Source organism: Ursus arctos, unplaced genomic scaffold (assembly GCF_023065955.2).
Source record: "Ursus arctos isolate Adak ecotype North America unplaced genomic scaffold, UrsArc2.0 scaffold_4, whole genome shotgun sequence".
NCBI classification, from domain to species: Eukaryota; Metazoa; Chordata; class Mammalia; order Carnivora; family Ursidae; genus Ursus; species Ursus arctos.
Window position 1 is genome coordinate 84,565,341 of NW_026623056.1, and position 576,716 is coordinate 85,142,056.

The 576,716-nt window shown below is 46.2% G+C and overlaps 2 protein-coding genes and 1 pseudogene across 4 annotated transcripts; 1 reads left to right on the plus strand and 2 right to left on the minus strand.

The window, feature by feature from the left end:
* Positions 1-42,898: 42,898 nt before the first annotated feature.
* CLIC6 (chloride intracellular channel 6) lies at positions 42,899-87,559 on the plus strand. The gene is made up of 6 exons (XM_026508688.4): positions 42,899-44,361; positions 78,869-78,978; positions 79,545-79,670; positions 80,310-80,416; positions 80,971-81,152; positions 87,035-87,559. The coding sequence occupies exons 1-6, from the start codon at positions 43,288-43,290 to the stop codon at positions 87,194-87,196; spliced, it is 1,761 nt and encodes a 586-aa protein (XP_026364473.3). The 5' UTR covers positions 42,899-43,287; the 3' UTR covers positions 87,197-87,559.
* A 69,402-nt stretch (positions 87,560-156,961) lies between these two features.
* On the minus strand, positions 156,962-400,588 carry RUNX1 (RUNX family transcription factor 1). Of its 3 annotated transcripts, XM_057306540.1 has the most exons (9): positions 400,468-400,588; positions 400,147-400,263; positions 253,562-253,600; positions 247,290-247,543; positions 240,942-241,098; positions 221,568-221,672; positions 198,389-198,580; positions 167,066-167,227; positions 156,962-161,429 (listed from the first exon to the last, which is right to left on the minus strand). In XM_057306540.1, exons 2-9 carry the CDS (start codon positions 400,202-400,204, stop codon positions 160,954-160,956), a joined length of 1,443 nt encoding a protein of 480 aa, XP_057162523.1. In that variant the 5' UTR covers positions 400,205-400,263; positions 400,468-400,588; the 3' UTR covers positions 156,962-160,953. The 3 variants fall into 3 exon arrangements, with proteins under 3 accessions (XP_057162523.1, XP_026364188.1, XP_057162524.1); XM_026508403.3 differs by lacking the exon at positions 253,562-253,600; XM_057306541.1 differs by lacking the exon at positions 198,389-198,580.
* LOC113262273 (heterogeneous nuclear ribonucleoprotein A3-like) lies at positions 329,033-333,225 on the minus strand (annotated as a pseudogene).
* Positions 400,589-576,716: the final 176,128 nt, after the last annotated feature.

Sequence of the window (576,716 nt, forward strand, 5' to 3'; positions counted from 1 at the left end):
GTTGTTGCTCAGGGTGAAATCCACTAAACTTGGGGGCTATCTTTTAAGAGCTGCTCTACCATGAAACAGGTACAAAATTCCTAACGTGTCCTTTGGGAACTGTTAGCTGTTCCTCCTTTTCCAACTGTGGCGATGGAATCCAAAACCTACCCCTGCTCCCTGATTGGGCATCTAGTAGACAGCCTTCCCTTCTCCTTGGCTCGCAGGAGCAGATTCCATCCAGACGTTCAGATACCAGGAAGGGAAAGGAACCTACATGGATAAAGAGCTGCTCTCAGAGATTCTTTTTTTGTTTTTTGTTTTTTGGGGTTTTTTTTGTGTGTGTGTGAAATGAGGGAAGGGACACAAATTTTAATTAATATATCCTACCATTTCCCATTCATTTTCCTCCCCTAACTCCTTCCTTCGCAGCAGCCATTGTAATTACTGAATATAAGAGACGAGGCGCTCAGAAAGCCACGTTTGGTTATTTTTGTTCTTAGCATCTGTCTCTTCCATTTAATGCAGCCCGGTTATGCAAACACGCCGATGCCTGGATAAGCCAGCCTATTCATTTGCCAGGTGGGAAAGTGTCATTGGATAACACTTTGGATTGCTTTCTGTTTTGTTCCGGGAATTGAAGGGGGCTGTGTGCAGTAGGCGCTCGATGAATGCTTATTAAATGAACCAAAGGCATTTCTGCACACTCGAGAGATTATAGACATTTAAACATTTTATTTAGGATAAAAGGCAAATAGCTGACTTTCCGAGTGTTTGCTCTTACAAGGGAGGAACTGTTCCGAAGTCTGCTCTAGTCAGCTCCTCAAATGTGCCATTTGAAAATTCCTATTCTGTTACCTTCTGTAAAACGAATACAAATATATGCTGTGTTTTTGTTGTTGTCGTTTTGGCTTTCTTTTTTCTTTTTTTAGGGAAAGGAACTTTTCCGCCTGATCAAGCCTAATCAGGTTTCATTCTTAAAATCCACTTTCAGGGGCGCCTGGATGGCTCAGTGGGTTAGGTGTCTGCCTTTGGCTCAGGTCATGATCCCAGTGTCCTGGGATCAAGCCCTGCATCAGGCTCCCTGCTCAGCGGGGAGTCTGCTTCTCCCTTCCCCTGCTCTTGTGTTCTCTCTCTCTCTCTCCTTCTCAAATAAATAATAAAATAGCAATCTTTTAGAAAATTAAATTAAATCCCACTTTTAAAATCCCTGTTATTTTCTATGGTCTTCTGATACTTCTTAAATCAGAAAGCTTGAGTTATAAACTGAGTTTTGAGAGAAATATTGGAATTTGGTTCCTTTGCCTTTCCAAGTTTAGAAAGTTCACTGGCTTTTCTATCACCCTAAGTTCTCTTTCAAGGTAGCTGACACCTGTGTCGTTTTTATGTGAGTTGGGATTCTTCTGGTTGCAAGGAAACAAAACCTCTGGAGCCTGTTTAAACAGGAGAGAATTTAAATTAAATTCAGGGTGCCTTGTGGTGACCAAGAGCAGCCATGCAGCCAGGCCGCAGGAAAGTCCTAGAAAGTGGACCTTATCCAGAAGCCAGGTTGTCACTTGGGCCATCTTGAGGCCATCGGAGGTCGAGGATGGGTGTATAAGCAAAGAAGTTATCTACTTCTGGAAGTTCACAGCCACGCATTTTCAGGGTGCTCTCGTTCAAAATATTTTCCTTTGTATCGAGCTAAAATCAGGAATCCTGTCATAGTATCACGCGATCTCCCATGGGGCTTCACAAGTCAGGGACATGTGGCCTAGGTTTCAGTCCTGTCCGTTGCATCTCCATAGCCTTGGGGGAGTCACTCGCCGTCTCTGACACTCCAAATCCTCTTGCACAGAAAGGTGACGTAAGTAGCTTCCTGTCAGAAGCATCGAGGGGCTAGAAGCACTGGCCGACCTCTGCCTGGCCCAGAGGAGAGGCTCAGAATAGAAGATTATACTAATACTCCCGGTCCTGGGTCTCCCTCTTGGAGACATTCTTCTGTGTTAAAGTCCTTCAACTATGGCACCAGGGTGGCTCAGTCCTTAAGCGTCTGCCTTCGGCTCAGGGCGTGATCCCAGGGTCCTGGAATCAAGCCCCGCATTGGGCTCCCTGCCCCGCTGGGAGCCTGCTTCTTCTCCCACTCCCCCTGCTTGTGTTCCCTCTCTCGTTGGCTCTCTCTCTCTCTCTCTCTGTCAAATAAATAAATAAAATCTTAAAAAAAAAAAAGTCCTTTAACAGTGAGAATACAGGTAAATTGGTCTTGCCCTCTGGCCAGGTCTAGGGAATGAATACCAGGGCAGGGTCTGGACTGGTGGGTAAGGTCACTGAAAAGACATGGCTGCCAACTGACCTGAGAGCTGGACGGGGGCATTTGGAGGCTCCTCACCCCCTCCCCTGTCCTTCGAATGTGGATTCCACTGGCCTTCCGGCTCCCAGAGTCTGGGAGGTACGACCTGGAGACAGTGATGCGGTGTTGAGAACACCTGTGAGGTTTACGTGGCCGGACCTGATTAGGGCCTCTTTATCCACTTTTAAGATTTGGTGTTAGAGGGCGGGTGCGGAGATCCATTCATCTTGCTGCCGCCCCCGACGAGCCTCGTGTGCAAGTTCTCTTGCTTATTACACCTGCCACCCATAAGCCCTGAGTGGCCCGCCTCTTTCTTTGGTCTCTCCCGGCCCTCTGCGAATGCGCACCAGTTTCGGATTACCCCTGGGAAGTTCCCAAGAGGATTGCGAACCAAAAGAGTCTAGGGACCAGTGAGCTCTTGCGCTAATGATAATGAGCTCTTCTCTTCAGATTGCAAGACGGGTGAGACGTTAAGGACCTGTCCCACCTCATGCCCAGTCTGTTGACAGCCTGTCCTCGGAAGGCACTTGTGTGTGCTGTGCTAGTCTGTCCTGAGGTCAGGATGACAATGACAATGAAGTCGTTGTCATCATTCCCACAGGAGATAGTTCCTTTTAGGGAGTGGGGTAGGACGTCACTGGGACCTCTCCCAGAGCCCCTCCTCAGGGATGGTTTTTAACCGATGTGATGAGTTCCTTCTTTGATTTTACCCTATAGTGTAGGAACCACATCTCATTTGCCTGGGATACCCAGCAGTGCCTGGTGTGTTAAATAATGATGACCTCATGCTCACGAAGGCACAAGGAGCAGGGCCTGTAAGAGAACATACTCACAGGTTCCGGGTTTTGGCATGTGGAAATCTTCGAGGGGACCATGATTGCATCTACCATACTTAAAGAAAGAGAGGGGTCAAGGCTGAGTCTGAGGCTTTGGTCCGCATAGCCGCAGGGAAGGAGCCACCTCTCACCTAGATAAAGACTCCGAGAGGAGCAGGTTGGGGAGGGGCCATTAGCAGGAGCTCACTTTGGGGCAGCAGAGGCTCGAGAGACCACGTAGGGCTGCACGTGGAGCTGTCCAGGAGGCGGTCGGGTAGAGAATCTGGAGTTTAGGGGAGAAGGCTGGAGGCATGCTGTGGGAGATGCAGCTCTGGATAGAATATAAAGGCGTGAGGCATTCGAGATCCCCTTCAGAGTGAGGAGAGGGGTATGAACTCAGACATTAGTCAGCAGTGGTGCTTGGGGAGGTGGGTGAGAGGCCAGGGAAGCACCGGGCAGGTGCAGTGTCCTGGAAACCAGAGACAGAGGGCTTCACGGAGGACAGACGGTCTTCCATGCCTGATGCCGCCCCAAGGTTGGCTTTGAGGAGGATGGGGACCTGAGATTGGGATTTCACACTTTGGAAGTCATTACTGGTCTTGGCAAGAGAAATTTTGGAGAAATGGAGGGCGAGAAGTGCCCAACTGGGGAAGGAAGAATTAAATTCAAGGAGTCTAAGCAACTCTTTCAAGAGGCTGTGCTATGGTGGACAGAGGCATGGGAAGAAATCAGAGTAAGGGAAGGGCTTTGTTTGTGTTTACAGATGGGAGGAAAAATACGGGGTTGTGTGCTCATGGAGATGACTCAGTAGATAAAGACAGCTTGATGACTGGGCGGGGCAGGGGGATTTTTGGAGCCATCTCTAGGTGAGGAGAGGGAGGGAGGGAGGGAGGGAGGGAGGGCACCTGGTATGGGAGTGGAGAGGCGGGTCCAGAGAGAAGAAGGGAATCCATTTATTGCCCCAGAGAGCAGGTAGCAAGCTCAGCACAGGTGCCGGTGGGGATGGTAAAAGTTACCTGTGGTTCCCCCAGGTCTTCTCAGCGAACTAGGAAGTGATACCTTCTCCTGATGGTGAGGGTGAGGAATGTGGCATTGAGAGTTTAAGGCAAGAGAAGATGTGAAGTTGTCTTCCAGGAATGTGGGAGTGTGAATACACTAGGGAAAGGCAGGAGGATCACAAATATAGTAGGAGTATAATATATGCATGCATTATGTAAATATATGCACATTATTATAATATATACATATGCATTAATAAATGTAAGCAAGTATATATATAGTATGTATAATATAACATACTACAAAGTAATTACAATCAATAGTATCTAATATATACTATATGTAATATGGTATATTAATATATGTTCATCCATCATCTATGAATATAGACATATATGCAGATCATGTATGTAATAACATTAATAAACTATGTTATATATAATTAAAAACATTTATTTCTAAATTATGTTTCCTTCACTCTATTCATAATATATGTGATGCTTATTATAAAATATACATAGAAATAGATATGTTAAAAGTGTAAGAGGACGCCCGGGTGGCTCAGTTGGTTAACTGTCTGGCTTCGGCTCAGGTCATGATTTCAGGGTCCTGGGATTGAGCCCCACGTCCTTGGGCTCCTTGCTCGGCAGGGGGTCTTCTCCCTCTACCTCTGCCCCTCCCCCACTTGTGCTCACTCTCTCAAATAAATAAATAAAATCTTTGAAAAAAAGTATAAGAAAAGGAAATAAATACAAATTTAAATGTTTATTTTATTTTTTAAAGGATTCTCTTCGTCCAACATGGGGCTTGAACTCACAACCCCGAGATCAATAGTCGAACGCTCTGACTGACTGAGACAGCCAGGCGCCCCTGAATGTTTACTATGTTTTTACCCTCATCTTTTCTAGCTTGGAAGATCAAAAAGGTAAAGTCTTTATCAACCATCAAAAATACCCTGTTTTCTCAAAAATCTTCTGTAACTCTCAGTTACTTATGAACGATATCTTATTGAGAGTGATGTGATTAAATGTGCTTCGTCCTTTTGGGAAATCATAACGAGCCACATGGCAGGTATTAGGTACACTGCTTTCTAAATCAGGGTATTCATTTTTCAATCCCATCGGCCAAACATGCCAGGGGTTGTTATTATTTATTATTATTATTACGTGATGCTGTTAGTAAATTTCCATGCTCCTTGATGTCAGTGAGTTGTTCTTGCAAATTAATTGGAAGTTATTCATTTTTATAGGTTTCAGAAATGGGTTTTAAAATGCACAGAATCCCTTGGAAGCTTTTTAGCAGGTTAGGAAATGGTGTTTCCAAGTTTTCAAGTGTGAGATACGAGAGCTCTGATAGATGTCACACGTCATTTGTTGGCAGTAATGGCACTAATGATAGAAACCTTTCCAAACTACTGTTTTCAGAATGTTCTCCCGGTAATACATGTTTCTGGCAGAAAGTGGTTATTTTCTCATTTGCTGTTAAATGTCGCTTTGACCCTGAAGAGCCAGGTTAGTTTTATTTATTTATCTTCAACTACTGAATTCGTTGGCTGGCGGTTGGTCCCTTTCTCTCTGCCCCCCCGCCCTTGCTTGCTTCCATAGAAATCTCTTCATACTACTGTCTAGCAGACATCTTTGTAAGGCACTTGTCCATTTTCATGAGGATGAGTTTGGTTAAAAACTAGATAATGTAATCTGCAAATTCTCTTAGTGGGAATTTGGGACCTGCAGTAACAGCAAAATTTGGAAAGCAGAGAAGGTGTGAAGAGCTGTGTCAGCCCACGCCACCTGGAGCTCCAGCTGTCCCTTCAGGGTGCCGTGAGCTTCCTCATGACACCTGCCAATCTGGCTCTTGCAGTGAGAATGGGTACCAGGGTTAACCCACATGGCAAAGCAGCAGAGCATACCTTTCTCCCTCCCTTCCTTCCTCCCTCCCTTCCTCCCTCCCTTCCTTCCTTCCTTCTTTCTTTCGTTTTCTTTTCTTTCTTTCTTTCTTTCTTTCTTTCTTTCTTTCTTTCTAATTCTTTCTTTCTTTCTTTCTTTCTTTCTTTCTAATTCTTTCTTTCTTTCTTTCTTTCTTTCTTTCTTTCTTTCTTTCTTTTCTTTTCTTTTCTTTCTTTTCTTTTCTTTCTCTTTTCTTTTAAAGTTAGAAACCAATACAAACAAAAGTCCTAGTATTTTTCATTCATCCTGGCAAGTGACCTTGACCTAGTAGGGCAAATAAACAGAATGCACAAAACTCCATCAGGGACAGCTTCTTCCACCCGGACTGTCTCACTCTGACCTGGGACTGTGATTTCTGGCTGTGGGGCATCCGGGGCTTTAGCGAGCTCTGCCCCTTCCATCTTCCCAGCTCATTACTGGCATCTGAAATACAAACTAATTTCCAAAGAACACTTCAGATCAAAAGGCCAAAATGAAAGTCATCATCTTTCCCATCAAACCTGCTCATCCCACTCTGTTCTGTTTTAATTTGCAATCTGTCCAGTCACCTGGAAGAAAGCAGGAGGTCTGTAAACTGCTCTCTCTACCTTACGTCCCCCCTCCCCCATTCCCCACTCCAGGTGACTCCTGTCCATGCTTCCTGTGGAATAATATTGGCTGAGGTTACCCCATTGTCTTCATCGCTCTCTCTCTCTCCAGTCTCTTAGTTCAGGACCACAGCTGGGTCACCGAAGCCGGGTAGCAGAGCCAAGGACTTGGGAACCTACTCCATTCATGGTTGAGTTAAACACCAGGAACTTCCAAGGATCAGGCATCCAAATAGGGGTCATCAAATTTCCTCCGTCTTTTCTGCCACCCCCTCGGATAAGATCTGGGGTCCCTACCCAGTCCCCTATATGTTGCTCTCTCTATCACCTTTATCAAATATAATGATCGTACTGCATTCTAACACTTCATTGTCTTTCTTCTGCGTTGTACCGTGAGCCGCCTGAGAACAGGGAGAGTGGGAGTTCTCCTTGTATGCTGCATAATGCCAGGCACAGAGGTATTCAATATTCAGTAATTATAGCACCTGCCTGTAAGGATCTGTGGCTCCCAGTGCCAAACACCGGATAACTGACTGCTGTGGGAATGAATGGATGATTGACAATATCCCTCCGACAATCGGAATAGCACATTTCATCAGACCGCTTCTCAGAGTTTCCATCGAGGCAAACTGGGGACATGAACCTAGGCTCACAAAAGCCATTCTGTGAGGACGCAGCCCCCGCAGCCCCCGCAGCCCCCAGACAGTTCTGGCTCAATTCGGGAGCACGTTTTTTATTTAGCCTGCAGAATAAGCTGTTCTACTGTCACAGTTGGACTGTATGTATTTCAGACGGTCCATTCACCTCTCCTCCCCCCTAACGGGGTAATTGACAGGGGGTCTGTGTGTTCTTCATTCTAATCAGTTTCCTCAAACTTGCACTCATTTTCCACTGCTCGAATGGCTTTTTGTGGAGGCAGCATTTTTGGTTTTAATTGAAGTATAATGAACATACAGTGCTGTACGAGTTTCGGGTATCCAACATAACGATTCAACAGTTCTATACATGACTCGGCGCTCATCATGGAGCAAGAGTATTTTTAAAACCACTTTGCTGGGGCGCCTGGGTGGCTCCGTTGGTTAAGTGTGTGACTCTTGGCTTTGGCTCAGAGGGGAGTCTGCTGGAGATTTTCCCGCACCCCACACCTCTCTCCCCTTCTGTTCCTCCCTACACACACACTCGCTCTCTCTAAAATAAATAAATAACATCTTAATAAAATAAAACCACTTTATTGAGGTATAACTGGCGTACTCTACACTAAACAAATTTAAACTGTACAACTGGTAAGTTTGACCCACACAAAACCATCACCAACCACGATTAAGACAGTGAACATAGCCATCCCTGCTGGGTTTCCTCAAGCTTCCTTTCCACGGCACCCCTACATCGCCCCTGGTCTGCCCTGCCCCTGTACACGAGTTGAGTTAGTCTGTATTTAATCTTTAAGAGCTTCCTTGCTCTGTCTTCTCTTTCCGTACCTTCCCTGCTCTTAAATTATTGCTTTACCACCTGCTGTCTCTCTGGAGTTTTGGTTCAATTAAAAACCCTCGTTGGTCTGCCGAGTTGCCTCTGTGGCCTCCAAAGCAATTTTACTTTGACGGTTTTTCTTGCTTATTCTCTACGTCTGGTGAGCCTGACTCCCCGAAGAGAGAAGGACCGGGCTGCTCTCTGTTCTTTCAGCTGCAAGTCTCCTTGGACACGCTCAACTCCCTCCAAGGCTGCATTCGTTGTGTGGGATTCTTACTTTTACTAAGTTGGGTCCAGGTGGGGCAGGCTGAGTGCCCCTGCAGGCACGTCGAGGGGGCCTCCTGTCTCTCACCCCCAACTACTCTTCAGGGCCCATCTGGGTGTTTCTGAGTCACTTGCGAGACCAAGGCCATCTCTCTACAATGTGGAATCACCGTCGTCATCTTATTTTATTTTAAAAAGTTTTCCTTCTACTAAACCGACTTCACCTGAGTATTTGAATTGAGTTTTAGTCGGAAGAGAATCACAGGCTGTTTTTACTGGGAATGTAGTGTACTTACTGGGAACTAAGTGTACTTAGTGTTTTAAAGGCAGATCCATTTCTTCATCAATCCAGTGAGCAGGGGTGGGAGGGCATGTGTGTTGGGGGAGGGGGTTCCTTTTACACAGTGGAAGCTCTCTTCCCTGGACCCCTGTGACGCTTCATGTCTATTTCAGGAAGGACCAAGATTATCCCTAGAAAACAGCAAAAGCTGCTTTGTTGTCGACGGTGTTGAGATGAAAATGTTCCGACCATTCCTCACCAGCAGCAAACCCTCTTGATCAAAATCACCTAATAAAACAGTCTTACCGTACACTCTGCCAATTGTGCTCAGTAAGATTACATGAGTTGAAAACTTATGTCCACATGGAAACCTGAACACGTGTGTTTATTGCAGTGTTACTCATAATTACCGAAAAACTAGAAGCCAACAAGATGCCCTTGAGCAGGTGAACGGATAAACATTCAGATAATGAAATATTATTGAGGGCTAAAAACAAATGAGCTTCCCCCACAAGAAGATAGGGAGGAATCTAAACCACATATTGCTAAGAGAAGCAAGCCATTCTGTAAAGGCTGCATGCTCTATGGTTCCAGCTCCATGACATTCTGGAAAAGGCAAAACTATGGAGACAGTGAATGGATCTGTGGTGGCCAGGGCTTGGGTGGGGGCATTAGGGAGGGAGGCATAGGTGGTACCGGGGACTTTTAGGACAGTGAAAATACTCTGCATAACATTATAATGATAGATATGTACCATTAGACATTTGTCCAGACCTATAAAATATACAACACCAAGAATGAAACCTAAGGTAACCTATATAGACTTTAGTTAATAATAATGTATCAGTATTGCCTCCTCAGTAACAGAGACGTACCTCACCAAGGCAAGATGTCAGCAACAGAGGAACCTGTGGGCTGTGTGTGGAGCGACGTGGTAGATGAGAAGTCCCTGTACTTTGCTCAATTTTTCCTGTAATCCCCAAACTGCTCTAGAACAGAAGCTATTAATTTTTTAAAATAGTCTAATAATATGGCCACAAAACACCTGATGGAAAGCAAGAAAGTTAAGTCAACTTGCCAGAACAAATTAGTTGCAGATTGTACCTCTCCAGGGTAACACTGGTGAAGACGTGTCAAAATAATGCAGAGAGTGAAGTCATGGCTCCTTTGGGGCCACTCCTAGTAAATTGCCGGTTAGGGAGAGCAAGCCGTGGCAATACTACCACCTAGTGGTCAAAGGCAGACTTGCAAAAGCCTGGCTTGGCACGTTGTATTTTCTGTGATGTTACCCCTATGGCCACATCCCTTTACAAAAGCCAGGAGAAAGAAGGAATGGGGGGAGGAGGGAGGCAACGGAGAGGGATAAGAAGAGCTTGGCTGTCCAAGTGGCCATGTCCCTAACATTTTCCATCGGACAGACTGACCAAGGTAGAAGGGTTAGATGAGGAGAGCCTAGAAGGCTGCTACGCAGGTAAGACACGGAAGGATCTTGAAGGATCTGTTTGCTTAAAAATATCTCTGCCACGTAATACCGCCCCTACACACTGCTTGATGTTGATTCCCGCCGTGTACAACCGGCCAAAGGGACCCCCTCATTCAGTGAGTCTCTACTGGGGAATTCTTCTGGACCGGTCACTCTCATAGGCACTTGGGGGGAATGTTATGTCCAGAAGTCTGCCCACGTCTTCTGGAAATATGAGCAGCTTTCTAGCCCCCTTTCCTGGGTGCAAAGAGATGGACCCCTTGGCTAGGAAAGGGGAGCAAGAATGCACACCCTGGAGGGTGACTCTGGAGCTGGAGGAGGGGGATCTTAGGGTTCCCAGCCGAGAGGGTATGGTTAGAGGACACCAACTGCCAGGTGTGTGGGAGAGACCCACGGAGCAGGAGGCAGGGGGGCAGTGAGAATGAGAGTGAGCCCCTTTATGGCTCTGCTCCAGGTCTGCGGGGACAAGCGATGAGGCAGGCTTTGGCGAAACATTTAGCTGGTTAACGGGTGACATTTAGCTGGTTAACGGGTGACCGACTGTGGGCTGCTTTGCCCCGACAGAGGGACATCCTGTTACGAAGGGGCTCCAAGCAGAGTCTCAGCCCCGAGCTCTTCCCCAGATGGGCCTGTGTATCAGTTTCTGAGGGCTGCTCCTCACCGGGAGACCAAAACAACGGAAATGTGGAAACGTGCTTTCTCAGCGTCCTGGAGGCCAGAAATCAAGGCGTCAGCAGGCCCGTGCTGGCTCCAAAGCGCCAGGCAACGGTCCTTCCTCTCCTCTTCCAGTTTTTGGTAGCTCCTGCTCCTTCTTGGCCTGTGGCTGCATAGCTCTGGGCTCTGCCTCCATGGTCCCATGGCCTCCCCTCTGGCCTCTCTGACTCTAAATCCCCCTCTCCTTAAGGACCCCCATCACTGGATTCCAGGCCCCCCCCCCCAATGCAAGGTGACCTCATATTAACTTGATCGCATCTGCAGAGACCATGTTTCCAAATGAGGTCACATTCACAGGTGCTGAGAGTTAAGACCCCCACATACCTTTTTGGGGTCAGTTTCAGCCCACAACATCCTGCCTGAGTTGCTTTGGAGGTTCACCCAAGCACTGTGTTCTTTCCCCGGCTGCCAGAGCTGCTTTTGGTCATGTCAGGAAAACACAGCGGTTCCGTGATGGTATTTCTGGCCCTTTGGTGTGTCTGAGACTTTGGGCTCCTCTGAGTCAAGGGGAATCTCCGCGCGGGTGTCTCTGCTCCAGTGAGGAGCCCGCTGCTGGAGTCGGCTTTTCTGCAGCCTGTAACCAGCTAGGCTGACACGTCGCTGAGAACCAGAATGATTCCTACAGAACGGAAAACCCGCAAGTTGTGCCATTCTGCTCCCAAATGCCGACTGCCTTACTTCAGGGGGAAAGGGACCGCGGTCCCCCCACCCCTGCGAAGCAGTCAGCTGGTAACAAATTTGAACACGTTCCCCCCACTGGAATGTAAGCAGGTACTTGACCGGGGTCAGATCGCTTCTGGAGCCTCCCACGCCAGCAAGTTTTCATCCTGCATGATCTGGAAGCAGACAGAACATTTCTAGCTAAACCCATCCCATGTCCATCAGCCTACCCCACTCTGCCGCTTTGTTCTCTCCGTGAGGCTGATCACTATCCTAGGCAGTCAATTTTTTATTTATAATATTATCAAGATTTTTGATTATTTTGTTATACCTATGCTCCTGCATTAGTTTGCTTATGGCTACTGTAAAAAAGAAAGAAAGAAAGAAAGAAAGAAAGAAAGAAAGAAAGAAAGAAAGAAAGAAAGAAAGATCACCACAAACGTAGTGGCTTAAACCAATACAGATTTATTGTCCCATAGATCTAGGGGTCAATGCCAGGGCGGGTGTCACCGGTCTCACTGAGATCAAGGTGTCTGCAGGGCAAGGCTGCGTTCCTTTCTGTCAGCAGCACGAGCGTTCTTGCCTTCCTGGCTTCTAGAAGCTGCCTGCAGTTTTGACTGGTGGTCTCTTTCCATCTTCAAAGCCCCCCAAGATCACACCACCACCCTTTGCTTCCATCATGCCGTCTCCTTCTCTTCCCCTGGCCACTCTGCTGCCTCCCCTTTCCCATCTTTTCGGAACACGTGGGGTGACACTGACCTACCCGCATAGTCCAATGTCATCTCTTCATTCTGAAGTCAGCTGATTCGAGACTTTCCCTTCAGTGGCAACATTCTTTCCCCTTCGTCATATAACATATTCACAGACTCCAGGAATCAGGCTGTGACCCTCTTTGGGGGGGGGGGGGCATCATTCTGCTCACCGCGGCCCCCTGCCCCCACAGGCAGGTTTCGTGAAAGCAGAATTTTTGTCTATATTCTTGTAAAAACACAAATACAATGACATCATCTTCTTGCTTGTCCTCCTTTACTATCTTCCATGGTCTTCCTATAGGATCAGGCCCGTGTTCCCCGCGTCATGGGCCCTGAGGATAAAGATGTGAGTGCAACGGAAGTGATCCCGGGAAACACTGAGGGAAGTAGAGAAGGGAGGCGGGGAAGGAGCCCATGCTGGATGCCTGGGGCGGGGGGTGGGGGGCAGGTGACGGTGGCCAGCTTGGCAGCTCCTTGTGTGGAACAGTGGAGCACAGCTCTCAGTTGCCCACCCAAAGAGTGTGGAAGCTGGGCTGTGAGTCTTCTAACCGCCAGCGAGGACAGTTGCTGGAGGTGTTGACTCCCCGGCACTTGTGGCTGAGAAGTCTTCGGGGAGTGTCTCAGGGGCTTGTGGAAGGACATGGATGGTTTATGAGCACGGGGGGGGGGATTGGGCGGGGTGCCTGCTGCAGCCGTACATGCCTCAGCATGCCCAGCAGGGCTGAAGACGCCTGCTTCTTGTGTGAGACGGGGCTGTTTTACAGTAAGACGGCGAGAGCTCTGCATGAATCTCAAGTTTCCTGAAGGTGCTTGGATGGCCAGCTTGTGCCAGTTTGCCCAGGATTTTCCAGGTTTTTGCACTGAACTTCCCTGCCCACCTCCACCCCACTCTGCACGCCCAGTCCAGGTGAAACCCAGATAGGTGGGACACCCTCTCTGCTTACTGACTCTTGGACAAGGTCATGCTGAATGAGCTAGGTAGTGATTCATTAAGTGCTGTTATATGCAATTCTCCTGGAGGTGCCGGTGGCTAGCTTGTCTACACTGCTTATGGGTGTAGAGATCCGTGGGGTACATCCGCTTCACCCAGCTCCACAGCCCTCTTGAAAGAGGCATAGTGCACGCACATCTTGGCAGTTCAGAACTTGAAGACCAGGGCGTCCTGTGCAACTCAGAAAGGGCAGTGGGGGATCTGCGCCTGGAAGTTTTGGGACCTCTCCGTGGTTTTTGCCATATCTTTTCCTATTGCGCCGTATCTTCACCTTTCTCAAAGCCGCGTGTAAGCTCGTGGTGTGCCCGAGAGTACTTTCCATGGCTGGAGCCTGCATGAAGGACGCGGTGCTCTGGGCTGACCACTCGCCTCTCCCCTTGAACTTCTCAAATGTCTTAGAAATAGGGCGTTTCTAGCCTTAGTGAATACACCAGGGTCTTTCTTCCCTCTGGAACTTTCCATGTATTGTTCCCTGAGATTCCCAAATGCCTTTGTTGACCCCCAAGGCTTATCAAGGCACCCCTCCTCTGCGCTCCCAAGGTCCTTGGCACTTGCCCCCTGGCACCCACCACACTGCACCATACTCACTTGTTCTCTTGCCCAAACCCCTGCTCAGGCGTCTGTAACAAAATACCATAGACTAAGCTGCTTTAAACAGCAGAAATGTACCTTCTCAAGGCTCTGGAGGCTGAAAGTCTGAGCTCAAGGTGTCAGCATAGGTTAGGTTCCCAGTGAGGGCTCTTTCCCTGGCTTGTAGATGGCCGCCTTCTTGCTGTGTCCCCGCATGGGGTGGCCTTTCCTCTGTGTGTCTGCACAGAGAGGGAGAGAGAAAGAGAGAGAGAAACAGGGAGATCTAACTCTTTTTTTTTTTTATAGAAGATCACCAATCGTATCAGGTTAGGACTCTACTCTTATGATTGCTTTTGCTCTAAATATCTCCTAGAAGCCCTGTCAGCAAACACAGTCACCTTAAGGGGAGAGGCTTCAACATATGAATTTGGGTGGGGGTGGGGGCATAATTCAGTCCGGAGCATAGACCGCAAGCTCAAATATTCCCTGAGTAAACACACGCATGAACGGAACGATAAGGGTATCAGAGGTGCTGGCTGTATTCCCCCCAACACCTCTGTGAGGGAGCGTGCCACTTACGATCGCTCTCATTCATTCATTCCAACCTCCTTCTACTGGGTTTTCCTTTTCTGCAGAGGCTGGAGAAGCAGAAATTACATTCCCCAGGCTGCCTTGCCAACAGGGCTCCACACAAGATTCGGGAGCTGCAGACTGGATGTGGCCGGGAGAGAGTAGAATTTGCAGGGTTAAGTCACAGAGAGGCAACAGTTGGGGGCATCTTAATTTTTTTTAATTTTATTTTTTTCTCTCAGGCCGATGTAGCAGGTTTGAGGAGCCGCTGCAGGTGTTCTGTCGCCGGAAGCAAAGGCAGAACTTGTGTCCCTGGAGCCCGAGACTCCAGGGCTGTGTGAGCTTCCCAGGGAGCGAGTTAGAAGCAGCAGCTCCCCCGGCGGGTTCGTTCTGGGGATTTTAGCCTGTGAGTCATTTCTCGAAGCCTCCTCTGCAGCCTGCTTTTTCGGCCCTTCTGAAGATTTTATAAGCTCATTAATGTTATTAAATGCATTTCTACTTAAAATAGCTAAACTGTCTTCTAGAACCGCAGGTGGACCCGCCTGAAACAGATGGCGACTCTCACACCCACGGCACAGGTGAGACCCGAGGAGATGGGCAGCTGCCCAAGGTCGTAGAGGTCCTAAGTGCCTCCACTGGTGCATGACCCAGTGAAGATGAGGCTGGATGGATGGTGTAGGGAGCATGTTTGCAAGGTGGTGTGGCTCCCGTGGACACAGCGGACAGAGGGCAGGAGTAGGACAACTCAGTGAAGGGACAGCAAGAGTACGGGATGAGAAGATTCATCAAGGAATAAAGGGACTCAAGAAGTACAGGTGCCCCTTGGCAAGCCGGCCTCGTAGGAATGGAATGGGAGGCATGGCGGCCTCATAGGCACAAGGGCTTGGGTTACAGTGAGAAGCCTGGTGCCGTTGGCTCCGGGCTTCAGATCGAATGTTAAGGCAAAGTTGTTTTCCTGCTTCTGAAGGCCCCGGAAGCTGGTGGAAAGGGATGTGGTGACTCTGCTGAAATCTGCTGACTGGCCCCCCCTGTCCCACACACAGCTTAGAAATTTCCAGAGTCCTGCCGTTGTGCTGGAGAGCACCAACCCCACCCCAGATTTTGTAAGAGTTCACAGTGCTTAACACACAGGTTCAAGGACATGGAGAATGGATTCTGAAGCAGAACATTCAAATCCGCCGGCATTGACCAGGAGCTGGTCTCGTAGGTCGCAACACCTGAGAACAGGTGGATTTGATTGTTTCCCTGACACTGAAGCTCGGGAGTTTTGTCACCTTCCGATGGCCCCAAGCCGGATGCCTCACTTGCATTTGCAACAGGACTCAAATGGCCCTGAGTGTAAGATAGTGCATCGATAATTGGGGAAAGTAACCTCCTACAACACTGTATTTTGTTACGTGGCCGTTTGCCACAGTGGTTGAGGCCACTATGAGATTTCCAAGACTATGGTAATCACAGCGTTGATATTGATAAAACTGATGTGGTGATACAAGTTTGAAAAAACAAACTAATAGCTTTTGACAAAGCAAAATTTCTTTCCATCAGGAAATTGGTGTCTCATGCAGGATTTATTGCAATGGCTCCAAAGACCACAAACTTCTGATTTCCTGGGGTCATGTGCTAAACATTCTGATTCCTGGGTGCAATCTACACTTGCTGAATTGGAATTTCTGGGAATGGTGCATTTATAAAAGTCACTGATTTATAGAAGTCTCAGATGATTAAAATCTGGGAGTCACTGGTCTTAGGCATTCCTGTCGTCAGAATAATCTGACCACCAGATCTTTTAATTCCTGTCCCAAGATGTTTTCCAAGGTATCTGAGGAGTGAAAGAAGGAGCCTGGCAGCCTCTGAGCAGAGAAGCTTTGAGCTGTTGTCCTGCATGCTTGGCTCAGTGTTGGAGGAGAAGGGGGACTGGCTCAACTGGCTCTTTCCTCCAGATCGTCTGATGGCTCAGCTGCCTCGGGTAGGGGCCATCCCAGGTCTCACACCACACACCCATCCAAAGCTCATCCATCTTATGCCAAGATCTAAGAGTAAGTATATATGCATGTATTTATCACCCACCTTATTCCAATGCGACTTAAGACATTTGGTTGACCAGAGTAGATCGTGCAAACTTCACTAAAAAATCTAAACTCTGGTCCTCTTTTCTTTATCTCCCAACACCTTGATTTTGGACTTCAGGTCTTCAGAATTCTGAGAGAATAAGTTTCTATATTTTTAAATTGCAGTATGACATACATAACCAAATATTTATCATTTTAACCATTTGTAAGTGTACAATCCAGTGGCATTAAATACTTTCATGATATTGTATAACCGTCACCACTGTCTTCACCTAAAACATTATCAGCCCCCAAATAAATTCTGTATTCATTACACAACAGATCTCTCTCTGTCCCTGTCCCCAGGCCCTGATAACCTCTAGTTTGCCTTGTCTCTGTGATTGGACTGTTCCAGGTACTGCCTCTAAGTGGAATCATGCAGTGTTTGTCCTTTCCTGTCTGGCTTGTTTCACTGAGCACAACGTTTTCAAGACCCATGCACATCGTATCATGTGTCAGAACATCATCCCTCATTATGGCTGAACAAGGCTCCATTGTAGGTATAGACCCCATTTGGGTTTTCTTTTCATCTGTTGATGGGCACCGGGGTTGTTTTACCTTTTGACTATTGTGAACAACGTGGCAGTGAACACTGGTGTACAAATATGTGTTCGAGTCCCTGGTTTCGACTCTTTAGGGTTTTACACCGAGAAGTGGAATTGCTGGGTCATGTGATAACTCTGTGTTTAATTTCTTGAGGTTTTCCACAGGACTGTGCCATTTTGCATTCTCTTTTCTTACTTTTTAATCAATAAAAAGGATTTGGTTGGCTTGTGTAACAGAAAAGTTTGAGGTGGAGCCCACATGGGAGCTCACTTGATCCTCTGTACTTGGTCTCGTTCCATCGTTCCACCTGCCCCCCTCCACCTGCACGTATTCCTCAGACTCTACGTGGTGGCAACATGTCTGCAGCAGCCCCCCCAACCAGCCATGTTCAAGGTCGTCTCATGGACTCTGAGTTCACTGGAGACACTTCAGGGTTCTGACTTACCAGGGGGTGACTGGCTTCTGGAAGGCGAAGATAGCAGCCTTTCCCATTTGGTAAATGTCCCCCTACTTCGGGGCAAAATCAGCCCTCCTCTCCCAGCACTAGGTTCGTGAGTGGAGATCAGTGTTCTTCTGGTGTGCAGGGACTGTATCCCTCAGGGCTCTTCAGGGAAGCAGAACCAGTAGGATGTAGAGAAAAGGGGATTTGTTATGGTAAATTAGCTCCCAGGATTATGGAGGCTGAGGAGTCCTGCTGCTGTCTGAGGGCTGGAGGCTCAGGGAAGCTGGTGGTGAAATGCAGTCTGCGTGGAGCCCAGGGAGGGAGAAGTTTGATGTCTCCACTGACACAATCGGCTGGATCGCCCCTTCCTCTGCCTTTTGTTCTATTCAGGCTCTCAGTGGATTAGGTGAGCCTCCTTGGGGAGGGGATTCTATTTTACTGAGTCCCCTGATTCAAATGCTAATCTCTTCTAGAAATCTCCTCCCAGACACTCCCAGAAAAAACTTGGGCACCCCATGATGAATCAACCTGACCTGAAATGAACTGTCACAGGGACTCAAGTTCTCCATCACTTCTGCTCCTTCTTTCTTCCTTGACCTTCCCATCCAGTTCCTTGCTCTGCCCGCCCAACTCCCCCCAGCAGATAGTTTTCCTTCTGTCTGATTCACTCCCACTGAGAGCACTCCTTATTTCAGTCTGTGTAAGGCGGTTACCGCAGGCAGCCGGATGCAGGGGTGATAACGCACTCTTGGAGGTCTACTTGGTAACCTCACCACAGAACGGAGGAGACGGGCTATCTGTAGGACCTCGAAAGGAACAGGATCACTTCCCTCTTGTGACCAAGGTAACCTTGGGGCTTCGAAGGCAGTCTTGGGAGACCCACTGAATGTAAGAGAAAGGTATGGTTGGTCAGGAATATTGAAACAATGTGACCAGCAAGGAGTCTAGAGGAAAAAAAAAAGTCAGGGGGGAGGGGAGAAGGTCAGAAAGATGCAAGTACAAGCGTCCTGGTACACACGGCTGTGAAGCCAATGCTGTGTCAGCCGACGTTTCTCACGACCCCTGATAAACGCGTCTCCGTCCTGAGTCCATGTTCAACAAGCAACCTACTGATAACTGATTGGCGTCCCAAATAGTTGCATGGCAGAAAAGCAGTGCCTTGGATGGTAGCCCGGAGTGCCCCATGACGCTGTCACAGAAGTCCATTGCTGGATCGCTGTTAGAGATGACAGGCACTCTGGGGGGCCAGAGGGCAGATACAGGACTCACAGGACAGCACAGTCTGCCCACTATGGGCAGAGCTCTTGATGGGAACCCAGAGTCATCAGCTACCTGTCTGCTCAGCCAGTATCATCTGCATGGTGATGCCATTCAGGGAAGGCTTCCTTCCCTTGACACACAGACTTGAGTCCCACTTGCCCTGCGTTTCCTCCCAGTGTCCAAGGGTCTCAAAACCTTGGCCTGAATCCGGACTGAATCCGAAGACTCACAAAACTGAGCTTCCTATGAAAACCACAGAGTCAAAAATGTGGCTCAGCTCTAAGTCCTTGGAGTCCAGGGTGGTCACTAGAGACACAGCATAGGGTGGGACACTGGCCTTGGATCTTGCCCTGTTCTCACTCCCTCACCGCCCAGCCATGGCTGCCCCCTTGTTGTGCCATGGGGGTGTGGGGTCCTTGGCAGACCAGAGGGGGTTCTCAAACCTACTGCCTCCCAGGTTGATCCCCAGCTGGGGGAGAGGGAGAGCGCGGAGGGCAAGACCTGCCTGGTGCTGGGTGCTGGCACCCAGTGGGACATGAGTGTGGTTGTGGCCTATGGGAACACACATGGTGCAATGACATCCCAACCCAAGTTCAGAAAACAGGAAGGCAGACAGAGCACAGGACTGTCACACCCATTCTGGGCTGGGACTTGCAGTGCTGGGGGGCTAAAGGAGTTTCAGGAAAACACCAGTAACAGAAGAAGTCCTAGAATAGTCAGTGGGTTGGACAACAGAAGGCTGAGGCCTTTGGGAATTGTTCTGCGGGCTGACAGGAGCTGTATACCATCCCTGAGGGGATGGGGCTGAGTGCGATTCATCTGTCTGTGAACCACAGCGTTTCGCTTTGCCTATTTTAAGAAGGATGAGCTACCACTTTCTCCCCACCTTATCCCCCAGCTGCTTCTTAAATTCTTTTTGTTGTGAGATACATATTAGATCTAAGAGAGTATAAAATATATCCTTATGAGTTTATGAGTTATAAAATAAATATTGATGTATTCACTACCCAAATTAAGAAACAGATCTTTCCAGTCATGTAGAAGCTCCAGTGTGCCTTCCCTGCTCACACCCACTTCCCCATCCCAGAGTTAATCACTGTTTGCATGGCATAGAGAAGGGGTAGGGGGCCAGACAAGATGGTAGAAGGTGGGGGCAAATATAGATAAAGAACTTCCCAGGGCAAATAAATAAATAAATAAATAAAGCGTTCCTTTTGGGCTTTTTTTCAGTGCAGTATGGCTTCCTGGACCAAACCTGTAGTCCATGGAGACACTCACTTGTTTGGGATGAAGGGTGTTAGAGGGGTGCTGCATGCCTGCCCCATGTGCATCAGTGGAGAAGAGCCACTGATGGTGAGATATGAATGAGTTCAAGACTTGATGGGGAATAGGACTATGAAGCAGAGGTCCCTGTATCAGGACACAGTTGGCTGTAAATAACAGAAAACCCAACTCCGACTGGCTCAAACAAGTGGCTTATTTACTGACTCACCTAACTGTAAGTCTTGGGGCAGATCAGACTTCCGCTCCATGTCCCATGGTTCTCTTCTTTCTGCCCTTTAATGAGATGGGTGCTGTGTTCTAGGTCTCACCTCAGGGCAGGACAAAATCCTAAGGAAGAGAAGAGCATTTCCTTCTATGGTTTTCTCTAAAAAGAAAAGTTTTTTCCCCAGAACTACCCCCTCCCCACCCCAACCTCCTTTCACAGCTATCACCCAACAGGGCCATTGCTGAACTAATCTCTGGTGGGAAGATACCACCTGTTGATTGACTCAGGTGTGAGTTCTGGAATCCAGCCTGACTCGGGGTGGGGGAATGGGACTAAACCAGTTTAGATGGATGGGACTCAGACTGGGGGTGGGGGCCACAATAACCATAGGAACGACTCTTACTCCTGGAAATTTACTGAAACACCAGTGAGCACACTGCACTTCTTTCCAGATGCAAGGTAAGGGGTTCAGATCGATTTTAGGCTGCAAATGTTGTAACCAAAGAATTGCACATATATTCATTTTTTTCATCCTCCTAGTCCCTTGCCATTTAGGGTCTCATGAAATGCCCCAGGTGAACAAGCCTGGGTAATAAGACACTATCAGTCTCTTTATAACCTTTCCTCTGAAGAGCTCTCCTGGGTAGTTGAGTAGTACTCAAAGAAAGCGTCATGTCGCCACAAAAGAAACAACTAGATGATTGCTCTAGGGGCCAGAGCCTGGAAATGATGGTTACAGTAGACTACCACTGACCTCACGACGATGGCGTTGTGAGGCCAGCAGGGGGAGCACTCGCGCCCTACCACTTGCTTGTCACTGACTCCAGCAGGAAGAGAGGTGTCTTACTACTTTACTACCCCAGAGGGAGGAAGGAAGGTTTTCTTCTCCCTCGGCAACAGCCCAGCCAATGAGAGACAGTCACAACTCAGCCAATGAGAAGCCGCTATACTTCAAACCCTCAGTTTGCTCCTATGGACTTTTTGCTGATAACAGCCCCTCTCCTCGGTCCGTTTTCGTTATTAAAAGAGTGGTCTTCTCCTTGTTCTGTAGACTTGCCAATGGTTTTGCCATAGGTTTCCTGTCCTGAATTGTGATTCTTTGGTATTCTGGGATAACCCCCCAGGCTTTATTTTCTGGTAAAATGAGGGACAGTTTTAAGTGTAACATTATTAATATGGGTGTGTGTTACTATTTTCTGTATCTTGCTTTTTTTGGTCAATGCTATTTCCTGGAAATCACTCCAGAGTAGTATAGGGAACTATTCCTCATTCATGTCTACATTCCACTGTATACCTAGGCCTGAGTTAATTCAACCCGTTTCTAGTTTGTCCAGCCATTCCCTGTTGATGGACATTTGGGCTGTTTCCTGCCCTTTGCTATTAGAAACAGCGCTTCTGTGAGGCCTCGTGTGTACAGCTCCGTCGCATTTCACCAGTTTATCTTTAGGAGAGATTTCTAGAAGTGGGATTGCTGGGTCAGAGGGTAAATGCATAGATAAATTTGCTAGATGTCAGATCCTCCTCTATAGTATTATACCACTCACATCCCAAGCTTTTACGTCTACATCCTCTAGGTTGTTAAACCAGAGCTTATGCCTAACTTATTTACAGTGTCCCATTGAGTCAGAAAACAGAAACAAACCATTTTCTCTCACTGTGTGTTTACTTTCACTCAGAAAACTTCAATTTGGACACTTCTGGTCACCAAACTTGTGAGCGTTTTCCTCACACCGAGCAGTTCTGCAACACCAGCTTGGGTGCCTTCCAGTGTAACCCAATCCTGACACTGTCTACCTGGAGACAGCGTCAGATCCCACAGGTCAAGGGCTCAGTCCCATGAGATGGCTCCTCACTCAGATGCCAATTTCAAGTCTAGGTGGTCACCCGTGCTTCTGACCCACGGGCTATAAATCAGAGGTTCCTATAGCCTCCTCTTTACGTTTGATTAATTTGCTAGAGTGGCTCACAGAAAAGAAAACAGCTTCCTTATTCATACCGTTTATCATAAAGGGATATGATAAATGGTACAGGTGAACATCCAGGCAGAAGCGACACACAGGGCAAGGTATGTTGGAAGGGGGCTGAGTTTCCATGCCCTTTTCAGGTGCGTTACATGGTTGCCAACCCAGAAGCTCTCTGAACCCCATACTGTTGGGATTTTTATGGAGGCTTCCTCATGTAGGTATGGTCAGTCATTAATTCCATTTTCAGCCCTTCTCCTTTCTCAAGAGAGTGAGGGGCGGGCTGGAAATTCCAAGCTTCTAATCATGACTCCTTCCTTCTGGTGACCAGCCCCCATCCAGGAGCCCAGGCAGGAGCCCTCCCAGAGTCACCTCATTAGAACAAAAGACACTCTGATCACCCAGGAAATTACAAGTGTTTCAGGACCCTGTGTCAGGAACTGGGGTCAAAGACCAAATCTTAGAACAAAGGATGTTCCTAGTGCCCTCATCACTCAGGGAGTTACAAGGGTTTCAGGAGCTCCGTGCAGGGAACCGTGGGCAGAGGCCAACATACATTTTTCTATAATCTCACCCCTACTCAAGAGAAAAACATGTTGACAGACTAAAATTTTGGTTCCCTTCACAAGCTTTATTCAATGTGTCCATAAAACAATCTTCATTCGTGCATGAAAACAAGCCAATTTGGCTACTTCATTATTAGGCTCTTACGAAGGTGCCCTTATGCCGTATTTCCAGTGCTAATGGCTGGCTGCTTCGACATCAGTAAAACTACTGCACTTTGAAATTATTTCAATGAAAAAAAATTCATGCGGTCCCCAGGGGAAGACTTCTGGTGCTCACGTGTCCCTTGATGACATTACATGTCACTCAAGTCCTATAGAGAAGGAGATCTCCCTCCTGAACACGATGTTGAATTTCCTTCTGCACCGAGTCCTCTCTTTGCTCATTCCCATGGATCCAGCCAGGACTCTGGACCCTCTTTGCCTCATATCACCTCCCAAGTGAGCCGGCTGCGGGCCAGCCCCTGGAAGTACGGGGAGGGTTTTGATTCCATTTATCTGGGCCCAGTGGAGTCCTGCCAGCCTGCCTGATACAGCGAGGTGCGTCATAAATTCCATGGGCTGACCCCAAGACCGGGGAGTTTGGGCCCCATGATCAAGGTAGCAAATTCCTGGAAGTTGGTCACCTGCCAAAAAGCCCTTTACAGGTGGACATGTCCTGAAAGGAGGGCTTACACACCTTGGATATATGATCGTCTCTCCTAATGAGCCAGGCGGCCTTCAAAAAGACTTCTGAAGGGAGAGTGGCCACAGTGGAAGAAAACAGGATTCTGACCTCTCAGAGCCTGTGGATACCAGGGAAGGATCAGGTGGTGGGTCCATTGAAAAGCTTCCCTGTAGAATAAATGCATTGCACAGGTGAGTTCTGGAACAAAACAAGGTTCACTGAAACCAGATCACGGCTGGCCTCAGGAAAGATTAAAGGGGGAGACTGAGCCTTTTTAAAGAACTAGGGTGCACATCAGCTGTGTAAATTTCACAGGAAGGGGCTACCAGCCAGTATGGGGTTGTGATAAAGATGCCATTGATTTATTAAGAAGAAAGGTCATCAGAAAAATCCAGAGTTTACAAGTAAAGTTCAGGAGGGACAAAGATTTGGAAATCTGAATTGCTAACCTCTTTAAAAAACTATTATTTTTGTATTGGCAAAATAATTTTTCAATTTTAATATTTAAAACATTTTAATATAATAAATGAAATGTGCAGGACCCAAAAGTCAAAGCTGTACTAGAAAGGCATTCGCAGGGCTGACCCACTCCCACCCTCACCCACTCCCCTCGTAACTGTGTATTGTTATTATCTCTGTGTGGAGTCGTCCAGCCGCCCTGGCGAGCAGAGCAGTAGCTGCCGCCTCTTTGGGAATGTGGGAAAGGGGAGAGAAGGGCCTGATGAACACAGCATTCCTCTCTGGCTCTGGCCAGGAGGCGGCATCTTTAATCCAGGCCCCTTTCAACCTAAGAGGGCAGAAGGGTCACCCTCCTTGCAGTGAAGGGCGGAGCCTCTCTCCTGGCAGAGGGGAGTGCGGCCCCAGGATTGTGCTAGAAATGGGACCCGGCGGAGTGTGAGAATCCAGATTATCTGCACAATTATTTCAAGTCTCCATTTGCCGGAAGCTGAGAAAGTTCCTTAAGAAAAGGAGTTGAATTTGGGGAGGGTAGAAACCTTTGGTCTAAAAACACTTTTTTAAGGCATTGGGATAAGTCAATTCCTGCCCGAATCACCCCAATCTAGAGCCCATGCTAATGGGCTACCGTCAGTGCCAACAGCTTTTGACTGAGCACCCCATTAGCAAAAGCAATTTTTGAAGGTATACTTCCAATATCCCAATATATGTAAATATATTAATTAATAAATGTTAACCACACATTTATATATATAAATATTTTATTCAGGGGCACCTGGCTGGCTCAGTGGGTGGAGCGTGTGACTTTTAATCTTGGGGTTGTAAGTTTGAGCCCCACGTTGGGTGTAGAGATTACTTAAAAATAAATCTTTAAAACAATATATATAAATATTTTATTCAGAGATTTCATGTATTAGTAAGAGAAGGTTATACTATATAACATATGCAAAAATATGTATTAAAGAGTGTTGATAATAAAAAATGTCTCACTATGTGCTTGTATTTACTTCCTTCACCCTTGGGGCATGGACACCTTACTCCCTTGGGGAGCACTGTCCCCCTCTCCCCAGATCCCAGAGGTGAGTTCTAGATTGGCTGAAAGTTCACCTTCCTAGACACTCCTTCATCTCACGTTCCAGACTATAGGGAGGAGGGGAGTGGAAAGGAGACGGGTGTTCACTGAGTGTCTGTGATAGACCAGCACGCCATCAACTCATTTTGTCCTGGTTGCATTTATCAGGCGAGGCACCTGAGGCTCCCAGGTGGGGGGCCTGCCATGCAGCCCCCACAGGAGGGAGCAGGAGGGAACCCCCATGGCTGGCTTGTTCCAGAAGTCAGGAAGCTGAAGACTGGACTTGGGGTCCAGCATGGGGGCAGGCTCATGTATATGGTGCTGTTTATTTTTCTGCTTGCAATATTTTTAGAGAATTGTATTACCTTGTTTTACTTCTCGAATTTAGCCTCTTGGGAGGATACTGTTCCTCCTTTGTCCCATGAGAAGCTTGTTCTGAACTGTTCACAGGTTGCTTCATTTGAGTCATCTGTTTGGCCGTGCGGGCTTTCTCAGCGTGGGCGCTACTGACATCTTGGGCTGGATCGTTCTTTGTGCGGGGGGCCAGTGTTGTGTCTTGAAGCACTCAGCCCCCATCTCTATCCAGGATACTCCCCCAAGCTCTGACAATCAGAAATCCCTCCAGATTTTGCCAAATGTTCCCTGCGGGAGGACACAATAGCCTCCTTTGGGAACTAGAGTTGGAAAATCACAGCCCTACAGCTGGGTGAGCCCTTTTCAAATATCGTCGATTCCGTCACCCTTTGATGTTGAGCCCAGAACCACTGTCAGGGCCCCAGACTTCCAGCTTGGAGCTCTCCATGTGCCAGGAAGCCGTTACATTAGATCTGCAGAGAGTGGACCCTATCCTGGACCATGGCCACATCCTTCCAACCCGTTCCTGCAAGCGCTCTCTCTACGTGCCCTCAGTTCATGTTGCCCCCAGCAGACAACCCTTCAGGGCGCCGCAGTGCTCTTTGGATAAAGCCCAGACTTCCCATGGGGCTCGCAGGGCCCTTCAGTGCCCGCTCTTTGCCTACCTCTGCGGGGCTCTCTGCCCTTCACCGGACGGGTGCCCCACCTCCACCCATCCATGCTCAGCTCCAGCCTCACTGAGACCATTTTTTTTCCTGCTGTACTTCTTGCCCTGAGTTTTTTCATGCTCACTCCTCTGCCCGGAATGCTATCTCCTACCTTTTTTTTTTTTTTTTTTTTTGACCAGCGAAATTTCTATTCCTCTTTCAGGTGTACCCTAGACCTGACCAAGCTTCACTCCACACCTACCCAGCCCCAGGTCAGGGTTGGGCACCCCTCTCTGCATGGTTCTAACAGAACATTTATTTCCTCTGTGTTGTCATGGCTTGGCTAATTGTCTGAGGCCTTCCAGGAGTGTGGATGCGTTTGGGCATGGGCCACCCCTATGTCCCCAGCTCTAGCAAAGTGGCTGGTACAGCGTAGGTCTCAGGGCATATCACAGGGCTAAAGACACACCCACACTGCCCAGTGCCTGGCGCTAGGCACACGCTTCCCGAATACTAGGAAGGGTTAAGTTCACAGGGTTAAGTTCACAGACTCTGGAGCCAGGCTGTCTGGGTCTGTGGCTGGGCTCTGCTGCCTTGCAATGGGGTGCCCTTGGGCAAATCACCTGCCCTCTCTGTTCCAGTCTCTTCATCTTCAGTGTGAAATGGTAATAACAGCATTCCCCTGGAAGGTTATTGTAAGAATCGCACGAGTTAATGTATGTTCCGTACCTAAGACAGTGCTTGGCGCTCAGCCAGTGCTACATGGGTTGGCTGTTCCTGCTTCCTAGTGCCTGATAGAACTTACCCCCACTAAGAGGATAAGAGTTGAGGTGTGAGGGGGATGGTAGGTGGTTGGGATCAAGAGGGAAAGGGAGACAGGGTGGGCTGGGAGGCCTCATGGTATAGGAAAAAACCAAAAGCCTAGGACTTCCCAAGAATAACACTGGGATCTTGGAGAAGAGTGCAGGAGAGCGTGGGAAGATTCTAGAAACTCATTCATTTTCTCAGAATTTGTGGTAGGTTAATTCTGATCTGGGAAAGGAGAATGGAACTCTCTTTCTTCCTTCCCTGCTTCTTTGGCTCTCTTTCCCCAGGACTCACACGAAGAAACTTCTTTGGATATTTACTCTCCATTTATCACATCATTTCCATGGAAAAATACATTTCATGTTCCTCCCTTCCAGCCAGTCAACACATCCTCTAGAAAAGGGGGGACTGGCGGTTCCATAAAACCACGATGGTTTCTTCCTATTCTCAAGCATTTGGATAAAATGGAAAAATTTAAACCTGCCTCAGAGGCATTTCTAACTCTCTAACCTATGCCCACTGGCTAGAAAATGAAAACACGAATCTTCCATCCACCTTTTTCAGTTTGCATTCACGGGTCTGGAGTCATAGAGAAGTAACCTGGTGTGGTGTCAAGACTGAATTTTAAAATGTAGACAGAAAATGACTTTGAACTTCAGAACAAGGTCATCATGACTTGAGAAGCCAAGAACGGGAATGTTTTCTTGAATCCTGAGCCTACGTTCATGAGCTCATACGGAACTTTACTGATTATTTAAGCTCCCGAGGTTTGAATGCAATGGAAATCACCAGGTTATTTGTCAGCTGCTGAGTTAATTTGGTTGTTTAAACAATTAAATCAGGCAGGCGGTAGGCAGACACACGCAAGCACGTGCCTGACATTGGCCCTAGGTGCCCTTGGGTGAGGCAAGCCGAAGTATGGCCAGATGTAGGAGTTTGTAGGTCGCCTGTGTTGCCTGAGAGACCTGGTTCGGACTCCTGGTTCTGCCACTTACCAAGGGTATTTGACACCTCAATCTCAACCTGCTCAGCTTTAAAATGGGGATAGTCATTTCAGGAACCTCATGGAGGTCTACAAGGTTGAAACGAGATGGTCCACTCTCATGGTGTGTCAGGCATTAGTGTGACCGCCTGTATTTTGGAGCTCGGGAGCAGAGAGAAGGCTCCTATCAGGAGAAAGAGCTGAGCCACCAAAGCCTGTTGCTGGACATTTTAGGGACGGATGTGAGAAAGCTAAGGGGGAGAATTCAGGGCGAAGAGGAGAGGGAGCGTGTCAGTCCTGCTACAAACAGCAGGTGTACCCAGCGACATCTTCTGGGGCCAGCAATGACCTAATGCCTTTAAGGAGCGAGAGGTCAATTTTTTTTTTTTTTTTTGTCCTGTATGGCTCTGATGTCACCAACCCCCTAACCCAGTGCCCATCATTAGCCCTGATTCTTAAGTAAACATCTCCCATGCCCTGAAGCTGTGGGCCCTTGTTTGCTGGGTTCGTCTAGTGGTTTACACCTGTAGCCCAAGCACAACCACCTTCACTTTTAAAAGTGTACACGTTTGGGCTCTAAATTATATAGCCAACTACCTTCTGTGCGACGGTGTGTTTGGAGAATGACGGAAAAGAGGCGAAGATGAGGAGAAGGAGATCCAGCAGGTGGAGATGGGCGAGGGGCAGGGCAGACATGGGAGCTGGGGGTCAGAGGGGGCAGGGGAGCCTGCCATAGAAGGAGGAACGGGAGAGATGCGGGGCTGCCCTCCGTGCTCGGGATGGGGCTGCCAGCACTTGCATCTTTAGGGAGAGCTGGGAGATAGGGGATATTCAGGCAACTAGCGTATGGGTCGTATTTGTAGTATTTTTAAGGTAAATCTACATACATTGAAATACAAAAATTCCATCATCTCCAGAAATCCCCTTGTCCCTGTGCCAGCAACACCCCCACTCCCTGCCCCCAACCAACCATTGGTTTGTTTTCTGCCTGTATGGTTTGGGCTTGGAAATAGCGCCAGATAAATGGACTGATGTGTTCCGGAGCTTTCTGAGTCTAGCGTCCTCCATTTTTCATAATGCATTTGAGCCTCATCTATGCGGTTGCGCGTATCGATAGCCCAACCTTTTTGAGGCGTATTCCTCTGTATGGGTACAACGCAGTTTGTCTCTCCATGTCTCGGTGTGAGGACATTTAGATTGTTTTCATTAACGGTGTTATTTTGACAGATCAACATACCTGTGTAATGTACCCCTCTTAAGATACACGTATAGGTTTCATTTAAAGTACCACCCCGACGGGTGCCTGCGTGGCTCAGTCGGTGAAGCAGCTGTGTTCAGCTCGGGTCATGATCTCAGGGTCCTGGGATTGAGACCTGCAGCTGGCTCCCTGCTCATCCGGGGGCCTCCTTCTCCCTCTCCCTCTGTCTGCTGCTCCCCGTACCTGTGCTCTCTCTGTCAAACAAATGAAATCTTAAAAAAATAGATAAATATAATACCACCAAGAAACAAATTCTAGCTTAAGGGTTCTTTTTTTTTTAAAGATTTTATTTTATTTATTTATTCGACAGAGATAGAGACAGCCAGCGAGAGAGGGAACACAAGCAGGGGGAGTGGGAGAGGAAGAAGCAGGCTCATAGCAGAGGAGCCTGATGTGGGGCTTGATCCCATAACGCCGGGATCACGCCCTGAGCCGAAGGCAGACGCTTAACCGCTGTGCCACCCAGGCGCCCCTAGCTTAAGGGTTCTTGACCTTTTCTGAGCTATGGATTCCTTTGATAGCTTGGTGAGCCCTCTCTGAACACTCTCAATGCCTAAGATAAAATGCATAGAATCTCAAGGGAAGCCAATTATACTGAAATGCAATTAGCAGACAATAAGAAGAAATGTGTGATTAAGAAGAAATGAAGGAACAAGGTATGTATTTCTTTATGAACCCATTACATAAACTCCAAAGGCAGGTCTGATAACTATTGAAATTTCCAAGTAGCGATAAATGGAAATGACCTTTTTTAAGTTAAATCACTTGTGAAACAAGATAAAAAAATGCCTCTGATTTTGGTTGGGGATAAAGCCCCAGCTACAATTATTGCAATAGTTTGTTCCTTACATTCATTACTGAGAAATTGCCAAATTTGAGTTTCGTGAATATAAAAATACGATTTTTTCCCCAGGAACCTCCCGGATTTTATCCACGTGCCTTTTGGGGACTTGCGATTATGGTGCCTTGTCATAATTAGAACATCCAGCTAGCTCGTCTTGCTGCTGCAACCCTAAAAGGGGGATGGCAGACCAACTTTTTTTTGGCTGACTTCCACATTCCATATTCCCAGAGACAGAGCCCGGGTCTTTCTCTCCACTGACTCCCAGCTGTTGACTAGTGCATAAGCTCCTATTCCAGGCAGGTGCCTGGTCTCGAGCTGCGTTCTGTGACTTCAGAAACTGCTCAGTTTACAGCAGTGTAACCATTACGCCTTCAAATCCCATGAAAGAAAACTGGAAAAAAAGCCCGCAAAGTCCTCGGGGAGGTGAAACAGCTCTTTATCTCGACTTAGGAGACCTGCCACCTGAATTTATAGCAGTGTACACATGCTTAAAGCAAAAGCAAAAAAAAAAAAAAAAAAAAAAAAAAAGCAAGAATCAGTTAGCCAGGGGTAGAAAAATGCAACCTGTAACCCGTATTTTGTGAGCTCTGAGTTTCTATTGAAACGTGAGCCAGTATGATTCTGGGAAAATTCAACTTCCTGGTGTAAAGACAGGCTTACAAAACAGCTTTCAAGTTTTGTGTATATCAAATGCCCCTGCACTCAGCCAACAGGATTTGTTCAGATGCAACGCACATAGGTGCACCAGACACATGGAGACCAATGATGCCTTAGAAACCACTGAGATTTACAAGCGAGAATAATTATATCCCCAAAATACGAAATCTTCTCCAAATAGGGTTGCTTTGAAATCTAGCTGTTTACCCTTTTTCTCACTCCTCCAAACAATCTAGAATTTCCTCCCCCTCTGACCACCCTATGTCTACATTGCTTTCACACCCACCAAGTTCCTTCTTCATTCCTCCACTATGAACATCCATATCGTCAACAGATACCTTCCTTTTATTCTTTCATCAAAGGTCCCAGGTGGGATAACTTCAGGGAACTGTCAGAGACTTTCTCCTGAAAAATAGTTTCTCACTTGCTCTTGGATGCTTTAACATGTTCATGGGTGTGAAGCTTTTATTCCCCAAATAGAGGTAGGGACTTAGAGTGTAAATGGTCTTTGGAGTGGTAGTTGACCCAAGTTCACATGAAGATATAGATGTGACCCTCAAGGCGGTCTTCCTAAACCTGGAAGAACGTGAGACATTCCTGTACAACGAATGGAACAGACAGCAGGGCTTCCAGTCTGACCAGTTAGATAAATTGTTTCTGGAGACAGGGCCAGGGGGCCTTTCATTGTGACACACGCCCCCTGCACCCCTGTCGTCGTGATGCATGGCTGGGGTTGGACGCCACTGCCTTTGAGCCCTGACGGTCTGATGCCGACACCTTACCTTTGCTGTGTCCGCAGTTTCTGGGTTTTGTCCGCACAGACTTCTTGTTTGGTCCCAAATAACCTTGTAAGGGCAGGGCAGGGACCACTCCCTCATAGTAAAGTTGGGCAAGTTGTCCAAAGACACCCAGAAACCAAGTGCAAGTAAAAGAGGAAGAAGGTCTAGCTGGTCTTCCCTTGGCTTATTTTGAAATTTTGTTTAAAGACAATCCTATATGTTAATAAATGCTGTGAGTGTCATCTGAGAAATCAGGGGCTTAAATACGAAATGGGCTTTTAAGAAAAGCTGACTTCCATTTGCAGATGGAGTCCGGAGCCCTCCAGAAGGAATCTTACAGCTGGAGGGTAAAGATGTATTCCTTTTTCTTTCTCTTTCTCTTTCTTCCTTCCTTCCTTCCTTCCTTCCTTCCTTCCTTCCTTCCTTCCTTCCTTCCTTCCTTCCTTCCTTCCTTCCTACCTCCCTCCCTCCCTCCCCCCCTCCCCCCCTCCCTCCCTCCCTCCCTCTCTCTCTCTCTCTCTCTCTCCCTTTCTTTCTTTCTTTCTTTCTTTCTTTCTTTCTTTCTTTCTTTCTTTTGTTTTCTTGGCAAGAAAGTTGCCATCCCAGTCTCAGTAGAGAAAGGGCCTGTCAAGTATTTTGGACCCTCTTGATTTTTGGGTTATAAATATTGACATGTATAAATAGGGTTGCATATGTACACAAAGAAAAAAAATTTACGAAGTATTTGAATCCTCAAATAATGAGGATCGGCTATATTTTGTACAGATTGACTCATAACACCCCTAGTAGGAGGAGCCATGCCATGGAAGAGGAGACCAAGGCACATAGGGGTTAAGTAGCTTGCCCCAAGTCAGACAGCTAGTAAGAAGAAAGCCAGGACCGTACACCAGCAGCCAGGGCTCCCCAGAGCCCCACCCGCTGCCTTTGGACATGTTAAGAGTGCCAAGCACCACGGAGACCTCCACTCCGCCAAGAACACCTTTGGCACTGGGATCTTTCCAGAATGTTTTATGGTTTTTAGGGCTACTGTACAGGGTCTGAGGAAGGCACTTGTGCTTCTCATCACTACTTCTGGTGGAGCAACTGTTTACAAGCTAAAGAACAGGAAGGACCTCAGATTCCCGGGCACTAATTGGCCCTGTTTTCAAGAAGAAATAAACAAGAGAAAAGAGAAACAAGATTTAGCAGCAGTGTTGGGAATGCTGGCAGGAATAAGGGTGGGATTTGGGCAGCAGCCTTCATGGCGAGCCGGCAAGGCGGAGGCTGTGGGCTGAAGCCAGCCACCTGCACGGAGAGGGAGGCAGGTTCCACAAACGGAGTTCCGCATTAAGGCAGAGCACAACCTCATGGCTATGCAGAATCCGCAAAGCTGAATTCATAGAGATGGAAAATACATTGGTGCTTCCCAGGGGCTGGGGGTGAGGAAGTGGGGAGACACTGATCAAAGGGTACAAAGTGATGAGATCAGTAAGTTCTGCAGAGCTAAGGTACAGCAGGGCGATTACACTTAACAAGACTGAAATAGACTTGAAAATAGACTTGAAGTATACTTGAAACTTGCTAAGAGATTAGATCTTCAAGGTTGCTTGCCACACCAAAAATGGTAATTATGTGGCGGTGGAGGTATTAGTTCCCTTGTTGAGGTGATCCTTTCACCATATACGTGTGTATCAAGTCATCACGCCATACACCTTAAATCTTACATAACGTGATGTGTCAATTACATCTCAGTAAAGCTGGGGGAAAAGCGGAGCACAACATCTTATTTCATGACTGCCCCAGATGATTATTGTGATTGTTTTTTTTTTTTAATACAAGGGCCTGAAAGTGATCAAGCCATCCTCAGGGGAAATATTTCAGGAAAAAAGTCATATTAAAGAGTCAAATTCACAGCTCATAATTTAATCCAGTTCAATGCCAACGCATTTCACTCTGCGGCATTCCCTATTTCCACTCCAGGACAGTGACCACCTCCCAGGGTTGTTGAGATTATTAAATGATTTAAAATAATATATCGTGTATAAAGAATGCTCTGCATAGTGGCAGAGTGTGTAACAATCTATTTAGAAGAGGAAACTAGACAGAACAACTTTTGAGGTCTTTGATCTTTCTCTCAGTAACCATACCTGCAGTAGAATTACGGAAGAATTTTAAACCTAATTTAGACTGTCACGGAGGAAGTATAAAGGGCAGAAATTACCATGCCATGTATACGTCTAGTTAACTTTCCAATGGGTACTATAATGCTTTATTTGTAAGATGGAAAATTATAAAATATAATAAGTAGTTATATATAATTTATTTATATTAAATCACTGTACCTGAAATATTTACATGTGGCGTTTTGTCCCAATAATACAGGGTCATTTCATAAATAAATATAATAAAATAGAACCAAACATCCATATTGTTTTTCCCCAACAAGAACAACCACCAGTCTGCTTTTGAGATTTTGGTTCATTATTCCATACTAAGTGCCAGGCATATAGGACTCTTCCTTCCTTTCCTCCCTTCCTTCTTTTCTTCCTCCCTCCCCCCCTTCCTCCCTCCTTCCTCCCCCCACCCCCCTTCCTTGGGTTCCTCCTTTCTTTCTTTCAATCAATAAGTCATTTTCTTGGTTCATTTGAAATAAGGAAGTTAACCTCATCACTAAAACTTTAAACTGTAAGCATTCTTTGCTTTTAGTTTAAGCATTTTGTTTTCATGAAGATGACCGTTTCAACCTTCCTATTTTGCTGTTTTTGATCTGTTCTGGATCAAGACACAAGAAAATAGGTTAGATTGAATTTAGGGTAGAGTCATGGGCTTGGAATGAGAGCTCAGTTGCTCATCCCTGGGGAAAACACTCACACTTTAAGAGGCAAACTCAATTATATTGTTTTTGGCTCTGGGAGACCTTTTCTGCTCACTTCCTGATTCTGAGGTTTGTTCTGCTCTGATTAGTGATTTCCAAATAAGTGAGATGTTGGGATTGGAGTGCTGAAGGAACTCCACAATCATCTGATTCAAGGTCCTCATTCAGGGTGATGTCCTGAATGTGAAAGGGACTTCCCAAGGTCACTGAATTCACTCCTCTCCTGATCACACCCATGCACGTCCAGGGAGAGTGTGCCCACGGAGCTGAGGCTCAGGTAAACCCTCCTTCGCAGACTTTCTCTCTTTCTGGTCCAATCAGATTAAACTCAACCAAATTAAAAAGGAAAGCTCAAATCTTAGTAAGATTTTGGGGGTGTAAAAGTCATAAACTAAATGATTTCATTCTAAATGTGCTCGAAAAATGAACAAAAATACATTTCAAACATTGGCACATCGAAATGTGTTTCAAAATATGAGCAGCAAAAATATTTTTACAAAGCATGGCCTTGGCATATTTGAGTTTATAGGCTGTGGTTAAAGATCTTCAAAATAAACAAACGTAATCAAAGTTATTGTTGAAGCATAGCATGAAACACCAGCAAAGAGCCAGCATGAACATCACAGGTTTACAGTGTAGTAAGGTTTTTCCACATTGGGGTGGGACCCTTGTTCCATTTGTGTTTATTTCTCCAACACTAGCTGAGTCTGTGCTGCAGAAAGGTCCTCAGAAAAAATCTGTGGTGTGGTGGATGATGGATGGATGCATGGATGGATGGATGGGAGGATAGAAGGATGATGGATGGATGGATGGATGGATGGATGGATGGATGGAAGGATGATGGATGGATGGATGGATGGATGGATGGAAGGATGATGGATGGATGGATTGGGTGATGGATGGAAGGATGATGGATGGATGAAAGGATGATGGATGGATGGATTGGATGATGGAAGGAAGGATGATGGATGGATGGATGGATGGATGGAAGGATGGACAGATGATGGATGGATGGAAGGATGATGGATGGATGAAAGAATGATGGATGGATGGATTGGATGATGGAAGGAAGGATGATGGATGGATGGATGGAAGGATGGACGGATGATGGATGGATGGTTGGATGGATGGATGGATGGATGGATGAAAGGATGATGGATGGATAGATTGGATGATGGATGGTTGGATGGATAGATGGATGGAAGGATGATGGATGGATGGATTGAATGATGGATGGATGAGTAGGTCTTCTCAATGCTATGAATAGAATGGAAATGTTTTTTCTAAAGGGCAATTTTATGACTATATTATACAGAGATGATAACTTAATTTTGTGATGTGGTGCTTACTTTTTCATGAACCGGTAGTTAGGTAAAATGATAAAAACAAAAGATCTTAAAGTCTCACAATGGCCAGCTTGTGCTTCGCCGGGCCACTCAGAGCTTACCTGGCTCCGGCAGATGAGAGGTATTTTCCGGATATGTGGGAACAAGGCATGCTCTAGTATCATCTTCTCTCTTTACTGCCATCTTTTTTCATTCTGACAGATAACTTTTTTCCCCCAGTGTTTCCTATAAGGAATGGAAATTTAGGAAGCTGAATGTTCTAAGCCCTTATGTGTCAGTGGATGCCCAGGGCCGTGAAAGCTAGCTTTTTGACAAGTATCAAGGGACTAATATCGTAGATAAATGTCCTGTGCTGTAGAAGGGCTCCATTCCAATATCTGGACAGTGCAAAACAATCAGACCGGCCATTGGACCACCACCCGAAGGCACATGAATATCACTTGGTGATGGTGCAGAAACATCCAAGTTTGCAAAATGCTTTACATATTATCACTTTCAACGCTCAGGGGAACGAAGGGTGGTAGGGTTATCACCAAGAAGTGGCTTACACGATACAACACAGCCAGTGAGCAGCAGAATTAGGAGTTGAGCCTAGCCTTCTAGCTGCAAATCTCATAATCTCTCTATCCTTTCAAAGAGCTTCTCATCAGGATTCATTAGTAATCTGTAAGGAGACGGTTTGAAGAGTGAACAACCCCCCGACACAACACAGCACCCCTTCATCTACTGCCCCAAGCTCCTGGTAGAGTCAATATACGAGATTAAGGCATTTTCTATCAAAAACCCTATAATTAGGGGGCCTGAGGGAGGCTGGTCTGCCTCTCACCCAACATTTGGCGTTACGGGCTGGTTAATTCTTGGGGGTGGGGGCTGTCCTGTGCCTGGAAGGAAGTTTAGCGGCATCCTGGTCTCTTCTCCCTAGAAGCCAGTAGAGCCTCCAACCACAACGACCCAAAAGTGTGTCCAGACCTTACCTGATGTCCCACGAGGGGCATAATGGCCCCTGTATGAAGCCCAGTGTTCACACACACCTCTGTCCATTGCTGCAGATTTCAGGGCTCTGGAGGATGGGAGGGAGGAGAGAGAAAACTTGGGAGTTTAGAATTAAAAGAAAAGTGAGTTTCTACAACATGTAGAGAGCAAATACAGAAGTCACGACACTTTGAGAAAAATGCCAAAATGCTTAGAAAAAAAGCTTTATGGAAAAAAGTGGAAGGTTTAAAACTGGCTGTTAGTCTTGAGTTTTAGTATTGTTCTTATCTGCAGCAGGATGGGGTCAGAAGGGAAGGTGCTATGAAAATAAGAGGCTGGAACCACTGTCTCCGGGGTCCCAGGAGCCATCTTGGCACGGGGGTCCACACCCCTCCACTCCTTCCCTTCTCCCTGGACTGACCATGAGGCCTGCCACACGACTTCGTCTTTTCCTTTCCAGCCTGTAGGCTGCCTTTCCAGAAGGGCTTTCAGCAAGTGGTTTGTAATACAATTTTGGAGGATTCTCTCCTCCTCCCCTCTTCCCCTCCTCCCTTCTCCTCCTCCTTCCCCTTTTTCTCTCCCTCTTCTTTGTCAAAAATCTCTTCTCTCATCCAACAGGTATTTGTTCCAAATCTCGTTTGTTTTGAGAACAGTGCAGGATCACGTGAAAAGAAAACAGAAAAAATCCTCCCTAGCTTGGTGAGTTCATGGTAGGGTGACCATACGATTCATTGTCCAAACTAAGCCACGTTTGTGAGTGACAGGGAGTGCTTTTATGATTATGCTCCTGAGTCAACAGGATAACCCAGGACTGTCATGGGCTAAGTGGGATGAAGTGTCCTGGCTTTTGCAACACTTTAGTACACTGTTCTGTCAAGATGTGTCCTCTGGGACGATATTAACAATGAGGTCACAACGTCAACACCAGGTGCTATGCTGAGTATGATACGTGTATTGTCTGACTTACAGTGGCCCTGGTCCTATACAATGTCTTTTGTTCTAGGTGAAAAACTTAGTCAAGACCCCACAGTTAGGGGCGCCTGGGTGGCTCAGTCGTTAAGCGTCTGCCTTCGGCTCGGGGCGTGATCCTGGAATTCTGGGATCGAGCCCCACATCAGTCTTCTCCACTGGGAGCCTGCTTCTTCCTCTCCCACTCCCCCTGCCTGTGTTCCCTCTTTCGCTGGCTGTCTCTCTCTTTGTCAAATAAATAAATAAAATCTTAAAAAAAAAGTTAAAAAACAAGATCCCAAGGTTAACACTAGGTAAAGTGTGACTTAAATCAGGCAACAATGTGATCGGAGAACCCACCCATTTCACGGTGGCATTATTCGTGTTGATTTGTGTAATGTCCTTACTGACTTCCAAGATGGTATATCTCTGCTCCAATCCCTGCCTGCTGGTTTAGGCTGATTCTTCAGCAATAGCTGCCATCTCCTCCTCTTCCCCTTCCTCCTTCTTCTTCTTTAAGATTTTATTTTTTAAAGTAATCTCTACACCCAATATGGGCTTGAACTCACAGCCCCAAGATCAAGAGTCACACGCTCTTCCGACTGACTCAACGAGGCGCCCTGGTTATAACCTTCTTTTAACTGAAATATACCATTACAATTAACTGGGTAAAGCCAGGGAAAGTAAGGCAGGTTTGGGGCCATTGTAAGGTGAGGAGGAACAGTTGTTTGAAGAGAAATCAGTGCAAGGGGGACTTTGGCTCGGTCGTAGTGCATCCTGGGATCTGAATGTTATACATACATCGAAATCCCAAGGGCCCTCCTGAAAGGAACAGATACTTGCTAGAGAAAGAGGCGATCCCTGTGGGAGTGAGTCCATACCTTCTGGAAAAACAGCAAAACGACAAATCTTTACGTTGTTTAGTTATGAGCCCTGAGTTATTCTGCTTCGTGATTCCTTGTAATATACAGGAGGCAAGCCCTGGAATTACTAAGAGCTACTTAATTACCTGCACATTTGCCTCTTGCCTCCCAGCCTTGAATCCGTCACCTCTGTCTAACCCTCCTTGGTATTTAAATAGGTAATCTGGTGCTGGCCGCGAGTTAACGACGTGCTAACCTCTAAGCACCTTCACCTCGACCTTCACGATTCTGTTTCTTTGGTATTTCCTTTTGTGTTTCTGTGTATGCACTGACTTGGCCTTTGCTAATAATTAAAAGTATTCGCTGAAGTATTCACCAAAGTCAGTAGATAAGAATTTCTGTGAACAGTGTGTCTGTGACTTTAGCTTGTCCCCCAAAGTATCAAACCAACAGAGGTAAGTACGTTTGAAACCTGCTTCGAGGTATACGTATGTATTTGAAAGCATGCGTGTATCCATTTGCTCAGTATGTCTGAAGCTTCTACTGCCATACACCCAGCCCTGTTCTAGGCAGTGACAACAAAACCCCTGGTTCCATGCACCAGCATCCTAGTGGGGTGGGATCAGGAAGACAGGTAATAAAGAAGCAAAAGACATTATCCGTCACGCGGAGATAACTGCTATCGGAAAAATAAGGCCGAAACGTCTGACAGAGGGTAGGAATTGAGCTTTGAAATAGGTGCTTATGTTCCCTGCCGCATTACTCACAAGAGTCAGGATATGGAAACAATGTATATATCCTTGGATGGATGGAAGGATAAAGAAATTGCGGTATATACATGCAATGGAATATTATTCAATCTTTAAAAAGAAGGGACACCTGCCATTTGTGACAATAGGGAGAAACCTACAGGACATTCTGTTAAGTGAAATAAGCCAGATGCAGAAAGACAAATACTGCATGATCTCACTTATATGTGGCATCTAAATAGTCAAACTCGCATAAACAGAGAGTAGAAAGGTGGTTACTAAAGCCTGGGGGGGGATGGGAGGGGAAAATAGGGAGATGATGGTCAAGGGCACAGAGTTTCGGTGACGCGCGATGAATACGTTCTGGAGATCTAAGGAACCACAATGTCACCGTAGTTAACAATGTCATATTGTTTATTGCTAAGAGGGTAGATCTTAAGTGTTATCACCACAAAACTAAGAAAAGAAAATGAAAGAGGGTGCTTAGAGAAAACAACTTATGAAAATCTCAACAAGGTACGGGGCGAGCTACAAGGATGTAGGGAGCAGCCAGGCAGACGGATGTCCAGCAAATTCCGGCAACAGCAGAAAGGCTGATGTGTAAGAAGCCAATGAGGTCAGAAAGGGATTGGGGTGCCTGACTTTATAGGACACATACTTGATGTGTAAGGGCTTGACATTTTCTTGGCGTGAGACAGGAAGGCTTGGAAAGGTTCCAAGCAAAGGGGTGCCCGGCTGGCTCGGCTGGTGGATCATGTGACTCTTGATCTCAAGGTTGTGAGTTTGAGCCCCACGTTGGGTGTAGAGATTACTTAAAAGCAAAATCTTTAAAAAAAGAAATAAAAAATAAAGAAAGAAAGGATTCCAGCATAAAAGTGGCCTGGTGGACTTGTGATTTCAACGGGGGTCATCTGGCTGTAGGGCGGAGAACAGACTGCAGAAAAGCAAGGGGATGGGGCGCCTGGGTGGCACAGCGGTTAAGCGTCTGCCTTCGGCTCAGGGCGTGATCCCGGTGTTCTGGGATCTAACCCCACATCAGGCTCCTCCGCTATGAGCCTGCTTCTTCCTCTCCCACTCCCCCTGCTTGTGTTCCCTCTCTCGCTGGCTGTCTCTATCCTGTCGAATAAATAAATAAAATCTTTAAAAAAAATAATTAAAAAAAAAAAAAAAAGAAAGAAAAGCAAGGGGAAACCAGGAGGACCAGTTGGGAGGGAATGGTGGCTTGGTCCAGAGGGGAGCAGTGGGGGTAGAGAGAAGAGGTTGGATTCTGGATATGTTTTAGAAAGCTGAGATAATAGATTTATTGGCAGGTTGGATGAGGGGTGTGAGCGAAAGGAGTTAAGGTTTTCAGAATGTGCCTGTGTGAGTGTAAGAGTGTAAGTCTATATAAAGCTGGACATTATCCAAACGTATTTGGCTTAATTGCCTGCTTATTTACTTTTGCTCCATCCCAAAGCCCTGCAGGGGAAGGGAACTTCTCAATTTTGTTCCTTGCTGTATGTCCAGAGTCTAGAACAGTCTCTCTCTCTCAAAAATGAAGAAAGTGCTTATTATGAGAACGGGATTACAGAAAAATTGTAAAAAGCTCTGTTATTCTCTGTCTTCTCAATTTTTAGCTTGGAGCTTGTATTCATTTAAAAATAATATATTTGTTTAATTATAGAAAATAAAAGAAATTTTCAAAATTATGTGATGTAAACATTTAACGATTGTTTATTAACAATGGTTAAAACGTGAGTGTCTACATTCTCCAGATGGCCTGGCATTATTTTGAAAGCCAATGTCAATGTGAGTAAATGAATCCAAACAGTATATAAAAATAAATCCTAATCCTATAGAACGAAACAGCCTTGTTGGATAGGCAGGATCAGTCGCTGGGACAGGAGAGACTTTTTTAGTGTTGTTTTTCGAAAAGGACACTACCGGGGGCTAGCTGTCCGCCAGCCAGTCAACTGCACTGAGTTTGCACTCACAAGTTAATCATCTCTTGGCTTGATTCAAAGGGAGGTTTTTTTTAGTGATGCCAACCTTCCTATAACCAGGATTTCTATAAACTTTGCCTGAATTAAGGCTCATGGAATATAGTTACTCCCATACGTATGTGCCTTTAATTTGGTTCTTTGTGAGAACAGAGCACTGGAGACCGTTGGTTTGTTATTAAGAAGAAATGTATAGGTGTAACTAATCTCGGATGTTTCCAAGGAGAGCAAATACAACTAGAGCCCTGTAGTGGGTCACAGGACCATCTTGCATGTGTACATTCCGAAATCCAAAAAACTCTGGAAACTGCGAGCTTTTGGGGGGACCTCGTCTGGAAGCAAAGCCAGACTGACCAGAACGCATTTGGTGGTGAACTTGAACTGGGGTCCCTGAAGCTATGTGTGGTTTTTACATATTCCCTCTAATGTGAATGTTCGATGGTGCCACTGTGGAAATAATCACGTGTCTGGTCACAGGGCGACCGTACCGTGTTACATAATCTACCCTGGCAACACCCAGTCATCTTTCTATTGCTAAGAATTTTGTTTTCTGAAACACATCTGGCCTCACGGGCTTTGCATCAACCTGGACTGTGTTTGCTGTCTGGGGCTGAGGGTGCTGGCTTTGTCCTTCCTTGAGAAACAAGGCTGAGGTCTGTCTTGCCTTGCAAATGCTGCAGGATTTTCCCGGTGACCAGAGATTGTGGAGAGCAGGGTCTGTGTCTGACATTTCTGTCTAGCTCCCATGGGTGAGTGCTGTGCTTTGTGGTGATGAAGCTTCTGGCCCTTCCTTTCCTGATAGGGCACAACCTTGGAGAAAGGTAGCATGAATCTAGGTGACATTGGGCTCCTCTCTGGTCACCTGTCAATGATGGACAATGAGTATTAGAAGGAGACATCCTGGTGATTGGCTAACTGGCTGACCCCAAGCCATATCAAGTGTCAAAGCCATTAGGAGCCTGGCGACTCAAATCAGTCTTGGGTTGGGCTCCCTGCTCTACCACGTGTAGACTGGGCCAGTCTGGGCAGCGGGCTCCTCTCTCTAACCCGCACAATTTCACCTACCTCATAATAAACTTACTACATAATTTTCGTTGTAACTTCCTTTTTTTTTTTTTCTGGGGGAAAAGGCGTCCAGTCTGGGCCTCCAGGAGGTCCCTAACCCAGCGAATTCCACAGCTTCCCTTCTTCAAATTTTGTATTTTCACCTCCCTACCCCCACCTCCCTAAGCCCTTAACACACAACTCAGGCTAAAGCACTGGCCATGGGTTTAGAAAATCTAGGAGAATCTGAAAGATAGACTCTTGGAGTCTTCAGGGAACAGGAAGATGAAGGCTCTAGCCTTTCCCCAGTATAAGGCCCCCACACTTGTCATACCTCGAGGAGGGGGCCCCTCATGCACAGCAGAGCCCATCTCTGGTCAGAGCAGCTCAGTTGACCGCCCTTGCTTCTATATGGGGGCCTCAGGAACTTCGCAGGAAGGGCCTGCAGAAATTGGAAGGTGGTCTCCCCTTCTCCTCTTTTCCAGGATTTACCCCCCTTGCTCTTGGACATTGAGGCAGGACAGGGACATCTGCATTGCGTACCAGCTGAGAAGCTTAACGTGTGGGTTCCTGGGGGAAAGTGGAGATTAGGTATTTGGGTGTCCAGTGTGGGGTGTTGGAGGGGGAGTAACTTAAATGGCTCTGGAACTTGATGCTGTTTCAGAAAACACCCCAGCTGCCAGTAGAACCAGGATCTTTTCACTGAAATGTACAAGGGCTGTGAGAAAGGCTGTCATTGGCCAGGCTCCCAGGCCACCGGAACAGGGGGAGAGGATGGGGTGCAAACCCCGCCCAATCCCTAGGGGGATGGAGTTGGTACTGATGATTTCTGGTCAGCCCCAGGACCGCAGGCCAGGCATTTCAAAGGGTGCGGGAGCTAAAAGGCCTTCCCCAGCCGCGCTCTGCTCCTCCGTGGCCCGCGACTGCAGGAAACCCGGGTCAGAATTAGAGTGTGGGTGGGAAGCAGACGTGGAACCGGGGAGACGCAGTTACGGTGGAGGAAGATACCAGAGAGCTTAAACCGGGAGAAGGGGCGCAGTGTCTTGGGGTAGAGCCCGTTTTGCCCCGCAGGTCCAGAGCTCCGCCCAGTCGGGCGCCTTCCTGAGCCCAGGAGCCGGGCGTCCTCTTGGAGGGGGCGCAGGGGCCCCCTGGTACCGAGCTCCTCGCCCAGGGCCACTTGCTCCATCAGCAGTGTCAAGGAAGGGTGTCCGGTGGAGGACAGGGATCTGCGGCCATGGCCGAGGCCGCGGAGCTGGAGGGCGCCCCCCCAGGTCCCCAGGGGCCGCCTGAGTCCCCGCCGCCTCTGGCGGAGAAACCTGGCGAGCTGGGGGCCGCGGGCCGGGAGGCGGAGCGGGAGGAGGCCAGCCAGGGCGCCGCGGAGGCGCCGAGGGGCGAGGGGGCGGGCGCAGCCGCGACGGCCGCGGTGAACCCGGCAGAAGGCGCGGATCCGGACGGAGGGCGCGCGGGCGAGCCGGAGCCGGGCGCGGACAGTGGCCCGGGGGCCGCGACGCAGGGCGCGAGGGCAGCGCAGGGCGAGGCGGAGGCCGAGGAGGGCGCCCCGGGTTGCGCCGAGGTCCCCCAGGGAGACGAGGCGAGGGGCGCCGAGCAGGTGGAGGAGGTGAGCCCCGACCGCGGCGCGCAGGTCGAGGCCTCGAGGGAGGTTCGGGGGGAGCCCGGGGAGGCCGAGGCCCCCGGGGCGAAGGAGAAAGCGGAGCAAGGGCCGATGGAACCGGGAGGCGGCCCGCCGGGGGCCCAGGGAGCCAGCATGGAAGCCGCGGGGCCGGCGGGAGAGGCGCACGGGGCCGAGGGTGAACCCCGGGACGGAGCGGACCTCAGCCCCCAGCCCCAGCCCGAGGCCACGGAGGCCGCAGCGGCGGAGATTGGGGGGTGCGGCCCTGGGGAGCTGGCAGGGGAGCCCGACGAGGCTGGGGCCCTGAGAACAGAGAAGTCGGAGGAAGTGGCCCCCGGGGACGCGAGGGCGGAAGCTGTCGAGGACGGGGGCCAGGGTGGGCCCCAGGAGGAGCTGAAGGAGGCAGAGGAGGAGAGGCGAGAGCGCGGTCCGGAGGGGCCAGGCGAGCAGGCGGCAGCGGGGGGCGAGGAGGAACCCCCAGACAGCAGCGCGCCCGCAGAGGCTGCCGCGCCTTCCGGGGCCGTGGAGCCCGATGCCAAGCTCGGCAACCACCTGGCGGAGGAGGGCAGCGTGGAGGGCGGGGACGAGACGGCGCGGGTGAACTGCCGCGGGGAGGACGGAGAGGCGTCGGAGGACGGAGCCCCGCGGCAGGAGCACGACATCACCCTCTTCGTGAAGGTAAATTGAGCTTTCCCCCAACTCTTAGCGCGTTTTGAGCCTTGGTCTTCCAGGTGTCCTGATTGTCGCTTCTGTTCACCGGACGGAGGCGGGACGGCCTGGGTGTCACGGAGAGTTTCAGGAACGTTTTGGGGAGACGGGATGGTTTGGAAACAAAGAGGTTGGGTAGGGGAAGTCGGGGAAGTGGGGGTGCGGGTCCAGCATCCTACTGTCCTTTGTTCTGAAAATCGTAACCGGCCCTTCTAGTCTGGAGATTATTGAAGAATCAATTAAAAATAGTGACGCGCCCTATTGATGTTCAAAGCAATTCATGCCAAAGGAAACTCTAATACTTGAAGTGAAAAAAAAAAATGCAAACAGGTTGTAATGTGAGAAATATCCCCAGGACTCAAATTTCGGAGGCCCAGAGCTGACCAGTGTTTTCAGTGGGTAGAATCGATGAGGTATATTTGGAAGGAAAGTGGAAATTTATTTAAATATTATAATATTTGTTGAACATTTTAACATGGATTTTGGAAGAACAAGATACTGGGTGACTTGAACATCATCTGGCTTTATGTCGTATTTCAACCTTGCTTTAAATGGGAAGAAAGCAATGAATTTGTTAAGGAATCTGTAGGACTCGACTGAGGAAGTTTTGAGTTTAAAGAGGCCTTTTTACAAGGCATCAAAAATAAAGGGCAAGGTCCCGCTGTAACTCACACAAAAGGGGATCTTTGTGAAAAAAAAAAAAAAAAAAAAAAAGACGTTCCTGAGGACCTTCAGCCAGACCAGGAAAGCAGCAGATAATAAGGTCAAGAATGTGCATTGTGTGTTGAATCATAATCCTTTCAAAATACTTTCAGGCTTATAGAAGCCAGTTAGGACCTAAAGCTCCTTGACGGGAATGTAAGCAAAGTCTAATAAGCAAAAAGAGAAATGTTTCCAAAGCGATTAACATCAGAATTTGAAGAATTGTTTGGGGGGCAAAGGGGTTAGTTAAGAGAGGGCATCGGTTCTTCACCAGTGGGAAGGTGCTGTTCTGAGCATGTTTAAAGACCCTGGAGCAATTTAAGGTTAAGTGTTGGGATATAATCTAAGGGCACAGCCCCAGGGACGCCCCTGGTTGCTGGAGGTCTGCGGGGAAGGGACAGGGTAGTGGGAGGGGGGGAGGAGGGAGAGAGCTGAACACAGTGCTGCTGTGTGTACCCCAAATCTGCTCTGGATTTAAGAAATTCCCCATTGCTCCGTCTCATGGCCACCTGCTTCCAGCACATCTTTGCAGTTTCTTGTTACAGTTTTGAAAGACAGTAACATCTTCCTACCTCGTCTTCTTGCTTCCATTTCCCAGCTCTCCAGTCTAGGCCCTGGTGACAGCCAGTGAGCTAGGAAATGAGATCCGATCACTTTGTTTCTGAAAGCAAAGTTCTCCAGTTGTTTATTGTAGACTTTCAGATGAGTCCATACTCCTTAGCCAGGCCACAGGCTGCTCACGATGGCATTCCTGCCTCTGCGGTGTTGCCTGGGTGTCCCCCCACTTCGTCATCCATGGTACCGCCATGCCAGCCATATTGAATTAGTTACCATTCCTTGGGAGAACCACATTCTTGCCGGCCTGGAAATTGTGCAGGTGCTGCGCCCTCTGCCCGAATCAAGCTTCTTCCCCCCTCACCCCACTCCCTGCCTCCTGCCTGGTTATTTGCTGTGTGTTGAGATTCACCACGGGCATCATATCCTCTGGGGAGCCTTGGCCAACCCCCGTCTGGGTCGGGTGTCCCTCTGTGGAAGGTCCACTCACACATTGCGTGTTGTACTTGTTCCCTTGACGGTGTGAAATTCATCATCTAGCCTCCACGTGGAGCACAGGCTCGGAACATGATGAACGTTTGAATGGGCGGCTGCCAGCACGAGGTGGTGTATACCGTGGTGATCAATAGCAGGGACGTTAGAGCCAGTGGGATCAAATCCTGGCTCTGCTACTTTCTTGCAGTGTGACCTCGGGGAGGCTACATAACCCTTCTGTGCTGTTGTTGCTTATGGATAAAATGATGATAATCGTAGTACCCAATGAGGTTGTTGTGGGGATTCAAGAATTAGATTACATAAAGCACTTAGAATAGTACCTGGCTTGAAATAAGCATAATGTAAATGCACATTCATGTCGTTCTATCTGCTCAACTCCCACAAACGTCCATTGATTTTGCACAGAAGCAATCCCCTGCCCTTTCCATCCTTGCCTCTTTTTTTTTTTTTTTATTTTATTTATTTGTCAGAGAGAAAGAAAGCACAAGCAGGGGGAGCAGCAGGCAGAGGGGAAGTAGGCTTACTGAGCAGGGAGCCCAATGCGGGACTCGATCCCAGGACCCTGGAATCATTTTTTTCCCGCAGATCCTGCCCAGGAGTAGTTTGTGTGGGCAGAGGCAAGGGGCTTGTCCTGGACGGCTTATCCAGAATGTTTTATTCTGACGTGATCAGCTTGGAGCTCAGTTGCCCGCTCCCACCCCACTTTTTTTTTTTTTTTCTTTAAGAAAACAGATCTCCAAACAGGGAGATTGGTTTTTAAGCAACTACTGCTTGATATAACGTCTGAGGAGCACTTAAGATGTGCCTCGTAGCAGTGTTAGGGCGTCTCACTTTCTTTTTATCCTACGAATCATTCCCCTTAAAAACAAAGAAGACCCCAGTGTAGGAATCAGGCAAACACTCTTTAGGTGCTTCTATCTTTTGAGTTTCTAATACTTGATTTAAAATCCTTAAATTCGTCTACAGTAGTATTTCTTTGCCAGATTTAGCTTTCTTGACGTTCCTTCTTTGGGCTCCACTTTATTTGGACTTCATTCCAGACTAGACATCTGACCTCCTGGGTTTTGGAAACGTCAGATTTTTCCGTGCCATCACTGGAGTGCAGAAGTCACAGGTTTGTTCTTCAGGGAGAAGTACCCCACACCTTCCAAACATTCCCCTCGCCTTCATCTGACAGCCTCGTAAACACAGTTGTAATGAATTAGCCCATATTTTTACTTGTCGATTTTTAACTTTTATGTTTCTCCCCATTTTTTAAAATAAATATATCAGTTGCAAATATACCACAAAGTGATGACATATGACCCGGTAACAGGTGCAAATCAAATCTGCCTCTACTTCTAGCCACTTGGTCATTTATATTCCCCATCTTTGTGGAAACTGGCATCATACTAATTTGCCATTTTGCTTTATTCTGTAAGTACGCAAGAAATGTCTTCTTGTAAAAGAGTCAAGGACATAGAGAACAGGCCGAGCAAAGCTTCCCTGAATTACTGTATGGCAAATTAATTGCTCATCATGCTGATTCTTACTTTTTTTTTTTTTTTACAAAGAAGTCTTAATTATTTGTCATCAAATTATAGGGTAACCCTGCAGTATATTTAGTAAGAAAGATCCTTTTCTTCTTTACTCATAACAAAGGGTAACAACATAATAACATACCAACGTAACAATAACGCAAGACAAACAAAATACTGACAACAAAGGCTAAGGTAGGGGCTTCACCAGCTGTGGGGATTTAGTCCCTAAGGAAGTCTTGCTTACAGATTTGGTGCTTCTAATCCCGTAGTACCTGGTGATGGTGTATACTTTAATGTAAGGTCTAGGGGCAGGACAGTCTAAGATACGGATTTCCTGGCAAATTTCACATGACCTAAAAAACCTCAATGTGACCAATGAATAATCCTGGGCCAGAGTCCAAGTGTTTCTTAAACTAGGTTTTGGACACCATATATTTAACTATTAATACGCAGCTACTGTGGAACTCAAAAACTTGCATTTGCCGTCACATTCGGGTCTCGAGACAGGTGGAATTGGTGACGGAACAAAGCCCAACTCAAGAAAGACTTGACCTCTGATTAGGCATTGTCACTGAGAACCGCCCCCCAACATGAATGAGTACATAAATGGAGCCAGCCAAGCAGCGCGACACCACGTGGCCACCAGGATGTCCTGTGTGTCCAGGAGCAACAGCTGAGTAGACCTGGTAGACCAGTTGGCTGCAGCAATCCACATACCTTTCTCCAGGAGACAGCACGTTGAGACTGTTCTGTGGGGGCTTGGTGTCTGAGGAGCTTGAAAAGGTGGTGGTAGTTTCATAACTATGTGTGGACTATGACCATGTGCTCTGAAGGGAAATGAGCAAAGATGCACTTCCGTGACTTTACCTCTCCCCCCAAAATAACATTTTTTGTTATTTGCTTTCTGAGTATCTTATACCATCTGCTTACAAACACTTTTTTAATTTAAATTCTATTAGCCGACATCATTATTTTCAGATGTCATGTTCAATGATTCATCAGTTGCATATAACACCCAGTGCTCATCACATCACGTGCTCTCCTTAATGCCCATCGCCCAATTACCCCATCCCTCCACCCACCTCCCCTCCAGCAACCCTCAGTTTGTTTCCTAGAGTTAAGAGTCTCTCATGGTTTGTCTCCCTCTCTGATGACTTCCCATTCAGTTTTCCCTCTCTTCCTCTATGATCCTCTGTGCTGTTTCTTATATTTCACATATGAGTGAAACCATATGATAATTGTCTTTCTCTGATTGACTGATTTCGCTCAGCATAATACTCTCCAGTTCCATTCACGTTGATGAAAATGGTAAGTGCTCATTATTTCTGATGGCTGAGCTTACAAACACATTTATGAAATCAGTACAGTTAGTTGGGGTGGAAACTGAGGTCGACCACCATGTTCTGCTAACCTTTGACATACACACGTACACACATGCACACTGGGGGTCGTGGTCCCTCTCCCCACACTGAGTGAGATCCACGTCGTAATTGCTTCTCCACATCGTGTCCTCCTACCTGGCGTGGCAGTGGGCTTGTTCTAAGCTCTCAGTCAGTGCTTTTTGGTAATGATAGGTCAATAGCCAGATGGATGCATAAACAGTCCGAGGTGACTCAGCTAGTGAGAAGCTGGACACAAACCTGTTTCCCACCATCCCAGTCCAGCATCCCATCTCAAAGGGCCAGAGCCACTCTCCTCCATGAAGACATCTTGGCAGCAGGGCTGCAAGACGCTGGAATTCCCCCAGGGCTCTGGGAATTGGTGGGTCTGCTTGGCTGGGTGCACACATGCCACAGCTCCTGGCCCTCCCTGGGCTGACGGGCTGTGTGCTCTGGACTCATGGAAGTAAGTGAGGGATCTTGCTTCACCCCCAGTATGAGCTTCTCCTCCTCCTCGCAGTGGGTCTCCTTTATAGGCTTGGTTTCTCAAGGTCATCTGTTCTCCAGGAGGCCTCTCAGATATCCTACCTCCCCGAGTCTCTGGAGATCTGTAAGATACCTTCAGAAACACCACACTGGATCCTTTGAGCAGGTAAATTTACCCATTAGTCTCATACACATAGAAGAATGAACCCTAGACTTTGAAGGAATGTATAAAGTGCAAAGCTCTGAGCCGTGGTTTAGTGTCAGGTGGGTCCCAGGGCTGTAGATGAATCTGTCAACTTAGCTCATGTGGATTTATCACCTCTTATGTGTTAGGCACTATGCTGGAGTTTGGGGACCCAGTGTCAAGCAAGACAGACAGGGTCCCTGCCCTCATAGAGTTTACCATCTAGCACGGAGGACAGAAATTGAGCACTGAAAGTGTGTGGTAGCGGGGAACCACATAGATTTGCCTACTGTTGGCCTCCCAACCCCCAGCGCAGGGTTGGACGCAGGGTAGGCGCCAAGTTAATGCTGGCAGGACGGGGAGGAGGGCGCGAAGATGAGTAGGAGGCTGTAGGAGTATATAGCCGAAGGACCCGTGGATACAGGGGTAGTCATTAACTTGTTATCAATTTGATTATATTTGGGGAGACACAGAGAGTGGGACCCTCTGATAGTCCCTAGTACATGTTCTTCCAGATTTTTGAAACTAGGCTGTCTTTGCTCTAGGCAGTCTCTGAGCTCCTGTGAGATTCAGCAAAGAAACGTTTCTCTGAGAGTCCGGGAGTTGGATGTTTAAATCTCCTAAACTCCTTTTCCATCATTAATTTCTTCTGCTTTTTATCCCTGACAGAATGCTGATTCATAAACTGGGCTTTGTATTTGGCCATAGTTGGGGGTGGGGGAAGATTCTTTCTCCACAATATAGACAACTTTTAAAGACATCAGCGTGTCTTCTGGCAACCCATTCTCCTACCCATAGGGAGACGGTATCCAATTCCATTTTCATCTGGAGTCTGCAAAGCCTAAAATATTTATTGTCGGGCCCTTTAAGACAAGGTTTGCTGACCCATAGCTTCGACCTCCTTTGATTCATGACCTGGGACTAGATACATCGCCTCTGGCACAAAATCGGAGTTCTGTTTAGCAAGGAAGAAAGGGAATGACTGTCGAGTAAAGAATCAGCAGTGTCGATCATAGTGAAAAATCTTTAAGACACTAAGCGTCTTATGCATATTGTTGGAAATGTTATTTTTCTATGAAATCCCTAATCTTGATTTAGGTGAGATTGAAATAAAGCAGATCATAAATGTAAAAAGATACAATGCAATGTAATGAAATGAAAAGGAAATCTTTTTTTTCCTTTTTTAAAAATTTATTTATTTATTTTTTAAAAGTTCCATGATTTATTACTTGTGTATAACACCCAGTGCACCATGCAATATGTGCCCTCCTTACTACCCATCACCAGCCTATCCCAGTCCCCCACCCCCTCCCCTCTGAAGCCCTCAGTTTGTTTCCCGGAGTCCATAGTCTCTCATGGTTCCTTCCTCCTTCTGTTTACCCCCCTTTCTTCTTCCCTTTCTTCTCCTACCAATCTTCCTACTTCTTATGTTCCATAAATGAGTGAAACCATATGATAATTGTCTTTCTCTGCTTGACTTATTTCACTTAGTATTATCTCCTCCAGTACCATCCATGTTGCAGGAAATGTTGAGAAATTGTTCTTTTTGATGGCTGAGTAATATTCCATTGTATATATGGACCACATCTTCTTAATCCAGTCATCTGTTGAAGGGCATCTCGACTCCTTCCACGCTTTAGCTATTGTGGACAATGCTGCTATGAACATTGGGGTGCATATGGCCCTTCTCTTCACTACGTCTGTATCTTTGGGGTAAATACCCAGGAAATACCCAGGAAGTCTTTTTCTTTCCCCGAGGTCCAGCCTCTCAGTTTTTCTTCTTGGAAATAGCCACTGAATATCTTTCCAGAGATATTCTGTGCATATGCAAGCTTACATGGAAATATTCTCAGTGTATTAGTTGTCTAACACTGTGTAATAAATTACTCTAAGATTTAGCACTCTAAACAACAAACATTTATTATTCACAGCTTCTCTGTGTCGGGAATTTGGGATCAACTTGGTTGGGTAGTTCTGGCTCATGAGGTTGCAGTCAAGATATTGGCAGGGCTGTGGTCTCATCTGAAGGATTGGTTGGGGTAGCGGTGGGGGGGGTGGATTCACTTCCAACATGATTGACTCACACGTCTGTTGGCAAGAGGTTCAGTTCCTCACCACTTGGGGCTCTCTCCATGGACTTCTTTGGTGTGCACACAACATGACATCTGGCTTTCCCCAGAGCACGGATCCAAGAGAGAAGAAACCCCACACTGTCACTTCTCTCTTATTTTATTCACTAAGTCCAATTCTCAAGGAGATTGAAATTAAACTCCACCTTTTAAAGGGAAAGTTGAAGATTTGTGGACATATTTTTAAGAAAATATTGCACCCACCTTTTTTCTTTTTTCATAAAAAGTAGTACACTGGAAATACATTTGAATTACATCTTGCTTTCTTTACTTAATAGTGTATCTTAGAAATCATTCCCTGTTGGTACCTGTAGCTTTATCAAATTCTTGTTAAAAATTTCATAGTTTTCTAGTGATTGGTATACTCTATAGTCAGTCTCCCACAGGAGGATGTTTAGGTGGTTTCCTCTTTTTTTTTTTTTTTAAAGATTTTATTTATTTATTCGACAGAGATAGAGACAGTCAGCGAGAGAGGGAACACAAGCAGGGGGAGTGGGAGAGGAAGAAGCAGGCTCATAGTGGAAGAGCCTGATGCGGGGCTCGATCCCATAACGCCGGGATCACGCCCTGAGCCGAAGGCAGACGCTTAACCGCTGTGCACCCAGGCACCCCTAGGTGGTTTCCTCTTTTGGATGCTAAACCATGCTGTAGTGAATGTCTCTCCACAGTGAAATCACATATGGAAGCACAATTCTTAGAAATGACATTGCTATGGAAAAGGATATGCCTGTTTAAGATTTTGATAACCTTTACCAAATTTCCTCTTCGGCGGTTCCACCACATAATGTCCCTCGGACACTATATGGGGGCCATATTGATTTCCCCAACCTTCCCCACTCAGAGTTTTCTTAAGCTTTTTGAAGCTGAGAGGTGAAAAATGATGCCCATTGTCATTTAATTCACATCTCTTTAAGTGTGTGCGAGACTGAGTATGCTTTTATACATCTGAAACTGTTGATATCTTTTTTCCGTGAGCAGCTTGCTTATGTCCTTTGCCCATTTTTCAAATCTACATTCAGCCTTATTCTTCCTGATTTTTATATTAAGGAAATTAGACCATTGTCTGTCACGTGGGTTTCATATATTTTTATGGGACTGTTTTGACTATTTCTACTGTAGTAATTTATCCTCTTAGTCTTAGTCACTTCTTGGAATTGATACACAGAAAAACAAAGCATAGGTTGTGACCAAGCTCTTAGAATCTCCAACTTCATTTACTAGAATCTTTTTTTTTTTTTGCATTTGCTTATTTATTTACTTTTATTATTATGTTCAGTTAGCCAACATATAATCCCTCATTAGTTTTTGATGTAGTGTTCAACAATTCATTAGTTACTAGACTCTTTAAATTCTCTGCTTTACTTTATATTCTATAACTTCTTTTTTTTTTTAGTGATTTTTTATTATATTATGGTAGTCACCATACAGTACATCCCCGGTTTCCGATGTAAAGTTCGATGCTTCATTAGTTGCGTATAACACCCAGTGCACCATGCAATACGTGCCCTCCTTACTACCCATCACCAGTCTATCCCATTCCCCCACCCCCTCCCCTCTGAGGCCCTTAGTATATTCTATAACTTCTTGAGTCCTGAGGGATTAGGTATTTCAAGTCCTGCCTTTCTCTTTTTCTTTTTAATTAGAAGTTTGCATTTTATCAAGTGCGTGCCCTTGGAGAATTGCATTCTTTCTCATGTGGTAAGAAGTCCCACTCAAAACAAGGTTTAAAATATATAGATAGCAGGATCTTTTCATGCCACACTGCTCCATCTGAACAGGTAAGATATGTCACTTTGATCTTGGCATGCCATCTATCGGGATGAATTTGAGCCCCACAAATAAAAACCAGGGTGAAAAGTAATCACCTGTGCTAGAGTGATATCGAAATACTGTTTCTGAGTTGTCTCCTAGTCAGATGTTCTGTTTGTGTCTCCATCTGTTGAAAGAACCAGCCAAAATTTATGGAGAATGATGATGGCAAATCCTATTCGTAGAGATCCAGTGAATTGTGGAAGACTACTCAGAGCTTATGTTAATTAGTGGGAGGGGGAAACTGAAATACTCAAATATCAAAGATCACTCGGAGAGATACTTTGGTAGCTTCTCAGGGGACAGCCGTATGGACAATGGTTGATATATACTTACTCAGCCCACAAGGGTAAGTCTAATTTGATATGTGTGTGTAAGAAATCGTCAGATTAGAAATATCTTCTAATTCCAGATTTTTACTAAGTTTATGGACTCTACACCCAAGTCACTGTGTCTTCTCCTTTTGGGCTTGGCGGTGTTTTGGACCCAAGTGGCTGTTTAAAGCAAATATTTATTGAGTGCCTGCTAAGTATCAGACATTGTGCTTGGGGCTGGGGTACAACAGCCACAAACAGTGATGAACAGAGCCCTCGCTTTTCTAGAGCTTTCAGCCAACAGAGTGATCTTTTCTAGAGCTTTCAGCCTACAGAGTGATCCAGAAGGAAATGGCTAGAGTGCAGTGTGAGGAAGGGGACCACAGGGGTGTGTGTGCTGGAACAGGTGGGAGGTGCAGGATGGCAGGTTGCACAGTGAGCTTTAAAGGGGGGCGGGGATTTGGCCTCTAGATCTCTGACAGCCCAAGCTCTGCCCTCTGCGCTGTCCCTTCCCTTTGGAAGACTGTGCTGTGCACCATGAATGGGAAAGTGCATGAGCAATGTACAAGCATGCCTACTGCATCAGGTAAAAAGAATTGGGTGGTCAGTTGTTAATAATGTATTTTGTAGAATGTAAATTTTATAATCTCATAAATTCTTTCCATCTAAGTTAGCAATGCCTTACACATCATCACATTACATTCACAGACCTTGGCTTGTGTCTGAGCACCGTAATTGAACAGCTGTTAAAGTTCTGAGCATGTTGCAAATCGTCTATGGCTTTCTGTTTCTATGGCGGAGACTGTAGTAAAGAATACAGCAGAAGAACAAAAAACGGGGGAGAGAGACAGAGGTCACTGAGTGGTGCCCAGCTGGTGGTGGGCCCATCTCAGGGGTCCAAGGCAGCCTCACGCACTTGTCTAGGGTCTCGGCAGCATGGCTGGAAGGCTGGGCTCAGCCGCCATTGTCAGATGGAGCACCGACGTGTAGCCCCTCCAGCAGGTGGCCGCAAGAGGGTCAGCGAACAAGGCAGGCGCCGCAGAAGCCTTTTCTAGTGAAAACCACACAGCCTCACTCGCTCCCACCGTATTCTGCTGGTGACCAGGCAGTCACGGGGGTCTGGCCTGATTCAGAGGGAAGACAGACACTCAGACCCCATTTCTCAATGGGAGGAGAACTTGCAGCCCCCTTTAACCCAGCCCGCGATGATGGGATTTCAGGGTGTGCCGAAATGCTCAAATCCTGTGTTTATAGATCCAGTTCTTTACTACCTTGACCTGGTTTAAGGAAATTTCAGCAGCGCCTCAGGGCAGTGGAGTTAGGTTTTTTTATACCCAGTGATGGGCAGAGCGCCGTCCCTGCTGCATTTCCCACAGCAAATGTCGATACCGCATAATTACCGTAATTACAACACACGGGCAAGGAGGGCCTTGGGCTGAGATCCGGGCCACTCCATGTACCCTTTCTGGAGTCATTTCTCTGCCATCTTACGAAGCAGCCATTTATTCTTACAAAGGAGAAGGGACATCGTGCCAATTAAGTACAGACTCGCTGAGTGTGGGGATCCTGAGCGGTCCCAGAGTCACAGAGGCTTGGGTCCCCTTTCACAGAGCTGTGCGATTCTGCCTTCTGGCCAGCAGCCTCTTCCCTGGAGGGGCAGCCAGCCACTGCGGGAGGAGGAAACCCAGACCCTCTCTGCCCAAGGCTTTATCTTTGTGTTTTTCTAACCTTCCTGGGGGCTTAGGACGCTGCAGTCCAGTAGGAAGAGCCCCCTTATGCACCCCCAGCAGCACCCCCTGGGTACCCTAGGCCCACCCCTGGCCAGAGTGGGTGGGGGAAGAGGAATCAGGCGGGGGGTTCTCTTCCCCGAGTGGGGGCACACGACGGGTTCTGGTGGGGCGCCTCGGACCACAGCCGCAGGCGGGTCTGACACACTGCGCGCATCACCGACATCACGTGCCCCAAAGGCCACACAGAATAAAAGCGTTACTGGTTTGGAGATCCGGGGACACGGGGCTTTCTTCCTAAATGAGGGAAATTAACACTTTCTTGGTGACTTTGGGGCCAGGGAGGCAGTGAGTTCGAAGACTCTTGGACCTATTGGACCGACTTAATCTCCACCCCAACTTTGTTCCCTTGTTTGAGCTCCAGGCTGGGATGCCTTTGACTCTTCCCATAAACGGGCAGACTGGACGAAGTTTGGGGTTGCAACTCAATGGCTTCTTTGTGTCATTTGACTCTACAGAGAATTCGATGCTTAAGAAAATTCAGAGGTATTAAGACACCAGATACGAGGGGCACATTTTCTTTTTGTTACCTGCCCCTTTAAGCAATATCGTATGACTGCGTCGTGAACAGCAGCAATAGAGTACGATTGTTGTGTCTCTCTAGTTGCTGCGGGAAATGCAGCAGGGACGGCGCTCTGCCCATCACTGGGTGTAAAAAACCTAACTCCGCTGCCCTGAGGCACTGCTGAAATTTCCTTAAACCAGGTCAAGGTAGTAAAGAACTGGATGTATAAACACAGGATTTGAGCATTTCGGCACACCCTGAAATCCCATCATCGCGGGCTGGGTTAAAGGGGGCTGCAAGTTCTTTGACCTCCTCCCATTGAGAAATGGGGTCTGAGTGTCTGTCTTCCCTCTGAATCTGGCCAGACCCCCATGACTGCCTGGTCACCAGCAGAATACGGTGGGAGCGAGTGAGGCTGTGTGGTTTTCACTAGAAAAGGCTTCTGCGGCGCCTGCCTTGTTCGCTGACCCTCTTGTGGCCACCTGCTGGAGGGGCTACACGTCGGTGCTCCATCTGACAATGGCGGCTGAGCCCAGCCTTCCAGCCATGCTGCCGAGACCCTAGACAAGTGCGTGAGGCTGCCTTGGACCCCTGAGATGAGCCCACCCACCAGCTGGACACCATTGAATGACCTTTGTCAATGCCACGTGGAACAGAAGGGTCACCTAGTGGGAGGCCTTGTCCTCATTCCTGACGGATGAAATCACGAGACACAGCAAAGCAGCACTCCCTGCTGCATTTGGGGTAATTTGTTCCTTGGCTGTGGGTAACTGGGAGGTATGGCTTATGTCTCTTCTAAGCTGGTGAAATCTGGGTGGGTCAAAAGCCAGGGCCGTGGTGAGAGGGACAGAGGGGCTTAAGGCAAGTCCAAGTCCAGGAGTGGTCAGTACAAACGAAAGGAAGGCTCCCCTTGGCCGGTTCGTCTGTTTGCTGCGTGCATTTTTTCCCTCTGCGGTCACTATAGGGACTGGAATATTCTCAGCCATTCAAGAACGCAAACCACCAGGGTATATAAAAACAGGCTGCATTATTAAGCAGGCTTTCCGGAACAAGATGTTCCTTTGTTGTAATAATTCCTTGTGAGAATTTTACAAGGAAATAAGCTTTTCATGTCGGTGTAAAAGCTTCAGTTGGTATCAGGCCATATTATTAAATAAGGATTAAAAATAGCCCTGGTGTTTTTAAAGCATAATTCATATATGAGGATAAGTAGTAAGGTCTATTTTGTTCGTCCGAGTACTTCTTATGACGGTTCCACCTACTGTGACAATGAATGCTAACACAACTAAGCCTTTGGCCAGAATTTAAAGCTAAGAGCAGTTTGATTCAGTGACTAAGCTACATGGGTCGGGGGTGGCCAACCCCCTAATCCATCTAATAATACATTGATTGTCACGACGGTTGAAAAGAATAAATACTATACATACTTGGGAACGTTTTCAGGATGAATAGGCTTTTTGAAAGGTTCAGATCTATGTTTCAAAGTTTTAAGATCTAGAATATATTTCTTAGGCTCTAAGTAGAACAGTGACTTCAGTTGTTCTTAAGTTCTAAGTCTATGGAAGAGCGAGAAGCACGTTTCAAAATAGAGCATAACTTTTTTTTTTTTTGGTGACCTGGAGCGAGGGACTTCATAAACACAATATATTAATCAAGTGCAGACAATGGGCCCATCCCTCCACCCCACTGGGGATGGACAGCCTAAACCATTGGTTGGACGGGCAAAGTCAATTTTGAAAGCGTTATCGGTAGTACAGGCTTGTATTTATTTAAGAAAAGAAAATACTCACATTTTCTTTTCTAAATGAGGCCTTGCTGCACTTACGATACATTTTTCCTTGATAGGCTTACAAGAAGCGGGACGGGTAATCTTTGTGTCATGGCATATGCTAGAATAAAAATAAACTACCAGAAAGATCAGAAAATGAGGGGCATAAATGGCCTTTCTCTTCGGTGGTCAGAGGTGTGGGGAAACAGAGGATCTCTCCGTTCGACTCCTCTTCTGCGAGGAGCCTTCCTTCTGTCCCAGGGCTTGTGGATTGTCGCCGTCTTCGCTGATCGACTTGCTGCTCCGCTAGGTGGCAGAAAAGGGAAGGTGTGAGACGAGACAATGGGCAGGAGGGGCGGTTTCCCGTCCGGTTAGCGTTCCTTCAGCCTTGGGAACAGTTAAAGACCAGAAGCCTTGCAGATGGTCTCTACTGCACAGTAGTCTTGGCAATGGTACAGCTGGAATCATTGCGGTCGTTGGCTTCTTGCCTGCAAGCAGCTGATGCAGCCCTTTCTATTGACCTTGGCAGTCACCTTGGCACTGTAATCGGGGGTGATAACAGGAGTCCAGCAGGGCACGGTCCGGCTTTCTGCTCCGCTCCCCGCGGGCCCTCCTCCCTCCTATCTGCAGGTGGCCTGCTCCCCCACCCCACGCTGCCTGGCTCCATCCTGCACCAAGAGGTGGGGGAAGGACCAGTGCGGCTTCTCCTTCGCTGGCACGGGCCGTACAGGAAGACGGGAGATGGTGATGCCGAGCTGAGAGAAGCCTAATGTGCAGGCAGCAAAACCATCAGTCCTCCGCAAAGGGCTCGACTTTTGACTAAGTCACAGTAAGACTGGTTTCCCACAGTTTAAGGGAAGCTTGAGAGTAGAAATTCCAGCAACGGAGCCCAGGTATCAGATTCTGAGGGCTGCAGGGTCAGAATTGCCCCCGATGAAGCTGCTTTCCCGGTTCCTTTGCACCTTACAGTAATGGGGAAATGAGGCCAGAGCTTAGTGCATTAGGGACTCGCACTCTCTCTGTCACTTTCTGTTGGTTTTCCCCACCTGTTGTCTCTGTCGCCCGCTGAAGGGGTTTATATAGCTTTTAGAACACTTTATTTTTCATAGGATGCTCCTTCCCCAATTTTGTGTTTTTTGGGCATTTCTGTAAAAGTTGTTTCATTAGTTCTTGGCAAAGAAAATAATCTTCTGTTGTGTCATTGTTTCCACGGGAAAATCAGTCAATATATCAATTCAACTCACATCGTCTTTCCCAGGAATGAAGTTTCCTTTTAAAGAATGTCCTTCCCCCTAAAAGGTATCAGTGAGTCATATTTCAGTAATGAATTTGTTTTTTTAAATGTGGAGTCCAGATTTTCAGAACTACAAACCTGTGGGCATACCTGATTCTGACGAATTAGGTTGATTAGCCATTCAAGGTTTGGAGAGTATTATTAAGTTGTGACTTCCTGCACTGATAGCATCTGAATAAACATGGAAAGAGTTAAAAATCCCCTGAAATTATTCAACTTACGCCTCGAGAACGATGTGTGAAGTGAGTGTAGAGCTCTGGATTCCTCCCACACTATCCATCGTAGGTGGAATTCCAGAATGTTCTCCACACAATGGGTATCCAAAACTAGGTCAGGAGTAGAATCGAGCAAGCAGCATTCCAGAAGTTGACCCTACCCTGGTTGGGTCTCTCTTCTTGCCCCATTGTCGCTGTCCCCTAGACCTTGAGAATATGTCGGCAAGTTAAAGCATTCAGTAATGCTTCTGTTCGCGCTGTGGTGGGGTGCTAACCATCAGTGTGTTTGGGGGATCACTGATCTATGGATCGACGCCTGTGTTCACTCATTGGCTCAGCAAGCATTAAGCATCCCAAATTCCAAAAAAGAAAATCTTCCTCTATTCTTTTCCTGCAACTTTTCCTTTCGGAAGGGGGTTTTGTGTTTTCTGGTTGAGGGCACGCAGTGTTTGGTGTCATTTTTACCCTTGAGCCTTATTTTGTCGAGTAGATCTTTCCCTTACTGAACAAACTCATGGGCAAGCCAGCGTGACACCACTCCCCTCGCAGCTCCCTCTTCTCCTGCCAATAGGCGGAGGGTTGCTGTGTCCAGGGCCCTGGGCACTTGGTGTGGACTGGGACAGAAATGGAGTCCAGGGAACCAGAGCGGGTCTGGTTCAGATGGTGCTCAAGGGGGAGCTGGACAAGCTGAGCCGTGTAGGCCGCTTCCGGTCCCATACCCAAGACCCAGCAAATCCTTCCCCACCTTTAATCCCTCGAAGGCTCTTTTGTTTGTATCTGTGTAGATGCCTTTATTTCAGCAACAAGTGAGAGCCCACCCAGGGGCCCGAAAATAGAGCAGCGGTTTTTATTCCCATAGAACTTGTCTTTCTAATAACGTGGGGCGCTTTTATGTATGTATGTATTTATTTATTTTAATTTTTGTTTTTTAATTTAAATTCAATTAATTAACATATACTGTATTATTAGTTTCAGAGGTAGAGTTCAATGATTCATCAATTATATGTAATACCCAGTGCTCATTATATCACTCATGTGCCCTCCTTACTGCCCGTCACCCAGTTACCCCATTTGCCCACCCACCTCCCCTCTAGCAACCCTCAGTTTGTTTCCTAGAGTTAGGAGTCTCTCATGGTTTGTCTTCCTCTGTGATTTCACCTTATTTTATTTTTCCCTCCCTTCCGCTATGCTCCTCTCTTTTGTTTCTTAAATTCCACACGTGAGTGAGATCGTATGGTAATTGTATTTCTTGGATTGACTTACTTCACTTAGCATAATACCCTCTAGCTCCAGCCATGTCATTGCAAATGGCAGGATTGCATTCTTTTTGATGGCTGAGTAATATTCCATTATATATGGCTGCAGCAGCTTGCATTCCCACCAACAGTGTAGGAGGGCTCCTCTTTCTCCACATCCTCGCCAACATCCATTGTGTCCTGACTGGTTAATTTAGCCATTCTGACCCGTGTGAGGTGGTAGCTCATTGTGGTTTTGATTTGTATTCCCTGATGCCCAGTGATGTGGAGCGTTTTTCCATGTGTCTGTTGGTCATTTGTACGTCTTCTTTGGAGAAACGTCTGTTCATGTCTTCTGCCCATTTCTTGACTGGATTATTTGTTCTTTGGGCATCGAGTTTGGTAAGGTCTTTATAGATCTTGGCTACTAGCCCTTTCTCTGACAGGACATTTGCAAGTATCTTCTCACATTACGCAGGTCATCTTTTGGTTTTGTCGACTGTTTCCTTTGCTGAGCAAAAGTGCTTTATCTTGTGAAGTCCCAATAGTTCATTTTTGCCTTTGCTTCCCTGGCCTTTGGAGACATGTCTAGCAGGAAGTTGCTGTGGCCGAGGTCACAGAGTTTGCAGCCTATGTTCTCCTCTAGGATTTTGTTGGATACTTGCCTCACATGTAGGTCTGTCATCCATTTCGAGTCTATTTTTGTGTATGGTGTAAGAAAACGGTCCAGCTTCATTCTTCTGCATGTGGTTGTCCAGTTTTCCTTGGGCCACTTTTATAAAGTTGCCGTCAGTACAGGGCAGGGGTGGGACAGCTCCCTGGTGGTTCACAGGGAGACCAAAGGGCTCACTCTGTTGTCCCTCCCTTGCCGGAGGGAAAACTTGCCTGTACTCCCATCTCTAAAGCCCTTGTCCTCCTTGTTTCTTCCATGTGGGAGAGGGGAGAGCCGAGAGAAGGGACTCCATTTCTGGATTTTTCACCTCCACTTTGGTTTCCCGCCCCTCTAGTGGTCGCGGTCAGACCCACTCTTGGGAAGAAGTCAGTACTCCACGCACAACCCAAAAGAGGTGTGTTGTGGGGAAGGCAGTGATCTGCAGAGAAGGCTGAGTTAATCGGTATTAGCAGGGATTTCGGTGAAGAGGAATGGTTTTCCTTTGGGGATGGGGAAGTGGGTACAAAATAAAACCAGAGAGCGCTTCCAAGGTCTTTATGTTTCAAAACACACGGCTTGCATTACACCATCCATTCTGAATATTATTTTTTACGATCATTTTCTGCCAGTCCTCATTTCTGGCTCATTTTCTTCTATGGAAGGTGCTCTTGCAAGCTTCTCATTTGGTGCATTGAGGGGTCTGAAGTTCTTCCTTTTTCTGAGAACTGTCTGGGTCGGGGAGATTGATGTTGGTGTCCCCCAGAGTTGCTTGGCACCACTCCGGGGGCGCTAAACCCCCAGCGTAGCCTGGAGGATGAACGTGTCCGTAGCTCTGTGCTATGTGGCTGTCCGCGGCCTTCCCTGGAGCTTGTGGCTACTGGAGATTTTTCTTTTGGGTTCACTTCCCTGGGTTTGGCAAAAGCTTTCAGACCGGTGCATTTGTTGGCTGTGATGTTTCCCTGGTGCTTTTTGATTTTTGACTCACCTTTGTGCAGCATAAAATGATGCTCCTCGGTCTCCCCTCACCCTCCGAGCAGACGCATGTCTCCCCTTTGAGCAGTCACCCTGATTCTGGCTCTGCGGTCATGGGGCGAGACAGGCTTCTTCTTCCTTCTTCCTACAGAAGACTGTCCCCTTCTTTCCTATAAATGGGTCACGGGAGCTTGTTTGGGGTTCCAGCGGGGGCATCTGGACCCTTGTTTCTCCCAAACTCCCAGACCTGGAGGTTGGAGCAGGGCGAGGGCCTTCTCTGCTCCTGCCCAGGCTTACGGTGGATGAGGGCGGAACGTGCCTGGATATCCAGGTGCCCAGGAGCAACCTCTGGTTGACGGCCGGCATCCCCCGTCTCACAGCCAGATCCCCTTCCCTTTCTGTATTCTTCCTGAAAGGGAGAGCGCTTGTCTTTTCCCGCGTTGTTAATTAGCTACGGCATCCTAGAGCGCAATATTTTCAAGTTCGTCTATGCAAATAGGAGTATTTTTGTGGCCTCTCTTTCTGAATTCCAGCTTCCCAAGCCTTACTTTGGCCCTCAACATAAAACCAAAATACAGCAATTGTTTTTAAAGATTGTATTTATTTATTTGAGAGAGAGAGATTGAGAGAGCATGAGCTGCGGGAGAGGGGAGAAGGAGAAGCAGACTCCCTGCTGAGAGCCCGACTCGGGGCTCGATCCCAGGGCCCTGAGATCATGACCTGAGCCGAAGGCAGACACTTAACCGACTGAGCCGCCCAGGCGCCCCGAAATACAGCAATTCTGCAGGAACTGGACTTGCCTAGTTTGGATTTGGGACAATAAATGAACGTCTTTAGAAAACCCCAGCCTCCCCTCTTGCGTCGGCATGTCTGTCTCCATGGGGCAGATGAAGTGACTCATCACCCCGACATTGGATTTCTGCGGCCACAGTATGATTTGCAACAAATTAGGGACATCGGTTTCCTGGCTGCTCATCATCACGGCCCCTTTTAGAAACAGGAGCCTTGGAAGGGTTTGCTCCTCGACTGGTTTGTGGGCAACTCTGTGAGGCTGGTCTCTGGCTCACTGTCTTTTTTGAGCTGAAGAGTCAGGGTCAGGGAATCCTGAAATAGTATAGGCCCCTCCTTCTCTTTTCCCAGGGGTGAGGGTGGGGAGGGAGTTACAATATTTGCCAAAAAAAGCATGTGGCACAGAAAAGACTTCCTTATAATAAAGCCAGGGTGTCAGCGTCAGCCTTGGCCGGCCCGTTTGCTGTTGCTCCGTGTCTGGAGAGCAGCTGATCCCCTTGGCCTCAGGCCACCTGCCTTCCCTGTTGTGTGGGTCAGGCCAGGGCATAGACTATAGTCCTAGGGACTAATAAAGCCTCCAGATAATTCTGTAATGTCTGAAGCCCCCAAACCTCGCCTTTTAAATTGTGAACATCTGCAGATCAGTACTGCGTGTCTCTGCTCACTGACAAAGAACTTCAACGTGCAGCACATTTATTATCGGTGACCTAGGAACCCTTGAACTTGTAGGGAGCTCCTCCGAGCCTGCAAGGAAATGCAAAATAAAGTCTAATTGTTACACTTGGGGTCGTTACCTTCCCCAGCATAGTTCCACTAGCCTTTTGTCATTTTACTAGACTCTGCGCATTTTGTTTTTGTTTGTTTTTTTATTTAAAGATTTTATTTATTTATTTGACAGAGATAGAGACAGCCAGCGAGAGAGGGAACACAAGCAGGAAGAGCGGGAGAGGAAGAAGCAGGCTCATAGCGGAGGAGCCTGATGTGGGGCTCGATCCCAGAACGCCGGGATCACGCCCTGAGCCGAAGGCAGACGCTTAACCGCTGTGCCACCCAGGCGCCCCTGTTTTTTTATTCTGACTCTGATTTTCTCGCTTTTGAAGCTTAAGGCCAACCCTTCCTAATTTATACCTGATAGGATTTTGTGTCCTCCTGGTTGATTCTTCTGTTTCCCTTCACCGATGCAGAATGATAGGCTGCTTTGAGGGCAAAGCTTGTGAAGCCCGAGATTTCAGTTAGTAATGCAGGCTTACCTTCCCATCTCAGTGGGAAAACAGGGCAAGTGGGAAAATTAGCAAGTTGATGTGGGTCAGGTTTCTTGTTAACCAGGAAGATACAGGACAAAGTTTCCTAAATTTGCATTTAAATAAAAAAAAATACCATCGTGTTATACCACTGATCTGGCCTGGGGTCCCTACTGCCGTATGCCATCACCTTGCTCCTCTACAGGAAGTTGTGTCCTGTCCTAGGAGCTGTTCCTTTGTTTGCTATTCTTGTTGAAGTGCAAAAGCCATTCAGGGATAATCCATTATTCCTTTAGGCAAGACAACTGCAGGAGACGCTGATTACCTAACGCCGAGAGAGGGCTCCGTTCTATTTGTCCTACTGGGTACCCTCCGTTGCTGTTTTTCAGTATACCAGATTTTTTTTTTTTTTAAGATTTTATTTATTTATTTGACAGAGATAGAGACAGCCAGTGAGAGAGGGAACACAAGCAGGGGAGTGGGAGAGGAAGAAGCAGGCTCATAGCGGAGGAGCCTGATGTGGGGCTCGATCCCATAACGCCAGGATCACGCCCTGAGCCGAAGGCAGACGCCCAACGACTGAGCCACCCAGGCGCCCCGGTATACCAGATTTTTAAAAAAAAATATTTAAGTATAATTGACATCCAATGTTATATTCGTTTCAGGTGCACAACACCGTGATTGGACAAGTCTACACATTATGCAGTGCTCGTCACGCTGAGTGTAGTCACCACGTGTCCCCATACCTTATGACAATATTATTGACTGTCGTCCCTACGCTGGACTTTTCATCTCGGTGGCTTATTTATTTCATAACTGGAAGTTTGTGCCTCTTAGTCCCCTTCACCTATTTCACCCACTAGTTCTCTGTATTTAATAGTTTTGTTTGTTCATGTGTTTTGTTTTTTAAATTTTACCCATAAATGAAATCACGTGGTATTTGCCTTTCTCTCTCTGACTTATTTCACTTAGCATCATACCCTCGAGTTCCATCCACGTTGTCGCAAATGACAAAGATTTCACTCTTTTATGGCCGAGTAATATCCCATGAGAGTATATCAAATGATTTGATTTGAATTTGTTTTTAGTTTAATTTCATGTTTTATTTTATTTCAGCTTATTTCATTTATGTATTTATTTTGAGTATCGTACTACAGCTGCAGTAATTAATACAGCTTCTCAAAAGTGCCGCGAACCTTTTGGAAGGAGATCTGACAAGCATAACTTTGCAACACGACGTTGAATAAGACGAGACAAGAGTGTTGATCTGGTTTTGACACTTGAGCAAACGCCAGTAGGAAGGCGCAGAAAGGGCCATCCAAGGGGCCATTTTCATGTTGTGGTCGAGGAAATGGACAGGGTCGATTTGTGGGAAGGTTGGCGGTTGCTGGGGCCCGCGTCCTCCTGGGGAAGAGAAGAGTAACGGCGACCAGTTATCTTCACAGACTGTGGCTTTCTTTCTAGAAGATTCTCTGAGATGTAGGCTTTCTTGGAAGGCTGGTATGGGCATCTTCAGCCCAGTGGACTCTTCCAGATCTTACCAATCATACTGCCCAGGTGATCTTTGCCTTCCACCTGAAAAGGTAACCACAAAGCTTCTGCTTTCTGCCAAATATTAAAAGGAAAGCATCCTAAAATCCACATTCATTCAAAACTGTCTTTCAAGAATTCCCTCGGTAACCCTTAAGATATTTCTCATCAATTAGCTAGTTCAGTCTGAACAAAAAGGACTCTAGAATTCCTAGTCCCCTTCCCTGTCCTGATCAATAGGACTTTCATCTGTTGCTCATTGAAACCAACCTGAGTGTCTTTGAGGCACTAGACTTTCCTCTTTGTAAATAGATAGTTCTAGGCCCTTGGCTTCCTTACAACTTACAAACATTATGCAGAAAAATAAAGAGAAAGCAAGTACCTCTTTTGTTTTTCAGGGAGCTACAGGTTTTTAACGACTTTTGCAAAAGGGCTGCGGAATTCTGAGTGAATTGAGAAAGCTGAATTTGGACACTTCTAGGGATAATTAGATTTTTTTTTTCATGTTCTGTTCTGCCCAACAAGGGGTGACCCTGCTCTCCCACCCACTGTGCTTCCTCCCTCCTCTTTCCATTGTTCTTCAGTGAGAATGGAGAAATAATTTACAAGTCGTAAATTACTATTTTCCAAACATGAGCAAAGTACGCACAATTCAGCTGCTGATCTCAAATCAGGATGCCTTTTTAAATTCGTACTCTTCAGGTTCCAGTTGCGTTTGGGACCTGGCTGTTGCAGGGCCTAGGACAGAGAGACAATGCCCTCTTCGGTGGTTTTAATGTGGGGTCTAAGAGGGAGCCCAAGGGTAGGGAGACCAGTGCACTGTAGTTTATCCAGGACTTTACTGGTTTTCAAACCGAAAATCTAGGTAGCAGGAATCCCCTGAGTCCCTGGCAAATCGGGAAGGTAAAGCCCCCTATAGGGGCTAAAAAACGAACTTGTGACTTTCCCCCAGAACCTAGTTAGGGATGGACGTGATAAAAGTGAAGATGGGAAGTCTGAATGCGCATCTCAGGACCACTAGGGGGCGCCATCAGCTTCTTGAAGTTGTTCCACAGCCTGACTCTCCAAGGGCCTTTTGAAAAGGCAGGTTCTGAAAACGACAGTAAGGAACCAAGAGTGTAAGGGGCAAAATATCCCTGGGGGGGACCCGTCATCCTCTAAATGTGGTGATCTGTGACTGTGACCAGATTTTTGGCTGGATGAATCCTCAAATTGGGTCTTACCAGATAAAAAATTGGGCAAAAACTATAGCCAGGTGAGTCCCAGTGGAAAGTTACCTTTTGGCTTGTCCGTCACAGGCCGTGACCCCAAAGGTGACACGGAGGAACAAGCAAGACCCCCCTGCATCTGGTCAGAGCACTGTTGTCTCAGAAGTCCATACAGAGGAGGTGTGGTCCTGGCTTGGCGGTTAGTGGGTTCAGCACGGGCCTTCTTCAGATGGTAGCCTTACTTACCCTCCCTGGTGCCTGTGGCCCTCACGCAAATCCCGGGCAGATGAAAGGGGTGGCTCCATGCGGGAAGTTCCCAGGAATAGGCCGAGGGCCACTTCTCCATGGATTTTTCCTTCTCCATGGCTGATCAGCTGTCTTGAGAAGAGGCGTAGCATTCTCCGAGGGAGCCACTAACGGTATTCGTTCCTATTGGTGTTGTGAACAATTACCCCAAACTTGGTGGTCTAAAACAACTCAAATTTATTGTCGTGTCGTTTTATTGGTCAGGAGTTTGACCTGAGTCTCCCTGGGCCAAAACTAAGGCACGAGCAGGCCTCTCTCTCTTTCTGGAGACGCTGGGGAGAATCCATGTTGTCTCCCTGTGGTTGGAGACCACGTGCATCCTTGGCTCGTGGCCCCTTTCCTCCATCTTCAAAGCCAGCGATGTCCATCTCTCTGATGGACGTCCATCAGTTCCTTCGTTACATCTTTGCTGACCAGTCAATACCATATCTCGCAAGGACCCATGTGATCAGATTGGGCCCACCTGGTAACCCAGGAGCCCTTGTCCACCTCGAACCCACAGCCTTGATCACACAGGCAGAGCTCGTTCTGCCACGGAAGGTAACACAACACGTGGGTGTCCCCGAGGAGCCATTGTTTGTCTCTGCGCACCAGTAAGTCATCTTCGACCTTGTGCTTCACTCACCCTCTGTCATTGTCGCCCCAGGCCACGGCCAGAGCGACTTGTGGTCAAGAGTAGACCTACTTGGAAAGTTGGTTGGTGGGTACGTTCCTGTCTGCTTCTGAGGTGGCCCTCCTGTCTTTAGCCAACGCCTTCCCAGTGTCACAAGTGAGAAGAGCAAGTCCGAACGGCTTTGTGCCGCAGCAGGAAATGGTCTTGCTTTGTGCTTGGGGCTTTCTGCGGGCTTCTAGTGAAGGCTGTTTATGGCCAAGAGCAGGCATTTGGTTATCAGCCGTAAGAAAATTCCAGATCCAAACTTTTTCGGCCACATGGCATGGGACATGCTAGATGGTCTGTGATGGAGCGGATTCCGGCCGAATCGACAGGCTCTTTCAAGGAGCACTTTGGCCTTGCCTGCACTGCTGGAAGATGAGGTGGGACTGTCTGCTAGGACGCATGGCTTTGCAGGACTCCCTGGTTTCTGCCTGGGATGAGGTAGGGGGTTAATTGGGCAGAAGGACTGTTTGTGTTCCAGCTGTGGGGATGGGGCGGTGCAGTGTCAAACTCATTGTCACCTCGAGTTCTAGCAAAAATTTCTTAGACAGGGAACAGAATGTGTGGCACATGCCCAGAGACACCCCCCTAGCCTACTTGGCCACCAAAGATGTTCCCAGGGCTGTCAGATGTCTTCTCCCCACTGCCCCCGTTCCTGCCCCAGCGCAGACGGCATGCACTTTTGGTAGCCTTCACCCGGCTCCATTTTGTATCCCAACCACTGTTTGTCCTTTGCACCTGTTTCTACTATGCATTTTCTTATTATTATGGATTCCCCAAGCCACCTCCAGCCCTTGCCGAAAAGAGATGGGGGTAAAACCAAGAGCTAGACCTTTACTCTGAGGAAGGACCTTGCTGGAGTTCCATTTAAACCTAGATCGGTGTCCACAGCGGGACGATGAGGGTGGATTCTGGCCGGGGCCAGTGTTCAAATCCTGCTGGGTGACTTTGGGCAAGTTACTCTACCTCTCTGTGTCTTAGTTTTCTCACCTGTAAACGGAGCTAGTAATAGTACCTACGTCTAATAGGGTTGCTGTCAGGGTTGAGTTGATGATGTAAGCGAAGTGTTTAGAACAGCGAGTGGTGGAGTGTAAATGCTAGTCTTGGTTATCATCGTTATCACTGTTTTACAACACAGCTCTTCTGTTTGCAACTACACTGGTAAAGGAACCGGGATCTGTGATCCTCTTAAGGACTCAGGTGGATTGTTTCGAGAAGGTGCATCTAATTATGTGTCTTCTTGTGGGATTGACAGGTGGGAGATAAATTCTAGGGTAACACGTCCTAATCAGTACAGATCAACTCGAAATTCCCAATTCCCGTGACGCAGACACTCCGGGCCGTCAGACTGTCCCCAGCGGCTTCTGACGCAGGGGATACCGGGAAGGTTTTCCTACCTGACTGGGATGGAGGTTCTTGCTGTTCCTTTTAACCCCAGGGGTCATAGGGAGCATCCGAGAGAAATTGTGGCCTTTGTTGAGAGGGATCTAAGGATTTACAGACGAGGAGATCCTGGTTTCCAGCCCATTTCTGTGTACCGTTCGTTCTAGGGGGTCCGTCACACCCCAGAGCTGGGTGATTCTGGGGTAGCTTTGCTGCCCGAACCCCACCACTGATTTTTAACCGCTTCTCTTTCCCAAAGGCTCCCCTAACAGCTGGGAGGGGAGAAGCTGTTCTTTTATTAGCTGGCTCTGCATAAACTGGGGAGTTTGCCAGGCGAGTAATTCCCGCCTCCTTCCTGGAGCCCCGCAGACCTCACCCTCTGTTTATCTGTTCGCTCTCCCAGCCGGCTGGTAGTTCTGAGCAGTCAAGGTATCAGCTACCGAATCTGATCGGCCGATTACACTAGTCTACGCTGATGCTCTGGTTAGGGCGGGGCAAAGCCCAGCTTCTAGGTAATCTGGGAGGACATTTTTACTGTTTTTCCTCCCCTAAAAAAAATAAAGCTCTCATCTGGGCAGACAGTATGGTGACCAGCTGTTCCCGTTTGCCTAGGGCCTGGGGGAGGGGGATGCAGAATTTCTAGTTGTAAAATCAGGACAGTCCTGGGCAGACCAGGATGAGTTTGTTACTGAGAGATGGTCATTTTGGGTGGGTGGGGAAAGGACCCCCGGGACAGGCAGGCTGGGGAGACGCTGGAGGACAGATGAGGCCGGCTGCACGGCTGGGCGTGCTGGATGTTCTCCTCAGGGAGAAGGTGTGGTTTCACTGGCTTTAAAGGAACTGGAGGTGATGAGGAATTGCTAGAACGTTGCAGAACAGTGGCCATTTGCTCCATCACGTGAGTTTTTGTAAAGTGACTTCCGCGGGCCTGGCTCAGTGCTGTCAGGGGAGTCAGGCAGGAGATGAACGGGTTACAGACACTACAACGGAGCTGTCAACCCCCTGTCCTGCTCAGAAGGCTGACACGGTCTGCCAGAAAAGAATGCGACCAACAGGAAACAATTAGTAAACAATTGGTGCTAAGCCAGGCAGAGCCGTCTGCATTGCGAGCAGAATTGAGCAAAGGGCGAAAACAATGCCCAGTGGACAGTCACAGAAAGGGATGGGGGGGCTCACTTACCAGTCTGGAGGCCCTGGTTAGATGGTAGGGAGGGGGACAAAGGGTCTTGTGGGAGGGTGGCCTGGGATAATTAAGAACACAGCAGTTGGCTGGAGAGAGAACAGCATTTGAGGAGAGTAACTGGGTTAACTGGCCTATGTTAGACAGTGGAAAGTGTCAACCTTGAAACCAAAACAGCCAGCTATTCCACCAGGAAAATGGGTATATTGGGGAATGGGAGAGGGATTGAAATTTGGGACATGCAAGCTATGGCAAAACAGTAGGTTAAATCCAGAGCACAAAGGAGAGGAACATTACTTTAGAGAGAAAAAGGAGGGACTTGGGAGAGTGGCTGCTTTGAATGGAAGTCTGTTGGAGAAAAGTGAGAGTTTGAGGGGGTTGATGGGTTCTCATTGGCCGGGCCGTTGCCGGGTGAAGAGAACATCTTCCTTCCTCCTGCTGGGGTAGTAAGGCTGGCTTCTTCCTATTGGAAGATACAGGGGATGCTTCTTTCTGTTGGGCCTGCAATGAAGTTGGTTGGGCAGGAGAACTTGAAGTGAGGTTTCCCTCATTCAGTTTCACAAAAGGAGAAGAAAGAAAGAGGGTGCAACAGAGGATTGAATGTTTCCGGGTGTCAGGCATTGTTCTCTGTAAGCTCTAATGAATTCTCACCCAACGTGGTGGGGTAGGTACGGTTATCCTGACGTTGTAAATGAGGACACTGGGGTGCTGGAGGTGAGGTGCCTTGCCTGGGTCACACGGCAGGGAGAGCAGTGTCATTCGAATTTGCATTTGAACAACATTCCCGCTGAATGATCTAAGATCTAAGGAAAATGTCATCTTCTCTGGGTGGTCCAGGATATAGAAAAGATCAGAGGGGCTAGGAACCCTACGCTGGGAAACCCAGCAGGAGGCTGCTGTAGGAATTTGGGTGGGAGGCTCTGAGACCTCTGCTGTGCTGGGGGCAGACTGATGTTCAGGTAAAGGGGAGGAAAGACTCTGGTTTCCTGGAGGACCTGGAAAGACACTGGGACCATGAACTGGATCCTGTCGGGAGAATAGGAGAAATCTTCATTCACCCAATCCTGGCTGTGTCTTTGGGCAAGTTACTTAGCCTCCCCGAGCCTCAGTTTTCTCCATCTGTGAAATGGAGAACGCATCCTACAAGAGTTCCAGAGGATTAAATCCCATAACGTTAGGCTGTCAATGGTCGAGACCCGTATTTAAAATCAGAGCGGGTATTCAATGACTCTTTGCTCTTCCCAGTTTTGAAAAATCACCGGTTTTGGAGGCATTTCTTTCAAAAACATTCTCATTTGATAAGAAAAGGATCGGCTAATCTCTTTCTCTCCTCCTTGGTTATAATAACCTTTCTTCATGTGGATCCGCAGTTCGGGTGTGTAGACCTTCAAATCCTGATGGGGACTCTCCCGTAACGTGGAATTCACTCAGTGACAGTGGACGCAAGACAGCCCGCCACCGGTCAGGGTCCCTTAGCGCCAACGGCAAAAGTCGGAGAGGAGATCCCCTTCAACTTTAACAAGCAGAGGCCAAGAAAGCAGTCCCCTGGGGCTTGTCAGCCCTGCCGTCGGTCGAGGTGCGCACAGCTACCCAGATGTTCCTTCCTCTGGACCTTTCCCAGACATGAAAGCCAGCCCAGGCCCTGCCCTTTTTGCCTCCTGGCTGAAGACGTGTTTGCTTTTGCAGTTAAGAAAACGACCTCAGTTGTTAATTTTCACTTGGAATAAGTATAGGAGGTGTTACTTTTTTTGGGTAGGGGGGATCTGTGGCTTTTTAAGGACTACACAGTTTGGCATGAAAATCACACTAATCGAGCCTTGTTAAAAAGTTCCCTCAATTCCATAATTGTCCGTTCTGGCGCGCTCCCGTTTGGGGGAGTAATGATGTTGTTGCTGCTGACGATAATGACCATAATAACCTTTTATTGGGTGCCGAGATCCTGCAAGGCGTAGGTCTCCTTATCCCTGCTTTTAAAATGGAGAAACTGACGCTAGGGGAAGCAGGTGAATTGCCCAAGGTCACACACTAGTCCGTACTGGAGCCAGAGTTCACACCGGCTCTCCCTGGCTCCAAGGCCTGCGCTCATTCCCCTTGACCATGCTGCCATAAAACAGAAAGTTCAGGTGTACCTGGGTGGTTCAATCGTTAAGCGTCTGCCTTTGCCCCTGGGCGTGATCCCAGCGTCCTGGGATCGAGCCCCACATTGGGCTCCCTGCTCCGCTGGGAGCCTGCTGCTTCCTCTCCCACTCCCCCTGCTTGTGTTCCCTCTCTCCCTGGCTGTGTCTCTCTCTGTCAAATAAATAAATAAAATTAAAAAACAAAAACAGAAAGTTCAATTTATCAGGCAAATGGAAAGAATTATATATTTAAAAAAATTTACAGAATTATTCAAAAGCAGGAAGTCTCAGATCTACTTAAATATCGCATTTTCGGTCAAACCATTAGATCAAGAGGCTTGGGGGAAGATTTTATAGCCTGTAACTCAGGCCGTACCCCCACCCCGTCTCCCTCTCCCCCTCCCTCCCTCCCTCCCCCTTCTATTCTCTTCCCTCCTGTTAGCTCTTACTCTCCACGGGTGATATCTTAGTAGGGAGAATTTGGAGCTTCTGAAAGGGAAAGGTTCATGGAAGTTGGCCCAGAAATGAAAGCGGGGAGGGGCTGGGAGGTACTTTCTGAAGCCAACCAGGCTCCAGGTGTATGGAAGCCACTGGACTCAGGCCTCCAGTCATTTTCCTTTGTGCCAGAAACTCTGCCAGGGCCGGTGGGAGTGGTCCCGACGAATGAAGATGCGTCCCTGCCTCCAGACACCCACATTTTAAGAGCGATCCTAGTTCTCCCACCTGCTTCTCAGTGGGAGCCGGAAGAGACCCAGAGGAGTGCCCCCACCTTTCTACTGCTCCCCACAAAGCCTTCTCCTCGGGATGGAACAGTCTCCCCAGCCCTGACCTGCTCCAAGTGGCAGGTGCAGAGACAGGGTACGCTGAGCCTGCGTGTGCGGAGGGAAGGGAGCCCGGGCCTCTGTGGAGACGTCCAGTCAGTGTAGACACACTGAACCCGGCAGGGGCTGAGTGCGTGGCCTGAAGGCTAAGGGCTCTGTGCTCAGCCTTCCCGTGCATGTCAGATGGCCACTTCCCAAGTGTGTGAGGCCATCGTGCTTCCAGCAAAGGACATGGGAGGAATTCGGGGAAGTTCGTAGGTGGGACTTGAGGGCGGGAGTCATTGCCTGTCTGGGTGGCTCTGACTCTTTCTCTGTGGCGGTGCCATGTCCAGCCTTCATGGGGTCAGCTGCCAACAGAGGAGAGTCCTGGCCCCTCCCGTCGACCACACTGGTCTTCTCGAAGGAGAACGGGCTCTGCTGGCTGCGCGCGGCCTCCCGCGTCACACTCTGCCTCCCGCCTCCCCTGGTCGCTACTGTTTGTGTTTAGCCTAAGTGCCTTCAGCACGCTGGAAACGGGACAGCCCGTCATTACTCACGGATTTTCTCCCAGGCCCTGTGACGGAGCCAAATGAGCTGTTCGCCCCCACGTCCCTCCTGGTTTCCTGCAGGGACGGAATCCTTCCCTGCACGCGGCATGCTGTCCTGCCCCCTTGGGTGAAAGCCAGCTATCAGAAAAGGGACAATAAGAATGTTACTGACTTATTGCCTCTTCCTTTATCTTCCCTCTGCCCGCCCCAGTTGTCTTTCATTTTACATTTGGGTAGAGGAGGGAAAAAGTGCTTGCTTTACAGAATCTGTTTAACCTTTAGGCCCGCATAGAATTTTCTAGAAAGAAGGTAGAGCCAAATAGTTCGGGAATCAAGGTGGTGGGTGTGTGGACTGCTCTGGTGGGAAGGAGAGGGAGGGGTGCCGAGGAGCTGCCAACAATACCTTGATGGGGGCTGTTACCCCAGTGTCAGGTCTGGACCGGGATGCCGGGAGTCCATTGGGTCCCTCAAAGGCAGTGACATGTTAGTGGAAGCTGGGGGTGTGGATGGTGCCCCTTCCCTGTAACAGCACAGCACTGGAGAGGTCATTTGCCTGAAGCAAAAAGCAGTAAAAGGAAATTTGGGGAAAAAAATGTATTTTCCCCACAAATTCTGAATGGCGTGAGTGTGCAGAGGGTAAGTGGGAGAGGCTCTAGCTGGAAGAGGCCTGACGTGAGAAGGGACGTCAACCTCTGCAGAGACATGGGGTCCCTTCCGCCTCGGGCCTGGGGGGCTCTGTGCGGGGGAGGTGGGCGCAGGCCAGGACCCACACAGTTACAGCGTTCTCCAGGCCGCAGCTGCTCTCCGTGGCGCAAGGAATGGCTCGGAACCTGTCAGAGGCATTCATGTTTTCCTTTTGAGACTTACCATCACAGGCCCTCGGAACAGTTACATTTGAAAGGCAGACACGCAATTCTGGGTTATCCAAGCGTCTGGGTCTTCGCTGGAAACAAGACACTCTGATCTCTCAAACGACTTCATCTGATTTTATCAGAAATGTGTACATACAAAAATTTCCCCCCGTGGGCTGAGAAACTCTGCTGGGAAATTTTAGCCCAGAGTGTAATTAGCCCGGGAGAATTATCAGCAACGGAAAATAAAACTTTGTACCAGAAAACGTCTCAATTATGGCGACGGTGTCAGTTAGTTCACTCCTACCGTGTGCGTATTTATCCCATCATCTCGTCTGGGTCATGCACATGACCGAGGCCATCCCCTCCCAGGGTTGCTCAATACCGGGCTGTGCGCACGGCCTAGCTCCGCCCTGCTTTTCGCTGGCACGTCCTAGCCCTGAAGCACAGTAATCAAGTCGGGCAGCAAGGCATCCTCAACGCTCCCCCCCCATGTTCCCCGACCCCCTCATTTACACCAGACTGAGAAGGGAGAGTGTTTTCAGAGCCATTTAAGATGAGGCAACACCGCGTATGGAAATCCTGCTAATTGGCAGCCGGGGCAGCTGGCAAGTTCTGGAAAACGAACTCCTTCTCTAAAACGCCGGACAGCCTCCAGCCCGCTAGCCCTGCTGGCTGCAACAGTCCTGTTTGGGGGCCACGCGGAGGGGGTGGTGGTGCAGAGGGCAGTTGTGACTTTCCTCGCTGTCTTTGAAGCTCTGGGTGCCGTGGCCTGCAGGCCGCTGCCCCAAACTCTGGCCACCTGTCTGTCCCCGGTCCCTGTTCCAGAAAGGAGCCTGTTGCCAGCTGTCCGTGTCTGCAGAGCAGGGTTGCAAAGGCAGCTTTGACTTTGAAAGAACGGGTTGCTGCTAACCCCTTCATTCTTCCCAGAGAAGTAGCTTTTCCAGGGTTCTGGAGGGGGCCCGAAGGACAATTGGGGAGCGGGCGGGGGGGACAGGCTCCTTCCCAGACCCGGAGGTCTTTGTCAAGGTGAGCTTCTGTGCACACCCCAGAGAGGGCAGACACACACAGCCTCAGCGGGGATTTGGCCGCGTTTGGAATGAGTTAGGACAGGATTCCCAAGGCTGCAGAGACAAGAGAGAAAGAGAGGAAACACTTGCCCCACTCCGCAGAACTTATCATAGACTCGACTGTGCTTAGTGTAACCATGATAAAAATAAGAGGTTTAGAAGCTGCGAGCAAGTCAGGACTGGCCGAAATATGTGGCTTTCTGTCCCTGTGCTTTTGGAGCCCCGCCCCCCTCTTCTTGGCCTCTTCTGCCCCAACCTGCAGCGGTTTAAGAAAGCACCGTGACTTCAGGGGTTCCTTGCAGCCCGGAGTTTTATGAAAGTCAGCTCTGCCTTTCTTGCTCGGGAACGGAGTGAGGAGGAGCCCGGGCAGCCCTCAGAAGGGCCGGGAAGGGGTGGGCCCTGAGGCAGGGAATGGCCTCAGGTGGCCAAGTGGGGTGCTGTTTCAGGGCCCATCTGCAGGGGAGCTGTGATGGCTGCTCCGTGGGGTGGGTCCTGCCTGCCCACCTCCCCAAGCCTCCAGCCACCCAAAGCTTCAGACCCCAAGCTGGGAGAATCCTCAGTCCCTTCCCCCTCCTGGGTCAATAGGCCAGCACCTGCGGGGGGTGAGGGGCAGGGCTGGGGGGGTGGGGTGGATGGTGTGCAGCGAGGGCCTGGAGCTTCCAGGACTCTGAATCCAGTCCTCCAAGTCTGTCGGGGCCTCTCTATATGCGGGAAGCCCTCCTTCATGGGTCTCGCGTGACGTCACCTCGGAGGAACTTGTTAAAAATTCATATTCCTGGGCCCCAGGAAAGAATTACTGAATCCAACTCTCTGCGATGTTCTAATTCATAGTTTTACTTTTTTTTTATTTAAAAAGTAAGTCATGTAGGAAAGTAACTCTAATGTAAGATTCTGTCACCTGAATACACCTGTGTAGCCACCGTGGAGATCAAGACCTAGAACATTTCTGCCACCGAGAAGCCTCCCTCCCACCCTTCCCAGATAATGCCTGACTTTCCAGGGACAACTGTTCTTCGGCTCCCATCACCCAGAGAAGCTTCCCTGTGTCTGAACCCGAGTCTGGTTTCTCTCGCTCAACAACTGTGTAGAGGGGATTCATTGTGGCTTATAGGAGCGGCTCAGTTTCTCCCATTGTGGTGGCGCGTCCTATTGTATGAATTGACACCACTGACCTCCTCGTTCTACTCTTGATGGTACCTGGGCTGTTTCCAGGTCTTGACCGTTACACCAGAGCTATGAGTTCTCTGAGGCCGTCAGTGTCTCTCGTGCCCCTCAGGACTCCATCCTGTCGGGCGTGGGATTGCTGGGCTGTAGGGAATTAACTTCGGTAGGCGACTACCAGACGCTTCCCAGAGTAGCTGTGCCGTTTGCACTCTGACCAGCAGCGAACGGCAGGTCGGTCGCTCTGCCTTCTTGCCCGCGCTTGGTATCGTCAGACCTTTTCGTTATAGCCGTTCTGGGAGGTGTGTTGTGGGATCTCTGTGTGGCTTTCATTTGCAGGCCCTGCTGCCTAAAGATGTTAGGAACATTTTCATGTGCTTTTTGGCCATTCAGATGTGTCATTTGTAAAAAAAAAAAAAAAAAAAAGGCTGATCAAATCTCTTTAAAAACTGGCGGTCTCTTACCCTCTTAATTTCTAGGGACATCTTATTATTAACAATCCCTCCAGGTGACTTAAGGACACTACCTCTCTGAAGGCCCAGTTTTCTTGGCATCTCTGTTCGCTTTTGTTTAGTTCCCAAGCCAGCAGCTCGCCTCTTGCCCCGTGTCCTGTGAGGCGGGTTACAGACACGGTGCTTTCCTCTGCAGCTTCTTTAACTACGTGCAGTGGGATTAACTGTGGCTCTTTCTGTCACTGAGGTCTGGTTGGCAGTGGTGCTTGCAGTCCGGAGATGTGAGGAGCATGTCCAAGCCACCTTCTTGCCTTTCCAGCAGCATCTTATGAGCGCCACCAGCTCGTCAGAGATGTGTGGCTTGGGGGAAAGATGGCAGGAGAAAGAACCGTCTGGGAACTTCCTTTGTTGGCCTTGATTCTGCTGCTCCATTTCCCAGGGGGTGTGTAGCCCTCTCCTCTCGTCCCCATCAGCCGCCTTTCCCTCCTTCCAGGAGCCCATGAGAAGGACGTGTGTGTAGTACGTGTGTGGATGTCTGGGGCAGGTGTGTGTGGGTGTGACCTGCTTTGGGTCACCAGGAAGAGTCGCCCCCCTTCAACACCGACTGTGTAATAATCCACCTTCTGGGTACAAATGCTCCCCATCTCTCTGCCACCCCAAGAATCAGATGAGGGGGACATCCAAGTTGTATAGCGTCCGGGCATCTAGAACGCGTGTAACGCGACCCTCTCGTTCTGCAGACGGGCACCGCAGAGACGGTGAGGGCTGGTGTCCCGGTGGGAGAGTCTGCGGGTGCGTTTCTAAGCCTGCTCCTCCTGGAAAGAGGTGTGTTGCTTCTGGAGAGGATGGCAGCACAGAGGGAGGGAAAGAGCAGGTCTTTCTTGGGCGCCTTTGGTGACAAAGGGAGTTCCCACTTGCCGCTGGCTCCCGGTGCGAGGAGCCGCGCGGAGGCCCAGCGTGGCAGGAAGCGGTGAGCGGTGGAAGGAAGAAGGCTGCTCGGTGCAGCCCGACCCTGTGCTCCCCCGCCCTCACCCCGGCGGGGCTCGGCGGCTCAGTGCAGTGGCCCCGGAAGGGTATTTACAGCGTCATGACCATTAACACAAATGTGTAACGGCTTTGCGCCTGCGCGTTGTGGAATCTGGCACTTCGAGACCGGCTCTGATAAAGATTCCTTTTTCCACTCAGGCTGGTTATGATGGGGAGAGTATTGGGAATTGCCCGTTTTCCCAGCGCCTCTTTATGATTCTCTGGCTGAAGGGTGTTATATTTAACGTGACAACAGTGGACCTGAAGAGGTAAGATGGGCTTTCTGCGTGATTGAAATGACTGGCACACCCATGCACACTCACACCCAACTCACACCCACACTCACACCCCCCAACACTCACACAACACACCCACACACCACGCACTCACACATTCAAAACTCAGGCACACACGCTCACACTCACACACTCCTAGGACCCACGGGCGCTATCACGGCACCCCCGGCCTCGGTCAGGGCTCCAAACTGAAGCCCGAGTCTGGGCTCATCAGTCATGACAGGATCGGATCAGAGGTGATCGGGGACGAGCTGGGGGCACCATAAGGAACTTGCTCCCCCAGTTCCTGGTCGGCAGAGAACCTCTCAAAGCCTACAGAGCAGCTGTCCAGCGATGACGCTGGGGACGGTTGGCTTTCTCACCTCTGCATCCAGAGAAGAGCCAACTTTCATCGTCAGGGGACAGTTTCTAAACCCACAGTCACTTCTGACATTCTCAAGGGTAGCTCCTTGTAAACAGGGGAGGACCTGGCTAAGCTGTGGAAATGAGTCTACACCTTGGCCGCTGCTGTTCTCTCCCTCCCACCCCACCCCACCCAGGAAACCCGCGGACCTACAAAATCTGGCTCCTGGAACAAACCCTCCCTTTATGACTTTTGATGGCGAAGTCAAGACGGATGTGAATAAGATCGAGGAGTTCTTAGAGGAGAAATTAGCTCCCCCGAGGTAGGCCTCAGAAAAGCAGCACTCACAACCCGATTGTCACTTTTCCCCCTTCACAGACAATTTGAAAGCTCCCAGCTTCGTGTATTTGGTTTTCTGTGGCCACAGTACTTAACTTCCTTAGCTGTACTGCGGTGTGCCACAGAAAACACAGAGCGAGATCAGAAGCCTTGAGTGACGGGAGGCCTGGGTCCTTCTGCTTCGCACCTGCAAGATGGCAATTAGGGTTTGATGGCAGGAAGTGGGGAGGAGGTGGGTCGATGTCACATGGGTCGGCCATTTCTTAGGTCCAATGCTGCAAGGAAAGGCGTGCATGTTAGCATGCGATGTCCCAGAGTGCTGGACCCGGAAGAGAACCTTCTAGAACCTTCTAGATCACCGTCTTCAACTTACTCGGAAGGGAGCTATGACCAGCAGGGTCTGAGGTGTGCCAGAACGAGAACAGAAAGTGCTTTGTCCCTAGACTGTTGCTTCCAAAGCTTGGAGACAAAAAGAGTAGGGAAACATTCTAGGAGGAAGTGTTCTCGTTCACAGCCACTCAGGGAAAGACCTGTCTCCCCCCCCCACCCCCCACCCCCCGCCTTGTATGAGCCCTGCTCAAACACTGCTTATCTGTGATGCTTCAATTCTGAATTTTCCAAGGTACCCAAAGCTGGGGACCCAGCACCCCGAATCTAACTCTGCAGGAAATGATGTGTTTGCCAAATTCTCTGCATTTATTAAAAACACCAAGAAGGATACGAACGAGAGTGAGTATCTGACGTCCTCCTGCCCAGGATTCTTCACGTGGACGGCCCCTTGTCAGCCCTCCGGTGTGGCTTCTAAGATCCTGGGAGTTCTGACTAATGTCCCTGGGGGTAGGGACCTGTATCTAGAAATAAGGAAAAAGTGCCTCTAGTGTTGGATCCACCCGCACGTGGGTTTCAGGAGATCGAGTGTTTCTGGAGGTTGGGAGCCCAGAAAAGAACATTTTGAGGGGAAAAGAATTCCACAGGAATTCCCTGCCGCACCGTGGGAATCCGTTTCCATGATGCTCCCGCTAGTGCTGGCTTCATTACGGGCTTCCCCTAAAGAGTTTGAATAAGTGGGTGAGTTCAAGAAGGAGCAGTGTTGTGTAGACAGGAGAATTATTTTCCAGTCCTTTATTCAGATCTGAGAAATCTACATCCTTCATCCAATTCCGCGGTGCTGCCCGGCCGCCTGTCAGGAGGGAGAGGCGATTGACTCCTTCCTTGGTATCTAGAGAAAGTTGACACTAACTCGCATGGCTTATCTTAGTCATTTTTTTGCCTTTGTGTTCCAGTTTATGAAAAGAACCTGTTGAAGGCCCTGAAGAAGCTGGATAATTACTTAAATAGCCCTCTGCCTGATGAAATCGATGCCTATAGCACCGAGGACATCACTGTTTCTGGAAGGAAGTTCCTGGATGGGGACGAGCTCACGTTAGCCGACTGTAACCTCTTACCCAAGCTCCACATTATAAAGGTATGATGTTCCTCTTACTGCAGGTGCTGAATACACGAATGGGGCTTTGTTTTATTTTGGCCAGACTCTTGAATTAAAAAATTAGTTTCTGTTCAAGGCCATTCAAATCCCAAGTCTCAGATCCATGGATATTCCCAGGTATTCTTCTGGAGGTCTCAAGAAACATCTGGGAGCTTGGCTCCCCTCTCTCCGTCCCCACTGCTCCTTGTTCCAAGTCTTACCCTCACAGCCTAAAGAAAAGTTATGTGAAGGCCCCTTGAGGGCAACATTGACTATACCCGGCATTCAATGCTTGAGGCTTGGAGATGATGCGCCGAACCTGGGAGTACTGCAGTGTGAACTCAGTCAGTTGTGGGTGATTGGCAGGGGAAATGGCTCTGCATAGACATGGCAGACGTGTGTCTTCTCAGCCCTTAATATCGACCCCCTACAGCTAGGGAGGAGCTCCTCGGCTGGGCCTCTGCCAGATTTGGCACCCTGTCTTCCCAGCTAGTTGAACAGGAAGTCGGCATCATGGGTCATATATTTTAGGGTTTAGAGGCTCCCTAGACCAGGGGTTCTCCAGCATTAGTAGGCATAAGCATTATTTGGGAGAGCTTTTTAGAATTGTAAATCCCCCGATCCAGCTTCTGGTCTGCTAAATCAGAACTTCTGGGGCTGACCCCGGGGGATTCCAAAGTAGATGGCCCTATACTCGGCCTCTGGAGTTATGGTTGTCTCTCAATAGTGCCCCAGCCTTTGTGCCACTTACAGGTGATAACTGTTATTATTAGCTGCAGTGTTCTTGGTCTTCAGTAACCTTGGAGGCCCCAGAAAGAAGCCCAAGCCTTGTTCTGGGGCACCTTGATGATTAAAATCCCACCAAGTCCAAACCGAGGTCCTTGGTGGAAGGACAGGGGAGATGGGCAAGAAGACAAGGGAAGTCCAAATCAAGGGCCCGGTGATCTAATAAAGCATGTCATTGGCATTTAGAAATTTACAAATTAAGCTCCCCTAATCTGTTGCTGATGCTCCTGCAGGCTTCCAGCTACCCCTGGTTGCCCCCTGTCATTGCCTTGCTTTTCACTCCTGCATTTCTTCTTCCTTCCTGATTCCTTTCCTAACCCTTGCCCCATTTCTCTTCTTCTCTCCCCGGTGTACTCGAAGAATACCGACTTGAAACCCAAGCCTTGCAGATGCGTCTGAGCCCTCAAGCAAATGTTGTTTTCAATAGCTTTGCCAGTTCCCCAACATCTAAAATGTAATGGAAGCATCTTAACTCATCAAAACCTCCTACATTTGGGAGCCATTTTCCAAGAAGACATTTACGTAGTTGTGTGTGGTTTAGTCCCTTGGGTGGATGTGTTGTCATCATCGCCATGCCAAGTGTAGCATCACAGAGGTACATGGAGGTTGGGGAAGAGCAGGTGAAATGCCCCAGCCATACACCATCGATTTCTACTTGTTTAGCTCCTATAAGGAAAGAGTTTTTTAAAATTTCAGTAGATGGGGTAAACTTCAGAGCAAAATAAAGCAGTCCCTGGCTCCAATGTAAGACCTGAGAGCAAATTCTTCAAAGCCACTGAGCATTCAAAATACCAAACAGCTTCATGATCCTTTAGGGTGGAGAACCTTCGGAAGGGAACTGAGATTCAGTCTAAAGGAATTTATGATAAAAGATGAGAGAGTAAAGGAATTTATAATCTATTCTCCTTCCTGAAACCCAGCAAAAACAATATGAAAAAATAGAGTAAAGCTTCATCTTTCATAAAACCAGAAAAGGACAGTGTATCAATTCAAAGACTAAGAAACTTTGTCCAGGGTCAGGGGTCACAGAGCCAATGGATGCTTCCCTGTATCTTTAGCAAAGTTCAGATTTCTCTAAAAGTAGATAGTACAGTCCTGAAACGGCCAACCCAAACTTCTTGGAGGACTAGGGCCGTGAGAGGAGAAGCAGGGAACCACCTCACACGGATCACTTTCGAGCTGGGGTCTCTGGAGACGGAGAGTTGAAGGAGGAACCAAACAGAGGCGCCATATTTGTATTCTGCCTCCTGTCCACCAAATACGAAGGAACAGGGAGGCGAGTTGGAGAGAAGGGATGTGGCATTCTGCTTTGTGGTTGCTGAGTTGAACCAGTCAAGAGAGAGACTGTAAATTGCTTGAGCTTCATCCTAAGCCCTGGTGACCTCCAGCCTAATCTGTGGGCTTCAGAGTGGAGGATGCTCTAACCCTAACCTTGACTCTGACCCTGACCCTAATCCTGCTGTGTCTGTGGGGCAGAGTGCAGAGCAGTGTTTGATGAGAGTGCATGAGGATAAACGTCCAAATTGGTCTCCCAGCTGCCGGGCCTCACTCCGTTTGCCCTCCACACTACTTTTAAGAAGTGGTGAGTCCAACAGATCTGTCTCATTAAAAGATGATTAATAACCAGCAAGAATCTAAGTGGGACCTCTGTGTGGATAGAGGTGATCAAGAAGGAGAGGGAAAAAAAGGGAAAGAGAAGGATCTGAAGAGGAAAAGGCAAATGAGAAACACATATCTGATGAGGAATTGCTCCAGTAAATGAAAATACGTTCTAGTCCAATTCTTCTCTACGGCCTCCAAGACATGAACGAGAACAAGGATCTTTTGAGAAAAAGCTCAGATACAGGAACAAGATATCAAAAAAATATATAATATTACAAGGAAGATGAAAATCAGGTTGGCAGAACTCAAGGCAAAAACTTAAAAATTTCAGAAATAAAAGTTACATTACAAATAACGAGGCCTAGGAAAAGACACTGCCGAAATTCATCAGGGACCTAGCGGACAGGCCTGAGAGCATCATCCAAAATTAAATGGAGAAGAAGCAAGGGATAAAAGTGATTAGAGATTTCCTCGAGGTACATAATTAGGAACCAGAGAGCAGGAGAGGAAAAAGAAAAGAGAGGAAGGAGGGAAAATTATTTTGAACTCAAGGATGATCTGAACTTTCAGTTTAAACAACATGCCATGATTGGAAAAGTCAGATTGGAAATAGTCCAGAATATTCAACACACTACGACATACCTGATAAATTACTGAACATTGAGGATCAAAAGAACACTTCGGGTGTTCAGACAATACGAGTAATAACAACAACAACAACAACAACAACAATAATATAATAAAGACTAAAGCCACCCACAGAGGGAAGAAATTCAGACTGGCCTCATATGTACCACGACCACAATAAACCCAGAAAACAGGGGCGCCGGGGTGGCTCAGTTGGTTAAGTGCCCAACTCTTGAATTTGGCTCAGGCCATGGTCTCCTCGGTCATGGGATCGAGCCCTGCATCGGGCTGTGTGCGCAGCAGGGAGTCTGCTGGAGATTCTCTCTCTCCCTGTCCCTCCTCCCCACTGCACGCTCTCTTTTGCTCTCTCTCTAAGATAAATAAACAAATCTTAAAAACAAACAAACCAGAAAACAGTGGGTTAATAATTGCAGAGAATCAAAGGCAAGATTGTGTGATGCGAGCATTGTTGTTACCTGGACTTCTGGTCTTACTAAAATAAGTGCTCCTGAGACATTTTTTTAAAAAATAAAAACTTTTCTGTGATGAAATAATAAAACAATCATCAAAATAAGAGTCCAGGAACAGAGGAGGTGTGTAATATAAAAAGTTGGTGATAAATATAAATATAAAACCTATTTAAATCTAAAGACAGGGGTGCCTGGGTGGCACAGCGGTTAAGCGTCTGCCTTCAGCTCAGGGTGTGATCCCGGCGTTCTGGGATCGAGCCCCACATCAGGCTCCTCCGCTATGAACCTGCTTCTTCCTCTCCCACTCCCCCTGCTTGTGTCCCCTCTCTCGCTGGCTGTCTCTATCTCTGTCAAATAAATAAATAAAATCTTAAAAAAAAATAAATCTAAAGACAGAACTAAAGATTAAATAATGTTGAGACTTACAGTTACAGAACAGAATCAGAACGTGGTAAACTCCGATGTTTTTACACCCAGTGGAAGGGGGATAAGGGAGAAGAAATGGAAAAAAAAAGTGTAGTTGTATTAATTTCCTCATTTGTTATAATCAGGAGTTAATAGATATCATCCAAACTTGACAAATCAAGAAATAGAGAATCTCTATTATATAAGGTTATATCAGAAACCATGGGAAATTAGCTTCTAAGTTAGCAGAAAGAAGAGTACACACACACACACACACACACACATTAATATACACAGAAAGAGAAAACAGAGTAAGTATTAAATTCAGAATGTGTTACCATAAAAACAAGATTACATCTATAGGAGACATGCACTTAATAAATTTGCTCAGAAATGTTAAAGTTTAGAAAAAAATTCAAAATTAAAAAAAAATTTTAAATTAAAAAAAATGTTGGTAGCTCAGTTGTTAAGCGTCTGCCTTCGGCTCAGGGTGTGAGGTCCTGGGATCGAGCCCCGCATGGGCTCCCTGCTCCACTGGAAGCCTGCTTCTCCCTCTCCCACTCCCCCTGCTTGTGTTCCCTCTCTCGCTGGCTGTCTTTCTCTCTGTCAAATAAACAAATAAAATCTTTAAAAATATGTTAAAATAGAAAATTTGTTTTGCAAACGAAAGGAAAGCAGAATTCTTAACGTTAATAGCAGTAAGGTTGAATTCAGGTGAAAGATGTTCGATAATTTAGGAGGGTTTCTGACAGTTACATTGTCTCGTTTTGCTGCATCAATGGCTTCTGGTCTGCAAACCTGAGTAATAGTTCCCAAAGATCTTCTAATTTGTGTTGTCCCGTGTTCACTTCATCCAGACATCCCAGAAATGATGCAATAGGAGGCAACAAAGCAGAACTTACCTTTGTAGCCCTGGGTCCTTGTTAGGGGATGAATGGCGTCCCCCCCAAATTCATATGTTGATGTCCAAATCTCCAGTACATCAGAACATGACCTTATTTGGAAATAGGATCTTTGCAGATGTAATTAGTTAAAATGGACTAGGGTGGGCCCCCAATCCAATAGGACTGGCGTCCTTATAAGAAAAAGAAATTTGGACACAGGGACACACGTAGGGAGAATGCCATGTGAGGAGAGCTCTTATGCTGTCCAAAGTCAAGAAACTCCCAGAAACTGGGGAGAGAACAGATCTTTCCCTAGAGCTCCCAGAGGGCATGTGCCCTGCTGACACCTTGATCTTGGAATTCTGGCCTCCAGGACTGTGAGAGAATAAATTTCTGTTGTTTAAGCCACCCAGGCTATAGTACTTTGTTACAGCAGCCCCAGGAACCCGATAGAGTCCCCAACAAAATATACCCTCCTTTCTGACAAATTCCCTTTTGGCCAAAGGAAACATCTCACACTGTTGTGTTTCCCATGATGGTCACTCTCAATTGCCCTGTCCTCACATCCACCATTTCCACGAGGATAAGGATTTGTGTTCCTTTGTTGACAACGAGATGGTCTCTTCAGTGATAGAATGATGGAAACCTGTAGGAATAATATACACAGATTCCTGGGATTTCAGGAGGCTCAGCAAGTAGGAAAAAGAGCACTTCACCGTGAATCTGGCACAACCTAAACTGAAGATCCTCATGAATCTTTAGGCACCAAATAACACAGCAGCAGAACACACAAAGCCCAAACTGCTGGCAACACAAGGAGAAGTCCCCCAGAGTAGAGACCAGATTCATGCCAGTGGGTCCCAAGGACTACCTGGGATAAACTGGTGGGCAGGATTGTGTGGAGCCACTGTTTCGAGCCCCATACTTTCAGGAACTTTCCTGTCTCAAAGTTGAAGTGCAATTTGGGGTAGCCTGACTGGCTGTAGGAAGACTACAGCAGGACTTGAGAAAGAGAATGTATCACACACCTCAAAAGAGTGGATTGTCTGATCTAATTGTCTACATTACTGGACTTTTCCTTTGCTGATTATTTCTTCGTGATTTTCAGATCGTGGCCAAGAGATACAGAGATTTCGAATTCCCTTCTGAAATGACTGGCATCTGGAGATACTTGAACAATGCTTATGCTAGGGATGAGTTCACGAATACATGTCCAGCTGACCAGGAGATCGAACACGCATATTCGGATGTTGCGAAAAGAATGAAGTGAAGCCAGAGTGTTTTCTGTCTTCTTTCTTGGCTGTATGAGCTAGGCTCTGCTGAGAGTGTGTTCTTTGTGAGTGTGTCCTTTGTATTCCTTCCAGTAACCATAATGTCCATATTTTAATAATACTGTATCATCGTGAGCCCACTCAACACCGAATGGTCCACGGCCTCATGATTTGTCAACTCACTTGTGTATCTGAATAATACCAGTATCTATTGTGACACACACGTTGTCCAGTTGACTTCTTAATTTACTTCTTTGGCATCCACAGACCCTGTAAACCATATTAGGGCTTGTGTTTTGCAGTGTAAGTTTCAAAGCAAATTAGATTTGGGTTCGATTCCTCCTTCAATTTTTAAAAAAATTCATCCGTCTCTGATAATTTTCCTAGTCTTCATATACAGCTTATTTTTCTCCTCTAAAAGAGTAGTTTGTTTTTTACAGAACGAAAATACTGTTTTTGTTGTCATGAGATGATTACATGTCTATTTTAATATTTTAAAACAATGGCAGAGATGGGGCGCCTGGGTGGCTCAGTTGTTAAGCGTCTGCCTTTGGCTCATGGTGTGATCCTGGAATCCTGGGATCCAGCCCCACATCAGGCTCCCTGCTCTGCTGGGAGCCTGCTTCTTCCTCTCCCACTCCCCCTTCTTGTGTTCCCTCTCTCACTGGCTGTCTCTTTCTCTGTCAAATAAATAAATAAAATCTTTAAAAAAATTAAAATAAAACAATGGCAGAGAGTATAAGGAAGGAAAAAAAAAACCCACCTAAAATTTCACTCCACCTAGATAATTGCTGATAACTTACTGGCGAACATCTTCCCCTTCCTTAGTCTCTCACAGACGTTCACACTGCACACAGCTCCAGTCCTATGAAATTGGTGAGGGGACCTGTGGGTGATGCCTTGACCATCATGCTTAGAGGAGCTAAAACAGACAAAATATTCGGCACTGCGGAGCTAGAGGATACTTGCAATCAGGGTTCACAGGTGCAGAATTGGAGTCCATTGACCCGCAGGGACCCGCAGGGACCGCAGGGGCTGGGAGCCATGGGAGGTGCCCTCTCTGCCTTGTTACCGCCTTGGCGATGCCAGCTGTCTCTGTCCCGGGGCGGGCAACGGAGGAGAGCGCACATGGTCTTTTGTCCCAGCTTCCTTTTGGATGCCTTCTCTCACTCCTCCCCTCTCGTGAGACCATGCCTTCCTTCCTGAGGACGCTCAACATCAGGGACACATCGGAGGAGCCTCCCGCCCTGCGGTGAAATGTGAACCAAGCCCACTTCGCTGCCTTCTAAGGGTCGCCCTCTGTCAGACCCAGCGCTGAGCTTCTCCAGCGGCGATGGGCTGTGGGGCTAGCCTGGTTCTTGATGCTTCTCTGCCCTTTACCATGTCATTTCGAGGCCAGGCAGGGAAAATCCAGGGAGACTGAATTTGTGGTGACTACTCTTCGGCAGTTCTGGGAACCAGTCAAGTTGGGGAGGAAATGGAAACTCTAGGCTCGAGAGTTTTCTGGTTTGTCTGTGGCTTCCCTGCCACCCTGCCCTGCAGCCAGCCTCTCGTGTATCGTTGGTCTGGGCTGGGCTGCCGGGCTCCCACTGAAGGCTCGGGAGACCATGTAGAAGGCTGTGGAGGTCACATCACGACCCCTCCGGGTTTGAGCATTCTCGAGCATTCTCGGGCTGCGTTCCTTTGATGTTTACATACATCTTATAGAAACCCTCTTGTCCGTTTGGTTGTAGCCTGTGGTTGATGGTAAATCCTCATTTAAAAAAATATGCATTTGCTCTATGGGTGATTTATTTGGAAAAGAGTAAGATATGGGGGCACCTGGGTGACTCAATCTGTTGAGCATCGGACTCGATTTCTGCTCAGGTTCTGATCTCAAGGTCGTCAGATGGAGCCCTGCATCGGGCTCTGTGCTCAGCTCAGAGTCTGCTTGAGATTCTCTCTTCTTCTCCCTCTGGCCTTCATGCTTGTGCTCTCTCTCTCTCTCTAAAATAAATAAGTAGATCTTCTTTTAAAAAGGAATACAATGCATTAACAGCAACTCTTCTGGGATTTAGTGAGAAAGGTCCAGTAAGAGAAACAAAGTCCGTAATATGGTGGCTACTTTGTATTCCCTCTTACTGGAGGCTACGGTTTCATGCAGGGGCTGCCCACCCAGCAGGGGGCTTTCTTTGTTAACTCTTTACATTTTTGGAGGCTGTGTCTAGTATTCCCCATCACGCATGTTTCACTTCTGTTTTGGAGTCAGATTTTCAAGTCTAGTGCAATGGTATATCTACACGCGGTCAACGAATAGACGACCCCTTGTTACTAGCGCAAATTGTGTATTTGTAGATGTTGACATGATCTACATAAACTCTGTGCGCCTTAAAAATTAAACACATAAAAATGTTTACATGAAACCAAGATCCTTAATTTTTTTCCCTACGTTGGCTTCCTCACTTAGATATAAAGGAATAAAATGAACAGAAATAGCTTCCTTTAAAACAATGAGAGCAACGTCGAAGCAGAGATGATTGGTAATTGAATTAGAAATAATCTGTATTAGAATTGTGAGCCACGAAGACATTTTAACGGAGACTTAAAGAGGTCAGAAAGGACCTCTCCTTGTGTGACCTGTCCTTGTCCAGGTGGCTACAGTAGAGGTCCTTAGACGGTTCCAGTTTTCAGTGCCGTTGTAGGAAAGTGGGTGGTCCCTGGCCAGCCCCACCCTGGGGTCCAACCTCCACACATCCTGTTCACGGGTCCCTAAAAGGCTATTCCTTTGGGGAAAGTAAGACATATTCCAGGGCTGTTTGCTGGCTTGAAGTCTTTATTACCGTGTGGGTCTTGAAGCAAAAGGTGTTTGTTCTTCAAAAACATACTGTATGTTTCATTCAAAACATTCTTGCAAATACGGACACTCAGTGAATGAATCCCAGCCTTGAGGCTGACTGAGAAGCTTTCTCCGGGTGGAGAGGATTCCATTCTCACTTCCGGTTGCCCAGGAGGCCCTACAATTAGAAAACAACAACAACAACAAAATCAGCTTTTCTTCTGAACACAAAATTTCCACGTGTAAGCTGGGAAGGATACAGGAGTGTCACAAAGTTATACTTTCTGGATGCTGCCCTGGGATTGGGGGTGAAATGAGGCAATTCAGTCCAAGAAAGGAATTCTAGAGACCAGGGGTCTCAAGAGGTGATTTCTTTTTTTTTTTTTTTAAGATTTTATTTATTTATTTGACAGAGATAGAGACAGCCAGTGAGAGAGGGAACACAAGCAGGGGGAGTGGGAGAGGAAGAAGCAGGCTCATAGCGGAGGAGCCTGATGTGGGGCTCGATCCCATAACGCTGGGATCACGCCCTGAGCTGAAGGCAGACGCTTAACCGCTGTGCCACCCAGGTGCCCCTCAAGAGGTGATTTCTGATCTACACGTCCATCCCCTGGCATTGAATGTATGCCCAAGCCCTCCTCCAGACAGTCAGACACACACACACACACACACACACACACACACACACACACACACTCATGGACGTACATACCCTCACACAGTCCCACCCACACAAACATACTCACATATAACGCTGTCACAAGCGTACTTTCACACACACGCACACACACATATAATGCCATACGCTCACGCAGAGGCACACACTCACATACACACACGTGTGCACACATCCTCCGACACACACACATTGTGAGTGAGGTCAGCCTTGCTCCCTTGCATGTGTCCTCCAGTCAGTGACCGTAACATGTCTCAGCACCTACGCCTCAGTCCCCACCTCCAGTGCTTCCTAATTAGGCTTTGAAAGAATTTTAAAAGAATGTCTTGTCTTTTAAATAAGAAAAATCCAACATTTATTTTATAGTTAAGAGAACCAAGGGTTGCATCATCCCAAGAATATGTAATTCACAGAACCCTGGATGCATTCATTGGATACATTGGGATACATTTGTTTGCATTCCAAAATAATTTCTCTGTCCACACAGAGCTTTAATTCTGAATTTTTCGATATGTCAGTTTCCCTTCAGAGCACGACCACTTGATAAGATCTGACGCACTCGTGTGGCCCCTGCCCCCAGAGGGACTGTCCTTCACTGTGACTCTCGGTGGTGTTCGCAGGTCAGGGGGACCCAGCTGCTGCCTGCCTGTGTGCTCGGGGACCCAGTGGGGCGGCTGCTGGCCATTGCAGCCTGTGCTCTGACAATGTCATTCTCCCCATTACGGAGGGTTTGTGCCGAGTCTCTGATGACCCTTGCCCTGGAGAAGGCTGTTGAGTTAGGGAGCGAGCCCAGAGCTGCCGTTTTGGGGTCCCAGTCACGGTCCAGGGGAAATTGTGTTCAAAAGCAGAGAGCTGCAGATTTGGGGGTGAAAGGCATCTATTTAGGAAGTCAAGCCTGGGATTGGGCCACCAATGGCCCAGTGATTGGGGATGGGGGTCTTATTCAACCTGCTGTTCATTCCTCCCCTTTCAGGCACTGCTGTCCACACTGTCCTGTGTCATTGCCTCTCCGGTGGCTCCTAAGCGTTTCAACGGTCCTAACAACCCTCTGGAAGAGAGGCCAGTTTCTTGATGACACTCTACTCCCATCTCTTCCCCCCCCTCCCTTCTGTAAGGGGTTCCCAGCTGTCCTCCTGGGTGAGTGGACAAAGACAGTGGCCACCAGTGACTGGCCCGGGGTCACCCACGAGTCCGCTGACCTGCTGGGCTCTGTCCCCTGCAAAGCTGCCTTTCCAGGCCCTAATGCTTATGAACCTGACTGAGGCCCCTTTCTGAAGCCCCAACCTTCTGCTAGTACATACGTCACCGACACCGCACAGAATCCTGGGAAGCTATTAAATGGTGCAGGTCCCCTCAGGGTCCAGGATAATCAAACCAGGAAGAGGGTAATGGCCATTGCTCAGAACACTCCTTGGCTTTGTAAAAGGGGGTTCAAATAGCATTAGGGTTTTTGTTTGCTTGCTTGCTTTTCCCTGATCTGGCATTAAGTGCTAACAAGTTTAACCTATTACTAGCCTCTTCCCTGTGAGGACCCTTGCAGCAGCGGTGATGTTTTAGAAAACCCAAAACCAAACAACAGCAGACGCTGGGTCCTAAGTCTGCTCTTGATGCCTCTGACATGTCTGAATAATTGTTTAATCTCTCTGAGACTTGCTCTTCTCGTCTGGAAAATGGGAACATCTCACGGTCAGGTAGAAATCGGTGTACTCGGGGGCTCTCTGTGGCTGGCTGCACACACGTGATTCTTTCCCTGCATTTGCTCCTCTGATATGGGTCATGTCAAAATGGACAGGTTTGCATGACACTGAACTTTTCAGCGCAAGTGGAAGGCAGTTATGCCCTGACCTCCTGTTTCCCTGCCATGAAGGGAACTAACTAGAAGCAGGCTTGACTGGGAGCTTCCTGTCCTTGAGAGCACTTCCCGCGGCAGGACAAAAAGCCACAGGAGAGAGTGGGAGCCCCACCATGGGCATCAGAAAATATAGCCTGGCTTGCGTGGGGCTGCTCCGCTGTCCCCTCTGGTGGGTCACCATGGGCGGGGCCAGCCATCTGTCCCGCATCCTGTGAACAGACAGGCTCCACAATGAACTGATGGCTCCATCGGGACCCCTCCCATCTGACTTGGAGACACAGTCTTCAGTGGCGTGACATGTCCTTGAGTCTCGGAGACGTGGATAAGCAGATACATCGAGGTGAGTGGTGTTCGAGCCAGAGCCCGAGACCCACCCGGGCCCAGCTGTCCTTCTCCGCACTTCTCCCTTCCTTCTGTTCCCAGAGGTGGGGGGCGTCACCCCACCTTCTGCGGGAACTGACCTTCCGGCAGGTAGTAGTTGGCCTGACACCCCTCTCCGCTCCCCCTCTGGGCCTGACGCTGATTCGCTGAAGAGCTTCATACAAACCCAGGCCAGACGTCAAGGTGTCGTTCAAGGTCAGCCCACTGGTCAGAGGGTGGCTTCTGGGCCAGAGACACAAAGCATAAAATGCTCCCACTGGTCTCAGCCCAGCTTCCAGAAGGTCCCCACCCAAGTGGGGCTGTGTTTTCTGATGTCCATGCTGGGCTCCCACTCTCTCCTGTGGCTTTCTGTCCCACCATGGGAAGTGCTCTCATGGACAGGAAGCTCCTGGTCAAGCCTGCCTCTCGCACAACTCAGCCACTTCCTGTTTGTGAACCCAGACGGGGGTGTGGCGGGCACTGCCTCGTGGACTTCAGGAGCTAAGAGCCCTTGGTCCACACCTTGGCCTCTTCCTCTTGGAGCCCATGAGCCCAGCGCTCACTCCTGGAGCCCAACACACTGACGGCTGGGAGAGGCAGGAGGGGCTCCTGGAAGGGGCGAGTTCTGGATCCTGAGAAACCTGGAGCATCTGAGATTTCTGCTTCCTCTTCCCACCAGTTCCCCGAGCTGCCCTGTGCTCTGCTCGCAGCCGTGGGCCTGGAGGAAGGTGGTGGCGGCCGGTGGGGAGACATTGTCTCTCCTCCATCTTGTGGCTCTGTCCCCGCAAACCTCCTTTTGGCCCCTTGCCTGCCCGGGAGGGTGGAAAGGGCTGCTCACCGTGGGGTCAGAGGAAAGCAGAAGAGGGTCCTGCTCCTGTGAGGTCACTGCTGGGTGTCTGCAGGGCTGGGCCGGAGTCTGGCAACCTACTAAATTGTTCCCCAATCAGTGGTCAAGCAATGGATAAATCCATCCATTGATTTCACCGTAGAGCTAGATGAAAAAGCAGCCGGGCGATCTGGACATGGGGTCCCGCAGACTAGTCCCCAGGCCTCAGACTGCCGTCCAATCCCGGGCTCAGCTGCTGTGCTGCCTGAGAAGACTGTTCGGTGACTGTATTATTACCACGTGGTACTCACCTTTGACCCTCGCCTGCGACCCTGACCGAAGCCCACCTCTTTGCTGGCTCTTTTTTTTTTTTTTTTTTGGCATCCTGGAGTGCTGACTTTTCGAACATTAGTAAAAGAAGGACAGCCTTTCATCAAACCAGAAGGCAGTTTCCTCATAACCCCACAGAAAGTGGACCAGGAAGATTCTATCCACATCTTTCTGCTCAGAAAAAAAATAAAAAAGCCAAAATAGAGATAGACCTTGGATTTCCCTGGAAGAGGCCTCAGAGAAAGGGAGGTGGAGAGGAGAAGGAGGCGGAAGGGGAGGAGCAGGAGGAAGAGGAAGAAGGGGAGGGAGGAGGAGGAGAGAGAGGGGGACAGAGGAGGGGTGGGGGACTCCCCGCAGGGGTGGAGGTGACTGTGGCTTACACTACAGATATGCAGGACTTTCTGGTGCCCGAGGGGCCTCTCCGGAAGCCCATGGAGCAGACACAAAAGTCGAGTTTAGCCGCAGCTACAAATTGCCTGGAGTGGAGGTTGGCGGATGGTGGGTGGTGGGTGGCGGGGGTCAGGGGCGCTGTGTAGCCTGGGAGTTCTGAGCAGTGGCTGCCGCCAGGCCCTCTCCAGTTACATCAGGTACCAGAGTTTTTGAAACATACACATATGCAGACTTCTTAAACATGTGCCCACACTTTCCCCACAGTGTGGACTGGACTAAAAGAAGTAAAAGAAAAACATAGGTTATTTTAACAAGGGTCTTTGCCTCTTGGTTCTTAAGTCTGTACAAGGCTGAGGCCTGGTCACATCAGGTCATGGGGTTTCCCTTGTGATCTGGGGTTCTCCCCACTTTGGAGCCAAGACGAAGGAGAAAATGGGTTAGGGAGGCATCAGGATTCTAAAAGAGACTGAGCTGCAGGGCTGGTCTTGCCTCCATCTGAATCTTTCCATTTCTATTTTATTTTATGCGTGTGTGCGTGTACGTATGTATGCATTTCGGACAGCTCACAAATGACTCACTGGTCCTGAAAGTGAATCTTGTTTGAAAGAAAATCTTAAGGTCATCTGGCAGTGGTTCAGGTGTTGGGAGGACGCTGGTGCATGCTTCGGTGGTTTTTGCTAGCTCATGCAGGGGAAAGAATTGGTTGTATTGACTGTGATACTGGAATACACAAAGATTAAAAAGAAATTTTAAAAAAGAGTTCTTGCTTTTAAAAAATGTGTAGTTACAATAAGAAAATAGAAGCATGGCCAGAAAGACACCCAAGAATCTGTGTAATGGAAACCAAGTGGGTAAGTGGGCTAGGGGATACACTTAAAGATTTTTACAGTGTTGCTGAGGGGATGCTTCCACAAATGAAGTGATGGAAATGATAAAACACATTCATAGATCACTTCACAGTTTACAAAGTCTACCAAGTGTATGTGGTCCCATAGGCCATGGGTGTCTGCTGAGACGGCGGTGGCTCCCATCTTGCCTTGTGGTCCTGGGGGAGACTTACTTGCTTCTCTCTTGTGGGTGGAGGGTGTGGACCACCCCAGAAACCTTGTTCTGTCAACTTCGGGGCCTTGTACCACCTAGAGGGGGCGGGACATTCCAGTCAGAGAAGTGGCAGCTTCCAGGTTTGGAGATAGCAATAAATGGAGGGGAGGGGCATAGTTTGCCTGTTCCATGTCTTCACCCAAAAACTAAGCAGTTGGGTTAGGTTGGGGGGCTTTCAATCTTGATTGCATATCAGCATCATCTGGGCAACTTTAAAAATTATCAACGCACAAGCCACACCTCAGACCAACTGAACTGGAATCTTTGGGGTTAGGCTTGGACTTTGGTATTTTAAAAATATTCCCAGGCAATGGGACACCTGGGTGGCTCAGTCAAGTTGAGTGTCTGACTCTTGATTTTGGCTCAGGTCATGATCTCAGGATCGTGAGATCGAGCCCTGCATGGGATTCCATGCTGAGCTTGGAGCCTGCTCTGGATTCTCTCTCTCCCTCTGCCCCTTCCCCACTCTCTCTCTCTCTCTCAAAACCAACCAAACAACCAACCAACCAACCAACCAAGCAACCAACCATCAAACAAAACAACTTCCCAGGCAAATCTCTTGTGCAGCCAGGATTAACAGCCAGTGGCAAGATGCTCCTCGAGCTATTTCCAGCATAAACTCTCATTTCTGGGTCTGGGTGATGAGTCCTGGTGGGGGGAGTGAAGGAGACGAGTGACGGAGAAGGCTGCCCCTTACAATCTAGCTCTACTCTTAGGGCAGCTGGTGGAGCCAACCATGGGCACACCTGTGACACCAGCATACCGGGTTGAAGAGTGTCCCCCCAAATTCGTGCCCACTCAGTCTCAGAGGATGAGGGTACTTGGAAACACAGTCTTTGCAGATGTAATCAGTTACATTAAGATGAGGTCTTACTGGATTAGGGTGGACCCCAAATGCATTCTGTCCATGGCCTTTCTAGGAACAGAAGACACGGAGACGTACACACCCAGAGGGAAGGGGCTGCATGAGGACGAAGGCAGAGACAGGAGCAGTGCAGCCACAGGCCAGAGGATGCCCAGGCTGGTCCGCAGCCAGCAGAGGCTGGGAGGGGGAGCGAGGAAGGGTCCTCCGCAAAGCCTTCAGAGGGAGCGTGGTTCTGCCGACACGTGGACTTCACACTTCCCACCTCCCGAAGAGTAAGAGAATACATTTCTGTGGTTTGAAGCCCCCCTCCTCTGTGGGTCCTGTGTTACTGCAGCTCCCGGAAACTTCGCCGGGTGAGGTTAAGCAGGGGTGAGGCAAGACGGCCTCAGCAGAGCTGGCTTCATGCTTCCAGCAGAGCACCGGCAGCTAGTTAGGTGCAGATTGAGCCAGGATCGATTTGAGGGAGCTGGTGGTCTAGCCAATAGGCAATGCTTGGGTCATTCTGTGCTAGAGGACAGGGGACCAGACGGGCTGGAGTTGAGAGCCCAGCGTGTTGGGCTTGCCCCTGCTGCTTCTGGCCGGGGTCTCGGGAAAGACAGCTAACCTTCCTGGCCTCGGTTTCCACATCTGTCCAAGGTGGGGATGGAATGATAGGTAATTCTGGGTCGTTTCCCACTGCAGTTAAGCACCAGTAACAGTTCGGGAGACCCCCCCACCCCCACCCGGTGCACTGATGAGCATTGCACCCCCCCCCAGCCCTCGCCCAGGGGCTGGTTCTAAGTTCAGACCCTTTGAGCTGCCTGCTTTGGGGATTTTTGTCAGATGTTTTGCTTTCTGGTAGAGCCACTGGCCCCATCTAGAAAGATCCTGCAGTCTGAGACCAAACCAGCAATATTTAATCATCTGATCAGGTAAGATGAAAGAAGGCTTCATCACCCACAACGGGTCTAATGAGCTACCTCTTCTCAGAACACAGCCTATGCCATCAACCAGACTTTCTATAACCCAAACTGCCAGGGGCAGAGGTCTCGGGAGCCTTTCTGAGTCCCCCTCCCCCATCCATGCTGTGCAGACAGCAAGGCTTGACTTTGGACATTCGCCTTGACAGGGAAAAGTGAGCACAGAAAACACGGGGATGGAGAAACAATGGAGAAAATGTGGTCCCATTTCCTCTCTGTGATTCTAGGGTAATGTGCTCATTTTCTCTGCTGCCAGAAAATTACCCCAAACTCAGTAGCTTAACGCAGCACCCAGTTACCATGTCACAGGGTCTGGGGGTCAGGAGACCAGGTGTGCTATGGGGGGGGTCCTTTGCTCAGGGTCTCACAGGCAGAAATCAAGGTGTCAGACAGGGCTGTGATTCTTATCTGAGGCTGGGGTCCACTTCTAAACTCACTGGTTGTTGGCAGAATTCAGTTCTTTGCTATTGTAAGACCAAGACCATCCACCTTCAGAGACCACCCATCATGGCCCACTACATGGCCCTCTCTTTAATGTGCCTGTTTGCTTTTGCAAGGCCAACAGAAGAATGTCACTGCTGCTTGAGATCCCTCTGACTTCTTCCAACCCTGACCTCTAGTCCCTCTCTAAAGGGGCTCATCTGATTAGGTCAGGCCCACCTAGAATACTCTTCTTTTGGATTCAAGGTAACTGATGAAGTCAGGCCCACCCAGGATAATGTCCTTAAGTAAAGTCAACTGATCAAGGCCTCTAATGAGGTATGCAAAACCCCTTCATCTTTGCTGTATAACGTAGCCTAATCAGGGGAGTGACATTCCACTGTATTCACAGGTCCTGCCCTCCTTGAGGGTGGGAGAATTATGCAGGGCACACGGGGTCTGGGGATCTTGGGGACTATCTCAGGATTCTCCTGTCACTGAAGAGGTGGAGAACCTATGATGGCCATTCCAAAGGACGTCTACCTCATTGTACAAAACCCACGGGTTTAGGTCAGCTGACCTGATGCTGGCAAACAGCTTAGGTAGCCCCAGGCCACACCATAGTGTTAAATATTTGCTGCATATGTTCTTGGCAGGCTTCCCTGAGACGCTTTTTATTCCTAATCCCTAAACTCAAACAGCCATGGAGGGAGAAGGTATGGCATTTCTGTGAAGTCCACTGACTTGATTTCCAGGTTCCTCTGACAAAGCAGGGGTTTGTTGACCTTCAAGTCCTGGCACCAAATGTACCTATTTACTCAGGCTTTTGCCAAAGGGTGGGGAGAGAGGGTGAAGGAAGGAATCTTTGCAGTTGGTCAATACTGTGCTTTGTTATGATTTTGCTCCATGTTGCACAGGTGGCCAAGTGGCCCACATACCAGGCAGACAAATTTCTCCTCCATGGCCTTCCTAGCATGCAGCTTCAAAGCCAGTTGTAAAGATAAAAAAGAAAGGAAAGGAAAGGAAAGAAAGAAGGAAAGAAAGAAAGAAAGAAAGAAAGAAAGAAAGAAAGAAAGAAAGAAAGAAAGAGAAAAAGAAAAAGAAACACGGGCAGACCCGGGTTTCTCCTGTGTTAGGAAAAGCTATCTTTAGAAAGAACCAAATAGGGGTTCCTGGGTGGCTCAGTCGGTTAAGGGTCTGACCCTTGATCTCAGCTCAGGTCTTAATCTCAGGGTCATGAGTTCAAGCCCCACGGTGGGTTCCATGCTCAGCGTCTAGCCTACTTAAAAAAAATAAAAGAAAGAAACAAATAATCTAAGAGCAGTTGCATGCAGTTTGGAAAAACAAAACAGAAAACACCCAATTCTCTCTCTCTCTCTTTTTTTTTTTCACCCAATTCTCTTCTATTCTCTTTTTGAGTTTTATCCTGTGCTGTTTGTCAATGTCTGATGGTTACACGTCACAGTGCGGGTATATTGTCTGTTCTCAGGGATGCTCCTGGCTTCTCTGTCCAAACCAGGTAGTCTTTCAAGGGACAAGACTTTTGGGAGAACGGATTTGCTTTCTCTTGCTTGTGTTGCAGGGTCCTTGGGAGTGCTAGGCCTGTGGACTCGAGTGGGAAGGGGAGCTCTCTGCCGAAACAGGAACGCCGAGTGGGGGAGAGGAGGCAAGAATGGCGCTCCGAGCTTGTGTGCACGGGAGAAGCGGGCAGGCCTCCTGGCTCAGTGGAAGGTCACCAGAGCAAACGTCAAGTGGCTGGAACGCTGGTCCCCAGGCCCTGGGGTGCTTATTGCCAAGAGACGAATTTGGCCTGTGTAATCTGCAACGTGGTTTTTAGCAGGAAAATGCTCTCATTCTGTTCAACACGCAGTCCTTCATGTAGCCTGGTAGCTCTGACCTGACTTCCCAGCTTTGACAAGAGACCACCTCCGAATAAATCACGGAGATCTCAGCCCTTTGGGGCTGGTTGGTTGGTTTTCCCTCAGAGATCTCCTCGTGTCTCTTAAACGATGTAAGGTTGCTGTATTTTAAAAATTAAATTAAAATTTAAAAAGTATATTTTGCTCTTTTTAGTCCCATGTTTTTCTGTTCTAAGAGCAAACATTTTTCTTCTTCTTCTTCTTCTTTTTTTTTTTTGGAACGACAGATAGTAGCATTGCATGCTGATTTTGCCCTCGGCTGCTGCCTTCTTCACTCATGTTAAATGAGATAAAAGCAGTTTCCCTGGTAAGAAATGAATATATGGTTTCAACCGCAATGCCTCTTCACAGATGAGACGATCTCTATCTTTATTAAGAAGCACATTTTCTGAGGGCCCTGGGCTTCCCTGAGGATGTGATCTTCAGGGAGAAGCATGCTCCCTCCTTGTCCTCAGGACCGGACCCCGTGAATACCATCCATGCACCCAGAAGGGATTTGATTTTGCTCTGTAAAACTTTCTGTAGAGTGACAATCTCCAGAAATGCAAGTGGCTGCAGGAGACAGGACATCTCCTTCCCAGGAGATCTTGACAAAGGAAACTCCTCTTCTCTGGGAGACATCTTTGGGTGGCCCCGCCTGGCGGCTGGGAAGCAGGCTAGATCATCTATCAGAGTACCCCAGATTTCAGCAATGTTCCTTTTTTTTTTTAAATTTTTTTATTATGTTCAGTTAGCCAACATATAGCACATCATTAGTTTTCGGTGTAGTGTTCAACGATTCATTAGTTGCGTGTAACGCCCAGTGCTCATCCCATCACGTGCCCTCCTTAATGCCCATCACCCAGTTACCCCCACCCCCACCCCTCTCCCTTCTGTAACCCTCAGTTTATTTCCCGGACTCCAGAGTCTCTCCTGGTTTGTCTTCTTTTCTGATTTCTTCCCCTTCAGTTTTCCCTCCCTTCTCCTGTGCTCTTCTGTGCCATTCCTTATGTTCCATATATGAGTGAAACCATCTGATACCTGTCTTTCTGTGCTTGACTTCTTTTGCTTAGCATAATCCCCTCCAGTTCCCTCCATGTCGATGCACATGGTGGGTAATCATCCTTTCTGACGGCTGAGTACTATTCAACAATGTTACTTTTCCATGAGAAAGCTTCGGCTCGGTATTTCTGAGAAGTCCAAAGATGCATTTCCATTTTGAAAGAGGAGACATTTTTGAAATGCAGTGACACGCGCAGGTGACATTTGCGTGCTGCCTTGCGGCCACGACCCCTGTAACAACACCCCTGTGGGGACCTTCAGCCCTGGAAGAACTGCCCCCGAGGCCCTGTGATGTTTGCGTGTGATGTTTGCAGCGAAGCAGTGATTTGCCCCCCTCCCCACCCCCCCAGGAAATTCTGTCCTTCCCGGCCGGAGTCAAAAGAGGCCTTCCCCAGTTTGCTCCAAGGAGGTCGGCCAGCCCCGGCCGTCTGGCACCCTGGGCAACAGCTAATAAAGGAAGTTTGCATCCAGAACCAGAGCCTGATTAATGGTTAATGCCCGAGGCTCCTTTCTGTGGAATATTCCAAGTAATAGCAGGAGAAAGGCAATTCCCAGCTCCCTGGCACGCCTCCCCCCAGCGCGCATGCCGAGGCCTCCCGGGCTACCGTTTGGCCAGACTCCTGTGCGTGCGGCCAGGTCACTCGAATGCAGACCTCCGCGGCCCATCTCCGTCCGAGGCATAGAGAAGGAAGTGCAAGTGAACGGAATCAAGGAACAGGGCGAGGGCTTAGAAAGGGTGGGAGCAGCAAGATTACTCAACACTTGAGTTTTTAATCAAGGGATCTTAGTAAAGAACAGTATATCCTTTGTTGGTCAGAAAATAAAAATGCAAAACAGAAGCCAGTGGAGATTTAATAAACAGAGCCATCAATAGGGTGCTTTCAGGAGGATTTTGTCACAACCGTGAACCCTGCGGAGACGCGCTTCGGAGCCGGCTCTGGGTTGGTCTCCCTTGGCATCGTCTTAGGTTGGCCCAGGAGCCAATGCTAGAAACTTTGGGGGTAATTTGGACAATTAATTATTGCAGGCAGTAGGCCCCAGTATTCATGTTTTCAATGAACTTTTAAGAAGATAGAAAATATTTTTCAGGGACAAAGCGCTCCCCCTTTAAAAATGCTTTCAGAAATGACTCCATGTCCGTGGATGAGGAGCATAAATGTGACCGGGGTGGGGGTGGGGGTGGGGGTGGGGCACGGAGATGACCGAGCGGTTCTAGATGTTTCCGTGAGACCAATCGCACACCGTTCCGTGTCAGCCTATCCTCGGTCTGTAGTTTCTTCCTACGCCAGCCCCTCTTCCTTGTTTACCTAGGACTTCAGGTACCTGAGGAAATTGTTGTATGGCCTTGGGCGAGTCTTCTGACTTCCCCGAGTCTCACATTGCTCATCTGCGAAGGGCTTTTTTTTTTTTTTTAACTCCCAGCTCTTGGAAAAGTTATGAGAAAGTATAGGACAGTGCCTGAAAATATGAAAAGCTAGGTAACATCTAAGATTCTTGTCCTTTCTTCCTGGCTATTGGGCTGGGCCTCGGAAGGTAGAGCAGCCTGGTAGCCAGGTAGCTGGGCCAGACGTCAAGTCACTTGTTGGTCAGGAGACCTTGAACAAGTGCCTTTCCCCACCAAGGCCAATGAAAGTCACACCTGCCTTTTTGAGGCTACAAGAGGAAATGGCAGTGAAAGCAGTCTGAACTTGTCTTAAAAAAAAAAAATGGTGGTAAGGGGAGCTGTACCACTCCAAAATACGTTTCTTGTTAACTACCTACCTCGGTCCCAAGTTCCCTTTGTCCCTGGAACCTCGTCAAGAAGACTCTGTGACATGCGATCCTGGGAGGAGCTCCCCTCCGGGCCCAGGTCGCTTCAGAAGCCACAACCGAGCACAGGGCACCCACATTCAGTCTGATTCACTTCCTCTGGTCGAGAAAGCGCGCAAAGCACCTTGCAAGGCGTAACCCTTGCTTCAGGTTCCTGCTTCTAGCTGATCCCATTTTGTCATCTAGATTCTGAGCTACCGTTAGGCATGACCACACATCTTTAGAGAAACCCGGTCGTCACAGAGCAGCCGGGATTCCACGAGAGAACTCATAGGAAGGCACTTTGAAAACGGCCAGGTGCAACACAGACGCTCATTATATCGATCGTTATTTGGTTAGCCACTTTCTAAGTTACTTTAATTGCGACACTTTTTAAAGTACCAGAGGAGACGTGAGCAGTGCCTAAGAGAGAACGTTGACAACAGATGAACAATGCTACTTTAACTAGCTCATTAATTTGTTTATTCGTTTATTTATTTATTTACTTTGAGAGAGAGAGAGAGAGAGCATGTGCAGGGTAGGGGGTAGGCAGGGGAAGAGCAGAAAGAGAGGGAGGGAGAATCGCAGGCAGGCTCCACGCCTAGCGTGGAGCTCAGCATGGAGCCTGATGTGCGGCTTGACCTGATGACTCCGAGATCACGACCTGAGCCAAAACCAAGATTCAGACACCGCAACTGACTGAGCCACCCAGGCGCCCCTAACCTGCTCACTTATAGTTGAGAACTAACCCACACTTACGTCCCAGACGTGGTTATTTGAAAATAGGAGCTGCTCCACAGCGTGTTAGGAGCTCCAGTCCTGAAGGGTGCTGCCTTCACTTATGAGGCAAAAGTGGCAGGTTCCTCGATGGCCAATGTCTAGGGGATGGCTGAGGCTTGGTCCCAGCCACTGGCATGGCTAGAGGACAGACAGTAGCTGAAACCCTGGATGTTCTGATTCAACACAAAAGTGAAGAATGGATCTTGCATGAAATGCATTGAGTGTCCATGACAATCATGTAAGTGTCTTAATTTTCACATTATCAACTCCTGAAGATAGCCATGGGAACATGACTTTTCATCAATATCTCTGTAGGTCAATATTCTGTATTTGCCCTTCTCTTTGAGGATATGAAACTAATCTTGGTCATTCTCTACCCTTGAAGATCCCCCAAGGACTGATACCCCTGTACATACATTCGTCAGTGAAGATCTGATTGAGAGAGACCCCCTACTTGGACATGCCGAAGACCAAAGTAGACACCACCATCTTGAAGGCGGGGAAGAATCACTTGGCTGTGACATCTGGTCATTCTCTCTAGAGACCTTGGCCACTGAGCCAATATTGAGCTCTGTGGAAGGTGCCTCTCCTCCTTCCTAAGGAAAGCCATCATCCTTTGGGGCCCAAAGCGCATGAGGGCAACCAAACTCAGGTCAGGCTCTAATTCCACGGGAGAATCTGGTTGGGTTTTCTTCAGGACTGGCTCTTGCCCCATCAGGCTCCAAGTCCTTGTGTTGGCTGGCCTCAGTTTCCTCCTTGGTCAGCCTTTCAGTGAAACCCAGTGTCACTTAGGACTGAACTCTTGTGAGTCCAAGATCTGAAATGTGGTCATTGTTTTGACTATTATCTTTGTTGCCTCAATTTCATGAAGATCATAGCATCGTAAACGACCCAGGAGGGGTATTTTAGACCTATTGTACTCAGATAATTTTAGAGCTAAAAGTAGCATTAGCAATCACACAAGGAAAATTTCATTTCCTTGTTGAATTGACTTGCCCCAGAATTTACATTGCTTGCCCCAGGCTTTGCCCACCTATGGTAGGGCTGCACTAGTGTCCAAACCTCTGTCATAGCTGAGGGCCACGCATCCAAGGCAGTATTTCTCTAAGTGTGATCCTCTCAGATCAGTAGCATCTGCATTATTCGGGAATTTGTTAGAAAAGCCCCTGCTTGAGCCCCCCCTGGGCCTCCTGAGCCGAAGCTCTGCCATCAGAATGTTGACGAGTCCTCTAGGGAATTCTGATGCTCGCTGGAGTTTGAGAAGCACTTTCCGTGGCGTGCCAATGCAAACCTTTTTTTGGGGGGGGGTGTCAATTCAATATTTTTCATCATGGGTAGAAGAGTTGAGTGCTGAACAGTGCTTTTTATCATACTTTCTTTTATTCATCCGTACATTCATTTCTTTTTCCAATTTAAATTCAATTAGCCAAGGTATAGTACACATTGGTTTTTGATACAGTGTTCAATGATTCATTAGTTGTGTATAACACCCCGTGCTCATCACATAACATGAACTCCGTAATGCCCATCACCCAGTTGCCCCCTCCCTACCCACCTCCCCTTCCACAACCCTCAGTTTGTTTCCCGGAGTCATCAGTCTCATATGGTCTTTCTCCCTCTCTGATTTCTTCCCATTTGGTTTCCCCCCACCCACCCCTATTGTCCTCTGCATTATTCCTTATGGTTCACATATGAGTGGAATCATATGATAATTGTATTTCTCTTATTGACTTATTTCACTTAGCATAATACCCTCCAGTTCCATCTACCTTACGCCAGTCAGAATGGCTAAAGTTAACAAGGCAGGAAACAACAAATGTTAGTGAGAATGTGGAGAAAGGGGATCCCTCTTACACTGTTGGTGGGAAAGCAAGCTGGTGCAGCCACTCTGGAAAAGAGTGTGGGGGTTCCTCAGGACGTTAAAAATAGAGCTACCCTATGACCCAGCAATCACACTACTGGATGTTTACCCCAAAGATACAGACGTAGTGAAAAGAAGGAGCACATGCACCCCAAAGTTCATAGCAACAGTGTCCACGACAGCCGAACTGTGGAAGGAGCCGAGATGCCCTTCAACAGATGACTGGGTAAAGAAGATGTGGTCCATACATACATTAATTTTCGAGTGTCCATTCCCACATCAGGAACCACATAGATCAGGACATAGTGGGCGTACATCCTTCCTTCAGGGAGATGATGGGCAGTCATGGCAGAGACAAGGGGAACTTTTCTTTTGAAATGTAAGGCAGATTATGATTGAATCCCTGAATACTACAGACATCAAGGCAGTCCTATGAGTTTGGGAACTCCTTGAGCTGCAGGGGTAAGGTTGGAAATGTCAATGGGGAGAGAGAATTCGCAGTCATATGGTGGAAACGGGCCTAATGAGTTCTGGAAATAGTAACAGTAATCTGAGAATGGTCAGGTTAGAGGAAAGAGCTTGTGCTGAAAGTTGTATGATTGCATTTCTCTATTCAGTTGAGGACCCCAAAAGTGCTGGTCTCAACGACTGAGGCGGCTGGGTGGTTGGCCTTCGGTGCATTGCTCAGCGATTGATTCTGAAACCTTCTATCTGGTAGGGAGGTATTTCCAGGCTTCTCTACGGTACAAGCCTCAAGCAATTTGGCATGACTCGGGGGTTGGGAAACAACCCTGCTCCCAGGACAGCCTGACATGTCACTTGAGCGGTCTCCTTCATCTGAGCTGTTCTTTTTAAGAAAGAGCTTTGGGCTGCTTCTGAACTTGGAAGAGAGTCCAGCAAACAGCAAGTGGACACAGAAGGTCGAGTCACGAGTGCGTGCCTCATCAAGACCGGTCTCGCCTTCCAAACGTGGAGCAGACGACAGAGCTGGACTGGGTTCTTCACTCATCTGTGTTTTCAAAGTGCAGCAGTAGATTCTCTGTGGTCCACTGCCATTCCCTGGATCAGTCTACATACCTGTCTGGCGGCACATCTGCATGGAAATTAAATTGGTATTCATAATGAGGGGCTACGAAGTTCCCAAAGGCTTTCTGGATCATTCCAGAAAAATGTCTAGTTGAGTATCCAGCTTCAGGGCATTTTATTGTGTTTTGAAAACATATATATATCTATTCATATATACATACATATATATATATACACACACACATATAAATAATATATATAATAAATCTAGTTATCAGATTTTTTCATTGATCAGAAAACTTTATTACCAACCATGCTCGATAATAGAGAATTTATTGCAGTTACGACTACTCTTATTTTTGAAGATAACCCTAGCCAACATCGATTTAGTATCGGCTCAGTCATCGTGCGGCTGTTTTAAATTCATTATTTTGTGCCACACTCACACTTACACTAGGGAGTAAGCATTATTACCGTCTCCAGCTTACGAGTGAGCAAACTGAGTCACAGAGAAGATGGGGTATCTTCAAGGTTCTGCGGTTCACGGATTCACATGCACATACACACCCCACACTCATAATCCCGGTGGGAGATGGCATCACATCTTAGAGACAGATCGGGGTTCAAGCGAATGTGTGGTAGATGAGTTCTGACAGGCTGAGCAGCTTGGAGAAGCCACTTTTCACTCTTAGAGTTCTGGTTACCTGTTTGCTGACATGGAATCCCTTCCTCACAGCTTTGTTGTGAAGGGAAAAAAATGAGATAATATGTTGAAAAGTTCTGCTCGATAAACGATCCCCCTTCCACATCCTTTTTTTCTGCCATCAGATCCAAAAGTTAGGTTTCTCTGGAAGGTCACGATGTAGATCCAGCCTCAGGATCTCCTGACCCCACTCTCTTACCCTAACTCAAATGGTCCGAGTCTGTCTCTAACCCAGCATCATCATCATCTGGCCAGGGGAGCTTTGTCAGTAGTCGATTATTTGTGGGTTTCACGTGGACCTTTTGGGAGAGCCAGGAATGCTAACACAGACTTGGACCCGCTCGGCACTCTGACAGATGGATGCCAGCATCCCTAAAAATAAAGATGTCTTGTCTTTGGGTCTCTGTGTTCGGTTGCCTGGGCACTCTTCCACCCTGGGGAAGTTATCTTTTCCTCTGCTTCCTCTGGCTGGCCCTGTCGCTGGTGGTTTAGGCACCCAAGGGCACATAGGGTTTCACATCCATACTTTCTCCAGCATGCAGTGTTTCAGGTACCCTCTGACTGAACCCCGTGACCTCCCACCCCCCTCACTGCTATCCTCACTTGCTAAATTTTAGCCCTTTTTTTTTTTTTTTTTAAAGTAGGCTCCACACCCAGCATGGAGGCCAACATGGGGCTTGAACTCACAACCCTGAGGTCCAGATGCTTAACTGACTGAGCCACCCAGGCGCCCCACTGAATTTTAGCTCTGGATAGATTTGTGAAATAGGGCTTCCCATGAGCCTGTGTCTCTCAAGGTTCATGAAAAAGTTTTACGCCAGCAGCAGAAACAAACGTTTGCACTCCTGTTTTCTAGAATGAGTGGGATGTTTGGAAATATATATAGAGATATCTAAAGGGGCCTCCTTTCTTGCATCCCAGCCCCCATCAGTCCACGTCCCCTCTCCTCTCTTCTACGTCTTTGTCCATTCGTATGTATTCTGGAAGAATCCATGTAGCCCAGTATAAGCCAACATCTTACCACCTGCCGCTTTCATCCCACAAAAGGTAACATCCCATACACACTATTCTGCGCCTTGTTTTTTAGTCGCTTACAAAAATGTCCCCGGACTCTGTGCCTGGCAGCACACAGAGAGCTTCTTATTGCCTGCCCTGCTGCACAGAAGCTTGGAGGGTCCCTGCTTTTAACAAAGTCTTTCTTGATGGACATCTGGGTTTGTTTCTAGTTGTTTGCCATTGCCAACGAAGCTGCAATGAATCATCTTGTACACATGTCATCTCAAAAATGTCCCCGCAGCACAAATTCTCGGAAGCCTAGTGGCTGGGCCAGAGGACATGTGGATTGCAATTTTGTTAACTCTTGCTTAATGGGCCTCCGTAGGTGGTGTGCGGTTTCACGCTCTCTCTGGCAACACACCTCCCCACCTCCACCATAATTTTTCCAGCCCCGGCGTAGTTTTCATTTGAGTATCTATTCGTATGTTTAAGAAATAGAATTTCTTCTTCTTTTTTTTTTTTTAAGATGTTATTTGTATATTTGAGAGAGAGAGAGCACAAGCAGGGGGAGCCGCAGAGGGAGAGGGAGAAGCAGGCTCCCCACCAAGCAGGGAGCCCGATGCAGGGCTCGATCCCACGAATCTGGGATCATGACCTGAGCCGAAGGCAGACACTTAACCCATGAGCCACCCAGGTGCCCCAAGAAATAGGATTTAAAGAACAATTATTCTCTTTTTGTCTCATTAAAGAAAAGGAATGTGGCCTGTTTGTCATCTCCAGTGAATCCACGGAAGCCTACACCCCCCTCCCCTGGGGGAGGTCTCTGCTTCCCTGGCGCATAGGTCATCTGAGACCCTCCTTGTTACAAAGTGATCTGTTATTTTCAGAATAGATTTCTTCCATTTCCAACCTGAGCATGCTTCCCGCATTCCCAGGCAGAGGCCGTGAAGTCCAGCCCATCGACACTCCCTCACTATGGGCTCCACTCCCTGCCAGTCAGCTGCTCCCAGAGCGCCGAGCCAGGGCTCCAGTCCTTTGTTGGAAAGCATGGACAGAACTCTAATTATGGAGATATAAGCCACGTGGGGCGCAGGGCAGGGCTCGGGGTGAAGGGGCCCCTTCTTGGCTCTTCCCCATCTCAGTAGATTGTGTGTCTATGGAGGGGGGTGGTGGCTGGTCACCTCCAAGTTTAATCCTTGGGGCCCACATGACAGCAAATAGCAGGAAAAATGGCACTCGTACCCTTTGGCTGTTTCTATAAAAAAAGTTTTTAAAGGTATCTGGAAAAAGTGACCTTCAGTTTGCTTCAGTCTTTGAAGAATCTTATCTCTCTCCTTAATGAGGAGTCACAGAATCCATGGAAAAATCATGCTTTTAGTTTGCTGTCGTGGCCTCTGTGTGGCTCTCACTCTGTCCGCTTGGTGAGGACGCAGCGGCCAGCTCTGCTCCCTGCTCCGTGTCCCATCTCCTTCTCAAGGCACAGAGTCCTTTCTCTGCCTTCCCAGGCACTGGCAGCCAGAGCTGGGAGCGCGTACGTTGGTCAGCTGCCATGGCGGGCATCTGATCATCGTGGAGGGACAGCTGAATGGGCAGTTAACTTCCATCCATCATTTCAAAGTCAGGGAAATAAATTCAGCCCTCAGGCAGGCCAAAGGCCAAGCAGAAGGTGAGTCCTCCGGGGGCCGTGTTCTCTGCAAACAGTGCGGGTGAGAGCCTGCATTCCTTCCCACCACAGGCCACATTTCCCACTGTGCCTCAATGGCCCTTACGTCAGGGTCCAATCAGAAGTGGGATGGAGGTTTCACACCAGATGGCTGTGAGGCCGGGATGCCTCGGTTCCCTGCGTCTTCGGCTAAGTGTGTCACCTACATCCCCTCATCTGGAAAGCTTTTCTTGCCCTTTCTCTGCTTCTTCTGCCTTAAATATACTCCGCTGACCTCACTCTGCCATCCTCCCAAAGTGAACTCCAGTCTCCGGTTCTCGGCACAGGGCTCTGGTGACCAGGGAGGACTTGGGAGACAATTATAGGGGGTCAAGCCTTGGCTTGGTCCTTTACAGTCTGGGATTACTTTAACCTTTCCAAAATTCAATTTCTTCATCTGTAAAATGGGCAATAGTGATATCTAACAGTAAAGGGTAAGGACTGAAGGAGACATTTAGAAAGTGACTGGCCCCACGGAAAGCACTTGTGGCCGCTGTAAGGTGGTCCACTCGTGGTTGGTGATGCCCCCATTTGCTGCTCCTTTCAACCTACCGTGAATTTGTGTAGAACCACACTTGCCCTGGGCTGCTCCCAGGCAGTGACTGGGCGGGACCGGGGTATTACGACAGGTGCATTCCTGGAGGGATGTGCGGTTCTTCTGTCGGATAGCTTTGGCTCAAGGACTCTCCATGGGCTTGACTGGAACTTTCTTAGAGCTGTGCTACAGAGAGACTTTGGCTACCCGCTCCCCACTCCCTCCTTCACGCCATCAGACCTATCTCTAATCTGATGGCTTTCCTACTCCTGGCTCTTTCCCTTTTTCCAGCACAGTCATATCGATATCCATCTTGCTCTCCGCTTCTTTGAGACCCAAACTAGGATGACGCCCAGCACATTTTAGTTCTGTCCCCTCTTTGCCAAATATATAACTTTAAGGCCATGTTTACCCATTTCATATCCAGAAATCATTTAAAGGGACAATGATATACGTTAATTATTTGTTTTTAGATTATTTTCTCTCAACCAGGTGGAAATTCCTGTAAGTACCTCTGAGATTGTGACTCCTGGGGCTTCTTGGAGCATCAGAATTTGGGGAGCTGCTTCTCGTGCAGACAGACAGAAGTCTCAGGGTCTTCTCTTGTTGACCAGGGACTAGGTATTTTAAAATGTGTCTTTTTCCTACATGAAGGTAATAGAGGAGACCTCTACGAGAGCTGTGCTCCCTCCCCAAAGCCAGTCTCTCTCCACCCAAGGGCTAGAGTGGGTGGGAGGATCACCTCAGGCCTGGAAACCTCTGTGTGTGTGCATGAAATCACTTCCGGTCTCTTTCTGGTCTCAGCAGGCAGTACTCCTTTCCTCTGACTTTGCTTTATCTGATTTTTCCAGGAATCTTAGCTCCTTGATGCTGATGGTGGTTAGAAACCCTCGAACCCTTACAAATCACCCCTTTTACTTCACAGATTAGCCCGATGGTCCTGGGAAACTCAGAATAATGACACCATAAAAACATGGGGTGACAGAGTATGGAGGGGTTTTAGAGATTATTAAACTGACCCACCTCATTTTCTAGGTGAGGAAGACGGCCTAGGGTATAGTAGGAATTGTATTTCTTTTGTATTTCCCTTGGCTTCCAACCACCCATCCATTCACTCACACATTCACCTACCAATCCATCCATTCATTCACCCACCCATCCATCCATCTGTCCATCCATCCATCTATCCATCCATCTGTCTATCCATCCATCCATCCATCCATCCATCCATCCATCCATCCATCTGTCCATCCATCCGTCTATCCATCCATCTGTCTGTCCGTCCGTCCATCGTTCCATCCATCTATCCATCTATCCATCCATCCATCTGTCCATCCACATACCAGGGCCAGGCTCTGAGAATACAAAGAATACAATGTGATATCTCTCCACTGAGGCTCTCCCAGTCCAGCACTGCCTAGATTCCATTCCTTAAAAAGGCGCAATTCAACCTTGTCCCTGAAATAGCCTAACTGTGTCATCCATCTCTCAGCCTCTTGCAGTGGAAGCCTTTCATATTCCATCAGCAACACTTTGCTTGCGGGTATGCAGGTCACAAAGAGCAAGATCCGCAACACACGCCTGTCCACTGCTTCCCAGAGGAAGGTACTCGTACGTTCAGAGTCTAGGCAGTGGGGAGCAGGTGCCTCCAGGCTAGGCTTGCTCTCCCAGCAGAGAGAACCCTCTTTTAAAGCTCTGCCTCTCTCCACTCTCCTCCCTTGTCTTACCCCCACCCCATTGCCCTGGTAACTCACCTTTCTCCATCTTGCTCCCACATGCAGGTTGGCTTTGGGGCCATCCACAGATGGGTTCCATTTATGGTCCTCCTTGTCCCATTGCCCTTCACATCAGAGACCCTTTCTCTCTTGGAGCAAACTCATCACCTGTTATCCCTGTTTGTATAGAAGAGGCTCTGACGTGTGGTGTGGGGGCTCAGGGATGGAGGGAGGATGGCAGGTACTTGAGTCATTACCAAGTTGTACTGTTTGCCTTCTAGAGGGCCAGGGGTCAAGAATGTCCACTTAAAAGAAGAAACTTTTAAATAGGTCACTCATGCCAGTATCCGGCCCAAAAGAAAGGCAAGAGAATAAATAGTGAAGCATCTGGAAGAAACCAGAAGCTCCCCAGCCATGTTGGTGGAGGGAGGCCAGAGCATCTTGTCAAGGACTCCGCTCTGCCACTCCCATCAGCTGAGTGAGTCACAGAGCCGTCCCATCACCATGCTCATGTTCCCAGTGTCATCTGAAAGCAGAGGCATGTTGTGAGTAACTGGTCACCAGGCTATCAGCAGAACAATCTTAGGCCACAAAAGCTCCTGAATGTCAGGACCTTTGCCAGCAAAATAAGGATTAATAAAAATACCTTCGCCACCCTGGCATTGGGGGCTCTCTTGTGCAGGAAGACCTGTAGCAGGCTACGCACGTGACCATGAGGGTTGCCCTACGTGGCGTGTTGGAACGCTGCCGCAGACACCACGGCCTCAAGAATCAGAGTAGTGTCAACACCCCCAGCTTGCGGTGCTTTTCAGGATGAGCTGCTGTCAGAACAGTGGCTCTGAACCCGTCTTCAGGCTTCAACCCCCCTGAGAAGCTCTCCTAAACACATACACACACACACACACACACACACTCGAACACACATGGAACCCTGAAAGTGTTGCCAAGGACCCAGGTAAGAACGTCTAGTCTTAGTGGGAAAGGCACAGCCTTAGAAACTTCCCAGGGTAGCTGCGATGGGATTTGGTCCCTAAGTCAAGCTGGTGCCTCAGGGTCCTGGTTGTCCCAAACTGTGGGGCCCCAATTTTCAAGATATGGGGGCTACCTCTGATTTCAAGTCTGTAGAGGTCCCAGTCTGTGGTTGAAAGGTGAAAAAAAAAAAAAAAGGCTTGGGACCATGAGCTGGTGGCAGGACCATGTTTTGACTGCTTTTGTTTGAAGCAGAGAAGAGAGACCCGGCGAGGCCTCGCTCGTCTGTTGACTCTGGCCCAGCACGGGCGGTGGGTGGAGGATTAACAGAGAAAACATGACGACGTGGCTTGAGTTTATCATGTTTTTTTTTTTTTTCCATCTCTTTCTTTTTTCCTCATGCGTGCATACAGCTTTCCCAATCCTCAGCTGTGAGACATCAAGTTCTTTTCTTTTTTCTTTTTTTTTAAATTTTATCTTTTAAAATTTAAATTCAATTAAATTAATTAACATAGAATGTATTATTGGTTTCAGAGGCAGAGGTCAGGATTGGTCAGTCTTCTATAACACCCAATGCTCATCACATCACGTGCCCTCCTTACAGTTAGCCCATCCCCCCACCCCCATGAATGAGAACGGTTATCTGTGCTGTTGCTGCTGATAAAAGCAAGGGTTCCTTGGGCCCACCCTGCAGCTTTGCCCTAGTCCTGCTTCGTGACCTCAGGACACTGCTTCGTCTTTCAGGTGGGAGCAAACCCGCTGATGATCCGATGATATTCATCACGTGCTGTGAAGACAGCTCCTCCAGTGCCTGAGCACCCGGGTTTCCTCTATGGCTGTAAAGCATGGTGACCAAGATAGGCAGGTACCATTTTGTACCCCTGCACCTGCAACCCCTCTGAGCGAAGAGATGCTGTGCGCTCTGGTGCATTTGCAGCGGACGTGTGCCAAGCAAGGTCTTGGGTCTCTCCAGTGTCCTTGTGCCAGTGGTCTCCTTCCAGTAGTGGTCGTGCCCTGGCGCGCCACAGACCTCGGGGAGATTCTGGACTTCGCGCTTACTTGGAGTCTGGGTTGGGAGCCAGGCAGAGCAGCAGGCTGGAGCCCCGAGCCCTACCTGCAGGAGCCAGAGACATCTAGAGGCTCCCTGCTCCCACCATCCATTTTCCCTCTCAATCTTTTCCTGAACCTTCCAAAACCATGGTTACAGCTGACATTCATCTTGTGATCTTGGCAAATCACTTATCTCCAGGAGTCTCAGTTTTCAAATTTGAGAAGTGGAGTCATAATCACATGGACCTCGCAGGGTAAGTATGACAATGACACGAGGCCATTTTTGTGAAGGTGATTCACTAACAGCTTCTCGCACATTATTTTGACAAAGATGGGCTATTGTTAGGGCAACTTGAGAGGGACAGGAACAAAGAGGGTGATTTCCAGGGCTTCACTCTTGGAACGGAGGGTGCCCAGTGCCTCCCTACGGGTCCACATAGAAGACAGTCCCAGCCCTGAAAGAGCCCTTGGCACCGACACAGAGTAGGCGCGTCGTGGACCCTTCTGCATGCCCGGCGTCACTTTAAGCCAGTCCCATGCCTGCTCTCATCTGGTCCCCTTCACACCCGCGAAAAGTGGTACTGTGTGACTCCTTGGCTTACTGAGGAAGAAACTGGAAAAGATCTTCTCCCAGTGGCACAACGAGGAGGTGGCATGGTCAGAATTTGAACCCAGGCTGCGTGGTCCTTGCCCAGCTCTGAACCATGGCTCCCCTGGATCTACTGGATGCAGGACAGAGCTCTGGGAAAAGCCCACAGAGCCTGCGCTGCTGGCTTGTTCCCCAGAGAGAACAGCTGGTGCCGCGTTCGTCCCCGCGGTCGCCCTGCCACCCACTGCATCCCTGAGGCTTACATAAGGAACACATGAGGGCTCTGGCACGCTGAGCACAGGCACCATGCACACCCCACCCTTGGGATTTCCCTGAGGGCCCCATGTCCAAGTGTGAGGCCTGGGAGGCCTTGGGCGTCTCTCCAGCTCCGGGTGTCTGTGACAAATCAGTCACCAGCTCTCTTAGTTTGCTGGGATTGCAGTAACACTACTACAAACAAGTGAAATGTATTGTCTCACAGTTCTGACGGCCAGAGGTCCTAAATCAAGGTGTCAGCAGGGTTGTTTCCCTCTGAGGAGGGATCTGTCCCGGGAGAATCTGTCCCAGGCCTCTGTCCTAACTTCTGCCGACAGCCAGTAATCCTTGGCGTTTCTTAGCTGGTGGCAGTGACACTCCAGTCTCTGCCCCTGTCTTCACGTGGGCTCCCCGTGTCTCTGTCTCATCATGTGAATGTCTCACATGACGTTCTTTTTATAAAGACGTCTGTCATATTGGATTAGGGGCCCTCCCTGCTCCAGCATTGCCTCATCTTCATGATTACATCGGCAGCAAACTTACTTCCAAACAGGGTCACACTGGAGGTACTGGGGGTTAGGATGGCAACATATCTTTTTTGGGGGGACACAATGCAACCCATAACATCAGCTTTGCATACCACTGGTTGAATGGGTAGTAGCTTCCGTCTTGTCTAAATTTCCTTGGACCGGGTCCGTTTGCAGAGTAGTTACAAGATTCCTCTTGCCTCAAAGACCCAGAAGGTGTCTGTTCTGGGGCGGCGCTGGGTGGGGGAATGGAGAGATGTGGCCCATGTCCCCTGGGCATTTCTACCTGCCAAGTGAGGCTTCCTCAGGGTTGTCTCTGGACTTCTCAGAACTTATCGGAACCACTTTTGGGGGTGGGTTGGGCCTTGTTGAAGACATGGATTCTGGGGGTGAGAACCAGGAATCTGTTTTTCTTGGCGGGTGTTATGGGTTGAATCGTGTCCCTCAAAAAGATACATTGAAGTCCTAACCCCCGGGACTTCTGAATGTGGCCGATTTGCAGAGGAAGTTCGTGAAGCAGAGGTCCTGCTGGAATAGAGTGGGGCCCCTAATACAATAGGACTGGTGTTCTCATAAGAAGAGAAGAGACACCCACAGGCACGATGGCTGTGTGGTGACACAGAGACACCCAGGGAGAAGGCCACGTGACGACAGGCAGAGACTGCGAGGGGTAGCTGCCAGACGAGGGAGGCCCAGCCAGGCACTCCCAGAAGCTAGCAAGAGGCCACGAAGGATTCTCCACAGTCTCAGAAGGGACCCCCAGGGTCTTGTACCCTTCCGGCGTGGGTGGCGTGGGACGCTGTGAGGCCTCTTCCTCCTGGGTTCCAGGCCCCAGCACTCTCCAGAAGAGGGAAGAGCCAAGGAGAAACGGACAGCAGAGAGTGGGAGACACGAACTGTGTGTCAGGCATTTTATACATTCTCCCATTTGTTCCTCGTCCGACGCTTCTGAGGCCGAGATTCGGAACCTTGCCCCCACTTCGCGGATGGGAAGTGAGGGAATTTGTCAGAAGGTTCATGGCTGGTACGCAGCCAGGCGGGGCTTCCCACTGGGGGAATGGTCTGTGGGACCGTTGCTCAGTTCTCACTGGGTCTGACCTGGAAACTTCTGTGAGGTGGTTCAGCAAACACCATGAGCACTGGCTCCTGGGGGGGGGGTCCCTGAGAGGCAGAAGCTGCCCTCGCCTTTGCCAGCTTCGTACTGTGGTGCCGACTTGGGGGGCTCTGCCTGCTGTGCCCTTCTAATGCCTGACAAGTGACATATTCCCCAAATGTCAGCCTCTCCCTGCAAACCCGGAGCCAACCCGAAGAGCTGCCCCAACTCAGGGCCACAGACATGGCGCCCCGACTGTCCATCAGCGATCAGTGCCAGGTGGCATGTCCAGGGCTCCGGGGGGAGCCGGAAGGTCCCAAGGTGCCCTAGTCCTCAAGGACGTCTATGACTTCTGCATATTCTTTCCAGACATGCTCCAAACTTGGGCCTCATTGTCCTGCATGGGGCAGGGTCTGTGAGTCACACGGAGGGGCTCCTCATAGTGACCTGGGGCCTAGCAAGACTAGCCTCGGGATATGTGTCAGGTCTTACACACGTGCACACACGCACACACGCGCACAGAGCTGACCAGCCTTGAAGTCATCTTTATGACTGGTTCTCTGGACGGCCTTGGCATCCTCCCCGCGCCCCATTTATGGGCCTTAGTTGTTGTGCAGAACTTCCCACTGACCTCCATGGTGTTGACCACTTTGAATTTCTCTTGTCTGGTAGCCAAATCTGATTTTTCTCCAGGCCTTATCTCCAGGAAAACTGTAAAAATGAGCTCAGGTCAGCTGGCCCAGGCCGGGGCTCTTCCCAAAAGCATTGCTCTGAAGGCTTTCAAGATCATTTTGCTCCCTCTTTTGGGGCACAGTAAAGTCAGGGCCCTGCCCCAGCCTGGAGTAGCTTCCCTTCTATTTACCAAGAGCACGCAAGCTCCGGACAGACTAACCTTTTACACAGATTTCCTCATTTAGTTCTTGCAACCGTCCAATTAGATAAGCACTCTGACACTTCCCGTTTTACAGATTAAAAAAAAAAACCCAAAAGGAGGCACAGAAGTGTTATGTAACTTATTCAAGGTCACCGAGCTGATGGTTTTCAGAACTTGGACTCTAACCCAGGTGTATTGAGCGCGTGTAATCAAAATTCCACACAGCAGCCTGAATGTCTGCGAAGAGTGCATATAGGTAGGTCCGTACATGACAGGTGATGTTGGATAGAAAGATAGATGATAGATGATAGATAGGTAGATGATAGATACATGCTCTGTAGACATCAAAGGCTGGGAACTCCCACAGAGATATTATTTGCTATTATATTTTTTTCTAGATCAGTCTTTCAAAAATCACAGCCAACACAGGCAATCTGCCTCATGATGGCCATCTTCTAGAAGAGGAAATAAATGCCCAGAGAAGGTTCTATGGCGGAGGGGCTTCCACATGCCCATGCTGTGTGCTGACCTGCCGCTGGGAGCCCCCTGTGGTGTGGGGCTTCATGGGGCCCACGTTGGGGGAGCTGGCATGGGCATTAGGGGTCCAAGGCTCTTCCTCAGGATGTCACCTCATGTCTTCAGGACACTGGACTTCGGACACGAGGCCTCATTCCCAGGACCACGTCGGCTACAACCAAACGGGATCGAGGGGGATGTGGGAACTTGGAGCCCCCTCTGGCACCAACTCCCCACCTGACCCCCTGGGCTCTGCAGCTGGGGAGGGTGAGGGGCTGGAGCAGGGACCCCGGCCCCGGAGGCCGGTCTAGAGCTAGACTCGTGGGTTCGGGCCTGCCTCCCGTCCACCGTAAGGGCTGAGGCTGGTCAGCCAAGCTCTTCTGTGTCCCCACCTACAACATGAGGCCCTTAATAGTGATTATGTCACAGAATGGTTATGTGGTAAATGAGTTTCTGTGTGAAAGATGCCTCAGCAGTGTCTGGATGCAGTTGTAGACGACGCCCCCGGGGCGGTGGAGGCCGCTCTTTGGCCCCCAGATGACAGTGTCTGCCATGGCAGTTCTGTGCTGCTGTCAGGTCCTGGGTTTGTCTTGGCTTGACTTGTTTCCATTTTCAATTGAAAATTAAATTTGGATAGACTTCAGCCTGACTAGGTCTGCTCCCTGGGCCCCGGCCAGCCAGCTCTGAGTAACTGCAGACAGGGTGGGGTCACTGGGATTTGGTTATTGGATTTTTTCCCCCCCTGCGGTTTTGGGCAGCCTCTCCGTGACAGGCAGCTGCGTCGTCTTAAGGCTGGACTTTCCGGGAGAGCGTTCGGGTCACTCCAGGCGTCAGTTGGAAAGGGCTGCTCTTGGACGAGGTCACCGGCCCGTACTGGGAGCTGCCTCCTTCTGACCTGTAGCTCCTGAGCCCATCAAAGTCTGGGTGACACCCAGCTCCAAGGGCTGTTGCTCCATTGCGAGGCTACTGGAATTTCTGTGTCCGTGGCAGGCCTGGGGTGCTCCTTTGGGATCATCTCTGTGCTTTCCCTGGCCATGGCCCCTTCTCTGCCCTTCTGATACCCCCCAACCTGAGCTCTGGGTTGGGGGAGGCAGAGGTGGGGCACCCCAGCCTGACATGTCCCTGTCCAGCCACGTGTCCTGCTGACCCCAACCACGACGTCTCCTTCCCGGCTGGGATTCAGTTAGCTCTCCTGGTGTGCCCATCCTCAGCCGCTGCTCTGCTCTCCTCAAGCGTGCTGACTGTGACCTGTCTGTCCATGCCCCCCAGGAACCACTGCAGGCCAGTTCCCAGGACACCAGCCCAGCCCAGATCGAAAATTCTGTGACTCTAAAGCTTGAGTGGAGAGAGTTTAGCTTGGGGCACACACTGCATGCTTGTGTGTGTGTGTGTGTGTGTGTGTGTGTGTGTGTGTTGGGGGGGGCTTTTTATTTATTTATGTAAAAATTTTTATCTGGGGCAAGAAGTCACTAGATACGCCAACCCAGAGCACTAAATCATGAGAACATGGGGGCCGGACAGCCGGTGAGGTGTGCAGAGACGGAAGGGTCCTTCTGGGAGAGTCCAGTCTACGGGTCTTCTGGTGGACCGAGGCCCCGCAGCCTCCCAGGGTGACTGGGTTATGATCCGTGGGGGGCAGTCCCGAAGCCCCGGCACTCTGCATCTCGTCGGGGATGCAGGAACAACACCATCTTCTGAGCGGGGGATGCAGGAACAACACCATCTTCTGAGCGCTCTACAAGGCTTTGTAGCATGCTGGGCCACTGGTGTCAGATACAAACAGCGTCAATAACTCTATGAAAAGTTGCCAGACAATTTATCCCGTTGGCACCAAGCCTAGAATTATAATCAGATCTTGACTTCTTCAAAGCTTTCTTGCTTTGGACTTTCCAAATCGAAAATAAATATTGAGGGCAATTACCTTCCTTTAGTCCTCTGATGTGCGAAGGGGAGAGTTTTCGTCCATTAATTCAAGAAACCTCTCCTTTCATTCGGAAGGTATTAGCCCATGGAATATCAACACAGTCCGTCTAGGTTTTGACTAAAAGGAGGGAAGATTTATTATGCCCCGGGTTAATATTTTCCTCTCTTTGAGAAGTCTTGGGCACGCCAGGCACTCCTTTTCAGACAAAACCGGCTGTTTTCTTCCCGTTACTGGATGCATTGTTAGTGCGCCCCCTTTGCTTGCTATGCTCAGAACTTCCGCAAGGGGGCAGCAAACCACAACGCGGGCCGCGATTCTGGGGCCGCCCCTGGGGTGGTGGAGCCGCTTGGGAACTTGCCTCCAGAGGGGGAATGATGAGTGGATTACTGCTTGCCTTCTCAGAAGTTTCTCTGGCCTTGACACGAAAGCATTTCTCCAGCAGTGAAAGCCAGAGCTTCCCCAGTCTCAGTTTTAGAGAGCTGCAAACATGACCAGACCTATTAATTACTTAATTGAGGTTCTGGGCTTTGAAGATGAAAAGTGTGTGTGAGTGGTGAGTGCTGTTGTTTCCAGACTGGGAAGGCTCTTTCCTGGGGCTCTTCTGAGCGTCTCTCGAAGTCATCAGGCCCACTCTGGTGACCTTGTCTGGTGACAAGGACCACCCAGGTCAACCCTGTAGGTCAAGGAAGTGTCTCCGAGGTGAACCCACTTGCTAATACTTCCTCGATCTCAAGCCCCACCAGGCTGCCCACAGGGTCTCTGTGAAGGGGCTGGTCACACTCAGCATGCGTCCTTCTTACCCCGATCTAGTCACAGCCCCCTGCCCCCCCCCCCCAGTGCCTGAGAATCCGCAGGGGGTGCTGGTCCATTAAGGATTCTGTTTGGCTGAGATAGACTGACATGGGTGCCCTGGTGGCTTCATGGCCCTTCTCCCGGGCAGAGGGTACCGATCTCATCACCGAGTAGCACCTCCAAGGGCCAGGCCAGCTCCAGGGTGAGGAGCGCCTGCAGCCTCATCCACCGGGATGGCGGAACAGGAGGGAAGAGGAGGGGGTCTCCTGCACCGATGGAACAAAGTCACAGAAGGTTCTGGAATGTGGCATTAATGCTCTAGTTAACGAAGAACTTTCACACTGACATTATCTCACAGAAGCCTCGGCTGAGGAGGTGGGGGAGTGAGCAGGAGGAGTCCAGAGCAAGAGGAGGAAGAGGGGCTGCGGGGTTGGCAGTGGACCCAGAGAGCAGGGTTTCCCTAAAAGCTGCTGTGTCCCTCCCTCCTGTCCTCCCCTCTCTCCTTCCCATTACACGGCAGTACTGAAGTGGTTAGCAGGCAAAATCCTAAAGGCAAGTTTCCTACAACAGTGACCTAAGATATTAGCCTTCGTGTTAATAGAATATTAAAATTAATCCCTATAAAGTGAGGTGTTGGACACACTCTGCTGCTCTTGGTGAAGTAATTCTTGTAGACGGATAACTCATTTTCCCGTGCATCTGAAGCGAACGACAAGATAAATCATTTAAGAAAATAAAAAGTCTAGACCCCACATAAAAGGCTGGGAGGGAACACCAGAAGCCCCCAAACCCAGTGCGACTTTTCCTTTCCTGTGCTGGGCACGTGTTTCCTTCCTTCCCCTCACTGGGAGCCCAGCGCCTGACGTGGCTGGGGAAGCAGTCCTGTTTAGTGGTTTGAGAGCCTGTACAACTCTATGAGCTGGATTTTCATGACCTCGAGTGCAAGTCCTTGACTCACACCGCCCTGAAGTCCAAAAAGCACGGACCACCGCGGTCAGGCTGTGGCCTGCCTTCGCATCCTGGAGCGAGGACGTGCAGGTGAAGGGAGGGGAGGAAGGAGGAAAGGGGCCTCCGTTCGTCCAAACAGCTGTGTGGTCGGTGGGGTCCTTCTGGTTACAAACCACAGACACAGGTTCCAGCTTATTGGTTGAATCGAAATGTAATTGAAGCTGGGAAGGTACTGGAAAGAGATGGCAGTTTTACTGGCTCAGGGGGGCATGCATGCTAAGTTGGCCGCTCTGTGGGGAGATGTCGCTGTCACAGTACAGCTACTCCCACGGTCTGGGTCTTTCAGGGCCAACCTCAAATCCCCAGGAGCCCAGATCTGATTAGGTCCATGGGATGTGGCCAGGGGATCAGAGCCCAAGCGTGTGTGTGTGTGTGTGTGTGTGTGTGTGTGTGTGTGTAATGTTAGAGAACCAACAGCTTCTCCAGGTTGTCTAGTTGGCCATGTCGTGTCATATATTTGCATGCATCATCTGTGGAACCCTACCACGGCCCTGCCAGGGGGCCACCGTTTGGTTCACATGAATGCTAAATCCAGCAGGAAGAACACCGCTCTTGGGGATTTCTTCAGCCAAGTACATATTTCTTACCAGAACAGCATACTTTCTTTAAGGGTTACCAGGTTTTCTGTTCATAGAAAGTTTAAAAATAGAGGAAACGTACAAAGAACAAAATTCACATTGTCTGTAATCCCACCATTCAGAGAGAACAAAGATCACATTTGGGTCATATCCATCAAACAGATAGACAGACAGGCAGACAGGCAGATAGACACTATACATAAAGTCTATCTCTACTTTTAATAAAAATATGATTATAATGAGCACGTTGCTTTGTGATCTTTCTCTTCATTTGCTGAATTTCCTATTCCATTAAATAGTCCATCATTTTTTTAAAAGATTTTATTTATTTATTTGACAGAGACAGCCAGCCAGTGAAAGAGGGAACACAAGCAGGGGGAGTGGGAGAGGAAGAAGCAGGCTCCCAGCGGAGGAGCCTGATGTGGGGCTCGATCCCAGAAGGCCGGGATCACACCCTGAGCTGAAGGCAGACGCCCAACGACTACACCACCCAGGTGCCCCTCCATCATTTTTAATGGGCTCTTAACATCGTCTGTCTGACACATGTGAGAAAATATATTTACTTGGTCCTCCGCTATTGGGCAGTGAGGTGCTTCAAATTGCTTTTTGCTGTCATAGACAATGAAGTGATCAACATCCTTGAATAAGTATTTTTGTACATCTGGGGGCGCCTGGGTGGCACAGTGGTTAAGCGTCTGCCTTCGGCTCAGGGCGTGATCCTAGCGTTATGGGATCAAGCCCCGCATCAGGGTCTTCCGCTATGAGCCTGCTTCTTCCTCTCCCACTCCCCCTGCTTGTGTTCCCTCTCTCGCTGGCTGTCTCTATCTCTGTCGAATGAATAAATGAATAAAATCTTAAAAAAAAGTATTTTTGTACATCTGTGTGGTTATTTCCTTAAGATAAATTTCTGCAAGTGAAAATATTGGGTTAAAGGTGGGCCCTGTTCAGGTTTTGGGGTAAGCAGGATCAAATACTCTTCTGAAATGTTGTCCCAAGCGTCCTCCCCACCGTGCTAAATGAGATGCCAACACTGATAATTATTCATTTACAGGATGTTTTCCTATTTTACAGTGACATCTCATTGGTGTCTCAACATTTTTTTAGTTTTTTAAAATACTTTCGAATTGAGGTGTAACCTATAAACACACAGATCCTGAGAGCACAACTCAATGAATTTGTATGTATAGAGATGCCCATGTGGCCACCACCCTGATCGAGATCTGGAACATTTCCACCACTCCAGAGGCTGTGTGTGCCTAGATAAGGTCACGCTCATGGGTGCGGGGGGCGGGGTTAGGACTTGGACATTAATTTGGCGGGGGGGCCACCGCTCATCCCAGGATACTCATTGTCACCGGATTTACTTCCCAGGAATAGCTTACCTGCTGAAGGTCAGCCCGCCCATTTGACCTTCCCTCAAAGTACAAAGGTTATCTTTGTGCTCTTAGACATCAGCAAGTGGGAAGCAGGAAGCACTCCACCTTCTTTTCCCCTGTGACATATCTTGGTCTACAGCTGGTGCGGATTCTTGCACGTGTTGTTGGTACATAAGCTTAATGAACTGTAATCATCTACTCCTGCCAGCGGCGTCTTACAAAGAGAGAGCATCTATTTGAGCACATGAGTGTCTTTAATTTTGGGACAGTATTTAGCAAGATGACACGATGATAACAAGAAATAGGTGTACGGATGTGAGTTTTAAGCTATTTAACATAAGAACCAGATCTCTAGGTGGTTGTCAATAAGTTACCATGTGTTTGAAAAAATGTCATCTGTGTTTTCTTTCTGCCTCCCTTGAATGAATAAAGAAGCTAGAACAGGTGACAGATGTGGCATTGTTTATCCAGTCTTAGTCTGGGTTTGCATTTGTTCTTTAATGCAGATTACAAATGGCTTCTAAAGGGCTCAGTTCTCTGCCATATGTGGTAGACATACCGTGGGTATCATACGTGCCTGTGCACGGTGATAGAAAGTCACAACGTTAATTATTATTTTTTTAAAGATTTTTATCTATTAGAGATTGAGCACAAGTGGGTGGAGGGGCAAAGGGAGAAGGAGAAGCTGACATCCCACTGAGCAGAAAGCCTGATGCGGGACTCGATCCCAGGACCCAGATCACGACCTGAGCTGAAGGCAGACGTTTCACCGACTGAGCTACCGCGGCACCCACAACATTAATGATTGAAGTATAGATTTAAAATTTAAGCATTTTTGAACTGAAAGTTCAAACATCTGGAAAAAGGAATTAAGATGAAACACAGAACAATGGGAGTTTGGGAAAAATAAGGTCTTTTGGCAAAACACACACACACACACACACACACACACATGCGCCCATCCTGGGAACCAGAGCAGCCTGCGGGTGACTCCTGACCCTGGCAGGTGGGGACCTGCCCAGCCTGGGTGTTGCCCCTGAATCCATGGCAGTTAGAGAGCCCTTGTCTCCCATTCTCCAGACCCCGTGCCTCAGCTTCTCTTCCCCTCAGGGGCTGGCGGCCCCTCATCCCATTCCTCCTGGTTCCACCCCGATCTGAGGCTTCCACACTGGCCCCTCAACTATTCTAACTGCCCCTCCCTGCCGAGTCCTCTCCCCTGAAACCAATCCCCCAAATCCCTCCTAGATTCACCTGAAAACCACATGTCGACAGTCATTACTCAAAAGCCCACAGTAGAGAAATGCATTTTGGCCTACGGCCCACTGTGTGTGTACGCATGTGCGTGTATGTACGTGCTTGTATGCGTACACACATATCCCCCCCAAAACACCCCCACAAGGCAAGATGCACGACATGATGTTTACTTTTCCTGTATGGGGCCCTCTCTGACATTTGCTAGTCCCTTCCACTGCACCCTATTTTATTCCATTCCATTCCATCTGATTTGATCCCACGTCATTAAGATTGATGCTATGTGCCCCTTAATGGCCTATAGCCACACGGATTCAGAGGGGACGTTTGAAATCTTTAGCCTTGTTCCCAAGGTCCTGGCCAAGCTGCCACCCCCAGGCTCCCTGTCCCTGCCAGTTGCCCCCACTGTCCCTTCAGCCTTTTATTCAGGACTCCGCGTAGGAACTCCTGGTTTTATTTCCCCAGCGTGCCCCACTGTCAGCCGTTCCTGAGGTTCGATGCTCATTGCTGCCTGTCCTGCTTCGTGCCTCTCTCTACCTCTCCCTGCTTGTCCGGTGGGCCCCGTTCAATCCCTGCCTCCTTTCTGAAGCGTCCCGACCAGGAGCCCCCTCTCTCGTTTCCTACCCACCCATCTGGCGTCTAGATCAAGAGGGCGAGCTCTGCTTTCAAAATGCTTAATTTATGAACAACCCACCGCGTCTGGGTTGGTTTCCCAGTTCCAACCATCAGGGAGATGCTTGGCCAGGAGCAGGACACCTAGCTCTTCAGCAAGTTCCTGGGGCCCTGAATACCCAGCCCCTCCTCTGCCCAAGCCCCTGCCCGCGGGCTGCCCGTGGTGGTGGTGAGGAAACAGGAATGTTCTGGTAGCCAGTTGGAACGGGAAGCCATTTTCCTGCTGAGGTTTCAACACTCGATAGGCAGGTGCACCTGAAAAGGTGCTTGGAGGGCCGTGCTTACATGATTTCTGGTTACCTTGTCTTTTATGAGCTAGCCAAACAGCCTACCCTCTTCTCAGAGCATCGTTTTTACAGAAAGTGCATTACATCGTGTACAGGTTCTAAACCACCAGCCTGCCGACAACTTTGGAGCTCTGCCTGTCCTGTGGTTGAGCACTTCCTGTACCGCCTGGTCCCGCCGCCTTTCCGTGTGGGCACGTCTTACCTTCCTAACTTGGTGCCAAGCCTTGGAGCACGAGCACCGTGTCCCCAGCCTCCCTCCACTTACTGCAGAGCTCACATGGTGCCCTGTGCTGGGTGAGCTCTCTTCGTGACCACCCGTTGGGGATACCCCTACCTGCACCCCACTCCGCCTGCTCCGGGCACCCAGCCACCTCGGCTGTGTCCTCATCTCAGGTTGACCCAGAGGGAGCGGGTCCTCCTGTCTGTCGTTTGGAAGACTTTACGGGATACTTGACAGGCCAGAGAGAACAAAGAGAGAGCTGATGAAGGGAGTGGGAACTGACAGGGAGGAGAAGGAAGCCGATGGAGGAGGCCCAAGGGACAGAAATGAAGAAAGGAACACAGACAGGGGGTGGGGAAACAGAGGAATAAACAGGAGGAAAGTGAAAGTGGAGAAAGAAAGTGAGGACAGGAAAATCAGGAGAGAAAAGGGAAGGTAAAACAAAAAGAAGAGAGAAAGAAAAAAGAAAAAGTTCCATTCATCTGACCAGGAACCGTTTTCCAGTGGAAAAGAGCAGAGAAAGCGACTTAGGGGAGGACACGGAGAGGAAATGTAGAGTCGGAACGCCCATCCTGGACAGAAAGGGACCGAGGGGGATAGCATTGCAATTTTGCAACATGAAAGGATTAGGGAGATGCTTGCCCAACGTTGTGGGTGCATTTAACACCTCTGACCTGCTTGTTTAGAAATGGTTAAGATGGTGAATTTTATGGTATGTGTATTTCACCTTAATAACAACAACAAAACAGCAAAGACCCCATTTGATCGACCTCCCACTCAATGAACAAAGAGGCCTAGAACGTTGCATCTGGTATATGTATTCAATTTTATTCCATACATTTCTACAGTATAAAATACATTCAAGCTTCATACTAGACATCCACCAGAAATACTGATTTCAAATAAATAAGAGACATGCTCCAGAGGCAGGGATTGACTACATCTTTTCTTTTGTTTTTAAAGATTTTATTTATTTATTTTAGAGAGAGCACGGGCGTGCATGAGTGGGGAGGAGCAGAGGCAGAGGGAGAGGGAGGAGGGGAAAGAATCTTAAGCAGACCGCGCAGAGTGCAAGCCCCACACAGGGCTCGATCCCAGAACCCAGAGATCACGACCCTGAGCTCAGGACCTGAGCCAAAACCAAGAGTCGACGCTCAGCTCACTGAGCCACCCAGGTGCCTCGAGGACTGACTGTATCTTGGTAAGAGTTTAGGTTACATGGGTGCACGCACACACGCTACAGATTTGCAAACATGCATTTAAGGACTGTATACTTCCTTGCATGTAAATTTTACAGCAAAACAAATATTTAACTCTAAACCAAAGTAGACCAAGGAGAAGGCTCAGGTAGGTGTTTCTGTGGTTCAAGGAGCTTCTCTGACCTAATAGAGTAAACATCTGTTTACTGATCCAAGCTGAGCTGGTGAGGAATGAGTGGGTCAGATGTCAGGTGGGCTGTCCCTACTCTTAATTTATTTGGATGACACATAGGTCCCCATTTGGTGATAAGTTCTTTTATTTCCCTCTTCAGCTTAGACAGGTTTTAAAGCACCATTTATGCCCTTAGAATAGTTTGTCATCAATTCACTAGGGCATTAGGTGGGCATAATGGGCCCTTAAAGATGTCCAGGTCCTAGTCTTTGGACCCTGTGACTATGTTATGTTATGCATTAAGGGGGGATTAAGGTTGTAGATGGACCCACAGTTGCCAATCAGCTGACTTTAAGATGAAGAGATTACCCTGGATTACACAGTGATCCTGGTACGATCACAGGGGTCCTCAAGTGGGAAAGCAGAAGAGTCAGAACCAGGGAGAGGTCATCGTGAGGAAGACTCAGTCTGCCTGTCCTAGATTTGAAGAGGGAGAAGGGGCCATGAGCCTTGGGATGCGTGTGGCCTCTGGAGGCTGGAAAAGGCAAGAAAATTCCTTATCTCGTAGAGCTTCTGGAAAGGAATAGCCCTGCTGATACCTGAATTTTACCTTAGTTAGGCCCATGTCAGGCTTCAACCAGAAGTGCTTTGTAATTGGTTAGAGTCTTTCTTATAGTCTAAATCAAGTTGTTCAGTAGTGCTCTCTTAAACTCAAGAGACACGAAATTCTTTCATGAGGCTCCAAATTCTGGGCTTACCAATTGTTTATAAATATGTTTATCATTAGATGGTATGAAATATAGAATCTATAGGCACCACCTTTCTCTATCACATAGACATTTAAAATCTGGGGACAGCGTGTCTAAATGTATTTAATAAAATAAAATAAAATGTATTTATTTATTTTTTATTTTTTATGTAAATTCAATTGGCCAACATAGAGCACATCATTAGTTGCAGATGTAGAGTTCAATAATTCATTGTTATATATAACACCCAGGGCTCATCATGTCACGTGCCTTCCTTAATGCCCATCGCCCAATTACCCCATCCCCCTACCCACCTCCCATCCAGCAACCCTCAGTTTGTTTCCTATAATTAAGAGACTTTCATGGTTTGTCTCCCTCTCTGATGACTTCCCATTCAGTTTTCTCTCCCTCCCCTATGATCCTCTGTGCTGTTTCTTATATTCCACATATGAATAAAACCATATGATATTCTTTCTCTGATTGACTGATTTCACTCAGCATAATACCCTCCAGTTCCATCCATGTCGATGCAAATGGTGGGTACTTCTCCTTTCTGATGGCTGAGTACTATTCCACTGTATATATATATATGCATACCACATCTTCTTTATCTATTCAACTGTCAATGGATATCTCAGCTCTTTCCATAGTTTGGATATCGTGGACATGGCTGCTATGAACATTGGGGTGCAGGTGCCCCTTTGGATCACTACTTTTGTATCTTTGGGGTAAATACCTAATAGAGCAATTGCTGGGCCGCAGCGTAGCTCTATTTTTAACATCTTGAGGAACCTGCATACTGTTCTCCAGAGTGGCTCCCCAGTTTGCACTGCCACCAACAGTATAAGAGGGTTCCCCTTTCTCTGCATCCTCACCAACATCTGTTGTGTCCTGACTTGTTAATTGTAGCCATTCTGACTGGTGTGAGGTGGTATCTCATTGTGGTTTTGATTCGTATTTCCTTGATGCCACGTGATGTGGAGCATTTTTTCATGTGTCTGTTGGCCATTTGTATGTTTTCTTGGGAGAAATGTCTGTTCATGTCTTTTGCCTATTTCTTGACTGGATTGTTTGTTTTTTGGGTGTTAAGATTAATAAGTTCTTTATAGATCTTGGATACTAGCAATTTATCTGATATGTCATTTGCAAATATGTTCTCCCCTTTCGTAGGTTGGCTTTTAGTTTTCTTGACTGTTTCCTTTGCTGTGCAGAAGCTTTTTATTTTGATGAGGTCCCATAGTTCATTTTTGCTTTTGTTTCACTTGCCTTTGGAGACATGTCTAGCAAGAAGTTGCTGCAACTGAGATCAAAGAGGTTGCTGGGCCAAGGTCACAGAGGTTGCTGCCTGTGTTCTCCTCTAGGATTTTGATGGATTCCTGTCTCACATTTAGGTCTTTCGTCCATTTTGAGATTATCTTTGTGTATGGTGTAAGAAAAGTTTCATTCTTCTACATGTGGCTGTCCAATTTCCCCAGTACCATTTATTAAAGAGACTGTCCTTTTTCCATTGGATAGTCTTTCCTGCTTTGTCGAAGTTTAGTTGACCATACAGTTGAGAGTCCATTTCTAGGTTCTCAATTCTGTTCCGTTGATCCACGTGTCCGTTTTTGTGCCAGTACCATACTGTCTTGATGATTACAGCTTTGTAATAGAGTGTGAAGTCTGACGTTGTGATGCCACCAGCTTTGGTTTTCTTTTTCAACATTCTTCTGGCTATCTGGGGTCTTTTCTGGTTCCATACAAATTTTAGGATTATTTGTTCCAGCTCTGTGAAAAATGTCATGGTATTTTGATAGGGATTGCATTGAATGTGTAGATTGCTCTGGGTAGCATAGACATTTTAACAATATTTGTTCTTCCAATCTATGAGCATGGAACATTTTTCCATTTCTTTGTGTCTTCCTCAATTTCTTTCATGAGTGTTCTGTAGTTTTTAGACTACAGATCCTTTGCCTCTTTGGTTAGGTTTATTCCTAGGTATCTTATGGTTTTTGGTGAAATTGTAAATGGATTGATTCCTTAATTTCTCTTTGTTCTGTCTCATTGTTAGTGTATAGAAATGCAACTGATTTCTGGGCATAGATTTGATATCCTGCCATGTTGCTGAATTCCTGTATGAGTTCTAGCAATTTTGGGGTGGAGTCTTTTGGGTTTTCCATGTAAAATATCATGTCATCTATGAAGAGTGAGAGTTTGACTTCTTCTTTGCCAATTTGAATGCCTTTTATTTGTTTTTGTTGTCTGATTGCTGAGGCTAGGACTTCTAGTACTACGTTGAACAACAGTGGTGAGAGTGGGCATCCCTGTCGTATTCCTGACCTTAGGGAAAAGCTCTCAGTTTTCCTCCATTGAGAATGATATTCACTGTGGGCTTTTTGTTGATGACTTTTATGATGTTGAGATATGTTTCCTCTATCCCAACACCGTGGAGAGTTTTAATCAAGAAAGGATGATGTATTTTGTCAACTGCTTTTTCTGCATCAATTGAGAGGATCATATAGTTCTTGTCCTTTCTTTTATTAATGTGATGTATCATGTTGATTGATTTGCGAATGTTGAACCACCCTTGCAGCCCAGGAATAAATCCCACTTGGTCATGGTGAATAATCCTTTTAATGTACTGTTGGATCCTATTGGCTGGTATCTTAATGAGAATTTTGGCATCCATGTTCATCAGGGATATTGGTCTATAATTCTCTTTTTGGTGGGGTCTTTGTTCAGTTTTGGGATCAAGGTAATGCTGGCCTCATAGAATAAGTTTGAAAGTTTTCCTTCCATTTCTATTTTTTGAAGCAGCTTCAGAATAATAGGTATTAGTTCTTCTTTAAATGTTTGGTAGATTCTCCTGGGAAGCCATCCTTCCCTGGACTCTTGTTTGTTGGGAGATCTGGTTATGGATCTGTTCAGGTTTTCTATTTCTTCCCATTTCAGATTTGGTAATTCATAGGTCTCTAGGAATGCATCCATTTCTTCCAGACTGCCTAATTTGTTGGCATGTAGTTACTCATAATATGTTCTTAAAATTATTTGTATTTCCTTGGTGTTGGTCCTGATCTCTCCTCTTTCATTCATGATTTTATTAATTTGGGTTCTTTCTCTTTCTTTTTGATAAGTCTAGCTAGGGGTTTATAGATCTTATTAGTTCTTTCAAAGAACCAGCTTCTAGTTTTGTTGATCTGTTCTACTGTTCTTTTGGTTTCTTTTCTTTTCTTTTTTAAAGATTTTATTTATTTATTTGACAGAGAGAGACAGCCAGCCAGCGAGAGAGGGAACACAAGCAGGGGGAGTGGGAGAGGAAGAAGCAGGCTCCTAGCAGAGAAGCCTGATGTGGGGCTTGATCCCGGATCGCCGGGATCATGCCCTGAGCCGAAGGCAGATGATGAACGACTGTGCCACCCAGGTGCCCCAGGTTTCTATTTCATTGATTTCTGCTCTAATCTGCATTATTTCTCATCTCCTGCTTGGTTTAGGCTCTATTTGCTGTTCTTTCTCCAGCTTCTTTAGGTGTAAGATTGGTTTGTGTATTTGAAACTTTTCTAGTCTCTTGAGAAAGACTTGTAATGTTATGTACTTCCCTCTTAGGACCCCTTTTGCTACATCCCAAAGGTTTTGAACAGTTGTGTTTTCATTTTCATTTGTTTCCATGAATTTTTAAAATTCTTCTTTATTTCCTGGTTGACCCATTCATTCTTTTGTAGGATGCTCTTTAACCTCCAAGTATTTGAGTTCCTTCCAAATTTCCTCTTGTGATCAAGCTCAAGTTTCAAAGCATTATTGTCTGAAAATATTCAGGGAATAATCCCAGTCCTTTGGTACTGGTTGAGACCTGATTTGTGACCCAGTATGTGATCTATTCTGGAGAATGTCCCATGTGCACTCAAGAAGAATGTGTGCTCTGTTGCTTTAGGATGGAATGCTCTTTCATATATCTGTGAAGTCCATCTGGTCCAGTGTTTCTTTCAAAGCCCTGTTTCCTTGTTGATCTTCTGCTTAGATGATCTCTCCATTGCTGTGAGTGGGGGGTTAAAGTCCCCTACTATTATTGTATTATTATCAATGTGTTTCTGTAATTTTTTAAAAAAGATTTTATTTATTTATTTGACAGAGAGAGAGACAGCCAGCGAGAGAAGGAACACAAGCAGGGGGAGAGGGAGAGGAAGAAGCAGGCTCCCAGCAGAGCAGGGAGCCCGATGCAGGGCTCGATCCCAGGACCCCGAGATCATGCCCCGAGCCGAAGGCAGACAGACGCCCAACAACTGAGCCACCCAGGCGCCCCTAATTTTGTTTTTTTAATTGGTTTATAAATTGGTTACTTCCAAGTTAGGAGCAGAAATATTTATAATTGTTAGATCTTCTTGTTGAATAGACCCTTTAAGTATGATATAGTATCCCTCTTCATCCATTGCTACAGTCTTTGGTTTAAAATCTAATTTGTCTGATATAATGATTGCTACCCCAGCTTTCTTTTGATGTCCATTGGCATGATAAGTGGTTCTTCACCCCTCATTTTCAGTCCAGAGGTGTCTTTGGGTCTAAAATGAGTCTCTTGTAGATAGCATATTGATGAGTCTTGCTTTTTTATCCAATCTGATACCCTGTGTCTTTTGATTGGAGCATTTAGCCCATTTGCATTCAGAGTAACTATTGAAAGATATGAATTTAGTTCTATTGTATTACCTGTAAAAATCACGGTTTCTATGTATTGTCTCTGTTCCTTTCTGGTCTATGTTATTTTGGGCTCTCTCTTCACTGATAGGATCCCTTTTAATATTTCTTGCAGGGATGGTTTAGTGATCACAAATTCTTTTAGTTTCTGGTTGTCCTGGAAACTCTTTATCTCTCCTTCCATGCTGAATGAAGCCTTGCTGGATAAAGTATTCTTGGCTGGATGTTTTTCACATTTAGTACCCTGAATATATCATGCCAGCCCTTTCTCGCCTGCCAGGTCTCTGTGGATAGGTCTCCTGCCAGTCTAGTGTTCCTACCCTTGTGGGTTAAGGACTTCTTGTCTCAAGCTGCTTTCAGGATTTTCTCTTTAACTCTGGAATTTGCAAGCTTCACTATAACATGTTGGAGTGTTGATCTGTTTTATTGATTTTGGGGGGGGGGTTCTCTGTGCCTCCTGGACTTAAATGCCTATTTATTTTGCGAAATTAGGGAAGTTCTCAGCTATTATTTGCTCAAATATACCTCCTGCCTCTCTGTCTTTCTTCTTCCTCTGGAACTCCAATAATTCTAATATTATTTTGCTTTATAGTTATCACTGATCTCTCAAATCCTCCCCTCATGGTCCAGTAATTGTTTATCTCCCTTTTGCTCAGTTTCTTTATTCTCCATAACTTTATCTTCTATATCTCTTATTCTCTCTTCTGCCTCATTTATCCTAGCAGTAGGAGCCTCATTGTTGATTGCATCTCAGCAATACCCTTTTTGATTTCAACCTGAATAGATCTTAGTTCTTTTATTTCTCCAGAAAGGGATTCTCTAGTGTCTTCTATGCTTTTTTCAAGCCCAGATAGTATCTTTAAAATCATTTTTCTGAATTCTAGCTTTGACATTTTACCAATATCCATATTTATTATGTCCCTGGCAGTGATTACTGCCTCTTGTTCTTTTTTTCTGGAAATTTTTCCTTCTGGTCATTTTGTCCAGAGAAGAAAGAAGAATGAGAGAACAAAATAAATAAATAAATAAATAAATAAATAAATAAATAATAAAAAATAAAAATATCACTCACAACCCCAGCAAAATATACACTATGCAAATCAGGAGAGATCAGAAACCAAAAAAGAAAAAGAAAAAAGGAAAAAGAGAGAATATAAGAAACAGGTAGACAGAACAGGGTTATTCCCTTGGTCCTGGGTGTATTTTGGTCTGTTTCTTAGAACACACTTGATCCTAAAATCGTAACGAAAGAAAAACTTAGATATATACAAAAATAAAGTTGAATACCTTGAAAGGAAGCCAGAAATGAAGAATATAAAATATAAATGTAAAAATGAAAATTAAAAAGAAAGACTTAAAAAAAGACTTGATAAAATGAGAAGGTAGTTGAAAAGGAAAAAAATTAAAAAAAAAAAAAGAATTTTAAACTGAAAGACTAAAGAATCGTGAGAAAAAAAATCTCAAGTTCTATGTACTTTTTTCCCCTACTACTGGAGTTTTGCAGTTGTGTGCTCTGTAGACTTGGTGTTTGCCTGCTGCTCCAGCTTGTCTTCTGGGGGAGGGGCATGCTGTGCGGACTGTCAGGTGTCTTTGCCTGGGCAGAGCTGCACCACCCCTTGCCCGGGGCGGGCTCCGAGTAAGCAGCTTCCGGTTGCTCTATGTGGCTTTTGTTCCCTGAAGACTTTTCATCTGCTTTAGATGATGAAAAAAAAAATGGTGGTGTCCCAATCTCCAGTCCCAGAGCTAAGGGATCAGGGCCCCCACTCTTCAGTGCGTCCTCAAGAAAAAGCAGTGGATCCCTTCTGTGTGTGCCAACCCCGCCAACTCCAGCGGTGCGCACTGGCACTCATCCTCCCAGGGGAGCAGGGGTGGGGGGAGCTCACCACAGCCCCAGGGCTCACTGGCCCCTGCTCCTGGAGGGCTTGCCCAATCGTGGGTGTCCCCCACACCGCTCCTCCCCGGGGGAAGGAGCAGGATCTCGCCCCGGTTTTGCTGCTTGCGGGGCCCCTGCTCGGACAGTGGTCACGTGACCGCTCCGTGGTTTCTGGTTTAGGGCAGCACCTGGCTGAGAGGCCGCTCCAGGGCTCGGTGATTACAGCCGCTTCCCTGCTTCAGTGCTTGGGAACTCTGCCATGTCCAGGCGCCCCTGTTCTTTCTGCGACCCCGGGGATCCTGAGAGCACACTGTCCCACCTAGGATTCCACCCTGCTTCTCCACCTGAGCGCCTTTCAGGGAGGGAATGCCCTCCCTGGAGCAGATTTTCTAAAAGTTCTAAAAGATTTTGCGCTCTGTTTCTGTATCACTTCCCAATCGCCGGCTTGTGGAGGCTCCCTCCCCCTGCAGTTTGGCTTCCCTCATATTGTCTTAGATTCACTTCTCCGCACCTCCTCCCTTACAGAAAGTGGTCGCTTCTCTATTTGTAGAATTGGAACAATTCTTTTCTTAGATCTCAGGTTGAATTCACAGGTGTTCAGAATTAGATAGTTATCTAGCTGAATTCTAGGTGAAACGAGGGTGCCCTACTCTTCTGCCATCATCCGTCCTCATGCCGAAATAAAATGGATTTTGAAATCACCAAGGGATTTGTGTATGTGTGTGTGTATGTGTGTGTATGTAGGTTTATGTGTGTCTGCATGTATAAATGTGTGTATGTATATCCAATGTAAGTATGTGTACATACATATACATGTACAATAATAATATATAGGAATATTTGTGAATCTATACAATATACAGAACTAGATATAGTATGTGGTATATATGTATACATATCTAAATATGTCTATATATACATATACATGTATGCATATACATACATTTATATAAAATGTACATATATACTATACACAAGTGTATAGTATATTGTATATATGTATGCGTCTATGCATATGGATAATATATGTATATATTATATTTATATGAATATGCATGTGTGTGTGTGTGTACACACACACACACAGAGTCTCCCATCTTCTGATTCAGTAAATTCTGGGGTGGGACCCAGGAATCTGTTTTATTTTTAAGTTACACATTAATTCTTATTACCAGCAGTTTGGGGGGACAACCCCCCTCGCTTTTTTTTTTTTAAGATTTTATTTATTTGAGCGAGAGAGAGAGTGGGAGCGAGGGCGGGGGCGGTCAGAGGGAGAAGCAGACTCCCCTCTAAGCAGGGATCCTGATGCAGGACTGGATCCTTGGACCCTGGGATCATGACCTGAGTCAAAGGCAGATGCCCAACCGACTGAACCCCCCAGATCCCCTCCCACCTTGCTTTTTATTCATGAAGTTATAGAAGCCCCCAGAGCTGGTGACTTGGCTAAGGTCACACAGCTGGTTAGAGGCAAAGCTGAAAACAGAACCCTGATCCCCTGATCTGGCTCTGTGCAGATGACAAGAAAGCATGCTGTCCCTGGACTCGTAACCAAGCTCTAAAGATGCCATGTCTTGGGTTTATTTGGCTCACCAGACTAGTTTCCTGCCCTCAGAGGGTCCCTGACCTTTGCACAGGGGGCCTGAGATCCCTGGCTTGTGCCTCCCAGCCCTTCCCTGTTTGCCCTCCTTAGGCCTAACCCTCTAAATCCTGATCTGAGCCTCCAGAAGGCAGGGGGAGTCATGCTGGGGGAGGCTGTCCTCCTCCCTGTCCTCTTCCCTGTGTGCGAGCTTGCCGAAGAGACTCTACGTCTGAATCAGACTCTAGCATTCCACGCCATCGGAATGGGAGGGCAGTGGAAGGTTTTGAGCAGAGGAATAAAGACCAAATATAATCTTTACCAAGGTCGGCCTGGTGCCAAGTGGAGGACAGACTTTCTGGGAACAAGAGTCATGGCAAGAGATCTGTAGGGAAGTTTTTTCAGTACCTTGAAGATATTTTGGCAAACGGCAGGGATCTTCTAACTACAGCTCGTGGACCAAATCTGGCTGGACACCTATTTTTGTGTGGCCTATAGAAGTAAGACTGGTGAGCATTCTTAACTGATTCAGTGACAGAGGACACTAGCTCTGACCCTCAATTAAGGGAAATAGTACCCCCACAAGAGAATTCCATTCTCATGACTTGATCTGTATCTAAAAATTGTACTCGAGTTAATATTGTTGTATTTTCAATTTCATCCATAAAAATGTGTGGAGGTATGTTTTCTCTTTGGTTATATAAGTACCTGCATAATATCCTTGATTTTGCCCCTTTGCCCACAATACCTAAAATATTTATTATCTGGCTCTTTACAGAAAAAGTTTGGTGACCCCAGGGCTAGTTATTGGCACTGAGGTGGATAAAATGGGTAGGTTCTGATTCATTTTGGTGGGAGAGTCAATAGGACTTTGATGTTTAATGCTGGTAGAATGGAGACCATGAAACTGGTGGGTGGTGAGACATCTGATCCCTAAGACCCCTCCTAAGAGTGTGAGGGGCCAATGGGCAACCACCTCTGGGGTCATGAGGCCTCCATCACGTTCACAAAGCAGCCCCATCCACAGAGGAGTCTAGGCTGGATCTTTCGGGCTCCTGCCATACCCTGGCTGAGCCTGCAGGTGTCTGTGGGCAGACAGCACTGTTGACCAGGACAGGCAGTGCCTGGTGTGGATTCTGGATGCTCCGTGGTCCAGCCAGCAAACAACCATGTGTGTGTTGATAAATTATTATCATTGTCAAGTTTCCAGCCACCTCCCCACCTTCCAATGACCAACAGGTTGGCTCATGGTTGGCACCAAGAATGAGCGGCTTAAAAATTTAATCAGGTTCAGGTAACAGGTAAGGACTGGTTCTCCAGTGAAGGGAAAAACACAGCAAATATTTTGGATTAAACTATGTGCTCTGTATCTTGCTGGAGCTTGCAGGCCCTTTGGAGGCTCTCAGACGGCTCTTAATTAATTGCTGGAGCCAAGTAGGGCAATCTTGGGAACGCGGCTGCTTTTGCTAATCTGATCCAGCCATGCTCAGGGGAGGGGGCAGCCCTGGCCTTGGATTTGGGGGATGAGTGGGGCGGGCTGGGGTGTGGGAGGAGCTCAACCCAGATGGTTGCGACAAAGCTTGGAACAGCCAACCTGTTGGTCAAGGAAACAAACAGGCCTTCCCTTCTAGGCTTAGATTCCTGGCTTGGAAAGGAGGGACCTGAAATCAAATCCTAGCTCTGACACCAAGCGTCCCTGAGAACGTGGGCCATGAACACCTTTGAACTTCAGTGTATCATATGTGCAATGAATATAGGATTACAACCCTGCAGGATTGCTGTGAGAATCGAATAAGATGAGGATAATGGCATGTAACACAAGGCCCGAGTCCAGCCCTGCAAAGCCACTGATCAGCTGCGCACGCCACCAGCTAGAAGCAGTGCTGACCCTGTGGTGGGGAGAGGGGAAGAGATCTAGTGTGGGCCCATTTCTTTGAGAGCAGGACAAGATGTAGGTCCCAGGGGCACCAAGGTGCTGGGGGTGGAGGGCTGCCAGTGCTGGGGACCATGTCCCTAAGTCCTCAGCAGCAATGGAGGCAGCTCCCGCAGAGCTTGGCAGAACTGGGGCTTGGAGGAGGCATTCTTGTCTACTTAGTCTGGGCCTCCAGCAGGTGCAAGGGGACCTTTCTTTGGCCCTGGTCCCTGTTGGGCCCCCTTTTGCTTTCACTGCCTTCGGTGTGGCCCATGCTCTGGCCACGGAGGTTGAGGATTCCTTCCACAGGCTCCCGCAGAGCGTCACAGTTAGAACACAGCTCCTGAAGCATCAGGGCGGGCTGGACCTCAGGAAGGGCTCCCGTCCAGCGGCATCTGCCGCACCTTCCTGATCCGTGCTGATGCTTCAATAATCCACACTGCTCGGGCTTCCCTCCTGTGCCCTGGTTATACCTTTGCTCTTGCTCTTCTCTTTGCCTGGGACACCTTCCCTCCTCGCCCTTCTGCAGAAAGTCCTCCCCGAGCACACAGGTTAGAGATAGCCCTCTTCCAGGCATCAGCTCTCCCTGGAGACCCACCTCTGGCATGGTCCCTGCCACGTTTCTGTTGCCCTTGTCCTTGTCTCCACTGCGTCTTCCAACCGGTCTGCAAAGAGCTCGAGGGTAGGAGCTGGATCTCATACAGCTTTGAGTCTCCAGGATGGGAGTCAGCTCCCAATGAATATTTGCTGAACTGAGCTGATTCCTTTCCTTACGATGTAAGAATTGGAGCTATGAGAGGGATGGTGACCTGCCTAAAGTCATATGCCGATCAACAGACTCAACCCCTCTTTCTTGCAGGGTCAGACATTACATCCATTCTCATCACAGTCTTCCTGGATTGAAGAACGTCATACTCATGACTCAACAGCATCAGAAGCAGTCGATCAGAAAACGCTCCTTGAACATCTCATTGTGGTAGAAACAGGGAAAGCAGGTAGAAATTCTTTACACGTCTCAAAGTCAGGTGTGCAGAAATGCAACTTCACTTTTTTTTTGTTTTTCAATAGATCACACAATCATTACATAAAAACAAAATAGTGTTAAAAAGCTATACCATAAGCTGTCTTGTTTCCCTTTTATTTCTTGAGAATTCTTTTCAAATAGAACAAAATGAGAGCATAAAGTCTTATTCTTCCCCTTTCACATTAAATGGAATATGTAATCCTTTCCTTTGCATATCATTATGTGGAGAGTTTTATCATTATTTTTTAGTAATAGAATATTCCATTATTGATTTAACCTATCTCCTATTGATGGACACTTGGGTGCTTTCAATCTTTTTTTTTTAAGTTTTTGTTTAAATTCCAGTTAATTTACAGTGTAATATTCGTTTCAGGTGTACAATATAGTGATTCAACTACGGTGAATAACTGTGTGCATAGGTCAATTTGCACAAAGGAATGTATGTCAATAGGAAAAATTCCCAAAAGTGGAGTCACTGGAATGCAGGGCAAATGCTTTGTAAATTTTACGATTATTTCCAAACTCCTCTCTGCAGGGTTGTGCCAATTTAGACTTGCACCAGCCCTGGAGACAGTGCCTTCTGGCCACAGACCCAACAACAGAGCGTCAATTCAGTCCTTGTTGGGAGTTCACTTTCTACCTAGTGATAGTGTCATGCACTGAATTGTATCCCCCCAAATTAAAATGTTGAGGTTCTAAGCCCCACTGTGACTGCATTTGGAGATAAGACTTTCAGGAGGTAATTAAGGTTGAGTGAGGTCTCAAGTTCGGGGCTCTGACCCGGTAGGACTGGTAGTCTTTTAAGAAGAAGAAGAGAGAGATCATGCTCTCTCTTTCCACATGTGCACCAAGAAGAGGTCGTGTGAGGACAAAGTGGCCATCCGCAAATCAGGCAGACAGCCCTCACCAGAAACTGAACCCTGATGGACCTTGATTGGACTTCCAGCCTCAGGAAGTATAAGAAATAAATACTTCTTGTTGAAGACACCCAGTGTATGGTGTTTTGTTATGGCAGCCTGAACAGACTAATATGGGTAGAAAAAAATTATGTTTATTTCAGTGTAACTTACTCATTTTGGTGTTTTTTTTGGGGGGGGGAGTTGCGTTGGGAACAAGCCTGGTGAGTTCAAGAGTTGTTGCCTCCCCTTTTCTTCCAGGTCAGCATCTGTACACAATCATGACAGCACGTCTATGGCTTCCGCTGTGGTCTCATCATGGTTGTCTCCAGGCAACCAGTGCATGGCTACGTCTTTCCCCTCCTCCTCTTTTTCCTCTTCTGTGGATCTTGGGAGCACAGAATTGGATTAATCATAACCCTTGTTCTATGCCATACTCTTACCATCACCCACTTTTATTGCATTAGTTATTTCTAATAATGATTAAAATAATTCTGAGATGCTTGTGTCCCATTAAAGTGTCCAGTCATCAGAGTGTGACCCTGTTTCTTTCTTGTTCTGACTGTGAGGCCCTGGGCACACCCCTCTCAGGGAGCAAGGAAATTTCTGAGGCTCTCTGAGTCTCTCTGATGCTATCTCAGGTCCTCCCTTCTAGTCCTGCTGCCTTTTCTACCCAACTGCTTCTGAGGTGAAGGCTGGGAGAACACTGCGGGGTCAGCAGTGCTGGTAAATGTCTAACAACTGTCTCTGGGGCTGGGGAGGTGGAGGGGTGCAGAAAGGCCCCCATTCGTAGCTTTGCTTTTTTTCTAAAGTGTGAAAACTTACTCCATGGCCAGTTTCAAGCTGCTAACCTCAACCAGTTCATAAAATTCCTGAAAATTTAACAAATGGCTGCTAGCATGAGTGGGTTTCAAGCTCACCCCTGGGATCGGGCAGTAGGGGCCTTCTTTAGACACCCACAACTTTTTCCTCTTCGGTTTCTATCCCCTTCTTTGGGCAGCCCTTCTCCAGTCTAGGGAAAGGGTCATCTAGTTGTCATTTGTGTTCTTTTTAACCCATTGTGGTTGACATGGGCTTGCCAATTACCTTACAGAATGTGACTCTGATCTCTGTACTCTATAGGGATAGGGGAAGAGAGTTGTGGCAAGAACAAGGCAGCATGGGGGAGAGTTCCTCTACTACGGAAGGGGTTTTGATCTGTTTCGTCTCCGTCGCCTTCCTGGTTGGCATATTGTTGATGTGCAATAAAGATTTGTGGAATTAACAGATATCTAAAAATCTCGTCTTGCTACTCAAAGAAGTAGAAGACATGGTCTTTGTTCTTATGGGACTTACAGTTGGTATAAACAAAGCGATAAATGGCCAGTGCCAAATGGCGGTCCAATGAGTTTCGGTGGTTGTCTGGAGGATGGAGAGATTGCTGTGGGTCGAGATGCTCAGAGAGTGCTTCATGGAGAGGGTGGGATTTATACCGAGGCTTGAAGGATGCTGTATCTGAAATAAGCCCATTAACAACTAATTGAAAGCTCATAATTCAACTTTGACAACCTGTCTGTGGTGTCTCATAGAAAGCCAGCAGAATTCTTCCTTCTTGGACAAAAGACATATGCATCATGTCACTAGGAAGCAGGTTTGTTCAATGCACTCTTGAAACTTTAGCTCCCCCAAGCCATCTATGGCCCAAATTTGAGAACAGTCATGTTGAATCAATCGCTGAATAGTGAAATAGGACGTGCAAACGCATAAGGAAGCTCCCTATTCTCTGAGAGCTACCAGGCTGATTAGGAAGATCCTGGCACACTCGATTGATTGATACATGAGCAATGTTAGGGAAATGCAATTTCCCTTGTTGTCCATCTCAGCATGGATAGGAAACTTAGGGACAGGAGGTATGAAGGGAGATCATCACGTAGAGCCTCCCAGGATGTCCCAAATCGATATCCTAACTCCACACGGCTCGAACTCAACCCACTACCTTTCTTTGCATAGATGTCCAGTCTTTCATGTTTCTTACCTCCAGGCCCAATGGCAACATCTACCTGGCTGTGCAAATTAGAAAATTGGCAGTACCCCTAGTTTGCTCTGTGTTGCATAGTAAGCATTCAGTCCATATATTCTTTCACCCACTTATTCATTCATTAATTCACTCAATAAACAATACCATGATCTGTAGGGAAACAGTATAGTATATGGACCAAGAGCATGGGGTCTGGAGAGGATTGCTTGGGTTGGAAACTTGGCTCTGCCACTTATTAGCTGTGTGACCATGAGCAAGTTGCTTAACTTCTCTAAGACTCAGGTGCTTTATCTCTAATATGAAAATAATAATATACCTGTCATATGGTTATTGTAAAGATTAAATGAGGTAATCCAGGTAGAGACTTCACAAGGGCTAAGCACAGAGTTAGCACTCAATACATTTACTATTTATCATTATGATTGCTACTAGCTCCATCACTGTGTTTGGTCTCATAATTAGTAGGATGGATGAATATGACCCTGTCCTTGCACCTTTAGCAGAAAAATTTTGTTGCCTCTTTTTTGGAGACTGCATATCTCCCTTACCAAGGGGGTGTGTGTGGTTCCCTTTAATTAAATCATCCATTGGAGGAAGTGTCTACCGAGTGGACTTGAGTTGTTGGGTTTTTTTTTTTTTGTCTTTTTTTTGTAGAATTATTTTGGTTTATTTTTAAGAAAGAAATTTAACTTTAGGTTGATAAATAATTGGCATTAGGATTATGTATCAGCATCAGCATTAGTTATTAGCATTTAGCATTAACAATTAGGATTCAGAGAAAATAGCACAGGGACATACATGGTAAGCTATAAGCCACCTATTATTTTTGGAAATTGGAATTTTTTTCATTAGTGGTTAGTAATTAAGAAAAACTGATTGACTGTATTTTATGTAATTTTAGGTGATGATAAAGGAAAAACATCTATGACAAACTTTTTGAAAGTTAAGGATGATATTTCATGTGTTTTAACATTAAATGTGTCAAGGCAAGGTATTTTACCAATAGGTTTTTGAGGTAGATTGACCAAACTAATCTATGTTTCTCTAAATATTCTAAAAATATGAACGTTTGAGTCAATTTCAGAGAAAACAAAAAGCTATTAAGAATAATTACAACAACATTGTGAAGAGTTTACTTTGTGCCAAGTGCTTCATATCTATTGACTTGTTGAGCTTCACAATAAACCTAAGAAGTGAGGAACTATAATCCTCTTTTCCACTGATGGCAAAGTTGTGAATAATGTTCCCATGGTCACACATGCTGTTAGTGGCAGGAATGTTTGGACCAGGCAAGGAAGACTTGAGTCTTAAAGGGAAAATGCGATCTAATTCCCTCTTATCTTTCCCTTGTAGACCCATGTCTGGAGGGCATCTGTCTGAGTCTGTCCATACGGCGAATGAACCCTTGATTCCTGCCTTAACTATGTCTGTGTCTGTGGGCTGTCCCCATCCTTGGCTAGGTTGACTTCAGCTGCTTTCGTGTCTCATCTGGTGCCCCCAGTCTCATTCCCAACAGTAGGATGCCGAACGATGGTCCCAGACACACTCTAGAAACATTCACCTCTTGCTGAAGGGAAAGAGGATGTAGGCATGCACAAAGGGACGGAAGAGGTAATCATTAAGCTCAGTAGTAGCCAGATAACAGGAAAGTATTCAAGCCCAGGCTCTACGGCAGAGGACAATGCCACATAAACCATCTGGAGAGGACACGAAGCAGCAATTATTACATCATACAATCTGGACTTACTAACTGTGATATTTGAGATGTCTGGGCCACATGGACGTGTGTAGCAGTAGAACCCAGGTGACATGGGGGCTAATCCAACTCATGTTGACACCTGTGGGAAGAGACTGCGGCATCTGATCAGAGTCTCCAAGAACAGGTGGCTCTGTGGGAAATTGGGTGTAAGGTCTGAGAAGACAAATAGGGAATGAAGTCCAAGGAATCTGAGATTAAGTAACAGCCTCAGGTCCCCAGCCTCAGGTCCATTTTTCTTCTTGAATGAAGCAAGGGTCAGATTCATGGCTACTGAGCAGCCTCCCTGTTCTAACTCCTTGGCTTCCTCACCTGCTTTCCCTTAACAAGGAGCCAAGCCTCTGTAATTCCAGGGGATTCTTGAAATTTATCTTGCACTTGGAAAAAAAACAATGTAGTGATTCCTAATAACATTAGCAATGTAAATCATTGGCCTAGGGGTTTGTTTCTGGGAGTAGGCTGAACTAAGAGGACCTTGAAAAGGTGGAGAAAATACTGACCAATTTGGAAGACTTGATGGGGTGAGAGAGGTAGTGGGAGAGGACAAGGGCACAGAGAAAGAGGCTGGGGCATTTAAAGAGAAACCTTGCTTCGTTTGCTCACAAATTAATTTGATTTCCTTTTTTTCTCCCTCCCGTCCTCCCTTTCTCCCTTCCTTCTATACAGATTTTTTGAGGCTTAATATATTTGTTCTTTGCACTGGGCATATAAAAATAAATGATACACAGACTCTGTCCTCTCTGAGTTCCCAAGAGAAGACCATGGGTAAGCTAGTAAAGTGTCACAATGAAGTGTGAACATATGCTATAGAAAGATAAAATATAAAATGTAATGGGAGGAAAGGGGAAGGAGAGATTACTTCTGTCTGGGGTTAGCCCTCTACTTGCACAGCCTGATCTTAAGGGATTTCGATAAAGGCTGGATGTTTCACTCTTGCCTTCGGCTGGGTTGCAAGCAGAAATAGTCTCTCTCCCCAGAGGAAAAGAAAGGCTGGTAGTGGTAGTGGCATTGGATTTACCCAAATTTGTGGAGCCTAGGCGGATTTTGGACCCAGGTTTTAAGTCGAGCTTGTGCCTAAGGAATGACCTTAAACAAAGTTCATTTGTAAGCACCTCTGCAGGACTGAATAAATCCAGGTGTCTCCCTATGCTTTTCTCACAATTATTTGAAGGGTTTTTGGGTTGATCTCCACAGGGCAGACAACTCACTTCCTTTATGAAACTTGTGCCTGGGAGGGAGGGGTAGAATCAACATAACTGGGAACCAGTTGCTTTCAGGCACCATGCCAGGCAATTTTCCCATGTCATTTAATTAACTCTTCACACAATGTTATTGAAAGGCATGCTATTTGTCTCACTTTGTAGACGAGGAAAGCAATGCTGAGAGCAATGAAGTGTCATGCCTGAATTTATACAGTTAATTTGTGACAAAGTCTGGATTTTTTTCCTCCCAGATTTGATCTTACTTCAAAATCCATCTCCATCCACCATTCTGCACAGGGTGATCTGGCTTTGTAAAGCAATGGGGAAAATGGAGTCTAAATAGCCGTGTTCACGGATTTCACTACTGTGGTTTAAATGAGTTTTGTTAAATTGGACTCCAAGGGGATGATATGGTCAATGGCTCAATCATCCTAGAATGTTCTATTGCTATTAGGTGACTTGGCATTGTGATAATAGCTATAGCATCTTGGATGAGTCACTGAACTTGTCAATATTTCAGTTGCTTCATTTGTGTTATAGGGTTAATAACAATATCCACCCACACACCCTACACTGCCTCTGATGGCTGGAGTGAAGAGCAAGAAAGATAGGGTATAAATGCACTTTTTGAAATTGTAAACTGCTATGCAATTTTTATTTGGTATAATTTAGTTTATTGGGTCTTGGTGTTTAAACTTCAGTTTTTAGTTCTGATATTCAAATCCATTTATATACATACAAAGCACAAATGGCAACTAGTGATTAGCTTGATTAATTACTACAAAATGAACATACTTCTATGTAACCCATAACAGAGATAGAACACTATCAATACCCGAGAAGCCTCTCTTATGCTTACTCCCAATCACTATCCCCTTCTTCCTTCCCAGAGGAAGTAATCACTATCCTGACCTCCATAACCTTACATCACTTTTGCCTATTTTGAAGTTTATATAGATGTAATCATATGTATTCTTTGTTTAGCCTCTTAACTAAATCTTATGTTTGGGAGAAAGCGCTTGTTGCTGAATCAGTAATTTAACTAATTTTCATTACTGCATAGTATCTTATTGCATAAATAGACCACACTTTATACCATCCTCATAGATTAATTGATTATTGAATAGTAAACCAGTTTGAGTTCTTGGAACAAACCCAACTTGATGTGATGTCTTATCTTTTTTCATATTGCTAAGTTCAGTTTGATAAAATTTCGCTCAATCGTTTTGCGTCTATGGTGTTATGGATGAGATCGGGCTGTACTTTTCCTTTTTTTTTTTTTTAATGTTCTTTTCAGGCCTTGGTATCAAGGTTAAGGTTATGCTGGCTTCAGAAAATGAGGTAGGAAATGTCTTTTCTTTTATCATCTGAAGAAATTTGTTTACAATTGGTGTTATTATTTTAAGAAATTAATTTAAATGTAAATGTAAGTAAATTTAAATAGATTTAAATTGGGGGAATTAATAACACCATGTGTAAACAAACTTTTTACTAATGAGAGATATAGACTTGAGAGTTTTGTTTATGGGAAGGTTTTAAATCATAGATCCAATTACTTAAATAGAAATGAGATCTCTTTAGAGTTTCCATTTCTTCTTGTGTCAGTTTTGGAAGTATTTTTTAAGGAATTTTTCCATTCATTTAAGTTTTCACATTAATTGGCATTTTGTTCTTAATATCTTTTATCTATTTCATATCTGTAGTGTATTTTCTTGGTGGATTAACCCTTTTATGACAAAATGTCATTATCATTATGATATGTTCCTATTTATCTAGTAATGCTCCTTGCCTTCAAGACTACTTTGTTTGATATTAACATACTGGGAGTAAGACTACTTTGTTTGATATTAATATGGCTATGTGCACTTTCTTTTGGCTAGTGTTTGCATGAGGGTATACCTATTTCTATTCTTTTATTTTAAAATTTTCTGTATACTCATTTAAGGTGTGCCTCATATAAGCAGCGTATTTTTTATCCAGTCTGATAGTCTCTGCCATTTAATTGGAATATTTGGTTTTTATACTGAATGGTTTCTGACATATGTAGTTTAAATCTACCTTTTGTCTTTTGTTCTCTCTTTGTCTCACCTTCTACAATTCCTTTAATTTCATTCTTCACGGCATTAAAATGTGTCCACAGATTCTTTGATATTTCATTTTTCCAGAGGTACAGCTTTACCTTCCTGTGAATGTGGCTTAGACTTACTGGCTCATTTCTATCAAATAGAATAGGCAGAAGTGACAGTGAATTATTTAAAATACTAGGTCACAAAAAGGATGTTATTGGGATTCTCAAACATCCACTCACATGTAGTGAAGAACTGAGACTTCTTGCCAATAGTCTTATAAATGAGTCATCTTAAAAGTAGGTTCTTTACTCCCAGTCAAGCCTTTCTACGACTGCAGCTCTGGCTGACATCTTGATGGAAACCCAGTGAGAGGCTCTGAGCACCACCCAGCCAAATTGCTTCCAAATTCCAGACCCACAGAAGCTGTGGAATATTATTTTGTTTTAGCTGCTAAGTTTTCTTTAAGCTGCTACATTTCATACTTTATTTGGAGTAATTATTTCTTATTAATCTTTTACTCTGTTAGACATTTATTGCTTATAAATTCTTTTATTCTGGTTTGTTTTGTGTGGGTCTCAGTTTATCGATAGTGATGCTATTGGCTAGAAATGCCTGGGGGCACTCACCTTGGCCTGTGGCGAGTTCTTCCCAGACATCCTTTTTTTTTTTTTGGAACCAGTGTTGTTGATAGACTGGCCTTTGTAGTGCTTATTATGATTGTAAGATGACCTCAGTAATAGCCATTTATAAACTCTGAGAAAATAGACAAGATTTATTACTTACAGGTCTTGGAGGGCACATGGCACGCCTGGGGCCACAAAGTGAGGACATGGGAAGAAAGAGGGCAGGTGAGGGAAGCAGCCCTGGGGTTGTTTTTTATTGGGGTCAAGGATGGGGGGCTAGGGTTTTGCAGGTTTACTCTTTATTGGTGATTCAAACATAAAAGTGAGAATTGAAGTACAGGAAGGGGAAAACAAGTGAGCAAATGGTCAGTTATCTGAGTCTACTAGACATCTCCAAAACAGAGAGAAACTTCAGGGTGGAAAGGGCTGGCTCTTTATCCAGTCCTGTGACTGGCAATTTGTTTATTCATGGTAGCCATCTTTGCAGTGGATGTCTTGGTAATCAAAAACTTAAGTTGGGCACTTGTGTTACAATAAAAAAACCCCAGAATAAAACCCAGCAGTCAAGTGCTTACACTCGATGTTGCCAAGAAAATACAAGGTAAACATGTAGGGATAATGACTATTAAGCAATGTGACCTGGTCCCCAGGCTGTCCATGACTTTGGAGACATGTTTTTTTTTGTTTTTTGTTTTTTGTTTTGAGCCATTCTTTACACTTCAAGTTCAGACAGCACCTAGAGAAGTGGTATCCTGTGAGTTCTTACTTTTTTCCTACTTTGTGATATTCTCTTTTGTCAATGTGACCATTTGATTTCGAATCACAGTTATGGCATCTTCAGATTGACACACATGGAAACTCAGACCTGCACCCTTTAAAACTCAGCTCCATTAAAGGGAGGCACTGACCTTTTTAACACATTGGAAATAGAAGTGAATCCTCCATTGAAGGCATTTCTTTACACAAACTGCAGGACTCATTGTTAAGACAAGACGGGAAGAGCCTAATAGGCTATTCTGAAAGAACTACCCGTTAAATGGCAAAGTACAGTATGTTTCAAAGTGACAAGCCCAAAAGCTGAAAATGACTCTTTGATCTTTAAAAGGCTCATAAACAGGGGCAGTGTACGTGCAGACCTATATTTATGTATTCAAATATTGGGAGAAAATCCAAGCAGAATCTCAGGACTGCCGGAGTTTGTGGTTTAGACAAAAAGGCCAGGGAGAAGGGCAATTACATCAAACCTTTTACAGCATAAGCAAGTTTTCTTCCATCCTTGCTAACCAATGAGCTGGGATCTTGCTAAGGGCTTGTTTTTTAAGTGGGTTTTGAACCAATCATTACACAGACATGAGGTATTTGTAAAGAAAGAAAAAGACAATTGAAACCAAAAGAAAGACTGTTTTGTTTCTGAATTAAATTTGTGGTTATTGCCACCTTCTTTTACTTTTACTATCTCCTACCTCTCAGTGCAAACCACGTGCACATATCCCCTTCCTTAGTATTGAAATCATTACCCACATGTGGAGAGTTAATCTACAGACAACATAGCTATTTCCTCTGTTTCACAGAGCACCTAGAGAGGGTTCATAAATAACTTCAGGGACATCAGCAGGGCTTTGAGGATGGTTTGTTGTTAAGAGACATTCAAAGGGGGGGCGCCTGGGTGGCACAGCGGTTGAGCGTCTGCCTTCGGCTCAGGGCGTGATCCCGGCATTGTAGGATCGAGCCCCACATCGGGCTCCTCCGCTGTGAGCCTGCTTCTTCCTCTCCCACTCCCCCTACTTGTGTTCCCTCTCTCGCTGGCTGTCTCTATCTCTGTCAAGTAAATAAATAAAATCTTTAAAAAAAAAAAAAGAGACATTCACAGGAAGTCAAATACGTAAGCCAGTGGCCCCCATGGATACTCTCAGTTCTATTAGCATGTTAGCATTTTTTCTTCTTCTGACCACATGGTCTGGATATATAAGAATCACAGGCACTGGAATGTGGGATCTGAGCTGTGGTTCCAACAACTGCCACTTACTCTTTTACTTGGTTCCCATGATGACCACAGGTATATTTTTGTCATATGACAGGTTGGTTCATGGGACCAGAGCCACCGATCCAAAATTGAGTTTGACCTCATTAGCAGTCTACTTGAACCAAGTTGTACGTACAATTTTAATTAATATGCCTATATGTACTCCCTAAGCTAACTACAATATAGCAATATCCCAGAATCTCTAATCGTTTCTCCCTCACCCACCAAATGTAACCAAGTATCCTGAATTTTGTGTTAAGCATTCCCTTAATTTTCTCAAAACACCTGTGTATGCATCCCTTAAAATATTTTGCTTGCTTTTGAACTTCATATAAATAGAATTACACCCTGTAAATTCTTCTGATTTTTCTCCCCATAGTTTATTTTGCTACATGCAATTGTAGTCCATTCACTTTCATCTTGATACACTATTCCATTGTAAGACTATAATACTACTTATTTATCCATCTTCTACCGTGGACATTTGGGTTGTTTCTAGTTTTTGCTATGACAATGCTGTGCTGCTGTAAGCATTTGAAATCATCTCTTGGTGTGTATGAAGAATCTATTGAATATTTTTTTGGTGGTGGACATGCTGAGACTAAGGGTAAGCATGTGTTCAGTTTTTTGAGGGTAATGTCAAATTATTTTCCAGAGTGGTTATGCCAGTTTATACTCCCACCTGCAAAGTAGGAGAGTTGTAGTTATTGCTCATTCTCTCCAACATTTTGTATTGTTTTTATTTTTTGTCGAACATATTTATTATGTATAATAGTTAGATGAAATGGACATTTTTATTTGTACCTCACAGGTGTGGAAGTTGAGGCTTGGGAATTTCAAGTCATTCAATTAGGTTTAAGGAGCATAGATTCTGGAAGTGTCTTATATATAAGGAGGAGATCATATGACTCAAAACCAATTTATAGAAAGCCAACTTAATGGCCAGTCATCTAATGGCCGGTTTTCTTCAAATCCACTTTTTTGAAGGTTTTGCCTTTTTTGGGAAGCTCTTCATGTGAGACTAAATACAAGCAATATAACTAAATAAAATTAAATAAAAAATAGTAACCAATATTTGTTAAAACCTGAGAAAAGGATCTTTAGAAAAAGTGGCTAAAAAGTCCCCCATTTATTTACAAAGGAAAAAGGACACCCAGATTTTAAAAAACCCACATTATCCACAAAACACTGTAAATTTGATGACTGCCTATCAAAGGCTTTTAAAAAAAAGTCAGAAATGCCCTCAGACATATTCAGCAGTTAGCAAAACAAGATGGCAGACGAGGATGGGACATGGAAGGAAAGCAAAAACTCTGTAGTTGGATTAAATTTTAAGGTAATTTGACTATCAGCCAAATGGATCACAGGCAAAGTGGTTTTTGACAAACTGACCTAGGCGTTTTGGGGTTGTTACAAATGTTAGGGCAGAGTTAGGGATGAGCTAGCAGTGGACACATGGGGCCATTCATCCTAGTAGATTCTAGGACAGCCACACTACCTTCTCTCACTTCCTTATAACTTTGCAGTCCCTGAACACCCAGATGGGCCCCTAAGAAACTGGAAGGAATCAGAGTTTGGGAGAAGAGAAAGCACCTCTTCCTCCAGTCAGTGCTTCTGCCCAAGGTGACCATTTATGTGTGCATGCCACTTAAGATTAAGTTTGTCTTCAGCGACAGAAAACTCCACATATAGGTGGCTTAAGTGAGTGGTAAATGTTTAGTTTTCTTTCATGTAGATGTCCCCAGACATAGGCAGTTCAGGTGGGATGGAGACTCCATGAAGACACTGGACCAGGCTCTTAATGCCATCCACCCCTTGGGTTTTAGTTCTCTTCCTGGGGGAATGATGAAGAAGAAGGGGCAACAGATGCATACCCACTTTCCGTTAAGTAGTTTCTCTGGAAGCTGCCTCCATTTAGATAACATTGGCCAAAAATTTGTCACATGGGATGTCAAGCTGTAAGGGAGGCTGGGAGGTATGGTCTTTCTTCCAGGCAGTCATGTGCCCAAGGGCATCTTTACTAAGGAAAACAGATATTGGGGTAGGCAACTGGCAGGTTTTGTCTCTCTAAAATTCATTAATGAAAGGAAGGTACACGTATTTCAGCTGTATGAATCCTGCTGGTTTTGCAGGTTTTAACATGCAGGCCATTCTGTCTGACAACCAAAATCAAGGCACACACAGCCTTAGTGAAATCCTCCCTCCATCCTTAGATGCCAGCTGATCAGCGAAGGGAGAAGGTGAAGCCGACAGTTAGGCCTTGCTCTGGGTTTGCCTGCCCATGGGCAATCAGGCCACGTGGAGGGGAAATTCCTCCTGAGGAATGATAGAACATGGTAGGGGGAGAGTTCAAGCCCCCACCTCCACTGCTGACCCCACCCTCTGGTTTTGCAAAGAGTCAGATCTAGTTCACAGAATATTGTTGAGAAACGGAATACTACTTTCTTATTAAACCATGTGTGTGGCCCTCAAGTAGAATGCTCAAGTCTACGGCCATATCACCCTGACTGCGCCCGATCTCATCAAGTAGAACGCTCAAGAAGCAAGGGAGGCCAATCTTTTTTGGCTACCACACTTCTGTTTCTACCTGGGTGGATTCTCCATTGTTGGAAGAAATCTTGAAGAGCCTGTAGTACGTCCTCCTCTTCCCCCGACCCACCCCGAGACAGGGGTCTCTAGACAAACTCACCCCTCCCCAGATTTCTGTTTCTGGGACTGCCCACTTCATTCTTGTTTCTCAGAACTAAACCCTGGAAGGTATCCTCAATTCCTTTCTCTCCCACACGTCATGTTTAATCCATCAGCATAGCCTGGTGGCTCTACTTTGAAAATAGATTCAGAATCCAACCACTCCTTACCTCCTCTTTTGCAATAACTTCCTGCCTGGAGCCCCCAGCTGAGTAGGTGAATGGGTGCTGAAATCCAGCCCTGCTCTCCTCATTGAACTGTGTGCTTTGCTCCAAGGCTGCATCTGTTTGGTAGAATAAACCTCGCCAACATCTTGATCTTGGACTTCCGGCCTCCAGGATAGTCAGACAATAAACTTCTGTTGTTGCAAGCCATCCAGGTGTGGTCTTTTGTTACAGCAATCCTAGGAAATGAATACACCATCTGATACACAATATGTTATTGTTGATTTGTTTGGGGTCTGCCTCCTCCAGTTGGGGGGAAAGACTCTGTTGTTCACTAATATAGAATAAATTTTCAATGAAAGGCAGCCATTTTGTCAGAAAGACACTGCAGCTTTGTATTGTCCGCAGAAACTCTCCCATAATCTCTAAAGTGAGGGAAGAAAGTGGCCCCGTACCACTATTTGTAAGAACAAATAATCATACTTTTTATGCATGTAAGACTTTTCATCTTCAAAACACTTTCAAAACATTAATTAATCCTTACAATAGCATGAAATTGAAATGAGGGAGAATTTGAGGTATGCAAAACTTAATTACCAATATTAAAATTTGGCACACAACGAACACTCCTCCTTCGGGGGCAGTAAACACTTTCCGTGTCATCTTCTCTCCTTTGAAAACGTGAGCAGGGAACTTAATTCTAGAATAAGTCAGGAAGGAGGCAGGTATCCCTGAGAAACTCTAAGGGGTACAGAAGGGTATTTATGCATCAGAGAGAGAGGGGCATTTGTTCACTTCGAAGTTCCCTTAGGGTTCTGGGATCTAGGACGCTGAGACACCACTTAAAGTTGGGGGGGAATAAAAAAAAAAAAAAGATGGCGGTGACTTTTTGGCATCCTGAGCCACATTTGGATACTTTTGGGTCAGGACTTTATTAACATCACCTGGCAGTAAACCGTGAAGGAAAACTTGGCTTTGAAAAGAGACAGTGGACCCAAATGACTGGGCAACATAGAGCTGCTTCTAGAACTCTGAACCTTTGGATTGTCTAGGCTGGAGGGGGCAGAGACTGGGTGCTCCTGCACTTAGCAGGAGGGGAGCAGAGAGAATGCTTTCTGCCTGGAGCTCGCTGGCTGCTGCTGGGGCTATCCTAGTGCTCTCAGCAAGGACTACTGCCTCCTGAAGGAAGAGAGAATAAGTCTTCATTTCTTAATCATGGCCTGTGTGTAGTGACTTCCTTCCAAAGAGCCCAGTGTGGAAAGGGGGTCTGGGATTGAAGGATAACTTTACAGAGGAGAACCTGACAAACACTTCCATTGGCTGATCAAAGTCAATGCCAAGAGTCATAAATCATGTTGATAGTACACACCTTTGATAAGACATGATAAAAAATAGCATGTTACCTCTGTGGTCTTCTTCCTCAAAACCCACAACCCCAGTCGCATCATGAGGAAAAAACGGCAGACAAATCCCCATAGAGGGACATCCTACAATACGCCCGACTAGTACTCTTTAAAAATCCTCATAAACAAGGGAAGTCTCAGAAAATGTCACAGCCAAGAGGAGCCTAAGAAAACATGACAACTAAATGTAATCTGGTGTCTTGAAACAGGGAAAGGATATTAGGCGAAAACTAAGGAAATCTGAATAAGCCGTGGACTTCAGCGAACAATGAGGTATCCATATTGGCTCATTGCTGCAAATGCACCTTACCAATGCTGGAGATGTTAGTCATAGGGGAAATTGGCTGCTGGTGGAGGGGCTGTCAGAGGGTGTGGGGGAGATGGAAACTCTCGGTGATATCTGCTCAGCTTCTCTGTGAAGCTAGAACGGTCTTTTAAAAACACAGTTTTTTAATTAAAAATAAATAAATAGATGAACGGCCGAATCGAGAAGGCGTGGAAGACTGGGCTGAGGCTTCCCCTCAGACCTCACGGGGTCTGCCTGACACACTCAGTCATGCAGGAAAGAGGCTTTTCACTTGGAACTCTCCATGATCTTGAGCACTGAGCAAGGGCGAACAATTTCTTTGGAAGCCCTTCGGGCTCCCCCTTTTGTGGAAACTCTCATGCACTCATTTCTCCCTTCTGCTTTTCAGACTAGCATTGTTTGAAGGGAAAGGCCACCCATGAAGGTTTACTCAAGTCTTTTGTCATCAGTGAATGTCAATGTTGCTCAGAGCTTCAGTCCAGAAAAATGGTGAAGGGCAAGGAGTCATGCACCAGACTGTTGAGGCTCAAATCCTGGCTCTTCCGCCCGCAGCCATGGGACGTGGGCGGATTGCTTCACCTCCCTGGACTTCATATCTTTCTCTGCAAAACGGGGGTAAAAAAGGAATACCCCCCTCGTATAGGGTCTCTGTAAGAATTGAATAAGCAAGTGTATGTGAAGTGCTTAAACCAGAGCCCTGCTTCTAGTAAGCACTTAAATGTGCATTGTTATTTTTAATTCACTCCTCCTCTGGAATGCTTTAAGCACTCCTGAAGTTACAAAATCTCTCTGGCACTAAGGTCTGGTTTAGAAACCTGCTACAGACAGTGGTCATCAAGCATTTACCTGGCAAGTTGCTGTTTTCTGCTTCCTAGCACATGGCCTTGACCCTGAAAATCCAATTCGATAAAACCTTTTGAAAGAGCATCTGGAGGTATCTGTCAAAATGCAAAATCGTTTTGAACTAGCAGTTCCTTGTAAATGTACAAAAATTCAAGCATGAGGTCATAAGATATATGCAGAGAACTGTTGTGTAGCAAGACGCGGCGGGGGGCGGGGGCACCTTCGCTGTCTCTCAGTAAAGGAAGGAGTAAACGAAGGAGTCCACCCATGCAGTTTTCTGCAGTGTAGTCATTAAGAAGAACGAAGTAGATCTAAGTGTGCTGAAGGACACGCGTTGTATATTAAGTGAAAAAGCTGAGCAATGATACGTATTGTCTGATGCCTTTCTGCACGGACGCGATAAAATAGGTGGTGTATATCATGGGTATAGAGAAAAGTCTGGAAGGGCAAACACGATCCAGTTAGCAGCAACAGCAAGGCATAGATTGGGAGAAGTGGAAAGCATTTTAACTTTTTATTTGATGTTGTTTATGTCGTTAATAATGAGGAGTATTGTTCTGTGTATTTCCATTTATTGAGCATGTATTACGTGCCAACACCATATACAGTGTTTCGCGTGCATTCAGTATTTAGATCTCCTCGCTGATAGCATTAGTGTCTCTCTTTTATAAGTGAGAAGAGCGAGGCCACTGGCTTAATTTGTCGCCCAGACTGAGACAGAGCTGGAACTCAAACCCGGGCAGTCTGGCCCCTGAAGACACACTCAGTGCCTCCACGAGGCTCCCTTTCTGGACGCATATAACCTGATCCTCCCACTCATTTCCTGCCTCTGCCCATTAACCATGACTTCCCGTGTCAGTCATTTCTTTTGATCCCACTTTCGTGGGTTCCTGACATTCTTTGCGGCCACCCAGCAGACCAGGGGAGACCATAAGGCAGTGACAAAAACTGGGAAGAAGGGTTAGCTGGTGGCTCTTGGCTGGGAGGTAACTTGGCTCACATAGTCTTGAGACCGAAATACGAATAATGCTTGGCACAGTGGGGGTGGTGAGGGAAGAACTTTAAAAAACTCCCCATCGCGGCTCAAGGCTAAGTCCCATGATTTAAAGAAATAGAGGCTGGGGATGGTGACTGGCCTCCTACTGAACACCTACCCTTTCCGCTTTGTGTTTGCAAATCCCATGTTGTTCTTTTGAATTATTATTGTCATTATTATGTTTTATACAGACATGAAAGCATGCTTCATTGCTCCTTCACACCCACAGAGGCAGCACCAGGACCCTGGGCTTTATCTGGGCCGTCCTGGCCTCAGAAGCCAAGGGGTGCAGGATGCACGGGGAGGAGAAGGCGCAGACCTCAGCCTGAAGCCTGGCGAGCCCGTGAAGAGCTCGCTAGGTGTTCTCTTGTGTGTTGCAGTGGCTTCATTTGGCTTCCCAGCCCCTCCAGCTCAGAAAAAGAGACCAACAGTGTGATATGGTGTATGTACTTGCCAAACTGTTTATTTGCCATTCGCTAGTGATACTACTGGATTTACAGGAGAAACTGTGATACAAAGAAAGTAAGGCTCCAGTGGGTCCTGGGCAGGAGCAGTCCAGCTGCCCTGCGCAGGCTGGGCACGGGGAACGCTCCCGGTGGAGGGGGGCAGCCACTTTGACTCTGAGCAGTAGACCACACACCATGGAGTGCCTGCTCTCCTGCACTGTCTGGAAACACCTTGGAGAGGGGCTTGGTGGGGGAGGGTGTTCTCTCATACCGTATCCGGTTTAAACTTCGAGACTGACAGTTCCTTTTCGGGGAAGTATTCAATATGTCAGTACCAGGGACAAAGAAAGCATACACAAATTTCCAGGATGCTTTGTGAACAGATCCAGTAACTGCTACACAAATAGACACTAGGTGGGGCTTGTCCAAGTAGGACCGCAATTCCCATGGTTACTTTTTCAATAGATGTGTTTTACTGTCATTTCAATTTGGAAGTTTATTTTTTTCCATTGATTTTTATACATCCACAATAGCACAAATAACCAACAGTTCTTTTTTTTTGCACATTCATTTTCCCTAGAACAAAAAGTGAACTTAAAAAAAAATTGGAACCATGCTATTAGCTCTTTACAAAAGTGAATAAAAAGTAGCTCATTTTTAAGTCTAAAATAAACAAAGTAGAAAGAAGCATTTTTCGTCTACAGTATTTAGCAAACATAAGAAAAAGTCCTTAGAAACACACACAAAAAATTGAAAAAAAAAAGTTATTACAGGTATTAACAATATTTTATAATGAAGCTTAAAATCTATTTACATACATAAATACAATTAACTTTGTTGATGCAACTCTTCTGGAAGGAAAAAAAAAAAGGCCAAATGATCAGCTTCATCAATACTGATCTGGCCAAAGGGAGGGGAAAAACTCCAAACAAACAGACAAACAAAAACCCCAAACGATTGTATACTGTAGGTAAACAAACAGGCATTTTGTTCAGATGTAAAAAATGTGTTCTGAGATTATTGTTAACTGATTTTTCATGTATAAAAGACCCCAAACATGTTGTACCCCCAGAAAAAAAACCCACCAAAAACAAAATCACCAGGACGGAATGTCCTAAGGAAGAAGGTCTTTCAGACAGAAACCTGCAATCCTAAATTGCAGGACATTTGAGTGAAACCATTCATTTCCTTTCCAATCAGAGCATTTCTGTTTATCTGCACAGAAATGCGAGGCAGCAGAAACCCGTCTACTAACTCGCTGATTGTAATTTGTCCAGGAAGGCTTCTGTGGCTGCACTTGGACAGCAAGCAGATCCAAAATGGTTGGCAATGTCTCTGTTCTGCTGGAAGAAACCCGCGAGGAGCAGGAGAAAGGCTGACTCACCATGTTCCTTTATGTAAAGGGAGGAGACCTGCAGCTCCTCGTGTTCTGGACATTTGGTGTGAAGTTGGGGGTGTGTGTGCGAAAGAATGGAGGAGGGAGAAGAGGTTTGGCGGAGGGAGGGGAAGAGAAACGGAGGTTTTAGGGGGCCAGAGAAAGAAAGAAATATAGGTCATGTAAGAAATATAAGTCATATAAGGAATATAGTGAGAAAACCAAAAAGAATGAAAATATATGTCCATGTTGACATTATAAATAAAGGCATGAACAAGCAGTAGAAATGGCTTAATCTTTCTTCTCTTGGACCAATGCTCCCAGATACATCCAGTTATTATATTATTGGCTTAAGGGTCTCCTTGATTAAAGGACCACCTTAATTTACCTGAAGGCAATGAATGCAATTTCTCTGGGGCGAAAAAGCATTAAGTGTGATGTGAGGCCTATCTCCAAAACAATCAAAGTTTGATTTAATTTTTTTCTGGAACGATTAAGTACTACATATGCTGGTTAAGGGTCTGTGAGACTCTTAACTGGGCAAACCCGTGGGTGTGCCTTTGATTGATTCAATGTGAGGATTCACTGATCCCCCTTCTAGGGCATTAGGCTGGTTTTGAGTTGGAATATCTTCAGGTACCAAAAATGAACTGAAAAATATAAATTTTTTTTCCTTCATTTCCCCCCAACATTTTGTCAGGTCAGATACGGCAACATGTGCTGAAAAGAACACTTAGGTTCGATTTGGGGTGAAGGGGCCAAAGGTCTTTTCCAAAAATAAAAATTTTCAATTTAGTGACATTTAAGGGGAATTTTGCTGCAAAAATATAATACAGAATAAAACATCAAATTGAATCGCGGAGAGAAAATCCCATCGAAAATGAAAATGAATATATTCTGAGTTTCTCCAAGATCTGTTTTAGCTCTTTTCTAGATAAGAATGACCTGACTGACAACACAAACTGCTTTACTCTTTAATTCTTACCAAAGTGCTACTGCATCTGTGTAAAACAAATAATCAATATATATATATATATATATAAGAAAACTCAAAAACAAGTTGTTTTAAATAAGACCAGCTGTTTTGCTGCCTGCAGCCAAAGATCTTTCTAATTTGAATCCTTAAATTTATAAAATAAAAATCAAACACTGTTCTGAAGTCCTGCTTTCAAATACTCTTCAGAGTTGACCTGAAATCATTTCAACTAATTTAAGAGGTACATTAAATAACAACCAGATCATTTTGAGCACACGTATGTCAAAATCAGCAGTTAGTATTTATGAGTTGTACAACTGCATTCTGACCAAATTCTCCAATAAAAATAGTGCCATAAAATTTACAGAGACATTGGATACTTTTGAATCGTAGCCATGGGCAGCAGTGACATGAATCTTTCCTGTCATGCTGATGCACGGATAAAAGTGCACACACCCCGTTAGGTAGGGTCTCAGCCTGGGGAAAGCAATGCAAAGACGGATGCTGAATCAGCAGCATGGGATGGAGTCCGGCACAGGTAGGGGCAATGTTTTCCCATGTGACTCCATCGAGACACACAGAGGAAAACTGTCCTGTCCAGGTCTCCTCTGAGCTCACCCTATGAAAATTCAGCTGGACACCTTCAGGCATCAAAAGCACCGGGTCTAGTTTCTTCCACTCCCAGCCTTGGGGGACAGCCACAAGTTTTGATCTGCATCAATGAACAGGTACTGTATCAAATAGGAGTATTTTCTTGGAGCTAAAAAATCTGAATTCTGGATTCAGATGATCTCCTTACTACCCCAGAAGGGAGCAGTTAAGGAACCCATAAATCCATTCATTCAGTTCCCATGTGGATACTGCTCTTCTACATAGCTTACTTCGGATTCAATGGTTACAAAGCATGTCTGAAATTATCAAGAGCCCGTGGAGGGAGCAAACCCCTAGGCAGAAAATAAATCCTCTCCAGAGGTGAATCTTTGGCATCTATCTGAACCTCCTGGAACCAGATTTGACCTTCTCTGTTTGAAGGGAGGGAGTCCGATATGAGACCCTTTGTTGAGCTTGGCAGAAAATTCCATACTTCAGATCCTTCAAGTGACCCTCAGTATCTAAAAAAGCGTATTAAACACATTGCTGCATTAGCTACCAACTCGTCTGATTAACATGAAAGGGAGTTTAATGTAAACAATATTTAGATAACCAAGTCATCACATTGCCCATCCTTTTTTTCCAGCCTTCTTCAATGTGATACATTTAACTTTGGCTACTATCAAAAACAAAAATGTAGTACTTGATATTTTTCTTCTTAATATAAGTACATTTAAATAATAAAAAAAGTATCAACACATAAGTAAGTGTCTAAACATCAAGATACATAAATATCTAGGGATTCCTTGTGGGAATACAGTAGTTGAAAATGACCCAAAGCTGTAGCTGTTTCTCAAAAGAACAACTACACGAAAGTCCAAAAGAAAAGTTAAATAAAACGTACAGAAAAAGGAATCATATTTCTTTCAATTGTTAAAGCAAGAAGCAAGCTCAAATTTATATATATATATATATATATATATACACATACACACACACCACCCCAAATGCAAATACGCATTTTGCAATTTATAAGGTGCTGGAAAAGAAAATCAAAAAATATGAATTAGATACCAAACAAGAGGAGTTGCATTCCCCGCCCCCACCCCAACCAAAATTCCACTCTTCGGAATAAACAACTTGGTTAAAAAGTGAAGTCAAGGGTATAAAATCTTTCTTTTATTCACAGCATCGCTAAATCAGAAGCATTCACAGTTTCCCTCTGGGAATCTTCCTGTTTGCCTTACGACGCGTCCGCGCGCTGGCGAAGCGGACACCCTCAGGTTGGATCAGGTTCGGAAAAGGTGAGCGGGGCCCACAGCCACGGCGCTCCGGACGCTCCGCACGGCCTCGGGGGGCGCAGGCGGCTCCGGGGGCCGGGTGGGCGCGGAGCGAGATCCCAGAACCCAGTTCGCAGGGGCGCCCCCCCCACCCCCAAGGCGCCGGCCGCAGACCCCGCCCCCGCGGGCTCTCCAGGGCGAAGGCTGGGCCTGGGCCGGGGCGCTCCTCCCGCCTGGCCGCCACAGGGCCCTCAGTAGGGCCGCCACACGGCCTCCTCGAGGCGCGCGGCGGGCGCCATGTTGGTGGGCGAGTTGCTGTGGCTGCCCTCAGCCTCCACCACGTCGCTCTGGTTCGGGAGGCTGGGGTTGAGCAGCGCCGAGCCCGTGGAGGCATTGGTGCAGGGCGGCAGGATACGCGGCGGCGAGCGCTCGCCGCCCACCATGGAGAACTGGTAGGAGCCGGCCGAAGCGCCGTAGTACAGGTGGTAGGAGGGCGAGCTGGCCTGGAAGGGGCCGCCCTGTGCCTGCGACGAGCCGGGGTAGGGCGGCGGCAGGTACGTGTGGTAGCGCGTGGCCGAGCTCATGGCCGACATGCCGATGCCGATGCCCGACGTGACGGGCGTCGGGGAGTAGGTGAAGGCGCCGGGGTAGTGCATGCGAGGGTCTGAGATGGAGGGCAGCGCGGGGAACTGGCGCGGGTCACCGAAGGCCGTCAGATCGGGGGCCGCTGCGGGGGGTCGGGCGAGAAAAGAGTGTGAGGCGGGAGCTGGGGAGGCCACGCCCCTCCCGCCCGCCGCCCGCCCACGGCCCGCCCACAGGAGGATTACCCAGAATGCTGCTGCCCCGGGAGCGCAGGGGCCCGCCTACCCAGCATGCTAGTGGGCAGGGAGGTGGTGTGACGGTGCACGCTGACAGAGGGTGGTAATTCGCGGCGTCACGGAATGTAAGGTGGGGTGGGCTACAATGTCATTACAATATAATAGAATGTAATACAATGTAACATAACACATACTATATATGGATATAATACGTATAATACCGATGCAATTACAGGGTTGGCAAACCCACCTTCTAGCCGCCACCAATTTTTGTACGGCCCCCAAGCTGAGAATGAGTTACTTTTCTAAACAGTTGAAAAAAGTGAAGAGAAGGATAATGTTCCCTGATGTGAAAATTATGTGAAATTCACATATCATTGGGCATACATAAAGTTTCACTGGAATGAGCCTCACTCATTCTGTTCGCTATTTATCATAGTGCTGTTGAGCCACCCCTGCAGAGCGGAGTCGTCATGACACAGACCGTAGGACCCGGGAAGCCTAAAATATTTAGTATCTGGCCCTTTATGGAAAAAAGTTTGCCAGCCCTCTATAATTAATATATTGATATACATGTAATTTGTGTATTAAGATAAATGTAGTCTGTGATATTAATATAATTATAATATGTAACTTACAAAATTATGTAATACTAATGTAATGTATGCATCCGTAGATTAATAGAATATATTATATGATATATATACATTATATACATTATATAATATATAATACATTATACATAATATTTAGGTTGAATCATAGGAAACTGCCGTTTCTGTAGGTCTCAAACAGTTCAAAATTGGCAATTTCTTATGATTTGACCTAATGCATGGTGTAGTAGTGACTGTGAGTGGATGTCAGTGAGTATCAATACCATTCTTCCTCCCCCACATGTGCCTTGAGACTACTTCCACATTTTTAGAAGGACACGGCCTCAGTTTCACCTGGTAGTCTCTCATATGTGCTTCACTGATTTGTTAACACAAATGACCGCAGGGCCTTGATTTATCCACGCCATTTTTGCACGTGTTGCAGTTTTACCAGGAATGGCAAAGCTTTGTCTGTAAAACTCATTTTGTTAGGAGTACGCATTTCTGGTTCAGAAACTGGCTTCGGCCTTCATTGTGTCCTTCTGCCTTTTTTCTTCACCATAGGCTGCCCTTGGGAACTACTAGGGGCTTTGGGTGCCAGGAAGCGTTCCCTGTGTCCTGTAGCTCAGTTTCTCAGCAGTGTATTGACATTTTGGGCCAGATAGTTATTTGTCGGGGCGGTGGGGGCTGTCCCATGCATTGTAGGATGTTTGGCCGCATCCTTGGCCTCTGCCCACCAGGTGCCCGTAGTGCCCCCCCACCCCCCACTGTGACAACTAACAATGTCTCCAGACACTGACAAATGTTCTGGGGGTACCGTGGGGGGAGGGCAAGCAACCCCCCCAACTGAGAACCACCATGTAGATGTAGGATGGTGTCCTGGGGGCAACTGTTCCTCAGAATTATTCATCAAATGACTGGGCCCGGACCGTAGTAGTCTTCACATCAGCAAACCCAAAAGATAGCAGAGGCAAGAATTAAATGTTTTAAAATCTGGAAGTTCTCAAATCAACATACAAAATAACTCCAAGCTCAGGATGGCATGTGGTCTGTGTCCTTTTGTGTTCAGGCCCATAGAGAAACTTGACAGAGCCAAGAGTTTGCTCTGAAAGGAAAGCTACCAGGGTAGATTAATCTGGTTTTGGAAGGCATCCGGGGTTGATCAACTTCCTCATATTTCAAGCCTATTATTCCAGCAGGGAGAGCTAGTGTTCTCATTCTCTTTCTGCCTGTCTCTCTCTCTCTCTGTCTCCCTCCCACACTCTCTCCCTCTCTCTCTCCCCCTTCTCCCCCTCCCTCCTCCTCCTTCCCTCTCTCCGAACTCCTTTATAAATTTGGGGTGAATGTGATGAGGAGGTATATACTCCTCATCAGAGAGGTAATTAAAGTTTATAGAAACAACCAAAGTCTGCAGCCAATCTCTCTGCTAATGAGGAAACCAGGAGTCTGACTTTCAAACAAACACTCCTGTTAATCTTTTCAAAGCCAGTCAGACATGTGGGCAGGGAAAGCGCTGTAAACGGACAGTGGGTCTGGGGCTGCCCTTCCACGGCCACTCTCTAGCTCGTCCTGAAGCCAGGCCGCACCTCATTCCACACGGTTTGTCCCTGCCCGCTTACTGGGGCCGTCTGTGAGCAAGCTCTGTGTCACTTGTTTTTGCTCACCCAGAGAGCTGTGACAGGAAGCTTGACTCCATTTTTCCAGTTAGATTTCTATAGTCTCAGGAGAAGCCGAGGTAGGAGGAAGAGCATTAGGCAAATACAATCAATTTGTTGGCATCTGATGCAAGACTTTGGACACAAATTAATGACTCTGCCCATTACTCCTCTTGCTTCATTTGCCCTAAGACAAAAAGGTGAATCCACTGGAAAATGAATGAAAGGTCACCCTGTTTCATGGCGATGTCTGGACATGCTCTGCCAGTCTGTTCCAACGACTACACGGTAATGTGGTGATGGTACCAAGTTACCGTAATCCCAAGTGAGTCCGCGGCTGGTCACGGACATAAGTAATGGAATGATGTTATGGTCTCAGCTGTCAGGGGAAAATAGTTCTTTCACTTGCGGGCAGAATATCTGAAAGAACTTCAGTACTGCCCCTGATTCTCCTTCTGTCTACACGGCACCAGTGCCACTGAACAAAAGACCACCCGTTTGGTCAAATTAGCTTTTCCCGCCCATTTTGATAATAAAAGAGCTTCGGCCCTCTAGATATGTTCCAATTCAAATGATCTATTCAAATATTTGTTTCCATTTTTATGTCCCGTCTGACATTTCCTACCAAGCCCCACTGTCATGCACCATTCACCCCACCTGTCTGTTGCCCATTGGTCCTTTGGGTTGGCCTGGTGCCCCCTTATTCCATAGCGGGAGGGCGTGGGGACCCCTGATAGTCACAGGGAGCTTTTAAAGGGTAGGAAATCTGGGGATTAGGAGGTTCAGGTATTTTAGTTGGAAATGTTTCCCCACCTATTGGGCTAAATATTTGCCATGACAGCTCAAGTGTTCGTTCTACAGCTCAACATGGATGAAAGCTGTCCCACTCCGGCCCCTCCCACTGCCCCCAAAGGATTAAACAGCCTGAGCAGATAATGGCTGCCTTAAAAGGATCTTTTGCATGACTCAGATTAATGCATGCTGTCTGTCGCCCAGGTTGGCAGCTAAACATTAATTTTTTTTAAAGAAAAAAAAATAAAGGAAAACCTCCAGATGACATCTCTTTTCAGACAAGGTGTGGAGACTGTCTGCAAAGGAGAGAGAGAGAGAGAAAAAGAGTGCAAGTCCCCCTTGCAGAAGGAAGTCCAGGTGGGGCTGGGGGCGGGGAGAGGGGCCGTACACAGAGCTCTGGGGTGGGATTAAAAGGAAAAGCAGGCGCAGAGCCGTGTCAGGTTCTCAAAGCTGGCAGCCAGGCAGCCACTTTTCTTTTATGTGTCACAACCCCCTCCTGCCCCCAGGCCAGGCCTGCACTCCAGGCTTGATTTCTCAGAGGGACATCTGCAGAGTGGAAGAGCAGTCTCCCACGCCTTTCTCTGCCACTGGGGAAAGCTCATCTGGAATTCTCTCCTGCCCTCCCTCCAAGACAGGGGAGAACCATTCTTGGGTGCTGGAATGGGACGTGGTTTCTGTGTACTTCACACCCTCATGCCATAAAACACCCTTCCCCACTCCTTGGGTAACTGAGGTCCTGGTTATTCAGAAGCGTAACAGCAACATGGGACTTGGGAGCGCACGGTACCGATTCCTTTTAAAAAAACAAAAAGTCGGGGTGCCTGGGTGGCACAATGGTTAAGCGTCTGCCTTCGGCTCAGGGCGTGATCCTGGCGTTATGGGATCGAGCCCCACATCAGGCTCCTCCGCTATGAGCCTGCTTCTTCCTCTTCCAACTCCCCCTGCTTGTGTTCCCTCTCTCGCTGGCTGTCTCTATCTCTGTCGAATAAATAAATAAAATCTTAAAAAAAAAAAAGTCGCCCCCACATCTGAACACTGGTCAGTTGGGGCGGCTGCCCCCACCCGAGGGCTCTTGAAACTATAAGGTGCGGATCTTGGGTGCTGACCAAGTCAAAAGTCTTACGTAATAAATTCCAAGGGACCCACAGCAGGCACATTACCAAGGAAAACAGTAATTGTTTTAGATGTAGAGAGCAGAGCAGTGCCACCGAGAAGAATCAATAAAAGTTGACAAGTGCCTTTGGAATCAAACTGGTCCTGAGGGAACAGAACTTCTGAACAACAGGCTGAACAGACGTCATCGTTCTTATGCTACTTCCTCAACTCCTTAGCCCCGCAGGTGCCCTGACAATGTTGGCATTAATGCAAAAAGTGGGCAACTCAGTTGGCTTTCCCACTTTACCACAGTGCCTAAGAATACTTGAAGTGGTTCTCAACTGGGGGGCAGCTGGGGGGCCCTCTGGATATCCGGCAGTATCTGGAGACATTTTTGGCTGTCTTGATGCGGGGGAGGGGGCCTGTCACTGCATCTAGAGGCCAGAGATGCTGCTAATTATCCCACAGTGCACAGGACAGCCCCCCGCAACAAAGAATTCTCTGGCCCCAGATGCCGATGGTGCTGCTGTTAAAAAGCTCCGAGAAGAAGCTAAAGCATTTGGTGAACTCTCCAGTAATCACAACTGTCTGGAAAATGCCACATTATGCGACATTTAAAATGGCAGACGTGACGCCTTTGCCCCTTCGCCTGCCCCCTAATCTACTATAATCTGAGCTCAAGAGCTGAAAAGCAAAAACAACCACCCCCCTCCCCACACATATGAAGTGTGTTCGCCGGCTTCATAATGCTGAAGTTCTCTGAAGTATTTTCACAGTTTGGTCCAGCTCCAATTTCAAAGCTCCAAACAGGGAGTTTCTTCTTTTGCTTTCAACAAAGGAATTTTTCTCTAACTCCGATTTCCCTGCCCACGAGCAAAGGTGAGTGCCAAGCCCAAAGGTCTCATAGGTTAAATGACTAATATTTAATGAGCTCGTATTAACAACAATTATGCTAACCACGACACCCGAGCTTTCCATTCTGTTCCTCTAATCTGGGATGAACAGCTCTTAGTTCAAAATGTCTCATTTGGGGTGTAGCTGCTTCCCCTTCCACAGGTACCCCAGTGTCGCTGACATGACCTGTGAAAGCTCGCCACCATCAGATGGACAGTCCCACCTGAGTTCTAGATGCTAATTCCTTTGGCCTTGTAGATTATTAATCCTCCAACTGCTACCTCCCACCAAGTGTGAGGAACCCCAAAATGCCCAAATCATCCCCTTCTGCCTTCATAGTCATAATCTCTGTCTCTATGCATCAGGGAAAATCCGTGAATGGGCCTGGGACTTAGACAACCTTGTCTTTAAACCAAATTTTACCCCCCAGAATGACTGCCAACCCCTTCATGCAGCTCCAGTCTCTCGAACCTTCCACTCTAGCTCAACTTCCAAGGGTGGGTTCAAGCAGCTTACTTGTGAGTCGACTAGAAAGCTCTGCAGAGAGGGTGCTCATGCCACTGGCCCGTCCAGGTGAGATGGGTGTTGCCGGGTGTACGGAAGGGGAGGCTATCGATCCCAGGTACTGGTAGGACTGATCATAGGACCACGGTGGGGATGGCTGGATCTGCCTTGTGTCTGCAGAGAATCAGAGAGCTCAGTCAGACGTAGAGTGGGGTGGGATTTAAGAAAAAAAAAATCTTTAAATAAAGAGCTAGTCACTTTTGTTTAAATATGTTATTCATGCCTGTGGCCTGTTGACCAGTGTTTAGTAAGTCCAAGTATTTGCTTTTGATTGATGATTTCCACCCTCTCTACCCCCCGCCCAAGATACTGAAATACAGTTTATGTGTGATTCTTGAAGATTTTCCTCTGGTAACTGTTCCTTCCAGAGGTTGGACTGAATCATGCTCATAATGATGGGGGAAGGTGAATATACTTTCCAGGTAGAAGTGTTAAGGCTCACCTGTTGAACTACGGCATGTGTCAACTGCCCAGACAATTTTGGCTTTACCAAGAGTTACAATTCTCCTCCTCAGAAACATTTTATAAGCTCAGGGGATCACCTATCCGTCTGTACTCAGTAAGCAAAAAAGAACATAGAGTTGTTGTTTTTTTTCTTTCTTTGTACCTTTGGCAAAAATATCCCAAGGGCTTTTAAGTGTCCTCTATTTAGGTGAATTCTCTCCCAAGGAATTTAGAAAAGAAGGTCTGGCTGGGAAGCTGGTGATGAGGCCAGAGGACTAGTTCACAAGCCCAGCAGTCGAGAGCTGGCTCTACCAACCCAGACCGACGGGTGTCCGGCACCTTTTCAAGACCTCAAGTTTGCAACATTTAAAGGGCAGAATGTTGAGCAAGTATTTTATAGATGGCCATTAAATGAGGACTGGGATAGAGAAGAGACAAAACTCTGACTTCAGAAGATTTAGGTAAAAAGGATTTTGTAAATTTGACTCCAGCATTCATAGGAGTCTTAGTTTTCAAAAGCATCACAGTGCAGATGAAAAGAAGAAGAAAAAATGAACAAACCCTCTAATCTCAGGCAACCCGTGTAAGAAAAGTTAAATGGGACATGCTCCCCCCCCTACAAGATCGCCTTCCATTTCTTTAAGGTTAAACACTGATTTTTCTCTTTGTGTCCCACCTTCTCCCGGGGATCTTCATAGCCAGGGCTGCGTGAACCTGGGAGTAAATCTAGAGAGAGCAACATTCCTCAGGAAAATACTGGGCGCAGGCTGTGTATGTGCCAGGATGTAAAGGAGTGAGTTCTTCCTACTCATAGTGAAGTATTCAGTTCTAGTTCCTCCAGGGGCTTTTCATTTCCAGCAGTTCAAGTTTGCTGTTTCTGTTTATCTGTTCGCGGCCGGCAGAGCAGATAACAGAATCAGGGGTTTGGAGAGCCACCTGGATCCCTGGGTCTTCTCCTGCCTGCCCCTCTCCCTGTCCCTCATGTAGATCGATTTCTTTTTCTTTTCTTTTCTTTTCTTTTCTTTTCTTTTCTTTTCTTTTCTTTTCTTTTCTTTAAAAATAATTCGATTTTTAAGTTTGGAAAATCTGGGCAAATATTTTAACTTAGAATCTCTGAAATCTAATATTAAAGAAGGGTCCTCATTCCATTCTGAATTTTGGAGAATTCCTTGAGGGCAAGGAATAAAAGAGCCGGTCCATTCTAAACTCAGTGGAAATGAATGGTCCAGTACAGTCAAGGATCCTGCGCAGCCTTACAGGTGACAGTGTTTCCAATAATTGAAAGCAAAGAGCAAAACAGCAGCTTGTTCAATATTCCCATATTACAAGTGTTTTGCTCCAAGTGAAAAGTAAATCACAGACTCAGATATTTTAGTCTCAGATACGTCCTAGATATACACATTTGCTGGGTGAATATATAGTATTCAAATATTTTAATCATTTAAGAAGCAAACAAAAGAGGTTTTATAATTGTCATAAAGCCCTCCAGGGTGTGAATTGCGGTTCAGTAATTCATGCCTTGCTGTGTAGACAGCCCAGCACCCCTAACCCCATGTCTAAAACCACAGTAAGCATAAAGTATTATGCCATGATTCATGCTCTGTCATGTTTTACTGTAGTGAAAAAGTTGTGCTAGGCTTTTCTAAACTCATAATTAAACCATGCAAACGTTGCATAATGTTTCACAGCCTTTTAAAAATATGCTTTGGTAAAATGATCTTTATGATTAAAGTCCAACTTCTGTGACTGTTTTTTTCTGAACCCAGGGTTTTAGATTCGACATTCTTGCTTCACACCACAACTTAGCTTTCCAGCGTCAGAGGAAGGACAGCACTAAAAACCCAAAGGACCCCTGGGTGATCAGTTTTCATTCATGTGACCGTAGTAAGCTGTCTCTGGAGTCATTGCCAGTGGTGGGCCAGAAGGTGGTGATGGCGAGCTTCCCATGTCAGGTTTTTTGGGTGTTTTCTAATTCTACATGTATTATTAAACAAAACAAAACAAAAAAACCATGAAAAACCAAAAGCACAAAATAGAACAAAAAAAACTAGCGCCAATGATATGTGTATGCCGGGTTTACTGTTCCGTTAACCGTTCCTGCTCCGATGGGGCCCACATGAACACATGGAGGCAGCGTGGAAATGGCAGTGCTGTGGGCCACCGCAAGCGCGGGACTGAGAGGCAGGAGATGTGGCCTCCATGCTTGTCTTTGAGCCTGGACCACGTGTTTACACGTCCTCATTCTCGATTCTGAAAGGTCATGATCTCAAAGCCCCTTGCAACAGTCACAGTGCAGGGTTCTAATTCAGATACATCCTACACAGTGTTCCTCTGCTTAACTTGTATGCTAATCGGATTTAAGAAAAAATCCGGTGGAAGGTGGGGTGAAGAATGGTGCTTGTAACACTCTATATACCTATTCTGGGAAGAGGAAGAAGGCAGGGAGAAGATGGGAGTTATCCAGAGAAGAAGCCATCGGCTGAGGAAGAGAACCACTGTCGGTCATTCTCCGGAAAGTAGGGCTACTTATTCTTGAAGGGATTGCCTCTGATAAGTCAGTCCATCGAAAAGAACAAAAGTTGACTGAAATTTTAGTATGTGCTAGGCATGTGCTAACTTAGCTAGGAGTAGCCTGATGAATAAGACCAGTGTAGTTCCGGCCCCCCTGGAGCTTCTAGTCCGGTATCAGTGAAGACCCTGGGAGCGGATGATGCTTGGAAAGGTTTCTTCCTATGGCACTGACCATCATGCTGACAGCCGTTGCATTTATTCATTCCCATTGATTAGTTCATTCATTCATTCGTAGGCCAATGAAGTTATGCACAGCCTCATTCATTTGTGTTGCCAATGAGCATTTGCTTTACTAGGGTCACTGTTTGGGGGCCTCAGTAGTGAATGGATTATAGTCCTTGCCTTTAGGGAATTACAGCTAGTGGGGGACCTGTATTCAGGTGGACTGATGGATTATCTGCCTAATATGGAGTTGCAAACAGCTGTTCCCATGTTAGAGATAACCCCCTAGCAGACTAGGGAAAGCACCTAATTTAAATCACGGATAGATTTAAGGCACTGAATTCTGCCTTTACCCTGGGCAAGTCACTTATTTTCTCTGATACATAGTTTTCCTACTTCAAATGGTAGTAGTGAAGAATAAGTGAGATAGGCCATATGGGAAGCAAGTAGCACAGTTTGGGGCCATATTAAATGCTCAGTAAGTCTGACTACTTTTTATGATTATATTATTAAAAAGGAAAATAAACCCATGCCAAGGGATTTATCTGATTTTTAGGGGTTAGGCCACACACACCTGCTCCAGGGTAAGGCTCAGGTAATATCACGCTGTTCACTGATAAAGGGCTTGCTGGCCGGTCTTCAGCACCGGAGAGGAACTGGGCTCTGGAGATTAAGTGGTAAAGGGCAAGAAATCTGGAGATCTGAGGTAAGGATAGAGGAGGCAAGGACCCAATCTCAACCAGTTCACATGCCCATTAACCAAACGACTGGATTAGAAAATTTAAATTTGAGCCTTTCTGCCTCCTGTTGTGTTTTTTTTTTTTTTTTCAGGGTACCTAATGTTTTGATGCAGCCACTTTACTGAGGTCATTTTGTGATGGGTTATTTTCAGCTGTCTGATCACCAAAAAATGGGTAAAACAGAGCTCCCTCTCCCTTCCATTTGAAATGAGGTCAGAGAAGGGGGAAGTTGGGGAAAAGGTAGGGCGGAGGCTAGCGGTGAACTCAGAGGGATCCATGACATACACCACTCAACAAGAAAGTAGAGTGCTTTCACCTTTTGATGCAGCAATATCAAAAAATCTCCAGAGTGAAAAATGACCCTACCCAATAACTGAAGGCAAGATGTTCTGCTGCTTCCACCTGTAACTCTGAAATGTAAAGAGCTTGGGGGTCACCACTCCCCTCTCTACAAGAAAAGAGCTGAACAGACTGATAATCCATGACTCTTCTTGGATATGTTAGAGAATTGAGACTGTAGGGCAAACTGCCACCCTGAAATCTTGAGAGGCTGGTGACTATAGAAAATCACACTGAGGTCTGCGTACCAGGAACAGAAGCTGCTGGAGCTGTAAACTGGTTGAACGCTTAACTGGTAATTTTGATAAATTGTTGGAGACTGAGTATAGACTCCTGGGAGCATAAGAAACTTCTAGGGGGCTGCAGTCTTGTGTGTGTGTGTGTGTGTGTGGTGATTGGGGTGGGGCCACTTTCTTGAGATTGGCATCAGGAACTCCTCCAGGCTTTCATGGGATTCAGTTTAATAACAGTGGGTTACGGCTGAAAGAGACTATTTAGGAAAGAGTTTTTAGGGAAGTCCAAAGACAACAAGGGAGACAAAAACAAGGACATTAGAGGAATTTGAAGCCTCTGGCACCTACAGCTACAGTAAACATGAAGTACAGCCCAATTCCTAGCTGGATGAGCATAACATCTCACACCGAAGGCCTATGTACGTGACTTCCCATCACCTGATAACATCATGTCCAGCTTTCTTAAAAAAAAACAAAAAAAACCAACAAACTTATTTATTTTAGAGAGAGAGAGAGACAGAGAGAGGGAGTGTACGAGCAGGGAGAAGGGTAGAGGGAGAGGGAGGGAAAGAATCCTCAAGCAGGCTCAATGCTCAGCAGAGCCTGGTGTGGGGCTTGATCCCAGGACCCTGAGATCATCACCTGAGCCAAAATGAAGAGCTGGATGCTTAACCAACTGAGCCACTCAGGTGCCCCTCATGTCTAGCTTTCAAATCAGAAATAACAAGGCATGCCAAAAGGTAAGAAAAGCAGTGTGAAGAGATGCAACAAACAGCAGAACCAGACTTAGATATGACATAGATTTTGGAGTTACCACACAGGGAATTTAATTGTGATTAAAGTATTAAGGGCTCTAACGGAAAAAGAAGACAGCATGAAGGAACAGATGGGTGATGTAAGGAGGGAGATGGAAACTCTCAGATACAAGAGGAAATTCTAGAAATGAAAAACACTGTAACAGAGATGAGAAATGCCTTTGGTGGGCTTATCAATAGATGGGATATGGCTGAGGAAAGAATCAATGAACTTTAAAATATGTTAATAGAAACTTCCCAAACTAAAAGGTAAAGAGAAAAAGAAAGAAAAAAACAAAGCAAACAAACAGAAAAACCCCAAACAGAACATCCATGAACTCTGGGACAATTTCAAAAGGTGTAACATATGCATAGTGGAAATATCAGAAGGAAAAAGAAAAGAAAACAGAGTAGAAGAAATATCTGAAGTATTAATGGCCAATAATTTTTCAAAATTAGTGATGGACACCAAACCACAGATCCAAGAAGCTCAGAGAACACCAAGGAAGATAAATACCAAATAATCTACAGAAACACCTTACCTAGAGGGCAATAAGGATAAGAATTACTTCCAACTTCTCCTCAAAAACCATACAAGCAAAAAGTGTAGTAAACATTTCAAGTGTTTAAAGAAAAAAAAAGCCACCAGCCTAGAATTCTATATTCTACAAAATTATACCTCAACAATGAAGGAGAAATCAAAATATCATCTGACAAACAAAATCTGTTATAATTTACCCAGCAGAGCTGTCATGCAAGAAATGTTAAAAGGAATTCTTCAAGGAAAGGGAAAATGTAAGTCAGAAAATTGAATTGACACAAAGAAAGGAAGTTTCAGAGAAAGAATAAATGAAAGTAAAATAAAGTCTTATTTTTCCTATTCTTAGTTGATCCAAAAGATAACTGTTTAAAATGGTAATAGAGGGAAGAATGTATTGGGGGATCCCAGCATATGGGTAAATGAGATGAATAGCAGGAATGACAGAATGGGAAGGAAGGAGTGGTGTAGTGTTATTTAATGGTGACTTAGATTCACTATAAGTGTATTTTGCAAACTCTGGGGCAAACACTGAAAACATTTTTTAAAAAGGTATAATTGATAGGCTAAGAGAGGAGATAAAACAGAATCATATAAAATGCTCCATTAAAACCAGAGAAGGCAGAAAAAGAGGAGAAAAAAGAAAAAGTAAGCAAATAGAAAACAGTTACAAACATGATAGATATGAATTCAACCATATCAATAATCACTTTAAGTATGAATTCTAAATGCACCAATTAAAAGACAGGGATTGTCAGAGTGAATTAATAACAAGGCCCAACTATATATTGTCTATAAGGAACCTACTTGAAATATAAAGACTCAGGGTAAAAGTAAAGAGATGTGGTAAGACCATGCTAACACTAACCAAAAGAGTAGCTATATTAATTTAATACAAAACGGACTTCAGAAGAAGGAAGAATTTCAGGGATAAAGACAGGAATTACTTGATGATGAAAGAGTCAGTTCTCTAAGATGTAACAATACTTAACATGTATGCACCTAACAACAGTGCCAAAAAACATGAGGCAAAAACTGATTTAGAACTGCAAGAAGAAATAGAAAAATACATTTAGTTGAAGGCTTCAACACCCTTCTTCCAGTAATTGATGCATCGAATGGGCAGAAAATTAGGGCATTTTGACCTGAACAGTACTCTCAACAAACTTGATGTCATTAACATTTATAGAAGATTCCATTTAACAACAGCAGAATACACTTTCTTCTCAAGCTCACAGGGAACATTCTCTCAGACAGACCACATTCAGGGCCATAAAACACACCTTAACAAATTTAAAAGATCAGAAATCATACAAAGTATATTCGCAGGCCGTATAAATTTAAAACTAAAAACAAAAAACTAAAAACAAACCAAAAAAACCCCACCAGCAACAGAAAGTTAGCTAGAACAAATATTTGGAGCTTCAACAACACACCTCCAAGTAACCCACGGGTCCAATAAGAAGTCTCAAGAGAAACTAAAAAACATTGTGAACTAAATGAAAATCCAATTACCACAATTTGTGGAACGTAGGGAAAGCAGTGCTTACAGGGATATTTATAGCATCGAATGCATATATTAGAAAAGAAGAATGATCCAGAATCAATAATCTAAGCTTCCAGCATAGGAAAGTAGAGGAAAAACAGCAAAATTAACCAAAAGCAAGCAGAAGAAAAGACATAATAAAAATGAGAGTAGAAATCAATGAAATAGAAAGTGACGAAGAAAATCAACAAAACCAAAAGCCGCTCTCTGAAAAGTTTAAAGCATCCTGCTTTGGCCCCAGGCTGCCACCAGGCCACACAAGACAGCATGGCCAGAGACCCCTCTTGGTTCTACTCGGCCACCTACCTCTCTGGGGTCTTGAACGCCCACCCTCAAAACCTGGATTCCCAACAGCACCACCATCTTCTCTCTGCCCCGGGGCCAGGAGGAGGTGGGCGGCTCTGTGGCGTGGCTATTCGAGTTAGAAGGCCCTTTCTTTGGCTCTTCAGCTGATATCTTTAAAACATGTGACCTTTTGGTAACCTTTCAGAGCCGTTTAAAAACAGAGACCAGACAGTTATGTATGTCATGGGGCCCCGGCGTCTATTTTTAAGAGCCAAACCTGCCTGGTGAACATAGAAACCCGCAGGGGCGTCCTGGTGTTTTTCCCTAGAGGATTTTTTTCCCTCTTTCTGTTTGGAAGACGGCCGGGTAGCTCCCAGGGTGCCCTTCAGATTCACCTCAGTCCTGGGTAGCTGGTGTAATGCCCTCTTGGATGCCTCCAAACGCACAACAGGATATGACTCAGGGCTCAGAGATGTGAGTCAGTTTCCAGGGTGATGTGTCAGGGCGGGCCCCGGTGGTGGCTTGCATCTCCCCGTCTGGGACCCTTGGGAGGGAAGATCTGGGCTCCCTGGCAAATTCAAGACTGCCGCCTGGGGCTCTCCTCCCTTCAGAACCCCAGGCTGCTGTGGCCGCAAGCGCTGGGTCATCCTCTTCTCTGAAAGAGGCATTTCCCTGGAAGTCCCACTGTCCTCCAGAGCCCTTTCCTCCGGCCACCGTGGCAGGGAGTCACAACGCAGCAGGGCACGGCAAGGAGGGCTGGCAGTCACCTAGAGGTGTGCCCAGGTAGCCGACACGGGATTCGCACACCGTTGCTATCAGCGAACCCCCATGATAATGTGAGTCAGCTCCTACCAGCTTTGGATCCTGGAAAAAGCGAGGTTGTGAAACAGCTCTGGTATTTGCCAACCGTTGTCTCTGCCGGCTACAGACATCTTGGTTAGTCATGTACAGCTAAGATGTGTTCATTGTTCCAGCAATTACTCGGAAGGGAAGCATCCAGCACCAAGCCCGGGCAGAGACCTGCCCGGGGATGCTGCGTTTTAAAGGCCTTCAGGGTTTTGAGGGGTCCCGTCCAGGTCGCAGGGCCTGGGAGGTGGCGGGCTGCCTGCAGGAGGGAAGGGGGGAGCTGTGTGGCCACGTGTCCCCCATGCACAGCCTCTGGGACCCATATTCGGAGGCTGGCCCCGGGGAGGCCCCCTGGCTCTGCGCTCAGGGCCGTCGGGTCGGGGCGCTGGGAATCTAGAAAGCCAGTTCCTTTAGCCAGAGCCGCCCCCAGCCCTCGTGGCTCACCACAGCCCTTTTCCTTTCAAACCTGTTTCCTCATCTCCAAAAATGGGGGCAACCAGCCTCACCTGCCTCACAGGTGTGAGAGTTAATTAATGTTTGCGGAGCCGCTTTGAGAGCACAGATGAAAGGCGCTCTATAAATGCAAAGTGCCGGTCCTCATTAGAGTTACCAGACACTTCCCAGGGGAAACAGTTCAGCTTTTGCCATGAGGCCTCTCCCCGCAGCCCCATCAGTCTGAGGCACGTCTGGAAAAAGGCTCTGGACTCAGGCACAGTTGTCTCTGACGAAGGGCCGGGGGATAAGTCACTGGCTTCTAGAAAAGATGGGTGTGTGGACAAACGCCTCCTGTTCTCCGCCGGCACCGTGTCCCTGGGGCAGAGGGAGAGGAGCCTTCGGTTCCCATGGGGTGGAGGAACCACGGTTTTGAGGGACCAGAAGGCACCTTCTGGTCTTCCCTTGTCCTCCCTTGCAGACAGATTACTGCCGTGGACTTTGTTAAACAAACAGCCATCGCAGACGCCCTTCCCGTAAAGATTTTCCGCACTCTCACGTTCTGCGCCTCTGCCCTCCAACGTGCTTTCCAGGCCCACACTGATTCTGCAGGTGGTTGGATGAATTCCTGGAAGGCCAGCCCACTGGCCATGTTCTAATGATTCCACGACTGCCCTGTTAATCTCCTTCCCTTCTTCCATTCTCCTCCCACGAAAATCTCAAAACACGGACGGTAAAGATGGCTTTCCGTTCCCCTCCCCTCATTCTCTAGCCGCTTTGCCCTCTTTGCAGCTCCTGGAAAGGGACAAGCCAGAAATACTGTGTCAACGGCGGGGAAATCTCCGGCAGCCTCTCGCTTGGGATCATGCCTTTGACCTAGAATGAGGACCCTGACTCGCAGGAAGCAAATGACAGACACCTCGAAGGGGGAAGCTACAAGCGGGAGAGGCACAGCATCACCCGAGACTGCCCACAGCTAAAGAAACGGAATCTTCTGAAGGAACATTCCATGGGGACAGCACGTGCTATAAAGAGGGTCATGCAGGTTGGAGCATCGTTGGCCCGTGGCGCAGAGTGGGAGACTGTCAGAGCCAAACCACCATCCAGACTGTCGATGGAAGGCCCTGTGCTGATGTGGGGGAGCCCACAGGGCTTCCCAGAGAGACACCGGCGACCTCTCTACTAAGCAGATTCAGGAAGAGCCATCCCTTAGGCAGTTCCTGTTAAAGAACGTGGCCAAGCTTTGCTAGGGTCCTTGTAATGCCTTAGGGTGGCAGCAGGCAAGAAAAAAAGGCGTGATGCTAGCTTTGGGGCCTCAGGGGCCGCAGGACGACTGACCTCAACCCCGTGAGCTGTCAGGATTGGAGGAGATGCTCTGGAGCCCAGCTCGGAAAGAGATCTGGCACGCGACAGCTATGCGTCCCATCATTTTGCGGCCTGGCCCTGGCTCCCCCTGAGGCCACTGCACCCAGCTCTGCAGCCCCCAGCCCTCTGTGTCAGTGTGCCTCCCTCCGGCCAAGACCTGGCCGCAGACAGCTCTCTCGTGGGAGACACAGAGGTGGCGCGGGGCGGAGACAGAGGGAGGCCATGCTCCCCACCAGCCCCGTCATGGCCATGGCTTTCCCAGCTGCAACCCTGGATTCTACTTCAGCACTTCTGTAGGTTTATGGAAAGTTAACTGTTTGACAGATTTTAGAGTGGCTGAAGCCCTTCCAGCAGCCTCTGTGACCTCCGCTCCCATGTGTCCTCGGCCTGAATGCATCCTTTCTGGATTTTTCGGTCACACCCTCTGGTTTTAAGCAGCAAACTCTGAAGCATGGCATTCTAATAAAATCTGGAGTCCTACGAAGGGGGAAGCAAGAACGCAACACACTACGACATCGAGAGCGCTGGCAGGGTGTCCGCAAGGATGCTTAGCTAGCCTTCGGTTTGTGTTGCCCCGAACATTTCCAGGACTTGGGAACCATGGCCTGGGGCTGTCCCTCAGAGAATCACTAGGGCCCGAGCAAGAGCATAGCAAGGCTTTCCTTTGGGAGTTGGAGAGATTAGGGCTGAGCCCCTGACTCGCCCTTCACTCGCGGAGTGTTGGGGGCAAGTGACCTCGTTCCTTGGAGACTCCGTTTCCCCCCGACCTGTGAGGTGCTAACATGCCCCCGAGCCCTTCCCCAGGGAAAAGGTGGTCTCTCGATGAGCACGTGTGAGGTTCCAGCAGGCTGCACGCAGCAGGTGACCAAGAGGAGACGGAAACCCTTCGTCCTGCTGAGCACCAGCCTCGTTCAGGGGGAGCACCGCAGCCTCTCTGCCGCATCATGCCCTGCTGGCCAGAGCACCGAAATCCAGAAATCCAAATGCTGAGCTTTGCCAACTGAGGACGCATCGTTGTTCTGGACCTTCCGAGGGGGGTCTCATGTTGGGTGGCGGCCGCTCTTTCTCGAAGAGCTTCCATTCCGCGCTCCCCGCTCAAAGGGGAGTAGGGTGAGTTTCCCAAGCTGAAGCGCCTGGCTGCCTTCCACGAACCACTGGCTCGGTGTCTGCTTCAGCCTGCTCCCGTCTTGCTCACGCTCACTGCTGGCCGTGCTGTCCTGCCGTGACTTTCTTCCCCTACCTGCACCCGCTCCTTGTTTTCCTTTCCCACACATCAGGCCCTGCTCCGGGAATTCCCAGCGGCAGGAGCCAGGAGGCCAGCGCCCGGGGCGACCGCCCCCCTCTTCACCTCCGTGAGCCTCTGAGCGTCAGAGCCTCCTGCCTTTGGCCCTGGGCACGAAGACTCACGGTGTACCTGCAGGGAGCGGCAAGCACGCTGGGAATCCGCCGTCCCTTCCCCTCCAAGGCTCTGAGCTTCCATACAGCGACCGGCAAGTCTCTGAACAGACCTAACAATGAACTTCTCCCTCTCGAAGGGCACTGCCATTCCAGTTGGCTGAGGACCCTTTCGTTCTCCCACGGGAATGATGGCAGGCCAAGGACACGTATTCTCTTCAGGTAAGAGGGTCCTCACGCGCCTGCACTGGAGACAGGAGACCTGTGTGAGTCACGGATTTCCTGTCTTCCGTCGGGGGCCTCGGAGACGCAGCAGGATAGGCCACCGCGAGCTCAGCATCCTCTTTCATTCCTAAGACTCAGCACGCTCCCGACCCACCAGCTCCGGCTTCTTTTCCAGGGTTTGGAGGAGTCGTGTTCATTATACTTCTTAAGCTCAAGGCTTCTGCATTCGTCAAAAGTCCCCAAGAAATGGTTCTCTTACGCTTGTCTTTATGTTTCCACAACCGCAAAAGCTCTAGGACACCTGCCATCAGAGCAAGACCGTCAAGAAGAGCCCAGACGGCCTCCTCGCGTGGCGGCAGGTGTCCATGCTAGTTTTGGGTTCTTTAGAATAACTGGGTTTCTTTGGCTTGTGAGCTCGGGGGCAGGGGGAGGGAGTCGCTATCCACTTCTCCTGGGTGGGGGGGCGACCCCGTCTTTTGTCTGATGTCTCCGCGGCTGCCTTCTCCCCCACCTTCGCGCGAGCTCTGCGCAAGAGGCACTCGTTCCCTTAAGTCTGCAGCCGTCTGCACCCCCAAAGGACTGACCTTGATGTGAACTAATTGGGACTGCCGTAGATTAGTAACACAGGTTGCCGAGATGTACTTCTGCAGCGTAAAGGAGAGCTTTGAAGATAAGAGCCGCGCACGCTTTCACAAGCTCATCCCTGGTGCTCTGAACAAAGGACATACACTAATAAAGTCAGATTCATCTAGGGGCAATCTACACTCGCAGAGGAATATCACCCCAAACCGATTCAGAAAGGCAAATGGAAATCTGCCGGAATTCTTTTAAACTCCAACACAGATCTCGATTTAAAAAATGACACACACACACACACACACACACACACACACACACACACAAACTCTTGGTAATAAGCAGACCTCTGATGATCTAAAGATCCACGGCTTCATTTATTGACTTAGAGAAAGTAAATGACATTTCAAATACAACCTTCATACTTTAATAGATGAGGTCACCCTGAGAAAGATGATACTGAGCCCAGCGGTGGGAAACCTCCCTCCAGAGGACTGCTTTGATTTACAAGGTCAAGGAAGCCTTTCTCGGAGAAGCAATAGGTTTTCAGTGACTTGGACTAACATGGAAGAATTAAAAAAAAAAATTACAAGTAGTGTTTGAGATAGCAGACTAGGAAACTCTTGCTCGACACAAGGGATGAGATGACCTACGGAGAAGAGAGGTGAGGCGTCAAAACTGATTTACTACCAAGTAGAGACGCCCGAGCGACTCCCCTTTGTTGCCAGCATGGAGTGCCTGCGTGGACGAGATCCTGTGACGTTCCCAGACTGTTCTGCACAGGGGCTGTTCTCCTCCAGGGGACATTGGGCAATGTCTGGAGATATTTTCGGCTGTCACGACTAGGGTGAGGGCTGCTCCTGGCATCTAGTGGGTGGAGGCCAGGGGTGCTGTTGGATACCCCACAACACACAGAATGGCCCCCCCCTCCCATGGCAGAGAATGATCTGGCCCCAAATGTCAGTGATGCCTGAGGAAGACCCGGCCCAGGCTAGGCACGCACCCCAGGCACTTGAAACTCAGGGGTGTCGAGGAGACAAGGGGTGTGCTGGGAACCTTCTGGAGCCCTTGTGGGAACCAGGGTCGCTGGGGGCCGTGGTCTGCCCGTGTGGCTTCAGCTGTCATGCCGTGCCCGGGGAGAACTCTGTCCCCATGCCAGGATTCAGGATGACTCTTTCTCACAGCCTCCCGGCCTGGCACCCAGACTTGAGGCCGGCACGCCACGTCCTGGGTGAGACGCAGGTGTAAACGACCAACAAGATCACTCCCGAGCTGACCGTCAGCTTTGCCACCTGGGAAGGGACAGGCTAGTGCTTGCCTTTCCCGAGCTTCCCGGGCATGAGTCACATGTAACTAGATAATGGTGTAAATCACTGTCAACATTTCTAAGGTTTCATTCCAACGTCTCATGGAATGATAGTGCAGAAAGCGACCTCGGAGACTTCCCGAGCCAGCCCCACCTTGGAGAGGGCCGAAGCCTGGGCAGGTGACGGGACCCTCTCTCCTCCCCACAGCGGGCTGGCGATGGAGCAAGGACAGACCTTCTGGCTCTTAGTAGAGGGCTCTTCCTTACTGTGTGAGGACTGAAGCCTCTACCCAGCCCCCAGCCTAATTTCCATATACTGACACAACAACAAAAAAAACTGGTCTGAATTTCAAAAAAAAAAAGAAAAGAAAAGAAAAGAAAAGTAAAAGAAAGAAAAAAAGAAGTAATTGCCAAGCACGGCGCCCAGTGGACACAGGGGAAGGGATCCTTTTTCCTGTGTACAGGCCTGAAATTCTGAGCTCTGTGGGGCTGACAGGAAGTCCTTTCCACCCTGAAACTGAGCCCCAACACCCCCAAATCTCAACTGAAAGTTGGTGTCTGTTGCTGTAAATTCACAAATGCCCCAAGTCAAAGTCAGGGAGGGCAGGGAGGGCAGGCAACATTTCCCTCCGAGCTCCCCCCCCCCCATGTGTTGGGGTGGCCATGGGGAGGAGGCAGGCTTCCAGAAACAAGGAGGGGGCAGCAAGGATCCCATCGTCGCCCTGGGTCCGCCTTTCCTTCTAATGGCCTTCAACCACCAAGTGGCTGCAATGTGCTGATTTTCAACCCTGTTTCTGGAAAGTGCCATACCCTTTTCTGCTCACATCACTTAAAATAATGAGTTAGCCGCGTGTGTATTAGTCTGTCTTTCAAGGGGATTAAATTCACGGGCTCGTTCGGCTCCAGTCTCGCAGGCTTTGGCCTGGCTGTCTGAACTTCCAGATCAGCCGATGAGCACATGCCGGACAGCAATGAAACGCAATTACCTAGGCAAACTTTTGAAGGATTTGAGCCCTGGGGCACCGGCTGTTTACGAAAGACTAAAAGCACCGTTTGTACTGAGCAGGCCCAGTTGCCTCCGTCTTTTTGAGTTCTGGATCCCGCCTGCCACTGGACTCCAGGCAGGATTTCTAGGGGCCAGATAACATCAGGCTTCTGTCCACACCTCTGTACCTCAGGGTCTTTGCTGTTTTTCAGCAAGAAAATGCAAGTACCAACAAAAACCTATTCTAACATCTCCTTTTGTGTTCACTGACTCTCTCGCTCTCATTGGTTTATTATTATTATTATTTTCGTATTGTGTGCCACCCGAAAAAAGGCAGCGAGAAATCATCCTATAGCTGTTTGGCTCTGTAACGTCTTTGGAAACGAACACCCTTTCCAATAAACAGGAACTTCCCGTCTTTGAAAAAAAAACAGCAAACCAGTCTCAACAACACGTCCAAAGTACTTTCCCCTTGCCTGGAACAAAAGAGGCTTCTGAGGAACTGAGGGACGAGGAGGCAAAGAAAGCGAAAGGGAGGGTTGACAAAGAGGGTGACAAATGGCCTCCCGCCACCCCCCACATGGCGCACATTCTGTTACTTTTTCAGACGGGGGGGGGGGGTGGGCCGGCACGGGCGGGTTGGAATGGTCCCTCGTCCACCAGCTGAGGACCATAAAGCGACACCACAACTTGGGATGGGAAGGGGGTAACTTGGCCTTTATCGTCTGTCTTAGGCACAGAGAGAAGCCATCGCGGTGGTGGCGGTGAAATGTTTCAGGGCTGGGGGGCTTGAGGACCCAAGGCCGGGCAACGGGTCCACTGGAGAAAGAGGCTTGGTTTCACAGGTGGGCAGGGCCCACCAAGGTCAAGAGCGGATGGATGGAAGGATGGATTTGAGAAGTGCCGGAACCAGGAAGACTGCTTTTAGGGAAGGAGGGGACACCGGGACACACCTGAACGCAGGGGAAGGGGGGCAAAGCGCAGGTGTCCGGGAGGCAGCAGCGAGGTGGGGGGATGGGGTTCTTACTTTGGGGTCCAAATCGCTAATTAAATGTGTAAAACCAGGTTCAGGGATTTGGAAGACAGCCTCAGGTGAGCTGTCCGAGGAGCAAGGCAGCTGGCAAGGAAAGACAGTGACACAAGAGAGTCTGGCCTGGGGGGCGGGGGGGGGGGCAGTAAAAGAAAAGGGTAGCTCACGAGCTTTAGAAAACAGAAGGCTGTAGAAGGTAATGGGGTCAGAAGGTCAAGAAGCACAGACACTTCCCATCTTCCTTGTCGCAGAAGTGAAGGGAAAGGGGCGGGTATGTTGTCACCTGGGTGGGACCACCGAGGCTCCCTCCCCCAGGCTGCCAGCTGGGCTCTGGGAGGAGGAAGAAGAGTCAGTCACAGAACTAAGAAGCAAGGCTCTGCCCTAGAATTGGTGCTATGGGAGGAAGGAAATCATTCGGGGCAGAAAATTTTGGAATTGAGATGAAAACGTGTCAATCACCAGTTTTGACCTGCTGTCCTGAGAGCAGAGAAAATCTTCCTCAGTGACTCCCACTCACCCCTTACCCTGGAGATCGGGGCTAGGGTCGTGGGGGTCTGGAGAAGTAGGAGAGACAGTTCCTGCCTGCCTGAGCCTTCAAGGCGGGCCTGTCACTCTCAGAACCATGACTGCAGATGGGGAGGAGAGGGTGCAGGTGCTCAGGGCTTGGGGATGCTTGGAAAGCATTTTATCAGTCGGTTTCGAGATTTGGATGATCTCAAAGCACAGAGGGAAATCTTGGGTCCTCGTTCCCAGGAGTCCATGACAATCAGGGCATCAGCAACGTGCACCCCATCAGGTAATGATGGGGGCAAGGCATGGGGAGATGGTGGAGTCCCAGGCCACAACGATGGGCTCGGGAGGAAAGAAGATGGACCAGCTCGATCATCGGAGGGGAAAAAGATGTCCTCAAGGAGAGGGGCAGGGAGGTGCCCTGAAGAGTCGCAGGATCGGTGGGGGGGGTGAGAGTGGGGGGTGCTTAGAGGTCAGAAGAGGAGGCAGGTAAGGCAGCAGCTCACAGAGAGCTCAGGGCTCCAGCCTCCCGCCACCCCCACCCCTTGTCCGCTTCACGGTTGGTCATTTCGGAGCCTGGCTGGCTCAGGGGAGGGATGGAAACCTCACAGCCAGAGAGAGCCGGAGGCAGGGCTAGAGAAGGAGCGAAGAAGCCCGTGGTTAAAGTGATCTCAGTAGGAGCAGAGTTTTGGTTTCTGTATCCGGTCCTCCTTGGCCACCAGATGGCTTGAGGGGGCCACATCTGCTTCCTCAGCCACCATCCTCCCCAGGCCACGAATTCAGACAGAGAGGCCGCAAAGAGGAGGCTTTGCAGTGCTGCCTCCCGCCTCCCAGAAGGCCACGGTCTTAGCAGTGATGCCACCTCCCACGGCCCGGGGTCTTCGCATGTGTTGTCACTCAAGGTCACACGGAAGGGGTTCGAACCCAGGCGGGAGGGAGCCAGAGGCCCCCAGGTTTTCTATCACTCGCTGCTTCCCACGCCTCACTCTGCTGCCTCAGAAAAGGTGTCCTGGGGGAAGCCGGCTGATGTGCGCAGACAGAAACCGGGGCAGCGGGGTTCACGGTGATCTGCTCTGAAGTCCCAGGCCTCAGATAAAAGAAGCAGCCTGCACATTTTCCCCTGCCGTGTCTCTGAGGCTGAGGCTATGAGTCAGCAGTGGGGCTTAGCACTTAAGCCCTGGTTTTCGGTGCTGAAAGGATGGGGGGACTGCCTGTTTGTCGTTGGAGGATAAGCAGAAGGGAGTGACTGCTGGCCCCTCCGTGCGTCCCCGCTCAGGTAAGAGTCTTGCTTCCCGAGAAGGAGGCGGAGAGACTCGTTGAGCTACTCAAGCCGCCAAGACGTGACAGTTCCACGAGGGAGGAGTCCCTAGGTGCTAGCGAGGGGCCAACTGTGGGGTCTGGCAGAAAAGGGTGGCTGGATAACTCTGGGAAACTTTTCCTTGATTCTTATCCCAAGGGCTTCGACATCGCGTGGTCCCATGCAACGCAAGTCACTTTGGGGTGGCCTTGACTGAGTACTGGTCACACAGAGCCGTCAGCCTCGAGGATGGCTGACCTGGGTCCAGATGAGGTCCTGCCCCGTGGCTGCCTCGGGTCAGGGTCTCTGGAGGGCTGGCTTTGCAAAGGGTCTGCAGACTTAAGTGCTGGTGGCCCACAGGGTTGTAACAAGGGACAGGAGGGACAGAGTGGGGACAGAGCGGGGACAGAGCAGTTTGCTGGTTCATCAGCCAATAACACAGAGCTGGGGAAATATTCCCCTCTGCTTACTGCCCCAGTCCCTCAAATGTCAGCCATGGAAGGGAAAACAAGAAGAGAAAACCTTTCCTGCACAGACCCCATTCGTGTGGAAAAAAGCTCGGATTTTGGCCCTGGTATGGGGGCTACCCCCCACACACCCCCTTGCTTCTCTGCTGTGTGGCTCAACCCCCCTGGTGACTGTGAATTTATTCTCCTTCAGGCCCCGAGCTTCTTGTTTTGCAGTGGGAAATTCTCCTTCATAAGAGGGCTACTGTTGGTATTGTTTGTTTGTTTTTAATTTCCAAAAATAAGGAAAAGTTTATAAAATGGGGGGGCAGTGAAAGTGGGGGGGGAAGGAGAGGGCAAGGGAGGCAGCTGACCCCAGCATTTCCCAGTCTCGCCTTGGCTTCTCCCTGGCCCCCAGGTCCCCCCCCGCCGCTCTGTTCTGAACGTGAAAAATAAGCAGCCCAAGCCGCCTTGACTGGAGATGTGTCTAACAAGGCCCTCATTGTCTCAGACAGGTGTGAGATTGGACTTGATCTGAGGCCAACACCTCCAGTACCGGAGCCAGCTCCGTGAGCTGAAAACATGCACCAGCCCTCCAGTAATACCACTGCAGCCAGCCAGAGTCTCAACAATTTAAGGCTTAACACACACAACATAAATCAGTGGAGGATGGACCAGCCGACCAGCAGCTTCTTGGGCGGATGCCTGCAGACTGTCTGCAGATCAGACCCTGCCTGTTTGGGTTATTTGAGACCTTTTTTTTTTTTTTTTTTTTTTTTTTGGTAATATAAAGATGAGAAACTGGGTGGAGCAGTGTGCAGGGTGTTTGCCCTATCTTGTTCCAACAGCCCCTCTTTCACATAAGTGCTGTTTTGCAGGGACTGCTAGGGAAGGCTCACTGCGCCGTATCCAAATACTAGGAATGTGTTCAATCTGGGGAGGATGGGCAGGAGAGCTAAGCGTGTGCGTATCGGAGCCAGCTGTGTGACCTGCGGCAAGTCTCTGGGCTCCCAGTGCCTCCTCTGTCTAATGAGGAGGTCTGGCCCTCTCATTCAGGTCCAGCTTTCTAGGATTCAATCGTCTCCATGGTCAGAAGTTCAAAGTCGCTGTAAAAACTGCCCAAATCAGGGGAAATCATGACCGTTGGGGGAGAGTTTGCAATACCAGGTGGTGCTGTGTTTCTGAGTGGATCTGTTTCTCTGAGTCAGAAAAGGCCATTTCACAGCATCTCCTTCATTGCCTCCTCCTTGGGTCTGTTCTTTAGAAACTCGTGGTCCTCAGACCAGCGAGGCGCCACGAGAGTCATGCGAGGCCTGGAGCTCAAGCCCCTGGGGCCGTGGTCAAGACAGGTCAAAACCGTGCACTGTGGGAGGCGAAGATGGGAGGACAAGTCCACGTCACACGGCCTCAAGTTCTCACTTCTCTTGATTAACCCCTAGGTAAGTTCTACGTAGGAGAGGTGAGTACCGAGTCACCGGGTCTTAGCAACAGAAGCGAGCCCAGAAGCGACCCTCGATACAGCGCCTCTGACCCAGGGGCATTCGGTTTCTGCCCTTGAAGATCCCGGGGTTGCTTTGGCCTTGCTCTCCGTGACCCTGACTCTGAAATCACGGCAACGGTTATCACAGGGACGCCTCTGACTCTAGTTTCCTCGTCCGCACGACCATGCACTACTCAGGGAGCAAGTGCAGAAGTTGGCGGTGGGGTCCTGAACAGGGACGCAGGACTGTCACTCGGCCCCAGCCCCCCCGCCCCCCCGCGGCTTCGCTCTGTTCCCACAGCTGTGGCTGCCCGGCCCTGCCCCGCCACACTCGCACACCTGTCTGCGGGCCTCCTTTTGGCCCGCCAGCCCAGGCCGCCAGCAGGCTTTCAAGGCCCGGGCCTGTGGGCGGAATCGGCCCAGGGAGGTATTTACTTAAAATCACACAGGAAGGTGAAACTCGGTTCAAAGAAATCCCTTTGTAGATGGTTCATTAAAAATGCCAAAGAGGCTGACCATTCACATTCTCTGAATGTGTCCAATTCATGCAAGTAGGGGATGGGTCGGGGTTCATCTCTGGCTGCTGCCCGCGTGGGCCCTGTGGTCAGGGAGTGCCCTGTCAGCCTCTCTGCAGCTGTTTGCTGGCCCCCAGGGAGCAGGGCTGAGGAGGACAGAGGGTGGCCTTGAGATGGGTATTCTCTCCTTGCCTTTTTGAAAACCCCCTACTCCGAAAGCATGGAATTCAGCATTTTGAAAATGGAGGCACACAGAAGCACACGATACAGAATCCACCCATGGGGGCCTGAATCTCTTTGAGGAGACAGCATACTTCTAGAAAAAGGCCGTGGAAGGCTGAGCACAGTGCCATGTCCTAATGCACGTTCCATACTGACAGCAGAGACTATATTCTGTGGCCACCTCTGACGCAGGGGCGGGACGGACCAATGGCGCGAGCACTGGACCAGGAGTCCCAAGACTGGGAGTTCAGGTCTGCCTCCAACTGGGCCAGTGCCTGTACTTCCCCGGGGCCTCGGGGGTCTCATGAGGAAAACACAGGGCTTTGAGCAATCATGTGTAAGGTCCCTTTCAACTCTCACAGTTTACCATTCCCATTTGATCTTGCCGAGCAGTGCTCACGGGTTCTCCTGTTGGAGTTCCCCCAAGGAAGCGGAACCCGACTGAGGACACTACTAAAACCACTGCAGGGCGACTGTCCTCCTGCGGAACGAGGTGTGGCTCAGCTGACAGGACACACAGACGGACTGCAACACCCTGGTGAGACTTCACTGCCACCCACGCGGGTACAATACTAGCAGTAAGAGTAAAACGAATAACATCGAGCATGTATTTAGTGTCTGAAGTGTACCAGGCTCTATGCTAAGTACTTGATGAAAATACATCTCCATCCTCGCAGCAAGGACCTGAGGGAAGAGGACAAAAGCCATGCAATGCTCACCGCGTGCCAGGCGTCCAGCGCATACACGTATGAGCTCACGTAGGCTTACTGCTTTCCAGTGAGTCAGATGCTATTCTTACCATGCCCATTTTACAGATGGGGAGCAGTGGCGCGAAGGATTTCAGTGATTTTCCCAAGGTCATCTAACTACCTGAGTGGCCAACCTGGGATCTGAATTCCTAAGTCCGTACCCATTACCCACCATAGAGATTTAGTGTTAATTGATAGATCCCAGATTCTGCTTTTCTCAGAAATGCATTCTGGGGGCTTCCATGTTTTCCCTGAGTCCCCTCTGATGATAAGGTGGGAGGAACAGGTGTACCCTGACTGATGGAATGGATGGACAGAACTGGCGTTCTGTCTTGACATGTCCCGGCTGCTGTGTCTCCCTCTGAGGGAGCCATGACTGACCAGGGAGGAAGTTTGAAAAAGAAGAGAAATCCCTTACAGATCCTCTAATGTATCCCCCCCCCACTAACCCCCTCCCCCAAGGCGTGAAAGAATCAAATGAGGAATTCGGGAAGAGATTCTGGAATAAGAGTAACAAGATTTCCTCTCCCTTCCACCTGAATTGGCCATCTGTAATTTTGCACAAATTCAATTTTAAAGTCATGCTTTGTAATTTGTGGAAAATCATATTAAATTAAACAGATCCACGTCTGGGCAATGACTTCTCTCATTTAGTAACATATGGTGCCTCAGAAAGCCTGATCCCACAGCAAAAATATCACCAAAAAAAGCGGGGTGGGGGGTGGCCTTTTAATCACAGGCAACGGAGTAGAGGTGTTCTCGGACATCCCTGCTGTCTTCCCTGAGAATGTGAGGCGTGGCCGTTAATCTCCAGGAGCTGCAGCGTCCAGAATTACAGAACCTGAGCGTTTGAGACCATGTCATAATTGCTTCTATGAGTCGGGGGTACCTGCATTGGCGGTAAAGGAAACAGTGGACCTGGTCACGTGGCGGCTCCGCGTCCGCGCAGGCGCAGCAGGCAGGACCCTCAGGACCACGCCGTGCATCTCGTGGGGGTGGCAGGCAGTGGGGACGGAAGAAACCAACAATATCCGTCCTCTCTGTAACTGTGAGCTCGCACTATTTTATACTTGTCTTTGGTGAACGTGGGAACCAGGCATCGTCTTTGTCATGATTCACTGCGGTGACTTGTCCAGTCACAGCCCCAGTAGAGACACCACCACAAGCAAAACCGAGGCGGGGGAGGGGGGGAATAACCGCTCGTGTCAAACACTTGTGCTTTTGCCCCTCAGACAGCAGCCCTCTTAGACCAGCGGCAGAAGCGCGGCTGCACTCAGGCAATGACAGTTCTACATAGCAGGCAATTTACAACCCTGTACGATGAAGATTAACAGACCCCGAGAGAAGCGATCTTAAATAAACCACTTAACGGGCAGAAATGCCAAGTCGAGCCCTTGAGCTTGTGCTGACTTTTACAGATATTTTAATAACTTTATCATGTAATTTGCCATCTGATCTTGCAGAGACATGCGCTAATGGAGTGCGAGTGGCCACCCAGCACAGCAACCCCATGAGACTTCATAAAACCATCATGTTCGCTTCCCTCGTATGACCTGCGACTCCAAAAAGCGCAGTCAGGAGCCAGATTATTTCCTCCTCCCTTTTCACCTTGAGATGTCCTTTAACCCCCCATACTCCTGTAAGGAAGTGTGCATACGTAGCTCTCCCAAAGATGGAAGGAAGACCTGGCACAGCGTAACCACGCTGGGTCTTGGATCTGGCCTTGGGATGACTCAGATTGAACACATAAAGCTTGTAAGTGAAGAGACATCCTCTGCGGGAATCAGCAAGTTATAGATCTGGGAGACTTAACTGTCCTGGATGGGTGAGCTGCTCACACCCGGGGTGGTGCCGACTCACAGCCCTTCCCTAGGGATGCTCTGCCTTTGCCACATCACTGGCGACCACACCACTGGCGACCACACCACTGGCGACCACGCCCAAAACCCAGAGCTGAAGGATCGCAATGCCTCCTCCCCTGTCCCCCCAGCAGGACTGAGCTCACCACCGCAGTGGCCCAAACCTCGTTAACCACACTGATCACACTGATTCACGGATGGGGAGCCTCGGTGACGTTGGGTGGAAGAACCAAGATGGCGTACAGCCGCCAGCACTATGTCCCTTTGCGGTGTGCATTTTAAAGCTTAGGTTTCGTGGCCACCCAGTAACCGTTGGGGGACACGGGATGCCCTGGACAGTCCTCTGCCACCTCCTCCCCTCTCTTGTTCACACTCCCTCCAGTTGGAAAAACAGGGGCTTCCGTCTGACGGAGAGTCACCTTTACGGAAGGAGTAGTGAGCTCTTGCTGTAGATTGCAGTTGGGAGATGTTTTTCAAAATCTTGAAACAGTATTGGGAATGTTCTAGACCCTAAATATGACCCTAAGACGTGGTGGGTAACGATGGTGCCCAGCACTGTGGCACTTGAGCCTGTGTCTGGAGGAAATGACTGTCTTTCCAGCCCAACGTGTGTTCCTCATGACTCATTCAGGGACTTGGTGCCTTGAGACGGTTTGGTCTCGAAACTGATTTCTTTTAAACATAAATGTTAATATTCCATGCCACGTAGGACGGCGGAACCGGCTAAATACTCAGTCTGAAGACTGTCCATAGCTCGATAATTAAAAATCGGCTGGATAAGAAGTACTACCTTCCTTTTTCTTTCCTGTCAATCCTCAGGTGTGCACAAAGAAACAGAAAATAAACACGATTGGCCAATGTTTGTTTTTAGGGTGAGTTCTGTACTATTTTTTAAAATTATTTTGTTTTATTTACTGTGGTTGGTAACTGAATCTCTGGTATCAAAACATAAAATGTTCTGCCAGAAAGAGATTATGTTAGAAAGGTCTATGGAAAGAAACTGGGTTTGTCAGTGAAGATTTTATTTACAGGCGTTTTGCAATCCGTACCTTTAATCTCCATAACAATTGGGCTGTTTTACTGCTTTGGAGGCCATTGTTCAGTACTAAGAAAGCTGCTGTGGGGCTAAGGCTTTGAACATAAAATGCAAGATATAAGACAAATATGCACAGAGGTGGCCTTCTGAGAAGCTCCGTGCCCCTGTACACTTTCCCCCAAAGGTCTGGCAGTGATGCCCTGAGGGCCAGGGAGAAATAAGGGAAGGCAGAAGTCCATATAGTTCCTCAGCATTATTTAAATCATACATGTGGACTTCTACAGAGCCCTTAAATAACTGAATGACGGGGGCCTGCATTTCCCTTCCCCGATGGTGAGGAAAAATAACGCAAATGAGTAAAACCAACTCGGTTTGGGGGAACCTCCCCTTGCAAGAAAGCCCAGGAGCTTTCTAACCGGGGCCTTGCGTTCCTACCAGCACGTATGGTCTGTTCCTCCTTTGGTATCAACTTTTGGTAAACTTTGACACGACTTCGTGGCCGTAGTCAAAGTTTCTTTTTTAAATATCCAAATTCGAAAGGCTATCTTCGGGTGATTTGTAAATTTGGGATTATGAGGTATGCAAAGTGAATCACCAGCCTTTCAAAACGGGTGTCTGGTCAACAATGCCTTGCCGTAAAGCCATTTTTAAAAAGGCAGCTTGTCCAAATGCGACAGTGATATGCCTAGCTCCGGGGAGGTCTTGAGTCCATCCCAACTGGCTGGCTGTGGTCTTCCTGTCATTTTCTGTGCCTCTGCTTACTACCTTGCACAATGTCATGAGCTGTTGGGGGCGAGGGGGGAAGGCACCCGGGCCTCCTGTCTGCTGGTCTGCTTTGCTCCCATGACACAGGGCAGAGCCCCCTTTCCCTATCGAGCACTGCTGGCCCTCTGGCCCTATCTGCCATAGATGCTCTAAAAAACGTTAAGAAATATCCGATCTCACTTAAGAAAAAAAAATCATACATTTTCCTGTCTGGGAAATAAAAGGACCATGATAGCGAGTTCTGGCAATGGTGAAGGGTGGGTAGCGAGAAGAGGTGACCGAGGCATTTAGCATGAGACACCGAGCCCATATGGACCTGCCCTTAATATCTGTTCTGGGGTGGGGGACAGAGGAGAGTTATTTCTAGACTCCTCCACTGCCTCCTCTCCTTTCCACCCTGGTATAATTGCTAAAATGGTGGCCCCCCAAAAAGGTGTGTCCGTGTTCTGACCCGTGGAACTGTGAACGTGATCTTATTTGGAGAAACGATCTGCAGACGCGATTGAGTGAGATGAAATGAGATTCTTCTGGTTTATCTGGGGGGGGGGGGCTAAATCCAACGGCAAGTGTCCTTAGAAGAGACAGAAGAGGGGATGACATGGGCACAAAGGCCAGGCGGAGATGGAAGCAGAGATGGGAATGACGCAGCCACGAGCCAGGGAATGTCTGGCGGCGCCCAAGGATGGAAGAGACAAGGAAAGATACTTCCCTAGGGTCTTCAGAGGGACCATGGCCCTGCCGGCACCTTGATTTTGGCCTCTGGCCTTCAGAGCGTGCATCATAAATTTCCGTGGTTTTAAGCTATCGAGTTTCAGCAGCCACTGGAAATGAATACACTTGGTTTGGTGATGCTGAGCTTACCAGCTAACTGACAGTTTTAAGTGCTATCCACGGGCCGGCGCTATGGCTCGCCGCTTTGTGGTTCACGGTGGTCCTAGGACCTCCAAGTGTAACTGTTACTCCCCTTTTGCAGATGGAGAAACCGAGGCTTTAAGAGGTTAAGGAACTATTGCAATACATGGTGTGGGCCGGCTTTGGGCCACGGTGGCCTGCCTGTGGAGCCCTCACTCTCAGCCACTCTGCGCTATCTTTCTTGGACGTTCGGTTTTCAGCTTCGCTTTCCTGCTGATTAACTGATGCTGTCACGCAAGTGCTCCAATTACAGTCTTATTAAAAACCTACTCTTCCACACAAAACCCTTTGTCGGCGTGTGTGAGCCCTTCTTTCTTGCAATTAGGAATGATGCCCACAAGGCACTACCAACATGCTGGGGAAAACACGGTCCGGTCACCTTGAACGACATCCATGAAAACGTGCGGCGTGAACACGCAGTCCTGCTAACACGTGGTTGCTGATGACTGCAGTGCTGACAGCCCGCCGGGTGGTGGCTCCTTTGAAGGGCCGGGTTATTAAGTACTTCGCTGTGTGGGGCTTGCAAATACAGTGTAGTACTTGCACAGAGCTGTTCAAGGGAGTTCTGTGCTGGTAGCGAGGCCTCTCCGTAAAGAGTGCAGGGAGCAAACGTCAGGTGGCGTCCGCTCCAAGGACCATTAAGTAACGCACAGGAGCGAGCGGAAAGAGGGGTGACAGACACAGTGCGGCCACATCAGACTCAAGCCACAAAGGCACCAGGACGCGAAGGCTCTAGGGCTTTTTTTTTTTTAAGGAGAAAACAAAGGCTTCGCTTTCTTCCCACCCTACTTTCTCCTTTTCTGAATGTCTGCGACGCCATTCATTAGTATGAGCTTTTCACACTTTCCTTAAACCTACAGTTTACATGGCATCAGCCCAGAACCCAGAAAACGTGAACTGAGTTCTCAATTCCTGCCCTGGGAGTGCTTCTAGCTCTGTTAAGTCAAACCCCTCCGCCTGCTTGGGAGAAGAGGGGACAGGACATGGAGGTGGCACCCCTCAGCTGGCTCCCACCCCACGCGTCAGCTCTTCATGGCACATCCATGCCACCATCTTCCTTTTCCCTCCCTTCCTTTCCTCTTGCATTTATTTAGTGTTATTTATTCATGGGGACACCTGATCCAGGCTTGATTTCAATCGTATAAGATTCTGTTGTCAATTTTGAAAGGCTCTCAAATTCTACCACACCTAGATGAGAGTTATTTTTAAATCATTCACTTTTCGTGTTCACAGCATGCCTTCTAAGTTGATTCCTAGCACCGTGACTATTTTGCTTTGTCGTGTGACCATTAAAAGAGCACTGATAGATTTATATGCGCAAATTTCTGGAGTCGGACAGTAGCCTCTACTTCCTACTTTGATTTTGAACTTCTAGAAGAAGAAGGAAGGGGAGAGAGACAGAGACAGAGACAAAGAGACAGAGAAGAAGGCGAAGAAAAGAGAAGTGCTAGGCAGTTTGATATTTCACCCACAAGACTGGAAAGGGGATTTCTCTGTCCTCCTACACGGAAGTGGAAAGACTTTTTCCCTTTTGTCGAAGCAGCGAGTAAACACGGACATAACTAACCCTGAAAAACAGCAGAGGGACGAAGTCAATTCATATCTCAAAATATCATATCATGTCACAGACAACAGTACCAGAGAACATAGTCTTTCCAAAGTAACTGTAACCTTTGGCTAAAATCACAAAAATTGTTTGGAATACTAAAAATCAGGAGGTGAATCTGAGATATCGGGGTCTGTATACTCCCTGACCATACTTTCAACTCTCAAAGCGAGGCTCTTCAAGGATGATCAGAGGTTGCCTGGATTTGGACGTTAAGGAGGCGCTAGTCCCAGTGGACCCCAAGAGAGACTCTTCTATGCAGGAAGGCCAGGCTGTGGCCCCAGGAAAGCAGACGGACGGTAGCTGGGAAGCTGTCCTCCTCCCCGTTGTCCTTCATTCCCTTGCACTAGAGATGCATTATTCTAAGTTCTCTTTTGTTCCCAACTTGAAAAACAAATGTACATGTCCCCTCCCCACACGCCCATCAGAAAAGACAGCTTATCGAGGTGCCCACCACAGAGACTGGCCCTAAGGTTCTCATTATTAACAATATCTAAGGATAACAGACTGCATTCAATACAGGCCCGTCAAGGGAATGCCCAGCCCAGCACTTCTCCCATCTCCCCTTTGACGATCGGGGTTCTTCTTGACGCTGGTCAGCCCTGGGTCTAATCAATCCTTGATCCCAGAGAACCTGCCAACCCGTCAGCCCTGGCTCTGTAGCCAGAAAGGTCTGGGTTTGAGTCCAAGTCTGTCACTTACACTTTTAGAGACGCTGGACAATTGTTAACCTCTGAAGTTCAGCTGGTCTGTCTCTAAACCACACCCCAGGATTGTGGGGAGAGCGGAATAATGGATACAGAAGGCTGACCTGTGCCAAAAGCTATCATAACCGGTCCAGTTAAAGAATTAAATGTCACATCTTGACGATTATGGCAACGCACACAGGAACAACAAAACTGGCCTCTTTGTCCAGTTTTCTGCACCAGCAGATACAAGTCTGTCTCCATCTCTCCAGAAAGGAGGGGGTTATGCAACCTTACATGTGGTTCATCATTTTTGGTAAATCAGCAGTCAAATTCTTAAAAGTACTTGCTGGGGTTGCCTGGAGCCACCTCTAAGGGAGTGTGTGCGACCGATCCAACACCCGCGACTTCATCTCACTAGAATCTGTGCTGTCCCATCCTTCAAAAGGACACGTGTCCGTGTTCCTTCCCATGACCGAACGAGAATTCTAAAATCCGCCTGCAGAAGTTCCTGACGATGTCTTCACTAATCGTGCAGCCATGACAAAATGGCTTTCTATTCACTTTTAAGAGCTGGTGAAGGAGGAAGTTGAAATTAACCTCAGCCCTTTTAATAGTTAAAACCTCAACAAATAAACAGCGGTTTGGTGGCATGGCAACCTGCCCCCCTCTTCCCTTACCCTGCTTCAGATCATTTGAGATGCCTATTTTGAGTGATTCTCAAGCACATCTGATTCTAGATACAAAGACGCATTATTCTAGATCCGTGATTTCCTAGTGACAGAGTTAAAGGGGCGGGCGTAACTCCCCGGGTGAAGCCCCAGCGCCTCGGTCAACCCCCGATCCCTCCAAGCCCCAGCCTCGGACGGTTCCCGAGGCTGAAAACAAGCAGACATCTGTACCGCACTGCTGTAGAACGGCTGTGACTACCTTTGGGATATTTTTCGTACAACGATGGCTGCCATTTCAAAGAGAGCCATAAACACATGCTGGATTTTTATATAAAGCATCTTCTTAAATATAATATGGAGTCTCTAAAGCTAAGCCAAGAAAATCACCATTTTCCTACTTGTCAAGAACAAAATGAAGGTTCTGGCTGAAAGAGACTTTACCATTATCCCTGTTAACTTTCTAATTTCAGGGAAAAAACATCCCAAGGGTCTACTCAAAACATGACTAGGGTAAAAAAGCATTTTCTTACAGGAAAAAAAAAAAAGAGAGAGAGAAAGGAAAAGGAAAAGTAGTTTTACATGAATATATCCCAGATAGTTATTTTTAAGAAGTTCCTACGATTTTCCAAGTTAAGGACGGAATAGGCAAATCATATTTTGGAAAGAAAGGGCATCAGCATATAGTTAACACATTCTTCAGAGCAGCAACCAAGCCTCTGGGGCACTCTAAAAGCAAGTTATTATTACTTACATGTTGCAGAAGTAAGAAGTTTTGAAAAGGAACAAGGAAGGGGTGAGGCTCTGTGTTAAACCTGATCCTCAGCTAAGCATCAATATTCCAAAGAGCTAAAGAATGCCCGTCCGGCCGCGGTACCGTCTCCACCCGAGGGCTGCCGATGGCAGAGGACAAGATTTCACTTACCACCCTCCCCCCTCTTCTTTTTGGGAAAAGGAGCCTATCTGACAAGGAAGCCCATCAGATCTGATTCACTCCTCACCAAAACTGTCCGAAACAAAGCCGACTTAACGGTGACCATTCATCTTGCCGCCCTGTGGCTGAATCTTCCATTGCTTTTAAAAAAATGCTTCATAGTTTTGGTTCCAGTATCAGTAGAAAAAGGCAAGTTCCTTTATCAGCCCAGTGGGCTAAGTCGTCAATTACACGATGAGAGAACAAGAAAATAGAAGTCTTCCCTTTGATGCTACAAATGGAGGCCCGAAGATGGCATAAATTAATTTCAATGGCCCTGAACACAAGATCAAGGAATCTCTTCGAGAATTTGTTCTGTTTGGAAGGAAAGTTTCATTTCACCCCTCACCCATCTCTCTCACTTAACTCGATCCCATTTACCGCACACACTTGCATTTTGGCATTAAAAAAAAAATCAATACGCGTATTTTGAACAAATATTCATGATAAGCACCACAAAACTGATGATTTCAAGGAGGCTTTCTCCCAAATACACCAAAGACGAGTCCGTGGAGGAGAGAGAGCCCTCCGACATGAAGCTTTAGGCTTCTGTTTGGAGATAAAGGGGCCACCCTAAGGGCGGGCCACTTAGCAGCTGTGTGCGTGGCATCCGACGGGAAGCCTTCTCTGGGAACTTTCCACTCAAACAGCAGAACCTCCCCCAGACACATACCTAGGAGAGCTCGTGGCGTGAGCCATCACACTCTGTGCAAGAGAGCGTGCGCGCCTTTCCAGAGCCCCTCATGTGCTAACCCCCAAAGCAAGCGACTGGTCCGGAAACCTTAAAAAACTCCTGATGAGCACACATCCCGAGGTAGGACTCGCACGGAGAAAACGCCTGGGGAAGCTAATTTCTGCGGTCCCAGAGGGCAAGTAGCATGTCCCTGGCTGGCCACCTGCCCTCTCCCCCAGATGTGTTGCTTATCTCTCCCTTTGAGTTAGACAAGCCTGCTACTTGGAGAAAGAATCCTACTGTGACCGTATCGTACACAGCTGTGTCCTGCGTCGCACGCAGAGAAAATGACTACATTTCGGAAATTCGAAATGGTATCACAGAGCAAATAATCATTGACGTCAGCGGCTTCTACAGTGCAAATGAACTCTGTGTATTATCTAATTTGGCACCGTGTGTTTTGTGCAATTATTGTATTTTACAGTGTTTTTGCAATTGCTTGCTAACCCCAGGTATGTGTATGGGGGGGGAGTTCATCTGCACTCTTTACTGATTGTCAGTTTACTTATTATAAATAATACCTTTGATGTGCTGGCATCCAGACGTTCCTAGTACTTCTTTATGTTTTTAAAAGAACATATATGAGATACAAACGCCACAAATAATCTGAAGACAACGAGAACTTCAAATGTCCTGACTTTCACCTTGCTTGGGTTGTCTCCGTGTGTGTGTGTGTGTGTGTGTGTGTGTGCGCGTGTTGAAGCCTACTGGGTAGGTAGGAAAACAACACAGCCAAAGCTAACTCTTAAAAAATTCAAGATATTATCTACATGTAGATATATCTCTCTCCACAGGCCAGGCACTAGTGCCTCTCGGTCTAGGGGTCTCGTTACAACGCAGACCCGACTCAGGAGGTCTGGGGCAGGCCAGAGACAGGGCTGTCTAACACACTCCCGGGCTGCTGGTCAGAGGACCACCCTTTGAGCAAGGAGAAGCCAGGACTAGTCTGGGGGGCGGGGTTCGGCCCGAGGGCGAGGCGGGAAGCGGGCTCCCTCCAGGTACTTACCCTGCATCTGACTCTGAGGCTGAGGGTTAAAGGCAGTGGAGTGGTTCAAGGAGGCCCGAGGGTTGGGTGTGGGGGCTGGGTGGTGTGGGCTGACCCTCATGGCTGTTCGCCGCAGCTGCTCCAGTTCACTGAGCCGCTCGGAAAAGGACAAGCTCCCGGGCTTGGTCTGATCATCTAGTTTCTGACGATGTCCTATTGTGGGGAGGGGGGTGGGGGTGGGGAGGGGAGAGGGAGGCAAGGAAGGAGGGAGGGAAAAGATCAGAAAATGTATTGTGGATTTCCTAAAATTCGGGGTTTTTTAGTCTTTCCCCTCCCTCTCCCCTCACCCCCAATGTGGATTTACTGGAGATTGGCACACACTGGGCTGGCTGCCCATGGAAATTCGGGGCCATGGTCCCCACGGCAGATGGGGGCCCCCTTTCATCACAGGCCACTGGGTGCTCCCCTGGTCTGCGCCCCATCTCACCAACCCTGTGTGCCCATCTCCACCGGGCACAAGGCAGTGGGCATACAGGGATGGGTGCCAGTGTAAGGTGGGGGGGGGAGAGAAGATGCATTAATGGTTGGCACTTGGCCACGCGCTGCGGGTGAGCTATGGCAGCCAGGAAAGGTGCCCTCCCTGTGGCATCGGAACCGCCGCTCCTTACTGCAAACCCGACCACTGGCAGGTTTTAGAGGCAGCAAAGTGGGCCCTGGAGCTTAGCGCACGCCCCTTCCAACAGGAAATGAGGTGTGGCTGCAAACCCACAGTCCTTGGGGAGGTCAGATTTCCTACTAAATGCAGGGCATGGGCAGCCCCTCGGCCCCTCTCCTCTCCCTCTCCTCGAAAGCTTTTCATGAGCATTCTTCAGCATTCTTCTTCCCTGAAGCCGGCTTCCCTAGGTGTGCCCTCTAAGAAGGGTTGACAGGAAGGTGGAGCCTACGGGAGCCCAGAGGTTGTGCCGGTAGACTGAATGAGCTTCCCCCAAGGGCTCAGGAATCGGGGGAAGGTGGGCCCCTCAGCTGTCCGTATTGACAGTCAGCATCCTTGCCTTGTTCCCCATCAAAATCATTGTCACGGGGATGCAGTGAGCAGAGACCATTCACACGGGACAGGCCAGGAGGGCTGGGCCTCCCATTTCCTTCCTTAATCCCCCCAACGACAGGGCTTTAAACTGGACACTCAGGCCTATCAGCAGAACTGAGGGTCAGGACGTACTGACACAGCGCCGTGGGGCCAGGCGGGTCACTCTCCCTTCAAAGAGGATGTGCCTCTGCTCCTTCCTCACCCCTGTGGTTCGAATAAAGAGTCAGTGGCCGATTTCACCGTCCCCCCCACCCCGGGCCATCATCAGGCGGCCTCCAAACAACATGGAGGAGCAGCCTGCTTGCTACCGTAATCAAGGGCTCTTTCACATGCCCCGACCCAGACCTCACGTAGAAAGAGGATCCCTGCATTCTTCTACTCCCCCCAGCCCGGGGTGGGAGTAGGGAGTGGGAGAGGTATATTTTAGCCCAGCTCCCAATCGCTACAATTACAAAATTAAATTTTATAACTTGTATTAGGGTTCCAAATGTCCGTGGCTTGCCGTTTCTTCCTGCTGCCAGGCCCCTTGGCACAGTTGACACGGTCTCAAATTCCAGACCAAAAAAAGGCCCCACTATACTGCAGTGATTTTATCATGAACAAGACCTGTTTGGCTCCAAAATGAGGAAAACGACTTAAGCATAATATTTGTGTAGTTCAAATGCAATGCTCCCTCTTTTCATGTGTCACCAAGGCAAATCTGGACTCTGATTCAGCCCTGCAGCCCACAACACTCGACCTGAACACAAACAGCCTGAGTCACACAGGGCCAGCACACATGTGAGAGGCCTCTTACTGGCTGAGTATTTTAAGCACCGGCCTTGTGGGCAAAAGGCCATAGGGCCAGGTCCCGGAACCACTCCTGTCATCTCTTTCCCTCAGAAGTATGAAAATGTCTTTTTCTAGAACATTCTATTTCAGTTGGCCACGGTGTAACTGTCTCTGGAGGGCTCTTTCCTTGACTCCTCCCCCTCTCTTATCTTTGTGACAGATTCTTAGCTTTCTGGTGATCAGACTGAAAAATCTGGTATTCCTGCCGCAAAAACAATTCCAACTCAAAAGCCATTCAAAGCATAGTAATTCAGCCTTTTAAATGCCTAGCACGACCTAATGGCTGGTATTAGGAGTCGAGCAGAGAGGAAGGCAGGAAAAATGATTCTGGACAGTTCTACCGCCTCTGAAAGAATGCCGGTTGGCGAAGTCATGGTGCAGAGGCTTCCAGCAGGCTTTGTACCCATTTCAAAACCACATTCCTTGGGCACCCAGTGGCATTTTTGAAGAACACCGTGTCAAGGACAGTGGGTGATCCAGGAGAATGATGTGTACGAGATCATTCTAAATACAAGCATTTGGCATTTTGGAGGCTATGGTTGGCCTTTGAAGAAAGGCTGTCAATTGTGTCTGTCTCAGCCACCAAACTTGGGGACCACGTACCACCAAGAAACAGAGAGAGAATAAGTCCTTTTAGGTAACCCACTACTGTGACCAGGCACAATGTGAGATTCCTTTTTTTTTTATTAGTCCCTTCTCATTGCCCTATGTTTAAAAAAATGTTTTAACATGTGAGCAATTTCTGTACCAGCTGACACCTGCCAAAATCGTAGTCATTTACAGAGATTAGCTGATGACTGTCTGCTTTAGCAGGAATGTTCAGGCATAAGTTTCAGAGAAAACAGTTCTTCACTCTGAGCTATTTCCTAAGCCCCGAGAGTCGAGAGTCGGGAGGCTGAGTTTAATGCTGGAGGAGTGGGGGGAGCGTTCACTCCACACCCTCCCCACATGTGGTCCTGGCAGTAGTAAGAGTGTTATTGCCTCTGCGGGGAATCCTGAGCCCCTTCCTCACCGTGGTGCTGGAGGGCTGTAACACCAACGCACGGGGGAAATAAAAAACATTATCATATTAAAGGTGTGGTTCAGATGCATTTCTAAGCTGGATCAAAAGAACGCCTCATTCTTCTTTTCTGAAGCCATCAGATTTCATGGGCCAAAGAGCAATATTTTGTATGAAATACAGAAGCTTCCGATATAAACTTTCAAGCGGGGGGAAAATGAATGCTTTATGTCTCCGGTTTCCTGTATCTGTGTGCAATTAAAATGTCAATTTGCCCCCTGAATTTTAAATACAGGAGTATGGGAAATGACCACTATCAAACTCACTTTCCTTCTTTCTTGCTGAGTCCTGAGCTTCGGAGAGCAGCAAGGAATTCAACTCTGGATCAGATCTCGTAGAATTACCACACCGTCCTAAACACTCGCATGTTGGCCGCCTGGGTTTTTGAGCACGCGGGAAGTCCCCTGAACATGTTGACACAGTGGTCCTTCAAATCGTGGCTACCTCCAGATTTCATACAAGGACATCTTAATGAATCTTGACCAGAGTTGAAAAGGATACTAAATTATGTTTCTCTATGACCAGTCCCACATTTTGAAAAAAAAGCCTTTGATTAGGATTTTATTATATATGTGGAGTCATAAAAAGTCGAAAGGAAAAAAAAAAGAAAAAGAAATTAATCCCATCTGCTAAATTTTACTTCTTCATTCCAAAGACATATGTCCTGTAGTTTTCTGGGCTGGATGCCCACAAGGCATCCTTAAATATTATGATATCTGTGATGGATCATGAGACCAGCTTTCAATTTTCTGCTATAAAAACTAGACTGAGCAGGTATGCATATCTCATCCATAACGGAACTATCTTTTTCAAGAAATCACTGCTGAACCGTGAAATACGCTATATGCTCTTCTAGCAGAGAAAACAAGTAAGGCTAAACTGTCACCTTTTCCTGGAAAATTCTGGCCAGAGAGAATAATTTTACGGCAGTCTGTTAGTCCATGCTTCTGGTATGGGCTTACTACTTTTCTTGATAGATTCTCAGCAGAAAAAGTAGGAAGGTGTAGACTCAAAGCATGGTCACGATGAGCAGTTGAGGAAAATGTACGCAAAATGATAATACCAAAAAGATACCTCTCTCTCTGCGTGTATCCACCCACGTCTGCATCCATCTACATATTACATTGTGATTCTTCTAAAAGCACACATGTATTTCGATAGATGCCTGCCAATCAATCTGATATTAACAACACGGATCTGCATAAAAAACATGGATTACCCCCCCCCTTAATTTGCCACTGCTTTATGACTTTGGAAAAGAAATTGATGCGTGTAGAGAACAGCTCACTTTTCCTGGTGTAACAGTCTAAACCCTGGGTTCCAGGGTCACTGAAGTCCCGAGAACAGGAAAGTAATCATACTAAATGGGAATGTGATCCTTCTCTAAAGCACCTTGTAGATAATGACATAAATTTTCTTAACCGCAAACCTATCAGTCTGCTAATTTAATGTCGGGCAGTATTGTCCCATCGTGTATATAGAAAATAGAATAGAAATAGAAATATTTAGAAATATATATAGAAAATATAACATGTGATCTATATGTTACTACATTATATATTAGAATACATATTATATCTACACGTTTCTATACTGCCCAACTCTATATAAACTTTGGTAGCCTCACTTTTCCCTCCAACTTCTTCACATATTTTTGAACTAGGGGATCCGTACAAAGTTAGAGTACTTCCCAACTGGAGAAGAGCTGGAGAAATCAGTCTTGTTTTTTAATCTGCGTGTGAGAAGTGAGGTTCAGAGAGGTTATGTCATTTATCTAATCTCACACAGCCAATTAGAGAAAGAGGGCAGGTCTGAAAACACACCCACTCCCTCAAACCCCCGCCCCTGCAATCTTGCTCAATGCATCTATAAATACCAATTTCTGTGCACATCAGGTGTGCACCCCCAGTGAGTAGAGAGGAGAGGTGGACAGCGTTAGGTGGTTATAGATCACGGGGCCAGCAGAGCTGCGTAAGGATTTGCCCTTTACTATCCCACGTCTGTTCCCAGCTTGTGCTTAGAGCCAGAGCCGTCTTGTGACCCATTAGAAGGGAGCTACGTCTCACACACCTGAATGAGAATCCAAATCACAGGTCTGGCTTGGTATGTCTGGAGTGGGGCCCGAGAATTTAGATTTCTACTAAGGCCCAAGTGATGCCGATGCTGCTGGTCCCGGACTATCCTAGGGATCTGAGCGACTCCTCCCTACGGCGCATGCGCCTTCAGCTTGCTTCTAATTTGCCCTGGGCTGGAAACGAACGCATCAAATGGACAAGAGCTGTGTTTAGGCTAAGTGTCCATGAGCACCGAGCGCTGGCCTTGTTTTGGTGACAACCACTTGGTGGTCTTTTTCTTAATCGTTTATCTCTTCAATGTAGGCAGAGCAGCTGAAAATGCCAGAAGTCTGCGGAACAGCTAGGTAGGTGTTGCCCATTTCTCCCTCGCCATCACGGAGCTGGGTCAGTGACTCACTGCGGCTGTACCCGGGCTGATCTGTAAGGTGAACCCAGAATTTTCAAGTGGAAAGTAACTCCTGTCCAGGCATCTAAGGAAGGACTGGGAGGAGGCTTAGGAAAGGTTTATGAGGAACCCATTCCATTCCAGTGGAGACTTCTGGGTGCCCACAAGGATGGGGATGTGTGAACCCAGGTGTTCCCATCCTTCTCTCCCCTAGAGAAACAACATGGCACCTGCGGAACGTGACTGCCAGTCTGCATGTTAAGAACCTCCATTATAAATCTGTTTTTCCACCCAACTTTCCTGCGGACAAGAGCAAGTCTCTTCATCACCCAGCCTCCTTATCTGAAAGCCTGGAATTAAAGGACTAAGACGGATTACTCCGAGGGGCTCTAAAAGCATTCACAGCAATTATATCTGCAGCAATTAGCTACTCAACTGATTCTCGTTGGACGCCTCCAAGCGCAGGCTTTCTTGAACGACTTCGTATGACGTTAGGACTTTCAAAGGGTTCTGTCTGTCTTTTTTCCAGCCAGACACCTGGCCCGTGGGAGTCAGTCCCAAGCTCAACTGTCAAATGGGTCTTTGGAGCTCGATCTCAAAGCTAGGGTTCTACCCAGCCTGCCCTACCCCCCCTGCGAGCTGCTGGGCCACAGCTCTGCACAACACACACTGACAATTCACTCTCCCTCCGCCTCCTGCTATGTTGTCAGCGGCCTTTTGGACAGTTACGAGCGACCCAGGACAGCAGTCTTCCTGGATCCTCTCCCCTCTCCCCTCAAGTCTTCACTGAGCCTTTCAGGCTACTCTCCTTACTGGGGGATCACATTCTGGGTTTTGGGCCCTTCCCCGTTATCATCCAAAGGCTGCGCCCAGAGCCAGCGGGCCATTAGACGCACCTCAAAACCTCCTAGCAAGTTTCAGGGCTTTGTAGCTGCGGAGAAAGCCCGCTTGCTGGACCTTCTCCAGAGTCTCACTTCTCTGCTTTTCTGATTGGATAGAAAATAATGACCCTAGGGGCGCCTGGGGGCCTCAGTCGGCTGAGCATCCGACTCTTGGTTTCGGCTCAGGTCATGATCTCAGGGTCGTGAGACTGAGCCCCGCATCGGGCTCTGCGCTCAGTGTGGAGTCTGCTTGAGATTCTCTCTCTCCCTCTGCACCCCCTTCGTTTGCACACATGTGCACGCTCTCTCTCAAATAAGTAAATAAGTAAAAATCTTAAAAAAGAAAAGAAAAGAATGATACCCTTTGGTCCCCTGCCCATTCCCTCTCATCAGCAGCAAGAGGAATTAAAATTAAGTCTGAGGTTAATGCTCATCACCTACCTGTACAACTGTCCACACCCCTCACCCACATGCCTTGGGCAGGTGCCCTCCTGTCTCCTACACACGGATAATCACACGGAGCCAGTATAGAGAAGTTCCATCAGGATGCTGCGTCTTCCTAGGTAATGTGTTTCAACACAGGGATCCCACAGACATGATACTTTACCCCGGGAGAGTCACCAACTGGGACAGCGATGCCTTTGGTTGGGAAGAGCATTGATTCTCTTGCACGTTGCAAGAGGTAAGCGAGAGACCACAAGTCTGGCTGTGCAGGGGGCTTCCCTATCCTGGGTCTTCCCAACCATGGTCCTACAGTGGCCGCTCACACGGCATAAAGCATGTGTTTTAGAGGCCAGGCTGGCATTTTGCCAAGCCTGCTTTCTAAGGTCAAAACCCCCTACTTTGAAACTAGAAGGCAGACAGTCTGGATTCTCCCCTCTGCTCCAGCCTCTGTGGCCACCCTGCTGTTACTCCTACATGTCTGCCTCAGGGCCTTTGTACCTGCTCTTTCTTCTGCCCAGAATATCCTTCTCCCAGATATCTGTGGACCACATCCCCTCTATCCTTCAAGTCTTTACTTCAATCTCATCTTCTCCCTGAGGAATTCCTGAACACCCTAGTTTAAATTGCAAACTCTCCTGACCCAGCCAATGCCTAGCCCTTTCTCTTCGGTTGTCTCTATGGTACTTATTAATGTGACTGTGGTCTGTCCATGCCCACTGGACTGTAAGCTCCATGATGGGGTGGGGTTTTGCCTCTTTTCTTCACGGCTGTATCCCTAGCACCGACGGGAGCATCCGGCCCACGGCAGGCTCATGAAACATTGAACAGATGCTAGACCCTCCATGATGGGGGGCCTTCCACCTGCCCTCCATCAGAACGTAGGAAAGTAGAATGTGTCTGGGGTGAAGGAAGCCTGAACTAAAGTTTTCAGCTGCCCTGCAACGGAGGATTCAGAAAAACGACTTGTGGAGGAATTGTGCCATAATTGAGCTTATCAAGTTTCAGGGAGCACTGTCTTATTAGAAGTCAAACAGTCTGCAAAGCTTGTACTCTCTAGTGTTTTCTTCATCATGCTAAAAAAGAGAAGGGAATGGATAAAAGGCCTCACACCCTCGTGGAAGCAAAGAGCGGATGCAAATCCCCTGGGGGTTTTTTGTAGTGAGTATTTTCACACACACGCAGACGACACCCTTACCCCCCCCCCCCACGCATACACTGTCCCGAGGGCCAAGACCTAAGTGCTAGAGACAAGTAGAAAAGGAAAGGTATACAAAGCAACAGCCCAAGGGAGAGGGAGAGGCAAAGGCAGTCAGGGCCCACGTCAGAGGAGCGACTCACACAGCCTTCAGGGGGAAGGAAGGTCCACGCGGGGCCGGCCCCCCTCCCTCCCAAACCAGGCCCCCAAGATTCACGGGGACAGAAAAACAAGACTGGGCCGCTGCTGTTCAAGCCTCAGAGTGACAGGCAGCGGCGTTTTTAGCTTGCCTGCCTGAGCTTTCGGAGACCTGGACCTCCCTGAAAGCGGAGTTCAAAATCGGCAGTCGCTGGTCGCCACGGGTTACCTCCTGTTTCTGTCTGGTGACTCAGGAGGTAATTGTAGCTTAGGGCGGAGAACCCGCCTGGTTTCTTTTGCTCTCGACCAGAGGCAGCCCTCTGTGGGGGCGCTGGAGGCAACCCCATAGAGGGAGGGGTGCAGATGGCCCGGCAAGTTCAAGATCCTTTCTTCTCTATCAGCCTGTAATTCCAAGTATTACCCACTCCCCTCGATGAAGGCACTGTCTTCAGAAAACACCATTGGAGGGTGATTAAAAAGTAACCCGAGAGCAGGAACGGCTTGTAATGGGATTCTTTTAACCCAAGAGCTCCTTCCCGCATCGCATCGCATCGAGCTCTGAATGGAAGGTGCCTTCAGGGGGTATGGTTTGGTGGCAGGGTAGGGGCAGTCCTGAGAGGTGAGTAGGGCCTGAAACATTGCCTGGAGCTTCGGAACTGGCTTTGCAGTCCTGGTTTTCAGCACAGCCAGCCCCAGGGCAAGGCCTGGGGACAGAACGTGATCCCAGATGGCCACGGATTCCATCTCCTCTTCGAGTTGCCTGGGCATTCCTGCTCTCCACACAGGCCATCCCCCTCCCCCCACAGGTCTCCTCCCCTCTGCCCTGGCACACGCCCTGAGTGACCCGCAGAGCCACGGGGAGGGTAGATGGAGGGCCCCTGCCAGGGTGGGTGGTGGCCCAGGAAATGCTAGGTGAATGAATGAAGGAAGGAAGGAGTGAATCAACTCCCCTTCCGTAGGCTAGAGTTATTCTGGGATGTGCACCCAGCAGTGTGTAAGATGCTCTCCACTCCTCTGCTTCTGAAGAGGGGTAAGGAAATTCCTTCCCATTCCTAAAAGCCCTGCCTGCTGGGCCCCCGGGGGTTTTCCGGGGGGGGGGGGCAGAGGGGAGCATCTGATTTCCATCTCTCTCTCTCTCTCCCTCTCTCTCTCTTTCTCTTTCGTGTGTCATAAATGCCAACTGACTTTGGGGCTGTCCTCAAAGAGGCAGGAGACTGAGGGACTGTCAAAGTCCTTTAGAAAGTGGCCGAGCAGGCCCTGCAGGGTACGGAGGACCAGGGCACAAGGTCTCCTGAGTGCTTGCTGGTCAGAAAAGCAACAGTAAGAAGTCCTTGTTTTTAATGGCCTATCAGTCCCACCTCACACCATCCAGAGAAAAAGCTTTCAGGTTGTTTGGGAGATGAGGACCTCACAGAGGCCAATTATTGTCCACCGTTGCCAATACACAGCCGAGAAGACGCGTCCGTCTGGAGGGGAGGAAGCCCTCCTCCGCCCGTTACCTGAACGGGCAAGCGGTTTTTTGCCTGGGCTTCCCAAAGAGCTGCGATGTGGTGATGACAGCACAAGTCCCACTGCCTGCCAGGCGGTGTTGGGCGGGAACGTTCTATTTATTCCAAGACGCAACTGCCCCCTCTTCACCCTGGTGACCACATCTGAGCCAGTTACGGAATGCAGGACGGGATGGCTGTCAATACTTCCCTAGCAAAGACGGGCAACCTTCTCCCGGCAAATCCTTTCCTGATCGGAAAGGAACACACTTGCCCCTTTCTCTGTCTTTACCTTGGGGCCCTGCCTACGGAGCCCTGGCTTGGTGGGACCGGCTGCCCAGCTCTACTATGCTCCGCAGGCCATAGGAGACCCTCCTTCTCCACTCAGGTTTTGAACGTTCTCTCCTTTGAACTCCGTGAACAGTCCCTCCTCTGTCTGGACACTCCGGTGCGTGCAGGCAGAATCTGGGCTCTGTGAGGAGGGGCTCGGGGCTCAGACACTGCTACGGATGATGCCGAGTCCTCCCGCAGCCTGCGGGGTGTCCCCCTCCCCCCCAACTCCTGCCCTGGCTCTTCCCCACCCCCAGCTTTTTTTTTTTTTTAACCACTTCTGCTTCCTTGATTTTTTTGCAGCTGTACCAGAGAGATATAGTAAAGCTACTGTATAGGGTTTTGAAAGCAGGGCCTCTGAGAGCTTTCCAAACTCCATACAAGCCGGTTATTCTCTGCCTTGTTTTCTTTGGCTTTAGGTTAGTAACACAGAATGAGTCAAACAGTATTAACTTTCAATAGGGAAGTGGTGTGGTCAACCAAAGCTGTTTGCGGCTAGATTGTGCAGATAGGTAGGGCAGGTAATGAAGAACAGCCCATAACTCTGCGAGGAGGCGAACAAGGGAGGCAGGCCTCGCTCAGAAACGTCGAACAATGAAGTCAACAGGACTCAGACCCTCTCTTTTAGTTGGTGGAGGAATGAACACTAAGGTCTCGGACCGGCCAGCTTCAGGAAGCTGGCCATGTTGGGTCTTTGTGGGTTTGCACAATTGAGCACTTTGTGGGTAGAAGGATGTGTCTTTTTTTTTTTTTCCCTCTCTCTCTCTCTCTCTTTTTTTCTTAAATGATGCCAAAGCCACGGGAAATCTAGTTAGGATGATTCCCCTGCTTGTGGCATGTCACTCCGGAGTGGACCTTTATTCATTTCTTGCTCCTGCTTGGGGAGTGATAGATGTACCCCCTCTCGCCTGCCAGCCCTCCCCCATCTTCTAGTCCTCTGCCCCCCCAGGTTGGGGGGCTGGCTGCGGGTCTGCAGGTCTGCAGGGCCCTGGGGCTCTCCTCTCCAGGTTGGAAGACCATGCGTCGGAAGGGCCACTGCTCCTACGGACATCGATAGAGTCGTCCTTTGAGAAGCCGAAGAAAGATCTTAAAATCATCATCGGATCCTCTCTCATTCTGCAGATGGGGAAACGGAGGCTCTGAGAGGGGACGGGAAGCAGCATCGGTCTCCCAGGCCAGCCGTCTTTCCACCGGGCCGCTGCCGCTCCCTTGCCCAGGGCTCAGGATTCCTTTTAGAGTTCGACAGAGCAGTTCCTGAGATGAGCCCAGCCCTGGAGACTCAAATTTCAGCAGTTTCCAGTCCTTTCTGCCTGCACTCGGCTGCCTATTTATTTTGCGACTGGATGAATCACCCAAGGAATAGAACGAGTTTCTCCCCACCTGCTCCTGGCAGCCAGTCAGCAAACGAACAGGACAGAAAGCCGGCCTCTCTGGAGCCTTGAAAGATTCTCACCTCTGAGCTGCTGCAGATTTGACTGGTCCTGGGAAACTGGCATGGAAGCTCAAGGGTGTAACGTTTCACCTCCCTGAAATCTAATCCAGAAATCTCAGGCAAGCAACATATGTAAAGAGCCACGGGCTAAAAAAAAAAAAAGGAGTAAGGACGCCGCCAGCTGCAGTAGGACCTCACATGCTCCAGCAAAAGGGCATTCCAGAGCTGCAGAGGAAAAACTTCGTTTGGCTTTGGAAAAGAACTATCTCTTAAAAGAAAAGCCAGCTCTCTTCAACTGTCTGAGTTGCTTCTTTTTGTTTTCAATCTTCTCCGAGGGTACGGAGAGTAGGTAAAGAAACTATCAAGATATTCTGACGGCAAAGGTAAAGTTCCTAGCATTATGGATTCATAGTAGAGGCTGATTTGAGTGTCTCTGTTTTTTCTCTACAATTTTCTTCCCCTCAATTTCAAAAGACTTCATGAGATGAAATCTACCTCCAAAAAAACGAATGGTTATTTTACTTAAGACCCCTAAGTTTTTGTGTAATATACACAAACAACAATTTTTCATTTATATTTTTCTATTATTTTACTGCATAGCTATTAGATTTCTATTATCTAATCGATGACACTGTTTACAGGGCACCTTGATATAGATTTTCTCAATTCATCCAAAACAACCCTATGCGGTAAGACAGCCCCTACGATTATTCCCATCTTATAAATGAGACTCAGCGGAAGCTTCTAGATGTGAAGAGACTTGGCAGGCACACAGCAGCAGGAGTGCTAACTAATGTTCAGTTAAGAAACAACTACAGTTGGATAAAATCTCTGTTTGGAGAAGGACCACTTCTCTGCAAGGCAATCCGGTTAACAGGATTTTGCTTCAGTGAGGAGTAAGTTGTTGAAATTGGTTCAGTACTTGGAATTAATAATAGATAGGGTAGACAGAAAACAGAAAAAAGCTCTTATTGTATTGTATTCTGGGGACTCGATCTGTCAGGATTTTTTTTTTTTTAATAACTTGGTAATGGCAGATATTTGGCCCCCACTTGGGCAGAATTCCAGTAGTTCCCTTGGTAAGGGCTAAGGGATGAGGGAAAGGGACCTGTGTGTCCAGGGCATGTGCTAATATTTAAGAAGCTCCTCTGTGCCAAGGTGTGCTGTCATCAATGTGCACAAGACCTTGGCCCGCCCCTGCCCACCCCACCAAGGGTATCACCTTCCTGGTTTTACCCAGGAGGAGACTGAGGAGACTGAGCTTTGGGAGGCTAACCTCTCAGATGAGAGGTGAGGGTGAATGAGGCAGCCAGCTCTCTAGTGGCCAACCACCGCTCCAGTCCACCTCTTAGGCTAGCTCATTTTATCTCCACACCCCCCAGCAAGGCAGGTGTCACGAAGCCCATTCTACAGATGGGGAAACCGATGTGCAGCTAGTAAGTGGCAGGGATCACACTTGAAGCCAGGCTGGTCCAGCTCCAAATGCCTCTCTCCCTTCCTCCCGCTCAGAGCTCTCTGCTTCATTTCTGAAACCCAGGGCTCTGCCCTGTTGGCAAAGCTGAAGACGAACCGAAAGAGGTGACCCTGTGCACGTCTCTTCAGCTCTTTATAATGAACGAATTGGAAATATCACAAAACCACTTCAAAGCCAAGTAAAAATAAGGGGATACCAGGAACAACTCCAAAAGGGGCCATGAAGGCATACAGTCCTTAAGAATTTACTGATTTCAAAATATGTACTTTTTATCTCGGATGACCAGAAGACTTACTTCTAGGCCGTGGCGAACAAAAACAAAACCAAAACCAACCAAACACATAGCATTATCCAATGTTTGACATCTCGGCATATGAAAGAATCCTGAAAGACTTCCATAACAGCCCGAGTTTTAGTCAATACTGGCTTTAATGGAACCTGAGTATATGTAAATCATGGAAGTATCAAACTGATGGATTGCCATTAACTTACTTAACAGGGGTCTAGGGAGTTGGCAGATTAATTCGATTATGTTTCTTTAAGGAAAAAAAAGGTAAACGGCAAACAAATTTGCTTTGGGTACTTAATTTTTTTTTAACCTTGATTTTCATCTATAAATGTATATCCACCATATTTGGCTATCGGCTGTAGTGAACTTTACCAGTAACACCGCATAACTTACTTGCACATAGAACTTGAGACCAATACACCATGTGCGCACGGCCCGTCATGTTATGAAAGAGGCATTTCCCATTCAACTAAATGTCAGTGTCTTCTGAGTTGTCTGATAATACAGCTGTAATGCCCAGTAATAGATCCTACTTAATTTATTCCTTCTTTATTGCCAACTTTCCATAGCAAAAACCTTCAAAACAAATTGTTATGAAGGACAAGAACATGGAAAGAACAGAAGACAAAAATTTCGAGTTAGCTCAAATGATCTTAAACACAGATCCAGTGCAAGGGGGTAGCTTTTCCTTGACTTATTTAAGCTGAACTTGTGGGGTTTTTTGCTGTTGTTTGGGGGTGGTCAGGTTCTAGGAGACCCACTGGATGGAATTCTTTGTTGATCGAAGGCTACATGGCTTACAGAAAAAGCCCCAAGCCTCCGGGAAAACTCGCGCAGAGTTTTGTTTTGTTTTTTGTTTCTTTTCAAAATGAGAAATGGAAAATGGCTAAAGTGTGGAAAAAATTCTCAAGCCACCCCAAAGTCGAGAAGCTGACCGTGATAATGCTGCGTGGGGCTGCCAACGACAGTCCTTCCGCAGGTGTGCCTTCCCACCCCAACCTTGGCAGCGGCATTCCCGGTGCCGGGGCCCACCTTTCCTGCGGCACCCCCGGGGACCAAGGCCCCGGCCTAGGTCCCCCCACAATGCAACTGGATGACACGCGCGGACCTCGGCTGAGCGGGGTTCCCCAAGCACCCCAGGTGGGGGGGGGGCGGCTCCCTGAGGCCGCAGGGCACCTGGCTTGCAAACCCAGGCCCCGCACATGCGCAGAAGGGTCTCCACCTCTACTGGGAGAGCACCTGTGTCCTTGAAATGTGCCACTGAATGGCTTTGGAGGAAATGAAGAAAAGCCCTACCAAACAGATTCCAAAATATCCAAAAAAACCCAGAACAAGTCTAGAAAGACACATTGATTTAGGGAACTTAGCGGGTTACTGAGTGTGTTTCCTATGTCTGCAAAGCTTGCCTGTGGCTAGCGGGTCCAGACACCCCGGGAGGAGAGCTGATCTCCTCTGGGGCAAGAATTCAGACTCCAAGAGACTCTGGCATACTTCATGTCAGTTTTCTAGAACAATGTGGAACAGTCTCTCCTCCAGCCTGTCCTGCATATACTGAAAAGAGCCCGCACGTTAGATCTCAGTACTGACTGTCGCTGTTAGTCAGGATTTTTCCCCTGGAATTTTTTACGAAGTTCAACATTTGGGAGTAAGGCCATTTTACCAAAGAGGGACTTAGGAACAGTGCCCAGAGTGTTTCAAGGGTCCATAAAAATGCAAGAAAAGAAATTTACTGGGTCTAAATTCAAAAGGAAAACTGAAAAAAAAAAATCAAAATTTATAAATGTTTAATTAAACGTCTTAAAAAATGCAGCATGATGGCAACTTCATGAATTTTTAAACTTAGGGTTCACATTTTGTTGTTGTTGTTGTTGTTTAGAGTTTTCTCATAGCCAAAGGGTTCCGAGACTAATGCAAATAATTGCTCCATCTTCCGAACACTTACTGTGTGTTCTAATTGTTCTACAGTCTTCTCCAGCCTCCCAGCCCTGTGAGGTCAGTACGGCCACTGTCCCTGGAGGCCCAGCCAGGCCAGCCACCCCCCACCAGGTATGGTCACCCACACAGTTAGCAAGTGCCAGAGTGGGGAATCTCAACGCTGATTGTAATCACATCATTCACGGCAGGGAAATCGGGGCCGAAGGTAATGAAACGAGTTACTCATAGCCAGATCATTTAAAAAATAAATGATAAAAGCCCTTTCAAAAATTTACAGCCCCCCCCCCAAAGATAACTAACATATTATGCGTGTGGGTACAAGTGGCTACGTCTGAGGTCACATAGGACAAAGTCCCCTTCTCCCAGGGAAGGGGGCCCCAGGGGACTTAGCCTCTAAGGGGCCTTGTTTGTGGGGAATCTATGGCTCTGACAATATTTTGTTACCTCTTCCGAGCGGGAACTAATTTGGAGATTATCTCATCCCATCGCCTGGTTGGACCGAAGAGGAAAGTGAGGACCAGGATGAAAGTACTTAAGATAATTGCCCAAGGTCACACCCACTGACCTGGTGGCGCCAATGTGAACCCAGGTCTCCGCTCAGGATCCAGAGAATTTTCTACATGTTTTAAGATTAAGAAATGGAAGCTTAAATAGAGATAGATTTTTTTTTTCTTTTAGCCCTTCATATACTAAATCCTAACTAGGACTGTGATATATTGGCTTAGTTCCGGACAGCACTGGGGTGACTTAAAATAGCGTTTCGCGGTGGGGGTGCCTGGGTGACTCAGTCAGTTAAGCGTCTGCCTTGGGGTTAGGTCATGAACCCCGGGGGAGAGGGGCCTGCTTTCCCTGGCCCTCTGCCCCTCCTCCCTGCTTGTGTTCTCTCTCTCCCTCTCTCTCAAATAAATAAATAAAATCTTAAAAAACAAATAAACAAAATAGCGCTTCGGTTTGCAATGGCCCTGATGGAAAGAGAAATCCAAGGGAATGGTCCAAGTTTCATTGCATGCTGCTTCTCTCCCCTCTCCCCCTCTATTAGACTGACAGGGTATCTAGATCCTTTCCTGGTGTTCTCACTGGTACCTACCTGGAAGGAATTTTCCCCTTTCCTTTCTACAGCAATACAAATACCAAATAAAAACCTTAGTGACTTCGGTATAGATAGGGCTTGTTACAAAGAGGTCGCAGGCCTCCCCAGGTCTTGGTGAGCTGACGGAGGGGGGTTATCACTGCTTCTGGGGGGAGAAGCATACTTCCCCCGGGATCCTCTTATATTCCCATTCATCCAAGGGAACCTTTCAGACCTTGGCCTGAATTAAGTTCGCCGAAAACTCAAGGGTCAGGGACATCTTTATGTATACAAAATTCTTAGTCTAGCTTGATACTACTAAAAATAATAAACAGAATGAGATTCTAAAACTCACTGGACACATTTAGGCAGATTATTATTAATCCTTGAAAAATTGCTTTTGCCAAGTCTTGGGGTAGTTGGGGAGCTTAGCACCGTGGAAGTCACCCAGAATGTCCATCTTAGCTCCAAAATGCCTTTCAGACTGGGGAGGAGGAATATAATAAGTAAGTAGAACATTTCCTCCTCTTGGAGCCTCTGTCTGTCTCCTACTTTATATCTGGTGGGAGGGAAGAAAGCATTATTTCCTTTTTCTTTTGTGAATCAGGATTTCATCTACAAAGAACTAAGGTCCAAATCTGATATTTGAAGAATCCAAGGGATTAAGTAGATCACTGTTCATTACCTGGAAGAAATGCTTAAGCAGTTCTGAGCAAACAAAGTGACCGTAGATGGATAATTACAATCCTGAGCTCACAGATCTATGAAACTGACTGGTATTGCACTAACCAATGAGGAGCAAGGGACACAAGTTTCCGTCCTGCGGGAGGGCTGGACCCTCTGGTCCCCACCTGGACCCTCCAGGAAGCTCTTTGCCAAAGGGGGAATCGGGACTCAGAATGTCACCTGGTGATCATTTTGTCACACGATTCATCCTTCCCGCATGCCAACACCGGAGGTCCTTGCTTCAGGTCCCTATTGATGCCAGGCCCCCAAGCAGACCCTGGGGACAGACATTGGTAGAGTGTTGGGTCCTGTCCCCTGCCCCAGGGTGTCTGCCAATGTAACCCCATCCACAAGAGAGCCCTGGCTCCCTGTCTGTTCAATGATTGCCAAGGCTCCGAGGCTCTGCTTTCTCGAAGACTGTATTTGAACCAGCATTGTATTGATAAACCTTCCTAATAAAAAATTTCTGAAACAGAAATTTCAATACACTGAAGCCCAAGGAGCAGATGGGGCAGTTCTTAAAACCAGACTCTGGCGCCTGTGGGTCGCTGTGTCTGGACTGCTTCGTTCCAGTTCTGGCTTCCTGATGGTGTAACCTTGGGCAAGGGACCTCACTTCTCTTTGCTTCGACTTCCTTACCTTTTCTTGCAAAGATGATATCAACTAATATGGGAAACTCTTTGAACAGTGCTGGGCGAACAACGGTCCTAAGTGCTAGCTATTATTATTATTATTAGGTGTTATTATTATTATTTTTAAAGATTTTATTTATTTATTTGACAGAGAGAAAGAGAGAGGACACAAGCTGGGGGAGAGGCAGGCAGAGGGAGAGGGAGAAGCAGGCTCCCCACTGAGCAAGGAGTCCGCCTTGGCGCTCGATCCCAGGACCCCTGAATCATGACCTGAGCCGAAGGCAGCTGCTAAACTGACTGAGCCACCCGGGAGCGCTAAGTGTTTTTATTACTAAGAGAAAGTAATATTTTAAAAACCCTGTACCTTACTCAGTCACAAGAGCAATCTGTAAACACTTCCGCTCATTCTGCACTTTTTTAAAGAAACTTGATTTCAAATATTTTTAGGCCCATCATTGCCATAGTTTATAGGTACCTTTCACGCATTCCTCTTTTTCCCTCCAAACATGCCCTCCATGTTTAAGGACCTCGTTTCTTTTGTCTCTCTGTTAGAGATTTGCTGCTTCTTTTTTTTTTTTTTTTTAAGATTTTATTTATTTATTCAACAGAGATAGAGACAGCCAGCGAGAGAGGGAACACAAGCAGGGGGAATGGGAGAGGAAGAAGCAGGCTCATAGCGGAGGAGCCTGATGTGGGGCTTGATCCCATAACGCCGGGATCACGCCCTGAGCGGAAGGCAGATGCTTAAACGCTGTGCCACCCAGGCGCCCCAAGATTTGCTGCTTCTATTCCAAGTCATAGAAGGAAATATATTTGTGTGATGTGATCTGAACAAAGTCCTTAGCAAAGCGATTGAGTGATAAGGCCCTCCAGTGGACCTCTTTTAACTGACTCCCTATTAAAAAAAGGTTAGTTGGCACGAAGGCTAGTGCCCCAGAAAAAAAAGCATTTTCTGACGTTTTTAAGGAACAGCTCCACCCAGCTATCTGTGATTGTGAATTCCAAGCCAGAGCAACACAGCTTCTGTGAAGGACTTCTTGAACCTTAGGTCCGGAGTTGTCCCAGAAATGGCCAATATTTGTTGTATTAATCTTATCAAGTTTTAATTAGGTTACTCAGTGTTCCAGATGCAACTGATCGATACCTGGCCAGACAGGTGATGGCTGGTGACATCCGAATGACTACTCAGTTTGTACCCCTGAGATCCCCACCCCCTGCCATTGGGTCACTCGGGGTCCCAATCGCTCACTGCCCTCAATCTCTCCTTAGCAAAATATCTTCCTCCACGTCACTGAGGTACAATATATTCTCTGCAGAGAATATGCTTTGGTATCTTAATACCATCATATCACAGACGCACGGGCTAGAGATGGAGTTTTTCACTAGATCCCCCCCAAAGATAAAAAATACAGAAAAACAGCTCTGAGATACCCTTGTCCTGAAAATCCCATCAGTCTCTCTCTCATGCTTAATGAGAAGTCTATCTTTCAATATGTTCAACAAGCCACAAAGTGTTCTATCTATGAACTGAAAACAGAGTCCCCCCTGCTGCTTGCGAGGACGGATCCCAGCCTGGAATATTTTCTGATGGTGCCCCTTCTCCATAACAAATTCAATTTTTCATCAATTAGCAATCTCTCTATTAGTCTAAGATGAAAATAAAATCCCGTGGAACGTGGGAAAAACAAGTTGTGACTTTCTAGCGGCAGGTCAGTTACTCTAAAGGAGCAAGAAACCATCTGGGGTGCAAACTGTTTTCCGTTCTCTCTGGAATGCCCTTTTGCTGCACCCTCACCCCCGAAAACCAGGAAGCTGAGGTGGGGAGCATCAAGCGGTCCCACTGGCCTGGCCGACAGTCGGCGGTGGCGTGTTCTCTAGTTCTTGTCCTTGTCACCTCAGCGTCAGGGTGAGTGAGATAAGCTTCCCTTCTGGGTTTTTGCATGGGTGCTTCAAGCCGAAGGCTCCATGCGTGCAACGAGGCGCCACGATTTGCCCTTTCTAGACCATCTCACGAACTGAGAAGCCCCGTAAGCCAACACCTCATTTCGAACGCCAGGCTATGAAGCCACGTCAGAGAGCTTGGAATAGGTCATGGACAGATGGCACAGGTGCATGGAGAGGTGCATGGATAGACAGACAGACGGATAGACAGACGGGAGTGCAGGATTATGTACCAGGAGCTCCTCATTCTCTTTCTGCCTTCATCACCAACTATTTCTTTTCAACCAAGGCACATAATTTCATTTCCCTGGGCTTCTTCCCTTTTTTCAATCTGAGGCCATCAGGCCTGGAGGCTCTCTCTTCAGCTCCCCCAGTCTTTGATTTCATGAAACAATAAAACTTTTCAAAACGATTTGACTTGTGAATGCCAGAGCCACTTTGCCGGAATCGGCCAGAATTCATTGCCCCATAAGGATCAAAGGGACTTGGGAGGTATTATTAATCCACAGATGTGACACTGTCTGGGCCTCCTGATTGACGTGCGATGACCTCTCTTCACATGACATTAGAAAGTGGCTGTGAATTATTCCCAATAGCCAAGACCAGAGGCAACCTAAGTGTCCATCAATAAATGAATGGATGAAAAATACACACACACCCCCCAATGGAATATTATTCAGCCTTACAAGGAAGGAAATTCTGCCCTTTGCAACAACATGAATGAACATCGAGGGCGTTATGCTACATGAAATAAGTCAGACAGAGAAAGACAAGGACAGTATGATTTCACATGTAAAATCTAACCAAAAAAAACCTCATAGACACAGAGAGCAGCAGATTGGTGGATGCCAGGGGCAGGCGACGGGGGCCGAGTGGGAACGCAGGGAAGTGGGTGAAGGTGGTCAAAGGGTTCACGCTTCTACTTATAAGATGAACAAGTCCTGGGGAGAAGACGTGTAGCGTGATGACTATACTTGATGGTACTGTATTGTATACTTGACAGTTGCTAGGTGGACAGATATTAAAAGTTCTCATCACACACATGCACACACACACTGTAACTATTTGAGGTGACGGATGGGTGAACTTATTGTGGCAATCATCGTGCAATATACACATATAACAAATCATCGTGTTGTAAGCCTGAAACTTACACAGTGTTGTATGTCAATTATATCTCAATAAAACTGAAAAACACTCTGTTCACTTTCTCTTTACAAGAAAGAAAAGGAAAAAAAGAAAGGGGCCGTGAGCAGAGCTTCATCAAAAAGTAGTTCCCACCTTGAATCTAGATTTTCACATAATGAGGAGGACAGCATACGAAAATTAGAACCGAGGGCCCACCCTTGCTTCCTGGGGTGAACAGAAAAGTCAGCATTACTCAAGCCACGCCGGAGTCTGTCTGCATTCAATTTTTTTTCTAGAAGTCCTTTGTGCCATGTGGGACTGTCTGCCTGGGACTCTAACACCTCTCTCTACCATGTTTACTACCTTCCATTTAATTTTTCCTAAGACCCCACATTCCATTGGACAGGAAAGACTCGATAAAAATGGTGCCTCCTTGGAGCAAATCCCTTCTGTCTGTTCAAAGAGTCCTTCTCAATAATGACTTTTTTCTGAAGTTATAAAACAGCAGGAGAGCAAACTGTCTATACAGGCAGGCCATTACAATACTGTATTTCCCCCCTCTGACTGCCAATTCTTAAAAGTCAGAGCACCCACCATTTGTCTTCTGAAGCTCAGCTGCCTGGGTGGGTCTTTGAATGTTACAGGAAATACTGGCGGTGGGGCAAGACCTACTCCCCCCCTTTTCTCTGTGCACGGGAGAGGAACAGGTAGAGAAATACCAGGGGGTCATTGGTTTAAGCTTCTTCTTCCAGACAGGTCGGCATTTGAATGGCATCTATTTCTTAAAGAGAGAGATTCTATAGCCACCTGAGTGGGCCTTTGTCAAAGTTTCGTGATCCTCAAAGTCAATTTCCTTACACCTCACAACTGCCCCTGCCCCCAGCCCTGTGCCTTGCTAGAACCGAAGCCTGCTTCCTCTTTGGTCCTCTGCGGAGAGCCAAGGCGCCTGTGCTGTGTTTCCGTTACGTTATTAACAGAACAGGGTCACTATGAGTCTTCCGTTTGCCGCTCCTACTTGGGAAACCTACGAAGGTGCGTTTGGTTGTCACTGTGTGGTCCCGTGCCCGTGACCTCCTTTTCAAACATAAATTGGAATCAGGGGCTGATACCAACTCCCAGAGTTTCCCAAGTCTGGGCATGACCAGATTGTCTCCATGCGTTCAAGAGCAAAAGCTGAGACGGGGGAAATGAGGTCAGCAATAAAGGGAGTCACGGACTAGGCAAATGGCAGTATAAGGAGATGGTGAATGGAATGCCATGTCCTGGGGGGCTGTCCTCGGTGGGGATGATGGTTCCTTGGGGGGGTTCTTCCCTCTCTGGGGCATTGGGAAAGCTGAGGCAGCTCATGGGATGGTTCTAGCAGGCTATCAAGACACCCTGAGGCTGTGTCCAGGACTGCAGGAAACACTGCCACCACTGGGGTGAGCAGCAGGTGACCCGTCGAGCCATGCCTGGGGGCGACCCCACCGTCCCAGCAGCATCACCACCGTGAGAAGCGCCTCTGGAGGACCGCCCCGCTGAGCGTCAGCCTCAGACGCAGCCAGGGAGCCTTTACTGGGGGTGGAGAACATCTGCTGAGATCATTCTCTGTGCCAGGCACAGAGCACTGTCTCCTGTCTCAGAAAGAAGCTCTCACTGTTGTCTCCATTTTGCAGATGAGGAGACTGAGGTCCAGGGAGCCCCCGTAACTTGCTGAAGGCTTACATGCCTGAACTAGAACTCCACTTGTGGTGCCCCCGAGCCCAAATTCCTACCCACTCCGTGTTATGACCTGACCTCCCTGCATCTCAACCTCCAGGGGTAGTGGGAAGCCCTGTCTCTGAGTCTGTCTCCCACCAGAAAAGAGAGCCCTCATTTTCCACCAGGGACCTGATAGGGTTTGAAGGCACGCGGAGGCTGGGCAGAATCCAGCCTCCGTCCTGGGGAAGGGTGTGGCTCTGGAAAAGAGTGTTACTCTTGTGTTTACTCAAAGATAGTCATTAAGTCACCGTGAAGACATCTTTCTGCAGACTAAACAACCCCACTGCTTTTTAAAAAAGCTTTCCTCACAGGGACTCTTTTTTTGGTACCGTCTTTCTATATTTACTGGTTTTCCCCCAGGAATTCTTCTGCCCTCTCATTCTCTATTTTAATCAGTCCTGTAATAAGACTCTGATCTGTGCCACAGGAAGAAAAAAGTCATTTTCAGAGTTTTCATCTCTGGCCTTAACAAACGAATAAAAGGCCAGCATGGATAGTAATCAGCCCCTTGTGGTCCGCTCTGAAGCTCAGGCATGTTTTTGGCCCCCCCGGTGGCTGGCCAAGCTTCCACTGACTGTTTGTTTCTAAACCTGTGGAACTTCACCGTTTATTTGAGGGACCAGGCCTCCGTCTCCCGCGGCCCCCAAATGCTTCAAACACGCACCTGACTCAGCCCGATCTGCTTTTCTGCCCCCGAAGAGAAGGCTTTAAAAGGAGCCCAGGGCTCAGAGACAGACTCTGAGGGGTGAGTGTCAACAATAAAATTCTTTCTTCCCGCAGGGGCCTCACAGTCCTGCCTGGCGGAGGTGTTAGCCACATTTAGGCAGTGCCGGTCCAACCCAAGGATTCTGAGATACCGTCCCGGGGGCCTCGGTGTGCCAGCCCGGACAGCGTGCCAGCCCCCATGGGGGGCCCACTTACTTCGAGGTTCTCGGGGTCCATCCACGGTGATTTTGATGGCTCTGTGGTAAGTGGCAACTTGCGGTGGATTTGTAAAGACGGTGATGGTCAGAGTGAAGCTTTTCCCTGTTGGAACACGAAAGAGAACACCAAAAAATGAGGGGAAGGTCTGACCATATATGCTGGGTAGCTGACCATTAATTTATGCTTTCCAGCCCTCAGACTGGAAAGGTGGTATTTCTTCAGCATAAGTGAGCGGTTTTTCCAACACTCCCCTAGCTTTGGCTTCGCTTGAATTCTGGAATGCACCCCTTCAGTGTTTGTCTAGATGTTAACACTTCACATGGTTATACGGCTTTCGCTAAATCATCAATAAACAACACAGGATCAAGACAGATTCGGTTTTGTTTTCTTTCAAGTCGAGACTCCAGGGAACATGGGCTCGGATTGGCAGCTCTCCACGCCCCCCGTGATAACTGTCCCCAAGGAGTAAAAGAAACCGTATCCGTCTTTCCCTTCTAACACTGCTTGTCCCTCCAAGGGTTAGGAAAGACAGAATTCCTGAGTTTGTGAATAGGCGAAGTTAAACTTATTCTCCCTGTATTTCAAAAACACTAATAATTGCTGGTTAATTGACTTTAAATATTACTTTTAAATGCTAGATGTTATTAGAGGCGCTCATGGGATTGGCCAGACAGACTTTATAGTCAATAAACTGACTTAACGATATGTAACTGACAGACTGAGATTCAATAAGGACTATAAACATAAAAACACACGTGGATGTCCAGCTAAACACTTGGCATACACGCGTGGGACGTGAGTGTGTTTTCATTACGGATGTCTACCGCGATGCTTTTGGTAACTCTGAAAAACTGTTTAAAAATCTGTTTATAAGTTAGAACACAATGACTAACATGTAAGTAATTCATATAAATACACCAACAATTAATAGTAATAATGTAAGTATTAATATGCACCTATATTAATAATTTAAAACATTTCTTCTTGGCCACGCGGTGCAGAGAATGAACTCCGAGTTTGAACTCTGGCTAGCTGTCCTTTGGCAAGGCCCTAGACCCCTCCGTGCCTCAGTGCCCTTACCTGGAAGATGGGTACACATAGCATGTTGGGCCTTATAGCATTTGGGGGGAAGTTAAATGAGGTCATACGGGTAAAACCATTAGAACAGTATCTGGGGCATGAAGGTATGCGTGCGAGTGTGTGTGTGTGTGTGTGTGTGTGTGCGCTGTGCTCACTTCTATTATTTTTCCTCTCTGTTTCTCAGAGTTCCCCAGCAGGATTCTTTTTTTTTTTTTTTTTTTTTTTTAAGATTTTTTATTTATTTATTCGACAGAGATAGAGACAGCCAGCAAGAGAGGGAACACAAGCAGGGGGAGTGGGAGAGGAAGAAGCAGGCTCATGGCGGAAGAGCCTGATGTGGGGCTCGATCCCACAACGCCGGGATCACGCCCTGAGCCAAAGGCAGACGCTTAACCGCTGTGCCACCCAGGCGCCCCCCCAGCAGGATTCTAAGGTTTGACGAAGCAGGATGCTGGGACCGCCCACAACAGGGCCGTGGGTTTCTATTGAACAGTTTCTCCTCTTAGTCATGTAAAATGAAACAAAACCAAAAAGAAATGAAAGGAAAACAAAACGGCCCCTTCATTCCCCTATCTCCTCCCAAACCGTTTAAACATCAACTTGTCTTCCTTCCTCAAGTTAGAAAGAGCAGAATACTTTCCACTGTCATGCATGTTTTAATACAAAAGAAAGCCACAAAAAAAGGTCAGTAAAAATACAGTCGACCCTCGGACAGCACAGGGGTTACGGGCCGCCGACCCCTGCCCTGTTGAAATCAGTGTATAGCCTTGACCCCCTCAAAACTACCATTGGCCTACTGCTGACCAGAAGACTCACCCGCAATGTAAACAGTCAATTAACAGATATTTTGTATTTCTTACATATTATATATACTGTGTTCTTACAATACAGTAAGCTAGAGAAAAGAAAACATTAAGAAGGGGCGCCTGGGTAGCACAGTCGTTAAAGCGTCTGCCTTTGACTCAGGGCGTGATCCCGGTGTCGTCCGGGATCGAGTCCCACATCAGGCTCCTCCGCTGGGAGCCTGCTTCTTCCTCTCCCACTCCCCTGCTGTGTTCCCTCTCTCTCTGGCTGTCTCTCTGTCACATAAATAAATAAAAATCTTAAAAAAAAAAAAGAAAACATTAAGAAAATCCTAAGGAAAATACATTTACAGTCCTGTACCGTATTTATCAGAAAAAATCCGCACGTCAGTGAGCCTGCGTGGTTCAACCCATGTTGTTCAAGGGTCAACTGTGTCATCTTTGGCCGCTGCAAGCCAGCGATTACTAATCATGAAATATCCCCAGCGAACAATCCCCAAGGATCTGCATTGTCTCTAGGGAGGCCTATGATAAGAATAATGACAAACCAAGATTGGACGCTGAAACCAGCTTCGTCCGACCTGGCTTTACAACCAAAGTCAAGGCCGACCTATCTGCCAGGTGAGGCGAGGCTGCTTTCTGGGGAGGGGTGCCCATGAGGCCAGAGCATTGGAGAAGCCCAGGAGGCCCAACCCCCAGACTGATGTTCCCATCAGCTGCTCTTATCTCCTGGAACCCGGAGAAGATTCCTTTCGGGCGTTAGGGATTTAAAATCTTGAGGACATCGTTCACTTGTGGCTTCAGGACGACACCCCAGATCATCTCTCCCCCGGCATCTTGCTGAAGTAGGGGAGCCGGCAAGAGGGGCTGCAGGTCAGGTCCATCGAGGTGGGTGCAGTGACATGGAGGCGGGTGGCTCTTCCCGCAAGACAGATCGGAGTTCTTTTAACTATTATTCGACTTTTCCAGATCGCAGTCTCCTGGTCCGCAAAACAGGGGTTCCGGGTTCATGGGATATGCGCAAGGTCACTTGCGACTCTGACCATATCTTCCACGTTCACAGCCCTCCCGGCGCCCACGTTCATGGGCACCCGTGTGCTTCCTCAGTTGCCTGTGGCTTCAGCCTTTCAAATTCCACAAAAACACCGGACCAGTGACCTAGGACTGCTGTAACAAACCGGCACTGACCCAGAGGCTGAAGACAGTAGAAACACACTCTCTCCCAGCTCTGGAGGCCACCTGTCCAAAATCAAGGTGTCATCAGGGCCACGCTTCCTCTGAAGGCTAACGCTTCCTGGCCTTGCCCGGGTGCTGGTGGTTGCTGGCAATCCTCGGCTTTCTTGTGGTTTGCAGCCACATCATGTAGCTTCTGCCTCTGTTGTCACGTGGCCTTGCCCCTGTGTGTCTTCGGTCTCCAAATCCACTGTCCCTTATAAGGACACCAGTCATTGGAGTTAGGGCCCACCCTAACCCAGGAGGCCCTCGCCTGATTGATTACATCTGCAAAGCCCCTCTGTCGAAATAAGGTCACACGTTCTGAGGTTCCTAGTGAATATGAATTTGACCTAGTTTGAGTTCAGACGCCAAATGTCTTTTAAGAGTTCCGGTCTTGGCACTGTGACTCAGAACTGCTCCACGGCACCTGTGCACATTACCTCCCGAAATGGGTCCCACTCCTATGGCAGCCCTGCTGTAACCATTCTATACTTGGTTTCCTAAACGACAGCTAAGAATGATCGTCTTTATCATACTGGCATTTTTAGATTTGTGTAGAACTTACAACTTTTCAAACACATTCCCATATACTATTGGCTTTGGTCCTCATAACATTCCCATGAAATAAACAAGATAGATTTTATTGTTCCTGGTTAATAGGTAGCAAAGCTAAGGCTCAGAGACGTTAAGCAATTGGCCCAAAGTCACACAGCTTTTATACACAGCAGAACCCAGATCTCTCAGCTTTAGATCCACTGTTCTTCACATTATTGTCATTGGCGACACCAGCACCGGGAATCCAGACTTTCAGTACTTTTCCCATGCTCTACCACTGCCCAGAAAAGAGAATATAAGGACGCCTGGGTGGCTCAGTCAGTTAAGCGTCTGCCTTCGGCTCAGGTCATGTTCCCAGGGTCCTGGGATGGAGCCCCGCATCGGGCTCCCTGCTCACCGGGGAGTCTGCTTCTCCCTCTGCCTGCTGCTCCCCCTGCTTGTGCGCTCTCTCTCTCTCTCTCTGATAAATAAATAAGTAAATAAATAAATACAATCTTAAGAAAAAAAAAAAGCAACTATAGTCCCAGGGGCTTCACTATACCCAGAGCGTGCTTGACAGCTGACTGTAAGCCCGGGTTCTAATTCAAAAGCAGCTTCTCACTGAGCTGACTTTGGACTCCTGGCAGTTGAGCCTTTAACGCCGCCCCCTGGTTAACCACAGATTGGCCTACTTAATCGGGAATGAAATTCAACCAAAGTGAATATTTGTGAAATTGTTGCTCATAATTATAATTCTATCATTTTATGCCCATCATTTTATGTGCAGTCGTAAGAAGTGTCTGCCCAGCCCAAGCTCCTAGCCGGAGCGCCCGGGCCCCAGGGATGTGGTTCCTGAGCGTGGAGATACTCTGGTCGCGGCCCGCACAATGGGCTCTTGTTCGCAGCCTTGAGCACCGAGACAGCTGTTTATTACCTCATAGACGGAGGTAATAAGTGATGACATTTTGTTCACAGGTGTGTGTGACATTTTTCCACTCCGGGAAAACTCTGCCTTCCACTTCCTCGTGCTCTTCCGACCGGCCCCGGCCCCGCGCTTGATAACTGGGGCCGGCCGGCCAGGGGCACACGTGACCGACCCGCTGAGCTTCAGGACCCCCCACGCTCTGCCCTCCACTGCTTCCCGGCCCGTCCCTGCCCAGACGCAGCCCATCTTGGCCCGCACCTGCGGAAGTGGTAGCCACACCCCAGAATCACACGCGTTGTTCGCCAAATTCCCTCATTAAAATGACCTATGGGCCTGGTATTTTAAGTGCGTGGGTGTGGAGGGTGAAAGACTGTCAAGTGTTTTTCTCAGCAGGCTGCAGCCAGAACAGTAAGTCAGAGAAGAGCGAAGGAGCGCGGGCTGGCTAAGTAACTGCTACCCCGAAAGTGGGCCGAATGCAGGACCAAATGCAGGGGTGGGAGGATGGTGCTGTCGTAGAGACAGCTGACGTTCGCCCTTGTAGCCTGGAGCCAGTCCCTGCCTGGCTCCCCGCAGCCCTGGCTTTGGCACTGGGAGACAAGCAGGGGTCTTGGCCCGCACGCAGGTGACCCGGGCTCCCCAAAGGGGCAAGCTGCAGGGCTACAGGTGTCCTGTGTGGGGATTCACAGTGGAGGGAGCTAACGAAGGTGGGGGAACTGAGACCTTCCTTGTCCCCCTCACGAAGGCCTAACCCCTAGCCCAGACACCAGCCTCCACGTGGGCCAGTGGTTGGGTTCCTGCAGGAAACTATTTAGAAGCACAAACACTGGGACCGAATAAGAAGGTGGGAAGACAGGCAAGGGACAGAGGGGCTGCCTGACGCCTGAAAGCAGCAAAAGATAAGGCACTGATTATACAATCTGGTGGCCCTGGGACTATACAGCGTGCCAGTTCCAATACGGACCCTCAAGCCAAAATGCCCATGTTTTAAATCTCTGCCACTTGCCAGCTGTGTGACCTTGGGCAAGTTACTTAACCTGTCTGGGGCCTCTGCTTTGTCATCTGTGAAATGGGGATAAGACCAGTCCTTCCATCTCACAGTGCCATTATGCAAGTGAAATGAAATAATGAGTCAGCAAATATCAGTTTAATTACTGCTGGAGACGTGAGAAACATGATTCCGCAAAGACTGAGCCTCGGGCGATGCCGGGAGGAGGAGCAGGTGACGAGGGGTGCTGGGGTCTGACGGGGGCGGTGGGTGTGCACGTCAGTGCTGGGCAGGCAGTGCTCACAGAGCTCCACCAGGCTCACCCCTTGTTCCCTAGGAATTCCAGCAAACCAAGGCAGAGCGCACAGGGCGGCAGGCAGGACAGCAGAGCGAGACCTACGAGGCCACCAGGGAGACTGCACGTTAACTCGAACGTCAAGTTCACCCTGGCCTGGCCAGCTGGCGACGTTCGCAAGGCACAACTGTGGCTGGCTGATCTGCCTTACAAACCAGCTGGGCCAAATGCTCCCCAGCGGAGTCTGTGTCCTCCCCCTCGACGCCAGCTTGTTCGTCCAAGTGCCAGGACAAAATACGGACTGCTTTATTTAGTTGGGGAGAAGGTCACGGGCGCGTCCTCCCGGATGCCTGCGGCCATGACACGCGCGGCAAGGCGGCCCCCGGTCTGTGCTCTGGGTCTCCCCGCGCCTACGGGCCCGGGGCTGGTGACCTCGGACAGCCAACTGTGGTCTCATTAAGCAGCGGCTGGACACGGCAGTTCCGCATGGCCCCGGCCCCCACTCCACTTCCTCACCGCATCTGGGAAGTGGCTAAACCTCAGAACTGCTCCCCAAAGGGCTGAGGGTGGGGAGGGGAGGACGGGGCGTAAAGGCCACTCCAACGTATCTCTTGTCCAGGGGTGAAATAGCAGCTTCAGAGGCGGGGGGCCCTGTCCCATCACAGCAACGTCCCCCCATGCCGGTGGTGTCAGAGGCGACTTTCTAACCAACCCCCGTCCTGTGGGGACTGTCCTCTGGGGTTTGGCTTGTGGGGAGCCAGTCCCCCTGCTGGGGCTCTCCAGCCGATGGGCTGTGTGGCTGTCACTCTCCTTGGGGTCCGTTTGGACCTGTGAGTCATCTTCTCCTTTCCGGGCACTTTCGGTGGGATGTGAAACTTGCCCTCTGTCATGCAAGGAAAGGCTGCAGGCACCGGGGACCGTTGGCCGTGGGGGGTCACAAAGCACGAGACACACTGTCACGGTTTTCACTCATGTGTGCGTAGCTCCGGGAAAGCCGCTCGTGCTCACACACTTTGAACACTTGTGGCAGCAAGTAAGGGGGAAAAATGCAGCTTTTGGAAAGCAAGAAAGCCGGTGAAGGTTCCAGTTTGGCTCTTTGCCCATTCTGGAAATCCCGACAGATTCTGAAATGCTGCAGGAGGATTTCTCCTTTGACCATATAGATTGTGCCAGGCCTACTCTTTCATCAAGGACACCTGAGTATGGAAATTAATGCAGCCTCAGATTCCGAGGGGAAATCTGAATTGGGGGTATTTTTCACAAAATATTTTTAATTTACATTTCTCGCTTTCCCACTGGAACAGCCCCACGGCCAAAATTCACGCTTTTGCTCCCTGTCCATTTCGTCATTCAAACACATGCCACGACTTTTGACAGTTAAGCTGTATCGTTGTTTATTTGGGGATTTCTGAAGAGGGTACAAACCCTTCAAGTTGCACAGAATTTCCTACTTTCTCTAAATTGAACCGAAATTAAGGTGTCGGTTGTATCCACTTGCATGCGAGGGGCCCATGTGTTTGTGGACGTGTTTGTCTAATTGTGCCTGGATCCGCACAGGCAAAGCGCAGGCGGGAGGCCCGTGCTGTTGGCACCCCCCCCCCAAGTCTACTGACAGGTGCTCAAAACACAGAACGCAGTTTTTCATAAAACACAGCATTTTTTTTGGTATGACGGATTGTTTGGAAAAGAGTTGTTTCACGTACAGAAAACCAAAAACATGCAAACCATTTTCTCAGGAGATCTTCTAGAAAAACAAGCTGAGGACAGGGACAGCTTTTTATTAATCTCTGTGTCTTCTGTTCTGAAGCAATAAAAAATGTCTGATAACTGGATCGATGAATTCTTCTATAAACTTTCAGTTTTGACAGCTGGTTATGATACCTGATTTCGCTCTGAGAGCAGCACTTTCCTTTTTCTGCGGCTCGGGTGTGAGCTCAGCTTTACCAAAGGAATGGAGGACAAGCCTTCCTCAGGGAGAGTATTTACCAAACCCCAAGGCCCTACAACGCTCATATGACCTTGTGCTCTTTTCCCTAGATTTCACGGTTCCTCACTGATCTTCCCTTTTCTTTTGGTATCACAGTTCCTGAGTATCTTGGTGGAAGAATCAAGTTTTAATCCCTTTAGCCCAGACACTTCCAAGACCCTGAATTCACAGCTCTCTTTAGGCCAAGGCCATGCCTGCTGCCAGGAGAGCCCTCTGATTGGTGGCCCAAGTCCCCCAGCGAAAGCTGAGCTAGAAGCCGACATAGGACAGGTGATCAAAGTGGCCTCGTCCTAGCCCTGATTCTGCTTGGGTGATGGCCCACGGCCTCAAATGCACAGCCCAACACCACATGGCGCTACCCAGTGGCCCAGGGATGGGCACTGAGAAGGCAAGGCGGTGCTGGGGTCTTCTGTTCCTGCCACCAGCCTTTTAGACCACACAGTGGCTGCTTCCTGAAAGCATGAGGGCAGGTGGGTGTAAAAGCTGACAGGGAAGAAGAGGGAGGCTCCAGGCAAGGCTGGGGGTGGAGCAGGCAGGGCCTGATGGGAATGGACTCTTCACCAAATGAGCTATCTGCAAACTGGGTACGTACATGTCTGAGGCTGCCTGCAGGGAGAACTGGGAGTTCTCGGTCTCTGCACCCCCAAGCATCCTTTCCCTTCCTCAATCTGCAATCTGACTCTCTTCCTACAATTTGCATCTGGGTTTGTCAAGTCCCTGCTGCAAACAAGTCCGTTTCCCTGGAAGCAGACCAAATTCCCAGTGTGGCTGGATGTCAAGGTCCTGAGCAGCTCCCTGGGTGTCATCCTGCTCCTAGACCCCACCCCCATCCCCCAGTGGGCCTGGGCATCTCCTGGCTCCTGGACAGGGCAGGCGTTCCTCCCCACGCTGTTTTCTCCTCTTGGACACTCTTCTCGATGCCTACACCTGCATAGCCTCCTCCACACCCTGAAATGTGTCCACTGAGATGACAGTTACTCCAGGAAGACCCCTCCTCTCTTCACTAGGTTCTGCACGGCTGTTCCTTTGCTCTGTCGCGCCTGCCCATGGCTCTGACCACTCACAACACTGATGGCCTGCTTAACTGTTGGCCCCTGGCTAGCCCCTGAAGGCTGTGGCTTCTCTCCGGCTGACCTTTGTATCTCCAATGGGAGCCCAGTGCCTGGAACACAGTAGGTGCACAGTGCTTATCTGATGAAAGACTGAACAAATACTGTCACCAAATGCCCTCAGGGGGTGGGGGTCAGTTCTCAGAAAAAAGCAATGGACACTATACATCCCTGATTGGAAGGGTCCAAAGCCTGAGCAAGACTCACTAATTAAAACAGAGAACACAAGGTCTTGCCTGTGTCAAAGGTCCAGCAAATGTCTGCAATGATCATGTTATTATTATCGTATTTATTTACGAATATTTATTAAACTACTGCTGGGTCTCTGGCACTCTCATTTTACGAGGATAAAGGAATTCCTTGCATCCAGGAGTGGACACTGGAAAACAGCCTCCTTCCCAAAGATCTGATTCAGGGACTCCCGGGCTGACTCCGCCTGCTCTCAACCTGCCTCCCCCAGCGCTTCTCTCCGCAGACGGAAGGACCACACTGAGGTGAGAGGGAACTCTTCTTCCTGAGTCCTGCCACATAGACATCATCTAGTTTCAATCACCCTGATAACCTTCAAAGGGTGTATGAAGGGCATCATCACACCTACTGCACAGATGGGGAGACCGAGGCCAGCACCTCTTAGCGAGTCCTACAAGGGCACCCCCTTCTCATACATGTCATGCGACCTTCCAAAGACCCACAGAATCATCACAACTAGACCTGTGTGTTCTATGTTGTCATTACATAGAATCAGAGGAGCCTCGAATGGGAGACACTGGCTTTAGTATCATCTAGAGCCCATGGATTTGGACAGAATGCAGGACGGTAGCATAGTAAGAGACTTTCCTAAGCCATAGCCAGATTAATAAATTCTCCATTTATAGCCAGCCAAAAAAAAAAAAAAAAAAGTGCAAAGATGTTCACTTGCAGTTTCTGAAAATGCTGAGATACAACCTTAAAATGGCTTCCAGCGGAACAGCCGGGATGTCCTTAAGCTCGGTCCAGGGCAGGCTGCCGTGAGACTACCATGAAACTCCCTAAACTTGGGTGGAGTCAGCAATGACCGTGCAGGAAGAATGCGATGCTGCTGGGTGCCAGCCTGCAGAGCCCAGCGACAGGACAAAGGGATTATTCTGTTTCATTGTGAAAATGCAGTGTTTATTGTTAAAATACGGTTGGGAATTAAAGGGGCATGTATGAATCATAAATATTTGCATGCCATTAATGTTTGGACAAAAGACCAGGAATGACTATGTTGGGAGAACTTCTTTTCCCATGAAAAATAGTGCTTCATATTACAGGACATATTTAATTTCGTCTCTGCCATTGCTAATCTGAAATCCCAGTGCCCGCTGCGTATAACTCTTTCAGGACCTGAGAACTCCACGCGGCTGAGGAGCCAAGACAAGGCTTGATGTTTTCTTCCTGGAAAACTCATCCGTTTGGATAAACAAAAAAGCAGGTCCCTAGTGCCGTTGTTTATTATGAGCTCACAGAGTTTCCATACCACCTCTACCCCGTTAGCATCCCTAAAGCAGATGAACCACATAAAGTAATAATGCTTATAGTGTGTCTTAGGTCAGATAGCCCTCCCTGCACCCCCTCACCGACCCCCCCCCCCCCCGCCAAGGACAAAGCCAGAATCGGCTCAGAAAGGCCAGTCAAGCCACTTGCCCAGGGACACACAGCTCTGCGCCTGTGTTCTCAACAGGGGGGCCATCTCTCCACCCCCGCCCCCGCCCCCCAGGACATTTGGCAACTTCTGCGGACATTTGTGGCTGTCGCAACTGGGAAGGGAGGATGTTATTGGCTCCTGGGCCGAGGCCAGGGATCCTGCCAACAGCCAACAACACACAGGGCAGCCCCACGACAAAGGAAAACCAGCCTGAATGTTGACAGTGTTGAGCCAAGAATCCAGTAAAGCCCACATATGTACGGACCGTGAGACTGCACAGCCCAGAGAGCAAGAGTCCTGGGGTAGTCACTCATCTGAAGATATTTCACGAGTCTCCGCTCAGCACCAGGCAAGGATGATAGCACAAGGTGCTTCTACAGGTTTTGAAAATTCTTGCGTGTCCACCCCTTGGGAGTTGCAGGCGCGTCTCTCAGGGTGCTTGGGTCTCAGCCAACACCGCAGTGTCCCCATGCATACCACAGCTGTTCTTGAGCTCTGGCCCTGGAGACCTTTACTCCCAAGCACATGGAGGGACCTTACATGGGCTCTGTGCAGTCCCTGGCACAGACAACGCCCATAAACTCCCATTCGGATAGCGAGCTATCTCAAATTATTGGACACCACTGGATCTCCATGCCGAATCTGGGCCATGGTTCCTTTACTGAGGGGAGCGGAAAGGAAGCAGGTGTATAGCCACGGGGCAGCGGGGTTAGGCGTGGGGCTTTCCGTGCAGGGTAAAAGCAAGCAAACACACCAAAACCAGAGAAAGCCCTCACGGCAAAACTTATTTGAGAAATTCAACCAGCAGCAGACGCTACCTGGATACAAGAAGAACCTCTAGAGGACTCTTCGGATTTTTTTCAAACCGCCTTTGCCTGAATCTCAGTATGGGAAACAGGTGAGAGCAGATGTGTTGGGGCAGGTGGGAGAAAGCTCTGGAAGAATCCACCTGTCTGTCCATGGCACCTGCAAACCCAGGGCCATCTCAGAGATGGTCAGCAATTTGGGTCCCTTCTCTGCTCCTTCTATGTGTCCCCCCTTTTATTTTCAGGTGTGCAGACCAAGCCCTTTCCAGCATCTGCTGTCAGTGATGCATTCCAGGATGTGGCTCTTTGCATTTTTTATTTCAAGTGGACACTGGCCATTCACATCCATTTGTGTTCCTGGATCGGGGGATCTGGGGTCCTGGACTGAAGCCCCATGGCGGGGGGAGGTGCTGAGCACTGAGAAGCCATCAGGGTACTTTCATTATTTCTGGCAGTCCCTGTGGACCTGCACCTATGGGCCGAGCCCATCCGCAGCCTCCTGGCCCCCACACCACACCCCCCGCCCCAGATATTCGTGTTCTAAGGTGGGGCACGTCTATGCATACAGAACACTGGTATGTTTTCATACTTAAAATAAGACTTTAATGTTCAGTGATACTCTCTAATTTTATTTTTTTATTCTCTGCACTTTTTAATGTAACTGTTTCATGCATTTTGTAGAAAGGCAGAAGTGTGAGGCTGGAGTGGCAAGGGAGACATTTTACAAGTTCTTCTGAATGAGCGTGATGTGAGATGAGCGTTCTCAATCCCGGTAGGCAGGACTGACGTTTCAGACCGGCGACTGTTGTCAGGGGCGGGCCTGAGCACCGCAGCGTCCCTGGCCTCTACTCTCTAGATGCTCACGGCAGCCCCCATCCCAGTTGTGACTGCCAAACACGTCTCTAAGCTATTGTCAAGTGTCCCGTGGGGGTCAAAATCACCCTAGGTGGGAACCACTGAGACAGACCATCATCAAAATCGACCAGCAGATAGATAGATAAAATACCAACTGCGACCTGCCATGAAGTTTCCAACGGGACGATGAAGGCAGAGCATCTGGAAAGACCCAGTGGCGCAGGTGCTGTAGACACACCACTTAATGGGGGCAGACAAAGCCTTATTATGAAGGAGTTTAGGTCAGCCCCTCATTAATTCTAAATAGATAAATAGATACTGACTATAACTCCGTACGATGGTTTCAAATAAGAATGAAGGAAAAACATCTGTAAAGACCCAAAACCACTGCCTTGAGCAAACTGGAACGTTTCCACCTCGGAACAGGCCCATCCCTCCTCGCCTTGTCTGCCCAGATCTGATAAGCACACAGATCACCAACTGTGCTCAAACCGCCCATATTCCTGTGCATTGCCTTTGTTCCAGCCGAGGAGAGTCTCCTTTGTTTGCATACCGTGACTCAGTGAGGGCCACACAGCACCCGTGAGAACGCCTGCCAGCCCTCCCATTAACCAGACCCAGGCGTTTCCTTGGGTCGGGAGGCTGGGGGAGGTGGCAGGGATCTGCGGTTTGTGCCACCCCGAACATTCCTAACAACGGTCTTAACTCTCCAGGTAGAAGCCAGGATTAATCTTAAATTGAGAAATAAACAGGAAATTGACTTACATCTCCTCGGAGAAACACACAGGTTAAGTAGCTTCTAAATGAATGCGTCTCCACCAAGAAATCACAAGACACACATTTTGAATCCGGCAGCTGGAAGGCCATGAGCCTCTCGCAGGAGCTTGTGGGGATCGCTCCCTGGGTTAGGGGTCCTCAACTATGCGAAACCGTCCCTGGAGACAACTCTCATGGTGTTCCTGCATGGATCCATGCCCAACATAGGCCAGCAGAGGCTGGCAACATGCTGGCATCCCAAATCAGCGCAGGGCAAAGGGTACACCAGAGAGCGACCGAAACACGCCTCTGGAGTGCCGGACTCACAACAGCTGATGAAGGGGGCAGACGTTGCTGGGACTCCACTAACGCGTGCGCATAAGACACAAATCTCGCAGAACAGCAATTCGTCCCCGACACCGGAGAGTGGGCAGATCAATGTGGCACATTTGGAAGTATTCCTACGAATACTCATTCAATCCACGCTGCTCACTTATTAATTTTTGTTAATTGCACCATTTAGGCTTCAACGAGCAGCTGTGATTAGCACGCATTTAGTCCCAAAGATAATTTGGTCCGAGAAGACTTCTCAATGGGAGGACGGATGCGTGTGCGTGCACACACGCACGCACACACACCCCACCGACTGAAAGTCCAACAGATCCTTCAAAACCACATAAGCTCTACATACTGACAGGACACGACTATTTATAAACATTCCCTTACTGATCCGAACTCGTTTCATAATCAACAGAAAGAGAACAGTCACCAGACAGTATACCCTCTCTCTTTTCCAACAAGTCATTTTTCTTTGGGGGAAAAGAAAAATAACACAGACTGTGCTCTTCCATAACCAATCTTCTCCACCCTCTCTTGCCCCTCGCCAACCAGCACAAAAAGAAAATACAAAACTGATTTATTAGAACCAGAGCAGCGTTGCCGCCGTTGGCCGGATCACTGTTTATGTCTATAATGCTTGCTGCTGAAACAGGAAGCTCTAAAAATCATTCAACCATTATTTCTCTCGGAGGCTCTTTCTGATTGATAGTCCTCGGTCCCCACCAAAAGGAACCGCCTTGACCAAACGCAAGCCAGCCGGCGCGGAAGGGGTGGAGGGTGGGTGAAGTCTAGCGTCTGACCACCAACTCTGAAATATTGCTCATAGCATTAACTTCATTTTTAAAAAGCTGTCTGACACTATCGGCGATGTCTGGCACTTCATAAAATCAGCAAGAAAACCATGAAGAGATAAATTGTGAAACTCTATGTTCCAAGCATAAGCAGTTTCCAAGAGAGTTTTCCTCCTTGGTCCTTGCCATGGTGTTAGCAGGACAAGGACTGCCAGGGGTAGCGGCTGGGGGTGGGGAGCACCTCGCTTTGAGGAAGTGTTGCTACCCTTTTATTGGCAAATGGGAAACAGAATGAGAAACCTGATCTCTCAAGACAGAACTCTCTGTCAGATCAGGGACACCAGCTTTCGACCTGCCATCTAAAGGAATTATTTGCTGGGGCAGCCTGGGGCTCGGGATCTCAGAATCTGGGTCTTTTTGTTGTTGTTGCTTTTAATCATGTCTTTTTCTTATATTCTCTCCAGGAGATCTGATTGCCAGCTTAGTATCTTGAGTGTTGCCCATGGAACAGCTCTGGGGTTGTCAGATAAATTTTTCCTACCCCTCTTTATGGGACTCCAGGATGGAAGGGAGAATGACTTGGATCCTATGATAATATTGTGAGTCATTCTGACCACTTCTTAGTAACAACCGCTCCGTAAAGACACGTCTCTTTTCATGTAGGATACCAGCACAGTTTAAATGGACCTTCCCTCCATCTCAGCCGCGGTCTTTCACTCATCTGAAAGCAACCTCCCCATACTGTTCCCCAAATAATGCAAAATACTGTAAGAATGAAACCGCCTTAAGTAACAAACATTACGCAAATATGCAATAACCCAGATTGTGACAGGGTAAATATTATGTCTGGGAAGACATCCATAGCAAGAACATAATGAAGGAATTTCATTTTATAAAAGCATTGGGAAGGGGTACTATTTTGAAAGTGGGGGAGATTTAAGTTGCCAGGGAGGTCAACATAAACAGAAATTCCTCCAAGGAATTAAACCCCATTCTAACAGACCGGAGAAATCCCAAACCTCAAGGGGCTGAGTGTGGAATTCACATTGCTGCTCCGCAGGGGTGTGGGGCTGGGGGGGCGGTAAGTGAGGGGGGAAGGGGGGGCTTAGGCATTCGCTAGAGAAGAGGCTGTAACAAAATGGGCCCCTTCCCCTTTCAAGGGACTACATGTGTGCCTACCTGATGACCTTCGGGAAGTTTGGACCAGTCGTTTGAATGGGATCTATTTTCCTAATTACACAAACCAGGTCCTGGCTATAATAAAAACAGGTGTTACCAAAACACACAGGGTGCAAAAAGAGTGTCCACCTCGTCTCTCCATTTCTTCATATTCCAATTATCTACTCTGTGCAGCCCAGTGCGAGGCCGGCCCTCCATGGTCAAGGCAAAGTTCCAAATTCACAGACGCTTGGCTCGGGGGTCCGTGGATCCCCAGCAGGTCCACAAAGGAGCCTCGGCAGTCCTGGAACCTGAAACTGTGCCTGAAACTCTGGGTAGAAGAGCACATGCCTGTTTTTCTTCCCCTTGGGTGAAGGCTTCCAAAGGATTTTCACAATTATCTATGATGTTCCCAAAAGATTAAAAAATCATATTCTTAGGAATTAGAAGGAAATTTGCACTGGGTTCTCTTCCCCCCTTTATGATGTGGTTGATGATACGGTCTGGTAGATTTCCTCTTTGGTTCTAAAATGAATTAACTAAAGCCGTACTCCCTGATTGATGGATTCCTTTCCAACTGATTATGTATTACAGCAGCCACGGAAGCACTCACAGATCTCACTGCTGAAATGTCTTCAGTGTCTCTCCGCGGCAGCCACGAGACGCTTTCTTGTAACTGAAAATACCAAGGAAAACCTGCCTCGACTGCTGATGTCACTGACGGAGGGGACGGCTAGTTAACCTCGCCAAAGAGAAACTGCTTTTGATCCTGAACTTCGGTTTTCCGGGGGTGAGGGCCGGTTCTTCAGAACCTGTGGTTAAGTGTGGAAGGTTCTGAACAACCACTTGTGTGGTCGGCATCACCTCTCGTCCCCTGGGGGCTGCCATCTCCTCTTCCCCTGTCCAGGCAGAGTGCATTTCTATGGAGACACTGAATGGAAGGGAGCAAATCCCAAGGGGGAAGTATCCCCTGCACGCAATTTAAATTGGCCAGGAGAAAAAGGAAGGAAGGGGAAAAAGGAAGACAGTTCAGACTACCGAAGCCTTCACTAGTATTTTTTAGGGGCCAATGTTGTCAGCAAGGCCCTAAAAGCCGGACGGGCAGGTTTTCCCAGTTGCAGGCTGAACTTGAGGTTATAAGTTGTGATTCTGGATAGAAGCCAGCGCCCAGACAGATCAGTTTTGTCGACCAGAGAAAAACCCTTCCACGTCCAACCTCTGGCAATTTCTGTGAGGTGTTCCAAACCCCATGGACTGGCAGCTGGTAAAAGAAAAGGGAGTTTCTTTTTCTGCCCTTGGTTTAGAACTGAGAACCAAGCCCTTTTGAGAACCCATCGGATCAGTGCTGTTTGACAGAATGCGAACCTGGCATTGAAATGTTTGGATGAGCCAACAGCCAGGACCTTCTCGGCCACGGTGGCGTGTTGATGCCAATGACGTGTTTTCAGGCACATTTTCAAAAACAGAAAATGAAACAGTAAATAGTCTTACGATCGCTTCATAAAACGTAATGAGACTATTAAAGGACAAGATTCAGTGCGGAAGATTAAGACTAATTGTCAAAATTAGTGAGAATCATCTGTTCTCTTCGTAATGGGAAGCAAATTCGCAAAAAGACCAACCACACAAATAAAAAAAAACCCCACCAAAAAACAAAAAACCTGGCAGGCTCTGCTGTTGACACACTCGAGAGAGTAAAATCGAGTTGTATTTTTTGACTGGGGAGAGATCAGGAGACAAAGTCAAACGGGGCCTGCTGACAGCTCATTTTGTTTTGTAGTACTGACCAAAAAAACAAAACAAAACAAAAACAACCAAAGAAACAAAAACCCACAAACAAAGAAACAACCCACTCAACACCAACAATAAACAGGGTAACCGGGATCAGGGTTCCTGTATCTGGGATTGCTTACGATCACTTCTGGGAAGCGGAGCCTGTTCAAAACAGATATTGTCTGTTTATGGCATTTTCCTCTATTTTTTTTTTTTTTTTTCTTTTTGGTTCCAGGTTATCTGAAGATAGCCCGGGCTTGGTTGTAGCTATTTTACTCTTTGGGTTTTATGCAAACTCTAGGGCATACTGGCACGAATCCGGCAGCCAACTGCAAACAATCCACACCTTGGGGAAACAGTTCACGGTTACCCAAGTAAACACAAGGCACCTCTATTAGTCACCCACTCAAAACAGAAATGGCCAATGAGGGACCAGAGACCAGCCCTCGACGCCCAAAAAGGAAGCACGCTGCTTTCAAAATCCCATTCTTTATTATCACCGACTCACTGCACACTGCCCCAGAGCCACTACAGCTCTTCTCATGGGAAAGTGTCACAGGCACGATCCATGCACGTTTCCCAAACTTTTATAACCAAAACCTGACACGGGGACCCACATCGATACATGCTACAATAACAGGACTTTTCCTGGAAAGGCAACCCAAGGCAGCTCAGCCATTGTCCCTAATGGTATAAATCCACAAGAACTGAATTAAGATGGCTAGCGAGGCTGGTAGGCAGGGGCCAGGCAATAGGGCCTTTGTGTTTTATTGGCTTCTCACCTACTGTGCCAGCTACTCATCTGAAGCCTTCAAGATGTTTTCCAAACACACATCTCTGAATCATAATGTGAATTCCATTTACTGAGAGGTGGGGACTTTTAATATAACAAGTGAACCCATTTAATGACTTTATGCTTTCATATGTTATAGCATCTCTCCTGCTTTCAATAAGTGGATATAATTTTCTTTGCATTACCCTATTATTAACATAGTTAGTATCATGAACATATATTTTCAATCAGTTATAAGGTTTTTTTTTTTTTAATTTTCTCCACCTAGGATTCTATTTTAAAAATGCTGCAGGCAGCTCAAATAGCAAAAATGAAGGCCCCAAAGAGCAACACACCTTTCCCCCTTCCCCTCTTTGACTAACCAAACGCAGATTTTCTTGTATTTTAGAATGCCTTTATAAAGAGTAATGATTACTCTTATGTTTAAACGTCCATTGGTTATACTTTAATTTTTTTTAATACAAGAGTCATCTACTGCTGTTTATGTATTTATCATGTCTTTTTTATTAGACTCAAAATAACTTGTATTCTTTACCTTAGTCAATACTATATTATGAAATGAGATTTTCAAAGCAAACTATCCTTCCTCTTTCCGTTCAACTTCTAGTACTTATTGCTATTTATAAAAACGACTTCAGTTCTTACAATACAGAGAAAACACAATATTTGAAAATAACTGGAAACCAGAGGAGATTGCGGGCCCAAATACCTCTCTCAGCTCTAATACTTCAGGAAGAGGCACAGAAAAATAAAACTGCACATATGAACTGCCCTGACACAACGGTTCCTTTGGGGAACCCAGTCTTTAACAGATTGGTACTAGAATGTTAACTGGGTCTGACCCCTCCCCCAAAGAATAAGAAGGCATCCGAATTACATGTGACAGGAAGGTCGTAAATGCCATCACATATGCCAAACCAGAATGGTACTATCGCTGTCTCTTCATATTTTATCGTAAAATGGTAAATGTACTTGAAACCACATTTCAATAACCATATACTGTATATCTCTAAAAACAATCACAAGTGATCATTTGAAACTCTGTCCCTTGTCACAGATAGCACATGGATTCTAAGTTAAAGGCTTCCATGATGTACATTTTTGATAATTATCAAGTAGAGAATACCAGGTATATAATCTTAGTTTCCATGATGGTGAGTTTTATATTTTTACATTTTAGTAAAGATGGGAGGAATTTCCTTGAAATTCATAATTCATCCTTTGCATGTTCCAAATCAGTCTTAAACGAATTCAGTAATAGAAAGCAACAATGTAAAGGTAGATTCTTGAAAAGATACCACATTTTAAATCAGTATTTTTAAAAATCTTAAAGTAGCAATATCAACAAGAAAGACTGTGTTTCCAGCGATCCCACCACAGAAACTTCTAGAACATTACAGAAACTTCTAGAACGTCATAGACACGTCCAGAAGTTTTGAAATTTGGATTTGTTGCCATGTAAAAACTCTGCACTCCCATTTTAGTTTTCACAGATACATACCTCTTCCACTCCGACCGACAAACCTGAGGTCATTGAATCTCGCAACTTGGTTTTTCATGGCTGCGGTGGCATTTCTCAGTTCAGCTGAGTAGTTTTCGTCATTGCCCGCCATCACAGTGACCAGAGTGCCATCAGGGACATCTCCCAGAGCCACCACCTATACACCAACCAAGGGACAGATGCAGACATCAGACATGCTGTAAACTTTTATGCCATTGGTATATTAGTTGTTTTAAAAGTAAATATATATAAGGTGATCTTTTTTTTTTTAAGGATGTATTTATTTTAGAGAGAGGGAGAGTGCGTGCACAAGAGAGCAGCGAGGGGGCAGAGGGAGAGGAAGAGAGAGTGAATCTCAAGCAGAGCCCATACCGGGCTCGATCCCATGACCCTGAGATCACGACCTGAACTGAAATCAAGAGCTGGACGATCAACCGACTGGGCCTCCAGGCGCCCCAGTGATCCTCTTAAGTTTGCAAAGGAATAGCAGAACAATGGTAAAGTTATTAATGGGAAGAATCTCTTTGAATTCCATTATGCAGAACTACATATAAAGTTTCGAGTCCTAAAACATTCACCTAATAAGGCCACCTAAAGTCACATGGCGCAGTTGGGACAAGACTGACTACGGCAAGGACTTTGAAAGCTATGCCTTCTCATGAATGGAATCATCTTAATCCTTCCTATTTGAGGAATGCAATGTCTTGTTTTTATAAGTTTATAACCTGACCCATCTCTCGCTTGTCCAGACGTCCACTGGTAGGCCTCACGGGGCTCGCTTTGCTTTTAGGTGTTTAAACTTATCTCTGCTAAAATTAAATTTGATTGTTACAACTGAATTGCCGACGATTCTTGAATAACTCTCTTTGCAGTTCATCTTTGAGACACCCCCCACCCCCCGCTTGCTTCACTTATTTTGAATATCAGTAGCAAGGAATTCTGGCACGCAAGGCAAAAACTCAGAAATCTACCCTTTGCTCATTACTAATTGCAAGATCAACAGACCTCAGAGAAGAGGGGCACTCACTGAAGCTCAGGGGTGCTGCTCTGAATTCAGGAGTGGAACTACATGGCATTTTTATATCTGTGGGTCCCCTGGATGCGTCAACTATGTCCTGAGAGATGACTGAGGTTTTCCTAACAGAAGCCCTGTTAGGAAAACTGGTGGATAAATATTTTTGATATTCATGTAACAAAAAAGCAGTAATTTCAAGGTAAAAATGCTCTGAAGAGCATGACATGAAGATGTTTTGTGCAGTGGTATCTATTTCTTGGCCATCATCCGACTCTTCTAGAAAGGACTTTATGGGGGCTAGACAATTATTATTAGCTATATTTCCTTTGTGTCTATTTTTTAAAGTGGTCATAGGATCTCAAATCAAAATGCCCCAAGTTGAACCTATTCCTATCATTTCTGATATTCCCTCACGGTATTTTCTCAGTCAGTAGTTGAATTCTATGTTAATCATTCCAATTACATAATCACCTTCTTATTCTGTATTTGAGTTGTAACAGCAATGAATTCTCTAGTGATTATTCTTCCTTTTTACCTAATCATCACTACATAATTTTGGGGGTAAGACCTATATTTTCAATCCCCTTTTCCTGTCTGTAAATAAGGCTACCATAGGCTCCCTCGTACGACAGCAAAGACATTGTTTCTCGAAATGCCCATCTCCATTGCCTGCTTGGCCATTACCCCTTCCCTGCATCAACTAGGTGACCATCTACTGCTTTTATTCTTTGTGAGGCTTCAGCTCTCGGATTCTGATGAGGATGACAGGGAGGACAAGCCATCTCACCACAAGGGACTAGGGGACAGGAGAACAAGCCCACACGGCAATAGGTAGGTACCTTCTCCATCTGCCCTATCCCACTTGCTCTGTGGAGCACCCTCCGGGCCTTTTATCTTTCCTTCTAATCCTTTCCATCCCAACACTGGGCATGTTTTCTACCAAGGAGATTTAAAAACACAGCTATTTATTCCCCAAGCACCCTCTAATTAGATATTTAGTTCCCATTATAAGTGTGTTTGTTGCCTTTTAATTAAAAGCAGTAATATGACATTTCCCTTTTGTTTCGAAAACATCATTGAAATAAATCTCCCTGATCAGTTACTTACGTATTTTACCTTTTTTTTCCTAGTCCCACAAAATGTGCTTGCTCTACTCTGCTTTTTTCAGTCTCTGAAAAATTTTTCCACTTTTTTTTCTCACTATTTTCACTTCCCTCTGTAAAATTAGCTCACAGTGTTGAAATGCCCTCCTTGAACACATATTTTTACTTCCTCATCCCCATTTCCCTGTGATGACCTGGCTTCTCTATTTTACTCCAACATTTAGTGAGTACACAGGGGCTGTACACTCAACTACGTGGTTTTCAAACTGAAGAACTCGTTGTTGGGGCCGCATCTGTGAAGTGGTCAAAATACATAAATCTTGTCTCTATCTTCCAAAATGTATGCTAAATCACCTTCCTCCCACTGGCTCCTCTCACGATGGTCCGGGACTGCCCCTCTCTCCTTTCCAAAACTATCCTTGTCAGTAATTTGGCAAACTCATGAGACCTTCACCAAGTAGAAACAAATATAGAGTAAAATGATCATGGTGGCTAAATCTGAAAAGGCTGTTGATGGTGGGATTTAAGACTGACAAAATTAGGAGTTTAACCCTTCCTAGCCCTCCCTTTCTAAAAAAATGCAGCAAAAGTCCAAGATATTTGGGTGCTCAAAGATCATTTTTGTTGTTGTTTTTTTTATTGATCTCAGAGGGACTTTTTTCTTTTTCTTTTTTTTTGGCAGGAGAAAAGGGGAGAATATTAAATTACACTAATAACTTATATATCATCTAATTGTTAACAAGCACACTTAGACTAGATTAAAAAATTAAAAAAAATTAAAACTAACACGTCTGCTAATTTGATACAGATTGTCCCACTGATAGACAATAAAAAGAGCATAAAAAACTCTAACTTCAAACAGAAAAAAAGAAGGAACTGGAATGAAAAGCTATAAACAATAGGTAAGGACACACTAACATTCACATTTTAACACAGACCAAACAGACAAGAAGGGACTTGCTGGCCAAAGGATATCTCATATTTTGTTTTACTTCTCTGTTTTTAAAGTATCAGGAAGTTGGGCAAAACATCAACCCTCCTATGTACTGCACGGGTCTCCCTACGCTGCTGTTGGCTAGTCTGTTCACAGTTCAAACTGGCATTTCAAACAACTCTAATTAGGTTGAAATTACAGTTACAATTCATTTATTTCAAATCCCTTAATTTTCTAGAGTTTCAAAGAAAGCTGTGGAGTGGAACCCAGAATTCAGCCGAGATGACATTTAATGCATACCTAGGGACTGCAATCTTGCCCATAGAAACACTACTTACTTCTTTCTTATGTAAAGAATATAACTATTAGCATCCCAAACCTCTGAATTTGCTGAGGGCATGTTTATGCCTTTGGACCCTGGTGTACCGGGCCTAAACAAACTGTAATATTGCAGTACTTAAAAAAAAAAAAAATCCTAAGTCATCTACATAGCTCTTTAGGCTGCTTCTGGAAATCGTGGGTAACACACAGCAAATTGAAGATTTTCCCAGTAGTAAAATAGGTCTCTTTTCTACGCTAAAAAAAAAAAAAAAAAAAAAAAAATTAAGGTATTCCATGGGAAAAATGAGGGCAGGATATATTTTGGGGTCCAGGATAAGCAAATAGGAAGATTTTAATCTATTTGAAGGAAAATTCATAATTTGAAGTCTCCCTTTAGTTTCTAAGATTAAAGCAGGGGATTTACACATAGGATTTCAGAGACTAGGAAACAATAACTTAAACGCTCTGTTCATCAGTATCATCAGACTTTATCACTGTTTCACATTTTCTCCTCCTTATTACCGGGAATATAACCATTCTTTACTAATTAACTGCTTAAAAAGATAGTGTGGGCTTATTTGAAATCCACATTTTAAAGTCATAATTTCTATAGGAACTGTTTAGAAGGCGGGTAGGTGGCTAAGTGCACAGTGGGGCCGGGGATACAGAAGAAATCGACCCGGACACAGTCACATTTTGAAGGCTAGCTTGCTTTTCTCCTTAACCTTTGGGCTCCTTCCCTCCCTGAAAATTCTGTCAGCTCCTTCAGTTGTGCAGGGAGCAGTCTTCCTTCAGGAAGAGGCCTCTCTTGATGGGGACGGAGTGGTGACAGATATTACTCAAGTGGCCTCACTTCTCTGCTGTCCTTCCCTTTCCCCCAAATGTTCTCAAGACACCTTTGAACTTTTTTCAAGAGAACGATGCCTTGGTCATTGAGGAGATGACAAATTATTACTCAGTAAAACAAATTCAATCTTTTTAAAAAAGTGAATTGTCAAAAGTCATTTTGAAAAAGAAATCTCTTTGGTTACTAAGATTTCTACTAAAAAGAATTCCCTGATGGCTCATATAAGCAAGTTATATGTTTTTTTTTTTTCAGTCTTTTTGTAAAAAACAAAACAAAACAAAACTTTTCTTGGGGTGGCCTGAGAAACTCCATCACTTCACCTCCTGAAGATTATTAATCACTTAGTGTTTTGATATGTTTGGGCGTTGGTTGCCTGGCAGAGGAGGGGACATCCAGAAGAGATCTTGATTTACCCCCAACGGAAGCCACAGATCTCTCAGAACCCACTCGGTTGGTGTGTCAGGGGCTCCAGGTTTAAATGACCCTCTGGCCAATTATCAGCCTGTCTCCTCCCTCTGCTCTTATCTGAAAGTAGCCCCAGGGCCAAGCCCTGTCAAGTCCCCTGTCACCGAGGGGACTCAGTCCTGTCCTCTAGCTAGAAGAGCCCATTTAGGTAAAGAGATTAGAATGATTTAAAATTGAAATGGCCTCGCAACCCAAATCTACAGAGATGAAGGGCAGCAGGAAAGAGTCCAGTTGGGCTGCTCAACCCAATGCCTCATTCCCTTCCCCTCAAAACCTTCTGCTTTCAGAACACTGAGGCGCTTCTCGAGACACAGCCAAGGACACATTTTGTTTTGTTCTAGGAATCATAAATTCGGAAGGTGCATAAAGCTTAAAATTAAAGAACCTTATAAAAAAGCGAACAGTGTCCATTGTAACTAGATCAAGATCCAGGAGAGGCTTGGAACCATTAAAAAAAGTTTATATTAAATTAATCTCCTCTTAAATGGCACAATTACTTTAAAAAGAGTAGCTGATCTTTCCAGCTTCCCCCCCCCACCTGCTTTTTTCAGCCCTTTCAATGAAGAGGAAATGACTACAGATTGTACTAACAAGTTGCCCCTTCTTAAACCCCCCCCGCCCCGCCGCCCCAAGACAGAAGCATAGAATCCCCACCGCCGAAATTAAATTTCTACTATTTGCGGCCAGGGTGTGTGTGTGTTGCCGGGGGAGGGTGGGGAGGCAGTGGTTGTTTTAAAACGCCAGTGTTGTTTCTACATCCCCGTTGAAGGCCGAGGGTTTTAAAGGCAGCTCGAAGCTTGGGCAAGATTAGGGGCTCAAGTGGACGGAGACCCCTTGAGCTGTTCATCTTAAGTTGCGGGATCCAAGCCACCCGCCTCCTCAGACAGAAATGCTGCGAGCTGGTTAGACCCCGACTCGCAGGAGACAGCCTTGCCACCTTTCCAGGCCCCGGGCTTAATCTAGGTGAGCCAGAGATAAGGTTCAGGAGGGTTCCAGGAAAAGAAACAGGAATCGCTACTTGCGGCTTCTGGCAGGAGCAGGCTAGAAGCTGCAAAAAGCTCTTCAGAAAAGTTTTGCGAAGTTAACTACGCCCTCCGCGGACTTTGGACATGCTAATTTCAAAGGGACTGTTAAAGAGGAGGTGGGGGTAGGAAGCCCTGACAGTTTTCCTTGTCAGTTTATTTTCACTGACCCGAAAGTCTAAAAGTATCTTTATTTCCTGATGCCTCAATCGGAGGGAGGCAGAATGGCTTGGGTGTCAAGCCAGGGGTGGGGGGGCGGGGAGAAGCATGGGAGCAGACAGGCTTGCCGGGGCTGCGTTATAACTTTTTCTACTTTGCAGCAAAGCTAAGGACCTCTGTCAGGGAGCGCCCGACTCGCCCTCAGTGGACCTCTCCGGGGACATCCAGATTGTTTTCAGTCCTCCCTGGAGGCAGCCCCTGCGGGTACCCCCCCCCCCCCGCACACACACACGGAGGATCGCCAAGGCAACCCAGCATCCCCAGTGTCCCGAGAGCAGGAGGATGGACCAGGGGCCGCGGGGGGCAGCGCCGGCCCCTTTCTAGAACCCGGCCCCGCCCGCCTGGCCGCTGCCCTCCCGGATCGCCCCCGGCCTCCGCCGGCCTCCGCCTGTCCTCCCCGCCACCCGCTCCGGGCCGAATACCTTGAAAGCGATGGGCAGGGTCTTGTTGCAGCGCCAGTGCGTGGGCAGCACGGAGCAGAGGAAGTTGGGGCTGTCGGTGCGCACCAGTTCGCCGGGGTGGTCGGCCAGCACCTCCACCATGCTGCGATCGCCGCTCCTCAGCTTGCCGGCCAGGGCGGCGCCGGCGTCCGGGGCGCCCAGCGGCAGCGCCTCGCTCATCTTGCCCGGGCTCAGCGCGGTGGAAGGCGGCGTGAAGCGGCGGCTCGTGCTGGCATCTACGGGGATACGCATCACAACAAGCCGATTGAGTTAGGACCCTGCAAACAGCTCCTACCAGACGGCGACAGGGGCGCGGATCTTCGGCGAGCAGCTCCAGGGAGACCAACATACAAGTTCAGGGGCCTTTATTGCTGCGGGGGGAGGGGGACTGGGGGAGGCTGGAGGCTAAGTTACTAACAGTCCAGGAGGGGGAAAGTTCTGTGATGCCGGTCAGCTTCAGACCCGGCAGGGCTCCTAGCAACCGATCGCTTAATGCTTTAAAAATTGGGCGACTAGAATCCAAAGTCAAATGCCAAAGGAGACTGTCTTCTGAGTCTTGCTTTCAGAGTTTAACTTCAGTCTTTGGATGTTAAAAAAAAAAAAAAAAAAAAGTTCCCGGAGGCAAAATTCTCATACACTTCCTAAAATATTTATACGGAGAGCAAAAGGACGAGCAAATACATAATTTGGAAGTTCCAGTAGTTAATCGCCTGTCAGGTTTTTCTTTTTTTTTCAGGTGAGTTTTGTTTAAAGTCCCAGTACAACACAAAATATACGAGTGTCTACCATACGCAGAGCCGCTTTCATCATGCAAAACTGGCTTCGGTTCTTAAAAGCAAGAGCTGCGACTTCCAAAGGTCATTCTACTAATGTATGTGCACGTATATATAAATATATACATATGCTCTACTTCATAAAATATTTACAATTCAATCTGTAGAGAATTTAAACACAACAGAAATCCATTAATGTTCGCTGCTTTTTTTTTTTTAAGTAGCCTTGAAAAGCTTCAGTAGTTGAAGAAGGGCTGGTCTAGAAATAACTTGTCATGTTCTCTTAATAAATTCTGGCAAAAAGCTCAGTTCGGAAAATTCAGCTTTTCAAAGAAAAGCTAATCTTAAAAAAAAAAAAAAGTCCAAGTCGATGACACTCAGAGTACGGCTCTCCAATCTGAGAACTCGGGTTTGGGGATGTTGGTTAAGTTTGTGGCTGATCCTGTGGTTGGTGGGAGTTGAGCAGCAGCCGAGTCACACGCACGCAGACACGCACTCTTCCGAAGCCAGCCACTGTCTACATCGACTCGATGAGTCAGCCCGACTTGGGCAGTAGCGAGATGATCTTCCTCCAACGTCGCCCCAGCGCCGGCCGGTTAAATGCCCGGACGCGCCTATACCTACGATCACCGCGTAACCGCAGCAGGTGGAGCGGGCCTGGAGAAGAGGCTCCGCGGCGCAGATCGAAACAGATGGGGTGGCTCGAATTACACACGCAGTCACACTCCCACGCACACTGCCACGCACACGCAACTTCACGTCTGGCCTCGAAGCACAGCACACTTTCTCCTGCAGTTGTCAAAGGAAACAACCGGGGAAAAGTTCACAGGCAGGAAAGAAGTTGAAACATCCAGCCAAGAAGCCAGTTCATTCAAAAGTAAGAGAGAAAGAAAAAAAAAATCGTAGCTCCAACGCAGGTCAAGAAGAAGCAGCAAAAGGTTGACTTTCTTCTGGCGTCCCCAGGAGCCCCAGGAAGAGATGCCTGCCGGCGCAAGGCCGGGCAGCGTGGTGCCCTGGCTGGGTCCGGCCGCGGGGCGCCCGTCCCGCCTGCGCCCGCTGGCTCTATGAATGAGAGTGCCTGGAAATGAACGTGCTTTTACTGTAAGCCCGGCCCGAGGAATTCCATTCCCTCAGCTCTTTTGCATAGGGGCGGCTGCCGGCCAATCACAGGCCTTTCCGGTATCAGCCAGGGCGCGGCTCTCGGCCGCGGGCTCCTGGAATTGGCCCGCGCGCCCCCGCCGCCGCCGCCGCCGCGCGCTACTGTACGCAGCCCCCGAGGAGAGTCCGAGGCTACCGCGGCCTCCCCGCTCTCCCCGCGCACTCGCATCCACGCACACACACGCACACACTCACACATTAGCCCGAGGCCCCGCCCTGGTGCGGACCGCGGCCCTGCGTCTCTGCACAGATGCACAGTCGCGCGGCCGCCCGCCCGGGGCTGCAGTGCGCAGCGGCGCCACAGGCGCCGCGGTCTAGAGACCGAGGAGGTGGAAAAAGAGGAGGCCGGCCGGCCCAGGGAGGGCTTGGGCCGCTCGCTGTGCCCCGAGCGGCCCGGGCCCGGAGACCAGCTGGAGGGAGGCGCCCCTCGTGCCCTGGAGATGCAGCGGCCGCCGCGAGGCTCCTGGGACCGGCGCCGGAGCCCCGGGATGGCCCCGGGCCCTGCGCGGCCACCCACGGCCGAGCCTCTGCTTCCCCGGCTTGGGTGGGATTCGGCCGCGAGGGGGCCAGAGGGCCGAGGGCCCCGACTGGAGAGCGGCTCCGCGCGGCACCGTAGCCGGTGGGCAGCAGTGGAGAAGTGGCGCTGATTCATTTAATGAGGCCAGAAGGTCTAGGTCTCCATAACAGGGATTTGTGTTTTCAGTTTTCTCTCTTGGTTTGTTTTCTTTAATTGGTGTTTTTCACCGCGTCTGGGCTGCGGCTTAATTATGCAGCGCGCCCCACTCAGTCTGAGTGTGCTTCGCGGCGAGCAAAGGAGTGTCCCGATCAGGAAAGACCCCAAAGAACAAGCTACGGGAAATAAAGTTGAAAGCATCCGCGGGGCTGGTTCCCTGTTCTCCGAGCGTCGGCTCCCCCGCAGGCGGCACGGAAAGCCCACCGCTGGGCCCAAGTCGCCCGAGCCCCGCACCCACCTTCGGCTCCCCGGAAATGGCGCTGGCTCCTCTCCCCGCCCCCGCGCGCCCGAGCGGCCCGGGGTGCTGAACCCACCCTGGCTTTGCGCGCTGGCGGGAACTTCCCCAGAGTCAGTCCCCGCGGCGCCGCGGGCATTTTCGCGGAGCTTAGAGGGGCCCCGCCCGGGCGAGCGAGGCCCGTTCCCCCCCCCGCCCCACTAGAGCGCGGGGCTCCCTAGCTCCCCAAGGAAGCCACCACACCCCACCCCCTGCCGTGGGGCTCCTCATCCCCCGGGGGAGGCCGCTCACCCCCACCCCCAACACGGAACCCTCCACTTCAACTCCCTGGAGCTGGGGTCCCCGCGGGGCCCCTCCCGGCAGCCCCCTCCTGCCCCGCTGCGGACGCGCGGCTAGGGTGCTGGGGCCGCCGTCGCGCCGGATTCTCTTTGGGCTCTGCCTCTGGGGCCTAACGGAGGCGTCGGCCAGGGCGGGCCAGCCGGGGAGGCCCTTCCCGGGCACCCAGGCTCCTTCCCTTGCCCCAGGACCAGAGAGGCCCCACGGACTCGCCGAGCCGCCGGGAGGCTGGCGCCGGCCCCGCCGGAGGCGCTGCACGCCGCGGGCTCCCGGCGGACGCCAGGGGGCAGCAGCCGTCCTCGCTGCCGCCCGGGGCGCCTGGGAACGCCCCCGGTGGCGCGGGACTCTGACGGCCCTCCCCCCGGCCTTTGGGTCGCTCTTGTAGCAACTCCAGTTTGGGGAGAAAGGACTGGAATCGGCCGCATCTCGCCCCTACTATCCCAGCGGCGGAGGTGGTGGCGCAGGAACCCTCCGGCGGGGGTCTCCGCTGTCCTGACCCGCCCGCATCGGGGTCTTTCCCCGAAACTCCTGTGCACGCACACCGCGGTCGGCCAGCTCGCCACCATTGGTGCTCCCGGCGTCAGGGACACCGTCGCCGGGCCCGGGGCCTCGGCTCCCTCCTGCCTTTCCGAGCTTCTCCCCAGGTGGGCCGTCCCCTCTCTCCACTCCCGGACACCCGGGACACTCCCGAGAACAACCAGCAACTAGCTGCATTTTGTTTTAATAGGTCTGGGGTCTCCGAAAACTCCTTTTTATTTTTCCTTAAAAATGACTTTGAAGAAGCCACATTTCAGGAGTCAAGACCCCCAAAAGTCCTCTCACCTCCTTGGCCCAGCGATTCCAAATATTGCGCAGTTGCCAAGCCTCTCAGCCTACCCACCGCCCCCCCCCCGCCCCGCCCCGCCAGGCTCGGACGCTGCCGGCCTTAGCGACGAGTTGGGGCGACTGAAACCCCTTTGCCGAGGCTCAAACACATCGCTGTAAGAGCCCACCGAGCGCTCCTGGGGACAGCCTCCAAGTGCATCCCCAGGGGACCCCCGCGGACGTGGAGGGTGGGGCTCAAGAGTGCGGCAGAGGCGAAAATGGGCTCTGACTCCGGGGATCTAGCGGACTGGGGTAATTCGCCCTGCGGAAAGGTCAGAGAAGGCGGCTCCTCTGGGGCTCGGGCGGTTTGAAACCCTAAACCCTGCGAGGGGAAGCCGGTCGGACTCTCCCCGGCGGGGTCAAGTTCCCTCCCTTAGAAAAGAGGTACAGGGATAGATGCACGAAGTTTAGCCCTTCAAGGGCAGCACCGTGGGCGCTGCTCAGCTGAGTTTCAACCAATAAATCTCGAGTTTGAACGTCGACAAGGATGATAAGGGCAAGAAAAGCTTTTGCTGATATATTCTAAATCCGGCCGCCGCGCATTTAAGGTTCCCGGGACCCGCGCCGGCTCTGACTGCGCTGTGCGGTGCACACTTGAAAACCAGAAACAAACAAAACACAGCAACCTTCCTTGCCGAGGAACTAAAATGAATGGAAAGCAGGCTGCGCGCGGCTCAGCTAAGGTGGACCTGGAGTCCCTTAGTCTGAGAGACTTTTTAAAGACCTTACTAAGTTCATTAACATCGCATACGAAATGAAGAGTTCCTTCCCACCAAAAGCGCCCCTGTTAGCGGCAATATAGAATTTCCCTTTCTCTGCCTGTCCAAGAAAGGAAACATTACCACATTCACTCCTGGAATAATACTAAAATTTACTCTTGTCATTATACAAAATAAAAAAAAAAAATACAACGAAGCGATGTGTTGGGCTGATGCTATATGATGGATTTTTCCAAATTTGCTGCGTGGGGGAAATTCCAATAATGCTCCTAACAGGAATGAAATGTAAGTTTTCACAGGAAATTTTAAAAGTGCTATTTGGTTAGTGGGAAGAAAAATAGGAATTTAACTGGGAAAAATATCAGCTCATTGACGTTCTTCTTCAACTTTAAGTAAATATATAATTAAGTGGCCTCAGAAAATATCTAAATATTTTACACTTTTGCTGTTTTAAACCCCTCTAAAAAATAAAATATGCCTAAAGATAGGATTAGAATCTCATCCATTCTTTAAAATCAAAATTCTCTTCTCTGAGTAACATATTTCTAAAATTACATTTCTAAAAATGTAATATTTCTAGGAAAAAATATTTCTATTTCAGTGGACCATTTCAATGAAATAAAAACCAGAGAATGTATTTTGCTAGTGTTTCTGGACCAAATTGGTACAGTTGATACAATGTTACAAGGATGGAGAACATTTTTGTGAAGAGTAACATGTTAATGTCTGTGCAAATAACCTGCTATACACACCATCCAGTTTTCAATACTGGAATTTAAACATCCCCCCCCTCCCCTCTGCAGTGGTTCTGAGATTATTTTACTTTTGAAATCTAGTTACTTTGGGGACAGGATTCTTTCGTTCTGCCACTATATCCTTCCTGCGTGGGAATGTTTTCATAGGATTAGGTGCTTGACGTGTGAACTGTTCACTCTAACATCATAATTGTGCAGCTCACAAGTAGCAAACGGAGAGATTTTTTAAATTTAAATTTTTAAAATAATAAAATTTAATTTTTCAAAATTAATCTTTTCAAATTTAGGATGCTTAGTAAACATTTTGCCCTCATAAAAATTTTGCATTGCCACTGTTGTAACAAAGGTAATAAACTAGGTTATAACAGATAGAAGCCAAGCTCTATTTTTTTCAGAGAGTCATGTAGAGTCATTTAATAACAGCAGAATACACCTGTGGTAAACTACTCTGCAGGACCGAGGGTATCATTTAAAGTTTCATTGGAATGTTTTATATGGTTTGATATTTACAATACGAAGAACAGCTTTTAAGTATTTTTGAATCAGCAAAAAAAAAAAAGCCTCAATTATTTGGCTAATTTAGGTCAGAAGTTATTTATAGATTTACATAGATTAAAAATCATGTATATGCACATATGAATGTGCATATTTTATAAAAAAATAATTTGGAATCCAACATACCGTGAACATCTCTAGATGGATTCATTCCATGTACACATTCTGAAAGAACAGAAAGTAGGAAAATAAAAACAATTGTATAAATATACTGACAGCAAACACCAAATTTACTGATAGTTGATGAGTTTTATTCTAATTGTAATACATGCAGGTATAAAAACTAAATTTCCCCCACTTATTTTTTTTTATTTTTTATTTTTTTGGTCGATTGTCCCTTACACTTTTTAGCACTGGGGATTTTTAGAGCATATTGTCCAGCTCTGGCACAAAAATAGCTTAAAACAGTAAACCAGCAAATAACAAATGAACTGTTACATTTGCAGATGGCTTTAGGGGATTTTAACCAATATTTTCCATTGCTAGCTAACTGAAACTTTATCTTTCATAGAATCACCTCTTTAACGCTCTGTATGTGATGCCAATGTGATTGATTTATGAACGTCAGAAATATATTTGGAGAATGTAAAAGTGAATCAGAATTCAAGGTGAAATTAAAACCAAACCCTAACTTAATGCCGAAACACTTGAAAATTGGTATTACAGCAGAGGTGAAATGCAAGAAATAAAAACTAAGTTTTTTAAAGCCATGAAGATAAACAATTTTGGATACACCTTTTGAAAGAAACAAACTGATAGGTAAATATTATCATAATTTACTTCCAATAGGATAGTTCGGAAATATTTCCTCTTTGCTTGCTTTACTCTCCTTCCCCTTGCTAAGAGTGCAGATTATTTATACTGAAACCTCTCCTTCTTGAAATAAGAGATGATATCAATTATTATTGAAAATAACCATCGTATGATAATATTCATATACGGATCACTTATATACCGCTGTATGTACAGTTATAGGTAAACCCATTAAGCAAAGTCATCTGAAGCTACTTCTCTTTCCTTAGTGTATCTACATGCAATGTGCTGATCTTGAAATTACTGGATCAGCCTTGTATATTGATATTGCTCAGCCCTGAATGGTTAACATGGAGGAGACACCAATTTTCAAAGCCTTAGGATTTGAGCATTTCGAAAATTGCAGACCTAAAGCTTTCAACTTTACTCCACAATATTAATATATCTTAAAAAAATTTTCAAACAAAGAAAGGAGGTAATTATTTCAGATTTCCAGACGCTGTTTAAATAGGCAGGAGAACAAGATTTACAGCTCCTTCGTCTTACATTTTTTGCCAAAGCAAAAAGAACAACTAAAATAATAAGGGGTTCTAAAGGACTGCCCTATGATGAAAGATTAAAGCAATTAAATAGGTACAGTTTCCAAGGAGCACCCTTAAAACAAAACAAAACAAAACAAAACAAAACAAAAAATGAAACACCAAAATTGTGGTTTGCATGTACATAAAATGACTCCATAAAGATTTAAAAAAAAATAGAGCAGGGAAAAATCATTTGCACTAGTTATGAATGATAAGGTAAGAAATAGCAAATGTACCCTGAAATTAGTTAAGTGCACTTCGAATAAGCATGGGGAGGAATCCACAACGGTAATACCAACCAGACAGCGGAATTCATACTACGGAGGACCCAGTAGAACCAACCACCCTGGAAAGTGTCTAGAGAGACCCTGAGAAGCCTTTCCATGCCAGAGGCTGAGAAACAGGAGGAGTAAAGTAGAAAAGCAAATGTTTTATTTACACACCTAATATTTCACTGGTTCTGAGAGAAAACCCAAGATTTTTTTTTAACCTAAAAGCAAGAGCAAAAGTGAGCAAAGTTTGAAAGGGGTGCGTGTTGTCCGTTGGAAGTGGCCTTAGTTTGTCCTGTGTCTGTAGCCTTGAGGCCACAGGGCACACCATTAAACTTGGGGGGGGGGGCGCCTGTGGAGGTTTGCACGGAGGGTTGCAGTCATTGGCCCAGAGTTGTTGAAGGTGCTAGAACCTAAACTGTAAGAGAGGAGCCATCTTGAGTGCTGATGGCAGCAAGAGCTCAATTTGGCCAGCTTACCCTCCAGCTCCCTCCCTCCATCCCTTTCTCTCTCTCTCCCTTCCTCTCACTGAATGCTGCTAAGTGCCAGGTAATGGCCAAAAGGCTTTCATATACCTTGCCACAACAAAGCCATGAATCCTTACCACAACACCATTACCATCTCCGTTTTACCGATGAGGAACCTCGCACTCGGAGGGTTTAGGAAGCTTGACAAAGTCACTCCACTCTGAGGATACACACACACACACACACACACACACACACACGCGCGCGCGCGCATGTCCGCATATGGGTCTCAATGCATGATGAGCTATGTTTCTTTCTGGCCACAACTATGCATTTTCATGGGTATCCTTGGAAAAGCTCTGAAAAATTAAGCTCTGATCTCATCTGTCAGTTTGATCCTCCCCGGTCTCATCATCTCCATTAGACACTATCCCCGAGATCTTCTTTACACTGCAAATCTCAAATGTTTAGGAGTCACAGTCTGAAGTTATTTCTGGCCATCCGCAGAGTCTGAGGACCAGGTCAAGGTCCGTTTAGCTTTTAAATTCTTAATAAATATTAAATGGCTTTCTAGTCCTCTCCTGCCTCCACTCATTCAAAATGACATCTTTGGGACTTTCCCAGATATCAAGTATTTGATCTTCCCTCAGCATTTCTCTAAAGCTTTCTATGTGCCAGGCAGAGTACTGGGCTAGTTGGTAACAGAGGACAAATAGAGGAGAGGAATGGAGTGTGATGGTGTTACTGAGTGTCCATGGACTGTCATGGCTCCAGGAAGATGGTGGAAGGAGATACAGGAAAAAGAAAAGGGCATACCACTTGGTGGCCTCGGGAAGGCCTTCCTTTGTAGTAGAGGCGATACTTGATGGGACTCCTGGGACTAAGTAGGTTTTTACCAGGTGGTTGGTGAGGCTGGAGGAAGGGTTTAGGGGGGTGGGAGGGGACAGGGGAGAAGGCACCCTTGGCAGAAGGATCAGCAGGAAAAGACGTGAAAAATTTGTGAGACAGAGCCACATGTCAGTGTGAAACAGAGCCACAGGTCAGTTCTAGTATAGTTGGTGTGTGAGTTTTGGGATCAGGGCACTCAGCAATGACTCAATGCTGGCAGACGTGAACACAGGTCAGAGGCAGCTTACAAACCTGAGGAAATCTGCACTTCAGCATGAGGGCAATGGGTTCTATCAGAGCCTTGAAATCTGGGGAACCACATGATTAATTTTTTGAGGAAAGTCAGAAGTGGGTAGGTGAGTAGGAGGGGGTAGAGATAAGGAGCAGGGGAGCTACTGCAGTTGTCATACAAGGAATTGTGAACATTTGCATTAAGGTGGGAACAATGGAGATGGAAGAAGGGGCGGTAGTGGGAGGAGAGAGGGGTCTCCCTGCTTCTGGCCCAGGCACCATTACCAGCAGTAGAGACCGGAAGAGGAGGGGTTTGGAGGTAGACACGAGAAACTGACTTTGGATGAACAGAACGGAGCTGTAGGTGTTGATGGGGAAAACAGTCAGGAATTTAGGGTGGAGGTCGTCACAGATCTGTGGTGGCTTCACATCGTACAGAGACTGTGTCTGGGAGAAGGGAGCATGGATGGAGTCTGAGATTATCAACATCTCAAGGGTTGACTAGAAGAAGATGGAACCACCAAAGTCATTGAGCTGGGAAGAGAAAGAGGAGAGACTAGAGTCTTTAAAATAAAAGAAGATGGGAGTTTGGGGAGGAAAGTCATGTCTCAAAGGCCAAGGCCAAGGAGGGGCCAAGGGGATGAGGACTAAAACAATTACATTGGATTTGTCTCTAGGCGAGCCATGGTAAGCTTTGCTAGAAGACATTCAGTGGGGCAGAGGATGGGGGCGGCGAATGGATGAGGGAGGGGGAGGCATGTGCTTGGTGGAAGAGGGAGGGAAAAGGTGGGGTGGCAGAGAGAGGGAAAGTCCAAAGTTGAGGGGTGTGTGTGTGTGGGGGGGGGTGTGTGTTGAAGATATGAGAGAATCAAGGTCAGACTCATCAGCTCCCACCCCAACCTAGCTCTTCTTGCGTTGCGCATTGCACCATCATCCTCCCAGTTTCCAAAAATGGATCCATGGATTTATCTTTGACCTCATCCAGGGCTTCCAAGTCCTCTTTTTGGTTTCTTTGTTATTATGTACCCCCCTTTTCTATCCCTATTGCCATCATTCTGGTGCAGGTTCTCATGACTTTTCACCAGATCTCCTGCAAAGGTCTCCCATGAAGGAGCTTCTATTATTTTCATATAGTACTTGCAGATTGATCTCCCATACTACTGCTCTGCTGATTCTTTCACAGAAGGCATCCCTTATGTACCCCAACTTCAGAGCAAGCTCTTCTGCACGGTCCTGCAGGATTAAGGGCTACCTTCCATCACCATCTTGGAGTCAGATCCCTGTGCCTCAGGTGAGGTTTTCTCACAAGGACCAAATATATGCTTCCTCATGTTCTCCATGTCCTTGAGTGACCCTTGAACTATATTCTACTTGGAGTCATAGCTATTTGAATACATTGAGGAGTGGGGTGGGTAAGAGGGAAGCAATGATTTCTGGTTTCTATGTGGAGTGATATTCTTTGTTGTAAACCTCTTGGCCTCTTGCCACAACCTCATTCATCCTCCACCATAAAAGACTAAATTGCTTGGTTAGTAGCTTTGGAAATAGAAACCAGGCATAGAGGCAGAATCCTAAAATGGACCCCCAAGACTTCCCACCCTAATCTGTAGGACTGTGACTAGAATGAGGTGTTGTGCCCTGGCCATGTTATTTGGCAAAAGGAATTTTTCTAATGTGATCAATGTCACTGATCAGTTAGTTGACTTGGAGTCAACCAGAAGGACAATTACCCTGGGGGTCTCCTCTAATCACGTGAGACCTTTAAAAGCGGAGTTTCCCCAGGCTGGGGCAGAAATGAGGTAGAGAAGGCTCGGACGTGCATGCATGGTTGGCTGGACGATGGAGCCGGCCATGTGCAGGAATGGAGAGCAGTCACTATAGGTGACCCCAGGCTGACAACCAGCAGGGAAACGGGATGCCATCTTGCAGTCCTAAGGAACTGCCTTCTGCCAATAACCTGCAGAAGCCCGGAAGTACATTTTCCCCTAAAGCCTCCAGATAAGAGCTCAGCCTGGCCAACACCTTGGTTTTAGGCCTTGTGTCTGAGCTGAGAATTTGTTCCAGCCCAACTGGACTTCTGACCTACAGAGCTATGAACTAATAAGTGGGTGTGGTGTGAGCTGCTTAATTTGTGGTAATTTGGTAGTGTGGCAGGAATAGAAAATTAGTACTCTGAGCATGCTCTTCCCCTCCACTCTTCGCGTTGGGGAAGCACTGCCTGTGTGCTAATGAGTAAGTCTCTATTCCTGGGGTTCCATGGTAAGAAGCCATATTCTGAATCATGGACTCCCCAAATCCTTGGTGATAAAGCTGATATTTTAATCCCTGGCTACCTGACTACTTTGTCTGCCCACAGTTGGTTCTGGATCACCGGGGAGCAAGGATATCTTTTATTGGGCTCCCTTAATGTCAGCTGTATAATTGTCTTATTGTCTTGTGATTCACCCTCACCCCCACACAAACACATAACCACTAGATTTCGAACAGCTCGCTGGTGAGGCTGCTTCCTCCTTCGTGAATCTCTAGGCAGCACTGCATAAACCCCATGTGCTTTCGGAAGCCCCTGCGGATCTGGTTAAGTACGGATTCTGATTCAACAGGTTTGGGTGAGGCCTGAGATCCCGCCTTTCCCACAAGTTCTCAATGCCCCTCGGTGGAAGGACGACACTCAGAGAAGGCAAGAGCCCCGGCCCAGTATCCAGCAAAAATTGTGCCCAACACTCAGCAGCACACAAGAGCCTACAGTGTCCAAAACGTTTTGTTAAACAGCATGGCCAAATGCAAATTGACATCAAAGCTCGTTCTGATTTGGCTTTTTAAATTATTGCTATGGACTGAATCATTATGTCCCCCCCACCCCATATTCATAATGTGAAGCCCTAACCCCCAGTGTGATGGTATTAGGTGTGGCCTTTGGGTGGTAATTGGGTTTAGATGAAGTCACAAAGGCGGGGTTCTCATGATGGGATTAGTGCTCTTAGGAGAAGAGGTCAGAGAGCTTTCTCTCTCTTTCCCTCTCTCTGCCTCATGCGGGCGCACAGTGAGAAGTTGGCCATCGGCAAGCCAGGAAGAGGGTCCTCACTGGAATGTGGCCGTGCCGGGCACTCCGACCTTGGACTTTCAGTCCCAGAACTGTGAGAAATAAATTTCCATTGTTGAAGCCACTCATCTATGGGATTTTCTGCAAGCAGCCTGAGCCGACTAAGACAGCTGGGATAACAGAATTTCCTTTCATCGGGGCACCCTCGAGTAGACTTACACCAAATCCTTTACAGGTATTCCTCCATGTAAGCATCTGGCAACAAATGGCCCATCGTTCTTCTCTTCACCAGAGAAAAAACAAGAGATTTAGTAATTGCCCAATTTCAACCCATGCAGTTTGCCTCTGGAGCGCACGGATGTGACCAGCCAGCTGACCAGGTTGCAAGATGGTTTGTATCATTACACTATCACTAGTCAAGTTTCTTTCTTTCTTTTTTTTTCTTTTAAGATTTTATTTATTTGAGAGAGAGAGTAGAGCGAGAGAGAGAGAGAGCGAGCACAAGTTGGGGGGAGGGGCAGAGTAAAGAGAAATGGGTGAAATTAATTTTAATCATATATTTTATTTTACTCTGTCTTAAACATTTTCATTTCAACATGTAATCAATATATAAAAATCGTTGATGTATTTTTACATTCTTTCTATTTTTGTTTTTGTTTGTTTGTTTTTGCACTAAGCCTTGGAAGCCCTGTGTGTACCCTGCATTCCTAGCACATCTCAATTCAGTCTGGCCACGTTTGGAGCCCTCAAGAGTCACCTGTGGCCGGTGGCTACTGTTCTGGACGCCGCAGTTCTAGACTGACCATCCAAGACGACAATTCCCTCCGAACAGCAGTGTTGCTACTGTTGGGCCAGTGCTCAAGGGAGCCCTGTTTTTAACCTTGCTATCAGGGAAGGCTAATAAGTCATGCATCTTTCCTGATGCGTCCCTTCCCTCTGGGCTGTCCTGAAGCAAAGGTCAGAATTCGTACTGCAGGATCACTTGATTGACGAAGACGCAGAAGGACACACAGACAGAGACGGCAACTGAACTGTAAAAGCCTACTAGCCACAGTCGACACCACTGCTGTATCTTCACAGCCACGGAGGAGCCACAGATAACCTCACGCACTTAACGTCTACAAGCCACTGATGGATCCGCCTATATGATAGCGCTCCGGCTTCTGCGAGCTCTGAGAGACGATTACCGAAGCATCTCCTGTCTCTTTTACCACAAAATTAGTTTCCTATGAATTTCATGTAAGCCACACGGATTAGAACAAGAAGTTCTATTTCTAATAGGCCATGATTTTAAAATAGAATTGCAAAGTGGCTAAATGATACTTTTTCTCCAATAGCATTTCCTATAAACAGGTTTATTTTGAAATATAGCATTCCTCCCCCCAATCACTCAGTGTGTCCATTTGCTGACAATCTTCCAGTTAAAATACAGTAATAGCTCAAACTGGGGAGGCAGCTGTGGGTCTGAGTTACGGAGTGCATCCTCCTCTCTGTCCTCCAGTGCTCAGAAAAAATAACAGGAGAAGATACGGGGCCAGATCAGTTACAGAAACCACTGGCTCTGCCTCCCTGCATTGATCTCAGGGGCTGCTGGGAACCTCTGAAGGTCCAAGCATCTCTTTAGGGCAAACGTACCTGGGTTCCAGCCACCCCTTGGTCTTGTGGGTTGAGCACAGAGGTCAAGAGGCTGGTGTGTGGAGACTTAGAAGGGATGTGGATCTTCTCCACATTTTCTTTGGCTCATTAGCCACAGACAGAAGGTGGTTTTCAGTGAAAGGCTGAAAAACCACTCTCTGCATGAAACTGGTCTCCTCTTTGACTGATATCCCTTATCCCAGCACTATGGGAAAGCACTCAGCATCAAGGAGCATCTCAAAGTCTACTGAACAGGGGGGTGAGTTGATGAGCTTTCCCATGGTTTTGAGTCCCCTCACTGGGGAAGGTTACAGCAGTAAACCTTTCTGGTGGCTGATCGACGTCGGGTCTATAAAATAGCTATAACTTCTAAGTCTGCTTGACTTTAGGCTAAAATTCAGTTAATAGATTTAAACCATTCCTGCCACAGTGGATGAGAAACAACACACAATTTTACGAAGTCGTGTAAAAAATCGATGAATGAATGTCGTAATGAATGTCGAGCCTCGAGCCTCGTTCCCCACATCATTCCACAGTGAACTCTCCTCCCCCGGGAAGCAGTTTATTTTATTCTTTGTGTGTATGATTTACCTTTCCTCTCTTACTGGGGAATTGTGAAATATAGGAAGGTATGATTTTTCCCCCCATGCAACATGTATGTTTAAAATAACTAGGTGAGTCCATTTAACCAGTTCTTGAGCTGCTGGACATAGGAAGGGGGGCTGGGGAGGAAGTACAGGGCAGTTTGATAAAATGAGCCCAGTGACCCCTTGTGAGCTGACGGAGCAGTGAGGGAGCCCACGTGATCTTAAATGTGGACCATGGTGGGTAACGAGGCAGCCAAGTATATATATAATATATAGATCTTTAAGTGATGGGATGATGGCGGGTGAAAACGTTAGCCTCCCTCCCAACAGCAGAAGGTAAGTTTTGAAGTTGTTGGACTGCATGGTTCATGCAACCAACCTAAGCCCCCGGTACGTCTGAGGCAGGAGCACCCAGCGTATCTCTCCGCGGTAGAGGCACACCTGGAAGGGGGCGTCAGCGTGCTACTAGCCAGATGGCCCGGGGCCCCTTAGAGAGCTACCTCGGCCCAGCCTCAGTTTTCTCACCTGCGAAGTGATCAGCACCATGACCGTGTATATATAAATGCCACCTGGAATTCTGAGAAATTGACCTGCTTGAACTCAGAACTAGGTCAGCCTACGGCAGGAGTGGACCTGGATTTTGAGTGGGGAGGGGAAGGAGGAAAAAGGGGAACCAAGAGTCAACTTAGCACGATTGTCCTATCCGTGGTCCCCCACAGACGGTAGAGAAATTTCCCACAATTGTAGCAGAAATCATTAGAGAGGGACCACAGCAGTTTGAGATAAATTCTCGGTGCTGAATCAACCGTCTGTCCCGGAATCTGCTCAAGAATCAAGAGGGAGTGAGATGTGTAGGTCTCTGTAAGGAGTTGCTGAGAAATTGATATTGATCCATGAAATAATAAATTGCCAAATGTTGGCCTTAGAGTGTTCTCCACGCGCTCCGATAAGAAGGCAGATCCTCTCATGTTAATCCTGCTATCTCTAGATGTGGAAAACAGAATTTCATATGAAACAGTAGGCTAGGGGCGCCTGGGTGGCTCAGTCGTTAAGCGTCTGCCTTTGGCTCAGAGCATGTGTGATCCCAGCGTTCTGGGATCGAGCCCCACATCAGGCTCCTCTGCTGGGAGCCTGCTTCTTCCTCTCCCACTCCCCCTGCTTGTGTTCCCTCTCGCTCGCTGTCTCTCTCTCTGTCAAATAAACAAATAAAATCTTAAAAAAAAAGAAACAGTAGGCTAATACTATCGCTGCTCTGCTTTGCTGTGGGGCCATCGAATTATCACACTCCACAAAAGCCTGAAAAGTTCACCTTGTAGTACGAAATAAAAAACAGTTAAAAAAAAAAAAAAAGCAATAATAGAAGAGATCATTCTGTTCTCTAATTACATAATTACATTTTCTGTCTTATAAAATCCCAAGATCTGCATTGTAATGGTTGGTTACATATTTTCAGATTACATTAGTACTATATTATTATGTTCTAGTAATAATCACATTTTTATGAATAGTGTACCATACACATGATGAAAGGGGATATTAAAAACTTCTGTGAAGATTTCTTAGGACGCATCATTGTTTATTTCTCAATCAAAAAGTGCTTAAGTAAGATTTGAACTTTTTGATATGATTGTTTTGTGTTTGCTTGGATAAATGCTGTGATTTAAATCTATTTTTCAGAAACAATCAAAGCAAATTTTGTTACCTTTTTTTTTTTGAATGAATAAATGAATAAAACTAATTCTATAGTGGTCACCTGTTCTTGAAAGGCAGAGAGGAAGGACAAAAATAATTTTTAACAAAATTAAACAAAAACATCAAAAAAATGACCATCTGTTGGCGAATTTCCAACTTGTATGTACGATGAAAGCAATATGCAGGGACCATCCAAAAATTATTAAAAATGATTAAGCATGCAAACAACACTTGAAGACTTTTTTTTTCTTTTTTTTTAGAGAGAGAGAGAGAAAGAGAGCAGGGGGAGTGACAGAGGGAGAGAGAGAATCTTTAGTAAGCTCCACACCCAGCTCGGAGCCCAACTCAGGACTGAATCTCACAACCCTGAGATCATGACCTGAGCTGAAATTGAGAGTCAGATGCTTAACCCACTGAGCCAGCCAGGCGCCCCAACACTTGAAGACTTAATCACACATTTTTGCAGAGAAGGTAGTTTTTTTTTTTAATCCAAAGAGAAAAGGAATAGATGGCTGCTCCATCCTGGTGACAAATGAGCCCCCAAATGAACTCTAGTTCATTTCTAGTTGAACTCCGGACCAGTGAGAGCACTGATGCTTAGTAACTGTAAAGTGCTTCCATTTTTCTTGCTTCCCTAGTTACCTTAGACAATTCAAATGCATATGAAGACACTCCTCTCCGAGGAGAATTTCAAAGCATGAGGGCTTAATACAGCATTCTAGGGTAAGTTTTGAAAAAGGGCATGCAGAAAGTATTTAAATAAATGTGGACCTCTGGAATTTTTAAAAAAAGCATTTAATTATAAAACCTTCTGTGATAGTCACGTCCTTGATTTAGGGAGCATCTTACTTTTCAGAGAAAAAAGACCCCGGATCTAATGTATTTCCTTACCACTTCTCAAGTAGAAACGATTTGTTTCACCAAGAGCTCCTGCTGGAGACACTATGTAATGAAGTGGGCTTCTAAGAGGAAAGAAAAGGGAGCCTGCCCCAGGGTGAGCTGAATGAAGGACAGACACTGTCCGGAAACTGCCTGGGGGGCCCTGTCTAAGCCACCTGGGCAGACCCCTTCTCTTGAGTCCCACACTGTTCTGCAGATCATGATTGAACAGTGGCAAATGCAACAAGGACATGAAGCCAAGTGCGAGATGTCGATTTCTTCCCCCTCACTAACCCAGCCCACAGGAGATTTCTTCTCTTTTTGCCTCAGGCATAGAGAGGCTAGCAATTTTCATTTCGTTCCTGAAATGATTTCCAATGAGAGTGGAGATGGATTAAGATTTCTGGTTAACTCCTTGGAAGCTAGGAATGAGAAGGAAATAGAGTTACATGGAAACTTAATTTCGCTTTTGTGTATTCTTTCCCCCGATAATGAAAAAATGAAGGTTTGATTAATCAGACTCCCCTCCCCGCCCCCTTGCCACAAGACATTTCTTTAGTGAAAACATGATAGAGACTGCCTTAAAGGTAAAGCAGCAGAAGACAAATGTCCTTAATGAGAATGCTATTCTGTTACTAGTCATCGTGATATTTAAAAGTGTTCTAGAATTCTTGCGAGTAAAATTAGATACAAATTCAGATCCAACCTAGCAAGTTATACTGAACCAGCAATCCCACAGGAAAGGCTACAGCACAGGTGGAATGTTCTCTTGGTTTTTACTAAGCTCGAAATATCGGGAACGAGAAAAGAAAAGTGACTAAGTATCTAGAAACTGCTAGATCACCTGAAGCTTTTCTAGCTCCCCCCACTCCCGCCCCCAGGTTAAAAAAAAAATTCTGAAAAAATATCTTCTCCTTATTGGTCTTTAAGATTTTGGCCCGTTCAATTCCAAAGTACGGATACCCCAAATAAGGCCTCAGCAGCAACCTGGGAACAAGAACTCTCTGCGGGAGGTCTGTTTATTTTGTTTGGAACAGAAGGAAGAAAGGCCCTTGTGACTTGCCTTCTAAGTCAGCATTCCTGAGAAAAGCTAAGTTCCCCTCTGAGACAAAATTTTGGGTCTTTAATAGTAATTGTGAGCCTTTTCTGTTTTTAAAAAGACCACTAATACATACGCATAGATACAATTGACTTAGTGGGTCAAGGACGTAATTTAGCATCTCAGGAACAGCCTGGAGAGCATGACAGCAGTTCTCACATGGGCTGCATTTTGGCTCTGCTAGGCGTTGACAGGTTTGGGGGTTCATTACCTGAAGTCAAGAGACTAGGTGGTTGGACCTCTGGGGAGCCCACTGAGTGATCCTAGCCTTGGAGAACAGAGAAAGCTGTGGAATTGACTCATAGAAAGGGAAAAGTCTTACTAGTGCTAATACGGTTCTGATGACTTAGCAAGTGTTAGCGGACAAATAATAATGGTCTCGAACAATGAGCGAGCTACTTCGGCATTAGAGGCCTTGTGGCAAGGACTGCCCAGGCATTATCACCTATAATCCTCTTAATAATCCTATTAAGTTTGGAACTCTGATCCCCTTAGGCTTCACGGGTTAAACAATGCGGCCTCATTGAGACGGAGCACAGAAAGGAAGAATTTGACCAGGTGCACATAGAAATCAGTCTCTGAGTTGCATGTGTTGTGTCAGAAACAATGTTATTCTTCGTATTTCTCATGCAAGAAGTTTCCTAGACAATGACTTTCCGAAGGGACGGCCTTTGCTCCTGAAAGGGAGCCCCTGCCCAGCTCAAGGCCGGTTTGCAAACAGGTCCACTGTAGATGTGTGGTGCAAGGAAATGAGCTGCTTTAGAGACACAGAACCCAGATAGATGGATAAATATTTCAGCGACTTTTCCAGAATGTACTTACGGAGCAAAGTCCATCTCACTTTGGGTTTGAGCCCATGACCTTATAGTTTAAATATAAAATGCATTAAAGCCCTTTATTTAGAGAGCCATATGCCATTTTTAGGGAACAGCCCCAGTTCTACTTCTGACTTTATTGGGAGTACCATGCAAACAGATTCATTATTTATTAGGACTTGATGGTGTATTCAAAGCCAGGAGGGTCACGAGCCGCCTGCAGTGGAAGGCTTGACTCTCAGGACTGTCCTTCCTTAGTGTACAGACTGGGGGGGGGGGGTCACTACAGAGCGAGAAGCCCATGCCAGGAGAACCCCAGTGGGCGCTCACCTGTGGGCTGGGAACTCGGAGAAGCACATCTGGATTTCTGCTTTAGAAAAAGGCAGGACACTGCCGTGTAAAAAGTTTTTGAACAGTGACTTCCAAACCACAGACTGGGACCCTCTAATTCGCTGTAAAGTAAACATAATGATACTTATTATCGTTCCAATAAAAATTAAAGAAAGGGAAGAGAAAGAAATAAAAATGAATAAGTGGGAAACAGAATTTTGCAAGTAGTGAGAGAAAGGATTGCACCCTGAAGCCCATGCTTTGACTGAGTCATGCATACAATTCTCTTCTTACTGTTGCCTGCTATTCAGAAACAGTTTGAAAACCTCTGGCCTAAAAAGTTTTTTGTTTTTTTTTCTTGGTGCTCATTTTGTGACGTGACTTAGTGTGTGACTCTCGGTGACTCTCTCCTAAACTCCCCGTGCCTCAGTGTCCTCACTGGCCCCCACCATTGTCGAAGTTCTCAAAAAGCCCAAAGTAAATCAGAACTGCTGAGCACTTTGAAAAACCAAACACAGTCATCACCGGCAAAGGATCATTACAAAACAAACCAGGGGGAAGAGGTTTTGAGGGCCACCCTTTCCTAGAATAATATCAAATCCTGTCGAGAGATTCAAAACAGCCTCAGCAAACACTTTATAGGCTCCGTTCATGAGAAAAGAGAGAAAGGAAGCTCTGGAAAATGAGTGGTTTCTCCAAGGTGCTGCAACAGTGGCAGATCTCAGACCCCCTGACCTGTTCATTAGAGTTGTTCCCCAAAACTGGCCGCCCTGCCAACAGCCATCTTGTTACTTTTTGGGGAAAAAAAAAAGGCAGGATCTTGTGAAATTTTATTTACAGAAAATTTACAACTCACGAAGAGCTATATTGATTTCTTCCCTTTCAAAGCGGTTTCCTGATTGCAATCACATAAATTAAACTCCAGCCCCGAAGAAGTTGCGGGGACCGAGTAATAAATCTCCAAGAAGAGATATGGGGAATACTTTGAAAGTCTCAAGAACACTGCGGTGAAATGCAAACAGTAAATATCACTAATCTCCTGCCTGAAATGTCCATCCGGAAGGGATTTTTTAAAACTCTATTGGAAAGATGGAAGGAAGAATGTCTCTTTCCTCTCTTTAAGAGTCTACAGTGAAAGTGAAGGGGGAACCAAAAAATGTCACCCAAATGTCCTATTTGCCTCTCCAGGGGGAAAAGCGGGCTGGAACACAGGCTTTGCTGATCTGGCAGGGCCGTTGCTCAACGCTCTGTTGTGACACTATTTTAACTGTCACTGAGGGCTGGGATAGCGCATGTTGCACCAAACCCCTCTGCAAGGTGTTTCCTGGGCTTTGCAGACAGGATGGTTCGGGGGAGGTGCAATCTCTCTTCTTGCGGCGCAGATAAAGCCTTCTATCTTTGAGCGCTGACGCTGTAGATAACACGGTTTCACACCCGCTGCCGAAGCCCGGCTTTCCTAATTGGTAGGTCTTTATTGCTAAAGTCTTTTGTGTGTGTTTTATCAGAGACATTTTATCATCTTTCTCCAAAAGTCCTTTGTCAAGGTCGGCCTTTGAACTTCTTTTGCATATACATTGAATGTGACCAATGATTCAGGGTATGTAAAAAGCTTATCTATAATTCTGAAGAAAGAGGAACCGAGTCATTGATCTTTCTGCCGTAAGAGATGGTCTTAGGGCCTGTGTGTGTGTGTGTGTGTGTGTGTGTGTGTGTGTGTGTGTGTATGCTCACACTTGGATGCATGTGTGCTGGGGGACAAGAGAGACTGTCTTATTTGTTTTCAAGACATTTTGCAGCACATCATCCCAGGGAAATATTTGATGCCTTTTGTTTTTGTGCTAATTAAATCCTCAAATGCTAAGGGCCGGCTTGTCCTGGATCGTAGGCAGGCCCGATGAGGGCAGGGCTGACATCACCCCCGGCCAACTCCGTCTGCCCTCCTTGTCCCGCTTGTGGGCAGACGGCAGCCACAGTCTTCATAAGACTCTTGCTCTGCTTGCATTTCGTACTGCGCTCCCTGGAACGAGCAGCCACCCCTGCAGGACCAATTCATGCTTGCTCATGTTACTTGTATCTCCTTTATGGGCAAAACAGATGGACCCCATTTGGATCCCATCAGATAAGTTTGTAACGTCACCCCTCCCCTTTCATTTTTGGCACGTCTCGTGTCCACCCCCAGCCTGCAACTGGGAAAATTGGACTGGAAAGGAGGACAGAGCGGGACAGAGGAAGAGGGTGGCATTCCTCCCTTGGGGCACAGAGGTAGCCTCCTGGTGCCACTCAGGAGCTCTGGGAAGAACGTTCTCATAAAGCCCACATCACATTTCTTTAAAAAAAGAAGAAGAAGAAAGAAAACTAGGTGATGCTCTGTTTGATGTCCTGCCCGTCTCCAGAAGGAGGTGTGGAGAGCAGCGAGCTCTTCCGCTGAATCAGGAGGGCTCGCCCTGGGTGACGTCCCAGGCCTCTCTGGCTCTGGCCCTGGCCGTCCTCCCTGAGTGTTGATGAGCTGACTGCAGAGTTGGAAAGTATAAAGGAGCAGAGAAATCTTTGCAAGATTCAAACGTGATCTTTAGGATGGTGGGTCCTCGCACCAAACTGTCTCGGGTCACCCCATGTCTTTCTCTTTTCCTTCATCCTACTCTTCCCCCTTTTTGAAACTATTCCACGCCAAGTTGTGAGAGGGCCAGCATGCAGTGTTTTGTGACCCATAGGCCGCGGTGGACATCGAAACGAGGCAACAGATTCAGCTTTTTTTTTAATTTTAATTTTTTTTTATTATATTATGTTAGTCACCATACTGTACATCCCCGGTTTCCGATGTAAAGTTCGATGGTTCATTAGTTGCGTATAACACCCAGTGCACCATGCAATACGTGTCCTCCTTACTACCCATCACCGGTCTATCCCAGATTCAGTTTTAAACAGATCAAGATTTCCGTAACCTGGCTCTGGGATCAGCTTCTGCAAACCAGCACCAACGCCTGCCTTCTTCACGGCCTAGCGCCCTCTTCCCTGCGGGCGCTGGGACGTCCCACTCCCTCTCTGTCTGCCATCCTGGGAAACCAAAGCTGCCATTTGTGGGCCTGAGTCATGGCTTGTGGCTCCCCGGTGTCTGGTGAGCAGGCAAAGGGCTACACTTCTCTTGCCCCCCCCCCCCCCCCGCCCGCAATGGCTGGAGTGCTCAAGGCTCTCCCAGCTCTTATTTTTCTTCTTTTTGTAATTTCCTGATCGAATCATCAATGATGGAGATCATTTTCAAAACTTTTTTTTTTTTTTTTTTTTTCTGGTGGGGAATTCATTTAGGCTTCTGGGAACTAAGAACAAATGAACTGTCTTTCCGAAGTCAACAACTGCATAATGAAAGCTAAATGCAAACGCAGAAGTCCCTCTCACCCTTTGTCCTCTCTCTCACTAGCCCTTGACACTAGAGTGAAGCCCCCCCTTTCCCACGGGAGCCCAGCAATTGCTCTGAAAGCACTGGACAGAGCCCTCTGCCCACTGGCCGGCACGCACCCTGGCCAGCCCCGGGCACTCCGGGGGCGGGGTGCTGCTTGCTCGTGAGTCCTACACTGGTCAGGACTCCTACTGTGCATGTTAGCAGCTTATCTCAATATTGCATAAACTGCAAAACAAGACCTCTGAGGAGGGCATGGAAAAGCCTTTTGGACTTTCTGGGGCAGGGGAACTCTCAGACTGGGGCTGTGGGGGAAGGGGATGCTTCCTGATTTAACTCACGGGATGGAGAGTAGGTGTTCCATAAATGTTTGCTCAACAAAAGTTGGTAGAGTCAGTATCAAAAACACATTTCTGGGGCTGACGGAGGGAATAAAGATGATGTTGACAATCGTAACAACCAGTGTCTATGAAAACAGACAGCTTGCCTATAGCAGCCCTGCGAGGGGTATCTTAGTCTTGATCAGATCAGTGAGGCACAGAGAGATAGGGAGACCTGTCAAGGTCATGCACCTGCAGTCCCGTTTGGATCCATGCTCCGATGGAGGAGAGGCTGCAGTCTGGTTGGTGTTGGGCTTTTCAGTGGGGAGAACGGGTAGTAGCCCCTCTAGCCAGCCCCACTGCAGGCTGGTCCGCAGAGACGCGTGTGCATTGGATCATGTCTCTCCTCTAACCAAACTCTGTGAGGGCTTTCCAGGAGACCTGCCCAGCCACCACTCTGCCCTCACAGAGCACCTGTGCCCCTCAGCCTGCTCTGCCACGGCCTCCATCCTGTCCTTCAGATACTCCAAGCTCTTCCTGCCTCAGGACCTTGTCATGTGCCTTCCCTCTGCCTGGATCACTCAGCCCCCTGCTTTTTCCCCATGGCTGCCCGCATGTCATCTGTTAAAGCAACAGTTAAACTAACCCTACTCCCTGTCCCTGCACCGTCCCTCTATCAACCCCCACACACTGATTTACTCTCATCATTGCATCTGTCCTATTTAATTTCTGTGTTTACTTATTTATTGTCTGCTTCCACCCTTCAAGGCAATGGGTGCTGCAAGGGAGAAACTTGGTCCTGTTCATTTCTGGAGAGCTCCCAGTATCCAGAAAAGTGCTTATAACTGTGTAGATTCTCAATATATACTTTCTATGAATGAATGAATGAATGAATGAATGAACGAACTTTAGCTGCCACCTCCTCTCCAGCCTGTTGTCCCCTGAGTCAGCCCACATATCTCAGAGGGAAGAGATAACTGTTCCAGGTGTTGAATAATGAAAAACAAAAAACAACAACAAAAAAACCGACCACAACCAAAAAACCCACCAAAAACAAACTTCCCTTTGCAACTTGCTGTTTAAATCACTGGGTTCCAGTAAGTCTCAGAGCCTGCGGAACCTCCCCTCTGTTTTGCCACTCTTGGTGCCTTGAAGGCTTTGGAAGTTGATGGGGTCAATAACCTAAGAAGGAACCTCAGAGTTTCGGGCACACTGATGACCAGGACTGGGCCGGGTAGCAGGAGCCTGCTTCCTAAAGCAGAGTTTCTGATACTTTGGTTATGCAAATGTATGGCTTTTCTCACTCAGATGGTTCACATTTCTGGCCAAATCAAAACCAAAGAAACACAGGGAGGAAGACTCATCCCTAGGACCCCTGGTCCCAGTGCCCCCCACCTCTGTGCCCCCCCCCCCCTTATTTGGCAACTGCAGAAGACTGTTCCCATGGCTCTCCTGGTCTTCGGGGTGCAGGCGAAGAGGAACAGGAAGGGATTCTCTCTACATCTGGGAAATCCACGTCTGATGTGTTTCTGAAACTTCAAGTCAGTCTTAAATTGTTCCCAGGTGTCTAGGACGTTTATGGATAAGTGTGACCGGTTTGGGCTACATCTTGCTTGTCGGTGGTAACTGGGGATGGGAGAAGGCCCTGGCCTCGGGGCCACACCTGCCTGGCCCACTCTAGGCTGCAGGCAGGCATAGAACTGGCAGGTGCAGGAGGGAGCAGTGGGCTTTGCATGAGCATTTTCTGGGATGAGCGGGGCTCCAGGAAAGGAAGAAAGCTTATAGGGCTCTGACTCAGGGCTGCCCAGCTACAGATGAATGGAGTCGTGCAGATGGGGGCAGATTTTCTGCAGCCCTTCTCCGAAGAGATGTGTGTGTCTGTTCGACAGGCCAGGCCTGACAGTATCATTGCTGGGCCAGCACTGAGAAGCACCAGCAAGCTCCCGAGGCCCCCAACACTGCATCACGTTTTCTCTCTCTATTTGCCTTTTTGGGGGGCCCTTCAATTTTGCACTGTTTTCAACTAGGCTTCAGGGAAGAATGCATAGTTCGCACTACCCCATGACACAGGGCTTCGGTTTGGGGTGGGGGTGGGGGCCCTTACGTTGTATTCTTTAATAATTCACATAGCAGCATTGTAGGGCTACGCTTAACTGCTTCCTAAAAGTAATGAATTGATTTTCTGACATATCGGTTAACAACGTATTAGACTGACACAAGGTTGTGTTTGGGCTTTAGGGTGGACCCAAGGACTGGATGGATCACATTCACCCCAGAGTTTAGCTTCAGAGACTCTAAAAATATGCTGCCGAAAAGGAAGAGCTTTTTACATGGAGTGTTGTCTAAAAATCTAAACCATATGTCCTTTCCGGGCCTGTCAATGGGGTAAAATATAGGTTCGAGGATGTGTAGCTGTTCAGACATCGAACGTTCAAGAGGCATGAAATAACCTAACTGGTACTCAATCCGCTCAAGACTCTGGAAGAAAAGTCACCGCGGCTTTTCCAGAGAATCCTCTCAGTCGGTGCGTAGCAGGAGAAATGCCATCAAAACATGGTTTGCTGAGGACTCTGGGAAGAGGCAGACCACTCTGCATAGAGCGGTCCTCTCCTGGCAGGCTGGCTCTTCTCGTAGCTGAGTTTGCAAGATCCGTTCACTGCTGCCTGTGATGGAAGGAGTCTCCACAGGGAGGCTTCCCATCAACGAGGCAGACTTTATTAATGGGGACATTAAGACACAGACTAGTTAAGTGGCTTGCCCTAGGTCATGCAGTGAGTCAGTGAAGTGCTGGAAACAAGGACTTCCTGACATCTTGGCCTCTGTACGGATTCCTGTGACCACGGTCTGTGGCAAGCATGGCGTCACATTAAATGCATTTACCTGCCAAGGGGTCGCCATGTTTATTTGAACACCCAGTGTGCCCACTATATAAAACTCCTTAGAGTAAACGTTTAGGGCAGCAGTGTTTCTTTCCTGCTCCTGATGCTGCCTGCCCCATGGAGGGGACCCCGGGAAGGCATTGCCCTGGCCTCTTCTTCCTGCCTTAACTGGTGCATTGGTGAGTGTGGGAAAAGGACGTAGCCAGGAACCCTCAGGAGGAGGGAGAGAAGGGGGCCAAGTTCCCAGACCACCAGGTCCTCCTCCCAGACACATTCTGGGCTGTGTCTTGGTGTGGTATGTTTGAGGTCCAGCGCTGGTTCAGTGGTGCCCGAGGCAGACGAGCAAGTCTGGCTGCTTTTGGAGTTCAGTGTTAGGAAGCGTACTGTTGCTCCATGTCTGAGCCCCATTCCACAATCTGGCTTTAGCCTCGCGATAGAGCTGGCCACTGGACCTGCCTATGTCCCCCTCCTTTTGTCTATCTCTGAATTGATTCAGAATCCAGAAGGGCCACCTCTTATTGAACCGGCTTCAATCTTCAGCATCCACAAAGACACCTGAGCATAAAGCTGGGACACGCGGTGACAGGAGAGCAAGCCCACTTGAACTTGATAGAGAGCTGAGGCTGGCTTCCGGCTGGGCTACTTCCCTTCGGCTGCTCAATTAATCTGTTCCCTGAATTACAGATCGGGGATAATTCCTCCTTTCCAGCTCTGTTAGGAGGATTAAATGAGATACGCGATGAGACAATGGTTAGACTGCGTTTAGCCCATCTGTTGCCAATCAATGGGACTTGACCCACTTTCTGTTGCAAAGCACCAGAAGAAAGACATATAAAAGCACTTAAATACCTTAAAACATTTCCCTATTTTTGCTACGTTACTTTTCACTAATTTGAGAACACCTTACGTTCTAACACTTCTGAAGAGGAAACTGCAGCGAAGAAGTGAAGGACCGCGGGCACAGCAGGAGAGAAGGCAGTGAACCCTTTAAGATGAAGGAGTGGAGAAACACCTCACAGGTGAAGTCCACACTCTTCGCGAATCTGGTCCTGCTGACAGCCATACTCAACATTCCCTTGGTCATTATTTGAGTTACCAGTCCTTCCTCCTTGCTTAGCCCACCCCGACTGGGCATAAAGACTCCTGTTCATAACACCTGCTTTAAATGGGTGGGCAGTAAGGGGAGCAGCATTTTAAATCATCACAGAAACATTATATGCAAATGCAAAGTGTTCCGATTGATATGCCCAAGACTATCGCCATCCTGCCTACTACCGTGTTTGTTGTTTCTTGGCAAAGTGGAAGGTGTTGTCAGACCAGAGACAGAAGTACAAGGGATCAATATTGTTTGGGTAACTCATTTTAGAACCGTCTTCAAATTTTAACACTTGCAAATTCCATTTTTCTAGGTCAGTGTTATTTTGCTGACATGGAGAACAAACGTTAACATTATAAAAATATGAAGACAAGTGTCCTCAGGGGCCTGAAGTATTGACTACCAACAGCCTCTTCACATTCTTAATCTTGGGAAGTAAAAAGCTTTTACCCAGAGAGGTAGGTTGTCTTCTTTACTTTTTAAAAGTATGGTAACAAGAGACCCAAGGCAGATTCAATAATGCATATTCTGAAAGTTGTTCAGGTAAAGAATAGACGAGATTTTGTAGGGGAAGTGGGGAAGGTGACATGAATTATTTACCGTGGCTCTAGAGATGGAGGAAAAGTCTCAGGATTTTGCTGAAGTCACTGATTGATTTTCTGACACAAGTGAAACGCAACTCAAGTGGCCCGTTGGTGTTATACCGCCGACACAGGACCCCCCGTGGAACGCAGAGCTGCATTTCAGGGGCTAGAAGTTTGTATCTCTGGGGTGGCGGGGGAGAGGTGGTGATTTTTGTTGCCCTATAGTTAATACGTCCTATAAAGTTCTCGAAGTCATCAACAAGATAAGAATTCCAGGTTCAAGTAATGAAATGTAAGCATTTCCCTTGTGCAAACACCCATCGAAGCCATCCTTGGAGAGGAAGAGTGGATGAAGGCACGGCCCCACATCCTTAACGAATGCCCAGGCTCGTAGGGGTGGCAGCCAAATACTGACAACTGGACACGGAATGCAATGAATGCGGTCATGGAGATACAAACCACGTGTTGGGGGGCACAAGAAAGGGGAGGGAGGAGTTCCATCTGGAAAGGTTGGGGAGCCCTGAGGAGGAGACGGTGGGAGGAGTGCATCTGGAGGGAGTGGAGGGTTTGGGAAGAGAATTTAGGATAGTTCTCTGACCCGAGCAAAGGGAGCAGGGAAGCACAGAGGATGTTCTGGAATGGTGCATGCGGGATGCCACAGCAGCACGCACCAGCACGGGGAGGAGGCCCAGGCGGGACGTGGGGCTGCAGGGAGGCCGGCCTCAGTAAGGGGCAGCGTTTACGGAGCACTGACTGCGGGCTGCCAGGCCCTGAATCGGTCCTGTATGCGTATTAGCTAATTGAATACTCACAACAATTCTTTGAGAAAGGCAGCATGTTTTTCTAATTTTATACATAAAATAGCAGGTTTCTATAAGGTCAATAATATACCCAACGGCACCCAGACAGCCAGTGGCGGAGCTGGGACCGATTCAAGGCTGTGGACAGCCAAGCCCCCGCTCTGAATGCATGCTGTTTCCTGTACAGTACTGCCCTCTCACTGAGTCTGTCGCTAAGGGGTTTGGGGACCTCCTTCCCAGAGGCAGGTGGACACCGTTACAGGCAGCATGGTCCTAAGCACAACCACGCTTCAGGGACCGTGTCAGGGATCAGTGAGAAGGACGAGCTTGAGACGGCTGAGGTTGGAAGCCTGTCAACCCATTAGGAGATCTGGCAGTCACCTTGGGGAGGGGGCTGTGGCCTCCAGGAAAGAGGAGGCAGATGGAGAGGATGAGGTGGGAGAGAAGACTCAGAACTTTGGAACTAGACAGTGGGGCGAGGCATAGTCTGGGGGACGGCAGATGGACAAAACCCATGTTACGAATCCTTAAGTGGCCTTTGGTTTAACTAAAAGACGTAGAATTCAATGTTAACATCCTGCATTCTAATTCTGAGTGCATGAACCCTTGGTTCTTCGGCAGTAAAAAAATGTCGGACAGAGTTGAGACCAAAATCAGACCAAGGACACCTCTACTGAGTGAGAAATGTAATGTAAATGGTGGCATCCCTTGATATCTCTCTCTTTCTTGGCAGAAGTATCTCAAGAAGACAGACAGATGCAAAGGTGGGCAGACACAGAAAGGCAATGAGAGAGAAAGCCGAGAGCGTTTAGCCCTCATGTCGGAGTGGGTATGCAGCCCGGCTCAGGACAAGAAAGGCAAACCACTCACCATCACTGGAACTTGGAATTAATGTGTACAATGGCTCAACTGGACTCCAGACACATAAGCAGAAGAATAAAGGATGCTTATAAAGGCCTTGGCTTTTACCCAAGTTATGATGCTATGTCAAGGTCAAGCTGATGTGCAAATAAGCAGAGTTTTTCCCATGGGGGTGCTCATGAGATGGGAAACACAGGGGATGACGACAACTTTCACCTTGAAAAACTCTTGGGGAGATTTCTCAACATGGGTTTACGACAACCATCCTCTCTGGCCTAGGAGTTGAACACAATCTGGCTCATCACCAGCGTGCCGGATCAGCATGTGAGCTCAGGGAAGCGGTTTCCCCAGTCGTGGGGGGTACGTGGAAGGATCTATGTCTATTGGGTTATTTTAAAGATTTGCTTATTTTATGGATAGTACTCTCCTATGGATGTCTTGCTTGTATTCTTTGTTGAAGAAATATCATGGCTTTATAATCATGAGGGCATACTGTAAATCTTTCACCTATTTAATAAATTACATGAAATAAGATGCATTGTATATGTATATATATATATACACACACATATATATAAAATTACAATGTATTGATTCTGAGTATTTTGAGATATACTCTAATGCTTAGAATATGCCAGAGACTGTTGCAATATAACAATTCATTATAAATTAATATGTCAATTCCTTTCCCACCGATGCTATGAGCTCGGTATTATTATTACCATCCATATTTTATTGATGAGGAAACTGAGGCACAGAGCTGTTGGTTAACTTGCTTACAGTCACCCAACTAGCAGAGCTGGGATTTGTACCTAGACATTTTGACTCCAGAGCACATACTTTTTTTTTTTTTTTAAAGGTTTTATTTATTTATTTGAGAGAGAGAGAGAGACAGATAGATGGAGAGAGCGTGATCGGGGGGAGAGGCAGAGGAAGAGGGACAAACAGACTCCCTGCTGAGCATGGAACCCAACACAGGTCTCCATCCCAGGACCCTGGGATCATGATCCGAGCCAAAGGCAGATGCTTAACTGGCTGAGTCACCCAGGCGCCCCCGGGGCACATACTCTTAATCTCCTGAAGTGCCCACTCTTTATGTGAATTTGCAAGTTTAGTCTTTGAAAAGTGATGACCATGGAGCAAAGGGACCTCTGCTCTAGTGACCAGTGAGGACCCGGAGAAGCAGACTCATTTAGGATTACCTTCGTCATCTATGTCTTTTTGCTGGAGACCAGATAAGGGATCTACCCAGTTTTTGTGACTCCTTGAGCTACTGGCCCGCTATACTATTTTACCAGCTTTGCATGAAAGCCCCCCTTGTACCACCGGCCTGTTCTTTGCTTCAGTGGGTCTGGTGGGCTGCCCTCACTCCTCAGGGGCTTGCTCTTTACCACATACCTGGCGTGCACCCAGCACGCCTGACTCTTCCGGGGGAAAATGATCTACCAAATTAGCATGGAGATAAAAATACTTCCTTCTTCGATTGGGTGGTCTCCCTATAGAACTGAAACAAAATTAGACCCAGGAAGTGGCAGGTATTTTGGAAACAGATGCTTGATAATGGAGTATTATTAGACTCAGTGCTTTGGCCCTAAACAAGCTTTGTCCACCTTTAGGAAAGACTGTTTCAGATGAAACTTTTGAGATGTGAATCAAATCGTAAAGAGAATGTATGCATTCTGAATTAGTGTTATATTTTTGGAACATACTTGAGACATAGATTTAAGTTTTGGTTCATTCAACACATTGTTATGAGCTGGGGTACCTGGCCAGGCACTGTTTTAGGAACTTGAATGAGAACAGTGGCCATAGCAGCAAATACCTCTTCTTTGGGAAGGCTGACCTGGGTTTGGGTTCAGATGAAAAAATCTAAAGGAATTCAAGTTCTATGTCTCACGTGTGGACAAAACAAAATGACCATATTGTCAAAGACAAAAATGCCCTTCATCTTTGGAAACTTGCTTTCGCACCATTGTACCAATTTTGAGGATTCTCAGCTCTTTCTTTCCATGGATATATTTTAGTATCTTAGCACATTCTATGGCTTCATCCCCAGCCTCTTTTATAAATGTCGGCTACGTTTAGTGTTTTCTTAGACCTCAATGAAAGCTTTCCCCAAGACCCCAGGCTCCGCTCCTTCTAATGTAAATTATGACCAAGTCATCATGGGTGGTGAGTGTCCCCAGGTTCTGGCCAAAGAGATGAAGCAAGAATGAAAGCGTTTGTACCCAAATGATGTTGGTAGTCCAAAATGTGTCTGTTTTAATCATATTATCAAGAAAGGGCCACGGTCTTGGGGCACCTTGGTGGCTCAGTTGGTTAAATGTCGGACTCTTGACTTCAGCTCAGGTCATGATCTCAGGTCGTGAGCTCGAGCCCCACATTGGGCTCTGCAGTCAAGTGGGGGTCTGCTTGAGACTATCTCCCTCTGCCCCTTCCCGCTAAAATAAATAAATAAAAGGGCCATGGTCCAAAGGATATAAAAACAAGATATTAAAGAGATATTGGCACTCTTATGTTCATTGCAGCATTATTTATAATAGCAAGATGAGGAAACAATCTAAGTAACTATCCACGGATGAATGATAAAGAAGATGTGAGATGTAAATAACATATGTATGAAATGGAATATTATTCAGCCATGAAAAAGAAAGAATCTGCCACTTGCAACAACATGGATGGACCTTGAAGGCATTATGCTAAATGAAATAAGATAAACAAAAAGACAAATACAGTATACATAATTTATATGTAAAATTTTTAAAAAGACCAAATTCATAGAAACAGAGAGTGGAAATGTGGTTGCCAGGGGTTGGGGGTTGGGAGGAGATAGGGAGAGTTTGTAAAAGGGTGCACACTTTCAGCTACAGGATAAATAAAGTAGAAGGATCTAAAAAAAAAGAATGAAAGCACTTGAGGCTCTTGTACCACCTGCTAAGGGAAAACTTTCCACCAGAAACACGTGAAGAAATTTGCTAATTTTAGACCAAACGGAACAGTCAGTAAAAAGCCTACATGAGCATTTCCCACTTTCCTATTATTTAGGCTGTACCTAATTACATTCCTGGGCACACCTGCTTTTCCAGGAGACATATCCCTAAGTGAGGGGTTCTGCAATGTGTGCACTGGTTAGAAAGGGGGGGAGAAGAGCTGTTCTTTACCATTCCTGGGTGGGCAGGAAAGGTTTTTATTTTATTTTATTTTATTTTATCTATTATGATATGTTAGTCACCATAAAGTACATCATTAGCTTTTGATGTTGTGTTCCATGATTCATTGTTTGCGTGTAACCCCCAGTGCTCCACGCAGGGATAAAGAAGATGTGGTCCATACATACAATGAAACATGACTCAGCTGTCAGAAAGGATGACTACCCAACGTTTGCTTTAGCTGGAGAGGTTTTGAGCAGTGGTGATACCAGAGACACCTTCCCAAAGGAGGAACCCATGAGATGAGCCGTCCCTGGGCTAGGTACTTGACACACGCTATTCTGTGCGAGTCTCTCTATAGTTGAAAGAAGTAGGTACTTTACTGTCCCTAAATTACAGATAGGGAATCAAGGCTTGGAGAGATTAAGTAATTTGTCCAAGGTTGCACACCTAGTAAGCAACATACGACTTTGTAGCTTTTAACTGCTCCATCATACTGGTCTTTGGAACAGGAACTGACAAGGTAGGGGAGAGGAGCGGTGCGGGGCATTCCAGGAGGAGGAAGCAGTGAGCTGGACACACGGACTGGTGAAGAAGCATAGAGGAATTTGGAAAACTGCAAGTCATCCTCTCCAAGTGGTTTAAAAAGAGGGTTACTGCACTTGTCTGCTAGACACCCCCAGTGGTTAGGCCTGGAGATGAGTCCCCTGTTTCCCATCTGTTCCTCATCATCCTTCTAAGTAGGAGGGCACCAGGGGCACCCAGAGACACTGGGCACTAGGAACCCACAGGATGTTTTCTGCCTAGTTTGGGTCCCTGTTGCTTTGAAGATTCTAGCATACACAGATGGGAAACATCAAAATCATTTTTGCTGCATAAATAGGTTACTACCATTGATTTAATGCTTATTGTAAACCAAGCACTAGTCTAAGTACTTCACTTGGATTAACATTCTACCTCTTCACAACAACTCTTAGATGTGGGTTCCACGATCATTCTATTTAATTAATTAACTAATTAATTTTTCAGTAAGCTCTGTACCCATCATGGGGCTTGAACTCATGACCCTGAGATCAAGAATCACATGCTCTACCCACTGAGCCAGCCGGGCTCCCCATGATCGTTCTATTTTACAGAGGAGGAAAACGAATCCCAGGGAAGATAAGAATTTGTTTATGGTAACAGAGCTAGGAATTGGCAGGGCCATGATTTGAAGTATATGGAGGTCCAAAAAATTGTAGATGGTCATTATCAATGTCCTACTATGAGTCAGACCCTAAATGTCGCCTTCGTCTCAGCGTGATGCGATGAGGTTCTTGTTTTGCCCTCTGTGAGACCCCGTTAGGACAGGTGGCTGTGTGGTTCAGTGTGCTCCGAAAGCAAAGTAAAGACTATTGAGGACCCAGGAGCTGTTAATTCCCTTTCATCTTGTGCAACAGTAAAGATGAAATATCTATATTTAAATTGTATTCTTCAAGAGATGGGCTGTCACTGTCCGTTAGCTTTGTGGTTACCATTTCTTTCCAGTTCACAACTGGACTTCTGAAGAAGCTGACTGGGGATCCTGCTCACCCTAAGAGTCAGTTATATTCCTTTTTAAATTGTGATGTCATGAAAACCTGTGACAGGTTTTAAAGAGTCAGATTTGATCACAAAATGAAATTCTAATTATAGTTGTTACGAAAAAAAAATAAAACAAAATCCACGCCCCACAACCTAGTTGTTAAGTTTATAAACCTAGATGTCCCATGGGAATTCGAAGTACCCATGTGCAAGGCTGAACTTGGCGCCAGCCCCATCCCTACTGCATTTCTTCTGTTCCTTATTTCTATGAGCAATTCTGTCACCCATCACTCAAGGGAGAAATCTCAAGTCTTTCTTTCCCAACATTGCAACCTTGTCAAAGAGGGAAAACTCTCGTCTTTGTGGTTGGTTTGTGTCCATTATCTTCTTCCTACCACCAATGTTTCTTTTGCCTGCTCATAAGCTCTCTAGACTTGACTTAGGATATTCCCAGCATCTGGACTTGGCATCACCTTTCCATCTTCCATGACGCTGCTAAACTGTGTCTCTCAAATTCAAATCTGAACTTATTTCCCCGCCTGAAATCTTTCTCTAGTCCCCCCTGCCTGGAGGCCCTGCTCTCTGGGGCCTCTGTCCACACCTCCTGCCTCCCTCCTCTTGAATCTGATGCTCTTGTTCTATGGACTCTTTTGTGTTTCCTCAACACGTGAGGCCATTTCACAAGGGCCTTCACTCGCGGTGACTCCCCATGATGTGTTTTGTCCCTTGCCCTGTGATGACTCACTTTTCTTCACAACATCATCTTCAGTCATCAGCTCATCTTCAGATCCTGGCCCTTTGTGTTGCCCCAGTTAGGCTCATCTCTTCATCTCCTTTCGAATCAATTCAATCACTTTTCAGTACATGTTTGGGGACCATTTGCAGTGCGAGGCTCTGTGCTATGTGTTGGACTATGGAGATGAGTGGGGTGCATCCCTGTCCTCAAGTACCAGGCTAATAGTCAATATTTACCAGGTGTAGTGGTGGCACGAGGTGGGGGGGGGCTAATTCCCTAGGGGGGGCCCAAGATCCTGCAGTTATGATGTCAAGGTTGGGCTTCTGGAAGGATGAATAGGAAACTGATTGGTGGCAGAGGTAGTGGCACTGTGGGAGCTGAGGATGAGACAGTTCAGTTAGCATGAGCCACATGTCCACATGTGTGGTGTGAAAGAAGAAGGTGTCTGGGGACTTTTGTGTGGTTTAACACCACTGAAAGAGTGTCCTGGACATGAACGCAAAGAGGAGGGTAGGAGCCAGATGGAGAAGTACCTTGTTAATTGTGCTCAGGAGTTTACATTTTGTTCCTTTTTCTAGAATGTCCACTTCTTCCCTCATTCCCTTTCCTACCAAGATCAATCCAAGCACAATGAAATCCATAAACTCTTCCCAAACTATCTCATCCTTCTAGAATAATTCTGTAAATTTTTACAGCACTGATAGTTGGGTCGTATATCTGAAAACTTAATTATACAGCTCTTTTATTGTTCTCTAACTGGATAATATGATTTTTTTTTTGCTTCCCCAATATCGTAGGTTGAATTCTGTCTCCCAAAAAGAAAAGTTGAAGTCTTAACCCCTGGTATCTGTGAATGTGACCTTATTTGGAAATAGGGTAAGTGAAATTATAATGAAGTTAAGATGAGGTCATTGGTGTGGGTTTTAATTCAATGTGAATGGTGTCCTTATGAGCAGCGGGGAATGCTATGGGAAGTCACAGGCATAGTGAGAAACTACATGATGCTAGAGGCTGAGATGAGAGGGAGGCAGGTGCAAGCCAAGGAATGCCAGGGACTGCCAGCAACCATCAGAAAGTAGGACGAGGCAAGGAAGGATTGCCACCCCTTCGAGGAGGGAGCACAGCCCTGTGGACACCTTGATTTTGGACTTCTCACCTCTATAAAATGTGAGAAGTAACTTTCTGTTGCTTAAAGCCACGTGGTTCATGGCAGCACTAGGAAACTAATAAATCCCACTCAATTGCCAATTCCTTAGAGATCAAAAATAGATGGACTATTTTACCATGACTACGGTATAGCTCAGAAAGGTGTTCAAGAAATACTGATTGATTGCAAAATTGGTACCTCAAGTGGGGATGGGAGTTTGCAATAGTCAGAAGGGCCCAGAGTCCTCTGTGCTCCCCAAATGCCAGCACTGTAGCGGGCTTTACCTGTGTATCTCATTTGCTGTGGAAAAGCTGCACGTCTCTGCCACTGAGCTGTCACTTCGTGGTTATTAGAAGCACAAATTAGGGCAGAACATGTACACAATTATTAACAGACGTGACACTTGGAGTAATTTTGATCAACTTTTTGCTTGGTTGTATTTTCTAATTTTAATAAAATGCACATGTATTCCTTTAATAGCAAAAGATACCTACATTTTATTTTTATTTTTTAAAAAAGATAGAGCTTTTGCAAGGGCACATGTTTTGCGTGCCCAGTATTAAAAGACAGCCCGTGTTTACTCTTGATGGATGAAATCTGTCAGCGTTTTGATGCAGAGCAAAAACAAACGTGGGTTTTTCTAAAGCTCTTTGGGGTTTCTCATAAAGCAGGCTTTTTAACCAATGTTTTGAACATATCAGGTTAAGGTATGTGAAACAGTCTCTCCAAGTGGGATTTAACGTAATGCAATAAGAAGTGAAGATTTAATCGAGGATTTCTTTCCTAAGCAAGGGAAGAATCAGGTGGCTGTTTATCGTACTTTGTATTAGAGCATTTAGCTTTTACTATCAGCCAGACAGATAAAACGGATGTTCCCTGAAGACATCAGCACCTTCCAGAGAAAATCAAAGCTACTCAAAAGAAAAACACAAGGGTAGTGAGAGATGCAGACACTGTCTGCAAAGGGTGGTTCGGCAACCCTGGAGATGCTTCTCCCATCGTGTTTCTTTCCCCAGAGGTCCCGGGCTTTCCCTCGGGCTGAACTGCTGGCACACAGCTGCTGGAATGCGTATTGAGTTGCTCAGCCAGGAGTGGGTGCAAAAGTGTGAGCCCAGCATTTCAGAAAGCTTGACTCCTACTGTATCAGAGCAGGGAGAAAGTCTTTGAGCTTATTTAAAAAAAAAGAGCTTATTAAAAAACAACAACAGAATTTACAGGATTTCCAAGGCAGGACAAGAACTCTGTCTTGGGACACTCCCCTGAAGAATTAATGACAAGAGGCGGGCTTCAGCTTTGTTTTCTCTTGCCACACTCCCTGGAACGTCGAAGGCATGAACGCCAAGCCACAAGTGTGGTGTCTTGCTTCGGGCACGCAAGTACAGGGGAACTGGTCACTCATTTGTTAGTTTCTCATTCAGTGACTTTTACCCATGAGGCAGTTAGTTTTCCAGAGACGATGCTTTGTGTGGGATAAAAGATGGTGGGTGGCGTGCAAATGCCCTGTGCCAGAGATGATCCCTCTTGTTTTCTGTGCCTTAGGAAGATGGGGCAGCTCATTTCTCCTGAGAACCTGTATATTTGGACTCTGAAATCAGTAAGGTTCTCTTGCCTTGCCTTGACCATTTATTTTTCGACAGCAATGGTAGTTTGCAAGGGTGTAGTACACACCATGGTTATTAAGGGTGCTATTAGAATCGATCAAACATAGTGCCTGACCTGTAGTAGGCACCTGAAACATGTTTTCTGAATAGAGCTTGCTCTGGGGACACACTCACACTGGATATTGCATTGAAGATATTCAGGGTTTGACTCCATCCATAGTTGATGGATACACTTGCCAGCTAGCTCTAGTAATGTCTCTTCTAGAACAGTGATTCTCGATTTTTACTCTAAATTATGATTACTTGGAGAGTTTTTAAACATCGTAATGCCTGGGCTACTTCTCATACCAAATTAAGTCAGAACCTTTGGAGGTAGGACCCAGCCCCTGGTATGTTGGAAAAACTCCCCGGGTGATTCTAATATGTACCCAAGTTTGAGAACCCTTACTACCTTAGAGCTAGAATATCCATAAGTGCCACTGGCCTTACATGGTAATTTAAATGAAAATTAATGTAATTTAAATAAAGTCCTTCCGTTGCATTAGCCAAATTTCAAGTACTCAGCAGCCACGTGTGGCTAGTAGCTACCATACTGAGCTGTGTGGACTTACAGAACGAGCCCGTCATTGCAGAAGTTCCCATTGGTCAGCATTACTAGACAAGCTGGACCCCTAGATTTAGGTCTCATTCTTTAATCTGAATGAATAACGAATGGCCCCACCGTCAGGAAGATTTTAAGGAAAATGTTCTTGGCCATTGCCATAGTCTCTCTGTCTTGCCTCCCATCTCTGAAGGGGTCAAGTTACAACGAGAAGGCTAATTAAAATCATTTAAATTTTTCTGGCCAAAGCTACATCCTTCTTGGGAGAAAAAAAAAAAAATGGAAGTACTGGCCCAAACAGGAGTGTGCTTTCTGGAGCCCGTGGCTACCGTTGGCGCCCATGGGGGTTGCTAAGCTCTTTGGAACAGATAGTCCCCTCCGAATGCATTGGTGGGTTCTGGGGCTCAGAAAGCCCTGACATCCTTGAAAGTTTACTTCTCTAGATCTCTTTGGGATTTCATTTTGTGAACAAATCCTCTTTAGAAAGTAAAGAGGATTCTCTGCCCTGAATCCTTGCCTCTGCGAGGAAGCATCTAGGCATGTTTCCTTATCCCAACTCTGCATCTATCTGAAGCAACTTGCCACCAAGAAAAAAAAAAAAAAGAAAAAAAAATAGGTGAGAAGCAGATTTCCTCTCAAACTTAGGAATGTGAATTATTAAGTGTAGTCCTTATTTGGAAAAGTCAGATATATAAATGAGGGGTCTCCCTGAGCCGCTGGACTTCATCATAATGGATTTATTTAGGGGTTTGATCTTAAAACGCTCCAATAGCAGCCCTATAGGGTGACTCTTTCAGGGGCAAACACAAAGTGGAATTCAGTGGTTTACTTGGAAATAGCGCAACTTTGATCATTTGACTCCATTTGAATTTATAGAAATTGATTTATTTCTGGATTTTTTTTTTTTTTTTTTTGGTAGAGGGGGTGTGAGGGCCTGTTAACAGAGAAAGAGGCCATTCGCACGGGATGCTGATCTCTGCTCCTTGTGACACATTCTGAAATATTTGTTTTTTTATGTAGCTACCCTCAGCTTCCCGTTCCCCAGGGCCCCCAGATCAGTCTCCCCACGGAAAGACATTTGGCTGAATTGTATGCCCAGCATTGCAGGGACTTGTGCTGGTTTTAATAAAATGCTAATGAGGAAAGAGTATTTATATTATTCATCTGAGAAAAACAAGTGACAGGAACACAAACACTGGTTCTTCAAGAGATGAAGCTAAGAACCACCTCAAGGACCGACCTTAATAATCTTTACCCAAGTCACCCTCCTGCTGTGCTTTTCTGTGCCTTTTACCAAACGCGCGCGCGCACACACACACACACACACACACACACACACACACTCTACAGTGGGCTCCTTAGAGCTCTGGACGGTGCTTCCTAGGAATTCTTTAAACTGTGGTCATCCTGGAAAATTCTGAAACTCTTCTAATACTCAAGTATTCCTGTGTCCCCTTTTAAGTATTAATCACTGTAGTAAACACGAAGAAGTATCAGATGCAGTTCTTTGATCTTTAAGGATAAGTGATGCCTTGTGTGTTGACATAGTTACTCAGTTCAAAAGTCTTACCCACTTCTTTCTTGATTTTCAGAAAGAAGATGATAGTTTTTCTCCCGGGAACTATCATGCCTGAAACTACCAGACAATTCACATTTACTGTCCTGAGAGATCTCCGTGCAGTCTCACTGGCGGCAGCAAAGCTGGCTGGGAACTGGGGAGAAAAGCCCCATCTTTGTCATCCATTTGTTTGGGTTGGAATCCGATGGGTTCTGTTGTCTAGTAAAAGGATTATCTAATTTATCTCTGAGTTGTTGATGTGATTCTTGGAGCCCTGCATCCCGATGAATGTATAAAAGGATTTGAAGTGGTTTGTGGTAGTAGTCCTTACACACCTGTGGCTACAGGTGACTCACTCTTTTAAAATTTCTCCAATAATATTATTATTTTTCTATTCTATTTTTCTAAGTGTCTGGAAGGTAGCATCTTCGTTTGTTAGGGATTGTTTACATTTGAAAACAAGTCAATCAACCTGTCTTTTTTTTTTTTTATTTTATTTTATTTTTTTACAACTACCAACTACCACCAGCAATTGAATAGTTTGAACCTGAGTTAGATTCTGGTTTGTTTGTTTGTTCTTCTGACAAGGGGACTAGAGGAAGGATGGCCAAATAAGGTTCATCTGGAGTCCCACCTCCGATTGGTTGGTCCTGGCTGAAGGAAGGGTTCTGAGGCCATGATGGGACAAAGCAGGAAGGAGTTGTGATCTGTTACAGATGTTGCAATAGGCAAGGGGGAAAGATGTGGCTATTTACAAACCAGACATTTCTGATCTCTGGACTAGAGGATTAAGCATTTGGAGGGGGCAGCGGAAGATACGGCAGCACAGGAAGATTGGGCTCATGTTGAAACTTGTACTTCATTCCTTAGGCAATGGAGAGCCGTGGAAGAGTCTTGAGCATGATAGAAGTTATGATCCCATCTGAACTTTTAGGAAACCACGCTGGCCGTATGTGTAAGATGAAGTGAAGTGAGGCAGGGTGACCAATGAACAAGGAATCCAGATAAGGGAACAAAGACAGGGAGGATGTGAGAAACATGAGAACTGCCAAGGAGCCGATGATAACCATGAGATTTCCATGTAGGTGGACATGTTATAGAGAGCTTTATTTACTTTAAAAAAATCTATCCCCAAATAGAATGTTTAGTGTACCATAGATACTATAAGAACGGCTAATGAATAATGTATATGTGAAAGAAAGAATGAGCGAATGAATAAGGTTAGGGGAAGGAAGTAGTTTTGAGGAAAGAGGACAATTTTTACTGTAGGCATTGAGTTTGGGGTGTCAGCAGACCCTCTTTGGAGGAGAAGCCCCCGGAGCTCTCCAAAGCAATGTTATACCATTGATAGATGATAGATTCTTCCCTCTCCACAACTACTTCCTACACAGCACTTTCCCCATAGCTGATCCAAGATGCTCCTTCAGGAAATCACACCAGTGACTTCTATCTAAAACAATAACCATTTATGGAGGATGCCATTGTATGATATTACTTGTGATACAATGAGTTATTTGAAATTTACAACTTTTTAATACTGAGGAGAGTATCATTTCCCCATTCTACAGAAACAGAAAACGAGCTGGGGAGAGGCTAAAATACTTGCCAAAGTCTACACAGATGGTTACTAACTCAAGTAGCAGAGCTGGGATTTAGACCCAGTCTCTCTCCCTCCAAATTCTACGACGGTTTCATTTCCACACACTGTCTCTCTCTACTAGGTGATACATTCTAGAAAATGCCCATGCCAGGCTGTTGATTTCAGATTAAATAATCATGCCTAGTGGACCCCACATCACCCACTACATTTTCTATTCTTTCCCTCTTACTCACCAATTTCCCTCATCCCTGCTTCTCTGACCAACTTGCCCCCCTTTCCCATGGACCATCCCCACCTGTGTTCCCAATGCATCTGTGTCTCCTTTCCTATTTTCATTTTCTATTCCTAGTTCTCTCGTGGGCACACATGTGCACATGTACGTAAAGACCACGTGCATCTGGAGTCATTTAAGAAAATCTGTGCGAGAAAACGTGGGACAACTGTGGCTGCTTTGTGGCATGTGTCCAAGCAAAGCTGCTGGATTTAACCAGGGATTGCAAAGGCAAATGCACAGGACATAACTATTTGTCTTGGAAACTTAGTCATTGGGACCATCGTAATGGTGAAATTGTTTAGAACTAAACACCTCTTCTTTGGCCTATATACTCATTAGCCTTCTACAGAGCTCCGTGCATGGGTCTTGTGAGATGTGCGTTTTTACTTGCTACGAATAGCCCTGTAGGTAGGAATCAGTGTTTCCAAATATCCACATAACTAGGTCAGATTACCTCCAGAGCTAGGCTCTGATGCTCTGATGCTCCTTATATGTACTTTTCACTGAATCTAACATTTTAAGTCACTAATGATGACTTTGACATCTGACATTTTATGAGCGGTGGGTTATTGTCAGTCCTTCACCAAGATTTGATGCATTTTTTTTCTTGTGACTTCTGGCAAGTTAGAGTCATTAAGATTTATTACCAGACAACGGGACACACACCATTGTTTTAGTGGGTTCAGTGTACTGGAGGTGAAAGTAGAAGATGGTCAAGATCTATGTTCCATTTTAAATAAAAAGTCCCTATGAATTGCTTTGTCTTTGGTTTGGCAATACACCATATGGTGCTTACTGGTGCTTACTGGTGTGATGGACCCAGTTCATGAGCCACTCCCGACTTTCTTGGTCTTTGCCACCAAGCTTGTCTTGTCTCTGGGTCTGAGTGGCTTTGGCGATGGCCACCATCATAAAGCCATGGTCTGCTGCACAGACCAAAGAATTCCCATTTTTGATGCCACTGACAGGGGAAGTTGGCCACATCTGTGCACTCTTGGGACTAGACTTATAGATGTTCTGTTTCCCCAGTGTGTGCAGAAAGTGCCAGGTAACAACCTGCAAGTACAGGAGGACTAATACCCTATTGGGTGGATTCTCGGTCAGTGGCAGATAGTAAATGGGAGAAAACCAGCAGTAAGTTGCCCACCTTTGTTCCAAGACACAGCAGTTTCATGCAGCCTTTCTGGACATTCTGACAGGCCAAGCACCTAGCTAAATTTCTTGTAAGCTCTGGGTCAGGTCAGTAATGCACCCTCTTGAATTTGCTTCCTCCTCCCATGACTCTTTTTCTTTCATTTTCATTTCCTTGGGAATGCGCATCCTGTTGCACCATCCCAGTGAAATTTTAGCACGTAAGCTTCTGACTCACTTTCTATTTTCTGGGGATGCTAGGCTAAGACACTGTTTGCCCTTTCTACCAGACTTGAGTTCCTAGAAGGCATAAGTCAAGTTCATCTTTCTATTGACAGTGTCTAGATATTTCACCCATGTTTGCTGAATGAAAATGTCTGGCAGTCCAGTCAAAGGGAGCTTAACCAAGGACACCGGAGACTCTCAGTTCAGCTTGGCTTTGACCTTCATGTCATGCTCAACTCGCCACTCGTATATCAGTCTAGCTTGTTACATTTTGCCAGATGTTGGAAACCTTGGCCTTGGAGGCGCTAAAGAACTCAAAGGACTCCAAGATATGAACACACGGGCTGGCCCATGTGCTGGTGATTCAGGGGCTGTGAAAGCCATGCCAGAGAAGCAGAAATGGAAGGTGTAGGGCCATCTGTGTGACCACTGGCCCTGCAGGTCTAGCAGTGACACGGGAAGGTGTCATGGACTCGTGAGGTCAAAGCTGTAATAGACCTTGACTCTCCTGGGAAGAGGCTGTGTGGGTATGAATCAGGGAAGGAGGATGAAGGCAGGGTAGGGGCTGGCATCAAGAACGGGCAGCTGACCCAGGGATTCCATGGAGGTCTCATAAGTCAAAGATTTTAGCTACCCACATGGAAAGAGCAGGCATTCCTTTCATTTTTCTCCTCTTTCTTTTTTCTTTGGACTTCCCTTTATTTACTTTTTCTGTCTCCCTCACAGCCTTTCTTTTTACGCTTTTGATTGTATTTTCATTTGACATTTGATGATTCAAAATATGATCTCTTTACACTTAATGAATTCTTAAGCCGATATATTTTTTAAAAGAGTAAAATTAATAGAGAATTGGAGAGGAAACCCAAATGTACTTCTATAATTAAAATAACGTGTTACTCATGTGTTAGCTGCTTCTAGTCGATGTGCCCTTGAGGAACAGAAAGAGAACTGAGAAAGGGATCCTGTAGCTGTGGGCTTCAAACATTGTGAACAGCTCTCTGGATTCAGGGGCTTGAGTATTGGTTGTAATAATGTGATTGAGACTCGTGATAATCACTGAATTAGCCCCTCAGCTTATAAGCTTGAATTTTCTGGTAAGTTGTGTAAAGTAGGGTTTCTCAGCCTAGCAACTACTGGCATTTTGGGCTGGAGAGTTCTTTGTGAAGAGCTGTACAGTGAATTGTAGGAAAAAATACTTCCCCCTGTTAGATTCCAGTAGCGCCCTCCACCCATGGTATAACAAACAAAAATGTCACCGGACATTGTCAAATGTTCCCTTGCTGGGCAAAATCTCTCCCAGTTGAGAGCCATGGAGATACAGCCTGCCTTGGAGAGCAACAGTTTCCCTCCCTTATTTTAACGTTTTGAATAAGCTGTACCCCCAGAAACAGCAACGTGGGCTGAGGCAGCTGGAGGATACAACAGTGTGTTTGCCAATGTTTACACTGAACACATAGCTCTACTTGACCCCAGCCACTGCCGTAGAGAGTTCAGAGTTTACTTTCTGTCCACGCTAAGAAGCGACTTATATGAGGGATGAGAAGCTAGGAGAGTTCCCTCCCAGAAGCTCCCTTCTAGATCAGAATGCATATGGGAGACCGCCTGTGAGCTGATTTACAACCCAAATGCTATTTGTCCACACACATCACATAAAACCTGAGACTTGAAGACACAAGCTGCCGTGTTCATTTTCCCCCTAAATTCTTTTGTGATAACCATTTAGAATTCAGCCTGTTTTTTTTTAAACAATATAGCACTCTGTCATTTCCAGAAAATGTTTTAAATTAGTATAAAACTTGGCTAAATTTAGCTTTTATAGAAGAAAGAATAAAACATAATTAACTGTTTAAAGAAGAAAACAGAAACCACATGAAGGAATGAGACTTGCTGGCGAGAAATCTAACAGTAGTGTTTGGTAGCTAACCCATCTCCTGTGTAACAGATGTTTGCGAATTTAAATGGAAACAGGATGGCCATCCGCGTGGAAGACATTGGTGATAAAAAGCTGGTAACTGTGTGCACGCATGATTCCGGTACAGGTGCGGGATCTCCTCTCCCGCCCTGCCCAGAGATGGGTCCGCAAGAATGCTGGAGTGGACAGGGGGACAAAACTGTCAGCGTGGCAAGAAATACCGACAGAGAGATGCTCGGCGGACCCTGGCCCGCAGGCTGCCACGTTAGTCCTGTCTGCTTGCTAATAACTGCCAGCCCGGGTGGAAAAGCAAGCACTCTGTTTTAAGGCTCTTGAACCATTAGTTTCTGGTTTCAGCGGGACATATGCTATCTTTTGTCATTTCTATATAAATACTTGTGAGTGGAGAAGAACTATTTTTTCTCCCTATTCAGACTACTATTTATGGCTCTTTAGTGGGTAAAGGGGTTAATTTGATTTAAAAACTAAAAATGATTCTCTGTTTGGTTTCAAAAAAAAAGTATTTTAAAAAACTCTGCCTAGAACAGAGAGAGACAAAGGATTCTATTGTACCACTGACCTAGGCATGCCATGTCTCTTTCCTCCGTGTGCAGACAGAGGGCCTGGCCCAAAGCACGCAAGATTATGCACAGATGGGTCCAATCTTTGTCACCTAATAAAGACTCATTGAATCAAAGGCCAGATTATCATTTATTCTGCTGGGCTGACTAATGTGACATTCTCTTTAAGGCAGTCTTTTCTTAATACTCAAACAGTTATTGTTATTATTATTGTTGTTGTTACTGTAATATTTTAAAACACAGATGGACCTGGTAGGATACCATTGTAACACTGTGGCCGCCAGCCAAAAAAATGACAATAATCCATTGTTGAGAGCTAGAGAGCCTTGCGTGACTCACAGAGGCTCTGGGGTAATACGTCTGAAATCATCCCAATAACTTAATCAACTAGTTCTGCTTTAATTCCTCAGTTTCCACATCTTATCTCTTTTGAAATTAACAAATAAGTTTCAGAATAAATTAATCATAGACAAATTAATGACACATTAAATAAATTCAGAATAAATTCAATAACCAACAAGCACCTTGTAAGATGATATCATTAGCAATCACGTTTTATTTGAGGTCACTCTAATTATTCTAAGAATGGTTATCTTCAGTTTAAAAAAAATCAAAAAAATTGGATCAAAAGATGTTTTGAGGCTCAGTGTGGGGTTCTGGGGTTCATCTTCTATGTCATACCTCATTCCACAAGGTGAGAGACAGTTTCATAGTGAAAAAACAAAAAGGAAGATACTTCTGTTTCTTGGGTATGAGAGTGGAAAGGAAAATCCCCTGATGTGTCAGGGGTCCTGCTTTTCACCCACATTGTCCAGGTTTTTCAATAGAAAATACCAGCTGAGGTTGGGTGCCTTCCTCTAAAATTGCTTTCTCTTTGATGAATGGATTTCATAGTAGGCCTGCGGTCTCCAAAGAAATGAGAAATTAACTTTACCAACTCTATTTTCAATGAAGTTCTCACCAAAGATGTTAGACCTTTTGAGGGGTTTCGTTATGCAGGCAACGTGCATTTCATACATGCAGAGTGCTAATTTATGGTTTCTAAAGTTTACATTTTGATTAGTAGGAGCAATTCATAAACCACGTATTATATAATATTCACTGTAAAAGGACCCAATGTTGCCAAGAAGAGATTGAGACATGGAATGCCTCTACATAATATACGTGATTTTTTTTCTAAATAGTCTCATGCCAATTATGTCTCTGGGAGAACTAACGGTAATACATCTTTCTTCCTCCACTAGGAGTGATCAAGACAAAAAGTGAGTGAATCCTCTCGGAACTTAATATTTGACTACACCATTCCAGGTTTTCATTTAGAACTAAGTTAGTTCTCATTAGTACAAAAAATTGGAGTGATGTTCTCCTCCCTTAAGCTCGGATAAATTCTTAGTCAGATCTTATTCAAGGTCCAATGCAGACAAATTTTATTTTTCTAGTTCCTCTCCCTTTTCTTCCTGCTCTGCATTTGCTCTTCTTCTTTTTTTCCTACATGTGGGGATCTTTCTGACCTGCCAAATGCCACACCTGCCAAAATGCTGAATACACATTGTTTAAAAATAATTGTGGATTTTTCTGCAAATGGTGCTGGAAGAACCGGACATACACATGCAAAAAAAATGCATCTAGACACAGACCTTGTACTCTTCACGACAATGACCTCAAAATGGATCACAGACCTAAGTGTAAGATGTGAAACTGTAAAACTCCTAGAATATGACCTAGGAAAAAGCCTAGACGATCTTGGGTATGACATGACTTTTTAGATTACAAGACGAAAGTCATGATTCTTGAAAGAAATAACTGATACATTAAGCTTTATTGAAATTAAAACTTAAAGACAATGTTAAGAAAATGAGAAGACAAGCTACAGTCTGGGAGTCAAGCAGAGAAAGACAATTATCATATGGTTTCACTCATTTATGGAACATAAGAAGTAGGAAGCTTGGTAGGAGGAGAAAGGGAAGAAGAAAAGGGGGGTAAACAGAAGGGGGAATGAACCAGGAGAGGCTATGGACTCTGAAAAACAAACTGAGGGCTTCGGAGGGGAGGGGGGTGGGGGATTGGGATAGGCGGGTGATGGGTATTAAGGAGGGCACGTGTTGCATGGTGCACTGGGTGTTGTGTGCAAATAATGAATCATGGAACGCTACACCAAAAACTAGGGATGTATTGTATGGTGACTAACATAATATAATAAAAAATTATTATTAAAAAAAAGATATATCTGATAAAGTACTATGATCCAAAATATACAAAGATCTTTTAAAACTCAACAACAAGCAAGAAGATAACCTGTTTATTAAATTAAGATATGGGCCAATGACCTTAACTGACCTTAACCGACCTTAACCGACACCTCACCAAAGGAAATATACAGATGGCAAGTAAACATACAAAAAATGTTCCATTTCATATATCATCAAGGAAATGTAAATTAAAACGAGATATCACGAGACACCTTGAGCTGAATTGCTCAACACTGACGATGCCGAATGCGAACAAGGACGTGGAGCAACAGGAACTTTCATTCATTACTGGTGGCGATGCAAGACGGCACAGCCACTTTGGAAGACGATTGGCAGTTCCTTACAGAGCTAAGCATACTCTTCACATATGATCCAGCAATCACACTCAGTATTTACCAAAGGCGTTAAAAACTTATGTCTATACAAAAACCTGCACATGGATGTGTATAGCAGCTTTATTCATAATTACCAAAACTTAAAAGCAACCAAGATACCTTTCAGTAGGTGAATGGATACATAAACGGTGGTATGTCCAGACAATGGAATATTATTTAGCGCTAAAAACTGGTGAGCTATCAAGCAATGAAAAGACATGGAGAAAACTTAAATGCGTATTACTAAGTGATGTGAGTCTGAAAAGGCTACATACGGTATTATTTCAATTATATGACATTCTGGAAAAGGCAAACTATGGAGACTGTGTAAAGATCAGTGGTTGCCAGGGTTTGGGGGCAGAAAGGAGGGATGAATAGGTGGAGCATGGGAAGATCTTTAGGGCAGTGAAAATGCTCTTTACGGTGTCATGTCATATACCTTTAGACAAACCCATAGAATGCACAAGACCAAGAGTGAACCGTAATGTAAACTGTGGCCTTTGGGGGATTATGATGTGTCAGCAGAGGCTCATCAATTGTAGCAAATTATAACAAATGTATCACTCTGGTGGAGGATGTGGAAAATGTAGGAGGTTATGCATGTGTGTTGGCAGGAAGTATGTGGGAATCTCTGTACCTTCCCCTCAATTTTCCTGTGAACCTGTAACTGCCCTAAGAAAGTGAAGTCTTAATTTAAAAAGTAATTATAAAACTAACAATAGTTTTAAAAAGTTTGGAAAGTTGGCCTTTTATTAAAATCTTTATAACAAAAGCCATTCTCTTTCTTTGCAACACATTTTTGTGCTTGATGTTATCATCTGTCATGATCCTTCAGTACGTCTTAGCTTACACACAGAGTAGCAAAAAGGAATAACTTTCTGACAGAGATAGACAGCCAGCGAGAGAGGGAACACAAGCAGGGGGAGTGCGAGAGGAAGAAACAGGCTCATAGTGGAGGAGCCTGATGTGGGGTTCGATCCCAGAACGCCGGGATCATGCCCTGAGCCGAAGGCAGACGCTTAACCGCTGTGCCACCCAGGCGCCCCAAAAAGGAATAACTTTCTGATGATAGCTTTTAGTCAGACACGGTCCTGAGAATATTCTGACAGTAAAGTAGAATCCTGGTTTTATTAGAGTATCTGGCAAACGTCGAGACCAAAGGGACTTAAGTCTTCTACTGGCAATTACCATTCTAAGGAAAACTCATATTTATCACTGTTTTTCTAGACTCCATTTATATAATAGTGCATTTCATATTTTAAAAGTCTTCACAAAGGTTTTGTAGATGAAATTTACAAATTGGATGATTCATCATTGAGCATACTGTGTCTGTATTTGCTACTTTTTAAAAACAAGTAAGTGATTAATGTAACTTTCTCTACCAGAGAACCCTAATGGATTGTGTGATGGGTTTTCTAGAAACAAAAACTTGTAAAACAAATTTATCTTCAGGAAAAAAAAAGTTCAAGAAGGAAAAATTAATATTTTCTAGGCTCAACAGACACACTTCTTATTCTAGCAGCTGCTTCTGTAGACAACAAAAAATGAACAAGTGTGATTATTTCAAAATAGAAATGGCCACTTCTCTCGTATCACTGGGATTGTTGATGGCATCGGTTTGCTTCTCTCTTGAATAGATGACTTTTTCTACTGCTAAAATAGAATTCTTCCATCGGAGAAGAACTAATGATCATGCGTGACCAATTTGTGGCGCCCACTCATGGCAGAAAACACATAAGAAAGAATGGACCCTGGCAAGCCGAAGTACACCTGCCTTGTCAGAATGAAAGAAGAAACTTGAGACCTTAAACAAACTTCAGCACTTGCGCCCTAGGGTCCCCCTCCCAGGAAGGTACGGAACATAAGCACCAAGAAAACTTTCCCCAAGATAAGGGCCAACAAGAGACCCCCCTAAAACTTTCTACCCAGGGGGTCTATACTTAACTGTAAAAATAAGAGCCCGTGGAAGTGTGAATTAGTGGGGATGCTCGACCCCAGGCAGCTTCAGTGTGGGTAGCTAGGAAAATTCTGGAACATTTCAAATTCTGTAATCTTTGCATTGCTTTGTTTCCACGTTTCTTTACTTCCTTTCGGACAAGACCTTTCAAGTTTGCCCAAGAATTGTGCAATATGTAACCAAGTATGCCTCTCCCCTTCATATTTTCTTTTGTTTTTAATTTAAAGAGAAATCCATAGCTGTCACCAATTTAATAATCTCCAATGAAGAGACAGAGTGTTTCAACCTTATAACTTTTCTAGATTTTTTCAGTATCAAAAAAAAAAAAAAGGAAGAAGAAGATGTTAGCTTCTTCGAGAACACAGTCAACTCCTACTGCTTATATTATATGTCTGATAGGTAGCATGAGTTGGGAAATAATGCCAGACAGTGGCTGAGAATCCTGTGGAATGGAAGGAATGGGATGTAGGAACATCAGTGACTTACAAGGCACTTAATTATGGAAGCTTCCACACACGCCACAGTCCAGAATTCTTGGACTGTAAGGAAAGGGGTTGCGTAGGGTCCATGCTCATGGCATCAAGAGGTAAGTGTTTGCTGTGCGTTTTATATTGGTCATCAAAATCTAGAATTTCTCCTTGAGTTATTTCAAGGGGGGGTAATCAGAAGGGGGAATGAAGCATGAGAGACTATGGACTCTGAGAAACAAACTGAGGGCTTCAGAGGGGAGGCGGGTGGGGGAATGGGATAGGCTGGTGATGGGTAGTAAGGAGGGCACGTATTGCATGGTGCACTGGGTGTTATATGCAACTAATGAATCATCGAAGTTTACATAAAAAAATAAAAATTAAAAATTAAAAAAAATGTTGAATCATTATGTTGTACACGGGAAACTAATAGAATGCTGTATGTTAATTATATATCAATAATAAATAAATTTAAAAAAATCTAGAATTTCTCAATGCAAGTTCTAAACACATAGACAATAAATGGCACTAAAAGGAATAATTATCCTTATGATTTTAAAAAATCAGTTCTTTGGTAGCACAACGACCATGTTCATATATGTGTACACACACACACACACACACACACACACACACACACACACCCAGATATAGGTTAAAAAGAACAGTTTGCCTCCAATCTCTTTCTAAGTCCTCAATCAAAGTTGAGGGAAGAAATGAGATCAACTGCATTTAGCTTTGTTCTAGGGAGAGAGAGCCTGTGAGCGCTTCAGAAGCCTCACCTTTAGTCAAACCCACTTAGCCTTGGACTGCTGTCCTTTTCAAGTGAAGTGAAATGATGCTTTTCCTGCAACTTTCATGAGGAAGTGTAGGAATTTTCTGGTACTTTAAAGAGCAATAATTCGTAGGTGTCTCTTTCACTGGGTTTGGAAACCTCTGATTTGTGCTTCTAGTTCCTCCAAAATATATTTGTACTTTTCAACTTGAAATTAAAAAGAATGCAAACCTCATTTGGCTTCTTGATAAGAGCAAAGACTCCGTACTATTCAAACAGCAAAACAGAGAACTGGAAATGTCTGATCCTGTCACAGCCATGGAAGGATGACTGTGGCTCCCAGATGTCAAGAGTATGAAATGGTCCTTCCTTGGGTCCCTATATTCTAAAAGTCTTGGCTGTGAGTTCTTCTGTCCCTTTCTTTAATCATCTGATCAGTGTATCCTTCCAACAAGACTTAATCCAGAAATGTGACAATTTCTGGGTTCACTCTAGTGTCCAGAAGTCAGTCTGGCTCTCTTTGTGCCTTGGGGGTCTGAGGCAAGAATAACAGCTTGCTCCAGAATGCACTGCTCTGCCTCCATGGGAACAAGTCTGCTCACGGAACACTGGTCTAAATAAATAAGGTGGGAGAGAAACATCACTGAGTCAGGAGTTGAGACCTATTTTCTCCTCCTGGCTTTGCCACTAGCTAGAAGTGAGAGATGGGGCAGTTTCCTCCTTGGGACTCAGTTTCCACACCTTTAAAATGAAGGCTATCCAATGATATCCATAAACTGGGACGGTGCACCATCACCCACTGCCCTTTTCTCTGTCGGTACAGTCTTATGCATGGATTGTTTTGTACCCCGACTTTTTTCAGAATAAGGGAAGTAAGTACACTGAACACAGTTGGTACTCTCTGAGGCAGAAAGCTGAGGTTGACTGTGGAGGGAGTGGGTGGTGGAAGAAGAGGGAGCTGCTGGTTTCCTGCCGATGCTACCGTACTCTAAGATACCAGGACCAAGTCTCCCTTCCCCTTTCATCCCTGAATTCTTTTTTTTTTTTTAAGATTTTATTTATTTAGTTATTTATTTAACAGAGGAGAAACAGCCAGTGAGAGAGGGAACACAAGCAGGGGGAGTGGGAGAGGAAGAGGAAGGCTCTCAGCGGAGCAGGGAGCCCGATGCGGGGCTCAATCCCCGGACCCTGGGATCATGCCCTGAGCCAAAGGCAGATGTTTAACGACTGAGCCACCCAGGCGCCCCTCATCCCGGAATTCTGACTTCTCTCTTCCTGTAGCTTTTCCTGGGGGCTCTTCCTAAATATTCTATAGGAATAGCTATCTACTTTTCCCTATAGGTTCAGACTCGTGTCCAGTTCCACACACCCTGAGCAAGGTATCTGACATGGCAACACAGAAGAGTCTGAACAGGAGACGCAAAGACCTACCCACACTTAAGTCCAAAGAAACATACTTTACTTTGTGATTCTTAACATAATCTACCAATCAGTCTTTCAAAACTCTTGTCTTTTCATGTATGACATGTTAAGACTTTTACTAAAGAACTCTCTTAAATGTCAGCCCAGATAGTCTGCAGAAAATGTTTCAGCTCTATTTATCCACATTCTTTTCAAGGGTCATTTTACTAAAGCCAGATATCTGAAAGATGAATGTATGGGATTTCATTTCTTAATGGTACGAAAGGCTAATAACGGTTTTATTGTTTGATGTTCAGCTATAGATGATTTCTTTTTCTTCTTCTTTCTTTCTTTCTTTTTTTTTTTTTTTTGAGTTTGAAGAATTGTTTAATGAGAGACATACGCAGCAAGTTAAAGCTTGCTAGCTTACTTCATCTTGGTAATGCAGAAAACTCCTTAAACTGTGGATTTTCTTTTACAGGGCATTCTGAACCATGTAAAATATGGTCTGATCCCTCAGAGAAAATTAGAGAACAAGGAAGAAAAAGTACCTTTAAATTTTTTGAGCGCCTCATTCCTCCCCCACCCTCCAATCTCCGTAACCTAATGCAGGATTCAATGAACGAGATCCAAACAGCAGAGATGTTATGGTGGTGGAATGTTTAGCAGTCACTCCCTTGGGGTGCCCACCTATGTTGGGGGGGCGGCGGCTATGTTCCTGGAGTTAGAACATGGAACCAGGTCCCCATGCCAGTTCAATTATTGGGCTAGGTGACCTTCTGTAGGTTATTTACATTGCAATTTTTCAAGATACACAAGACTGTGTCTTTGAACTTGCTCTAATGCACTCAAAGAGAAATGTCATATTCATTTATGTATACGCTGATAACGGTGTCTGGCAAGAACGTATACAAATGTGGCTGTGCAGATATTCTCCCTGTAGTGGAGCACTCCACAGGTTCCACGGTCACTTGACAATCATTCGCCAAATGCCTCAAGGAGACCATGGCTTTCTTCATTCTGCTCCAAGTTCAGGTAAGTGTCCATTATTGCTCTGAGAGCTACTCTTGATTGTGCTTAATTGATATTTCCATTAGTCTGATGAATATAAATGGTATTAAATGCCAGGATTGGCCACAAATTGAATACGAGGCATCCTTTGCATCCACATGGGAGGGTGAGCAGGGTTTTTAAGGCAGAGGGGTGAGGACAATTAGCAGGGTTAATGGACCCTTTCCAGTGGTGAGATGACACCAGATGGCCCTCTGTTGCTTGCACTCAGCACACGCTTAAGTCTGTGCTTATTCTCAAGAAAGATTAGCAAATCACCCTGGGTTTGAACCCCAGAGGCTCTCTTCAGCGGTGGCAGAACTTTGTGCTGCGGAGTGAGACAGCAAGTGGGCTGGAAACCTCGGATTGGGTTGAAGGAAAGTTTCCCTCCTCTTCCCCCAGCCGGACAGCCATGTCAAGAGTGAACCCTGAAATTTATTATAAAGCTCTATCAGCTGCCCCCCTGCTGAACTGGGTTCAGAGCCCCAAGTAACTCTCTCAGCTTTTAACCCGTTTGCCTTTTGCTTATGTTGGCACATTGTATATTTCCAAGTAATTGGGATATATGGGAAGCACGCGTGGAAGACGTCCACAGGGGACAATCAATCATGTCATCAAGATCAGTTTCTGAAGAAAACAACCACAAATGTTAGAGTGAAAATAGACTAATTTCGGTCTGACTGTTCTACTGTTCTTGGTTTTATGACCATGTTTTTCACACTGGGTGGAAAAATACAAAGAACCGCCCTGGAACTAAAAACAGAAAAGAATCTGTTTTGAGGAACATTTTCCCCCTTGACTTCTCTGCTGTACTTACCAGCTGGACCCCATGCCGGCTCCAACAAGAACCACACAATGGACTTAGGCCCATTCCAGCACACAACACCTCAAATGTGCATTCTTAAAGCATAAAAGGCATCTTTAATATCTTCCTGGCAATGTACTTTCCATGAATCACCAGTTTTCCAGTCGTTACACCAAAAGAGAGACAAAAGGACCAACTAATCAAAATCTATTTTACTAACTGCAAAAGAGAGAGATGATTACAGAAAGCCAATGTGGTTATGAGGAAAGACCATAGAACCACGTCCCAGTGTTGGTTCAATGATCAGACCACATGGTCTTCCACACGTTATTTATGTTGGCGTGTCCTCACCTCTCAAAACAGGCTCAGAGATTTATAAGGTTGTGCCTTTGGGCCTGTTCTAATGCATTCAAGTAAAAATTACATATTGATTAACCTGTATAGTGACAATTGGGTCTGGTAAAACTGGGGGGAGCAGACGTCCAATCCTTCCAAGTCCATTGTATACACACGTGATCGAGCCACGTATTTTCACTTATAGACACTTGATAGGGATGGTGGTGGTAGAGTCTGTGGGAGATTTGCCTAAACCGAACATTTGCTTATGTGATAATATCTTCTCTTTTCCCCAGATCTCTTTGTTTTCCTTTTTACTAAAATAAGAATCAAGGAGATTTAGGGATCATATCATGTGCTTCCTACACGCCCCCAACAATTTTCTTCCTCTTTGAGATTCTCAACCTTAGTGAACAAAGAAAAGTTCCCTGAATTACACGGTCATTGGGGTAAATTGGGGCAGACTCAGATCGTGTAACACTTTACCCTTGAACAATTGTTCTGGATTGGTTAATCTGTGGACGCATAGCATGCCAACGCGTGAAATATGTGGTCAAATATCATATTGCTTTGGGTGTTGGTCTTAACACCAGCGTTTCCTCTAGCATGAACGTCATCTGGCAACATCAATCCTCACAGCTCAAGCGAATGATATGGAGGCAGAAGAAGGGCTGGCGTCTCCTCTCAGATCAGAGATACATGTTGCCCTGGGAATGTTAGAATTGGAAACGGTTGGGTCTGTATTTGTGTGACTAGAGAATACGCTATCACCATCGTGTTATGGCCATAAATAAAAGGAGTTATTTTATTTTCAGGGATGCCAGTGGCTAAGTGGGCATTTTGAGAATAAATCTATAACTCAAATATCTTCTTTGGCTAATGTTCATTAATCAGCCAATAACCGACTATATTAGCAATGTAATACTTTCAGTGTTAACACTGCCACTCTCGAATGAATTGTTTAACGGATGGCTTCAGAGTTCTTGGGGAACTGTTACAACATCAGAGCATGGCTCATGGAGCTTAGCGCACGATGCATTGTATCTGAGCATGATCTATTGTTTCCAATGTTACTTTCTAAATTACCTTTTTGATACCTAAGGTTACCAGCGAGGACAGCTAAATAAATCATTTCATTGAGAACAGGCACGCCAATGTAGATATTATCAAGACATGTAATTTGCCAAAAATATGTTTGTCAAGCATCTGCTCTATGCCAGCCATACATTGGTCAATGTCTATGAAATCATTCACAGACACTAGTTATAGGACATGTATCATGTATGTATTTTCAGGGGGACTAAAATATAATTACATAAAATACATACAGAAAAAGCAGTCTTCAGTTTTTCTTTCTCAAAAAACAATTCCACAACCTCACAGATGTACGCAGGTCCATTTCTCTGTGATTAAAAACCCGCTGGGACTTGCCTAATGGGTATGCAAGCCTCCTCCCCTGGACCTTGCTGCCTACCTCCTTGACAGTGGATTTTCCTGACTCCATATCTCTGCCAGATCCCCCCAAGAGCACCCCTACCTTCCACCTCCACGTTCTTACCATCTCCTCGCCTCCCAGCCCAGAAACCTGCTTTTTACTCCCACTGCTCTCCTGAAATTGCTTTCTCAAATGTCACTGATGTCAACACTTGCTGATTCAATTCTTCCCTTCTAGACTTCTCCGCAATGCCCTCGACAGCACCCTAATTGAAATGTTCTCTACCCTTAGTGTCTCCTTGACTCAGCAGCAGCCCACGACTTTTCTTCACCTCTCTGACAGTTCCTTCCATCTCCTGTGCTCTCACCTCCAGACAGAAGCATTCGACTTTCTTTTTTCTGCGTGCCTCCTTTCTTGTGGAGCTTAGGTAGCTCCCTGGGCTTCAACCACTGTATCTATGACTGTGACTCTCAAAACTCTTCCTTCAGACCTGGCTTCACCTTGAACTCCAGTCCTACATCCCCACTTGTTAGCTGGATGCCTCATTTCTTGATGACCTCCGGAACTCAACATATCCTCAAATAAAGTCATGGACTCCTCCCCAGTAACCTCCCCTTCCAGGTTTTCTGGTTTTGGACATGGCACCCTGCTCTCCCAGCCACCCCATGCGACCTTAGAAGTGGATTCTCTCTCTCAGTTGGCTGCTGATTCTCAGTTCTGCCCCCACCATATCTAATGACATGTCCCGCCTCTTGGCTCATCCTGCCACCACTTCCATTAAGGTCCTCATGAATTCCTTCTATGAACTGGTCTTCCTAACCCCAGTCTTTTCGCACGTTCCAAAGTTGTCATGCCTTGCAAGTTCTCTGGGCCGATGTTTCCAGAGAAATGATATCATTGTGACAGTGCTTTCTTCAAAAATGCTCTACTGTGTTCTGACCCCTAAACTCATGTTCTTAGTCTTTGCTCTGCTCTTCCTCCAACATGTAACCATGTCCTTCAAGCCCAATGGACTTAGCTATAGGTCCAAATAACACACGGCATTCCCCTCTCTGCCTCCCGTCTATGCTCCTTCAGCTGCTTAGAATACCCTCCTTTACATATCTCTGCCCTGTCATGTCTTCAGGCCCAGCTCTGTGGTCACCTTCTCTACAAAGTCTTCCCCTTCCGGCGATGCTCTAAAAATTAGAACAGGGCCTTGCCCTTTCCCATAGCTTGGCTTAATTCATACACTACAGATACAAAGGTTGTGGGGGGTCTTACATCATGTAGCAACATGTGGTTGACCAGTCATCATAGAAAGTGGCTGCTGAGAGCAGAGCTTTGTTTATGAATGGGTCCAGCTCGGCAAGCAGAGTGTACAAGAGCCTCCCTGGCCAGGGTCATCTGGTTATGTGCAGACACAGGGTGGCGGTAATAAATGGGTTTGGGCTATGACATCCCAGCTGTCTCCAGACTCTCCCAGTCATCTCGAAGGGATGTGGGTATATATATAACGTGGGCATCACACACACAGAAGAGGAGGCCAGCTTGTACCTTCAGATTCACCCATGTGCACTGCACTCAATACTCCCCTGGTTTGTAATTGACTACTTCTCCTCGCCGTGGCCAAGCCCGTCCGTCTTCTAGAGACCAGCTCAAGGGCACCTCCTCCATGATCGTGCCTGAACTCATGCTGTCTCCCTCTTGTGACCACACATGGTGATGTATCTGTTTCTCAATTGGCCCAATTCCTATACTCCTGTATTTTAGGTCTGTCATCTCAACAAATAGATTAGGAGATTTCTGAGTGGGAGACTGAATTTTATTCTTTATGATAATCCCTAACATAGTCTTTTGGCCATAGCCGAGATTTAATCAATGTAGTTGAAAAGATATCGAAGAATAATGTCTCAGATTTTTTGGACCACCGTCACTCTCAGATGTGCTGTGTCCTATACAAACATGTGTCTATTTCTCAACCTACTGCTCAAATTGACGAGTTTTCATAGAACTTCTCGGTAGGGCAGCTTCTAGAATGAAAGACACACACCCACACGTGAGCTCTCCCGTGAATGACTAAAGAATCTCAAATTTTAATATTTATATCCATCCAAGGAAATATGCTGAAACTTCAGTTATTTCTGGAAAGTGGAAAGCCTAGTCAGTACAGGGCAGTCTGCGTCTTATTTTTGTCACTTCCCTCCTAATGTGTTCGTAAAGATGGGAACCCACAGCTATTTCTCTGGCAGTATGAACACTTTCCACAGAAGCCCTATATATTGTGGTAAATAATAATACAAAGCTCCTTCATTTTCTCCACAGAGATCTTTGTTGTCCTCCCTGCCTTCCCGTCAGAGGCCCGTCCACAGGCTGAAGAGACTTCCCAGTGGTGTTGCCCATAAACACATTCATGCCCAACTCTTTCTTAGAAGTGTTTCCTCTGAATTCTTCATAAAAGTTCTTGTGGAGACTGGGGCTCTTTGCTCATATTTAGGAGGTAATTGTCACACTGGGGTGTGTATGACAGGGAGCACTGCAGACCCTGGAGCCCGGGGCTCTGTGGACATTTCACCTCCTTTGCTAACATCAAAGGCCTCGGCTCCAACATCTAGTACGATCTTCTCATGAGGGTTTTCACTTAGAGGTTGATCAGTAGCCCCATCATCTCTACTCCCACCCAGACATTAGCTGAAAAGAAATCCTCTTTTGTTTCCCTTCTGAAATGAATGTTGGTATTTTGGCTTGAGATTTAAAATGGTTTATCCATTGTAAAAATGTACTTCTTCATAGAAATGGAAAAAGACACCACAAGCAAAGCCACAGCAATCAGAGCTCTTCCATCATGGCCTCAGACAGTGCTGATGTGGACCTTGAGTGACTTCTCGAGGCCAGCCAGAGGCCATGCACACCTGGGCTCCATCTCAACCCAGACTTTCATTTCCTTCATGAGAACTCTCAGTGTGTCCCACCACAAAATAGTAAGAAAAGTCTCTGTTCTAGAGAGCCAGAGGCTCTCATAGGAACACTTCTCTGAGAGGGTCCCAAGGACTCTGCTTAAGACTCAACATGATGGGGCCACAGCATACAGACCTTCATTTTGGGTGTGGGAGCATGAAGAGGACTGAGGTAGCATCCTGGATTCACTGATTAGCACTTTCTGAATGAATGAATGACGACAAGGATGGGGCTACCCGGGCAGCTGAATTGTACAGAGCAGACCACTTCCAGTCTGACTCAATGGCGCAGAAACAAGCAAATGTGCAGAATTTCCTGCCTGGTGATGCCCATTTATTTATACAACACTTCTCTGCCCCATCCTCCCCAAAACCATACTGGGCTTGTTTGGAGATCTGGAAGACGAGAACGAAGAGATATTTGTGACGTTTTAGCTAATTTGACATAAAAGAAACACATGAACTTAATGACGTACCCAAACCTTTCTTGGCGAAACAACCGATGTCAGTCCGGTGATTGGTTTGAATGTGTCCATTAACCCACTTTTGAGGTTCCCTGGAAAGTTTTACTAAGGGCAGGATTTAAGAACAGTAACCTCTGTCTTCTAGAATACAGGCTTTCTGGCTGCTGAACTGTCAAGGGGATTTCCATCAAGCAAATCATGTTGTTTTTTTTAACATAATTTTCTGTAATAAAAACAGAGATATGACCTATGTGCCAGAGACTGGATTGAATGCTTTGGCCAGGGGATGGTTAAGGGGACCTTTTGAAAATGTAACCCAACGGGACGAGAAAAAGAAAATTTTGCCCATGAGGCTAGTGTGCTCATTGATTCAGCGCAACGCCATGAAGGCAGTCCCAAGCCCAGAGATGACCCCACCAAGGAGAAAAGGCCAATAAGTCCTGTCTTGAGATTTTTAGCCTGTCACAGTCCTACACAAAATGGCGGGTTAGGGAGGGCATCTCAATGCCATCATCCGGTTTTGTTTAGCCAACCAATAGCTAATGTTTATTGTCATATCCCTTCCGGCAAGTATTGATCTAGGCCCTGGGGGCACAAGGATGATTAAGTATGAGGAATTACTTCAGGGAACTTATAGTCCCTTCAGGTGAGCCAAGTTAGCTGTCCCTGAGCCAACTGGTCACCAGTGAACCACACTGGCCCGGGCGTTTCACGCTCAGAGAGAGAGAATCTGCTTAACTGACATCATAGGATCGTAGAATTTTACAACTCGAAGGGACCTTAGACATCTTTTAGCAAATTGAGATAAAACTTAATGATTGTTATAGTTCCTTATAAACTGCCTAGAGCTGAACAAACATTATTATCTGGTGTAAGGGTCTCGGTTTATGCAGGAGAAACCTGACACAAAGCTAAGTGATTGTCTAAGGTCTAATAGCCACGTCGTTACACATGTTGTGTAATAGTTATAACTCACATTTTATGTTTTGTTTAGTATTCAAGGCTAACATCTCATTTTTAAAACTACATTATAAATAACAGATACAAAGAAGTGATGGGGAAAAAACTGCACTGAGGAAATACTGAAATGCAGTTTTGTTCTGCATACCTAAAGCATAAATAATGAGAACAGCCTAAAAGCCAAAAAAAAAAAAAAAAAAAAAAAATTCAAGCACTTGTGAGTATGAGCTTAGGTAATCATTAATTACACGATGGTTTAGCTGTATTTTATAGACTCTCTGTGGTAGGCAGGAGCCTAAGACACTCCCCTCCCCCCAGGATTTCCCACCCTAATCCCTGCAGGTGTCTGTCTTTGTGCTAACTTCCAGCGTGGTTCAGGGGAAGCACTAACATCCTGTAGAATCCCAGAGAATGTAATTTAAAGTTGTGTTTATAAATCCTTTACTGACATTTAGTAAATGATCACAGTGCTACGTGCTGCTTCGCTAACAGCTCATTAGGAGGTTCGTTAGAAAGGACATTAGCAATTTGTCCACAGCCTCTGGAAGTCAAGCGAAGAGCTATTTACGTTTTAGAGTGTTGACAAATGTTAGGTACCTCCTACCAGGAGGGGATTCTCCATCAACTCATCTGGCCATGGGGACAGTTCGCACAGGTGGCTCCGATGGTTTGGAGGCAAGCCACAGGTCATTCTACGAGTCAGCAAGGAGAGTGACAGCAATCCCCGAAAGACAGAGGCCCTGTCACTAAAACTCAAGAAGCTATGTGGAATTTCTTTTGCATCTTTCTAATGGGCTGTAATTCTTTTGAACAAAAGAATTCTTATTAGAAAAAAAGTGTGGTATTGGCCTGTCATCATGCTGGCGGCCTGAGCCTACAGCCACGGGTCACTTTGTCACCTCCTCTCGTTCACATGTCGTAATGCCTGGCGTGGACCAGAGTATAGTGTCCGAAGGAAGGAACGTATTGTATGTTTGTAACTGCTTTATGCCTTCTAAGCTCTCTTGCTCAGAGAACTCACCACTCTGGAGGGTTAAAAAAATAAGGTCCTCATTTTATAGCAAAAGAAACTGAGGTTTGGGAAGTGTCATTTGTCCCAGGGGGCACATTCTCCTTTCCAATCAGAGGTTCTGTTCACAGAACGCCATAGGTGCGGGGTCAGCAGGCTTTTTATACACTTTCCGTCACCTCTTTTGTTAATTAAATCCTTACACCAGGATGTGGTCTTTATGTCTCCATGTTTCAGATGAGAGACTCGATTAAGTTATGTAATTTGATCGAGTCACACAGGCTAGGACTGGTCACACTGGTCTTGGGTCCCAGGTCTCCCCGCTCAAGAGCACGTGATCCAGCTGCCCCCCACCCCACCCCACCCCACCCCCAGGCCCCTAGGAAAGACAAATGCAAAACTCAGTTTGAATATGATTTGATCTAATAGAAACAGAAATCCAGTGGGGAAGCATCCCAGACAAGAAGAAATGAATTCTGCTAAGAGGAGGGTATCCAGAAATGTTTCTTACTCCTTGGTTGAGGAAGATAAAAGTAGAAGAGAAAATTCAGTAAGCAAAAGCCTGGAGACCGAGAAGCCAAGTTTAAGTAATGACGAGTTCATTGCCACCAATGGCTTTGGAATTTCAGAAATGATTCTATTGTAGTTTTCAGCAAAGCACTGGCCACGAGTGTGAGTCTTGCTCTTATGGACCCAAATCTAAACCAAATAGCAAGTCCTCTTGTGTCATTTGGGAAATTATCTACTGGCTCGTTCAAGGTCCTTTCTTCAAACATATCTCTTTGAGTGACAATATTTTAATCTATAGAAGAAGTTCACCTTTATACACTTGGATATATTTGAGCAGAGATTGTTTTCAGAAAATTCAGTTCACATAGTTTGGTCTGGGTTTAAAAAGGCGCTTAAGGTGGGAGGAGATAACAAGAGGAGAAATATCATTTATATGGTTTCCCCCCCAGGATGCTGTCATGGACTGGGTGTTTGTGTTCCCCCAAATTCATATACTGAAGCTCTAACCCCCAGTGTGAAAGGATAAGGAGATGGGTCATCTGGGAAGCAATTAGGTTTAGATGAGCTCAGGAGGGTGGGGTTCTCGTGATGGGATTAGTGCCCTTACAATAAGACCAGAAAGCTGGCTCTCTGTTTCCCACATGAGGATATGGCAAGAAGGCTGGTGTCTGCAAGCCAGGAAGAGAGTTCTCACTAGAACCTGACCACACAGTGTACCCTGATCTCAGACGTCCAGCTTCTAGAACTGTGAGAAATAAGTGTCTGTTGTTTACTCTCCTCCAAGCCTCCCCAGTCTATGGTACCTATATATTTTTTATAGCAGCCCAAGCTGACAAAGACAGATGCATTTTGCACCTTACTACCTATGGCCGAGGCCATTCCCTGACAGGTGCATTCCAGGGGACGTGCTGGAGGGTAGGAGACTAAAGGAGCAGAATGCAGAAGGATGAAGCAACAGGGTTGCAATCCCAGTGGCTAATGAAGCCTGGGGAACTTCAGGACTGTTAAATTGTCAATCATCGGGTACCCACCCAGACTCTAGTGAGCCCGCCTATTTGCAGGGTGGGGGGAGGTTTAGAAGCCTCTATTTTATTATTTTTTAAAAAATATTTATGTATTTATTTTAGAGAGAGAGCATGTGAGCAGGGAGAGGGACAGAGAGAGAGAGGGATACACAGGGAGCCCGACACAGGGCTCGATCCCAGGACCCTGAGGTCATAACCTGAGCCGAAACCAAGAGTCAGAGACACTTAACTGACTGAGCCACCCAGGCACCCCGAGAAGCCTGTATTTTAAACAAGCTCCCTAGGCAGTTCCTATCCTTCCTGAAGTTTGATAGTGACTGTTCCTGGGGGTTGTGGGGATTAGATGAGACAAGATGAGCACATGTGGTCCACTGTAAGTACTCAATAAATGGGAGCGATTATGTTTATTAATGGAGAACACTATGGTATCAGAGTCTAATTTGCCCAGGGAAGCAGGGCAAGTACCTGAGGGGTCAAAAGGGAGGCAGCTTTGTTCTTTGTCAGACCCCCTCACTCTGGCCTCCGAGGAAGCTAGGAGGGTAGGCGTCCTGAGCATAGCCGGCTTTGACTTCAATGGAGGGTTGAGGCAGATTTCTGTGATGTGATGCATATTCAGCAACAAAGTAACCCCCTGGAACCAGATGAAGGAGTAGGTCATTTGCTCATCAGCAAAATCCCCGAAGACCCCCGGGCTTGACGACGAAGGTGAATGTGGAAGCGCTGATGGAAATGCGTTAATGAGGATCCGAAAGGGTGGTTGGGTGGTGGCCATCATGCCTGAAGCTCTGTTGAAAGCTATTGACAGCTATATTGCTTATTCCTGTAGCGGTCGGGAAATGAAATGCCCTCGTCTAATCAAGTAATTGCATTAAGGAGCTACTGGGAAGCTCTGGTTGCTTTTCTGGAACGGGCAAGAAGTCAACTGTACTCCAACCAGGTTAACTGTCAAGAGGAGTTTGGCTCAAATTTCTTGTAGTTCAAGTAACCTATTTTCCCCTCCTACATCGGTAAGCACACATACCAAAATGAAGTCAATTCATAGTCAAAACAAAACGGTTCCTTTCTAAGAAGCCTTGTGTTTCCAAAATGGAATTCAGCAAAAGACGTATTTTTGGTTTTCATTTTTGGAGGGGGCAGGGTGTGGGTCTGGGCACAGTACGAAGGCCTGAAATGAGTAGCCACAGAGCTGGCATGAGAAGGCTGGCCAGTGACTTAGGACAGGCAGCTCTGTGCCCAGCCTCGACTGCCGGGAGCGTCGGTGTGCACTCGCTACAACCCAAGCAGAGAGAGACATGTTCTGGTTCAGGCGGTTGCCATCGGCAGCATTTCCCTGAAAACCCGAAGTCCAAAGAGTTTCTCATTTGAAAGATCCAATTGGGGGGGGTTATGAACACGCAAAATACTAATATAAATAGACAAATGTTCAGTTTTGGTTGAAGTTGTCATTACGTGTTCTCAAGCCACTGGGTTTTCTGAAGGCTCCATTCTATGTCTACACATTCATAAAGATACAGCTACTAAAGGGAAACACAGCTACTCGGCCTCTTCGTCCACACGATGTCAGATTCTTGGCCAGCCCGTTGGTCACCAAAGTGTCGACAGGGAGTGTTGTTTTTACACGACACGTTAGACACAACTTGGTGAGTTTGTGTGTTATGCCAGGATGGGTGACTGCCTGGCTCACGGGCTGTGGTTCCAAGGCTGGGGACACTGAGCAAGGTGGGTCTGAGTCACTAGAACCTTGGCCTCACTTTCCCATATTCCTCCTCCTTACTGGCTCGCATCTCCACGGTCACACGCAGGGTGCGTAACTACAGTCTACACCGGTCCTCCAAGTTTGCAAAATTGCTTCCACTTGTGAGGTTCACTTGCTCTTTTATCTCAGCTTTGAATTTTCCCACTGGCCTTGCTGTGAAGATGGGCTCAAAAATAAGCAAATGGCTTCCACGTGACAAGATACCAGATTCCAGGGCCACCAAGAGAGGCCCCCAGATTGTTCTTATTTGAAATCATGGTGTCTACCAAAGGGACAGTGACACCAGAAAGAAGCATACACAAGCATCACACATCTCAGCTTTGTGACAGTCTCGCCCTGACCTCCGGCTCGGGTCACCTCCTCTGTGTCTCACAGCAGACAGGTGCCAAATAGGGAGGAAAACGCTGACTTGGCCAACGCGGGTGTTACAAGTGTTTGCTACTATTTGCCGGCTGCTTTGAAGATGAAAAGGATTATGGGACACTGAGTGCAATAATTATCAATTATAAAACCTCACAAAACTCCCTGGAAAATTAGTGACAAATGGGAAGGAAATATTAATGTTTGTGACAGGAATCCAGGAGCCAGAGTGGCTTGTGAAATGTGAAGAGTGTCCTCACCTCGGGCAAGCCAGAAACTCACTTGGCTTTGGAGAGTCCATGCTGCCTTGAGTTAAAGCAGTAATGTTGGGGGCAGGTGAGAGGGAAGCTTCCTTAGACACCTGTCTTCTTAAGCACCCGTGGGACTCTGGGCTGAGCGTGCCTGTGCTCCTCTTCCTTCCTGAGAGGAAGTATGTCTGGATCATGGTGCCACCACAGGGGTCCAATGGAAGGGACACCTCGCTTGGGGTTTGGGATGGGCTTTCTCTTCATCCTTTCTCTATTATCTGGAAGTAATAGGGTAAGAGACCTTTGGGTGGTTCAGATACTCATGCATTCTAGAAGAGCCACTATTCATAGCTCTCAGAATGAGGAATGTTTCCTTTGACCATCTGATCATGTTTACAAATCTGACCTTTCTCATCTCAGGAAACTTCAACCTTTTCTGGGTCATCCAGCGCCATCTGGCTGATGCTGAGACTGACTGAGGGCACATGTCGTATGGGCTGGTGACTATATGGCTTCATCTGAGGGGTGCTGGGGCAGGATGTCTGTGCTGTGTTCGACCCTCTGTCATGGCGCCAATGGAAATTCATCCTGCCCTTGGTTTATCTGCTCAGGTTTCTCATCAAACGCATTCTTGCGAAGGATAATGGTGAAATAAAAATCCTCCCAATACATCTTTTTGAAAGACAGAGAAGAATTTGGGGCACTCATAGGAATTACAGTGTATTTACCTCATATTAGGTTGGGGGTTTTCTAACAAGCTGATGTGTGGTTGTATTAGAAGGGACCATCTCATTGAGGGAATGGATGACTTTGGGCTCCATGTCTGAAAACTGCTGGCGACCAGCTGCATGGTTGTGGGCAAGCCCCTCATCTTTCTGAGACTCAGCATCAGAAGTGTAGCCGGACCAATGACGTTAAGTTCCTTTCTGGCTTTAAAGACCCAATGTCCTTCGAGCTAGGTCCAGAATGGTATCACCAGGGGAAGGGAGAAAAAAACCATTATGACTTGCATGGGAGAACCTTCCAGCTGTGACCCTGAAAATTCCTTAACCATTCTGTGCTTCGGTTTCCTCAGCCTCAAAAGGGGGACAACACCATAAGGAATACCTAGAATCCAGAGGATTACATAAATCCCTATCTGCAAAGCACTTAGAACCATGAATGGCACATAATAAATGCCGGGCGATGTTTATCGATAAGTATAAAGAAATCAAATGATGAATTCCTTAGGTGGCTAAGGAGAGACAGCGAGTTGAAGGCCTGGCTATGAATATATCAAAAGAAGACCAGAAGAGAGAAGATAAAGAAGACTGCCTGAATGTACTGAGGAAGACAAGCGTTTAGAAAAGTTGAGGAGGTGAAGGGTGCAGGTTTGGACGAGAGGTGGGGTGGGGGAGTTCATTTCTTCATGAACCTGAGAGCCAGAGAGAGAGTAAACTCAGCTTAGAGCTGGAGGCAGAAGCAGAAGAGAAATATCAAGGGCAGTGAGTGACTCAGGGTTTCAGCTCGAGCTGATAAGCCAATGCTTCCAGGGGGATGGCCGCTCCCAGCTGGGTGCTCACTGGTCATGAGCAGGAGAGCAGTGACTGCAGAGGACACACTCATGCAGGTGGGCAACCTACTAACCAGTGCAAGGGGTTCACTTTGAACTGGGGGGTTCAATCAAGTGTGTGTAGAGCTGGGTCGGCAAGCGAGGTTAAGTAGGAGGAGCAGGTGGGAAACCCAGTGGGGGGTGTCAACACACACAGGGCAGGCAACGAGCATGGGAATACAGAGCAAAACAGACCAGGACACAGGCCCCAAGCCTCAGACAAAGACACAGAAGGTAAGGGTCAGCGGCAGATTGGGGCATCAGGCATAAGGGAGAAACTTGGGGCAAAATCTGGGATCTCCAGGGGCAGAACTGTTGTGTGTGGGGGGCATTAAACCAAGTGCTCATCAAATCCACTTTCTGCTCTTCCTGGGCCCATGACCAGAGGAATGTCCCAGCCCCCCTGGTGGTTGGAAGCTCACTTACGACTCAGTCTGGGAAGTGGAATGGGAGCAGTAGTGCCAGGCCTCATGCCAGACTCAAAGCCTCTTGTACACAACCCTCCATACCCTTTCCCTCCTGCCAGCTCGATGCAGATCAGCACGGCAACCCTGCAAGGTGGCAGAGCCAAGGGTGGCTGAACGCTGGGTCACAGAATCAGGTCAGGAACACCTATTTTGGACTTTATTATGATAATAGATTTGTGAGTTGTTATATCAGCTGGTGTTATCCATTAAATTGAGACTCCCATGAATGGAGTCAATCTAAGGTCAAGGGCCAAGACATCCTAAGACCTGCCCAGCCTTGGGCACCAATAGAAGGCCCTTGTGTCCTCAGTCCTTACCTTGGAAGTTTCCTGAATTCTATGAGAATTTATTTTCCCTTGACTGTGTATAATTTTTAACCCCAAGAGTCCCTTATATTGTTGACCACAACCAGATGAACAGATGTGTCTATGGGCACATTGGAGAAGGTGACAGAAGCAATACTGAGTGAAGTATGGACATAGGGGCATCATAAATGTCTTCAGGTGAAGGATGATGGGAAGATGGGGGAAAGGAGGGGAGCTGTCCTGTGAAGATCCTTTATGATCCAGGATTCGTATCATCAACTAACTGTTTTCTGGATCGACAGAAAACGATGGAGAAAAAACACTCTTAGGGCATAAGAAGACATGGTAGCCTAGAGAAGCCATTTCTTAGCAACAGGATTTTTACTAAGCTTAATATGTTTGCAGAAACAGGATATTCATTTGTTTCCTAAATGTTTTGACCAACCACTTGAAAGAATGATAAATTGTGACATATAGAGAAAAATCTGGGTAACATTTCAGCGATAGACTTCAAAATTTAGTGCTCCCAAGACCCTGACCCTGGAACTTTCCTTGATGACAAGACAGAGTAGGATGACTTCAAGGCAAGCAGTGGTGCCTCCTATGTTTTACTAATAATGATATGTGACCCTAATCAGTCTGCTATCGTAGTTCCTAGAGTGAGCAATGATTTAGTCACGTTGCACAGACAATATTCTTTCCCAAGTAGACCTTCCGTGAGAAAAGGAGGAGAACAGGCGTATTGGGTGAAACAGGATTAGCTCTTTTCTCAGTGAATTATGTTTCTGGGCCAGTGTACTTCTCCAAGAATGCATTCTTTTGAGTCTCCAAGCTCTTTTCCAGTTTAATGGAAGCTCTATTTATGTGTTTTATTAATTTATAGATTTTTGATGTCTGAGAAGTTCATTGCACTTTTTGCTCCCACTAAACATTTAAAAACATTTAGAAAGAAGAGGCTGTGTTTTGCCAAAGGCAAAGGGCTGAACACCCTCTGTGACTTAAGAGTTTGCTTGGGACTCAAAACAGGATGTTCTGTTTAACCAAAAGAAATTTCTTTCTCTGCTTTTAATGCCCCTGTTAACTCTTCCCTTTTGATGGGATTTCAGAGCAGTATCAGCGAACAGCCAGTAAAGAAATGGCTGATAGAAATTGCAATAAGGAGGTAGCCCCTTCCCATTCTTTTATTAATAGTTGAGATTTCTTAAGTCTTGGTGTTACTGTTGGTGTTGTTTGTAGGCGTGTTTCTTTCCCACTCCACTTGGTGTTTTGAGGCTAGGCTTGGGTTCAATTAAGCCAAATGACTCAAATCTAGATTTGGGAACCATGTAGCTTTTCACTTTCTCAGCCACAGACCTGTCCGTTCTCACTGCGACCATTTTGCAAAGTGCGATGAACAGCATGGTCGTTCTTCTGTGAAGCAAATGAGTAATTGACCCATGCTGTCGCTCTGCGGATGACCTCAGAGAGCCTGCCTGTGGGGAGAGAATTTGCATATAGATTCTTGGACTTTGCCAGTCAAAACATGCGCCTGCCCTATTGTCCCCCAAAGAGAGTCCACAGCCAACAGAGGAAAGGATAGAAGTCACGTCAACACTGGCACTTTGCTCTCTGTATTTTTGAAAAGCTCCCATGGCAATGGCAATGTGCAGTCAAGGTTGAGAGCCTTGGGGACGGAGCATCTGGTGTCTGGAGGTTAGGCTGTGGTCCCTTTGAGGGCAGGGCCATGCCGCAAGGGTGTTCACATCGCCGCACTTGGCTCGTAGGCGGCATGGAAGGAACACTCGCTAAGCACCCACATGGAAGATACACCGTCCCCCAACCCCAGCACTGCGGAGTGTCCATGGCTTTCCAGGATAGCAGTGTTTTTTCCAACTCTAGTAGAAAGGAGGCATTAGTGTAAGGCCTGGGGAGCTGCTAGGTGAGGACAGAAAAGCCTAGAATGGGCAAGAGACCAACTTGGCCACAGACTGGCTCAGTATCGGTACTTCCCTGGGCTTCAATGTCCTCAAATATATGAGCCGGTTGCAGTAAGATGATCTCTGGGGCCCTTTGTACTGTTAAAAACCCATCATTCCATTTGTGAAACTGCCAGGCACATCAACCAGAGGGAGGGATGGAAGGAAAGACCTGAAATAGGGGAATTTTGACAACTAGGGATGGCCCTTGATTTTCTTCCCATGTGATGTGCTGTCTAAGGTCCAGACCACCCCCAAGACATATTACAGTGAGAATGATCTGAAGGCCAGACAAGACGTGGATTTTGACAGTGGATCAATGAGACATTATTTAGCACAGCTGTTTCTGTCATGATGCTAGAACAGGGAGACTTAGTCTACAGCGGACGCAGAGAACAGATTCCTTAGTAAGGGGGGCTTTTGGGGGACTTGGCTGGCTCACTGTCAGCCATGAGGAGCACTGAGCCTGGTACCTCTGAGCAGGGCTCTTGGGCTCAGAATGTTCTAGGAGCCTGCTTTCTTCAACCTCAAGTAAATAAAACTTATGCATGTGGATGGAGGACTAGGACTGCGGTTCTATCATTCATTCACACATTCATTCCAGGTCCTGTCCTTGTTCCCACAGAGCAGATGAGAGAGGCTCTGGTGTGCTCGGATTGATGCTGACCCCCGGGGTCACACAGAGAACAGCCCACTAACTCAACCAGGTGACCAGGGCCTGGGATTCCAACAGAGCACCATGGAATCTGTCTTCCTCAGGAAGTGAAGACCTCTGTAGGAAGGTCGTGTGCTTTATGGCATACAAGAGCGTTTTAATGCTAACCCAGAATTACAGACACCCTTCTCCACCCGTGTGCATGTCCCTCACAGCAAGGGGTGAAGAAACAAGCAGTTGAGGAAGGAAGAGAACCAGCCCTACAGGTGGGAGTGTCTCAGAGGTCAGCCAAGAGTAAGGAAAAGTAGCATGAAGGAGAGGGAAGCGGCAGTGGAAATGCAGCTTTCTGATCTGCCGTCTGCCACTAAAAGCTTTGTGACTGGTGACTTATGTCCCTCTCTGGGCTTCAGGTTCCTTGTCTAGGAATTGAAGGCCAAATGCATGAAATCCCTTCCGGCTTGCTCTGAGGGTATGATGGGTGCCTAGGACAGCACCAACACCCAGCGTGCTTTCAGCACACACACTGTCATGTGCTTGCACACATGCTCATGTCCATGTGCTTGTGCATATGCTCACACGCATATCCCCCTCGCACACTTCCATGCACATGCAGCACACACACACACACACTTCTTTACATGTACTCCCACGCGTGCCCACACGCTCTCTCACGTGCGCAGATCTTGAGTACAGGTCCCACATTTCATCCATATTCCACACTTCATCTGCAAATTTTCAGAAAACAGTAACAGACCGGTCAGGAAATGCAAATAAAAATCATGTGGAGGGTTTTTATGGGCTTCTGGTCATCTCGCTGCCTCTGGTTTAGTTCCTTTTTCCACTGCCAGATACTTTGGTTTTTATGTAGACACCTCTTTCAGGGAAACAAGGCATTCAGAGAAGAGAGCTAAAGCAAAGAAATGTGTAATAGAAGAAAAAGGAGAAAAGCCCTTCCACCCTCGTATGGGGAGGGCAGGGGAGTGGAAGGATGTTTGGAGTGTTCTTTCAGAATATTTGTATAAAGAACTACATGTCCTTGTTTACTTTCTGTGGAGCCCCATTTCCTCCCTCGAATTCCTGGTGGTCATACTCACCAGTTATGGGGCTCTTCAGATGAAAATCTGAGACACAGAAAGCACACGCACGCACTAGGGCAGGAGAATCCTGAGGGTCCTGGTCTCCTCTCTGAGATCTCAGGCATTTCCGGATCAAGTGTCTACCTTGCTCCTCGCCACTCTCTGACCTGGCCCCACAGCTGCAGAGAGATGCCAAGGAGGATCTTTCTGGGGGCACACCTGGAGACACCTGGGCATCCTGGAGTTTACAGTTCAGGAAAGTCATGCAGAAGGTGAGTATCCCCATTCGTGCACACCAGGAAAGGGACTGGCCAACCAAAACCCAGGGCGCCATATTGGAACTGTCCCCTTTATTGCACTTCCAACATCTTCTGGAGGAGGGCAAGTTTTGAGGTCTCATGGTCAGTTACAAAATGCTTTTCCCGTTGCTTACTCAATTTCACTGACATAGTCATGCAAATTAGACAGAGCCTGTTATATTGATAAAGAAACTAAAGCTTAAGATGGCTAATTTGTCCAAGATGACACAGCAAGAAAGTAGAAGAGCTCACGGTTGGATTTGCATCTCTGAAGCCCAGAGGCTAGTCTTTACACTACTGTATCATAGACAATAAATGATAATAAAAACTTGTCATCATCATCTGATATTTTTGAAGGGTTTACCAAGTATCTGATGCCATTTTAAGTGCATTATATAATAGGTCAGCCTCTTTTCTCCTTACATCCCTATGAGATGGGCGCTTTCATAATCCTCGGTGAGCAGATGCAGAAATTGAGCCCCGGGGCGCCTGGGTGGCACAGCGGTTAGGCGTCTGCCTTCGGCTCAGGGCGTGATCCTGGCGTTCTGGGATCGAGCCCCACATCAGGCTCCTCGCTATGAGCCTGCTTCTTCCTCTCCCACTCCCCCTGCTTGTGTTCCCTCTCTCGCTGGCTGTCTCTATCTCTGTCGAATAAATAAATAAAATCTTTAAAAAAAAAAAAAAAAAAGAAATTGAGCCCCAAAGGGTCAAGCAACTTGCCTCAAGCCACATGCCCATGGATGGAGAAGTGAATGCTTTCGACTAATCACTCTGCAGCCCAGAGGAAGGCCTGAGGTCACCGCCCCTTCCCGAAGGGTTGCAACGAGCAGCATCACATGCACCCCCCCTTCCTGACATCCTTAGCGGGCTTCACCCCACCAATCGATGGCCACCCACTTTCTCCCCAAGGATCAGATCATTGATCCAATTACGAGTTTGCTGCAAATGGAAATTAATGTCATTTGCCCTGCTATTTATTTTTGCTTTTCCCGCTGAAATTGCTATTATGGTTACATACGCCATACAAGAATTGTGGTGATGTTGTTTCTAAATTAATTTCCACCTAAGAGTTTTCGATTTTCCCTTTTCATGGTGATGGAGCCCGCAAACAAGGCAATTACGGTAAATCGTTCTCGTCACACAAACGTGCGGATGAGGCCAAGCAATGATGGCACAGGAGCTGCAGGGTAAGGGGGCATTTAAGAATTATTCAGACGATTATCTAAGTTCTTCAGGAATGGGGCAAAATCTTTGGGGTATAATTAAAACAACTGCACAGAAGTGTTTAAAAATAGCATTCTGTCTTTCCGCTGAGCTTTAGATTGGACAGAAGGCATCATGGGAAGAGCCTCTCACTGGGCCACTTAGACTGTATACACCTAGCGACCAGCCAGCCGCTCTCATAAACGTGTCAGCATCAGCATCAGTGGCGGGGTGGGGGTGGGGGGGCTGACCTCCATCCAAGGAGCCCTCGAACACTGGGGCCCAACATTGTTGCAAATCAGACCTTTTGTAGGCGTGCACAAGACGTGTGAGAGTCGTTTCTGGTCACTGACAAGGTCAAATCTAGTGTAGACAAAAGGAGTCTCCAGTGGTGGTGAGGAGTGACGCACGGTCGCGTTAAGTAGAATGACAAGGCATGAGGTGGCCATGCCAGCCAGGGTGGCTCACTGATGCCAGTACCAGGATCCTCTGAGACCCTCGGCAGAGCCCTGCATGTTTGACCAAAGGGCTGTCACGTGAAGACTGAGCACCAGGCTGCATTGTCCCAGGGCTGCGGGTTCTGGTGTCCGAGGAACTCCCATCACAGAGGGTTGCAATCTTCTGTGTCCCATAATTGCCTCTTTCAGAGAAACAGCCTCTTTTCTATTTAGGGTCAAATCCAGCTCTGAGGCCCCCATATGCTGAGGCCGAGCAAGCTAGAGAGTCAGTGGACATCTCTCGGCGCTCCCACCCCCTCCCCGCTTTCCCCGGGGCCTCGAAGTCTGAACAAATACTGATCAGCTTTTCTGAGCCGCTGAATTTCTCTCCAGCCCCAGACCCCGAATAGAGGTCTCTGTAGCCTTCCCTGGGTCAAGAATATGCACAGGAGGCAGGTTCAGAGCTACTCGAGCGAGGACTGCATCCTGCTTTGGCCGTCTGGGTCTGAACGAGGGAGCTGGGTCTAAGCTTGCAGGTTCGGCCTGGTGATCCTTCCAGAGCAACGCATTCCTCAACAGAGGCCCCCAGCCAGGAAGTATGGGATACTCAGAAGGGATGCTGGGAAACTTTAAACATTGAGCTTCTAGTTAAAAGGATGCTTGGGTATGGCTCTCCAAAGAGTCCACACGGGGATGGGACCCTGAGAGAGCAGGGACTTAGGGAGACACGAGTGGCAGGCCTCCAGTGGAAAGACGTGGTTCTGCTTCTATTGGCGAGACTTACTCTCCACATCCTCACAGCGGCCACATCCCTTCTTGATCTCACCCCCTCTTCACATGGCTTCCCTGTGACTCCTTTCTCTATTCGAGACTAAGACTGTCTAGAATGTTCTTTTATCCTGAGCCCAGCTGACAATATCAGCATGGGACTGCAGACGAGGACAGCCAAAGCGTGACTCGCTCCCAGGTACCCCATCCTCAAACCCCAGGGAAGGCTCTGGAATCGTCCAACATGGCTGTGGGCCGCCCAGGAAGCATCTACCCCAGTGAGCAGGGGGCAACTTGAGTAATTCACCCCGGGGGTGAATTCACCTGCCCTCTGTGGCTTGAAAACGCGACGCTGACAGAAAGCTCTGTCCTTTCTGAAACTGTATCCTCCTTGGCGAGGGCCAAGTTCACGGCCAGCAGGGAGCCATATTCGGGTTTAAGTCCAGCTCAAGCAAGTGAGTGGTGCCCAGGCAATTCTGCCCTGGGCCGCGGAGTGGTGAAAGCACGCACGGAAAGTTCCCTGTCCCTGTTTAGACGCTGCTGGGCAGAGAGGTCTCAGTCCGACATTTCATACCACAGTCTCCTGTGCGAGGAGGAGGGTTAGTTTTCATTTATCTCTCGTGCCCTTTGAAGTACAAGCCTCTGTCTGCTTAATGCCCGAAACCAGAGAGACGACGACGAATTCCTTTTACATTAAACAAATCCAAGTCTGGAAAGGCAGTCATATTTCTAAACAAGAAAACCCAGCCATGATTCGGGTGTTTGCGAAGCTCAAGCTGGTTATCCAGGACCGTTGCTAATGGAACAAAAAAATCCAACGGAGGTGACAGGGGGCCCTCTGACAGGTTTCCAGCCATAAACCCACCACCGGCTTGGAATCCACTGTGCTCACAGGGCAGTCTGTCTCCCTCGGGAACGGAGAAAAAAGAGGGAGGGAGATGGGAGAAAGAGAGAGAGAGAGAGAGAGAGAGAAAGAGAGAAAAAAAGGAAGAAAAGATGAAACGTGGAGAAATAGCAAAAGGAAATGAAAAGAACTTTACTGCTCAGTTTCTTCTCCTGCCTGACCCAATTATCAGATTTTGCATTTAAGTTTAAGACAGTAGATCAAACAGCAAGAGGCACTTTGTACTCGTGCCAGGAGACCATATGATATCTCTCAGTGGCTCTCCTGCATGCCAGGAAGAGGGAACCGTGCCTCTCCGCGGGGCCTGCATATGGCGCAATGTGCAGAAAATAGCAAAATTCATAAGCGCCTGCGCTCGCCGACGATGTGCGGGATTTACGGCACTTTATCAGTTCAAGGGAAAAAGGCGAAGCACAATCTAATTATAACTTTCCGCAAATAAGTCAAAAGGCGAATGAGAACTGAAAGAAGGACAAAAGGCTCGTGTCACGCTTACTGGGCGAAATTGATACTCTTCAGGGTTGTTTTTTATGGGATACAGGGCTTTTTACAAGGTATGGATCAGATCTGTTCTGGGTATTTTGAGGTTGCTGGCGGCGGCCGTGTGCGATCCCGGCGACCGGGAAGGCCTGGGGGGCAGACGTGAGGTTCTGGGAGCCGGCGGGGCTCGCCTCCTGTGAGCGCGCACTTTCATATGTATGCAGCTGGTGTTGGGGGGCTACCCATGGGATCAAAGCGGTTTTCATGCCCTTGGATGGGGCTTTGGTTTTGTGCAGCCCCATGGAATAGAGGCTTTGGCAAGGTGACTTCTTGCCTCCGAGAATCGCGAGAAGCCTTCTTAAGAGTAAGGGGCTGAGGTTCGCAAGGAAGTGGCTCAGAAGGATGTCCCAGTCTTGCAGTAACACGGTTTGGAAGCCCGTGGATGACCCCTGCTCCCCTGATGACGGTGGAATTAGGCTGAGTACAGCGGCACTCACTTCACTAAATTAAATTAGCTAATATCCTTCAGAGATTTTTCAAATCCAACCCTTTCTCTGGGAAAAGGCAAGGTGCGGGAACATGGAAATCATGCTTTTGCTCTGGTCCTGGATCGCTGGCTGTTTAAATACTGGTCTCCGCGTCATTTGCCCTGCAGGCCTTTTCAGCTCCCACTTCCCTTCCCCCTGGAGGACAGGAGCACTTCCTGACTTTGTCCCAACATACTGAGCTCCCAAGTTGGTCAGAGGTTGTGTTAAGTTTTGCGATAGCCATTCATTTGTGTCTTATTTTTCACACGTGTGAACCCATTCAATCTTCACAATGGCCCTGTGAGGTAGACACCAGTATGGTGCCCATTTTACAGATTATATATACCCCGGGCATGCTGATGAAAACCATGGGTTCACGTAGCAAGAAGGGAACGATGGGTAATCTGGGTGAAGAGTAGACAGAAGTTCTTTGCATTAGTCTTGCAACTTTCCTAAGATGTTCAACTCATTTCAAAATAAAAAGTAAAAAAAAAAAAAAGTCTCAGGAGTTAGGTAATTCTGGATTTTGATACTGGCTTGGTCACTTACGAGTTGTTTGTAAACTAAGAATTTCCATATTTTAGCCCATTTGATCTTCATAATCCTATCAGGTGAGAGAGGTATTACATATTTATCTCAGCCATATTCAACCCAAGGCTCCAGGAGGTTCAAGAATGTATTGAAAAGAACCTGTGCTCATCCACCCAGCTTGAATTGACTTATTAATATGGTGTTAACTTCCCTAGAGCTCTGAAGGAATACAATGTTGGGTCAGTGCCTGTCACCAAAGAAAATTTTATGGAACATACAGCAAGTTCCGGTCAAGATTCTGACCTTAAAAGATGTGGCATGTAACTTGAAATTCCTTGGCTTCTCTTAATTAATTTCTAGATAATAGATCAACAAGGGGAATCCAGGAAAGGCTAACATTTTGGAACTTTGTTAATTTTATCCTTTTCTTATAATCATTACAGATCAAAGAATGATCATTCTTTGTACCTTATCATAAGAATATATCCTATCATTTTGATAATTTTAATCACCTTCCAGGCACATTTACTTATTTTAGAGGGAGAGAGAGCAAGTGCACATGTGTGCAAATGTGAGTGGGGGAGGGGCAGAGGGAGAGGGAGAGAGAGAATCCTCAAGCAGACTCCCTGCTAAGCACAGAACCTGGAACCCCATGCAGGACTGGATCCCAGGGCCCTGAGATCATGACCTGAGCTGAAATCAAGAGTTGGCTACCTTAACTGACTGAGCCACCCAGGCTCCCCAACCTTCCAGGCACATTAAAAATTTTTGTTATACTTTCTTCCTTCTATCCACCACTCATCCATCCATCCATCCATCCATCCATCCACCATCTATTCATCGATCTATCTATCATCCATCAACCCATCCACCCACCTATCAACACATTCATCCATCCATCCATCCACCATCTATTCATCCATCCATCATCCATCAACCCATCCACCCACCTATCCATCCATCCATCCATCCATCCACTTATCCATCCATGCATCCATTGATCCATCCATCTATCATCCATCAACCCATCCACCCACCTATCAACACATCCATCCATCCATCCATCCATCCATCCATCCATCCATCCTTCCAGCCTCCATTATGCATGGTATATGTACATTAACAAAGTCTTTGTCAAAAAAGGAAGGTACATATCTCGTTTCCACTGAGTTGAAGAAAGAGATTCATGCGTAACCATACCAGAAGGTAGGAAGCAGTCAGTGAGAGGATGATTGGCAGAGAGGTAAACTCCAGCAGTCAGAGGAGGGAGAAATGATTCTTCCAGCAGACCCATGAACTGTAACAATCAAACCTCAAGCACCACATATTTCACAGAACAAGGATAGGACATGCTGTGTGGTTTGCCAGCTCCTTATAAAAGATTTCCGTGGCCTGCCTGGATGGAGCAGTGCACTGCCCTGATGTCTCCACTGGAAGAGCCCTCTGTGGGCAATTTTAATAACCCTTGTAGGGTTGTAACTGATCACTTAGAGGCCGTATTTTCTAAATACAGTTTGGAAGAATTTCTTCCAAACACAAGAGCAGGCCAACATCTAAGTTTATGTGGCATTTTTATATCCAGTACCCAGACCTTTATGTAGTTTATTCCATTCATAGGGCACCTGGATTTTCTCTAGAAAAACTGGCAATTTCATTGCCCACTGCTCCAACTACTAGGCAATTCATAAAAGATTGAACTACAGAGCCCAACAGTGACCTCTGGGGCCTGGAATTAATACTTTTCATACAGAGAAATGGTCCATTTACTTCCTGCTTCCACACCAGTACTCTATAGCAAAACTTCTTCTGATTTCATAGTAATTAAATAAATAGAAGGTTTTACTAGGTTTTGTGCCAAAGAACCTTTGGAAGCAAAAATTGATTATAATTACTGATCCCATTTAACCACTTGCTTATGATCCGCTTAAAGAAATTTATAGTATGCATTGCCCTAAAAACCAAACAAAGATAATCAAAAGCAAACCCGTGTTCCAAAAACGGTGAGCGATTCCGATTTTTGTTTTGTGATTCGTGAAGTGAGTCGTATGTTACCATCACTTAAGACATTTTTATTTGATAGAATTCCATTGTGAATCCTATCATAAAATACACGAACACCCTTGATTGCTCTTCTGGGTAAATGAGGTCCTGCTTACATGTAAGGTTTATTTATTATGGAACACCCTAGAGTGGAAAAGTGAGATGTGACTTTCTACTCAAACAGTGGTGTGGGGTTTTTGCATGGATCACTCGGCGAGGTGGTGTGTGGCTTTCTCTGTGGTCGTCATTTGCTAGGCCTGTTCTACCATACCCCCCACGTTATCCAGTTTGCATGTACAGAATGGGGGGGTCAGAAACACTGATGCTCCCTTTGACCCTCTTCTTCCTGGACGTCTTGCCCTGGGTGATATCACTGACCTAACACCTTTACATTAGCTACTCCCTAATCCATGTCTCCAGCCCAGAACTCTTTCCTTGAACTTCTAGACCAAATTTCTGGAGGGCCTTGAGAGCTCATGTGTATTTTAGGGGACCCTCAAACCCACTATACTTCAGACTGAGCCCATTACTTGGATGGATTCCCGAGCTTATGGGAAGGTACCACATTTTAAGTCTCTTTCTCTTTTAGGATCTGTCGCTTAGAGAGTATCTTTAAGTTTTTAGTCCTGCATTCTATTAGTCACAGAGGGCGGAGGCAGTGGGGATTTTCATTCCTGCCCTCTAACTCCTCGGAAGATACTCTACCCTGGCTTCCATTAGATTGCACGGGCTGATACCTTTGATTGTCTCCCCGGCTGTGCCGTAATCATGCCTGTAATGGATAGTTTTTTTCTGTGCAAGCAGATGAACGAGGGAGGTCAAATTCCTACAGTATGCTGGCTTCTCAGCCTGGATTGGACAAGTCACATCATGCCTGCGGGATCTGCACGGATTACTTCATGGTGGGGCCTGGTGCGATTCGGGGTGGTCATGTGTGGGGTATTTCTGTGTGTGAATCTTACAGTAGACCATAGATAGAAGCCATTTTTAACAAACTATTTTCTCTTACTACTAATCTTTAAAATGTTGTATTTATTAATGTAATAAATGTTTTACTATAGATCCAATCCATTCTTCGTGTGTCCGTTACTATAATCCTCTTAGAAATCTCAAGCATTTGTTTCATTCATCAGGGTAACGATGGTGGTTTCATGGAAAACTCAGCTGAATGGAATGTCTTCATATCAGATCCCAGCTCCAAATGTCGTCACCTCCCAGGGCAAATGGCTCATCTGACACTGTCAGTTTCTAAGGAGGCTTTTAATCCCTTTCTAAGGAAGGGAAGATTGGTTTCATTCCTCTATATATTAATATATTTTATACAAATATAAAAGCTTGCTTTTATTATCTCAGTATTTCCAATAAATGTGGAATTTTGGCCTGGATTATTTTTTAGAGGTGTTTTTGTTTTTGTTTCTAGAGAGAGAGAGAAAGAGAGCACGTGCACACACGGGTGAAGGGGCAGAGAGAGAGAATTTTGACTAGGCTCCATGTTCAGCGGGGCTCGATCTCACGACCCTGAGATCATGACCTGAGCCGAAATCAAGAGTAAGACACTTAACCAACTGAGCCACCCAGGCACCCCTGGATTATTCTAAGAATTGCTTCAAACCTCCTCTTGCCTCCCTATGTAGATAGAGCTTCAGACCATGTTTACCATCCCACCCCTTTTTTGATTCATTGCTTTTCAAAAATGTTCTGTTTTTGTAAAACCCAAGTGCCCAGAGATGACCTAATTAACTGTATTTCTTACTGGTATGCCTGATGGCTTTTAGTCCTCTTAATGATCGATGAGCAAGATTACTCGTTCAAAAGATGATTCAAAACCTGGACCTTCTGAGGACAGCACAAGAAATAACTGCCTCCACGCGAGTGCTTCCAATGAGGCAGAGTCCGCAGGAGCGCAAGACTTGCCCATGTTTTGCCAAGAAGCTCGGCTGAAACTAGGGCAAGTTTTGCATGAAACCCCATTTTCAAACCGAAACCATGAAAAAAAATGGTGGTTCAGTGTGGTTTTTATACAAAACCAGGTGAAGCTTTGTGGTTCAGCCAAGGTTTGACTTGGAGCCAGAGAGAGCTCACTGTGCTTGACTGGATCCTGTTTTATGTTTCATGTTCCATTTGGTTCTGTTTCCCAAACCTGCAATCTGGGGTTCAGATGAAGGTGGCATGAAATCTGGTGCAGATGAAGGCAACATTTACTTTATAAGGGCCATACCCTCTCCCGGCTTGCTGTCTATTCCTGTTTTCCTTCAATATTCCTTCTGGAAAGGATCATCTGCTTACTAAATATTTCCCTGGGATTTTCTTTAAAGAAACAGAACTACTAACACTGTACAAAAAAAAAAAAATAGCAAAGCCAATTTTGCTATTTTGTTTTTGTTTTAATAGACCCATTACCCAATCTGTGTCTTCAGGTCAACCGTTAAAACTTTTGGAGAAAATATTTTAAACAACGAACTGTGACAATACATATGCATGGATTTATTTAGCATGCTTTAAGCATTTACGCTGTGTTGGATACTTTAACTTATTAAAATCTCACAATATATCATAATATTTCTTTAGAAGTTAAAAATTCCTTAATTTTTTTATTCCTGGTATTACCACCACCATTTCCAGGGCAAATAACTGATGTAATGAAGAGAAAGAGAAAAAGACAAAGTTACAACAGATGAAAGACCTCGGGAATGTACATGTAATTGACCCTACATTGCATTAATCAGTAGCTGCACGTTTTTACAAACTATGGCCTATGACAGTCCTGAGCAAGGAGGGTTTCCTGTTTAAGCTGCAGTAACTTTTCTGACTGTGCATCATCCTTCTTTCTGTGGCAGATTTTTACAGTTCCTCTAATGCATTTGGGACAACTGCCTCAAAGTAACCTGCAGCTTTCCTGGCAACTCCTCACTCTCTCTCTTGCTAAGAACTGTAGCCCCTTTATTCTGATTTTTTTTTTTTTTTTTTAGAAACTTCTGCTACCGTATCCACCACTTCCACCACCAGATCCATAACCACCACCATAGGGACTGCCCGAGCTTCTTCCACCAACACTGCCCCCCTTCATGGGTCCATAATTTGATTGCTGCTGTCCACTGTAATTTCCAAAATCATTATAGTTTCCACCACCACCATAGCTGTGTCCAAAATGTCCTCCTTTGTTGTAAACCTCATACCCTCCATCGCCACCATATCTGCCTCCTTGGTTTCCATCTCCTGGTCCACCACCACCATAGCCTCCTCTACTACTTGAACCAGGACCACCATCATGGTTGCCACCATCACCTCCAAATCCATCATATCCACTATCGCCTCTCCCGTAACTACCTCTGCTACCCCCATCTCCATAACCAGAGCATCCTCTTCCACCAAAGTTCCAACAGGCCCATAAAGTTGCCAGATCCACCTCCGTGATGTCTTTGTGATCCAGCAACTGCCTTCCTTCTTTAGAAAGGGCTTTTTTCACTTCACAGCTATGCCCATCAATAACGTAGTACTTCTGAACAACAGTTTGTTTTGTTTTGTTTTGCTTTGGAGAGGGCAAGGGAGAAGGGATGGAAGGAGAGAGGGAGAGAGAGAATCTTAAGCAGGATCCATGCCCAGTACAGAGTCTGACGTGGGATTTGATCTCACAACTCTGAGATCATAACCTCGGCTGAAATCAAGAGTTGGACGCTTAGCCGACTGAGCCACCCAGGCGCCCCTAAACAACAATTTTGTCAACCGTTTCGTGATCCTCAAAAGTTACAAAAGCAAGTCTCTTTTTTCCACTCTGCCTGCCTTCCATGACTTCTATGGTTTCAATCTTGCCGTACTTTTCAGAGTAAGTCTCTCAAATTAGATTCTTCTGCGTCTTCTTTAATGCCACTGACAAAAATCATTCTCACTGCTAGGTGGGCACCAGGCTTTACGGAATCCTGTCTAGAAACAGTTCTCTTCGGTTCCACCACACACCCATCAACCTTGTATGTCTTGGGTACACATTGCTGCATTCACCTCTTCAACACGAGATTAAGTCACAAAACCCAAACCCCTGGAACATTTTTTGGGGGGGCCTCTCATCACCACACAATCTGTAAGTGTGCTGTCTTTTTTCAAAATGTTCTCTTAAACTATCACCTGTAGTTTCAAAGCTCAAACCACCAATGAAGAGTTTTCTCAACTGCTCTGGTTCCTTTGGATCATGGCCTTCCATTTTGAGACCAGACTTACCTCTTCCAACTTGAGTTCAATATCATCATACTTTACAGATGAAGAAACTAGGCTCACAGTGATCGGATAACCAAAAGCAAGTGGGAAGCAAGCAAGGGTAATACTAGGTAGAGGCAACCGGCAAGTGGGAGACGAAAAGGTTGCTTGAGGTCTTTCTCTAGCGCTTTCTATTATACCATGTTGTCTAGAAATCAGACCAAAGTTCTGCCTTTCAGGAGCTTTTAACTTGGAGAAGGAACCAAAATATCCAGCATGTAGGGAGAATCGTAGTAGGTAGTAGAAAGCATGAAGTGCCATAAGACCTGTCCAGATGGCCAGTTGTAGGCGTTCAGAGGAGAGGGGAGATCACTTCCAACCGGGGGATTGTACACTTTAAACGTACATAGTGTTGTATGTCAATTATAAGTCAATAAACTTCAAAACAAATCTTTGTGGAAACTAGCATTAGGGATGCTTCAGAGCTGGTGGGTGTGGAGTTGGGAGGGAGGAAGGGGAAAAAGTCATAGTGGTGAAACAGGGCGGGTAGAAGCACAAAAATGAGAGTTTTGTTGATTGGAGGGACGTTTATAAAGGAGAATTGAGGAAAATAACTTTGGAAAGAGAGGTTAGGAGTAAATCTTGGAAGGTCTCTGTTTTATGACCAATGAGTTGTATTCTACCTGCAGAAGGAAGTCGTTGAATATTTTTGAGTTGAGAACTGACAAAAATAAGGGTAAAATGCAAGCAAAAGCCCGGGATTTAATTCTGAAAGTTGTGTCTCATTGGAAATTCAGATGAGGATAAAAAAAATGCAGTAATTGGCCTTTAAAAAAAGACAGTGAAGAAAAACTAATCATCCCTATGCTGTTTGAGCTCAACAATGAGAGATATACTTGAAATTACAGAATAATACATATCAAGCTCTTGCTTGAATTTTGAAGTTAGAATTATTAGCACATATCTTCCACGAGTATACTCTCAACCGCCTACTTTCCCAAATGGAAAAATTCCCCCAAATATATGGGCTCTTTTTTTCATTGTCAGTCCCTACTTTCCCACCTGCCCAGGAGAAAAAACAAATTAAATTTAAATTCTCCTTCATGACAGAAATGAAAGACTAAGGGATAAGATTTTGTCAAGTAGGATTGAGTTTTGGAGAGCCACAAGCCATTGTGATATCAAAGATTTTTCAAGGGCGCCTGGGTGGCGCAGTCATTACGCATCTGCTTTCGGTTCAGGGCGTGATCCCAGCGTTCTGGGATCGAGCCCCATGTCAGGCTCTTCTGCTGGGAGCCTGCTTCTTCCTCTCCCACTCCCCCTGCTTGTGTTCCCTCTCTCGCTGGCTGTCTCTCTGTCAAATGAATAAATAAAATCTTAAAAAAAAATGACTAGTTTCTTAAAAAAAAAAAGATTTTTCACCCCCCGAGAACCAATTTTTGTCCTCTTGGGCACAATATCGCCCTCAATGGGAATGCATGATATAGACCCAAGCTTGCTTTGGCATGCTATTTTTTTTTTTTAAGATTTTATTTCTTTATTTGAGAGAGAGAGAGCGAGTGAGAGAGAGAATACAAGCAGGGGCAGAGGGGGAGGCAGACTCCCCACTGAGCAGGGAGCCCAGTGTGGGGCTTGACCCCAGGACGCCAGGATCATGACCTGAGCCCAAGGCAGATGCCTAACCGACTGAGCCACCCAGGCACCCCTGCTGTTTTGATAGACACAATAGAAGCCCTAATGTCTGGTGAAGTCTGTGTCACAGAAAGGGAGGACAGATACCACCTCTAAACCCAATAGGCTGACCATCAACAGAGATGCCACCTGGGAAGGTAGATGCAGAGATGACGCAGAAAACCTAGGAACTATCAGGAAGGACAATCTTGTCAGAGCATCATGGTCAACAACACGTTGGTGTATCACATTTCCTTCTGGCTACCAGTTCTTCCTATAAAATAATTTTTATTATCATTTTTGTTACTATGCACTCTGCCAAGTGATGGCAGTAGAAAAGTCGAGAGAATGCTCTATGTAGATGGCACAAAACAAAACATGCAGGTGATCATCAATATATTATACTTCTGAAGCCCTGGGATTAGTTCTTCCAACCTCCCTCACTCATAATGGTGATGTTTCTTTATGTGATAGCTGTGAGAATATTCATTGTATCCAATTAGATAGATATTATTTGGATAAATCTCAATTACAATGATTTAAAAATACAATCAACAATGTAAAAGATTAGAGTGGTTGAGCATATAGATTTAAAAAAAAAATTTTTTTGTTGGATATGTCTATTGCTTGAAGAATGTCCCATGTCTTTATGCCCAAGGAACAACCTTCCAGAAATTCTACCACAATGCCTTCCTTTCCATTGATGAGTATGAGGGTGCTGCTTCTAGGCTGGTTTTCCACAGAACTCAAAATGCAGTGGATAAAGAAGCTGTGGTTCATATATACAATGGAATATTGCTCAGCCATCAGAAAGAACGATTACCCAACATTTACAGCAACATGGATGGCACTGGAGGAGATTATGCTAAGTGAAATAAGTCAAGCAGAGAAAGACAATTATCATGTGGTTTCACTCATTTATGGAACATAAGAAATAGCAGGGAGATCGGTAGGAGAAGGAAGGGAAGAATGAAGGAGGGGTAAGCAGAAGGGGGAATGAACCATGAGAGACTATGGACTCTGGGAAACAAACTGAGGGCTTCAGAGAGGAGGGGGGTGGGGGACTGGGATAGGCCGGTGATGGGTATTAAGGAGGGCACGTATTGCATGGTGCACTGGGTGTTATACGCAAACAATGAATCATGGAACACTACATCAGAAACTAATGATGTACTGTATGGTGACTAACATAACATAATAAAAAATTTAAAAAAAATGCAACGGTCCTTGTGGGGGAAATGAATGGGAATGCTGTTTTATGACGAGAAAAGAAACAAACGCCTTTCCTCCCCTTTTACCACCCCTGAATATATGAAAAAAAAAAAAAAAAAAGCCGAGTTTTAGTGTGTTGTTATTTGTAGTTTCCCAGGAGCAAAAAAGTATTGTTTAACTTGAGCATTCTATTTTTACTGGAATAACAAGATCTCACTTGGAGACTATTACTTTACTGAAAAGTGGTTTTTTTCTTGTTTAGTTTTTGTTGTTGTGTTTTGACTTGTCTACCACCGCTTCAACATCCGCTGCTCCCCCGCCCAATACTGAAGGACAGCTGTGGGGGCTCATTAACGGATTGTCCGATGTTTCTGCCAGTTCTGCTGATAACCTGCGGGCCGCCTTATTATTTAAACCTCTGTATGCTTCAAGGCTCCTTTTTCGGACACTGAGGAAGTCTTCCTAAGCCACCTGAATAAAAAAGGATTTTTTCGGGGACTGTGGAGTCTCCTCTGCCAGTTCTCATGCAGAAACAGCACCTTGGTTCATCCTGGGCCCCATAGGCTCCTCCCGTCTTTTAGGAGACAGACGGTTCTCTCTTGAATTGGAGAGAGTAGAGCTCCGTGGTGGTTTTCACTCTCTCCAGGAGGCTCTGGGCACCAAGGGCTCCAGCCATGCATGGCCTGACTGGGAGCTGTGGCGTCTCAAAGGTGCTGCATATATGCCCAGGACCAGCTTCTAGAAGAGCACCTGTGACCCACACAGCCCATGGAATGAGAGAAAGATTTTAGGCTTCGCTCCCAACTTTCTATGTTGTAGACTCTTCAGTTTTTCCTCTAAGTCATGGTCTTTACGGCCAATGCATTTGTTTGTTTGTTGCATAGGTTTGCAACTCAGAGGTCATTGCAAGCACGCTCTATAATCACCATCAAACAATATTTATTAAGGAAAATCTTTCCATGGGTGCTTTACCAGGTGGTCTGCCAAGAGAAGTCTATAAGCACACACATAATTTGGAGCCATCTATGGAATCATTCAGGCAGGTCCGGACAAACAAACGTTAATATAAAAACGACCAGACCATGATTTAGCCGATCTGTCTGGGGGCGGCCAGATTGGTCATTTTATTGCCGTCTTCCTTCCTGAGGGCTCGTTACCCGCGCTGTATCTGTTGCTCGAGATTTTGATTACCTTCCCTGAAACATATGCATTATCTGGCAAGTCTATGTTATATCTGTTTCTAAGTGCATTTAGTAGCACTGGGATGCGGCTCCTAGTACTGTAAAAATACCAGCTTTGAAAAGCTAAATTTTCACTAATCAGCTCTTCTCTCCTTGGTCCAAAAGTAGCATAATGTAGAACAAAGAGCAGGACCAAGAGTCAGAAATGCTGGCTCTGCAAAGCAGTGTGGTATGTGGAACTCACCAGACTCTAGAACCGGGTTGCTGGCTCCAAGCACAGCTCTGCCTTTCTCTGGTGCGTGGCCTGGGGCAGACGTACTTGCTGGGAGACGGGATGAAGATAACGACTACCCCCCAGGTCAGATGAGTCAACTTACATAAAGAACTTCGAAGAGTGTCTGGCTTGACAGTAAGTGCTTTATGAAGATCTGTGATATGGCTTTGATCCTGGCTTTGTCACCGAAGAGTGAGAGGGGGAACCTCTCTGCGTGTCAGTCTCATATAACAGTGGACTAAATTCTCTGAAACCACGTAGCTTTATAGTTTGCTTTCTAAATAAGGCACCTTGCCAACACCTAGGAGAAGTCACTCAGAGTCGGGGATCCTCTAGTTTATCATCAAAACAGGACACTTTTTGGCTTGAACGGAAATGCTATTAATAATTAAGATCTCTGGGGGCACCCGGGTGGCTCAGTTGGTTAAACATCTGCCTTTGGCTCAGGTCATGATCTCAGGGTCCTCAGATCGAGTCCCTCATCAGGCTCCTTGTGCAGCGGGGAAGCTGCTTCTCCCTCTGCCTCTCCCCCACTGCTTGTGCTCTCTTTCTCTCTGTCTCTCTCAGTCAAATAAATAAATAAAATCTTAAAAAAAATAATTAAGATTTCTGGGATACTGGGCATCAGCCCGACCACCGTTGCAGATCCACAGACAGCAGGTAATGTGAGCCACTCGTGGACTGGAGATGGGGGATTGTGCCTTGGGCGATTCGAGGGGGTGGGTATATTGTTTCAAGGTATAAGGGTGGCATTCAAATGGCACACAACTGAAACAATTTCCGAAGCGTGCCCTACAGCTCCGCCTCACACTTTTTGCAACGTCGCCCTTCCTTTTTTCCTGTGTCACAGGCAGAAGAGGGATCAATATCACTAAAGAAACAGACTTGGATAGAAACAAGTTACGTGGATTTTTATTTCTGCTGAGTTTTCTGCTTTAAAGCTACCTCCAGGATCCCGAGAGAAGCAGTTTTCCCCATTACCGATGGAAAGTTAAGTCTCCTCATAAGGAGGATTTCCCTTCCAGAAATTCAAAACGAGAAAAAGTATCAGACAAGGTGATTTTGTGCCAGCGAACAGCCCTTTCCAAAGATTTGAACGGAATAATTTGTTTTTCATGGTTTATAAGTAGCAGATAAAACCTACATGGAAAAATGGACAAGAAGCAATGGAAAATAAGACACAGAATCTGGAATCGTAACCTTAAAAAGCAATTTGTTTTATTTCAGCCATGCCCAGAAATCACTTGAGGTTAACAAGTGAATATTTCTACTGGAAGAATCGGCTACAATTAGGTCACCACCTTAGAGAAGATGGAGGCGGAAGTTTAAGTAGCAACTCTATCATTATAAAGGTACTTTATCAGCAAAACCGTCAGTCCTGGATTGTTGACTTAAAATGATCAAGAGGGTAAAATATCGAAGAGGAAGATGAAGAGTTTGTGGCCCCCAGTAAGAGCAGGAGCAGCTGAGGGGCTCACTATGAGAAAGTTGTACATTCCCTGGGGAGCAGGGTTTGAGTTCCTTGACTTCAACAGCAATCTGATGTGAAACAAAATAGACACTCGCCGGCTCTTAAAGCCCTTGCTCTGGCTACACAAACCTAGGCCACACACTGAATCTGGTGGTGACAAAATGATCAGTCTGTTGTTGTTTAGGATAATGGAGACATGGTAATACTCTTCTGATCTCCCACCGAAAATTGGATGTGAAAATCTCTAACAGTACTACTCAAACTTCTCATTAAACAATCAGAAACAAACAAATGAAAATCTGGAGCCCTTGGACCTGACACCCAGGGAGAGATTCTGTGTGGATCCTCTTAGCTCACCTGCGAATGGATTATTATTTTTTTTCCTAGAAGTGTATTTGAGAGTCTGAAAAAGATTTCATTGTTAATTCGGCGTCTAACATTGCATTATTTATAGGTTTAAAAATGACTAGATTTGACAAATCTTTGGATCCGTATGGCCCTTAGAATTCAGAAAAATATATTTCCTGCTATATTAATAACTGATTTTTTGCAGTGGATTTGACTTGGTAACTCATTTGATGCATTTGGTTTGATCATTTAGGTATTTCAAGCCACCAAACACGGCCTTAAGTTTCACAATGGCTGTGTCTATTTCCTTAGCAACCAAATGGTTCAGAGACCTGTGTTTTTAGTATCTGTAGGTCATTGCCATCAGCACAGTGGGGAGTCCCCCCCTCAAACCTTTCTGTTGCTTGAACAAAAGTCTGAAAGGAGGGGTCTTAGAAGAGCTGGTGAACACATAGCCGTAACACGAGGCTGACGTGTTCCTTGCCCGCAGTTCGCTGGGTGCATTCATCAGTATGTGGCCATGCGGAAGACAGACCTACAGACAGAAAGTGCTTTGTTTTATCCAGCGACCATTCAGTGCCTTGTTCCATTTCCTTTACCACACGCACGTTTGTGTTCATCTTCTGGAATCATTAGAACTATAAAATGCTATCCCTTTTCCTATCAAAGATTCGAAAAATATCTTTCGCCATGTGTTAGGTATAGAGAATTCTTTTCAGGACCGACTTTTAAATCCAGTGTTCCCATGGAACTGCCATTGATATCAGATGTGAGGTGAAGAAGGTTTACTATTGATGCAAGTGCAGCTCTTATGAGAGTCCAAGGTCATCCCAAGGCTCAATTATAAAATCAGAAGATATTAGTGTGTGTGTATGTGTGTGTGTGTGTGTGTGTGTGTGAGAGAGAGAGAGAGAGAGAGAGAGAGAAATCAAATTGCAAAAGCTACCATCCACTAGACTCTTAGCCTCATTGTCAGGTTTTTCTTCTTTATGACTAAAAGAATTAACTCATGGGAAAAAATTGATAATATCTCCATTTAAAAATATATGACATGAATTCGGAGAAGTTAAGTCCTTTCCCAAGATCTCACAGTCAAAAGGTGGTAGAACCAAGATTCGAAACCAGATTGGCCTGTTGCCAAAGTCTAGTACACTCTATGCTCTTTCCCAAGGAACGTGTTCTTCAGGAACATTCTGAGCACCTAGTTCGATGTCCTCTGTGGTTCTTTCTCCCAGCTCACAGATGTCAGGCTGCAAAGGGAGAAGGTGCTCAATGTAGATGTTCTCAACCAGCGAGTGAATGAGCTAGAATTTTTGGAGGATTAAGGCCGTATTGGACACCCAAATCCCACCCTACGCATAGGTCTTTTATCTCAATATGGCTTCTAGAAAGGTTAAGTATTAGAAGCTCTAGTGATGGTGTGAATCATAGGCAGTGCTAAGCTAAAATACTGAATGAGTCATTCTTTCCAGAATCATTGGCATTTATTTCTCTAAAACTCTTGATAGAGTTTTACAGATGGGGTAGAAAAAAAGCTACTTAAAATTTACTACTAGTACTACTAAATACTACAATAAAAGTACTCCTATTAATAATGAATAGCTTTCACTTTCTGACAAGTTGTTATCAACATGTTGAATTATTTGCTTATCAAAACATCCCATAGCATGCCACATGCCTTCTGGATATAAAATCAATACTAATTACAATAAACGTAGTGGTACACAATCTCTTCACTGATCTCACTCACAGAATCTCTCTTGTGTTCTGGGTCTCCAACAAACCTGGTTCCTGGATAACTAGCAGGTTTTAAAACTGGATAGAGATGGGATACACAGAACCTAGAGCTGACATAGCAGGTTCCAGAGGATGTGGGGGTGAAGGCTGGGGGCATCAAAGTCAATTCTGAGGGTTTAGCCCTGGTGACTAAGGGCTGGTGGTGCCATTGCCAGAAAGAGGAAAGGTGGAAAGTCTGAGAAAAGAGGGTGAATTCAATATACGACACATTTGCCTTGAGGTTTCTTGAGGTGATGTCTTGATGGATGTGTTCAGAAGCCAGTTGTAGACCCACCACAGCTCTGAGATGGGCTTACCTGGTGGGCCAACGTCGCTCATTGTGGGCCTACAGTGTTCGGGGCAGGAGTGGGGAGATTCCCAAAGGAGAAAAGGTGGAACTGAAAGAGGAGAGTCTCGAACAGTGTCTAGGACACATCTTTGGTAAAGGAGAGGGAAGAGTAGCAGAGAAGGAATTGTGGAAAGAGTGGTAATAATAAGAGACAAGAAATCACCACCGTGTGAGGAAACAGGGCCAAGGGGTGGGATAATTTTCTTTTGAAGAGTAAGATGGCCTAGAGTATTGAGCAAATAAGTTAGCTCAATTTCAGTGTATCGTTGTGTACCAGAGTGTCCCACAGGAGGGCAGAGAGAAGGGAGGAAAGTGCTAAGAACCCCAGAGTTACACAGTCTACCACGTAACTTATCTGTGGAGGAGACCGTCGCAGTGGCTACAACTCTTTGGTGTGCTGTGGAGGAGAGACGGTTTGTAACCCACTGTTCCAAAGGAAGGGTGGGCAACAGGAAGAGGAGAAGAAATTTCTGAGTGGACAAGAAAGGCATCTTAAGACAAGAGTCACAGTGGGTGGAGTGGGACCAAGAGTGGAGGAGAGCTGAGAAGGAAGAGGGTTGGATGAGGAGCTGGCATAGCAGGTTCCAGAGGGAGTAGGGTGGTTTGAGAGGGGAGCACATGACCTGCCTCATCTCTGGAAAGAGGCGGAGAACATACAGTATTCCTCAGAAAGAAGGCAGGTAAGGGCACAGCTAGACGGCGTCTCAGGAAGAAGTGAACACGTGCTCTCCTCAGTACTCACTACTCTTCTCAAGAATACAAGGGGGGGGGGCGCCTGGGTGGCACAGCGGTTAAGCGTCTGCCTTGGGCTCAGGGTGTGATCCCAGCGTTATGGGATCGAGCCCCACATCAGGCTTCTCCGCTGTGAGCCTGCTTCTTCCTCTCCCACTCCCCCTGCTTGTGTTCCCTCTCTCGCTGGCTCTCTCTCTGTCGAATAAATAAATAAAATCTTTAAAAAAAAAAAAAAGAATACAAGGGGGGGGGAGGGTCTTCCCAGAGGAGAGACTATCTGGAACCTACGGTCGGGCCGGGAACAGCTCTTCGAGGTAGATCTCGGTAGTGTGTTTTGCATGGAGAAATTGGGCATTGAATGCAGGGGTTAGAATAAAATAATTTGCGTCCAAGTGGCTTTGTGATTCCAACAAAGCTTAGAATCCTGAGCATAAAAGCAGAGAAAGTAAGTTGTAGGGTGTGTACAAGGGAGGTGACTTGCAGCAGTCATTCTGTGTGACCCGTAGTGGCCGCAAGGAACTTAGAACTCAGCTGAAGGGCAGAGGGAATTTCATATGAATATGAGGTTGAAAGCCCTGTATTTCCCCATGACCCCACCACAGTGTTTGCCATAAGGTTGCTGGGGGTGGGGAGTTACAGGCTATTGGTGTGACAGAGCCTAGGGTCAGGCCCATTATGGGGGGACGATTATCGAGGGTTCTGGCTTGAAAGCAGAAGTGGACAGGGGCATCTGGGGTCACCATGAAGGTGGCAAGTGCAGTCAGTAGGGGTGGGGATGGTAGACTGAAAGGAGCAGAAGCTGTGAATGGAGGAACATTCCAGAATGTGAGATCTTGGCGACGGTACCGTTTTCACTTGGAAAGCCGGCAGCCTATGGCGAGCATTAAAACACTTGAGGGCCAACTGTACTTCACTCCCATCCTGCGTCCCTACTCCAAAATGTGTTTGGTGATCTCTCGGAGATACCTGTTTGACCTTTACGCTGATAATTTATGCCCTTGGATGCTGCCCAGTGTTTCACTTTCTAGCCCGCTCCACATTAACTTTCAATGCTCTTTTCATCAAACCCTGCCTAGCCGTGCGTCACAGACGGGCACCATTTGTTTTCTCAACCATGAAAGTTGAGAGGTCAAGATTCAACATCACGCACAGAGATTTTGTTGTGTGTGGTTGCAAATTCAAGGCCAGGAATGACTAATTCCACAAGCTGGGGCAGGAGGTGATGTGGGAGAAACAGCAAATAAGCTGTGGTCCCTAGAGTGTCCCCCAAATATTCCAGTCTACCTGGAATCTCAGAATGCGACCTATTTGGAAAGAAGGTCTTTGTGGATGTGAGTAGTTTGAGTCATATCCGATTAAGGAGGGCTCTAAGTCTGATGACCGTGTCTTCGTAAGAAGAGGAGAAGACACACAGAGACACAGGGAGAGTGTCACGGGAAGACAGGGACAGAGCTTGGGGTGCTGCAGCTACAATCCAAGGGGTGTCAAGGATTGCCAGAAGCCACCAGAAGCAAGGAGGGATTCTTCCCTAGGACCTGGGGTGGGGGCATGGCTCTGCCGACACTTTCACCGCGGACTTCCAGCCTCTAGAACTGAGACCACACAGTTCTGTTGTTTTAAGCCATCCTGTTTGTGAGAACTTGTTACAGCAGCCCTAGGAAACCAATACAGTCTTCTGACCCTGATGACTAAGTTCTTCACTGCCCAGCTGGAAGCTTCTCCCAGGAGGCCACGTTGCCGCTGGAGCCTGTCCCAATGTAACCGGCGAGATTTAAAGCCTTGTCCCAAAAGGCTTCATGTCCAGGTCTATGTATTTCTTCGGCCCGCCCTTGTCATTACAATGTTCTGACTTACATCTTTGCTCCTTTGAACTTCAATCAATGACCGCCCCAGGGATGTTGTTTTGACTATGCCGACGTTTTCTAAACTCCCCACTGTGTGGTTTTCAGGTCAGACAGTCAGGCTTTGTTCTGTGAATCACTGCCCAAAGAGTCAATTAAATCTCGCTCGGCTGCCTTGTGGCCTGGCTTCAGTGACTTAGCGAGAACAGGGGCATTTGGAGAGTTCCTGAGGAAAGCCAGACGTGATGGGGGGGAGGACCCAGTGCTGACACGGGGCAGGGGACACAGATTAGGGAGCCCAGGACGGCGGTGACAAATGAGGGCATCAGGAGCTCAGCTTCCTGGCTTGGAAAGGAGCGGTGGATTCCTGACACACTATTTCAGGGCCCAAAAGAGAAAGTGAGGGGCTTTGGAAATCACTCCGGAGAGGCTGCCATCAAGGGGAGATGAGACATGTGTTAGCACCACTGTCCTTCCGCCGCAGGAATGGGAAAGAATCACAGTGTGAGTCTGGTCGTGATCTTTATGGTGGGAGGCTTCCTTTGAAGTCTGACATCACTGAAAAAATTCTCATAAAACCGAAAAGGAAAAAAAGACTATCTCATCCTGGCGAGGAGCACACCAAAGAATATGGAAATGAGAAACGGTTACAGCTCTCTGCAGAAGCAGGACTGGGCAGAACCCGAAACACTCTTGGGAAGAGAAAAAGAAAAGAAAAAGCAAGATGTCTCGGGGGGCCTGGGAAGTGCTACCTTCGTGGCAGGCTTGCTCCCAGGAGAAGAGTCCTGTGTGAGGCCAGGAGACCCAGACAGAGGACCAGCTCCCACCTCGAGTGCCCGAGGGGCCCTGGGCAAGTCACAGAGACTCCAGGAGACTTTAGGAATCTAGGCGATTCCTGCTGGGCCTTTTTTCCCTTGCAGGGTGGTGTGGGGCTCGGAGGAGGCACAGCGTGTGAAATCACTCGTGCGTGTCTAAGTAGCCTTTAATACAGACAAGTGAGGGTGGGCACCCACGGAAGCTGGTCGCAGAATGCCTTTGATATCCCGTTTCCCTGCACCATGTCAGGCACCAGCTAAGTGGGGGGGCTAAATATGTCCACAGAAGCCCAGGAGCCCCCGTAGGCTGGGACGGTCCCTCCTTTCCTGGCATCAGCAATGCCTTCGTGACACAGCCGGGAGGACACAGGCGTGCACAGAGACAGAGACTGGTGCTACTCTCTTCCCGGAGCATGAGGAAGGCAGTCTCGTGCTGTACCGCCGTTCCCGGGGCTGCTCCTGTGGGCCATGAGCTCAGATGGGCCGGCGCAGTGCACTCCCCAGGGAAGGGGGTGGCCCAGGTCCAGCCACCCTGTGTTCAGCCCTGGCCCATGCTGTTCTCTGAGCTACAGCATCACTGAGTACTTGCAAAAACTGTGCCGCGAGCACTCACATTTCTTCCTTCGGCTGCAAGCGCCTGTCTTTTCACTTCCATCTACCCAAATTTCCTAGATGTTCCCTCTGCCAAGAAGCCTGCCCTGAGCCTGCCCTAGCACATTGCATGTCCTCTGGGCCACCACACCTGTTAGTTCTGCTCGCTGCTTGCATCAGTCCTCCCCTGCCCATCCGCTAACTGCAAAGCTGGGTAGTGATTCCACTTATTATGATTATTATTTGGGTGGCCTTCTCTCATGCCCTAATCTTGTCCCAGATGCAACACCCTGCATGTGATGGTTAACAGTTGGTGGATTCTGATACAGTAGCTACTAGTGGGCAGGGCAGCTGTGAGCCCCTGGGAAGGAGACCAGGGGGTGTCTATCCAGGCTCTGGGGCTCCTAGAACCTCAAAAGGGAGTGGGACCAACAGGTGTGGGTTCAAGTAAGTGGGGAGACCTAGAACATCCGTCTTTGGTGCTGTAAGGTCTCCTTATACTGACCTTTGCACTCGACCTTATTTGGGGCAGCCGCTTACTTAGTTCATACTAAAGTGTAAATGACTAACAGTTTTACGCTTCCCTGGGAGAGCTGCCTTCTTAGAGTGTACCTAAACTTGAAGATTAAGGCCTGAGGCTGTGCTAGAAGGTCAGTGAGAGAGGAAGGTACTTGTCTTGGGTGAGGGCTTTCCCAGGCTTCTGAAATCACCCCCTCGTGCAGCTGCTTGGCGTGATGTGCCCCTTGATTCATGTACTTTCTCCCAGTCCAGACTGTTTAGGCCACTCTGAGGATGATCCCTTTCTCTCTGGACTCTCCCTACCCAGCCTAACTTGAAAGACACCAAATCCACCCGGTGTAGCTTCAGGGAAAAGTAGGGAGGTCTGTGGGCTCTAGGCATGTCTGTTCTGGCATAATTTAAACGTCTTTGTGCTGTAAAAATGGAAATGTCTAATGAGTTCTCACTGTGCTCTTTGGCTTGCTATAGGCAGTGGTGCAAGGGAAACCTCAGGGTTCAGGGTGTAACAGGCTGCTTTCCCTTCTGCACACCCTGGAGACTCCCTGGGCCCCACCAGCCACATCCACAGAATGGGCAGGGGTGGATCCCTGGATATGCGTTCAGACACCAGATTACTTAACCTTTCTCTGCCTCGACCTCCTCATCTCTTGGGGGTCCTGCTCTGAGGGTGGCAGCAGGAGGAAACGGAATGACATGCACAGAACACCCAGCTCGGTGTGGAAATGCGGTAAATGAGCTATTTTTTAGAATTGCTAGGGTCATTTCCTGCTCTCAGCTATGACTCTAGGATTTATTTTTCTGTTTAAGGACTAACTTGGGATTCTGAGGTTCTATCTCTTTGCTTTTTTACTGAACAGCTCCCTTCCTGAGAAGGTGCTCTTTACATCACTTTCATTTGGAGAACCCCGACTATCTGGAAGGACCAGATGGGAAAATGCATCAGGGTGAAGCATCAGTAGGTCGGGGGAGAAAGATCCTTTCTTCAACCAGAAACTCTACCATGAATTTACTTGTGATGTAAGTAAGATCTGGACCCTACTAACCATGGGAGGCTTGTACACAAGGTGATTCCTTCTGGAAACCTCCCCGGGTATGAGCAGGAATCTTTGGAATGGTAGAGCTGCATGTGTCATACTGGGTCACCTGTGTGTCTAGGCGTCTTATCAAAGAGAACAAGGAGCAGGTGTTTGCTACACTGGGGAAAAATCAGCAAATAGGATAGGTCTAGTCATCGGGGTAGATTGGAAGGAAGCTTTCAAGATGGTGAGACTCACTTTCCCGTGGCTCCATCCAAGGGACGGATTTTTGTTGACATTTTCCATAGAAATGAACAGAAGCTCAGCAACTTTGTCATAGGACGTATCAGCACTGTGCTTCATTTGGGGTCAGAACGCCTTGGGTAACTCATATCTCTGCTCGCAGGGCTGGACAGTTCAAGAGAACACTGGGGCATGCTGGCCAGCCAGGAGTTTAGGGAACCGTTGACGCCATAGACTGAACGTTTGCGTTCCTTGCCCCCAAAGTCATGTTAGTTCCTGATGCCCAATCGGATGGTATATGGACGTGGGGCCTTTGGGAGGTGATCAGGTCCTGAAGGTGGAGCCCTCACGAATGGGATTAGTGCCCCTATAAAAGAGACCCCAGAGAGCTCCCTTGCCCCTTCTACCCTGTGAGGTTTCAATAAGAAGACAGTCAGCTCTGAACCAGGAAGAAGAGTCTCACTAGACGCTGACTCTGTCAGCACCTGGATCCTGGACTTCCCAGCTTCCAGAATGGTGAGAAATAAATGTCTGGTGTTCATGCACAGTACCCAATCTATGGTATTTCTGTGACAGAAGGCCAAATGGACTAAGACAGTTGAGAGCTAGAAGTGACCTTGGAGGCTTCCCTGGGCTCTGTCAAGCCCAAGTCACAGGCTTGGGCCCTGTGATTCCACCTCACCTGTCTCTCCCCTCATATCCCAGCTGCATCCTTGCCTTGGGCTTTGCCATCCAGACCAACTGGGCATTTTCTGAATATGCCAGGTCCCTTCCTGCCTCCAGGTCCTTGAACACGCCCTTACCTCTTCCCTTCACTAAATTCTCCTAGATAGAGAGTGGTCCCATCTGCCATCACCTCCTGGGACGGGTTGGGTGTCCCATCCTATGCTCCCTGGCTAGCGCTGGGGGTTAGTTCCCTTGCCTGTCACCCCCGCTGGGGTCCTTGATGACGGGGCTATCCACTGACCTCTGTGAAGCATCTATGGACACTTACTTTATCTAACCCGATTACATAGCTCTCATCATGTGCCAGTTGCCATTCTGAGTGCATCACCGATATCAGTGCCTTTAGCCCAATCAGGCAGGGCTACTACCATTCTTATTTTGCAGGTGAGGAAATTAGATGTACCAAGAGGTTACGTGACTGCCTGAGGTCACACAGCTGATAAGTGGTGAATGGGTCGAGTGGCGTCTCCCAAAATTCACGCCCAGGCAGAAACTCCGAGCATGAACTTCTTTGGATAGAGGGTTTTTGCAGAAGTAACTAGATACGATGGGGTCATACTAGCTCTGAATCCAGGGACCGGCGTCCTTACGAGAAGAGAAACAGAGACACACAGAGGGAAGAAAGACGGCCGCGGTCGTGGGCAGAGACAGCCCCGGGATGCAGCCCGAAGCCAGGGAATGCCATTGCTGGCGACCAGCAGAAGCTAGAAAGAGGCACGCAAGGAGTCTCCCCTCAAGCCTTCGGAGGTGGGGTGGCCCTGCTTGATTTCAGACTCCTGGCATCTGGCACCGTGAGACAGAAACAAATGTCTGTTGATTTCAGCCACCCCGTTAGTGCTCACGTGTTACAGCAGCCGCAGGAGCGTAACACAGTCCCGCGCAGAGAGCCGAGGGAGCGGTTTCTCCGGGGGCGGTGGTGGCCCCACCCTTTCCCACGACAAGGGGAGAGGGCCAGCAGGCCTGCTGTCCCTGGAAGTTCTGCCCGGTGACGGGCGTGGTGGGAGATTTCCAGGCTGCTCACACACGGCAAGGCCTGCCAGTTCCTTCGTGACATGGCATTTTGGGAGGGACACGGTGCTGGGCACGAGACAGGAGCCCGGGGCACAGGCCGGGCAGCTGGACTTCACGAAGGCCGAAAGCAGCCTCCCAGGGCCTCAATTTTCCTTTTTAACAAATGGGGCCTCTAGGGGAACATGAGCCAGGTGCTGTTCGAGGCCCCGGGGGTGCGACAGGCAAAGAGGTTGGCCACAGTCTCTGTATCCAGGAACTTAGCATTCTGGGGGACAATGAATCAGCCCCTAAACAAACAAGTGATGATTTCTGAGAGCGGGAGAGGAGGAAAATTCTCCTTCTCAAAGGATACAGAGGTTTCACGAAATGAAACATTATACATAAAAACAAAAAGCCACACTGAACGGTGATGTCCTTTGTCCGTGTCCAGCATCACACATTCACATGAATGTTCGTGTGGTGGTCCAGGCAGGGCTCGGACTCAGACGGTCCTTGGCCGGCCGGGCTGGGCTTTAGAGGACAGCTTACCTTGGGGCCAGACTGGCCGTCCAAGTCTACTTTCTCCATCGCGGGCCGGCAATGAAAAGGATGACTGGACAGGCACTCTGCCCAGACCTCAGAAAGAGCAGAGACTCCCCTGGGCCCGTTCCCCAGCCTGAGCTGGCAGCAAAGCGGGCAGTTCCCCGAAAGGGCCACTCTCCTGCCCTGCCAGGAAGAGAGTCTGGGGGGCCTTTGGGGAGCACCCGAGTGGGGTGCCACGCACCGGACATGCCTCTGGTCTGGCAGATGCCGTCACCCGTGGGGTGCTTCTCAGGTGGCTTCTCTGAGAAAGGTGCGTGGAGCCCATTTCAGGAGCTTTCAAAACTTCCAGGAAGAAGAAAAGGCAAACTTCCTTCCTTCCCTTCTTTCTTTCTTTCTTTCTTTCTTTCTTTCTTTCTTTCTTTCTTTCTTTCTCTCAGATTTTATTTATTTATTTATTCAAGAAAGAGAGAGCACAAGCAGGGGTTGCAGCAGAGGGAGAGGGAGAGGGAGAAGCAGGCTTTCCGCTGACCAGGAAGAGGACGTGGGGCTCGATCCCAGGACAGCGGGATCATGACCTGAGCAGAAGGCTCAACCGACTGAGCCTCCGAGATGCCCCAAGGCAAACTTTCCAGACCTAATATGTAAGCCTTAGATTCCCCCCGCCCCCCGACCATAAACATGGATACTCTTAAATGCAGGCAAGGTGACTCAGCCGCAGAACAAGGTAATATAAAACACAACGTACTATTAATCATGGGATGATAGAAATCACTATTTTAAAATAGAGCCATTTTGGAGAGAGAAGCAATTCTGGGATCAAACAGAGCTATGCCTCAGTAACTTTCCACCTGAGACGCCTTCACCGGTCAAACACCCCCTCTCTGATCTCCAGCAGGCTTGGAGGAGAAGATGGGACTATTCGCTTGTCTCTAGACACACATGGTGACTGAGGAATTGGGGGGGCAGGGGGAAAGACCCGGAATAAATGCAACGCTCTAACTTCTTCCACACCAATCACTGAGATTCCCCACTTCCTAATTTCCCTGAAAGCTGCTTTGTGTCATATCCTTTGAAGTCAGGCACATGGCTTTGGCGGAAGTCCTGCTCCCTCTGAGATGGTTGGTGATACGCCAAACGGTCTCAAGGGCTCCCTGCGCCCCAGGAGAGAGCTCCAGAGGGCCGAGATGGTAGGAGACGTGGGAAATGGTCATTTCGGCAATCATCAGATCGCTGACTGGTTCCAGAGCAACCAGGAGAAACAAAAGTTTCTTCACTATTGCCATTCAGATTTTTCTTTTCTTTTTTTTTCTTTAAGATTTTATTTATTTATTTGAGAGAGAGACTGTGTGAGAGAGAAAGAGCAAGCACGAGCAGGGGAGGGTCAGAGGGAGAAACAGACTCCCCACTGACCAGGGAGCCCGATGCGGGACTCGATCCCAGGACCCTGAGATCATGACCCGAATGGAAGGCAGACGCTTAACCCATGGAGCAACCCAGGCAGCGCCATTCAGATTTTTCTTAAAAAAAAATTAGAAATATTCTTTGAAGAAATGTCACAACCTTGGGGGAAGGATAAGACATTTCCTCACGATGTAGACGAAATGAAATGATCGATCGTCTTCTTACGTTGGTGAGGACACAATGAAGCGTTTTGTATCCGTAGCTTTTGTACATGTATATTGATATTTTTATGCTTGTAGATGAATTGGTCAAGGCATATAGGTTGACCTAAAAAAGTTAGCACTGGTGTGGGTTTTTTTGTTTGTTTTTGTTTGGGTGTGTGTGTGTGTGTGTGTGTGTGTGTGTATCTGTATGAGAGGATGGGACCATGGCCACCGTTTCACCATATATGTAAGTCACGTCAAACCAAACCAGTGTTGTATGTCAGCTGTATCTCAAGAAAACTAGAAAGAAAAGAAAAGAAAAAAAAAAAAAAGAAAGGAAGAGAAAATAACCAAAAACATTGGCATGAACTTCCAGCCTCCATCCTGCCCGGGAGCCTCTGCTCTCGCACCCTCGGACGCCTCAGCCAAACTCTGGGGCGGTTAGTTTGGTTTCCTGGCTGGAATTGCGACACCCTGCCACAGAGTGGCTTCGAGCTCCAGACAGGCCCGTGAACAGGGTGTCAGGAAGTCCGGGAAGGCATGAGTCAGCGCAGCGGCCAGCACCCGGGCCTCCGGGGCTCCAAAGGAAACTTGACCAGTAGCCGAAGTCAACAAGGGCCAATGCTCGGAAGGCGGCCCGGGTGAGGCGAGGGGCGGGGGGCCGGCTCCGGAGCCCCCCGGCCAGCGTGTCCCCACGGGCCCTCCCCACCAAGCCCCACCCTTCCCAGCAGAGACTTCCCGGCCCTTTCGGCTCTGACCACAGAGGGTGGAACGGAATGGCCTGAGAACTCGTTTCGCATGGGTTTTGGTCAACTCAAAATGGTAGCATGAGTAATGCATTCAAATCCTCTTTTTTCCTAATTGCAAAATAAGTATTACAATTCTGTTGGCCACTTAACTTCTTTGGAAGAAAGACTGTAACTTTCTGGGAGGGAACTGGAGATGTAAATTGTACCCATGCTGTAATTTCTGCGCTGTCCTGTATCGCCACGGGCCGTGGTTTACAGCGAAGGCCACTTAGGAAGTAACCCTCTCTTGGTGTCTCTATCTCTTCCCTGCCCCTTGGGGTAACCCTACGTGTAGGTATGGCTTTCTATACTTGGCTTCCTCTCTCCGTCTTGCCTACCTTTTAGAACTCCCCTGTCCCACCCTCCGTGTGGACCCGCTTTTCAGAATTTTGAACACTGAGAATTATTTGAAGCTGTGTTCCAACACCTGGACCTTGAAGCTCATCTGTCTGCAGCCCGCGCCTAGGTGTGTAGAACAAAGGAACCCAGACTCGGTAGGGCTGTGTATCTGTGGACTTGCACTCCCCACCTAAGAGACAGAATTCTCCCAGAGCACCACCCCCTCGGAGCGCCCCCCGGGGGTCAGAACTATACAACCAGGCTCCATATCTGCTCCCAGCGCTTTGCCCCACTGGGGGGCTCAGAGGTGCCACTCTGCTGGGGTGGGGAGTCCAACAGCAGGGAAGTGAGAAAGCCCGTGATCTGGCGCAGGACAGGAAACAGAAGGAAGGGGACCAGGAGAGGTTTGGGGAAGGGGAAGGCCGCAGAGACGCTCTCCTCTAATTCCTGCCTCTGGCCTGTGACCCCTCTTCCTCCAACCTCGGGGCCCCTTCTACCGGGTCAGCCCATCACACACGCATTTAGGGGGTGCTGCGTGCTGCTGGCACGGGGGAGATAGAAACTGTGGCCTAAAAGCAGAGTTTCTGGAACAATGTTGACACTTCTGAAATAATAGTGAGCTTGAAAGGAAACACCAAACTCTTCCCTCTACGTGTCCTCCCCGCTTCGCTTCCTAACCTGTCTCCTCTCTAGTAAAACTGGAAGTGGAAGAAGTTAGTATGGCCAAGATCCTCCTTACGGGAGCCGTGCTGTACACTCTCTAGAAACTCGAGCGTTCCTGCGCTGTTAACTTCTCCCCGGGCTCGTCGCTTCGCTCTGCACTCTGAGACCAAGAGGTTAAAAACAAAACAAAAGAACCCAAACCAAAACACGAAAAAAAAAAAAAAGATTTTAGATCTTGAGCAATAGGACAGAGATACTATCAAAATATTTTGCGAAATTTAGAAATGTTGCCATATTTTCTATAGAGTTAACTTTTGAGATGAATTGGATGGAGCACTGGGTGTTAGAGCAAGTAATGAATCATGGAACTTTACATCAAAAACTAGGGATGTGCTGTATGGTGACTAACGCAATAAAATAATAAAAAAAAAAAAAAAAAGAAAAGAAAAACTACTTTGGAACTTAGGACTTTTTTTTCCCCCAAAATAAAATTTCCTTCACCAAACTACAGAAATTTACTTGGGAGAAGAAAATGCCTACCTTGGAGTTTCCACAATGAGAAACACATTCCCATGGCTTTCGGCCACTTTCTGTCACTCTGCGATAGGCTTACATTGCATTCATTTATAATGAATTAAAAAATATGAATGAAATCTTTAAATTTGTTAAACTAAAGTCATGGTTTAAACAGCCTCCCCTTGCGCAGAAAGAGAGGATAGTAGGTGGCAATGGACCTCACGATCATTTCTGAGTATCAACCCCACATCATTTCAAATGAAGTGGCGCTATTTCACAATTAAAAAAAAAAAAGAAAAGAAATTAAAAATAGATGGCCTCTATTGCTGCGGCAAGATAGGGCCGCGTAATGGCTGTGAGCATGTCTCTTCCTGCAGTGTTTCTGGCCTTGAGTCCGCAGAGCCCCCGCCAACTTCAAAGGAAGCTGCAGGAGATGGTGTGTGGAACACCAGATAGCCCGAGGAAGGGGGGACCCTTCCTTTGCCAAGAGGAGCTGCTAAAATTAGAGGGCAAGGTTGTCTCAGCACTGGAGGGGATCTTGCTGATGGTCTGCTTTAATCGATGATGGAACCCTTATTTCTTTTGAGACCTTCAAAGAGCAGCGCTTATGCCACAGGAGGGGAGGTCTTTTCTTTGCAGATCCTTCCCTCTGTCTCTCCAGAGCTCCTGCTGCCCATACTTAAATCAATTTCCTCTTGCTTTGGGGCTCAGTGCAGATGGGGAGCAGCCAAGGCGCGGCGGCTCTTTTCCTCCGGGCTTTCTAAGATGGGTTTTATAATCTGAGACGAGCGTTTGCTCTCACTGTTCATCTGGGGTGCTGTCATACGGGCTTCATTTTGTCCTTCTCTGTGCATTTGGGACGCATGCAGGAAGTGGGTTCTGCGAGGTGGGCTGAAGGGTCAAGGCCAGCCTCACACTTGGGCTGAGCATGTGGTCACCTGCGATGCTGCCCCCTTTACCTCCCTCTCCACCTGCCTTGCCCTAGCGGACATCTGAACACATGCCCCCAGAGATTTATGCTTCGGGGTGAGCTTTGCCCCCCTTTTGTGTTTCTCTTTCAAACTCTGAGTCCTTCAGGAAGGGGTTAAGTCCCTTAAAATTAATATCTTTGCTACCCTGATTTCCTCTGCAGAAATATTTAGGGAAGCGAGAAGGGCTAGAAGAGGGGACGGGGAGGAGAAGCAAGGGGTTTAGGAAAGGGGACCTGAGTGGGGCCACAGAGATCAACCCCATTTCCCGGAGAACATCCCCTGCGGCTTCCTCAGGGGGACCACACGATGTCCAGAGACCACTGCGTGACTTTCAGAGATAACAGGGACAGTTCCTGTGACATCCGCTCCCCTCCCCCTGCATCATCTGTCCTCCTGCTCACAGGATCTCTCTATGGCTGGGGCGCTGGGAGGCTCAGCTTCGCAGGGTGAGGAAGGAGCCGGAGCGTCCTCATCTCATCTACTTCTTTTTTTCTCAAGAAGAAACAAACCACAAACCCCCTTGTCCCACTGAATATCCACCCATGGAGTACAATCGAGAAATCTGTGTTCCAAAGCAAGTGTTCTCTTTGAAGGGCCAACCTTTTCTGCTCGGCCCCACAAACAGCAGACTGAATAGGCCTGACCTGATGCAGACGTATGGTACCGAGCAGGTCTGTTACAAGGTTGCATTGGTGACTTGCGGTGGCTGTCAAGCACTGGGGGCCTTAAATTCGGGCCTGTGGGGAGCTGGGCATAAACAGCTGGGCAGAGTTGGCCCTTAATCTCCTGCCAGCTGGACCCAGAGCTGGGGCTCAGAGGCTGGAGTGCTTGGGCTGCTTTTGGCAGAAATTCCAGAAATAATCCTGGTGGCAATGAGAGCCTGTGGCTCCAGGCCTGCCCCAGAATAACACACTGTCCGCATATGTTCACAGACCGCCTTTCCCCAGAGATCACAAAATGCATTCCATTTAGTGTCTGTTTTGCAAGTGTTACTATGTGTGTTTTACGGGCAACAAAGCCAAGATACAGCAAGGCCTTTGAGCTGCGCCATGTGAGCGTGAGTGGTTACGGGCTGTCCTGGGAGACCCGCGCTTCCTGAGTCTCAGGCTAGAGCACAACAGCCTTCCCCCGACCTCTCCAAGCTCTTTCCAGAATGATCTTTCTGGTGTGCAGATCTCAGGGTCTGGGGAGAGTTAAAAGGAACACGTGTGTTCCGAACTCCCTGGAAGAGAGAGTCGTATTAAAAACACACACACGATCTAGTGCTCAACATGTGGGGACGTAGATGAAAGGGGTGGCTGTCTCAGGGCTGGGGTTTGTGACCACACGTGGGTAGGCCTTCCCCTCAGGAACCTGGCTCCTTCTTCTCTGATGGATCCTCTCTCCCGTTAAGCCTGAAGACCACGCCGATCCTGCCCTTTCTGCTTTTAAAAATGTGACCATCCCATTAGACTAAACGGAAAGAAGAATGTGCTGGACTAATGCTGAACGACATGTTCCAAATTAGTTCAGCTGCCTGTACCCGGGTTGAGCTCCATCCTCACTGGGCAGAGCGAGAAGTTTCCCAGCGAGAGAAGCATCAGAGCCACACTTAACAACATCTGACTCTAACACAAACGATTCTTACTGGTTTGTTTGAAGCAGGCTCCCTATCCCGCACGGAGCCCCACACAGGGCTCGAACTCACGACCCTGAGAGCAAGACTTGAGCTGAGATTAAGAGTTGGACACTTAGCCGACGGAGCCACCCAGGCTCACGAATGAGTCTTTAGTTCTACTCTAGATGAGGGCAAATTATCTCCCGAGGTAGAATTAGCGATATAAGACACCGGGACATCTCCGCGTGCTAGGCGGAAAGAGAGCTAAGGGATCTTTAGGGTAGAGCCTGAAGCGACTCCTAAAGTGGAAACTCCAGTCTATACTGATTTTTTTCAAATCTACAGGGAAGATGATCACACCAACTTCACTGACAACTAGTGTTTAACAGACAACCAGCAACCACCTAGCACATAACTATGGTGTGCAAGGTCCTGGGAAGGCACAAAGATGGTTATCTTAACACGTGGCCCTGAACTTGACCGTGTGGGTCAACTTGACCCAAGTTGGTTCTAGCTATTTGCACGGGTACACACGGCAACAACTACTCTCAGTATTTGGAAATTCTTTGTTCTCTCTCTCAACTATCTGTCACATCTTTGCTTCCTAACTTGAAGGGAGCCGGAGCTGAGGGCCACTTTTGGTGACAGCCTTGCACAGACATAGAGGGGACAGTTACCGGGTCGCTGCTGAGCCACTTCCTCCAAGTGCTGGGATGAGCTGAGGATAAGACCACAGAAAGCCAAAAGCCACCCCTAACGTGTCCAAGTCCAAACTCTGGGTCTTTCTCCCTCGATCTGTTCCCCGCCTCCACCGCAGTCTTCCCTGCCTCTATGGAGACTGCAGTTTTCAGATTGCTTGTGCTAAAGAACACTTGACCCTTCCAGACTTTTCTTTCGCATACCCTCCATCTGAACTGTCACCGGATAGCGTTGGCTTCTGCCACTTTATTGGCCTCGCGAGGTACACTTATTTCTTACCCTCACTTGCAATGCTTGCCTATTTTTTTGGTAAGTATTTCTTTTTAAAATAGCTTTATTGAGATAAAATTCACATACCATACATTTCACCTATTTAAAGGGTAAAAATCAATGGTTTTAAAAAATATTCCATGATTAGTTTTGTGAGTTGTGGTAATACACACATAACATAAAATTTCTCATTTTCCCCATTTGTCAGCATACAATTCAGTGGCATTCATTATATCCACAACTGTTGTTATGCAGTCATTACTGTTACCTATCACTGAAACTGTTTGATTACTTCAAGCAAATAATAAACTAGGAATAGAAGGGCACATAATAAAAGGCCATCTATGAAATACCCTCCACTAATATACTCAACACTAAAAAAACTGAGAGCTTTTCTCCTAAGATCAGGAACAAGACAAGGAAGCCCTCTTTTGCTACTTCTTCGGAACACGGGACAGGGAGCGTTGGCCGGAGCAGTTAGGCAAGGAAAAGAATCCAGGGCACCCAAACTGGTATAAGGAAGATGTACATTTCTGTTCATAGACGATGTGATCTTACACGTAGACACCTACAGGTTCCACATAAAACCTGAGAAATCTAATACACGGATTTAGCCAAGTTGCAGGAGATAAAACCAACACACAAAAATCAGCTGTATCCCTAGCCGCTTGCCACGAACAACCCGAAAAGGAAATGAAACATCAATCCTTAGAGGAGTCCATTGAAGCAAGGAGGCATGAGACTTGTACCCTGAAAACTACAAAACCTCACTCAAGGAAATGAAAAGGGCCCTAGAACAAATGGAATGACAGGCCAGGCACATGGATTGGGAGGCTTAACCCAAAGCAATCTATAGATTCAAGCAAATCACTACCAACATCCCAACGGCGTTTTTTACAGAAATTGAAAAACCCATCTTCAGCTCCGGTTGGCTTCACACTTGCTGCTCCTCGTGCCTGGCATGGTCTGGCCCGCAGATCTGCAGGACGCCCCATCTCACCTCCTTCAGGTGACGTTGTCACCCCCTCCATCACCTGTCACCTGTCATCTTCTCACTGTGGCTCTCCCTCACCACGCTTGCATTTCCGATCCCCTTGTATGGGCCTTATTTTTAATCTGTGGCTCTTCATGTCATCTGCCCAGAGTGTGTATTTTATTTATTTATTTGTTGACTTCCCGTTTTGAACGTAAGTTTCATGGGGTCAGGGATTTGTGTCTGTTTGCTCTGCTACATTCCCAGCACTCAGAACATGTCGGGCACATAGGAGCCATTCAAGACAGATACTGATTGAGTCCAAGAAGGAATGAAAGATAGAGAAGAAAAATGAATACATTTGGTCTATTGTTTTTGTAATGAAACAAGACCAGCAAATCCCACCCCTGGGATTTTTGCCTCGTGCTTTCCTTAACAGAACTCAGTCTTACGGTGAAACACGGTGGTGCAAGAAGAAGCCGGCTTCGTTGCACACTCACAGACGTGGCCAGTTCACGTGCTTCTTCCGATTTAAAAATCATGTTCCCTTTGGGCTGTTTTCAAACGATCAACTCTCTTTCCAGTCTCCCGCTTCCCCGGAATCCCAGTGTATTTGAAATCACTCCCCGGCCTGAAAAAGTCATCAGGATCACTTAAACCATCCTAATCTTCAATGGCAGAGGACCTGAGTGCATGGAGATGCAGTTATGACGCTCAGCAGGGGGCCAAGAACTTGACTTTGGCTGGGTGAGAGCAAATCTCCATACCAAGGAGCGAGCACACAGCTGGTAGGAAAATAACGGGTGTAGACGCGAGTGAGCGCAAGGGTTGCACCGTAACGGAGACTCCCGCACGTGGGAAACTGTAGGACGTGTAGACACAATTACGTGCCAAACAAATTTACAATTTCACATCCTTGACTTGTGATTTGCACTTGGATGATGATGAGTGAACAAGAAGGAGAAAAGCTGTCTGTTAAAAGATGACTCACCTACGTCTTATTTTAAATAGAACTTGGGAGCGTTCCCCTGAATTACATCACTGGCCTCCTGAATCCATGAAATGTCCAGAACAGCACAAAGCCATACTTCATCTGGAAGCCGGGACATCGTGATGGCCCCTCGTGCAGGCTCAGTTCCTGCCTCTCTACCCTCGGGGGGCAGCTGCCGCCCTTGGGAGGGAAACCCACTGCCTCCCTGCGATCAGAAATGGGCACTTCCCCCCGGAGACCGATGGCCGCAGTGCTTCAGTGAGTGCCGTGATCCCACCCGTGGGAACAGGGTCTTTAAAATACCCCTGGAGGAAAATCAATGAAAATCAGACACCTACGCTCCAGGGGTTTTCTTTCAAATACATCCTTTCGGTGGAGGATCGATGCGCACCTCCCCAACTTTCTATTTACCTATGTATTCAACACATTTTCAAAATAATCCAGACACGCAGTAATCCCACCCATGTAAGATTTCTCTGAAGTGGGAAACCTTTGTCACTACTGGTTGCTGTTGAGAAAATGAAGGGAGGAGAAAGTTCTGGCAGCTGCCTTCAGGAAGCCGGAAAGACGCGGCAGGACAGAGGTATTTCAGAGGCTGTAGGACCCGGCGGAGCCTCCACGGCCCCTTGGATAAACCTGGGCCAAGGGACTGATTTGATGCCCGTCCCATTCGTGATGGTCACACCGTACAGGACGGCACAGGGTCTTTGGCTGCATCAGAAGTTCGTGGCGTCAAATAATTCTAGAAAACAGGAGGCCCAGAAGCTCAAGCTGGGACATCCCATTTGGTATGGAATAAAAAGAGCTTGGGTGCGCCGCAGTAGTAACCCCTGTGAGCATTTGACTTGCAGACCTCAGCATCATGGCCAGTGTCAAAGGACCCTGAAGGGAGTCTGCTCCCCACTCATGCTCCGTAGAGAACAGCATGGCGAAGACGGGGGTGCGTCGTGAGTCAAGTCAGTGAAGCTCAGACTAGATCCTCAGTTTTCTTAATCACCCTGGCCATTGTAGAATTGATCACTTATTTTTCCCCGATGGACCGGGGATCATTTGAAACGGGGCCTTCTCTGATGCCACCGCATGTCTAGTTTATCCCACTGCTTCCACACCTACGGACTTCATCACGCGATGGGATCATATTCGGGGGAAATAGAAACATTGCATTTTTCAGCTCCCAAAGGAGGCAGATCACAGTTCAGGCCCTCACTTGTTGCCTGCTTTCTGGAGAGGTGACTGTCTTGTGATCCCAGGCCTGACTGTCACTAGGGCTTAGACCAAGAACCAGGCTCCCAAGAGCACATCTTGGGCACGATGCCCACGTTTCAAGTTCACGTCACTTTCCCGTCACTGAGGGACTTTGATTCGGTCCTGTCTACGATGGGATTGGGAGATGTATTTTTTGTTTTAAACTCCTATGCCTCAGTGTCTTAAGACAATCTCATCCCTGCCTTTTCCCACTTGTAGGATTGACCTCTAAACATGCCGTCTCTGAGCAGTTATTAGAAGAGAAGTGACAGGTAGATTTTAGTGATCTCTACAGAGATAGAAATCGTGTTCTTTATTAGGGTAGGATTTCTTCCTTATGCCAGAGTGCTCTCTGCATGCGATAGAGTGTTGGGGAAATAGGAAAGAGAGATGAGAAAGACAGGGAGAGAGAGAAGGAGAGAGAGACAGAGAGACAGGGAGAGAGAGAGAGAGAGAGAGAAATGTAGAGAGAGGTGGAGAGACAAACACAGGGACAGAAACAGAGAAAGACAGACACACAGTCCCCACCGCCCACCAAAGCATATACAGGGGGAAGGGAGAGAGAGACAGAAAGACAGAGACAGAGATAGAAAGGGAGGCTGCATATTACTTTTTAAAGACCCCCCCCCCAGCTTGTCTATAGTCCTATAAACACCATTAGGATTCTGTGTGACTCATTTTCTATCCCAGAAAATAGTCTCTTCTTGTCTTCCAAAGCACCACATTTTGAATTCCAGACTTGAGTCAAATTGGAGTCAGATGACACTGATGCCCACCCCCGCTAATTATTTAATCTAGACTGAGAAACTCTGCAGGATGTAGTCTCTATTTTTAAGCTTCAGAACTGACAGTTTTCCCAACATACATACTGCGTAAGAGGTGGCCTCGACACCTCACTGTTTTCCCCTGGAAGGACTCTTCCTACGCTAGCTGCCCCTTAGCTTCTTTCTTGAAGCTCAGCTCTGGGGGGTGGAACCCTAACGTACAGCACGAGCCCTTACCAGCTGGACACCTTTCCTCGCTGCTGTGGGCGCTGCACGCGGAGGAAGAGCCGGGCATTGGCCCGTCGCGGGGACCTCCCACGCGCCTCGTTTCTGTTCGGCTTCCCTTGCATTTCATGCCAACGCCCAGAGCGGAGGGGTGGCACCGTCGCGTGATCTCCCTGCTGCCCTGGCAGGATCGCTCCACGGCCTTGATACGTTTAGTTACTCCCTGTTCAAGCGGAATGCGTGGCGGCCGGTAGCCCCCTCCCCAGGTCGGAATGCCTGGGGTGCTGTTTTAGTCTCAGGGCATCTTCACAGCTGGGAAGAGTTTCCCCAGGGTCTCGGCACTGAGTAAGTTTTTCACATCATCCTTGGCAGACTGATCCCCACCTGAAGTCATCCTCAAAGACAAGATGGACAAGAAGTCTCATCAATGATCGCCCCAAGTACTTTAGATGTTGAGGAGCTAAAATGGCACTTGGCAGACAGGAGCCGCCTTTTGTAGCCGGGCGCATTGTGTTTGAGAGAGGGGAGTGGCAGAAGGAGATGGACACACACACACGCACAAGCACACACACACTTGAGAGACTAGGGATTTAAAAATCTCAATCTCAAAAGACTGGAGATTTAAAAATGAAATGTCCTCCATGTTTTTCTGGAAAATCTGCTTTGCCTCCATAAACGCCTCAAGTAGGTAAACTGAAGTCAGTATCCTTTTCAGGAAGCACAACTAGAAGGACGTACCATCTGGAAGGCCACATCACGCTCTCTTTCAAGCCTTCTAAAGCCTTCCATGCAACCCCCTCCCTGAGGAAACATGGAACATAATGATCTGTATGGCTCAGATGCTACGACCCTGGCAACTACAGGCGACCAGACCTGGATTTGAGTTTCTGTTCTGCTGGGTGGCTTTGGGCAAGTTAGGTCAACTTTCTGAGCCTCATGAGGATAACAGCAATACCAGCATCGTGGGCGTCCTCTATGAAGTACTCCCCCTGCACTGAGCAAATACATGTCCTGTCCATATCAGCGATGTTGTATTAGTAACCTTTCCTTTTTTAGGGTGGGCATAGGAGCACGGAAGTGGAACAGTGTCAGCAAATCCTTCGATTCCAGAGCCCAGCCTGGTGCTTTAGAAAGGCTGCGGCCGGGGCTTGTACATGGCCCATGGCCTTTCTCCACCAGACTGAAGGTGCTGGAATGACAGAAGAGAGAAGCAAGAGGCCTTACAAAGGACCCTCATGTAGGAGGTCCCCCTTCCTGGTCTGCCAGGACAGTCCTGCTCTTGCTGCATCCCGTCCCACTCATGGAAGTGCCCCAGTTAGGGGGACAAAGTAATTGTTCATTCTATCCATGGATTTTTTTTTCTTTTTTAAAGTTGGATTGTTTATTTTATTTTTGCTTTTAAGAACTCTTTATATATTCTGATACAAATGCTTTGTCAGAAATGTGATTGGCACATTTTTTAAAATTTTTTATTTTATTTAATTTTTTTGATGTAAAGTTCCATGATTCATTAGTTGCGTATAACACCCAGTGCACCATGCAATACGTGCCCTCCTTACTACCCATCACCAGTCTATCCCAGTCCCCCCTCTCCCCTCTGAAGCCCTCAGTTTGTTTCTCAGAGTCCATAGTCTCTCATGCTTCTTTCCCCCTTCTGATTACCCCCCTTTCTTTATCCCTTTCTTCTCTTACCGATCTTCCTAGTTCTTATGTTCCATAGATGAGGGAAACCATATGATAATTGTCTTTCTTTAAGTAGCTTCCAGAGCTGCAGTGTCCAATATCACAGCCACCAACAACACGTGACTAATAAGCACTTGACATGTGGCTGGCCTGAACTGAGATGTGCTCTAAGTGTAAAATATAGACCAGATTTTCCCTTCCACCTGCAGGTGGACTTCTTTAGTATTTGATGGCTACTTATTCATCTTCTGACCCTCCCTCTTCATAACAACTAGTCCTGATTTCCAATGATCGTTCGCAAGGTGCTAATACAAGAGGGCAAGTTAAGTCGATGACAAATGTGAGCTTAGCATGTACCCTGGAAGGACGGCGGCCCAGGCTTGTCTCGGCTCTGTACTGGGAGAATCCTTTGGGATTGATGAGAAGGGGTCAGACCAAGGTAGCATTTGACGAGGAAAAGGGACTGATTAGGTTGTGCACGTCTTTGTAAGGAGACTCTCTAATCACGCCACGTCAAAATATTTGTTGAATGTGCATTTCATTTTTTTATAATAATATTTTTTATTATATTATGTTAGTCACCATACAGTACATCCCTAGTTTTTGATGTAGTGTTCCACGATTCATTACGTGTGTATAACACCCAGTGCACCATGCAATACGTGCCCTCCTTAATACCCATCACCAGCCTATCCCAATCCCCACCCCCACCCAAAGCCCTCAGTTTGTTTCCCAGAGTCCATAGCATTTCAAGAAAATTTAATATCAAGAACAAACATCAGTCGCGGTGAGCCCAGGATGTGCTTCAAATTTGGCTTATTCTGCCACTTATCCCCTCTTTCCCTTTGTTACAGATGCGACGGATGCCTAGAGGGGGACCACGCTCTTCTAACCACACTGATTACGGAATGATCATTAGAGCCGTGGATAAGGAGCACTTCTGGAGAAAGATAAAATTACACTTTTATTAGGACATCAAACAGGACCTTGCATGAAAAGAGCTACTGATGCAGAGGGAAAGACAATAAAGGGAGAAAAGGGCCTTGAGGCCCCTAACTGTAACGGAGAGCCTGACGCTGGGCTTTCAGGAGATCTGGTCGTGTGTGTGTGTTGAATTACAGGCAATTATCGGTGGTCTCCCTGTTGGCCCTGAAGAATTTAGAACCGCGTCAGAAGGAAACATGATCTATCAGAAGGGAAATCCTGCTGCATCTTTTAACCCTGTGCCAACCCTGCTGGGGCAGCCTCTCCAGGATGTATTTTATTCTTGAGATCTTACAAAGAGTTGTTGGTGAGAGTCAGTGGGAAGATCTTTCCCTCTCCAAGGTCACATGCTTTGATGGGGCTACACTGGGGCTGTAAACATGCGGAGTGATTTTGAAGACTGACATAAATCCCACTTGACGTCTTGTCTGCCATCTAGCAGTCTACCCATGAGGGAGGAAGCAACATTTGTGCACAAACCAGCTGCATATTGTTCACCAAGACGATCTGGAAGTACAAGACCGTGAAGTTTGGTCTGATTCCTCAAAGAGAAAATGACACTCTGGTCAATCAATTCTAGTGTTAATTATACTTCATCATATTCCTGGGGTATGGTGCCTTTCCATGTGCACATCTGAACAGTCAGCAATGAAAACTATGGGAGACCAAGACAGTTCAGACGTGCCATTGGGCCAGGCCAGCTGGAGAGCAGTGGACATTCACACATGCAATGCAGCATGCCCTGGGCTGACGACAGTTGACTCTGTTCATCCCTGTCCCCAGCCTTCATCCCATAGCAGGGACACAATATGCTCGTGACTTAGATGAAATAAAGCTTACAGAGTTAAAAAGAAAGAAAGAAAAAGGAAGCCAAACACTTCAGGGATGACTCTTTTTAGGTTCTTATTTTCCAGGCTGGATTAAATGTTGACAATACTAAAATGTGGAACGGGGCCAAATAGCTTAACACGGCTATGGTTCATTTCCTCACCGGCAAAACACGAGCGTGTGAGTGTGTATCGCTTCTGAGCTTAAGAGTTCTATCAGTTTATGTTGAAGCGATGTCAGATGAATCACACCCTTGTCTCAATATTGTAGATGAGAGTCTGTTTTGAGTGTTCACACAGAATTGCATAAAGGGATGATGTCAAGAGTGAGGTCCTACATTAGGATTATTCGGGGAAAGCATTCTAGTCCATGATAGCCCGAATATTGTTTGGTGATATTAAGTTGGATTCTGTTTCATCTCTGGCTTCAAAGCATATGAAAACCATACTGTGTGTTTTGATTTCAAGTTTTCTTCCCCCAGTCAGACAACTAGCAAGGCATTATTACTCCATAAACTTCAACAAAGTTTAAAAAAATACCCAATACTGTAGATTTGGAGATAATAATAACCACTCCTGGACATTTCATCTGTTCATTATTCTCCTTTTCATTATCATTTCCATCTTAATGTTCACATAAGCAGAGTCCCAAAGCACCAACAACTCACGCCCTTAGAACATTCCTACTGTACCTGCCGAGACTTTGTTTATGAGAATGTCTTTATTTGATGGTGTTTTGGATTTCTTTCTATTCCCAACTTCTGGAATACTTCTTGGTAGAGAATGATGGTCAATAAAAGTTTGTTATATGAACCAATGGGTGAAGGAGTGGGTGACTTCACCTTCTCAGACCTTCCCCTATCCCTGGCAACTTTTCTTCTGAGAATCCTTCTGTACTCCCATCCCCCTCCTCCAGCTCTGAGTCACTGAGACAGCCACTACTGACTCATGAATTGTCACTTGTGATAAAATCAATGTCTGGACTAGATATTACTTCTCATGGGCAAAGAATATGTTCATGTGTTGGGATTAGTAGAACCCATCTCTCAATGGGTTGAAGTGGAAAAGGAGAATCCATCACAACTTGGCAGTGATCAAAGAAAACAGAGGAATATAGGAGATATAACTGCACTAACCAAGAAGACTAGATGGAGTTTTAGTGCCCTGAGAGTCACTGTCTGGAGAAAAATGCTCTGTGGATTATCAAATGGAAATCTATCATGTACAAGTGTCATCATTTCAATACTGAACGGAGCAGGGACTATTTATTACATGAAACAGAAAATAATTTTTGCTGCCACTCCTGCCATTTTGTTTTAAAGTATGGTGAAATTTTGGGCACTCTCTCTCCCCCAACTAGTTTCTTGCCTTGACTTTTATGTGGGCAGGGTTGTTGTAATTTCTCTGTTCAAATAAAGTCTGTAGAAAGCCACAAAAGGAGATCTGGACCCTTAAGCTTAACGGATTCTGGAAAGCAGCTGGCTTGTAACATGAGTCATTCCAGTCAGGCTTTCTCTTTTGTATGTTTTCATCTGACCTAAAGAGCAGGTTATTGGATGTTTTCTGGCAGGTGCTGTGGGATTAAGGAGGTAGCTGGTCAGAAACAAACTTTGAATTAGGGTTTTTAAAAATAGTTTACTAAAGTAAATATGATCGTTAGCTTAATCCCCATATCTAACAGGAGGTTCAAATTTAATAGTGAGGTTAAAAAAACTGGTTGGCATGTGGGTCTATAGGTCTCTGTGCTTTGCTCCAAGAGTTATATTTTAGTGTTAATGATGAAATGTCCAGTACACTCCTGTTTATCAGGATATAGGCATTCCAGAAACTCAAACATCTACATAATTTTCCCTTTTTGCAATTTTGAGAGAAAACCAAGGGGAACATTAATACACTCACAAGGGGAAATCAATTTTTTAAAATTCACCTTTAAAGGGGATTACAAGGTCTGCGGAGATTCAGAACAGACTCCAACACCCATGATTCTGGGCCGCGATACATGAATCAATTTTCCCAGGATAACTCTCAGGCATTTCTGAAGAGGTTTGAGGTTGCCGAATCATTGAAGGAGGATGAGCTGACATGGCAGTTGCTTTCAGGGGTGTCAACTCTCTCTTAATATATCTAGTCCTCAAGTTAAGAAGAGCCGGTAATCCATGTGTTCCATAGATACACGTGGATTGGAGTCTCCACGTATACGTCATTCCTACCATCACAGCAGCTGTTACCAAGGGGAAAGAGCCCATGAGGAGAATTTGGGAGGGAAATGACATGCACTTGTTGTTAAGGAGAGACTAAAGAAGGGGCAAAACAAAATCAACTTTTTGCATCTAGAAATTATAAAACCCCAGATTTCAGATCAAAAGAGCTGAATTCAAGCTTCAGCTCTTCCTCATGTAAAGTAAGCCTGAGCTTGGACAGACCCACTTCCACAGCCATACAGGCACACGAGTAATAACGCCGCTCTCTCTCCCAGGAAAGTGAGGGATAAAGGAGGTAATTCTTGTGAAAACCCTTTACAAATAAAAACACTAAAGCAGAATATAAACCAGGGGTCAGTAAACTTTTTGTGTAAAGAGCAGACAATAAATATTTTAGGTTTTGTGGCTAGACTCCATCAAAATACTCCACGCTGCTATTACGACAAGAAAGAGGTTATAGACAGGGCATCACTGTTCCTATCAAATTTCATTTACAAAATCAGGTGGCAAGCCAGAATTGGTCCATGGGCTATAGTGTGCTGACCCCTGATGTAAAGAATAGTTTTTGTCATGATCGTGCAATAGATATGTCCGTAGTATAGCATGTTTGCAAACATGTTATCCCAGTGCGTGTTAATAGACACCTCTCCATCACTTACCCACGTTAAAAACATCCTGCCTTTTTTCAAGCCACTGGGGCCTGTAAGTTAATGAGACTGCATTGGAGATCTAGGTAGAGACGGATATTCACACTTGCGTTGCAGAGCGAAGAGCAAGGCTAAGGCAACACATTTGAGAGTTGGCACTTGCATGTTAAAAAGTCTTATCTAGATAAGACTAACGCATTGCACCTTTAAAGATACATATGAAGCTAGTTTCTAATTGGATATCAACTGTTTTGTTCATTCTATATTTTTTCACAGATCCACAAACAGTAAAGAATGGGGACCACAATAAAGGAACAACTCCGAGAAGCTAAAATGAGACATGAAGGCTATCAGATGTGAGTTTACTAAAGACCTTCACCCTCAAATGGGAGATAGGTTATAATCAAAAAAGAATAAGGCAAAGTGAAGCTCGTGTCCAGTGATGGTACAGATTGGGGGAAAAGAGCCACCTTCCTGCACGGTGGGTTGATATATAAATTGGAGAAGCTGTTCTGGAGGGCAATGTGTCAGAATCAAGACTCTTAAAAATGTCTGAAGCCTCTGAACCAATATTTCCATTCTTAGGAATAATCAGGAATGCACCCAAAGATCATGTTCAGAGATGTTCACTGCAGCATCGATCATTACAGGGAAACAGCAGAAACAATCTAAATTGCCAAAGATTTGAGAATATTAAATAAATGACCGTGTTATGAAAATCTATGCAACAATTCAAAGGGCATTCTAGAAGAACTTTTAATGGCATGGAAATGCCCACAATATTTTTTAAGAGATAAAAGGTAGTTGATAAAACAATACTTCAAATATGACATCAATGGCAACTATGTTTTAAAAGTATGAAAAAAAAAAGATACCCAGGGGACTGAGTTAGTTAATAAGATTATGAATGATGCAAACTTCTTTATACTTTCCCGATTTTAAAAATACGTTTCCAATAAGCTTTTGAAATAAGAAAGAAAAAAGTAAACATCATTTAAAAATCAATACCTTGATTCATTGTTTGCGTGTAACAGCCAGATGTACTGTATGGTGACTAACATATCATAATAAAAAAGAAAATCAATACCTTGATGCTGAGTGAAGCTGAGCATTTTGGGAAGGGGTAATTGGGTGATAGGTGTTAAGGAGGACACTTGATGTAATGAGCCCTGGGTGTTATACGCAACTGATGAATCACTACATTCTACCTCTGAAACTAATAAAAAATAAATAAAATAATAAAAAATGTTTTAAAAATATCAGTACCTTGATTAACCAGAGTCAGTTGAACTTCAATGAACTAGATGATTATTATTTTTTTAGGTTTTGTATGAATTCAGATTAGTTAACACAGAGTGTATCAATAGTTTCAGGGGTAGAATTCGGTGATTCATCAGTTGCATACAACACCCAGTGCTCCTTCCATCACGTGCCCTCCTGAATGCCCATCCTCCAGTTACCCCATCCCTGCACCCCCTTCTCTTCCAGCAGCCCTCAGTTTATTCCCTAGAGTTAAGAGTCTCTTATCATTTGCCTCCCTCTCTGTGTTCAACTTATTTTATTTTTTCTTCCCTTCCCCTGTATCCTCAGGTATCTGAGGGTCCAGGTTTCACACCGAGTGCCAGACAGATTACTCTACTATTTCAGTCTCCTGCGGCTGCTGAATTCTGTGGGGCTAAATCCTGCTCAGGGATGAAGCTGGGGAGTGTGGGACGCACAGACCCAATGAGGAAGCAGAGACTCTTCCTTCTGGTCCAGGATCTGTACTCATTGGCTCTGTAACCTTGGGCACATTCATAAGTCACTGGGTCTCAGTTTGCAGATCTATAAAAGGGGTTAATTATCTTTGCTCAGTTTACCTTTAAAGATTTGCTGGGAAGGTCAAGCATGATATATGTGTAGACATGAAAAAAGATACAGAATTTTAAAAAAATCGTTGCCCTCAACCATACTAGTATCGTATACTTATTTAGGACATTGGAACTTAAAGATTTTCAAGATGTGGTGAATAGCAAGGTCGAATCCAAAGTTCTCTCGTCAAGATCAAGTCAACCCTCTGGTCCAATTTGCTAGCCACTTCTTTTCCTGAATTTTCTGCTTAATGGAGGTTTTACGATGCTGAGGAAAACCGGAAACCAGGACTCCTTTCTAGAAACCTGAGTTAAATTGTCCTCAAACCCATACGCAAAGATGAAAACGTTAAACTCCATTTCCTGGCCACGTTCCAGCCCAGGTAATTACAACCTGCCTAAAATTTCACCACAGAGAGCATCATCAGTAAGACATGGCGGAGGATGGGAGGAGAGGTCCTTAGCGCCAGTGGCCCTGCCTCCACCCCAGGCTGTGGTAAGACATGGGCAGATGGTGGGCCAGCCTCTACAGCAGGTCTGGGGGGAGTCACGTCTGTGATGCGCCCCTCCTGTCTACACCTCAAGCTTCTTGACTTCTAGCCCTGCACCTGGAAGTCCTGAAGACCAGCCAGGCTGGTTTCTTCCTCATCAGTGGTGTTGAAAACCCAGAACCATAAAACTTTAAGGCTGGAGAGCCGGAGGGGAAACCCTTGCCCATAGTTTTCAAGATACATGCTTTTGCCAACAACAATTCATTTTAGCAAATTGGAGCTTCCCCAGGGGGTCCCCAGGTCTCTGCCCTCCAAACACGGATTGGGCCCCAGCCCTCCCTGCAGGGTGAGGAGATGTGCTCCTTAGCTCTTCCGTGAGCTGCGGGGCCCCTCGCAGCACAGCTTGTGGTGGGGAAGGAACGGGCCCCCTGGGTTTGTTTAACCCTTTTTATTATCCACTTTCAAAATCGAATGAATTGTGATGCCATTTAGAAGTCAGTCACCTTTTGAAACAAGATTTTCTTCCCCACCTCTCTGAGGATGTTCACTAGAGGTTTATTTCCAAACGAGAAGATCACAGAAGAGAAGCCCTTCCATATTATCTGTTCCGCAAAGCCCAGTGTGTGTGTGTGTGTCACGAGATAGTCACGGGGGTTACCAAGAAAGAATAATGGAAGATTTGTCGTCAAATAAGTTTGAGGATTAGAGTTAAACACAAGTAGAAAGTTTTCAATGCTGCAGAACTTCTCAGAGCCTTTAAGGTGCTAATGGGCTTTGTGACACTTCCGGGAGAGGCGAGCTTTAGGAGTGGCAGAGACCATGGTGAGGTGTGCTTTCCTTTGCATAGAGATTTCCTCACTGGAAGGAACGTGCCCATTTTCAGAGGGACCACTTTGAAGGGGAAATACCCCTGTGTACATGCAGGCTTGTCCCAACCTGCCCATCAATGGAGGTGGCAAGTGACCTCTTGAGTGGACGTGGGGAAAGCAATAGGACATTCTGGTATGTGCCTTCCTTTGGGTGGCCAGGGTGGGGATTGGGACCCCCAGAAGGCCCTAGGGAGGGGAGCCCAGCCAGCGAGAGAAGCACAGAAGAAGAAAGGGGAGAAGAGAACCCAACTGGACCCATTTTACGATTTGCCTGTGCTCAAGAAACGGAGCGGCTGCCACTCCTTCGTCCTTCAGCGCGCGGGTCCGGTACCTTAGGACGCAGACCTTCAATGACTTCTGCAGTTGGCATAGGTTGGGGGCTGTCTCATAAACCTGATTCCCACGTATAACCTCATGTTAATAGAAAACTTTATTTCAGCTCCCAACGACTGACTCATCAGTGTTCTTCCGGAGAGACGCTGTTTCCAAGGAGCCGTGTACACCCTGCCCCATTCATTCGCTCCCGATTGGCCACTTCAGGTGGTAGAAGTGGGTGGGGAGTTCCAGGAAGACGAGGCCACATCGCGCTGCAGAGGGAGAGCGACGGGAATATGGTCAACCGCACCCAAGGCCTGTGCCGGGCAAAGTCACAAAACAGAAGCCAGTAAGCCCGGGCGACCTGGCCTGTCTCCGTCCCACCGAAGGGCTGTCTGCAGGTTTCCAGAGCTGTGATTAGGTGACCGGGCTGCTTGAGCAGTTCTGATCCCTGAACCACCAGGCACCGAGTGTACCGTTGTAATCAAATAAAACTCGCGGCAAAGTTCACCTAATCCGCATGTGCTGATTTCTGTAATTGCTCTCGGCTGCACGGTGTGGAGTGAGAGCCCTTGCGCGGGGCCACGAAGCCCGAGGCTTCACTCTGTGCAGTGTTATTAAACAGCTTTCCACCTTGGCTGATCTGTTCACCTCTCTGAACCTTGGTTTTGCCATCTCTAAGATGGGGATAACACCTCCCCCATGGGGTTTTCGTGAGGTTAGTGGGCTATGATGCAAGCACTCTTTTCTCCCAGAGCTTAGGATCGATCTCACTAAGGTTGGACGGGCAGGCTCTCCTACCACGGGGACATGGACCATCTCAACAAAGCAGCCCTAATCTTTACAGCGTGGTCACCTTAGAACCCCTTTTCTGGGCCCAGGAGGGGCCAGGCATAAAAGGGCCAAGACAGGAACCCTGGGGGGCCTCTCAGGGTTTGCTCCAGGTGCCCACACATTCTCCTTTATGACCTCCCACAGCATCGATCTAAGCTAGCAGCCCCGTGAGCCTGCCGCATCTGAATCTCTGGGCCTTAGAGCCTGTGAACATTTCCTCCGTGTGTGTGTGTGTGTGTGTGTGTGTGTGTGTGTGTCTGTGTGTGTGTGTGTCCCTGTGGCCTTGGGATGGAGAGGGATGCAGTGAAGCTCAGAGCGCTGAGTATGGTCAGGAGGGCGGGTGATGGGAGAGGACAGGTGTTTAAGTGGAAAGAAGGGAGCAGAACTAAGCGGGGCTCACTGGGATTTATGAGGCCCGAAGAAGCAGGGCACCAAGCCTTCCTTTCCCTGGACCTAGACTTTCCCCACTTGCTTAGGGTGAGAAATGCCTTGGGTTGGGGTGAAGGCTGTTATCCCTCAGTGAAACCTGAGCCTTCAATATGCAAAACCTTGGGTGTGCTGAGGCACTGGACAGGAATGAAGGACAGAATGCCCAGCAGGTGGGGGAGCCGTGGGCGACCAAAGCGGCCTGCATGATGAGAAAGACCGAGGTATCACCCATTCGGTTAGCAGGCCACACCTTGCCGAGGGGTCAGGCTGACTTCTGTCCAGGCCCGAAACAGAAGATCCAGTTGGAAAATCTAAGAAGATACATGCCTGCGCACAAAGATGCAAGAGGACTGAATTGGGAATGAAAACCCCTGCTTGTGCTCTCTCTCTCTGACAAACAAATAAAATCTTTTTAAAAAAACTTAAAAAAAAAATAAAGTCTTTGGCTAAAGAATGGAGGACACACACACAGTGGAATTGTCCACTTGATCTGGAAGGGCCGGTAGCTTTGGGGGCAACAAGGACAGACCTGAATTCCTAATTCGCACCCTGGCAACCGGTTACACTCACACAAAGATGAAGATACAGACTCAGGCCTTAAGAGCTTAAACAGGTGAGAGGCCCAGACCCTGCAACTTTGCTCACCTAGGATGCTGTTTCCCTTCTAAAGGAGGATGTGGGAGCGGACCGGGGGCGGGGTGACCCACAAGCCTCAGACATGGAACAGCTATATTAAGTCAAATGAATCATATGGATAGTATAATTTATTGCTATGGGCTGAATCATGTCCCCTCCTAAATTCATATGTTGATGTGTCAACCCCCAGTTCTCCAGAATGTGGCCTCCATTGGAGATAGGGTCTTTGACAGAGGTCATCAAGTTAAAATGAAGTCATGAGGCTGCGTCCTAATCTGGTATGACTAATGTCCTCATTAAAAGTGAAAATTTGGACATAGGCACGTGTAGAGGGAAGGTGGTGTGCAGACACAGGGAAAGGACAGCCATCTGTAACCAAGGACAGAAATCTGGAACAGATGCTTCCCTTGCAGCCCTGGGAAGAAACCAACCCTGGCTGACACCTTGGTTTTGGACTTTGGGCTTCTAGAACTGGGAGAGAGTACGTTTCGGTTGTTTGAGTCTCCCAGGCTGTGACACTTCACTGGGACAGCCCTAGCAAACTAACACTTACATCATGAAGAAAGCTCCCCCCTGCAGGCCTGATGAGTACTTTGATTATTAGGGTGATCTGATATTGCCCTAATTACTACTCAATGAGAGGACGAGATAAAGGCACTCTAGACATACGTAGGCCTGCGGATGTACAGCGTGGTGAATGGATAATCCCTTTCTTTGGAGAAGGCATCTCATCCTCTAGGCGGCCATACGCCATGCCGTGACTCTTGATTTGGCAAGTGGAGCCTAGACTGGATTTCAGCCTCCATCGTCCCCTCAACTGGTTGTCATTGCACAGTGCGCAACCTGCTCAACTGTCTGCAGTGAATCTGCATGAGACCAAGGGCCCCTAAGGGACAGGGGCTTATCTTAGTGTCTAGGGGCCCTAGGACTTAGCCCAGGGCTGGCTTTCCAAGGACCCTGACCCAGCTTTTGTTGTCTGAATAGGGTAGCTTGGTTTGCTTTAGCATTTGAAAGGAAGCAGGGAATAGCTTCACCAGGACACCTCTAGCTCAAGTCCCCATAGGTCTCCACTGCCTTGGGGGTGAAGTTCAACTACCTGGCTTAGACTGGCCTAGACTAATCTAGACCGGGGGCACCAGTCCATCCTTACCTTCCAACACCATATTCCGCTTTTAGTCTAAGTGATCAACTCATCATACCCAGCCATGCACTCAGCTCCTTCTGCCTTGCAGATGCTGTTCCCCTTTCCTGTATTACTTTCCCCTGCTCTCCTCTTACTGCTTAAATCCTGACTTCACTTGAAGCCTCTGTAATGGCTCCAGCTCCACTGTGACTTGCCAGTCTCCTGAAATACTCTAGCATTACAGTGTATTTTGTTCAATCCCATGTGGTTTGAGGATGCCACCCAGCTCTTCCGTGTGCATCTGTCTCTAGTCCCCAGCGGTCCTGTAACTCATGCGGGCAAAAGCTACCTGGTCCTCTTTTGTGTCTACAAGAGGCCCAGTATGAGACTGTCAACTTGCAGGGGGCTCGTGGGTGGCGCAGTCGGTTAAGCGTCTGACTCTTGATTTCAGCTCAGGTCATGATCTCAGGGTCGGGAGATCAAGCCCCTGGGATTGCAGTGAGTAAATACGATACAATTTCTTGAGTCCCCAGGGCCTTGGCAGGTCAGATGGGCTCATACCGTACAGCCCCACACCCTAGAAACATGAGTAAGCTCCTATTCCCGGCACCCATCCAGGGAAGGGGATGGACCATGCCAGCCCGCCTCTTGCCTGGTTAATCATAAACCCAGAGCTGTGGAAGCCCAGGGCACCGCCGGGACAAAGGGACAGTTCCTGTGGCTCTTTGCATACGGGACTCCCTGGGGAGCTCCTTTGCCCCTTTGCTGGCATCCAGCACCAGCTTCCTCCTGCAGGGTCCGGACTTCTAGCAGAAGACTGCTATCCTGGAAGATGTCATTTCCATGACAAAGTAGGGAACTGTGAGCCAATGATGGGCTCTTTGCACCATCTCAGGCATCGGAGGGCTTGTCCAGGACCCTACAGTTTCCTACTTGCAGATTTTTCAAACATCGAAAATTTGAAAGCAAGTCATGCCCTTCCCCCAAATGATTCAATACTACAGATAAAGCCAAGAAAAAACTGAAAAAAGGATTATTCTCTAAGGCCTTAAGGGTGGCCAGGGGTTTTTAAAGAGAACTGGCATACATTTGTCTTTCTCTAAAAAAAGTTTTTGTCCTCTCCTCCTAGACCTACCCTCCTGGAGCCTGGAAACACAGAATGATCTCTTAGGCGTGTGTCATCACAGAGCTGACATTTAAGGGCGTGGCGATGAATCCCGGGCTGATAGGGCGCCCGGTTGAAAACACAGTGGTTTGGTGTTTGGGTTTGGTTTGCCCTCATTTAGAAAGTGGCACCCGAAGAAAGACTGAATGAGTCCCGTTTCTGAAGGATGTCCCTAAAGTGCTCTAGCAAGAGAGCAAAGCAAGCATGGACTCGGGGGCTCTTCACAGAGGCCAGAACTGGGGGGCGAAAGTTAAAGCCAAGAGGCCTGTGGGGGTTTTGGTTAGGCAGAGAACAGGCCCTTGGCCTTGGTGGCTTTCTTAGTCTCGCCGCCGTCTTGAGGATGGAGAAGACGAAGTTGCTAGCGTCACCTACCCACGCCCCGACTTCTTCCTCTCACCCCATGATCGGTCTCTGTTTCAGAGTGCAGTCAGGACCGTGGGCTAGGCCGACGTGTGGGTGGAAATCAGATTTAAAAACAAAGAAGTCACCCAATTAATTGAGCCTGTAGATGCCTTAAATCAGGCCCTTGAAATAGTGACTCTTTTTTGGAAATATAATTTGTCTACAACTTTTGAAAGAGCACTTTGTTTCCACGAAGCTCACGGAAGGTTCTGACCCAAGCCGCCGTTGGTGGCCTTTGAGGAGGGTGGTGGGGGCCCCTCATTCCTCCTTCTGCTAATCCCCTCCACAAAACTGGGGCTCCGTCTTGTCTCTGACTCATCAGAAAGCTTCCTAGATCTGGACGGGTGTGGGGAACAAGTCCACTGGGGAGCCTCCAGGCTGCCAATGGCCATGGCAACCGGGAATGCTTGGAGGGGAGTTTGGGATTCCTGAAGCCACAGTCTTTGCTCAAGAGAAAGTTCCATGCATGGCAGAGCCCCTTGGCTTTGGGGCTACGCTTAAGCAAAGTGGGCTTGAATCCTGGAGCCAGACGGTCTGAGTTGGAACTCGAGATTCTGGGCACCATGCTGTGCCTCAGTTTCCCCATCTGCAAAATGGGGCTAATAATAGCATCTAGCATGGAAGGATCATTCTGAGGATTCCACGAGTTGTTCTTTGCAAAGTACTCAGAACAACATCTGGCATGCAGCAAGTGCTATGTAAGTGTTCATGAACCAAGTAACTATAAATAAACGAGGTGGTCCAGGGATGGATGTGTTTTTTTCTCTATTGGACAAATTTTGTTTGCTATTTGTGGAATAAGCAATAATCACAGAAATTCAAAATATAACAACTCAAACAGGGCACCATAGTGAGTATTCTGCGTGTTTGTGTGTGTAAGCGACATAGAAATACACCAACCTGAACGGTACTGCCCTCCCCGCTTCCAGCTCCAAAGCAACTGAGAAATACTCCCTAGAATCAAAGGGAAACATAAGGCATTTTGCTTGAAGAGATGGGTTGGAGAATACTCTGAGGACAGAAGATTACAACCGGGGTTTCCTCCAGTTTCCACCTGAGTGAGAACCTTGGAAAGGACCCCAGGGAGCCCACAGCCAGCCACAGAGCCTGCCCTGTCTCACCCCTGCTAAGCCCTGAGATGGGGCTTAGTTGGGGGAAGGGGCAGGACCTCCGGAAGGCAGACCCTCCCTGGGGCATCCACCAAGAAGACAGGAGCAGAGGAGAACACACTCCCCCCAGTCTCTCCCATTGCATGCGCTTCTCCTCCCACAGGGCAGAGGGGGACAGAGGTAAGAAGAGGCTCAGTGCCATTTTTCTCAATGTTTCCAGCAAGTGGGAGTTCCCACCTAAGAGGCTGACAAGAGCTCCAGGAGTGGCAAAGAGGGCCCCCAACACACAGATCACAGAGAGATACGTGTCATTAATCTGCAACACCATCAACCTACGTATCATAAGCAGCTCGCTGGGGGGTCACTGTCTAATAAAAACTGGACACAGGTTAACGGGGAGCTGGCAGGGAATCTAGATAATAGTAACTTTCCCCCAGGGAGCTGCTTGGTGGCTCCGTGGTCTACCAGCGGCTTTAAGGAAGGAGGTGTGGCTTGCCTTGGGACAGGATAGACAGAGTTGAAGAGTCTGCGTACGCTCAGGGGGGCTGGCAAGAGATAGAGTGGGGGCGCAGGAGGGGCTCCCTCTTGGCCTTGCTTTTGACGGAGTCTGTTGGTGCCCCGTCTGGCCCCACCTAGGATGGCCTGAAATGTAATTGATGTCAGAGCCTCAGGAGTTGGCTCCTTCCTCGCTTTAAACCAGCGAGGGCTCGGGAAGTTTCGAAGCCAGCTCTCCTGCACAAAAGACCTCGAGATCACATTTGCAGATTTCGGCGATCGCTACTGACCTGTACAGTTTCAACCACAGCAGCTCTCGGTGATGCGGTGTTTCCACCATTTAGAGACAACAGGGGTAAATAACCCCAAAAGCATAGATCATTGTAAACCACAGAAGAATAATTAGGCAGTGATGGGTTTCCTGTATTTATTACCTTTGTTGTAAAATCCTCTGTTGAGCTCTAAGTTTATATAATCTCATTTTGAATGATGGCTGTGTTTAACGACCAGCCCTCAAAACTCCTGAAAGGGAGCCATCGGCTCTTTGGAGATGATGTAAACGTGAAATGCATTACGACTCCTGTGTCCTTGCTGGAGGAAGGGGGAGCAGGCCTTCACCCCCAAACAGTCCCCCTTCTCCTGTAATTCTCTCTCCCTCTCCGGACAGATCAGGCTGGTGGGCAGCAGCTGCTCGCAAGCAGGGTGGGCTGCAAGGGACAGGCTCCCCTTCCCACAGAGAAGCCATGGGCGCTCACACGTTTCCAGTTGACCCGAGGGGTCTGGGGCTAAAGCAGGGCCTCCCTGCACTTTGTGTCCCAGCCCAGCAGCCCTGCTTTCTCTGCCAGTTGCTCCCCACGTGCAAATGCACCTGATGCAGATGGGACGGGAGCCTGAGTATGAGGAAAAGGTGGGGGGACGATGCTCAGAAACAGGGTCAGCATCCCTTGGTCCAGAGGGGACTGCTGAGGAGTGCATATGACTAAGGATGGACGGAAGAGAGTAGGAACCAGGTGAGTATCTGTGGGAGCCAGGGGGTCCTGTGTGTACATAGGGATGACACATTGTTTTGTACATGGAGGTAACATACATAGAAAATAAAATATTATATTTAATATTTTATGAAATATATATTATTTATACAGAATTAATAAATTAATCATGTAGTTTTTTTTTTAAGATTTTATTTATTTATTTGACAGAGAGAGACACAGCGAGAAATGTAACACAAGCAAGGGGAGTAGGAGAGGAAGAAGCAGGCTCCCAGGGGAGGAGTCTGATGTGGGGCTCGATCCCAGGACTCTGGGATCACGCCCTGAGCCGAAGGCAGACACGTAACGGCTGCGCCACCCAGGAGGCCCTAATCATGTAGTTCTACATTAGGTGAGATATATTATATTATTGTATATTATATTAATAATGAGCATAATTATGATTTTAATATATGTTAATATATTTACAATTTATACATTAATCTATTTCTATTGTGTTATTATAATTAATATTAATATATTATATTTCACATATTAAAATAATTAAATACCAAATCAAATGTTTTACTATAGGTTGGATTAGATCTATTATAGCAAATATATTTATATTAAATGTATATATGTCATATATTATATATCTTTATATTTATATTAACTATAAATTAATATACTAAATATAAATATATATATAAATTTTAAATATATTTTTTTAGTTTGGCACATGGCTGCACAGCAAAAGACCACACTTCCCAGCTTCCTTTACAGCTAGGCATCCCCTCCTGTTTGTTTAGGTTTTGGTCAATGGCCTTCCAGCAGCAGTGTTGTGGGCAAATTTCAGAGCCTGCCGTTAAAGGGAAAGAGTAGATCTTCCCATTCTGTATTGTCTCTTCTGGCTGGCTGGAAGGTGGACATGGTATTGGGGTCTGGGGCAGCCATTTTGAGCCATGAGGTAAGAGCCAGGCATTGTGGAGGGTAGATCATCAGGGTAGATGATGTCCTAACCACTCTGCTCCTTGTGGTTAGGACAATGCCACCCCAACCTTCCCAGCCTCTACAAGAGAGAGGAGCCCACTTTTACCTGTTCAAGCCCCAGTAATTCGGAATCTCTCTATTAAAGTAGCCACAGCAGCATCCTGATACAACACGATGTATTAATCTGCCTGCTATTAACAATTAGAACATGTCTGAGGTCAGAATAGATCTCTTAGCATTTCCCAAAGGACTTCGCATCGCAGAGTTTTAATTCACTCTCTGCATCTTTTTTTCTTTTAACTTTTCAAAGAGCGAGGATCAGTCATAAAGTTCATTCCCACCCAGTGCACCGGACCTAGAGGTAAAGAGGGTACATTATAAATTCAGGCTGGCTGTTTTTTGTTTGTTTGTTTTGTTTTGTTTCTGACCAGGCATTGCTGCAACTCGATGATGACTTTTTAAACCCTCCTGAGGCGCCGTAGGCGGATTTGCTACTTTGCATGTTTCCAGCAATGCTGACATTCTCAACACCCAGTTGCTAACTCTTTTTCAGGAGAGCTCTCCAGGCTGGGGCATCGCCTCAGAAATACTCCCGGTGTCTGGAATGTCAGCAACAGAGTTGATTGTTAGAAACCGCGAGAGCCATGTAAGACCAAAACTAGTGATAAATAAGGATAATGAAGCCTGGGAAGGCTAATCTTGGTCAAAAATGAAGTGCGAGCTCCAAGTCAGGAGGCTGTTCTGCTCCTCGAGCCCATAAACTGACCACTAAAGTCCTTTCAAAAGAGCACCTCGCAAACTGCTATAGTCACGACAGAGCTATTGCGATGCCGGCAGTGTGCGTGGGGAGCTACTTGGAAGAACGCTGAGAGGATAGTGTGCAAATTCCGGAATATATAGTTAAAATCAGATTTATTATTTTCTCTTTGCAATCTTTGTATTCGTTTGTTTATGAGCCTGTTTAAATGAGAACGACGTTCATAGAGGGCATTTCAATGAGGTCTGCAAGGTCATGAAACTAATCCTGCATCAATTCGAGCAACTGCCCACGACAGAAAGCTCCTTCTTAAGTGTATTCGAAGCTCTCCGTGGCCTGGCCCTCCACGGGCCGAGCAGCGGGTCCTCCCATGGTGCTTCCCATGTGCTCCATACTGGTCTTACGAGGCGGCCTTCAGTCCCAATCGACCGTGAACTTCACTGTTTATACGTGGCTCATGCTAGCCTTGGCTCATCCTCTCCTCCTTCCCTAAGAATGAATCATCCTTTGACCTGAATTCTTACTCCTTTATTTCGTCATAAAATTGAGTTATTTATTATTTGAGTCTATACCTGGATTAGCCCAAATGTATGGGGCCTTTTATTTACTTGGCTCTAGCAAAGCAGCTTTAATTAGGAGAACACGGCACTTCAGCAGGAGGCATGCACGAGATAAAGAATAAAGGGTCACAGAAATGGGAAGATAGGCTTGCAAAGCAGAGTGTGAGGAGTGATTCCCCACGAGGAACTGCTTGGCAGGAGAATTTACAAATTTGAAGAAGTTTCTAAGGGAGGAAATGGGAAAATGATATGCCTCTCTGGAAATCCTTAAAAAATAAGCTCAATTCTTATCCCCCCAGGGTAGTTATTCATCATGGACACAGAAAGATTAAGGGAGGCATATGGTCTGTTTCTACCCTGTGTTTTTGGACAAAGAAGAAGAACAGAAGCCAGTTTGAAGCTTCAGGAAGAGAAGCTTAGTATGGCCAGCTAGAGAGGCCCCAGCAATGATCAAGACCCCTGTGGTTCACAGCGGCCTCTCCCTGCTCTGCTGCGAGTCAAGGCCAATAGGAACCATTTTCTGTGATTGGAGAGATTTGTGGGGGGGGGGGTTCTTTTCGTGCACAGAGAAGTCTGTATTACTGATTTGAGCACACAGAGTTTTATAGCTTGTGTGAAACTATTTTCAGGTTAATTCTCAATTACACCCTTTGCCTTGGAGGGTCAAGTCTTTTGGTTTCCAGCGAATACTGTGGTTGTACCTGTGGTTACCCACTGACTTCTCATCTGCTTTGCTTATCTGATAACAGGCAAATGGGGAAAGAGCTTTTAATATCCCCCAAAAGGGGAAGATTCGTAACTAGTTATTCACCGCATGGAATCAGGCCAGGTCAGTTTACTCCAAGAAAGAAAACAATCTGGATATTGGACTTTGGGGTTGCTTTTACACAAGATTTTGGTATTACTGGTCTCATCTGGATTGCTTTTTGCTTCTCTTTTCTTTCCTTTCTTTCTTTTCTTTCTTTCTTTTGTTTGTTTGTTTGTTTTGTTTTTTCTCAAAGCGGGGTCAGAGCGTTGTACACTGCAGAGGAGAAAGCAGCCTCACCTCCTTCTCAACTCTCATTTTCCTGACAGCTCGTCAATTTCAGCCCCACACCCGCCCGGATCTGCCCCTATCCGCCCAGGGCGTCATCAGCCGGTCCCTCTGCCCCAGCAGCAGCAGCAGCAGCAGCGAGGGGATCCTTGAGAAAAAGCAATGGGTGAAGTAACTGAACGAGCAGCATAGAAAGCAACAGGCAGAAACGGCGGGGACGGGAGCAGCCAACACAGGAAGGGAGGTGGTGGCGCGGGTCCTGGTGCGCCGAGCGCTGCAGGGACGGAACTTCTGCAAAAGCTGCCTGCCCGCGTTATCAGCGGCGCGCAGGCCTGTGGTTTTCTCGCTCTCGCAACCCTGCTTTAACTGCCGGTTTATTTTTCGACAAACAGGATGCCTCCATCTGAGGCTGTCAGCATCCCAGGCTCATAGAGAGAAAAGAGGTAGTACAGCCCCACCCTAGAGGCAAGGCGGGGGGGGGGGTGTGTGTGTGGGGTGTGTGTGTGTGGGGGGGGTCTGTTTCAAGAAGCTTCCCAGAGAAGCGACAGCCCTGCAGGTGCAGCCGCTGGGAAAGCATCAAGAAGGGCGAGGAGGCAGGAGGGAGTGACACCCGGTCCCCCACCCCACACCCTGTAACTGATTACACCGCTCTGTCTTTGCAAGAATCCGGAGACAGAGAGGCCCAATCCTGGGGGGCCCGGGGGGTGGGACAGTTTGGAGATTTAGGGCAATGCTCCTCAGACTTGAATGTGCGCACAATCACCCCCTGGGGGCTTTTGTGAAAATGCAGACCGATTCTGCAGGTCTGGGCTGGGGCCTGAGACGCTGCATTTCTACCAAGTTTGCCGGTCATGCTGCTGCTGCTGGTCCGAAGCCCACATTTTGAATCATAGCAAGGCTTTGGGAGATTCCTGCGGATCCTTCTCCATAAATTTCTCTGTGTAGGCTACGAGTCCCAGGCAGAGGGTTCCACGTTAGAGTGGATCCCCATGGATGCCCCGCAAGTATTTCAGGCAAGCTGTATCTATTGCCGTGGTCCTGGTTTAACACCAGCCACCTTGCCAGTGGAAAAGGAAATTCCTTTCTGCTCCAGAGGGAACAAAAATTTGAATGAGTTAAGGGATTTTTTTTAACATCCCAGTGGGTAACACCTTCAGGGATTCAGGAGACTCTAGGTTGGGTTCTGAGCCCAACGATGGTGGGGAAGGGGTGGGATGTGACAGATAAATGAAAACTCGCACACAGAAAAAACCCAGGCAGTCAGAGTCTTCCTGATGAGGAAAACTTTTGCATCTCATAGTTGGAATTCCCACGTGCCCACAGCTTTTCCAGAAACTGTCTAGTTTGGGGGAGCAGTATAGAATATGGAACCCATATTTAGAATGCTATGACATACACTTTAAAATAAATGTTTTTGAGTCACACGGAATAAGCAGAAAGTATGATCTGAGAGACCAGACTAGAAAAGTCCATAGGAGTGAGAAAAATCACCAGAAGTCTCGCCATCTAGAATGAGTAAGTCCCTCCAGAGGAGGAGCTAGCTGTCAGATGTAGAAATAAGTTCTGCTAAATTCTGCCAAACCCTGAAATTTCATGAAGATTCTATTTTGACTTCATCAAAACCAGTCCAAGGCTTCCTGTTACTGAGTGTTTCTCAAAGTCCCACCAAGGTTACAGGGCTGTTAAAATGCAGATTCTTGGGCCTCTCATGGTCTCTCAGGAGGCCCCAGGAATCTGCATTGTAACAGACCGCGCAGGGGATTCTTCTGTATTACCAAGTTTAGAACCCCCTCGGTGGCAAGTTCAAGTCCAGCCTCCTTGCTTCAGCGTTCAAAGATCTGGCTCCCATTTTACTGCTCATTAGTGAACTGGTGTGGTCTCTTCATTACCCGTGAGCATCTCTTGAACCAGCTCGACTGGCCACCTCATTCCTGTCATCTCTTTCGTCCTCCCCAGCCCTGGACTCAATGACCTCTTCTCCTCGGGGCCTTCCTCAGATCACTGCTTCTCATTCAGCAGCCAGTCATCTTCCTGGTTTGTGAGGCTTCTTACATCTGCACTGTGCTATTCGATTAATGTGCTTTTCACTGACTCTTTCCCCTGCTTGGGCTTTGCCTCCTTTACTAGACAGTAGGGCCATATCGTCTTTGTATTCCAGGCCACGTTCTATAATACATGGTCATGCACTTGTCAGCCCTTCAGTACATTTGCTGATGGGTCATTGCTAACATGTTTTACAGAGTGTCATTAAGCAGGCACACCGTGGCTCTGGGAGCAGAAGAGGCTGGGAAGGGAAATGGGGTGCTGGCCATAAGGTTGAGAACCTGCTTATATAGTCACGATAGACACAGAGAGAGTGGGGATAAGGGAATGTGGACCCCTAGCTCATTGGCTTGCCATACGAAGTGGGGAAGGAATTTCTTTTTGTTAAATATAGTTTCCACTCTACTTGAAATCCAGATGATCGAATCTATGAACCAAAGGATGGGTGTTTGCTTTTCACACTCATCCCCCAGTATGGATCTCTTGCATAGCCTCTCCCCGCTGTCTCCCCTGCTCCAGCTGACGTCCCTCCTTCCTTTTTTGGCAGTTGGTGGTCAGCTGAACAGCCTGCTCTAAGCTCAAGTTAGAGGAGATTTCATGTGTTACATATAACTAAACAGAATAAAAGTATTGCAGCGCATTAATGATTTGGTACAAAGCAATAAACATGCCTCAGCTATAATCCTGATATAGCTAGGATTACTGCTCCTGTAATCTTGGCTTTCTTTCCTAGCCTTGCTAAATTCTAAATTTTTATTTCTGTTTTCTCTGAGCCTCCATGTTTTCACGTTCAAACTCGGCATCCTCATACTGGCTCAGAAGGCATTGGGTGGCAGGGGGGATAATGTATGGAGACCCCCTGGCAGCCTGGCACCCAGTAGGTACCAGTGACCCATAATGCCCTGCCCTGCAGGTCAAGTATATACTTCCTGGAGGAATGCTTTCTGGTGTTCTAGGCTATTCCTTGCTTCAGGCACGTTCGCTGCATCTTAACCACATGCCCACTGTTGCCCTCCAACCCTTAACTTCTCTCTTAAAGGAACCTTTTGGTCTCAGTAGGAATTCCTTCTTTCTTGCGTTTTAGGCACATCCCTGTTGGCCATCTGGCCCCTGTCCTGACCGGTGTGGAGGTGTCCCCCAGCTTTGCTCCTAGGACTCCAGCCTTCTCCTTATCTTCTCTCTCCAGCCTGTGATCTGGTGTCTCTAAATGCTCTCTGGTCTTGTCTCTTTACACTGGGTTCTCTTGTCTTTTATCTGCCTTCTTCCTGTTCCTCTGATACTCAAAGTCTTTACTTTAGTCTTCAGACCATGTGTTGAAGGGGATAGCTTCCTCCTCCACAGAGTAAAGAGATTAGGATCCTCTTTTATAATACCAAGGTGCTTATAGGAGATACGAGACTGTGAAAGTCCTCGGGATCCCCAGATGACCTCTGTGAGCATAATTTCTGAGACTTTGCAGGTTTTCCATCCACCTGTCTACAGGTACTTGTCCTCTGAAGACATGCTCAACTGCCTCCCCAATTTCAGGGGGAGGGGTCACACTTTCCAGAAAGTAAAACACCAAGAGGGAATAAAGGGTAGAAATGCATCTCTGCAACCATAACCCTGGTGGTATTACAAGGTTGGGTTTCTCAAGCTCGTCGCTGTTTACGTAGCTGGGGAGGACTGTCCTGTGCGTTGTAAGGTGTGTGGTAGCATTTTTGCTTCAACCTGTTAGATGCCGGTGCACTTCTCCTGTCCCCCCACCAGTTGTGACGACTGAAAATGTCTCTAGACATTGCCAAAAGTGCCCCAGGGGCAACATTACCCCTTGCTTCTCACACGCACCCTCTAGTTAAGAACCACTGATTTAAGATCTCTGAAGGTGAAATGCATGGTGAAGAAAATGGGAAAAGTAAGGAGAAAAGACTAGTCTGAGAAGAAGTTCCCGATATGTGGTCTAAACAAATTAAAAAGGGGACTGAACGAACAGATCCATGGGAAAGGAAGCAGGCGAACAAACCTTAAGGAAAAGAACGAAATTACTAATATAAGAAGGCATTTATTTGGACCAAGGATCCACTAAGGAATGTTCCCGAATGGAACAAAAAATGAGGCCCGGCCTTGACAGGATCCCTTCTAGCTGCAGATGTGTCTGTGGGCAAAGCTGTGTGCGTCCATGTGACCAGGCCCTAGGCCTGGCAGAGGGGGATTTAGGTGCAGACGGGCTTTGGGGGAATGGTCAGTGTGGTCAGGAGCGCAAGCTACGACAGTTGTCCAACAGATGCTGAGGGTCTCCGAACGGAACGGGGAACACCCGTATATAACCTCACCTGCCCAACAGTTCACCGAAGAACATTTTCCCCTAAATCGAGAGGTATAGAGAAAGCATGCCGAGTGCCCTGGGCTAGCCATTCATGGGACCGTCTGTGTGTCGTCTCAGCTCCCTGAGACTTTACCGAGAAAAGCAAAACAGAGACCCTAAGGACAAATCCGCTGCACGTTATGTACAAAACCTCTTCCGGTTTTCCACTAGTTCTTTTTTTTTGGACAGGATGCAAATGGTTTAGCTTTCCCATAGAAAAGGTGTTTTTGAGTTCGTAACAGAAGAATTGAAGGCATCATTTCCGTTGTTTTTTCTTTGGTGTCTTAGAGATAACCCAGTGGGAAATGGAGTGGACCTCATTGTCTGTCCTGTGATTACAAATTCTCTTGGTCATAGACATTCATTCTCCACAGAGGTATTCAATTAAAAGCACAAGCCAGTCAGGGCACCTGGGTGGCACAGTCTGTTAAGCTTTTGACTCTTTGTTTAAGCTCAGGTCATGATCTTAGGTTGTGAGCTTAGGGCCTTGGGATCAAGCCCTGTGATGAGCTCCATGCTCAGCAGAGTCTGCTTAAAATTCTCTCTCCCTCTCCTTCTGCCCCTCCTCCCTGCTCTCTTTCTCTAAATTAAATAAATAAATCTTTCAAAAAATAAAGCACTTTCTCATGTGCTTCTCCATGCCTACTTGCTCAGCTTCCCACAATAGACACCCACCACCACCAACAACACCCTTTGGACAGAGGTGGAGCCAGCCCCATGCTGCCTGCTTCTGTTTACCCTAATATCCTCACATAGTCTCTCCTATCCTTAGCTAATCATAGGAGTGAAGGGGGGAACCAACTCTGATTAGAGGTCCTAATTTCTTGCTCCCTGCTGTGGTTGTGTGGCTGGAGAGACTACTGTGGCCTCTTCTGTTCATACAACTGGGGTTTCTACAACTCAGCAGTAAGCACAAGGCTGATGGATTTATCCATATATCTGTTTACCTGCCCATCCATCCATCCATCCATCCATCCAAACATCCACTCATCCACACATGCATCCATCCATCCATCTACCATCCAAACATCCATGCATCCACCCATGCACCCATCCATCCATTCAAACATCCAAACATTCATCCATCTAAACATCCATCCATCCATCTATCCATCCATATCCCTCCATCCATCCATCCCTCCCTTTATCCATCTATCCACCTTCCAAATATCCATGCATCCATCCATCCATTCAAACATCCATCCATCCACCAATCCACCAATCCATCCATCCATCCATCCATCCATCCACCCATCCATCCAAATATCCATCCATCCACGCATCCATCCATGCATGCATCCATCCATCCATTCAAACATCCATGCATCCATGCATCCATGCATCCATCCATCCATCCACCCATCCATCCAAACATCCATCCATCCATGCATCCATTCATGCATGCATCCATCCATCCATTCAAACATCCACGCATCCATCCATGCATCCATCCATCTATCCATCCATCCATCCACCCATCCATCCAAACATCCATCCATCCAAACATCTATCCACCTAAACATCCATCCATCCATCTATCCAACATTTGTTTAGTGCCCACACCTTGCCAGGTGCTGTGGAAAAGAGGAAAAGGAGACACGAGATTATTTCTCAATTCGCTTAGAGTCTCTGGGAGTATACATTTATAAACAGAAAACCTTGAATTACATTTTGGTAAGTACTGCACTACATATATGAATTGAATAAATAATAGTTGGAACTGGAATGCGCCCTGTTGCATGAGATCATGATGGGCACCCTAGAAGTCTTGGCCATCACTGCATCACTCTGGTAGCCCCATGGCTTCAGGAAGCAAACATAAACTGTGTCCATCTACGTCTGTGATGGGGATATGGGAACACCTTGCTCTCTGTTCTTCAGCATTCTCCACAGACACATGTCCCAGGACTTACAACTTGCACAATGTCTTCCTCGCACTGAGCAGTAGACCCATTGACTGGCTTTCATAACCCAGCTATAAGAAATTATGGGAGCAATGGCAGTGGTGCAGAAGAAGTATTTTCCCAAAGAGGATTTGAAATTATACGTAGAAAAGTGAAATTGAATATGCTTTGGCATTTCTGAAACTTGACTCAATCTTCAATGAGCTTTGGGCCCTTGAAGCTATCCTTACCTCGTCTTTTTGATTATCTTTCTTCTAGATATCGAGAGTCCTCATCAAAGACATGCTGACAAACCCAATATGAAAAAGGAAAGAAAATGAGTTGTTCAAAATCAGGATTCAGAAACGCGACCCAAGTACTTCAAATGGTTTTGAAACAGTGAAGAGCTCTTTTCTCGTCAATTCACAGTCCTATTTCCCTTGATGTTTGTAGTTAAAGGACAAGATCATTCATTTTTAATTTATTCCAAAGGACATGAATGCCCAGGTCACATGCTTTCTGGAAGACCATCTCTTACGTATGCTCAGCTTAGTGTTAAGCACTCAGGACCCCAAAACAGACACGGCACGGATCTGGCCATGCCACTTCCCAGACGTGTGAACTTGGATGCGTTTCGTGGCCACTCTGTGCCCCAGTCCCCTCTATGTAAAACAAGGAGACTAATGTCCCCACTGTATAGATGACAACACTGATGTGAGTTCCTATTTGTAGGTCTACTTAACCCAGGGCCTGGTCCTTGGAAAATGCTACATACTAGTGCTTGCTCAATAAAACTTGACGTTCCCACAATGCTCTCTCGTCACTTCTTATGGGATGACTTCCTTCTTCGGAATATCATCCATTGTGTATGTCAACCACAGCAACCTGGAAGCATTGTTCCAGGAGTACCTAATTTTCTCTCCTTTGCTCTAGAAAAACTATTGAAGGTCAGGGGAACAGACCTGGCTTCTTCTAGAAAGTAATCACAGTCTACCAATTCTTTCTTGCTTGTCTTCAGCAGGCTGGAGTCGTGGGTACCTCTTATTTTCTGCTCTTAATTACGGGGAATATGGCTGAGCGCCCTAATTTCAAGGCCCCTGCCCATGGACTGGCAGTTTCTATGCACCTCCTAAATCAGCCTTGGAAGATGGGCGGATCGGGGGTCAAACCAGGTGGGGGGGATGCAAACATGTTAGAAAGGGTCAGAATTACCACATCTTTTTATTTCCTTGGACCCATAAGTAAATGGGGAGCAACAATAGTACATCGGTTCCTAAGGTTTCTCTGGAGTGGTGGTTCTCAAACAGGGGTGATTTCATCTTTCAGAGGACATTTGGCAGTATCTGGAGACATTTTTGGTTGTTACAACTGGGGGAGGTGGGGCTACTGGCATCGAGTGGGTGTAGGTCAGGGGATCCTGCCGTATGTCCTACAACACACAAGACACTTTTCCCTAACACAGAATGGCCTGATCCCCAGAGTCAATGGTGGTGAGGTTGAGCAACTCAGCACAGAATTAAGAGAAGGCAACTTCTCAGCCTGCCTGATGCCTTTCCCTTACAACGTCAGAACCGAAGGGTCTCAAGCACTTGCCCTCTCATTACACAGGTGGGACGGGGAGCAGATGATCACCGTGCAAGGATGCAGACAGCCCGGAGCCAAGACCCCGAGTCAGCCCCGGGCTTCTCTACTACACTCCGTGCTGTGTCCAATGCCAGCCCGGCCACCGCGTCACAGGATGGGAGCGGGTAAGCCAGAGACATTCCAGCTGGGCTCTGCCTCCCGCCAGCCCTGTGGCCTGGGCTGCTTTCTTAACTCAGCTTTGCTTCATGTGTCTTTTTTATTATTATCATACAGAGATTAAGAGCTGTACTTTTCTCATAAGGTTTTTTATTAAAAGGGATGACGGTGGCAAAGTTCCTGATGCACTGTAAGCACCTGGTTAATGTTGGCTGTCCTTCTCATTAATAAGCAACAATGAAACTTAATTGTCACCTGACATGCAAACCGGAACCCTTCTCAGCAATAGCGCGGGATCTGACGGAGCCTGGTGGTGGGGGCTCCCTGTCATCCTCCTGGTCCAGAACCTGTCAGGGACCCTGCAGAAGGAGCTGTCCAGGCTCATCTAAGGCAGCGATGGGCGCCAAGGGCCCTTCTCTGCCGTCTACTCCTTCAAGCCACATGGCCTTCGTTGAAGCGTGGAAGGGACCGATGAGGCTGTTTGAAACGATGCCAGCCGTGTCTGTGTGAATGACGTGCTCGAGCCTAACCTGACTTGGTCTACGTGGGCAGGTCGGGCCTCAGAGGGGGGCCACGGTGCACCTGGGAGCCAGGATTCCCCAACGAGAACCAGAGCCTGGCTGAAGGTCAAGTGGAGATCACGGAGGGAGGACGGAGGAGGAGGGAGGAAGGGAAGTGGGGCCAGGGCGGGCCGGGCCCTGAGGTGTGTGCAGATGGCCCTAAATAAGCATGCAGGGGCGTTTTCTGAGTCACAAGAATTCCCAAAATATAATCTCTAGTGTACGCAGTGGCATTTTTATTTCCCTGTCAATTGCACACTCTGCGTAAGGAAAGCCAGCTCGTTTGCAGGAATACAGAATCACCTTTCCAAAGGAGCTTTATTAGTTTACTATTATTATTTTTTTTTATTGTGGAGAATAATTAGCTTGAGCGCCTTTTAATTTGTTCCCATTAAGATGTTTGCATAGCAGCAATTAGAGCCTGGCGGGCTCCCTGCAATCTCCGTGGGCAGGGCCCTCTCTCCGCTGTGAGCTGGCTTTGGGGGGAAACGCAATCAATTATTGCGGCCTTTGCCACGTGGAGCCCAAGGAGAAAGGGAAGGAACTTTCTGTGACTCTGTGGTACTGGTTGTAGAATAATCAGATGAGAAATGCCTTTTATACAAATAAGGTTAAAGAGAAAAAGAAAATCTCCAACCCACCTACTTGAAAACAGGGTTTGTAATGATGTCAGAGGACTTCGAAATTGATAAATGTTTCTGCCGAAGGACGGAGAGACTGTTCTGAGAGGCTCGCCAGGGAGTGGGTCCCTTGCACTGCAACTGGCCCCCGGTGATACTGAGGGTCCTGGTTACAGGAGGGACTGAAGCCACTTCTTGCTGTCAGAGCTGAATCAACTGCTTCCAGGTCGAATTTTTCTCTCAACCGTGGGAATAACTGGATAGGAGTGTTTGCTGGGACCTTCACTGAAAACCCTGGCCAGGCTCAGGGTCATGGCAGTGCAGGCTCCGGGGGGCTTCCTGGAGGATGAACTCAGGGGTGAGGCCCCTGATGAGCGGCCAGATCATTCTTTGGGTTCTTCTGTACGTGGGTCCTGGACATGGGCCAGGATGGGGCCAGAGCAGTGCCTGGATATGCAAATTTAAGGCGACCCCATCTCTCAGAGTCATGCCAGCATGCAGGGCCGGCCTCCCCTGATCCCGAGAGTGAGCGCCTCCTAAGACTTTTTAGAAAGTGCCTCGCTGTCTCAGGAGAGAGTCACCCCTGCTGGACTCCCAGACTGATGGATTGAGACAACTGGCTGGGAAGAAAGACTTAGTGGTGACTTCTCTCCCGACCTAAACCAGCACTTCCGTATCGTCTTGGGAACAGGTTATTCTGGCTAACCCTCTGGTTTGAGCACCACTGGCTTCTAGAAGTATCTCTTGTGACTGCCCTGGAGCCCCATGAACGGCTCCCTTGGGGGCGGCTCTGATGGGGAGGAGGAGGAGGATAAAAGGAGTGGGTGAGGGCAGCACTGACACTGGTGGGAGGGACCCCCGGCCACTGAATGTGTCCAGTGTCATGTACGCAGTCCCGGACCGTGGATGGTGTCCCCCCCTGGCTCAAAGCCACTTGAGGTTCGACCTCCCCCTCCCCCAACACACACAGCGTCACCCGCTGTCCAGGAACCCGGATCCGTCTCTAACCATATCACCTGTCAAACCAAGAGCATGGTGACCTCCCCACAGGCCGACCGTGGACTCTGCAGTGGCACCTCCATTTACTCCTGGCTCCTGCATTTACCAGCAGCCTCGCCTCAAGCAGGTTACCTAACTTCTGCATGCCACACTTCCCTCAATAAAACCGGATTAGTAACGAGAATTCCTACTCCTAGGTTTGTGCAAAGGATTTAATGAGGTAACACAAGAAAATGCTTGGCACCACGCCATGCTGGTATGTAGCTTATGCTCAATAAATACCAGCCTTACTCCGATCAGTTTAACCCTGGTAAGCTCAGCCCTCTGCCAAGAAGCACTGTGATCATTTCTGTGCTGATCTGTGGGGAGAGAAGTAGACCCCACTGTTCATCCCAGCACGTGCCTGGCTCTTGGCACAGGGGCAGAGCTGTGTTCTGGGCTTAGCGGAGGTTACTTTCCTGCCCTAGCCTCTGTTCTGCACACCTTCCATGGCATTTCTCAGAGTTACTTTTTACTTACTGACTTCTACGTGCTCATTGCCTCATACATTTTATCTCAAGTCCTCTTGCCAGCCATGCAAAGGAGGGATCATTGTACCCACTTCACAGATGAGAAACCTGGGCTTTGCAAGTTTCAGTAAAAGGCTTCAATTCACACAGGTGGTAAGTGCTGGTGACAGGGTAGAAACCAACACCCTGATCCCAACCCCCTGGGCTCCCTGCCCTCCCCACGCACCCACCCATGACCCACACCCTCTGCTCAGGCCTGTCTTTCTGGTGTCCCTATCAAAGACAGCTCATAGAAAAGGACCTGATGGTCAAGCACACAGGATTCCTTCTGGAGTGAGGTTGATGCTGAAACATCAGCTGACGCTTCCAAGTGAAGGAATAAAGGTCGCTTGTAGGGGCTGAGTCCCAGTTAGCAAGATAAGAAGTTTGCAGGTATCTGGAAACTTTCTGTGTCAGATTGAAGTATTGTTGCGGAGAGGGGAGGGGAGGGGAGGAAAAAGCATCACAACTTGCACTTTTAGGTTTCTCTTATTTTAATTTCTATTTTTAGGCTGTGTTTTATGATGCATATGCCGTAATTACATCAGTAGAGCAGTGCAGGCATGTCATTTATAAGTAAATAACTATGCCTAGGTTTTGAGGCATGCTAATTAAGTTTTATTTGTATGTCACATGATTAGAAGAGTTTGGAAATGACTCTCCACTTTCAGAAGTTCCTGTTCCACCTACAAAAACTTTGTCCAATGTACATTATGGGGAGAAATCCCAGTGGGTTCTCTAAGGCATGTGGATTTTTAATGCTAGCCTCTGTGAGCGTTCATGTGCACGTGTGTGTGTGTACGTGTGTGCGTGTGTGCGTGTGTGTGAGAGAGAGCGAGAGAGAGAGAAAGCTCAAGAGAGGAAAAAGCTTTTATTTTTCTTGAGAGAGGCTGCTTGAGAGTATAAGTGCTTTGAATCAGGAGTGCCGTGAGGACATATGTCCCTGATGGGAGTGTAGCCGGGGTTCAAGTCTTATGGGAAGATAGCATTCTCCACTTCCCAGGGGTTCCTTTGAGAGCTGGGGGCTGGGAGCCTTGGCCCAAGCCATCTCACCCCTCTGTGCGAATACGGGCATTTGCAGTTCCTCTGGTTACAGATTTCACCAGAGACTCTCATTCAAACCAACCTGGTTAACCCTAAAATTGCTTAAGGGGGCGGCCGGTATGTGGTGGGTAGCTTAGCTAAGGCACTGCTGGGTTCATCGGGTAAAAGAGGACACCCAAACCACAGGGTGGGTGAGAACATCCAAATCACACCAGGGCAGAAGACGCTCTTCTGCTCCATTTAAATTGTTCTGCTTAATGTTTTCCCACAATGAAAGGGATTTAGCCTGTAAAGGGTTGTGGTGTCTGACCAATGAAAAGAGTAATTAAGGAGGATTAGGAGAGCTGTCTGTTAATCATGGAGACTCCCAGGTGGAATCTGCCATCTACGTACGTCCAGTGTCTGGAAAACCTTAAGAGACAGGAGCCAAGCAGATCCAGCTCCTGGTTCTAACTCAGGTACTGACCAGCTGCGACACCTTGGAAAAGTGAATGTCTCTGGGGTCCTAAGGCTGAGCGATGTCTAAGATCGCTCCAGCCAAAATATACAGTATGTAGAATGTGTTACATGTTATGTGCTCTGTATCGTATGTTATACATACAGCGTATTTAGAGAGTTATACAGTTAGCCAGTTTCAAATGCCAACTGAAACCATATAGAACTATCTAGATAGAACTATGTACGCACACATAACCTAGAAAGCCTTATACAGGACCCAGTCTTAGAGTTCATTTGTTATTTAAACAGATTCCTCTACCTCTCTGATTCAATGATCTCTTTGTTTTGAACACAGCCCATGTGGAAGTGGGAGGTGTAATGGAGGCATAGCTTTTTTTCTTAAAAATATGAAGCAATGACACAGGATGACTGGCAGCCGGACAGAATTTCCATTGTTGGCATTTGTACATCTTTACATGACCCTACCCCCTTCACAGTCCTAATATTTGTTTAAGGTTGTTTAATAATTGCTCCTCTGCTCTAGAACTTTGGGAGTAATAGCCAATCTGATCTTTATCAACAAACAGTAGGTTCCATAATAATGATGTTGGAGCTCGAGTTTCTGTTCACACCTGCCAGGGCCTATGTAATGTCATTTTCCCCTGTTCCCACCACATTATGTAAACCAGCCTATAAAGGGCTGGGACAGGAGAGGATTCCCGAAGCATAGAGCTATTTTTCCTTCCTCCCAGGCCCTCCAGACCCTTGGATGGGTTTTATACATAAATGCAGTTTCAGATTTTTACAAATTATGCTCTTGCAAAGTGGGTGAGTGTCAAGTCCAGCTGTGACTGCCGGGAAGGGGATGGGGCTGCCCAGACGCTGCCTGCACATGGTGTGAAATGGGGGGCTCGGTGCACAGAGTTCAAAGTGCAGCAGAAGCTATGTGATAAAGGGCAGCCAAGTGCGGTTGGTGTTAAAACTGCTCCCGGAAGAAAAAAATGGCCCCCAAACCAATGTATTTCAGTTTATCTCCATTCCCCTTCGCACATTTTGAGGCTAAAATAGAAAATAACCATTGAAGGACATGCATGCTAAATTTTTTTGCATCGCAAAAGGAAACAGCTTCTACCTTGAGCCATGAGAGAGCAGCTCTGACAACCTGTTTCACCTCCCCAACAAGGCTCGCCCCAGGGTGGCCTGTGACCACAGAGTATCATGCAGTAGGTTCAGGATTCTAAGTGACTAGTTTGCTCTTTTAAACACACCCCTACCTGGCAAACTGACTACTGCAATAGTTTCTAGACATTTCTATAAGATCTAATAATGAAAAAAGAATGTCTGAAATCTTTTACGTTTTCAGAAGAGCCACAATGCTACTCAGGACTAAGCTAGCCCTCAAGGAGGGGTAGAGACAGAGGTTTGCTTTTCGAGCTCCCAAGCTATATCGGATTTCTCCCTCATCTAAGATTTCACTCACCATCAGAGATCAGAGAAGGTTCTTTTTCGGAGTCACAGCCTCTGTGGAGGACATCCCAAACATGAGAAGTAAAAGTTGGACAGCTAGCAAGGAAGGTAAAGTAGCAGCTTTGCGAAATGTCAGAGCCACATAACCCTTGCTTTCAATGGACCGGGTCTCAAGATTTGGTGAGTCGTGTCCTTGGTTCAGAATCAATTTAGCACAAGCTGTGAGTGGACCCAAAGGAGCATTCGTTTTGAAATCAGCAGAGCCATGGGGCAAACCTGACGAGCCAACTGAGATTTCTATTTTTGATGACCTTTTACATGCGGGCTCCTAAAATGCTCACTGTTTAGAAAGAAGACCACGTGAAAAAAGACCTAAGAACCATGGGCTGTGAGGACACAGGGCCACACCAAATCAAGCCTTCTCTAAGTGCACATGGATCTTACAACACAACAAAATGAAAGATTTACATTATTTCTTATTTCAGGGAAAAACTGAATAAAGATTTCTTTTGTCTTGGGGCGCCCGGGTGGCACAACGGCTAAGCGTCTGCCTTCGGCTCAGGGCGTGATCCCGGTGTTATGGGATCGAGCCCCACATCAGGCTCCTCTGCTGGAAGCCTACTTCTTCCTCTCCCACTCCCCCACTTGTATTCCCTCTCTCGCTGGCTGTCTCTATCACTGTCGAATAAATAAATTAAAAAAAAAAATCTAAAAAAAAAAAAAAGATTTCTTTTGTCTTAAGGAGGCATTGACTTGCAGGGAGACAACTTGGTATCCCGACTGAGGAAGTAGACAGGGCCCGTCCTTACAAAGCAGACATAATCTATCACTTACAGAAATACAGTGTGGATAAGTGCTCGACCTCCGAGATCGAGGGTTATTATCTGGCTGTCATAGTTCCATCGAAGATAAAAATATCTTGCAGTAAAGGTAAGGAGGGCAACTTAAAAAGAAAAAAACAAATTGTTCCCCTCTAGAAATTTTGTAGAAAAGAATTCTCTTAAGAAAAAAAGTTGTGGGGGGTTGGGCTGTGGGGTTTTGAGAATGCAGAAGAGTCAGGGCTAGGAAAACTCGAACTATTTCCAGTTACTGACCCGGACATTAGCCCCAAGACCAGGTGCGGTGGCCCTTGGAGAAGCAACACGCCCATGGACGTGAAGCTTTCTGCGTTTCTTCTCTCACAGGAGAGGCAAGTGTGATTTCTCCTTCCAAAAAGAACATAGGCGTGACTCCCTTGGCTCCCTGTAACCAACTGCTGGCCCTGCCCCACCCCATCTCCTGCCTCTTTTGCTGTCAGTAAACGAGAATCAACATTTCCCCGCCCCAGCCTCAGCTTCCATCCACAACTTAAAGAATTCGGGGTTTCTCCATGTGTATTTTCAAAGCACTGTTGACACGGAAAGAAGTGGTGGGACAGATGGGATGGGATGTCATGGGGAAGCAGCCCGTCTAGGAACTGCTTTTGCTGTCATAGGGGATGCCGCATGGGGGTCCCACTACCTCCCCTCTGCTTTTCTCTGCTCTTAGGGCAGGACAGAGAGGACTCCTCTGTCCCAGGCACTTTCCAGCCAGAGGCTTTGCGACATGGGTCTGGCCAGCAAGATCTATAAGGGGAAGTTTGCGGAGACAGGCTTCCTTTCCTGAAGCAAAAGACAGAGCCTCACAAGGAGAAGGGGTTGAGGCCTCGCATCGCCTCCCTGCCCGGACAGATCTGAGGTTCAGGCCAAAATAGAGGCGCATCCAGGCCCCACCGAACCAGCCGTGGGTCCGTACTCCTGAACTGCCTGCCGCAGGAGACAGGCCAATCCCGCTGCCCAAGCCGCTAGAGTCAGATTTTCCTAAATGGGCGGCCCAAGGAATTCGCACTGATAAGCCCTAGCAGGAGCTTTACACGTTATGTCACTGTGGTAAAATGCGTCGTTGCAATCATCTTGGATCCGTGGGTTAGTTCTCTTAGCTCCTCTCTCCCTTCTGGGCCATCATTCCGTGTTACCAGGAGACTAGAGGGGAAGAAGAAGGGAGAGCGAGAGATTTGCAAAGCTAAGAGAGTATGAGAGCGTGTCTCTCCGATGAAGGCGGGGGGGGGCATCCAGAGGAGGAACCAGTGGACTTTCCCAGCATGCCAAAGGTTACTTGAAGTTTTGAGCTCTGTTTCATGTACAAGGAACCACCCATAATTCTCCTAAAGCACTCCCCAATTACGTTCAGGGTCTGCAAAGCTCTTAAAGGAAATGCTCCCTTTCGACCGCTCTGGGCCATCACAGTTATGACATTTTTTTGGCAGGGAAGGGACAGGCCAGGAAAGACTCCTTGCCTAAGGCTTATTTTACTCAGCAAGAAAGGCTAACGCCGGGGATTGGTGGCACCAAGGAGGAGGGATGGGGGAACTGAAGGAGCCAGAATGGCAGGGAACGTGTTTTGCAGATTGTCATAGCTGCTCAGGTGCCAGAGCAGCTTCTGGAAAATTCTCTAAAGAGTGGGAATTAGAAAGAAGATTTTTTTTTTTTGAGCCAATGTGAGAAAATACTTCACGGGTGTGAAATGGTAGGATGACTATGTCCTATCAGGAAGTAAAATAATAATAATAATAATAATAATAAGTCCCTTCATGTTGTGAGGCTAAGAACAGTGTGCTGTGCTCGACGGTAGCTCTCTGACGCGTTCAAAGATTTCGAACAGGAACTCTGTAACTCGGAGGCAGGCCCATCTGGAACATCACCAGCGCCGTTTGTAGAACCCGAGTGAGACACAGAGACATTTAATGACTCATCTAGGTCACTAGGAAGCTACCTGAGAAACTGAAAATGAGCTCGAGTTTCCTGTGCAGGCCTCTGCCCCCTCCCCCAAACAGAGGAGCGGCCCGCGCACCTGAAAATAAAGCCAGAAATGTCGTGAGAAGCACGGAAACAGGCAGCCTCTCAGAGGCCCGGAGGACTTGCGGGTGGTTCTAGGGCGAAAGGGCCTTTTCACTAAGAAGGACCTGGAGGAAAAGAAAGCGGCACCAGGACTCTCAAGGAGGAGAAACATCTGACAAGATGGATGTTGCAACACAGGCCGATTGGCTACACTTGTTCAGGTGAATTCTGTAAAGGACCCAGGTTCTTCTTCGGTCCTCTTTGTGGTACTTGCGAGTAAAGCAAGGGCGACGTGCCGCTGAAAAGAAAGCCATCAGGCTGACTTACTTAACACCTCCCACACCCCCTGGGGTGTGCCGCTTGACCTTTGCCCAGGCTGTACTGCTGTACCTCCCCCACCTAGACCACCCTTCCCTTAGCTCTGGGTTCCCGCCCTCCGTCCCTTCCCCAGCTCCCGTGTCACTTTCTCCAGGGAGCCTCCCCCAGCGTCCTCCAGGATGCTGGGACCTCTCCTTTCCCAGAGCGTCATCTGAGATAACCGAACGTGGAGAGCCAAGGCTAGTATTTCCGGCCCGTTTCTGTGGTTGTGCTAAGCACTTGACACAGGTTCCTTAATTCAGGCCACACACTGTCACAAGAGGTACCACCATCCACGTTTTATAGACTAGGAAACCTAGGCTCACTAGAGAAGCTGCTTGGCTGAAGTCAGAAAACTGGAAAAGAGAAGTCCATCATCACTGGGCTGTCCGTGGGGGCTCCACGATCACCCCTTGCCTCCCCCACTTCTTCTAGTGCTCCTTGCTCCCATGACCCCCGGGGCTCTCTCCTCCACACCAGCGCCCAGCCAAGCCTTGGTTGCTCTAATGAAGTCTCTGTGCGTGGAGGCCTTGGAACCTTCCTCTGCCCTCACATCAGATACAAACTTGCCTTCTCAGTAATGGGGCAAGCCTTTTCTGAGCATACATTTCAGGTCTATTTCAAGGGAACAAAGGAATCTCCCGGCTACTAATTTCTTTCCAAAGCTCAAAGGCTTCTTGCTGCTCAGCTCCCAGATCAGCAGCGTTTCTGCAGATGCTTCTGCTACTGGCTGCTCGCTGGGGCTGCACTTGTGTGTGAGCAGGTGTGGGCCCTCCCGCAGCCCGCCACTCCCCATCCCTCCGCCCACCCGCCCTGGTGGTGTGTGTCTTGGAAGCATTCTGAAATGCAGGGACAGTCCCGCGGGAGGGAGCAGAACCAAGGCATGGCTCCTTTTGGGGACGGCTCTCTGCTCTTTTAAAGCTTAAACATTTCAGAATTGCTTTGTCATTTTCAAAGGTTTGTTAGCGTGCAAAGCAACGACATGGCGAAGGGTATGAGTTTAGATGGATTTTTAGCACCTTTTTTTTTTCTCAGTTTCAGAATGTGTGGGCAGTTTCAAGAGGCGAGGCTCCATTTTGTACAGAGGAGGCTGGGGTCTGATTCTTCAGCGTCCGGGAGTGCAGCGGGGAAGGGCACAGTTTCCAGAGGGAGTCAGATCTGCTATGACGCATGTCGTGGGCTGACCCGAGTCCCCTCCAAAATTCATACGTTGAAGTCCTAACTCCTAGCACTCAGACTATGACTGTATTTGGAGATGGGTGTTTTACAAAGGTGGTGGCTAAATGAGATCATTGGGGTGGGTCCTCATGCCATGCGTCGTCCGGTGTCCTTATAAGAAGGGGACACTGGGACACAGACACGCGGGGAGGAAGACCACGGGAGGACACAGGGGGAAAGCCCACCACCCACAAGCCAAGGAGAGAGGCTCAGAAGAAACCGATCCTCTCCACACCTTGAAGCCTTCAACAAATAAAGCTACACGAGGATTCTCCAGGAGGCTTCCGGCCTCCAGCATCAGGAGACAAGGCATTTCTGATATTTAAGCCCTACCCCCCCCACGTCTGGGGTACTGTGTTACAGCAGCCCTAGAAAAACCAGACCGATTTCACCCGTTGCAAGCTACGGATGCCTAGTTTAATCTATGGCTCTCTGTGATCTGGACTCTTCCATGGAGCCAGAGTGATACTGTGCGTTCTGGCTTGTATTCTGCCATTCCGTTTGAAGGCCACCTCCCAGAAGCCGGTCGTGAGTCAGCCTCGCTGAGATTTCTACCTGTGGTTCTAGGAACTCAGAGGCATATTAGCATTCAGGCTTTGCATAGACCACTAAGCCACTTCTAAGAACAAGGCTACCTGAGGGATTTTGCAAAAGTGCGTCTGTGCCACCGCTTTTCCTTTCCGCACCTACCGCTGTGCCTCGGGCTGGCACCTTGCACATCGTGTGAGGACGCGCGTGTGCGTTCTGCAAGAATGTTGCGTCGCCAACCATGCGTGTTCACGCCAGGCAATGTTCAATCACGTCTTACCTCGTCCCCGAGGCAAATGAAGCGAGAGCGTGGCGCGGTGTGGTGGGAAGAGCGCGGTGCTCTCTGCGGTAGACCACAGTCACTTTGCATGCCCTCCTTCAGACCCTGGCCTGCCTCTCAGCGACAAGGGAACCAGGCCGCACTTGGCCCCACAGCTCTCTCTCCCTGCTGCGTTTCACATGGGTACCTCGCCCAAAATGAGTTATGGGTTTCCTTCTGGGAGGATTGCACGGACTGATAAAGTACCATCCCAGGAAGAAAACAAGATGCCGTTTCCCCCTCTAGGTCCTAGCTGCAGCTGGGGAGGCAACACTCGCCATAAATTATACAAAGCAAGAAGTGACCATGGGGCTGAGCACCGCTCGTGGCCGGTCTATGGGAATGGGGTCAAAACTCTGAGAGAGAACCATCTGTTGGAGGTGACCGTCTAGACGCGACTCTCCTGCAGCAGGCTCTCAGGCAGCGCCCAGACGGCACCATAAGCAAAGATATTTTGCCACCCCTCCAGTGCCAGGGCGTGTGATTGGCTGATCTGGAACGTGTCAACCCTCACCTTGTGGGTCACCTTGATAAAATTAACTGGGAAATTGTCAAGATTTCACTTGAAATTGAATCTCCATATGATATTATTAAATTAGAGATTATAAATCCTCCGAGTTCCTTTTCCTGAGACTAAGGCGTAAGCAAGGCCTGCTTTCATTAGGCCTTCTGAGACTTGACTCGGGTGTCAGGGCTGTCTCCACACCTCTCCCTTGAAGGCCACCTGCCCCTCGTCCCTAACCTGGGACCGCCCGGTGACCTCCGTGAGCACGAGCGCTTCGGCTCTGTGTCAGGTCCTGGCCCCGGTCTGTTTCCTGGCATTTAAGCAGGTCCCCGTGTCCCTCCACCGTCCCTGCTGTCTGGCCGGTAAAGACCGCTTCGAAGGCAGCCCGGCACAACGCACAAAATCCAGTCTATTGCCCAGTGGACTGTTTTCCGATTTCCTGAACCTGCCTTCCTGAGTTGATAAACTAGGAAACAATAATGGCTTGGAGGGTATTGAAAGCAGAGCAAAGGCAGGAAGATGTTTCTGTCTGTTATTCTGCAAATATTGCTTCCTTTGCTTGCTAGTGGCCCGGAGGAAATGCAGCCGGGAGCGGTTCACAGCTTCTCACCAGCGGCCAGCCTCTCTGCCTGGGGAGCCCGGCGCTGCTGCGAGGACGGTGACTCACGCACATCGCATGATTCAACTTCACTAAAATGTCCTCAGCTGCCAGGAAAGAAGCACTTGCAAACCCTCTAATTTGAAGCTTTGAATTGGTTAATGACTTGCTTTCTTCCCCTTCTCCTGAAATCCTCCCCCACCACCGTCAACACGCACACGCACAAGCGCACACACACACACACACACACACACACGCACACGCACGCACACACACGCTTTGTCAAGTTTTTAAATTTCAGGGACCCGGAAACATAGAGGCTCTGCGGCATTCACAACGTTTGTTGTGACAAAGTGGCTGGCAGCCTTGTGCATTCCCCTGCTCATTTGGCTGTATGAATAAATAATGAGTCACAGATGCTATTTGGGTGCGCGCGAGAGTGTGTAGCCAGAAAATTAATTACCCCCCCCACCCCCGTCCCGTCCCACTCCACGCCGGCTCTGCCAAACCAGCAAGCCGCATTTCGCAGGCGTTGGTCAGAGTGCGTGCCCTGACACACGGCCGTGCCTTCATGACATTTTTACGTTATTATTTTTGTTTGTTTAAGCACGGCCCTCTTTTCCCACCAGAGATACACAAAAGGCACATGCACACAAGTACTCACACCCTCCGAGCCGGAACTCCGACTACAGCTTTGCACATTTCAAGAGGCCCGTTGCAAAACTGCAGACAGGTTTTCCACACTGGCTCTTCCTATTAAATGGAAGCGCACCATCTAATGACCCAGAGCCTCGACAACGCTTAGCTTAGGAAATTTCTTCATTGCTCTTTGCGAGAGAGACCTCTGTACACGACAACTTGGCATTTTTTTTTTCTCCCTTGAAAGACACTGGCTCCCTCTGTGCACAGCACGGCCCCATCCTGGTGGTTTTTCACCCAGACAAATCCGCCCGTCTCCTGGACTCTCTGCCTTCAGGGGACAACCGAGCTGCCACTTTGCCCCTGAAGTCCCCAGGCTGGTCTAACATGTGTGTCTGGGAGCCCTGCCTCCTCCTCCGCCCCGCGCTGGCACCCGCCGTCCCGGCCGGCTGGGCATGAACCCCGGGGGCCGGCTGCAGCGTGGGCCCCGTGGCGTGCTGAGCTCAGGACACGCGGTCCCCTCCCCCCAGTCCTTGCAGGCAAGGGGGCAGAAAGAACAGCCGGGGAGCCTCTCGCAAGCTTTCTAACTTCTCCGACTTGACTCAGGAGGAGCCCAACTTACTTGCACTTGACAAAGTTCTCACACAGCCACCGAACACGTCAACAGCTTAGCTAAGTATTTATTAAAACATTGCTGAAGATCTGCCATCTGATGAATAAGTAATCCAATAGCCTTGTAATCATACGCCCGAGTTTGAATTCCTTCCACCAAGCAGACGGGGCCTCGGCCCGAGCTGCGTGCCCCGGGCCACCATCGCGTTCTCTGCCACGCTGAGCCCAAGTAGGTATCAAAAGACCAGAACGTACTCACCTCTCATGAAGCACTGTGGGTACGAAGGAAATGACTCAAATATGCTGTCTGAAGCCATCGCTTCCTCCTGAAAATGCACCCTTTTCTGAAGGCGGGGGATTCAATGATTTCTTTCACCTTGGGAGTGAAAACCAAGAAAGGTCACTGTTGTCACCTCACGCTCCACCATGGCTCCCTGCGTCTCATTCCCCCCCACCCCATACCTCTGGGGCTCCCTGAGCCCTCTGAAAAAATGTACCTTTGCGAAAACAAATATTCAAATTGTTCAAGATTTAAAAAAAAAAAAAAGCGGCGTCTTGGCTGTGGGTTGGTGATGCTTACCACTCTACGAAACCCTGTGGTTTGCAGGCAGTGTGATTCGTCCTGCTTGCTGACCACTATGCCGGGCGCAGTCTTCTGACACTGCCAGCCTCCCCAACTTGTGGTTCTGTGGTTGTTTATGAGGCCCAAAGAAGTTTTCACACAACCCAAATTACAAATTTAACTGTTCCCCTTTCCACAGCCCATCTTAATTGGTTCTTGCCAATCATGTGACTTCAGTGATGTCAATTTTTTTTTTTTTTTTACTTTCTGAGCAAGGCCCTTCCTTCCCCCCACCTGCCCTCCCCCAGGCTGTGCAAGAAAATAGCCGAGGAGAGTTTGCAAGAGAGGGATCGTAGAGAAAAGTGACTCAGTCTCTTATTATATCGATGGTCTTTGCTGATTTAGGACAACTTGGGTCCTGTTGTTGTTATTTGTGGTTTTTGGAACTCCTGATTATTTTGATAACAATTTCACTGCTGCTTATTCAATAGTAATTCAACCCTGGCATCAGGCTGCTGCTCAGACAGGATGTGGATCCCATCACTTAAGACGCTGGGCATCCGCTCAGGAGAATCCAGCCCCTTTGGTAAAGACTGTAACAGGCTAAGTGAAACTATAAAAGGAAAAACAAAATAAAAGGAAATGTTTTGCGGAGCGTCTGACCCCTAAAAGGGTCTAGCAACTTGCTGATACTGTAAAGCCGAGCAAAAGGGGAAGCATTTTAATTTTGTGATGGAAAGATGGCTGTAATAAAAGCAAAATTATGTGGTTTTATTCCTCCTAAATGAACATCTTTTCAGTAGAGAGATGAAATCAGAGTTCTCTCTTATGCACACACTGAAATTAGGAGCCTAAAGGAAGACGAAGAAAAGAGAGATCCTGTATTTTGAGCCGAAGCAGTGGCTAAGCCGTGACTCTTAATTGGTTGTTTTCACCTGTGCAGTTCAGCGCCTTGCCTTTCTCCACTTCAATAGGCATCGACAAGCTAATTCAGACCTGTAGGTAAAGCTCAGTCGAGCTCCACCATAACTCCACTCTGAGTGCGTTAAGAAGGCTTCACAGCAGCTAGAGGAACGAGAGGGGATGCTTCTGCGGAGGAGACCCCTTCTCGTGCGACCGACCAAAGAATATCCTACAGCTCGTCCTCTACCTTAGTTAGGAGACGAGCCCGTTTGGAGGTGCTAAAAACAGGGTGATTTTGCATGTGAGCACACATACTTATTTCTCTTTCCTGATCGTTGCTTTTAAATGCCAACAAATAAAATATTGTGTTTTGTGCAGTTCCAAGACAAAGAAAGACTCTCCTTGCCCCATTTCTTTATTAACTTTGCTGTCCTCCACATACATCCTCCGTGGCACCGCGTACACACTGCCTTTCAATGCACATGGTCAAGAGCAAGGGAGGCGAGGGGTCTACAGGGCCAACCCCGGATTCCAAACTGCATGGGCAGCCCCAGCAGAGACACCTTAGAGAGTCTGTACTACCACAATACGCCCTCGGTTTTCCCCTCATCCACTCGGTTTCGCCCAGACCCACAGTGACAACGAGCTCAAGGGCAAATGGCTCCGTCTTTTAAAAGGAAAAGACATGATTTTTACTTACTCCTGTTTTGACTAAGGCAGGAATTGAAACTCAAGAGACTGCTTTCTCCCAGACTGGTGCAAGGTTAGCTTACCAAGTGTTGACACCTTATTAATATTTAGAAGAAGAATAATGTATGTATTTCTTGTCTGATATTTATTAATATCCAAACACGATGCATGTTTCCTGTTGCTTCTGAGTGCAAATCCCTTGTGAAGAAATGAAGCCTATGCCCCTGTGCTCCCTGATGAACTCAAGCCTGGGCTCGACCCCAGGTCAGGGTCTTTTCTCTCTTCTGTATGTAATGTTCCCCAGAAGGGTCTTAGGAGCCGAATGCCGTCACAAGCAGCTGCCACTTCGGACCTGGCTCAGACTTATTAATGACTTAGCAATTCAAGTGGCGACACAGATAAATTCTGATATTTCATTTTAGAAACTCCCCAGATGCTTTCAGCCTTAGGTGTCCAGATGCTTGCAAGGAGGCTCTGGATGTGTCAGCGAACTGCCCGCATTCTTGGCTTCTCTCTGCGGGCCTCGCGAGCGTGGAATGTGTGTCTTTCCCAGCAGAGTCTTCGTGGGACAGGTCAAGTTCAAAGATGACTGTAAGGCTGGGGTTTGCTAAAGCCTCACCTTACACCATGATCATTTGTAATCATCAGGGCCGGCGTTCCGACAGGGCAGCAGGGGGCAGAGTGGAAGACCTGCGCACTGGGCGCTGGGCTGCTCAGCATTCCTCCGGGTTATCTGCCGTAACAGCACAGCTGAACCTTACAGCTTGGTGAGGCAACAGTCGGAGCTTTTCTGGGCATCCTCCAAGTCATGACCATAAGCAAAGCCTCAGCAGGCCGCTGGTGCACTTGGCCTTACCACTTCCTAGGAGCCCAAGATGAAAAGACACATATGTCGTCAACGAGCTGCCTAGAGGAATACTCAATCCTATCTTAGCTAGAACTGTTGAGGATTCTCTAAGTTTGTGCATTGACCCACACCCTGTGACCTACTTCCTGCGAATGACTCAGACCCTGGGCTCCTGGCTTGGGAGTTGTACCCAAGCGGCTACAACCGACTGTGGCTTTGCCAAGTCATTGGATGGCAGTTTTCAACCTCACTCAAATCGGCTATCTCTTCTGCGTGGCACTATTGGGGGGGAAATATGCTCAGGTGTCAGTTTCAATGGTTCTATAAAAATACCACTGAAGATGGAAAGATGCACTGTTGCATAACGCTGTAATTAATGTATAAACTTCTCTGTGCAGCCCAACCCAGTTAAAGCATCCTCTTTCAGGCCTTTGCATTGCATCATACTGCACGCTGCCTCTAAGCGTGCTCATGGTAAAGCAGATTCTCGGACCAGAAAAGAGAGGCAAAGAAGGACCTCAAAAAATGAGGTAGTCTAAACTTCCAAGAAGACAAGGCGGCTAACTTATCTCTCTGTGGAACACATTTTCATTCTTTTCTCAATCTTTGTCTTCCAAGAGAGGTGCTGTCCAGAAACTTCCGTGCCATGTGGACAGTCACCTTGATGATGCATTTGAAACTGAGACATGGATGTCAGAACTTCACGTAATGAATACAACCCGCTCTTGACAAACCCAGCAGGTTGAAATAACTGGAGGGCTCTGCAGGCCCAGCTGTTACAGATCTTTCCTGGCCCCTCAAGATGGCGTCCGTAGCGGGGCATGGCTCTCTTATGCACAAGTCTCTCACTCTGCCTGGTAAAAGTAGAATTTTAATTTAAGTCCCCATAAGACTTTATTGTATGGCTAGACAGGAGTTTCACGGTTTATTTCTTAACTTTCTCTGGATGAAGATGTATTGCTCTGTGGAGAAATAGGACTTAAAAAAAAAAAGGCAGGCATTGAAACCCATCAATGAAACCCATCAACCCTTCTACTCAAAGCTGTCTAATGACATGAAAAGCTGTTTAATGGCCATTGTTTCCAATATAAGGGCATAAACTGCTTCATGACTCGAAGGGTGGCCTGTGGGTAAGCGGTGTTGACATCCCCCGGGGAACTTGTGAGGCTCAGAATCTTGGGCTCTGTCCCAGGCCTACTGAGCTGGTCTGCAGTTTTACCAGCTCCCCAAGCGGTTCCTGCACACATCGGAGCTGGAGAGGCGCGGCTCTGAGGAAGCCCTGCACAGGTAGGGATTCGGTAAAGAATATGCGATGACAATTTTCTACAGTCTTTGAGATCTCTGTTTTCCTTAGAGCTTTCTGAAAAGTCTAACGTTTCTATCTCATTGCCCTGGCACAATTTTGCAAGCCCTGGATGTTTCTAGACAGCAGAAACCCACAAGAGGAGCGGCTCATGTCCTCCAAGATGGAGCCTTCTTGGACTGTCACTCAGAGCTCTCATCTCAAGTGCTGGGTTTGGGTCAAGTTTACAGTTTGAGGTTTGTCACACAACTTAGGGAGGCTCCCGTGTGCTCCGTTTACCAAGCTGGTGGCCACACAGATATAAACAGAAGGCTTTTTTTCTCCCCCCAGGGGCGTCAAATGCTGAGTTTGCACCTAGTTTGCATTTTGGAAACACATCCATCCTGGGAGTTCTTCCAGACGCACACCATGTGTTCCCAGGGACAGCGTTGCCGGTGGCCTCCGTTAGCCCCCGTGGGCTATCCTCCCTGAGGGATACCTGCCTCTGCTCTCCAGCCATCGCCCTTGCAGATGTCATATCCTGCGCTTTGTTCCCAAAGGATGGACCCAGCCTTACATTGTCCCCACTTGGATCGGCCAACCCAGAGCCCAGAGGACCCACTTACACGGGCGTCCAGGAGTTTGGCTACCTCTTTCAAATGCATCTGGATCCTTTCACGTCTGCCCTGGGCCAGGAATCTTGTTTGGAATAGTTTCTCCTTACAGAATTTTGGCTCTTCAGCTTCTGATGCCATTTGAAACCAAGAGGGTAAAACTGGAAAACTTAAACAAACCCTCTTTGAATGTTAGAAATGTTCAGCATTCGAGGTTTGGTCAAACGATGGAAAACATTCTGGGTTGGTACTGAACTTTCCAGCCCGTTTCTCCAACCTTGAGGCTAATTTTAGCCTGAGATCCAGGCAGGGAAAGCTAAAGGAAATGAAGCAACTAAAATTACTCTGAGTTGGAGAAGCCAGAATTTACATTGATTAGATAGTGTAAGACTCAATAATTCAGTTTAGGTGGCAAATAACGAGCGTCCCCAGTGGGAGCGAAGTACCTGGCTTCGGGGACTTTGGACTTTTCTTGCAATGGCTGCTCATTTTCCTGGTAGTAGGCAAATTAACGAGCTTCCACGTGACTCCTTACCAACTGAAGCATAATACTACCTTTTTCACCGGGTGCTGTGAGGATCAGTAATTTTTGGACTACGCAAAATGGTTTTGAATGGAATTGAAAAGAGACCCGTGGTTGATGCTGCAATATGGAAACGAGCTATAGGTGAATTTTAACACTCAGACTTGCCGGATATCACAAACACATGACACCAGGACCCTACGTGAGAGGTCTGGGTAAGAACAAGTTGGAGACGGCCTATGCAGTCGATGCTGGAGAAATCTTTAGTGTTCATCACTTAATTTTTGAATTAAATGTTCTTTTGGAAGAATATTATTTAGCCCTACCGACGCAAGCTGCGGATTCTTACAGAACCTCAAAATGTCAAAATTAAAAGAAAACATCAACTGTCCTGAGAAAACAAAATATTGCACTTAAAACTGTGGGTGTGTATTTTAATTTCCTCTGCTTTAAATTCCTTTCCCCTCCTTTGCCATTTCAGCACCTGGCTGGATTTCTGGGTGGAGAGCAGGAGGGAAGATCTTGCCCACGTCCTGGTTCTGATTTCATCTACTTCTTAAGTTTTCAGTGTATTCAAAGCAGAGAGAAGAAACAGAACTATTACCATGGACCACACCACTGAAACCACACTTTAGCTACCAGAGCAGAGTCCCTCAGCCTCTGGGGCCAGTCACGTACCTTCTTACTGGGACTCGGAATATATTGGTGATATAAATACACATACATTTAATTGACGATACTGTTTCCCACACAGGACTTACATCTGAGACGATAGTCCTTCCAGGATAAGAAAATTTGGAGGAATGGCAAGCTTCAGTGGAACTAGAGGACTCCCGTGGGGGTAAGATGGGGGAGAGTTCATTCAGGTTTCTGTCATCACAGGACAGTGGTCTTGGCTTGCAGGACAGATGAGATTTGGTGGCCTTTGGTTATTATGGAAGTATTCATATTAGTTTGTTTCTCTGTGCTTTTTAAAATTTTACCATCACCCATCGACAATTCTTAGATTTATATGGAAAATGGAGGCTCAAGGACATGAATTTCTGCCCACGTGGGCCACATGGTATGAACTGGGATTCGGGAATTTCCTCAAATTCAGAGTGGTTGTTCAACAGATATTAGGGAGTTTCCGAAAATCAACCTCGTGAATGTTGACAAGCCTGAAACTGTCTCTTAGGTCTCCATAGGTATCTTAGGCAGTGAAAAGATGTTCAGGAAACATAAACTTCACCAAATCTGATAGGTGACCTTCACCTTCTTCTTTTCGTGCCCTTGTCTTTAAACAGCAATCCATCATTTCCCTTTTGACTGGTGTCACTTGCCAATTCCTCCTCCTTTCAAAATCACAGCAGTTCCATGATCGGGGCCTCTTTTCTCTACCCTTCCTTTCCTTGGTGATGGTCAGAGCCATTTACGCATGTATGAATGCATTTAGCTTTAACTTCACTCCAAAACTCAGGCCTAAGAGCCCTCTTTTTCCATCCCCCCCAGCTACATGAATCCACATCTGGGTTTCTACTACTCCCTGGAGGGGTCATGGATTTTCTCTATACCCGGTGTGCAATGCCTCTCAAGGACATTCTACCTCTCAAGGACACGCTACGTCACAGCGATTTTGCTTTCCTTGAATTTTCCTGTTATCATGACATGAATTCACGTGTCTTAGTCTTTGGCAGAATTAGTCAATCCCTCCTTTATCCCTACATTTCTTGTCTCTTCCAACATTTTCCCCCTAAGCTTTACTAAATATCAGGAATACCTCATTTTCTCTGCACCTACTTATCTCACTGAGTATTTATTTATTTATTTATTTATTTATTTTTAAAGATTTTATTTATTTATTTGACAGAGAGACAGCCAGCGAGAGAGGGAACACAAGCAGGGGGAGTGGGAGAGGAAGAAGCAGGCTCCTAGCAGAGGAACCTGACGTGGGGCTCAATCCCAGAACGCTGGGATCATGCCCTGAGCCGAAGGCAGACGCTTAACGACTGCGCCACCCAGGTGCCCCTGAGTATTTATTTTCTAATCTCAGGCTAGGCAGACCGGGTCCTACTCAAAAGAAGGTTCACAATCTTATGAACCATTCACTAAAAAATGAAAAGTTGATATCGAAATGACTGGTATGGCCAGGATTGGGACTGGGGAGAGGGGAGCGAGACTCCCAGAATACACAATTTAGGGAACCATGGACCATCAGTGTCAACCTTGAACTTGGGCAACCCTGAGAGTGAGTGAGTGCTTTCTTAAATTTTGTACCCTATGTGCCTTACTTACCTCAACCGGCTCCTGACCCTGCGTATGGCTCACAAAACTGAACAGAGACCATGGGCTGGGCAGAGGGTGGTGTCCGAGTCAGGAAGAAAGCAGTGGCTGGAAATCCTGTAGTACCTGGAATAGTGGAGTCTTGAGCCGGGCGTTTGCAGATACGCACGTTTTGTTTTGTTGGTGGTAGGCGTGTACATTTTTGGTGGAAGAAAAGGACAGGGGAAGCAGTGAAGATGGGCAGAGCTCTGAGGCAAAGGGCAGATCAGAAATAAGCTCTGTGCACTTGGGTGCCATGAGGAGTCCAGTGTGGCTGCCATACTTCAGCCATGAGGTAACAAGCATCCTGACAAGGATATGGGCAATGGGAATGGAGGGCAATGGGACGGCGATGGACTGACAACATTCACAGTCTCAGCATCTTAATCCTCCTGCAGTCATAGCCTTTACCCTGTAACTGTGGTCTCTGCCCCTCTGCCCCTGGGCTCGGCCTTGGGACTTGCTTTGACCAAGGGGGCAGTTGTGAACTTGCTGGAAGCAGAGGCCTGGAAAGGTGCTTGCTCAGTGGAATGCGCCTGGGCTGGCGTGCTGGAAGGCAGGAAGTCGTCCCAGTCGAGGCCATCCTAGATCAGCCAGTAGCCAGCTGAGCATCAGACACTTAGGTGAGCTCCAGCCCAACCCAGAAGAGCCGACCAGCCAAACCCAGCCACGACCAGCAGAAGTGCTCGGCCTTCCTATGAGGTGTGGACAGTAATAAATGGTGGTTGTTTTACGCTATAGCGTTTGGTGGTAGTTCGTGGCATCACGTTACCATGGCGATAGTTTTTGTTGAGGAAGACGTAAAGATGCAGAAAGCACCAGCACTGGGCTGCAAGCTGAGGCAGTGAGGCAGAATCAGGTATTTTCCAAGTGAAAAAAAGTTGGAAGCTCAAGATGAGAATACCTATAAGGGGGCGGGAGGAGACAGGAGCCAGGGGGAGCGGGACAAGGGGAAGAAGACAAAGAAAAAGTGAGCGTGGTACAAACCAAGGGAAGACATTTCAAGGGATGAGAGACAAACCGAGTTGGATGCTGAAAATAGAGATGAGAAAAACAAAGACTCTGGGAAGGTCAAAGGATTTGACAAGAAAGAGCCACTTGAGATCTCTTCCTCATGACGCCTCCTCAGACTAAACAGAAGAGTGACTCCAATCGAGCTGGTACACAGACAGGCAGCTCCTCCTTCGCTTGAAAAGGAGCTTGATATGAAAGTAATGATCACATGTATCCTTTTTGTCCGGATGTATCTAAGGTGGTTATGGGAGTTTTTCTATCTCAATTCAATTCAAAAAAACATTAATAGAACATCTACTATGATAGAATGGAGAGAAGTCACACCCCCAAAAGAAAGATGTGAGTATTCTTTGTTATTACATTCCACAAAACAGCTGAGTCCTGGGGGTATGTTTGGGATGGGCTGACGTGGGGCAAAAGGAAGTGACCTTCAAAGAGAGGAATGGCCACCCTCCAGAGCAGCGAAAGGTGTTGAGACTTGGTGAGTTGCCAAGTGGCCACCTGTGCTACCAATATATAATGGATATTCCATATCAGAGTGAGAGGTGAGACAGGACCACGGGGAAACTTCCAAAGAGGTGTTCAAGAGCCACTTGGGCAACCGATTCGCAGTCAGGACATGAAGGGTCAAGAGGAGGGTCATAGGACAGTGTCTGAAGTGTGGCTTTTCTGTTCCTCTTCCCTTCCCAAGGGGCCAAGGTGTAGGGGTGAGTCTGCCACTTGTGTCAAATCTGGAGAGAGGGACAGAGGCATATATCACTCAGTCTGGGGTCTGACTTACCCCATGTGACAGTGAGTGGCCTTTTGTAAGGTGGGATAGGGTTTGCATTAGGAATCTCCAGCATCCCCCTCCAAGGTGCCTCAACTATGGAATCCCCAAGTAAGATGTTGGCTTGGCACTGTTTTACGAAGGATTCTGCCCATAAGGATGGATTCCCCAAGCATGGAGATCTCAGCCTGAAGAGCTTGTGGTGTAGACCATTAGAAGCAGGAGTTGAGAAGGGATCGGGGGGCTGAGGTTGCAGAAAAAGGCCCTGCCCAGAGTGGGGAGTTGCATCAGAAGGAGCCAGGTAAGAAAGCCCATGAGAACGCACAGGAGAGAAACAATACATGTTAAACATCCATGAGGCCAGAGAGAGCCAGGCCACTTTAAACAATGGCTGACAAGTGAGGCTCTCCTAATCCCTCCCACGGTCTCCCTTCATCCTCTCCAGAATAGCAGTGTGCAGGCCAAGTTAGCAAGGACTTGGCGTGGGTGGAGAAGTACTGTAGTCAGAAAGGAGCCCCACGAACCCACCCAGGTAGGCAGCCCAATAGTCTCCGACTGCGGTAACGGGCATCCAAAGAGTTGGCAATTTAGATTATCTGAGACGGTGTTTATGATACAGAGTGAATATAATTTTTCTTCTCTAAGTGAGGGATGGGGGAAGGGTCACTCATACTAAACAGGTTTTCAAAAGATGGAAACAACCCATCAATGGATGAGTGGATGAACAAAATGTGGTCTATCTTTGCAAAGGAATACTCTTCTGCCATAAGAAGGAATGAAGTTTCGATATGTATTACAACATAGATGAACCTTGAACACATTATGCCAGACAGAGAAGAACGAGTATTGTGTGATTCTAGTTACATGAGGTGCCTAGAATGAGTGAATTCATAGAAAAGAAGGTAAAATAGAGGTTCCCAGGGATTGGAGGGAGAGAGGAATGGGAAGTCACAGTGTAATGATACAGAGTTTCAGTTTGGGGGAGAAAAAGTTCTGGAGGTAGCTAGTGGTGATGATTGTGCATCACGAATGAAATTATTAATGCCACCAAATGTACACTTACAATGGTTAAAATGATAAATATAATAGGTACATTTTACTATAATAAAAAAATCAAGTGACTTCTCTAATTAGATCCATGAATTCTCTAGGACCAAAATACCCGATTACATCCGTGATGGGACTCTTTTGTATATTGGTCTCCACAGCTCCAGGACGAGTAGAGTGAGATTTATTTATTTGTTAATGTTTATTCCCCTTAGCAATACTCTGTTGGCCAGTTTAAAATAGATACAGCAAGATCTGGAGCTTACCTTTAAGTAAGTGGGTCAGGATAGTCTATCTTATGGCTTGAGACTCAAAAAGGCTTACTTCAGTATGTGATACAGTTAATATATACTTATTTACCTGATAGACATTAACTATATCTTTACTATTTCTATAATCAGAAGCAATCAGGAGATTGCTTAGGAAATGGAGTCTTCCGAAAGTTCCTGACTCTGGTCACATCTTACGTGGGAGTCTATACCTTTTGTCCTAGAAAAATCTGAAGTTGTATCTTAATGAGTTAAGCAAAATGAGACTTAACAAGATTTTTTTCCAACATATAAATTGGCTTGTATTACATTTCACTTCAAAACTATATAGACCCACACACTCGGAGACTCACACACACATACACGGTTGAGCCCAGGGTATTGATTTCCCTTTGCACTCTGCCCTCACTTGGCACCAGTGTGCAAGCAAGCCCAAACATATCACCTTTCCGTGTTCCCTGTTTCTGTAGTTAGTGGACCACACAAAGGGCAGACCCAGAGGAGATGGCTGATTTCATCATAAGTCAATGATTGATTCTTTTCCTGCAGCCTCTTAATATGCAGGGATCATCTTGTTTGATGCCTGAACTGGAAATACGCTACCATTTGTGTTGAATCCTATCCAATACCTGTCTTTTCCTTGGGTCTACTCAAGTGTTCACCAGTAACTTTCTAGGCTTCCTGCTCTCAGGTCAGTCAGATGAAACCATGGAGTCATGCCGATTAAAGTGTTTAATCCCTTTAAGACGGCGTGCCCCCCAGGTCGCCCTTTACAGAGATGCCAATGGAAATTCAAAATAAGAGGTGGGCGTATGGCTCCATGTTGCCAATTATGTCTCCTGTGCTGTGCTGTTTCTGGGACAGTGCTGTCCCTGGACTACCTAGGACCTGGTTATTCAGGTGGTAAGAAGTAGGTGATGAATTCTTTTAGGTTCAGAACCCTTCACCTAATCAAACCGCACATCTCTCAACTCCAAGATTTTCATCATTATTCATATCACTCACCCAATGAATAAATGAGCTTCAGCTCATTTCTCTCTTTTACGGTGAATTGGAAACATTTGGAACAATTAGATGATTTTGCTGCACTTCAAGTCATCACCTGAATTTGTCTATCACTTCCTGTCGAGTTCAAGTTTATCTCTACCAAAAATACGCTTCTGTGATGCCATGAGGGTAGGGATGATGCCAGATTTAGCAAAACGAAACCAAAAGGAGGTACCATTAATGTTGAATTTTAGAGAAAGAAAATGAATTAAGTTCTCAGCATGTCCCAATTAATGCATGAGGGGTCCTTACAGTAAAGAATTCCTCACTGTTTAACTGAAATTCAGACTTAACTGGGTGTCCTGGATTTTATCTGGCAGTCCTCATTGACAGTCAAGATGTGAGATAGGCGTATGCACATATCGCCCAAGAAGCAGGAAGCTTCGGGGTAAATTTCAGTGTACAGGAGAAGATAATAGGGTATGACAGCGGACTTCGGTCACTGTAGGCTGGCGTGGAGTTCTTTGTTTTTGTTTTCATTTTTTTTTTTCCTTTTCTTCCTTTTTCTTGCAGTCCTTTCAAGGCCCTGGAGCAGTCTTTAATAGCAGGCTCACGGTGCCGTTGTTTTGTCCAACAGTAAGAAGCAATGGCAGAAAGGATCACTTACCCGGCTTTTCTTCCAAGCTGGGTTCACCTGCTTTCTAGTCCAGGAGGACTCGCGGTGGTATTGTTCTCCCATGCTGCTTTTCCAAAGGAGAACCCGGGCGTGCTAATTGCTGGGTGTCAGCGGCGCGCCTGGAAGTGGACGACAGCTGGGCGCTGAGTGCGTTCTGCAAGGAGAGGTTGGGGTTTCCATTGTATAATCTTGCATCCTTCCATCTGCACTGGCTTTTGTTTTGGGTCTCAAGCAATTGGCTAGAGCTGAAAACATAAACACCTCCATGGCCTTGCCCCTTACCATTTTCTTTTCATGTTGGTTTAGGAAATACACCTGAGAGACCAAAGACACACAATGAACCCAGCAATTACCAACCACCAGGGGCAGGCGGCAAACCCTCCAACAGCAAAACACCCGAGGACGGGCTAGTGCAGGCCCCTGACTTTCCTCAGGGTGCCGGGGACGCCTGTCAGGGGCCAGGCTCCGGGTCTGAGTCTAGGACTCCCTCCCACTTCTGTCTTGGGACGGCTGATTTCCTTGCTGCCAAAGATGGAGAACTCAGGAATTTTTCTCCTGCTTTATTTTGCTCAAACAACTGGCACAGGTCATGCATGGTGCTGGGGAAACTATTTCATAAAGGAAAGAGGCAGACTTAACTAAGTTGTCATCTATGAAACATTTTTTTTAAGTGTAATTAATTAATTATTTATTTAGTAATCTCTACACTCAATGCGGGGCTCAAGCTCAGGACCTCGAGACCAAGAGTTGCATGCCAGCTGGGCGCCCCGAAACTGTACAGTTTTTGACAAATGGCTACACCTATGTAAACCACACCCCTGTCAAGATAGAGTATGTTTCCACCACTTCTCAGAATTCCTTAGAAAATCGCCACCCCGCCCCACCACCAAGAGGAAACCACTGTTCTCATTTTTCCTTCACCATAGTTTTGACTGTTTAGAACCTTATAGAAATGGATCATACGGTATGTAGTTTCTGTGTCTAGGTTCTTTCGTTGGGCAGGTCAGTTCTTCTTGTATTTGCTGAGCAGTATTGTTCTGTATGGACATACCACAATCTCTTTAGTCACCCTATTGATGGGTATTTAGGTCATTTTCAGTTTTTGGTTATTATAAATAACGCTGCTATGAATACATTTGCGTAAGTGTTTTTGTGGAACTTACTTTCATTTCTCTTGGATAAATATACAGGAGTGAAATTTTTGGGTTAAAGGGTAGGTGATCACCAACCAGATGGACAATACCAACCGTTAGTGAGGACGTGGAGCAATGTCACTGGTACCTTGCTGGGAGAATACAAAATGGTACAATCTTTGGGGAAAGTTTTGACTTTCTTATAATCATCTCTGCAATATTTAATTGCAAAATTGTTAAAAGAAGGAGTGTATTTCTCTCTTTTTTTCTCCGCCCGCCAGGAAAGGCTTTGGCAGAAAAATCCCAAAGGGACATTAGAAGGAGAAGCCCGAGGGGTAGGGGTAGGGAGAAACACCACTACCATTTCATACCTTAGAGATTGAGTTTTGCACTCATTCTATGTCTTTATTGAGAACATTCTGTGTATCAGGCACCATTTTAGTGAGCAAGATAGACCAAACGCCTACCCACTTACATTTAGGGGCAAGGCCATCTAGAGTAGAGGTTATGAACATGAACCGCGTTTGAATGCCAGCTCGGCCACTTCTTAGCTATGTGTCCTTGGGCAAGAACATAACATATCTGTGACTTGGTGTTATCACCTGAAAGATGGGAATGATACCGTTACTTCCTTCATAGGGTTGTTGTGAAATACCAATTTTCTATATATTTTATATATTAGATATATAATATATAATATATAATATATAATTTTTATATTTTATACAATTTTATATATTAGATATAGATATATAGATATATAGATATGACATATATAACATATATGTTGACCTCATAGGATTGTTGTGAATAATTATCTGGTTAATGCCTATAAAGCACTTAGAAAAAGTTTTGGCACATACTGAGTATACGTTAGCTCTTATTTGAGGGGAACTTTGTGTTACTAACACAAATCGTTAATTAACGTGCTATCTGTGCTATCCGTGGGAGCTTTTGCATAAATGGTGAAGAAAGGGAAAAAGATTACCTCTCAAACCTCATAGGGGAAGATGGAGCAGGTGTGATTTTGTGTTCATGCTCCTTCCCACAAATAGTCAATGACTTAAGAAATTGTTCTGATTTGCCATCTTCTAGTTTGGTCCCCAAATATCAAAAGTGTTTCTTCCTTTAAGCAATTCTATAAAACCAATCAGAAGAGCAACTATGATTATAGACATGTGGAAAGCATGTTTGTCATTAGCAAGCTAGAAATCAGAATTATCTTTTTGTGTGATGAGACCAAATTATTTTCCAGAATATTCTCTGGGTTCCCCTGTGCCTCCCCATCACACGTCTCACGCTTCACTTTTCCTTCTCCCATGGGTCAGGCAGTGTCTTGGCTCAGGCTGGCTGTTCAACGGTAAGGAGCAGAGCCAAGGCCAAAGGGTAGATGGCAAACGACACGTGGAAGATCCCTATCTCTGTGGGTCTAAGTGATTGAGATTTGGGTAGTTGGCGGACATAATCGAGCCCATCCTGACTGAGGCATTGGCTCCCACCAAAGCAACCTAACTCATTGTTTTCTCTTTCTCTGATGTCAGTTGTTACATTTTTGTTAGTTGGTTGATTTTTTTAAAGAAGAGTATACTTTTCAGGTACTAAAAAATAAGGGTTACATCCAGAACGATACTTGTTCCCTTACCATGGACCCACCACACATGCATTTATCTAAATCCTCCATTCTTCTACTTATTCACTTAACAGATGTTTCACAAGTCCCCAGTCTATGTTGCTTTCTGGGCGGGGCACTGGGGGAAGCAGACAGCAGTTCCCACATGTGGGAGACAGGGTTCCCATCCTGGGGGTACTTATCAGAAGAGTGGAAAAAGTATGCTGTGCAAAGTAACACTATGCTCTATTTCTACCACCGGCCTTGAACTTCAAGGGCTGGCCTCTAGTTACAGCATTTTATGAGCTAGTATTGACTTAGTGGTTACCCTAATTTGCAACCTTTATTAGGGTTAAAACTCATATCATATCCCTTGCTCCTTAACTTTCCAGGCTTACCATGTGCCCTTAATTAAATTAATCTCTCACCAATGTCCCTTCTGTTTCCTTAATAATACGAGTTATTCCTATAGGCTACTTACACCACCATAGGTTTTCTTGTTGAGTCAGATATCTAGAGTAATCAAAATCTCTCCAGAGTTTGACACCCGATTATCTTGTTGGAGAGGAAGATAATGGGTTTTGGGGTATTTTCCTCCCAAGAAATATCTAGCTGATAAACACTGCAAACATATTTCTGATTTACATAGCGTCTGACCAGAACTTTCAAGAGAGTGGACTCGGTGTTCTACTTTTCTTCCCCTTTGTCATCCATGCACACTTGGAATTTTATATGCACTGGGGTTCAGGAGTAGGGGAGTAAAACTCCTTAAACTTCAGCACAGTACCACTTTTTCTAGGATCCTGGGTGTATCACTCACCTTATTAGTTGCCAAATGACTCCATTTTCAGTCCATTGTAAAATCTTATAATAGATCCGCACTCTAAAACAAATTAACCTGGTATTTCAGGTAGACGTGGACAGATGGCATTTTGCATCTCGATCAAACTAAGTAACTAGACAAAAAAGACATAAAATAATAATGATAACAAGAAATTTTCTTCCTGCTTTGGTAACCATATTTTCACTTGGAAAGATGTTTCTTTATACCAACAGGAAGAGAAAAGAATAATTCTATTGATTTCAGTTTTCAAATTAACGATCTTTGATAATGTAAAAGTACTTCTTTTTTTAAATAGAATACTAAAAATTGATAGGAAAGCACTGGGTGTTGACTTCATCAATAATTGAATTTATTAAGAATTATACTAGTAACTATGATTAGTTCACCCCTCCCCACTAAGAGACTTATACTCATTGAATTCTCACAAACCTGTACTTATCCCTATTTTACAGGTGAGAAAGCTGAGGTATAAAGAGACTAAGTAATTTCCAAGCCGTGTAGATAGAAAGTGGGGGAACCAGGGTACTAAGCCTAGGCAGGCTGTCTGCAAATTCTGCGCAAGTCATGACGACACCGTAGTGTCCAGAATATTCCACATCTTTACCTTTAGACTTTGTATTTATTCTTAATCCAAGAATCAGCTAAAATAGGAAAGAGGAGATTTGTTGCAATTGCGATTCTAATTTCACATGCTTTGTAGCTCAGCCCTGGGATCTTTTGCTGAAGGTTAATAGAAATATTTTCACTAAAGCTCAAGGGTCTGTAGGAGGTAGTACCCAAATTTTGTTGTCTTTCTTGTCTCAACAATGCGCATTATTTATAAGGTGTTCAACTATGCTACAAAGGGGTCATATGTTCTCTCTGGAGATTTAAATAGCACTTTTGAGGGAATAATATAAATTGACGTGACCAGGCCTATATTTGTCCATGTCTTTATGAAAGACAGGATGCATTTAGGTCATTTTAGATCTCATTCAATAAGAGAAGGGGATGATTTAGCAGATAACTAGATTGTCTGTAAAGTGATTCAAAAGGACCATTACATTTTTTCTTCCTCCAAATAGTCCAGGCACTTTTTAACTACTCATGCAATGAATATTGTGGACCACGGCTAGATTATAGCTCTCAGTGGCCAAACCTTATCTCCCCAGACAGACTGTAAACTTCCGAGAGCAAGGGCATGTCTCATTCATTGCTGTGGTACCTTAAGGACTTAGAATGTGGTAGGGGCCCATCACTTTTTTGTTGACCGGTACATCAGTCATTTATTGCCGTAATCCTACTGAATTAAAAACACCCAAAAATCCTGAGTGCTTTTAACAATGAGCATTTCTTGTTGGTCTCGGGTCTCCAAGTCAGCTGGCCACATCTTCTGATCTCATAGGGCTCACTCAGGGATCGCCTGTCAGCTGTAGTTTGGCCAGGCAGCTCTGCAGACCTTGGCTAGGCTCCCACATGGTGGGGGTTGGCTAGTCTAGGATAGTTGCTGCTGGAATATCCGGGCTCTCTTCCATATGGCCTCTCATCCTCCAGGGTGCCCGTTCACGCAGCTTCTTATGGAGTGGAGGTGGCAGAGAAGAAAGCAAGCAGAAATGTCTACAGCCTCTGATGTCGAAGCTTGGAATTGGCACATTGTCATGTCTACTGTATTGTATTGGCCAAAGCAAGTCACGAGGTCAGTCCTGACTCAAGGGGTGGGGAAAATGGGCTGGATCTTTTCATGGGAAGGGCTGCAGAGTCACCTTATAAAGTGTGAGTATACAAGGGAGGAGGGGGCGGTGAAGGATTGGGGCCAACCCAACGGCCGCAACTAGAATAAAATGAAGATGAACCAGAGGTGGTGTCATGAAGTGGGAAGAGGGGGCAGTGTGGAGGAGCTGGTTCAGGGTCCCTACCCTTTCCACAGCCATGCCATGTTATGCCATGTCACATCCTTAATCACAGTTTGGGTCTTCCTAAGGCTGTTGGGAGAATCCAACGTGGCAAACACACTGAATTGCTTTGTAGATTATAAATCTCAATGCACGTGCGAACCGACATTGCCGTCATTTCATCTGAAGTGAGAGAGACTGCTGGCAAGTCCAGTTACTGACAGATTCTGACTAGCACCAGCAGAGAAAGTGCAAACCCCCATAAACAACATTTTTCTCACTTCGCTCCACGACTGGATCTGATGCATTTTGAGAACCGTGTACAAGGCATCATGGGCACCCACTCGAAACGCAGAGACATTGTAAACATGCAGCTGTACCCCCTCGCCTTCTGGAAGACCAGACATTTGTTCCTGCTTGGGGGGGGGCTCCCACACCAAAGGAGGGCGGCATGCAACACCCCCTCCTTCTGCGTTCGTTTCTGCTTGAGGGGCTAACAACCTCTTAAAATAAAGTCACAACTTCCCCTCCTCCAGATTTTGTGATGTCACTGTGATTGGGGCCGTCCCTCTTCTGCTGCCTGGGATGATTTCATGGTCCTTGTTGAAGTGAGAACTGGTCTCCCACCATATTGGCAACCGTGTACTTTGGAATATTTACATGGATGGATTTCCCCCATCTTGTGGCCCTCCTTGTGATTAAAATGGAAATGCGTTTTGCATAAGTGACTTGGAAGGAGTTTCTTCTATACCCCAGTGGTCTGGCTCTGTTTAGGAGTCAAATGTGAATGCAAATACTTAACACATTGCGAGAAATGACATTTAGGGAAAAGAGGACCAAAACTGATTTAACATGTGTGGGGGACAGCCCACATTGTTTTTCCACACTTCGAGAACTTGTAGTCAGCCCCCGAGGCGCAAGACAAACCGTGAGCATTTAGGGTGCCTGAGAACATGTGGGATCCCAGATGAAAAGACCTAGCTAAGAAGAGGGAAAGGTCCGAGAGAATTTGTTGTTGTAGATTCCATTGTCCAAAAGACTTATCACTGCAAGTATAAATCCTAAACCCCAAATTACCTTAGATGGGGTGACACGTCATATGCACGTTGATGGGATGCGGAACCAGCAGAGATGTTTCCCCCTCTTCTTCTCGGCATTGATGGAACACACACGCTGTATGAAACTCAAGCTGCCATTTATTTAAAAGCAAACCCAAGGCAGGGCTGCTCATTCTGTATGCACTACTGTTAATTCCTTTGAAGTGGTGCTTCTTCATTCATTTGGGCTGCCTTACGCCAGATGGAAAAACCGACTGGCTTTCGCCTTCCGACTGCACAAGCCACTCCCCTTTGCCTGGTCCCATGTCCCTCTCCTGTCTTGCGACAGGGGCTAGAGATGCCAAGACAGCCTCGGAGGGATGGGCCCTCCATCTCGACTGACTTTGACCGCCAACCATACTGCCGGGCTGGGATGTCAGGGGGCAAGGGAGAGGGACCCTGGGGGTGATCTGAGAGCAGGCCTATCTGCCAACAGCAGCCGCCACGCAGTGGAGGAAAGACAGCACTGTCCTTTTTTCATTAAGTGTATTTATAAACATACTGAACATGAAACATTTTTCCTTTCTTCACAGTGATGGATGATTATATGTCTATGAAATGTTTTCATTTATTTGGCGCCAGGGTAATCAAAATCAGTTGAAACTGTCCCACTGAAGGGAAAGAAAACAAGTGGGCGTGGGACAGCCTGGGTTCCGTCCCTCATGCTTCTCAAGGGTAGTAGCTGGCAGAAGGGCTCGCTTCTCAAGGAACACGCTCTTCAGCTGGTAATTACTCCCAGTCCTGCTCATGGCTGCTTTCCACGAAGGCTGCAGCTCCGCAGCACTTTCAGAGCATTCTGGAAGCAGTGTGGGAGCGCCGGGGCCAGCCTGTGCGTGACTCTGTTTAGGCTGAGAAAGAGCTGGTCCCAGAAAACCTTTCTGAATGAAACGCTCCCCGTGCTTTCATGTCTGCCCTGGCCCGTGTTCTGGGTCAGTCATTGTGATCTCCAGCATCCTGTTTGAACGGGTGTTTTCCACGGCCTACAGACAAAACCATTTCTATTCTAAGCTCCTAACGACTGTACAAAGACAGGCAAGGGAGATTAGGTAGGGAAGCAGGCTTGACCTGCCTGTGGCGGAAAATCCAGGGAGCACACGCCTGGTCCCTTGCTTCCCTCGATGGGGCTCTTCGGATGGCTGCAGAACTCAGATCTTCGTTTTACAAATCCAGCGTGAATTGGGAAAGGTTTGGTGAATTTATCCAGCCTTACCCCACAGGCTGGTTATGTCTTGGCTTTATGGTTTGTGATACAGACCTGTTCACGGGCATGGGGGTTAAAATAACGATTTCCCTGATCTCCAGTCATCACCTTGCAAGGAATTAATTGGAATACTGGAGCAGGGAAAGCACTTTCACTCTTTGAAAAGATGCAAGAATTTTTTTTAGTGAATTAAGAGGATTTCTTTATAGTTGTTTTCTTATTAAAGCAAACAGAGTCCAAACTGGTATTTTCAAAGCAGGCTCAGAAAGAAATGAACTTTACTTCCTGGCTCTGAGTTAACAAGGTGCAGAAGGGCTTGGAGAAAGGCCTTTCAGAAAGTACCTATATGTGGTTTTAAGAAAATTATAATTGTAGTTCTAGTAGAGAAACCACCATTCTATCTAGAAACACACTGGGTTCTTTCTGCGATGATGAGCTATAGAAAACGAGTGTACTGTATGGTGACTACCATAATACAATAAAAAACCATAAAAAAAAAAAAGAAAACGAGTGATCTATCCTAGGGCTCTCAAAACTCTGACACTGCGGTTCCTGAGCTCTTCAGATTAAGGAGAATAATTGGTTGATACACTTCACCTACAAGTGAGCAAAGATTTTCCCTTTGCACAGTGCCAGGGCATGAAATGAGCACTGAAAGTATGAAACCTGACAAAATCGTAACATGCATGCTTTCTCTGTCTTCAACAGGTAACCAATAGAACGTCCTGTTACTTCTCAAATTCCCGTTTTTTAGCTGTGAACTTCAGCAGAAGTACCCAATTTCTAGAAGTAAGTAAGTTGAAAATCTCAAATAACAGGGTGCATTATTTAAAATATTTACAATCGCAGGGCGCCTGGGTGGCTCAGTCGGTTAAGTGTCTGCCTTCGCTTCAGGTCATCATCCCGGGGTCCTGGGATCGAGCCTTGTGTAGGGCTCCCTGCTCAGCGGGGAGTCTGCTTCTCCGTCTCCCTCTACCCCTTCCTCTGCTCATGTGCTCTCTCTCTCTCAAATAAATGAATAAAATCTTTAAAAAAAGATAAACTATTTACAATCGCTTCTGGAATGTTTGGGTAGTTTGAAAAAGACAAATATAGATGTGGCAGAAAGTATTCCACGTTTCATATTAACTTTCCATAATTAAAAATTAACCTGTATGATTAAAAAATATGTTGATAGTACTTATAAAAGAAGGTGTGAGAAGGGCACTCTTTGGCTCGAGAAAAGATGGCTTGAGTAATGCCTGAGGTGGCGACCCGGGTTTCAAATATTTAGCTCTTCAATTACTTCGTGTAAAATCTGTTACTTCACTAAGAGAGGAACTGATTAATTCAGAAACTGGTAGCAACCAACTTCCTCCCAATGAGATAAGATGACATCACCCCGAAGGTCCAAGGCAGTATGCTAAATGCAATTTCAAAATAGCCAATCACGTTGGCTGGAATGAAGTGGCCACAGCCAATCACTATCACCCATTCTCCATCGTCCAGCCCTGTAACCTCAGCCTTCAGAGTCAGGGTGAGCAAAGCCAGGGGCAGCCAGCCAAGTCTTCTACAAATCCCTGAGATGCCGTTATCTCCGGATAAATAGATCATGTGAAGGATTTCTGTGGCAGAAATGGATCCCATAGACAGCATAACTTTGGCGTCTTTTTAGCTAATATTTTTCCTTCGTAGACAGAGCCAACTGATTTATTTTAGAATGAGCATTTTCTATTTTTATAGGCGTCTCTTCCATTTTACTTAGACTCTTATCTAAAGTGTGAACAAATTCTCTAATGTTTCATATGAACTGAGAAGAGAAAGCCCCTTAATCAGAGTTCAATTAACTGGTTTTGCTCGCCAGCAGATTATATATTTCACGAAGGCAACCAGCTGTCATTCCCACTTGCTTAGTCCCGAGTGAGTTCCGATTCTTCTATTTCTGCCTGTAGCTTTTTCCAGGCTCAGCCAACGATACATACCTCCTCTCCTCCACTATCTATCATTCTTACTGTAGAATATCCAGTTTCTTTAAATTTATGCGAGGCCTCACATGCTCGTACTAGCACACAGTCATCTACTTCGTGACACGCTATGTAACTTGCGAGGTCCAGTACAAAATGAAAATATGTGTTTCTTGTTCAAAACGTATTAAAAATTTCAAGGTGGAGGGCATCTGGGTGGCTCAACCAGTTAAGCATCTGACTCTTGATTTCAGCTCAGGTCATGATCTCAGTGCTGTGAGATCAAGCCCTGTGCTGGGCTCTGTGCTGGATGTGAAGCTTGTTTAAGATTCTGTCTCCTTCTCCCTCTGCCTCAATCTCTCTCTTTCACCCTCTCCAAAATAAATAAATAAATAAATAAATAAATAAATAAATAAATAAATAAATTTCAAGATGGTGACAACAGAGCGTTAAACCAAGTGTGAGGCCCTTCTGAGAATGGGAACCTGTAGGACCACGTGAGTCTCATGCCCACGAGACCAGCCCTGAACATATCAATAACCACATTCACATACGCGCGTCTCAAGTACACAGCAAAGAATGGGCACGCAGCAACTGCACTTCTACTTTGTGCTAAAGCTTCCCTTTCAGCTCAACATCAATTCCCCATAACTCAGTCACAATATGTGAGCAAAGAAAACACTGCTTTCTGAAGGTAAGATTTCTATAGCTTACAAAACACGTTTGTATGGATTTTCTCCTTTGATCTCAAAAAGGTATTCTCTCCAGTTGGCCAATAAGCAAACAGGAAAAGTCACCCAAAGCCACACCGCATATTTTTTTTCCGATTATAAGTGTACTGTATAGACAATTTGAGAAACACGGGGGAAACAGAAAATCTGTATTACTCCCAAAATACCACCAATTAGATAACCACCATGAAAGTTTTGGTGGGCATCCTTCTAAGTCTAGTTGTTTATGAATCTGTACGCAAGAATCTGTATAGGTTCTTGTATTTTTCCTTAGCTATATTGGGATCGCATCATACATCCTACTTCATAATCTTCTGCACTCGGTGGTATGACACAGGCCTTTTCTACACCATCAAACACTCTTAGGAGTTACTCTTCATGGCTATATAGGATTCCATCATGGTCGGTAAAGAATCCATCCAGGAGTAAATGCGAAATGGTAAGCAGAGAAAAGATGGCGCAATCAGTGATCATTCCATCTCCTACTGTGAGTCTTTTACTCCTCACAACTGCCTTGTACACCAGCTGGTGCTATGTCCACTTTCCTAGATAAAGAAACTGAGAGTCCAAGAATTTAGATCATTGCTATAGGTCACATACCAATTAAAGCGAAGCTGGAATTTGAACCCAGGTGTGAAAGAAGGCATATAATGCAGAACTTAAATCATTGTGTAGTGACAGCTGTGCATACTTAGTGTTTTATGCTACAGAAAGGTCCTTGGGTTAGCACAACATGGAGGCCTTGGAGATTCTTTGAGGTGTGACAGTTTCTTTAGGAAACAGCATCTAGGAGAATCCATGGAACCGAGAGAAGGATCTGGTGACACAGACAAGTAGAGATAACAAGTAGTGATCAGGGACAGCTTCTGGGCCAAAGAAATACCACTCCAGAGATTATTTCCTGGTTCACGAGAATTCTTTTGGTCACAGAGAGTCAAATTTAAACTTAGCAGAGATGGTTCCATCTTCTAAAGAGCAAATGCAGGAGTGGGGGATGGGGTGATTTCCAGCCTTAAAGCAGCAGCATTTGGGATAAATTCCTAACCCATGCGTCTATTGGACTGTGTGATTACCCTCAAAGTGAGGATTTAGGACAATTTCAGAAAAAAAAAATGATGTTCTTTAAAGTTCTCAGGAGAGATGGCTTGAGAATGATTTCCCTGGTGTAATACTGCTTACCATTTCCACTCACCCCTCCGGCTTAGTCAGCTAGTTTCTCACTGACGTTCTCAGTTCCAGGAGCTGAGTCCCAGAGGGGAATGGAAAAGATTCCTGGAATATACATTATTAGATCAGAGGAATCTCAGGATGAGTAAGAATAGCCTACTACCCTGTGTCTTGACCACAAAAGGATCCCCCCAAAGGGAAGGCAATCAGAGGCTGTGTCACGTGTCCGTGGCTGCTGTAACACGTTGCCACGCGGTAGGTGACTTAGAATGACAAATTTATTCTCCTCATTGTCCTGGAGGCCAGAAGTCCAAAATCAAGGTGTCAGCAGGGCCACACTCCCTCTGAAGTTTGTAGGGGAGAATCTTCTCTTGTCTCTTCCAGCTTCTGCAGGTCCCAGGTATCCCTGGGCTTGGGGCTGCTTCTCTCCAGTCTCTGCCTCTGTCTTCAGGTGGCTTCTCCTCTTCGTCTGTTCCTCTTCTGTCTCTGATAAGGACACGTCACTGGATTAGGGTCCACCTGGATAACCCAGGATGATCTCATCTGGAGATCCCTTGCAAAGACCCTTGTTCCACACAAGGTCGCATTCACAGGGTCTGGGAGTTAGCTCATAGACGTATCTTTTTGGTGGCCATCATGCACAACCCTCTACAGTGAGGGAAGCTTAGGGCCACTTGTCCCTGAGAAAGAACCACCGAGTGCTCCTGGGTTTAGACTTTGGGTAGGGCCTTCTTTCCTGGTAAAGTGCCGGGAAGGAAGGAAGAGCTCAAAGCCAAAGAGCTGTTTTGGTTCCACAAGCAGACAGGTCTCTGGCAGTCTCTGCGTTCCCAGGTTCTAGATTCAGCAAAATGAGGCCTGTGGGCCCCAGAGGGACATTGAGACAGGCGAGTGAGGGGAAGCCGTGCCTGAAGGGAAAGGCCTGTGTGGCAAACGGGTGTAGGGCCAGGTGGAGAAACGGCCCCTCAGCTAACTGAGGCCTGAAATGGAAGTTTACCGAAGACCCAGGTCCCACTTTCCCATGCTGTGTCCTGGCCTGGCACAGAGAGCACAGCCCTGAACTTTGACTCTGGGCAAGAGGGCACAGCTGGAGGAGGAGAGCTTTCTGTCCCACCGAATGAGGAGAGAGTCAAAATAGAAATTGAAGATGGACTTTTTTATTTATTTATTTTTTACTGTGTTAGACAGGGTTCTACAGAAAAACAGAACCTTTAGTGGAGAGAGACAGAGGAAAAGAGGGAGAGAGAGAGAGGTTGATTTTAAGGAATTGGCTCATGTAACTGTAGGCCCAGCATGTGGGAAATCTATGGGGCAGGCCAGCAGGCTGGAGAGTCAGGTGAGAGCTGAGGTCACAGTCTTGAGTCCTAATTCCACAAGCCGGCAGGCTGGAAACGCAGGCAGGGTGTCTGTGCTACAGCTGTGAGAGAATCTGTTCTCTTTGGAAAACCTCAATCTTTGCTCTTAAGGCCTTCAACTGATTGGTTGGGGCTCACGCACATTATGGAGAAGAATCTGTTTTACTCCGAGTCTCCTGTCTTAAACGCTAATCACATCCAAAAAATGCCTTCGCGGCGTCATCTAGCCTGGTGTTTGACCAAACAACCGTGTGCCATAGTCCAGCCGAGTCGACACACAAAGTGAACCCGCACGTTTACACACTGGAGTGTGGACTTGGAATCCAGACTTGCTCTTCAAATATTTCTGAGCGCCTGGCAGGGCATGGTGTCATGCCATGTGTGGAAGATAGGAGAGCGGATGGGATAGCTGTGGCCCCTGCTGTCCCAGAGTTTATAGTCCACTCATCAATCTAGAACAAACCAAGATGGCAGATACGACATCCAGACATGTGGGCAGGCAGTTGAGAGAACAGCCAAGGGGCCTCACCGGATGTCCTGGAAGTTGGAAAATTTCCTCCGGACTTGGAAGAAAATAGGTGTGAACTAAGAAAAGGGAGGAAGGTAGAGGAAGGATAATCACCCCAGGCAGAGAGGAAGCTTAGAGTAAAAGAAAACCAATGGGAAGTTGGGGAAACTGAAATAAAGTCATTACGGCTGGAAAATAGTATGTGAGGCTTATGATCATGGAGAGAGGAGTCCAGAGGGGTGAGCTTGAGGATGGACTGACCACCGTTGCACCTCCACTGAGATGTTATGAAAGTCACACCTTACGTTAAGAGCACTGGGGAGCCACTGAAGACTGTTGAGCTGGGGAGTGATATGGTCAGACTTACCTTTTGAGAAAAGAGCTCTGGCTCTTTTGTCTAGGGGAGTTGGAGGTGGGAGTCAGGGCCAGGACCACCTGTTGTTGCAGGATCCCCGTGAGATGTGAGAATGGCCAGAGTTAGGGTAGCAACAGCAGGTGAACACACGAAGTATTTACAAGAGTACAAGTCGACCGAGGTAGTATTTGTTCCATTTACAGATGGCTGTTGGGGCTTGGGCGGATCATCAGACAGAAACACTCTTTTTTAAAAATATGTATTTTTTATTTAAGAGAGAGAGAGAGAGTAAGCGAGCACCAGAGGGAGGGGCAGAGGAAGAAGGAGAGAGAATCTGAAGCAGACTCTCCTCTAAGCATGGAGCCCTATGCCAGGCTCAACGTGGGGCTCTGTTTCACGACCCTGAGCTCACGACCTGAGCTGAAATCAAGAGACACTTAACCCACTGCACCAGTCACGCACCCCAGGCAGAAACACTTTTAAATTTGTGATCTCATGTGGGGATGAAATTTGACAGCCTTACCACAGTTTAGCCTTTCTGATTATCTTTCTACCAGCCTTTCCTCTAGTTCAGAGTAAAGTGGTTCTTTGTGTTTTTTTTTTTTAAAGCTAGTTTTATGAATTAACTTATTACCAAAAAGGAAGAGAGATAGATAATCACGTCAACGTAAAATGTTCTGTATCCTTCAATCCTTGCAGGGTTGCTCACATCCTTGGGAGAACCCCTTCCCCGTCCCTCCCGTCCCTTCCTGGATGCCGGAATCTTCCCAGCTTTACCTCGCTTCCGCAGCCCCTTGCCTTTCATTGAGAAGATGAAAATTGGAGTGAATTGTAATTGAATGTTATTCAACCTTTCCATATTAAAGTGAACATGAGATCAAATTGTCGGTTTTTCCAAACTTTATGTCATTTTGTATTAGATTACTTTCCTCGTGCCAGGACATAGAGCTCATAAGAACCCAGAGTGGAAGGAATCTTCAAATTTTGCCAAGTCTATAATGTGAAGAAAAAAAAATCGAAGTGAGGTGCATTTGAACGTGAATGAAACCCCAGCTCTGCCTGGGCAGGGGGATGAGATGAACTCAGCCCACACTTGGCATTTGGGTTGCTGATGTCCCGAACTACACCTCCCAAGCGGTCCGAGTTCTACCAAACCCAAAACACGTTTCGCCAGATGCTTCCCCCACTCATTTCCAATATGTGTGCTTTGTGCGGAATGAAATCCATATGTTTCTTATCCATTTACACTTAAATCATCAAGATGTTACTCAATGATGCCTCTGTGATTTACAGATCTCTTCAGTCTTTTTTTTAATTTGAAAAAGGAAAATCATATTTTGCAAAGTGTAGACTTGAAACCACAAATTTGTACAATGAAGAAAAATGTGTGTCTGCTGTTTTCTTTCTTTTCTCTTCCAAGCTTCAAAGGAGGCCTTGCCAACTTGCAAACACATGACTTCCAGAAGCATCTATGCCAACCCCTTCTGCCTGAGTCTCCATGTCTCTCTCATTACTACCGTGGTCTCTTGTCATGAGAAAGTGTGTGTGTGTTGTGGGGGAGGGGATAAAGAGAGAATGATTTAGAGAGGAATTGGTAAGAAGGGAAAAAAGGAAGGAAGATACAAAGGGACGGTAGAAGTAAAAAATTTTAAAGTGTGGGGCATGTGGGAAGTGGATATATTCAGAGGCGAACAAAGAGAAAACAGGCTTAAGGAAGAGCTTAAGGTAGCCAACCACTTAATCATCACTTGTTAAAAAGATATTTGTATATTGCTTTCTATGTACCAGACTCTGGTGAAACAAAGATGGATGCAAATTCTTTGGTGCCTTTCCCTTCAGGAGGGCCCCTTTTCTCTCCACTTGAATTGGAGGTGGCATGGAGCTACTTTGCCCAACTCAATTCAGTGGAAATAATGCAATTCCAGCTCTCGACTGAGCCTTTAAGAGGTCTAGCACCTACTGCCTTGGCCTTTAGAACCCAGCTGCTATGCTGAGGCCGGGTGTGGACCAAGCGAGCAGCCCCAGAGGACTGCCAGCATCAGCTGCCGGCCTTGTGAGGAGCCATCTTGGACGTCCAACCCATTCTAGCATTCAGACATAAAGAGTGCATTACTATTTTATCACCCCCTTCCTCTGAGAACAAAAAAGTTGCTTTTCTGAAAAAGCCTTGTTAACATCAGTGGCCAGAAGTATTTGCTTATACCATGGTGCCTTTAAGATGAGTCTCGAAAAATTTCATGCCATCGTTGGCATGTATAAATGATATACATTCTTCGGGGATGTGAATCTTTTCCTTTTAATGACCTCATGCCCCAATAGCAATCACTTCCACTAAGGTGACCCTGTTCCAAAGAACTTTGCCAGTATCTTTGTGTGTGGTCATTATATTTAATATCTAGCTACTAACTGTTACTATCTATCATCTATCTATCTATCATCTATCTATCTATCTATCTATCTATCTATCTATCTATCTATCTATCATCATCATCTATTCATGCATCACAAATCTGAAATTTCAAATATCTCTCACATATCTAACACACACGTACAGTATTAACACCTCAGATTTTAATTTCGTAGTTCCTTGAATGGATTAAGGGATTCAATTATTTTAGCTTTTGATCTATTTTTCTGGAAGCTAGATTTGCTTTGTTCTCTAGATTCATTTTCTTAGACTTTGATGTGAAACTGGAAGGAATGCATGAGTGACTTCTGAAATATTGACATCCCCCACCTACATGGCTTCCTACACTTTTTCTTCCCACTAGTTTTTGAGGGATAATAATGATAGCTGCCATTTCTTAGCATTAGTGGTGCCAGCAACTATGTGAATAAGATAACATGTTATCTCATTTCATTGTCATAACAATCCTAGAGGTTGGTATTATTTTTCTCATTTTACTGTTCAAGAAGCAGAGACTGAAAGAAACGCAGATCCCTGCTCGGAGACACACAGATAGTGATAGAACTAGGATTTGAATCCATATTTATCTTATTTGAAATCCATGAGATCATAATATCCTTTCCTGTTTTCTAATAACAATTCACACAAAAGGATTAATCTGGTCATTCATGTAGTGGTGTCAAAAGTTCTTCAGACATCTTCTGTGCTGAATAGTTTAGTTAAACGATGCTAGGTAAAAGGCCAATAGAAATAAATAGGACATTCTTGGGGCACCTGGGTGGCTCAGTCAATTAAGCATCTGTCTTCAGCTCAGGTCATGATCCCAGGATCCTGGGATCGAGCTCCATATCAGTATCCCTGCTCAGCGAGGAGCCTGCTTCTCCCTTTCCCTTTGTCTGCTGCTCTCCCTGCTTGTGCTCTCTCTGTCTCAAATAAATAAATAAAATATTTTACAAAATTAAAAAAAAAATAGGACATTCTTCATATGTATCAGGAGTTTTCTGGGCAAGAATTTGAGTCTTGTTTAGTTTTTCAGAAAAATGGGACTATAGCTATTTCTTACCTTCCTTAATGTATCAGTCAGCACAGGTTGGGTTATGTTGTAGTAACAAACAATCCCACAATCTCATTGGCTTAAAACAAGGTTAATTTTTTCCATGCTGTTCAGCCTCTGAGGCTTGGGCGGGGGCTCTCTTCTATGTTGTCATTATTTTCACTCTGGGAGACAGCACTATCTGGAACAGGTATATGGTCACAGTGGCAGAAAACAAAGAGATCTCCAGAGGGTCTCAGTGGGGCCAGGAAATGGCCCAGTCATAAAGTAGCATGCTTTACTTATACTCACAATGCACTGGCCAGGGCTGGTCATTCCCTACCACTGGGGAGCTAGAAGAGGCGATCTTGCAGAAAGGGGAATTAGCCAGAAGGGGGAGGAATTAGAGGATTTGGAAACCAGCATTAATGACTACCACATTTATGGTAATTTAAGAATTCATAGTTCAATATGTGGAAGGACCTTAAAAACAGAACACATTTTATGCCTGACATGTGTCAGAGCTTTATCAGGGCCATGGAATTCTATTGAGAAATTTGGTAATTTCAAGACTTTTCTTCATCCCTTCCTCCAGACTACCTTAAAGGGAAAAACAATGAATGGGAAGGTGACTGTAAGTCCCGTATTTTTTGGGTTTTCGATCTTTAGGATAGGGCTCCAGTTAATAGCTCTGAAGGACTAGTTTGAGATAGACCAATCCTGCCGTCAAGGGCAAAGAAAAGTTGGATAGAACACAGCCATGCACATGCACTTGAACGCACACCCATACACACACACACACACACACGAAGAGTTACGAAAACAGACTGGAGTTGAGGCTCTAATATCCCAGGGGAAAGGTCACTCACTGAAGGGAACCTGGCATTCGAGGCTGATTTCCCCCTCAGGTGCCTGCCTAGTTATATCCTGGGCAAAGGGCAAAGAGGCTGAGAAAATGAGGCAGGCATAACTCAAGAGCAAAGAGGAAGGGAGTCTGAGCAGAGCTTTTGCTAGTCTCATGGGCCTGGGGGATAAAACTTGACATTCAGTCCCACTCGGGCAATCAGAATGGGAGGGGCCAGAATTCTGGAGACAATCGTAAGCTTAGAGAAGTGAGACACATACCCTGAGCTGCTTTTCTCCTATTGGTTTTTGTTGATTCTTTACTTGTTCAGGTTGAGAGATAGACAATCTAAATAGAAGTCAGTTGCTAGGAGAAAACACACTCCATACAGAACTATTAGGTATCTCATGATCCTGGAGTAGAAAGAAACTGTAATGCAGGGATTTCCAAAGGAATGAAGCCCAGTTAGCAACCCAGCTGGGACCCCGTGAAGTACTATATTTAAAGAGTAAGGGCAGGCCAGAAATTAAAGAAAGCCTTGCAAAGACTAAAATCCAATTTCAAACCAGCTCAATCCCTCATTGGATTAAGGGATCTGCTTCCATGTTACCTATCTCCAAGGGGCCAAAGAGAATTCTTTTGAAGTTAGATAAGATCATCCAGAAATTTTACATTTTTTTTTCATAAACAATGTTTCAGGTTCAGTGAAAATTACCAGGCATGCCAAAAATAGGACCAAGAGAAAGAGAAAAACAAACAAACAGATCTCCCACACAATACTGGAACTTCCGGATGCGTAGTTAAGGAGAAAATTGTGATTAATATGTTAAGCAAAATGGATGACGAAACAAAGAGTTTTACCACAGAATTGGAATGTATGACTTCAATGGAAATGGAATTAAATAGAAAATGAGGAAATTAGAAAAATATGTAATATCTGAAATGAATTACACCATAGGTGTGATTACTAGCAGATTACACAGCAGAAGGGCAGATTAGTTATCTGGAATATTTGTCAGTGGAAAATAACCAAATGAAAGCAGAGAGAAGAGATTATAAACTACAATTTTGTGTGGGTGTGTGCGTGTAAGAAATTGAAAAGGAGATAAATAAATGAAAATAAACACAAACAATTTTGATGGATTAGAAGGCTCGCTATTATAAAAAATGGCAATTACTTTAAATGGAACTTTCACGTCAATACTACCAAATGGAAATCACAAATAGTTTGTATTTATGTGTGTGGAAATGGACAAGCTGTTATTAAGACATATGTAAAAATGCAAAAGGCCAAGAAGAGCCAAGTTTATGTTCAAGAAGAGCAACGTTGAAAGACTTATAGACCAGATTTCAAGATTCATGATAAAGCTATAATTTTTGAAGTGATATGGTATCAGTGCCAAGGTATATAGTTTACATGAGTACAACTTCTTTTGGAAAAATAGAGGAATGGCGAAAAAAAAAAAAAGAGAGAGAATGAGAAAGAAGAGAAGAAAAAAGATGAAATGGAAGCAAAACATCCAGTGGAAGAAGGATGGTCTTTTAAATATCCCTAAGGATATCCACATCGGAAAAAATAAATTTCGACCCCTACCTGACTCCATACACACGAATTAACTGTAGGTGAGTTGTAGTGCTAAGCGTGAGAGGTGAAAGTGGACAGCTCCTGGAGGATCGCATAAGCTAATTACCTTTGTGATCTAGGCAAAGATTTCTTAATTAGAACATAAAAAATATTCAGCATTAAGAAAACCAGTGACAAATCGGATGGCATTAAAATTAAGAACTTCTGTTCCTCCCATGGCACCACAAAGTGGGTGAAAGTGCACCCCACACAGTGGGAGAAGGTATCTGAAATACATATATTTGATGAGGGACCTTTGAGAAATCATTTTTTTTTTTTTTTTTTTTTACAAATTCAGACAACCAAATAGAAAAACAGGAAGAATTGAACAAGTGCTTCAAAAAAAGAAGCTCTCAGGGCTCCTGGGTGGCACAGTCAGTTAAGCATCCGATTCTTGGTTTCAGCTCAGGTCATGATCTCAGGGTCATGAGATTGAGCCCCATGTTGGGCTCTGTGCTCAGCTCAGAGTCTGCTTAAGACTCTCTCTGCCCCTCCCCACCACTTGCACACGTGCTCGCTCTCTCTCAAATAAATAAATAAATCTCAAAAAAAAAAAAAAAGAAAAGAAAGAAAAAGAGGAACCCTCAACTTGGCCAACACGTCAAAATGCTGAATCTCAGTGGAGTTGGACAAATGCAAATTAAAGGAACAGGGACTAGCACTGCTCACGCGTTAAAACTAAGCAGCCAAACAAAACTGACAATGCCAAGTGTTATTGAGGAGGAGGGGTCATTGGAACTCCCTCCTTCCCACACAGCCAGTGGGAGCCTACATGAGTATTATCACTTCGGAAAAATGTGTGGGGGTTACTAGTAAAGTTAAAGGTACATGTACGCCATGACTAGAAATTGCATTCCTTCTTTGTACATAACTGGATTGGGCGGTAAATATCGTGTCAAAGAATATTCATAGCAGCATATGCTCCAATGCCCATTCACAGGAGAATGAATAAATTGTGTATCCATGCAGTAGGATGCTAAGTAGCGATGAAGATAAATACATGAATTACTGCTATGCACGCGCACACACACACACACACACACACACACACACACAAATGGGTCTCACAAACCAAATACTGAATGAAAGACACAGATACCACAAAAAGCACAAATTCCATGATTCCATTTATTTCAAGTTCAAAAAAAGGCAAATTGAACTCATACTGATGGTGGTCAAGTGGCTGTTACATTTGGAGAGTGGAAGGAGTTGACTAGGAGGGATGCAGGGGGAGTTTGGGGGTGCTGAAAAAGGTTCCATTTCTTGATGTGGATGCCAGTTACATGGGTTTGTTCATTTTGTGGAAATGTATCCAGCTTTACCGTTGGAATCTGAATGTGCATTATACTTCAATAAAAATGTTCAGTTAAAAATGCTAAAAACTCTATAAGATAAATACATCCAGTTACTGAAAAGTATCATTCTTATCAGAGAATCTACAATGCTGGATACTGACTGTGGATTCAGTTTTAATATTATTGTCATTGAGCCTTTTTGCAAAATAGAGGAGTGCAGGACGCTTATTTAAATATGCCTTCTATGATGTAACCAGTAACATCTCAGAAGTAATGAAGTAAGCTGTAAAATAAGACCAAAAAAAAAAAAAAAAAAGCCTTGTGATCCTTTTACATTTTTATTTTGACTTGGCTCTTTGCTGGGTGTAAGTATGGAAACTAAAAAAGATAAATTTGAGGGCTTTAGAGGAAATTTTTCATTTGAACAATGGGATCGATTTATTGCTTGTCCATTTCTGGTGTATCTCTGTGCTTTGTTATGTAATATAACATAATAATTCTTTGCAATTCTATCACATATCAGTGCTCAAAGCACACGGCCTCAACTTTAATATTGCCCCATTTTATCTTAAAAAATGGAGGCAATTCAATGTTGAATCATCCTCAGCATAATTCTGTAAAGTGGGCTGGAAACAATGACTCTACTTCCTGTTAGAGATGAGAAAACCACGATGCTGGAGAAGTTAACCTACTTGTCCAGGCTCACACACACATCTAGCAAAGTACAGACGAAGGCCCAGATGCAAGTGGTGTAACGTTGACGGATGCTGGTGTTTTTCCACTAAATTCATCTTTTCTTCCTCTCTGCCCTGATTTGGGTTAAGAAGGTGTAGGATCATCAGTTTCAGGTCAGGCCTGGCAGAGATGGACCAGTGACCAAAAGGGAAGTCGTGTCCCTGAACAGAATTGAACTGAGGTGGCTGAAGAGCCGGATCGAGGCAAAATTGGGCCCCAACTTACACGACCAAACCATAAGGCAAGACATGGAAAAAAGACAGTCACTGTACTGTAGTTTTCATTGATTAACAAAAACCAGAATATGAAAAATATGTAGAACGAGATACTGAGAATGCAGTCCCAAACGGTACATCTGTTCCTTAAAAGGTTCTACTGTTTCATGAAACCAAAACTTACAGTCTTCTAACATCTCCCCACCTCCCTTCTAGTTCTGCTTTTCTGGGAAATTACTGGCAGAGCTGCACTGTGGAAATTTTGTGTTTCCTGGGGAACAGGAGCAGGAGAGGGATCATGGGAAGAAAACTTCAACTCTGCATCGAAATCCAGGAGAGCCAGACAAAAGCTTTTAGACTTTTGACTGTCTAGCCCCTGTGGCTATTCTCAAAGGGCCTTGACTCACTGTCCTTGCAGAGATGTGAACTCTCATTCCCCATCCCTCCACCTCTGTCTACCCTTAGATGGGATAGGAAATGACACTATTGTAAATCACGTATCTCCCCTGCAACCACTGATTTGGTGACCGCAGATGAACTGATCGGGGTACTTTGGATTCATATTTTAGGTACTTTGAATTAATTCTCCATGAGTGCAAAAAATAATTTGACCAACTGGACCTCTTTTACCCTCCCTCCTTATACAATGAGTCCTTCCTACCTCCAACGTCTGGTTTTCATTGTCACCCATTTGCTCCAGAAACCAGAACTGACCTTTTCTGCTGTCTCTGATACTTTCCATTTCCCCACCAGTTCCCATCTCAGGGACTGGGCTCCTTCCCTAGAACCCAGCAGGGTCTTTACTTCCTCCATATTCTTGTTGAGTTCCTGCCCCCTCTCTACCTCTTTGAGGAGTCTTGTGGGTGAGGGTTGCACCCACAACCAGGTAGGTCATTGTTAGGTTCCCACTCCAAGACCTTGCATTGGAATCCCCTTTGCCAGAGTCACTGCCTGTATCAGTTACGATGGTAAGGAACAGGAAGAAATTAATGGTGGCTCAAGCAATACAGTCATTTTCTTATCTTGCACCATGTTTGAAGGTAGATGGGTTCACCCTTGGTGTAGCAGATGGTTTGTGTCCTTAAGGACACAGACTCATTCTATTCTTTCTTCTCTGGGATTTTGGCCAGTTACCTTTTTGTCTTCAGACTTGTCACCTCATGGTCTTAAGATGGCTGACGTTGCTCCAGATGACACATTCGCGTTCCAGCTACCCAAGCAGGAAGGAAGGGACTGACATAATGGCATCTTCCTTGAGAAGCTGGTTTTGTTTGTTTGTTTGTTTCATTTTGCTTTTATTCAGAATGTGACGGTCCTCCAGTGTACTTCCCTTTGTGTCTCATGGTGGGAAATTAAGACATATTCCTATCTGTAATTGATCATTGATGAAGGGAATTGAGATTTCCGTGGCAGGTTCAGGCCAATCCCAAATTCAGGATGGGATACACTTCCTGGGGATGAGGACACCTCTACTGAACATTTTGAAACAAAATTGGGCGGGCACAGCTATTGGATAAACATGGAACCATGAAGAACCAGTCTGAGGTGGGGCTTTGCACCCAGGCACTCTAGAATCTAGAGAGTGGGTTGACTCTTAGTCTTCTCGTTTGCCCTGACCACTGCCCATCATCAGTACATAATAAACATGGAATGCATGCACGCATCATGCGTGAAAGAATGCACACAGAGGAATAAATGAACGGACTAAGAGTGTATGTGCCTTTACCCCTTATTCATGACACACTTACCAGAACCTTCCTCTTTATCCTGGTATTTGCCTTTAGGAAGAGGAGACTTTGAGTTCTGTCGTTGTCACGCATTTTGTCATTCTGCCTCCCCTATTTATGATCTAAACTCTTCAGCTTCCAGGAAGCGTGTCTTTATTATGCTCCTTTTTCCCCAAACAGGCTTCCCCTCATCAAATCCTTTCTCTTTCTTCACTGTTCTTCCCACTTGGCAGTGTAACGTTTCTTATTTTTTAAAGTCAAGTTCACTGCGGTATATTTTAATTATACTAAACGTCACCATTTTTAGGGGTACAGATCAATGAATTTTGCTAAACAACTGTGAAATTACCCCGACAAACTAGCTACAGACGTTTCTATCAGACTCAAAGGTCTTCTTTTGTCCCCTCATGTTCCTTCGCAGTCAGTCTTCTTTTGACGCCCTCAGTCCTTAGAAACCACTAATCTGATCTCTGTTCCCATCGTTTCGCCTTCTCCCTGATATGATATAAATGAAATAATGGAGTAAGTAGGCTTTTGATTCTAGCTTCTTTCATTGAGCTTACTGCTTGTGAGATCCATCCCCGTCCTTGCGTCGATCAGTAGTTGTTCGCTTTCACTGCTGGCGTACTTGTCCATTTGACGGGTGCACCACCATTTGTTCACCCATCCACCAGCGGATAGACATTTGCACAGTTTCCAGTTTGGGGCTATTACAGATAATGCGGTTATGAACATTCACAAACAAGTCTGTGCTGACATATGTTTTTGATTTCTCTTGGATAGATAACCAGGAGAGGAATTGCTACGTCATATGGGAGACTTACATTTGTCTACTTAAGAAAATAGCACACTGTTTGCAAACTGGATATTCCATTTGACATTCCCTGCCATAAATACGAGGATTTGAGTTTCTCCGCATCCTGGCCAACACTTGCATTTGTCTGTAGTTTTTATTATAACTACCTACCGGAGATAACAAGGCTTTTTACTGTGGTTTTATTTTGCATTTTTCTAATGATGTTCACATCTTTTTTATGTACTTGTTAGCTGTTTATCCACCCTCTTTGGTGAAATGTTTATTTAAATCTCTTGTCCATTTTTATTTTTTTTTAAAGATTATGTGTATTTATTTATTTGAGAAAGAAAGAGAGAGAGAGTAAGCAGGGGAGAGGCAGAGGGACAGGGAGAGAAAGAATCTCAAGGAGGTTCCGAGCTGAGCACAGAGCCTGATGTGGGCCTTGATCTCATGATCCTGAGATCACGACCTGAGTTGGAACCAAGAGGAGGTGGCTTAACTGACTGAGCCACCCACGTGCCCCAACTCCTGTCCATTTTTAGATTGAGTTGTCTTCTTATTATGATTGTAAGGATTTCTTATATATAATTTCGTACAAAGTTTTTATCAGAGTATGGGGCTTGCAAGTGCATTCTTTCAATTTGCTTTGGCACGTCCTTCTGCTTTTATCATGGTAACTTTTTAAGCACCAGAGTTTTAGTTTTGATTGGAGAGGAGGGTTGTGGCTGGAGAATGCAGGGTATTTCTCCCTCCTTCCACTTCTGTGACAATTCTAGCAGGCCCACATCTCCTGCTGTGGTTCTAGCCTCTAGCTCTGATAATACCACTATTTCCCTTTTCCCTCCAACCTTAGGGTAAGAGTGGCTTCTTTTTGCTCATCGATGGGTAGTCTGGCCATCAACTTGGCTGTTGACCACTTCCAACCTTTGCACAATGAATTCCCGATTTCAAAAGTACCTGGCTGTGGGTTCTCTTTTTCTCCCTGTAGCCTTGCTAATACAACATTCCACACATCATCTTAAAACACTCTTGCTACCTTTTTATTGCCTTTTTCATATTGCCTAAATTCTTCTGTTAGATGCCAAAGGCTCATAATAATTCGGCTCTTGATGGACCAACATATTACTGTTTTGCACCTTCTCTGGCCACAAACACCCCTACCTTTAGTGCCACGCACGGCCCACTGCTCTTTGACTACATACTTGCTCTCCTTTTTTGGACTCTGAGCCAGGGCCGTACGCTGCTCATGGTTTCCATCCCCAGACACAACAGAAGACCACTGCTCACCAGAGGGAAGAGTGGGTGATGACAATGTGAGAAATGTCAAGGTATCTCCAAGTGGGGAAAGGCCATTTTCAGACTAGGCTTTAGTCAGCCAGTGGCTCTTCCAAGACAAGATGGCTGGAAAGGTCTTCCTTCACCAGAGCACGGAGGATCCTGGTGTTAGCAGAGCACGCCCCAGAGCCGCAGTGCTCAGCAGTCTGGCGGGCAGTGTGAATGGAATGTGAAACTTCTTTGCTATTCTTGATCTACCATCCTCCCTTATTTTCCCCACTTACTCCTACACCGTACACACACACACACACACACACACACACACACACACACACTTGCTGTCTCTCTTTTCTGCCTGGGAAATGGTATTTACTCCTAAAAATTCAGCTCTTGATTTTTTTGTTTGTTTGTTTGTTTTGTTTTGTTTTTTTCCTGAGACACTTTCTATAGACGGATCAAGCAGAATTCATGGTTCCTTCTTCTGGGCTCCTTGAAGAACGTGGGCACGTTCCTTATAAGCACTTAGCAGCCCGTTGACTGTAATTAGGTGCTGGTGTGTCTGTCTCCGTCACCAGACAGAGGGTCAGTTTTGTTAGAGGTGGGACCACATCACACGCCCTTCCTTCTGCCGAGCTGGCCCTCAGGCACAGAGAACTCTGAGCACACGCTTGTTGAGTCAATGAATGTAATCCCTTCAGTCTGCTAGACTTTTCACAGAGAGAGGTTGGAATGAAAAAAAAAGAGAAAGAAATGCTGAGAACCTGACCGCGGCTCTGTGGTGATTATTATCTAATTTCTGTAGAAGTGCGAGGTGAACTAGGTTATAGGAGCCCATTTCAACTCATCTTTTGGACCAGGAAAATAATTTCTCGGTCATTTCCAGCATCTTCTATTGTTTCCATTAGTCATCTGAACTTCTCCACCCTGAAATATGTACACATCACGATCACTGCCTTCCAAATTTTATTTTGGGTAACTTTTTCTAGAACTTTCAATAGTCATCTAACATGCTCTAATTTAGAAATCTGATATTCTAGCAAACTCTTCCCATTAGGTACGATAAAAATAATTCTGACTAGACTAATGTTATCAGACTTGTCTTTCTTACTTCACTGGTAGTTTCACTTACCTGCTCCCTTCATTCCCTGTCACAGTTGCAATGGCCACTCTCAGTCCTTTACGTTGAGCTAACCCTGCAGATTCACAGCTTATAGGATACACTTGACACCCGTCTATCAGAGGCTATGGGACAGGAGTCATGGTTTGCCAGCCAAGCAGCGCCCAACATGTCTCTCAGCGAGGACTCCTGTGGCGGTTGTGTGCACAGCAAGAGGATGAAAGCCTTGTACCCCCAAAGTACCAATATATCATGGAACAACTCCAGCCATACTGTAGCTTCCAGGGTCCCCATAAGGGCCAAGTCTTATTATGAGAGTTATCACCCGGGGAGGCCCTCATACCCTAATTGGGTTCGTCGATAGCTTCTCCCAGTCCAGATGTGAGCTACCCATCAGGGTCATTTTTACTCTAATGAATATTGCCTCGGAACACAGTCGACATTTTAATCTTAGCAGGTGCCCAGAGAAGAGACCTAACCAAAGGTCAAATGTTTACAGAGTAGGGGAGAAGATTTGGTTGATTAGTCCTTTGCCCGCACCCGCATTACATAAAGGCCAGATTCCTTAGCACAGCATTCAAGAGCACCCCCAGCCGCCAGGGTGGGGGCCTTCCAGGTTTATTCACCCACCCCTTCATTTTAAGTATTTGTCACATCTGACGTCTCATCGTTTTCTGGAAACACATTGTACTTTCAAATTGTCTAATCTTGTCACCCCAAAGGTTTCCCCACTTAGAAATGCTCCTCCTGAATCCAGTTTTACCTTCTATCTTTTCTAATTCATGTTTCCTGGTGAAGGTCAAGACCAAATGCAACCCCTTCTATTAAATGTCTCCTTGATGTGACTTCCCAGGCAGACTGAGTCATTTTCACCTCTGCAACGTAGCATTTTATTCACACCACGATTTGGAATGGAGAGTGATGGAAAGAAAGAGAGAGATGCTGTCACCCTGAATTTCAGTGAATTATATTTGCATCTTCAGCAGGCCTGGCAGCCCCCAGATCACAAGATGGTCTTCACCTCTGAGTCCCTGGACTTAGCAGAGTGCAGGTATATTGCAGGTGCCCCCAAATTTTTAGAGAATTCGATAAGATGGCATTGATTCCAATTATAGATCTCCCAGAAAACTTCTGAGCTCTTTAAATGTGAAAAAGTCCAAGTTCGCAGTGTTTTGTAAAGGTTTATAATGATTGCAAGCCCTTCTTGAGTACTTAATGTATGACTACAGTTTTGATTTCTTCCGTTAATCTTTGCCAAAGCCCTATGGAGAAGGCACTCTTACTGTCCCCTTTCAATGGATGGGGAAACTCAGGGTTAGGGAGGTTGAGTGACATGCCCGTGTTCACACAGCTATCAAGAGGAGGGGCTGGGATTCAAACCCAGGTAGGCTGGTTACAGAGCCTGACTCACACCTCTGTTGTACTATCTCTCTTACATCTTGGGGAATGCCAGTGGGCAAGCCAACGGCCAAGAGGATCTTTATCCTCATTTTCTGAAAAAGCTGGCAAGTTTAGGCTGCTCACTCTTCCCCTCTCTGCCCCAGAGTCCATGTAGAGCAATTTCAAGGTCATCTGTAAATTTCACCATTAATGGTCCACTGGAACAACTGAGAAGTTGAGTAAAATAAGCCATTTATTCTCTTAATTGGGTACTCTATAGTGCTTATCTTTACAACATTTGTAAAATACACTGAAATATTTTGACTTTTGGCCTCTAACATCATTTTTCAACTCTGGTCGTCGTGATGGGAGTTTGATACTCTAAGGCAGCATATTCATAAGTGATTTCATACCCAAAGAAGCAAGAAAGGACTGGGTCTCAAAGTGCCAGGGATACATTTTTCATAGTGTTAATATCTATGCCATTGGGTTTGTGACTGCACAAATTATTGTGTTAACAGAAGCATCCTGTATATATTTATCTGTGCTCTGTTTACCATGGTCTCAGAACAATAGCATCCATCACTTACAGAGGTTGTCCAACAAATCAAGGATAGAAACATGTGGTATTTTATCCTATGTCTTTGATATTTTAAATCCTATATTTCATGCACATTTATATCCACCAGGTACATTGAAATAAAAACATCTTAATGATCTCTTGAAATATTTTGTCCAATTCAACAGGTGGCAAGAGTCCTTCTCCTGAGACCTTAACAAGTATACCAAAGCAGGAGGGTAGAAGCTATCCTCTTACTGAGTCTCTTCCAGAAGATAGATTCTTTCTTTCTTTCTTTCTTTCTTTCTTTCTTTCTTTCTTTCTTTCTTTCTTTCTTTCTTCTTTCATCTGGAACAGATGTGGTTTAGTTTTATTTGAGCGGTATTTCCGAGTTAGTTTTCTTAGGAAGCAGGAAACTGCATAGTCTGTATTGGTTTATTTTTCATTTATTCATGTATGTATAGAGTCCCTTCTACCAGGTCTTCTTCTGTGTTCTAAACCACAGCACCTCCTTCATTGCTTCGATCGTGGGCCATAATGCTATTTTTTCACTGGCCAAAGATTCAGTTCTAGACCTAAGGACATCTGTTTTCCTACACCTTGAGATAGTAACATACCTAGGTGTGGAGGAGGCAGGAAGATTGTCAAATAAAAAGTAGGACTGAAATATTCTCCTCTCTTGCCACCTACAGACCTGACGATACCTGGGTCTGGTCTAAAAATACCAACCCCAGAGTGATAAAGACTTCATGCCTCAGGCGTGACTGCCTATTCCCAGAGGGCTTTTAGGCCCAGGAAGAAAAGGAAGGGGTGCTGGCTATTTTCAGAGGTAGGTAGCAAATGGAAACTCTTCTCTAATTCTTACAGGATTCTGCATTGTTTGGGTAAGGACTGGGCCCTTGGGGTGTTGCTCAGGTCAGCTTCGTTTGTCTTTCCATAGCCTCTGTCTGTCTGTCTGTCTACTTGTCTATCTATGTACCTGTCGACCACCGACCCATCTACCAATCACCTAGCCATCTATCATCTACCTCATTTAAAGGAACTCCAAAATGGGTGTAGCTGAGGCAAAGTACATCTTCTGGTGTGTTTTAACTCTGGAGTCCTCAGGGCCACCCTGGGTCTTTGAGCACTGTGGTTTATGCTGGCACGAGCAGTCACCACGTGGCCATGGAGAGAGGAAGGGGCGGGGGTTTCTACGTACTTCATCTTTACGGCACTCCGTCGCGTTACTCACAGCTAGTCACTGAGGTCCTCTTTCAAATTGGTCTTTTACAGATAATTTGCATTTCTGGCTTCATTGCAGGTTAAATTATAATATATGAAGGTTCAGGGAGAAATCAGAGCACCACTGGGGTATTTTTTTCATCAGACACATTGTTCTGGTTACAAATAAACCTCTCCTATATATAGGAGTGTAAAAATTGGATTCAAGAGCATGATATAAAGGAAAAAATGTAGCCAGTACATTTGGGTTAAATTAAGTAAAAAAAACCAAAAAACAAACAAACAAAAAAAACGAAACAACTGTGTCCATTACACTTTTTCTATTTTTCTTGTGGTATTATTATAAATTAAATGCAGGGCTGTCAAAAAGCTTAATTCTAGGGATTCAGTCATTCATCCCCACAGGACTCATCTGAGGAAAACGTTTTATTTAGGCCCTTCCTCCCCTCTAGGCCTCACAGCAGAAGACCCATGATGACGTGGCCTAGCTTCTCCTTTTCCCAAAATGCAATCTGTTCTAAAAGAGCATCGTACACATGTATGGCATACAGAGTGTAATAAATAATTAAACACAGATCCCCAAGGGGTCGGCGGTTCATGTAAGAGTTTACAGGAAACATGTTTATTGACTGTGTGCCTGAGTGTGAGCTGGGTGGAGTTTTACACAGACACTCATAGTAGCCAGGGAACCAAGCGCTCGCCCAGCCCTTGAGCTTTGCTGAACAAGACGGAGATGCTTGTGATGTCTCAGTTTGAGTGTAATGAGGTCACCTCCTACCACGGCCATTTCATCTTGGCGTTGACTCATAGATGCTCCCAGTTAAGTCTGACACTCAAATCATCCAGTTCCTCGGTTCCTCCATTTTGTTTCAGATCCATCAGGATTGGCTTGGCTCTACTTCCTTCCTTCTCTACCCCAGGCTCCTTGGTCTACAGGACATGTTTGTTTTCACTGGAAATCCCCTGTGTCTTCTTAGCAACCAGAGCCAGTGAAATGCCAACTGGGAGCCAGCTGTCATTGGCCTCCTTTGTCCTCTGAACACAGCTGGGGAGAGTCACCAGGCTGAGAGTCCTTTAGTCAGTCCTAAGAGATGCACATGGCGATTCCAGACCTCCACTTCTTCCCTCCACACTGCTGCCTCATGGCACAAGGAACACATGGCCTGGTCTTGACGTACCTCCAGCCCCTCAAGTTCTCACCTCAAGTGCCCAGAGGATTGTACTATGTTCGGACCCATCTTAATTCCTGCTCCCCATTTCTACTCTTTGTGGCACATCCTACCAGCTGGTCTGCATTGCATGTTCTCGCACATGCTCGAGAACTTTCCTCGACCATCTCTTCTCTCCGTTGCCTCCTCATGTCTCTCTCTCTCTTAGGTCCTGCCCCTTAGCATGGAAGCAGGATTAAGTTGTTCCCCTGTGTGAGAGCAAATAAACATAACCATGATTTTTAAAAAATATTGCTGTTCAACACTCTTTTCTTGACATGCTGAACTCTGTTGATCCCCATCCCCTGACACACACTCCCATAGCTGCACCCTAGACATTGATACAACCTGGAGTTCTTCCTCCTATGAAAACTTACATCTGGGTATCCCTCTTTCTGCCACAATACTGTATTATTCCTGCTCTCCTACTTCTGTCTGCCTACTGTACGTATCCTTTTATCTCTTGGGAGATCTGTTTGCTTGTAATGGGGTGCTATTCTCACTTCTAGCATTAAGTAACCTCTGTCTCATGACCTGTCTTCCATTCCCAAGCAAGCTCATCCTTCCACCTGCTTGTCTGGCAGACTGTACCCTTGGACCAATACAACCATCCACCTTGTCTGAACCTGGACCACTGGTGAAACTCAGATGCCATGCAGACTGGCGTCCTACACAGCTATGGTCTCCAGGCTCAGCTGGGATCTCAACTCTACCCAACTGTCCTTCTGCAAACCCCACAACTGTTCCCTCTTCCATTCCCCCAGAGAGAATTTCTCTACAGTCCTCAAATACCCCCCTGGGACTACCTCCCTTCTCCCTCTTAGGGGATTCCATCTCTTGGTAATTCCCAAAGCAGTGGAGATCACATGAAGTAAAGCCTCATATACAGCCCCAAGCACTGATGGTAGGTGGATCTGTTTTCAGAGCCCTGAAATTTTCATGGAAAAGCCAACATCCACTTCTCACAGTTAATGTCCTCATATGGCTTTCAACTCCTACCCCCTATCTGCTTCCTCCAGTGTCTTTTCTTATCAATTACCTCCTTATTATCTTTCATTTCCAGTGACTTTTGTTCTACTCTCCCTTTCCTCTAACCATCTAGCTGTGTTTAAGTATTTCCCCATGCATAAACAAATTAAAAATTACAAATAAGAAAAAAGCACAAAATGCATCCTTGACCCTGTCTCTTCTTGAAGTGTCCACCTTCTCTTTTGCTCTCATCACAGGCAAAATTTGGAAACAATGGTGTCCTCCACCTTGTCTTATAGACTGTCTAGGGACCTTGTTTCTGACCCCAACTCCACCAAAATTATCCTAAGGTCACTAGGACCTTCCTATCGGCATACAGGACCACTTCATATCATTTTACCTCTGTGGGGGTTTTGTGTTCGAAATGCGCTCCTCCCCGGATGGCTATGCCCATTGTCTGTAGGGTCTGCCTTCTTCCCTGAGCATTTCTTTTCACCCTTCTCAGCACGTTCCTCTTCCCCTACTTTCCCCTAAGTCACTTGTGTTTCCCAATCCACAGCCCCTATCAGCACTCTTCCATCACCTACCACCTTGGGACCCCTGAGTGGCTCAGTCTGTTAAGTGTCTGCCTTCAGCTCAGGTCATGATCCCGCGGTCCTGGGATGGAGCCCCACATCAGGTTCCCTGCTAGCAGGGAGGCTGCTTCCTTCTCTCTACTCCCCCTGCTTGTGCTCTGTCTCTTACTCTCTCTCTGTGTGTCAAATAAATAAAGAAAGAAAGAAAATCTTAAAAAAAAAAAAAAAAACCAAAAACCTACCTCTGCATTCTTTTCCTTGGTGAAATGTTTCCTAACCAAAGTCTCCCACAAATTAAACTTTCTCCTAAAAAATATAGAACACTATGGAAACCTACTATTCTGACGGGTAATTTACTTATCTGTATAGTTTCCTCATCTGGCCTGTGAGTTTCTGGTGAGCAGAGACATGGCCCCATGCCCAGTGGTAACTAACGGAGAAGACGGTCCATAAATGCTTGTTTGGTTTAACTGAGTGGCGTCGTTCTCCTTCTCTCTGTTGTCTGTGTATGGCATATGCCAGCTGCCCTTACGGGTCTATCCTGTCTTTCCTCTTTTTCTGGACTCCCATTTGAGGCCTTAGCCTATTTTCAAACCTCTTCAGAGCAGAAGGCTTCCCGACGCTAGTTCTTACTCTCATCTATACTCATCTTCATTCGATTGTTTTCTGTGTACCAGTGTTTTTCCATCCGGCTTCACCAGATCATTTCCTGTTGGCCACCTCTTTAGATACTTCCCCATTTTCTTCCCAGTCAGAAGTATGCTCTTCACAAGGACTCTCTATTCCTTTTGAGGCAACTCGTTACTTTATTCTCACGTCTTCGAGGCCCCTGGTCTTCGCTCTAAACTTGTAGAACTCTGCCTTCTCAGAACCAGGCCTTCCATCTGACGATGTCCAGCTCACCCATTGTTGGCTATCACAGACTCTGGGGTAACCTGCTCTTTTTTTTTTTTTTTTTTTTGTTCCAGGGCCCTGCCACTTCCTTGTTGGTTAGAATAGATCCAGAGAAGCACTTCTGCGTCGCTTCCTCTTTTGGCCAAGTCAATTCCTAGCAGATGTCCCCCTGGCCTCTCCCCACGGACCCCCTCCCCCTGCCATGTCCTGCTCCTCTTGCTGCATCTGGGCCTGCTGTTTGATCCACGCCTGCAAAACATCATCGCTTCCTCCATCTGGGTGGGTGGTCCCAGCACATTCCCTCTCTGCTTTTTCTTTCATCTTCAACCAAATTCTGTCCTGCACGATCCCCTCATCATCGCCACATACTTCCCTTCAGGTGCGAGTGGCTCTCGCTGGCCCAGCTTGAATCTGCTTCTCTTGAGCAAGACATTTCCGAGACCTTGCTGTCCGAGGCCAGGCAGGCACCTGCTTCTTTAAATCCTGGTGATGGCACGTGGTGGCGCTCACATTCCCATGTTAAACCCAACGTTTGATTGTTTTGTTTTTTAACTATATTTGATGCCTCCCTATTTGTATCTGGACATACCACTAATTCTAGGCTTCTTAGAGGTGATTCCTGACTATGAATTACCTGGCACCACCTGGCCGTAATATTTTCTCTGTTTTCCACACAAAATTTCCCCAGTATTTATTTGATTTTATACTTGTTGCAGAAAAAAGCCTTGATTATTTTTCTTCTTGAGTTTTTTTTAAATTTTAACTTTTCCTAGTCTATTTTTTTACAAAACAAAGTTGATTATTATTATTATTATTATTATTTGAATGTTTTTGGTTAATCTTCATGTTATAATTTCTAGCCAAGGATACATATCTCACTATAATACTGTAGGACAGTGAAAATCAAATTCGATCCTGACAGTAATGTCAATAGCAGTGGTTACATGTGCTGGTATCAATAGTAGTAGTAGTAAGAGCAGTTACCAATCATTCAACAAATATTAAGCACCTACTATATACCAGGCAAGATATTATATGCTGGGGAGAAAATCGTGATAAGTTCTCCAGCTTTCCTGACTTCAGGGAACATGCTTTCTAGTGAGTGACATAAATATTAGTCATATATGCACACAAACAAAACTAAAAATCAGTCCTCTGATACAGGCATAGTAGAGACCACGGGTCACTCACCACCATCTACAGCTTCTTGGTGGCAGAACTTGTGAGTCAGCTGGACTCAGGACTGCCCAGCTAGAGACACAGAGACCACATTCCCCTCCCTGTAGAGAGGGATTCTTCTAGTTCATAAGCACCGACATGGCCCTCCCTGAGTGCAAGCCGCTCTCCCGAGTCCCTCACACATACCAGCTCCTTTGATCTCCTCAAGAACGCTTGGAGGTGCGCACTATTATTATTCTCTTTCTACAGATGAGGAGCACAGGGAGGAGAGGGGTTGACTATTTAGTTCAAGGTCACACATCTTTTAAGAGTTGGGATACCGATTTGGACACTGCAGCTGCAGAGTCAATGCTCTTGACCATGGCACTAGGCTTTCTGCAGGTCTATCTTCCCATATTGTCCATGTGTGTGTACATATGATCCACGTGTGTGAACACAAACCTGGAAGCCTGCGTGTGTGTGTGTGTGTATGTGTACAGAGTTCTGTTATTTCACTTAGAAATAACCAATCCTTCGATTCAATATTGCAAATCCCATCCTGCCCTACCCTATGGATTCAACTCAACGGATAGCCGCACTTACTGACTATAGATGCCATTTGATCAAAAGCATCGACGATTCTGGGGAAACCAGTCTTGGCCGTGGGAAGGAGGGACTATTCAGATTACACATGATCCTAGGGTTTAAAGTCTATTTGATAACTCACCTCCTATCTTCATCTTCTCCTGCAGCTAAGGGTCTAATGCTATTTGAGACACTAAGTAGAACTAACTGTGATAGGTCTAGAAAGGTGTTTTTCTTACTACCAAGTCACACACACACGTCTGCTGAGAATAAACGTGGGACGCAAACACTTCTTGTGGTGGTCAGCTGTGCCGGACTGGACTTCACTGCAGACTTCAGTGGAGTAACTGCTGGAAGGTAAGTGGGAGCACATGGCATGTGCAAGATAAGACCCCAGCGGCCTTAAATAAATGTGAACAACAATGCCCTTCTAAGTGGTCTTCTGAGAAAAGCGCTGTTATCATCAGCATTGTTCACACTTATTAACAACTTTCCTTGGATGGGGTTGTCAACATGTTTGTTCTTTTAACCTGAATTATCTGCCAGGGAAGAAACTCTTCCGAAGATCGACCAACAGTTGTTAGTGTGGGTTGTGGCTCCCAGAGCAATTTCCAGCTGTTGTCAGCACGGCAGGAAGGAGCCTGTGCCAAGATAGCCACTGCCTGGAGCCAGACCAGCCCTGCCCGGTAGGTCAGACCTTCAGCACCATCAGCCCAGGCTTTTGGAAAGACCTATGGTGGACCATTCTGAGGTGCGCTAGATGTAATGGGATGCTACCAGGGAGAAACTACGATACAGGACGTGTGGTTTGCTGCTTCTTCATTCTCTGCCCGCCCCCTTTAGAGTGTCAGAATTCGAATGGCCCTTCCACTAGCCAGAAAGGGCCTAAAAGTTCTATGCCATATTCTTTTTTTTTTAAGCTTTTATTTATTTATTTATTTGAGAGAGAGAGAGAGCATGAGCAGGGGGAGGGGGAGAGGGAGAAGTAGACTCCCCACTGAGCAGGGAGCCCGATGCGGAGCTCGATCCCAGGACCCCGGGATCATGACCCGAGCCAAAGGCAGACGCTTCACCGACAGAGCCACCCAGGTGCCCCTCTATGCCATATTCTAACAGTCTAGTGTGTTGGCTTCTTAACTTGATCAATATTGAATATTCCACCATGTAGCTTAAGCTCTGCAAAGACACTACTGCTGCAATTCTCTCTGACGCTCCAGGTCAACAAGCCTGTGCAGTCAGTGGTAAAAAAACAAAACAAAACAAAACAAAAACGTGTGGAAGTGAATGGAAGGTGCTAAAAGCCACCACTTAAATTGTCACCCACTGACATATGCTGGAGGGTCATCTGACAATCATTCCCATGGATGTCCTGGAGACGTCCATGCAGCTCTTTGAGGGACTAAATATGAACTTCGAGAAGGAAGAAAGATAAAAGCTCTCTGTGGAGAAGTGTCATGACTTTTGTTTTCAGTCTCTGGACTGAGTTTTCTTACCTCTATTTGTTCATTCATTCATTCATTCATTCACAGGCTTTATTTATTTATTTATTTATTTATTTATTTATTTATTTATAATTTAAATTCAACTAGCCAACATACAGTACATCATTAGTTTTTGATGTAGTGTTCCATGATTCATTAGTTGCATGTAACACCCAGTGCTCATCACATCCCGTGCCCTCCTTAATCATCAGGCTTTATTTATTTAGTTAGCTATTTGAGAGACAAAGAGAGTGGGAGAGGGGCAGAGGGAGAAGGAGAGAGAGAACCTTAAGCAGGCTCCACACTCTGTGTAGAGCCCAACCCTGGGCTCGATCTCACGACCCTGGGATCATGACTTGAGCTGAAATCAACAGCTGGGCGCTCAACCGACTGAGCCACCCAGGTGCCCCTCATTCACAGGCGTTAGAATCAGACAGCCCAGGACTGAATCCATCCTCTTACGTGGTTGACGTGTGCTATTGGGCAAGTCCGTGGTATTGCTAAGCCCCGATATCCTATCAAATGTGAAACTCATTCATTCAGTCAAGAGATGGTTTTGAGTCCTTCCTGAGTTCTGGGCATAGCAGAGAATAAAGAAGAAAGACATGGTTCCTTTCCTTACAGAGCTGTTAAACACAGAAATAGTAAATTAGAACATGGAGCTGAAGAAATGTGGGATGCTCTTACTTTTAATCAATGTATTAGTTTGCCAGACGGCCATAACCAAGTACCCCAAAGTGGTGCTGAAAAAATCCCAGAAGTATGTTCTCTCACAGTTCTGAAGGTCAGAAGTCTGAAAACGAGGTTTATGAAGGCCATGCTCCCTGGGAAGTCTCCAGGTAAGGATCCTTCCTTGCGTCTCCCTAGCTTCTGTGGGTCATGGCAATCCCTGGCATTCCTTGGATTGGAACTACTTCTCTCCAATCTCTGCCTCTGGCATGACATGGCTTTCTTCCATGTGTATTTCTTCTGTGTCTGTATGTCCAAATCCCCCTGTCCTTTCTCTTACAAAGATACCAGTCTTTGGGCTGAAGGGTGTACTCTGATCTAGTATGACCTTATCTCAACTTGAATGCGTGCAGACCGTATCTCCAAATAATGTCACTTTGATAGGCACCGGGAGCTCGGGCTTGAACACATCTTCTTGGGGGACACAATTCAATCCACTACAATCAGGGACCAAAACATTTCCTCAGAAGTCCCCAACAGGCATCTCTTTATATCTTCAAGCTACAGACTCATTCCCTTGGCTTGGGGCACGCACATCCTCTATGGCTATCAGGAGTTCTCTGGTTGAGATCTAACAAAAATTAGAGTTAAAATAGCAAGGGAGAAGAGGAGTGGGGCATGCTTGCTAAATGGGCCCCAGAGTCTGCCACATGGGGAGAAGAATTGGGAAGCTGCCATATAGAGATGACGTAAGGGACTGAACTACAAAAGAAAGGCATAATACACGAGCAATGTTTGCAGAGGTAGACTCAATATATCTTGGAAACTACCATTATGAACACAAGAGAATCCATGCTCAGGGCTGAGAGCCACCTCCCATCTGGGAAATGAGAGACTGTGAACTTGACGTGGAGTGAGTGAGCAGAGGGTATTTGGAGAAGGTGAGCAAAAACCGAGCTACAGAGAGACACAGGTACAGATGGAGATACAGCTCTATTTATTTTTCCCTTGTAACCCCCCATCACTAGCCCCCCACACTGGCTCATCTACTCATCAAACCCAAAGTGGAAAGCATATTCCCAGCCTCAGCAAATCCCTGGCAAGAGCAGCTCTCTGGGAAAATTCCCAGCACAGGCCATGGAGACTGGAAGGCTTCCGGATGACAGAGTTGCTCTTGATTGGAGGAAGAACACCAAGAGTGCTTGAGAAATGATAGTGGGAGCTGTTCCATTCTCATCTTGCCTATATTTGGACAGAGTGTTTTAACCATTCCTATGGTTCCATCTTCATCTACCTGCCTCGCTGGGGTGGAGACGTGCACGCTGGAGTTTTCTGTTAGTCACCGCCTTGGGAGGCCTCCAGCTGGAAGGAGTCAAGGACAGTGTTGGAAGCTGAGGTCATCCCTTTGATTCTGGTAACCCGGTTGGAGATCCGGCACCCTTGGAATCAGCTCGTTCATTTCCAGAAAGTCAAGCTCGGTAAATTAGTGCCTAATCTATTTTATTCTCAAATCCCCATCGCGACAGCTGACATGAACTTCAAGGCAGGACTTCCCAAGTCTCCTTATTTAAAATATACTGTAGCTTTTACAGTAGCATTGAGAAAGAATTTATTTCCATTTTCTTCAGATTTTTTGACTTCTGAGTCTTAGCCTACATTTTTACCCACACTGAACTTTCTATAAAGTTTTCCTTGGGATTGAGCCTGTAGGAAATAATGCATAGTAATCCTCACCATTTTCCTGGCCCTGTTCATGTTGGGACTTCTCTCATTGACTCAAAGCCCTTATTAGTAGTCTCCTCGTTTGATGGGAGATAAAGGGATACAGAGCCAATTATCCCCACTTTTCAGATAAAATGGCTAAGGGACAAAGGAGTCTAAAGGCTTTCTGGGTTGCCCAATAGCGGTGCCCAGTCTGGGAGAAAATTACTGACCCTTCCACTTCTACCCCCTAATATGCAACGGCAGCCTTCAGTTTCCCTGTGGGTGGACACAAGCATGGAGGAGGATAATTCAAAATGTAAACTCGTCTAAAATGCACGACTGTCCAATGATGTCGTTACAAATATAATACTAATGGAGAGTGGATTGAGATAAGTTATGTGAAAACCCTGGGCCCCATATCTGCCCTATAGAACTTGAGCTATGAAATTTAACTTCCTTCCTTCCCAGTCTTGACCCAAGTGTGGATTGTTGTGTTAACGTCTAGATACAGTACTTTGATATAACCTGAGTTCAAACACAATAACATGACACTGTAGTTTTCTGACATGAGCCAGAAATGATTTTCTCCTTCTAGCTGAGCGGCCATGAACCCTTCCTTTGCCTTTTCTGAGGGCTGGCAATTTGGGTGAGGAGAAGGACGTGAGCCCAGCCCTCGTGTCTATATTCACTGAGAAGACTGAGAATCCATGTTAAAAAAAATTGCCTGCATACCCTCGAGTGGGTGGGGGATGCAAGTGAACTGAATTGTGAGAAACCGAGTCAACAATTCATGTCTTCACCTAGGAAGATCGATTCCTGGATTTGCTGCTGCTTTCCCCCAGTCCCTGGGAGAACACGCCACCTCTCTCACTCTGTCTCCCAGATGAATGAGGATTACTATGGAAGAGGAGCTCTCGGGTCCTTTCAGCTGCAGACGTTGTTGTGAGATGAATTGTGTCCCCTCAAAATTCCTCTGTCGAAGTCCTAACCTCTAGCGGCACAGAATGTGACCTTATTTGGAGAAAGGGTCTTTATAGAGGTGATCAAGATAAAATGAGATCATTAGGGTGGGTCCCGATCCAGTATGACTCATGTCCTCATAAAAAGAGGAAATTTGGACACAGAGATGTGCATGAAGGTAAGAGCATGTGAGACATAGGGAGAAAATGGCCGTCTCTGAGCCAAGGACAGAGACCTCAGAAGGAACAGGCCCTGCGGCCACCTCGTCCCGGACTTCCCAGCCTCCAGACTGTGAGACATTACAGTCGCTCTGGTTTCAGTCCCCAGCCTGTGGGACTTTGGATAGCAGGCCCAGCAGGGGTACCGAGTTCTACCATTCGACTGTTCAGTGATGTCGTTACAAATGTAATTCTAACGGAAACGTTTTTGTAAATGTTGACATATATGTGATCATTTTTTTAAAAAGATTTTATTTATTTATTTGAGAGAGAGAGACAGCAAGCTCAAGTTGGGGGGGAAGGGCAGAGGGAGAGGGACCCCAGGATCATAACCTGAGCCGCAGGCAGACACTTAACCGACTGAGCCACTCAGGCGCCCCTACATATACGTGATCTTATTGAACCCCAACATGAACAGTGTGAGGTAGGAATCATTCTCCTCTTTCCACAGGGGTGAGACACTCCACTGCCACCGGGACATGAAGAAAGACAGGCTCACATGTGGCTTGACCGGCCCCCAGGGTTGTGGGGCGATCCAGGTCACAACCATGTGGCCCGCTTCCCAGGTTCCTGGTCTGTCTTCTACTTCGTGCTGCTGCCTTGTGAGGGTTTGTCAGAGCTCACATACCTGCTTTTAAAAAAGAGAGAGAGCAAAAATTAAGTGGCTGTCCTGGGAACTTACACAAACCTGTCTGAACAAAGGAATTTAGGGCTGAGTCTGTGGACACCATCCGTCCATGGAGAAAATACAATAGGGGCACTTTCCTTATCAGCGTATCTCATTTTCTGGCTTCTTTAGCCCAATTTGGCTGAAAAGAGGAACACTGCTGCCAAAGCCGCAAAAGACGAAGGAAGACACAGATCTCTCAGGACCTAAAAAAAAAAAAAAAAAAAAAAAAAAAAATTCTGAATAAAACACCCCTGATTGGTTCCAAACTGTTAAATGTGCCGCTCCAGGGAGTGTCCTTTACCACGTGAAGACAAGCGTTTACTGCCCTCACGGGGAGAGAGGGACACACAGGCTGCTGGAAAGGTTGCGGGTTGATAGAACCTTCTGGAGAGCAATTTGGCAGTATGTCTCCACAGGCTCCATAGTCTTTGACTCTGTAATTCTACTTTGGGGAGTTCATCCTGTGAAACAGTCCAGTCAAAGGTGGGAGAACGTACCAGGGATGTACTGTATGGTGACTAACATAATATAATAAAAAAACATTAAAAAAAAAAGGTGGGAGAATGTGTGTGTAAGAATGTTCTCAGCAGCTCAAGAGTCTGCCTCAGGGCACAAAAGTGGAGTGTGGATCAGGGAGGAAAGTTGGGGTTTGGGGGCAACACAGCACCCTGGGAGCCACCCCCGAGGGTCCCAGACCTGGCACTGCTTACCACGCAAATGTGGAGAAATCTGGGTCGTTCACATATGTCTAATAACAGGCAAAGGTGTCCATGACCCATATCAACTAAAAATAGAAAACATTATAAAGATAGCATACACAGTACGACCCCATATGCATGTCTACGTACATGTATGTGAGTTTCCATACACACCCACAACATGTGTATACACACCAATGAGGCGTGGCAGGAACTGAGTGGCGCACACCAAATGCTAACTCTGGTCATGGATCTCTGGGTCATGGATCATGGAAGATACGATGTGCTCTTCTTTTCCTTTTGCTTTGCTTATATGTAATTTCTAAAATTTCTATGCTACATCTCTATTAATTTAGTAATAATAAGCGTTTGTCATAAAGATGAAACAGGTTAAGATCTCTAATGTCATCATGGTCATTATTTTTATTTCAACCTGAGTTATTTTATGATGAAATCTAGCACCAATATTTGCTAAGAACACCAAAAACTCTCTTATTTAGTCTGAGATGTTGCTCTTTCTTTCTTTGGTGTAGTTCACCTTAACCCAAGTTCAGATGCAAGGAAAAATGTTCCATCTCCGGTTCTTAGAATCCCGGACAATTCTATCACTTAATTCTATCGTGTCCTGAGAGGGCGGATGGTCAGTGGCTTGACCAAACTGTAACGTCATCTCTGATGCGCTGTTCACTGACAGCATCGGTACCGTGTGTTTGTCTGAATTAGTCAGAGTTCTCTGGGGAAGTAGAACCCATGTTATAAAGAATTGGCTCATGCAATTGTGGAGGCCGAGAAGTTCCAAGGCCTGCAGCTGGCGAGCTGGAGACCAGGAGAGCCGGTGATGTCCTTTCAGTCTGAAGACAGGCAGGCTTGAGACCCAAGGAGGACTGACATTTCGGTTGGAGGCAGGTAAGACCAGTGAGCTAGGTCAGCCGTAAGGCAGTAAGAGTTGCTCTCACTCAGCCTTTTTGTTCTTTTCAGTTCTTCAGGTGATTGTGTCTTAACTGGTCAAGCTGCTATAGCAGAATTCTATGGAAGCCTGGCTTAAACAACAAGCATTTATTTCTCGCAGTTCTGGCGGCTGAGAAGTCCAAGATCAAGGCTAGAGCAGATCTGCTGAGACCCACTTTCTGGTTCATAGGCAGTTGTCTTCTCACGATGTCCTCACACAGTGGAAGGGGCGAAGGAACTCTCTGGGGTTTCTTTATAAGGGCACTGATCCCATTCAGCAGCGCCCCACTCTCATGACCGCATCACCTCCCAAAGGCCCCACCTCCTAATACCATCACACTAGCAACATACAAATTTGGTGGGAGGGGGGTGACACAAGCATTCGATCTATGGCCCATTGGTTGAGGCCCGCCCATATTAGGGGAGGCGATCTGCTTTCCTCAGTCTACTGATTCAAATGCTCATCTTATGCAGAAACACTCTCAGAGACACATCCAGAATAACGTTGGCCAAACGTCTGGGCACCTGATGGCTCTGTCAAGTTGACACGAAACTAACCATCGTATTGTCCAACGCACAAATGTCTCTCAGTGGGCATAAACTGCTGAGCCAAACCTCCCGAGGCCCTGTTCCCACCCATCCTGATGAGTCTGGCAGACCCCATGGGCTGACTTACTTTTCTGGAGTCACCCCACAATGTGGGGCCACAAGACACCTTAACGATAGAGAAGACCATGCCTTAGTTACTGGAACATACGTGGGTATATTTGCTCTGGCTTAAGCGGTGCAGCTGATGGACTCTATCAGAGAAATTAAATTACAAACTTTACTATTTAAATTCTTCCCTGACCCTCATGAAGTGATTTCTCACTCTTTTTGCCCCCAGCTGGTTTGGTGGGGTGGACACCCCAAAGTGAGCTGTTGCCACCATCAGACCGGCCACCCCATATAGACGTTCCGTTCAGATTCACGTTCTCAAAAGCTGAGGAGAAGAGTTATTCACCTGTTTCCCACCCCCCCAGCCCGAGGGCTGCACCCCGGCAATTTGGGCAGCAAGAAAAAAATGCCAAGGTACAGAGTTGGTTCAAGATTCTATCTTAGTTCAAGATCTGGGTTTGAAGGATGGCGGCTCTCTCAAGGCAGACTTGAGACCAGGGATGACATCTGCACATGGGGGCTGGGAGTCAGCTCTGGAGCAGGACTTACGAGATGCCAACAGACACGACAGATCATGTCCAAGGGGTCCAGTCATCTTGTCAGCTCTGGAACTGCTCAGTCCTGGTTTTCCAGTCTGGGGGTACGTCCCTGATGTGCAGAAACAGATGGGGCTCAGGACTCGTATGTGAGGATGTGGCAACCAGGGGCGTGCGTGTTCATGGAGAGCGAGGTCCAGGGTGGTAGGTAGGGCAGCGGGCTGGGGAAGGGCTCAGGGACAGTAGCGCAGGTATTAGAGTCTCAATCCAGCCCAGGGGTTTGCCGCTGGGGATTATTTCACAATGTCTGGGACATTTTGGGGTTCACAATGGAGGGAGGGTGCTCCCGGCATCTACAGGGTAGAGACCGGGGGTGCTGCTAGCGTCCTACAATGCACAAGACAGACTGATGCGGCCCCCACGTCAGCCATGCACGTGTATGTATGTGTACACATCACACTCACACACACGTGCACACACATGAGGAGTACTTAGCCTTACAGGTTGGGATAGCAAAGACTGGGGCGGGGCGGAAGTGGGGGGAGAGCTCTGACTCAGGCAGCTCAGCAGCCTGGGAGCACACAGCCCTGGGGGCTGCAGGCTTGGCCCGGTTTGCAAGAAAGAGCACTGATTGGCAGAAGCCCACTGTTGTCATTAGAGGATGGGTCTGGGGTGGGTTTTTTTTGTTTGTTTGTTTTGTTTTGTTTGTTTTTTAAAAATTAACCCCCACTAGACTCCACAGAAGGAGAAGAACCTAAGGTCGTATCCCCAGCTTCGGGCAAGAACGACTCAGGGTGGGGCATCGTCATGGGACTCATTGAGGGGAGCTAAGGCCAAAGGCTACAAGGCAAGGGCAGTAATCCCTAAAAGCCCAGAGAGCACATGTGAAAACTCCCACGAGGCACATTTCAGGGGCTTTCTCCTCCCCGCCCCCATACAGGCTACCTTGGAGGGAACAAGCAGTGGTGGTAAAGAGCGTGCGCTCTCCAGCTAGCCCGTCTGGGCTGTGGTCCTATCCCTGCCCCTTGCTGGCCGTGTGACTTCAGGCAATCTACGTAACCTCTCTGTGCTTCTGTTTCCTCATCTGTAAAATAGGCACACTATCGCATGGAGATAGTAAGGATTAAACAAGTTGCTATTTGTAAAGCCGAGGGTTCTCTGTGATAATTGTCTTTCTCAGCTTCCCCAAATAGAGAATCTTTTGTTTTCCATCTTTCAAAATTAAGCCTCTCACGCAATTGAAAGTGGAAAAGAGCACGCGAGAGAGAAGTAAGGTCCTCGCCTCTGCTGTTCTTTTCTAACCACTTCCAGATTCCAGGGGCTGGAAGAGTAGGGATCAGTCGCATATCTTCTTCTCAGAGGGCACTGCAAAAAGAGGGCTACGGTTGGATGTTTTGTGAGCGAACTGCCTTGGAGTAGCATGGAGGGCACGATTTTTGGGTTTCCTCCCACAAGGGATATAAAAACACCCTGCTGAAATTGTGTAGATCGGATTTCCCACATCCAGGCTGCCTTCCCATACCGCCTTTGGAGACTTGTCATAAAATGTTTCGCTCCCAAAACATTCTAGAAGTGCAGGCTAGAGTAGGCATTTACAACAGCTTCAACTGTGTCAACAGTACAGGGTAGAGTGCAGGGTGTCTTATCAAACCAGTCACAGCGCGCATCTTCTACCCAAAATATGGGAGTGTCACTAAAGCCTCTATCCAGCATGTGACAAAAAGAAAGAGAAAATAAAACATGCGGAGATTTATTTTTTAAAGGTCTGCTAAAGGATGAATGTGCCCAAAGGAAGGTCTCTATTCAATGGCTTTAATACGCATAGAGGTATTTACACGTTTCACCAACTCCCTGACTAATGCACGCCAGAGTAAGAAAAAACCTTTTGGTTTTGTTTTTCCCTACAAGCTTTTCTTCTGGGATTCTGCTTCTTACAAAGGAGGGTGGCGAATTTGGTTGACCAAGGTGCACGCCACATGCCCAATTCTGTGTGATGACTTCCCTGCGGGTCCTGGCTTGGTTCAACTGGTCACCCAGAAAGTGGACATGGTATCAGGGAACAGACAGAGCATAAAGAGGTCATTTAAGGGAGCTGCAGGTAACTTCTTATTTCCCATTGAGATTCAAAGAGCGTTCAGGACCACTCTCGAACGTCGAGGGCGGTGTTGACAAATGATAGCTCTGGCGGTGAAGGAACAGATGACCCCAAGTACGTCTCTCATCCATGTGGCCTTGGGAAGGAAGTTTTCAATTGGAAGGTTTTTAGGCTGCAACTCAGAGGGACCATTAAAGGCACAGGCTGGTTTTCTCTTTGTGATTTACATTGCAATGCTCTGTAGGAGCCGAAGTCAACCTTCGAAGCCCACATGGCCTCATTTTACAGGGGAGTTGAGAGCCCCTGAATTTATGTCCTTGTTCGAGCCTCCACAACCAATTAGTGTCAGAGGCAAGCCTTGATCATGTAACTGCTGGTTCTTACTTCTGGGCTCCTTCCCCCACGCTGGGTGGGTCCCTTCCTGCAGAGACATCTGCTCCGAAGCATTCGTGCCTGAGGAGTGACATGACATTTTTCAGCATCTATTACACTAAAAACTGGAGCCCACTGTCATCCTTCACTTCGTTCGAGCAAGTCTTCATTTCCTACTTTGCTTTAACTCAAACCTCATGTAATGTTTCCAAATGCCTGCCTCCATCACTGCTGACCTTCTAGACCGCCAACCCCAAAGGGGGGCTCTTTCACTTCCCAGCTGCTCTTGGGGAGAAGGACAACAATGAATTCTCAGGTTCCTCTTCTCCTGGTCCGTGTGTCAGCTGGAGATGCAGGCAGAGCCCACACAGTGCACCTTCTTGTGACCATCTTTCCTCCTCTCAGCTTGGCTGTCAACTGTCTATAGAATTAACTATGAGAAACACACCATTGTGGTTTTTGCAAGTCCCCACAGTTTTAGGGGGCAGTCAATGATTTCTTTAGGGAGTGCCTTCAGCGGACTTAGCAGACAAGAAAGATGAAAAGATGTTGGCACATCTGAAAAGGAGTAAGAAGGAATAAGATGGCGCTATCAATGCAACACAATTTTGAAAGTAGTGCGTGCACTTATTCCGGAAGCCTCAGGGGCTCGTTCACAGGAAATGGGGAATTTCAGGCCCTGGGGAAAGGTCCATCCCATGTTCTGACTGGCTTCTGTTTAAATGAACAACTGTTTCTTGAACACGCTCTGCGCTGTCGACTGTCTTCCCACTAGCTGCCCGTCACCGTGTCGTGCTTGTCATCCGCGAGCGACCTCTCTCTGTGACCCAGCCGTTCACACAGCTGGGTCTGTGGTGCTTTTGTTTATATGAGAAAGAAAAAAAAAGGCATAAACATTTCAAGATTCCTACTTTGGAAAGATTCTGAACCCACCCCAATAATCATCAACTTCTCCATTTAGAATTATTCATCTGTGTAGTGTCTACAGTTTCCTCCCACGGTTCTTCTTTTGGTTTTGCTTCTTCTCTGAACATTTCAAATAACCGAACACAACCAAGAATCAATGATTTTTACCACAATTCCTCCCCAGGGTATAGCACGTGGAATGGATGTGGCCAGATCCTCCGTAGCGTCACACTCTGCGGATTCTCCTTCTTCGCTTCCCTTCTTAATCTCCTCCAGATCTTTACCGGGAAGGAGGAAACGTGTGAAAGCGCTAGTGCCGTTTAACCGTACGCTGACATGCAGTTAAAATGGTCAATTTTATGGGATGTATATATTTACCACAAGACAAAAGAAATAAATGATATTTTTTTAAACAACAAATAGACTGTTAGCTGCAGCTAAGCAATAAACCAGTAAGATGAAAGACAGTGGAGACAGAACTGTGGTGGGTCCGAATTTCTCAGCCTTCACTAGGTGTTTTACTTCCTAAACCAACCCTGGGAGGTCTTCGAATTCCTTATCTCTGTCCCTCAGCTGTCTAAGGAACCTTTCGCTGAAGCATCTCAGGGAACGGAGGAGGTATCCAGCTGGAAAGGGAGGCACGGTGCCAAGGAGTTCAACTGCTTCCTTGCCACTTGTTGCTATTTATGTGTGAAAATGACACAAATTAGTCCTGTGATCCAGGATTTTAAACAAAAACAAATAACTTTCATGAAAAAAAAAGTCTCATTTTTTTGTCTGGTTTTTCTCTTGGGAGCAAAACGTTGCTTTTCTTAAGTGGGATGAATTTTGCACTTCATTCAGCACCTTGATCTTTCAACACACGAGGCTTGGATGCAAGAACAGAATCTTGGATCATCGAGATGAATGATTACAATAAAACCATGGGCATAAATCTTCAGAGGGCTGTGAAAACCGACCTCTGTAGGTTTGTTTAGACTTATCAAACAAATCAAATTTGTTTGTTTAGACTTATCAAACTTCTAGTCCTAGAGTTGACGGGGTTTTCAGGGGGTAATTTGCCCCCTGGCCTAATGTTCAACCCCAATCCTTCTCGTATGATTTACATTCAGCCCTGACATCTCTATGGGAATCCTGACAGTACAAGTCAGGAGCGCTATTTACACATGACATGGCATTCTCCGAGGTTCTCTATAGGACAAGATGGGTGCCCTGAATTGGGGACAGAACGATCAAGACTGTTCCAAATGCTAGAAGCTGCTCAGTTCATCTCCTTGACACGTATTGATTCAGCAAGCAAATGTCTCCTTGGTCTATGAGCACCAGCACGAGTAAGGGATTCAGACCTTCGGACTTCCAAAGACAATAGAGCAATGCACAAGTGAAGCCATTTCTATAGGTATGTTGGCTGAGGATTTCCAAACTCTTCTTGAAACTTTAGGTCAAGACATCAGGGTTCCTTCATAAGGTGAGGAAAGAGAGGCTTGGAAGAAGTTGATGCTTTGTTGGTCCTATTACATAGGGCAGCAGCTCATGGTCCTACCAGGAGTTCCAGTTAGATTGTTCTGGAACATTCCGTGGTCCACAGGTACAAGAGTCGAACTGTACTACTATTCCACCCTCTTCTTTGAAGGAAGCTTTTCAGATGCTTCCATGTGGAAAAGCTCAGAAACAGTTTATGCTTTATGGGTACCAATGTTTTCATCCTCATGATATCAAACCCTGAGCAGTCCACTTGATAAAATCCAAACAATTATCTGACTTTTGCATTTTTTATCACCTTACACTGGAGCCTTAGCAGGAGACTAGTGATTGTGTTGTGGGTGCCTGATTGGGAAGGACATGGGGGGCAGGCCTCAATGTGGGGCAGGGCCCGTGCAAACTAGACAGACCCCAGAGTCTAATTTCATGGGTAAGCATTTATATTGTCCTTTCTCAAGTTACCCTCACCCAAGAGGGGTCAGTTGTTGGTGGCTCTGGCCAACATTAGAAGCCTGACTCAAAAAAAGAGTTGGGGGCAACCCTAGGTCAGGGTACAAAGGGATGTTGGCCTCTCTCCCTGGGGGGTAGATGAACCATACATAGGTCACCCGCATATGCCTTAGACAGTAATCTTCACAGATCCTTTTCCAAATGCAGTGGCTTAGTGTAAACGAATTTGCCAAACACCTGCTACAGAGGAAATACATATCCAAAGACACATTATCCCCAAACTGGTAGAAGTGAGTAACATATACGGAAATGACAATTACCCTAGTAAAAATGTAACCAGGAACCACCTGGTTTGACTCTAGACAAACAAAAAAATCTTTTAGAAAAATTTAGCTCCCGTAATTTCTCATCTGTTTGGCTTGGGGTTTGTGATGGGAATGTTCTTGATTATTTCTGCCATGTCTATGTTGATCCAAGGGGCTGCTGGCATCCGTGAAATATTTGGGAATATATGAGATAAGTTTGCAATATTCAAAATGGTTTTACGAAAGGCTCTGAGACAATAAGGAAGGTGAACGGGGAACATCACAATTGAAGAAACTGTGAATGCCAGGAGTGGGCAAGTTGCAGGCTCGGTTCCTTTGCATGGGACCCAGCAGGAGTGCGGATTGCCTGGTATTTCCCCAGCGGGCTCATAGCCCACTTCCTGTGTCTTTAGACTGCAACCCGGGGTAGAGATTCACCCCAAATGGGCTGCAAACCAAGAAAGAGAGATGGCCTGGGGGAAGCTCTGCCTCTTACTCACAGGGATGCACACTTACCTTTGTCAGCATGAAGGAGAAAATCATAATTCTGTACAACGCCCTGCAAACCCAGACAAGCAATCAATTTGTACCAGACAGACAAGGCTGACCCATTTTCTTAGCTGCAGAGAGATGTCTTAATTCTCTTATTTTTTGCATTGCTTTATTTTTTTAATTTTATAATAATTTTTTATTATGTTATGTTAGTCACCATACAGTATATCCTTAGTTTTTGATGTAATGTTCCATAATTCATTATTTGCGTATAACACCCAGTGCACCATGCAATACGTGCCCTCCTTACTACCCATCACCGGTCTATCCCAATCCCCCACCCCCCTCCCCTCTGAAGCCCTCAGTTTGTTTCCCAGAGTCCATAGTCTCTCATGGTTCATTCCCCCTTCTGTTTACCCCCCCTTCATTCTTCCCTTCCTTCCCCTACCAATCTTCCTATTTCTTATGTTCTATAAATGAGTGAAACCATATAATTGTCTTTCTCTGCTTGACTTATTTCACTTAGCGCAATCTCCTCCAGTCCTGTCCATGTTGCTACAAATGTTGAGAAATCGTTCTTTTTGATGGCTGAGCAATATTCCATTGCATATATGGACCACATCTTCTTGATCCAGTCATCTGTTGAAGGGCATCTCGGCTCCTTCCACAATTTAGTTATTGTGGACAATGCTGCTATGAACATTGGGGTGTGTTGCTTTAAAATTTTTCCTCAACAGGTACAGTTTTCTCCTTCTGAAACTCTTATTATTTGGGTTAGGTCTTCCACTGTATCATTTAGGAAGGGGAGCTTTGGAAGCCTTCCTCGGTGGTGGGGACAGAGAGCGAATGAGGACGGACAGTTGGGTGGTAGCAGAGGCAGGACTGGGAGCTCCTAGGTACTGACAGGAATCAGTTGACCAGCACTCCCAGTTTGTCCGAGACTGGCAGTTTTCCCAGGACATGATCCTTCTAGGTAGGACTGCCACAGGATGGGGAGTCAGGCTCTCCCCACTCACAGGCAGCACCCGTCCAAGCTGCGTTCACGCCCCACCCTCGTGTCCCCGGGGGAACACACTGAAGCCCATCTCCATGTTTTGATCTCCTCCACCTGTGAATCAGCCTCTTTCCATTGCTGTTCTGATCTTGCACAGGTATTTCATTGATTCTGATTCGTAGTTGCTTGGCATTTGCTTGAAGTAACATACTAGGCTGAGAGCTCTCTGAGATCAGAGGTCATCCTTCTGTCCCTCGTCTGCCTCCCTCCCCACCACCAAAATCCCCCTTCCAAGTTACATGTCTGGGAGGAGTGCAGTTCCCATGTGAGAGGGTCCGGAGAAGGCAAGTCCTTCCTGAGTCTCCTGAAGCGGCGTGAAGGGTTCACGCTCCTCAGAAAGTCCGAGTGAAACCCTGTCAACACCCGCTCTGCTCTCCAGCCTCTACCCACCTTTTCCCTTCTGAGTCTCTCCCCAGCCTCCTGTTCTTTTCCACACTTGCTCTTTTCTCCTGTGAATGACTCAGAGCCTTTCCCAGCCAAGCCTTGGTGTTTTCTAATCCTCTTCTACCTCACAACCCTGGAATACTCCACGAGGCTCCAGAGTCCGGAAGGCCACCCTTCTAAATTTTGTGCATGTGTATGTCGGGTGGGGGGTGGGATATACGGAATGGTTTAAGGGATCTGTGAACGTTTTTGCCCTCATCATCATAATACAAGTATTATAAATAATATGCGCTTACTAAATATTTATTGCACTGGATTATTTCTCCATCGTGCGGATGGGTGGCTCTGGGAAGGAATTGGTCGTGGGTCCAATGCATCTTACAGTAATGACCCTTGTCCCTGGAAAGGGATCCCATTCCCCTCCTGAAGGCTCAGAGTGAACTAGGGAATGGAAAAAAGGCCCTGCTCCCTTAGCAAGAGAAGTGAATTCTGCTAAAGGGACGCGTTCGAGAAGTGGTGTTTGTGCTTCTATGAGTGTGTTGTCGTGAGCAGGTGGCCATCTTGTTCATACAGGGTCAATAGGGTGAGCACGGAGAGCACAGAGTTAGGTCTTGGGTGCCCGCAATGTCACACGAGCCCCAGGGCAAGCCGTTCTTGACCGCCTCGCGCTGCCATGTTCTCCCATCCGTCCTTCATAGACTTCTCGGGAGCCCTCAAGACCCCAATACACATAAAACATTCAGCACAGTGCCTGGCATATAGTAAATACTCAATAAACATCAGCTATTACTGTTATAGGCTTGACCCCAACTACAGATGAGAGGCTTCGAAGGCCTCCGTGAATCCTCAGGAGAGGGGTCCACAAGGAGATGAGGGTGTGCTGGCTTGAGTTTTTGGAACTGTCTTCATATATTTGAAATTTATACTGAAATCCAATGTGCAGAGGTCCCCTGACAAAAACAGAAAGAAAAAAAAAAAGTGGAAGCATATGGTGGTCTGTGTCTTAAAGAAGAATGACTTCAGTTATAGAAACAGGCTGTTGGAGAAATATGTCTTTTCAGCCCCGTCAGTCACGAACCTTTTCCAAATGTTGACATTACTCATGATATTAATATACTATAAAGGATCCGTGTAAAACTGGAATAGCACAAACAAACCAGGCAAAGCCGGAGTTATGCTAATGCCCCTAACAGATTAGAAGCAACAATTCACGGCTAGCTTGGAGTATCAGGGTTTGCGGTGGATTGCGTCAGGAGGCTTACAATAATATTAACTAGCCACCATCTAAGGAGAATCTGGATCGTTCTAAATTAAAGGAAACATTTCTCATCCACATTCTTATTAAGGTTTTATTTTATTTTACTTGATTATCAAGGAGTTTTTTACCTGTTGCATCCCTTATAGGTTTTTTTGGGGTGGGGGTAGTAAATTCCCATTTAGAATAAAGACCCGTTTTTTTTTACACCTCCCCCAAGCTTGGAGGAGTTATTCAAGCAGAGAACAACCTTTGAAGTTAAGAGAAACTGCGCTATCTAGCCAGAATATGAAATACAATCAGAAAGGGGCCCTAATGCATTATGGAATACAGTGCAGAATCCGGCCGAAGGTGATGCTAATTTCTACTCTTGTCAATGAAAAACAGACGTCAGGACAACTTGCTCTGTATTCGTCTGAATCCTCAGGACCCTGAGCTGCCACATGGCGATCTGAGAGAGCTAGTGGGCCTGGCGGCGGGCGGGGGGGGGGGGGGGGGGGCTTTGCGAGGGGGCTAAGGCTGGCTCCTTTATTTTCTTTGGCATGGCTTATGGAAAAGTCAGAGAAAATGAATTTCAAATGATGGGTCAAAACTCAAGATTTGAAACACATTTCTACTCTCCGGTAGGTCTCACGCATCCATGGACATGGTTTCAGTAACTTTAACCTCTCTTTCCAGTTTTAGGTATGGTGTTCATGGCGTTCTAGTCAAAGAAAGATTTTATTTTCAGTCATTTACCATGAAATAAATCTTTTTTAAACCCTGTAAAGTCATGGGGAAAAAGTCCAAATTGGCTGCAAATGATTACTCTCATTTCCCATTTTCCCCCCCATTTCTTTCCTCTTTTAAAATTGTCCCTTTTGCCTGTGGCACATTTTGCATCAAAAATGTGTGTGGGACAAAGATCCCCATTAAGGTGGCCGGCCGCTGGGACCGGGATCGTCACTCAGGCAACTTTCCCTGGACGCTGCGCCGCTTGTCTACGTCGTAAAAATACTTCGAGAACCCAACGAATGTTTGCTTGCTAAATGAAAACACAGAAATAATGTCTACAGTTTGGTCATAAAATCTAAGAAATTGGACAGATGCATGATGCCCTCATGGGTAGAAGAGAGGCAACGGCTTTATAAAGACACTGACCATCCAGAAAGGAAGGACGGTGATGCTAGAAGCAGAAGAAACAACGTCCTTGTCTTCTCAAGGAGGAGCCCTGGCTCTCCTGGTTACCTAGGTTATGCACGCAGCTTCTGAGGAACGTCACATGCTTTGTATTTTGGCATAAAAAAAGTCGTAAGCAAGAGTGGAGTATCCCCATCCTCCACCACGAACTTGAGCCAGGGGACCCTTGTCCTCCGGGTACTGAGTATGGCCACGGAGAACTGCAGGCTCTGACCTTGATCCTGCCCCCTCCACCCCCTGCTTCTGGGCTGCTGGCTCCTCTCCCTCTCCAGTGCCCCAGTCCTACTATCTTTTGTCCATGCCCATTGGCCTGGGCTTTCTACCTCCTCCTAGGCCCAGGCCCATCTTGTTCTTAAACAGAGTACACCCGGTGAGCACAACAGAGTAATCACTGTAAGGACCCAGCTGCACAAAGACACCCACCAGTGAGGAGGCTCCGAGCAGGATTTGCTCCAGAAACACTAGGGAGCGTGTGGGAGGGCGGAGTGACCCTGTCTCTTCCCTTCCTGAGGGTCTACTTGGGAGGAAAGCTTCCTCCCAGAATTAGCGATGCAGAGATGTTTCCCTGGGGCGAGGGTTTATGGAAAAATGGAAGTCTGTGTCTAATTTAGGATCTAGAAAAGAATTTAAACTTGCCCAAAGCGGGGTCTGGTTTTTGCCCTTGGTTTCTGGGAGGTAATCACTAAGCCCTTGGAATGTCCTGCCTGATAGGAGTGTCCTTGTTTGCCTGGGGGCTTTGCACCAGCCAGATAATAACAATGTGATGTAGGGTGGGGACTGGGAGCCCCCTCAACTAGCTTTGGGAGAGGGGCTTTGAATCCCATGGTCTCAGCTCTGCCTCTTGAGGGGCTGGAAACTGAGATCAGCCACTCAACCCTGTCCACGTGCTGGAACCCCAGGAAGGACTCTGGACCCCAGAGCGCTGGTGAGATTTCTTGACTGGCATGCTCTCTGCACACCGTCACACCTCAGTGCTGGGAGACTCACACTGTCCTGATGGCATGGAGATAGGACCCCTGGAAGCTCTGTGTTTGGTACCCCCTGGACCCTGCCCCGTGCTCCTCTCCCCTTGGCTGATTTTACTCTGTATTCTTTCTCTGTAAGAAACTGCAACTATGAATAAACAGTTTTTTGTGAGTTCTGATCCTGTGAATTATGGAAACTGAAGGTGCCTTCGGAGCCCCTTGACTTGTCATTGGAGTTAGAAATGAAGGAATTCTTACAGACACTGGTTTACCAAGTTCGGAGTTAGTGGCAGGTAGAGGGGGTCTCACCCAGGGTATTTTTCCTGAAGTGAGGCCTGACTCTCTGACTCGAGGAATATTCCAGGATTTGAGCCTATGGCCTTTTCTGTCTCCTTTCTCCACTTGCTGATGGACCCACTTATTTTCTTACTTCTCCACTGCATAGTCCCCACTTACATTATTTTCAGCTGGATGTTTACATTCAAACTAGCGATTGCTTCCTACCATCTGCTGCTAAAAATTTTCTAAATGATCCTATGAGAACTTACCTATGCAGGTGAAAGGAAACTTACCTACTCCTGGAAGAATGGGAAAGCTTCCATTTCCTGAACTTGATGCGATGTACAGGTTGTCTGGGAATGGTGGAAGGTCAACCCAAGAGCACATGGCAGGGTCTCAATAAATGTTCGTTCCCGCCCGTATCAGTGTGCTGGGCTGCCAGGAGCGGCACCTGGGTGGCTGAAAATAACAGCCATTATCTCCTAGCTCTGGGGGTCAGAAGCTTGAAATCAAAGAGTCAGTGGCACTGTGCTCCCTCTGAAACCTGTAGGGGGATCCTTCCTTGCCACGTCTTAGCTTCTGGTGGGTTGCTGGCCATCTTTGATGTTCCTTGGCGTGTAGCTGCCTCTCCCCAGTCCTCTGTCCTCACATGGCCTTCCCTCTTTGTCTCTGTCTGTTCCCATAGAGTTCTTTTTATAAGGACACCAGCCACGTGGGATTAGGGGCCCATTTCACTCCAGTATGACTTCACCTTGGTTAATGACATCTGCAAAAATATTTCCAAAGAAGTCATAGTCTAAGGTATCGGTGATGAGGACACAAAAATATCCTTTCTGAGGGGACACAGTTCCACCCATTTCCACCTTTCTGAAAGCTAAAGCGACGTACGTGGGCTCCTAAGCCTCAGTTCCTTCATCTGTAAAATGGGAAGAATTACACCACTGCCTCCCAGTCGGAGGAGGGATCCAAAGAGATGAAAGTCTGTACGTGCCCAGGACACACATACGTACATGTGTATGACAGCTCACACGCACGAGACACGACAGCTCCAGGTCTCTGTAAGCAGTAATCCCAAGTAGGATATTTTCTACTGCATTTCCATACATTGACATCCGAGGTGTGCAACCACTCTTCCTTCACCTGTTCTTTCTCATCCTGCTGCTCCCAGGTGCTTGGGGAGCAAGGAGGACCGAGAACCAAAGGGGCCTTGTTTCCTAAGGGACGCTCATCCGTCACCCGGTTTGAGCAGTGAGCACGCTGACACCCTCACTTGCTATACCTTGCCTTTCTCTCCGGCTCGACTTCGGGCTTATCTGAGAGCCTTTTGTTCAGGCTCATAATTATTCAGTGACTCAGTAGCCCACAAGCATTACCCGTGGAGCCAGACGAGACCAGCAAGCTCCGTGGACCACCTGTTCCAAGTCATTTCCTGTGTGGGCGGCGACTTCGCAGGGCTGAAAATGTGAGTTACGGTAAAACCGGCCTCAGCCCTGGCACTCTGCATTGTTGGAACTAGATGGAATCTCGCTCGGGTATGTGCTGGCCAGACAGTTCATTATCATTCTTTGCATATATATTAAAAACTCTTACCCCTTTATAAACAAATGTTCTCAAGGGGGAGACAACACACCCTTGCGATGTGACGTGGCTGTAGGGAGAGTAAACACACCAGTGTTTCACTTAGTAAGTCAGCTCCGTGAGCGCGGAACGCACTTGGGAGGCACGGTGATGACGGTGGCGCGTGTGTTCCTGTGGGCACGCTTACAGACGGGGGGGGGGTTCACGAATATTAACGGTCAATTTTAAGCCATACATTGCACTAAATTAGAGTTTTGGAAACAGTTTGAATGAATCAAATGTTCTGTTCACAGTGCACTTAGATTGGCCGATGGAGTGGAAAAAAAAATACCCCAAACAGTTATTTATGTCATGTAGACAAAACATTGGGTCGGTTGACGGATCATTTCCACTCTACAGTGAGCCATCGTTGGTGTCTTCACTCTGAGTTTAACCGCACATTTTCCATGAATGCAACTAACTGCTCCTCATGAGGAAGACCTCATTTTTGACCTTACTGCCCCTCATCCTCCGTCTTGCTGATCTCTTTGTAGATTGTGGCGTTCTTGGGTCATGATTAAACTTTAAAAGTAAAGCCTACTTAGGTAGGACCATGAGAAACAGTCTAGAAAAAATACACTTGAGTTCATGAGGCAGGGAGGCAGTAACATATTGCAGAAGGAACAGGAATTTAGCAACCCAGTGACTTGATCCAAGTATTAGCTGTGTGACCTTGTGCTAGTTACTTGACCACTCTGAGCCTTGGCTTGTTGATTTTCAAAATAGGACTGGTCATACCTACTCCCCAGGGTCTTATGGATGACGAATGAGATAATGCATATTATCCCTTAGCAGGCCCTCAACTAAAAAGGGAGGAGGGTGATCCCTCAACTACATTTGTAACTCAGTCAAGATAACTGAAAATGCTGCGTACTCCAGCCCTCAGACCTTACTTCCCATATACCCATGACTCCCATACACCCCAGTGATTTAAATAGTACAGCCAGCGTCATACACACATTTTGTGTGGTAGAGGTGGGGAGAGAAAGGGATAATGTGCCCAGGAACACGTGAAGTTCCTTGAGTGAAGGGCACAGATCTCAAGTGCTAACCATCCCTTTTGCTTATCGAAGTGACCGTGATGTCCTCACTCAGCGGTCAGCCTTGCAGTTGACCAGGATCATGCGTTCACAGACTCGTGTATTCATTCATTCAAAAAACACCTGGGTGGACACCGTACCAGGCTCTGGGGTCACAGGGGACCTCAGGCGGCTCACGGTTTGGTGGGCGTGGCCAGGCATTAAGTACGTGTCCATGCAGGTAAGTGGTTTAGTGAAAGCTGGGATTGGGGCTGTGAACAGCAGAGTGTGGGGTGCTACAGGAGACTGAACCCCAGCCGGTCACTGAGAACAGCGCTTTGTCCTCTGGTTCTTTCCTCCCGCCCCGGCCCGGCCGGTGCCTATTGATGCATCACTAACAAGATGAACGGTAAGAGGAGTCTGGAAATACAAAATGTGGGATACAGGGGCTACTCCCTTTCAACCGTTGCTTCTGCATATTTATATAAAAAGAGCCTTTCAACGTTGCACAGATTTGGAATGTAATATGAAAAATAGTTCTTTGTACTTATTACAGTGTCTTTCATTTAAGTTGCTCATAAGCCCTGCAGACATCACCCCACTGACTTTTGGAAGACTTCTCAAAGGAAGGTTTAAGGAGAGACTCTTGCCCCCATTACACAGGTGAAGTCACTGAGCTGGGAGGAGGCCAGGATGGTCTGCAATTAGGGGCCAGGCATCTGATTCCTGTCTCTGGCTCTGAACTCAGTAACTAGCTGTGTGACCTTGGATGCTTCCTTTCAGTTTCTTTTAGGGGTTTGGGATGGACAGTCCCCAGTGTCCCATGTGGTTTGAATCCTCTGTGATGGTATCTAGGAGACTGGGCAGGTGTCAGAGTGCGAATTCCCAGGATGTCATTCAAGCCTTCGCTGATAACGTCAGCCTCAGAATAAGATTTCTGCAAGAAGCCATCTAAAAAGACTATCAGGAATATATGAATGTTATGTTAAAAGAACCCCAGCTCAAGGTGTCCCCAAATGCCCAAGAATAAGAGTGGCTGAAATGCTGGCTAATGCCACAGATTCTCGGGACTCAACCCAGACGTACTGTACCCAAATTTCCAGGCAGAAGCCTGGGAAGGGATTACAGAAATCATCAGGCAAGTTTGGAAAACACAGCATCCACCCAGATCAGTGGTCTCCAGTGACCAGGGACCTTAGAAGAGTGGGGATGGCTGGATCCAACCCTAGAGATTTTATTTACATGGGCCGGGATGTGTCCCGATTGTCCATAGTTTTGATATCTCCCCAGGTGATTACTATGGACAGCCAAGATCTAGAGCAACGAACTTGTGCCAATGAACTTGTGCAGAATGGGCTCGAGGAGGCTAATCTTACAAAGATGTAAAAACTGTGTCCGAGGCCATTCCCTGACTGGCGGCAATGTAGGGCTGGACCCCCGGCCTCTGACTCTGCCTCGTTCTGTCCACCACTTTAAGTTGATGCCCAAAATGCCTCGATGTAAGTTTTCTTTTAAATGCAAAAGAAAAGGTCTCTATTACATTAGCTTAAGAAAAAAAAATCAAAAATTTAAAATTTGGAATTCAGTAAAACATTTGAGTACTTAGAAATCTAAATTTTCTGTATGATTCCCATCACCATCACCATCAACACTAGAGTCGTTCAAAGACAAGCATGAACTGAAGGGAATATTTGCCACAATAAGTTCTGTGCAAAATCTCTAGAAACCAAGAAAGATGAATAATCCACGGAATTCCATGAATAGGAAATTGACACGATACGAAATTCAAGTGAGCAATAAAAACCTAAAAGTATATTTACCTCCTCAATAATTAAAGACATAGAAATTAAAATATCGGTGAATTTTTAATATCTGCTCATCAAATGATGAATGATTACATGATCGATGATCTCTATCACTGGGAAGGCTATGGCTGCCGGTGACGGGGTACACAGGCATCATCTTTCTGCAGAGCATTGGATAATATATGCTAAAAGCCTTAACATATATGCAAACTCTTTGACTTGGTAATTCTACTTCAAAAAGTTGTCCTAAGAGGGAAGTGTGTTAAGATGAACGTGGGGACACCTGGGTGGCTCAGTCGGTTGAGCATCTGCCTTCAGCTCAGGTCATGATCCTGGAGTCCTGGGATCGAGTCCCGAGTTGAACTCCCAGCTCAGCCAGGAGTCTGCTTCTCCCTCTGCCTACTGCTCCCCCTGCTTGTGCTCTCTTTCTCACTCTCTCTCTGTCAAATAAGTAAATAAAAATCCAAAAAAAAAAAAAAAAGATGAATGTGTAAGTATCTTTTGTATCACGGGATTGTTTATGATATCAAATATTTGGAAATAATGCAAACAGCCATTAATACACAATTGGTAAAATACATTTTGGTTGAGCCACACAACAGAATAATGTGGAAAGATTAAAAGTTATATTGCAGAATTACATGTATTGGCAGAGAAATACGTTCCATGTATATAAAGTGAATAAAGTCACCAAACTATATATCACAGGAGCTCATTTTTTTTTAACAGGTGTGAGTAAGCATGTATGTACCCATATGCACCACATACGGACCACAAAAACCTGGGTTTGGGGTCGAGTCCTGGTCTTGCCTCCAGTCCAGGATTCACAGGGACTGAGAAGTTTTCCAGGAAGTGAGACTTTCCATTTTAACCTTGGGACAACCTGACCAGATGAGGATGACTGATCCTCTGGTCTTGTCCCTGATTAGCTGTGTAACTTTGAACATAGTTTTTTTCATGATTTCAGAGCATATTCCTTTCTTAAAACAATGGATTTGAAATAGCAGTGGTTGGAAAATTTGTACTCCCTCCCATATTAACAATGTTTCTATTTGGGTGGTGAAATTATAGGCATTTTAAAATTTCTTCTTCAATATTTCTTTAGAGCCCGTGTCCATAATTTTCATAATATGAAAAACAAAAAAAGCTGTTTATATGAAGAATAACCCCAGGGTCAGTTAGGGTCTATTTTCAGAACCAAGAAAATGGCAAAGTGATACAGAATGCCAATCATAGACATTTACTACAAAACAGAAGCTGAAATCGGAGATTTAAGAACGAAGAGCAGAATGGACAATTTCTCCTTCTATGACCGCAATATCTTAGACCAGAAATGATAAAGGAATAAACAAAAATTCCTCTTTGTTTTATGGAAAGAGCAACAACCCCCCTGTACGGATTCAGTGTGCTTTTCATTTGGCTCTAGAATGATTGAATTATTTTGTTCCCAAAATAAGAAGGGTTCAACTTATGAACAATTTTCCAAGTGAGTACATGCTGCTTGAAAATATTCATCTTGGAAGTTTTGATATTCATTTTTTTTTTTTTCAGAGAGAGAGAAGGGGTGATGGGGAGGGGCAGAGAGAGAGGGAGAGAGAGAAATCCAAGCGTGCTCCAAGCTGGGCGCGGAGCCCGATGCAGGGCTTGATCTCACAACCCTGAGATCGGGACCTGAGCCAAAACCAAGAGTCCAACGCTTAGCCGATTGAGCTCCCTAGGCGCCCCTCAATATTCATAATTTTTACATTGCTTTGATGAGGCTCAATAGGGATGCCTTTCAAAGAATCTTTTATTGATGATATTCGTTTATCAATGGAGAAGTCCAACTGACGAGCGAAGTAGTCAGTCCTAAACTTTGCAGTCCTGTGTTTGGCAAAACAGGAGGAACTTTCCTGAAAAGGGCTTAGATTTGGGTCAAGCGTAAATTGGCTTAGTTTGGTTAGAGACAGTGAGTGATAGGGAAGGAAAAGTTGCCACACGCCTCACGGCGTGAGTCATGGCCTGGAAGATGGGTAGACAATACTCTTCCTTGAAATGTCCAAATTGCACATTTCCACATGCATGAGATGGAAGACTGATTCTGGGACCTCTGACATATCTGAAGTCCTGACTTCCTCTCGGACCAGGGCCCCTGCCAGTCTTGCAACAGCTGCAGACAGGGAAGAGTCCAAAGCAAGCAAGAGAAATCAGAGGCTGTGCCCTGCAAAGACCGGCTCCCACCTTCCCCGCAGATCCCCGGGTCGTGCCCCTAAACCCATCACCTGAATACCGGATACAATGGTTAATGTCCCAACTTTTGAAATTTTCTTCCTAACTCCTTATTCTCTGTGCTCTGTTCTCCATATCAGAAAAAAACAAAGGCAGTGCCGAAATCGCTGACAGTCCTGCCGACTGCCTTTGAAAACCCCTTTACTTCCTTCTCTGTCTGGAAATGACACCTGGATTCCAAAACGCTCTTCGTTGCTTTTGATGAGGAAGTCTGACGGCTTCCTTCGTGAGCCTGCGTGGTTTGATTCACATGCCAGGATTCCCGACAGGTTTTCACACGCACATTCCTACGGCAGTTTTACAAATCATTTTGCGGGAAGGATGATAAATTAGCAATATCATTGCAGTAACTTTCTCCTTATCTTCGTGTATTTCCCCAAATCTATTTTAATTAAGCAGGAAAGGTTTGCAAAGTTCCCTCCGCGTATTTAAAATCTCCTCCCTGCTGGCGAGGTGCCTAGACTGCAGGAGCGCTGGATCCCAGGCCGGCTTGCTGGAAATGCAGCTATCCCGGTTGATGAACAGTTCCAGACTCTTCCTGTCTAAAGCACACTTTTAACCCAGAAAGATGAAAATACAAATTGCATTTCCGAATATGGACAACTAAAGCACTGTGTGTTTTTTATCTGGATGCTCTGGAAAATTACATACTGATCCCCGTGTCACTCCCTTAAACGCAGCTACGGGATTATAATGGTTTGGGAATGGAGAACCAGATAGAATGCTTGTGTATAATCCTAAAAGCTTTGAACTAATTTTGCCGCCTTCCCAACGTAGTTTGTCAAAATCTAGCTATGTCACAAAAATTACAAAAATGAACCAACCGATTCTTTTCTCAACCAAATCTTTTAAATACCAAATTGATTAAACCCTGACCTCGATCTCGGTGTTAGGTCAGCCACTAAGTGGCTAACAGTGGATAATGGATTTCAGGGTCACTTTCCCAACAATTTATATGTTTATGAGTCACTTGATTTCTTTCTTCTGCTGCTTTTTAAATTCTTTCCTTGTATTTTTTCCTTCTTTTCTTTTTTATAGACAATTTTATCGATCTGCTCAGATTGAGGTAAGAAAATACCACAGACTGAGGAGGGGAGGTTGGTAAACAAGAGAAATTTATTTCTCACAATTCTGGAGGCTGGAAGTTCAAGATCAAGGTGTCAGTTGATTTGGTTCCTGGTGAGACTCTCTTCCCTGGCTTGCGGATGACCCCCTTCGTGATATGTTCTCACGTGGCAGAGAGAGAAAGAGAAAGGAGGGGGGAGGGAGGGAAAGAAGAAGAAAAAGAAGAAGGAGGAAGAGGAGGAGGAGGGGGAGGAGGGGGAGAACAGGAGGGAGGGAGGAAGGAAAAGAGAGAAAGAAAGAAGGATCGAGGGAGAGAGACAGAATGAGAGAGAAAAAGAGAAAGCGCTCTCCTGTCTCCTAGTCTGCTATAAGGACGCTGCCCCCACTGAATCAAGACCCCACCTCTATGACCTCACAACCTTAATTACCTCCTTATAGGCCCCATCTCCAAATTATGACCATGTTGGGCTTAGGGCCTCCACATATGATTTGGGGGGACACATTCAGTCCATAGCAACAGCTGATGATGTAAGTGGAAATCATCTATCTGGTTTGGGAGGGCTGGCAGAGTCTGAATGTCCTTCGCCTTTCAGATGGAAAGGTTCTGTACTAAGAACTTCAAGTAACAATTGCGAACAGAGCATCACTGATAAGAAAAACCCTGATAGAATGAGTAAAAGCTCAGCGACGTCTAGAATCCCTTCTCAGCTGTATCTTTTTCTGGTTGTGTGGCCATGAGCACGTGATATAAGGCTTTGCAACCTGTTTTTCTGTGAGAATAGTTGTATTTATCTCAGATAATTACTGACTTGTTTAACTGGGAAGTTGCACCCAAAATGCTCGGTGAGGAACCTGGCCTTGTCACTGCTCACTTTCAGCCATTATTAACAGCACCATCACCATCGCCATCGTAATAATCATCACTGTCATTATCATTCCCAAGCTAGTTAACAGCAGGGGGAAGGCCTTTTGACTTATAAATAGTCATCTCATCCTCCAAAATGACATATGCAAGTCCTTAGTCCAGAAGCACAATTCAAAATTCTTTTCTTTAAAGAATCGTCTTCATTGCTGCTGCACATGGTTCACTATCCAGAGAAAAGCTGTCTAGACTCCCACCCACCAACCTGAGTCCCCAAGGAGATCACTACCCACTGAGCAGAACATACCTTCAACAGCTCGCCTCCCTTCCCGTTGGAGGGACTCTGCAGTGGTTTGCAGGAAACTCAACACAGAACCAAGCCCAGAAGAGCCTCCAGAAAGAACCCAAACTCACCGTGGACCAGCAGGAGAAAAAAGGCCACTTGAATGAATTTTCAGTTCAATACAGTCAGTTTTTCTCAAACTATTCAACATTTGCAATGCCTGAAAACACTTTCTTCAAAACTACTTCCAACCCACAGCTCATAATATTTTTATGATTAACCTTAAAGAGAGCAAAACTATAGCCAGAACTATGTCACGTTCCCACAACCAAACTTCTGGTCTTTTTCACCAGTGGGGTAGGAAAGGAAGAGGGGGGTTGCATAGTGCAGAGGATGCAGAGAGAAAGCCCTTTGTCTGGAGTTTTTAATTGCTGAGGGGTTTTCACCAAAGAAGCAATTCCTTTCATACACCGTGTCTCACCTTGAGTTCTTCTCCACCAGGGACATAGCTGATCAGTGATGTAATTCTACAGTTATTTAAGGATAGTGATTCTTTTATTCTCACAAAAGGTTTGCACAAAATTAAAAGAAGCCTGCAGTCATTTATTTTAATCTCTCAAGATTGTTTATTGTTTCTACAAGTCAGGGCAGCCCCATCTTTGGAAGGCATAGTCCAAGGGAAAAGTCGATAAAATGATAGCATTGTTAGATGGGGTGGGGTTTTTGCAAAATAGGCTCATTGTTGATGGTCTTTTAAGGTAAGACTTTATATTTTATCTCGTGGCCTTCCTGAAATCCACGGATGTTCATTTGGTGTAAACAAAAACAACATTAATTCACCTTTAGTGACTTCGCGACCATGGACAATTCAGTAAACGTCTACAGACTGTAAACTTCAATAATAGATTCTTGAAAACATTCATTCCCGTGCAACTTCCTTCCCATGTGCTGCCATGAAGCTCTCTGGCCTTTCTGCCATGTATAAAATGAGGAGTCATAGATGTACTTAACATGGCTTCTTTGACTATTATAAGCTTCCCTCTCCCAATATAATTAATCACTTTTCCATGTGTGATGGAAACTGCAAAGTGATTTTCCCCCCTTGGGTTGTAAAAATATCCCTAGATTGTCAGCTTTGGGCTTTCAGGCTCTTTGATCTGCTTTCAGTGTGAAGTGTGCAGGACCCCCGAACAGGGTGGGTGGCCTCTACCCTACGGTGTGAGGAAAAAGCTGTGAATTTTCCCCCTTATTTTTTTATACCCATGAGTTTTTATTTAGAAAAAAAAGTCTAATACATAATTGCTACCTTTGCAGTTAACTCACCCAAATGTTATTTGTTTAAGAGGTATTGGACGTCCAATATACTCAGTGTTGCGTTTTTTTTTTTTTAATAAGGCTTGTTTAAGCTCTTTTCCTAGAAAAAGGATGTTGCCTTTGCCAAAGGCATATTATCTTCAATATCCAGCATTTTCGGTCTATTTTCTGCAACTTAAATTTTTCCACATCTTAAATTGTCTCAGTTCTCCAAACAGCAAATCAGTAGGGTTAGAAGACCTTCCTTTCCTAGAGCCTGACTTGCCTGGCTTAGGACATTAAACACAGGGTCTCCCCTTTGATGGAGAAACCCCTCATTGATGGGAGCACGAATGAGAGAATGGGGAGGTCTTCAACGTCTGCCTCTGTTTAGATAAGCATCTTGCAACTTTCAAATCTGTTCCATGGTGCTGTAACGCTTACTGTGTTTGAAACAGATAGAAATCCTTTTAAGGTAGATCTCCTGTGAGCCAAAAATTTAAAAATCTAGTCATAATGAAAAAACATCAGAGAAAAAGGACTAAATGAATTTAAAAAGCCTTACATGGAGAGCAGTTCACTTGTGATGACAGATGTGAATACATTGTGTGAGTTAATTGCCCGAGTATGAGAATATCTGTAGTATTCGAGAATCTATAGTGCAGATCACTCATTGAAACACAGCCCCAGCGTAAGAATCCAACACATCTTTGAAGATGGGTATGAAGGTGGTTTGGGAGTGAACATACCAGAGATATTAATGTTGCTAAAATTCTGCTGTGGTTCCTTAGGTTATAATTGCTTTGCTGTATTTTCTATGCCAAGAAGAGAGTTTCATACCCTCCCAAACAACAAAACTCCAGTGGGAAGTGTGGTTGGGAAAATGAATCATGTAACATACTGTGTCATGATGCCTTTTCCTGTCTTGTCCCTAAATTCTACCACTCCACGTGTCTCTACACTTGCACAAAGTAATATGCATGCAGAGACAGACTCTAAGGGCCTCTTGCTCCTCAGATGTTCTCCTGGGCCTCATGCATACAAAGTCTGTAGCAGGCAAACACCAGGGTGAAAAGCTTCCTTGACCTACACTGGATGGCCCTGGGAGGTCACTACAGATGATGTCAGACCTCTTTGCACCCAGTACTTTTTCCCAAAGATGTTTCAGGAGTACTTATGGGATCGTACAAACCCCAGATTGTTAATTTCTGCTCTTGGACTTCATTAAATATTCTTGCCCTCTCCAGAAACGTTCTCTGCCCCTGAAGAAAGCTGTTGAATCCTTGTTAGGTTCCTTCAAAACTTGGTGACCTTTAGGCAAACCCCCAAAGATGAGAGATGATAAAGAAGAAAACTAGGAAATGTCACTTGTAGACACAGTCAATGCATTCATTTCTTGTTTTTGAAGTAATCAACTCTTGAGCTAAGAGTTTAGAAATTCTATTCAGATTTAGGCATTCTTTCAAAAGTAACTATGTGAATGATTTCCAAGTTACCCACTCTATAATTCTTGCTAAGTAGAATAATGCAATGTTTGCTGTAGGCAAAGTTGAGTATTTGATTTTCATATCACAGACTTCAGATTAAATACTCTGTGGGTTGTGATTATCAACCATGACCTCCAGGTGACCTGTTGTTCCAAACCAGACAGGAAGAAAGAAGGAGGGGGTCTTAGAGGAAACAAAGTCTATTGTAAGGAACTCTGAACTACACTGTCAAGAAATGTGTCATTAATTCGATTCATGATTATAGAAAAATTCTTGTTTTCTCATTGTCTTAGTTTCTCGTTTCATTAAAAAAAAAAGGAAAGAGAAAACATGTCATCTTCCAAGAATATGGTAGAAAAGATGTTGAGTAAAACAGTGATAGCTGATGTTACCCTTCAAAAGTATTAGTTAGAAGTATATAGAAGAGTAGCATGAGGGCGTTGTTTTGGTGACAGAACAATTCTAAATCTTGATTGTATTGGTAGTTACATGAATCCATACCCTAAATAAAATTGTATAGAATTACACACATACACACACACACACACACACACACACACACATGAATGCATATTAAAAAAATGCTAAAAACTGAACAGGTTTGCAGGTCATTTAACAGTATTACACTGACATCAACAATGTCTGGTCTTGACCTTGTACTTTGGTTATATAAGATGTCATCACTAGGGAAAGCCTGATGAAGGGTACACTTAGACTCTGTGTACTATTTTTATAACTTCCTGTGAATCTATTCTTATTTCAAAATAAGACATGTTTAAATATGTCATTACATATCTGTCTCCAGGTGCCTTCTTGACCAATCTGGTGTTCCCTATGCATAAAATTAAATGAAAATAAAAGTACAAATAATTTAAAAAAAAAAAGACAGTGGTGAAAAAAATGTCAATTGTTACAGGGGGTGGAATGAGTCACAACAAAACCATCAAACAAGGTTCTTCTCTTGTAACTTAACTTTGCATAAACGTGAATACAATGGTGCCTTGTTTAACACCACTTTGAACTTAGAAGCAAAGTTCTTAGGGACAGCCTTTTGAAATCTAAGCCTTTTGTAAATTGAGATGCCGTGGAACATTTGTTCCATGAGCTGCTTCACAAAAACAAAGCAATCTGTAGTAAAATAAGTTTGGAAATACTGAAATTAAACATATTTTTTCCTGGATCTCTTTTCATAATAGTAATTAAAAAAAAAACACATACCTTTGAAAGAACAGACTCCAGACTTCTACTTCCTGAAACAATGGACTAGGTGGTCCAGATGATTTGGCTCAACTCTCTGCCGAAGACAAGTAGAGAATTGGAACACACACACATACACACACACGCACACGGTCTGATTGAAGGCACTGGACAGCTGGTTGATATAGTGAAAAAGTACGGGACCAAGATCCAGGAGAAGACAGAAACACGAAGAGAATGTTCCAGCATTTGGGTCATTTTCACCATCAAGTAAAAATTTTACCTGGAAGAGGAGACGAAGAGCTTGAAAAGATATTCAGAGCTTTTGCCAATTTCACGAGGTGAGTGGGAGAAAAACAGGCATTCAGGGCCTGCCAAGAGTCCTGGTGTATCTCTCATGCTTTGGGTTGAGACAACTGAGTCCTTATATCCTGGGAGTCGGGGTGGATGGAAAGCAGAACAGCCCTTCGGAAACCGAAGCCTTGCTAAGGGTCACTTCAATCCTTGAAATTGGTCCCAGGATGCTGGTGCAAACAAAAGCAAATCACCTCTCTAGGAAGATAAGGTCTTAAATAAAATTTATGATTTGCGACATACATCAGGCAGTCAGTCAAAAATATCAAGGCGTAGGAGGTGATAAGGAAACACAGTAGAAACAGACCCCAAAGGGCTCCAGATCCAAGAGTTACCAAACAACAGAACTTAAAATCGTAGTGCTTAAGTGGTCAAGCAGATATGAGAAAAAAATGCAGAATTTCAATGAATATTTGGAAACTGTCAGGATAATCAGAGGGAAACCTTAGAAAACTCCAATAACTGGAATTAGAAACAGTGAAAGAACTAAAGCATATTAAAGAATAAGAGAATCAGCAACTTGAAAGACAGATCCAGAGAAAATACCCAGAGGGAGGCATAGAGGGGGGAAAAGGAGGAAAAGAGACAGAAGAAAGAGTAAGAGAGGGAATGGAGCGACGAGTTCTATCATACACGGGATGAGGTTCCTTCTGGAAGAACAAAAGGAAGGGAATGGTGCAGACATAGTATATAAAGAGGCATTGTTTACAATTTTCCAAACTGGCAGAGATTCAAGCAGGAGAAATCCCGAGAAAAACCCCATCAGAGAAAAGGACTGAAAATCAAAGACAATGGGAAAATATGGGAAGTGACCAGAGAAAGAAGGACACATGAATTTCGAAGGAGGGACATCAGACAGACAGTTGTCACCTCAAAAATAAACAAAGTAAAATAAAATAACAAAAATTTTAAAATAAAGTAAACAAAAAATTAAAATAATGAAGTAAAATAAAATAAAAGCCAGAAGGTAATAAACAGAAGTTTTCAAAATGCTGAAAGAAAATTCATATTCAATGTAGAATTCTACATTGGGTAAAAAATACCCTTCAAGGACAAGGACATGGTCAAGACATTTTCAGACAAAAACAGAGCGGATTTGTCTTCGGTAAATTTGAACAGAGGGAAATAGCGGAGGGGATCTTCAGGAGGAAATAAAATGGTCCCATATGGAGGCTTGAAGGTGCAAGAAAGATTGAAGAGCAAGAAAAGGCGATTATGTCTGTATGTTAAAATGAATTTTGACTGCACGGCTCTATAATAATATTTGAATAGAATATGCAAAGATGTGTGCAAACGCAAATAAACTGGGAGGGAGGGAAAAGGAGTTTCCGTATGTGTGACTGGGGCGGGAAGGACCAGTGGGTACATCAGGGCCAACGGCATCTCCGAGTAAGCCTTGTGAGAACAGGGAACGACTGTTAACCCTCACGCTCACAGAGGGGGGAAAAGAGGACAAATGTTAATACTCTATAAACCCAAAGTAATGCAGGGCTGGAGAGAAAAGGAATCGAGAAACAGGTAGGACAAGTAGAAAGCAAATGATAGGATGGTAAATTCTGCATCAAATACATTAGTATTTCTAACACCACAGAGACTGTAAACTGTGATGGCGGTGACTGACAGTAAAAATAATAGCTAACTTACGGAAGTCCTATGTTAAAGCACCTAACAAGTAGTGACTCATTTAATCCTCATGGCATTCATATGTCATAAGAACTGTTATTCATTCCCACTTTAAAAATGAAGGAATTTAAGCACAGAGAGTTAGAATAACTGGTCCAGGATCACCCAGCCGGTAGGGGCAGAGCTGGGGTTTGAAACTGTGCAATTAATTCCAAGCCTGTGTTTTCTTGTTTTTTGGCTCAAACAACAGAAATGTATTTTCTTACAGTTCTGAAAGCTGCAAATTCCAGATCAGTATGGTTGGGTTCCAATGAACCCTTGGTTAGCAGTCGTCTTCTGTTCGCGTGTGCTTACGCAATCTTTCCTCTGTGCATGCTCGTGTCCTGGTCTCTTCTTCTTCTTTTTTTTTTTTTTTAATTTAACTTCACGCTAGGTTACAAATAGTGCAATATTGGTTTCAGAAGTAGAATTTAGTGATTCATCACTTACCTATAATACTCAGTGCTCATCACAGCAAGTGCCCTCCTTAACACCCATCACCCATGTAGCCCATCCCCCTCCCCTCCAGAAACCCTCAGTTTGTTCCCTAGAGTCAAGAGTCTCTTACCAAGCCTGTGTTTTTGATCACCACGTTGTGCTATATGATTCTGCTCCTCGTGTGGTAGCGCTGAGAAAGTTCCAGACTTATCGTCTGGTGTTAAAGAAAATAAATTGTTTGAGACTTCAGGAATTTTTCTGGAATTAGAAATTGAAGCCACCAATATATTAAAACTTAAAATAAAAAAAAAAACATATTGAGAGCAGCTTGGTGGCCAATAATAGTAAGAGCCTTAAGAAGTTTCATTCTTGGATGTAGTGTTTGCTCCCATTTCTAGGACACTGTCCCAAGGACTAAGTACAGGGAAAAATGGATTGGCAGAGATGTTCATGGAGCCTTGTCTGGGACAGAGAAGAAAATGAAACAGTATAAATATATTATTAATAATAATGTTTAGTGGATGAGATAATATTTGGCCATTTAAAGGGTACTGATAAATAAAAGCGTTATATATACATACCACATTTATATGTATATAATAAAAAGCCATTATATTGAGTGATGGGGAAGGAAACCAAATAGCATATGCTAGAATAATCACAGACATATACACCCCCCCTTTCCCATTCTCCTTGACAAAAATCCCCAAAGAAAAAGAGAACTATGCAAAACCTGATATAGTCTCAAAGCAAATATGCTAAAATATTGGTAATGTGTATATTTGGGCTATAGGACTAGACATGTATTTGTTCCTCTTTTTGTATTTTCCAGTTCTCCTTGGGGTCTCCATTAGATCATTAATACCAAAGATGGTGGTTTGAAATGGTGCAACCTTGTCTTATCTGAGGAGGGGGTACTTGTGCTCCCCCTTGAGCCTGTTTAGAAAAGGATCAATTACCCGAAGATGGCAAAGTTCCTGATGGAACGTAGCCTTGTTTTCTTCCGGGGAAAACCCAATGATGAATACCAAGTGGTTTGGACTCTTGTGCCCGTTGCCTTGGTGTGGAGGGGACCATCGCTTCTGGGGGATGATGCCCAGCAATGGCCAAAACAGTTGCTCTAAGGGAAGACTGTGTCTGTGCCCCATGGATGGCAGGAGGAGAGAGGAAAGAGGACATTGGAGAGAAAAACAAAGAAGGAAACCACCGGTGTGAGTCCACTGCTCCCTACGCAACTTAAGCAATACTTTTGTAGATGCATCCATCCATCCATCCATCCATGTTTATTTATTTCTTCAGCAAATAAGTATTGCGTGTCTGTCACATGGAAGTGCTATGCTAGGGGCCAAGGGGCTAAAATTAGTTTGGAGAAGAGATCCAGTTTTTGTCTGAAAGGCCCATCAATCATAGAAATGGAGACTTCATCCTCTCTCTATTTTTTTTTTTAACCAAGGTCCACTCCAGTTTCCTTTTCTACTGTTATTGATATGATATTGCTTAGGTGTTTGGTTATCCTGAGAATCAAAGAGCCTGCTGGCTATTTACTATGTTCCTTTAAAGTTAGTTTCGCAAAGGGTAGTTTATCCTCGGGTCTTTTTCTGGGGTCTATGGACCCTGAGGATCCATAACTAGGATTCTTATGAACTTGGTTAGGACAAAATATATCCTAATTTTTACCAACCCCTAATTCAAATGTGGCATTTTCTTTAATCATGAATAGAGAGAACAGATGGCAGTAATATTAAGGACATACAACTTTCTCATCAACAGAAATCACAGATATTTGATGATACCCTCAAGCCATATTATATTTGTTATAAATGTATCAAAACATTGTGTACATTCATCACTACCCTGAAATTACAGTCATTCCATTTGGCAGTAGTTCTTATTATTGGATGACTTAATAAAGAAGTATAGTTGTTTCTACTTACAATTTAAAAAACCGTATTTTGACAGATATTTTGATATTAGGTTTCTCCTGAAAAACAGAACTAATAGGATTCCTATATATGGTTTATTACATGTTAAGAGATTTCTTATAAGGAGTTGGCGTGCAATACGGAGGTCGACAAGTCCTGAGATCTGCAGTCAGCAAGCTGGAGACGCAGGTGAAGTTTTAGCAAGGAGATATCCTTGCTAGTCAGGATCAAGCACACCAGCCAGGACAGCAACTCCCTTCTTTGCTCTTCATTCAGATTATGAGGAGCCCAAAGTGGCAAAGCAGCAGTCTTCACTTCCAGCTCAATGGAATCATTGTTTTGTCTCCTGGTGGAAGCACTCTGCCCTTTGGAACTAGACTGCTAGGCCAGCAGAGCATAAGGTCATGGGAACAGGAAGCAGAAGTTTTGCTAGGGGGTCATTCGGGGTAAGAGTGAGTAGTGCCACTCCCATTTCCACCCCTCGATTCCTGGACCCGTGAAGCCTGACTAAGAGAGAAGAAGCACCGTATAGTGAACGCTAATTCAGAGCATATATAGCCTTCTGGAGAGCCTTGCTCCAGCCCTGGGGGTGTTTCCACCCAGCCAGCGCTGTGAGTCTTCAAAAGGCCATTCCACTATTCTGTCAGGCCAATTGCTTCAGGAAGGTTGGGAACATGGTTCGAACTCGAGTCAATTCCATGAGCGTGGGCCCATGGTGGTACTTCGTTTGCTGTGAAGTGAGACCCTTAATCAGTAGCCATGCTGTGTGGAATACTATGATGGTGGATCAGGCATCTGTAAGTTCACGGATGGGAGTTTGGGCAGAAGTACTGCAGGCAGAAAAGGCAAATCCATACCCAGAGTGTCTGCTCAAGCAAGAACAAGATGCTTTCCCCTCCATGACGGAAGTGATCTAACGTAATCAACCTGCCTTCTGATGGCTGGCTCACTGTCCCTGGTAATGACACCATAGCAGGAGCTCTGTATTGGTCTCTGCTGCCGGCTGACTGGCCACTCAGCAATGGCGAGAGCCATGTCAGCCTTGGGGGATGGAAGTCTGTGTTGCTGAGCCCAGGCATGACCTCCTTCCCTGCACCATGGTCACTTTGCTCATGACGTGAATGGGCAACGATGGGGTGGCTGGGGTGGCCAACTGGTATTCACAGAATAGAACATTCTCTCCACCTGATTTTTTAAAATATCCCTCTGCTGAGATATGCTTTTGAGGAGCATTCACACGGTACCCAAATATCTTCACCTTTTTTTTTTTTGCCCATCAGAAGGTTCTATCCACATACCTTTACCCAGATTTCCTTGCCACCCATTTTTCTATCATGCTCTTTCTAAGTTCCTGACCATCCTGTCACATAATGGGTCACAGCCCGTAAAGCCGGATATAATCACACATCTGGCCATGTCTCCTTCCACACGAGGTGCACAACCAGGTGCACTGCTCCAAGTTCTGTCCGCTGGGAGGATTTCCCATCACCGCTGTCCTTCAGAGACGTCCCAGAGGGGCCAAGGGCTATCGTCGTCTGCTTTCAGGTGGTGCCCGAGTACCACGCGGACACACCTGAAGACCGGGAGCAAGTCTTCTCTTTCTCTGTCAGCTAATTGTAAGGAATTCTTCATGAGGTCGTAGATACAGGCTGGGAGAGAGAAGGTGGTGTAGCTGGAGGGGGGTCCTGGGCGTTTATGCCACTTCTTTGGGTAACTTGTACCACAGGGCCACGCAGGCGAGCCCGGTTACGTGCATGTGTATCCCTTCCATTTGATGACAGAGTGCTGCTGTACATGCCCGACTTTATGGCTTGATGGGTCAGGAACTGTCTGGGTGAGGATGGTAGTGCGGGTCACATGGTAACTTGGTGGCCCGTGGTTCAGCATTTACTCTCCGGTAAGGCCCAGTAGCAGGCCACATTCTTTCTCAAAAGAAGAATAGTGATCTCGTAGAAGAGCAGTGCTTTGCTCCAAAATCCTAAGTCAAGCAGAGACAGGCAATTATCATATGGTTTCACTCATTTATGGAACATAAGAAATAGCAGGGAGATCGGTAGGAGAAGGAAGGGAAGAATGAGGGGGAGTAAACCGAAGGGGGAATGAACCATGGGAGACTATGGACTCCGGGAAACAAACTGAGGGCTTCAGAGGGGAGGGGGGTGGGGGATGGGGCTGGGCTGCTAATGGGTATTAAGGAGGGCACGTATTGCATGGTGCACTGGGTGTTATATGCAAAAAATGAATCATGGAACACTACATCCAAAACTAAGGATATACTGTATGGTGACTAACACAACATAATTAAAAATTATTATTAAAAAAAAATCCTAAGGTACTGCACTGCAATCCTAACAGTATTTTTCTCTGCCACTGATACTCCAAGCACCACTGGATCTGCTGGACTATATGGTCCAAATGGCAGAGCAGCTTGGACCTGCTTTCTCTTGTGCTGGGCAAAACTAGCAGCTTTTTGAGTTACTTGTAAATAGGCTGGAGAGCACACCCAAATAAGGAATATGTTACTTCCAAAATCCTAAGAGGCCCAGTAGGCTTTACTCCTCCTTTTTGTTGTAGGATGGGCCAGATGCAACAATTTATCCTTAACCCTAGAAGGGATATCTCAGCAGGTGCCACACGCTTGACATGTAAACATTTCAAAGAAGTAGAAGGCTCCAGAGTTTCTGTTGGATTTCTGTCTCACCCATTGACATGCAAAAGTCTTACCATTAAGCCTAAAGTAGTTGCCACTTCTTGCTCACTAGGTCTGATAAGCACAGTTCCTCTGTCCACCGTAATGGACCAGTATCATCTTTCATGGAAGGGAAAGGCAATCAAGATGCCCACACCCTAAATTATGAGGTAGTGTGGAGAGTTGATAGACTCCAGAACTAGGACCATGAAGGTGTATTACTGGCCTTGCCAACTGAAAGCAAAGTGCTTCTGGTGATCTTTGCGACTGTATTTTGAGAAAAAAGCATTTGCCAGATCAAGGGCTGCATACCAGGTACCATGATAGGTATTGATTTGCTCAAGCAGTGAAACCACATCTGGTCCAGCAACTGCAATTGGAGTCACCACCGGATGAAGCTTATGATGATCTGCTGTCGTTCTCCAGGATCCACCTGCCTTCTGCACAGGACAAATAGCAGAGTTGAATGGGGATGTCGTGGGAATCACCATCCCTGTGGGTTTTCAAGTCCTTGATGGTGGGGCATTAATCCCTGCAATCCTTCCAGGAATCCTGTAGTGGTTATTCTGAAAATCAAAGAGCCTACTGGGTATTTCTTGGTGTCCTTCTAAAGATAGTTTTTCAGAGGGTAGTTCATCCAGGAAAAAGTAGAGGTAAATTAATTTTTCTGCATCTCAGGAGTTTTTCCATGGTTAGGAATTTTATAAACTGGGTTAGGACAAAATACATCTTTGTTTTTACTAAGCACTAACACAAACGTAGTATTTTCTTCAATCGTGAATATAGTTAACCCATGGAAGTAGTATTGTAAGTACTTAAGACTTTCTTACCAATAGAAATCACAGATATTTCCAAACCACATTATAGTTGTTGCACACGTATCAAAATATAATGTATGTTCATCACTTCCCTAATATTATGGTCATTCATTTTGTCAATAAGTCTTGCTATTTAATGAATTAATAAAGAAGCATAATTGTTACTAGTTAAAACTGTTTTAAAAACTATTTTGATAACTATCTTTCAATATAATTGCATTTAACACAGTAAAGCAATAGTGGTACAATACTGGATGTCTTGTGTCTCTGATCATAGTTCATTTCGGTATGGGGACAACATCTTCTGCATTTCTACCTGGCCAGACAATCTCTAATAGTCTTCATGACACTGATAATACTATTTTATTTTTATTGTTCCTCTCACTCTATTTCACAAATTATTTTGAACCTGAGTCAGAAGACATCTTTGAAAATGTATGTCTTCTTATATCTTCTCCCCCAAGTGTTCTACTGAATGTAGTTCTATTGAAAAAAAATTATACCCTTTGTCGTTGCATTCCAATCATGGGCCTTACAATAATCTCAGAGTTTTAGGAATGACAGAATAAGGAAGAGCTTTCCATCAGGGATAATCACAGAAGGTATTTATTCATTGTTCCTTCTTTCAACTAATGTTTTTCAGAGACCACGTTGAATGTCAGGAATGTACCAGATTATTTAGGGTTTCAAGGATGGATGTGACATGTTTACAACAGTAAAAGAGCTTAGTCAAGCAGAAGAGATAGATATGCAAAAGGCCCTGGGGACACAGAACACGGAGCAGGGGACTTTGTTTGGCACAGGGGAACAGGGCTTTGTGGGTGAAGATACATTTAAACCTGGTCTTAAAGAATGAGTATAAATATAGTTGTCAAAGTAGAGAAGGAACACAGGAGAAGGATTGGTTACAAAAGAATGGGGTTGACGGTGGAGCCATTATAATCAGAGGAAGCAAAACAGATAAAGGAACATATGTTTTGGGGACCACAACTGGTGTCTGTGGGGCTGGAGCAGGAGTTATCTGGGTGAGAAAATAGGAGAAGGAAATGCCAGAAGGTGATGGACACTGGACTTGGGATTTCTCAATAGGTAATGGGAAGGCATTAATAACTTCTAAGCAGGGGAATAGCATGATCAGATGCAAGCATTAGAAAGATGATTCAGGAGATGACACGTTGAAGGGAGACAGGGAATCAAAAAGATCCTGTGACCCATCTGAATTTGGAGAAAAAGAGAAAAGAAAGAATCAAAGGTGCCTTTCAACTTACTTGCTTAGGTGAGAGGTTTGGCGGTGACATCCTTAATTGGGGAAGGTCAGGTTAGAGGCAGAAAGTAAAAAGATGAGAGATATTGAGTCTGGGAAAATAAATGCATGAGTCATCCACATGGAAGTGATAGTTAAAGCTATGGGAAGAAACGCGTTTTTCTAGGAGAGTGTCTAGACTTGAGATGTGAGGAGCTTTGAGGACACAACCCCAGGGAACACTAACGTGTAAGGGTGGAGCCAGGAAAGATGAGTCAGTGAGGGAAACTAAAGGAGACAAGTCAGACTACCCTTTGGAGAATCCAGAAGCACCATAGGAGGAAAACTCAGGGCCGGGGGTGGGGGGTGAGAATTTCAATGAGAATTTCAAAAGTAGCTACAGGGGCTGAGGTCTGAGAGGAATATCCTGAAGGTGAAGTGAAATTGGCCATAAGAAGATGACATCTAGGTGGCTGCATTAATCTGCCGGGCTCACAGCAGAATACCAGACTGGGGGGTGCGGTTGGGGGGCTTCAACAAGAGAAGTTTCTTTCGTCTCCATCTGGAGGCTGGAAGTCTTGAGATCAAGGTGCCATTAGATCTGGTTTCTCCTGAGGTCTCTTCATGGCTTGTAGATGGCCAACTTCTCACTGTGTCCTCACAGTGAGAAGCACAGGGCCTTTCTCTGTGCATGCACACTCTTGGGGGTCTCCTGCTCTTACAAAGGCATCAGCCCTATTGAAATAGGCCCCCACCCTTATGACCTCACGTAACCTTAGTTACTTCCTTGAAGGCCTTACCATTCAGCACGGTCTCACTGGGGGGGTTAGAGATTCAACATGGGAATGGGGGGAGGTACAACTCATTCTGTGACGGGAGCTGTGATGAGAAACAGTGACAGGAAATGGAGTTGCAAAGACCCGGTACTCCCGAGGCAGGGAGCAAATCTGTTTCTCTAAGAAGATATCTAAAAGGACCAATGGGCCTCTTGAGAGGAGTACATGGGTGAGAAGAGCCACCACTGACTTTCAGAGGCTCGCAGACCGGGGTAAGATGGCATCTACCCTTTCTCCACAGTGGGTTGGCAGTGTGAAGAAAGTGACCTTCCAGTACGAGGGTTTGTTATCTACAGTGTTCTCGGGGTGCTGACAGTTGGTGCTCCTCGAGGCTACGAGATAGTCAGCCCAGACAGGGGACATGTGCCCAAGGTACAGTGTGTGTGGGTCTGCTTGGTCAACACACAGCCTTAGCTGTGTATCACCGAACCCTCAGCTGGCTCCTGGACAGTTTGTTTCCGGATGCCTTTCCCATCAGGAGCTACATTTGGTCATGACCCGTACTGACTCGGCAATGTTCGAGTTGGTGTCGACAGCAGAGACGGGTCATTTTATTGCCTGATCAGTTACACAGGGGCACACATGAAAATGGGCTGTCTGCCTAAGCGAGATCTTCTGTAGAAGCCCAAGCTTCTGGGTCTGCTGTCACCTGCCAGAATATTCTCTTTGAACTGTAAATTATACCGCAGCACTCCTCTGCTAAAACCCTCCAGCAGATAGAATAAAACCCAGAGTCATTGCCACCTCCTATTCTTGCCATGACCATTGGGAGTGATTATGCCTCCCTCCCTTTGCCACCATGGAACATTTGGTGATGTCTGGAAACTTTTGGGGTTGTCACAACTTATGGAAGTGCTAATGGCATCTGGTGGTTAAAGGCCAGGGTTGCTGCTGAATGTCCTACGATTCACAGGGCTCTGACCCGCCTCCCTCTGCAATGACAAAGAACTATCTAGTCTTAAATGTCACTAATGCTGAGGGTGAGAGACCCTGCCCTAAGGGTACTCATGCTCTGGCCCTGCCTACCCTGCCCACCGTCTCCGGTATTCTTCTTGGGTCACTCTTCTCCTGGTCAGTTGTGATTTTCTCAGACACATCACTCCTACCTGAGGATCTCTGCATTCACTGCTCCTTCTAGTGATTCCCCTAAAGGTTTGCAGAACTTGTTCCTTCCTAAGGCTTTCTCTGATCCTACCAACAGGCTCCCTCTCTCCCACCACTCCCTCCCCTTTCTTCATAACATTTCTGATCGTCTGCAATTATAGTGCTTAGTGGCCTCTTTGCATCTGTCTTCGTTGCTATGATAGCCTGGGCTTGGTCCTGTTCACTGCTGTGTATCCATCTCTAAAGGCCCAACACACAGTTGAACTTCAACAGCCAGCTGCCAAGTGAGCTTAGGAGGGAATGAAACCTGCCCCGAGAGGTAGAGAAGGTTCCTGGGGAACAGTGATGTATGATCCCCTCACTCTCTCAATACTCATCTGGTGAAAATTCTTCAATTCGATTTTGAAATCGCCTGGCTCCATGTTTATCTAACACTCACCCAATATAATGAGGGATCCACCAAAGGGAGCCATTGGATCCAAAGAGTTGCAAGTCATGGAGGCAAATGGCAGGCATCTTAGACGCACCTGCTTTGGTGAAATAACTTTTACTTCACTCAACTTTCATTCCGGACTTTAGGCTTTTACAATAATAGGTTGCACAGCATGGCCAGCAACCCCGAACACTCAATTCAAGTGCAGTTTTTGACACCATTCACAGGTATTACCTAAACCAAATCCATGCCTATGAGTATGTGAAAATGTTCCCAAGTTTATCGTCATAGAGAGGTGTGGGCTCTCTTACAACGGGCCAACCACTGTTTTGGTCAAATTATTTTGATTAGAACATAAACGCAATTGAAATCAAGGCAAGTCTCTGCAGATTGAGAGCTGGGCAAAGGAGAACCAGCCAGAATTGGTTCAAAATGTTCTACCATAGCTTCATGTTCCCAAACAGAGGAGGCTGGGGTTCGCTTTAAATCATTTACTGAAGAGACATGTTAGAACATTGTATGAGCTTTTCTTCTATTAAATGATTTCAGAACCCACTCATCGTCAAGATGCTTGATTTCCTGTCAACACCATTTTCTTTTTTCTTTTTCTCTTTCTTTCTTTCTTTGATGAGAGCTCTCCCTAGGGAAAAAGTAAAAACAGCTTTTCCTGGAAGAGTTCAAGCTGCCCTCGCTTACCTTCTGCATAACAAAAGCCCAGACTATAATTCTGAATGGCTGTTTTGTGTCCTCGAACCAGGTGTTGAGCTTGGAGAGACGGAACATTAGAAGTCAGAGAAATGCCAATTTGCTGTTTCAAAACACTTTGTTTCAATCACTGCCAAAGCCCTGGGGCAAAATGCTATAATCTATTTTCAGTTCCAGCTTTTCAGTTGGCTTGGCCTTATTTTTTATTTTTTTTAAGCTTTATCAACATACCCAAGTGACAGTATCACTTATTAACCTTATTGATCTGAAAAGACTTTTATTAACTACAAAATGTATTCATTATTTGGAGTTGGTACTAGTTGCTTCTTGGCAAGAAAACATACAGTCCTGAGGGATGAAAACTGATTTATAAACAAATAGTGAACAGGATGATTAAAATACGTCAGTGATATATCTGTTTGTAGATTAAATAATAGTCAAATTGAGAAAGGCAGTGCCACCCAATTTAAAAGATACTGACATACCTGATAAGGGCGTATTTTCAATTTGGAGGGTTAGAAAGACATTGTATCATTGTTGGATGTATGTTACATGGGGTGCATCCAGTTTTTTATTCTCCTAGCAGTATTCCACTGGCAAAGAAGGGTGTGAAAGAAAAGGCAACATCTAGATATCTAGCTACCCCTAGATGACAGAGACACCCCTAGATGAATGCATAAGACTCACTCAACAAATATTTTTGAGCATTTACGATGGACTGGGTATTATTCTAGATGCTGGGTTTGCAAAGTAAGCATTCATATTTGTGTTAACATAGTATTAAGCACCTGGGCCTCTGAGCTGGGATTTTTCCATAATTCTTAATCAATATCTAGACAAGCATAGATATCATAGATCTGTGGGTTTTCTCGCCAAAGGAGGAGGCTAACGAGCTGCGATGTTTACGCAATGGAAAAGAATGGGACTCTCCGTCAACGACATGGAATCAAGTGACAAACTGAGATGGGCAAATGATTCTAGATATGAATCTCAGGATCGTCCTTTGTAAAATAACCTGACCTCATCAGGTCGGTATCATGGGCAAAATGAGATAGTGTATGTGCTATGCTCGTGGGAATGTAAAATGGTATAGCCACAGTGGCAAACGATTTGGCAGTCCCTCAAAAAGTTAAAATTATCACGTGATTCAGCAATTCCACTCCTACGTATATATCAGAAGAATTAAAAACAGGTACTCAAACAAATACATGTAAATGCATGTTCATTGCAGCATTATTCACAATAGCCAAAAGGTGGAAAAAGCTCAAATATTCAGCAAATGATGGCTGGATAAACAGGTTGTGGTGCAGACAATGGAATATTACCTAGCCAAAAAAAAAAAAAAAAAGTAATAAAGTACAGATACATGCTACAACATGGATGTACCTCAAAAACATCATGTTAAGTGAAAGAAGCCAAACACAAAAGATCACACGTTGTATGATTCCATTCATATAAATATCCAGTATAGGTCAATCCACAGAAGCAGAAAGCGGGTTAGTGGTTGCCAGAGGTTGCGAGAAGACATGGAGGGAAATGCTTATGGGGGCGGGGGGTAATGCTTACTGGGGAGGTTGTGATGATAACGGTTGATGTTAGATAGAAGTGATAGATGCACACGTGGCGAATGTGCTAAATGCCACTGAAATGTTCACTTCCGAAGCGCTAAGTGTTGTGTTGGTGAATTTCACCTCAGTTCCAACCAACACGAGGCAAGGTATATGCAAATACTCCATACACATTTTAGTGATTTACCCAGGGTTACTGTGGTGGTTGGAAGCTGTATGGGTAAAGGCTATGCACAGACATCAGACAGAGTCTGAAACCCCTAGTGAGTTTTTCTTAACAGAGGGAAAATCTTTTCTCTGAAGGGATCCCGCCCCCTGAATTTCCCCTCATGTCTCATTGGCCAGAACCTGGTCACATGCCCGTCCTTAAACCAATCATGACAGGAGGAGGGGGGGATATCCTTAGGCCAATCACGCTACTGTGCGCGGGACGTGGGTCAGCCTCTTCCGAGACCATGGATGTGCGTGCGTGGGTGCGAGCGTGTGAATGTTGGTGCAGAACCGGGGTTCTGTAGGGCACGATAGGGGCACAAGGACACTGCTTGGGCAAGGATACCTCAGCAGCGCTCCCTGTTAAAAGGCCTGGCATCATGGTCGATGTGGATAAGCTCATACCTGCAGCTACACATGTGCTGTGGGAAACGCGGACCTTCCCCGCGGATATTCAGAAATACTTTGCAAATCTAAAGGACAATCAGGAAGGAGATTAAAAAAAAAAACTGGTATAAAATATCACCAATAAATCTATAAGAAACAGTGACCACTTTAAGAAGCCCTTACAACTGGAGACAGCTTTATAGGAGCCCTTACAGTGCACGGTGAGTTAGGGAGGCCGCGGTAGACGAGTGAATGGGGCCTTGGGAGAGAAAGACCCGGATGCACGTCTTGGCTCACCACTTCTACCATGGAGGTGACCTTGAGTAAATCTGGATTTATCCTGGAAAAACCGAAGCCTCTTTGAGCTTCAGATTTATCTTCTGTTGAAAGACGTTGAAAGAATTATACTCGAGGGTAAAAAACGCTCTCTAATTTATGGTAGGTATAGAGAACATTGACTAAATTCCCTTGACTGTCAGGCCAAGTGGACAGGACTCACACGTGGATTCCACTTTATAATAAATACTGTGCAATGCCTTACTATATTGAAGCATTTGGAACAAGTTAGGAATAGTGCATGCATGCTTGCATGAATCAATGAATGAATGAATGAAGCAAGCATTAAAAGCCTGAGTACCTCCACACCCAGTGTAATTAGAAGCAGAGGTTCTAACTGGCCAGCGAACTCCTCAAAATCCCCCAAATGTAGCAACCACCATTGGTTCCCTACTCTGCCCCGTCAGCACTCTGCCTTGCATAGAAATCTGTAACTCAGAACCCCTTAAGTCTGGCTTAAAACCACTCTTCAAGATACTCATTTCCTGGTTCCTTATTGTCAGGCCTGGAATCATAATTTTTGGGACCCAGTACAAAATCAAGGCTCCTTGTTTAAAAATTATTAAGACTCTGAAGATAGCGATAGGAGAACATGAACCCAAATGTAGGGCCCTTCTAAGCACAGGACCTTGTTTGATGGCCCAGGTCACAGGTTCATGAACCCAGCCCTGCTTACAAATTCTTTAGCACAGGGTATAGGCCCTTCAGAACGTGACCCTCTAGCTTCCATCCTGGGTTTCCCAGGGTCCCAATCAGCATTTGTCACATGGCACTTCAATCATACGTTTTTGCGCGTTGGTCCCTTCCCACAAGACGGTGAGCTCCTTGAATTCTGGGGATGTGTCTTATCTCCTGTACCTCCAGCTCATAGCCCGATGTCTGGCAGGTGGGTAGTGCATAAACGAACATTAAAAACGGCCACGTGGCTGGATGGCAGACATCCCAAATCATTTCTTCTCAGATGTGACTCTAGTTGGGGCCTCTGAATCTTATCAAGTGTCTGTTGGCTTTGACTTCTGACTTTGCCCCTGGTTGATATGTGGCTGTCTTTTCTGGGATACCATGTATGGAATCCTGGTCACTTTCCTTTGGGTTTTAATCAAAAAGATGGTGCTGGCCCTCAGATCCCAGCTCTTCATCCATATTCCTGTTGCCGGGTAACTTAGGTGCAGTTCTTCTAAAGTAGCTCCCCAGGCAGGGATTTGGGCCAGGTAGTCTATGTGCACCGGGAGGAGTGGGCAAATAAAAAAGTAAAAGATGGAAAACTATAAAGAGGTGCCTGAATTAGTAGATTCTGTCACCTGGAACCTGGGCTCTGCTGGGGACCTTCTGGAAAGTTGTGTTGAACCTGACTCCAAGTGATCCTACCAGGGGTGAAGACTAACCCTACAAGCTATTTATTCAGAACTGCTGCCTGTCCTTGATTGAGAGTTACTCTGGAACCTTTTTGGCACTTCTAGCCTGTTCTGTATGTGGGTGTGTGTGCCCATAGTCAGAGAATGTTATTAGCCGGGAGATGTGGGAGGCCATCGTCACGGCTGCAAGTAGCCCCTGGGATAGGCTGAGGGGAAATGGGTGACGCAATGATGGCGTCTGATACACAGAGGAATAGTGGTGAGCAGTCCTTGGCAGAAGTGCTCTGAGACGATCCTGAGCTCCAGCGAGGGCATCAGTGGCAGAAACTCTGGCAGCTAGTTTCTTAGGGCTGCCATAAAAACATACCAAAAGGAAATAATAAATTAATTCAGAGTTCTGGAGCCGGAAGTCCAAAATCTAGGGGTCAGTGGGGCCACACTCCCTCTGAGGGTTCTATGGAAGGATCTGTTCCAGGTCTCTCAACTTGTTCCTTGGCTTATCTTCTCCTTCTGCATCTTCACATCATCTTTCCTCCATGTTTGTCTGTCTGTGACCAAATTTCCCCTTCTTATAAGGACACCAGTCATAATAGATTGGGCCCACCCTGATGACCTCATTTTCACTTGATGAGCTCTGTGAAGACCTTATTTCCAATAAGGTCGCATTTTTGAGGGAGTGGGAGTTAGTCCTTCCACATACCTTTTTTTAGGGCAACATGGTTCAATCCATAACATGAGCAAATGAGAAAAACCACCCCCATGTCCCACTCTGTATCCCTAAGTGGACGATACCTGACAAGGACACGTGCCCCTTGCCTACCTAGATGTTTTAGATCAGCTCCCCCGAAACAACAGCTGCGGCAACTTCCCACTTCAGTCGCTCCCATTAAAGAGAAAAGCGGGCCAAACTCTTTCAAGCAGGAAGACAGACTATCACCGAAGTTATATGCATATGTGAGCGTAAGATGAAAGCCAGTGTGGCTTGCAAAAACCGAGGGGTAATTCTGTCCGAGGGGAAGATTAATTGGAAGCTCTTTTAGGTTAAGACTGACTACTGTGGGAGGTATGTGGCAAACTAGGAGAAAATCCACAGGGGGATCTTTGTAAAAACTAAAATAATTAAAGGCTTCAAAAATAGGACCCAGAGCAAAAGCTAAAAGGAATTTGATAATTTGGCCTACAGAAAAGCAGACTGAGGCGTGGCTTTCCAGTTCCCCCGCATTTGAAAGGTGGCCAAAGGCACTCCTATTCCTGCTGAGAAGAGAGTGATGGGAAAAGGGCTTAAACTGAAGGGGGAGATTTGGGTGGGATAAGCTGAAGAATGTTCCAGAATTAACCTACCTGGTGTTGGCACTTCAGGATTGGTGAACTGACGGAAAAGACTTTGCTTTTGCAGAAGCTTAATAATTTATGCAGACTTTGTTTACATACATAATCTCATTTGATTCTCCCCATGGTTTGGGGGAAGAGGGCAGGTAGCATCATATAAACTGTAAAGTGCTGTGCACGTGATTTACACTAATAGCTTACAAGATGCTTCATTTTTACTAGTTTGGGGTGTCTCCACCTTAGCACTACTGACATTGGGGCCAGGTCCTTCTTTCTTGTACACTATCCTCTACACTGGAGAATATTTAACAGCCACTCTGGTCTCTACCCAGTGATTGCCAGTGGCACCCTTGTCCAGTCATGACACCCCAAAATGTCTCCAATCATGGTCAAATGCCTCCTGAGGGAAAAAAAAATCACCCATGGTTAAGAACTGATTAGTCTCAATTCTCCCAACTTCAGTTTAAACCCTTTCAGTTTTTTTTTTAATCTTCTTGGAAGATAACAAGCACTGTTGTTCACTTTTGAACTCTTTGAGAAAGATGGAGAGACAGCATCCGACTTCAAGGACTTCACAGACCACTGGGGAATGGCGCTTGCATTCTCCTCACAGCGGGAAGTCAGCTGGTGTGCTATGTGCCCAAAGGGCAGAGGTCATAGGACCCTTAAATCTGCCCAGCATTGTTGGGGAGGAACAGTTTCCATAGAAGGAGGGTTGAATCTAGAATGTTAAAGGATGAGTAGGGGGTTTATCTTCTAGATGTTGTCAATTATAATATCATACACAACTTTATATCCAAGGCAGGGGTCATCAGACTCTGGCCTATGGACCAAATCAGGTCTGCTGTCATATACATATATATATATACACACACACATATATATAAAATAACACATATGTATATGTATATATATGTAAGTAACACATATATAGTATATATATGTGTATATATAGTACATATATGTATATATGTAAATATATAGTATATATAGTATGTATATATGTAAGTAACACATATATATGTGTGTATATATATAGTAACTATATATATATAGTAACACACGCACATATATATATATGTAAGTTTTTATTGAAACACAGTCACGATCATTCATTTAACGGTGACTATGGCTGCTTATGAGATAAAACAGCAGAGTTGAATAGTCGGCGACTGAGTCTCTATGGCTAAAAGTTGAAAATACTTCCTACCTCACTTTCAGAAAAGTATTTGTCAATCGCTGTCCAGGTCCTGGGATTATGAAGGAAGGGACCTTTGCTGAATACCTGTTGCGGAATGTCACTTCTCACCGCTTTATGTGAGATCACCCACTGTGTACCAAGCACTGTGGTTTGTGTATGTGACCTAATTTCTTCTTTGCAGTGACCTGGAGAAATACATATTGTCATCTCCAGGTAAACAGATGGAAGTTCAGATGAAATCCTGAATTTGTTAAAATCATATAGTGAGTAGATAGGTGAATGCTGCGCTCAAAGTCGCATTTTCCTGATGCAATGTCATTAAAACTGCGTGAGCGTCGGTTTCCCGACCCATCACAAGCAAATAAACATACCTACCTTTTTTCAACGTACAAGCTTTCTTAGGAATTAGAAATGTCGGTAACACTTTTAATAACAAAATGCTATGTAGGCAACGGTGATGCCAATAGTATAATTAAGTATGACGTGTTCTCTGTGTTCTAGAAACACTGGCTTTGGAACCAACTCTATCACAGAAGTAAACCAGCAGATACTCCTACACCATTTGTGGCTCACTTCACTGGGTGCCTTCTTCCCCATCCCACAGCTCCGCTGGCATGTCCGGGGGAAGAAATAAAACTCTGGCTTGGAGTTAAAAAAGGATTGAGAGCAATGACCGGAGAAATCTGCTCCGTAAAGCATTGAGAGATCCTGGAGGCCACAGTAAAGATAGTCCCGAAATTAACTCAGGATAGGGTTGCCTGGCTGGGGGAGGAACCGGACACGCCCCAAAGAGCAGACGTCGCCTTCTGTCCACCGCAGCATGCGGGGTGCTCGGGTGGGTAGTACAGCAGGTGGGGGTTGTGCAGGTGGGCCTCAGGCAAGATGGACAACCGGCTCATGAGTCCCCCCCCTTTCCTTGCTTCTCTTCTTCCCTACATGCTCAGTAATGTGTTTTGCTGGGTGCGCGCACATCACCAGGCATGTGTGTAGAACAAAACGATAAGGATATCGTTAGTTATGGAACAAGTGACCACTAAGTGGTATGGAGCACAATACACGAAACATGTTAAATTCGTCATCTCATTTGGCCCTTACAACCACCCTTTGCGATAAGTGCTGGCATTGGTTCCATTTTACAGATGAGGAAGGTGAGGCTTGAGGGGCACAGGCAACTTGCCCTGAATCACCTAATATCAAGATCGAAAAGCACATCTTTCAGACTCCTACTTATTTCGCTGCCCACCCCTCAATGAAAATGGGGTGCCAACTGAGGGTGTTTCCTGCCTTGGGGAGCAGGGAGGCATTCCAGCTTCCCTGAATCCACCTGGTTCTGCCCACGTCTAACTTCCAGGTCTCGAGCTTTCCAAGCTTGCTCAGATGGTCTCCGGGTGTGTCAGATGTTTCAGATAGGATAGACCCCCACAAAATGGGCATATGCAACCAATCAGTATAGCAAAAAAGAAGGAAATGATTTAGCACACACCCCCACCCCCCCCACCCCCCCCACCCCGTGACTACAACATGTGGAAGGTATCTGGGCACTAGAAGAAAGAGGTGTGAAAGCCCCTAGCGCCTTGGGCCAGAGGCAGCAGCTTGAGCCCGCATGGGAGGACTTGCCTCCCCCCACCAAAATGATGGGCTGCTGTAGCCTTGGGCATATGGGAGTCCCTCGTGAGCCTGTGCGGGCAGATGCAGGGAGGGAGGGTTCCCGCCCCGCTCACCCTAGCCTCAGCTGCCTTTCTACCCTGAGGCTCCTCCAGTTGTCAGGAGCCCCTCCTCCACCCGCCCACCCCCCACCCCCGGAGGCTAACACTAGAATCTCTGTTCTCAGTGGGGTTCCCACCAGGACAAGCATGGAAAGGTGGTCTCCCAGAGTCACCTCTACAGGGCAACGCCAATTCCAGACACAGCTCCCATTGGATGGTTCCTCCTCGGTAGTTCCAGCTCTCAACAGGCTGGAGGATGCCACTTTTCCTCTTGCTCTTTCAGACCTAGAGATCGCTAGTCCCTGGGCGCGTCACCATTCCCTATTAGTTTCCCTGCAGTACACATCTGTAAGTAGTTTCATTAAATTCTCCCCAGCTTCCACAGTTTGGTGGTGGGCCATCTGCTTCCTGCTAGGAATCTAACGGTTATAGTAAGTATCGAGAAATATTAACAATTATTGTTATTACTATTATGCTACCCTTGGACCGTGCTCTGGTATCTCCAGTGAAGACCTATAGCCTACCTTTACCTGCGAGAGAACTACAGGATTAACCTGTTTAGTCTGCTGACCACCACATGGAAATCAGTCCTCCAAGGGAGCCCGAGGACTCTGAGAGCACCTTGCTTTGTGTTATGGCTTTTCATTTTTAAAAGAATTCTTCCATATCCGCTGAGGGAATACCTGCAACTTCTCTTGAGGCAAGCCAGAGAGATGTTATTAGTGCCCCCCTCCTTTCTCATACGCTTGCCCAAAGACGTCTCAGAGGCAACTGAACAACTTGCACCCATGTTTGTGGCTTCTCACCAGCTCTCTCCTCCACAGAGCTGGGAGCACTCACTTACGGATTGACTTTTCTCTCTCCTACAAATTTTCTTTGGCAGATTCCTAGAGCAGAAAATCCAACAAAAACTCACTGATTACAATGGAATGTACCAGCTCATGTTGTAAAAGGTCACTCCACTGCGTGGCATCCTGTGACACATGCACAAAATCAGCGTAGTCAGAAGCATGTGCCACATGACTAATGACTGGACCTGAATTGGACATTGTCCCGTATAGCTTAGCAGGTGCCCCTATCACTCTACAGGACCCCGTGTCAAATGAGCAATGCCCAGTGGTGCCAAGAAGCGTGATGAATGAGTCCAGAAAAATCTTCCGTGTCTGCCTGCTACAAGTGATCCTTGCGCATGGTGCACGATCAGTGTCCAATAATAAGGTCATGTCCAAAGTCAAACAAGAAGCTTCAAATGCAAGACGGAAGCTGTAAAGCCAAACAGGGAAAACACAGAGCGCCAGTCTTCCTTGAAATTGTTCAAGCAGCTTCGGAAATCACAGAAAGACGGATGAACCATCAGCTAATGGTGGAAGAAAACACTTAGTTAGAGAAAGGACAGATGGATTTAGCTGTGATCAGAGGTCAGTGTGGGGTTCCTACTGATGAGAATTCTACACTCTAGGTCGTAATAGATGCCTTATCTCCAAATTCCGACAGTGGTATGGATGAAAACCCTGGATGACTTTCCTTTCGGAAAATATGATTTCAGGTATGATGAAAAGTAAAAGGAACAAGTGATTGCCTCTGAGTTTGCCTGGGATTGAGTGGGAAAGGGGCATGAGAAAACTGTGTGAACGCTGGTCTTTTTCTATATCTTGATAAGGGTTACATTATATACCTGTCTGCATTGGTCAAAGCTTTTAGAAAGAGACAGTAAGATTTACATATTTCACTGCAGGCAATTTTTTTCCTTAAAAAATACATAAACAAATATTGAACTCTAGTTAATGGTATGCATGTGGTAATGTTTGCAGATAAAGTGCACTGATGTCTGCAACTTGCTTCAAAATGCATCAAAAATAATACGGACTGATGGCTAGAGAGATGAATAGTTAGATATCTAACAAAGCAAGCACGGCGAACCATTGGCTGTAGACTCTAGGCAGTGCCTATGGAGATTTTCTCTACAATCCTTCCAATTTTTTATATGGTTGCAAATTTCATCTAAAAAAATGTTGGAAAAAAATTTAAAAGAACCTAAAAAGAGAAATCCCAAGTTTCCTCCTAACGTTGAGGATATTTCAACCCAAGTAACATCAGGTTGTCAAATTATCAAAATATTGCTTTTAGGCATCCAGTATGCCCATAGAATACGATATGGATAATCCAACGTAAAATCCCCCCCAACTAAATCTCGTCATAAAAACTGTCCCAAGGGAGGGACACCGGGATTATGTGGGAAGATGTCTGAGAGGAGCAAGATTGCCCCAAGTGCATGATTTTGAGGACGGTATTCCTAAAAGAGCACAGCAGTGCGGGAGATTGCTTCAGTCCCTGCTCCTGGAAGACCCGCCTTTGATCCCTCCCCCATCTCCAAGCCAGTCGCTTCACAGAGGTCACAGATGACCTAGCGGCGTCACCTATTCCCAGGGTACGGGCAGCTACTGGGAAGGCCGCAAGATAGGAGAAAATGACAGAGACTCATGCTTTCAGCTCCATGAGAACCTGGTTACAAATCTGAGCCCTTCAGCTCTTCGGTTTCTGTACAGAGTCTACAGTTTGACTCTGCCAGTTCGACATCTTGACTATTTTTGGAGTGACTGTCAACAGGACAAGGCTGTTGTCAACATCCGACTTTGGTAACAAAGGATGACGCTGTGGAGAGTAGCCTGGGCGAAGTAGGTGCTTAATAAACATTGGTTAGGAGAGAGCGTGGATGCAGGAATAAGACTGAGATTTATCAGAGACCCTTTGAAGGGAGGGAGAGACGTGATTCCATGAAACAGAAGATCTAATAGGGAACAATAATAATGTACCCACTGACATGGGTAAAAGAATTAATCCAGAAAGGATCCGGAAGAGGGAGCAATGTATGGTAATGATTTGGAACGATACAGCTTCTTCTCTGCCTGCCGGCTACACATTTGGACAAATGCTTAAACTGTGTGAGTCTTGGTTTCCTTATCTGTTCAAAACAAGAACAGTACTAACATTTAGAATCATTGTGAGAATTACATATATTTAAAAAGATGTGACCTTTCTGACAGGTGGTTACATGAGACCCAAAGGAAACAAAGGGTGATGATTAAGAAAGTCTTCACCGCCTGGCCTAACCTGTTAGATGGCCTTACAACTGAAAAGGAGAAAATTATGACAATTCCTGTTGGGATAGGAAGTCACCATTGTTGGACTCTCGGAAGGCAGGAGAGGAGGGTGCTGGAGTGGGAGGATGAGAGAATTGTGTCTAGAAATTTCTTGGGAATAACCCTGCGGGGAAGGAATGTTCGAGGAGGCTATACCCCGGTCCTGGGGAGCCTGGAGACAAACAAAAGTGTGTGCTAGTAGTAATCTCCACAAGACAGATGGGACACCAGGGATTCTGGAGCCTCCTTGAAGAAATGCTCTTTCCAATGATGCCATTATTTATATGACACCAGCCCTGCTTATTAAAGAAATACGTTCATTTCCATCATGAATTTCTTCTCATACCTGTAATTTTGACTGGAGGATGAAAGAACAGAGATGAGGGTTTCAGACGCGTGTATCTGCTGGGGCCAAGAAGAGCATTTCCGGGAAAACAACAGCAGAGCTAACAGATGTCTCTGATGAAATCTATGGAGACCATCAGGCAGGCCGGCATTCCACTGTAAACTGCACAGAGTAGCCAAGAATGGTGATTTCTATGTTGACTATGGAGAGTTGCCTCTAGTAAGAGAACAAATTTGGACCCATTCTACTAATTTATTCCATGCACAAAGATGAGCTCTTAATGGCAATAATAAGGCAGCGCTGTAAGCCGAAGCAACTTCCTGAAGAAGTGGAAGAAATCAGAGAGGGAAGCAAACCATGAGAGACTCTAGATTCCAGGAAACAAACTGAGGGTTACAGAGGAGAGGGGGTGGAGGGATGGGGTAACTGGGTGATGGGTAATAAGGAGGGCACATGTTGAGATGAGCAATGGGTGTTACATGCAACTAATGTAACATGCAAGCTAATGTAATTACATGCAACTAATGAACGGCTGAACACTACACCTGAAACTGATGATGTACTATATGTTGGCTAACTGAACATAATAATAATAATTAAAAAAAAGAAGTAGAAAAACATTTCATTGAAGTTGTGGCAGGTACTGAACAGCATGTAATATACAACCAAATCCCCCCGTATCATCTTCCTAAGGACTTCATGAAGAGAAACACTGCTCGTGGGGAATCTTGCTAAGAAAGAAACAGGAGAACAAACTCTTGAGAAAGGCAACATTCATTATTCAATCCTAGGGCTCTCGGCCATCAGAGGTGATAATCTGAGCTATTCAAATCAATTATTAAAACGACAGGTTTTTGGTGAATGACAAAATTTTTAAAAGCAATTTCCCACTAAGGTTTACATCTTAACTAACGTTGTATGAAATATTCTAGAAGATACTTACGTCGTCTTTGATAAACCAAGTAGAAGGGAATGTGACTTTATCTTCCCCCAAATATAAAAACCCTTTGATGTTGTATTGGAGGACGCGTGAGGCTCAAGGAGTTTATTTCAATCTTCCTCTAAGTCATGGGCAGCATTTTTTTCCTCTAGAGCAGGGCCGTTTTTACCCTTGGTCAAAGACTGTTTTGAGAGATGGAGAAATTTTATGGGGCTTCCAAACCTTGTAAAAGAAAACTGCTTTCCTCGCTCGACTCTGTTCCATCTGGGAGGCCGACTTCCAATATTTGGTGGAAATTTTGTCTTGCTTGTCAGCCTTTTAGATCTATGGAAAATTTCTATATATTTTTTATTGAGGTGTTAAAAGGAAATACTTGTCATGTAAGCCTAAAGGAAAATTCAGACTTTTTGGACCCCGAAAGAAACATAGAAGTGAGCATGTAAGAGTATTCAAATGTGGATAAAGAAACACTTTCCAGGAGAACGTAGGAACTTGTGATTTTGTGTTTTCCTATGTTTTCTTACTTTTTCATCTTGTGCCTTTCAAGTCACACATCTCAAGGGCTTTCTTTCTTTTCGTTACTTACTTTTTTTTTCCCTTTTCTTCCCCAGCACCCCTGCCCCCTTTTTTTGTATTTAGAAATGGAGCAAATGATGATCTTCATTTGAAGAATCTAGACTTACAGAAAAGTTTACAGAAATAGATTTTTCCTGTTAGGTCATTGCATGAATGCGATTTTGTGAGGTTATGTTGTAATAACACATGACCTCTCAAATCCGAGAGGCTTCTAAAAATGAAAGTTCATTTTTCACTCATGTTATATGTCAGACATCTCATCTATCCCAGCAAGTGAATTCAAGGAGCAGGCTTTCGAGCATGGTTCTAGCCAAGAATTGCAGTGGATGCCAATTTGGACCCATCCCACCTCTGTGACTGTAAACTAATTATTTTCACACATGCTCTCTCTCTTTCTTGGGACTATTGTTTTATTTTCTTGCTTTTTTTTTTTTTCTCACATTTTTACGTTTATTATCTAAGCCTCATTTCAAAACCTCTTTGTGAGTATCCTTTTCATGGCATGTCCTATTTCTTTTTTTCAGCCTTACTGAGGAGTAACTGACAAAAAGTGTGTTATGTTTAAAGTTACAACTTGATGCTTTAATGTGTGTAGATCTTGTGAAATAATCACCACAATCAAGCTAATTTCTTAGGAGCAAGACAGTGGTTTTGAAGCCACCAAGGGCAGTAAGGACTGTAGAAGGAGCAGATCGCCACGAGCGCGTGCGGGGATGCATGACAGGAGGGTGTGCGTGTGAGTGTGGAACTCTGGCAGGCATTGTCCTCTTCACGCTCCAGTTAGATGTGAAAGCCACATGTGGCACGTCTAATTCCGGTGTATTATAAGGGATGTGCCAGCAAGTAGAGTCGGGAACCTGGATAGATCATTCTGGCCAGGATGACCGTGTTGTCAGTTTCCAATCACACGACATGTAAATAACCAGGGAGCTCAGAGAGTTGTAACAACAGCAACTAACATTTAATGGAGGTCCACGGCGTGCAGAGCGCTTTGCATACATTATCTCCTTTGATCCTCACATCAGCCGGAGGAGGCGGCTGCCTAATGCTCGTTTTTTACAGATGAGGAAACCAAGGCTTAGGGAGATTAAGTAACTTGAAAAAGATCACACGCTTAAGTGGTGGAGCCGCGATGGGATCCAAGGAAATCTGATATCAGAATTCACACGTTTAACCATTACACAGTTCAGTCATAACTAATGTTCTTAATCTTGAGCCTGGGATATTACAAGAGTCAGAAGTGACTTCTGAATCATAAAAAAAAATTAAATCATGCTCTGGGAGCCTTTATGTTACATGTATTTTGTTACAACTTAACTCTGCGATCAACACTTTATCTCTGGGCCAAAGAGTAAATGTTGCCGACTCTTTGCTACCAACAGCCTCTGTTGCCTATTCTTTGTTATATTTTGTTATATTTACAATCCTTTGAAATGTAGAAACATTATTAGCTCAAAACAAGGCATGAGGCCAATTTGACCCAGAGGTGGTTGTTCGTAAACCCCTGGTAACTCATCAAAACTCGATACACTGGGTGTGATATCTGCGTAATCTCTCTGCCAAATTATGGGATTAACCAGAATAGTTCATTTACAGCTGTTTTCAAGCATTGGGAATCTACTAAAACTGGAAGACGGGTTTGCATGTATACTATCTATACTCTGTGCCCTTGTTTTCTTGAGTAACCTCTGCCCAGGGGTCAGGCGTAACCCACATGCTGCTCTGGAAGGGGGTTATGCCTGGCTCCGCCCTCATTCTGCTCCTGAGAATGTCACCTGGTGCTATTTCATAAATGTGCATGTTCTTGCTCCCGACAGTCTCATTTAAAAATACCAGTGAGTTTTATTGAATTGAAAAACTAATTCCAAGCCTCTTTTTTTTCTCCCCCCAAAAGACATCAGAAAGTCCAACGAAGGCATTGGAGCCACATCACCTACAGAGCGATAACTTGGCCATGGGGGATGTCTTGGGTCTTTGGTGTCATACTGTTGGAAATCAAATCAGGAAGGATGAAGGTCAATATCATAATAGCCAGCATTTCTTTTTTTATTTGTTTTAGTATTTTATTTATTTGAGAGAGAGAGAGAGTGAGCACAAGTGAGAGAAGAGGGACAGAGGGAGAAAGATACTCCCTGCTGAGCACAGACCCCTACGCAAGGCTCAAACCCAGGACCCTGAGGTTATGGCCTGAACAGAAACCAAGAGTCAGACACTTAACCGACTGAGCCACCCAGGCGCCCCAATGGCCAGCATTTCTGTAGAACTTACTGTGTGCCTGGCACAGTTCTAGGTTTTACTCATAATTTAGTTAATCCTCAGGGCAGCCTTGGGAGAGAGGTAATTGGTTTTTTTTTTTTTTTTTTTAGATTTTATTTATTTATTTGACAGAGATAGAGACAGCCAGCGAGAGAGGGAACACAAGCAGGGGGAGTGGGAGAGGAAGAAGCAGGCTTATAGCGGAGGAGCCCAATGTGGGGCTCGATCCCAGAACGCTGGGATCACGCCCTGAGCCGAAGGCAGAAGCTTAACTGCTGTGCCACCCAGGTGCCCCGAGAGGTAATAGTTTTGCCCCCACTTCACGGTTGGGGAAACGGCAGCACGGAAAGCTAGATAATCCATTTGAGTTTACTCGGCAAGTGGTAGGTCTAAGATGGACCGAGGCAGACTGGCTAGAGGGCCCATGGTCTTGGCCACTTGGTTGCACTGTCTTTCCATGGGCCAGAAAAATGGTTAGGTCTGGGGGGGGAACACCAGCTGTGTGAGGAACAGTGTTCAATTTGTGAATGGAGTGGATTATATTAAGTGGTCAAGGTGTTCAAGGCAATTGAGAGGTCCTGGTTCTGATTCCGTTCTTTCCCAGTCACCTGACTGGTCACTATGACACCGAGCACTGTACTCACGATGTGATCGCATGAACGAAGATTGTTAGTTCCTAACATCCATCTTTTATGTCAGTATGTCAAATGTTTCCTAATCACTGGTTAGCTCCCTTCCTCCATGGGGGGCAGAGACGCACAGCCGTGGCGTTGCCAGCACCAGGCCCTGTGACCTCGGGGAAAGTTCCGTCTCTGGGCATCGATATCATTCAGGTATTCTATAGATATTTCCATAGAGCACCATGCCATCTCACCTCTACCATAAAAGGGTCAGACTACATGGCCTCTCGGACATCTTCCCTCAGTAGCATTTTTATTACTTGATGGCTACCGCAAGTATTTGCCCATGGAGGGAAGCCTTTCTCTGCTGAAGGATGTCTTTATTCACTAAGAAAGTCCTCCGTTAAATAAAGCTCTAAACATCTCTCTGGACTGTGGCTGCTTGCAACATAAGATATTTTTTCATTAACTACAGGATACAAATGTCCTTAAAATCAGATCAGCGTTAACAGAAATCTAGTATAAGAATAACCGCGTAAACTCCCTTCACAGGAGCCTCAGCCCTTCGGGAGGGAAAATGAATGAACTTCGCTCGCGCTTCTTCGAGGGCCAAGATAAAAATCGTAAGGTATCCTTCAGATGCCGTAATCTGCTTTGAACTTTGGTTCAAGTGCTTTCCGTGGACGGCCTCCGTTTCCACTGGAGTAGATGCTGTATAAGACAGAACTCCACAAATCACTTTGTTTAAAGTTACCAGAGAAAGAGGGGGAAGGAAAAGCAGCTCGGAGTCTGCTGTTAATTAAAACCAGCCGATGATGTACAGTGATTTGTCTGGGGCACTTCTGACTACGCTGGTTCCTTGACGGCTGTACATTCTTTCCTGCGTGTATTGTTTGAACTGTGTCCAATGGGGCAATCATTAAATCTTTGATAGCTGTTGTTTAAATATGAGAAAGGAGGAGCGCTTTTTTGTTTTAAGCAAGAAAAGGAGATGAATCTTGTATTACATTTTAAAAGTTGGGGCTTATTAGATCATTTTCACTAGGTTTTGATAGAATGCCTCTGGTCATTTTCAGATTGTTAATTGACACTTTTTAACCGCTCCAATGTCAAATGTCCTACTTCCTCCCTTTTTCCTAAGGGATTCTTGCTGTGGGTAGGAGGGAAAAGTATGAAACACCTGGTCTTACTCAAATGAGGCTGGGGCTAGGTTAATTTCACAGTTGAAAGCTCCATAGGGTAGAATATATTTAAATGTTTACTAATAGAGAAAGGGGCAAGAAAGAAAGGAAGGAAGAAAGAAAGAAAGAAAGAAAAAGAAAAAGAGAGAAAGAAAGGAGGAAAGAAAGAAAGAAAGAAAGAAAGAAAGAAAGAAAGAAAGAAAGAAAGAAAGAAAGAAAGAAAGAAAGAAAGAAAAGGAAGGAAGGAAGGAAGGAAGGAAGGAAGGAAGGAAGGAAGGAAGGAAGGAAGGAAGGAAAAAGAAAGAACAGGTGGCTTCAGGAAAATTGCTCACAGACACATGATGAAATTCTTTTTCATCCTTGAGTGTTAAAGACACCTGACAGCGAACCAAAGATAGCTAAGCTGTTTATCTCCAAAGCAACTCAAAAGGAATCATTATTTGCACTCTCTAAAAGACAAATTGACATTATAGATGTAATTTAAAAACCTTGTCTGTACATTTATGCATGCCCTAAATTTCTGGGTTTTAAGTATTTTACAAACACAATACCCTTCCTAAGTAGCTCTTGCGATGCTTACGTATCTAGGTAGGTACGGATACACAGGTAGGACGGGTGGACGGGTGAATGGGTAGATAGACTCACTCAGCGTTTCAATTTTTATGTCAGGTCACATTTCATTTTTAAAGATCTGTTTCATGATGGCCTCACCTGCTGCCAGGAGGAGGTTTTGGGGTTCAGATGAACATCTTTGCCAGCACTGGTAGCTGTGGAGTTCTGGCACAATGCCGTAACTCCCCTTTTTTCAGTAGGACTAACATCCCTCAGCCGGCAAGTGTGACCCTGTCCTTTGAAGGGCTTTCAGAATTAGACAGATTTCTTGCTGGAACTCTAGACTCCTGGGGCAACGTTTTTCAAAGACAGGTGTGAAAATTATCCTTGCTTATTCAGAAATGAGTCATTGTCTCCTGGCTGCGGCTGCTTATCTCAACCTGGTCAAGGTCAAATGAAGTTCTGGTTCACATGAAGATGTGCTATGCTGGGTTTTCAGCATCACCAAGGACTCTCTTATTTCATCTGATTTGGGGGAGCCTAAAAACATTGCTGGCAGATTCCTCTATGTCAGAGTAAACTTTTACCAGACCCATAGTGCGGCTGGCCGGTAGAAAGGTAAGTAAGGTTGTAATTCGTGGAGTCTGAACACAATACCAGCAGAGAGACGGTGACAAAAATAAATCTTACTGGTAGTTAAGGCAAATTGCTCAATGCCAATTGGTTTAGCCAAATAAAAAAAGCATTTGGCTTTGCTCTGACTATGGGCACTTTTTAGTTTAATCAATCTGTTAGTTAAAATTCTTTGAGACTTCCCATTTAGAGACAGATAAATACATATGTTTGTCCTGGTCTAATCCACTTAAACTAGAGCCCAATGTTTGCTCTGTTTGCGTTAGAAACTGTAGATCATGCTGTGGTTAGCGAGGCTACGTAAGCGTGACATAGCTAGTAGAACAGCGGTGTAAGTCGGTTGTCTACGCTCAGCTCTTTCTTCCCTCTACCCTCCTCTGTGCTCCCAAAGCTGACTGCTACTAGAGTGTTTGAAAATAGCAGGTATTGGAGTCATCGATCCCCCTTATAGCTAGGTCATGAGCATTGACTGTAGACTGGGACTGGAGGGAAAATCGTATGGGGGACTTGTTAAGAAGGTTTTACTCCCTAATTGCAAAACAATGCCCAGGAGGACATGCCCCTCTCTCCTGGCCAGATGTTGCTGTGTCTGTACGTGATCTCTGGAACAGCTGCATCCATTTTGTGACCTGAGGATGGTACGCAGAAAGAGCCAAGCCTCGGTCTTTGATGACATCAATGCGTCACCAAAATGAAACTGGTCACACCTACCTCTGAACGTCTCATAATGCAAATTTAGCATGTACCTGAAGCCATCTTTACTGAAACAGAAAGGATTGAATAAAAAGTTGATTCCTTTCACATTCCCCTTGTGCTCACAGATGCATAGCAACGGTCTTAATGCTCACTGAACACACCAGCCCTTAGGAGCTAGGAGCGTCAGGATCTGGCTACGAGGTCTGGGAGGCTCAAAGAGAGGGGCAAAGTCAGGAATCAGTATTGTGATGAGAATACTGGGTGGGATACAGAAGAAAGGAACCAGCACACTCTAGTTTAATAGTCGGTAATATTTACTCCAAAGTCAGGCTTTCAAAGTTTAAGAAGGGCCAAGAAGAGGAAAGGGATTTCTGCCCCGAGTGGGAGGCTGGGCTCCAGAACTGTAAGTTTCCTTCTACTTTTTTACATTGTCTCATGTTTAGAAACATGGACAAATCATTAAGGAAATGCCAAAAAATATATAATCCATTAGTGAATTAAAAATTTCCTCATGCTCTTTGCCTTTTAAGGAAGGTTGGTCTACAGCTTGACTTAATGTACTTGAAGGACAGGGAGGGTCAGCAGATCTGTCAGCTTTCCTTGCTTGACAGTCTGTCCACGGCAGTTAGACTTCTGAGATCATGTAAATGGACAGGCACCGAGTAAAAGCAGACTCCGGTTCAAATCCCAGCCTGACCTGCAATAGCTTTGTGAAATGGGTTACGCTTTTCAGTTTCTTCATCGTTTTAAAGATTCATTATTTATTTGAGAGAAAGAGAGAGAGAGCAGGGGGAAGAGGAGAGCGAAAGAAGCTAAAGCCGAGTCCTTGCTGAGTGCGGAGCCGGACATGGGCTCGATCCCATGACACTGAGATCATGACTTGAGCTGAAATCAAGAGTCAGACACTCAACCGACTGAGCCACCCGGGCGCCCCGAGTTTCTTCATTTTGAAAATGTAAAGAATAGTATTTGTCTTCTGGGTCTTTTTTTGATGGGGGAGGGAGATGATTAAAATAATCCAAATAAGGCTATTTAACATGCCAAGGACATAATAAAAGCAAGGGATTCCAGCTACTATGATTACTTTTATTGTCTCTTACAACTCTATGACACTGTGCTTCTGGAGGAGCTGAAATAGCTCCAGAATAGCTCCGTATGTTCAACAGGAATAACGGTGCTAGCCGGAGGAACATGCCTGTCAGTAACTACATTTCTCACGCTAATCATTGCTTTTCTAGAATAATATATTTAAAAAATGTTTCAGGGAGTAATTTTGGAAAGACACCTGGAGAGCATATGAAACTGCTTAGCTCTCTTACATAGGATCTGTCGAATTGCTGGTTTCTGCATAAAACATGAGAATTTTGAATTATGAATATCGAATAGTAATTTTTAAAATGATGGACAGATTAAATATTACCATGCTTTAACGGCTTCTGGATTATATCTGGTTTCGTATCATCACGATTTTAATGGGCTACTTTGTGGCCAAATTGTTTTAACGTGTTTAATCCTAAATAGTCACTCATTAATCTTATATGACAACCAGGTTTTAATATTTATTAGTGTCCCATTGTTGACAACAGACTTTATGCTATTTGTAGTGTCTGACTTTTTTTCCAGAATGAAGTTACCTACACACCGAACGGCTTGTCTTAAAATCATGACAAGTGGACATAACCTTAGGCAAAACTGTGATATACATGTTTCCACTGAAAACCAGTCTTGAATATTTATTTGAAATTAATTGTCAGTTAGGTAAAGGACTCCTATATTTCATCCTTTAGAAATGAATGGATTTCATAAGCATGAGCTTGTCTATGTTGTGTTGGCTTACGTACAAATATGCACTGATCATTGTTGAAAGTTTCTGATGTCATTACTAACTCTGCTAAAGAGAGGGTAAGATATCTGGAGGTGGTTAATTTCATATGATAATGAAGACGATGACGAAGACTTAAGGGTAAAATATGACTTCAGTTTGGTTCGGTGGCTTGTCTTCTCCTTGCACATTATAACTCTTCTCTGCAGTCCCCAGAGAGAATGTGTGAGGCGTGGGTTTAAGCACTCTCCTTACTTCCCATTGAGGCTTCCAAATCATCACCCCAATGCCCTCTAAATGTCATTGCTCCACTGAGGCTAATTTCCCCTCACATTATCATTTTCCACTTTTTATCTTAGTTGCCTGCTATCTTCCAAGCCACTTCTGCACATCCATTGAATAAAAGGTTTGCCTCTTTACCCAAGTTCCCCTGACCCACCATCATCTTCAGTGACCTTGCACTTCAAAAGGATGACCCTCTGACTTCCTTCCTCTTTGCTTCTTAACTTCCACATCTCCAACTGCCTTTATCTCTTGTCCCCTTCAGGCACTGTCTCCAGGTTAAATCTGGGGATTTCTTCATCCTTAAGTTCTTAAACACAAATATTCTACTCTTTGATCAGAAACTTCAATTCATTCAGCTTTGTCAGTACTCCTACACTATCTGGTCTTTAAACTTACCCTGTGTTTTAATATCTCCTGTTCTTTCAGGATTAAGCCTCTTTGGATGTTTTTTCTTCCCTTGGACCCTATCATAAATAGCACTGGGACCTTAGCTCGCCTACCCTCTATTCTTCCAAAACATCCACTCCACAAAACTATATAATACTGCATCAGTGGTTCAAGTCACCTTCTTGGCTCCTGTACCAAGGTGGTTGAAGACTGTTAGAGAAAATTAATTTCATGTTTCAACCAGATTCTCAACATCGCCTATCAGACTCTTTTCTTTTCTTTCTTTTTTTTTTTTAAGATTTTTTTTTTTTAATTTTAGAGAGAGAGAGCCTGGAGTGGGGGGTGGGCAGAAGGCGAGGGAGAGAGAGTCCTAAGCAGACTCTGTGCTGAGCTCGGAGCTCAACTCTGGGCTCGATCTCACGAACCTGAGATCACAACCTAAGTGGAAACCAAGAGTCAGATGCTTAACTGACTGTACCACCCCTCACCTGTCAGACTCTTACTTTCTGTTGGGTGACTAATTTTCAAATACCCTTCAATGTCCATTAAGAACCTCCATCTCTCTTCTTAAGAACCCCATCTTGTACAAACTTTTTAGCAATGGTAGACAAACTTGCTACTTTAATTAAAAAATCAAGGCAAGTAGGCAGTTTATTCCTTGTTGGATATCATGTGTACCAACCCCAAGAGCTATGATTTCCATTTTAGACCACAAGACATCTCCCTCCTATTGGAATCCACAAGTGATGTCTTTGATGGCATTTTTTTTCCTTCCCCTTTCAAGTTCTTTTCATTCATCACCCTTGTTCTACCATATCTTCAACCTCTTCCCAGTTGAATCATGTACTTCTGTGAGATAACAAGATAATAAAAGATAATACGTCTGTCCCCAGTTCCTGGCACAGAACTCCTAAAACCCTTGTAATTTCCTGGGTGATAAAAGCACTAGGAACATCTTTTGCTCTAATATTTGGTCTTTGACCCCAGCTCCTGACACAGAGTTCCTAAATCTCTTGGAATTTCCTGGGTGATAGCAGTGTCTTTTGCTCTAGCAAGGCAGTCTTGATGGGTTCCTGGATGGGGGTTGGTCACTAGAAAAAGCAAGCTAAGATTAGAAGCTTGGAATTTTTTGTCCCACCCCCCATTCTCCAGAGAGGGGAGAGAGGCTGAAAATAGAGTTAGTGCTTGATCATGCCTACGTGATGAAGTCTCCATGAAAATCCCCAAAGTCTGGGGTTTGGAGAGTTTCCAGTTGGTGAACACATCCGTGTACTAGGAGGGCAATGTACATCAACTCCACAGGGACAGAGCTTCTGTACTTGGGGCCCTCCCAGATCTCTCCCTACGAATCTTTCCATCTGAGTATTTATCTGTATTCTTTACCATATCTTTTAACAAAATGGTAAGTAAATAAGTGTTTCCCTGAGCTCTGTGAGCCATTCTAGCACATAATCAAATCCAAGGGAGAAGAGTTCATGGGAGCCTCTGATTTGTATCCAAGTCAGACAAAAGTTGTGGATAACTTGGGAACCTGTTACTTGTGATTGGCAACGGAAGTGGAGGACAGTCTCATGGGATGGAGCTCTCGAGCTCTGAGATCTGATACAATGTCCAGGTAGATAGAGTCAGAGTTGAATTAAATTGTAGGACTCCAAACTGGCAACACAGAGAACTGCTCAGAGTGGGAAAAACCCCACACATCTGGTGTCAGTAGTGTTGTGAGTGTTGTAATAGCATGAGAATAAAGAAGACACACAGGAGGAGAACTGAGTTATTCCTACCACAACTTCAGACTCTTAATAGGTTCAAGATTTTTCCAATTTAAACATTTCTTCCTGGATTGGGCTTTCTTCTAGCCACCATCTTATTCCATGTATTCCCATCTTGTCCGCACCTCCTCACAACAGCAACATGTATTTCCTACATGTACTTTCTTCCTTTCTCATTCCTTTTTGGTCTTTGAAATCTGGCTTCTATCATCATACTTGACTGTGATAATTCTCTCCGTGAGTAACTGATTTTCTTTTTACTGAAAATATACTGAAAATTCTAATAAAAGTTTCAGTCTTTAATTTCTATGCTTTTTGAAGCTCTCAACTTTGCTCTTCAAGGAGCAGTGGAAGAAGAGACTGGAGAGGTGCACCCAGAGCCAATGGGAGGCTTTATGTGCTCAACTGGGGAGCGTGGACTTTTCCACGGAAGTTATGAAGAGCTCCTGCAAGTTCACTCTTTTAAAACTTTTCCTTCTGTGATTTTTCACTCTTTTGGTTCTCTTTTCACCCTTTCTATCTCCTTCTTAGGCACATTTTCTTCCACTTACCAATGAAATGTTGTTGCCCAGAAGTTGTTCCTGGGTGATCTTGTCTGCTCTCATGCTCTCCAGTGACTGAGGTAGGACATTGATTCCTCTGTCACAGCTTTAGCACTGCTGTCCGTTGCAGTGGGCTTCAGATTTCTATATCCAGTTGTTTATTACATACCCCGTAATCCATAGGTCCTTCCAACTTTATTTGCCCAAGACTGAACTCATGATTTTTCCTTTAATTCTTCTTTATTCATATGCATCCCCATTCATTGGCTCATATAACGTAGAGAAATAAAGCTTACAGACATCATTTTCTCACCCTCAGTCAGGAAGACTCCAAGTTCTTTTTGTTTAATTGCTGGTCATTTCTCATCTCTTTTCCCCCTGCCCCCATGCATTACTACTCAATCTATCCGGATTAGTGCAAGAGCCTCTAAACCGCTCTTTCTGCCACGAACATTATTCCTCTGAAAGCCATTCCCTGGAGTCATCAGACTAGCCTAGGCCTGAATCAAACCCAAACATGGCATGTTCTGTGATTGAGCCCTTTAGGGGATACCATCACCTATGAAGTCAAGTTCGAGCTCCCCAGCAAGACTTTTGCTGACCTCCCTAGGAAATTCTCTCACTTTTCCTGACTCATGTGCTCCATCACTATGAGGTTTCTGACTATGCCCGGCTTCTCAACAACCCCTCTTTACCTACATTCTCCTTGAAGGGTCTTTCAGCTCAGGAATTACCTCCTCCTGGATGCCTCTTATAACACCCTAGGGTAAGCCAAGCCGTCCTCTCCTGTGTGAATAAAACCTTAAGCTCACATTTATTATTTCATTTGCCTTATAGTATATACTATACATGTGATATATATGTGTACACACACACACACACACACACACACACACACACACACCTATCTGCTTTATATGTTATTACATTTGTAATGACTTGTTTGTGAGTTCGCCTAACCCTACTCACTGTGAACACCTTAAATCCAGCACTGGACTAGTTAAGTCATCTATGAACTTCCCGTGAGGACCAGGGTACATGGACTAATGAAAATTCTCTATTCCATCAATACTTATTGAAGGAAATAATTCAGGAAAAATAATTTCCAATGTCTTTCAGAGTTAAGCAGACCAGAATGTGTAGAATAGTAATTATGTTTTGGAAAAAGCACAATCTGAAAGTGTGTGTGTGTGCGTGTGTGTGTGCCCTCATTTTAACTCAGGAAATATTTATGGAGAACTTGCTATGTGCCCGGTGTCGTTCTAGCTGCTAGAGACAGGAGAAGTCTGATCGAAGGGAACTTATATTCCAGAAGGTGCAAAGTATTCTGATAATATCAAAGTCAATACATTAATGAATAAGAACATTTCAGAGAGTGCTGTTGTCACATAATTGTATAAACATTTGCTCAGCTCCTGCTTAAGGGCCAGGCCAGCCAATCTTCTGGGTCCTGGGCATAGAGTAGTAAAAAAAAAACATAAAAGATCCCTGGCAACATGGAGCTTGCAAGCTTTAATTCAGAGAAGATTAAAAAAGCATGGCGGAGTGACTTGGTGGGAGGCTGCTTCCATTAGGATGGCCAGGGAGGAATTCTCTCAGGAGGTGTCATTTTGGTTAAGGTCTGAGTAATAAAATCTGCCATGCAGAGAGCTGCTGTCGGGAGGATGGAATGTTCCAAAATAGGGAAAGAAGATGAGCTTGGTGTACAAATGTGGCCAGAAAAGAGGAAATACAAGCAGACATGAGACTGTTGTCCTTATAAAGGCCCTCTTGCAAGGTTGGCCCTTGGCTGACATCTGGAAACTTGGATTTCGGTAGCGTTGTCACCATTCTGCAACAGAGAAGGTTGGTGGTTTATTGCGCCTAAACTGTTGGGACACACAATGGGATTCATGCTGAACACATCCTTTCCTTTTGTGAGTCTGAAATATTGGTGTGTGCTGGGGAGAGAGTGCCTACGTGACCAATCCAAATGAAAACCCTGGGTGCCAAGGCTTTAATGAGCTTCCTTGGTAGACAACAGTTCACTTGTGTTGTCACAGTTTGGTGCGGGAGGAATTATGCATGTGCTGTGGGACTCCACTGGAAGAGGACCCTTAGAAGCTCATGCTTGGTTTCTTCTGGACTTCACTTCGTGTGCCTTTTCCTTTTGCTGATTTCTCTTGGTATCCTTTCACTATAATAAATTGTAGCCATGACTATGACTACATGCTGAGTCCTGTGAGTCTTTCTGGTGAATCATCACATCTGGATATGGTCTTGGGGACCCTGATACAACATGCATACTTATTTCATGGGATTTATGTCATGTATTTGAAGAAAGAGGTTAGAAGGAACCAGAGAGTTGGGTTGAATGCTATAAGCAGGAAGATATAAAAATGAGTACGGGAAAGACGGGGTTAAGAAAATGATCACCCAAAAGGCTGCATGGTGATGAAAACCCAGGCAGGTTTTTATTCAATTACTTTAAATCTTTTTGCTATTTTTGTCACTTTCTGGTCATACCAGTTTCTTATAGGTAACTCTAAGCATTTAGGCACTTAAACAAATACCTCCCGGGATACTAACCTTAGCCTTTTTCTTCAAACCATGAGAGACTATGGACTCTGGGAAACAAACTGAGGGCTTCAGAGGGGAGGGTGGTGGGGGATCGGGATAGGCCGGTGATGGGTAGTAAGGAGGGCACGTATTGCATGGTGCACTGGGTGTTTGTTATACGCAAATAATGAATCATGGAACATTACATCAAAAACTAAGGATATACTGTATGGTGACTAACGTAATAAAAATTATTATAAAAAATAAAATGATTTTTCCATATTTATAATAACAACAATTCACAAAACCCAAATGAACAATTTTTAACATTTCTCAAGTTCTTAAACTTTCCTTACATTATGATTCCATCATTTAGTAAATATTTATTGAACACGAATGTTTGACTGTGGCCCAGGTGTTACGGTAGTCACTGGTGATGCAAAGATGACTGCAACAATTCCCTTTCTTGTTCTCAAGAAAAGAAAAATGCCAAAGGAAAAAACAAGCAAATGGACTTTGTTCAGATCACAGTTTTGCAATTCCATATAAGTTTCAGGAGCTTTCTGGCCACCCAAAGCCACATGTGCTATACCACAGCCATGCTTCCAACAGGTGAACGTAGAAAACTACTAGGTGAGTCAGCATATGGAAAATGCTGGGGATTCCTGAAATAGCCCTGCGTCATTAATCACTGATACCCTGGCTCAGTCCATGAAGCAACTGGAAATGAATAAGCAAAGAAAGTGAACTAATGGTTAGAGGATGGAATTACCCCAAGGGACATTTGTTGAGTCAGTAAAAGAACGTGGCAAACTTCAATAGTCAGAGATTCAAATGGAATGAAATAAGAGGAGGAGAGTGCTTTCCAACAGCTTGATCTCCAATCAAAAACTTCTGGCAAGCATGACTCTTCCGAATTCTTTTGGGAATTGGAGGAAAGAGGGAAAGAGAGGAATAAAATGTTGTTCTGACCACAGAAGATTCTAGATTTATTTGATATGACAATACACAGTACATAGCCAGTGTTCGAGGCCTGATTTTGAATTGAATTATTATGAAAGGCAAATTACAATATAAAGGAAAAGAGAAGTGACGTAAAAGAAAACAACCTTGAGAAAATGAGGGGAGGGAAGATAGGCCTTGGAAGTGGTAAATTAGTAAGCTAAACATAAGATAGGCCTTTTAAGACGATAAATGGGGATGAATATGTATGAGTTGTTTCAAAATATTGAATCTTGGCAGAGTTGACTTGAGAGAAAAATCAAAGTAACACTAGAGGTTGATATATTTTATTTTGTGAAACTTCCCACTAAATTTGGAGCTTCTCAAATTTTGCCACAAAGTGAATTTCTGAAAAGTATAACCAGATTTTTCATTGATTCCCAATGCAAAATCGGAGATGTATTTTTTTAGGGGACAATTTTTTTTTTTCCATTTTAGTCAAAAACAGAGGAAGAACACAGTAAAGCACACAAAAATACAACTGTGGGGGGGGAGACACTTCTCACAAAACACTGTTTTAAAAATATTAACAATTATAGTCCATACTAAGTCATACAAATGCCGAATTAGCTTAACATTATTTAACCATTTCAGCTAAAGATGTCAATTTGGAAAAAATGACCAAATCATTCATGAAACTCAAATTTTCTTCACACTCAGCATTGCATTGATTCATTTTTGCCACTTTTTTCCACTTTAGGACCCATCTCTACGTATCTCCCTGAGCACTTGGTCATGTTCCGGGACCACCAAGGCTGAGACAGGGCTGGGCGCTAACAGGACTGCACAACTAACACCCACTGATTACACACCTTCCTATTCAAGCATTGTGCTGGACACTCAATGGCTTTCTTCCATTTAATTTCCCCAACACAGTGCAGAATGGGTGTTGTCATCCCCATTGAACGGATGAGGTAAGTAACGGCTGAAATGTCCGTACTGCCCTTGCCAGTGGAGAGGGTCCCCCTTGCTCTAGACACCAGCTGATCTCTAAGATTGCCTAGCCCCTGGTAGGCAATGACACACCCTGGACCGTCCCATTGGTGGCTGCCAGGCCAGCCTACGGACAGGGTCAATGCTGGGCTTGCCATTGCCTAAAACCACTGGGTCCAAGTGTTTTGAAGGCCACTGCAGGACTTCTCTGAGCCACACCACATGCATGACCTCCTGGGACTCTATCCCTCTTTGGAAGTGTAAGTGGCTCAAAACCTTGGCCAATAACTTAGTACCGTAAACGTATGTTCCGTAAATGTAAGTAAGGTGGGTCCTCATGCAGATTTAGCAACTCCTGAATGCTATGTCGGCCTCCAAAGGCATTTTGAGAAGAATCTCGCATTTTATTTCTGTGTTTTACTGGTTCTTCAGCCATCTTGTGGGTGCCGATCAATAGAGACAAAATGCAGTGCTCATAACTGAGCAGAAAGCATACTTTTAAAGCAAATAATGATAACGTAACACGAAATACTCACCATCAAGAAGTTATTTGGTCTTCACAGATTTTTTTTTTTTGGTGGATTATTCTTCCCATTCCTGTTAAAAAAGACATTTTCCATTTTCTCAAGTCTCATCACCTTTCTTAGGCCACGTGGAATTCGAAAAACTATGGGTTTTCAGCCCATTTGTCTTTTCTGTTGTCAATCAGTCAGTCACCAACCACTAAGTAGCTACAATGTCCTTGATCCTTCTTGGAATAAGAACATTATTTTTTTCCTCCTTACTTCTTGACTCATATTCTTGTTCTTTCTCAGTGAATAACACTTGTTTTCTCAAGCCAGACACTTGAGGGAATGCTAACTGTCCGCTCTCCCTTTGCCCCATCCGGCCTGTCACTGGTTCTGCCTGCTGTGCCTTCCAAGCCTCTCAGCTGCTTTCCCTCTTCTCTCTCCTCCATGGGTCTGGCTCCTGTCCAGCCAGCTCAGACTAGAAAGGACTCCTCACCGTCCATCCTCCACATGCTTCCAGAACACTCTTTCTAACTGGGAAATGTGACCGCATCTTTCCTTGCTTAAAATTCTTCAATATTCCTCTGGCCGAAGAATTAGCCCACTTTTTCGCCTGTCAGAGGAGGTTACATAGGCCTTCGGTTCAACCTGTATGCATTGAGCTCCTACTCTGCGCCGGGGTGCCGGTCTGGGCGCTGGGAATACAGCAGTGAACAAAGTCCATGTTCGTATGGAGCCGCCCTTCTGCGGCGGACAGATAATAACCCAAGTCATGTATGTGGGCCACACACACACAAAGGCACGTGTACATTTATATTTAGAAAGTGACTTGGTGGAAAGTTGTAGAAGTCGATTTGGACAAAAGCAGAGCAGGGCAGGGTCCTAGGGGATGCCGGTGGAGGGGACTGTTTAAATAGGGTGACCAAGGAAAGCCTCCTGAGACGGTGATATCTTGGCAAAGGTGTGAGCCACTTGCTCTCTCTGTGAGCAGGGCCGCTTCCTACACCCTCCGTGCACCCACCCTTGGCTGTTCCCAAATCCACCATCCTTCCAGCTTCTGAGCTTTTGCAGATACTGTGGACTTTGCCTAGGACATCTGCTCTCCTGCAGGGCTCACTGGGTTCTGAGCCTCGCCCACCCTAACCCCCTCCTGGAACCCGCCAGGCAGGCTTAGGACTCGCCCTCCAGCCTTCAGCCTCACCGGGTACAATCCTACCAGAGTGAGTGTCACCTTGTACTATGATTCTTCTTGTTCCCTCTCTAAATACATAGAGACCGACATAAGCATCACATACATAATGATGCATACCTTATTTATGGAGTCCTACGATGGAGTGCATTGAATTCTACGTTACTTTTCATAACAACAAGATGAAGTGATATTCTCCCCATTTTCCAAGGGAGAAAACTCACTTGCCCAATCCCTTCCCACTGATGGAGCTAGATGCAAACTCAGAGCGTTCTGTCCCAATGGCCCTGTTCTGTCCCTGGTCCCACAGCTTCCTCCCAATGCAAAGCTACCTTAGGACTCACCTTGTGTCTTTGGCTCTCTGTCTCCTCGCACCTACCACAGTACCCGGCACAGCAGAAGTGCTCAGTGAATCGTTATGGAACAAATACATTTTAATATCCATTTGTTCCTTTATCATTCATCACACGCAGAGTTTCTATGTCTATCCCCTTGAGTGTCTCCACCTAGGACTAACCTTTCCTAGTACTTACCATTTGACAAGTACACTAAATACCAACACCAACTTCTTTAGTACTCACAACAACCCAGTGCGGTAGGTACCACTCTTACCCCCATTTTATAGACGGGAACAATGAGGTTCCCAGCAGGTAGGTAACTTTCCAAAGCTCACAGAGCTAGGAATTAAGATTGGAACCTAGGTGGCCTGCCTCTGGAGCCCCTGTCTCCATCACCACATGTGTCTTTTTTCTGAAATGAGATATCATCCTTAACATCTACTTTGCATTGACACGGTAGAGAACACAACCTCTTAAACCTAGATCTGTCAGTGCCAAAGCAAGATCCAGGGGACATCGACAGGGCCGTTAATGCCCTGGAGACAAGGGGATATCACACCAGGAAAGGACAAGTATCCAAAACGAAAGTGGGTAACTGTGTGTTGGAGGGAAAACAAAAATAAAGAATTCTCTCGCCGTTGTTTTTAAAGCCAGGAAGTCTTGGGAAATTGTAATTGAAAGAGGATTGATGTTGGCACAAGGGAGAAATAGTCTGGATTGCAAATGAAATTTGCCTTTTAATCAAATGTCCAGAAATCCATAAACTACACCCCAGAACCAAAAAGGAATAAACTAAACCTTATCAGAGTTCTTGGGTCTGGGGAAAGCGTCACTGTCAGTTAAGTGGTTGCTTTTGAGCTTGAATGAAACACGTGAGAAGCTTGGAAAGAAAATGTGGTCAGGAAGCCCACGTGGGCTTCTCACACCGCCTACCACTCCCTCTCCCCTTCCGGTCCCCCTCCCCGCCAGGAGAAGAGGAATAATAATATTTTCACCGCCTCATAAAAGGGGCAACGTGTTTGGTGATGTCTTTGCCTTAGAATACTGTTAATCTTACGAAACTACCTCTGACCGCAAGGCTAATTTCAACGTTCAACAAGTTCTAATGGTTCGCGGGGAAGCGTGAGAAACGCTGAGTGAAGAGAAGAGGGAATTCTGCTCAAAGTTCATCTTTTTTTTTTTTTTTTTTGGCTTTATCAGCATTTGAAAGAAAACCAGATATTTTCTTTTCATGAAAGTTGATGACTTCAGGTGGGGGACAAGCAGCTGTGGCAGATGGACTTTTGAAATGCAGTAAGATATCCTGTCTTCCTATAAATGTTTATGGTAGCAGGAGAACTGAAGAAGAAAACACAAGCAAAAAGTTGCATGACTCACAGGCCGATTTGCTTCTAAATAAAGCATTTCTCAGAGTTTCCCAGGAGGTGTTTTTAGTGAACAAGCAGCAGGATCTCTTCTAGGGTGGAAAGGACATTTTTTAAATACAAAAAGGTGCATCCAATAGTAAAGTCGAGAACACCATTCTGTTGCTTTTGATGTTTAAAGAAATATACGTCTAGAAGGAGACTCTCTGATCCTATATACAGTGTCCTCGACCATATGTGGGTGATAACGTCACAAGCAGTTCTTGGCTGGGCCACTTTGCAGGTGATGATCAGAGGTTTAGTGGGACGCCTCATGTTGACTCACAGACTTTCCTCTAATAGAGCATCGTGAAGTGATGATAATTAAGTTTAATTTTAGATCTTGTGTGCCGAACCTGGGAATGTTTTCCAACTCAGAGCAGGACCTGCTGACTTTGGCGCTTGAGTTTTGAAAGAAAGGTCGTAAGTCCTAGACTACCTACATTCTCTTCAGTCCCTTACACTCCAGAAAATTGGGTATTTGGAACCGATTGGGGGAAAATCTTCTACTGAAACTATCCTGCATGTAGCAGCCCTTCCTGGCCTTGGCTCTCAGCTTCACACGGAGAAGTGCGGCCACCTTTCTCCATACCCAAGACTTTCTAATCATTCAGTGCTAGAGAGCCTGTTCCACTCCTGCTAAAATTCATTTTTTTTTTTCCAATCATGTATAAAGGGCTTATGCTTGTTAGAAACTGTGGTTGGAATGTTCTCCAGATTCTCGCTGTGGCTTACCAGCGATGGTCTCCTATGACCTGATAACAAATTGGCAATATTAGATTAGTTGACTCAACCACTTCTGGGTACCTGGTATAAACAGTAGCATAGAAATGAAAGAGTTGTTCCAGCACGTACTTGCTACCCTGGAACCAAGAAGGAATAAACTAAATCACAGCAGAATTTATAGATCCAGAGAATGTGTTACTATCAGCAAGTGGCTGTGTCTGGGCTCGAAAGAAACACGTGAAAAACTTAAAGGGAAAATGTGATGAGGATACCCACGTGTGCTTTTTAGTCTAACACTGCCAGTTTGCTCTGGGTTGCCAAATTTAACAAATGAAAAAAACAGGGCACACAGTTAAGCTTGAATTTCAGATAAACACGGATGCCATTGTAATGGACATCGGACCCGCGCAACAGTTCCTTATTCCTAGTTCACCTGAACCTTAAAAAAAAAATTATTCGTTGTTGATCTGAAATTTAAATTGAACTGAGTGACCTAGATTTTATCTGGCAACCTGTGAGATGCGAGGCCTTTACTTTACTTAGGTCCTATTTTATTTCAAACACGTTCAGAATATTTTCTTGCAAGCACCGAAGCATCGAGAAGAAGTACATACCAATACTTAATAAAAGCAAGAAAAGAGCTACTCTGGAGGGGCTTTTCCCAGCCGTGGACACATACTATAGAGCAGCACCCAGAAAAACAGCTGGGAAAAGTGAAAGTAACAGGACAGTGTCACGATTCCTGTTGTGACCAAACCCCTCTGGCCAGACGCAGTCCAAACTCCCTGCCGGTAATGCTAAGGTTCAGGTTCCAGTTTACTCATTTCTCTTTCCTATGCTTCACTGCCTCCTGTAGGGGAAATAAAGGGAGAGATAAAGAAAAGAAAAAACAAGGTCCAGCATTTTAATGTCCATTTGGTTCTGGCATTCACTGCCTCCTGGAGACGCCAACAGCCTCCTGCTCTTCGTTTGGTCCATGTGCGACCCACTTGCACACGGTGTATCCTGGCTTTTAATAGGGCTGATGAACAAGCGTTTTGGAGCACAGGAAGTCGAGAGGAGTCACTGCCCCCTAAGACTGTAAGGAACACGGGGAGCAGTGGGATGGCCCATATTTGGTAGCATTTTCCAGACTCCACTGTGATTCAGGGCAATGGGGCCAAGAGCGCGCTCCCCACGGCCCCCACCCTCGCACCGACAGCTTTCTGCCCTGAGCCCGGCTGTCTTTCCTTCCTGCCCAGGGCGGCAGGCGCTCGCTGCTGCTGTTTCTGGGCAAGTGGCCACCGTGGGGCTATTTGCTTTAGATAGTCCGCAGCTGGCCGAGTGGGCGGTTCGCTCAGACAACACAGGCGGCTCCCACTGTCTCTCCCCTTCCAGGCTAGCCGGGGCTCTGGGGCCTTTTGATTTATAAAGAGCTTTACGTGCCTGTAGTTAAAGTCTTAGGAAGCAAAACCATGATAAATGAAGCTCTGGATAGCCAACTCATGGATCTCCACACACACACACACACACACACACACACACACACACGCACAGGAGACCTGCAAACCTTTTCCCTTGTGTTGGCCTAAAGAAGATTCCAGGCCAGCCGTATGGAGGATGGGGTGCCCAGATGTTTAAACTGGACCCAGGGCAGTAGTGCCAGCAACCCTCAGGGCTGACCCCCAGTGAGGCCGACTCCAAGTGTGAGGCTCGCTGGCTGCTTATGTGGCGTGGATATTCTTACATGTGTGACATTTTCAGTTTGAGGCCATTGAGGGCCACGAAGGGAACCGTGTTAGCATTTCTGGGCAAAGCCTGTAATCGATTTTTTTTTTTTCCTCCCCCTCTAGACGATTGTTTTCATATGTGCTGGCAATTAACACATTCTGGGAGTGAAGGGTGGGGAATTCTACAGGAGAGGGTCCGAGAAATCTCATTTTCTTATCCCAGACTACAAATGACTGCTTAATTGGGAGAAACTCTAAGTACAACAGTTCACTGGGGGAAACGTGAAAACAAAGTGAACCAGAAAAGAAATAGAAACCCAGACTTTTCAGTTCCTGTTTATCCTATTTTTAATCTCAACATCTCAGTTGCTCGCTTTCTGTTTTCCTTGCCTTGCTGGAATTCGTACACACACCTGGCTTTCCATTTGCCTTGGGGACAGAGAAGAGGTGGGGCCCGAGGATGAGGAGGGGGCCGTGAGGGCAGCTTGGACAAGTGTGGCACTTGTCAAAAGAGGGAGAGGGGCGGGAATCTCACCACATCTAACACCAGGGTGTTGGGGAAACGTGAATGACGACCCCTCGGCTGAGAGACACTGGTGATTCCAGAAGAGTGCAGGGAGGAAAGGGGACGGAGGGCGATCGTAAAGTGGTGGATGCATGTCCGGACTGACCAGTGACCCGAAGAGACAAGAGTGACTCTATTCATTGGTCTCTGGGCCCATCCTGTCTCTCTCTGTCTCTGTCTCCCTCCTTCCCCCTTCCTCCCTCATGTTTTCCTTCCAACCCCAGTCATGCGAAGGCAAAGAAAAGCAAGCAAGCCCTGGCCCTCGGGAACCTTACAGGAGACAAAACTGCTCACAAGGGACGCCGCTGTCCCTCCGCCGTGGGTGTTGGTACCCACAGCACAGTGTGCTTAAAATTGTGAAAATACTTTCTCTTCCTTCTCTGAGTGAAATAATTCGTGCCATTGTGTGTCTCTGTAACTGAAAACAAGAAAAGTGAACAAAGCACCCCAAGCAAAAGAACATCTTCTGAAATACGAAGTCAAATGTGTAAACTAGGATTTTAAAGCCTGAGAGGACAGGACCTCAGTCCCCGCCCTGGGCTCTCAGAGTGCCCCGGAGCTCTATTTTGTGATTCATTGTCTGTGTGTCTGTCTTCCTGCCCGCCTGAGCCTCTGGGGTTGGGGGACGAGCATATGGGTCACCTTTTGCCCAGCACAGAGCATGGCAGCTGGCACCTGTTCTCGCGGGCACACAGCGAGGTCTGCGGGGACACTGCTGTGGGCTCACGCGTGCCAGGTCCCTTCCCACCGCTGTCCCCCCATTCAGCACATACACCCCTTGGAAACTCAGAGCTGTTCCCCAAACGGACACAGTCAGCCTCCCACCTGGTTTTCCATTCAAAGCGTTCCTGTTGGGACCTGGGGTTTGCTGCCTGACATCTCTGGTCCGCAAGTGTCTCCAGGACCTGCAAGGGTGTCTGCGAGGTAGCCTTGGGTTCCCTCTTCCCCTGATGGCTTTCATTTAGTTAACTGGCCTGGCCTATTAACGAGCGAGAAGATCCATCACTAGCTTCCATCCCAGAGAAACGATGAGAAGACCATTAGGCCTTGGTGGGGCAGGGCTCCATTCACTTCCAAAATGAAGTGTCAGAACACGAAGTAGGTCCACATGGAGAGCTAGAACCTTCTGGAAGACTCTGGACCCTTGTACAGTGTGTTGAGGGGCTGGCACAGAACTCAGGAATAAACGTCCTCAGTCCATGCTGTCTTCGCTGTAAGCGTGCTCATTAGAAATCATTGCACTACATAGGCTTAAACGATTTGAATACAAATGGATATATTTAATGAAAACATTCTGCTTTGTGAAATTGTTTCAGAATTTTTTTTTTTTTGGTTCTTATTTGTTTTCTTCAGTCCCAGATAATAATCTTGAAACAAATCGTCGATGTACAATTAATTTTAAATGTCATAATATTTGAGTCAAGCTGATTTTGATGACAGTGAAGAACATTTTGAAGTTGTTTCATAATTTTCACAACACAACTGATTTTAGAAGGGGGGAAAAAGATTCCCATATTGTAGAGCTTTAAAAGTGCTAGCAGTGTTGTTTAGTCCCTCCAACATAAGCACCCACAACAGTAAAGCAAACAAACCCACAGTGGACTGAAACTGTGGTTTCTGGAGCTTTCTTAAACCTTGGCTAACTTTTGGGGGCTCCCAAAGGACAGGATTACTTCATGTCAAAGCAAAAATTCTCCTGACTCTGTAAACAGCCCACAGTTCTGGGAAATATGGAAAATGTAGATCAAAAATGAAGTTGTGCTGTATTTGGAAAGGCTGTCTCAGACCATGAAGTTAAGTCCTGCGAGACCCACCTCTGTGCTTTCGGGGGCCTTTGGGGTTTCCCTCTTCCTGTGTTCACTGTCTCTCCCTTCCCCTTCTTTCTCAGAATGCCCATCGCCAATCGCAAACACCAACGATGGTCATCTAAGCGGTCTGGGCAGGGTAGCCCGGTGCATCTGCCTCCTTCTCTAGAGAACAAACCACACCGTGCCTTTCCACGGGAACAGGTCTGTGTTTTGTGGCATTTACAAACACTTGCAAAGCAAAAGACAAAAGTCACCAAAGGTCTCATTTCCCAGTTTTGTGGTACGGACCCAAATTAATACTCTCTTTTCCCCTCCTCACCACATGACTAATTCTCATTTTGTGCTACAGTATGGATAAAGGTCAGCAGGACACTCTCACTGAGACTCTTTTATGGTTTGGTGAATGTCAAACAAATTTAAAATATATTGTGAATCCGTCTGGAAAGAAGACAGCGTTGAGCATAATACAGTATTTCATCAGAATAAACCCCACTTCTTTTTTTGTTCCATCATAGAATTTATGTTGTGAAGGTGGAATGATGATTCACCCACAAAGAGAAGCATGTGATAAAGAAAAGGTTATATCCCCGAATTTTAAATTTCACCTAATAAACTACCCAGACAAAGGAGATGAGGGATTTGGGTAGAATCATGGGCAATTTGCCTCCATGAGAGGGGAGAGAGCTAGAAGAGAAGAAATTGCAGTGTAGCCCATCCATTCCCTCCACAACTGGGATCTTCCCTCGTTTTAAACCAAACAAACATTAACAAGGAAGACCAGCTGCTTTTACAATGAATAAACCCATTACCTCAACTCCCTGTACATTACCGAGGTACTTTTTACTCGTCAGATTTTCTGTTTTGCGGAGGCTTGGATATTTTCAGTATGCTGTCAATGCAGACAAAACAGAGCTGGTTTTAGCAGATGTGGATGAGAACACGGGCCTTCCTGGCCCTACCAGTTCCAAGGTTTGGTGGTAAGTTACCGCTGCTGTCAAAAATAGTAACAGCAGGATCTGGCATCTGGCCCCGGTGCTGCCTGGTGCTGGCTGAGCTAGCCGCACGGTAGCCGACGGAGGTGAGGCGGCCTGCAGCACGGAGAGGGGTGGGAGCCCCTGGAGGTTTGACCCAAACTGTGCACCAAGGCCTGGGGCTGTTGCAATTTCCAGGACAGCACAGAAAACCAGTGCATGTTGGTCCAAGGATCTACCTGACCCCAGGGGGTGAGGGGGGGCGCTCATGGTTGACCCAGGACAGTTAGTAACATGAATTGTGCCAAAGGAAGCAAAGAGACACTGAAAAACTCTAAAGCAAAAGCATGAGGGATTTTACAAAAGGCCCAGCATTGGGTCTCCTGCCTCTTTGCATACCCCGTTCCCCCTCTCTTTTGTAGATTCTTGGGGATCGTACACGCTCTGTGTAGCAGAGGTGGAGCTGGGGCTGAGAGGGCTGCCGTGGTTCTAGAATCAGTCAGAGGCACCTGTGAACCACGGTCGGACAACTCAGGTGGGTAGAGGCTGCCAGGAGGGCTCTTTGATGGGTAGAGTATAGGGAGCAACTCCACTTTAAGGTGAAGGAAGTGGGGTGTAGAGGAGGGGTTAGTCTGTCACAGAACCAGCCCTGAAGAGCAGGGCCTCCTGACTGGTTTGCAATAGCAACGAAGGTTATGGTTTTTAAAAATGTGTTTATACACCTTGTCCCTTCTGAGTGTTTACCTCCAGCCTTGACCCCATCTAATCCAGTCTCCGTGGAGGCCAGACTGCGGAATGAGTATGGCGTCAGACTCTGACAGGTTGATCTTGGCTCAGCCTCTTGTCAACCGAATGACCTTCAGTGAGTTTCTTAAATGCGTCGTTTTTCTCATTTATGGAACACGGATGATGGCATATTATCTGCACATTAGGATTTGTTGTGAACGTTCAATAAGACGCTGCATGGAATGCACTCAGCACAATGTCAAGCACATAGTCAACACTCAGTAGACGCCAGCCATGGTCATTATACAGCAGTCTCAATGAGCCTTCTTGGCAATGGCTTCCCGTTGCCCATAGGAAATGTGTGAAGCCTCATGTGGCTGAGACGCCCTCCATATGTGGGACTCAGCATCTCAACGGCCTTATCTCTCAACACTCTCCCCTCTGAATTCAATACCCTAGAGATGTTGAAAATCATTCAGTTCCTCAAAATTCTGCATTCTCTCTAACTCCCAGGGCTTGGCACATGTGTTTCTTTTCCTTGGAATACTTTATCAAAATCTCCTACTCACACACGAATCAGCTTAAATGCCCTCACCACTTCAGCACTGAGTTTGGTCTCCCTGCCCTATGCTTCCATTCTATTTCCTCACTTTGCACTGGTCTTCTCCGTATGACCATGAGGTCTGTGAAATCAGTAGCCATGTTTTGTTCATTTTGCTGTCCCTAAACCCTAGCAGAGTTCCTATCCCAAAATAGGGGTGCCATCAATATTTATTGAAGGAATGAATGAAGTTATGAAACTGCTTAGGGGACTCAAAATTATTATTTTTGTGTGTGTGTTTGTTTTTAAAGATTTATTTATTTATTTAAGAGAGAGTGATTGGGGGAAGGGCAGAGGGAGAAAATCTTGAAGCAGACTCCCTGCTGAGCACAGAGCCCAATGTGAAATACAATCCCATGATCCATGAGATCATGACCTGAGCAGAAACCAAGAGCCAGAGGCTCAACTGACTGAACCACCAGGTGCCCCTAGGGACTCAATTTATTAATACCCTCATTCTAGGTGGCTCAATTCAGAAGTGAATAGATCTCTGAATGACATAAGAATAAGAAGTGAATATTCAGTGAAGAAATGAATAGGATATAATCTGTTCTGCTCTAAAGGAATGCTTTTTGTTGAGAGAGAGAGAGAGAGAGGCTAATTGTCCCCTAATAATGCACTCCCCTGTTCTCTTAGAGTAATAGAAGTCTTGATTTTTAGTCAGGCCCTTGGTTAAAAAAGAAAACAAAGTAACAACTCTACATTTCCCAGCATCCCTTGCAGTTAGATGTAGGCCAAATGTTGATCATCCTCAATTCATTCTCTATAAAATCCAAGCTACAAGTACGTAGTCAAGGTCCACCAGACTCTGCCACCCACTAATAGTTTTATGTAATAGACTCTGGAACCTTACTTGAATGACAATTGGAATGCATTCTTCATTATGTTCTTTTCTTCTCTTCTCCACTGTGATACTTGGAAATAAGATGTGATGGCTGGAGCTCTGACTGACATTCTGGGCCCTGAGGAACAAGGCAATACTTTAGCGCTGGTAAAGTACATAGCTGGAAGGAGCCTGAGTCCCTAAGTATTTTAGAGACTATAACTATAACCACTATACCAGCCTGGACTTCTTACCTTCTGATTTTGTCATTTGCTTAAAGCAATTATTATTTTTATGTTCTGGTACTCACAGCTGTGATTAAAGGAAACCTCATTTATTAAGAATCACATACAAAAGCAATTATTTCATTTGGGAAAAAAAAGGACTTGAAGAATTTCAAACTATTTTTATTAAAGAATTTTCATAATGGAATCAATAATAATACTGTATTTAATGATGTTAATTTTGGGGGGCATTGATGTTAATTTGATGTAAATTATTATAAGTATTAATGTAAGATATTTTAAAAAACCCAAACATAATCAAGCAAATTATAGAGATGAGACCAAAATCTGTGGATTTCTCAATTCAAAACACATAGCAGAACATTTCACCAATGCCACTGGTGAACAAAAGAATATAATGTCAACTGAGCAGCCAGTCACTCCAGAAAGCAGCTGTGTTTTCCAAAGCAGAGGACACAACAGCCTTTCTTCTTATGTTTGTGGTGCTATTTCTCAACCACAAGCCAATGATGACTAGGAACAATATTCAAAATATGTATCAATCTGTACAGTTTGGATCCCGACCAATCAGAACAGATGCTGGCTGTAAAGCAGCTAGTCTATCCATCCTGGCGCCTGCTGATGTGATATCAGTCTGATGATACCAATAGCAGTCTTTGTACAGAAATCACGACCACATTCTGTCTAATCCCTGCCATACCCCATGGGAGAAATGCTCATGGCATGTGCAAAATGCCCAGGTCCATGGATATTCCTCTTCTCTCTGTGATTTTCTTAATGGGGTTGTTTAGAAGAAAGTGTCACCCATAGATTCTTCTGGAAAGATTCTTGGAAGGTGATTAACCAGCCTTTTAGCACACGCTTTTCTTAACCATCATTTGCCCATGTTTGAGTGAGTGCTTTGCACATACGTGTGTACACGTACAAACACACTCATGCACACGTGCACAGAGGCAGTGTGATCCGGCCACGAATGCAGTGAATTGGACCCGTGACAGCAGTGCTGTCTCCTTTCTGTCCAGGGGGAAGAAGCATCAGAGCCTCCAACACACTGGACCTGTTTCTAGCATTCATGTCACAAAGCTCCTGGTGTCTAAAAGACTATTTTTGATGTGCAGCTGTTGAGTTGAAACATCTGATAGTTTCTCTTCTCCAGGCGGGTTTGGTGCAAGATACCAGTAAACGATCATTTGTTTCAGTTCTTATAAGCATCAAGAGACTAATATTAGATAATAGTTCCTCCCACACATGCTCCTTTTCTTCTGGCGTGTAGCCTAGAGGATCCCAGACCCTGAGAAAACCATGCAGAGCCATTCTCTGGCAGGCCTGGGCTTTTATCCTCAAGACCCGTGGGGCTCCATCTGCTTTACAAAGTCTGACCAAATGGGAGAAGGGGAACATACGCTGTCACTCCCCCACCCCTGGAGTCCACACAGAGTTTTTGCTGGAGTTGCACTCATTTCCTTTTGTGTCCTTCCCTGTGGATTCTGGGGCTAACTGGCTATGATTCACTGGAACTGTCATTTGTGTACTTGGAGGACATTAGTGAAATCCCCTTTCAGTTCACTGGAGGCGGGGGGTAACGAGTGATCAAAATATTTAGCAACTGGTAAAATTTAACAACTGTTAAGGCCACAGCATTATCCATTCAGAATGGATGCTGGCCACAAAACTTGAGCTGGTTCCTGGAGGCTTCTTGTCATAGACTCTGGGGGCTCAGGGAAGCAACAATTTGCCAATTGGTAGGGGACCTATTTCCATATTTGTGGAATATGGGGGAACTAGAGAATCCTCAGCCTCAACCTTAATGAGCCTCTTGTCTATCTATCTCTGTGGTATTTACCAACCTTGTTTACGTGATGGTCCACGATTGGATATTTCTCAAGGTCAGAGGGACGCCCCTATTTGCCAGTTGCCAGATGGCCTTTGTCCATATCTGGAGAATCATTTACGATTCTCAACAACAACAACATCACTCAAATTGTTAACATGTGCATATGAGAAATTACAGTAACATAAATGCCAGATTATCTTTGACTTAGAGTAAATGGAACTTTGTGGAGTCAACGGTGCAAGAGCAGACGGTCCCAGAAGCATCATGTGGGGGAAGATTGAAAGGTGTTTCATTATGGGAGCCATTATGGTGCCTTCCATTTTGCAGTAAGAAGTAGACTTATTCTGTGTTGCCTCAAAGGAGCGAAATAGGGGCAGTAAGTGGTAAGGATAGGGTGGTAGAATTGGGGTCAACGTAAGGAAGGGTTAATGGAAGGAAAATGAACTATATAGTAATGGAAGTTCAAGGTCAGTACAATTCAGTCTAAGAAATTCTGTGAGGCACCTACCACGCCCTGGTTACTATGTGCAATGTTGTAAAAATAAAGAAGGATATAGTAGTCTCAGCCTACTATGAGATATATAGACATAGATAGATATAGATAGAGACATATGTGTACATATATACACACATATAGATACATACACATATGAAAAGGATTAAAAAATTAATTAATAAAAAAGAATTAATAAAAAAAGAATTAATAAAAAAAAGAATGAATAAAAAAAAGAATTAATAAAAAACATCAGGACACGTGCCACAAGAGAGGCTGTCGTGAGGTTCCCAGCAGTGCAGGGAAGAAGTCTTCTTAGGGGACCAGGAAAGTGTCTACCAAAGAGTGAGTGATAGTTCTAGGATTTGAAGATTGAACTGTTTGAATAAGACATCCAGACAGACAAGGGATAGAGAATATTTCAGGATGAAGGAACAGTGTGTGCAAGGTTCAGGGAGGCCCTTCAAGTTGAGTGTAGAGAACTACAAGCGCTTTGGAATCGATTACTTTGTCAGAGAGCACTGGCTGATACTCCTCTGGAATATTCTCCATACGTCAAATGAGCCAGAATTTCAACACTTCACTCATTTTGAAGCATTGCTTATGTTTCTATATTTGTTTGGTTCTCCTCATTCAATAGATCTGTGCTCCAGTCACTCCATAAGGGAATTATTTGGTGAAAGGTTTCCTGAGTTTATGAGAAGGGAAACATTCAAATGTGAATCAAATTTAAGTTGTTTTTAGTCTCCATGAATTTTTTTTTTCATTTTGCCCTTTTTTGCTTTGCATAGGAATATGCTTATACTTAGATTAGCTTTGGAGACGTCCAAGATTTTAAAAATATATCTAGCATCCAGTGTCCTTAGAAGGTAGATTGGAATTCTGTAAATGGCTAATGGTCTGGTGAAAAAGATGAATCAAGTGTAGTATCTGTTTTTGTTTAAAAATAATTACGATCAGAATGGTCCCACGTGCAGTTGAATGTATAAAATCTTTCAAAATTGCTTCAAGTCAATTTTTAAGTTATGTTTATTTTACGTCCACACCTTGAGTGTCCTGGCCCTCTACCCATTGGGCCAGCCAGGGACAGAGAGGTATGGAGAAGAAGATGAGTCAGGAGGCCAGACTCCAACTCCATCAGGCCTCAGGCAACTAGGAATATTGGCTACTTGTCTTCCAGCCCTTCGTCCACCAAACCTAACCCCATCACTCACCACTACAGGGGCGAGAGAGGGTCAGCTCTGTGCCCCTTCGATATGTGTCACCACTGAATTTGAAAGGCACCCTCGACAATCTTGAATAAGTAAAAACTACTAAATGTTCCCGAATCATAAGCCGATGGCTTCCAAGTGGCAAATAAATGTCCTCAAAAAATCTCTATTTTCTACCCAGTTTAACAGAAACGTCTGTTGAGTTCACTGCCAGGTGCCACATTATCACTTAACCAAAAATTTCTCTATAAAAATAACTTCCCCCACTGGAATGGTGGGATGTATACAGAGGAATCTATTTATGTTCCTGTTCAGTCTCAACCATTTTTAAGAAATGAGCTGAATGGAGAGAATTTAAGCAATCCGGGCATCTCTGGGAAGATGTGGCAGATGTTAGCTCTTGAATTGGTGGAAATAGAAATGACTACCTTCATTTCATGAGCAGACCTATTTAGGGTTTTTTCCTTTTTTTTTTTTGGTGTTATGCTGACTTTTTAATATAATTTGGAACAGAAGTTACTTAATCTGAACAACACTATCTTGTTATTATAAAACTTTTGGTTTGAGAAACATTTTGGCTTGAGCCGAAAGTTGCCTTTCCTTCTGCTTCCTGGAAGGCAGAGGGTCCTTAGAAGGGAGACCCTGCAGATGGGATGTGCTGAGTGGGCAACAGCCCTGGCCCCCCGGGGGGGGGGGGTCACCTCCCTTAATCCTGACAAGACTCTTGAAGTGTTTGTTCTTTCAGATGAAGAAAAGGGGCCTAGAGCAGCTAGTGGGTCCTCCCCTGGGTACGTTCTTCACTGTCTCAGGAATGCTCAGTCCTTAGCTGCCAGGACCCTCTCAACTTGCCCCTACAGTGGCACCCCCCACCCCGTATTTTACTGACCTCTTCGTCTGGGGCAGCATGGACTGGGTCACGTTCACCATGGTACCCCCGCCACCCAGAGCAGATCTGGGAACTCAATGGGGGCTGGACAGTGATTTGTTGAAGGAACTGGAGCCTCATGAGTGATGAGAGCAGCAAGTACCTTGGAGGCCGAGGAGGGGTCAGCCCGGACTGGGACAGGAGGGACAGGAGGCCTGGGAGCAGAACTCGTGCTCACCTGCAAGAACTTCAAGAGTAGAGTTTCAAGCAGGATGACAGTGCAAAGGGTAAGGTTGATGAATGGGGAGCAAATAGGGTGGGTTTTGTCAGGAAAAAAAAAAAACCCACACAATTGAATGAGGCACGGCGTTCATCCTGGTGTGTCTCATTTTTTCTGCTAGCCGTCTACAGTCGTGTCTAACAATTTCAAAAAGTTGAAGTTTTCTTCCTCCCAAAATAAAAAGCAGATCTCATTCAGCACAATACATCCAGATTTATTTAGAGCTCATTCATTGAAGATCCACAGGAAGCATTTCCTATTTTTAATTTAGTCAGATTTTTTTTAATGGTCTGTGCTACCAATTTGGAAAATAGTTTCCTTTTCTAAGCGGAGTTTACTTACATTGCCTGTTGCTCGGCTGACACAAGCTTAACTTCTCTTGTAATTAAGAATCATTTTGGGGCACCTGGGTGGCTCAGTCAGGTCATGATCTCAGGGTCATGGGATCGAGCCCCGCATTGGGGTCCACGCTCAGCACAGAGTCTGCTTAGGACTCTCTCCCTCTACCTCAAATAAATATATATCTTTAAAAAAAAAAAAAGAATCATTTTATGGAAACTACCTTTTGGAGAATGCTTAGTGTCCTGAAAAAGTAAATCTGTTGGCTCTTGACTCTGGTTAGTATCAAACTTCTAGAGAAGGAGGCTAAATAAAAATGTATTTTAGGGGCGCCTGGGTGGCACAGCGGTTAAGCGTCTGCCTTCGGCTCAGGGCGTGATCCTGGCGTTATGGGATCGAGCCCCACATCAGGCTCCTCCGCTATGAGCCTGCTTTTTCCTCTCCCACTCCCCCTGCTTGTGTTCCCTCTCTCGCTGGCTGTCTCTATCTCTGTCAAATAAATAAATAAAATCTTTAAAAAAATGTATTTTTAAAAAATCCTTTAATAAGCTAGGGCAGGCTCTATGAAAATCTGCTTCCTGATATTCAAAACACTTAAGAGATCAGTCTCCCTGGAACATGGGCATATAGTCGAATGAGAGCTCCCCAGCATCCAGGCAAGAGCCCACCGTTCTGAGCTGAACTCTCCCCTCCTACTCGCTTGTAGAGGAAAGAGGCTGATGTTTAAAGCTGTTTCTCTTGAGGCAATGAATCCGCCTCCTCCTCCTTTCCCTCTGCACAGAACCTTCTGATGCAAACTTGCCAGGAGCGGTGCGCTCACGAGTAAACATTTCCCAGGTTCAGAGGCAGTCGTTCACTTGAGATTTACATGAGTTTGAAAGAGTTATTTGCTTTCTTGTCCCTTTAGGATGGAGAAGCAAAGCTGGAGCCTCTGCAGGTTCACTTTTTCAAGAGTAGCCTCTTTCCAAGACAAAGTAGCCCGGGAAAGAGACTGGCTCTCTCAAAGCTCCTAATGGAAGGTAATCCTTGGAACGAGACTGGGTGATTCCACCAGCAAGAGAAGCAAGATGTTGTCTTTCAACAGTGAGACGTTCATGGGGCCGAGCAATGAACCAAAGAGTCTTTTCATAGAAAATATGATAATGCAGCAGGAAGCAGGGCAGGTCGGCAAGATCGCAGTGACTCACATGGTGTTAGCCCAGCCCAGGAGGGGTCCAGGCGATCAGTGCCCTTAGGGGCAGGTGCGCGCACCTGGACCAGTGATGGCCGCTGAGGAAGAGAAGGTAAGCAGACCTATTGGAGGTTCACTGAAATCTATGACTCAAACTCTCCTGCACCCCCAGAGGAGGGTACGAGGGGCCAAAGTAAATGACACAGCACGAGTCGCTGATGCATACTGACTCAGGGAGAAGAAATGTGGTCGAGAACGGCAGGGGTGGATTGGAATGTCCAAATCCTAATCCTGGAGGCATGTGCCTTTGCAGGGCTGTGAGACTTCGCCTGGACACATTTGGAATTGCCCATAGCATTGAGGTTTGTGGGCACATTCTGATTCTGCAACAAGTAATAGCGATTGTTCACTTAAGAGGTGTCTATTGAATGTCGATCGTTGTAGGGCATGCGCTAGGACTTGTGAAGGCTACGAAGATGTGCAAGGCCTGTCTCTGTCCCTCGGTGTCTTAAAGGGGTTATTCACTATTTTCAAAGAAATACACACGCACACACACACACATATATACAGACATGTGTGTATGTGTACGTACATACATGCACACACATATATATGCATATTTATGTATATTCTCTTTCCTAAGTTATAAAGATGTTGGTAATTAAGTTTTCAAAAAATTGGCAAGAATTCTAGAATTTGTGTGAGGCTGTCTGGCATCAGCTGATAAAAGAGAAGTCTTCGTCCTTTGCTATTTAAAGAGACACTAGATATCTCTAAGGGCCAGAGAAAAACTCTTCCATGGGTGAGAAAGAGCCATGAAAAACTGAATCTATACAGTAGTGAAATTGGGCTGAGTCCCAGCCTCACCCCTGTGTGACGGTGGATAGGCGCAGGGCTATTAAAGCCTCAGTTTCTAAGGATAAAAATACTTACCCCAAAGGGTTCGGTGAGGATTGCACAGATGGCTGGCCTGTGGTCGATGTTCTGTAAATGTCAGCTCCTTCCCCAAGATATTTTCCCTTTCGTTGGACTTCAATCTCCTGGATTTACATAAAATGAGTTTTCTTACACTGAAGATCTGACTGCCAGCCGTGAAGGTCTGTGACAGAGCAGGTAAACGTCTCTGGAAATGGGGCACCTGTGGCACCCTAAAACCCCTCCCTTCTCCCTCTTCAAAAATGTAATGATGTTGGATAAAATATTAAATGGGTTTTTTTTCCTAGAGAGAGAGAGGAAAAAAAAAAAAAAAAACACATGCTGGGAGGGAGGGGCTGAGGGAGAGAGAAACTTAAGCAGGCTCCATGCTCCGGGCAGAACCTATGTGGGGCTTGAACCTACAATCCTGAGATCACGGCCTGAGCTGAAATCAAGAGTCAGATGCTTAACTGAGGCACCCAGGTGCCCCTTAAATGTTTTGTTTTGTTTTAACATTTAATGTTTTTTAAGTGCATGGCTTGGGAAAGTGATCAGAGGCCAAAAGGCTAAGTAGGAGTGCAAATCCAAAGAGGAGAGGGCTAACACTGTCAGCAGCCCTAGGTTGCTTGGCTTTTCAGGGAACTAGGCTGTGGGTTTAACCTAATGGTGAACTGGGTTAGGTGGCCCCACGTAAACCTAGGATCTTTGAAGACCTGTGCCTTCAGTGAAAAGATGAACAAAAATATCATCTCCCAAGAGTGTAAATGGCCAGGGAACTCATCCGGTATCAGCCTTGATTCTGGGAAGACAGAGAAAAGTGTTCTTTGAGAATATTTGACCATCTTTCATGAAGGTTGGAGGCCCATCTCCTAGTACACACATGGTCTGCAAAGCATCAGGCTAAGAATGGGACATTCCCGCGCCAGACCGGTGGTGGCCCCAGGCACTTGGCAGGAGTAAATGAAAACCTCTAGAGGGTAGAATGCCTTCAACCCAGACTTCAAAGAAAGTTCCGAAATTCATGAATTAAAAAAAAAAAAATCACAGACACATAAGTAAACAGGGTACCATGTGCGAGAGTCTGCAGAAACAATACGCACAGAATGAAAACAGAGACTCTCAGGTACGGAAATTGTTGAAAACAAATATAAATATATTTTAAGTGTTTTAAAAAAGAAAGGAGTGTCTTGAAAACATGAGAAGAGAAAAAGAGCGTAAAAATGATGACACAGATTTGAAAAAATAATAAACATGCCTTCCAGAAACAAATCTATAATAAGCAAAATGTGAAGGTCGTGGCCAGGACTAGCAGCAGGTTGGGCAGAGCTGAGGGAACCGGTGAGGGCGAGTGACTCTTATGGAATTGGGAGGAGCGCAGGGCAGAGTGATGAGGTGAAAACACTAAGGGAAGGGGAGAACACGTCCGTGAAGCAGAAACGTATCTCACACATTCGGTCAGCTTGAGGAAAGAGATACTACAGAGGATAGAGGAGGCCCCGTGTTCAAGCTGGTTGTGGGGACGTCTCTGGGATTCACGAATTCCATGAGTCCTCTGACTTTGGAATATCAGGGAATCATGGGCAGGATAAGAGAAAGCCCCTCGAGGTTTTCTGGGTCGAGACAACTGAACACCGAGGATATCCCAGAAGTTGCCAGAAAAGACAAACGATGTAAACGGAGCCACAGTTAGACAGCCGATTCCTCAACAGGGCCGTGGAGCTAAAACCAAGCACGAGTATCTTCAGCGGTCTGGGAGAAAGCAACTGTCAACCCAGAACTGGGTACCCAGTGGAAACATCTTTTGGCAAAATAAAGGTATTTTCAGATGAACAACAATGAGAGAATCTATTACCCACAGAGGCTCATCACATCATGGAATTTCTCTGCAAAGTATGCTCCGGAAGGAAGAAAATGGACCCCAGAAAGAAGGTCGGGTACAGATGAAGGTTTGATGAGCAAAGAAAGCACGTGGGCCTCGCAAATCCATTTTACCATGCAAATCTATGAAGAAAATCCATCAGTGATAAACACAGAGTTTCAGATACTGAGTGTTTACCTGCTTGAGGGAGGAAGCAAAGAGAATTTCTACTTGAGCTCAGGGGTGAGTACGTGGGTGCTTCTTTTATATTCTATATACCTGAGTGTCGATTATATGCACGCATATTCCTTGGTATGTTTGAAACATGACTTATTATAAAAGATTTAAATATCATCTCAAAATCCACCTTGAAAATTGCAGATAATATTACACTTTGAACAAAAAAATTCAAAATTTGCCTTAATCAACATGTGTTAGTTCCTACAAACGTTCAGAAGGTAAGAATGGAAATAGAACATGGCACTTGGAGGAGACAGTACTATCTAATATCTCTTGAAATCAATAGGTGACAGATAAATTCAATAGGGGAAATTTTACCATTCGATGATGCGTGGTCTTTTGTATTTCCTTCTTTGCAGTGGCCCTGAGGAAGCTCAAATCCCAGTGTGTGCTCAGCTGCTTTGGCTTTCTCACAGTGGGGGCCTGACCTTGCTTTCCTCAGCTGCTGGATCCTTACGGCCCCCCAAAGCCTGGTAGTTTGGGGTAACAAAAGTAGACTTGCAGCCAGGTCCAGGGTATGCCAGGAAAGGGATCAAGGCAAAGGGAAGTAGAGAGTTGCCTGTATGTCCTCTATGAAAGCACTTCTCCAGCTGCACCGTCGAGACCTTTCTGTCCCAGCCAGACTGCAAGCCTGGAAGACAGGTCCCCGTCACTGTGGCTCTTCATCATGCAGCTGGTGCTGCAGGCAGAGCGCGGGGTGCCCCTGGCTAGCGGGTCTACAAATAGGGATCAAGTGCATGAAAAAGTGGTAGATCACGGACCAGGCAGCCCTGGCTGTCCTTACAGATTTCCTCCTACGTGTGCACCAAGACAGGATGTATTTTGGGTATTTGAGCCTTTTCTAGATGGTTTTCTGATGAATGAGTTCATCTGTAAGCGCATCTGTTGCTTGCATCAGATCCGTGATAGCGAACCGATTTCTTTGCTCGTGTGCACTGCTGCTCGGTGTAGAGAACACCTGCCCGTGTGAGTGTGGGTGCTCACGAACCTGTGTGCACACGTGCACGCACACACACGTACCACACACCACACATCACACTCTGCGTACCCTGCCCACGCCATACGCACCGCACCACACATACACACACACACACACACCACATCTACGCACACCACACACGTGCCACATGCACACACATACTACACATATTACACAACATATACACACACACACAACACAAACCACACTTACCACACATACGTCATTTACAAGCAAAAATTTCACAATGTTTTCATGTCACTGTCTGAGAATTCTAAAGATGGTATCGCACGAAATATCTTAAATTATTTTGCACAAGTCACCAGGTCACGAGCGTGTGAGTTCATACACAAGACGACACCGCAGCTGAATCAGCCACGGCGAGCCGAGGGGGCCGCCGTGGGAAGCAGCGCGAGGGCCTGGCAGGACGCGGGCGCCGTGCGGGCAGTGGGGGACCCCCCTGCATGGCTGTGGCAGACTTCTAGGAAGGTAGCGAGTGCTGGGTAGCGTCAGAGAGCGTTTCTGCAAAGGTCCTTGTGTTCGCCAGAACCGCCTCACCTCCTCACTGCTTCTCCTAAGAGCTCGGACCTAAGCTCCTTTGTCTCAGAACTAACTAGAAGCACCTGCTATCTCAGGTAGCTTGTGAACCTAGGAAGTGGGGGATGGGGTCTGAGACCCCTGCCATCGGGGGCCCACAGGAAGTGCTGCTGCCACCACCGTCGGGGATAGCAAACCTGTGATCTGGCCTCAGCCAAAGGGGACAGGTTTCGCACCCACAGGGCTTTTCAGGTGTCCCCCTTCTCAAGTCCCCATCGCCAAGGGGGTTCATCTCCCTGCCCGGACACGGGAGGTGTGGAGAGGCGTCCGTGGCTGCTGGAGGATGGGTTGGCCTGTCGGTAGAACAGGACTCAGCCTCTGAATTACCTGTGACACTTCGTCTCCACCTGCAGTGTATTTCCTGGGTTGCTCGGGATTGGATCAGTGCATAAAAGACCACACAACCTGCACAGGAAGTCTAGCAGCAAGGTAGCCGATGAGCAGTGTGTCCCCTGTAATAGATTCTGAGGGCATCGAGGAGATCCTCCCTACCAGCTTCTGGAAAGATGGCGAGTGGGGCAAGATAGACCCTCCTCATGGCCCAGAGGGATCAGACAGTCCCATAAACAGTACTCCCTTTCTCCACATCTGCCTAGACCAGAGATCCTTGTGTCCTCCTTAGACTTCCTTCCAGGTCTTTCTGAGCATTTATCAGTACAAGTAAGTTAGGTGGGTGGGAGAGGAGGGAATGAAACGTGGAGTGGCTGGGCCCAAGGGTCCCTGGGACAAACCTGGATCATGGGATCATGGACGCAAAGGGTTGGAGGGGACGGAGCAGGACAAACTGCTGAGGAGTGGGGAGGAGGAAGGAGGTGGCATGGGTGGGAAGGACAGGACCACGCGGAGGGACTTCCCCAGAAATCTGGCTCCTGCATCAAAAGTCCTTCAATGGTGCTATGCTTCACTGAGATCAAATGCCCAGGGACTGGGCAGTTTTCCAACTTGCCCTTAATTGTACTCCTGACAGCCTGGCTTTATTGTTGGTTTCTAAATGTTGTGAATGCCAAGAAAATCAGACACCATAAAATGAAGGCTAGATTTTAAAACCAAATATTAACCATACCTTTCATGTTTAAGTGTTTCCCAGTGGACAGCATTTTTTTTTACACTCATTACTGTATTTCTCCTTACCACCGCTGGATGAATTATGCAAGGAGTCATGCCCATGTTGTATATGGAAAGCTGAACTTCAGAGAGGTTAAGTAATTTGTTCCAGGTCACACAGCTATTCTGCGGAGGAGTCAGGACTAGAATTTGGAGCTTCTTTTCACACTAGCAATTTGGTTCTGGCACATCTCTGTCCCACCTGCTGTCCCACCCACTTGACCATGGTACTGCTATAAGGATACAGGTAATTGTCCCCCCGACAGCGGTCCCCTGAGTGCTCCCTCCCTTTCTCAATAAATTGATCATCGGTTGGTTGGGTCGACATGCCTGAAATTTGAAAACATGAGAATTTCTGAATGGTAACATAAAGAAAACGTGCCTTCTGAATACTTTTGAACTATGAAGGCTTGCTGTAGAAAGGAATTTTTTTTTTTTACGATTTTATTTATTTATTTGAGAGAGTGAGAGAGAGAAAGCAGGAGACGGGGAGGGTCAGAGGGTGAAGCAGACTCCCCCTGAGCAGGGAGCCTGATGCGGGACTCGATCCTGGGACTCCAGGATCATGACTTGAGCCAAAGGCAGACGCTTAACCGACTGAGCCACCCAGGAGCCCCTGGAATTGGTTTTGTCATAGTCTCTTGGGGAGTCAGTTCCATGGACTCACTCCACCAGTTAGAGAAGCAAATCAAGTTCTGGAGAGATAGGCACATTGTCCAGATTTGGGCAGGCAGAGGGGCCCCAACAGTGCACCCAAAACCGAGATCCAGAAACCCTAGATCCTGTAGTCCTTCTTGCCAATGTGAACAAGATCGGGTCCTTGTGGGTGCTCGATGCTTAATTTATAAGAGCACATTTGGCGCTGGGGATGGGGTGTGACCTTCTTACACACACACACACACACACACACACACATCTGATTTATAAGCCCAGGAAATCGCATTCTTTATTCCCCTCCGTGGAAATGAGGTGAGAGTTTGCCTGATTCGAGCAGCTCATTGTCCTCTGGGAGAGCAAACAAGGCTTTGCCCTCCAGGATTGGCTATGGCTGGAGAAGTTGGCACACTGGAAATGATCTGGTTAGAGCTGGTAAAGAAATACTCTTTAAATATGGTCCCTCCATGTGATGGTTCTAAAGAAATATAAAAATGTCGATACCACATTTCAGGCAGATATGGCGAACACGTCCTCTCATACACTGCTGTTCCATGTGAACACAACGCAATATTTTGGAGAACAAAATTCAGCCATTTCTCTAAAAACTTAAAGAAGTTTATTTTTTGACCCAGCAATTCCTCCTCTAGGACTTTGTCATATAGAGATACGGCCAAAGGAGCACAGAGGTCCACTCAGTGACGCTTAGCTTAGCACTGTTTATAAAATTAAACATCTGGTCACAACCAGCGTCGGTCCGTGCGCAACGGTTTGGATAAATGGTGGTCTCATTATGCAGTGAAGTTCCGTTCCATTCATAGAGAAAGAGAGAGAGGTCTTCATGTGCTCCCGTGAAGTCCTCTCTCTCCCACATAAAGCAGAAAGAGCAAATCGCAGGAGAGTTTGTCTACTGGGTTTCTATTTCTCCCGAACAAGAAAAAGAAAAAGGCATAATTGCATACTCTGCATTTTCAACAGTGCACGGGCATGAAGAGCAGACTGGAAAGCGATACCCCAAGTTTCAATGGTTTTCATCTTTTGGGAGAGGCAATGGGGAGATTGCTTTCTTTTTCCTCTGTTCCTCTTTTCTTCCTTTCCTTCCTTTCCCTTTCCTTCTTTTCTGCACGAAGTCCAGTAGCTTGAAGGTTTTTGCATTGCTAAGTGCTACTTTCATAGGCGCAAATGTCAATAGAAATTGAAGGCAGGCACAGCGGCCTGTCCGGGGAGCTTGTGCTCTACTGGCGTGGACGCTGCATACCTTCTGGGCTTAACCTCGCAGGCCGCTCACAAGGTCTCTGTGGTGTAGGTAATGGCATCATCTCATCTTACAAGGGAGAGAAGTGAGAAGCAGGGAGACGAGATCACTTGCCCAAGGTTACGTGGCTGGTGAGGACAGAACAGGGGTCTGACTGTGGGCTCCAGACCAGGAGATCCCTGCGCCTACCTCTCACTGGGACTCCCACTCCGGGGGTGGCCTGTCTGGAGGTCTACGGGGGTGGAGGGGCATCAAAGGGCCTGAATGGGGCACCAGCAGATCTGACTTGTCCCAGCTAGAGAGGACTCGAGCTTCTTCCCAGAGACGCAGTATCCCTCCTTGCTGTGCGCCTGTCCCCAGCTGCTGCCCCAGAGCTGTCCCCCTGCTGGGGCCCGCAATCGGCCCTGGGAGAGCTGTGGGGAAGGGCGCCCTGGCCTTCTCTGGGCTTCCTCTCTGCGGGCAAAACACCTCTCCAGCTCAAATACAGCGGCTCCCACCCAGCCCCTGGAGAAAGCCGGGAGCAGCTTGGTGTCCGCGCGCTGTTTTCCTGGGTGAACTGGGTCAAAGGTGCTGATGGAGGGAGGCTGTCGGATGGGCCCTGGCATCTCTTCTGGGAACAGGGTTTTGGCTGTCCCGCAAGTGGCCACGGAGGTCGGGTTACAGCCTGGCGGAGCTGGAGCGAAGGCCAGGCCTGGGGTCAGGCGAGGCCTGAGAACTGCCCGGGAACGGATTCACCCCAAAGCCCTCGGCCAAGTGGGACAAGCCTCAGCACGCCCTTTCCTCACCTCTCAGGGGGCTCTGACAACACCGTCCTGCCACTTGCCGGAATCCTGAAAACTAAGGGAGCCTGAGAGACTGAACGTGCGGGGATTCGAAAGTTCTAGGGAAACCGCTCCGGGGGCCTGTTCCTTGGTGAGGTGCACAGCTGTGCCAACATGAACGTTAATTTTTATCCAGAATGTTTCCAGCCTGGAATGCTTTTGTCTACCTGACTACACTGGGCAATTGCTGTTTGTCTCTGAAGATTCAACATGGGGATGGCCTTCTCCAGGGAGGTGTAACCACGCTGGGCTAGGCAGGGGTCCCTCTGCTGCTCTGGGAATCCTGTGGGTGACACCCCCTCCCCCATTGCACTCCCCATGCCCGGTTCTTTTCACAGCTCATTCCCCCACAAAACCCTAAGCCATAGAGAGACAGCAGTGTCCCCTCCCCAGCTCAGGGCTGGCACTGTGCCCAGCTGTGACCTGACTGAACAGCTCCTCTAAGAGAGCTCCTCTCTGCCCAACCAAGAATGGGCGTCAAGCCAGGGACCGGCATGGGATTTGTGCCCCGCTGAAGAGGAGAAAACCCTCAAAAGGGATCCTCTGGAGAATGGAAAGGAACAGCTTGTGAATATCAGAGGAGAAAGACTTCCAATGAGTAACAGGCCCAGGTCACAAAGGACACCCTCCTGGCAGATTCATGGAACAAAAGGCAGACATCAAGGAAGACAAATTCAAACAAGGAGAATCCCCTCGGAGCTGATTAGGCACTTTTGTGCAGTGTGCAAACTGCACAACCGGACATGGTAGCCCTAACAATAGTGTTAAAATACCACACACTGAGCTCCCACTGGGGCTGGGTACCAGATTAGGGAGGTGATATATGTTATTTCATTGAATTTTCATATCAGTTCTATGAAACAGTGATTATTCTTCTCATTTTAAGAACAGGATAAACTGAGGCTTAAAAAGGATGTTTTCTCAAGGCCATTGTTTCAAGGAGAAGTTGGCATCCAGCCCCACTGTGCTGGCCCTCGGGGCCCTGCTTCTGACCGACACTCCAGTAGGTCTCAGAAAAACAGGTGCAAAGGGCCATCTAGACCCACACTGCCAAAGAAACTGATGGAAGAGAGGAAAACCTCCAAGGAGAAGAAAGTCACAGGCTACAGAAAATGGGAGACGTAAGACTAGGGGACATGCCACCTGGGACCTTTGACAAAACAAGCTGATGGCAGAAGCCAACAGGTGTCTGCTTTAGGAGAAGCAGCACCTGCTTGTGTGGGGGCTATGGACAGAGAGGAGACGGTGACACAGCAGCACCTGTCCTCCTAATGGGCCAGGAGCACAGGCTTTGAGGCAGTTGGCCAAGAAGACAGGATGGGAGGATGGGCCAGCTCTGGCCTCAGAGGATGGTAAATAAGGGCAGACAAATAAGAAAGAACAAAGGATTCTGATTGGGCAGGAAACAGTGTGGCAGCAACGGAATCACTGAAGCTATTAGGTTTTTTGGGTGTTTTTTTTAAAGATTTTATTTATTTATTTGACAGAGAGAGAGACAGCAAGGGAGGGAACATAAACAGGGAGAGTGGGGGACGGAGAAGCAGGCTTCCCCCTGAGCAGGGAGCCTGTTGCGGGGCTGGATCCCAGGACCCTGGGATCACGACCTGAGCCAAAGGCAGACGCTTAACGACTGAGCCATCCAGGTGCCGCTGAAGCTATTAGGTTTGCAGATGAAACCAGAGAGGAAGGGATTGGGAGGTCATGGGTCTAGTAAAAGATGAGGTGGATGCCAAAGAAGAAAAAGGGTGGAAATGTAAAATCCATCCGCTGAAATGAAGCTACTCGTAAGTGTATATAAATATTATTTGTGAAAACCACAAACCTGTTCTTCAGGAATAGTGAGCAGGAGAAGTTTGTTTAGCGGTAGGAAGAAAATTATAAATATAAATATAAATAAACACATGGATAAATATAATTAAATTATAAATGTAAATATAAATAAATACTCTATTATTTTTTAAAAGTCTGTAAGGATACATTGAATTAACTATATGAAATTAGTTAGTAGGTAAGGCTTGATTTAAATCTAAGGAACATCAGGATCAGTGTATTTCAAAACTAATTCCTCAGCCGGCTCAATGTGTAAGGTCCTGTGGTAGATCCCAGGGCCACCAAGAAGAACTGGACACGCAGTTTGCCTTCAGGATCCCACACCATAGTTAGAAGTGGACGGTGGTGTGCCGAGGGCCGGTAGTGGGGTACAATTCAGCTTTGGCAATAGGGGGTACATTTTCTTGGAGGATTTTAAAAATGATAATAAAAGTCAGCCATTCTAAATAAAGTTGGTGACAAAAGACTGCTCCTCTCAAGAAAGTCTTTTGTGGGTTTAAGTCAGGGCTTGGCAATTCCAGACTATGGGCTAAATTCAGCCGACTGTCCGTTTTTTGTAAATAAAGTTTTATTAGAACACAACCACGTTCATTAATCTATGCATTACCTATGGCCGCTTTCTTTCCATGCTCCGATGGCCGAGTAGAGTAGTTGTGACAGAGACCAGATGGTCTTTCTTTAGGCAACGGATAAAATATGTACTATCCGGCCTTGACAGGAAAAGTTTGCCAACTGTTGGTGTAAGCTCGAACAATTGTCTCAGCTACTAGTGAGTTTTCATAATATGTGTATCAGCTTTAATCAGCACATTTTTATTACTTACTCTTTAGTAAACATCGTATTCTACGAGGGAAGGGAATTCTATAACTCCCAGGTATACAAACTTTGAGGGCTCTGCTACGTCTGTTTGTTTTGAGCGTAAGTTTGTCACAGGTTAGGCTCTGTTTGTCTGTCCAGCACTTATAATATTCTTGCCTTCAAAGAGTATGTTCAAAATCATGAGAGCACTCTGCCTATAAAGTAGGGGGGAAGAATGTGAGTTGCTCCAATTTTTGTATTTATATGCCCACTTAGATTTTTTGGTGCACGTTGAAAACTTAAAGTAATGACATAACATAATAAAAAATTATTATTAAAAAATAAAAATAAAAAAACAAAGTAGTGAAACAGAGTGCAAACAACAAGGTGTAATCATCTTGTTGGGTAAGTGCAAATTCTAGTTCCTACATGAGCTGTTTTATAGAATCAAAATACTAGCCTTAAAATGGAAGTTAATTTACATATAAATGTTATTTGGTTTACAACGAAAGAATGAGGAAAGGCCGAGGGTCGTGATGGAATGTCATCATGGAGGCTTCAGATGGGGACAGTCCTTCCAAATGGAGGAAACCCGGGTTTGTCCTGATTGTAGAAAATGCTCCCGATAACCATCGCTGTGCCTGTGAGGATGCGAGCGCGTGTCTGTCCTCCCGTGTGCCAGCAAGCGTGAGCACACCCAAAGAGCAGCCTCGCTGTTCTCCAAAACAGCCATGTGCAGAACGTGGTGACGGGTTACTTAACTACAAGCACGCACACGAGACTCCAGACAATCCTCAGGATGGCACTGGGAGCTGCAAGGAGGAAGGGAAGGCTTTCCAGTTTATGCTGCTACATTTACTTTCTTTTTAAAAAATTTTTTAATTTAAATTCAATTTAATTAACATGTACTATATTATTAGTTTTAGAGGTAGAATTCAGTGATTTGTCAGTTGCATACAATACCCAGTGCTCATCACATCACGTGCCCTCCTTAATGCCCATCACCTGGCTACATTTATTTTCAACTTCTTCCTTCCTTCCTTCCTTCCTTCCTTCCTTCCTTCCTTCCTTCCTTCCTTCCTTCCTTCCTTCCTTCCTGATTCTTTCCTTGCTTCCTTTCCTGATTCTTTCCTTGCTCCCTTTCCTTCTTCCATAGACATGTATTGAGTACATACTACGGGCAAAGCATTGTGCCAGATTTGGGAAATGCAGCCCTTGCCACGATAGGACTTAGAGTGGGTTGTGGGTGCATAAGAAAGTGAAGGGGTTCACGGAGCCGGCGGTGCTTCCTTCCCATAGCAACTTCAGCACTAGCGACTCCTGGAAAGATCAGAGTATTGAATAAGTTAGGAGAAAGCTGACGAGCACGTTGTCCAGCTCCTCCTGTGGGGCGCCCTCACGATTGCTGGTGGTTTCTCAGCCCACGAGTCCAATCATCTGTGTACGCCCCTGACCTGTGAGTCACTGAGGAGCCCTAACTGTGACCCTGACCATAGGAAGGAGGGCCATTTGTTTGCCCTTCGAAACGTGACCAGCTGGCCCATTAATTTTGCAGTATTAATTCTAAGAGGAAATTAGATTGCAACCAGAGTCATTAATCTTTTAAAAATAGAGCCACAAGAAGAGAACATTGATAATCAGAATGTAATTTTCTGAGTTAGGAAGTGGTCAAGACATCAGTGTCAGGGCTCTTGTACATCTAAGGTTCTCAGGACATTTTCTCGAGTGACTCAACCAGGGCAAAGCAATGGTTTTAAGTCTGGGGTGGAAAATAAGACCACTTCAAAGGGCCACGTTTCTGAAACTTTAGCTGAGAATCTCGGCCAGCAATGACAAAGGGACTGGCGTCTACTGAATCATTAACACCCAGGTCATTGATTATTCTCCTACTCAACTTCTCTTTCTCTCTCTCTCTTTTTTTAATATTTTATTTATTTGAGAGAGAGAAAGAGAGAGCACATGAGCGGGGGGGGGAGGGGCAGAAGGAACAAGAGAAATAGACACCTCACCGAGCAGAGAGCCCGATGTGGGACTCAATCCCAGGACCCCGAGATCATGACCTGAGCTGAAGACCGATGCTTAACCGACTGAGCCACCCAGGCTTCCCATCCTACTCAACTTCTCATCTTACTGAGACAATTATTTAGCGTATGGGTGAATAAAGTCTTGGTGCCCAAAGTGGTTCAGTGATGGTTAAAGGGCTAACCATTTATGTACATTTATACTCTTTTTTAAAACTTGTTAATCTTCCTGTAGTCTGTCAGCTCTTAAAAAATGATGATGGTTTTCATTAAAGGAAACTAGGCCTTTTTCAATAATTTAATCTAAAAGCAAAACCTTTCCTAATTAGCTTACATTCTTTTAATTTAATTCTTTATTGCTTCTGTATTCTACTCAAACTGAGCCATTATTTACTCACATTTGTTTTTATTCAATTCATCTCCTTTATTTGAAGTCATTTAATTCTAGGCCTTTTAAAAATACACTCTTATCGTCTAAAGCTTCTAAGGAGAATTTGCGTGGAGAATATTCGTAAATATTTGTCTCCTACTGCACCCACCTATTATTTAAAAAAATGAATAAAGAGAAAACCAAAGTAATGTGAGGATTTATGCTAGCACTTGCAGGCCCAATTTAACCATTTTTTTATTGATAATATAGGAGGGGGGAGAAGGTCTTCAATAGGTTTTATTACACCTGCTCCTAATTATTCAAGAGGTGTTGCTAATTGTACCACCTGTCACCATGGAAAGAATCAAGACAGACTAGCGACGACTTAAAATCCATAGCTGATTTTCAGGTCCCAATAAGAAGAAGTGGCGTTTGGAACCGGAAGCCGATGATGCTGCGTCAAACTTTGGTTTGGTTTCACAAGTCCTCCCGCTGATCGGAGGGATTATGACTCCAGCCCTCCCAACCAAAGCAGAATCAAGAGTCCACTCACCCATAGGTGACTCTACAGATCTTTATTAAAATATGTTCTCAACTGTTTGACCATACTCCTTAACGCAAAGATTTTTAAAAAAAATACCTCCCCTTATTTTTTGCAACTCAATTGGCATAGTTTTCCATCTCCTACCGTCTAATATGTATATCATCTCTTTATAATCCCGCAGCCAGAATACGTCACAGCTCTACATGGCTTACGTTGTGCAAGAGATGTGTGTCTCCGACGCAGACTGGAGTCTTCTTCTGAAAACCTCATCAGAAGGTACTTGGAGGAAAAAGTATGTTTCCAGCGTTTCTATGTTCTATGGTGGGAATTACAGAATGCCTGGCCGTCTGCTGTAGAAAGCCATGATATCTTCCCTTATGGATGTGCTAGCCTTCCCGCTGATGTCTTCCTGTGCCCATTAACATATGTTGTTAGGAAGAAGAAGGTAAATCAGTGTGGTTCATATTTCGTGGGGAATCTGCCTCCCGCCCCATCATCTCAGTGTGTTTTGACTTTTCCTCCTCGACAAACATGTCATCAGTACAGGTAGAAACTATAATATTTTAATGCCAGTTATACAAATAATGTCACAAGCAGCAAATTTAAAAAACAGAAAAGATTTTTTTATGTTTACGGGAAGCACTGAAATAGACTAAGTATTAAGTATTGGCAAATGACTGTCCCATGAGACTTTTGGGTTGAGATGTACAATTTATTATATGGGTGGGAAATAGCTTGATGAATGTGCCATTGAACTCCCATGTCAATGGCAAATTAATTTTGTTATAGAAGAGAAAATGACTTTTATTTTTAATTCAAAACATCAGAAATGTCAGCAGTCGAAGTGACTGCTGGTTTAACCACATCTTCTCTAAATTGGCAACACAAGGCAAAGGCCTAAATTTAAGCACTGCAATTATGGTTTTGGTTTCAGACCCATCGCACAGTTGTTAGTTACCATACTTGAGAGGAGGAAAAAACTGCTCAGGGTAGGGAAAGGAATTTGCAAACTGCCACAGCAGGTTAATTTAGACTAACTTGGACTCCAGACATGAGAGTCACACATGCTTCTGGAATTATCTGGCCCAGCTAGTCGTGGTTAGCTCAACAAGAAGAGGCCGCTCTGGTTTTTAAAGTAAAAAAGACAGAGAGATGGGAGAAGCCATTTAAAATCTAATGCGTGAGCAATGTTCTCAAATGGAAAACACCTTAACTGGACATCCAAATTCTAAGTCTAGCTTTTGGGTTTTAATGTCGTTCAACCTACCTATGAAACTTCGACTCGGTGGCTATCGCATGTAGGTTTGGAATCAAGATTTCTGTTCTGGGTCCTGCCATCATTACACCATCATGCCATGTTTCGTCCTTTGCCTCATTTTTTCACAATCACAAAGCAAACTCCACGTTTCCAGGGCGACGTGTGATCAAGTGGCAATGACAGTATCATTGCCATTCATTCTTTCAAACGACTCAGAAATTCCACTCCGAGTCTCCACCCTGAATAACTGGCACGTGTGCACGGAAACACACAAACAACAATATCCATGCCCCAAAATTGTACATGTTTTTTTTTTTTCAATCTTAATTTCTAACACCAGGAGAATGAATTCCAAATGGGATGTGTGTATGTATATTTGTTTGTGGCTCTGAGGACATGCACACAAAAGCAGTGGGATACAATTCAGGAGTGAAATGTATCAACATGCATATATCTCGAGATGCAAAGTATTGACTGAAAGTAACAATTTTAAGTAGGACATAGAGGTATGGTACCCCTTATTTCGAGTTTATATGCAAATTCATACTCTGCTGTCTTTTACTTTGCTTTTTTTTATTTTTTACATTTTAAAAAGATTTATTTATCTATTTGAGAGAGCGTGCGGGGGGGGGAGGGGCCGGGGCAGAAGGAGAGAATCTCAAGCAGATTCCTCACTGAGTGTGGACCTCGACACAGGGTTCGATCCCACGATGCGGAGACCATGACCTGACCTGAAATCAAGAGTCAGACACTTAACCAACTGAGCCATCCAGGGCCCCTCTGCTGTGTTCTGTAATAACATGTAGTGAAGTTGTAAATAAACACATGAGGATGAGAAACACCAACTCCAGAGAGTGTTTTTTTCCGTGAGAATGAGAGGCCACTAATACCATAGGACCTAATTGACTGGGCAATATTTGATTACTAATACCTTATTGGATAATAAACCCAAGAGTCATTATAGTATTTTGATTGATTAATTAATTAATTTTATTAATTGATCAATAAACTATATTTTATTATACCAGCCTTTATTTCTTTTTATAACTATGAAATAATATCCATTTAAAACGCTAGACAAAAGGGGTCAATAGGGTGATGTCCTGGAGACGGATTCTTTCTAGATACTTAATAGAGAAATCAGCCTGTTGTAAAGGTGAGCAGCAGAATTTGCTCATTATTGAGGTGACCCGAGCAATTTTGAAGGGAAAGACACCAGTAGAAAGAGATTTAATATTCTATAAAGAGTGATGATTTACATGGTGGGACCCCTGAGTAGGCTGGAGAAAATGGCATTAAGACAGCAGTTAGAAGGGGTGATGAGTAATGAAGCATGGGCAGCATTTTCTCTGAAGCTGGAATGGAGTTAAAGACGGAACGAGAGGGTGAAATTCTTTCATGTTTGGAGGATATGAGTGAAAGGAGCTCATGCTGGATGGTGTTGATTTCAGCAAATAAAGAAGCCAAAATGACCCGCCTGATCGCCTTCTGGCCCCGAGGCTCACATGGTTTCCCCTTCTCTGTGCCTTCTCCTGTCGCTGTCTCCCGATGGCCTATGTGCTTACCTGTCCTGCTCACAAGCCTCCCGCCGCCACCACAACACAAACTCTTTGAAGGGGTGTGCAACCCCTGTTTCTGTACACCAGCATCTTCAGTACCGACACACTCATTCACAGCACACAGGAGAGGGTCCAAACATGTTTGCTAAATAGGGAAAAGGCAGGAGGTTACATTAAGATCGGGTTTCAAACAAGGAAAGGCATTATACAGCTTCCTTGGGGGGAGTGTGTCTAAGCCTAGAGCCCAGAGCAATGAAAGATTATGGTTCCGAACCAGGATCGCATCATGCGCGGGTCAGGTGTGCAGATGTCCGTGACTTTTTTCAGGGACTCTGAAGGCTCAAATCAAGAACCGAAGAGCCCACTTTAGGAGTGACCTGGGATTGTGGTTGGCTCAGCAGGCCCAGGAGTAGGTCAAAGGGATCCTGAGACTCCCTGCTGAGCGTGAGAGCCAAATTGAAGCGTCTGACCACAGAATGTCCGCTGCACAGAGCTTGGGAGTGTCAAGTAGGAAAAGCGAAGTGAAGCAGGAAGGGGAGGATGGTGGAGGCCCCCGCTGGGGACAAAGAGCATGAACAGCAGGGGTGGTGGCTGAGCTTCTGGGCGACTGTGAATAGAGGTGGTATCAGTTGAGATAGCTGGAGTGTAGCAAAGAATCTGGAGCTTCGGCCACTAAGGTTGTCACTGAGGACGGGGACGATGAGGAAGAGGACCTATAGGGGCTGCCAGACGGCAGGGGCCCTGGAGGCAAAGAGGAGTGAGGTTCACAGAGCAGTGGGAAGCAGAGAGAAGGCAGAGTACTCTTTCTGTCATCCACCAATGGCCTGGATTTTATAGACAGAAGACCAGGTTCAGAAAAGCACAAAGAACTAACACTAAGGATAAGTGATGGCATGCAGTTGAGAAAGATACAACGGGAACTGTGGTAAGATGGCCACTTGGACTCTGTACCCCTTAATATGCTCCTTCCCCACCCAATCTTCCCTTCTACAAGCAATCTAATCCTGCTGGTTCTTCCACACGTTCAGTATGTCCGTGTGACCGTCCATTTTAGGACAGAGTAAGCTAACCTGATAAGAGAAGGAACCAAGATAAAAAAAAAATGATGAAAACTGACACGTGTGCATATTGTTCCTATAAACATTATTAGCTAACAATAAAATTTGGGACTGCTAAGTAATTGGGTCAAGAAATAATTGGGAGAAAACACTGCTTTGCTCTGTCATTTCATGATATGAAAAGATAAATTAACTGAACTTCCAGATTTGTTGATCAAAGCAACAAAATATCATTGACAACCAGTGGAGCCCTTAAGAAGCATTGGCTCAGTTTTTTTTAAATATATAAATATGTAAAATATATATAAAACAGCACCAACATCCAAACAATGTGAGAGAAAGGGAGTGTGTGTGAGTACGGCTGTGCAAAATCATATAGGATCCACCTGTTGAGACCTGTCCGTGGGGTGTAGCTCTTTCAAGTTCTCGGCTGAATGGAGCCCATGAAAATAGAGTTGGTGGCTGGTGGAAAAAATGCCCTACATCTTCAATCATCCTTAAATATGATCTGATATTAAAAACAATCTAAATAAGGATGATTAGGAAAAAATTATGGAAGTGTATGACTCATAGTGGGGGCCAGAGGGGCGGGGAAGTTCCGAACAGGAAATCGGTCTAAATGTGTGTGAATCTAGTTTGGCCAATGTTAAGATTACACTGGTTGTTTAGAGATTCCAAAAGACAGTCAGGGACAGTCACATTGTTTGGTACCTGGGAGAACTGTTAGCAATTCTTTCCTCTCCAGGAGAGTCCTTTCTTTTGCAGATCCAAGGGATGTAAATTCTTAAAATGGAGGAAGCCTCACTATTTCTAATAAAATAGTAAGTATCCTCTATTTTTAAATAAGAAGACATAATCAGAGCGCAATGGGGTCCTTAAAATGCTTCTTCGCGTATCCAAGAGCGGATGTCTTCTAGCAATCTGACAGTAATGGCTAGCCTAAAACTGGGCAATCATTTCTCAGCCGTGTTTACCTAATTAAGAGCTTCTCTGTGGTCCTCAGTTACTTAATTGTGTCATTAGCGGCAGTTTTGACATGAAGAGCAACTTGTGCCTGGAGCACCAGGCTGGCCTCGGTTAGGGAAGCCCAGCAGAGCGGCTCCCAGGAGGGCTGGCAGAAGCCTCGCGCAGTACGTACAGCACAAAATAGAATAATTGGTCCCCAGAGGGGCTGTCTCCTCAGCTGCCAATAGGGATCGTTTTTTTTTTTTTTTTTTTTTCTTGTGAATAAAAAGCCCTGGCTCCACAACTCCTCTGCTGACTATTAACTCGCTCTAGTGCGCGGCGTCTCGTGGGGGCGGGGGGCGGGGGGCTAGGTTCCAGCGATTGTGACTATTGTCCTCTTTGCAGCCCTGCCATGTATGACAACACCCAATCAACAGTCCTGATCCAGGGGAGAATGTGGACAAGCTTCCTCGTAGTCAGACTGATACAAGTCGCAGTGTCCCGTAGAGGCGTCCGGATGGGCGGGATCGCGGGGGTTAAACTCCAGGGGTGGGGCCCAAAGGATGCTTTGCCCGCCTGTAATAGCACAGCAAATGGCCAGAGTTGACCATGACCATGGTAGAAGTCAGGTGGGAGCTTCCTGCTGCACCTTCCTTTTTTCGGCGAAAAGAGCAAAAGAAAAAGAGTGAACACAAGTGCTCAAAACTATTTCCCAGGGAAAAATATCAACGACTTCTAGAAAGGGTTTTTTGTTTTTTGTTTTTGAAAGGAGTTTGTTTTTAAGTTCTGGGGGTTTTGTGTGTGTGTGTGTGTGTGTGTGTGTGTTTTAAGATTTTATTTATTTATTTGTCAGAGAGAGAGAGAGAGCGAGCACAAGCAGGGAGAGCAGCAGGCAGAGAGAGAGGGAAAAGCAGGCTCCCCGCTGAGCAAGGAGCCGGACTTGGGACTTGATTCCAGAACACTGGGATCAGGACCTGAGCTGAAGGCAGACACTTAACCAACTGAGCCACCCTGACATGCCAAGTGCTGTGTTTTTCTTTTTTCTTTTTTTTATTGAGATATAATTCACACACAATAAGTTCACCCTTTTAAAGTGTACAACTGAATGATTTTAACACACACAGGTGCTTAACCATCACCATTGCCCCATTCTAGAACATTTCTATCACCCCAAAGAGAAACCTGCCACCCATTAGCAGTCACTCCAGTTCCGCCCGGCCCTTAGGCCCTGGCAACCATTAATCTACTTTCTGACCCTATGGATTTTCCTGTTCTGGACAGTTCTAGAAAGGTTTTTGATTAATGGGGTTTTGCCTATCTAATATGAATTAGGGTTGGCAAGTATTAAAAGACTGACATTTATTTATTTTATTTTAAGATTTTCTTTTATTTGAGAGAGACAGAGAGAGAGTGAACAGGAGCTCAAGCAGGAAGAGGGGCACAGGGAGAGGGAGAAGTAGACTCCCCACTAAGCAGGGAGCCTGAGGAGGAGGACGCAAGGCTGGATTCCAGGACCCTGAGATCAGGACCTGAGCTGAAATCAAAAGTCAGTTGCTCAACCAACTGTACCACCCAAGGGCGCCTTTTGGGGCCTTTCAATTCAAGACTATATATCTTTGTAAAAAAGAAAAAAAGCCTTTCCATTTCTTGGAAAGTGTCTTAAAAAGAATATAAACAGAAAGCGTGTAATAAAATTTTACTTTCTTAAAAAGCTTAAAGAGTTTAGATTTACTTAGCCATGGCTACGTATTAAAAATTAGTTATTGCGTGTGTAGATAGATAGATAATGTGACCCCCCATTATATATTCTAGGACAAAAATTTCTTTGTATAGGGTCACTGAAAAAAATTTTGGATGTATCATTCCACCTCTGTTTTCTTAAAATAGAATTATAACTGTTCATCCAATATTGCCATTGGGTTTTTTCAATTCGGGCTCTTAACTCCAGAACACCTGTTACCTTTATGGCAAGTCAATATCAATTTTTTGCTTTAAGAAGATCCGCTTGACACATCTTATATCACTGGTTAGTTAAGAGGGGAACATTTGCCACTAATTAAAGCCGTTGCACTTCATTACAAGTGTTAGTGTTGGGTACTATCTCAGCCTTGTTTCTGCCAGAAAGCAGAGCCTGAGACAAGAGCTTGCATGAACCTTATTTGGGAAAGGATCCCAAGGACCGGGAGTGGGAGACAGAAGAGAGGAAAGTGGAAAGAGGAAACGCTCATCCAAAGGTATGTAATTGAGCTAAACCCAGAAAACAAGAGCGATCACTACAGCCCAAGCAAGAAGCTATCAGGTCGTAGCCGCGGGCAGACGTCTGCTGCAGGAAATGGCTGGTGTAAAATCTAGCTTGCAAGAGGGGTCCGGTGAAGAGTCCCAGTCTTACCCACGCGATGGATATAGGACTACGGAAGGTGAATCACAGTTCTGTGCACACGGCACATCTATGTCTGTGTGGAACTTCAAACAAGAAGAAATCATTTTCAAACTGTGTTGTTCTAGAAAGTCTCACGTTGTTCTGGCTACCAAGGCAGTAGAGGTCAGATGAGTGGAGGGATCGTGGCCAGGAAAGGGCCTCCTGTGGCTGACATGCAAAGATGGGGAATTGCATGGGACCAGAAATAGGAGCCTGGTTCGAGAAGCAGGAATGCCAGGATGAAGCAGGCAAGACCCAGGTGGGACCAGATGAGAGAGTTTTCTCCTCTTACCTTGGCCAGACTGGATAAGGGGATGGTCACCTTCTTAGTGAGGATGCATTGAATACCCATCCTCAGGCCTCTATGCTCCTTCTAGATGGTGGAGGGTACATAGATCTCATTCCAGAGTTCAAATACAGTCATCCTCTACAGAATGCTGGTTTCTTGAAGGTTGGCATCCGACAAGTCTCCACTTGTGAAGATAGCACTCAAGTCAGGTGGGCTATGCCTGATTATTAGAAATAATGTTCTCATGCTTTTCAAACACTGGGAGTGGAGGAGTAATTGAGATGACTTTTCTGGAGGTGGGCAATTTGACAATAGGAACCAAAGTCTTAAACATGTATATGCCCTTTGACCCAGCAAGTCCACTTTTAAGAATGGATCCTAAGAATAAAAGAAGATACAGTCACAAAAATGTATATACATATATATGTGTGTGTGTGTGTGTGTGTGTGTGTGTATGGATGGTTATTACAACATTGTTAATAACATTGAAGACAATTTTCTGTTTGTTTCAATCTTTTATTTGAATTCTAGTTAGTTAACATATAGTGTAATATTAGCTTCAAGAGTAGAATTTAGTGATTAATCCCTTACACATAACACCCAGTGCTCATCAACGTTTGCTTATTAACTTTTAAAATTTTTTAATTTAAATTCAGTTTAATTAACATACACTCATTTCAGAGGTAGAATTTAGTGTTTCATTAGTTGCATGTAACACCCAGTGCTCATTACATCACGTGCCCTGCTTAATGCCCATCACCCGGTTATCCCATCCCCCCACCGACCTCCCCTCCGGCAACCTTCAGTTTGTTCCCTATAGTTAAGAGTCTCTTGTGGTTTGCCTCCCTCTCTGTTTTCATCTGATTTTATTTTTCCTTCCCTTCCCCTACGTTCATCTGTCTCATTTCTTAAATTCCACATCTCATCAACTTTTAAATTCATTAATTGGGGGATAGTTAACAACATTTTATTTATTTATTTTTATTTTTTTAAATATTTTATTTATTTATTTTACAGAGACAGAGACAGCCAGCGAGAGAGGGAACACAGCAGGGGGAGTGGGAGAGGAAGAAGCAGGCTCACAGCAGAGGAGCCTGACGTGGGGCTCGATCCCATAACGCCGGGATCACGCTCTGAGCCGAAGGCAGACGCTTAACCGCTGTGCCACCCAGGCGCCCCAACAACATTTTAATACAGCCATAAAATGAAATGCTAGGAAGTTATCAAAAACCATGGTTTAAATGTGTACATATTAGCATAGAAAGATGACCACAAATTGTTAAGTAACAAAGCGAGTTAATAAACTAGACGATTTGATTCCATTTATATAAAATTTTATATGCATCGAGATGTGGCTAGACAGATATTTATCAAATTTTTAATGGCTCTTGTCTCTTGCGACGTTTCAGGGGATTTTTCCTTCCCTACAGTCTATGTATCATTTGGGATTTTGTAAGTCACACTATTATTTTTGCAATCTAAAAAAACAGTAAAGATATTTTCATTTTGAGAAAAATAGACTCTAGTTCCCAGTGTGGGCAAAAGCATGTGGGTAGCTCTTACCTTAAATTTAGTCTGGGTGTGCAGCTTGCTAGAGTAACATGTGATAATTAGCTGACTCAGGTGTATTTCCACTCTATTAACACACAAGATCTGGGCTGTCTTACTTTGGGATGGATTGAGGAAGATGTGCCAAAACTCTAGATTTATGTGAACTATGAATAACTTACCAAAAATCTGAGGACGCTTTCTTTCTGCGTGTTGTCAGAGCACTCACCTGGTGTGTCCAGTCTACCAATCATCCAACCAAAATTCCTGGTTTGCTCAGAGTACAAGTGAGTCATTCACATGAGAAGACTGGTGTTTGAGACAGAAAACAAAATCAGCATTAAAGGACGGCTCCCCAGTGATGATCTAAATATCCTTCTTTCTCTTTCTCCTCCCAGTATTTGCTGAGTTCATTTGAAGTTCACTCCCTACCCTATCATACCTTACTGGAGGTATGATTCCATTTATTAGTAAATGCATTGGTCTAAAATATTTTATACAATATATCCAACAGCACACGGTGAGACTATGCAAACTATAGATCATATGCTGATAAAGCATATTTTGTCAGTCTATTAATTAGATTAATAGATTCATTAGATTGATTTGCTAAGTAATAAGCTTGTGAGCACTTCATTCCTGTCACACTAATGACTGTCTTCCTGATGGCTGAGAAGCATGCGTACCTTCTGATTCATCAAAAGATTAAATTACGCTCATCAAATAATTGCATTGTATTCTAATTCTCTGCTAATAGGTAACTCATATGTGGTAGTTACAGAAGACTTGATGAATGATATATCCCTTTCCTTCTCGATAGCAGGTAATTCACTGCACATAAGTGGCTTTGTAAGTATTCTCTTTTCAAGTATCTATCTTTCTCCTCTCCAGATAGATAAAAAGCATTCAGAGTGTTCTGAGTTGTACAAAGACTAGGACTCTTCCTTGGAATGCCTGATGGTTAGCTCATGCCCGGTGCCCTGAAACCCTCAACTCAGGATACGAACAGGAATAACAGAAATTCCACACCGTTCCCAGGACAAGGCTGGGCATCTGAAAGCAGACAATAGATCCCTGCAGGTGACCAGAGGGCTAGAGAGGAGCACAGATGGTTTCCTGGCACAGATTTTGACACGGAGTGGCCTGGCAGGAGTATCAGCTGCAGAAGCCCTTTTCCCACTTGCCTTTGACAATGGGCTTCACCCCCCAGGCAAGGAACCCTAACTTCGGATGGACCTCAGCCGAAACTCACACATCTGGATCTCGGAAGGGGATTCTCTCTAGCACAGCCCTGGGGATCGAAGGGAGTTTTGCCTTTGTTGTGTTTGTTGCCTCGAGAGCACAGAGGTTTTGATAACATACTTTAGGCTACTTTAGTCTCAGTGATTTTCTTTTTTAAATCTAAAAGAGTTTTTCAAAAAGCATTTCATGGTGTCTTAATATCTTTTATCCCAATTTACTTCACTTCCTTTGGTTTCTAGGAGCATTTAAGATGACAGATTCCAGACCCTACCTCCAGAGAGTCTGATGATTAGGTGAGTCTGGGCGGGGCCCCAGACTTCCATACTAATTAAATAGCAGCCTGAGAGATTCTCAGAGGCAGCCGTGTTTCATAACCACCGACCGAGTAGCTCAATCTCAAGGAAAGGGAGGATCTTGTCTCCGACTTATGTAATTTTCTGGCACTGGGCGAGCCTTCTTCATCAGTCATTTGTAATTCCAATATTTATGGAGAGCATAAATATGTATCAATTACTCCTTGGCCCTGAGAACAGAGACAATATCACGGGCTGGGAAGTCCGCATCGGGTGGAAAGCCAGACTTCAGGGATGGCGCCTTGAATCCACCAGTGAAGTTACGTTTTCTGGAAAGAACAAAATATTCTTTTTTTTTTTTTTTTTTTTGGTGCAAAATTGGTGGTTTATTAAAGCACGGGGACAGGACCCATGGGCAGAAAGAGCTGCTGCAAGAACAAAATATTCTCAAAATTTCTAAATGATCCCTAACTGGAACCTAAATAAAAACTTGAAAAAAAATTTCTGAATGATCCTTTGAAGTAGGATATAACTAATTTGCATATGGCTTACAAAGGCATTTGTATTACTCTTCTTTCAAATAAAAATGTCACAAGAACGCTGATCCATGCTGTACCTAAGTGGCTTTTTTTAAAAATTAAAACTGTATTTAATAAGTTTTCTAGTTTGTCAATTGTTTGGAGGACTCTTCTTCCCCTCTCACTTATCTTCATGGGGACTCAGGTCCCTAAGCCTCCACGCTGAGTATCACTGCCAGCCTCTCACAGCTTCAGGGGGTGAGACTGGAAGTTGGAGATGAAGCCGGGCAGGCATGACGGGGCCTTGTCCTCTCTCCACTCTCTGGGATCCACCTGCCCTCTGCCTTATCATTAGCGCAGCCCAGCAGGGAAGGCCTGCCCCACACTGCTTGCCCCAAGCCTGGTCTGACGGGTGGGGGAGTCCTAGTCTGGGCTACTGAGTCGGTTATTATTACAACAAACTTCAACTTCCTCCTTCAACCTAGCTTTTGCCCATCAGTAATGAAAGATGCTGTGCTTTTATCTATATTGGTCTGACGCCTGTTCTTATTGCTCACCTAATTAGGCAGGGAGAGCAAGAATACTTTCCCACCCTCCTCCGATCTTAAGTAATTATATTTACTTACCACAAGGTCAATTTGTGAGAACGACGCAGGCTGTCCTGAGAAATCAGAATTATAACTAAATATTGGCCGCATTATGGTTACCAGCACAGAATGGAGCTTCATGGTGTCTGCCAGTTATCAGCTCTTTGACCTCAGGAAAACTACTTAATCTCCCCATATCTCAATTTCCTCATCTGAAAAATGGTTCCTTCCTCGTAGGATTATCACAAAGTTTACACCAATTGATATTTCTGTGTGAGTAAAATGTTTACAACAGTGCTGGGTATGTAATAAATGCCTCATGAGTGCTTGCTAGCATTACTATTATTTCTTTCTCCCGCTGGTTGATGCTTGGTGACACAATATGGGAAAAACTCTTAACTCATGACAAAGAAATGACCATGAAAGATAATTTCCCCCTCTTTTCTATTTATTTATGTACTTATGTATTTATTTATGTATTTATGTATTTATTTTAAACCACCTGCTCGTGGCATCAGGACCCTTTTCCATTAAACCAAGGTGGCTGGAGACACTTGAGTTGAGGTCAGCTCCACACCAGTGAATGTCAAAGTATAAAGTAATAATAAGTACGTCAAGATTCAGTAGACTACAGATGTGGGTGCTTAGGTTTATTATAAAGTTTTCAGTGTTTGAATTATTTTTACATGAAAATTGAATTAAACATGAAAAGCCTGAAGTACTTTTTTGGAACACAGTTTGAGAACCAGTGCTCTGAACTGCACCTGATTAAACCGAGCCTTCCTTCTGGCAGGATTTAGGAGGATTTCTTGAATGGAGTTTTCAAAAAATTCTAGTTAGATTGACACACAAAAAAACTACAGATTCAAAATTGAAGCTTAAGATCATGACTGGTAAGCCCTCTCTGAGTTCTCATCCTATTTCTGGGAGCCCCGTTGACTTACCTCCAAAGGGCTCCATTCGTGTTGTATCCTTGTACATAGTGCCCCAAGGGGGTGAATGAAATGGTCTTCATTGGCGATTCACTGCCTCCCTGGTGATTCCATGGTTGTCCTTACAGATTTGACCGATGTTATTATCCTTTGTGGTAGATGAACAATGGCCCCTCAAAATTTTTCACATCCTAATCTTTAGAACTTGTGACTATGTGTGAACATGTTACCTGATACACGGCAAAAAAGGACTTTATCGATATGGTTGTGTTGGACCAAGAGATGGGGAAATAATCCTGGATTATCCATGTGGGTCCATACCAATCATGTGAGTCATTAAAAGCCAAGAACTTTTCCTGGTGGTGCTAGGAGGGAGAGGTAACTAAGGAAGAATGGTCAGAGAGAGGCAGCATGCTGGTTTTGAAGGTGGAGGAAGGAGCCATGGGCTAGAGAACGTGAGCAGCCTCTAGAGACTGGAAGAGGCAAAGGAAGAGAAACTCCTGGAAGGAATGCCACCCTGTCCGTGCCTGGCATTAGATTCTGACCTCTAGAAATGTAAGATAAATTTGAGTCGGCTTAAGCCATTAAGTCTAGGACAACTTATTACAGCAGCAACAGAAAACTAGTACTTCACCTATAAGAAAGTATAGAATTTTGAACAATATTAGCCATTCTTCAGGGAGTTTCACAGGTGTAAAACACAGAACATCTCATGTCCTTCTTGTCAAGCTGGACCTGACTTCAGTGTCTGTAGTCTTTCCACCAAGAAAGATGGCGCCTGTGTTTCAGAACCTATTGGGTGCTAGATATTGCGTCACACAGCAACACAGAGATGAAGAGAACAGAAAACCTTCTCCGGAGAAGTCAACTGTCCCTTAGGGGAGACACAAATTCCTCATGCTCATTTTTTTCCCCATTCACTGACAATGTATACACACCTGGAAGCTTGTAGCATTAATTTAATTTATTCCTCAACAATTCTAGGAAGTAGTGGGACTGTCATTATTCCCATCTTACTGATGAGAAAACTGAAACACAGATAGAGGGAGAGCTTGCCAAGGTCATATGCTAATAAATGGTGGAGTCAGGGGATACTCCCACACAGCCTGGCTCCGAAGCCTGGGACACTGAGTGTTACAACACCCGGCTTCACATACAGATCATATACAAACAGTATAAATGCCAACGGGATAAGTAAAACAATAGAGAAGTTATGTTATACACCGAGTGCTATGGAATGTCAAAGTGATAGTCTTTTCACAAAGAGATGAAAAATGCTTGAATGGTAACATTCTATGTTGTTGTTTTTTTTAAAGTTCCGTGATTCATTACTTGCGTATAACACCCAGTGCACCATGCAATACGTGCCCTCCTTACTATGTGAGTTAATAGCGATAGCTAGCCGCTCTTTGTCCAGGGAGCAGGCAGCTGCGACTGGACAACGCTCTGAAACTTAATGGCTTAAAATAGTAAGCACATGTTCCTGCTCACTGGTCTATCGGTCATCCAGATGGTTCTCCTGGAATGGGTCGGACTCAGTCATGCTTCTGCAGTCAACTGCCATTGAAGTGGGCAGCTCCCTTGATTGAGGCTGGGGCTTGCTCCCAGCTGGCTATAGCCTGGGCTGCCTCAGTCTCCCTCCCATGGACTCTATCCTCCTGTATGCTTGCCCAGGCTTGTTCACGGAAAGCTGCCAGGGTTCCTTGAGATGCAACAGACTAGCATAGCGCTACTTCTGCTGTTTTCTACTGGGTAGAATGAGACACAAAATTCAAGGGAACCAAGGTAAAAAGATTCAAGGGAACACAGACTCCCCCTTTTAATGGGAGAAGGTACAAAGCACAACGCAAAGGGATACGGACATAGGAAGGGTGGAAAATTGGAAACATTTTTGTTATCAGTTAAGCACAGCACACACTGATTCATTTAAGCCCCACAGCAAACTTCTGATATAGGTAATATCATTGCCCTCATTTGATAGCTGAGTAAACTGTGGTGCCAGCTTTGGTACCAGGGGACACCTGACTCTAGAGCCTGTAGGTGGACAAGGGGGAATCAGCTTGGGCACCCAAAGCTCACAGGGGAGCAAAGGCAGGGCTTCAAGGATTCTCTGGTGCCCGGTCCAGCAGGAATATCGCTGCACGCTGTGGAGCGGCAGAGGCTGGGGGGGTAAGCAGGTCAGAATGAGATACCTAGCAGCAGGAACAGAGGGCAGAAATAACCGTGAAGCCTTGAGTCTGTTGCGATCCAGGGAGAAATGATAAATGACTGAACCAGGGCCATGGATGGGAACTTTGACTAGAGGAGAGAAGAACCGAGAGACAGTGAAGAGATAGAGCAGACAGGCTGTGGCCACTGGCTGGATGCAGGGGTCAAGGAAGAGAGAAGACTGAGGAGCATGAAGAGAAGGGGTGGCATTCATAAAGCAGACAGTCTAAGAGAAAACAGCTTGGGACGTGCTTGGGAAGATGGGAGGATGAGGGCAGGTGGAAGCAACTCATTCACCATTTATCCAATAAATAATTTAGTGCCTCTTATGTGCAGGTACTGTTCTAGGCACTTGAGATACATGAGGGGAAAAAACAAAACAAAAAAAAAAACAAAACAAAACAGACAAAAATCCTGGAGCTCTCATTTTAATGATGGAAAACCAAAACTAGGAACCATAAACATAATGAAGAAGCAGTTTTCATAGTGTGATAGGAGGTTACAATTACTGTGTGTATTAGTTACCTCTGGCTGCTATAACAAAATTATCTCAAATCTGATGGCAGAAAACAACAGAAATGTATTTTCAGGCCGTTCTGGGGGTCAGAGTCCAAAATCGGTGTCACTGGGCCCACATCGAGGTGTCAGCAGTGTTGTGCTCCCTCTGGAGTCTCTGGGAGAGAATTCGTTCTGTGCCCCTTCCAGCGTCTGGTGGCTGTTGGCATTCCTTGGTTTCTGGCCGTGTCCCTCTACTCTCTGCCTCCAGGGTCACATTGTTTTATCTCCTTCTGTCTGTATGAAATCTCCCTCTGCTTCCCTCTCATAAGGATACTTGTGATAACATTAAGGGCCCACCTAAATAATCCAGGATAATCTCTCCATCTCAGAAATTGTAATTTAATCACATCTGCAAGGTCTTTGTCATATAAGCTAACATACTCACAGATTCCAGGGGATTAGGGCACTGATATTTTTATTTTTATTAGATTATTATTATTTTTTACTGGAGGCATGACTCAGCCTACCAATTTATGACACAAAAGAGATGCAAGGCAGAGTATGTGGGAGCAGGAGAGCTGGGGAGGTGATGCTGAGCTGTAAGACAGGGTGGTACAAACAGGTCTTACTGTGGAAATAACATTGAGGGCATCTGGGGACAAACATTCCAGGCAACGTGGGGGAGTTGCAGAGAGCAGCAGTGTTGCATGAATGGAGGGAGAATGGGCAAAGAAGGATGAGTGAGGGCACAGGATGACTGCAAGAAAGCCTGTTTCAGGTAGAGTGCATTCAAGGTGACTAGGGAGCCTCCAGATCCTGGGTTGGATGGAGGAAAGACTTTACACATTTAAGGGGAGGTGAGGTCATGGTCTGAGATGAGGGCTACCAGAAGATATATGCAGAATGAAGAAAACAAAGATCGGACACAGAAACAGATGGCAATTCAGTGTTTAAAGGGCAATTGACGGGGGCGCCTGGGTGGCACAGCGGTTAAGCGTCTGCCTTCAGCTCAGGGCGTGATCCCGGCGTTATGGGATCGAGCCCCACATCAGGCTCCTCTGCTGTGAGCCTGCTTCTTCCTCTCCCACTCCCCGGCTGTGTTCCCTCTCTCACTGGCTGTCTCTATCTCTGTCAAATAAATAAATAAAATCTTTAAAAAAAAAAAAAATAAAGGGCAATTGACTTAGACCTCATCTGTCTACAGAAACCTGGATTTTAGAAAACAAAGTACCAGTCTCTTTTTTCAGGTAGCCTCCAAGCAAGCCAGGCTCTGATCTTGGCTGGTGGAAAATGTGCATCTTCTTTTTTTTTTTTTAATTCTAATTATTCCACTTCTGGAAATTTATTTTATTTTAATTAACTAATTAATTTATTTAAAGATTTTATTTATTTGTCAGAGACAGAGAGAAAGAGCATACAAGCTTCACCGACTGAGCCACCCAGGTGTCCCTGGAAATTTATTTTATTTTATTTTTAGATTTAATAGTATTTTTTATTATATTATGTTAGTCACCATACAGTACACCCCTAGTTTTTGATGTAAAGTTCCATGATTCATTACTTGCGTACAACACCCAGTGCACCATGCAATACGTGCCCTCCTTTATACCCTTCACCGGCCTATCCCATTCCCCCACCCCCCTTCCCTCTGACGCCCTCAGTTTGTTTCCCAGAGTCCATAGTCTCTCATGGTTCATTCTCCCTTCTGTTTACCCCCCCTTTCTTCTTCCCCTTCTTCTCCTACCGATCTTGCTACTTCTTATGTTCCATAAATGAGTGAAACCATATGACAATTGTCTTTCTCTGCTTGACTTATTTCACTTAGCGTTATCTCCTCCAGTCCTGTCCATGTTGCAGCAAATGTTGAGAAATTGTTCTTTTTGATGGCTGAGTAATATTCCATTGTATATATGGACCACAACTTCTTTTTTTTTTTTAAGATTTTTTTTTTAATTTACTTATGTGACAGAGAGACAGGCAGAGAGAGAGGGAACACAGCAGGGGAATGGGAGAGGAAGAAGCAGGCTCCCAGCGGAGGAGCCCAATGTGGGACTCGATCCCAGAACGCCGGGATCACGCCCTGAGCCAAAGGCAGACGCTTAACGACTGCGCTACCCAGGCGCCCCTGGACCACAACTTCTTAATCCAGTCATCTGTTGAAGGGCATCTCGGCTCCTTCCACGATTTAGCTATTGTGGACAATGCTGCTATGAATATTGGGGTGCATATGGCCCTTCTCTTCACTACATCTGTATCTTTGGGGTAAATACCCAGTAGTGCAATGGCTGGATCATAGGGTAGCTCAATTTTTAACTTTTTAAGGGACCTCCACAAGGGTGGAGGTGTGCATCTTCTAAGCCGCAAAGGCTCACAGGAGGATTAAATCCCCCCTTCCTCAGCCAATTTTCTCATTACTGCTGAATCATATGTGTCTCCTACCATTTCACATCCTGAGCTCCAGAATTCCTGGAACCTCTGGCCAGTGTCCTGTGCTTATCGGGGGCAAGAATTCATTCGCCATCTTAGTCTTAAGAGTCTTGACTGCGGGATTGATAATGATCCTACCACAGGAAACTGAGGTGGACAATGGTGCTTCCCTGTGGGTCACTCCTGTAGGGACAACTGCACAGAGAAAGTAAAATGCCTGGTTGAAATTCACTTAGTGTCATAATCTACTTATATGACAGCCCTCGAGAAGAGTAAGTAAAATTCGACTTATCATTATTATCAAGGGGTCAGAATTACTGTTTAGTTGAAAATAAGCCTTCCTTATTTGCCACAATTAAAATAAGTATTTTATGAAATATTTTCTATCTTTCTTCTTAAGAGCTATATTTTTGCTTACATTCCTTTCTACATCTGGGCTTCACATATACATTCCTAGTTTTTGATGGTACACGGAACTTGAATAGTGATTTTTGGGGAATAATGTTAGAGTGAGATTTTATCCCACTGTCTCTTGAGGGTGCCAACTTCTGTTAGTAGCCATGAACAAAAAGTAGAGAATGATGTTTGACTTATTACAAGCATTCATCACTTTCTATTAGCTCTGGACACACTATGGCTATTTTATATAAATGTGATAACCATCCCAGGCTTCTGATGCTTCTCCAAACCCTGTGTCTTAATACTCCTGCTGGATTCGTAGTGGATCGAAGCTGACTTTTGACAGATTAAGTTCCAATATCAGGTCATGTACCATAGGCAAATAAAACATTTTTAACTAATTTGTCATGACTATCAAGATACCATAACCAACAAGAAGGCACCTATTTTCCGAGAATTTGAACCCTCAGCGCTATTATTAAGAACTAGAGCCATCCCTAAGGAGCAGCCCAACCTGAGGGGTAATTTTGCTCAGAAACAGCCATTTAGCATCCATCATACCAAAACAAAAAGTCACTGGATTGGGTTGACAATTTTCAACGCTGAACGGAAACTGCAAACTAACCTTACCCAATTTCTCAAGTCTTTCAGCTACAGGAGTATATGATTTTAGGTGATTTCTCTCCATAGGCACATCTGGCCTCATATTGGCCACACTTCGATGGCTGAGATGGCCACTTGGAAACTCTCGCCACTAAAAAATTTCGGACCAGGTTACTCTTCCCATTTTATGAGCTGGAGGGCCCGGTTGTGTGCATGTACGAGAGTATATGTAAAGATTTTGTTCTGTTCTCGCCCCCACATCCCAGCTTTTCTTGAAGTACTGCCATGGTCACTTCTGAATAAAGGGCACGGGTGAACTTTTGAAGATGCAAAGGAAGCTTCCATCAAAGGTCAGCCTTTGTTCTTCTTGCTTGTGGGTCACCGTAAACAGTGGCTCCCAGACGTGCCGCTCATTGGAAGAATCTGCGAGCTTTCGCAGATCTCAAATGCTATGTCTTGCCCCAGGCCAGTTGACTGGCTCTCAGGATTTGGGGGAGAGGGCAGGATTTAACTCCCCAGGTCATTGCGAAGCGTGAGAGGGTTGAAAACTATTGACATAAAGCATATGAAGCCCCTCTTTCCATCAATACGATGTCCAAGGCTTCAACTATAATGTGACTGTGATCATGACCTTCTAAAGTTTACTTTAGATATCGCACATTTAAGAAAGACCATCATGATGATGAATTGGTCATGAAGGAGGCCACCACTGAACCCGGCATTGCATATTTTCTTATTTACTCCTCATTGCTGTGGAATGAGGTAGCTACTTACTATCTCCTATGGATTAAGAATTTGGAGTTCAGCGAAGAACCTTGCTCAAGGCCGTCCTGTCAATAAGTAACAGAACTAAAGGGGCGAGGGCATGCGTATCAGATTCCAAAGTCAGTACATCAGCAGAAATACAATAAAAGGTTTGGGTGCCATAGGTTCTCATGGGCTGGGGAGCACTAGCCCAATCCTGGCTTCTTAGAGAAAATGAATGTAAGCTACCACCCGAAGGATACAGCGAGGCCAGACTGGGAAGGCCAGGGATGGGTGCTGAGGGAGGGAGAGAGCTGCTAAAAAGGTGACACAGTAGGAAAAAAAGAAGGCTCCAGGCAGGGGGAAGAGCACCCGCCAAGATCTGCGGATAAAATACAATATGCCCAGGATCCAGGTAAGAATAAACAGAAGATGTCCCCACCTGGCTCAGGTAGAAATGGCAAAGCATCAAAATTAATGTATTAGAGGATCTATGGAAAAGAGAGCACATTGAGTTTATAGAATCCAAACTCTTACAAGTTCAAGAATAGGAAAAGGTCATATAACTGAGCCGTGATGTGAGAAACTTATTACAGAAAGTGGGTGAGAAAGAAAAGCCGTGTTGTTAAGACCATGCAACCTGTTTATCTTCTAAGATCATTGCCACCATCCATTCTAGAAGCGGATTAGACATTATCTACTGTAACCCTTTTGTTTAAAGAATCTAATCCTCAGAGAGGGTTGTGGCTTGCCCAAGGTCCCGGGAGCTGCCTAAATGTCCCTAAGCTCGCCCTGGGGTACAGCATGGTTCACTCTGGGATCCCCTTTTTTTCACCCTACCTGCAGGTAAGTCATCAGAGAGAATGGAAATCATTTTGTGTGATATAAATGATAAGAGATAGTGAAAAGAAACAAACTGAGGGCGTCAGAGGGGAGGGGGTGGGGGAAGGGGATAGACTGGTGATGGGTAGTAAGGAGGGCACGTATTGCGTGGTGCACTGAGTGTTATATGCAACTAATGAATCATCAAACTTTACATCAAAAACCGGGGATGTACTGTATGGTGACTAACATAATATAATAAAAAAACATTAAAAAAAAAAAGAGATAGTGAAAAGAAAGCACAGCTGACTGCTTCTTGCATGGCCCACTGCCCCTCTGACCGAGGCAGCTCTGACATCAGTAGTCTCCAATTGGGGATCCCCTGCAGAAACACACGTTCAGGTAAGTGTGTGTAAGCAACTTGGTGGGGGGAAGGTCTGAGGCAAGCCGGAGTATATTTCCATAGTTTTCAAAAGGTTTCTGATTCCCAAAGAGGTTTTACAATGGCAAAGTTCTTTTATTAAAAACCCAAAAGGCACAATGGTTTTTCCTAAGTGTAAATAGTCAGTACTATGGGATAGTTTAATTTAAAATGTTTGTATGTTTAGGGCGCCTGTGTGGCTCAGTCAGTTAAGCATCTGGCACTCAGGTCATGATCTCAGGGGTCATGAGATCGAGCCTCATGTTGGGGGGGGCGTGTCCTTGCTCAGTGGGGAGTCTTCCTGGGGATTCTCTCCCTCTGCCCTACCCCACTCTCTCTCTCTCTCTCTCTCTCTCTCAAATAAATAAATAAATCTTTAAAATAAATGCTTGTATGTTTAATACAGGTTTTCCCAATGTAAAGCTAGCTTATGTCTAAACAAAACTCAATCTGAGAGACAGAACGTTCTATCGTTGTTACCACGCGCGGCAATGGCTAATGCTTAATTAACACAATTTGCTGCCTAGGATCCTAAGACCTTCGCTATAGCACTTGACTCAATCTCAAAACTGCTCTGCGAGGTGGGTGTTATTCTGTTACAGAGAAGACAACTCAAGAACAAAAAGGTTAAGTTAGTTGTCCTAGGTTGGAGCTCTCAGTGTGGTCACGAGACTGGCAGCATCCACATTACCTGGGAACTTACCAGAAATGCACACTGTAAGGCCCCACGCTGGACCTACTGAATCAGAAACACTGGGGATGGAGTCCAAAAATCATTTTTAATAAGACCCTCAGATGATTCTGGTGCATCTAACCATCCAGTTTGAGAACCACAGCCCCAGAGCACCCAGTTAGAGCATGGATCCAGGATTGAAATACAGATGGCATTGCCTCCAATCACAGCTGCCAAGAGACGGGCTACTCCTCAACCAAGAGCAGCAACGGCTGCTTTACCTTCTGTCGTTTAAGCAGTGTTGATGGGAACAGTCTCACTAAGTTATTTAAGCCCTAACCTCCATGGAGACTTCATTTGATGACTCTCATTGATGGAGTGAACTTTGGAGCCACACCCTCTGCCCAAGGATCCCCATGGATTTGTCCTGCACTGTGGCATTCTCAGTGGGGGGTCTAAACCCTGGACATTTTCAGATTTCAGTCATCTGACCTTAGATAAATTTTATTCGTGTTAAGGACAGGCTCTAATGCGAAATACAGCTGCTTAAAACTAAGAATAATAAAATTCAATAAATCAGATAGTCTTCATAAAAAAGTTTTCCTTATAAGACCACGTAGGAGTATTTCACGAAAGCACCCAGAACTTCATTTTATTTTATTTTTTTATAATAATTTTTTATTATGTTAGTCACCATACAGTACATCCTTAGTTTTTGATTCAGTGTTCTATGATTCATTGTTTGCGTATAACACCCAGTGCTCCGTGCAATACATGCCCTCCTTACTACCCATCACCGGCCTATCCCAGTCCCCCACCCCCTCCCCTCTGAAGCCCTCAGTTTGTTTCCCAAAGTCCATAGTAGTTATTGAAGTAATTCTGCAAGGCAAGGCTCAGATGCACAAGGCTGTGATGGGTAGTAAGGAGGGCACGTATTGCATGGTGCACTGGGTGTTATACACAAGTAATGAATCATGGAACTTTACATTGAAAACTAGGGATGTACTGTATGGTGACTAACAGCACTTCATTTTAAATGCTCTTCTGGTACCACTGAGGCACAGTGTTGAAAGCTAGTGTTTGGTGAGCTGACAACTCTAGATCCCGAATCTGAACACAATGGCTGGAAAGACTGTGTCCAGGCCACACGTGAAAAGTATACTGCATAGACCCACAAACGACACTGTTGTTGCCTTAAGGGTCGGATTAACCTCTTCGATCTCTTTCCTCCAAACACATTTTGAGGTCTTCAGAACGTACCTTACAACGGCAAGGCCACACTTTGGAAATAAGGACAGTTTCAGAAATAATGACTTGAAACCAGATTAGATAATCTCCCCTTTTCAGTTTGCCGATTGCGTAATTTCACTGGCTTCTTGCATCGGAAGGAGAACTCTTCCAACATATTGCAAACATCTGAAGAATCAGTTCACAAATCGCTTAACCTTCTGCCTGTGTATGAGACAAAACGCGATGCCAAGTGCAGGGCATTCTCGAGAGGAAGCTGTGTGCCACGGAGGGTGAGGTATCCCCACCTCGAGATTAGCCGGCCCTCCATATCAGAGCGTGATACCGCAACAGTTTCTTTTCCTTGTGTTAATGAGTCCCATTAACTCCAGTTCCAACTTTTGAGACTCTGGGCTGACAGAGGGAGTGTCACCAGCCCAGTGACACAATGTCCTGCTTGTTTGCGTTACCAAAGCCAGGATGTACAATGGGGAAACAGGCTGCGAATAAAAATGAGCTCAGACACTTGATACGGACGTGACACATACCAGCCTGATTTTCATGTAGGAGATTTGGTCTCGTTTGATGTGAAACCAAGGTAATAAAACCAGCCAAAAGGAGTGGTAGGCCTCCAGTTTCAGCTTTTTAAACAATATGCAGGTACTGGTCTGCTATAATAAATATCCCCTACAGTGGGGTCATTTTTTTATGTTTTTGGTATTTGTGTGTGTGCCTGTGGACGTGTGTGCATATCTACCTACCTGTCATTTATCGGAAGATGCCTTTCCACACATCCGTGTAGAACTTGGATTTCTCAACAATCTGCCATCACCAAAAAGACTTAGTGCCTGCCCCACTGTGATGAATAGGATAGTGTGATATGCCCTTAGTAGAATTAATGCAGCTATCATTTAATATTAAATTATTAACCCCAAGTTAGAATATCTTAAAAGGCATTTTTCAAATGGTAGCAATTTAAAATATGCTGGAAGAAAAAGTGAAATTATACACAGAATAGTTGGAAGGTAAAAACTTCAGCCATTTACTTTCCTATCTTTATAAAAAGTCGGTTCTATTTCTCTCAGTAGACAGATAGGTAGAGAAATAGAACTGATATTTTTTTAAGATAGGAAATATATCTCCATACATATGGAGCAGTTCTTTCTCACCTGCAAATAGTAAAGTCATTCAGCATTTCACTCTCATAATCAGAAGACAATTAGGGTCACTGTCAGAAACGTGTCTGAAAGATGAACAGAATCAGAGAGAAAACACACATCCTC

Excerpts from the sequence above, each read along its gene's own strand:
- RUNX1 (XM_057306540.1), bottom strand. The coding sequence starts at position 400,204 with ATGGCTTCAGACAGCATATTTGAGTCATTTCCTTCGTACCCACAGTGC. Across the intron at positions 241,099-247,289 it reads CCCTGCCCATCGCTTTCAAG|GTGGTGGCTCTGGGAGATGT; the intron begins GTATTCGGCCCG and ends GTTGGTGTATAG. Across the intron at positions 161,430-167,065 it reads GCTTTCTAGTCGACTCACAA|CGGCCCCCGATCTGACGGCC; the intron begins GTAAGCTGCTTG and ends GACCCCCCGCAG.
- CLIC6 (XM_026508688.4), top strand. The coding sequence starts at position 43,288 with ATGGCCGAGGCCGCGGAGCTGGAGGGCGCCCCCCCAGGTCCCCAGGGG. Across the intron at positions 79,671-80,309 it reads GAGAAATTAGCTCCCCCGAG|GTACCCAAAGCTGGGGACCC; the intron begins GTAGGCCTCAGA and ends GAATTTTCCAAG. Across the intron at positions 80,417-80,970 it reads CAAGAAGGATACGAACGAGA|TTTATGAAAAGAACCTGTTG; the intron begins GTGAGTATCTGA and ends TTTGTGTTCCAG.